Source organism: Ceratotherium simum, chromosome 2 (assembly GCF_057802395.1).
Source record: "Ceratotherium simum simum isolate JZ-2026a chromosome 2, ASM5780239v1, whole genome shotgun sequence".
Taxonomy (NCBI): Eukaryota; Metazoa; Chordata; class Mammalia; order Perissodactyla; family Rhinocerotidae; genus Ceratotherium; species Ceratotherium simum.
The window spans coordinates 12,068,811-12,558,528 of NC_141901.1; the positions used below are offsets into that span (position 1 = coordinate 12,068,811).

Sequence of the window (489,718 nt, forward strand, 5' to 3'; positions counted from 1 at the left end):
ACATCTGTTGCCAATCCTCTTCTTTTTGCTGAGGAAGATTTTTCTATGTAGGATGCCTGCCACAGCATGGCTTGATAAGTGGTGCGTAGGTCCATGCCCGGGATCCAAACCTACAAACCCTGGGCTGCTGAAGCAGAGCGTGCGAACTTAACCACTATGCCGCTGGGCTGGCCCAGAAGTTTTTAATTTTGGTGTAGTCCAATTTGTTTTTACTTTTGTTGCCTGTGCTTTTGCTGTCATATCTAAGAAATCATTGCCAAATCCAATATCATGAAACTTTTTCACTATGATTTCTTCTAAGAGTTTTATAGTTTTAACTCTTATATTTAGGCTTTCTGATCCATCGTATGGTATCTTTGATATGTTGGACACTCTGAATGTATCACCTCCAAAAATTTCAAACAAGAAAACTGATAAACCACTTTGAGGCTTTTATTGGGTTGGAATTAAACTCATGCAATCATTTGGGAAGAACTGACAATTTTGTAGCATTCAAACTTCACATATAGGCAATTATTATGTAAGGTCATTTATTTGTAATGTAGCTGATTAAATATATGAATTTTTTTTACATAGGCTTTTCATATTTCATGCATTATTCCTAGGTATATATAAACTATGTTTTAAAAAAAAATTTGTATTGCATATCCCACTTAATGAATCTGTTTGTTAGTTATAACAGTTCTAATATATTTTCTCATTATTTCTATAGAATTGTTTACATGGGGAAAAAATACAAGCACTCATCTCTATTTCCAAATGATATATTTGTCTACCAGTATAACCCTGGAGCATCAACTTAAAATTATTGGAGAGATCAGTAATGTGGTTATCTCTAAAATAAGGGTAAACATAGATGGTTTTCCTTTATATCTAGAAAATATACTAGAAAAAATTCCCTTCAAGTCACAGGAAAAATGTGTAATACCAAAAATAAAATATTCTTCTTCCATTAATTTTATCTCATTTATCTTTCTTGCATCACAAAGTACAGTCACTAAGAGCACAGACTTTGTACATACATGACATTTACTAACCATGTAACTTTGGGCAGTTAGCAACCACTGTAAGCCTCAGTTTCTGCATCTGAAGAGTGTTATCATAGTCCCTACCTTATGAGGTTGTTGTAATGATTAAATGAAATAATCCATGTGAAATGCATGGTGTAGTGCATAGTACATAATAAACATTAAATATACTGTCATTATTGTTACTGTATAGAGAAGATGTCTAGAACAATGTTATATAGTAAGGTTATAGCAGATATTCCTTTACTTTCTAGGACATTAAAGAGGATGTTGTTAGTGTTTCAAAATTAAGCATCATGCTTACCAGAGGTGGATTTACCTTGAATGAAGCTTCAGAGTCAGAGATTCCCACTTACACATGCCCCTTCTGAGGCTCTGGACAAGGTGTTCACATCGTTACATATTTTTATAAAATTTGCAAAAGTAAGATATTTAAGATATTGCTGGGATATCTACTGGGATTGCGTTGTACCTATAGATCAAATTGGGAAGAATTGGCATCTTAACTATACTGAGTCTTCCAGTTCATGAATGTGGTAAATCTTTCATTTATTTAGGTCTTTGTTTTTTTTTTATTGATGATTGGTAGTTTTCAATATACAGAACCTATTCATATTTTGTTAGATTTATTCCTAAGTATTTCATTTTTTTTGTGATATGGTCACTGGTATTTTTATTAATTTGAAATTCCAATTGTTTGTTGTTGATATATCAGAATATGATTGACTTGCATATATTCACCTTGAATTCTGAAACCTTGCTAAATTTACTTTTTAGTTCTAAGAGATGTTTTGTAGATTCTTTGGGATTTTCTACACAATCATGCCATGTGAATAGAGATAGTTTTATTTCTTTTCTTCAATCTTTATGCCTTTTTATTATTTTCCTGGCCTTATTGCACTGGCCAGGATTCCCAGTGTGATGCTATATGGGAGTGGTGAGGGATGACACCTTGCCTTTTTCCTGATCTTCAGAGAAAGCATTCAGTCTCTCACCACTCAACATGGTACTGAATAAGAGAGGCGAGAAAGTGGCAGATGTTTTGTAGACGACTTTTATTAGGTTAGTGAGGTTCTCCTGTATTCTTAGTTTCGTGATATTTTTTATCATGAATGGATATTGAATTTTGTCCTATGCTTTTTCTGTATCTAATGAAATGATCATATGATTTTTCTTTAGTCTGTTAATGAATACATTGATTGTTATTTGAATAATGGAATAGCCTTGAATTCCTAGGATGAACCTCATTTGGTCAGGAAGTGTTGTCCTTATTATTATTGTTGGATTAAATTTGCTGATTCAAGTTTCTGTAGTAATTGTTCTTTTCTTTACCATCTCAGGTGTGGATTTTAATTTTGCATTGTATTTTCGATTTCCTTGCATTGCTCTTATTTCAGTCATCTTCCTTTTACCTCTTCCTTTATCTTGATTTATTTTTTCTTTATGGCTTCATCTCCTGCTTTATAAAGACTGTATCTTTTAGCTTCTCTTAGAAGATACCAAGTTAATTCCTTTTTAAAAATTAAATGTTTTATTATATCATGAGTAGGTTAGTATGTACAATGACTAGCAGACATTTATCCTATGTGGGCCTGCTAGATTGGCATTAGAGCTTTTCTTGGTTTAGCTGTTGGGTTCTCTGATTTACTAGAACATAACATGCAATTTTTTTTATGGTATAGTGTGATATGAAAAATTGTATCCCCAATAATGTTTTTATCTAGATATGCTTAGGTAACTAAGAATGATTGGATGCAACATACCTCCAGATACTCTGTCTGATTTCTACCACACTGAGCACTAGAGATTGTCATCTTTGAATAGATATAGGAAGAGAGGAAATAATGTAGTAGAAGAATCAAAGAACATGGCTATTTGTGATTCTGGCTTTGGCTGATATAATTGAGGGCAGTCATTTGCTTGGCTGGTTATTATATCCCCTGTATCTGAGAATTGGAGACACATAGTGAGGGAGAGACAAAGCCTTTTCCTCCCTTTTTTGGAGGTTTCTATGACATTATATTTAGATGTGGAAAATGTGATTTATAGTCCAAGAATGTTTCTTAAGCCATTTTAAATGACAATGCAGCTAATGCAAACTCCTCTTGGATGTGTCATATGGTCTTCTCATTTTTAGCTTAGTTGTAGCCAGTATTTGTCATTTTGTGTGTTGTCATAGATTTGTAATGGTGAGTCGAGTTGTATCAGGCAATGCTGGTATGTTGCTATACTAGCGAACAGTCTGAGGTTTGTGGAGTAACTCTTATAAAGTCATATGTCCTGTAAATGTGAATGTTTGTATTTCAATTTAGTTTTGTTTACTCTAGTGTCCAAGGTTCAGGGATCATAATGAAATTTAAGAAAGAGTTCAATACAAGTAAGGAAATGAAAGTTATATAGAGGAAACCCAGAATTTATGAATTTGGAGGTGAAGCAATGTTATATAATAAAATCCAAAGTGTGGCTATGCCATCTGGTAACTGAAGTGAAGTGGTAGTAGATGTCATTGGAATTGAGGAATTCTGTAGTAGGGAGCTAGGTGTTAAGTCGATAAGAATGGGAATGGGATTGGGTAGGGCATCAGGTGAATAGAAAGACTAGTCCATTGATCAAAGTCATCAGGAATGGTGGTATGACCTGTAAGTACTGGTAATAAGAGTGGCAAAAAGCTGTCAGGAGTTGTTGTTGGAACACTTTGGAGCAAGGAACATTCAGAGCTGTATCTCCTCTTGCCCAATTAACGAGACGGACTGGGAAAAAGAATGGCTTCCACTGGTGGAAAAGATTCATGAGGTAGTTGTATTATCACAGCAAAGCCATGTTTCAGTTGAGGTCACTTGTGGAAAATTCTAAGACTTTGTAGGATAGTCTCTCACAATTTGAGTAATCTCCTCGAGACCTCTTTGGTCCCTGTGGGTGTATACCTCGGCTTCAGGTCAAACTATCTCAAAGTCAATGGAATTCTGCACTTGATTTCTGTCCTCTTGTGATTCTGTCTACGTGGATTACATTTCTTTCCATTTCCTCAGTATGAAAAAGCTTACTCAGATCCCATGAATTCCTCTATTTTTGTTCAGCTTGTTCTGCCTGGTTTTCCCTGGCTAGCTTACTTTTTCTGAATCCCTTGAACCTCTCTCATATTTTCTTGGGAGCAACATCCCTTAGGTTTTGATTCTTTTTGGATTGATGTAGCATAGAGCAAATCCATCTGCAAAGCCATTAACAGATGGATATTGCAGACTTTGAATATTTACAATATTCAAAGTGGAGAAAGTACATTTTCTCCAATTGCAGAATGAATGACACCATCCCAATTTACAAAAATTTGGTGGATCCCCCCTCCCTCCCATATTTAATTAAGGCTTAACCATCCCTCTTGTTGTCCTCTCTCCAGGAAAGAAAAAGGGAGAATAAAACTCCATCTGTTCTGCCTTCTAATAAGTTGAGAATTCATGTAGTGATGCACTTTGAAAACATTTTCCCAGCTTTATTTATGAGTATGTCCTTTAAGACCAGGATTAAAGTCTTTTTTCTTCCCTTTCCGTCAATACTGCCTGGTAGTCTGTCATAGAATGATATTACAGAGGTCTGACTGATTTATCCTTCCCAAAGTCCTGCTTACTATTCACTGGCACCCTGTGATCTTTCAGTATTTTATAAACGAAATGATTGATGCATTTGGTCTTTCAGGTATCAAAGTTAAGTTAAGCAGGCTATAATTTTTAGGGTTATTACTTAATTTTCTTCTTTAGAAGTAGGCCCTACATGTGTCCTTTCTCTGTTTTTAGGCTTCATAGCTGTCCACCATGTGTTCAGAAAGATTGTTTCTATGATAATTTCAGGACATGTCTTAAATATTCCTGAATCTGAGCTACCAGGGCATGCTGATCTGAAAATGTCCACTGTATTTGATCTCTGACTCATTTATCTTCTATTCTGGATGAACTTTGTATCCTATTGCAAAGGTGGTAGAAACTTTATTTATTTGACCACAGTTGAACCTTTTTATAGGCTTCATACTCAAATTCATCTTTAGAAAAAAGAAAAGCAATTACTCACCTGGGAGCTCTGTACTTCACAGGTCACAATCTCCCTGTCCTGAGATTAGATGATAGAAATAATTAGAAGTATTTGGAAAACTCAGGAAAGATGTCTAATAGTGAAGTATATATTATTATTTTTCTATGACTCTCTAATCTTCTATTGCCCTCGGGTATTTAGAAATTGGTCAAGGAGGCTTTGTTCAACTTCACTTTTCATATCAAGAGTCCACAGTTATGTCACCCTGTTCTCCCAGTAAGTCTAACTCAGAAGTTTTCCCAGCTGTGGATTTCTTCCCACTTATGACAAGCTGAACTGATTTAACTGGTTTATGGAATGAGCTGCGCTTGGTAGTGTGAAGCAGAAAGCTCCTTTATTCTTTTTCACTTGTTCTTTGGATTAGTTATTTCCAGCCTCTGGGACAGAATCTCAGTCTGGCTCCAAGGTTTTTCTGTCTCACTAAATAATTAAAAGTACAGTACAGACAAATATCAAAATTTCAAAATCTCATTCAGTTTAAAACCTCCTCTTCCCCAGTGTAGGTCTGCCTCAGGCTTAGAGTATTGAAGGGGTGGCAGGTGGGGTGTTTGATCTGACTTTTCCCTTTTCTTGCTTCACTGCATTCTCCACTTAATAGTTGCTGTTTTGGGCCGTTGAGTATTAGAGTAGGAGAGGCAGAAGAGAGGGGCAGGAAAGTCCTCTGGACTGGGAACATTATGACGTGGTGATGATGGCAATGAGCGGGATGGACCCCCAGGCTCACCCTTTTTTCCTGTGGTGCTTCTTTCAGTTTAGTGATCCCCTCCCTGGAGACCTTGATCTGTAGTTCCTGGCATGAGTGATGCTGCTTCCATGTGGCCAATTTCATCCTTCCCCTCCACTTCTGCATCCACGGGACCCCTTCCACCCTCTTGTTATTGAGGCTGCCTCACTCTTGGCAAGAGAATTTGGTGGAACTCATGGCCAGCTAATCAACTTGACTGTCAGCTCCATTCCACAGAGTCTGTATCCGATCCACGGAAAACGGCCCCCTCCGCCCTGCTCTCAGGGGACGTGTAGCTTACTATTGATACAAACTTTTTTTCTATAGGTGGCTCTTACACTTACCTTTTTTGTTCAGTCATTGATCAGGTAACTTGCCCTTATGTCCCTTAAATTCCAGAGAATGCATATTAGCTTTGCAAATGCTTCTTTTGAAACCTCAACTGGCTTAAGGTGAGGAGGGAGCTTCCCTTCCCTCCCACAAGGGAACACTCTTAACGATATTCTTAAAAAAAAAACCCTCATTAGCAACATCTTCACCCCCTCAATGGATTCTTAGCCATCTCTTAGACAATCGAGAGGTGAGTGATTGAAGAGCTGGTTTCACAGTGTCTTCGATGTCCGCTGGAATGTAAGCAGCAATAAAGCAGGCATTTTTGTCTGTTTTGTTTATTGCTGTATCATTAGGTTTTAGAATAGTGCCTGACATTTAGTTGGCATTCAATACATGTATGTTGAACAGATGAATGAAGGAAAAAATAATCAAGCACCTTGTTTTATGATGTGTATAAAACATCTGTTGTATCACATCTGTTGTATAAAAAAAAGTGAAACCAAAAAACAAGAAGTGTCAAATTTAATATCCTATCAACTTATCTTATTTTAAAATTATCTTTACAAAGAGAGTAAATGCAAAGTTTTTGGATTATCAATCAATGGTGATGTCCAAAAATACATGTATTTTTCAGAGAGCAAAGGCTATAAATCCAAAGCTAGAAGTTTAACTAATCTTAGGCAGTTCAGAATAAAAAGGAAATTTGGTTTATTTTAGTAATTTGTTCCATTAATTTGCAGATTATAAATTCCAGCTAAAACCCTGAGAGTCTGTGAAGAGTGTGTGAAAGTGGAACTTACTAGACTCTGGCTCACAGATGGAGAGATGCTTTAGGGTTAGCTTCTGGTAGTGTTCCTCTCTCGAATTTCTCTGATACGTGTCTGTGCCTTTAAGTCAGAAGTTTTAAAACTTCTTCTGACAATGGATCATGTTGCTAGTCAAGACTATGAATCAGGTTGAACTTTTGGGAGTTCAAACATCAGCAAAGATGATCCACCAGTGATGTCCTTGGAAGAATTTCCCGTAGATTAACTGGACAAATGGCACTATTTGAAGTTACAAATGAGGGAGTTCACCAGTCAATTATTTATTTATCCAGGAACCAAAAATGCAGACACAGAACGACAAATGATTTTCTTGTCATGTGCCTACTTGTATCAATTGGTAGAGGTGCCTGGAAAGCTAGGCTGAGGAGGGTTTTGAGACTATCTCCAGTCGCAGTTCTGGACGGCTGATCAGAGGCAGCACACGGCCCCGGGGAGAGAGCCCACTCACATTCCTATTGTGCTGACTATGGTTAGAACGTTTGAAGGGTCAATGATAGATCAAATCGCTAATTATGAGGGAATCATGGTTAAAAGACAGTAGAGTAAAGTTAATTCTATCCCATTCTCATCTCCGAAATAATTAAAAGCAACACAAAGGTTAAAGATAAAGAGTAGAAATATCTTCTTTGATGGAAATAGCAATCACTCACAACCCTAATGATAAAGGATAACTGACTGACTAATTAGTCAAATCAGACCAAAGGGAAAATGTGAAAGGGATTTCTCTCTATGTTTTTGAGCAGTGTTCAAGGTTCCCCAAAATAGATGGCTCAGACTTGAAGAGTTTAAGCAGCAATCTTTTAATTGGAATGGCGAATTGCACATAGGGACAAACTTTAGAAGGAACTCTGAAGTTCATTCTACCCTCACAGAGGGGGAGGGGGGCAGGATTAAGGAACTTGAAAGCAAAGTCACAACTTCATGGAGAAGAGCGTTGCTATGATGTGGTGAAGCAGTGAAGGCAAGTGACAGTCGACTTTGTATCTGCTGATCCCTGAGCTGCATTAATAAGTGATGTTATCACAGAAGAATCATCCCATTTGTGTGGAATGATGCACACTGAGAGCATGGAGATGTACTGAGGAGCACCCAGGATGGTGGGAAAATACCTGAGAAAAACATGTAGTTATTGAACTTGCCTGTTGTACCAACTCACTTGCCTGGCTTTTTCTTCAGCAAATAACAAGCCTAGAAAAAAATGGCTTAGAAATGAACCAGCACAAGACTTAAACTGAAGTACAGTTAAGGATAAAGGAGAAAAAGAACCAAATACACAAAAGGTAGATGATGGTGTGTTAAGCAGTAGATGAACATTTCAAATAAACTCTTGTCAGGGACATCAAAGAAATTTTTTAAATGGTGGTTTTGAAACAAGAGCACAGTAAGAAATATCAGTATTAAGGAAATAATTATTAAGACAACACAAAAGAGATGAAAAGTGATCTGGAAGCATGCAGGAAAGAAATAGAAGGGTGAAAAAGACACATTCCAGAAATAAAAGTGGTATTAAAATCAGAAAAACCAATTAGGTGTATGGAAGACAGGTTTGAGAAAATTTTGCAAAAAAAGAGATAAATAAAAAGTTAATAAAAAAGAATAAAGAGGTAAAAATGTTCAAGAAAATAATACGTATGGGAGATAGGTCCAATCATGAGATAGAAACTGATCAGTAATTGGAATTAGGAAAATGTTAATATAATAAAGTATTAACTATAACAAGAGGTTGGAGTAAAGGGGGATTGGCTAGTGTATTAGGTTGCTAGGGCTGCCACATAACACGTACCACAGACTGGGTGGCTTATACAACAGAAATTTATTTTCTCACAATTCTAGAGGCTATAAGTCAGAGACCAAGGTGTTGGCAGATGTGGTTTCTTCTGAGGCCTCTCTCTTGGCTTGTAGATAACTTTCTTCTCCCTCTGTCTTCACATGGTCTTACCTCTGTGTTTGTGTTCAAATTTCCTTTTCGTATAAGGACACCAGTCATATTTGATTGAGGCCCACCCTAATGACCTCATTTTAACTTAATTACCTTTCTAAAGATCCTGTCTTCAAATATAGTCACTTTCTGAGGTACTGGGAGTTAAGACTTAAAAATATGAACTTTGGGAGGACACAATTCACCTCGAAATAGCTAGTAAGGAGTAAAAAGAACTCTAAACACACAAATAGCAGCTATAGGTAGCAGCTATGACCCCTAGGAGTGAAGCATAGTAGTAAAGGAAGATAAGTTACTCACGTTCTGGAAGATCTCCTTCCTCACCCCCCAGGTCTGAGTCCAGATCTTGTGGAGAGGGTGTGCTATGGCTCACTGGAAGGTAGAGTTCACTGAAGCTGTGAAGCTGTCCGCCAGGAGGAGCTGGGCTGGCAGACAGCATTCGAGGAGAAATTTCCCTTGGGGAGGCACCATGTTCTTCTGGTCCCTGAGAGCTGTTGGAACCCAGTGCTGCAGAAACTATGTGTGTTGCTGGATCAGAGCACTGCAGAAGCTGCACGTGCTGGAGAAGCCTGCCTAGAAGAGCACCCTGGAACCAGGAAGAGAAAGCTCTTTCTCTTTTAGTGTTCTTCTACTAACATTATGCCAGCTGACGAAAGAGAGATATTTACTGGGTCCATCTTCATTATCACATTACAGGCCACGGAAGGGGATTTGGAAGGGAAAGGCAATAAATTAATAATTGGCACAACAGGCAAAGGAGGTCCAACAACGTTGGTGACACTGAAGAAGAAATGGCAACAAATAGGACAGAAAATATAGTAAGAGGGGATGCCCAGACCATGAACACTAGAAGGACAGGGATCCAAGGTCATCAATAAGTTATATAAGTATATTATTTACATATATATTCTGTTGAATTGAAAATTTCACATACAGAAGAATTCTATGAAATTGAACATGTTATTATTTAAGAAAAGTACTAATTGTACTTTATATACAAGAAAGGGGAAAAAGTGTTTGAGGAAGTCAGTACGTAGGTCCTTAGGCTTTATAAGTCTTGTCTTGGGCAAGTCGCTGACATTGGTGTCTGCCAGGTAATGTTTCTTTGTGGTGTGAAGGGACATCAGGGTGTTAGCACCAAGCTAAATCTAGTCATCGAACACCTTTTTTTGCCCTATTTTAAAATTGTTTGAATGAATATCTCTCAGTAAACTGAAATATACAAATCTGATTATTGGAGGGTTATGGACAAAGTTCCCATTACATTTGGGTATTTAAACCCCATTCTCCACTATATTACTTTTGCCTTCAACAATATTTGGTAGATAATAAATATTTGTTGACTAAGATTAATATCAAATCCTGAAAGAGAAAAGGGGATCCATGGACAATTCTAGAGTTTTGCTTGGTTTACTCCATTTAAGTATGATGTTAAGGCTTGTAACCTCAGTAGATTTGTTGGAGGGATTAGATTCTAATGTTAGCTTATAAACTATATGAATGAGTGTGCAACTTCACCATATACAAGAATGGAAAAATCACCATGGACACAGAGGAAATGAAAAGAATTATCATAGACTTCTTGATCAACTCTGAACAAATAAACTTGAAAAGCTGGTTGAAATAGATGGTTATCTAGGGAAATATACATCACCAAAATTGATGAGAGAGAAGATATAAAATGTAAATAGACTGATTTTCTTGGAAGAAATAGAGGAAGTTGTCAAAGCGTTATCCAGTAAGAAGTATCAAGCCCAGAGGTCTTCACATATGGTATCTCTCAACTCTCCCAGAACAAATAATCCCAAGGCTATTCCAATGATTCAAATGCATGGAGAAAGAAAGCTTTCAAATATTCTCTATGGTGGCAGAAAGCAATTATTCCAAAACTTACATTTCAAACCCGTGAGAAAAAAAATGGAATATTTATTAATTTGATAGTGGAACAACTGACTTTCCATTTGGGAAAATATAGCTGAATCTCTACCAACTTCTACATTGTCAGAAATAAGTGGAAAAAAGAAACAAAATATTTGAGGAAGATGTGTACATTTAAAAAGTTAGTAACTTTGGTGTAAGGAAAAATTTTCTAATGAAGATATAAAAACACAAAGGTAGAAAGAAAAATACTGATAAATGACTATATGTTAAAGAAAAAGAAGCTTTCCGTACAGCAGCAGATATTCTAAACAAAGTCAAAAGACAATGGGAAAATTGTAAAATCAAGAAAAGTACTAATTTTCTTGATATGTAAGTATTCTTTTTTGGGGGAGGTACAGTTCTGTGAATTTTTTTTTCAATTGTTTTATTGAGGTCATAATGGTTTAAACATTGTGAAATTTCAGGTGTACATTATTATTTACCAGTTTCTGTATAGACTGCATCATGCTCACCACCAATAGTCTAATTTTTATCCATCAGCATGTATATGTGCCCCTTTACCCCTTTCGCCCACCCCCCAACCCCTTTCCCCTTTGGTAACCACTGATCTGTTCTCTTTATCCATGTGTTTGTTTATCTTCCACATATGAGTGAAATCATGCAGTGTTTGTCTTTCTCTGTCTGGCTTATTTCACTAAACCATAATACCCTCAAGGTCCATCCATGTTATTGCAAATGGGACGGTTTTATCTTTTTTATGGCTGAGTAGTATTCCATTGTATACCATTCCAAAGTACCACATCTTCCTTACTGATTCATCGGTTGATGGGCACTTGGGTTGCTGCCATGTCTTGGCCATTGAGAATAATGCTGCAATGAACATAGGGGTGCATAAGTCTCTGAATTGTTGATTTCAAGTTCTTTGGATGAATACCCAGTAGTGGGATAGCTGGGTCGTATGGTATTTCTATTTTTAATTTTTTGAGAAATCCCCATACTGTTTTCCATAGAGGCTGCACCGGTTTGCATTCCCATCAGCAGTATATAACGGTTCACTTTTCTCCACATCCTCTCCAACATTTGTTATTTTTTGTCTTGGTAATTATAGCCATTCTAACAGGTGTATATATACACAAGTATTCTTGTAAGTTAATAAAAAAAATATAAGCTATAAAAAAGAAAAAAATAATTAGCAAACAACATAAATAGGTATTTTATAGAAAAATAAATGCAAATAGATTATAAACCTATCAAAGTATGCTCAACCTGATTCATAAAGAAATGTATATTGAAACAAACAAAGAAAAGAACACAAAAGAGGTGTCACTTTCTACCTATCAGATTATCGAAAAGGATTAAAAAGCTGGATAATATAATAACCTTAATGAGGATATGGGGAAAGAAGTACTTCCATCCACTGTTAGTGCAAGTACAAATTGGCACAAATTATCCCGTGGAGGACAATTTAGTAATATTTATTAAAATTAGCCAGACACAAAGCTTCTCATCCAGATATTCCACTTTTAGGAATTTATCCAATGGATATACAGTCTGAAAAGATGTATATGCAAGTTGTTGCAGCATCATTTGCAATGAGAAAAAATTGCGGGACAACCTAAATATATAGCAATAGGAACATATTATGCAGCTCTTAGAAAAAATGAGATAGATATATTGTTAAAAAAATACAGAATAAATCATATCCCTCCATTTGTGTAAAACAAAGGAATTAGATAGACTGCTATTAAAGCACATATACATATATAAATGCATGGAAATTCTGGAAAGATATGTAAGAAACTCCTGATAGAGGTAATTTTGAGACAGACAGGTCAAGGGCCTGGAGTAGGAAGGAACTCCCTGTTGTTCTGTTTGAAGGTTTTTCCCCTGCACGTGTGCTATTTTATTAAAAAAAAAAGAAAGAAATAACAAATTGTTCTTGCTCTTAACTGATCATCTTAGGAAGTCTGGTGTCTTGTGGGCAAAAGCCATCTTGCTCACCTTTTCCAGAATGACCACTCCAAATAAAGCATACCATAAGATATCTCAGTGACTCATTTATATCTTTGTGGTTGTATCAAGTCTTTATGGTTCACATTCTACTCGACCCAAGATGCATTTGTGACTGCCAGAAATCAACTTTAGAGCATGAGATCAGACTTTTTACCCCAATCCTATTTCCCTTCAGACTGGTAGAATAAGCTCACTTTTGGTTTGGCTCTCCAGAGGAGAAGATTCTCCAGATAAGACGATTGGAAGGTGGGGTGAGAGTGCTGATGAGGATAGAAGGAGAGAGGTGAAGACAGTCTGTATTTTAAGTGTCTTTATCTGACCATTTGCTCTCAGCCTATCGGTGGTCATTTCCAGGACTGAAATAGCGATGAGCCATTGGACTGCAAACATTGGTCCACGTGTAGGGAGACTTGAAATTAAATTTGCAACAGTGATGATGGAGGGAGAATGTGTGTACTTTTAGGGATATGCGTACACAGCGACATAGCCATCTCTTTCAATGTGAGAAATATGAACTCAGAGGGAGGGAAAAAATTGGCATGTGACTGAATTCAGCTTCTAAAAAATGAATTGTATTTTAAACCAGTTTTTTGTAGGCAAGGCCTTGTGCCATTGAAGTCTTTTTTTACAGAGGCGTATGAAACAAAGAGCCAGTGATTCAGTTAAAATAGTTTGCAATGTAGATCATATATTATTCTTGCTTCTTTCTGCTACCTAATCATCCCCCCAGGCGTCACAGGCGTACCTTAATGAAGGACTTCCTGGGTAAATTTTCTTCTGGTAGAACTCTTTTCTGTTTTTATATCAAAGAATTAGTTTATTTATTATCCTGTTTCCTAACCATCTGTTTATTATTTATTTATCTTTCCCTAGAATCATCCCCTACGAGGAGGAGGTTATTTGGAATGGAGTCACAGCCTGGGATTGGGAGTCTAAAATCCAAGGCCCCCCTCCCTTCACTTTGTGGCTTAGGTAGGGCATGAACCAGGTAGAACGAGTATCTCCTTTTAGGTCCTGCAGAATGTGGCCTAAAGGTGGCCACACCTGGGTGGGTGGGGTTGATCAACAGAGCAAAAGCCAGATTATCCCTATTAAGCCACTTTTACCTCAATAGGGAACTGGCGGTGGGCAGGGAGTGGTGTTGGGGCGGGCGGAGCTACTGCGGATGGAGGAGTTATTTGCAGATGGCAGAGAATTGAGGGGCGTTAGCCTCGTCGCCATCTGCAAAATTAGTGGAGGCTACTGGAATGTCTTTGTTGCCACAAAGAAAAGCCATTATGGCCAAGGAGGCCTCCGTGTCAGGTCCAGTCCCCTGCCAACGATTTTGGACGGGTGTCCTTTCTTAACAAGGACAATAATGGACGTGATTGGGTTGAGGTTCGCGACTATGAGGATTCGGAAGAAGGCACTCCAGGTCTAGTTGATGAACTGCATCTTGGTGTGCAAGTCCCACATGTAGATGACAAAGAAGAACGCAGCGAGGACCATCTCAACCACCGACGGGGTGGAGTACCCTTGGTGCTGTGCCAAGGCACTGAAGCAGGTGAGGCTCACCAGGCATAATATAATCTCGACAAAAAGGAGAGTTCCTTTTTGGGTGCGTAAGACTGTTGTGCAGAGAGGCTCTCAGAATTCACCTTAGCGCTGGCAGGAGGCCTTGGGGGTGCTGGGCATCTGCTGGCTTGCTGAAGATTGGTGGAGCCGCCAGTCCAGCCACAGTGTCCACCATCTGCCCAGAAGATGATGATGTGAATGAGTTTGGTGACAAAGGGGCAAATGCAGGCAGATTACACTGATGCGGTAAAGTCAATCTATTCTTGGAGGCATTATTTTTCTCTCCTCCTTCTAGATAAACATACAGGATCATATGTTCTTCCAAAATAGTCCCATCTCATCTCATTGAAAATTTAGTGAAATAGCTTTCTTAATCCATAATTTTGTGGATCAGATTAATGTGTTGACAGATTCAAGACTGTATAACATCAAAATAACAGGGGAAACAACACATCAATGCAAAACCCACAACTCCTATCTTAAAATGTAACTAAGACATTTTATTGCACTGTCTAGGACTTCCAATACCGTGTTGAGTAGAACTGATGAGAACAGATATTGTTGTCTGATTCATGATCTTATGAGGAAAGCATTCAATACATCCCTTCTGGATTTTAGCTGTTGTCCTTTATCAGATTGAGACAATAGTTTTTTGATTCCTAGTCCCTGTGGTTTTTAGCAGGAATGAGTATTGAATTTTGTCAAATGTTTTTTCTGCATTCTATTGAGATGATTATGTTTTTTTCCTCTTATTCTGTAAATGTGGTGAATTACACTGACTTTCTCATGTTGACCCAACTTTGCATTCCTAAGACAACCCCTACTTGGTTGTGGTATATTATCCTTGCTCTATGCTGTTGGATTCCATTGATTAATAATTTGTGAGGATTTTTGAATCTGTGTTCATGAAAAATATTGGTCTGTAATTTTCTTTTTTGAAAATATGCTTTCAGGTTTTGGTGTCAGAGTTATGCTGACCTCATAAAACAAACTGGTAAGTTTTCTCTCTTCCTTATTTTATGAAAGAGTTTATGTAAGATTGGTATTCTTTCTTTCTTGACTATTTGGTAGAATTCAGCAGTGAAGCCATCTGAATCTGGAGTGTTTTTTTTGTGTGTGTGTGGGACAGTTTTCAATTACATATTTGATTTCTTTCATAGAGTTCTGCCTCCACTTCTTACTCTCTGTAATGCATGGATCTTATTTGTTTACCCAGCATCTATCTTTTATTGGGAACCATTCTTACCTATTTTATGGGCTCCTATAAGAACTGTCAATCATTGTATTTTATACCCCAACCTCTTTAGAGGGGTTGGTATGTTAGCCAAACTGACATACCAAATTGGGACTTTTCTGCTAGAACAAGTGGGAGAAGACCGTCTCTTTCCTTCCCTGCAATGGTGCTAGGATATTGTGAGTTTGGGCTGCCAGTGGCCATTTTCCCCAATCGCAGGGAGGAAGACTATCTGGTTAGAAGAGGAGATCAATTCATGGAGGGAAGCAGCGTCAAAAGGTGGAAGGGGAAGAAGCATGATCACACCATTTAGACCCCTAGGTCAAATCATGCCTAAAAGTAGTTCTATTTCTAGACTTTTCTGATACACAAGCTAATAGATTCTTCTTAAAATTGTTATTTTTATTTAAGTTAATTTGAGTTAGGTGTCTGACATCTGCAATGAAAAGAAACTTGACTAATACACTCTTTCTCAAGAGTCTGCACTCTTGGGACTTCAACCTTAATCTGTGGAATCATGAGCTGTGGTTGGGTGTTAAGGGACTTCTTTCCCTCTTTGCTTATTAGGTAGGAGATGGAGAAAGGAGGTGCAGGTGTACAGATCATCAAGAAACATTCCTTGAAGTAAAGTGTATTGAAAGAGTGACTCTGATCTTATTTCAGAGGTACAATGGGGAAGTATATGACCTTGACATTCTAAATGATCACTTGATATGTATTTTACCTTTAAAACATTATAGCATATAGCAACTAGATTTACTAGAAGCATTTGCTTTTGGCTTCAGGAATGTTATGTATTTCCTAGATGGCATTTTTGGGGTGACCTGGGGTCTCCTGTTACGGATCACATTCTCATGTAAAAGAGCATTTCAAGTTCCAAAATACTGACTTAGCCATGACTTTTTTTTAAGGTTATTGGAAAGTCGGGGAATTGTTTTACTTTTCTCTCTAATAGATTGTTTCCTACAGTATAATGAAATGTGACATAATAAGAGGTGTCAAAGATAGACTTTGTTCTAAAAATAAATGAGCTCTACACTTGTCTATCTTGGTGAATAGAGGAATCAATAGCATCATACTTCATGAGTTTATGAAATATATTACCTACCTAAATCTCTAGCCTTTGAATGATTTAAAAAATAAATAAAGCTACGAAGGCATTCTATTTAATTAACCTTCAAAAGCTTCTGCTTGAAATCCCTTTATAATTTAAGAGTTATGGAAATTCAGTGAATTTTTATTTAGAAATACAGTAAATGTTAAAAAATTCATCAATCAGGGAGATTGTTATACAATTATTCAAATGATCTGAATGAATAATTTTTATTTTACATCATATTATAAATATGTTTGGCATTTCATTTCTAGGAAACAAAATATTATGTGACTCTGCTTTGGACCATTGTGCTTGAAATAACAAAAAGAAATTCATGTGTAATAGACTCAGCATTAAGATGGCACCGTGACATGGATCCTGAAGCAAATTGTAGCATTACTCACCCTTATATATCAATAAAGATTCTACTTCCAGACATAATGACATTTACTGGTTTGGAAACTATTTTCATCTTCATATTAAAGAATATTACTTTTACTAAAAATCTCTGGAGGTCCAATGACATTTGCTGATTGAATTTCAAAGTCAAGTACAATGAGATGTTCCCTCTCAGGCTTTACATATGTGGCTTTTAGACAGACCTGGCTTCAGATCTCAGGTTTGTAACTAGCTAGTTGGGTCAGTTTGGGAAAGTTACTTAACTACTTTGGGTCTTGCATACTGGCATCAAAGGGTAATACGAGCAATAGTGATAATGTATCCTAAGCATTTATCATGGTGTCTGGCACATGATATTTCCTCAATAAAAGGTAAACTTCCAAATGGGATGGTGGAAACCATCAGGTCCACATGAAGATCTGAAACAGAATGGCTTCTGAGGGCCGGCCCCGTGGCTTGGTGGTTGAGTGAGCGCGCTCCACTGCTGGCGACCCGGGTTCGGATCCCGGGCTCCCACCGGCGCGCTGCTTCTCCGGCCATGCTGAGGCTGCGTCCCACATACAGCAACTAGAAGGATGTGCAGCTATGACACACAACTATCTACTGGGGCTTTGGGGGGAAAAAATAAATAAATAAAATCTTTAAAAAAAAAAAAAAAAAAAAAAAGAATGGCTTCTGAGAGAACTTGATAATAGCCCACAATCCCACCACATTTTGCTTTTTCTATAAAGTTAGGAATATTTTAACATGGCTAAAATATTGGAGTGTACCTGTGAAGAGAGCAGCCCTAAGAGACACTGAAGGTGACTCTGGAGAGAAAAGCAAAAGGGATTTTCTGTGTCTGTCTGTGTGTGTGTGGGGGGGGCGGGGAGCGGGGAGAGGCTGGAGGGTGTGAGGCAAGCAGATTATGGAAAGAGAAATCAAATTTCCTTCCTCCTTATAAAATCAAGGAGTATTTTGTATGTGGTTGGGATATTTTTTTGTTTGTTTGTGTTTTTCCTTTAGTCAACACACACTCAAATTGTCTGGGGATTTCCAGAGACTAGAAAGTGAAACATCCAGAAGGTGACCTCAGGGGCAAGAAAGCCATCCCGGTGGCCAGAAAAGGGATGAGTAAAAGTGCAAGGAGGGGTGATTTGCTTACATCGTGCACCAGTCAAGGCATTAATGTAAATTTCATGTTTTTAAAAAATTAAGATTGTTACCATAATTCTGTCTGTAGGGTTTTCAAGGTATGGGCATGGAGAGAGAGGTTGTGGCAGACACTGTTATTTCTCTACCCAATATTTCTTCCTTCCTTCTTCATTGCCTACAGAACTCTTACTTTGTTTGCGGCTGCCCTGTGAACATCACTTACTTTTTAAGCCCCATGCAGCTAGGAGAGGCCATGCGACATAGTTCTGACCAATGAGATGTAAGTGGGCGTCAGCTGGGTGTGCCTTGGAAAGCTTTGCTTTCTTGGTAACAGTGGCTGGTATCAGCCTTCTCCTGTCCTTCCAGCTGTGATCATGGTGTTTGGAGCTGTAGCATCCAGCTTGCAATCATCAGCTGTCAAACATGAGGATCCATGGATCCAAAAAGCCTGGCTCCATGAAAGCCTTGTGGAGCAGCAGAGCCAAGAGTAATCACCTACCTCTGGACTTTTGTTTTGTGAGAAAAGCGAACTCCTTCTGGCTTAAGTTGCTACCACTAGTGTTTTGACTCCAAGTCGAATGATTTCTAACAATACTGTTAACAAATAGCTTTCGTGTAGTGACTATTTCTTTTTTTGTTAAAGAAATTGAGATTTATTGAGATAGAATTCACATACCATACAATTCATCCATTTACATTGTACAATTCAACGTGTTTTAAAATATATTCACAGGGTTGTGCAATCATCACCACAATCCAATTTTAGACTCCTTTTGTTCCCTACCCCCCAAAACCCCATATCCTTCAGCAGTCATTCCCTATCTCCTCCCTCCCCCAAGCACCCGCTAGCCCTGGGCAGCCACTAATCTACTTTTTGTTTCTATAGATTTGCATATTCTGTACATTTCATATGAATGGAATCAGACAATATGTGGCCTTTTGTGTCTGCCTGCTTTCACTTAGCGTAATGTTTTCAAGGTTCATATATGTTGTAGCATGTACTAGTAATCCATTCTGTTTTATGCCTGAATAATATTCTATTGTACAAATTTACCACATTTTATTTCTCCATTCATCGGTTGATAGATATTTGGGTTATTTCCACTTTTTGGCTATTATGAATAATGCTGCTATGAACATTTGTGCACAAGTTTTTTGTGTATGCATATGTTTTTATTTCGCTTGTGTGTATACCTTGAAATAGAGTTGCTAGTACAAATGGCAATATTTTGTGGAACTGCTAAACCGCTTTCCAAAGCAGCTGCACCTTTTAACATTCCCACCAGCAATATGTGAAGGTCCCAATTTCTCCATATCCCCACCAACACTTGTTATTGTCCATTTTTTTGCTGATAGCCACCGTAGTCAGTGTGAAGTGGTAGCTCCTTGTGGTTTTGATTTGCATTTTTCTAATAACTAATGATGTTGAACATATTTTCATGAACTTATTGGCCATTTGTATATCATCTTTGGAGAAATGTCTATTCAGATCCTTTGCCTATTTTGTAGTTGGGTTGTCTTTTTATTATTAAGTTGTAAGAGTAGTAACTATTTCTAAAACGTAATGTACTTTAAACAAAGTAGGATATTTATACAATTGTCATTTTGATGTTTTTGGGTCAGTCACAAGAGGCATAGGCATTACATTTTTATTAATATGAAGAGACAATAATTAACTAGTATGAGCATTTCATTGTAAATATGTTTAGTCCTAAATCTCTTATTAAATCATAGCTAACATTCTCAGTTTAACCAACTTTGGGCCAAGTAGAATAAGATTGGCTAGATTTTTTTCTGGACTTGCATAGGGTCACTTGGCTATCACAGTCAGTGCCCCCAAAGGTTAAATGCCTTTCTTTTCTGCTTTAACATTAATTAATGAAACAATGTTATCAAGGCCTGTAGTCTCTGACTCCCAAGAAAGGCATTTGGGGGTATGACCTTCACCTTTCCTGAGAGTCAGAAATCACTAGAGTAATTTGGTCCATTAATTTAGTCCAAATACTTGAAGCTGCTTGTTAACGATTTCTCATAGCAGTGCTACGGGTTTAAGCCTCCGTTTCCAAGAGGCGATTCAGGACAGAGATGATTTTTCCCCAGAACTAGGGTAATGTCAATGGAGATGAAGAGATTTGAGATATCCCTAGGAGGTAGCTGGGACAAGATTTGGTGACTGATCAGAGAGGGGAAGGGTGAAGGTGAGAGTGGAGGAAAGGATGATGCAGGTTTATGAAATGGGTGACTGAATGGATCATGGTACCTTCATTAGCACAGGGAACAAGAGAATATAGGTTAGGTGTGAAGGAAGTGCCAAGTTCCTGTTTGGACATGATCTGTTTGAAGTGTTTCTGGGAAATTTATATGGTGATATCGACTAGATAGTTGTATACCTATATTTGGACCTTAAGAGACAGCTGTAAGTTACTTTGGCAGTCTGAGCATGGGAGAGGACGATAGCACCAAGAGAGGCATGCAGAGTGAGGAGAAAAGAGTGCCTAGTTCAGAACTCCGAAGATATCGGAAAGGCAAAGAAAGGAAGAGTCTGCAAAGGTGACTGATAAGGAGCAGCCAAAAATGTAGAAAGAAAACTAAATTTCTGGGAAAAAAAGAGTTGTCATCTGCATCAAATGATTCAGAGTGGTCCGATAACATAAGAACTAGAATGTGCCTATTAGATTAAGCCAAAAGAAGGTTTTTGGTGCTTTTAATGAGAGTAGTTTCATATGCTTTGATAGCTAGTTAGTTGCAGACCTGAGATTTGAAGTCAAGTCTGTCTAACTTTAAAAGCCACATATATAGTGCCTGAGAGGGAACATCTCATTGTACTTGACTTTGAAATCAATCAATTCAATTAATTCAAATTTTAGTTTTGTATTTTTCTTTTACAAAAATAAATCAATATTAATGAAATATTTGTAGTTCTTGTATGCAAAACAGGATTTTTAGTTAAGGCTATATAATTGTCCAGGTGATCTACTAAGTAATTGAATAGATTAGAAACGGGGCTTTTCAGGGGACCATCTCATTGACTGTAATATCAAACCTCATAAAGCCAGAGTTTCTTTCATTCACTATCTTGGTTGCTAACATGGGCATTTGGGTATTACTCTTCTCGTTGAGAACTATAATGATAGCTGTGACATTTCTGTTGCCAGAATAGTTCAATTTAATTTGTTTAATAATAGCCACAATTTTGAGTCTTTGTTAGGCTCAAAGCACCGGTTTTTAACTCATCATCCCTTAGAGCTGACTCCTTGACATAATCTCTGTAATTTTGGTTTCTTCTACCAAGTTGATACCAATATATGGTAGGATTCACCAAGGCAGGCATGTCTACATGCCTCATCTGGCCTTGCCTGGCTTAAACGGAGCGCCTGTCTTGTAAAACTGTTATGTCATTACCACATATGTTGATGCCATGAGGAGAGAGAAGGAAGAATGAACAAATAGGAAATGATGACACAAGTAAAAAAACAAAGAAAACAATTAGCTATAATGGTGCTCTAATTTGATCTTCACTGATTACAGCTCCTCACATTGTCTGAAGGAGTTTTTGTACTGATCATGAATATAGTCCATTATTCTTAAGAGATGAATGACTTGGAAGGAGTAATGATGTTTCTTCAAAACACCTCCAGTGCCTACATGATCATTGTGACATTAGTTCAATGAGGCCTCATTGCGATACCTGACATTTGTTCATTTCCTCCAAGAAGGAAGAAGGGTATTTCTAATTCCCCCTTAAATATACTGCGAAAAATCCATCATTATTGTATTTACCATGTTTCTTAGGAATTTGATTTGTCCTCAACAAACACACGATTTTTTTCTGGGTGGTTTTTGATGGCTTCTTATTTTGGCAATTGTAGAATGTCTTCCTCCAGTGATGAAGTGGGTATTGCACCCATCTTGGTAACACCAATCTGTAGTGATCAGACTAGTAGGCCACCTCTTTGAAGTTGTTTGCAGCAATGCAACCCCTTGGACTGGCATCATTTTCCTCGTTCTTGCGCAATGTTTCTTGAGTATTCTGTAACTTCAAGATATCTTTCTTCAAGAATTTTATAGACATGGTTTGTACTCCTTAGGCAGGTAGCACAGTGGTTAATAGTATGGATTCTGGAGCTATAAATCCCTGGTTTTGAACCCTAACTCCACCACATGATGGCTGTATGATTTGGGGCAAGTTGCCTATTCTTTTTGTGTCTCAGTTTCTTCATTTGCAAAATGTTGAAAACAATAATAGCAGCCTACCACCTACCACCTGCTGTGAGGTTAAATGACCAAGGTATTAAAGGAGTCCGAACAATTCCTGGCACATAGTAAGTACTAAATAAATACTAAGTAATAAGTTATAAATATTGTTAAGTAAATAAGTACTAAATGTTATTTGTGTTCAGTGCACTGGTACCAAGCCAAATACCTTCCAGCTCTGTGCTCATGCAGTTGGGACTGAGGCTGTGCAATGAACCTTTCCCTATCTCCTCTTGTTTCCAATTCACATCCCAATTTGCATAGAGGGGTTTAAACCGTGTTTAAAGGCAGTCTTGTGAGTGAGCCATACTCATATCTGACTCTCACCAGCATCAGTGGAATGGATTAATGTCAAAGAACATGTATCTCTCTATCTGGACCACAGAGTAACTCTTGCACTGTCTTCTAATGTTCGCCAGTGAACCTAAAGCCTGGAGACAAAGCTTGGTGCAACTCCTAATAGTTGTCTGCGTAACCCTCCCATACCCATCAGGTTTCTAATCCCAAGGGCTTAAAGAAGGGTGAATATTTTAAAATACAAAGACTTTGAATGCAGCAAATATGAATTCATTTATTATCAACACAAAAAATCTACAATTTGTGGTAAGTTACTGAACAATATTCATAAAATGGACTAAGTCTGTCTCTAGGAACAAGAGTTCCTAATCTCTTTGGAGATACAACAACTTTTATTATGTTTTGTGTCAAGAAATGTTATTGTCCCATATTTATTTCAGAAGTTTAAAGGTAAATCCAAATTAACTTAGTTTTAAGAATTTTATGATGCCCTTTTGGGTATCACAAAATTAACCTTGGGAGTAACTGGCCAATTTGTAGCTCACCATTTATACTTGTCAAAAAATCCAAAATAAATGTACCAACTGTGCTATCATCCATAGATTTCATTCACTTCTAGATCCAGCCAGAGATATTAAACAGCAACTTGAAATAAAAAGTACATACTTCTGTGTTATAAGGCAAAGAAGGAGCATAGAAGTAACACAGAGAAAAAGCATGAGGTTAAACGTTGATACTTTTTATAGTCAGAGGACTCGCTATCATTACAAGTCAATGGAATTCTTGTTCAGAGTGTAGCTGAAAAAACTTATCACTGAATAGGCTGTTAGAGACTGAGTGCATGGAGGCAGAGGGATGAGAAAAGGGAATCTGGTAGTTGGAAAAATGAGTGGGACTAGAATGACTGACCTGGTACTAAGACTCTTCAATCCAAGGGATGAGCAAAAGCATTTCTCTTTCTGCCTTCATAAATCACAACTGACCCGTTCAAGCCGATTCTCCAACTAGGACAGAGCAGAGGTCAGCTTGACACAAACCCATGGACAGGAGGCCCTTGTAGATTTATGTAGGTTTGGGAAGATTCTATTTTTTCTTCTTTCCTTCTCTTTTTCCAAACTCCCACTGGAATGCCATAGGGAGTCCTGGATATGTCCCAGGAGCCAAGCAGGGGACAACCGAGCTAAGATGACAAAATCAAATCCAGGTTTATTAACTAATGATCTGAATTTACATCAGAATTTTGCCACTCTGGCTGTTGCTGTGTGGATTGAACACATGTAATTTATATATTTCTCCTGCCATTTCACAGCACTAACCAAATGATAGGTCCACTTTTCTTGTTAAATTTCTAGCTAAAGTGAAGCCACATTTAGAAGTTGAATGGTTCATCAGTCTCATTCATTAATGTAATAAATGCTTACTGAGTGATAGAGTGCTAGTGTGTGTGTGTGCACACAGTGCTTGTGTGTCTGTGTGTGTGAAAAGAAACCATCAAAGGCTGATCCCTTAAATATCTTCCACTTTATGAAGGGAGCTGAAGCTTGCACACTGGCAATGCTAACACAGGCCTACATGCTATAGAATTTCAGTTGGTCCATGAAGGTGTAGAGTGGAAGGGGAGTGCAGGCATTCTAGATGGAGGAAACTTTATATGCCAAGGCACAGAGGCAATGAAGTTCAGATGTTTGTGGGAAGTATTTCATTCACTCGTTCTCTCCATAAATATTTAGAGTACCGCTATGTGACAAACAGTGTCCTAGACCCTGGAGATCGAGTACGAAACAAGGAAAAATCTTTGCTCTCCTGAGACTTACATTCTGAGAGGCAAGGGAGAGATCAATTAGATAATTTCAGATAATGATAAGTATTATGAAGAAAACAAAGCAGAGTCATATAGAGCATGAATGGGGCGGGAAACATTAGATAGTGTGGTCAGGGAGGAGTTTAGTTTGACCGGAGAGTAGTGTGATGAGATTGTGGAGTAGAAACCTAGAAAGGTCTATACTGGGGAGTTCATGAAACACGTTGAATGTCAGGCCTGGTAAGCTCTTTTTGGGCATTTCAGAAAATGCTAACTAGTTTAATTCTCGTAGAAGTGAGATCTGGTGCTCACCCTCCTGACCAATGGTCTATTCTAGAACCCTGTAGAGGGGCACACTGTATCCACGCTTGACATCTAAGTGGAAATGGTCGTTCTATGTTTGGGCGCTGTTACATCTGGAGTCATTTAACTTTATTCAATTTCTAAATGCCCAAGAGGCTAATCTGGAGAAGCTCATCCAGGAGACCTAAAGAACTTTTCTTGAGGCGGAAGTCAAGATGGCGGCGTAAGCAGACTGAACTCACCTCCTCCAGCGGACACAGCCAATTTACAACTACTCGTGGAAAAATTACCCCTGTTAGAGAACTGAAAACTGGATAAGAGGAACTCTTGCAACAAAGGACAACCCTAATTGAGGGGGAAGAGGCAGAAAGTCCCTTCGGGAGAGAAAAAACACCACCTTCACAAGCTGCCAGCTGCACGGCCGCCCGGGAGCAGCCCACAGGTCCGCAGCCCTCCCTGGAGGAGCGGGGCCCTGAGCCGGGGAGTGCCGCCACTGTGGGCATTTTGTGGACCCAGCAAAACCGAGACAAGTGGCAGAATAACTGACTTTGCCTGCTACTAAAACATTGGGGAGTACCCCCAGAAAATCTGGTTCACAAAGAAATTAAAACCGGCTCTTAAAGGGCCCATGCGCAAACTCACCCGTTTCAGAAAGCAACCGAAAATCACCAGAAAGAAAGGTGCACAGTGCTTTGGTGAAAAGAAACTCACCTGATAGGCCCTGAGTGCATCTCGGTGAGAGGTGAGACCTCTCCAGGGACAGGGACATTGGCAGTGGCCATTGTTGTGGCCTGGTGTGGGCATGCTACCATAGACGCCATTGGAGTTCTCCCTGGGGCCTGCTAGCCCAGGGTCTGCCCCACCCACTAGAGCACCCATTTAATCCAGCTCAGCCAGGGCAGGCAGCCCACCCTAGAGACTGGCCCCACCCAACAACAAGCCCTCAGGCAACTAGTGGGCCTGCATAGATTGGTGACTCGATTCTCTGCAGCCTGGCAACTGAGCCGACTTCAGTGGGGCTGGGCGTGCACAAGGAGTGGGTGGAGAGTGTGGGGCAGTGGTGGAATGTGTGGGGCTCCCGCCGTGGAGAGATTGGGTCCGCTTTGGGAGGTTGGGGTGCGCACACGGGGCAGGACTGTGTTGACTGTGTGTGTGGACCTGTGGGCAGCAGAGCTTGTCAGCTGCATAAGACTTGTGCTTCTCAAAGACCCACATAGGGGGTTTGCCCCACCTTCCAAAGCCTGAAACAATTGGGTGCTCCCATGCCTGAGGCCAGCCCCACCCAGCTGCAATCCTCACAGAGCTGACAAGAGACCTAAGGGCTGGAGGCTTATAGCAATTGTAAGGCCCTGAGCCTAACAACCTGCCACGCTGGGGGCCTACTCACTTAAAAGAAATACTGCAACACAAATGTGGTATTAGAACTTGCGGCCAACTGTGCTGGGGATCCCCACACCTGATAAAGAGACTGAAGGGCCCACAACAACTACAAACAGCGGAGCATTACAACAGCTGACCAGGAGCATAACTTGGCCTACCTGGGCGCATACAGGGAGAGCAAACAGGTCACAACAGAAGGACACACGTAGGCCACATAGGGGTCACCCCTGGAACATTGAGAACTGAGGGAAGCATACTGCAGGACTCCTAAGGCATCACTTGTATAAGGTCACCTATCCAAGAGCAGGAGACCTAGCTGACCTACCTAATATGTAGACACAAGCACAGGGAAGGAGGCAAAATGAGGAGGCAAAGGAATACATTCCAAAAAAGGGAACAGGACAAAACTCCAGAAAAGGAACTAAGTGAAACAGAAATGAGCAACCTACCCGACAGACAGTTCAAACTAAGAGTGTTAAGGATGCTCACTGATCTGGGGAGAAGAATAGATGAACTCAGTGAGAATGTCAACAAAGACATGGAAGATATAAAAAAGAACCAATCAGAAATGAAGAACACGATACTGGAAATGAAAAATTCACTAGAGGGACTCAAAAGAAGAGTAGAGGATACAGAAGAACAGATCTGAAAGCTGGATGAAAGACTAGAAGAAGTTACCCAAGCTGAACAAGTAAAAGAGAAAAGAATTAAAAAGAGTGAGGACAGTCTAAGGGACCTCTGGGACAACATCAAGTGCACTAACATCTGTGTTATAGGTGTCCCAGAAGGAGAAGAGCGAGACAAAGGGGCAGAGAATCTATTTCAAGAAGTAATAGATGAAAACTTCCCTAACCTAAGGAAGGAAACAGACATCCAGGTACAGGAAGCACAGAGAGCCCCAAACAAGATAAACGCAAAGAGGCCCACACCAAGACACATCATAATCAAAATGTCCAGAATTAAAGATAAAGAGAGAATCCTAAAAGCTGCCAGAGAAAGACAAGTTACATATAAAGGAAGCCCCATAAGGCTATCAGCTGACTTCTCAGCAGAAATCTTACAGGCTAGAAGAGAGTGGCACAATATATTTAAAGTGCTAAAAGGAAAAAACTTACAGCCAAGAATACTCTACCCAGCAAGGTTATCATTCAAAATGGAAGGAGAGATCAAAAATTTCCCAGACAAGCAAAAATTAAAGGAGTTTGTCACCAAGAAACCAGTGCTACAAGAAATGTTAAAGGGACTGATTTAAGGGGAAAAGAGAAGACCACAAATAGGAAAAATTATCTATTTCCATGATTAGAACGTAATGGATACAAATGCACAACAAAGAGGTTAGATATGATATCAAAAACATGAGGGAGGAGGGGAGTTAAAAAGTACTGCTTTCAGACAGAGGTCAAACTAAAGTGACCATCAATTCTGTATAGAAGAAGAAAGGAACAGAGAAGAACTAGTAATACACTGAGAAAAAAAAAAAAGTTAAAAAATGGCAGTAAGTACATACTTATCAATAGCTACTTTAAACGTCAATGGACTAAATGCTCCAATTAAAAGGCATAGGGTGGCTGACTGGATAAAAAAACAAGACCCATATATATGCTGCATACAGGAGACACACTTCAGACCTAAAGACACTCACAAACTGAAAGTGAAGGGATGGAAAAAGATACTCCACGCAAATGGCAATGAAAAGAAAGCTGGGGTAGCAGTACTCATATCAGACAAAATAGACTTTCAAACAAAAACTGTAAAAAGAGACAAAGAAGGGCATTACATAATGATCAAGGGAACAATCCAACAAGAGGATATAACACTTGTAAATATCTACGCACCCAATGTAGGTGCACCTAAATATATAAAGCAATTATTAACAGACATGAAAACAGAAATAGACAGTAACACAATAATAGTAGGGGACTTTAACACTCCACTTACACCAACGGATAGATCATCCAAACAGAAGATCAATAAGGAAACATTGGCCTTAAACGACACACTACAACAGATGGACCTAGTAGATATATACAGAGCATTCCATCCAAAAACTGAAGAATACACGTTCTTTTCAAAGGCACATGGAACATTCTCCAGGATTGATCACATATTAGGCCACAAAACAAGTCTCCATAAATTTAAGAAGATTGAAATAATACCAAGCATCTTTTCTGACCACAATGGTATGAAACTAGAAATCAACTATAGGAAGAAAATCAGAAAAGCCACAAATACGTGGAAATTAAACAAAATGCTACTGAACAACCACTGGGTTAACGAAGAAATCAAAAAATACCTGGAGACAAATGAAAATGAAAATACGACATGCCAGAATTTATGGGATACAGCAAAAGCAGTTCTAAGAGGGAAGTTTATAGCAATACAGGCCTATCTCAACAAACAAGAAAAATCTCAAATAAACAATCTGACAATGCACCTGAAGGAACTGGAAAAAGAAGAACAAACAAAGCCCAAAATCAGTAGAAGAAGGGAAATAATAAAAATCAGAGCAGAAATAAATGAAATAGAGACCAAAAAAACAATAGAAAAAATTAATAAAACCAAGAGCTGGTTCTTTGAAAAGATCAACAAAATTGACAAACCTTTAGCTAGACTCACCAAGAACAAAAGACAGAAGGCACAAATAAGTAAAATCAGAAATGAAAGAGGAGAGGTTACAACAGACACCTCAGAAATACAAAGATTATAAGAGAATACTATGAAAAGCTATATGCCAACCAATTCGACAATCTGGAAGAAATGGATAAATTCTTAGAATCATACAACCTTCCAAAACTGGATCAAGAAGAAGTAGAGAATTTGAATAGACCAATCACCAGTAAGGAGATCGAAACAGTAATCACAAACCTCCCCAAAAATAAAAGTCCAGGACCAGACGGCTTCCCTGGTGAATTCTACCAAACATTCAAAGAAGACTTAATATCTATCCTTCTCAAACTCTTCCAAAAAATTGAGGAGGGGGGGAAGCTCCCTAACTCATTCTACGAAGCTGACATTACCCTGATACCAAAACCAGACAAGGACAACACAAAAAAAGAAAATTACAGGCCAATATCACTGATGAACATCGATGCAAAAATCCTCAATAAAATACTAGCAAATCGCATACAACAATACGTTAAAAAGATTATACACCATGATCAAGTGGGATTTATTCCAGGGATGCAGGGATGGTTTAACATTCGCAAATCAATCAACGTAATACACCACATTAATAAAATGAAGAACAAAAATCACATGATCATCTCAATAGATGCAGAGAAAGCATTTGACAAGATACAGCATCCATTTATGATAAAAACTCTGAATAAAATGGGTATAGAAGGAAAGTACCTCAACATAATAAAGACCATATATGACAAACCCACAGCTAATATCATCCTCAATGGTGAAAAACTGAAAGCCATCCCTCTAAGAACAGGAACCAGACAAGGATGCCCACTGTCACCACTCCTATTTAACATAGTACTGGACGTCCTAGCCAGAGCAATCAGGCAAGAAAAAGAAATAAAAGGGATCCAAATTGGAAAGGAAGAACTGAAACTGTCACTATTTGCTGATGACATGATTTTATCTATAGAAAACCCTAAAGAATCATCCAAAAAACTTTTAGAAGTAATAAACGAATATGGTAAAGTTGCAAGATACAAAACCAACGTACAAAAATCAGTTGCATTTCTGTACACTAACAATGAACTAGCAGAAAGAGAAATTAAGATTACAACCCCATTTACAATTGCAACAAAAAGAATAAAATACCTAGGAATAAACTTAACCAAAGAGGTGAAAGATCTGTACACCGAAAACTATAAAACATTGCTGAAAGAAATTGAAGAAGACACAAAGAAATGGAAAGATATTCCATGCTCTTGGATTGGAAGAATTAACATAGTTAAGATGTCCATACTTCCTGAAGCAATCTATAGATTCAATGCAATCTCTATCAAAGTTCCAACAACATTTCTCACAGAAATAGAACAAAGAATCCTAAAATTTATATGGAATAACAAAAGACCTCGAATAGCTAAAGGAATCCTGAGAAAAAAGAACAAAGCTGGAGGTGTCACACTCCCTGATTTCAAAATATACTACAAAGCTATAGTAACCAAAACAGCATGGTACTGGCACAAAAATGGACACACAGATCAATGGAATAGAATCGAAAGCCCAGAAATAAACCCACACATCTATGGACAGCTAATCTTCGACCAAGGAGCCAAGAACATATAATGGAGCAAAGAAAGTCTCTTCAACAAATGGTGTTGGGAAAACCGGATAGCCACATTCAAAAAAATAAAAGTAGAGGAGTGACGTCAGCATCATGGCGGAGTGAGCTTTCCCGTGAACTCTTCCCCCATAAGATACAACAAAAGCAACAGCCACAGACCAACAACGGAGTCCCAGACAGTGAAAACCTAGAGCGGAGGGATCCACACTGCCGCACATCTGAGAGCGGAACGTGCTGGGCCCCCGGAGGAAGTGGGGAGAGGTAAGGAGAACTCCGCTCCCTCCCCAGGCTCCCAGAGAGGGGGGAGGGGCGGCCCTCCGCGGGGAAACCGTGGCTCTTCAGACTCTCTCAGCCAGTGGGAAACTCCCGCACAGAGGACTCAGAGGAGCCACAGGGCTACCATCAACATCTGAGCACCCCAGAGAGCGGATAAAGAGGGGCAAACTAGAAGCCTCCCACGTCAGGGACCCAGAGGGCAAAAGAGAGAGCTCCCCCCTCCCCACAACCCAGAGTCTGCAGCTTGACCAGACCAGACCTAGCGATCCGAGGCAGACCTGATCAAACGACTGGACCCGTGGATCGCAGCGGGGGGAAAACAAAACAAAACAAAACTGCGGATCGCAGCAGAAAAACCGGAGCAGAGCGCAGCGGGCTTAGACTACACAGCCCTTTACCACCAAACAGTGGCGGCAGGTGGAAATTGCAACCAGAGACTTCCAAGATGAGGAAAAACAAAACCAACACAGGAACCACAATGCAAAAATATATGAAATCACCAGACCAGAAACAAAATGACAAGCACCCAGAAATCAACCCTGAAGACACAGAAATCCATAAACTAAATGACATAAATTTCAAAATAGCTATCATAAAAACACTCAACGAAATACGAGACAACACAGACAAACAATTCAATGAGATTAGGAGTTTCTTCAAAAAAGAGATTGAAATCATAAAGAAAAACCAATCAGTGCTGATGGAGATGAAGAACACAATGGAGGAGATAAAGGAGAATCTGGAATCTTTAAAGAACAGAGCTGACAATATGGAGGAAAGAATTAGTACTTTAGAGGATAGGAATACAGATATACTCCAGATGGAAGAAGAGAGAGAACTAAGACTAAAAAGAAATGAAGAAAGACTCCGAGAAATATCTGACTCTATTAGAAAATGTAACATAAGAATTATAGGTATTCCTGAGGGAGAGGAGAGGGAAAGAGGAACAGAGAGCCTATTCAAGGAAATAATAGCTGAAAATTTCCCAAATCTGGGGAAGGAGCAGGAAATACCAGTAAGCGAAGCCAACAGGACACCTATATATATTAACAGACAAAGGCCTTCACCACGACACCTAGTGGTAAGGCTAGCCAGGGTCAACGACAAAGAAACAATATTAAGGGCAGCGAGACAAAAACAAAAAATACCGTACAAAGGAACTCCCATCAGGCTCTCAGCGGATTTCTCAACAGAAACTTTTCAGGCTAGAAGAGACTGGAATGATATATTCAAAATACTGAAAGACAAAAACTTTCAGCCGAGAATACTCTATCCAGCAAAAATATCCTTCAAATATGATGGAGAAATAGTAACTCTCCCAGATAAACAAAAGCTAAGGGAGTTCATGGCCACGAGACCCCCACTACAAGAAATACTCAAGAAGGCCCTCAGGCCTGAAAAAAAGAAGAGAAAGGGAACACAAAGCTTGGAGGAAGGAGAAAAGTAGGTAGACAAAATCAGAGAAATAGTAGATCTTTACCGGAATAGGTTAGCAACCACTTAAATACTAAACTCAAAGATCAAAGGAAGAAATTCACCAAAAATAAATTCAACCTCATCACTGTAAACACACAGCCACAACACAAGATAGAATAAGGTATAACAAGAGCAACTTACAAGGGGAAGAGGAAAGTGACTGAATTGACTTAGTATAAGGAAATAGGAGGCTATCAGATAATGGACTATCTCATACACAAGATTTTTTGCCCAAACCTCAAGGTAACCACTAAACAAATAATCAAAGCAAAACCACATATGATAAACAAAGAGAAAACTAGAAGAATCATAAGACAGAACAACCAAACTGAATTGGCAGTCCAAAACAAATGGGACAAGAAACAAAGGAAATGCAAAAGAACCAGAAAATAAGTGACAAAACTGCAACATTAAGTCCTCATATTTCAATAATTACCCTAAATGTAAATGGATTGAACTCTCCAATCAAAAGATACAGAGTGGCAGGATGGATTAAAAAGCAAGACCCAACAATATGCTGCCTTCAGGAAACACATCTTAGCACTAAAGGCAAGCACAGGCTCAGAGTGAAAGGATGGAAGACAATACTCCAAGCTAATGGCAAACAAAAGAAAGCAGGTGTTGCCATACTCATATCAGACAAAGTAGACTTCAAGATAAAACAGGTTAAGAAAGACAAAGAAGGGAAATATATAATGATAAAAGGGACACTACATCAAGAAGACATATCACTTATAAATATATATGCACCCAACATAGGAGCACCAATGTACATAAAGCAACTATTAACAAACCTAAAAGGAGAAATCAACAACAACACAATAATAGTAGGGGATCTTAACACCCCACTTACAGCAATGGATAGATCATCCAGACAACAAGTCAATAAAGAAATACTAGACTTAAATGAAAAACTGGACGAGATGGACCTAGTAGACATATACAGAGCACTCCATCCAAAAACAGCTGACTACACATTCTTCTCAAGCGCGCATGGAACATTCTCTAGGATAGACCATATGTTGGGAAACAAAGCAAGCCTCAATAAATTTAAGAAGATTGAAATCATAACAAGCATCTTTTCAGACCATAAGGCTATGAAACTGGAAATGAACCAGGAAAAAAAAAACTGGGAAAGTGACAAAAATGTGGAGATTAAACAACATGCTACTGAACAACCAATGGATCATTGATGAAATTAAAGGAGAAATCAAAAACTATCTGGAAACAAACGAAAATGATAACATGCCATATCAAACCATATGGGATGCAGCAAAAGCGGTCCTGAGAGGGAAACTCATAGCGATACAAGCCCACCTTAACAAACAAGAAAAAGCCCTAATAGGCAACCTTAAACTACACCTAACAGAACTAGAAAAAGAAGAACAAACAAAGCCCAAAGCCAGCAGAAGGAGAGAAATAATAAAAATCAGAGCAGAAATAAATGAAATTGAGACCAAAAAACAGTGGAAAGGATTAATGAAACAAAGAGTTGGTTCTTTGAGAAGATAAACAAAATAGACAAACCCTTAGCCAGGCTTACTAAGAAAAAAAGAGAAAAGGCTCAAGTAAATAAAATTAGAAATGAAAGAGGAGAAATTACAACGGATACCATGGAAATACAGAGGATTATAAGAGAATACTATGAGAAATTATATGCCAACAAATTGGACAATCTAGAAGAAATGGATAAATTCTTAGACTTATACAACCTCCCAAAATTGAACCAAGAAGAAATGGAGAATCTGAATAGACCAATAACAGGTAAAGAGATTGAAATAGTAATCAAAAACCTCCCAAAAAATAAAAGTCCAGGACCAGATGGCTTCTCCAGTGAATTTTACCAAACATTCAAAGAAGATTTAATACCCATCCTCCTCAAACTATTCCAAAAAATAGAGGAAGATGGAACACTTCCTAAATCATTCTATGAGGCCAACATCACCCTGATACCAAAACCAGACAAAGACAATACAAAGAAAGAAAATTACAGGCCAATATCGCTGATGAACACTGATGCAAAAATCCTCAACAAAATATTGGCAAACCGAATACAACAATACATTAAAAGATCATACACCATGATCAAGTGGGATTTATACCAGAGACGAGGGATGGTTCAACATCCACAAATCAATCAACGTGATACATCACATCAACAAAACAAAGAATAAAAACCACATGATCATCTCAATAGACGCAGAGAAGGCATTTGACAAGATACAACATCCATTTATGATAAAAACTCTCAATAAAATGGGAATAGAAGGAAAGTACCTCAACATAATAAAGGCCATATATGACAAACCCACAGCTAACATCATACTCAACGGGGAAAGACTGAAAGCCATTCCTCTGAGAACAGGAACGAGGCAGGGCTGCCCACTCTCACCACTCCTATTCAACATAGTACTGGAGGTTTTGGCCAGAGCAATTAGGCAAGAAAAAGGAATAAAAGGAATCCAAATAGGTAACGAAGAAGTGAAACTCTCACTATTTGCAGATGACATGATTGTATATATAGAAAACCCTAAAGAATCTGTTGGAAAACTATTAGAAACAATCAACAACTACAGCAAAGTTGCAGGGTACAAAATCAATCTACAAAAATCAGTTGCATTTCTATATGCTAATAATGAACTAACAGAAAGAGAGCTCAAAAAGATAATACCATTTACAATTGCATCAAAAAGAATAAAGTATCTAGGAATAAATCTTACCAAGGAGGTGAAGGACCTATACAATGAGAACTACGAGACATTATTGAGGGAAATCCATGATGACATAAAGAAATGGAAAGATATCCCATGCACGTGGATTGGAAGAATATACATAGTTAAAATGTCTATATTACCTAAAGCAATCTACAGATTCAATGCAATCCCAATCAGAATCCCAATGACATTCTTCACAGAAATAGAAAAAAGAATACTAAAATTTATATGGGGCAACAAAAGACCCCGAATAGCTAAAGAAATCCTAAAGAAAAAGAACAAAGCAGGAGGCATCACAATTCCTGACTTCAAAACATACTACAAAGCAATAGTAATCAAAACAGCATGGTACTGGTACAAAAACAGACATGCATATCAATGGAACAGAATTGAAAGCCCAGAAATAAAACCACATTTATACGGACAGCTAATTTTCGACAAAGGTGCTAAGAACACGCAATGGAGAAAGGAAAGTCTCTTCAATAAATGGTGTTGGGAAAACTGGACAGCCACATGCAAAAGAATGAAAGTGGACCATGTGCTATCGCCATTCACAAAAATTAACTCAAAATGGATCAAAGACCTGAAGGTGAGACCTGAAACTATAAAACTCATAGAAGAAAATATAGGCAACACACTATTTGACATTGGTTTTAAAGGAATCTTTTCGGATGACATGCCTACCCAGACTAGGGAAACTAAAGAAAAAATAAACAAGTGGGACTTTATCAGATTAAAGAGCTTTTATAAGACAAATGAAACCAGAATCAAGATGAACAAACAACCAACCAGCTGGGAGAGAATATTTGCAAAACATACATCTGACAAGGGGTTGATCTCCATAATATATAAAGAACTCACAAAATTGAACAACAAAAAAACAAACAACCCGATCAAAAAATGGGCAGAGGAAATGAACAGACACTTCTCCAAGGAAGATATACAGATGGCCAATAGGCACATGAAAAGATGCTCAACATCACTAATCATCAGGGAAATGCAAATCAAAACAACACTAAGATACCACCTCACGCCCGTTAGAATGACTATAATCACCAAGACAAAAAACAACAAATGTTGGAGAGGATGTGGAGAAACAGGAACCCTCATACACAGCTGGTGGGAATGCAAATTGGTGCAGCCTCTATGGAAAACGGTATGGAGATTCCTCAAAGAATTAAAAATAGAGATGCCCTATGATCCAGCTATCCCACTACTGGGAATCTATCCAACGCACCTGAAATCAACAATCCAAAGAGGCTTATGCACCCCTATGTTCATTGCAGCGTTATTCACCATAGCCAAGAAGTGGAAGCAACCTAAGTGTCCCTCGACAGACGACTGGATTAAGAAAATGTGGTATATATATACAATGGAATACTACTCAGCCATAAAAAAAGACAAAATCGTCCCATTTGCAACAACATGGATGGGCCTGGAGAGTATTATGTTAAGTGAAATAAGCCAGAAAGAGAAAGACAAACACTGTATGATCTCACTCATATGTGGAATATAAACCAACACATGGACAGAGAAAACTGGACTGTGGTTACCAGGGCAGTGGGGGTGGGGGGTGGGCACAAGGGGTGAAGGGAGTCATATATGTGGTGATGGACAAACAAAAATGTACAACCCAAAATTTCACAATGTTAGAAACCATTAAAACATCAAAAAAAAAAAAAAAAAAAGTAGACCCTTACCTTACACCATACACAAAAATTAACTCAAAATGGATTAAAGACTTGAATGTAAGACCTGAAACTGTGAAACTTCTAGAAGAAAACATAGGCAGTACGCTCTTCGACATTGGTCTTAGCAACATATTTTCAAGCACCATGTCTGACCGGGCAAGAGAAACAATAGAAAAAATAAACAAATCGGACTACATCAAACTAAAAAGCTTCTGTACAGCAAAGGAAACCATCAACAAAATGAAAAGCCAACCTAACAGTTGGGAGAAGATATTTGCAAAGCATACATCTGATAAGGGGTTAATCTCCAAAATATATAAAGAACTCATGCATCTCAACAACAAAAAAACTAACAACCCAATTAAAAAATGGGCAAAAGACCTGAACAGACATTTCTCCAAAGAAGATATACAGATGGCCAACAGACACATGAAAAGATGTTCAAAATCATTAACAATCAGGGGAATGCAAATCAAAACTACAATGAGATATCACCTCACGCCTGTCAGAATGTCTATAATTAACAAGACAGGAAACAACATGTGTTGGAGAGGATGTGGAGAGAGGGGAACTCTCATACACTGCTGGTGGGAGTGCAAACTGGTGCAGCCACTAGGGAAAACAGTATGGAAATTCCTCAAAAAATTAAGGATAGAACTACCATATGATCCAGCTATTCCACTGCTGGGTATTTATCCAAAGAACTTGAAAACACCAATGCATAAAGATACATGCACCCCTGTGTTCATTGCAGCCTTATTCACAATAGCCAAGACTTGGAAGCAACCTAAGTGCCCATCAAGGGATGAATGGATAAAGAAGATGTGGCATATATACACAATGGACTACTACTCAGCCATAAGAAACGATGAAATCCAGCCATTTGTGACAATATGGATGGACATTGAGGGTATTATACAAGGTGAAATAAGTCAGAGGGAGAAGGTCAAATACCGTATGATTTCCTTCATTAAGTAGTAGATAATAACGATAATAAACAAACACATAGAGACAGAGATTGGATTGGTGGTTACCAGAGGGGACGTGGGGAGGGAGGAGGGCGAAAGGGATAATTCGGCACAAGTGTGTGGTGATGGGTTGTAATTGGTATTTGAGTGGTGAACATGATGTAATCTATGCAGAAATAGAAGTATAACGATGTACACCTGAAATTTATACACTGTTATAAACCAATGTTACTGTAATAAACAAAAATTAAAAAAAAAAAAAAAGAACTTTTCTTAGGGGCCGGCCCGGTGGCGCAGTGGTTAAGTGCGCTTTCTGCTGCGGTGGCCCAGGGTTCCCAGGTTCAGATCCCGGGCACACACTGTCACACCGCTTGTCAAGCCATGCTGTGGCAGCATCCCATATAAAGTAGAGGAAGACGGGCATGGATGTTAGCTCAGTGCCAGTCTTCCTCAAGAAAAAACGGGAGGATTGGCATCGGATATTAGCTCAGGGCTAGTCCTCCTCGCAAAAAAAAAAAAAGAATTTTTCTTAGTTGCTCATAAAGTATTTTCAAATCACACTTAACTTCAGTTTATTATTTTTCCTGTGTTTCACTAAAATTACCTCTCATTGAAGTCTATCCACACAGGAATTTACAGGGTTAAACCACTTTTCAGCTGTTTTTGTAAAAATAACTAAATATAGTATATAAAAAAAAAAAGTATCATTACTTCTATACCCAAAAAAAAAATCAAAATGGATTTATCTCAAATATTCAAGTTATATAATTTTTCATGCAATGCAAAAACAGAATATTTCAGCTCACAAGGAGACTTTTTTTTAAAGTTATTCTATTGAAGTTACATTGGTTTATAACATTGCATAAATTTCAGGTGTACATTATTATATTTCAGCTTCTGTATAGACTGCATCATGCTCATCATCAATAGTCTAGTTTTTATCTGTCACCATACACATGTGCCTCTTTATGCCTTTCACCCTCCCACTCCCTTCTCCTCTGGTAACCACCAATCTGTTCTTATCTCTGTGTTTGTTTATCTTCCACATATGAGTGAATTCATGCAGTATTTGTCTTTCTCTGTCCGGTTTATTTCTCTCAGCATAATACCCGCAAGGCCCCTCCACGTTGTCATGAATGGCACGATTTTGTCTTGTTTTTTTATAGCTGAGTAGTATTCCATTGTATATCCAAAGAATGTGAAAACACTAATTCCAAAAGATGTTTGCACCCTATGTTCATTGCAGCATTATTCACAATAGCCAATATTTGGAAGGAACCCAAGTGCCCAACAATGGATGAATGGATAAAGAAGGAGAATTTTTAAAGAAAGTTTTAAGCATGTGAACTGTAGTGGAGACTCTTGTTATCTTAATCAATGATTTTTTTTCTTGACACAAAAACTATTAATTGAACTCTGTTAGCTTTGTCATAGCTCTAAACATCTATATTTTCCTTAGAAGACTTTACAGTTTGTAAAGTTTATGAGACAGCTATCTGGAGTATGTCTTATGAGAAAAAAATAGTTTTCACGAATTAAGCTGAATGACAGCAAAGAAATAGGCAATGCTGCGATCATTTGTCGACAATGTGTTAGGAGGGAAAGGCCTGAGAATGGAGGAGTGGGACTGGGTTGTGGATCATCTTAAGGATTAGAAAAAGGAGAAAAACATGAAAACAAAGGAATGGGGTGGGAGTGAAGTCGTCTTCATTGTTCGATAAGGACACAGCGTCCCGTGACATTAAGCTACAGTAACTCACTGCTGAATTTCGCCAGTTTCACAGAAACATCACTTATAATACTGGACACTCAAGTATAAGAAGGAAAAAAGTTATCATTGCTTTTTATATAAAATTATAGAGGGCACTCTTAAAAAAGCAATAGACAAGGTTAATTTTAAGGTTGCAAGTTAGACTGAGTGTAGCCCCCAAATTATTGTGCTGAGTTATTACTCTTCTTAATTTCATTCAGTTTATGGAATATTTTTTCAAAGTTTCTGTGACTGGTAGGTGGATGGCAGGAGGGTGTAGAACAGCAGAGTTTACAGCAACCAGAGCTTAAGGACTGGTTGCCAGGTGAGCAGCAAAGAGTCAGATAAAAGGGGGAGACAGGAATCGTATACAGTAGTCCACGCTTATCTTTGGGGGATAGTTCCAAGACCTCCAGTGGGTGCCTGAAACCCCAGAGAGTACCGAACCCTATAGTTACTATGTTTTTTCCTATACATACATGCCTATGATGAAGTTTAAATTATAAATTAGGCACAGTAAGAGATTAACAGCGATAACTAACAATAAAATAGAACAATTGTAACAATACACTGTAACAAAAGTTACCGTAGATCTTAAAAACCTCTGCATATGATTTTTTTTCTTCTCTTACTAAGTCAAGAACTTTCACCTTTTCACTTAAAGGAGGCAATTTACTGCTTCTCCTTGGCACATCTGTGTTGCCAGCCTCACTACTCTTGTGCTTTGGGCCCATTATTAAGTAAAATAAAGTTTACTTGGACACAAGCACTGCGATACTGCGACAGCTGATCTGATAACTGAGGTGGCTACTAAGCAACTCATGGGTGGGTAGCGTATACAGTGTGGATACACTGGATAAAGTGATGATTCACATCCCAGGTGGGACAGTGCAAGATTTCATCATGCTGCTCAGAACAGCATGATATTTAAAACTTATGAATTATTCCTGGAATTTTCCATTTAATATTTTTGGACCACAAGTTAACTGAAACCGCAGAAAGCAAAACCACGGATAAGGGGGGAATACTGTACATAATGGCTTGGGCTGCCATAGCAAAATACTGTAGACTGGGTGGCTTAAACAACAGAGATTTATTTTCTCACATTTCTGGAGGCTGGAAGTCCAAGATCAAGGTTCCAGCTGATTTGGTTTCTGGTGAGAGCTCTCTTCCTGGCTGCCTTCTTGCTATGTTCTCACATGGCCTTTCCTTAGTGTGTGTGCAGGGAAGGAGGGAGGGAAGGAGGGAGAGAGAAAGAGAGTGCACTAGTTCTCTGGTGTCTCTTCTTGTAAGGACGCTAATCTTATCGCATCAGGGCCCCAACCTTATGACCTCATTTAACCTTAATTGCTTCTTTAGAGGCCCTATCTCCAAACATAGCCACATTGGGGGTTAGAACTTCAAGATATTAATTTTGGGAGGAGGGCACAATGATTTAGTTCATAAAATATAGAAAAAAAGTTGAGGCTTCTAACTGAAGCAGAATGTAGGGAAGTTTTACTATAACTAAACAATAAATTGGCTGTGAGCTTCCTGGCAAAGAAGGCAAAAAGGGAAACATAATAGGCAGTGTGAATTTAAGTCAGTGGGTAATCTCTTTGACATCTTAAGCCTTATTCTTATTTCGTGTTTCTGTTTGTCAAAGTAGTTTCAGACATCGACTAGTAAGGGTGGAGGGTGGGGTGGGATGTATTTGGGGGGCTAGAAAGTCTGCTGCACTTCATATCACATTTTAGACTTTTTTCCTACATAGAAGGCTGATTTCAAACACCGCTTTTACCCCTTGGAGCTTGGGTGGAAGATGTCAGGAAGTACAAATTCTGGACTGGAGCTGGGTTTATCGACACTAGGATTAAGGATTGGGTTCTTTGAACTGTCAATGCATATGCAGGAATAAAAGAACAAGTAGAAAAGTCACAAATCCTGAAAGCAAATTATTTCAGATCTGAAGGGGTTTGTAAACCCTATTGCTGGTTCAAGTTAATAACATACTTCTTACCAAACATGCCAAAGAAGATGATTTATATTAATTCTTTTGTATTCAAGTGAATTTAAGATGATTTTATCTTGAAAATTGCCAATGTCTATTAATAACTGGAGGCAACTTATTGGTCACAAACCAAGGTTGGCATTTTTATTTTAGATGCTCTGGGCGGGTCAATATAATGTACATAGTGCAAAGGGTCACAAAATCATTTGAATGATGACTGCATAAATAATGTTTAGTTGTTAAGTGGTTTATGCCATTCTTCAATTCTTTTTATTTTTTTAATCATGCCATATTATCTTGAATTAAGTTCAAAGACCTTCAGTCATGTCACCTAGAGATCATGTCACCCACTATTCTGTTTGGCTGCCAGTCTCTCATCTCTCTCTTCAGCAATAGTGAGGTGGATCCCTTTTCCTTGGGGAAGAGAAATCCATGGCTTGTTGTCTTTGCCAATAAAAAATATTGGAGAGTTGAGTGGCAAAGTTGTTGCCTGTGGCATCCCTCACATGAACCACATCCAAAGAACCAGGATGTGTCTCTGTTGGTGATCACACCAATTCCTCCCAGATTAGCACCTCCGGTCACCATATACAGGTTACCAGTGTCAAACTTGATGAAATTGGTAATCTTGTCAGTCTCCAAATCAATCTGAATAGTGTCATTCACTTTGATGAGAGGATCAGGGTACCAGTTGATGTGAGCATCATGGGTCATCAGATGAGGGATTCCTTTTGTGCCCACAAAGATCTTTCTCACTTTGCACAACTTGACGTGGCTTCTTCAGGTGTAATAGGATGAATAGCAAAGCGACCCTTGGTGTCACAGATAAGACAAACATTCTCTCCAGTCTTGTTGATGCCAATGACATCTATTGAACTAGCAGGGTATGTTATATCAGTTCGGACTTTGCCATCAATCTTAATGAACTGCTGCCTGCACATCTTCCATACTTCATCTCTTGTCAGAGCATACTTAAGTCTGTTCCTTAGAAAATGATGAAGGGAAGACGTTCTCTCAGCTGGTGGGGACTGGTAGATGGACGAGGAGCAAACACACTGGCCAGTTTATCAGCAGCCAAAGCTCTGGGCTGCTACATGCTTCGGATACTTCTTGGGCCCATGAGCCATGGCTGTGCCAGCCATGAGAAGAGAATTCTTCAATTCTTTTAGCTTGTCTAAACTTTCTTTGAGTCCAACTTTGTTCTTAAATCTACTTTGTTTTCTCAAAAGAGTAGAAGGGAAGAAATAATTCCTGACCATAGAGATTCTTTCAAAATGGCAAATTCAAGAATATCAGTGTCTAAAAGCATAACCAGAAAAACAAGTATAATGTAAACACAAAAATTTTATGCCTTCATTCACCCTTTTGTTCATTCATAATGTGACCAATTTTTGTTGAGTACCTTCTATCTGCCAGGGTATTTGTTAGGCTCTGGATAAAAGGTGGTCTCTTGGAGGAGCTTCCATGCTATTAAAATGCAGTCCTGTGTGATAGCTGCCATCCTAGAGATACACACAAGTGTTATTGGAACACTTGTGGGGGTCACCTTTCCTAGATGAGAAAATTTGGGTTGGTTTCTGGAGAAAGTGGCACATGAGCTGAAAGATGGATAGGGGCAAGCCATGGAAAGGGTAGGGAGTTCCAGAGGTGACATTATATGCATGGGAGCAGCTGGTTCAAAGACAGAGACGCACAACTGAATGATAACTTAGCGAGTGGCGTGTGGTATGTGGCATAGAAAGTGAGAGTAGTGTGAAGCAAGAGGGAAGGCTAGGATAGAACTTTGCATGCTATGCTAACTTGGCATTTTCTCCTAAAAGCTCTTCTAAAACTTTTGAAGGGTTTTAACCATTGGATTGGGATGATCAGATCTGTTTTTTGAATGATAGTGCCAGTAGGAGTATGGCAAATGGATGGAGGGTGGGGTGCGAGAACTGTGGTCTGGGATCAAGTTAGAAACTATTGCAGTAATCCAGGCAAGAAGTGATGAGGTCCTGAACTAGACTGTTAACTATTTCCCAAAGACAGAAAAACAAATCTCTTACACAATCCTGGGCCAGATGCTTTAAACGGTTATTTAGAGGAAAGCAGATAATATCTGCTTGCAGGCAGGGTTAGTTAATTTCTCTCTTTCTCACTTAAAAAAATATAACCCGTCAATGCAATTTTGAAGCCATGTGATATTTTAGAACTCTCTAAGAAAAAACAACAGATAAGCAGACATTAAATCATCCATGCTTACAAATATCTATGCCCTTCTCAGGCAATCCTATGCAGATCAGAATCAAACCCATCAATTTTAATGGTGACATACGTTCTGTCATCTGCCAACGTATTTTCAAGTCTATGCAGGTATGACCGTATGTCACAATGAACGAATGACCTGGAAAGATCAAAGTTATTTGATCTGGTTCCGTGATTTATAATTTCCAAATCAACATGAAGAGAAAATAACAGGCATCAAACATCCATCTATGGTTGTACCAGGTCATACACTATAATTCTATCCAAGCACAAGTTTCCATGGTGAACAGGGCAAGCCTTGCCAACACGTCACAGGTTTCCAAACAGCAGCTATGTCCCTCTTGGGAGAACTTGGTAACTGGAAAAGAAAATCTTTGCGGATGAAATCTCCAGAAAAATAAAGTCACAGACTGTGCTTCTGCAGCAGGCCTTTTGCCAAGCGTCTCATCAACAAGGATGGCGTTGGCAGTGACCCGTCCTATGGTAGAGGTGGTAAAATGCTCCCGCCAAACCTTGTTTTCATTTGCTCACAGCTTCCTAGGAAAAAAAAAAAAATCTTACTTTGAGTTGAAATTTTCCACGTTTCATCTCAGTCCAAAGGTGACTTAAAAAAAAATTTTTTTTTGGAAAGTTGAATTAAAGTCAAGTGAAATTCGTAAAGTTTAGTCATTTGGGGAGCTATGTGTACACAAAGATCTCACTGGGTAACACCAAAAAATTACATTTTCCTTTCCCTTGTGACTTTTGGAAGACTGACTCCTTTTGGCTGTTTCTTTTGAAAGGATTTAACCCTGTCTGAGTTATAGGGGCAGGAACCCAACTATTTTTTCAATTTACTCAAACAGATTTTTGCCCATGAAGAACTAATAAAATAAGACTACATATTAAATGCACTAGGAGTTTAAAAAAATTTAGAATGTCCCCACATATATTTGATAGAAAAAATATTTACAAATAATGAGTTTAATTTAACTCAATTCAACAAATCTACTACTAAGTACCAGGCACGAGTGAAGACTCGGTGTTTAAGGTACATAAAGCTGAATAAGGAGGACCCTGTCCTCACAGAATGTATTATTTGGTAGTGGAGGTAGGAGTAATATAAACGGCAATAATATAAAGCAGAATACAATACGTGTGAAAGCAGAGGTATAATCAAAGTGATGTGGGACCACAGAAATGGGAAGAATTAATGATGATTGGAGGAGGAATAGTTTATTCTGAGTTTTGAAGGATTGAAGGTGGCAAAGATCAGTGAGTTGGGAGGGACATTTGAGCCTAGAGGCCAGAGTGAGCACAGCCATTGTTAGAAATGGGACTAGTCACGGTGGTTGGAGTGCTGGATATGACAGAGGAAGGAGTAGAAAACAAAGTTAGGAAAAGTGAAAAGTCAGGCTCAGAGTTTCTCCATGGGTGTGCTATTTGTATTTTGGGGTGGATGGTTCTTAGTCATCTCAGGGAATGGGTATCCCTGGTCCCAGCCTTCTAAACTCCAGTGGTGCTCCATGTCATTTTGACCACTGGAAAGAATCTCCCCAACATTTTCAGACACCCCTGGGGAGGTGGTATTGCCTCCGTAGAGAATGACTAATGGAGTCTTAGAAACCAAGTGTGGGGACAGTCTCTAGTTCTGTAGGTAGTGAGAGTCTACTAAACTGTTCTGACCAGAGCGGGGGCATGATCAGACCTGGGATTCAGGACAATGGTTTCTGGAGATTGAATCACAGGAGGGAAAAACTGGGAAGCAGGATATCAATTCAGTCTATTGCAATAGTCTAGGCAAGAGTCAACGTGGACTCGAACAAAACAATTTCATCACTTTCATGCCTGAGAACATTAAAAGACATGATCATTTCCTCAGCTGCTCCTCTTGCCGTATAGTGCTGAAACTCCATAGCGCTGCGCTGCAGAACTCTGTGCTGTAGCTGCTTTCCTGTTTTTCTCTTTCCCCAAATTAATATCATATGGTAAATTCAGTATTACAAAAACAAGATTTTTAGAGGGTGATCATAACATCCTTTCTACAACATGCTTTCTAATTATAGAATAAATACATGTTGGGGGGGGGGAAGCTCTATTTAAAAAACAAGACAAAAAGAATGCTGTTTCTCTGCTTCATTTTAGATAGTGTTTGGATTCTTTCACTTCTTGACTGTTTTTTTCTTTCTTAAAGGAAGGCTCTGTTGACAGTAGATTGAATAGTTTTGAATCCCAGATGTCAGTGCAGTGGAAACTCTAAGTGGATGGGCAGATGGCGTCTGTCAGAAGCACCGCTAGTTGCCAAAACAGAAGACAGTGCCCAAGGCGAGGGAAGCAAGGAGGCAGGGCCACTGCTCTGCCGTGTGCAGGAAATCCTTGAGACTGGAGGGGAAGAGCAGACAGCGTGGCCGCCCTCAGAGTGCGCCGCTCTGCCCGTATCAAAAGGGTGTCCTGACTCAACAAAGCAGCTGTGATGGCATCTTGTAATGTGTCCTTCTCTCCCAACTGCTGAAATATTACTGCCTTCTGGTTTTCTCAAGGAACTTTGGAAGGGACTATACTGACAGAAGATCAACCAAAGATAAGTTATGCTGAAATTTTCCCTAAAAAAACCCTCTTTGGGAAACTTTCAGGTGGTTTTTCTTTTGAAACAAAATGGGATTTCAAGCATGTTAAGCAACTGAAAACATGTACCACATCCACGCAGAGGCCCAAGGACTTGAGATCACACATTTGAATCTGATCCTATTCTTTAGTGAGACTCCCATTCTCCAAACCTCATCCTTTCAGCCAGGTTCCTGTTATGGGTTTCTAAAACTGGCTCGGGCCCCCACTCAGATTTTCTGGGGCTATATTCCCTTCAGATTCCCTTGTGAAAAATTGTTAATTTTGCTCTTCATTGAGGAATACACTGAAAAAATAATGATAACAATGTTTTCGATTTTCCTGGTACTTTCTATGTTATAAAGCATTTTCATATATATTAGTTCATTAAATCCTCTGAAGCTCAGAGGGTTAAGGGACTTACCCAAGGTCACAGAATGGAAAATCCAGAACTCAAGTCCAGGTCTTTTAACTCCAAGACCATGCTGTTCCCTGTACAGTTTGCTATTCAATGACCAGCACTTTGATGCACTGAACTGACGGTGAGGAGGGCCAGAACTTGCGAGCAACAAGATCTCCCAGTTCTGACCTAGGGTCTGCTGCTTTGAATAACGAGGATCAGTTCCACTGGCAGTTTCCAGCACTGTCTTTTAGAGATTGTTATTGACGCTGTCAGCTTTTGTGGATCACGGCCGTCAGTGACAGGAGATGCCAGTGGCCCCAGCTCCTGGTGACCATTCCTCTCTATGTTGTCACATGCAGTGACTCCTAGCAGCATTTTCTGCTGGCTGTGGTAACTCCCAGTTGCTCTTGTCAACAGCTCTTGAAAGGTCCTCTGGGTCATTTCAAAGTCTCTCGCTTCCTGGAATAGCTCCTTGGCAAGTAGACGGCACAGCGTCACAACCTCAGCACCACCTCTAAGGGCAGATCACAGCTCTGGTGTTCCACAGTTCTTACTGGAATTTCTTCCAACTGGCCCCCAAAGTGACTTAGAGAAAGCAAGACTATGTAAGGGTCTGTAACTTCACACTGCTAGCTTCCTGGGTTTTGCTGGACTCTGAGACAGAGTTGGGTTCACTAAATCTCTGTTGGTTCAGAGCGAGTGCTTTGACATTCTTCTCTCAGAAGTCACATGTGTAGCCTGTAAAATTTCTCTCTTCATGCTCAGTCTTTCCTTATTGTGCATTCATGTGAAACCAGCTCCAAAAACTGCCCTAGGTATCTCCAAATTCTCAAGCTCTCGTGATTTTCTAACAGTGGCCCTGGGTTATGTAGAAACTCAAAATTAGTTCCCATAACCACTTAGCAATAATAGTAAGCTAAGATTTATTTAGGGCTTGCCACATATTAAGACCTGTTCTAAGTGCTTTCTATTAACTTTTAAAATCCTCATAACATACCCTTGAGGAAAGTCCTGTTATAAGCTCCTTTTACAAACAAGGAAAAGGAGGCTTATGAAGTTAAAAAATCCGCTCAGGGGGTAATGAATGAGAGATCTGCCTTCTGGTCCTTTCTGAATTCCAGAAGTTTCTAGTGGATAAGAAGTATACATCTCATTCAAAAATTTGAGTACATCCTCTACCCTTCTTGCAGAATGCCACATTTTCTCTGAGGGCAGACTTCTTTAAGTCTCATGTAGTCTGGGCAGAGCTAAGCCTTCTGTGGCAGACACTTCCTTTCTTATCTAACAGCCATTCCTTGTTCTTCCTTGCCAAAGTCCCTGATTTTGTTAAGGCGGCAATGTACTGTTGAGCCCCAGGGGACTGGATCCTTGTCAACTTCATTCAGCCATAGCAATCCCATTCTCCTTTGCATGGTTAGTATAGGGGCAGTTTTGGATGAGTTGGGGGATCTTTGGGGAGCTTCTAGACAACATATTCCTCTCTGAGTGAAGACAGAACCAACTGAGGAGAAATCCCTTTTGCCTTCCTTCTTCTCTTCCTGCTTTGGATAATGTTGAGTGAAGAGGTGATATCTGGGACTCTGGAAGCTTGTGGCCATGAGAGTACCAGCTCGAGGACAGAAATCAGTATTCTGTGGATGGCAAAATGAGATAATAAAAAAAAGTCTGGGTCTTTTTTAATGTTATGGAGCCCCCAAATTAACCCTGGGGCCGCTTCTGAATTTCTCATAAAGTTGACAGTGAATGAGCTTATATTTATGCCAGTACTGCTCAAAACGTGAAAAGTATATACCGGTCCACAAACTGTTTGTTACGGTTTTTGAAGACATAACAACAGAAATTGAGAAAATGGGTTTAAATACTTCTATGGTACTTTGACATTGTTGTTAAACCATTGACAATAGACTTGTTTCATTGAACAAGATATTGACCAGTCCAAGATGGATTGGAAATTAAAAAACAATGCCAACAACAGCAACAACGCCACAGATAATTTAGTTGAATTTTTTCTTACTATCAGCTAAGAGTATTCCTAACTTACAGACCTCTTAAGAAAAGAAGGTTGTGCCCACATGACTGATATGCTCTCAAATTTAAACAGATTTATTATGTCACACAGTAGAGACCTAGACACAACAGGCCTTCTGCCTAAAGCCCGTCTTAATAAGCGACCTAAAATGTGTCTTTCTGTTTGATCTGATTCTTCTGTGGTTGTCACGCTTTGAGGGAAAGCCAAACCCCTTGAGGTATGCAGGGTAGCCCAGACAAGTCACTTGTTAAATGTAGCATAAGTGTGAAGTTGGCCACACTCAGCTCAGTGCTCTCTCGTGTGGTCCTTCAGAAGTCCCTCTCAGCCAGCCAGCTGTTATTCCTCCTCTTCTCTCCCCTCTTCTTGCTTTTGCTTTCAGCCTGACATCAATAATCTTTAATAATCTTTTAGCCAATAAATTCCAATAAGGCCTCTTAAGACTTTGAGGCTTTAGGAAGATCACTAGCTTCTCTGAGTCTCAGTTTCCTCAGTTTGTAAAATGAGGATAATGTGACACCCCATAATGTAAATAATAATGCCTAACATTTATTATGTGCTTATTATGTGCTTGCTACAATTTTAAGCCCTTTATAGGTATTACCACATTTAATTCTCCTAGCTTTCTGATGTATGTGCTACAATTTTATCTCCATTATGTGAACGAGGACTGTGACAAGGTTACACAGCCGGTAAAGAAGCTATGATCTGAACCCAGTACGACCACTAGCGTCCTCCTGCTTGACCACTGGGCTGCAGTTCCTTATTGTAAATGTAAGAAATTATCAATATTATATGATAAAAAAAAACTTTGGATCAAAAAATAGCTTATCTAGTGATTTTGTCTGTATGAACCACCCATTCATATAATTGTGTATTAACATGATTAAATGTGTAGTAATGAGCCATTTCGGAGCACCAAAAAAGAAAAAAAAATGAATCAGCTGGAACATCTGGCTTCTAGTTGGTTTCCTGTTCAGGAGTTTCCTAAAAGTCAACTTAATTATAGTGTTGATATTAGTAGATTAGAACATGTGAATAGCTTGGAATATATTGCCAACTGGACCAACCCCTTTCAGGTTGATCACTCAGCAGCCAGAGGCAGTGGAAAGATCTACTTCATTCTTTGGTAATCAGCCTGTTTGATGGAAGGCAGGGCTAATTCCAAGAAACGTACAAGACCAGGATCAGAGGAGGTGGCCTCGAGAGCTGGCTCTTTTACCACCTGGCTAAGTGACACTGGGCAAGTCACTTAACCCTTCCAAGTGTCAGCTTTCGTTGCAGTGAGGCTCAAATGAAATAACAGAGGTGTAAGTTGCTGGTAGACTGTAAAGCCTGTGGACATAATTTTTATATATTATATTTATATTAGTGCCTAACCCCTGATATTGACACTGTGGTATAGTTGAAAGAAGTAGCATGCTTTAGTGAAAATTCCTCTGTCTCCGAGACAAGGGATCTGGGTTCTGGTCTTACTCCATCTCCAGCCTGCTGCAGCAATGTTTTCTTACAAGAAAAACGAGGGATGTGTGTGGAGGGCAGGTTTCTAAGTGATCTCTAAGCCCCAGTGCCATTTCATCATCAAAAATACTGAGACATTTTCTTCAGGCACTTATTAACAGATTGCCTCTGTCTCATTTCCACATAGCTGAAGCACATCTTCAAAAGACACCAGAAACTGTTCTTTTGACATGTAAAAGCAGACTGCACAGCCATGGATCAAAAGGGCATCACAGGGACAGCCAGATGTGGTCTGCCATGGGTAAGAGCTTGCGTATGTGTTTGGAGAGCACCCCAAGTACCTCACTGGAGTGGGCACTGCATGAGCACAGTGTTGTGAAGGGATTTTTCAAATTCCAGGATGCAGCTAAGATTAGCAATATCAGTCCTGCTCAGAATATCAGAGCTACAAAAGTTAGTGTGGAGGACAAGGAAACTGAGGTTCAGGAGGGACACGTTAATTGCCTGAGGCTGCACAGATCATCAGTAGAAAGCAGGCCGGAGCCCCGCTCAGCTAATTCCCAGGCCAGGGCTCTTTCTCTTGGTCCATGCAACCTTATTTACAAAGATGACGTTATTAAAATTATCCTGAGGAATTGCTCAAAGAAAGCATCACAAAACACCTAAAGAATACAAAACCTCTGAAATACTCAGATGACTTATATATTTTTCACTCATCTCATATAAGACGTGGATATTTTAGCAATGCCTTTTTTTAACCAACACATAACATGCATACATAATTTAGTAGCATTCTCTGCATCACTCCGAGAGTTAGATATAATTGCAAAGATAATATTGCCATATCAAGCTGATGAAACTATATTTGAAAGACTTCTCTTTTTGATATTCTGTTTCAAAGGCATCTGAGGCAGTTCTCTGAAAGAAGTCTTCTATTTTGTATGGAGCATAACGTAAACACCTACCCCAGATCACCCAGCAGGAAATACATGGTGGTAAAAAACAATTGCCAGGGGAATGGCTTAGACAGGGGAAGACCTGAGGGTCATGGTGAACGATTAGCCAAATATAAGTCTACAATAGTTTATTGTAAAAGCAAATATTATACTTGGACGTTTCAAATGGAGAAAGCTGTATTTTAGCCAGAATTATAGTAATTTTCCTATTATCCTCAGTGTTGTCAGACCTTTAATTTAGCCCTGAGTCTTATTTTGTACTTCTTTTCAAGTAAATTGGATAAACGGCAAAGAGACAGTAGAAAAGAAAGAGCTCAGTGATTAAAACATAAAGAAGAAAACCTTTCAATCATGTGATACTTTATTATAGAAGATGTTATTAGGGAGGAGGGAAGGTCAGATGAGATATCAGAAAGAATGTCTACAGTCATGCGCCACATAACGATGTTTCAGTCAACGATGGACCACATATACGATGGTGGTCCCATAAGATTAGTACCATATAGCCCAGGTGTGTAGTAGGCTATACCATCTAGGTTTGTGCAGGGACACTCTGTGATGTTCACACAACGATGAATTTCTCAGACTGTATCCTATCGTTAAGTGACGCATGACTGTAATTACAAGATTCATTGAGAATTAGATGGCAAACTAATAGCTAACATTTATTGTGTACTTATTATGTGTCAGGCACCATGCTAAGTGCTGTTCATGAATAATCCCATTTAATCCTCATAAAAACCTAGATGGTAGGTACTATTATTATTCACATTTAATAGATGAGGAAACTGAGGCTGAGTGATGTTCAGTAACCTCTCCAAGATAACGCAGCTAGAAAGAAGATGGGAAGATACTGTTGGTCACCACCCAACAGCTATTCCCTCCTTTATTCTGCAAAGAGAACCCCAACATTTTTCACCATTGCAAGGGCAGGTTTCTCTTCAGCCCCAGGGGTGATTTTTAGTTGGTTCTAATTCAATCATGGGGTTGTCCTTCCCCTTGCCAAGTAATTGTTTCAGGCATGAGAATGAAACACAATTTTGGCCAATGATACATAAGAGGAAATCCACTGTGGGGCTTCTGGAATGCTTATCCTTCTTCTTAAAAAGACACCAGCCACTTTCCCTGCTTCTGGATGCTCTGGTGTGAGGCTGTGGTACGTAAGGCACTTGAAGACATCAAGCAAATGTGAAGGAAGAAAACCAAAGAACAAAGGTGACATAATGCAGATGGCAAAGTGGAGAGATGGAAAGACTCTGCTAAAGTGACCAATCCTAACACCACCCTATCTCTGCACTTATTTTGAGAGATAATAAATATTCGTATCCCTTAAGCCACTTTTGGTTGGTTTTCAGCTACTTGTTGCTGAATGCATCCTCACTGATAAAGGGAAAACACTAAGATTTAAAGCTGTGTCTATCAGATACCAGAGTCTGTGTTCTTAACCACTACAGAAAATTGAGGGAGACAAATTAGAATATGTCTATAAAAACAAAGAGAAACCTAGGGGCAATTAACAGATTGATTCAAGCAGAATAATAAAATCTAACCATGTTGTTAGGGAGAACAATGGTATTTAAAATAAATTAGGGTGAAAAATGGCTTGGAAGTGGCTTGGGGTTATGGGAAGTGGTAAAAGAGTCTTGTAATTTCATGTTATTTGTATGCATTTTTTCCATTCACTGGCCAATGATTCAACTCTCCAATTGTCCAGGCTTATGCAAATGCAACGTATGAGACATCTTCCAAAGATAAGTGATGCTGGGAGGGGCAGTAAGAAAACTGAGCTATAAAGTGGTCAGGGAATTCTGATTATATATGAATACTGTCAAACTCCTATCTCAGGTTGACCTTGCTGGGGTTAGATTAGGGTGTGGTGTCTCCAGGCCTGGGCTGGGTGGGTGGGACTTACCCTGGGTTAGAGGTACTCAAAGAGTGGTCCATGAAACTCTGCAGGTCCTTGAATTCCTTTTAGGATCTCCATGAGGTCAAAACTATTTTCATAATAATACTAATATTTTTCTTTTTTTTCCCCACTGTCAATATCTTGTGAGCGAATAGTGGAGTTTTTCATTACTATGTGAAATGTGGTATCACAAAAGATTCAAAGTGGAAGCAGATATGAGAATCCAGATGTCTTCTGTTGTTACATATTAAACATTTTGCAAATATATAAAACAGTGCTACTCTTTTTACTATTTTTTTTTGTTTTGGAAAGTATAGTTGTTTTTAATAAACACATATTATTTATGTTAACGTAATGAGTTTACTACTGTGATTTAAAAATAAATGTTTTAAAAATTCTCAGTTTTAATTTCTAATATGGAAAGTATTAGTTAAAACCCATGTAAAATTTCCTTGGGGTCGTCAATAATTTTTAAGAGTGTAAAAGGGCCCTGAGACCAAAAAGTTTGAGGTCTTCTGCTCTAGACTTTTATGCTTAATGCTAATGGAGAAGAGAGAGTTGTAAGAGAGAGATTTTAACATGAAGAAAAATGGAAATTGAAAACCAGGCTCAAACTTCTTGTTCAAATTGAAGGAGCTAGCTAAAGAAGGAAAAGAAGCTAAAAGGCAGGAGCTAAAGAAACCAGAGAAAAGTGGGAGGTTCTAAGTTGGCTAATGGGGGTGGTGGCAGAGAAGTGAAAGGTGGGATGCATGAGATTTTTCAAGGGAACCTTGTGGTCTCCAGTTGTATGACGGGGACCATGGAAGCACTTAAGTGTGCTGAGTCAGCCTGAACAGGAATTATGGATTAAATACTGGAAATAAATCCCTCTGAAAAAAATTCATGATTCCTGGAGTTGTAAGTATTACTTAGGAGATATGACAGATTTAAATTATATAACTTATTTCTATGACAAGTTATAGAGACAAAACAATTAGAAACTTCTGGTCCTAATTTTGGCTATTTGAAAAAATTAAAGGTCTGGTTGTATTTCAATTCACTAGAAGCTTGCCAATGGCATTGGATGCTTTAGGTATAGTTTCTTCTTGTACCAAAGGGACAAATTAGGCCTCTTTACAGAAAACTTTTCAGCTAAAGGATTTCCTTTTACTCTTTACTGAATTGTTTTCAAAGCAAATGTAGCCATTCCCTTACTTTTGAACACTGGGCACACAAAAACCTTCTGAAAATGAATGGTTGGCTGGGAACTCCTAAACTGAGAGAATAGTATAAAAGTGATTTAGGGCTTCACAGTTGGCAGAAGAAAATGCAAACCTCCTTGGAGGGACACTTTTTCAACCTAGGGTACACAAGATTTCCGTAGATAAAGCCACAATGAAGATCAGTTTACACTCCAAAATTATAAAACACTAGGAAACAACTCCTTATGAGTGACAGTGCATCAATTGACAGAGCTATCAGATGGAATCTATCAAATATGTATGTTTAAAGTGACAAAAAAGAGGATTATAAAGTAATATAAGGCAATAAAATAAATAAAAATATAAAGCAAAGAGGATTATGAAAAAGAATAGGCATATTTAAAAATAATTAAATAGAACTTTTAGAAATGGAAATGCATAAACATTGAAATTAGTGGATAGGTTAAAAATGCTAGATATGGCTAAAAAGAGCATTAGTATACTAGAAGATGAATCTGAGGAAATTATCTAGAAAGCACTGAAAAGAAAGAAAATGTTGGAAAATATGAAATATTAGGAGACAGTGAAGATATAAGAAGGTGAACCATGCATCTAGTAGGAGTTTCAGTAAGAAAGAATAAAGAGAATGGTGGAGAGGTAATGTTCAAAGATAGAGTAGCTAAGACTTTTTTTTCAGCATTGATGAAAAAAACATGAGTCCTAAGTCTCAAGAAGCACAACAAAGTTCTTGGCAGAATAAGAAAAATTAATCCACACCTAGACATATCTTTGTGAAACTACAGAACATCAAAGACAAAAAGAATACAATAAAAGCAACTTTAGAAAAAAGACAAATTACTAAGAAAGGAATGATAGTTCAACCGGCTGGAGACTTCTCAACAGTCAATAATAGAAGTCAGAAGACAGTGGAAAAATATCCTCAAATTGTTAAGAGAAAATAAATATTAACCTAATCCTATAGCCAGCTAAACTTTATCTTAAGAATAAAGTCCTCCCTTCCCCCAAAACAACATTTTCAGACAAAATAAGACTGAAAGAACTTGCCACAAAAGAACCTTTCTGAAGGAACTACTGAAGGATGTAATTCAGGTGAAAGAAAATTGAACTAAGAAGGAAAGAGTGGAGTGGTGAGCAAATGAGCTGCTGTGTTTCCTCTTACTGCTGCTGGGTGTCCAGTGCCTTCCACAGGATGAGGGGTAGGCTCTGAGTGTGGAGATGAGGTATGGGGACATGTTGTTGCTGCTGCACATTTATTTCTCTGTATGTATAACAGTTTCCCACAGAAGCAGTATTGCAAATAGTGATGAGGTTCCCCTGCTGGCCTTTCAAAGCCTACTGAACTCAAGTGCTGTTAACACATAAAACTATCTGATGAAAGAAATATTTGAGTCCAGAAGGAATGAAGCAAAGAGATCAAGAGATTCCTAAATTATCAAGTCTAAAGTCCTGGGGTGGTGGCAGTGGCAGTCATGGGGATAGGAGCAGTGAATACTTGAACATCAAGTTCCTAAAGGAAATTCTAGACTCTTCTTCCAAAGAAACATGCATTCTTCCCCTGGACTCTAACTGAAGAAAAAGACCTTGCTTTTTCTTCAGTGGTTACCTATAATAAAAATGGAAGAACAAGAATGTTGGAAAAAATATGACCAAAGAGGATATGATTGGCAACAGACTTTGGATTTCACAGAAAGGGCCCCTTTAGGCAAACACTTCTTTAGCCTAAGGGCCCAGCTGACTTGCCTGAAACACACTTTAGTGTCCAATCTTTTTTCTGGAAATAAACTCACTGGCAGACTGACAATTAGATGATTATGCAGATACACAAACCCCAGAAATCCTCTGGATGGAAGGAAGGCCTGAGCCCAGCCGGGGTGGGCACTGACGGTCAGGAGAAGGGCAAGGAAACAACAGGAATTCTTAGCTGGCGCCAGTGGTCTGCTGCAGACAGTCCCATACACGTTCTCGAGGTTGGCCCACGCTGGGGTAGAGCACAGAGTCAGGGCAGGTGCAGTGTGAAGGGAAATCCCAGGGCAGCCGAAAATGGAGAGATTCTAGGAAAGAGACAAGCAGGGAAAATTAAAGTTACCCTGCACCCACCTCCACACCCAAACAGAGATGAAACACATGGGCTCAGGAGTGTTACAGGGGAAAATGGAAGTCTGAGAGCATCAAGTTAAGTTATTTCGTGGGAAAGAAACAGGAATTACCAAAAGAAACACAGAACCAGTTGCTATTCCGTTAGCATAGTTCTAATAGAAACTTTTAACCAAAGTTCAATTGCTTGAGTGCAATAAAATTAATCTTAAACTTTTGATCAGATTAAAGGTGTGGTTTAGTATGCTGTAGTCAAATGAAATGAGAGGTCAAGAAGTCATTAGAATATACTGCTTTTCCATAAAGGATTTCAATTTAATAAAGCCTAGCTTTTTAAAGAATGAAATATCTAATGTTCTAGAAAGGTGCTAACAAGCTTAATTAGCCTTTAATCAGGGAATAAGGATGTCATAATTAAGGAACCTGGCAGAGTGAGAGCTGAGGAGCTGGCTTGAAGGGTTATGTTAATTGGAAAAGTAATTTATGCTACATGATAACCTTACCTACCCAGCTCCTATGTTTTTCTGTTTCTTTTTTGACTCAGAAAATACGGACAATGGATTATCATCCGTTTTTCCTTTTCCCTCCTTCCTATCATTGTCATCACCACCACATCATGAAGATAGTTCTACTGCTGTCTCCCTCCGAACCCTTTATTCCAGCAGGAGTGTTTGTTTGAAAATCTAAGGAGCTACATCAATTCAGTTTAACAAATATGTATTGAATGTCTGCTCTGTCAAGTGAGGGACCAAAGGCTGCAGCTGTCAAGATGGGAGGATGTAAAGATGAGAGAGGGAGGAGGTGGGCAAAGCAGTCAGTTCACTCCTAAGAGCCAGATGATGAAGGTGGCTGAGGAGACACTGTGTGTAGCCCGGGATTTGTTATTAACAGGGGCCTAGAGCATAGGATGGGGCTTCTCAATACTGGCTGCATATTAGGATCACCTGAGGAAATTAAAAAAACAATATGTTCCCCAGTTCTTACCACCTAAATCCTGGGTTAAAGACCCCTGGAGTGTTTGGGCTGAGTGTTGTGCCCACAGCTCCACAAGGCCTTCTCCCATAACGGAGGGAAGGAGAGGGAGACGGCAGGGAAGCAAGAGGGAGAGAGTGAACGAGAGAGAAAGTTTCTTCTCCTCCTCACCTCTAACTATAAGCATGGAGCTTGGAGCTTCCAGCAGTCAGTTTCCCCAGGAAGGCCAAGAGTCACTGTCTGCAGACGAAGCCAACAGTCAGAGCAAAACAGAGCTGAGCATTAAATGAAAATGGTGACAGAATTCTGATAACATCATCTGATCCCCTGGATTCAGCCATTTCCAAAGCCAGGAATATCTACCCTTGGATTTTCCAGTTATGGCAGACTAATTCCCTTTGATGCTAAACTATTTTGAATCAGTTTTACATTATCTGTTACCGAAAGTCCTGTCTAATAATAAATGTCATGAAGTTTCTGGAGGATAAAATGAAATAATGTGGGTAGAGCACAATTCCTGGGATAATATAAATACTCAATAAATGCTGGCTGTCATTGTCATTGTCATCGTCATCATCATCACCATCACAGCATTGTCCTCTTCGCTACCATCACCCATTTTTCTTTAGGCTCTCTTCTTAAGTGTTCTGTTCTTCTTAAGAGCGGGATGCAGTTTACAATATTTTTTCCCTTCTGTATTGTTTATTAGAAAGGATTCGGAACTTTTTGACCTTTTCTATAGTTTGTTCGTTTATATTTTGCTAGCCACTGCTCACAGTTCCATAAAGGCACCAGGATGCTTCAAGTTTTGGGGCCTTTGTATACACCCAGCCTTCACATTGTCATGCTGTGGTGGGGGGAGAAACACGTATTACTCAGAAGACATCTCTACTTCATATTTTCTCCCTTAGTTGGAAAATAAGCCTCAGTGTCCACTCTGTGGTTTACTTAAGGTCCCCCACGTACCCACTGCATGGTTCCACCTCCACACTTTTGCTCCAATTTGCCTCAAAGTTCTTTCTCACCTTTAGTCCATCTAAGTCCAGCTGCCCTTCAAGACCCACATCAAGTTCTTGGCCCTGAGCTAACATCTGTTCCCAATCTTCCTCTTTTTGTTGAGGAAGATTGTCACTGAGCTAACATCTGTGCCCATCTTCTGCTATTTTACATGTGGGATGCTGCCACAGCATGGCTTGATGAGTGGTGCATATGTCCGTGCCCAGGATCTGAACCCACAAACCCTGGGCTGCCAAAGCAGAGCCTGTGAACTTAACCACTATGCCACCAGGCCAGCCCCTCCATGGAGCTTTTCTTGAACACTCTCTGAACTCACTCCCCTTTCCTGAAACCTTGAATGTCCTATTTCAGCTAGTTACTTTCAATTGTGCAATTGCTTTATCTCCTCAACAAGACCGTATTTTCAGTGGTGGCAAGAGAAGTTAGCGAATTTCTCTGAATCCTCTTGCACATACCAAATTCTCTGTGAGTACTGGTTCAAAGAGGACCCTTCAAATTGCCATTGGTGGTTGTCGTGCCGCATAGGGAACCCAGCTCCAAACAATCACGGCACTCTTTACAAGCCATGGCTCCACCACGGGGGAACCGGTTCTTACTGCCTTTGCAGTTTGAGGTCAAGTCACATTAATTTCTTTTTCTATTGTTTCATCTTCTACTTCTGCCACAAGAGAAGCCTACGTTTGCCTTGGAGTTTGGCATGGAAATTTAAGCTGCATTGAGTTAAACATGAAATCTCATTATTTTTACCATAATCTGGTCGTGTTCTAGGAGCCCATGTCAACTTCCAGAACTTGTTATCTCCTGGCCTTTCTCTTTTTGTTATGCAGACTAACTACCCAGTGAGGTCACCCTTCTTGTGAGTGATGACGCAGTGGTTCCTGCTGCTTTAGATGAATTTAAATCATGATTATTTGGGGGCTTTTCCCCCCAGTATAATGGCACCCACTGCGCTAAAGCCAAAGTTGAAGTAAACAATCACCTGTTTCATTCTTTTCTCCAATTTCGAATTCTTAGGATTTATTTTAGTTTCTTTTGGCAGCTTTTCTGCCAAGATTTGGAACCAAGCACGGAGAGGATGTTGCACCTTAGATTCAAAAGCACACTTTGGCAAAAGTCCAGCAGAAGACATAATGTATTTAAAGGCCCTTTGAAAACTGTAAAGCATGTGAAAATGGGGGCTACTCTTATCCTCAGAAGGTCCATGACTCTGGCAGCTGCGTAAGAGGTGTGTTTTACTTTAGTTCAAAAGCTTATTTTCTTCAGGAATTTGGTAACAGCATCCCAGGATGCCAACAGGAAAATGGTTTTATTGTACGTTCAGGTCTGGCTTCTTTCCTGAATCCATGAAATCAAAGAAATACAAGAGAAAACCCAATACCCACACACACACGCTTATATGTATAATTTAAGGAAAAATACTGAATATCTGAAGAAAAATGGCTAACAAGCAACTTTTCCAGAAAACTGTAACTACATATTACCACATTACACCAAAAACCACAGAATAAGCCATTATTATTCAATAATCTTAGCAACCTACATGACTTACAAAGAAGGGCTATTTATTTTAAGGAGCATTAAAAATGAGCACAAATGGACGTGTTCTCAGTTATATACTTTGAATCGAATCTTAGGCACTAGGACGCGGAATATTTTCTCACGTAGCATTAACACATACTGTGAAATGCATAGTGTATAAGGAACAGACCCACCAGCACTGCAAGAGCAGCTTTGTCCAGCAGACAATGAAGTCCTCTTTGTCCATCATTTCATTCGTGGGCAGCAATTCTAAAATGAGACAAGGAGCTGTATCCCTTCTATTTGCTGCTTAAAAGCAAACAGAAAACAAGCTTAAACATCACTCCTATTATACACTAACACGTATACCTTTGAAGTATACCTTTTGTACAAAAGAAGGACCAAGAAGAAAAACATGTTTATAGACAATGGGGGCCTGGAGGTGACTGGAGTTGGCTTGCACCAGCTCACAGAGCCAACTGTACACATCTCCTCCCAACTCCTTCTTCAGTGACATTGCAATTTTATCTTGAAATTGATCATGGTGGCAAATGCTACAAATCAGTAACTGGCAAATGCTACAAATCAGTGCTCCCTCCCTCTCCCCCTGAACCTGCCTCCCCACCCCAAAAAAGAGCTGGTTTTTCAATATTTTCCAGCACACCACGGAGATCCAAACGTGAGTGTCAACAGATCACAACTTTCTGATGCTACCTCATAATTGCTGGCACAACAGAAAGTTGCAGAAATCTCTGCTAGGTGCTTTGCAAATCTTGCAGATAGTTTAATATTAAAGCAAAGCTCTTTTCAGCCAGAAGTTATATCCAGAGGTGCATAAGCCAATATTGCTTGGACGCATACAAATAATCTCAGTAGGTGTGGTGGTCCAAAAACCTGGAATATGGGTGCATCAGAGTGATCTGCAAGGTTTCCAGGATACTGTGGTCTCAAAGTCGTAGAGTGGCTGAGTGCCCAACATCATAGTGAGTGTGCATTTATGTATGCCATCATTTCACAAACAACATGCTCCTTATTTTCTATATTTCCTTGAGATTTCTTATGATGTGCATAATCCTCAAGAATGACTCCACATTCTTTTTGGTAAGAAGATAAAAGCAGCTTTGTCTGGTAACCAAGTTCCTGTCATCAGTAGCTAGTGGTTTTGGTTATTCAGGAGATTTTAACTTCCCCTCTGTTCATGAATGTGTTTTTCGTTTCAATGATGGGGACTACTTGGGCCCTTGTCATCCCAGGTGGCTGAGAGGTCTCACTGGTTTGGCCATCAACACCATTTTCAAGAGTTTTCTGTTTGTTCTTTTTCATTTTTATGCCCACTTTTTTCAGACCAGATGCCTTCTTTCATGGGGAAGCCCCTCTCGCCATCCCCTCTCATATTGTTCCTGATTGGCTTTAGAAGTTCTCTCTCTTTCTGAAGATTGCTGTCCATGTTTTGGAGAACCCTGATTTCTGGAACACATTCATCCTTTTTATTTCAACTCCTCTAATGTGTAAAGATTTTCACTTGTTTTCGTCCACGATGATCTTTCCATAAAGAAGAGCCCGTGGAAGCATGGTGCCTGCTCACTTTCCTGGCATTAGACTTCAGGACGCACTTCGGTGCTGTTTATCAGTGATTTGCCGCCTCCTCTTCTCCCACCATCCCCAATTCCTCAACTAATATTTATTGCAGGATCCTGAATATGCAGCATGCGTGAGTTCATTCCTTCACTCAACAAATATTTATAGGGGACACGCCAGACACCGAACATTGTATCAGGTCTGGGGATACCCTTCCGCTCTAGTAAGGGTAGACTGAAAATAAGCACTTTTCAGAGAATTAACATATGGTGATGTGTGTGAGGATAGCACAAAACTGGGCTGGCAAGCAGGCATCAGGGGGTCGGCGACCTGGCCAGAGTGGGGCAGCAGCTTGGCAGGGTCAGGAGATAAGGTACAAAATGAGAGTTTGAGAAAAGGTGTTTCAAGTAACAAGGAACTAGATGAAGTCGAAGGCAGGCATCTGGAAGGAACATACTGGTGTAAGAGATTTGTAAGGGTAACACTCACAAAGCATGAAGGAGCTGTGGGGATAAGAATCTAATAGTAAGGACTTTCTGTTTGGATCTGAGATCTGTAGATATCTGGTAAACCATAATGGTGTCTCTTATTTTAATGTATATAGTACTTCACTGAGTAGCAGTTATTATTATTTTCATTTGATCCTAAAGTTGGCATTGTTTTCCTACTTTTAATAGAGGAAGTGAGGCTGAGAGAGGTGACTAGGCCAAAGTCATACCCTAGGAATAATAGTGCAAGGCCCTGAGCCAAGATCTTATAACTTCGATTTCAGTGAATCGTTATGCTACCAAGAGAGATCTTGGAATATGTTTCCATCTGGAAGGATTTGTGGTTGAGCCCAGTTAGGAGACAGCCGACCTCCAGAGATGGAGCCGTTAGACGCAATGCAGACATTCACCACCAGAGGGTGCTCTTACCCAAGAGAAAGTTGGCAGTCCTTCCTACAGTTGAAGAACTCGGGTAACGTGTTTCTTTTCTGAGGTTCTTTCTTTAGAAACTGCAGGAGGAAGAAGCTGATTGTAGTAGCCCAAGAACTGCAAAGTTTGGGGCGATGACCTGTAGCCTTCCACAGCTTGTGTCAGAGAAGCGAGATTAGAGGGAGATGCTTAATTCTTTCTGAAATAATCCCCGATTATGCCTGTGTGGCAGGGAGGAGCAGACAGTGCAGAAATGCGTTTATTCTGGTGATGTTTGAAGATGGAAGGAGTCCTTCCTGCTGTTCTAATGCAGGATTTTTTTCCACGAGCTGTAGGGTTCTCCCCAGGGATGATTCTTAGTAGATTTGTAGGTGCTCATTGTAAACACTCTCAAAGGGTCCTATTTAAGAATTTTGGTTTCACCTTCCTAGGACAACTTTTTGCAAAGTTGTGAAGGCCGTCCTCTCAGCCTTCCCATTCTCTTCCGTGCACAGGTTCATTCACAATCCCTCTCTTTCTCTCCTCCCCTCCTTCCTCTTTCCTTCCTGGCCTCTCACTCATCCAAGTTACTTCAGTGAAGAACAGGAACTCACTCACCTGAAGGTTCAAGTTGCTGACACTGACTTAAAATGTTACCTTCTTGGAGTACATGCATTATAACAGAAATTAAGGTCTTCAACCAAGGAATTTAAGTTTGAAAGATACATGGAGCAGCATCCAGTGGGCCTGGGTGAGGGAGGGTTATTTTTGGTGGTGATGGTAGGCAGTAGTTTCTCCCTGAAGTTTTAAAAAGTTGTTTTCTCATGAGCAGTCCTGTATTTGGCCTGTACTTTATAGCCACCCCTGGGAATCTCCTAGTAGCGTCATTTGTTGTCTGTTCAGAAGGAAAGTGTGAAAATTGTATAATAATCTGGTCTGGATAATTTGAAACATCTCCCTTCTTCTTTCTTTCCTCCTCCCCTTTTCAAGAGCCATCGTCTCTCAGCCTCTAGGCGGGTAGCAGGAGTACCAGGTCCTGGGTAACCGAGATGATTCTCTCTGCCTCCACCAGCTTCTAATCTTCTAGGCACAGCCTGTGGGTTTGGTTGGAACAAAAGAGGATTCCATCCTGTCAAAGCTCACTTTCTTGATCCCTGTCGGGACTCCCTTTGGGAGGGCAGGTGGGGTGGGGGACACTACATTCATTACAAATGTCCTTTTCAATGGTTCTTGTCTTGAAATTCTTCTATAGCTTTACCTTTGAGTGGAATTTGGCCTAAAATAAAGACGTTTCATTTCATACCCCGAGGAGAAAAAGACTTGTCCATCAGAAGCTAGGGCCCTATGGCAATCTCCCAGTGGACAGTGGGTCTAGGTCTTATTCCTTTTGGTGATAGTTGAGAGTGTAGCCTGTTTTCTTCACTGTTTTCTCTCCCTCTTTTTCTTGTGACAGATGCTTTCCTCTTGAGCTTGGGGACCCAGTGTCAATGCCATGGAATCAGCCACTTATTCAACCAGTGGGTTTGGGGCAAGTTCTGGTTTTTGGTCCGGTTCTGAGGATTTGAGTTGGGAGTGGGGGTAGTGCACATGTTGAATAGACTTGATCAGATTCTTTGCCGTTAGTCCTGCCCTGGGTCTTTCCCATAGTGGTTTCAATAGCAAATCTCAGTGTGACATGGGGGCCACTGAGCTAGACACACCTGTCACATATTTCTCTCTATAATTTATTCTGCCACCTTTGCAGTTTCACCTCTTGAATCCTTTAAGGTTTCTCAGTCTTCGGGAATCATCTATTAAAATGCAGCTATTCCAGGGAAAACTCATAGCTTAGCCCTTAACAGGTACTTCCTTAGTTTTCAATTAATAATTTAATAAGAATTAGAACGTGGAAAGTTTTTCCTTGGAGGATCTGCAGATATTGCTCACTTTACAGATGAGGAAACTGAGGCTAGAGAGAGATAAGAGAATCATCTAAGGTTATACATCTGGAAAAAAGCAGAACCAGGCTACAATTCAATTCTTATGGTTTTTAGGCTGGCATCTGTTTTCCCTGTTACCCTGTGAATGAGACCATGCTGGGGGTGAAAGGGGGAGGGAGAAAGGGATGCCAGGAAAGAGGAAATGACCATTTGTAAGAGAGGTGGTTACCCACATTCATTCAGAAAATATGTATTGGACACCACTATTCTAGGCACTGAGGTAGGTATTGCAGACATTACAGACAAAGAAGACATGTCGCTGTTCTCCTGAGCTCCCAGTCCAGTGGCTGGGGTAGGCAAACAAACCGAAAATTATAGTGAGTGTGATGGTAGAAACAAGAGTCACAGGTGTGCTTTGGAAGGATGGTCTATTGTCAGGATTCTTTTGGTTGCAAGTGACAGAAAACTTAGCTCAAATCAGGGTTGAATAAAAGAGAGAATTTATGGATTAGCATAACTAGGAGGTCCAGGAGGTATTTCTGGTTTCAAGCAAAGAGTCTCAAAAACTCTATCAGGACAATCTTTCAGCTCTTCTTTCTTCTGTGTGGACATCATTCTCAGGCAAATTCTCCCCAGATGTTGCCAAGGATGGATCAGGCAGCTGTGCTCTCACAACCTTAATTGAAAGAGGGTGCTCTCCTGTCAAGCTGATCCATTGTGCTGACTTGGATCACATGTCCATCCTAAAGCAACCAGGGGAAATGGAATTCTCTTATTGGCCAGGTCCGGGTCAAATGCTTACTCTGGAGCTGAAGAAATGGGATTAGCTTGACTCAAACAACATGGGTAGATTGTGGAGGAGGATTCCTCATGGACATGCAAAAATAACATAGACTGTAACACCAGCTGGAGAAGAGGTGGAGAGGAGGGATAAGGGGTTGTTTTGTTTCAAAACCCAACTGGGTGAACTATAATAAAATTCTGATGCTAACCACTCGGAGTTAGGGTCAGACTCCACAGTTAAAGGGTTGATCTCTACAAGACCGCCCTCATTTCAGATGCTAGCTATACTTTCGAGGTCCCCAGGTCACCTGCTCTTCTGACTGACCGGCTATAAATTCGGAAGATTCCACAACTCCCTCAGGTTTGATAATTTGCTAGAACAACTCACAGAACTCATGAAAGTGCTATACTTATACTGTTTTATTATAAAGGATACACATCGAGTAAGCTCTGGTGGGGAGCACAGAGCTTCCACACCCTGTCCTGGTGGAGTCAGGGTGCATCACCCTCCCAGCACAGCAATGTGTTCACCAACCAGGAAGCTCCATGAGCCTGGGCATCCAGAGTTTTTATTGGGGTTTCATTACATAGGCATGACTGATTAAATCATTGGCCATGGGATTGAACTCAATCTCCACTCCTACTCCTGTCCCTGGTGGTCTGGCAACTAAAAGTCCTAACCCTCTTCTGCTGAACCACCCCCTTCCTGAAGCTGCCTAGGGGTTTACCATGAGCCATCTCATTAGCATAACAAAGAAACTTGAAGCTCTATGCCAGGGAATTCAATTCAAGACAAATTCTTTACCTAAATAGGTGTAGAAGGACTTGCTAGGGAGGTGATATTGAGTTGAGTCTTCACACTGGCAAAAAACACATCAGTGTGAAATCATCAAGGCATGAAAAAGAAGGGTAGTTTTAAGGAACTATAAGTACAAGTGAGGCAAGAGAGAGGCTATAAAGATGGACAGTGTCTACATCTGGCAGTGCGTTGTAGATCTGCTTTTATCTTGTGCAAACTGTGGGGAGCCACTGAAGGATTTGAATTTTAGTGTTCTGTCTTTAGCATAGGTATGGAGGGTGGAAGGAAGGCAAATAAAATGGAATGAGGTGAGTACAGTAAATCAGGCAAGAATTTTAGTTTCCAGAGGTACCTAGTTCACTATTTTGCCAAGGATAGACCCTTGATCTCTGTACGAGTGTCCTAGGGTTGTTGTAACAAACTGCCACAAACTGGGTGGCTTAATATAATAGAAGTTTATTCTCTCACAGTTTTGGAGGCCAAAATTCCATAATCAAGGTGTCAGAGAGGTTCCATCCAAGGGAGAGTCTGTTCCATGCCTTTCTCTTAGCTTCTGGTGGTTGCCAGTAATTCTTGGTATTCCTTGGCTTGCAGATGCATCACTCTAATCTCTGTGTTTGTCATCACATGTTGTTCTTGTGTGTCTCTGTGTCCAAATTTCCTCCTCTTATAAGGACACCAGTCATCAGATTAGGGCCCACCCTAATTCAGTGTGATCTCATCTTAACTTGATTATATCTGAAAAGACCTTATTTCCAAATAAGGTCACAGTCACAGGTACCAGGGGTTTGGACTTAATTATATATTTTTGGGGGGACACGTGCCCCAAGCCTTCCTGGGCACAGAAAGGAAAGTGATGGATTATCTGTGTAGCCTCAAAGCACCATAGCTGTCTCCTCAACCTCATTCACACAGAGCCCAGAAGCTCTGACAGTGCTTGTGTGGAGTACCTTTTTCTTTATTGGCTGAGCTGAGCCAGGGTGGGTGGATAGTGTTGCCCTTGTTACTATTCTGGAGGAGGGGACTCTGCTCCTTCTTTCTCCCAACTGTGTTCTAAATTGGGAGAGGGGGAGGCTTCGAGTACACCCCTCCCCAGCACCAACCTGTAATTCTCGTAGCACTCCTATTTCTTTAGAGAAAATGAATAATGGATAATCTTAAGCCCAATGACTGCTCTTATCTCACTGGCAGAGGAATGGTGGTATGAAATCACCATAGGATGACTCTTCTGTCTCTTCCCCTTACCCTCTCTCACTCCCTTCTCAACCTATACATTAAATGGAACACCTCAATCCAGTATCTTTTTTACTGCGTTTAAGTTGTAACCCCTTGTAATAAAAATATTTTACTGATCATGTTGTATTCATCCTAAACATGCAGCTGTGCGTTGGGAGTTTTAAGATCGGTTATTCAACATTGGTTGAACCAGATTCTTCCAGTGTGTAAGCTACATGCTGGGAATCACTTAGACACCTTCAGGGAGTCAATTTGTTAAATAGTACTCCATTGTCTCAAAGAGACCAGGTGCACCACAGGGAGAGGCTAAGTGTTTGAGGTCATGCATGTTGACATGTTTCACCAAGGGGACCCAATTCCCTGTCTCTCTGGAGCCAATACTCTAGGATCAGATAGGGCTGGCATCTCTGTACTCCTTTTTAAAGATTTCATATATTTTTTTCTTCTTTTGTTTTATTACTGAGAATTCAGGCAAAGGAGTTAAAATTTTTAATTCATTTTTAGAGTTGGGAGAAATGAGGTCTATGTAGGTGAAGTAAATTTCCAAGACTCACTTCATAGAGTGGCTACCTCTCCTGGTTTGCCTTGGACTTTCCTGGTTATAAAACTAAAAGCCCCACACCTCAGGAACCACTTCAGTCCCCCTAGCCCTTAAACAAGACCACAAATTCCTCAACGGCAGATTGTTTTACACGCCTTCCATATTCACCATCTTGCCCCTTTTTCTCCCCATGCCCCAATATCCAGTATACTTTTAGCAAGTATCTGTGGTCCAAAGGAATGTCACCTAAGAAGCCAGAGCTAAAAGAAGCAAAGGAAGATTACCCAATTTCTAGTGTTTGACTTTGTTCCATTAATTTCCTGAATACTAAAGGGACTGAGAAGATCAGGAGAGGGAGAGTGATGGAAATGGAGGATGCAAACTCAGAATGCTATTTATTGTCTAGGAAGAGTCTTTGGTTGACTTACTGGCTTTTCTTCAAGGATCAAACAGCTCCAAATTTCCAGAGAAAGCCCCTGGAAGGGAACTTTTTCAGGAGAAATCACTGTGTAAATTTCCTCAATGAGATCAAAGCAAGTGTCCATCTGGTGATGTCCTGTTCCATCTCCCTTCACCCCTGGAGATCATCCCTCTGATGCAATTTACGGACTGTGATCAACCAAATACTTGTCACAATTTCATAGCTAAAGTATATTCACATGCTTGTTGTTATGGCAACCATCAATAATATTAATAAAACTTTGTCTGGTTGAACCAGATGAATGGGACATGTAAACACAGACAAGAATAGCCATCAGATGTCAACACAGAACATAAGCACAGCAATCTGTATGCTGGTTATCGTCTTCCACCCCACCCCAGCAGCCACATCTGTCTTGCTTATGCTTAAAACACCCATTGACTTCTGTGTAGGGGTTATATAAGTGGGTCCACAGCCAGAAAGGGTACCCTCTAAAATGAGAAAAAGAGAAATAGTTGACCATGAGTTCAGTATTCCATGAAACTAGGGGTTCCCTGTATGATATTTGCACATTGTTCACCAATTATAGTCATAAAACACATTGTCTACAAATCTTGTTCTTATTAAGTGTTCATTTTGCACATGTTAGTGACTTAAATAGTAGTTGATTTTAGCTGGAGAGTCAGTGGACAACAGCCTTGTGATCAGTGCATTTACTTAGATTCGTGTTTTGTAAAATGGGATAATCAAACCTACCTTATGCGTTGTTGTGATAATCTAACGAGACAATGTAAGCAAAGCTCTGACATAGTGATAGCACATAAGTGCTCCACAATGAAATGTCATGGGAGGCCATCTAATCATGGACTTTGAACTTAGTTCAAATTCCAGTTTCTCATTTTCTAGCTATACATCCTTGGGCAAGTTTTGTAAACCTCTCTCAGCCTTAGATGGGCTTCTTCATCTACTGAATGGAGAGCTTAATAGTACTCACATTATAAGGTTTTTGTGAGAATTAAGTGATGTTATGTACCAAAGGTGGTTACTTCAGTGCTTAAGGCTTGGCTAAGACTCAATAAACAGTAGCTGTTGCTGATCTTACTAGTAATGGTGATATTATCACTGTGAGGTGTCCAGTCATGTGACAGAACAGGGTTGTAGCAAAGACTTGGAGGAAAAAAAATTTGGTAGTGGTGGGAGAGATGGGGTGGAATTATGCAGCTAATGATTATAGTTTTTCTCTGTCCAACTTCGGTAAGTATTGGTGCTATAAAGCCCGGGAATCTTCAGTAGATTCCCAGTTTACCTCAGTGACAGATCGGAAGCTCTGTTCTTTGAACTTCTTTCTTTAATTTTTAAATTTCACTTTCAAAATCCTAGGTATAAATTAGTGCTATAAGTCATCAAGTTATATTCTCTATTACTTCTAGACGTAAAGCCCATTTCTGATCTCTGTATTTCTAGCTTTCCTTCTCCTACCTTTTTGTACTGTCGGCCCTTACCTTTGCTGTTTCCCTTCTTATCTTTTTACTCTCTGTGACCAGCATTTTGGTAATATATACTCTCCAGCAGTCAGAAAAAATTACTACCAGGGAGAGGAATGAGAAGCTCTTTTCCTGACACCATCCAACCATGATGTTCCTGGTCTCAGAGAGATTGTTGGCCCTTAATAATCTTCCTTCCTCCAACATTCTTTCCTTTCCTCAGTCATAACAAGACTCCTGTTTTTAAAAGGATTCATTGGAGCAGTCATGCCCTGTAGAGGAGTGACATTTTAGAGATTTTCTTTTCCTTCCATCAAAGAGGAGCATTTGCTTACTAGTGTGACACCTGCTTGCCTCCTTTTCTTGTTTGCGTCAACAAATGGACTCAATCAATTGATTCTTTTCTCAGCACTCTGCTCAACAACTACCTTAATGGATTTTTTAAAAAAAAACTAGCAAACAAAGTAATTCTAGTAACAGAATTTTCTCGTTGTCTAAGAGTCACTCTCGGCACAGCCCTAGACTTTGTGTTTGAGGTGATAGGGACATGGGGCCCATAGTTAATCATTTATTGTCCTGGGTAGTCTTTGTTTACTCCAAGTGTTTCATCTTCCCAACTAGATGTGGATTTCCTTTTAAGAGAGACTACTTCCTCTTCTCTAAGAACTGACCTCTACTCACAGGACTAGAACCCTGTGGCTATAATTGTACTAAACAGCTTTGTTCCCTCAATGAACGTAGCTGTTTGTACCAGGGGTGGACACCCAAGCCAATCTGGGCCAATCAGAATCTTTCTGTTGGGAATTTGGAAATCAGACACCGAGATACCTATCTGTTGGTGGTGACAGAGTAATAGGTACAGGGCTGCAGGGCTGGGCTGGTGTATTAGTTATTTATTGCTGCATAACAAATCACCTAAAAGTTAACAGCTTTAAACAAGAAAAATTGATTATCTCATAGTTTCTGTGGGTCAGAAATCTAGGAATGGCTTAGATGTGTACCTCTACAATGTGTACCCCCATGCATTTTTGAACTGCAATGTCTATACTGGTCAATCTATGCTTGTCCCACAATTGTGTATTGTGTGTACCGGGGGAAGATAATTTGTCTCTTTAGTCTTACATGTCTACAGATTGAGAGGAACTGTACTCAAGGAGCTGTACTTAAGGGACTATTCCTAAGGTGCCTCATCCAAACCTGGATCTGACTTAAATAATGAGGTTCTAGACTTTGAACTGATACGTAATGTCATATTCCTGGGTAGGGGTCAGTGTATTTTGCATGTAGGAGGGACAGGAAGCATTGGGGGTCAGAGGGAGGCTGTGGTAGGCAGCCCCTAGAAGAACCTGCAATATCTGCCTCCTCATATTTATGTCCTTATGTAATCATCTTCCCTTGAGTGTGGAATGGACCTGGTCACTTCGTTCCGATGGATAGGATATGGCAAAAGTGATGATATATCACTTTCAAGATTAGGTTACAAAGAGACTGTAGCTTCCATTTTGTGCACTCTCTCTCTCTCTCTCTCATGTTCTCTGATGGAAGCCAGCATCCCTAGGGAGAGGCCCATAAAGCAGGGAACTTAAGGAAGCCTCTGACCAGCAACCAGCAAGGAACTGAGACTCTCTGTTCAACAGCCCATGAGGAACTGAATCCTACCAACAACCATGTGAGTAAGAATGGAAGCAGATCCTACCTCAGTCAAGCCTTCAGATGAGGCCACAGCCCTGGCCAATCAAAGAGTATAGCACTTTAATTGCAGCCTTCTGAGAGATAATGAGGTAGGAAAAAAAATGCATGGGGGAATAGAAGCCACAAAGGAGTCACTAGTTTATAGCAATTCTGAAATTTGGATAAGCAAATATTGGAAATTCCTTGACTATGTCTCAAGGCCTGAGAGTAACTCTCCATGGCTCTTGGCCCTGCTCTTTGGGCTCTTGGTGGTGCCCTGGGAGTCATCCTTCTTTTTATATGAAAGGTAACATCTTTCAGCTGAGTAGTTTTCTCAGCCTGCTTCCTACCAGTTAAATTTTGGGAGTAAAACTGCCTCTTCATTTTTACTGCCTCTGTCCCTTTTAGTCCAAGCCAGCAGTGTTTCTGGTGATATAATTCTCTCAAAAACATTGTGGGCTTTCTATGAATGTCATTGGAGTTTATTCCACAAGATAAAGTTCATACTCATAAATCTGTTTGGGAAAAGCCTTTCTTCACATCGAGCCTCTGCTGAAATGGATGAGGGACAATGCATGTAAGCTTTGTAGAAGACCTGTTGTTTGAGAGACTCTGTGAGGCACACCTTAATCTCTTTAAAGGGACTTTTGTGTGACTGAATAATACCATTAGGCACTACCTTTGTTTTTTTATGAGACCTGAACAAAAAGTTTTACAGTCATACACTCAGCTTTATCTTCATGCTCTCCTGGCAGTGCTCTTGATTTGCTCTTTACTTGAAAGCCATTTCTTTCTTTCCTTTTTTTTTTTTTTTTTTGGTGAGGAAGATTGGCCCTGCGCTAACATCTGTGCCCATCCTCCTCTATTTTGTATGTGGGACGCCGCCATAGCATGGCTTGATGAGCAGTGCATAGGTCCACACCTGGGATCTGAACCTGAGAATCCTGGGCCACCGAAGCAGAGCACACGAACTTAACCACTATGCCACCAGGCTGGCCCCTGAAAGCCATTTCATTTTTTTTTTTTAAGATTTTATTTATTTATTTATTTTCCCCCCAAAGCCCCAGTAGATAGTTGTATGTCATAGCTGCACATGCTTCTAGTTGCTGTATGTGGGACACGGCCTCAGCATGGCCGGAGAAGCGGTGCGTCGGTGCGCGCCTGGGATCTGAACCCGGGCTGCCAGCAGCGGAGTGTGCGCACTTAACCGCCAAGCCACGGGGCCGGCCCCTGAAAGCCATTTCTTAATTTTAGAATTGTTTGCCATCGGAAGTGGCTGAGAACTTACAAAACCATCAATTTCTGGTTTCTTTTTGTTTTACAATCGTTCTTTCTATTTATCTTTTTCCTCTTACATTTTACTATAAACAGCAAGAAGAAACCAGGGGGCACCTTCAATATCCTCTTGGAAATCCACTTAACCAGATCATCCTCTTTATTAAGAACATTTTCTGCTTTCCACATAAGTGCAGATAACAGTGTTGCTAATTTTTCTGCCCTTCCATAATAAAAATCCCCTTCTTCCAGTTTATGATAACATGCCCCTAACTTCTTTTTTTGAACCCTCATTGGTAGCATCCCCAAAGTCCAGATTTCTACTAAAAATATGTTCAAGGCAATTTAGGCTTTTGCTTAACATGCTGTTTATTTTTTAATTTATTTTATTTTTTAATCTTTTAATTTTTGATTTCTGGTATGATTTTTTTTATTGTGGTAACATTGGTTTATAACATTATATAAATTTCAGGTGTATATCATTATATTTCAATTTCTGTATAGATTATATTATGTTCACCACCCAAAGACTAATTGCAATCCATCACCACACACATGTGCCTAATCACCCCTTTTGCCCTCCTCCCTCCCCACTTCCCCTCTGGTAACCACCAATCCAATCTCTGTCTCCATGTGATTGTTTGTTGTTTTTATCTTCTACTTATGAGTGAGATCATACAGTATTTGATTTTCTCCCTCTGACTTATTTCACTTAGCATAATACCCTCAAGGTCCATCCATGTTGTCACAAATGGCCATATTTCATCCTTTTTTATGGCTGAGTAATATTCCACTGTGTATATATACCACATCTTCTTTATCCATTCGTCCCTTGATGGGCACCTAGGTTGCTTCCAAGTCTTGGCTATTGTGAATAATGCTGCAATGAACATAGAGGTGCATTTAACATGCTCTTTAAAACATTTTAAGCCTCCATTTACCTCCTTGTTCTATAAAGCCTCTCCCATATTTTTAGGTATTTGTTATGGTACCAAAATCTGTATTATATGTCCACATATAAAAATTTTCCCCCAAATTTAATGGCTTTTAACAATAAAAATTTATTATCTCAATTTTTATGGGTCAGGAGTCTGGGTGGGGTTAGCTAGATGCCTCTACCTCAAGATCTCTCACAAGGTTTCCACCAGGGTTTTGGCTGGGGATGCAATCTCATCTGAAAGCTCACTTGAGGTAGAATCCATTTCCAAGCTCACTGTCACTCATGTGGTTGTTGACAGGATTCAGTTCCCAACGGGCTGGTGGACAGAGGGTCTCAGTTTCTTACTGGCTGTTGTTTGGAGGCCTCCCTCAGTTCCTTTTTAAGTGGGTCTCTTCATAAATCCAATCATACCATAGCAGCTGGTGTCAACCAGAATGAACAAAGAGTGCAAGTGTGAAGGACAGAAGCCACATTCTCTTTAACCTAATCTTGGAAGTGACATACCATTATTTTTGTTGTGTTCTATATTAGAAGTGAGTTACAGGGCCCAGCCCACATTCAGGTATAGAAGATCATTGAGGGTCATTTTGGAAGCTACCTACCACAGGCAACTATCTTGTGCTATAAGCAGGGAGAGAGAAGAACCAAGATGTACAAGAAAGGTAGAGATAAGAAGCATATTCTGCTTTGACTTTAATATCTTCCCAGTTCCTAACTATAGCATTCATAAGGACCAACTGCATTACTTGCTCTTGGCTTCCATGATATGCCCCTATAATCTATGCAATAAATTCTCATTTTTTTTCTTAAGATAGCTTGAGTGACTTCTGTAACTTGCCACTGAGAAAACCTTGACTAAGGCAGGATTGTACTTCATCAGCACAGGTCTAGGCCCATATTAGATTCTCAAACCATAATTGCTGCACTAATTAAACAAAATATTGATATTTTCTAGAATGTTCTATGTGGGACTATGGTGTCTTCTTAAAAATAAATGGTCACCAGCAAGAATACCTCCTATTTCAGTGTTTGGTGTCAACCATAATTTCCAAGGGATAGGATTTCACATAGAATAAGGGGTTAGACCAGGGCCTGCTAGTATGAGTTGTTTACTGTCTCTATTTTTATTCAGCTCAGCGTTACAATATTTGTGTGAGGAGTAGACTCACTGCCATAGGCCCTCACATTCCATGCACAGACAATAGTGCTGAGGGGAGATGCTGAGACCATAATAACTGGGGAAGGCAATTGAAAGTTGCCCACAATGCATTCCTTGTTCCAAATAGTCTGAAGCAGGGGTCTTTATCATTAGCCTCAGCTTGGTCCAATGTGTTTTGCAGTTTCATTCTTTCAGCTTTTCACCACTAACCCCTTGCAAAAGGCTTGGCTCTGTGGTAACGTGGACTGACTGTGAAGTGTTTAAAATCTCATGTTTTGGCAAAATGTGGAAATTCCTTTGAGGACGACTGTGGCTCATCGTCAGAGATAATCCTTTTAGGAATTCCATGTCTGGCAAACGTGGCCATCAATTTGTGGACTCTTGTGGTAAATTGGTATTGTTCAGGGTTTCCAATCCTGAGATTTTTACTGTAGTTATCCTCTTTAATGATATAGTCTCTGTTACTTTTTCTTCCAGATAAACATATTGGTGCCAATGTTCTGCTGTGGTCTGGTTGTGGAGGCTTGGGACATCATTAATTTTTTTTATATACACTATACACCTTTCAAGTGAGATGGACATTTGCTGATGAGTCAGCCTATTTACCAATGAAACTACTGAACTGAAAGTGTACACTGCTGATTGCATTTCATATACTTACGGGGACCATGACAGAGTTTGAAAACTTCAAGAGACCATAAAGATTATCCACTTCACAACCCTCAGTCCAGAGTCAGCCTTAACTGATCCAGGGCTTGAGCCCAGAGTTCTTGACTTTTTCCCTTTCCCATGCTATTTTTAACTTGATCAAGTCTCTTATTGTTAAACAGTTTTATATAGCCAAGAGGAATGGAGCTTAACTTTTCAATGAACATTTTATGTCATTATCTCTTTATTTCTACTATTATTCTACTCCTAGAAAACTCACTAACCAAAGATAGTAACCAAAACCAAAGACAGTAAACTCACATTTACCTAGAAGCCAAATGTAACTTAATGTTCCCAAGTTTTCTAGACTCTTCAATCTTTGGATTTCTTTGACATTGAATGACAGTAACTGGATACCCAAAGTTATGTGGCTGTAAGAAGTCCAATTCTCTCTCTAAGTATTCTGAGAATGCTCGGTTTGCAACAGGAATGATAGACTATCACATAGTTACTCATTTTCTTTATCCCACAATACACACACAACAGTCTCAGAATAATAATCCCAGCCCTTCCAGCAACAATGTGATTTGGAGTCTATTTTTAAGTTCCTTTGGTCTTCCTCTCTATGCGGTTATGTGACCCGCTGGATACACATTTAGGTTCTTTACTTTCATTTTAACTTTTTTTGGAATGATTTTTTAAATTTAATTTTTTATAGTCATGTAAAATGTGTACGTGTCCAAAGTTAAATCTATAAAACAAGATATACTCAGAGAAGTCCTGAGTTTCCCTGTTCACTCACAATATTCTTTACTTACAGGTAATTATTTTTAAAATTATGAACAGACATTTTTCCAAAGAAGATATACAGATGGCCAAGAGGTACATGAAAAATGTTCAACATCACTAATTATTAGGAAAATGCAAATCAAAACCACAACGAGATATCACCTCACACCCATCAGACTGGCTATTATTAAAATGACAAGAAATAACAAGTGTTGGAGAGGATGTGGAGAAAAGGGCACCCTTGTACACTACTGGTGGGAATGTAAATCGGTGCAGCCACTATGGAAAACAGTATGGAGATTCTTCAAAAAATTAAAAATAGAACTGTCTCATGATTCAGCTATTCTACCTCTGGGTATTTATCCAAAGAACATGAAAATACTAATTCAAAAGATATTTGCACCCCTATGTTCACTGCAGCATTATTTACAATAGCCAAGACATGGAAACAACCTAAGTGCTGATCAATGGATGCATGGATGAAGATGATGTGGTATATACACACAACAGAATACTACTCAGCCATAAAAAAAGATGAAATCGTGCCATTTGTGACAACATGGATGGACCTTGAGGGTATTATGCTAAGCAAAATAAGTCAGATAGAGAAAGACAAATACTGCATGATTTCACTCATATGTGGAAGATAAACAAACAAACACATAGATAAGCAGAACAGATTGGTAGTTACCAGAGGGGAAGGTGGGGAGGGGCAGGATGAAAGGGGTAAAGGGAGACATTTGTATGGTGATGGATAGAAACTAGAATTTTGGTGGTGAACATGATGTAGTGTATACAGAAGTTGAAATATAATAATGTAGACCTGAAACTTATATAATGTTATAAACCAATGTTTTGTCATTGTTAGTGCTGTTGAGTTGATTCCAACTCCTAGTGATCCTATGTACAGCAGAGCAGAACCCTGCTCAGTCTTTTATGCCATTCTCTCACCTCCCCAGCGCTGTATCAGACAATGCTCTACCGCTATTCACAGGTTTTCACAGCCAATTTTTTTGGACGTGAGTAGTTAGGTCCTTCTTTCTGGTCTGTCTTAGTCTGGAAGCTCCACTGAAACCTGTCTGCCATGAGTGACCCTGCTGGTATTTGAAATACCAGTGGCATAGCTTTCAGCATCACAGCAACACACAGCTGTGACAGTATGACAACTGACAGATGGGTGGTGTGGTTCCCTGACTGGGAAACAAACCTGGGCCGCATGGGTGAAAGTGCCGAATCTTAACCACTAGACCACCAGGGCTGAAACCAATGTTACCTCAAAATAAATAAATAAATAAATAAATAAATAAATAAATAAATAAATAAAATCATGACATTTCATTTTCTGTTTGTTATATGTCTTTTATTAAAATAATTTTTCACTATGTAGTCTAGTGTTTTAAATCGCTCTTTCCTGTTTCTAGTATATATACAGTATTTAGACAGGTTTGCATTTTATTGTAATTGTCTGTGAATAAATGCATTTGACTTTTTCCTTTCCAATATGGATATGTTTTATTTCTTTTTCTTGTCTAATTGTAGTGGCCAGAATTTCCAGTACAATGTTGAATAGAGATGAGAATGTACATCCTTGTCTTTCTCCTAATCTTAAAGTAAACCCATTTAGTTTTTCACTATTAAATATTATGTTAGTTTTAGGTTTTTCATAGATGCCCTTTATCGGGTTAAGGAAATTCTCTTCTATTCCCAGTTTGTTGAGAGTTTTTCATCAGGAATGGCTTTTGGTTTCTGTTAAATATTTTTCTCCTTCTATTGAGATAATATACGTTTTTTTCTATTTTTGATAAGTTATATTGATTGATTTTCAAATGTCAAATAAACCTGACATTCTGGGTGATGCTGTCATATCCTTTTTATGTATTGTAAAACTCTGTTTGCAAAAATTTTGTTTAGAATTGGTGCATCTATGTTTATGATAAATAGTTGTCTACAATTAAGCTTTCTAGTAATGTCTCTGTCTAGTTTGGAATCAGGTAATCTGGGCCTTATAGAATAAGTTGGAAAGAATTTATTCTCTCCTATTCAATTTTCTGGAAGAGTGTGTAAAAAACTGGTATTATTTGTTTCTTAAATGTTTGGTAGAATTCACCAGTGAAGTGAAGCAGGTGCAGTTTTCTTTGTGGAAATGTTTTAAAATATAAATTCAATTTTTAGAATAGCTATATGGCTATTCAGTTTATCTACCTCTTCCTGAGTGAGCTTTGAGCTTGTGTCTTTCAAGAGTCCATTAGTCCATTTCATCTAATTTGTCAAATTTATTGGCATAAAGTTGTTTGTAATATTTCCTTATTATCCTTTCAGTATCTATAGACATTTTAGTGATGTCATCTCTCATTTCTGATATTGACAATTTTTTCCTTCTCTCTTTTTTTTTTATCAGTCTGGCTAGAAGTTTATCAATTTTATTTTCTCAAAGAAATTGTTTTTAATTTAATTTATTTTATCTATTGTTTTTCTTTTACCTATTTCATTGGTTTTCACTCTAATCTTTATTATTTATTTTCTTTTGCATACAATGGGTTTAATTTACTCTTCTTTTTCGAGTTCCTTAAGGTGGAAGCTGTCATTTATTGAAACCTGTACTACTTTCTAACAGAGGTATTTATTACCATAAATTTCTCTTTAAGCCCTGCTTGACTGAAACTCACAAATTTTGAGATGTTTTCTCATTGTCATACAGATTAAAATATTTCTTAACTTCCCTTTTGATTTCTTTTATCCATAGGTTATTTAGATAGTTTGTATTATACAGTTTCTGTTTTATTTCTAATTTAGTTCCATTGTTGTTTGAGAAGATACTTTGAATTCTTTTAAATTTATTGAGACTAGTTTAATAGCTCAGAATATGATTTTACGTAAAGGTTCCATGTGCATGACAGAATGTGTATTCTGTTGTTGGTTGGAGTATTTTCTAAATGTCAATTAGGTCAGCTTGGTTTAAATGTCATTTAACTTTCCTATATATGTGTTGATTTTCTGTCTACTTGTCCAATTAATTATTAAAAGAGGGGCATTACTTGTTGAAATATACAAGTATATTTATGGATTTGACTCCTTTTCCTTACAGTTCTACTGATTTTGCTACATTGATTTTGAAACTCTGTTATTAGGCATATAAACTTTTAGTATTGTTATGGTCTCTTGATAAACTGATCTCTTTATCATTATGAAATGGCCTTCTTTATTCCTAGCAATATTCATTGCTTGGAAATCATCATTGTCTGATATTGATGTAGCCATTCCAGCTTTCTTTTGATTAGTATTAGCATGGTATATTGTTTTTTCTTCCATCCTTTTACTTTTAACTTGTTGATGTCTTTATATTTAAAATGGATTTCTTGTAGGTAGCAAATATTTCAGTCTCTCGTTTTATCCAATTTGATAATATCTTTACATTGGGGTGTTTATATCATTTACAATTATTGTGATAGTTGAGATGATTGGGTTTAAACTGCCATCTTGCTATTTATTTTCTATTTGTCCAATCTGGTTTTTGTTCCCTTTTTCTGCCATCTTTTGGACTGATTATTTTTTGTAATTCTATTTAATCTCCTTTGTTGGTTTCCTATCCATAATTTTTGTTTTCTTTTCTTTCTTTTTATTTTGGAGATTGATTTAGAGTTTGTAGTACACATCTTTAAATTATAACTGTTTGCCTTCAAGCGATTTTATACACTTTAAGTATACTATAAGAACTTTACAACAGTTCATAAATCTCCATTTCTTTAGAGTCAATCTCTGGAGTTTCATTAGTTTCCTTTGGCGGTGTCATGTTTCCTCGATTTTTCACATTTCTTGTGGCCTTGCATTGCTGTCTATGCATTTGAGAAAGTAGGTACTTTTTCCAGTCTTTACAGACTGGCTTTGGCAGGCAAAGTCCTTCACCAGTCAGCCCCTCCAGAGATTGTAGGTGGGCCATTTGGTGGTGTCTGTGGTCTACTGGAGTCCTTGGGTGGGCAGGGCTGATGCCTGGGTCAGCAGGTGAGCAGGCCTGGTGCCTGGGTTTGCAGAAGCAGGGTGGGAACCTGGGTTCATGGGCATGGGCTGGCACTTGAGTCTGCAGTAAAGGGCCTGGGACCTGGGTCTGCGTGTGTGCACCTGGATTCTGGGTCCATAGGGGCCAACCAGGGGTTGGGGGCCACTGAGGTGGGCCTGGGGTGTCTTGGTCTGTGGGAGCAGGTCTGATACTGGAACAGGCTGGGAGCCTGGTTTCAGTGGAGCTTGCCTGGAGGCTGGGGCTGCAGGGTCTGGCCTGGCACTAGGGCAATCCTGGGGCCATTGGAGTGAGCCTATAACCTGGGGCATGGATGTAGGGGGTCTTGGCCTGGAGGTAGGGTCTGCAGGAGCTGGTCTGGCAGAAGGTAGGCCAGGAGCCTGGGTCTGTAGGAACTGGCCATGAGGCTGGGTCCTTGTGGGCTGGCCTGGTGCTGGGGTGGGTTGGGAACCAGGGTCTGTGAGACCTTGTCTGGAGTCTAGGTCTGCAGGGGCTGGGCCTGGCACTGGGGTGGGCTAGGGGCCTGTATTCATGGGAATCCACTGGAAGCCACCCAGGGCCACAAGAGTGGACCTGGTGCTGGGGCAGGCTGGTTCTGGCATCTATGGTGAAGTCAGGTGCTTGCTTCACTCTCTTTCTCCCACAGGGATGATGTCTTTCTCTGCACCGGGCTGCCCAGGCTTGGGGTGGTGGTGGGGGGGATAATGCAAATCTATCTTTCCTACCCTCCTCAATACATCGTTTCTTATTTCTATGTTTCACCCAGGTGCTGTAATCCCCCACCTGGAATCCTTAGCTCTGGTGAAGGTATTTTCACGTATGAATGGTTGTTCAAATTGGTGTTTCTTTTGGGTGGGAGAGCACTAGAAATTTCTATGCTGCCATTTTATTATGTCATTCCCAAAGTCTCTCATTTTTCTTTTGAAAGACATTTTTACTGAGTACAGAATTCTAGGTTGAAAGGTTTCTTCCCTCAGTTCTTTAAAGATATTGCTCCATTGTCATTTGACTTTCATTCTTTCTAATGAGACTCTGTTCCCTTGTAGATAATGTGCCATTTTTCTTTGACCACTTTTAAGATTTTATCTTTATCATTGGATTTGAGCAATTGATCATGATGTCCCCTGCTATAGTTTTCTTAATGTTTCATGTACATAGGGTTCTGTGAGTTTCAGTTTTTATCAAATGTGAACAACAAAAAAACGTGAACAATTCTTTGGCCACTATTTCTTCAAAAAATTTTTTGTTTCTTCCCTTTATGTCATTTGGGACTTGAATTACATGTATATTAGGCCATTTGAAATTGTCCTAGAGCTCACTGATGATGTATTTATTTATTTATTTTAAAAAATCTCTTCTCTATGCATTTTATTTTGGATAATGTCTATTGTTTTGTTTTCCAGATCACTAATCTTTTCTTCTTCAAAGTCTAATCTACTTTTATATTCATCCAGTATACTTGTCATCTCACATATTTTCATCTCTGGAAGTTATATTTGGGGTTTTAAAATATCTTCAATGTCTCTACTTAACATGTTCCATATTTCTGTTAGCTTCTTGAACATAGGGAATACAGTTATAATTTATGGTGTACTCACAAATGTTTAACAATTGGCTCTTTGGGAAAAGAAAATAATACAGCCTTGATTTGTCACATTTGCAAGTTTCTGTGCTTCAAATGATCCCACTATGGCTTATTTCAAGCTACCAACATGTCATCACTGAATGTAGAGTTGGGAAGAGATTCACAATAGTATAACACTATTTTATAGTGTCTGCACCATACAAATATGATAACCTTAAGTAACCTCAGAAGCATAGATTATACTAAAATGTAAAATAATTAGCAAATGATGAGTTTTAATATTCGCTACCTTTTCTTTAAATATAAAGCATTTAATTGCAAGTCTATATAATTTAATTTTAAATGATGGCTATGTTTAACAATTGGCTTGTAAAATTCCCAATAATTAAGAATAATTGAAAAATTGGCTTTCCTGAGCCAGTATAATATGACTCCAGTACACCACTGGGTAACAATTCTTTCAGTATCTTTATCTATTAATGTTATCTGTGTCATTGCTGGGTCAGTTTGTTTTATTTTTCTCCTCATACTTTCCTCTTTATTTTGATGGCTAGTAATTTTGATTGGGTGGTAGGCATTGTAAATTTTACCATGTTGAGTACTGGATATTTTTGTTCTATTATAAATATTATTGACTCTTGTTCTGTGATACCATTTAATTTCTTGGAAACAGTTTCTTCCTTTATGGTCCCTCATGGATTTAAAGTTTTTCTTTTTGGTGGGACAGAGCAGCATTTAGTATAGGGTTAGTTTTTCCCTGATACTGTGGCAAAACTCTGTTGAGTACTGTACCCAATGCCCTGTGTTACATTCTGCACTCTGGCTGGTGAGAATAGGAACTATTCCCCAAGAGCCCCAAGAACTATTTCCTCTAATCCTTTTAGGTGGCTCTTTTTCTGCTTGGTTAATTTCCATACATGAATGGGTTGAACAATATTCAGATGAAAACTCAAGGGGGACCCTCTGCAGATCCCCAAATCTCCGTCTCTCTCCCTCCCTCTCTCCTCTCTAGTACTCTGCCCTATGAAATCTGGCAGGCTTGGGGCTCTTGGGGAATAGTTCCTATTCTCACCAGCCAGAGTGCAGCCTTTCCAGCTCTATCTACCCAACTCCACGAGAACTTTGGGATCTTCCTGGGTCCTCTCAACCTGCACTGTGGCCCAGAGACTGTCTTCAGGCAGTACACTGGGGCAATAGTAGGTTTCATTTGGTTTGTTCTCTATTTTTCAGCGATCAGTAGCCTTCATTGCCTGATGTCTAATATCTTGATAACTGTTGTTTCATGTATTTGTCCTTTTTTTTTAACTTGTTCATATGAAATGGTAAATTTGGCCTCTGTTACTCTATCTAGGGTGGTATTGAAGTTTCTAAATTCTTTATTTTTTAGTTTAAAAATTTCATTATTTTCACCTTCTATTTATCTTAATGCATTATCTATTTTATTTATCCATTCATTTGTTCCTTCTAATTTAGTTATTACTGAGATTATATAGTCTTTTATTTATAATTATTTTGAGTTCCATATTGTCTTTTCTAAGGATTCTAATTATGATGTATGTTGTTCTTGCAACACTTCCATCATTTCTTTAATTGATTTTTAGCTCATTTTGAAATATTAGGTCAACAGATTTCATCTATTTTGTAGACATGATCTTTGGAGTGCTTTCGTTATCTAAAAGGATGTTATTCTGCTCTTTATTTCCTTTTTAAAAACATTTTGTGGGATTTGATCATGATGCTTGTTTCTTCCTCATTGTAAGTGAAATGAGTTTTTCTGTGTTTTCAGGATGGTGACATGGGCCAAGATCGCTTTTCAAATTTCATGACTCAAGAGCTTTCTCTTCTTTGTTGTTTTCACAAAATGATTGATAAATGGACTCATACTTCCTAAGATCGTCTTCCCCTACACCCTCACCCTTTTGCTCCTGTTTCTTTGTCCTGATCTATTTGAATAGACTCAGGAGTTTCTCCTTACTGTTGGGCTTTATCTCCGATGAGTATTTTAGTTTGTTAATTTCAAGATTCCATGTAGCCTAAACTGATCCATCTCCTTCATACTTTATTATGTGCTCCTTGCACTCACTCTGAACATTGTAACTCTCCCAGTTCAGCTACTGATCTCAAATTGGCCTATTGCCCTTTCCAGTGAGTATCTATTGGGGATTTTGGAGTTCTCATGCTCTCAGGTGCATCAGACACCCTGATATTTTCCTCTGTGTTTAGATGCTGATGCCATGCAGGCTTTGCAGTTGTTGTTGGTTCTTTCTCTCTCTTATTTTTTATTTTGTGTTTTGTGGCAATTCTTGTCATCTAGTTTTGTGATAAATGTATTCATGGGCATGTTTTTAGCTATGTACAGTAGGCAAAATAATATTCCCCCCTTCCAAAATGTCCAATCCTAATCCCCAGACCCTGTGAATTTGTTACCTTACATGGTAAAAGTTGCCTTGCCTGGTTAAGTTAAGGATCCTGAGATAGGAAGGCTACAGCAGATTATCTGGGTGCACTCAGTGTAATCATAAGTGTACTTATAGGTGAAAGAGGGAGGTAGAAGAGCCAGGGAAGGAAACATAATGATGGAAGTAGAGTTAGAGTGATGTGATATAAGAAACACTTGACTGGGCACTACTGGCTTTGAAGACGGAAGGAGGGGATTGAAATTTACCTAATCCATATTATTCTACTAAACTGATGTATTAGCTTCATGTGGCTACTGCAAAAAATTATCACAAACTTGGTGGTTTAAAACAACAGAAATTTATCCTCTTACAAATCTGGAGGCCAGAAGTCTAAAATCCAGTTGTTGGGAGGGTTGTGCCCCTTCTGAAGGCTCTAGGGAAGAATCATTCCTCACCTCTTCCAGCTTCTGATGGCTCCAGCTCTTCCGTGATTTGTGGCTGCATAACTCCAATCTCTGCCTCTGTCTTCACTTGGCCTTCTTCTCTGTGTCTGTATCTTCTTCTCTTCTGTCTCTCATAAGGACACCTGTCACTGGATTTAGGGCCCACCTGGATAATCTAGAATGATCTCAATTTAAGATTCTTAATTATATCTACAAAGAGAAATTTACATTCACAAGTTCCATGGTTCAGGAGATATATATGTATATATTTAGAATTTCATTTATTTATTTATGTATTTCTAAAATAGGCTTTTTTTTGGCAAGGAAGATTCACTCTGAGCTGACATCCATTGCCCATCTTCCTCTTTCTTTGCTTGAGGAAGATTAGCCCTGAGCTAACATCTGTGCCAATACCTCTATTTTGTGTGTGGGTCACTGCCATAGCATGGCTTGACGAGTGGGGTAGGTCTGCACCCAGGATCTGAACCCATGAATCCGGGCCACCAAAGCCGAGCATGCTGGACTTAACCACTACGCCATGGTGCCAGCCCCTATGATTTATATTTTCAGAGCAGTTTGAGGTTCACAGAAAAACTGAGCAGATACAGAGATTTCCCATATACCCTCTGCCCCTACACATGCATAGGCTCTCCCATTATCAACATCCATGACCAAAGTGGCACATTTGTTACAATTGATAAAACTATATTGACACATCGTTATCACCCAAAGTCCATGGTTTACATTAGAGTTCACTTTTTATGTTATACATTGTATGGGTTTGGACTAATTTATAATGATGTAGCCACCATTATATTGATACAGAGTAGTTTCACTGCCCTAAAAATCCTCTGTGCTTCACCTATTCATCCTTCTTTTCCCCCTCACTTCTGGTAACCACTGATGATCTTTACTGGCTTTATAGTTTTGCCTTTTCCAGGATGTCATATAGGTGGAATCATATAGTACATAGCCTTTTCAGATGGCTTCTTTCACTTAGTAATTTGCATTTAAGTTTCCTCCATGTCTTTTCATGGCTTGATAGCTCCTTTCTTTTTAACATTGAATAACATTGCATTGTCTGGATGTACAAAAGTTTGTTTATCCATTCACCTACTAAACAACATCTTGATTTCTTCCAAGTTTCGTCATTATGAATAAAGCTGCTATAAACACGCGTGTACAAGATTTTGTGTGGACATAAGTTTTAATTCCTTTGGGTAAATACCAAGGAGTGTGATTGCTGGGTTGTATGGTTAAGAGTATGTTCAGTTTTATAAGAAACCACTAAACCACCAAACTGTCTTCCAAAGCAGCTGCACCATTTTGCATTCCCATCAGCAATGAATGAGAGTTCCTGTTGCTCCACATCCTCCTCAGCATTTAATGCAACCTGGCTATAATTGCTTATTAGTTTCAGAAGACTTTTTGGTGATTCTTTTGGATTTTTTTCATAGATGATCATGTCTTCTGTGAACAAAGATTGTTTTCTTCCTTCCTTCCTTATCTGTATACCTCTTATTTATTTTTCTTGTCTTATTGCATTAGCTAGGACTTCCACTATGATGTTGTCCAGTAGACAATGAAGTCCTCTTTGTCCATCATTTAATTTGTGGGCAGCTATTATGAAATGAGAAAAGGAGCTGTATCCCTTCTATTTGCTGTTTAAAAGCAAACAGAAAACATCACTTCTGTTATACACTAACAACAGTTGAAAAGCACTGGTGAGAGGGGACATTTTTGCCTTGTTCCTGATTTTAGTGGGAAAGCTTCAAGTGTTTTGTAGATTAAGTACGATGTTAGCTGTAAGCTTTTTGGAGATATTCTTTATCAAGTTCCCTTCTATTCCTAGGTTAGTGACCTATCTTTTTAGGGGCCACCATATAATCAAATACAACTGCCTAAAATAGTTGTCTGGAAGAAGAAAATCCCTTTAGTAATGCTTCTACTCTGTAAGAATGTCAGTTATTTGAAGTCCAGTTCCTTCTGAACAAGTCTAAAATACTTTCTAGGATTATTGCTAAAGATGATGAACTGGGACCCTTATTTATGTAATTGATTTTATAGGTTGCTTGTATAGCACATGTTTTTTGATTAATTAAGAAAGTCATTTATGACACCTTGGGATCAGTGTAAAAAAAATCAGTATAAACTAGCTTGTCCTTAAGACATTTCTCAAGCTGTCCTTAACACTGTTCCCCTTGAGTTGGGGGGAAAAGATTTTAAACCTGGAGGTTTTAGAATAAAATATTATAACTCTCCACTTTGTGTACAGCTAGGTACTCAAGAAAAATAATTTGGGGGTCATTTTAAAAGTTAAAAAATCTGGTATCATGCTGAAACTCTAATTTCTGGCATCTGGGATTGGAATGGGAAAACATTTCACCCGAAACTTTCCTTAGATGACTGCAATTACAGTGCTTCAAGAGGAAGAAGAAAGTAAGAAAAAACAACCAAAATCTTTCTAAGTTTTGGTGTCTTCTTTTAGTTTCATTGCTATCTAATCTTTTGGTTACCAAATTTGAATTCTATAGTATACATAGTTAACTTCTTTAGTAACAGTTTCGTTACTAAAATCACTCAAAGGGAGCTGGACTAACTCCTGAGAAAATGAACTTCTGGAAATTATGCCCATTTTTTGCAGTTACAATAGACCGTTAATGGAGCTTGTTGAAAGTAGACTAGACTCTGTGTAGACCTTCTTTAGATATGAGTAATAGAGAGCCAAGGATATAACACTAGATTTTACCATCTTGTGGTTTTTCTTTTATATTGTTTTCTTTATTGGAAAAACAACTTATAATTTGATTATTGTTTTTCATCCTCATATGTTAAAAAATATCTCAGAGCAAAGACAAAATGAAACATTAAACTGGTTGTTTTTCAGAAGAAAGCCCTTAGTTGCTTTTTAAGTGCCTCTGTTATTCTGGGAGCACTAAATGAATTTAATTTCTGGTAACCACATTTCTTTATTGGTCTGCCCTCTGAAGCTCAGATCCTCTGTGTTGTTTGATCTCCTGGGTGCTTCTCAGAGGACTTGGAAATGGCCTTGGAAACAGCTTCTTGATCCTAGTTCACAGAGTTCCTCCTTTCTGCCTAATGGCTCCTCTGCTTTTCAACTTGGCTTCTACAAAGATCCAGTGTATTTTCTTTTTTTTATAAACAGTTTTATTTATTTATTTATTTATTTATTTATTTATTTATTTATTTATTTATTTATTTATTTTTGTGAGGAAGATCAGCCCTGAGCTAACATCCATGCTAATCCTCCTCTTTTTGCTGAGGAAGACCAGCTCTGAGCTAACATCTATTGCCAATCCTCCTCCTTTTTTTTTCCCCCAAAGCTCCAGTAGATAGTTGTAGGTCACAGTTGCACATCCTTCTAGTTGCTGTATGTGGGACGCGGCCTCAGCATGGCCGGAGAAGCGGTGCATCAGTGCTCGCCCGGGATCTGAACCTGGGCCGCCAGTAGCGGAGCGCGCGCACTTAACCGCTAAGCCACGGGGCCGACCCCAGTGTATTTTCTTATGCACATTTTAAACTCGCCAAAGAAAAGATCATCATATCATAAAGGACTGAAAAAAGGGTAAAATGAGGATTGGAAATATGGAATTTGAGAGTCAGAAAAATCCTAAAAGATTATTTCATTATTTAAAGGTAGATGAGGCAATGCGAACAATTGTTGAAGGTAAAATAGACATACCTAACTCCTATTTTTCTCATTCTTCTCTATTAAAGAAAAAAGAATTAAAAAACCGAAAGGTAGAATAAAGAATTAAAGACTGAGATGAGTGAGTGACAGCAAGAGGGCATCCAACTGCTTTAAGTATATTCAAGTCTTTAGACCAAGAAGAATTAAATCATGAACTTGGAAATGTGTGCATATAACTGCTACTAAGGACATTTGAGAAAAACATGGCAAAGCAGAGCATGGCCAGAAACTTAAGGGAGGCAAACATCTTAACTATAATGAAAAATATAGATTTCAGAAATTACAGATGGGGGACTTTGATGTTAATTCACACAATTGTCCAGACTGGATCTGTCCATGCCCATGTTCAAGGGTTGGCAGGTAAATGGTGCCCTAACTCCACACCAGCTCCCAGAATTCTGTACTTCAGTTCAATATCAGAGTCTCTTGATTTCCATTTGCCTGCCACTGTTCCATAGGACTGAAACATTGTAGAATGAATTATAAAACAAATAGCTTTAGGAACTTAGAAAAGTATGCTATTTTCACTGGGAAGCAGTGGAAGTTCGCTAGTAACAAGTCATGCCAAAGCAACTTCTTTCACTCTCTGAGGGGTTTATTAGTGTTGAAAGTATCATATTTCACCAAGATAATGGGAATTGTGGAATTGTAGAGCTGGTAGGGATCTTAGAGATCAGCTAGTTCAAATTCCTCATTTGTAAGTAAAAAAGGAAGACCAGAAAGATTGACTATGTTGCCTAATATCACACAGTAAGTTTATGGCAGGCAGAGCTTGGAATAAATTCAAGTCTCCTAGTCTGAGTTCTTTCTAGCACATCAGGTTCTTCTCATGATACCTTTGTGGGCAAGAGGAAGTAAGGATGGAATGAAGCACAGCTAGGTGGATTTATAGTTGGTGCAATAGCCACACTACAAAAATGTAAGAGGTTTGTGTCATTTGAAGAGAGCTCTATAATGGTATACTTCAGGTCTCTGGCTCGTCACTGTCATTTTTTAGATTTTAATTATTGAATTGGAGACAAGACACAGAAAACTTCTTACTAGATTTTCAGATGACACAAAGCTAGGAGGAATAACTAATATACTGGATAAAGAATCAAGCTTCAAAATGCTTTTGACAGACTGGAACAATGAGCTGAAAGTAACAAGATGAAATTTCATAGGGGTAGGAGAAAGGTACTACAATTAATTTTTAAAAATCAACTGCTTCTATTCAAAACAGGGGGTAGTTTGCAGAAGTTTTGGTTGAACATAAGTGCAATGTAGGCCAACAGTGTCTTTTGGCTGCCAAAAGAAATTATTGCAATCTCACTCTGTCTTAGAAGCATTCTTCTAAGACATGTTCTGATCAAGGGAGGTAATTGTTCCCTGCACTGACCACATGTGGAAGATAAATCCGACTTTAGACACCATATTTTAACAGAAATGTTGACAACTGTAGTACTTTGGAGGAGAGTGACAGGATTATGAAGGGTCTGTTGTGAAGAAAACTAGGTATGTCTATTCTGAAAAGGAAAAGACATAGATAATTTGTTAAGGAGAGCTATCTGTAAAACTCTTCATTTTTTTCATGTTCAATTTTTTATTCATTTAACAAGGGTTTATTCAGAACTCTCTACTAGGTGCCAGCTATACAGATGTAAATGTGATAAGATCTCTGCTCTTTAGAACCTCATTGCCTAATGCTGTGTCTCTAAAGCAGGATCTTTGACGACCTGGGGATCTGTATCCACCTCAGATCCACTGAATCAGCCCATGGGTGAGGTCTAGAAAACTGAAATTTTAAGACCACACATATTAGCAACATAATTGGATAAATATTGTCTTCAAGATTTGTCCAATGTGCTTAGGCAGCCTATGGGAAAGAGAGTCAAAGTCTGTTTGATGGAGTCTGCCATGTAGTATAGGGAACACAGATATTCCTGGGTGTTCTAGAGGGCAGAATTAGAACCAGTGAGTAGAAGTTAAATGGGACCAGTTTTCAGCTCAGAAAATGGAGAATCTTTTAACAATGTGGAGTTTCAAAAATGGAATAGATTTCCTAGTGAACAGTGCACCTCTCATCCTGGAGATGATCAAAAAGAGGCTTGACAAGCAACTGTTGTGTGGTTTGGGGAAGAATGTTCATGTTTCCCATCCTATGACCCACATTAGCACAAAGAGGGACATTCCTACCAACACTTCTACCCCCTTTCTCTCTTACTTACTCATTCCTCCTTATGGGAAGAGTACTGCTTACTTATTCCTCTTTATGGGAGACACTAGTCTGCTTTGTTAGAGTCTGGGGCATCTTTGAGGCCATATTTTCCTAGGGGCAGGTCATCATATAAAGCTCTTCCTTTATTAGGCTGGTGATTATTGTATGAGTCAGACATGCAGGCTCTTCATCCCGATGGGTATGGGTCCCCGAGGTCTGCTCTGTAGGACCCCATAGCACACCTAAGTGTATAGGTTTTAAGGTACATATTGAAGATGGGAAATAGGGGCCCCAACTTGCATCAGGTATAAGCTGTATTCTCCAGCATAGTTTCCAGGACCCCTGCTTTGAGAATCATTGAATGCTTTCCAGGCCATTAAGAAGCTGATATTTGGATCTCTATTTGGTTAGAAGTTCCATTATTGGATAGAGTTCTGAGGTGGAGAACAGGTGAGTCATAGGCCCACGAATCCATAACACATTGTTTTTCATTGAGTAGTGTGAGGAAACTAGCAGTTGGGCTTTCCTGGCACCTCGACAGCTAGTCTCTAGAGGTGGAAGTTTGGACTAAATGACTCCATTAACCTTTCAGTCTTAATGGAGCCTGGAAGCTCCAAGTTCCCATTTGTTTATAGACTCTGGCTGATATTATGTGAACAACTTGTCCTTAAATCAGCTAATCAATAATACCCATCTGTCAAATGGTTGGACCTCAACATTACTTTATTTCCTATGGCTTTAGGAATCCTCAAAAAGATGGTGAGATCTCACATATAATTTAGGCCATGCCCTTCATTTATGTAAGAAATTGTGGTACATGCTGAGGTATGCTGTCCAGTCCTTCCTTGGGGACTGAAACACTCATTCTCCAAGTTGTTGGGAGTTGGCTACTGATGGCTTGTAGTGGAGTCCCTCACCAGAGACTGTCCTCTGCTGAATGTCACCTCACCCAAGGTGACACTTCCTTCCTGCAGGCAACCCACATGGTTGATACAGGAGTATAAAGGCCTAACCCCTTGCCCCAATTCGGGACAACTCTGGAGGGCCATCCCAGTTTCAGAGGTCCGTGTGGGATCAGCTGAAGATTTTGTTGTGACTTACCACAGACCAATTTCTCTCTCTGTTCAATGTTGCTTTCATCTATTCCCATAGGTATGATCCCAAGAGGACTCCCCAACAAACTTACTGCATGCAACTTGCCGTCTCAGAAGCCTTCTTCCTCCTAGGGAACCCAACTTGCAACATAAATACTTGCTGTCTTACTTTAGGTATCAAGCAAGTGCTAAGTGTATGGAATACAGCAGCGAGAAAAGAGCCTACAATTCTGTAGTTTATCTGTTTCAGCTAGTCTCCTGCCCTGATCTATGTTATGACTTGGTTAAAACATGTGGCTGCCTTCACAGGTCAGTCCTGATGCTGATATTCACAGGGGGCTGCTGCTGCACTCCTCTTAACCCCTGTAGTTTTGGGTGTGTCTCATCACTGCCTATGGCTGTGCCACTAGGCACCTTGATGCTATCGGCACTGCTCTGCCATGCTGGCTATGCCAGACTCTGGATGCCTCGGCACAGTTGATGACCTGTTCTCAACCTCCACTTCCCTTGATATGTCTGTTCTTTCTGCTGCTGTCTTATTGAAGCTTCTCTCCATCTCTGCCCATCTTTGTTCTCTGAGTCTTTTGCTGGTGAGGAAACCTGTTTCCCTTCTTGTGTCTAGCTCCTTTATAGGGGTCCCTGACACAGCTGCTTGGCTCCCCAGTGGTAAAATCTTTCATTTTCATCATCCAGCCCTCTGTGGAAGTCATTTTCTTGTCAGAAATGCAGATGCCTTTGAGTGATGGGATTTTTTCGTATATTTGTTTTCATGTACTTCTCTTCTGCCTTGCATATATAGACATCCCAGGGGGCTGGGTGGGGCTGGATGGAGATTGTTTTAAGGACAGCCTCACATTGGACCCAAAATAACTGCTCCCTTTCCTACACTTAGGCCCTGATACTAAGTCTGTCCCTCCCAAGACTCCTCCCCACTTATGGTAACTCTTCCTTCAGTGGCCTAGTTGTCGCTCTCTGGAGCTTGGCTTCCCTTGGGACCTCCCCAATCTATCAGAAATGTCTGTACTTGTCTAGACCTCAATTATGGACACAGTTCAAGTTCTTTCCCATGGGGGTCCTGGGCCCCATACCAGTAAAAGGATGCAACTAGTTTCTTATCTAAGTGTCCACAAACATTCCATGGCAGTTACCCTTAATAGCCTGGTGCACATAGATGACCTCTGGACAGGAGGGCGCCTAGTTCCACATGCTAGCATATCTGAATCTCAGCCAGAAACATTGCTACGTACAACTTTGGGATTCCATGAAGTGATAATGTGTGATAGGAAGAGAACTGAACCTGGAGTTGGGAGACCTGGAGAGAGTCCTGTTAGTGTCACTAACCCATTGCTTTAGCTGTTTGAGCCTTGGTTTCTTCAATTATAAATGAACGAGTTAGACTAGATCACATCTAATAGCTCTTTCAGTTCTAACACTTTATGATTTTTTCTAGCCATTTGTGTCGTCGTCCTACTCTATTGCCATGACTTTAATTGGGTCTGGCATGAACTCCTCTGAGGGACAACATTTCCAAAACAGTTTGCTGCTGGAATGCAGATGATACTTTTCCAGGGTTGACACATATGCATTTCTTTGTGTGACCTCTGGAACCCAGCACAGAATTTTCCATCCCAGTCTGCCTGGGATTAATCAAAGTGCTTCAGGAGAGACTCATCCAGGATAGCTCCTTTGTAACAGATTCTTGGGTAGAAATCATTAGGCTCACCTTGTGCCCAGATAATATCGAAGGCTGGAAGAAAATCGGTTGTAAATTTTCTTTACGCAGTTACTGCCCTAATGCTAAATCCTTGAATTCAGCATACAACAAAAAGCAAAGATTGATAATAAGTGGATTATACACTCATATAAGAAATTCAATGGTTAGAATGCCCATAAACTGGTTGTACAGGATCAAATGCTGTTAGTACATAATGTGAGTGTTCTAACACGGGTTGTAAAGCCCAAAGACAGAATCACAAGGCTAGAAAGAACTATGTGAAGATATCTGTGTTTCCTTTTCTTAAGAGTAAATGAGCCTTTATTAAGCCATCTTGAATGGAAGGTGATCACTGTTACCTATTTAAAAACCAATAGAGAATCTATAACCCTCAGGAAGAAGTACTTTCTCTTCTTCTTTATAATAATTCACTGTCTGGAAAGGCTTCTTGTCACTACCATCTCCACTTAGGGGAGGTATGAGGCAGAAAACTAATACAGAGACACCTAAAAAGTCAGCCCTCTTATTCAGTCTTTATTATTTCCAGTCTTGCCAATTCTTTCTTTAAAATGCTGCTCTAATCTGTTCCCTGTCTTTGCCACACCCCCTCTGCTTTGGTTTAGGCCTTTGTCATTTCTAAACTGGATCCCTGTAATTGTCTCTTCCTTCAGTAAACTCCAGTTCAATGGTGCAAGTAGAAAAATGGGACCCACTGCAAGATCTGATATTCCCAGGTCCTCCAGCACACTACAAAATTTCTCATTCTCTTGCAAGCATGAGAAGTAAGATTGACTAGCAACAGTCTGCCGGGCATGTATGGGGGAATTGGAGGAGGAGGAAGAAATTCACCCAATGTTAGGCATGACTGTACCAAAGACCAAAGAAAGATACCTTGGTACCATGACTAATATAGTTTCCTTATTCCGGGAACTTCTGTAGACTTGAAAGGAAGGTGTGAAGTTAATTGGGGTCTGAGGCTGTGACCCATCCTCTTTGCTCCTACACCGGCCAGGTGCTGCATTTCCTTTTCCTCTCTCCTTCTCAGCATTTTGCCTTGGCCCTGGGATTGAGCTCACACAATCCTGCCATACTGCTCTACATCAGATGCATTCGCTTAGTTTTTCTACTGCTTCAGTCTCACACTCCTTCCATCCATCCTTTACATTACTACTGAAGTGATTTTTTCTAAAATGCAAATATTATCATGTACTCCCCCATGCAGTATCCTTCAGTGGCTCCCCGCTGCCCTCAGGGTACCATCCAATCTTCTTGTTGGAATAGATAAAGCCTTTTATGATCCAGCTCTTGCTTTTGTCTCCTGCTTTTGCTTCATTGTGCCTTGTAGCTCTTATACATGCTGTCATCTCAGCCTTGTATACCTGTTCATCTCATGTGACTTGGCTCATTCCAGCTCATCCCGAGTCTCATGTACTGGAAAGCCATTTCTAATTTCCCTTCCTACTCTTAATTATCTTGATTTCAGTGAGGTTGCATTCTTCACTCCTGTGAGTTCCCATAGAATCTTGTACTTGTTTCTATCACAATATTTATCACACTGTATTATAATTATTTGTTTCATGTCTATCCTTCCCACTTGGTTGGAAGTTTCTTGAAGCCTAGATCTTTGTTTCATTTTTATATCTCTTGCTCTAGCACTAAAACTGGCCCATAGTAGATGATCTATAAGTGTGAGCTGGATAAATGAGATTGAAGAGCTCCCCAACCAGGGTGACCTACAGAAGATTTTTTTACTGAGTACAAGGTTTAACTAGACAACCTCTAAAGTCCTTCCTAGTTCTTAGATACACAATTTTATGACTTTGAGATAAAATTCTCAGATAGTAGCAGCTTCTACATAATAACACACATTTTTCTTGTTTGGGTATTACATTTGGTGATTTTGATCTTTTTCACGATTCAGTTCAGAGCATGAATCGTATTTTCAAAAGCTTCTTCTAATTCAGTCATTTTACTGACAGAAATAATTTAGTTCCATTATCTCTGTTCAAACAACCGGATCAGATTTATTACTCAGTGATTTTATTCTGCATCTCTAAGATCCTATCAATGGACCTGCAGTGTCGAAGTGTTTGATATAGAACAGGGATTAGGTGTGGGTTGAAGATTAGGAGTCAGGAGCCAGATGAGCAGTCTGACAGTGTCAATGGACATGTACGTCATATGTCACAACCTGGCAATGGGACCTGAGCAGAGGATCAGAAATCAAGGGAGCATAGATCCCCCAGGGTAGGGTGAGGCAAGACTGACAGCCTAAGGGTTAGGCAGGTAGACAGAGAGGAGGAGCTGGGAAAGGGTCCGGGACAAGAAGGCAGGCCAAAGCAGAAGGGAGAGCAGATTCAAAGAAGAGAACCTTGATTTGGAGGTAGAATCTGACTCAGCCAGAAGATTCTTGATGCTCCTTGTTATAGCAGATATTAACGTCAGTGCTAACTCAGTCTAGACCTGTAGCATGGTATCCGTACTGGGCAGGAGGCAATCTGAGGGTAGCAAATAGGAGCAGGCATTGACTGTTGGAGTGCTGTAACAATGCTTATGGTGCTTTTACTTGTTTATAGTCTCTTATAAACATATCTAATGTCTCCTGTTACACAGTGAACTCCTTGAGAGCAGGGACCATGGTTCTCTATCCTCAGACTCTCTACTACACTTAGTGTAGTGCTTTGCATATATCTGGTGCTCGCTAATATGTAATGAATTAAATTACAACACTTAGGGATTATGTAATTAACGCTCCCTGGAGAATATTGAGTGGCTCTAGCGGCTCCCAGAATGTTCATTTAAGCCATTTGTAGATTCAGTTGTTTTTAATGCCAGTCACTGATTTTTTTTTTTTTCTCAGTAATTGAATATTTGAGATCTGAGTGACCCTGGGAAATAAGTAATGCTCTGAGGAGATGCATCAGGATCTCTAATGAATCAAAGAAAAAGTAAGTTCTCTTGGGACAAGATCTCTGTCAGAGTGCCTGCCTGTTGAGTGAGAATATCAGATTGTTTTTTATAAATGGATCAGCAGCTGACACTAGTGGAATAAGTTTAAGATTCAAATACAACTCAACGTCTCATAACTAAAGAACAATGAAGTGTTGAAAACTTTGTAAAAATTCAGAAATTCAATATGGCTAATGAGTTTCTGCTTTCTTGGTAAAGTATCCTCTGCCTTCAGGACTGTACACCTCCTCAGCCAGAAGGATCCTCTATAAGGTATAGCCATGTCAGAAATGCTGAGTTTTCAGAATCTTATGTAATATGCACTTATGATTCCATATCAAATTTAGCCCTGACAAATGAATACTTGAGTCTCACAAGGGAGGGCTCACATCTTCCAAGTTTTTCTGAACCTATTTCTGCACCAGCTGGAGTCAAAACATCCTTCTACTTGCTTGGCCCTCTTAATTGTTTTTAGTTATTTTTTCTCCTTGCTAAGCAATGAAAATGATCCAACTCTACAGTTTTCTAGGATCAATATGGTGTCCCTATATAGAGAGTGAGTTTGAGGTTAAGAATGCAGTTTTAATTCTGGGAGCTTGACACAAAAATGATTTAATTTAATCTATTCGATTCTAGTTCTTCAGTTTCCTCATAGAGGAAATTTAATTTTCACCTGCTGGATGTTGCTGCTTACCTTTTGCCCTGTCTTACATTAGGCAGAATTCCAAGTGGATTTGCAGACCAAAATTTTGGATTGGAATCTCAGTTCCACCATTCATTTGCTATGTGAGTGTGGCTAATCGCCAGAGGCTTAGTTTTCTTACTTGTAAAATAAGAATAAAAACCTCTCTGCCTTGAGTGGATTAGATGAAGGAGGTGTTTTGAGAACACTATTATCACTACCTAACTTTTTGCTTTATTTCTTTTTTTTGTGAGGAAGATCAGCCCTGAGCTAACATCTGATGCTGACCTTGCTCTTGTTTTTTTTTTTTATTTTTTGCCGAGGAAGATTGGCCCTGGGCTAACATCCGTGCCCATCTTCCTTTACTTTATATGGGATGCCGCCACAGCATGGCTTGACAAGTGGTGCATCATTGCACGCCCGGGATCCGAACCTGCCAACCCCGGGCCACCACAGCAGAGCACGCGCACTTGACCGCTTGAGCCACCAGGCTGGCCCCATACTTTATTTCTTCATAAATGAAAACTCTTGGAAACTTAGTTCCTCTACCGTCTTAACTTTTTACCTGCAATCCTTAAGGTAAAATTCAATCAGTGGTAACCAAAGACAAATAGAAAATAAAAATCATCATCACTACCACCACCATCAATATCACAGTATTAGGTATACAGGGATAAAAACAATATCAGGCCAAAAGGAAGACCCTCTACTGCTTGAAAGAACAAATAAACCAGTGGTGCTTTTTGCTATGCAGAACTGATTCAGTAGAAAACCACATACTTTGGTATGGTTTGAGGAATAGTGAAAAGCATTTCTGTCCTAAAATAGAATCCTGCTAATGACCTACAGTAGGAAGTGGAAAAAAGCATGGAAAACTGGCCTAGTTTCGCTTACTCTGTGGGCCTTCCAACTGTCTTAGGGATCTACGGGATCTGGGGACAACGTCAGGGGTGAGACATAGGGTTTCAATGATCAGTAACATTTTGAGGATAGGGTTCCAAATTTCTGCTCTCTGTTTTTTTGGCATCTATGTGGAGGAGGTGAAGGTATGCAGCGGAAGGCTACAAGAAGATAATAGGTCTTTGGAAACCCTGTGATCCAAACATCCTTCTCTACATGTTCTATTGATTAGGGATTGATTGTAGGTGGGTACTATGATATGATAGGTAATAACCTCACCTGGGGTCAAGAGACCTGGATTCTAGCTCTGTCTTTACCATTAACAAACTTTGTTTTGTATTTCATACCCTGGGGCTCAGTTTCTATATCTTCAAAATAAAGGGGTTGAATAAATAGCCTCTCAGTTTCTTCCTCCAGAAAACATTATTGAGCTCCTGCTTATTGTTTAGGAGTATGACACAAAATAAAGAGGACACAGGCCCTATCCTCAAAGAGCTTACAGACTAATAGAGCAGACAGAAGGCGGACAAATATATGTAATAAAGCAATAGTAGTATTAAGTTAGATGTCTGTGTAGGCCCCTTCTCATTCTAATATTTTATTATTTTAAGCATATCTTATAAAATACCACGCACTCCCTGGAAGAGTTAATTATTAGCAATTATTAGCACAATTTGACTTCCTTGTAATTTTGTCAGGGATTCTGTTATCCAATGACCTTCCTGTTCACCACCGGAAACCATCTTCCATAATTCTTCACTGCCTGTTTTAGGCATTCACATAATGCAAGGAACTTTCTAACCTAAAAAGGAATTATTTTAATATACTCGACCCATATTATTTATACCTTTATGTGTCACCTCAGATTCACCAGCGTACAACAATAAAAATAACAATAATGATTATTGCTAATGCCACTATTAATTATTCATGTTAGTGTCATCCACAGAAGTCATTCTAGAATTCCCCAGGTAGATTTAGGCACTTTCTCTTCCGTACTACCATCTCATTATCTATCTTTCGTTTCCTTCTTCCTTTGCTTCCTTCTTTCCTCACAATGTTATTACAATTCTTTGTTATCTTGTCTCCTCCACTAAAACACAAGCTCCTCCAGGGCCCAGGGCTCTTGCCTATGTGAAGACCCTGGCACTTAGCACGGTCTCTGGGCACAGAGTGGATATTCAGTGCATGTTAGCTGAATGAAAGAATGAATTTGATTATCTCAACTATAGCTCTTTAGACAATACAATTTTTTAAAATCAGGATTCTTACTGGATATCCAGCCACGTTTTGCCTTTAGGAACTTAGGCATTATTCCACTGGAGGGCTGGTGGACACTGCACATCTGCTTATGTTTAAGGAAAGGGACTCCAGTTGCATGTCATTTTACAGACTCTCAGATCTGGCTTTTTTCTTTTTTTAAGGGTTTTTCTTTTCCTCTTTTTTGAAAGAACCCATTGTCTCCATGACCTGAACCATCCCCCACCTCCTCTCTCTCCCTCCCCTACACCTCCTTTTGCTTGCGCACATATGGTGCAGCACCATTTGGGGGCAGAATTTGATAAAGAGGAAGGACACTGGATCCATTCAGGTGGCAGAAAGGAGAAAGAAGAGCTCACATGTTTCTTTGGTTTCTGTTATTTTTTGTCTTCTCATTAAGGCCTGCAGAGACAGCCTGTGCAAAAGAAGCTGAAGGCTGAATTTGACACCATGGGACACCCGAGTGGTGGCGGGTGGGGGGAGGGGTTGGACGTGAAAATTTGAGGAAAGAATTTGGATCCAGAACCAGCTTTAGCTCAGTTGCCAACTGATCAAATGTCCCTTTGGTTCCCTGACCTTATCGGTAAAGTTTGTATCTTGGAAAAACTGCATTTGATGTTGGCAGGACGCAAGTTTTGTTTATCCAAGTTCAGCTTTTAGTGTTTTGTGTTCTGTTTCTTCAAGTACTCCATGTGTTCTGAATAATCCCACCTTCTCCCCAGTCCACAGTAGTGCAGAAATGATGTTTGGAGTATGGGAAGATCAAAAAACATTAGCTTCAGAACTTGTCTAATTTTTTTTTCCATCAGCCAGGGACAATGCCAGATTCCCCATCCATTCTGGACACAGACAAACCAGTAACATTCACATTAATCTAGATTATGTTGACTTCGCCCTATATTGACAATGTGTAATATTCGGTGTCTTGTTTAATCACACAATGGAAGGACACTTCTCACTGAGTCATTCACTCACCATATTCCAACTGCAGAACATTTGATCATGCTTTTAATATTTATATGGTGCCATGGATGTACATGGCAGGGAAATCACACTAGGAGAAAAAAAAAAAGGCTGTGTTGTCAGGAGACTATAGTGTGAAGGAACAAACTCTCAAGGAGGAAGAAAATTTGAGATGAACTCAGAAGGGTGAGCAGGCATATTTAAAATTCACCTTAGTGCACGGGGTAATTGAGATTCATTTAATCATGCAAAAACTACTTACTGTCTACCTTTATGGACACTGTGCTAGGTGCTGGGGGATAAACTCTATGCCCTTATGGAGCTTAAGAAAAATATTGAACAAGTGCCTGTGAGTGTGAAGAGGGTCATGAAATACATGATACATAGGGAGCATACGGGAGATACACGAGCACAGAAAGGGAAGAGCTAACCTCAACCATGAGGTCACAATAGTCTCTTTGTGCAAGTGATATTTACACTGAGACCTGAAGGGTGAGTAAGACTTAGCCAAGGTTTGAGGGCAGTCTGTGTGCGTATGTGAACATGTGCATGTGTGTATGTGTGCGTGTGTGGTAGGGTCCTGGAGAGGGCTTTGTAGGCAGCAGGTTTAGAGGGTGCAAATGACTCGAGGCAAGAATGAGAATGGTGCGTTTGAGGAACTAAAAAGTCCAATTTAGCTGGAGCACAGGGAATGAGGATAGATGGGTAGAATGATGGGCAGTATTCCTTTGAAGACGGGGAGGGATTTCCCACTGACTAGGAGATTGTTCCCAGTCACACACGTAGCAAGAAAAGAATCTTATACCTGAGAGCAAGGTCAAGGGAGTAATGAGCAGGGTGGGCAGGAAAAGGACAATTGGTGGAAAGAAAATGGAATCATATGGTTGGAAGATTTCGATGAGTATTTTCTTTGCTTTAAGGTATCAGGACACGATTTTGAGAAGCATTGGAGAAGTACTCTAGGAACTATGTGATTGAGGTAGGTATTTCCCATATTCATGGAAACTAGGCAGTAAGCTCCCTGAGGGAAGAACCAGGTCTCTCTGCTCACTTCTGAAGCCCCCAAGCTTACCAAGTAACTAGCTCATAGTTGGCTTTCAATAAATATTTGTTAAATGTACGAATGAATAAGTAAGAGGATGAATGATTATCTCAAAAATTATCTTGGTTCTGCCTTTGTTTGGCTGGATTTGCTTTGCCATTCCCCCAGGGTTGCTTGGAGACCCTTGGAAGCTCTGTAAGTATCCCTGCTCTACTCAGCTTGGTTCTAGAACTGATCTCATAGGGCAGCTCTGAACTTCCCAGGTCTGTTTCCATCCTGACCTGAGTCCTTGGAACACACTAGGAGTGCAGACGTCCAATCATGGAATAGTAGAAAGCTTTGTGGTTTAGGGACTTAAGGTGATCATGAAAAGGTGGTTTGCCACCATGATTGATCCATTGACACTTCTCTAAATTTTATTTCCAAGGGTGGCCTTTTTAATCCATAGATAATCTTAGATTATAAAGGCTCAGTCTGTTGAGGAGACCACGATGATTTAACTCATTATGGTGGTGGGAACTAATGTTTTTGCAGTAACTTACAGTTTTCAGTATACCAGCTTATAGTTTCAGTACTTTTTTCATCTTGCTATTATTATTATCTCTCTTGTACTGATGGGGAAACTGATGTTCACAGGTAATTTGCCTAAGATCACAAACTAGAAAGTCATGAAGACAGAACAAACCCCTTGTTCTTCAAAGACTTATTTTTGTTTTTGAGGAAGATTGGCCCTGTGCTAACATCTGTTGCTAATCTTCCTCTTTTTTCTTTTTTCTCCCCAAAGCCCCAATACATAGTCGTGTATCTTAATTGTAGAGTTATAGTTCTTCTATACGGGACGCTGCCTCAGCATGGCTTGATGAGTGGTGAGTAGGTCCGTGCCCAGGATCTGAACCAGCGGACCCTGGGCCACTGAAGCAGAACACGTGAACTTAATTAACCGCTACGCCACCGGGCCGGCCCCCAAAGACTTTTTTTTTTCATTAGTGTTTCAACAAACATCTAGTTTTGGACCTCAGGCAATTTATATCTGAATTTTTAGCTTCCTTGTTTGCAGCTATCAAAGATGACAGTCCGTTCTGCTAGAACTAATTCTCATGATTATGGCTTTATGTTTTATATCTGGGGACATACTACTTAGATTTAAAGGGATGAATGAATCTACAATGGCATAATTTCAGGCGTTATAGTAGGCTTATGAAAGAAAAGTACTCGTGTAGGAGAGCCTTTTCATGCTCCTCAAATTTTACTAGTATAGTGGAAAAAACACCAACTAGGAGCCAGAAACCCAGGACGGTCCACTTAACTCTCTGTCTCAGTCTCCTCCTCCATAAAATAGACCTACTGTTGTTGTTCCATCTTATCACAGGGTTGTTGTGAGGATCAAGTGCTAAAATTTTTCTGAAAGTACTTTGTAAACTGTGTATTACAATGTATGATACCATACTTTATAGCTGTCTAAATGTAAAAATGCATTAAAATGTGTCAACTTACCTTAAAGAATATTTGTTGAAAATAAAGAGCTCAATTCAGAAGTGTTAATAACATGATCTCTAATCTCCCTGTTGGCTAGCTGGTCAAGTTACCTAAATTGTTTATCTCTCTGTCCACATACAGGTATAATAATAAATGACCCCCATAACTTTCAGGCACAATGTGTGGACAAATGGGAAAAGAAATTGGAAAAAACTTTGGCGAAGGCTGTGATATAGACTTATGACTAGTCTTTCCAGGTTCTTTTGCGGGTACACAACATCTGTCTCTGCAACATCAGAGTTTTAAGGAAACTTTTCCATCCTTTTTCCATGACAAGGGGCAATGCGTCTAGTTCCTTTTCTTCTAGGGATGAGAAAGGGAAATAGGATAGATAATCTGGAAAATGAGACTCATACGGAGGGATGGAAATTACATGGATATAGGGAGCTGGCATTTAGGGAACAGACAATTTGGTCTTCCTAGAGGCCAGGACAGTAGAATAAAACAAATAAAGCAGAAGAGGAAGAGTAAAAATATACTTAGTTCATAGGAATTACATAGGAGAAGTTGAGACAAGAGAGGAAATGCAGCCAAAAACTGAGGTGAAGGACCTTAACAGGGAGGGTAAGCAGTAAATTGTTTTCGGAAGGCACCGAGGAGCCAGGGAAGGCTAATTCAATTAGCCTAATGTAATAATAGTATACTAAGCATAACAGAATGTCCCTATGGTACAGGGTGGGGAGCAGCGAGTGGAATAGCATATTCTTATATGGTGTCACTGTTTTACAAAGAACTTGTTCAATTTGGTGTCATTGTTGTATAAAGAACTTGTTATTCTTCTTCTTCCCTCTCTTTGAATAAACCTCCTTGAAGAACAAGACTCACAAATATGCCACAGTGATAGAACGTAGAAAAACTGGAAACATGGAACTAGATAAGTCCTGTAGTAGGTGGGCTCTTTATCAGATTAATGTCAAAGGAAAAGATGATAGCCTTACAACTTCACAACTTTGATCAGTCAAAGGGTATTTTCCCAATGCTTTTTCACTCTACATCCATAGGAAAACCAACCAAGCTGTAATAGAGGATGCTTGGGAGGGGCTTGATCCAAAGCCGAGGACTTCCTGCAGCACCGGAACTCTGCGTTTTGAGGAGCTCTTTCTAGACTCCTGCAGAAAACCTTCCTTGTTGGCTGGCTCTCACCTCAGTACTCTGCTTCTCCTTCCTGGGTAGGAGATCCAGGCAGGCAGCACCTTGCTGAGGCCATGAGCAAGCCCTCCCACCCCTACTCCTGCCTCCTGCAGTGGTGAGCCCTTTAGAAGAATGCTGAGGTTTTGGGCCTCCACCCTGAGGTACCTAACAGTAACTTCAAGGAGCTAATGAGTAAAGTACAGTAACGAGAATAAATCTCAATGAGCTTATTAAAAAGCTGAACCACAACTTTGGCAAGGCAGGAACTATTGTCTGGAACTTGTTTGTCTATTTGTAGAGTGTTGCATGCCTTCATACATCTCCCACCCGCCCTTTCAGAACAGAGAGATTAGCAACAAAAGATAGATTTTTCAAAGCTCCACACAGCTGTGATTTACACTTTACTTTGGAGACTGTTAGGATGGCTTCTCATTGGAATCGTAAAGGGTTTCAACCAATCTCTGCTCCAATGGACCTCCTGGGACTTTTGCTGTGGTGTGTGCGGAAAGTGGATGTGCTCTGATCCAACCTCTATCTTTTTTGCCAGGCTTCTTTGTAATTGCTTCAGACTTTATGAAACTTCCCCCCACCAAAGGCAAAATATGGCTTCAAGTGCTGTAACTCTTCTATCATGGGAATCTGTAGGACCAATAAGATGGACTTGCCCCTAAATTTCTTTTTTCCCTCGCTGGGGGAAGATCATGTTTTCAGAGCATCTACTGGGGCTAAGGTACTTTTGAGAACGCTGGGGTATTCATGCCCTTCAGGGTCTTGCCTCCTCAGGAGGGGTAGGACCGAGGTTGTGTAGTCCCTAACTGGTTAGTTCCATTCAAGTTCCGTGTTAATGAGGTCAGTGTTGGAGAGTGAAAATCACAGGCAAAATATACACAGGAGAAAATCACAGGTGAGAATACCATCTTGGAGATGTGTTTGGTAGTATCTACTGAAGCTGAATACTTGCCCACACTATGACCCAGCGGTTGCACTTCTAGGTGTCTACCCAACAGAAACACACCAAAAGACTGGCACAAGAATGTTCATAGCAGCATTATTCATAATAGCCAAATCCTGGAAACTACACAAATGCCCATTGACAGTAGACAGGATAAATAAATTATGGCATTTTTACACAATGGAATAATATATAGCAATTAGAATAAATGATCTACAACTAAATGCAATAACATGGATGAATCTCAACAAATAATGTTGACTAAAAGATGCCAAGCACAGAAGAATACACACTGTATGATTCTAGTTACATAAAGTACAAGAACAAGCTAAACTAATCTAGCTTGGTGTTAGAAGTCCGGAGAGGTTTTACTCGTTAGGGGGTAAGCAGTAACCAGAAGAGAACATAAGAGGGGCTCCTGGGGTGGTGATCAAATATGTTCAGTGTGTGAAAGTTCACTGAGCTGTACACATAGGACACGTGCACTTTTCTGCATATTTTTTATAATCTGATGAAAGGTAAAAGAAATCACGGGGTGGTTAGTTTCATTCTGTTATGTGATCGTTTAGTTAAACTCCAACCTTAAAAGTCACCTAGGAATGTATTACTGTTAGTCAAAAGAAAGAATGGAATTGGGTGGCTAGCTTACTGCAAACCTATCAGCACAATTCAAAATGAACAAACCAACCAAAACCTAAAACTAAAGGTTTTAAAATCCCTATTGATGGGTATCACCACCTCACTCTACCCACCACCCACCTGGTCTCTAGACCTTTTGCCTATGTATAATCAGAGGGCTCCAGGTGTGCTCCAGTGACCCAATGACCCAACAGGCAAGACCATGCGTGAAAGGCAAGTGTTTGCTCCACATGGCATCACAGGTGCATTAGTGAAACCAGATGACAGCATCTGTGCTTTGCAGCAAGAGACTTTTTGGCTGAATTTGGTGATCCCCATATATCGTCTCCTTCATCACCTCTGGTAAAAACAAATTCTCAGGGCCGGCCCCGTGGCTTGGCGGTTGGGTGCACGCGCTCCGCTGCTGGTGGCCCGCGTTCGGATCCCGGGCGCGCACCGACGCACCACTTCTCAGGCCATGCTGAGGCCGTGTCCCACATACAGCAACTAGGAGGATGTGCAGCTATGACATACAACTATCTACTGGGGCTTTGGCGGGAAAATAAATAAATGAATAAAATCTTAAAAAAAAAAAACAAAAACAAATTCTCAGCCTCTCCTGAAACCCAAAATACTTTCCCTGGCACTGCCCCTGCAAATTCACTTGAGTTCGCCTGAAAGGAGAAATAAGATTAAAAGCTTTTGATGTTGCGTTTATCCACACCTAAACCGAACAATAAGGAGTTCTTACATCACGACAAACATCTTATTGGGTCACTCTAGAGTAGACATAAAGTCTATATTATTCCTACCTTTTCCACATGTTGGGACATGACTTAGATTTGTGTGCGCCCAACCTATGAATATCTAAGGACTGCTGTATGGAACAGGCCCCTGTATTATAATGACTTCTTCATTTATTAGGTGGATATTTACTGAGAATCTAAAATGTTAGAGGCACTGAGGGGGCTGGTACCCTTGGGTAACCACTTCCCTTTCTATCAATGGATACCTGTTTAGCCTTGTATCTCCTCCTTCATGTTAGTGAAATTAGAAAAATAAACACATTTTTAACTATAAAATAGCCATCAGAAGCATGGACTGAGAGCCAGAAAAACCAGAGTTTGAATCCTGGCTCAGACACTTAATAGCTATATGATCTTGGGCAAGACTCTTAATTTCTTTAAGCTTTGGTTAAGATTGGAATAATAGTTGTAACTACCTCGTAGGTTTTTTGGTAAGGATTGAATGTGATTAGATGACAATTCCATCTTGTCCTAAATTAGACTCACAGCTGGATTTGACGGAGCCAGAGGCTTGTTTCTTACAGAACTTATAGTGAACATAGAACTAAATTTTGGGATAATTTGTTACACAGCACTCCTTCCAGATTTCAGGCCCCTCCTACTGGTTCTCTGTGGCCTATGTGCTTTGCTTCTAATGACTCACACCCCCATCTCCTCCAGATGACTGTCCTTGGCTTTCTAGAGCTGCTTAGCCTACATACCACTTGGCCAATGTCTGACTTTGTGGAGTATGAGATCCCAGATTTATGGTGTTGAGGAGGGACAAACTCTGAGGTTGTAATTTATGCTTCTGATCTTCCCGTGGGATTAGATTGAGGCTGGAATTTTTCCTGGTCACACCATTCTTGACTTGCTTGTCTACTACTGATCCCTTGTCTTGTAAGTGACTTATCAAACCTCTTTACCAGTTTCTCTTGAGAACACTTCCTTAATAAGTTACTTGCATGTGAATCCTCATTTTGGGGTCTGCTTCTGAGAGCCTGAACCAAGATGGTCCTTATTGCCACGTACAAACTAAAATAAAAGTTTCCCTAGGCAGTGGCTGGCCTTGAGATGAGAACAGATACAGCTGTTAGGTGGGGAGATGTACATAGTTGGGAGTGGCTGCCTGTTTTTCTATAAAGCAATTCCAAAATGAGCTCAAGGTTTTACCAAAAAATATTCTGATAGTGCCACAAATTGTTCCATTCAACAAATGATTATTGAGTTCCTATCCTGTGTCAGACCCTACGCAAACTAAGCTGTGCCTGGGTACCTGACCCAGGGAAACTGTGAAATAATAAATATTTTTTGTTTTAAGAAACTAAATTTTGGGATAATTTGTTACACAGCAATAGATAACCAATACAAACAGCAAGGAGTGTTTTAGTTGGAGTGAAGTGATCCAGGGGAAGAGTAGTAGGAAGTCAGAGAAGGAGCAGCGTTGGGGGGACCCAGCCCTCATCCGTGAAATCTCTGATTCAGTAGGTCTGCTTCAATAGGACTGGAGTCTGGGCATCTCTATGACTTTAAAAGCTCTGCAGGTGATGCTTACGTGAAGTCATGGTAGAACACTACTGAGAAGAGGAAGGCGCTCAGACTGTGATGGCAACACCATGACTGAGGTTCACTGTATCCCAGCCTGGGCACCTGCCTTTAAAGTGAAAGACTGTTGGTGACTGGGGTCCATCTTTATCATATTTACCAGCAAAAAGGACTCAAAGTTTAAACAATTTTAGATGATGAGTTTGTGATAACATCACTGAATGTGGAGAGTCCATGTATTTAGTTTTTTATGTTTCAACAATTCCTTCCAGGTGAACAAACAAAACAAAACAAAAAGAGCAACTTCTTTTATTCCCATTCCTTTCTCCTTTCCTGCTGCCTTCTTCATAGGAATGTCACCTTTGGTTGGAAGCTCCCCTGAAGGTGACTGTGCCAGTTTCCTCCTTGTACTCTGCAAGGTCACATCCTACTCTAAGATCTCTTCGTTATTTTTCCAACTTCCATTGATCTGAATCTATAGCTAGCATCAGTATTTCTTCCAAATGCTCCCCAGATCTAGACTGCAGCATTCTTTGACTCTGTGGTGTGGGGTCTTTGAAGAATCCTCTAAGACCAAATAAAACACGCTGACAGTTTGGAAATCAAGGCATATATGTTTGTGTGAATATCAACAAAGATTTTCCTAAGGGAGAAAAATGGATTACCCTACAGAGTATAATCGCAGTTAATAGATAATAATAATAATGTCATTATGATAGTAATAGTTATACTAATATTAACTGATACTTGTTGAGAACCATTAAGAATTTCTTTTCTTTATGAATTTCCATGGTCTGTCTCAATTCTCTTCCTGGAATAGTCACCTCTTTAAACACTCTCACCATTAATCTTGCTAATTCTTATTCATCCTTATAGTTTCACCAAAAATATCACAACCTCTGGGACACCTTCTCTAACTAACATAGATTAGGTTAAGTATTCCAGTTTGTGCCTCCCAGCACTCTGTACTCCCCCAACATGACACTTACCACACTTTAGTGTTATTGCTTTTCAAATTGTCTCTCTTCCTTGCAAGATTCTGAGCAATTTGAGAGGAGAGACCATGACTACTTTGCTTAGTTTGGTTTCTTAGAGTCAAGCACCTTGCCTGACACATAGTAGATGATTGAAAAATCTGTTGCAGCAATGTTGGAGGGGGTCTTTGAGAGGATGTGACTGCCAGCTGACCCATGAGCTGGACTCAGGCAGTCAGAGGCTCCTCACCCCTTCACCTGTCCTTGGAATGGACAGCCCACCTACTATTCCCACATTAGCAGCCATTTCATGGACACAGCCTTGAGAGAGTAAGGTGTTGTTGAGAACATCTGGACTGAATGTGTGACTGAACCCTGTTAAAGCCTCCATATAAACTTTTAAGATACTGGCAGATGGGGTGGACATCTACTCATCTTGCAGCTGCCCAAGACAAGCCTCATATCTAAGTTTCCTTGCTTATTAATCTGGAATGGTCTGCCTCTTTCTTCAGTTTCTCCTTGCCCTTCACGTCCAGGGAGTCAGTTTTGAATCTCACCTGAGGAACTCCCGAGGTTGGAACCAACAAGCAATGATCTTCTTATAGCCCAGTGCCAGACACTGGGTTGAGCTCTTTACATAATTATCTTTTAAAATATTATAGAAACTCCTCAAAGTACATATTAGTCCTCATTGTGCAGAAAAAGAAATTTTGGCTTACAATGGTGAAATGAACCCAGTTTTCATAAAGAGTGTCAGAATTAGTAGGAGAATCAGGTCTGCTAGACTCTAAAACTCCTAACCACTACCCTAGACTTCCTCTTACAGGAGGTGTCAGGTCATTGGGAAAGTTGGTGGAATCAACTGTTAGATTTTACATCTATGTGACAGAGGAGTGATGACCCTATTTCTGAGGTTGGCGTTTTGACTTGTTAAATCCCCAATTTAACAGATCTGACACATTCACTGTTGTTTCCTCTTCTCTCCACTTGAGATGCAATCTCATGTAACCTAGCCCTGATTGCTACTCCTGGCATCCTTTCATTCATTCATTCATTCACTCACTCACTCAAATCCAATAGATGTCTGTTGAGTGCCCACTACAAAAAGGCACTTGATCAGGTACTGGGGCCCCAAAGATGAAAAGGTACCAGGTCTGCCCTCCAGGAGCTTATATTCTGGTGGGAGGAGTCAGGTAGAAATAAATAAGTGCAATGGATTGTCACCAGTGGATAGTTAACCTTAGTAGTTTTTGTCTGCCCTGCATCTGTTCTGCCTTCTTCTGGTGCTAGCATTTCAGTTTTTCTTTATGGAACTACTCCTTCCCTATTAGGCCATGTGTGTCAGATGGGGCTGATGCAGTGGTGGCCAGGCAAAAGACACAGGCCTGGCCAAGCAGAGCCTTCTAAACTCTGGTCACATCACTTGTTTGAGGAAGGGGCATGTTTCAGGACAGGGCAGGATGAGGCATGAGAACCTCTGAGTTCACCCAGAACTCTGATGAAGCTCCCAGGGAGGAAGCTTCTTCTTTCTGCTTTGGTTGCTAGAAAAGTAAGATGCAGCTGGGGACCTATTCCCAGAGGCATTTTGTCTGAGATGGAAGCCAACTCAGAGGAAAGTAGATTCAAGGGGTGGAGGAAAAGACAAAGACCTGATGATGTTGTTTGAGCACTTGCTACATTATTATTGACTTAAATTACTTTCAGTTGGGTTTTTATGAATTGCAATTTAAAGAAACATGACATAAAGGGCTAGGGTAGAGACATAGGCCCCTAAGAAGAAGAGGAATAAAAGATCATGTGGTCTTTCAAGATAACAGAAACGACCTTGAGTGTATTCTGCAATTCGTATGAATTAACAAATGCCAGTGAACTGCTAAGTCCAATTGGAACAGAAGAGCAAAGAGGAGGATTCACTCTACAATATATGGAGACATATTACTTCATAGTAGTAAAAACAATGTAGTATGTGAAAGAGAATGGGAAAATAAATCCATGTAATAGAACCAAGAATTAAAAGTAGATCCATGTTTGTTCAGAAACCTGGCATATGATAGATGTGGCACTACAAACATATATGTCATTGAATTGTTTAATACATGGTGTTAAGGAAATAAAGTCATTACACAGAGAAAAATTAGGACACATTCCTACATGGTGCTGAAAATTAGTCTTCCAGAAGGATTAAAGATCTAAATGTAAATGGAACTATAAAGCTAATGGAAAAGAATATCTTTGTGAGTTTGGAGTGAGGGGGCTTTTTTTAAATAAGACCACCAAAGCACAATTCATAAGGCAAATAGTTGATATATTTGACTACAATCAAATTAGAGGATTTCTCTTCAGTGAAAGCACCATAGATCAAGTTAATGAACTGGTGATAGACTGGAAGAAGATATTTGCATTAACCAAAACAACGACAAGGGATTGATATCTAGATTAGAAAAGAAATTCTTATAATTCAACAAGACAGATTGGGTAAGTCAATGGAAAATGCTCAAAAATCAGGAATAGACAATTCATACAAAGGGGGATCTCAATGATTAACAAGTATATGAAAATTTGCTCAAACTCAGAAATCAGAGCTATGCAAATTGAAATCACAATGAAATACTATTTTATACTCAGTAGCATAGCAAAAATTAGAAATATTGGTGAGGACCTGTAGACACTTGAACCCTTATGCACTGCTGGTGAAATGTACATTGGTGCAGTCATTCTAGAGAATAATCTGGCAGTACCTAGATAAAGTGACTTATGACCCAGAAGCCTCAGGCCTGAGTAGATACCCCAGAGTAGTTCTCACATATTACCAGAAGGGGGCATATACAAGGATATTAATCAGAGCATTGTGGAGGCAGAGAGCTGGAGATAATGAAATTATCCAGCATAATACCATCTAAGTAAATTTAAAACACATACACACACCACACACTATATATTTTTCAAAGATAACCCCTGCACAGACATATACATACATAACATATATGTACATAAATACAATACATATTTATGTATGTCTATCTACCTATCTATAGCAAACACACTAATGTGGGTGCATTTAAGGTGGAGGAGGGGATATAAGGAGAGAGAAAGTGAGGGAAATGCAAATAGGATCAGGTATAAAAGGAGAATGCTAAAATAAAATGAGAGAGAAGCCCTGCCTGTGCTGATAATGATAGCATGCTGTGAACTAAAGAGTTTAATAATCTCAACTCTCTAAGTGATTCAGGTTAAAAATAAAATTATAATTAAAATTAAAATCTAAAAAATGCCTTAGGTGAGGAGAGGGTCAGGAGTATTCCACCTGAGCTCTATTTCCACCCCACCTGGGAGGAGCATGTGACCTTAACTGTCCTGAAAGTGACACGGAGTAGATACTGTATTCTCCCAACTACGTCTCCATTGTAGTGAAAGTGAAATTAGATCCCATCTATAAATCATTTTCCACGCTTCGAAAAGTAAGGCAATATAAAGTTGGGGTTTTTACTACTAAGATTAGATAGGAAGCAATTTCTATTTTTTTAGAAAGCAAACAACTTCTTGGAAATCAGTATGTTTATTGTCTAAAATCTTTGGCCTGAAATCGATGCTTCTGATTTAGCAGCAACCTGTAGTTTGGGGTTTCTTAAAATGTTCAGTGGTATGAAAGTTTGTGCCATCCTCATTCGCGTATGTAAATTGTACTGTGTTTTCCTCTAGGTTTGAGATAAAAGAGTCACACATCAGGAAGAAAACTATTGGGTTCTAAATTATATCTAACACTCCTGTCTGGTTTTGGTACTGTGAACCTAAATCAAACATATTCTTATAGGACACGTACTTTTTCTTTACATGCGACATATCCCTTTTCAGCCATGAAATAAACTCTAAAACACACAAGCAACATGAAGCTCAAGGATCTAGCCAACTGTATCAAAAGAAGTCCAAGGAGGTTCTGGGAACACAAGGACTTTATCTTTTCTGTCCGTTGCTGTATCCCTATGCCTATCATGATACCTGGAACATGGTAGTGCTCAACAAATATTTATGGAACGAATGCATATACAAATGAACACACACACACACACACACACACACACCCCTATTTGTCTTTGGTCTGCAACCAATTGTCACAATTCACTTTTTCTTTTCTTTCTCCTTTTTTAGAATTGTCCAGTCTACAAACTCTTCACTAAAACCTCTTGATGTACTGACATCCGTGAGAGTTGAGGGGGAGAATAAGAAGGAATTATAAAATGTAAATCTCGTGGCTAAGAAGCTTATGAACCAAGAGGGCAAATACATATGAGAAAGACATGAGAATAAGAACTAGGAAGTGTTTTAGCGCTACATAACACTGTCTGGAAACTTATGAGAAAGAGACAGAGCCAGTAGATGGATAGGAAACGGGGGAACAATCCCCCAGCTGGCCTACACAAAGCATGGGCCTCGCAGCACAGTTTGGGGCTTTGGAGGGTGGAGGGGATTGTTGGGAGAGCTGGCCTGGGGCAGAATCTTCACAAAGATTTTCTTGGGGAATCAGAATTTGAGCAAGTCGCTGGTGGAGGCCTAGCTGTTCTAACCAGCTGTTAATGAGAAACTGGCTCTTGGATGCCAGAAGAGGCTGCTGAGAGAGGCACAAGTACTTAACAGGGTTTCAACTGAGCCCTGCAGACATCCTCTAAGGAGTGGAAAACTCCATTCCAGGCCCGAGGAGGCCAAAAGGGTGCCCGTATATGTGAACAGGAAAATTGTGGCAAAAAAGCCAATAATACAGTGATGGAAATCCTCAGCTTTGCGTCCAGGGAAAGCTTGGTTTAGCAATCACTGTGAGCAAGTGGAACCAGCTCAACCAACGTCAGCAATTTGAAGACATCTGGTCTTTATTTTTGGACTTTTGTACACTGAGGAGGATTATGGTTATATGATGTAGAGGCCATTTAGTTTTGTCAATCTACAGAATTTCTTATAATAGGAATCCCTCACACTTAGAATAGAACCTTGTTCTCCAAAGTCTCCTTGAGATTTTTCAAATATTAACTCTTTATCTCCCAGAGTGACTTTTGGAGGGAAGTTACTTGAAAGAGATGTTTTAATAGGGAAATTGAGTCCTGGAGTCGATATATATTTTACTAAAGGGTAACCCGATAGTGGAGGCCCCAGGAACTTCAGCATCCCATGACCGCCAAAAGTAAGGCTTCTGTTCCTCTTGCTAAGCCCCCTTGGCCTTCATTTCTTCTCTCTCTGCTTTGCCTTCTCTTCTGGCACCTGTTCATCTTTAGTAATCCCCTAGCTGGGCCTGTTCTAGAAAAAATTATTAGTCTGGTAAAATCATCAATGAACCAGTACTTACTTTCCACCCACCGCCCTTCATATCCATTGGCCAAGGACCTGGTGCCTCCCCCAGACCCAGTTATGTCTCTCCTCTTCCTCCACTTCTTCTACCCTCCTGCCCCCATTACTCCTGACCTTCCTGACTTCCTCCATTAATACCTGCATTGAGTTCCATTGCCCAGGGCTCTGATAGGTGATTGGCTATTTTAGACAATTTATTTGTAGTAAAGCTGTTAATGGCCTAAAAACGGCTCAGAGGCTTCCTCCCCCAGATAACATTTACATTTTCATTGGGGATTTCAAGGTCAAAGAAGTCAGCTGAGGATTCCTGCATGCTGGCAGTGCTCACTCTTGATTTTCTCCCATCTGGCTGCCCACTGAGCTGTCACCTGCTCTCAGGTTGTGGCTCCTGCAAGCTGGTTGGGCTTTTCTTTCTCTCATTCCAGTGTTTTCAGTTTATATGGTGTTTTTCAATATTCTAGAAGCAAAGGACACAAGAAAAGGCAGGTAGCCGGAAGAGGGAGAAGGAGCATTGCAAATTGAATAAATGGCCAGACCCCCAGGATGAGGAATTCAGTCTGTGGAAAGGCCCATTGGGTACCAATGATATTGTTGTCCATTAAAAAAAATCCATAGGCTGTCTAAAAATGCATTTTCACCTTAAAATAGCAGGAGCAGCCACTCTGCTGTGCAATTCCTGAGGATTTATGGCTTGTTGGGGTTAATGGTTTGAGGTGTTATTCCTTTTTGTGCTTCATTAATCCCCAGGAAGTGCCTGTGCTGAGGGGGTTATGTAGCTTGGGGAGGCCACAGAGGCACCCATGTGTCCACTCCAGCTCCAAGGTGTTGGCAGAGGCCCATCCCACGGCTCTCAGCTCCCACTCGGGCTCTTTGTCTGCATTACCTTGTCTCTCCGAGCCTGGGTTAGTGACCCCCTAATGGCATTATGGGTTCTAGATAATTTTGGGACAGATGGCAGACATTCTTCTTAGATACTGGCTTTGTTGATATGATTCAATCTTGGCCTCACCACCCTCCTACATCACAGAAAGTTTGAAAAAGACAAAATTGTCCTCTTCTGAGAAAGAGGAGGATGAGTGCGATCCTCCTCATGTAGTGGGTGACAGTGGAGACTGGTTGACGAAGGGGCGGAACTGGAAATCCCTGGAGTCTCTCAGGAGCACAATATGCTTTCTGATAATCAGAACTTATTATACTTTGTGGGGAAAAATCATTACTTTTCAAATAGAGGCCACAGTGTTTATAAGGTATTCTGTACCCTTCTGTCCCGCCTCTCTCCCTTCCACCAACATTAACTGAGCACCTACTTACTAAGGTCCTAGTGTAGATACTGGGGACACAACCATGAGCAGGAGCGACAGAGCTCCTGTCTTCAGGTTTTCTACATTTTAGTGTGTGTTTGGGATGTGTGTGAGACAGGACCCTACAATAAACAAACATTTCATTTTCTTACAACCCTGTGACTCATGCGGGACAGTGTGCCTATACCCATTTCACAGATGCGAGAGCTGAACCTTCAAAGAGGTCAAGTGACCTGTTTCAGGTAAATTGGTTTATGCATTCATTTGCTTATCTATCAAATAGATTTATTGAGGGACTGCCATGTCCCAGATCATCTCCTAGGCTTTTTAGATGTAAAGATAATTAGTGTACAGGCCTTGCCTTCCAGAGCTCCCATTGTAATGGGAAAAGAGCCACAGAAACACATTCTAACCTGATAACTGCTATAATGGAGCCTGTGCTTGCAAAGTGGGTCTTAGATGAAGAAGCCCCAAGTCTGCCTGAGGAAGTCAGGGAAGCAAGAGACAGCTGGACTCAGACGCAAGTCTAAGGCTCCAGCGTGCAGAGTATGCTCTGTAACACTTGGATTGAATTGAGCCAGCTCTTCAAGGTCTGGCTCCACTATCTGGTTTAAAAAGGGTTCCCAGGCCATCAGAAATCCTATATTCCAATTAAGCGAAAAAACCTCTTCTCATTCCAAACTGAAATAGAAATTGGTTGTTCCACTTTTGGTCAGGCTTCCTGCTTTTATGTGATTAATTAAAAGCTGAGTAGCTGCTAAGTTGCAAGACAAATGGCAAATTATTTATATCTTATTTAGTAATGTAAAATGTCCAGAAATTCCTGCGAGAGTCTGCTGCATCCCCCCTCATCCTCACTGTATAGCTTCCCTGCCTCCGTTAGATTGGTCTTAATCACGAAGTACTTCTACCTGACCTCAGCCAAAGCACAGTAAACTCAGGCAACCTGGGTTTGTGTCCTGGGCCCACCATTGGCTAAAATTCTGACCTTGGGTAGGTCACTTAATCTGTTGGTGTCTCAGTTTCCTAAGCTATAAATGGGATCATAACCCCTGTCCTACCTTATACCATGAGTCCTTCGGAGGATCAAAATGGTCTACAACATGTGGCAGAGATTAAGAAGGAGCAAACTCTCAGCACATGTTAGTGGATGTCGTTACTATTACGATAGAAGCCTGCGACTGAGGAAGACGCTAGGCATTTGCTAACTGGGCTTGGTTTCTGATGTGCACCAGGGGGCGTTAGACTTCTCATATTCCTTTAGTGTCAGAGTGGGGGATGTGGCCCTGGCAATGAGGGCAAGCATCCTACTTTAGCATGCTCCCCGTCCAAGGGTCAGGTTCCCACTTAAAGGCTCAGTTTCCCCAGTCTAATAAATTTTAACAAATTGTCTCATTTTTCTTCGATAAGTGTCGACCCCTGGCTGCCTTGTCTCCTTTTAGGCTGCAACCACTTCCATGAGCTGGCAGATCCAGTTCTCCTGGGCTTTGTCCAGGCCTGCGCAGGAAGACCGCAGAGGAGATTAGAATGAGGGCAATTCACATCCTCTGCAGACACCTTCTCATGTTCAGTGTCTGCTTGGCTGGCATTAAAGGCAGAGGGAGGGCTGAGAATGGGTGTGTAGGGGGAGCAGGAAGGAAAGGATGGGTAGGGAGAGTTCTGTTGCCAAGCTTAAAGGGTTATAAGAGGAAAAATGGGTTGAGGGGGAAAACAGAGAGGGAGGATGTAATAGCCAGATCCAAATATCTCATTTGAACAGGCAGAAGAGACAATATTTATTTCTTCTAAAGATAGAGTGATCACGTTGCCCAGATCAAAAATTGTGAGTGTGGACTATGATCAAATAGGTATATTTATGACTAGAACCGGGTCAGTGTAGTTCAAATATAGACTCCCTGGGAAAATTCTGGAAGAGTGCTCTCTTCTATGACCTCAAATCCTCCCATAATTCCAAACCTTGCTGAGTGTAGTTTTGCTATGAGACACAATTGGGAAGTTTGTGTTTGAGATCCTCCTACTTATCCCTCTTTCTTTTCTTTCAACAAATATTTATTGACCATCTATAACGTGTGGGGCTCGGGCCAGCCGCATGGGTGCGGGAGCAGGCGCACAGTGCCTGTATACATTAGGAGGGTGCTGCGCTTAGTTTAATATGTTACAGCTGTTGTCTTGAAATCTGTAATATTTCTTGAACAGGGGTCCTGAATTGTCATTTTGCACTGGGCCCTGTATATTATGTCACTGGTCCTGCGTGGGGTACCATATTAGGTGTTGGGGATACAAAGTTGAAAAGACACAGGCTTTTCCCAAAGTTTCTCCCTGGCTGTCACCAGCTTCCTGCCTAGGCAACATCCTGGTGCTGGACGTAGCTCTCCACTTGGTTATCCGCTAAACGCTGCTTTAGCTGACCGGGAGTTTGAAAAGTTCCTTCTTAACTAATTCACTGTACAACATTACAAATTACATAAATATTTTTCTTATTGTAAAAGTGGTTGAAATTACTGTAGATAATTAGGACTATGCAGAAAAATGTAAGGAAGAAAATATAAAACAGCCCATGATCCCATCACCCATACGCAGTGTTTATCTCTGGGCAGTGGGATATAGATGTTTTTGATTTTAATTATTCCTATTTATATTTTTTAATGAAAGTAGGATCCTACTGTGCTTGCAATTTTATAATTCTGCCTTTTCACTTAAAATTGCACTTTTGCCATTTTCCATGTCATTAAATAATTTCCCAAAACACAGTGTTTCGTGTTGATAGCATCTTATCACATGGATGTGCCATGATATATTTTCTTCTTTTGGGGGACATCTAGGTTGGTTCCAAGTTTTTGCTGAGGTAGATGTCAGCTGGATGAACATCCTTGTATACAAATCTTTGTCTGCCTCTTTGGTTATTTTCTTGGGATAAACTTCAAAAAGCAGAATTCCTGGTTAAAGGATATGGAGAGTCATAACACATATGCAAATCATCTTCCAGAAGATGGTGACAATTTTCTACTCTCATCGGTAAGCGAATGAGAGGACTTCTTTCACAAGTCTCCCAATACTGGCTATTTTTATTTTCTAAAGTGGTTGTCCAAGTCGACAGGTAACAGCATTTCTTTGATTACTTATTAGATTGAATGTATTTTTCATGTATTAATGGGCACGTATATTGCCTTTTATAAAGTGTCTAAATACATCTTTTACTCATTGTCCTATCAGACTGCTCCATTTTTTCTTAGTATCTATACCTTAGTTATCTATTAATTATCTTAGTTTTTTTTAATATATTAGGGAACATGCAGAATTAGGTATGAGTGGCTGATAAATGCATATTTAACATGTTATCTCTGCTGAAGATTACCTTTAATAATTCTTTTTTTGGCTGATGAAGATTCACCCTGAGCTAACATCTATTGCCAATCTTCCTCTATTTTGTATGTGGGTCACTGCCACAACACGGCTGCCGACAAGTGGTGTAGGTCTGCGCCTGGGAACTGAACCCGGCCGCCAAAGCAGGGTGCACTGAACTTATCCACCGGGCCACAGGGCTGGCCCTAATAATTCTTTAAACTTGAAGAATTATTTTCTCTATAAAAACTTTAGTGACTTTCAATATGGGAATGAGTTACTACAGGCAAAATGAAATTCCTGTAATTGTAAGAATTCCCGCAAAGGCTGAAAGAACATAGGCCAAGAGTGATGTGGAGGGGATTCCTGCACTAGGTGAGAGGTTGGACTGGCTGGGTGATGTCCAGTCATATTTGAGTCTCCTTCTCTAAATTTAATGGTAAAATTTCAAGTACCATTGTCTGTCTGGTTAGGGCCCTTCCAATCCTAATCTATGAGCAGTTCCCTCCAGGTACGTTCAGGCCTTCCTGGGTCAAGAAGTCATCCCACTAAATAACAGTAAATTATCTGAGATCAAATGAGGTTAAGGTCCAAACGGTATGATCAAGAGGACCACACTTAAGTATTTAAAGGAGTCAAAAAGAAGGAATCTTATGAAGGCTGTAGAAATCAGGGAAGTCCTCACGGAGGGAGTGAGCCTTGAATGAGCGAGTCTGTGTAGTAGAGAGGGGTGTGAAGGCTTTCCAGGTGCAGAAAACAACAATATGACTTGTCGTGGCCTATGAACCTGGCCTAGGGGTGGCCCTGTTTGTTTGTCACCAGTCAAATCAGGGTGAAAGAGCACTGATCATCTTGGGAAGCCAAAAATTCCTTGCAACACGAAGGAAGAAAGATTGTTTCCAGGGCTAAGGGCAACTCCAGTTGGGGATCCCACAGTGAAATTCTGGTGTTAGGCTCATCTGTTTTGTTTAGAAATCCTAGATTATATTTTGTAGCTCTGAGACCTCGTTGGAGGCCCAGTCATTCTGGAATAAATCCAGGAGAGCTGACTGTTTTTCTCTTCCTCTCCTTTCTCCGTTGTTTTCTCCTGAGCTTTTATTCACATTACCAGTGTTGGCAGTCTGGTTAGTTGCAAACAGAGAGTAGCAGTTGCCTTGCAGGAGGTGAACTTCTCCATCTGAACTTTGAAAAGCTGCTTTCGCAGTTGGAAAACTCCCCCTTTGTCACATAGATGGGTTCTGCTGCAAAGGCGGGAGCCTTGGCACCTGGGCTGAGTGCGGAATCAACGGCAGCCTGTGCATTGTTTACTCAGTTAATGGAGCAAGGAGCCAGTCAGGCTAAGGTGCTGGGTTCCCTTCTCACCTGAGCCAGTTAACTTCCCTCTCTTCCACAAATGGTCCTAAGTTACCCTCCCTAATATGATCTGTCAGTTTACAGAATCACTAGTTTGGGGGGAGAGGTGTAGATGCTTCAGCACAAACCACTTTCTCAATTGTGCCTCACGACTGAGATGCTAGACACACAGTTAGTGCTCCATGAATCCGTTCGATGAAGATTTATGGAGCCACTACAACGTACCAGGAACTGTGCGAGGTGCTGAAAATGCAAATTTAATTAAGGTGCTCTCTGTCCAGTGGATTTGATAAATATGTGAAGGACAGCATTGTACACAGAGACCCAAGAGGGGCTGGCTGGATAAGGATAAGTGGCAGCAAGCAGTGTGAGATCAAGGCTGACCATTATAAAGTGGACAAAATGCAAAGGATGGGGATAATCTGAAAGTTTCTGCACTATCCAAAAACTCCATTTATCTCACGGTTTGTGGATTCAGGTAGCTTCCAAATTAGTTTTGCTGAGTTCAGTTTTGGGATATCTGAGTAAGCACCAGAAAGGAAGGCGATGCTTAAAACAAGCCTCTGAGATTCTTTCATCCCGGATGTCTCTGGGCCATCACAATCCTCCCTGAAAATACCCTTTATGGAGAGCTTCAGGCTGAGATTTTCTACTGTACTCACAGTTAGGGGCTTTGTTGATGTGGGAAGAGTATTTGGGTGCTTAACCAGCCCAGGAAGAGCAAATCTGCTTATTAGTCCCTGTGGCTTCTAGGTCTACCCACAACTAGGGAGGGGTGTCAGTTTTGAAGGGAGCCACTTCAATCAGCTGAGCAAATTCTCATTGCCAACTCGTTGTGGACACCCTTCCAGGTGTATGATCTCATCTCTTCTTTCATCCTCCTGGCTGAGCACTGGGGAGTGTAGTGATGGAGGTTCACTCCCCTAGCCCAGCTCCAGCCCTCTTGCGAGTGAAGTGGGCTTGGAAAGAATTAGGAGTTCTAGAGGCATCTTCTGCGTGGGGTCCTGTCTGTGCTCTTTTGCTCCTTCCCACCCTCCATCTTTCATGTGAAAGGGTAAACTGAGTTAAAATCTATTAGCCCATTGATTACAAGGGTTGAGCTGGCCCCTTAGGTGGCTGCTTCCTTCTCCCCTCCTGCTTCGAGGTACGACCTTTTTTAAGAGGAGAAGTTTCCCTGATGGAGGGACATATGAAGACTGTTGATCTGCTAGTGCTCTCTTTGTCTTTTATGGGTATTTTGGGACGATATATCCTTTAAAAAGCTTTACCTTAATAAATAATAATAACAATACTCTATCTGTGGAACACACACTCTCTGTTAGGTCCTTTGCTCTGCAATTTAAACACATCATCTCATTAAACATTCACACCAGTCCCATAAGGTAGGAACAATTATTGTCCCATATTACGGATGAGTAAAGTGAAGTCTAGAAAAGTTAATAACTTATGGTAGCTGGTAGATGGAACAACCAGGATTCAAGTCCAGGTTTCTAACTTCTAACTCTGTTTCTAAGTACTATACCCTCCCACCGCCAAGTACTTTCCAAGAGTACCTACGCTCAGCAACTTGCTGGGCAGCACAACATGGAAGGAAAGTGTTGGTCTCAAAGGCGAGAGTTTCTTTCTGCTTTAATTCCCTTGATAAGTCCAGGTCTTTTTGACCAGAAAACACTCCCCCTTCCTCAACTCCCTTTGGCTTTTTAAAAGCCTGTTGAAAAAGTACTTTTCTATCAGAAAAAAAGTCATTTGTGACCTCCCTCCGGTATCCATCGAATGCACTAGTCCCTCCTTCTCTGCTCCCTCCCTCTCCTTTTCCCTTTCATGGCTGTGAGTGGAAGCGTCAAGCCCCTGGGCGCGCTATAACGCACACATCCCTGCAGCACCCCTAAGAATACACTTGTGATGATAAATCGATGGTGGTCCAGGACTAATTGCATCGTGGGGAGAAGTGGGTACAGCAGCTTTTCGGCTGGGCTCTTACTGTGGGTGGCACCTTGGGAAGTGCTGTCTTGAAGGATTACGTTAGCAGTTGCGCACTTTCCGCCCAGCCTGGGCGAACAGCTCCCACTAGAAAAGGAAAAGAAAAGCTGACTATGGTATTTCTTGGGAAGTGGCCCGAGTGTGACTGCTTGTGAGGACATCCACTGGGCCAAAGGTCCTGGACTGTTTTACGGCGAGACTCTGCTCTCACCTCCCAGGCACGGGAGGGCACCCAAACACTTCACGCATCCCCCAGATGTCCCCGAGCGCAAGTAATCCCGGGATGCGTCAGAGGCCTCGCCACAGCCGGCCGTGTACATTCCAGCGCCGCAAACGCGCGCGCTCCCGGCTGCTCTCTGCAGTCAGTCCGATCCTCTTTACATACCTCTGCAAGGGAAGCTGACAACTACTCGACAGTTTTTTATGGGCTTGAGGAAGGGACTTTGCCCTCCAAAATACTAACCAGAAAACATGATGGAATTTCTCTAACAGGAAGCACAACTGTCAGTTTAGTTAAATTCCCAAATGCAAATACTAATTGAAATTCACACTAACGTGTCAATGAGAACCAGCCCCTCCCCCCACCCCGCCCCACTCCAGCACCAAGCAGGAAGGTCCTGGATTTCGATAGAGGTGAAGGAGGATGCTGGGTGGGGCTCACTCACACCACAGCATTAAGGGAGAGACCCTGACACTGAGAATTAACAACCTGAGCTGACTCCTCATTTTGCCCCACGTTGGCGTCTGTTTCGGTCTATTTCCTCTGCGCTTACCACAGGCCTCGTTGAATAAGGGGTAAGAATTCTCACTTCTGTCTTCCCTTCAATGGACAGCTGTATAAAACAGTCTCTTTAGTTTCCTAATGAAAATGTCGCAACATCCATCCCCGCTTTTCACCTGCCCTTTCTAGACCCTAAAGCTGGAAAGGCAACCAGAGGGATACATTCTAGACTCAGGGGAGAAGAGTATAATCAGGCCAGGAGATACCAGTCAAGAGAAGTGACGCTAGCTCTAGGCTACATGGACCACTCTGAGAGAGGGAAAATAGAACTGAATTGAGAAAAGAATGCTTTCCTAAAGGAAGACTTCATGTCCCCGAAGGCAACAAAACAGAAAATCCAGAGAAATATTCAACCCCCAATGAGAATGGACCAGAGGCAACAAAAAATGTGAAATAAAAACACAATCATTTTTAAAACAACACATCAATTCCAAGAATACTTTGTGCTTATCAGCTTTGCGCCAGCCTTCCTCAAGTGGCGTCTCCTCTAATCGGGGCTGGATCTAATTTCTCATCTGGAGACCACTGCTTTGGGTCAGTGAATTGTTTTTTTCTTTTTTTCTTTTTTTTTGGTTCGTGTTGAAAGAGAGCAAGAGCTGGCCCCATGGTTTAGCTTCAAGTCCCCAGTGGCTTCTGGGGTCAAACAGCACATCCTTAGAATGTGAGGGAGCTATTGATTCTAGGATCCGGAGGTTTGTCTTCTCCAGCTTTTACAGATAGTTGCTGAAAGCTGTTGAAAGGGCCTCTTTGGGTGGAGTTCATGCCTAAGCCGAGAAGAACACGGCAAGGGAAGTATTTGTTACTTGGCACAATCAGAACCCGTGTGGGGCAGTGAAAAATGGGCAAAGCTTAGGAGAGGAGGATTATGGGTGGTTCTGAGCTTGCTTGGTCTGGGCCTGCAGGATTTGAGGTGTACCCCAAATGGATGAGGAGCTCAAGCAGGGTTCCAGGAGACTTGTTTCCTTCTAATCCAATTGGATTTCCATTCCCATCTTCCATTTGCCCTGCCTTTTAAGACCCAGTTCAAGATATCCTACCTCTGGAAAGCCTTCTCCAGATACCTCAGCTCATTATGAGTATTTTTTTTTTTTAATTTAAAATCTTTTTTAAAAATTATAAAATAAAACACAAATATAGAAAACCAAACCAAACAAATGCAGGGCCTAATGAACTGTTATAAGGCAAGCACCCATTTAACCATCACCCAGATAAAGAAAGAGAACTTTGTCAGCCATGTCAGAAGCCCTCCAAGCGTCCCATGACCCTCACAACTGCCTTCCTGCCCCCAAAAGTCACCACTATACAGTACTGACTTCTATACAAATCACTTCCTTCTATTTTGGGGGGGGCAGGGGGGTTACTACCAAAGTGGCATCGATAAACACTATAGTTCTGTCCCTTTGTAAAAACTTTATGTCTTTTAAATCTTTTTAAATGTACAGTTTCCTCCTCCAAACTTTTCTCTTCCATCGGAAGAACCCAGAGCATTAGGAGTTCCTTGCAGTCCGCTTGTTGCTGATTGCCTACTCCTCACGCAGTTCAGCAGGTTCCTCTGTCCTCTGCATTTCCTGCAAAATGGCAGCTAGATTTGGAGGCTTAAAACTCAGGCTCAATCCCTTTGGCAAGATGATGGGTGATACATCAGGAAGTATATAATGTCTGGTTGTCCCTCTTTGTTACTTTAGCAGATATTGATGCTCAATATCTAGGTCCATCAATTAATTGTGAGGTGCAGAATATTATAATTCTGTTATTTTTTCATGTGTTAGAATATTTCTATAAAAAGACACTTTTCCTCATCTGTTATTTGTTTAATCAGGGGTACAATTCAGATAGGAAAGGTAAAGTAAATGCTTCATTCTTTCCTTTTATTTACCAGTTGTCAAGAAATGTTACTGCAATAAACAAAAAATTAAAAAAAAAAAGATAATGTTTCCTATCATCCTCCAAAGACATCTTTTATTTTAATTATCATGAACTCATGTGTCCATACATATATTCAACATATTGGATGAGTTTCAAGCAGTTGTAATAATTATCTTTATTGCAGCTCCATTCGTCCCGTCTTTGGCCAGTGAGAGCCTTTTCCATTGGCACTTGAATCCTTTGACCTGACCCTAGTAGTCTTTGATGTCTTCCTTGCTATCTGATATGACAAGATAGTCTAGGCTCACCTTGTACATTTCCTGCCCCAGACATGAAATCTGCCATTTCTTCAAGAATCCCTGGTTTCTTTTAGTAGGAAATAGTATTTCAAAACCACATTCTAGGCATAAAGTATGTTCATTACTACTGTGTTGGTCATTGCTTTTAGGGCTTTTCAGGGGACAGAGCTAGGAAATATCCATATATTTTTACAGATAAAATACCTCATGAGTTCATTTTGATACTTCCAATTCAGATTTGGTACTATAGGTTTTTTACAAACACAACAGGCTCAGAACAACAATACTAGCACTACTACCACCAATATGATTACTGAGTTATATTTTTTTCATTTGTTTTCTGCATTTGCCTCTATTTTTTGTGTTTTTTATTTTTTAATTTTTAATAGACTTTATTTTCTAGAGCAGTTTTATGTTCACAGCAAAACTGAGCAGAAGGTACAGAGATTTCCCATTAATCCCCTGCCCCCACTTACACACAGCCTTTCCCACTATCAACATCAGTCATCAGAGTGGTACATTTGTTACAACTGATGAGCCTACAGTGACATATCATTATCACTCCAAGTCCTTAGTTTACAGTAGGGTTCATTCTTGGTGTTATATATTGTATGTGTGTGGGCAAATGCATAATGACATGTGTCCACCATTATAATATCATACAGAATAGTTTTATTGCCCTAAAAATCCTCTGTGTTCTACCTATTCATCCCTCCCCGCTAACTCCTGATCTTTTTACTGCCTTCATAGTTTTGCCTTTTCCAGAATTTATATGGTTGGAATCCTATAGTATGTAGCCTTTTCAGATTGGCTTCTTTCACTTAGTAATGTGCATTTAAGGTTCCTCCATGTTTGTTCATGGCTTGATAGCTCATTTCTTTTTATCACTAATAATGTTCTATTGTCTGGATGTACCACAGTTTATTTATCCATTCACTTACCGAAGGACATCTTAATTAATTCCAAGTTTTGGCAATTATGAATAAAGCTGCTATAAGCATCTGTGTACAGGTTTTTATGTGGACATGAATTTTCAGCTCCTTTTGGTAAATACCAAGGAGCATGACTGCTGGATCAAATGGTAAGAGTATGTTTAGTTTTGTAAGGAACTACCAAACTGTTTTCCATAGTGGCTGTACCATTTTGCATTTCCACCAGCAATGAATGAGAGTTCCTGTGGCTCCACATCTTTGTCAGCATGTGATGTTGTCAGTGTTTTGGATTTTGGCCATTCTAATAGGTATATAGTGGTATCTCATTGATGTTTTAATTTACAATTCCCTAATGACATAGGAGGATGAGCACCTTTTCATATGCTTATTTGCCATTTGTATATCTTCCTTTGGTGGAGTGTCTGTTCAGGTCTTTGGCCCATTTTCTCATCTTATTGTGATGAGAATCATTCAGGTGAATCATTCAGAGTGAGTCTAAGCTGTATCCATTATGGACTTCTGATGTTTAATAAACTGGTAGAACAGATAGCTAGAAGGCTAAGTGCACGTAGTGTTTCCTGGAGGTGAATCCATCAGGGACAAATCTGAAAACAGTAAAATGTATATTACTCCTATTTGCCTCATGTCTTATTTCTATAAGGGTAGTTAGCTATAGATAAAAATTAAAAGAATTATTTCACTAAAAACTGTGTCCAGTAGTAGGGATAGGCCAGGTTATGATGCAGTAACAATCAAGTGTGGAATCTCAGTGACTTGATAACACCATAATTTATTTCTTGCTCATTTTACGTGTTCAGTGCAGGTTGATGAGGGCTTCATAACCTCAGTCACTGGGAACTCAGACCGATGAAGACTCTACCATTTGTGGTTGTATTATCTGGAACACCTTCTTGGTTAGAGAGGGAGACTCCTGGAGGGTTCCATGTTGACTTTTCTATGTTCTGGCCTGGAAGTGCCATCCTTTCTATCCACAGCTGATTGACCGGCACTAATCACATGGCTGCCTAACTGCAAGTGGGCTGGAAAATGTGCGAAATCAGCTAGAATGTTTGGTGAATACCACTGTCTCTGCCGTACTCTATCAGCCATTGTGGGCTCAGTGGTGGTAATGGCAGTGCCCACTTGCAGACCACAGAGTCCAGCAGGAAATGGTGGTAGCCAGTGGAGTTAGAAGGGATGCTCAGCAGGAGACTTCAGGGAATAGAGGGAAATGAGGACATCTAGTCCCTATTCAAGACTCATAAACTTATTACAAGCTCCATAATTGTTATATTGCTTCACATAAAAGCTAAAATTGCCAACCTTTTAAATTTGCATAGTATAAAAATGAGAGGAAGCTGCTACCAGAAAATGTTATAGTTTTCAAACCTGAGCTGTGAAAGAAGAAGCCATAGGACTAGGAACTACTCAGGGACCCATTATGGTTCTGAAAGTACCTGCGCCTTCATGCCCCAGAATTTTTTTATTGCGGTAAAATACACATAACATAAAATTTACCATCGTAACTATTTTTAGGTTTATAACATAAAATTTACCAGCTGAACTATTTTTAGGTTTACAGTTGAGTGGTATTAAATACATTCATAATGTTGTGCAACCGTAACCACCATTTATTTCCATTGCTCTTTCATCTTGTAAAACTGAAACTCTATACCCATTAAGCAGTCCCTGGCAACCGCCGTTCTACTTCCTGGTCTCTATGATTTTAACTACGCTACGTACCTCATATAAATGGTATCATACAGTATTCGTCTTTTTTTGTTACTGACTTATTTCACTTAGCATAATGTCCTCAAGGTTCATCCTTGTTGTAGTATATGTTAGAATTTTCTTTCTTTCTAAGGCTGGACAATATTCCAATGTATGTATATACCACATTTTGATTATCCATTTATCCATCGATAGACACTTCGGTTGCTTTCACATTTTAGCTATTGTGAATAATGCTGCTATGAACATGGGTATATGAATATCTTATTGAGACCCTGCTTTCAATACTTTTGGGTATACATCCAGAAATGGAATTGCTGGCTCATATGGTAATTCTATTTTTGATTTTTTGAGGAACTGCTCTCCTGATTTCCAAAGAAGCTGTAACTATTTTACATTCCTACCAACAACGCACAAGGGTTCCAATTTCTCCACATCCTCACCAACACTTGTTATTTTCTGTTTTTTTTTTCTGATAGTAGCCATCCTAGTGGGTGTGAGGTGGTATCTCATTGTAGTTTTGATTTGTATTTCCCTAAAGATTAGTGATGTTGAGTACTTTTTATGTGCTTATCAGTCATTTGTGTATCTTTGGAGAAATGTCTATGCAAGTCTTTTTCTCCTTTTAAAGTCACGCTATTTGTTTTCATGTTGTTGATTGTAGGAGTTCTCTATATATTCCAGATATTAATCCCTTATCAGATATATATGATTTATAAATGGGTTTCCTTTTTACTCTGTTGGTATTGTCTATTGATACATAAAATTTTCATGAAGTCTAATTTGTCTATTTTTCCTTTGTTGCTTGTGCCTTTCATGTCATATCCAAGAAATCATTGTCAAATCCAATGTTGTAAAGTCTTTGCCCTTTAACTCTTACATTTATGTCTTTGATCCATTTTGAGTTAATTTTTGTATATGGTGTTAGGTAAGGATCCAATGTCATTCTTTTGCATGTGGATATCTAGTTTTCTCAGCACCATTTTTTGAAAAGACTGTCCTTTCCCCATTGAATGTTGTTGGTACCCTTGTCAAAAATCATTTGACCATATATGCAGGGGTTTATTTCTGGGCTTTCTCTGGTATCCATTGGTCTATATGTCTGTTTTTATGCCAGTACCACACTGTTTTGATTACTGTAGCTTTGTAGTAAGTTTGAAATCAGAAAGTGTGAATCCTCCAGTTTTGTTCTTTTTTCAAGATTGTTTTGGCTATTCAGGGGCCCTTGAGATTCTATATGAATTTTAGGATGAGTTTTTCTATTTTTGCAAAATATGTCATTGGGATTTTGACAGAGATTGCATTGAATCTGTAGATTGCTCTGAGTAGTACTGACATTTGAACAATATTAAGTCTTCCAATCCATGAGCATGGGATATGTTTCCATTTATTTATGTCTTCTTTAACTTCTTTTGGCAATGTTTTGTAGTTTTCATTGCACAACTCTTTTACTTCCGTGGTTAGGGCAATTCTTAAGTATTTTATTCTTTTTGATGCTATTGTAAATGGAATTGTTTTTGTAATTTTCAGATTGTTTATTCTTCACGTATAGAAATGCAACTGATTTTTGTGTTGACTTTGTTCCCGCTACTTTACTGAATTTATTAGTTCTAACAGTTTTTTTTTAAATCTTCAGAGTTTTCTACATATAAGATCATATTATCTGCAAACAGAGATAATTTTACTTCTTCCTTTCTGATTTGGATGCCTTTTATTTCTTTTTCTTGCCTAATTGCTCTGGCTAGAACTTCCAGTACCATGTTGAATAGAAGTGGTGAAAGCAAGCATCTTGCCTTGCCCTTGATCTCAGGGGAAATGTTTTCAGTCTATCACCATTAAGTATGATGTTCTCTGTGAATTTTTCATATATGGCTTTTATTACATTGAGGTAGTTTCCTTCTATCTCTATCTTGTTGAGTGTTTTTTTCATGAAAGGGTATTGAATTTTGTCAAATGCTTTTTCTGAGTCAATTGAGTTATCATGTGATTTTTTTTCCTGCATTTTGATATGGTGTATCATATTGAACAACTCTTGTATGTTGAAACATCCTTGCATTCCAGGAATAATGCGTGGTCATGGTGCGTAATCCATTTAATATGCTACTGAATTTGGTTTGCTAGTATGTTGTGGAGGATTTTTGCATCACTGTTGATAAGGAATATTGGTCTGTAGTTTTCTTGTCTTGTTGTGTCTTTGTCTGGCTTTAGTATCAGGGTAATGCTGGTCTCATAAATTGGGTTAGAAAGTGTTCTCTCATCTTCAATTCTTTTTTTTTTTTGTGAGGAAAATCGGCCCTGAGCTAACATCTGCTAATCCTCCTCTTTTTGCTGAGGAAGACCGGCCGTGGGCTAACATCCATGCCCATTTTCCTCCACTCTTTATGGGACGCCGCCACAGCATGGCTTGCCAAGCAGTGCATCGCTGCGCGCCCAGGATCCAAACCGGCGAACCCCGGGCTGCCGCAGCGGAGCGCGCACACTTAACCGCTTGTGCCACCGGGCTGGCCCCTTCAATTCTTTTGAAAAGTTTGAGGATTGGTGTTCATTCTTTAAATGTTTGGTAGAATTCATCAGTGAAAACATCAGGTCTAGGGCTTTTCTTCATTGGGAGATTTTTGATTACTGATTCAAAACCCTTACTAAGTATAGGTCTATTCAGATTTTCTATTTCTTCATGATTATTCTTGATAGGTTTTATGTTTCTGAGAATTTATCCATTTCATCTAGGTTATCCAATTTGTTGGAGTACAATAATTCATAATATTCTCTTACAATCCCTTTTATTTCTGTAGAATCAGTAGTAATGTTCCCACTTTTGTTTCTGATTTTAATAATTTGAGTCTTCTTCCCTTTTTTCTTAGTCCATCAAGGTAAAGTTTTGTCAATTGTGTTGATCTTTTCAAAGAACCAACTTTTGGTTTCATTGCTTTTCTCTATTGTTTTTCTGTTCTCTATTTCATTGATTTCTACTCTAAGCTTTATTATCTTCTTCCTTCTGCTAGCTTTGTTTAGGTTTAGTTTGTTCTTTTTCTAACTCCTTATGTTGTAAAGTTTGGCTTTTGATTTGAGATCTTTCTTGTTTTTTAACGTAAGCATTTATAGCTATAAAATTCCCCCTTACTACTGTTTTCACTGTCACATAAGGTATGTTGTATTTTGTTGTCATTCATCTATAAGTATTTTCTAATTTCCCTTGTGATTTTCTTTTGATTCATCCGTTGTTTAAGAGTGTGCTGTTTAATTTCCACAGATTTATGAATTTTCCAGTTTTACTTCTGTTATTTCTAACTTCATCCTGTTATGGTCAGAGAAGATACTTTGCATGATATCTATCTTTTAAAATCTATTGATACTTAATTTGTGGCCTTACATGGTCTATCCTGGAAAATGTCCCATGTGCACTTGAGGAGAATGTGTATGCTGTTGTTGTTGGGTAGAGTGTTCTGTATATATCTATTAAATCTAGTTGGTTTGTTGTGTTAAGTCCTCTGTTTCCTTATTGGCCTTCTGTTTGGTTTTTCTATCCATTATTGGGAGTGTGATATTGAAATCTCCAACTATTATTGTAGAGCTGTCTATTTCTTCCTTCAGTTCTGTCAGTTTTTGCTTCCTATATTTTTATGGTCTGTCATTTTATGTTTATAATTGTTATATCTTCTTGTTGAAACTTTTATTTTTTATTATTTTTTTTTAAAGATTTTATTTATTTATTTATTTTCCCCCAAAGCCCCAATAGATAGTTGTATGTCATGGCTGCACATCCTTCCAGTTGCTGTATGTGGGACACGGCCTCAGCATGGCCGGAGAAGCGGTGCGTCGTTGTGCGCCTGGGATCCAAACCCGGGCCGCCAGCAGCGGAGCGCGTGCACTTAACCGCTAAGACACGGGGCCGGCCCTGAAACTTTTATTAATATATAATGCCCTTCTTTGTCTCTTATAACTTTTTTTTGACTAAAATCTATTTTGTCTGATATTAATATACCCAGCTTTGTTCTCTTTTGGTTACTGTTTGCATGGAATATCTTTTTCCATCCTTTCACTTTCAATTCTTTGTGTCTCTGGATTTCTTATAGACAGCGTAGAGTTGGATTGTGTTTTTTAATCCATTCTGCCAATCTCTGTCTTTTGCTTGGAGAGTTTAATCTATTTACATTTGAAGTAATTACTGATAAGAAAGGACTTACTTCTGTCATTTTGGTATTTGTTTTATATATGCCTTATAGCTTTTCTGTCCCTCCTTTCCTGCATTACTGTCTTCTTTTGTGTTTAACTGATTTTTTTATAGTGAAACATTTAAATTCCTTTCTCATTTCCCTTTGCGTATATTCTATAGCTATTTTCTTTGTGATTATCATGGGGATTACATACATCTAACATTCTAAAATTATAACACTCTAATTTGAATTTATACTAGCTTAACTTCAATAACATATAAAAACCTCTGCTCCTTTAACATCTCTGTCCCCATCCCTTTCAGTTGTAGATGTCACAAAATTACATCTTTATACCTTGCCCCCAAATATAAACTAATAGTTCTTTTAAATGCATGTGTCTTAAATTGTGTAAATAAAAAAATGTAGAACCTCTAACCAATGTTTAGAATAATAATAGTTTTAGACTAATACTTGTTTTTTAAAAAATGTATTAGTTCCTTAAATCATGTATAAAACAAAAAGTGGAGTTACAAATGACTGTTACAATAATACTAACTTTTATAATTGCCCATGTATTTACTTTATTAAGATCTTTATTTATTCATACAGCCTTGAGTTATTGTCTAGTGTCCTTCCATTTTACCCTGCAGGACTCCCTTGAGCATTTCTTGCAGGGCAGGTCTAGTGGTCACGAACTCCCTCAGCTTTTGTTTATCTAGGAATGCCTTAATTTCTTCTTCACTTTTGAAGGACAGTTTTGTCAGATGTATGATTCTTAGTTGACGGTTTTTTTCTTTTTTGGAGCTTTCTGGCCTCCAAAGTTTCTGAGAGAAATCTGCTGATATTCTTATTGAGTATCCCTTGTATGAGATGTATCACTTCTCTCTTGCTGATTTCAAAATTCTCTGTCTTTGTCTTTTGAAAGTTTTATTATAAAGTGTCTTTATGTGGCTCTCTTTGAGTTCATCCTCCTTGGAGTATCTTGAGCTTCTTGGATGTTTATATCATGTCTTTCACCAAATTTGAGAAGTTTCCAGCCATTATTTCTTCAAATATTCTCCCTGCCCTTTCTCTCTCTCTTCTTCTGGGCCTCCCACAATGCATATGTTGGTCCACTTGATGGTATCCCATAGGTTCCTTAGGCTCTGTTCATTTTTCTTCAGTCTTTTTTCCTTCTGTTCCTCAGACTCAATAATTTCCATTGTCCTATCTTTAAGTTCACTGATTCTTTTTTCTGCATGTTCAAATCTGCTTTTTAATCCCTCCAGTGAATTTTTCACTTTAGTTATTGTACTTATTAGCTCTAGAATTACTTTTTGATTTCTTTTTAGGTTTTCTATGTCTTTATTGATATTTCTATTTTGTTTATACACCATTTCTTGACTTCCTTCACATCTTCCTTTAGTTCTTTGAGCTTCTTTAAGACAGTTGTTTTAAAGTCTTTGTCTAGTGAATTTCAGGGACAGTTTCTGTTGATTTATTTTTTCCTTTGAATGGGCTGTACTTTCCTATTTCTTTGTATGCCTTGTGATTTTTTTTTGTTGAAAACTGGACATTTGAATCTAATAATGTGGAAACTCTGAAGATCAGACTCTTCTCCTTCTCCTTCTTTAGGGTTTGCTGTTTTTGTTATTGTTTTTTAAATTGTTTTACACCATCTCTGTGACAAACATAATGCTGAGGTGTAAACTTAGGGTCTTCTCAGGTCTTTTCTGAGCCTGCACCTTTCCCTGATTATGCATGGTCATGTTCTAATTTTCCCTGTATATGCAGTTCTACTCTTTAAAGTCTGGCTCCCAAAAGGGAAAAAAGAGAAAAGTGAAGAGGGGAGAAAAAAGAGCACCAGCCCTTTAAATCTCGTGGAAGTCACTTCAGCCGGAGGAGAGGGGCTTGCCACAATGGGGGAAAGTGCAACAATAATGGCTGCCAAACTCTTTGTCTGCATCTCTGTGATTAGAAACAGCAATCAGCAATCAGAGCACAGATCTCTGATATTCGGAGGACAGGGTCCTTAGTGCCCACTTTGGCTTCTGCAAGCTGTGTGCAGATTGCTCCAGGAACACATGCACAGCTGCCTGCCATGGGGCTAGCGGTAGGGAATGGATAGCTGCAACTGTGCTAAGAGCTGAAATTGACCAAAATTGACTGCAATTTACTGTCCAAGCTTTCCCCTGGAAGTTGAAAGCCTTCAACAGACTCCAAAGTTCCAAAATAGTTACATTAGACAGATTCTGCCAGTGCAATTATTGTTTAGATCAGGAGACAGATTCCTGGTGCTTTCTACTCCATTGTCTTCTCAGAATCCTCTTGCAAGCCCCGAGATTTTGTACTTGGAAAAATCATATGTTGTATTGATAAGTGGGGAAAACACGCAAGATAGAAAATTATATGTGCAGTATGAACACGTCTATATCAAACAACTACAATATAAACTAAATACAGAAAAAAATAGGAAGAAAATAAATGTGAATGTGGTAGTCATCTTTGGTTGGTGGTCTTAAGAGAAATTTCTTTTTCTTCTACTTTTCTGTATTTTCCATATTTCTAAATTGAAAAGTAAAACAGAATGAATTTACACAGTAAACACGGTACATGAAAGCTATGCCATAAAACTATTCCTGGGGCACGTGACTCATCTAAAACATGTGCAGTAGGCTTCCCATGGTAAGAAAGCCACACTGTTATTAACTCTGGGCTGGCACAGAGTAGGTGCTCAATAAATATTTGTTGAATGAATAAATGATTACATATGTGTGTGTGTGGGTATGATTTGGCTCACAAATAACCAGAAGCCTAGTATAGGTGAGGAGTTTTTAATGGAGTGTTACTGAAAATGAAAAGCCCAGATTCTCCGCTCTTGGCCCACCGTCAGTTGTTACTGGCCTCAGTGCATCCTTACGGGAGGAAGGTGTATCCTGGGGAGAGATCGTTACCTCTTTTAGTAAGCAGCAAGAACCCCGTGTGCTGTCACTTGTCCTCCTGATACCCAGGAATAGCCCTAGCTAGAGAAGTTTCTGTCCTTATGGACCTCCAGGATGGGAACTGGGGAAAAAGTTGCTAGACATATTTACTTTCTAAAAATCTCACCAGACAAGTTAAATGATTGAAAAAGGTCATCTGGCAACATCTTGGCTGGGCCATGAAAATAACCCAATATCTTATATTCCTTTTAATAGAGACTAGCAATTTTAGTGTGTTCTTTCACTTCGTTTTTGGGAGGATGGAAGAGGGAAGAGGTTTAAAGAGGAGGGAAAGAGTCATGGCCATTTGTCTACTTAATTTGGAAAATATGGAAAATTGGGGTGGTAAAATGTTAAAAGAGAAGCAGCTGAATTATCTCCATTGAGACACCTAACTGATACCTATAATGGAAATGGGAAACAGAAACCAAGAATAATTACTGGGCTTGCAGAGATTGCAATTTTTCAATATTAGTAGGGTATTGGATTTTCTGAGTTACTATAGTTATTTGGTGCTGTGACTTTAAAAGACTTTTGTAAATTTTGGAACAAACATATTTTAAAAAGCTTTGGTCTTTTCTCATCCCCTCTAAAATCTTTTCTGATGACCAAGCCAGCATCCTTTTAAGGGAAAATATTGAAAATACATTCTCAAGAAGGCCTCCATCTCAGTCTTGCCAACATCTGAGTCCCCTAGTGATGTAAAATGTTGTTCAAGAAATACTAGCAAGCACTTGTGTTTCATATCTAGACTGTATGTTTCTTGAAAGCAAGGACCTTGCCTGCCTTGTTCCCTGTGTCCCAGCACCTAGAACAGTGCCCAGCACACAGGAAATTCCCAATGTTTATTTGTTGACTGAATATCATTTGTTCTCTGCCATACCTGTGGTTCTGAGAATGCAAGAGCTGAAGCTCAAGACCCCACCATGATAAGGAAAACAGACAGTGACTGTCATTGTCTCCTAAAGCCAGCGACCTTACCTTCAGGTGACATGTTTTATTGTCATGGGACATGACAGAGATGGAGTCTGGGTGGGCCAGGTCAGTAGCAAGAGAGCATGGAGGCCATTGGCTTTGTCTGAGGAGGTCCAAAAAGTGGCATTGGGGGTGGATATCAGGGTGGTAATGGGCAGTCACTTATAGCTGTGGCAGGGAAGTATCAGACATTCTCATTCCAATGGCAACAACAAGTCAGAAACCAGAGCAGTCAGTTAGGTATGGAAGACGAGAACTGAAAATCAGAAATGCGGTGGTTCAGATGAATTTCAATGACTGTTTTTAATGGAATAGCCCTGTGTGTTCTGGATGCCAATGTGGGGACACTTTACTGGCACCATTTGGCTTCTGTGCCCAGGCAAGCTGGAATGGGCATCTGTGTTACTACTCAGGAAGGAGGCCTGTCTCCTGTCCTCTCCATTTTCAGACTTCCTAGGCGTAGAGCACTTAACGCATGGGAAAAGAAACACTCCTCTACTGTGGGGAGAATAGACTCCCACGAGGAAATTCTGTTCCTCATCCACGCCTGAGATGCAGGACTTTCAGAATCACCTGAACACTAGCTTTTGGCAGGAGTTCACCCTATTCTTCACTTCAGTAACAAGGATCTTTAGAGATCTTGTTTAGAAGAAAGACAGAGAAGTGTTCCCCTGCCATGGAGTCTTAATCCTCAGCCCTAATCTTTGCACTAACTTCTTCCAGTAACTCTTGTTGGATAAAATATGGTGCCTGGGACAAAGAACTCCTAGAAATCAAAGCACCCTTAAAGTTTGCCAAAACTAATCTGTGGGATCCAGAGGCTCTAGAGTGGTCAAAACAGATGCCTGGAGCCGTGGGTACCTTCAGACCACCTGGAAGCAGAGCTGTCAGCAGGGTGCTATTCTTAGGCACCCTGAGCCAGTGAGCTAGCGCTCCCATGTGCATGGCTCTAATTGCGGCTCTAGGCAACCTCCCATGTGAGGACTCACTCCTGCCTAGACTCAAGAACTCGTGTCTACCAGTATGATTGCTCGAGATTTGTTCCCATGGGTACACTGCAAAGCCGCCAAGGCCCCGGAACCTTCACTTCAGGGAAACTTTTTATTTCAGTTGGTCTCTTGGCCCAAATGTCAGTTTGGGAACCATGGCTGGGCTGACAGTACCAGCATAATCTGGGAAAATTTTAACATTTACAGATTCCGGGATCCTTCCTTGCAGGTTATAATTCTGTAGGTATAAGGTGGAAGCCCTGGAATTTGTATTTTTAGACAAGATTCTGATGTGAAACTAGGCTGGAACCAATGGTCTATTGCTCCTCCATTGGCACTTGGACGCTTGCCTGGGGAAAGCTGGAGGCAGGTGCTCTCAGCCCTGTTGCCATGTTGGGGAGGCACCGGTGACCTCAAAGCCCTGCAAATGGTTTGACGAGAACTTTTACGTGGGCCACAGTCATCCTTAAGCAATCTCCATGTTTCTTTTCCCCTGGACACTCTCCTCATCCTGTTTAGCCTTTCAAGGGCAGCTCCAAGGAGAAGTCCTCTCAACCCCATCTAACTGCTCTCAAGAAGAGCAATCAGTTCTGCATGAGAAAGACACTTTTTGATTCCTTTATTCCTACCATCAAAATCTACCCCCTTACCACTTCCTCTCAGGATCACGACCCCATTGTACTTCCTTCCCGTGACCTTGGTGCATGCTAGTACTTCCATTTGAGGGGCAAAGAGTTGAGAAATGTGAGTCTAAAATTTTTAAACCATGGTTTTCAAGCATTTTTACTTGTGATCCACAATAAGAGATACATTTTTCATTGTGATTCATTACAAACATACATACCTAAGAAAAGGTAAGAAAAAGTAACATGTAACACTACTAATTCTTACTACTTGTGATACATTCCATTCTCTAATCTATACTATTCTGTTTAATTAAAAAAAAGACTGGCTTAGACCTACAAAATTATTTTTATGACCCATTAAGGGGGCTCAACCCATTTTTGAAAAACACAGCTAGCTATAAGGATTCCCAGACTGACCTGTGTCTTACATATGGGTGTGGAGAAAATGAACCACAGAGAATTCAAGCTATTAACAGATGGTCAGCCTAGTTATTTGCTCCTAAAGACATGGGACAATTATGCTGATTTAATAAGTAGTTGTTATAGCATAGAGGTAATGGGTAATGCAACATCTGGAAACTGCTGCCATGACAGCGTTGGCTAGATCTACAGCTGAATGTTCTGAGTGGGTTCTGCTATTGTAAAGGAAGAAGGACTTGCCAGATTATGGGGCATGAGCCATCAAAGGCACTTAATTTTCAACAAGAAGAGATTGAGAAATCTCTGTTAAGAGTCTACTGATTTCAAAAGCCATTCCAATGGACTGTACTCTGAATGGTTTCAAAGTAACTAGGTGTTAAGGCTAATGGTTAAGATCATAGGCTCAGGGGTCAGATAAACCTTGATTTGTTTTCTGGCTCTGCCACTTATTAGCTGTGTGCCCTTGGGCAAGTTATTTAGCCTCTCTGAGTCGTAGTAAAATGAGGAGAGAAGTAGAATCTACCTACCAATAGGGATATTATGAGAATTAAATGAAAGAACATAAAGTGTTGGGCAGGGTATGTTACGCAGCAACAACCACAGCCTGACGGTATTATTTGCATCACATCAAATGCCAGATGTAGGTTGAGACAGTGGATTGGTTTTGACCTCAGTTCGAATGTGTGGACCTCAGTTTGAGACTATATGGACAGGAACTTATCTAAGCTATCAGTATTGTGCCACAATATTCTTGAGCAACAGGTCACGCAGAACAGAGAATGACCAGCAAGACTGTCCAGGCTTCTCCATGCTCAGTCTTTCAATGCTGGGTTCAGAAATAGGGGGTGGTCTTGCTGAATCCCTGATGAAGCCTCTCCAGCTGGTCGTGGATGAGGCCTGGTCCTCATGAGGACCTATTTATATCACAGGGACCTATTTATATCATAGGGGTTAAACTTTGCTGTCCCTTTGGTGGAGCTGAATTAAGCTGGATTGAGATGAGATCCAAATGATAGCGCCTTGAGGGCAGATCAGCTGCTTCAGTATCTCCTCATTAATCAAACCATGAGGATGTGTTCATCAAGGGAACTTGACAAGAATTCTACTCAACAAACATCTTTGGGGCATCAATAACATTTATATTTATAGTGATCTTTATAGTATTAATATTAGCTAACACATCTATAGCACTTATTATGCATTCTAGAAATCTTTACATATATTATCTCATTTAATTATCACAGCAACCCATAGGATAAGTACTATCATTATTTCTGTTTTGAAGATGAGGAAACTAAGGCATAGAAAGGTGAAGTAATTTTTCCAGTGTCACACAGCAAATAAACTAAACCACAAAGCCAGATGCTGTGAGAGCATTAGAACCATCTCTTTTGGCCCCAGGTGGTTTTAGCTTTTTTGCTTTTTTCTTGTGAAGGTTGTAGTGGGTGGGTGGCGGGGAGTAGCCTCTCTTAGGTACTCAGTAGTCATACAAAAAAAGGAAGTGGTGATTCACCTTGCAATTCAGCCTTTGCAATTGCGAGACAATCGTACAGCAGGCTCTGCGCACACCAGACTAACAAGTAGGTGTCCCTGAGAAACAGCACCCCCTGATTTACATATTGCCAGAGAGGGAGAAGGGTTAGAGAGGAGGTGACGTGGTTCAACGTCAGTGGGCTACGAGGGCCCTCAGGGATTCCTGTGGGTGTTTGCCAAGGAACTGTAGAGTGGACTGACGCAGACAAACGTCACGAATAAGGGAGAGTCCTCTCATGCCCTCTTCACTCCTTGCACCTTTCTTTTCACTGTTGGTCAAGCTGCATGATTGAGGACCTAATAAGGTTCAGCTTCTCCAGAGAGAATCCAAATCCCTCGCTCCCTGCATTGAATCTAGGAGCTTCCCTTTTCCAAGCTCTACCGTCAGGGAGCCTCAGCATACGAGACAAAATACAATGACTTGGTTTGCAAAATTGACTGCCATTGCTTTATTCTCAAAATTTATAGCACAGCAACCTTAAAATACAGAAAGTTTAAAAAATTTGTTTTCTCAAGCGTGGATTTGTACACAGGGACGTGCCCGTGGCTAGGGGCACCTCTTCACCTCCTCCTGGCCACAAGGTAGGTTTTCGGGCTGACTGACTACCTTTGAGGCCTAGTGTTCAACACTGCTGCTCACTGACTCCTGCTGAAGAGAAGCCAGCTGGTGGGAAAGGGGGTGTGAGGAGAGCAGCCTTCTCCCCCACAGTCCTGCTGCCCACACCTACCTCTGTCGACCATGCCTCTAACTGGGCCTCCTCAGTTCCCAGCTTGGCTTGGCAGTACTGCTGTGGGCACCAGTCTCCAAGAAGTCTCTCTGCCTCCCCAGCTCCTGGGGCACCCAAAAGGGCAGTGCTGGATAAGTCTCAGTAACACAGACCAGCCCTGGGGAGAAGGCTGCTCCATGGTTTTTGGGCGGGCAGACCTGGAATGAGTTGGCAGGCCTTCTTCCAGTCCTGAGGGACAGGTACCCACATCAGGAAACCACCATCCTAACTGGCCCCTTTTTTGGCAGTCTGAACTGAGAGGCTAAGAAGGGAAGAGGAGAATGTAGAATTCCACCCCACCTTAAGGGCAGGCATGTGGTTGGTGGGGAGTGGAGGTGGGCAGGCCTGAAGGGCCAGGCAGGGAAGGGGACAGGCGAGGGTCATCGTGTAGCACACGAGCTGTCTGCTGGGCAAGGTCTGTCTTTGTAGACGCTCATCCTGCACCTCTTTCTACACTCATCAGGGCACCCACATGAGACAGAGAATGGATGAAGGAAAATATTTTCTTTCTCCAGCAGTAATTTCCTTCCATGACACCGGTTAGGACCTCCCCCTTTTCCTCTCTCCACCCCTCCCTCTGGCTCTTGCTAGGAAGGAAAATCCTACGTACACACCTGGAATCATAGACCAGACGAAAACACTAAAGCCAGTCACCCGACTGTGCACACATTCTCTGACTTCCCAGAGCAGCCACACTAAATGTCTCTCCTGGACATACCTCTGACTGCGTGTGGGACAGCACCCCTCCTCATCCCCGACTCATACCTACACCCCACAGTGCCGCCTTCTTGTCACCTCGCTCTGCCCTTGGCCCACCTGCCACCACCCATCTTGTTAATGCAGCAGGATTGTGAAAGGGAGGAGGTTTTCTGAAAATAAGTCTGAACCCCAAGTGACGAAGGGGGAAGAGAAGCTTTCTGAATATTGGATTAAGACTGGCTCCAAGAATATTGATATTCCCATAAGAAAGCCGTTAGCTTGCCCACTACTTTAGATCCCCATGAATATTTCATTGGTTGATTTAAGCTCTGAGATTTTAAAACATACAGACACAGACACAGACAAATCACCTTTTCGGCAACAGGACCATCGTGCCATCCCCAAAGGATGACACAGCTCTGGGGTGATGCCATGTGGCAGCTTTGAGACAGAGTCGTCCGTCCGCCTCATAGGGATCTAAATTTATATCTAACCTGGGACATCTAGTGTGGCCAGGGCAAGATTTCCAGAAGACAAACAGTGGTTTAACACACATTTGTGACTCACTGAGGAAGCCGCCCCCCACCCCACCCCCACCCCGCCCAGCTACCCGTTGCTGAGGGGGACCAGTTGTCAAATTAGCTTATTGTCTGCAGCTGCATTAATGAAGGGGTCAAATCAGTTTTAATTATAGCATCTGGGGGTAAAGGAAAAATTGAGGCTAGGATCTATATTGCTCTGACCCTGGACAAGAATGGATGTTCTTAAAAGGATAGATCTCTACGTATTTTCAATTAATTTCAAAATAAAGAGTTTTTACTAGTTCCCCTGGTTGCAATGCCTCTCTGACACTTTGCAATTCTCTCTTCTTCACTATAACAAATTCTCATGTAACGGGGGAAAAGAGAATAGCCATTTAACACAATCTAGAAAAATCTTTCAATCATATTGAAATCTATTAGTCCAAATCCTTTTCTTCACTAAGCTGAATGATGGCAGTCATAATGAAGTCTGCTGAATTCATTAGAGGAGAGTTTGAGAGAGTGGAAAGAGCTGTTATTTAGAGTTTGAAGACCTGGTGTGTAGATTCAGCTTGGCCACAGAGACTTTGGGCATGTCACTTAACTCATCAGTTGTTTTCCATTCTACAATCACTAATTAAATGTTATTATTTTGCTCATGACTCTTTTGGTTATAAGTGAAGAAAATTACAATCCAATTGTCATGAATGGAAAAAAGGAGTTTATTATCTCATGTAACGAAAAAGCCCAGGGATGGCTTCAGGCTAACTAGATCTAAGGACTTACACAAATGTCATCAGAATTTGGTTTTTCTTGGCTATGCTTTCTCTCTGTTGGCTCCATTTTCAGGCATTCTCTATGCTTTGGGTGGCAAGATGACTACCAGCATCTCTGGGCTTATAGCCTATCTTCTCAGCTTCATGTCCAGTGGGAAAAGGATTTTCCTTTTGGAAAGGAAAATTCTAGTCTTGGTATGTTTGGGGAGTGAATCTCATTGGACCAACTTGGGTTATGTGCTCATCCTTGAACTGACCACAGTAACTAAGGGGTGTAACACTCTGGCCAGGCTTAGATCCATGCTTAGCTCTGGGGGCAAGCCTACTCAAACCATATGTAATGAGAGGAAGATGGATGACTTCCCAAGGAAAATGAGGGCACTGCTACCATGAACTGGGGGGAAGATGCTGGGCAGGTAAAACTGATATATGCTCTTTTCAAGGTTACCAAATGTCCTCTACATTGCTGAATCCCATAGTCAATTCTCTGTCCTCCTCTGACATGATAATCAGCACTGTTTGACACACTGGATCACTCCTGCCGCGTTGTAATGTTTTCTTCCCTTGGATTCCAGGCCCCACCCACCTCCACCTGTCTGTGTCCTTCATTGACTGCTCCTTTGCTGGTTGTTTTTTCTCTCTCTGACTGTACCATTCAGGACCCAATCAGAAACCACATCAGTGATTTGAACAGAAAAAAATGTAGTACAAAGAATGGTTTTATACTAGTGTATTGTTTAATATACTAGTAGAAAGTGGCTAAGAGAAGGAGCAAAAGAGGACTCTAAGGGATGAAGAAGTAGCAAATGCAGAAATCCACCCCCAGCTGAGATTCAGAGCTCTTTGAGGGGGTGTGGCTGCTCCAGGAACACAAAGCCTGCCAGGGGTGAAGAAACTTGCCAGAAGCCATGGGCAGAAGCTGGAGGGTGTGGGCTGCAGTTGGTCCATGAGGACAAGTGAGGTCTTCAGAACCCAGTCCCCAACAAATGGCACCAAATCCAAACCTACCTTTCAGCAAATGGCAACTCCACTCATACAGCTGCTCAGGCTAAAACACTGGAGTCAACTTCTCTTTCTTTCACACTCCATATTTAACCTCTCAGCAGATCCTGTTGGTTCTACACACAGAATGTATCCAGAATTAGACCACCTCCCCTGCTACCTCCCTGGTCCACATCACCGTTATCTCTCACCTGGACAATTGCATACCTCCTAACTGGATTCCTTGCTTTGGCCCTTTTGCCACCACAATCTCAGTTCAACAGAACAGCTCGAGTGACCTTGTAAGAATATAAGATAGATTACATCTGTCCTCTGCTCGGAACACTTCAATGGCTTCCATCACACTCAGAGTAAAGGCCCTATAAATTCCTTATAATGGCTTACAAGGCCCTAAATGATGTGTCTCCCCATTACCTCTCTGACCTCATATCTGTCCTTCTGTTTCACTCCATTCCAGCCATGCTGGCCTTCTTGCTATTCCTCAAACTCTCCAAGCATATATTTTTCAGATCTTTGCACTTGTTCTTCCCTGTGTCTAGAAGCCACATAGTTCACTCTCCTAACCTTCTTCAGGTCTTTGCTTATATGTCACCTTCTCAGAGAAGTATTTTCCTATAATCCTATTTAGACTATTTTTAAAGAACTTTTGACCACACTTTCTTTTTCTTCATGGTACATACCACTCCTGACATCTAAATATATAGATTGCTTATTGTCCATCTCTTTCCATTGTAATACATAAATACAAGCTCCATGAGAGCAGAGATTTTTGTCTAGTATGTTCATTGATATAATCTTAATGCCCAGCATATAGTAGGTGCTCAAGAAATACTTTTTTAAAATGAAAGAATGCATGTGTGAGAATCTGAACATCACAGAGATGTAATAACATGTAGTCCTTGCCCTCAAGAAATGTACAATCTAGTAGGAATACTCAGACAGGTGCAGACATATCTAGAGTACAAGGTAGAATATGATACATGCTACAAGAGGAGATCTTATATCAAGTGCTATTGGGATTTGGAACTTAAAAAGATCATATTGAATTTAGGAAATCAGGAAAGACTTCATGAAGAAGGTGGTATTTGAGCAGTATCTTAATTCTCCCAGAAGGAGAGCAAATGGAAAACTTTCAAATGGAGGGAATGTCACAAGCAAAGGCCTAGAGGTGGGAAAGCACAAAGTATGTTTTGAAACCAGTGAACAATCCACTTTGAGTATCTCCGTAGGTAGGGATAGTAGCAGTGGGAGATGAGAGTGGAAAGACACATCGGGACTAGATTGTGGTTGGCTTTGCATGTCAGGATAAGGAAAGTGTACTTAGAGTTTAGGAAGCCTTTGAGAGCCATCAAGCATTTTTGAAGAAAGAGGCCCTGGACAGCTTGATCATGTTTATGGGTAAGGGAAAAAGGCTAATATGGGGGGCAGGAGGGATGGAGGGTAGATTGAAGACAGAAGAAATACTTGATGTGGAACCAAGTCTGGAGAAGGTGAGAGGGGATGAGATCAAAGACCGGGAGGAAATGGCTAAAAGGGCCTACCCAGATCCTAAGGAGGAGAGATCTGACAAATCCCCCCACCTCAGATAATTTGGTATCAACCATTTAAAAACATGCCTCGGAAAATATGGATGTAAGTAATCATTAAAAATCAGCAAAATGAGCAATTCTAAAAACATGGCCCTCAATGTTAACAGTGGCTGTGTTTCTGGTCAAGGCCATCTTGACCAAAGGCCACCCTATAGCTGTTATCTAACATGCATCCCTTCGAAAATGTGGTCCAACTCCAGCAGCTTCAGAAAGCCTGCAGCTTCCAAATCTCCATGGTGCCCCTCACCACCATGGAGTCTTCACTCCTGGAAAAGCTGGTGACCAGCAATCGTTCTCTGCTGGAGTTCACATCGATGTTGGCTACCATGGCCAGGTAGTCAGAATCTAACTGGGAAGCAAGTTGGTGAAATTCCAGAGAAGAAGTTCTAAACCATGAGTAGCAATCTGGTTATGAGAAATGCTAGAGGAACTGAATACCCTGGATCCTTTTATTATTATTTACAATTTTCATTTAAATATTTTCTCCAGTACCAGTAATCCTGGTTTTGGGCAGAAACACACTAAGACATGAAGGAGTGAGAAAATCAAGTGGGTGGCCAGTGCTGGGGTCAGTAGTCACAGAACAAGCATGGCCTGTTCCACACACAACAGGCTGGTTAGTCTGGGGCAGTTCTTCAGGAGGTCACTGTTTCAACTCTAATAAACATTTATTGAGTGTCAGTCTGTGCAAGGGCCTGTGCTGGAACCTGGTGGGCCAAAGATCAATAAAATGTAGTTCCTGCTCCCAAAGGGGTTCGGAGTCAAGTAGGGGTCAGATGTGTGTAAATAACAAAAGAAAGACAATAAAGGGGACAGGAAGGGGGATAGAAAAGGTAGTAGGGTCAAGAATGACAGTCTCCAGGCCCCAGATTCCAAATTGGAAAACTGGTGTTAAGAGGCCTCTTCTAAATTCAACCCAGGCAATGAGGTTGATGTGGGAATCCTAGCTGGGATTTTAGGCAGGTGAACAGGAAAAACGGAGAGGTCTGCTTTAAAATCCTGTATCAAGGGTGAGCAGCAAAAGTATCTTCAGAGATATTAAACCCTCATGTTACTATTCTATTCTTTCCTCTCTATATAATTCTGTTCTTTCTCCAGATGTCCTATGTGGGTAGAAAATAGGTCCTGGTCATCCTCATTTCCCAAAGTAAACTTTTATAGGTCCCTTATCTGCTATTTAAAATAAGAGGATGAATGGTAGAGTTGGTTGGGTCAGAGACTATTACTTCTTAGGGATGCTTTAGCTTTATCCTATAATATATGAATCAAAGTGTGGAGTATAATGAGGGCTGGAGATTTTATATACATATAGATATATACCCATGGATATAGATATAGAGAGAGATATTGATATATACACAGATATATATTGGTTTACATAATATATAAAATTAATTTAGAAGTACATATAGAGGGGAAAAGTGTTTAAAATATGGGAAATAGAGGTTATGGTGTAGAGGGTTTAAAGGAGTGGCTTTGAAATCAGATTTGGTTATGAGTCTTGGCTCTGCCACTAAGTAGCCTTGGACCAGTACCTAATTCTCTGAGGTTCAGTGTCCTCACCTGAATAATTGGGATGATAATACTATATACTTTATATATGGTTGAGATGTAAAGTACCTAGCATGTTGAAGGCCCATAGTAAGCATTTAGTAAATACTATCAATTACTTGTATTCTTTTGTGGATGGAACACGGTTGTTCAAACACAGAGTGAAAGAGGTCCAGTGTAGCTTGTCCCTAGTTGGTAAAAGGAGACCCAAAGTTTCAGCTCTTCCATCCTCATCCTCCTTCCTTGTCCTTCCCTCACCTTCTACCACCCCTGCTCTCCCCATCAAGATCCCGTGTACACTGATATAGGGTGTGGGGAAGCACTAACACCTGGTTCTAGTCTTCACACTGTTGCTAACAAGCTGTAACACTCGTGCAAGTATTTGAACTTTCTGGATCTCAGTATCCTTATCTGCATAATGAGGTTGGGCTACATGCTGTGCCTGGCAGTGTTTCTCCAACTGTGGATTGCTACCCACACTTCACATAGTGACCCAGTACATATCCATGTGGGCACACACACAAACACAAACCTCTACTCTCATGAGTGCAACCGAAACATCTTTTACAAAACAATAGTTATCATTGCTATGTGTGATATACTTTGATATTTTCTATTCCATTCTGTTCTGTTCTATTCTACATCACTAAAAAATTGCATCGTGGCCAAGCTAATTGATTTCAAAACCAGCAATAGGTTGGGATTGGAGTTTGAGCAACACTTGTCTTAGCACCTCCTCATTCTAATATATGAGATTCTAATGCAGATAGATGCTTCCCAAGGGCTGCAGTCTCCAGGTCCTTGAGTTAATATACTTTCTGAATACTTTAAAGAAAGTAGCTTTCACCCAGAAGCAACATGCTTGGAGACATTACCATATCGGTCCTCTTGGTTCTCTGGAGAGGCTGGGGACACGTTACAGGTGGCAGGTATGCCTGAAACCATGGCGGTTGTACATCTTTTGGGGTCCCATGGCAGCTACTACAGATTTGGCGTGAGCTCTCTGACTCTATAATCTTTTGTGTCTACTCTCCCTACAGAAGTCCAGGATCATATCAGGCTTATTTGCATTATAGTCTAGGTATGCCAGGTCTCCTTTCTATGATTTCTTTTTAGTGCCAAGAAATGAAAGGTTTGAAAAATTGGGCAAGCCTCAGGCCCATTGGTGCCCTCACCCTGTAATTTGAACTTTATATTGATCATAGCATCTATGGGGGCACTAAAGAATACTTATTAGTTTACATCCTTGTCTCCTCAGTAAACTACGAATTCCTTAAAAGCTGAGACTGATTTTTATTCAGCTATTTATGTCCAGATATTATCAAAGTGCTTAGCATATAGTAGATACTCAATAAATATTTGACAAAGTGGCTTAATTGAATTTGTAAAACAATTTCAGACAGGAGCGTTTTCTTCTTGACCTTGTTCTATGCCAGCTAGACCAGACTGCAGGAAAGAGGGTCTCCATCATCAGAGCAAGTGCTGCTTGGACTATATTACTTTATGGCGAGCGCTGTGGGAGTTTGGGAAAGATGAGAAGTCTTATTTTAAGACTTCTTGTCTTTTTTTTTTTTGGTTCTCTTTTTTTTTTTTTTTCTTTTTGGTTCTCTTTTTCCATTAATGACAGTTCTTTTCTCTGCTGAGGCCCCAGGACCCCTCTGGTCCGTCTTTTATGTCTCAGAGGATTTGACAAGCTAATCCACCCTATGGTGAATGTATTATCCCTTCCAGGGGCATTTAATAAAAATAAGCAACATCAATTCAAAGGAATTGTAGACTTTTAATGTTGAATCTTCAGTTATCAGGTAGCCTGATAAGGGAGGTATTTTGGGATAGGGATGGGGGGCAATGAGAAGGGTCTTCCTGTTGTGCTGAAACTCCACCACAAAAGTAGCCTGTAAAACCATCCCAAATTATATTAGTGTGATAACAGATGTAGAATTATAAACCAGGAGACCTATTGTCTGTTTGGCATACTTTGGTCCTTTGTTGTATATTGCTATTCATTTTCTTCAAAATATTTCATGTGTGTTCATCTTCTCCCCCCTAGGGATGCAGAAAGACTCCATCAATCCATGTAGATTGCTCTGGGTTCATGTTTGTCTGAGGTGACCAGAGCTCAAAGTAGCCAGTGCAGCATCAGGAATCAGCTGGCTCCATCATGGTGCAGTGCTCCTTAGCAAGGGCTCTGCACTATGATGGAGGCCAGGAAGGTTCAAAGGACCCAGGCCACTTGACTCTCCCTCCTCATAGTCACTCCACAGCTGGTAGGAGCCTCACAGTCTACCTGGACCCCAAGATTCCCAACATCCCCCAAATAGGGATGTTTTGGTTACCATGCATCTTAGTCTAAAATAGAGACTATCCTACTCACTGTAAAATGTCTGGTGACCATATGCTGGTCTGACACTTGATTCACAACATAATCACAAGTGCTGGCTCTGCCTGTGACTCACAAGCGCTGGGCCCCTAACTGCCTTTGCTGCTTGAAGGAGAAAGAATGAGCATGTCTTTCATAACCTTGTCAAAGGCTGTACATCTTGAGAAATCAAGATGACTTTGTTCTTCAATCATACATTTACTATTTGCTGGCTAAATGCCAGACACTATGGAAAAGCTGGAGATTCAAACATGGAGGGATATTTCCTGTCCTCAATGGGCTGATGGTTAGTGGGGAAACAGAACTGTGATGATACAGTGTGATACGTCCAACTCTATCTGTGTGGATTAAATGCCATGGGAGTTCTGAAGTTGAAAAAATTAGTTTTTCTTGGGGAGGAGTTGGGAGCTGCCTTCACAGATATGGTGACCTCTGGGCTGGGCTTGAAGCATGGTTAGGAGAGGGAGGAAAACATCTGCATGAACAAAAACATGGAGTCATGAACATGTCTGACATGTTTGGGAAATGTCGAGGCTGAATGTAGATGCAGCATAGGATGAGCAGGGTAGGGGCAATAACAGAAAATGAAGTAAAAAATGTATGTAGAACCAGATTGTGACAGCTGATGAATGTCAAAGGAAGTTATTTGAATTGATAAGAAGTATACTTAAAAATAAAGGTTGTTGCTTTGTATGTAAATAGTAAAGATCAACATCAAAAAAGCACAGTATTTATTATTATTTTTAGTAACCTAAAAACATTTCTAAAATAAAATATGTTGTAGTGGTTGTTTGTTTTGCTCCCATTAACATCATTCTGCTTTGGGAAATGTAAATATTCTCAAATTTTTACTCACTGCACTTTGACTCTTGATTTTCTGCTTGGTTTCATCTGATCTTATTGGAGGAGGAAAGTAAGATCAGAGAGACAAAATGATTTAGCAAAGGTCACTGAGAAAGTGGCAGAACCAGAAGATGAGCTGAGGACTTCCATCCCCAAGTGCAGCACTTGCAAACAGAGCTGACCCCAGACTCTTCTGTGCTGGGCCAGTGTGTGGTGGGATGCCCACAGGATGTTCCTGAGCACTGAGCATGGGACCCTGAGTCAAAATGCCAGTGGCTCCAATGCATGAGATTGGAAATGGCAAGATGTGAGACTTGAGAAGGAGAAAAGTCTCTAAAACTAGAGTCAGTGTTGCTCACAGGGCATGGGTGATACAGAGTCCAGTGCTGGAGTTCTCACTGGCGCCTTGTACAGCTCATGCTTAGAGGGCTGCAGAGCTGGCTTAGACTTGGTCTTTTTTCCTTCTTTCCTTGCTCTCTCTGAGCTCAGATAGGATATCTGTCTCTTCAGTGGCACCTCAGATTCTCCAGTGAGAGTGAAGAAAATCTTTTCTCTATCTTGCCAGAATATAAAACGACAATAGTTGTTTTGACGATGATGACCATAACGATGATGATATCTTGAAACTGAGGGAAGTTAAATAATTTACCTCAAGTTGTATAGTTAGTGGCAAAGTGAAATCTGGATCTCAGTCTCTATAACTCCAAGGTCTGCCATAACCATTACCCTTCCCTGCAGCCCAAAGGTGCTACCAGATGAGCCCAGTTGATCTGGGGTGCTGGCCCATACCTAAATAGCTTCTTAGAAGAGTAGGGGTGGGGCTGGTACTATGACTGCTTTCATGTTGAAGAGCTAAACAAAATTGAAGGTCAGCTAGCTCAGACATTTCTCACATAATAATAATTAAATTAATCAAAACAATGTCTGAAATGTGGTTTAAGCTTTATCGTTTCCAAAGCATTTCCATATGCATACTCTCATTTAGAACCACTTGGCTTCGTAGATAAAGTGGGTGTTATAGTTACGGGAACTAGTTGAGGGTTAAGTAGGAAGTTGAAAGAATTGAATAGATTTCAAACATTTTTTATTATAACCCATAATAAAAATATATTTTACATTGTGATCTAGATTATAATGTCCTCTGATCTATTCTATTTATTTCATTGCGCTGCATTTTATTTCAAAATGTTAGTCACAATCCAGTAAGTTGATTTCATGACATGCTAACCAATTGAGACTGTCCATTTGAAAAGCACCGGGGAAGAAAATCTATTAAAGCCTCTCCTACTCTGATGTGTTACAATTCTATGACATAATAAGTGTGAAATCATGAATTATTCACCAAATCTCAAAACAAGGTTGAAGCTTGAAGGAGAGCAAGGACAGCGGCCTCTTGACCTACTCCACATCTCCCTTCCCCCTAATCTGATTTTCAAAGGCAACCACTTTCAAACTCTTTTTTCCCTTGATATTCACTTCCTTATTTCTAAGTAATGTCCTTAATCTGTTCGTTTTTAATTGATCAATTTCGGACATTAGCTAATAACTTCTTGTTTGTCCACCAACCTCCTTCATTAAAATGTCAGGCCAACAGATATCAAGGTGGCAGCTCTACTGCTCCTGAAGCTGTTGGAGAATGTGGTTTAGGCATGATGGGTTTGTGAACACTGATCTTCTGAATATAGAAGACCTCATCCTTAGTCGCAGGCAATGCTGCCTCTCTTCTTAGGGGCAAAATCTGGAGCATGAGAGCAGAGCAGAATACATGCTGTCTGCAGGCAGGAAGATCCCAAAGAGAGACTTGGATACATTCTGTTCTTGCTCCCAAATTTACCATTCATATCATCTACTCCTCCTCTGAAGAGGAGGGAGTGAGAAGCAACAGGTGGCCAAGAAAGTTTGCTAGGTCACGTCATCCACAAGAAAACTCACAGCATGGGAGACACACTTACCCATGTATTCATCTAAGTTCTAAATAACAGTTCAAGAGAAAGCCTGCTTCTCTGGACCCAAAGCAGGAAACAGAGCTCTGAATAGCTGGTTAAAGGAACCAGAAACATCTCCACTCTTAGTTAAGGAATTTTTTTGGTCATTGGCCTGGATTAATATTTCTCTTGAATTGTGTTTTACCACTCAGAAACTTACTACCAGATGCTCAGGTCTGGGAGATCCAATTGTTAACATCATTGCATAAAATTAAATTAAATTTTAAAAACCACACAAATATTAAGACAAAGCTATGGATATGTCTGAACATAAATTCGACTGAGACCTAGACTGAATAAGAATGCTAAGCCCCTAAATTTCATTATATAATTCCCCAATCATCTAAGGTGGGGAGTGGAGTCTATTCGGCACCACCAACTGATTTCAGTATTATTGTTAAAGCCCAGACCCGGAATGGAATCCTGAGACTGACAATGAATTAGGGTTATGTGTTAGGGTTTCATCTGGAGCCATAGACAAAATCTTGGACTCAAACTTAAAGGTCTTACAGCAACGGGAGGCCACACACAACTCACAGGCACAATAGCATTAGGGGCTTCCAAGTTAGGCTTGAGAAATTTGGGACTCGCTTAATTACGTGGCCTGTGTAAAAATGATACTGTCAACAGAACAATACTCTGTTGCATTTTCCTGACCCTTTGAGGTTTAAATGTGCAACCTGCATCAGCAAAACTTTTGGCATTTAGTTCTATTAAAATCAAAGAGCCAAACTTCTGCCTCCTGTTACATGAGCACAGTTCTTACTGACGTCAATGAAAGCTGTGCATGCATAACTGAGGGCAGATTTTGGCCTGGGCTATGGACATATGAGAACTGGCACACTATGCTCACATCAAAACTCTGTCCCACCCAGCCTTCTGATAACATGGCCTCCTCGTTTGTAACTCTCTCTCCACACACTGGGAGCTGGGCCTTAACCCAAAACACAAATTAGAAGCATCATCTAATACAGAAATCTAAGCCAGATGCAAAGTTGATGTTGATGTGGCAAAAGCCACCTGAGTGGGTAACTATCTAACTGCATATTTCACAGACAGATATGGGTGACCTCCCTGTGAAGCACGCTCGGTGTAGTTTCTCACTGATGCATTTAATAGAGAGGAGAACGAGGCAGACTACTTCCACCCTACTGTTGAGCTTTTGCACTTGAGAATGCACTGCCTACACCAATCAGACTCTTACTGCTGGTTGAGGAAACGCTGCATATTCCAGTGCCTGGTGCAGCGCTGGGACAGAGGAAGCAGCCTAGCAAATATCTGTGGGAGGAATGGATTTTATAAGGCAAGAGAGAATAATAATATCTCACAGTTACACAGTGCTAACTATGTGTCAGGCACTGTCTTTTACATATCAAATTATTTAATCCTCCCACACTCTATCATGTAGATTTACTATTTTATAAATGAGGAACTATACAGAAGTTAAGAAATTTAACAGCTAGTTAGTGGTGGAGCTGGGATTTCAATGCAGGCAGCCTGGCTCCAGAGGTCAGGCTAGTATTCACTCTGCTAAACCGCCTCTCAGTTAAAAGGCAGGAATTGTTTATTATTAATTAGTTATTAGTCAAACAATTTTTATTGATAGTTGGGCAGTCCTGCTGAGAAAGACAGAAACATTGTACTAGTAAGAGCTGGTCAAGAACTATTTGTGCGATCTTAATTGTCTGAAAAAGTTTTTTTTTCCCCAGCCAGACAGTTTTTCTAAATACTGGAAGCAATAGGGTAACGTCCCAGCCTAACTAAGCAGTTCAATCTCATGGCATCTTTGACGTTTTTCAGAAGAAAGGGAAGTGAATTTTGAAGACAAATTTTACGTGTACCACATTTAAACAAATTTTAAGGTTATACTGACCATTATCTCCTTCAACTGATTTTTCTGGAGTCACTTTTTTTTTTTAGTTAAATGTGTCTAGGCTATGCATTGGCAATGTTAGGATTCTCATAACTGCATTTTAATGTGGATCATCTTGTCTCTAAGAGAGCATATCTGAAGTTATAATTGAGTTTGATAGATATATATGATTTGACATATAAATATTCACTTTACATGGAGGTTTGAGGGACACAGCTGCAAAACCAGAAGATGGAAGCTTCTCCTTTACCCAAAATCCTACAGGCAAAAATGGGAAGAGGATGGCCCTGCCTGAGAACTTATCAGGCTCCCGTAGAGAAAATTTCTGAGCTTCGGTTTGGCTTTTGTATTGCTTAGAGGGTACCCTCATGAGGCCTGTGGTGTAGCTATAAACCTGCTTTCTTACTCTGGGCACCTCACTGTCTTTGGTTTCAAGTGGAAATTCCTTACTTTGTCCTCCTACACCAGGAAACCAAATTTCCTCCTTTGCTTATTGCTCATGATGTCATCTTAGAGCTCTCCCTTTGTAATAGTGGGCAAACGATAGGCCACCAGAGTCTAGGAAGAAGTCAAATTTTGCTGCTTCCCTTGACATGAGGAAATTCACAAAGAGGGGCATGAGAAGAAAGGAAAGTGGGGGACACTATTGTAGCAATATTGAATTTGAAAAGATGGTAAATCATGCAAGTTGTTTGGAGAGTGAGGAATGTGACTTGTCCATGGTCACATGACTCATGAGACCTAGGACAAGAATCCAGAACGCTTAACCCCCAAAACCACACTCCCCTCATTCCGAACATCCTAAAACATGTCATAGGGCCAGGAAGTCTTTTTTCATAACTAGACAGAAAGAGATTTGGATTTATGTCCATTAAAATCCTATCCTATTGCCAGGACATGTGACATATATATATATTTTTTTTTGGTTTTGCCTGCACTTAGAAATATTGTGTTGTGTTGGCTTTCTCCATTGCCTTTTTCAGCAGTGTTTTCAAATCCATAGTAGATTATATAGTCCTCAAATGTCTTCTTTTAGAATCTCTCTCAGAAAAGAACATATTCTGATCTCATTTCAAAAACTTCAGAGTTAATCTGTAGACTTTTATTATGGGCTAGTCAGACCACCTAATGCAGGATTCATTACCACAATATTCCTTAAAAATGATCATCAGCTTCTACATTACCTACATCCAGGGACAGTGCATTTATTAGCTCACAAAGCATCAACTACATCATGATTGAAGAGTTCTAGTTATTAAAATACATCCAAATTATAAAGACTAAAAGCCCGACTTTTAGAAACTTTGAGCCACTAGTTCTAGTTTTACCTTCTAGAGTAGATATTTCAAACTGGGGCCCTATAGGGAATCCCTTTCAAAATAGTATTTTGTTTGGCCCACATGGTGTTTTTAAAAATAATGAGCCAACATTAAAGAAATTGAGAGATTTCATAAAAATAAGGTTTGCTGGCTCTTCTTGAAAAAGAAAGATCTTGGAATATTGCACTCACATTCCTACAGGGCAACAATTATCTGGACCTGAGTGGGGACTACCTCCTTTAGATGGCCATAAGTTGTCCAGTTCTCCAGAGCCATCCACTCCCTATGGATTTCCACATCTTGGGGCTGAGTGCCACTTGCCATGAATTATCATGCATGCACTATTGTTTTTCTAACATCTGGCTAGCTTCTTTCCCTTATGTTACCTTTCTGAATCCTGTAGGCATATTTGTCACCCTTAGAGTTAGGCAGCACAGAGTAAATATGCTCCCTCCTCTACCTGAAAGTGATGTCCTTTTTCCTCTTCATGTCTTTAGTCCTCCTTTGTGTAAGGTACTAAGTTTCGGTTCCTTTAACCATACCTTGTATGGTATAGTTTCTAATGCCATCACTCCTCTGGACACTGCTTTAATTTGTCTAGGCCCCTTTAAAAACATGGTACCCGGAACTGAATACAGTGGTGGAAAGCTGGAACCATGGACTTCTACGATCCTTTCCAATTTGTCTTCAGAATCTGGTAAACATTACAGGTTGAGTGGGAAGGGTGGACATTTTCTGTTTTGTTTGCACAGAATCCTTCTTTTCTTCTGCACATAGCACTCTCCTCTTCTCTGGGACCTACTCCTTGACATGCTCCACTCTGGGAGTTGCTGACTGCTTCTGAGACCTTGGCCACAGAGATTCAGGGTGGGCACCTGTCACAAAGTAGGACAATAAGAGATTTTTCCTGGAATTTCTCTAACCAGAACTTGAAAATATGGTTTCTAAGATTGTAAGGATATAAATCTAAAGCTACAGGTGGCCACCCTCCAAGCCTGTTGGAAATGCTGGTCAGAAAGAAGCCACCACACAGAGAGAAGCACAGAGAAGAATCACAAGAAAAAATACCAGGTAGCATCACTGAAGTCCCTGGTACCAGTCATCCCTAAGGCTGTCCTTTCCACATTTTGGTTTTTTAAGCCAGTGTATTCTTTTTCCTTCTTCCACTCCCTCCATCGCTTCCCCCTTGTTCCCCTCCTTTTTTACTTCTCTCATCTTTTCCTCCTTCAAAAATTTTTTTATATTTATTTATTAAGGAAAAACCCAGGATTTTATTATTCCCATCAATGAAGACAGGTCTTTGCAGAACAGGGGAGTGATTTCTGATGGCGGGGAGGAGGCCCCTACTTGCCAGCAGTGAGTGGGTTCCACACAGGAACATCTTGGAGATGGAGTGGTCCTTGTTGACTGGCTTGGACTTCCTATCCTTGCCACTCTTGGGGCTCTCGGTCCACATCTCCTTCACATTCTCCAGCACCATGTTGCAGTGCCTGTCAAAGGCCTTCGCACAGCCCAGGAGCTTCTTGTTGCAGCAGTTGATGAGAACTTGGCTGTTGTTCTTGACCGACTGTGTGACCACAGACAGTGGACTAGTGTTAAACTTCTCCTCTTCCTGCTTTGCAGCTCCTCTGGGGTCATCTCACCCTTGGCTTGTTGAAAAGGCTCATGGTGATGGTGGCTGTGCTCTTGGTACCAGTCATCACTAAGTCTCCTCCGTGTGGCTTCTGCCACATCTGGCTTTCAGCTTGGGAGGGGAGACAATGGTGGACAGCTCCCTCCATCAGCTCTCTTCCATACTGCTCCCCTCTCCAATTCAGAGAAAGAGGTTCTGAAGCTGAAAAGACCCACTGCAAAGAGGAGAACTAAAGATGGCCCTATCTCACTCCATCCTTCTGGACAATTGGCCAACTCAGGCTTTAACTTATTTTGTGGATAATAACCACAACTCTAGAAAGAGTCTTATGCTAATTTAAATTGCCTTTCTCTAGCTGGCAACCAAGCAAGAAAATCTTACCTTAGAGCATTTGATGACTCACAGGTGGTGTGACTGCATGAAATAACAAATAACAACCTGGCTGAATGAGAAACTGCTTTCTCACTAGGATAGGCCATGAATTTCCTATGATTTCTAGTCCACAGCAATCAGTTGGGAGGTTTTGGAGAAATAATTGTGTACTAAATTGACTTCAGCTATATCTTATTAATATTTGTATTTAAAGAATAGTAAATTAATAGTAAATAGTTAAATTTAAGTGATTAGAATTTCAGAGTATGTGGCTATATGGTCCTAGAATAGATAATAACTTAATCTTTGAATATTCAGGATTCTGCTTCACACTTATTCTAAAGACTACAAAACTGCAAGGCAGTTTATCACACACATTTTGGGTTAGTGCTTTTGAGTTCATCCTTGGGCCAGGAGATGTACATTTAAACAGATCTTAGTGAAGAAAAGGACAGAGTTGTTTTGATCTCTACTTCTGTGGACTATTTATGATCCCTCAAATTTGAGTTTTAGCCCACATCTGGCTTTCAGCTTGGGAGGGGAGACAATGGTGGACAGCTCCCTCCATCAGCTCTCTTCCATACTGCTCCCCTCTCCAATTCAGAGAAAGAGGTTCTGAAGCTGAAAAGACCCACTGCAAAGAGGAGAACTAAAGATGGCCCTATCTCACTCCATCCTTCTGGACAATTGGCCAACTCAGGCTTTAACTTATTTTGTGGATAATAACCTTTTGGGTCTGTGAGTAGGTTACTGTCCCTCTCCTAGCTCGTGGTAACTGAACAAATGCTTGCAACATTTCTCTGGGTCTGAGTCCGTGATGTGTCTCTCTGTGTGTATGTATGGATGTATTTGGAGATCACCATGTTCTTTCAATAATAAATGAGAACACTCTGCTCTAGGGTTGAAATGTTTACACCCCTTTGCAATTTAATTAGAAATAAGAATCCTAAGATAAATGAGTGTGTGTGTTTAGAAGCACATGGATAAATGTACTCAATCAAGGGAAAGGTGACACTTTTGAAAATTTTCACATTTAGAAATATGTATATGTATGTAGAAAGTTGTGAGGTTTTTTTAATTCAGTAAAAACAGGAAAATTTTCCAGATACTTTGTTTTTTCTCCAACTCCCCGAAATTGGGAAAATTTCCTATGTGTTTTTTCATTTCCAGGTATTTATATTTCAAAAATAAAAAACAATGGTTTTAGGGAAAAACCAAATTAAACATAGTATATTTTTACATTCCCAACAAAAGAAAGAAGTGACTTTAGATCTGAAAGGACACGAAAAGAAAAAAATTTTCAATTTCCTGATATATTTTATTTCCAAACCCTTTTTCACCATAAGTTAATTTTTAAAGAAAATTTATACCTCTAAATATGTAGCCATATATACCTAACCAATTGACTTAGTTCACACCTGATTTATGAGCTTTATACTGTCTTACAATAGTAATTGCAATTTATACCTATTTATCTCAAATCTCTTTTGACCAGCAACATGAATTTAAAAAGTTTCTGGCTGAGATTAAGGAAACAATCTGTAACCATGCAATAAATCAAATATAACCAGTTCTTACTGGAATTAACCTTCGATAATGACTCAGTACCAATTTCTTCTAACCTATGTATGCAATAGCATAAATCTAAACCATGGTTACTATTGACATCAGCAATATTAATTGGCTAACGCCTAACATGTCCTAGAGAAATCATCCTGAGGCAGCTCATTTAAAATATTGACTAATATGTGCTTTATTTTCTAATAGTCTGAACAAATTAGTTTTCATTTATAGTGTATTAGTAATTGGAAGGCTGTTAGTATTAATTGACTATTGTCGACCTTACCAATTTCCAGATGTTAATCATAAAATGTTATATTTTATAACATATGTTATAAAACATGTAGTAAAGAAATACACACCCATTCATAAGACTGAATCCCAAAGTTAAAAGCATAGTAGTAGCAGCAAATTCCCAGAGTTGATGGAAAAGTCTTTTCTCAGTTTTATTATCTCTAAAAAGTTAGTTTTAATGTGGCTTCTAATAAATATATTTCTTTTTTTTTAGTTATCCCCCTTACAATCTGTTACTATTATTTTGAATGGTAATTACAAACAATCAAGGAATGACAGATCTTTGTAAGAAAATCTATTACTGCTGCAAAATTCTTCTATGTGAAGCTATCCCTGTCCCCCTCCATCCTCATCTCAATCCCTTGGGCCACTCTTCTCCAAACCCCTAAATCACATCCTCATCTCTTGTCCAAACGGATGAAACACAAAACTATAGGAACTTAAAATGGGAGCAAACAAGTTAAAAATGAACTACTGTACCCCTTGGCATTTGTAAAACCTTTTCATTCTTGCTAATGTAATTTTCCAGTCAGAGATGGGGAAGCCTTTCTTGAGGTTATGTCTGTACAAATGGTTGTAGAAGAGCCCAGAGACTCCATTTCATTCTTTGTAATAGAGAAGACTGATTGCTTCCTTGACTTTGTGGCTCTGATCATTCCTTAAGTGGTTAGTAAAAAACAACAACATGTCCCTGGAGGAGAGCTTTCTAATGGTTTTCCTGTGGTCCATTGCCCCTGGGGTGCCCACCATCGAAGCAGGTCACCATGGTAATGCCACACTCTTCAGCCTCCCTCTGAACCTTTTGTGATAGTGACGCCAACATCTCATTTATAAAATTCATGCACTGTGGTCCAGCTTCACAGTTGCTAATAAAAGCAAACTTTTGTGGAATTAATGAGTGAACAAGTGATGAACATAGACTAGCATAAAGAATAACTTTATGTATTAAGTTCTCTGTTAAGTCTGGATGTAGCTGTTTTAAAAAACAAGCAAGACTAACTTACTGTTGAATGTAGGGATGACCTATTAAGCAATAAAGAAACTGTGTAAATGTTATTAATCTCTTTCCTCCAAACATGTGACTCAAGACACACTAGCCATCTGCACCATCCTTTCAGAAGTCTGACCCTTTGTTTGAGAGCATTAGAACAAAGTGATGATTCTTCAGACAAGGTTCTTGTCCATATTTCTTTAAATATAAATGGTATTAGTGAAAGTCCGTGTCTGACACTTGATGTGGTACAAGCAACTATTACATAGCTATGAGGATAGAGATGGATTTAGTTGTGTTCTCAGCCATTCTTATGTACTCACTGTTTCCCTGAAATGGTTAATATAATCAATATGATCACTTATTGATCAATTTTTTCTTGGAAAAAAAATTTTTGTTGAGTTATGCTACATAAGCTTGTGTGTATTATTCTTAATAGTCTCTTCACCTCTGCCCTGCTTCACTCTCAATGAAATAGATACTACATTTGGTCAAGCTTTCAAGTAAAAAAAGAAATCCTTAGATATATTTCAGGTGGCGTGAGTAAGGTACTAGGACAGCAGTGCAGTCTCACCACATAAAAAGTAGGTAAGTCCTGTAGGAGGCTTGTGCATGGCATGACTGACTAAGTTGTTTTTCTTCCAGACAACTTATTTCACATCCAGTTGAAGCATGACCCATTCTTGGATCTTCCAAAGTTAATTGTGTGGCTTAATTATCAAGAGGATTTTCCACATTCAGTTGCTTTGAGAAAAAGTGGTTCAACATGATCAGGTGTCTGTAGAGTCTGCCTCTCAAGTTTCTCTTTCAGGCTTGTCAATAAAATTGGTTTATGTCCTGAGAACGAGACCCCAGTGCTCTATATAGTTAAACACTGGGGAATAAACATACTGTATTAGTTTACTATTGCTGCTGTAAAAAATTACCACAAACTTAGTGGCTTAAAACAACACAAATTTATTACCTTACAGTTCTGTAGGTGAGAAGTCTAATGCAAGTCTCAGAGTTACACTGGGCTAAAATCAAGGTGTCAGCAGGGTGTGTTCCTTTTGGAGGCTCTAGGGAAGAATCCATTTCCTTGTCTTTTCCAGCTTCTAGAGGCTGCCCACATTCTTTGGCTTGTAGTCCTCTTTCATCTTCAAAGCCAGCAATGGCCGGTCAGGTCTTGCTCATATCGCATCACTCCAACACTAACTCTTCTTCTGCCTCCCACTTCCACTTTGGAGAAATCACCGATTACACTGGGCCTACCTGGATAAGCCAGGATAATCTCCCTATTTTAAGGTTGGCTGATCAGCAAACTTAATTCCATTTGCAGCCTTAACATAATTTGTTTGCATAATTTGTCACGTAACGTAATGTATTCACACCCCCAAGGACTAGGACAGAGACATCTTTGGGTGACCATCCTTCTGTCTCCCACATGAATATACATAGAAAGAAGAATTTCAAAAGATGCTTAGTTAGTATCATAAAAAATTTTTAAACTTAGATACCCTTGGGGGTAACTGTGAAACTTCCTGACTCTCACAATGAGAACAGGAGCTTCTTAGTCAATATGTTCATTACGCCAGTGTGAAGTTGACCTTGTTCTTGAGTAAAAGGACCACTATTTCAATACTGTGAGTGAGGAATTCTTGGGGAAGTAGTGTCTGTTCGTTGTAAGGTTTAGGCACAGGCATTCTGGAAAGTTATCTCCATGTTCCCATGCTTGGAAGGCAGATGCTGCAGGATACCTCTTCAGATTGGGAGCTGGAGTAGCTTATCAATGGCAGGTTTTAAGGGAGAAAAATATGGCAGGAAAGGAGCTGTACAAATAAGCATCATACTCTGTTTGATTTCTCGGGTCAGTGTATCATGAACTAAATATCTCTCATCTGCGTGGGAGGAAAAACCACAGCATCAATGTCAGGACCTAAGGAAGTGACTTGAAAGTTTCATTTCATATTTTTCTTTTTTGATTAGGTTGATCTCTGGAAATTGTGAAGGACTTCCTGAGCGGGTCTGGGAGCTCATCGTCGATTGAGTCTCTGATCTCTGTTAGGGTCTTTCTGCAGTGTGGCACCATATCTTTACCCTTTCTGATACTCTGGAACATTGCTGGGGAAATTGGTTGACTGGTATCAGAATCTTCAGTGTACACTAGGCAGGTAAGTCTTAAGAAGTCATTGGGAAAATAATGAATACCTGTGAAAATATTTAAACAGTACAAAACGGTGTAAGATAAGAATATGTATCTCGGGCCGGCCCCGTGGCTTAGTGGTTAAGTGCACGCGCTTGGCTACTGGCGGCCGGGGTTCGGATCCCGGGCGTGCACCGACGCACCGCTTCTCTGGCCATGCTGAGGCCGTATCCCACATACAGCAACTAGAAGGATGTGCAACTGTGACATACAACTGTCTACTGGGGCTTTGGGGGAAAAATAAATAAATAAATAAAATTATAAAAAAAAAAATATGCTAAAGCCCATACCTTTTAAAAAAAAAAAAAGAATATGTATCTCAGTCTAGACCCCTATGGTCTGTTCCAGGGAAATATTTTCCCGCATATTACTTTAGAAGCATCCGTTTCCAGTACATTCTTTTAGAATATTTCTATGCATATACATGCAGATATATAAATATATTCTTCTCTTTACACCAATGAAAGTACATCATAAACATAGCCTGTATCTTACTTTTGTTCACTTAACAATATATTTTGGAAGTCTCCACATATCAGCAGATATAGTTTCCCTTTGTCCTTTTAATGGCTCATAGTAGTCATTTAAGCACAGACTACGTTCAGCTCCTGAGGCTGTCTAGCTTTTTGCTAGGAGCTAATCCAAGACAGAAAAGAAGATGCTGTGTATAGGAGTACAGTAGCTTGTATTAATATTCACAAAATATTTTTATTTTTTCCCTATGGTGCCCTCCTTGTGGAAGGATTTTATATCCTTGGCTTGTTGAAGTAATGCGTGGCCATGTGACTTGCTTTGGACAATGCAATACTGGAAACGTCTCATCTTCAAGGCAGAAGTTGCAAGGGCCATCTCATAGTTGCCACATATCTTTTCCCTCTGCCATAAAAACTGTTTAAGTCCCAGATGAATACCACTCCTTCCATTGGGTTATGGAATGAAGATGACATGGAACAGTGCTGTAACCTGTAACCCACTCATAATGGATGGGTACCATGAGTGGGAAATAAAACTTTGTTATCTTTTTTTTTTTTTTTGAGGAAGATTGGCCCTGAGCTAACATCTGTTGCCAATCTTCCTCCTTTTTTCCTTTTATTCTCCCCAAAGCCCCAGTAGATAGTTGTATGTCATAGCTGTACATCCTTCTAGTTGCTCTGTGTGAGACACCACCTCAGCATGGTTTGACGAGCAGTGTGTAGGTCCGCACCCAGGATCCGAACCAGTGAACCCTGGGCCACCAAAGCGGAGCACGCAAACTTAACTGCTACACCACTGGGCCAGCCCCAAAACTTTGTTATCTTAAATAACTGCTATCAGGAAATCACTTGGAACTACAGAATGATCTAGTCTATCCTGCCTGATACAGGGAGCAACCTAAGGAACAGTCAAAGAATGTGGAAATTTTTAATAAAAATAGTCCTTCTGATTGTAAAATGGCTTTCTAGTGACCCTGTCTTTTCTAATTCCTTCCTCCTCAATTCATTAAATCAAATGACCAAAAGACCCACCAATAAATAATACAACACAGTGCTCATGGACACCTTTAACATTTTCATTCTGTTTATTCATTTTGTTCTGTTTTTGTTTTATTTCAACCCTTCCCAGGCTATTTTGTCTCCAGATCAAAGTAATCAATATTTTTGTGCATTAAAAACAAACAAAAACATATCAAGGACAAAAGTCTGCCTCTGGCCATGATGGAGTAACTGGGTTCAGACTTCCCTTCCCACCACAAACAACTAAAAAACTGAACAAAATATACGAGGCAATTGTTTTGGATATTGGAAAACAGGCATCACAGGACTGTGATTTCTGAAAGTAGAGAAACCAGTGAGGTGAACCTAAAATTGCTCGACTTTATGCCTGGAGGCACCTTCCTCACCCTGGTTCAAAGAGGGGGAGCCCAAACAGGGCACTGCAGAATTGCTGGGTGGCAGAGATAGATACTGGAGTTCAGGAAGGCTGAGGTGACTGGAAATATCAGGAGAGAGTATTGGAGGGGAGGAAGTTGCACAGGAAAAGAGGCTCAAAACTTTTGTAGGGATTCCCTTGAGTCTGTGGTTACACAATTAACCAGACATGTATAGGGAAAAATGCCCCAAGGCTGAGCAAAGAATGATGAAGGTACTGTAGCTCATACAGGGCTGGAAGATATTCACATTATGAGCAGTGAGAGTGGAGAGTCCTTGTTGAAAACTTGGGGCATTTGGTGGAGACCTCAGAGGGGTCATGCCTTACCAGAGGGACTAAACTAGCCACAGAGTAAAGGCTACCCAAGACCCACCTTACAAAGCTTACAAACAATCTTCAAAAATATAGGGCTGATCTTCAAGTAATGTAACTCTCCGTCAGAACAAAGTACAACACTCTTTAAATGAGGACCACAAATCCAGCATTCCACAATATAAAATTAACAAAGTTCAGCATTCAATAAAAAACTATGAATCATGTGAAGACAGGAAAATATGATTCATATTCACTAGGAAAATAAGTCAAAAGAAACATATCGGAAATGACAGAGATGATGGAATTAACAAACAATTTTCAAACAGCAACTATAAATATGCATAAGTACTTCAAGAAAAATATGAACATAATGAGGATAAAAATGCAATATAGAAAGAAAAACAGAAACTCTAGTTTTAAAAAATAAAGTATGTGAAATGAAAAAGCACTGTGTGGAATTCATAGCAGATTAAACATTGCAGAAGAAAAAAATCAGTGAACTTGAAAATGTAACAGTGAAAACCATATGAAACAAAGCATATAGAGAAAAAAACTGAAAAAAAAAAATGAACAGAGCCTCAGAAACTTTGGGAAAAAATTCAGTCAGCCTAGCATATATGTAACTGGCGTTCCAGAAGAATGGGGGAGGATAGAAAAATATTTGAAGAAATAATGGCTGAAATGTTGTAAATTTGATGAAAACTGGAAGCCCACAGATCTGGCAAGTTTAAGAATTCCAAGCAGGATAAAAACACAAAGAAAACCAAATTAAGACCCCTCATAAACAAATTGGTAAAAACCAGTGATAGAGAGAAAATCTTCAAAAGCAGCCAGAAGGGAAAAATTACGTGTTATGGATTGAGGAGAGAAGACAAGAATCACGATAGTTTTCTCACCTGAAACTATGCAGACCAGAAGACAATGGAACAGCCTCTTTAAAGTGCTAAGACTGAAAACAAAACAGAAAAAAACAGAACAAGAAAAGCAAACAAACAAGAGCACCAAACAAAACAAACGAAAAAAAAACAAAACAAGAAAAGCAAACAAACAAAAGCACCCGTCACAAAGAATTCTAAATCAAGTGAACATTTCTTTCAAAAAAATGGAGGTGCAATAATGACTTTTCATACAAACAGAAGCTGACAGAATTTGTACCCAGGAGATCTAAACTACAAGGAATGCTAAAAGACACTTGAGGCAGAAATTTAGAGCTATGTGAAGAAATAAAAAGCCCTACAAATCGCAAATGTGTGAGTAAATTTAAAGATTTTTTTTTCATTTTAAAAGTTCTTCAAAAGATAATCAACTGTGTGAAGCAAAAATAAGAATATATTTTTTGGTTTATAATATATGCAGAAGTAAAACATATAATTGCACAAAGGATGAGAAGGAGGAAATGGAAGCATACTGATGTAAGGGGTATAACAGTATTTGAAGGTAGAGTGTGATAAGTTAAAAATGTATATTTTAAACCCTAGAGCAATCACACACACACACAAACCAAAACTTAAAAATATAGAGGTAGAGCTGATAAGCCAAGAGTAGAAATAAAATCCAGTCATAAAAGATATTTAATTTAATCCACAAGAAGGCAAAACGAGAGGGGAAAAAAGAAAGAATCTATGGGACAAGTAGAAAACACTATCACAATAGTCAAGCCAAGCCTAACCATATCAATAATCATATTAAATGTAAACTCTAAACTCTTCAATTAAAGGGCTGACATTGTCAGGATGGATAAAAAAGTAAGAACAAATTGTTCTTGTTATTGTTATATGTTGTCTATGAAAAATCTACATTATATATAAAGTCACAAATAGGTTAAATGTAAAAGGATGGAAAAAGATATACCATATGTTTGTACTAATTAAATGAAAGCTAGAATTGCTATATTAATATCAGAAAAAGATTTCAGTACAAGGTATGTCATCAGAGATTATGATACAGAAAAAGCAATTGAAAAAATACAACCCTAATTCATGATCAAAACTCTGAGCAAACTAGGAATAGAAGTAAATTTTCTTAACCTGACTTACAGGGCATCTACAAAAAAACTACAGTGAATCTTATATGTAATGGGGAACAATTGAATACTTTCCACCTAAGATTGTGAACAAGTCAAGGACGTTTGCTCTCACCACTTCTGCCCAACAGGTTACTGATGATCCCAGCTGGTACAATAGGACAGCAAAAAGAGGAGGGAGAAATGTTTTTATTTGTGGACAACATGATGGTCATTAGGGCTGAATTGCGTTCCTCCAAATTTCTCTGTTGAAGCTCTCACCCCCAGCACCTCAGAAAGTGGCTATATTTGGAGGTAGGGCCTTTAAAGGGGTGATTAAATTAAAATGAGGCCATTAAGGTGGTCCCCAATCCAATCTGACTGGTGTCCTTATAAGAAGAGGAAATTTGGACACAGAGAGGGATACCAGGGCCTCGCACACACAGAGGAAAGACCACGTGAGGACACAGCAAAAAGGGGCCATCTACAAACCAAGGAGAGAGTCCTCAGAAGAAAACAAATCTGTTGACAGATTGATCTTGATCTTGGACTTCCAGCCTCTAGAACTGTGAGAAATAAATTTCTCTTGTTTAAGCCACCAGTGTGTGGTAACTTATTACATCAGCCCTAGCAAACTAATACAATGGTATTAGAGAAACCCCTAAGTAATCATAAAAAAAAAAAGGTATTAGAACTAATAAGTAAATTTAGCAAGATCGGAGAATACAAGATCAATATACAAAAAAAAAAAAAAACCAACCCCACAACAAAACAGTTGTGTTTCTACATACTAACTACAAAAACTGGAAAAGTGAAATCAAAATGCAATACCACTATCATAGCAACAAAAAACATGAAATCATAGAATACTTAGGGACAATTTAGCAAAATATTTTCAATACTTGGGCAGTGAAACCTACAACGCATTAATGAGAGAAATTAAACACTCAAATAAATGGAGAGGTAAATCATGCTCATGGAACAAAAGACTCAATATTGTAAGTCAAATGTCTCAAGTTCATCTACAGATTCAATGCAATCCTAATCATATTTCCAGAGGATCTTCTGTATAAATTGACATATTCTAAAATTTATATGGAAAAGTAAAAGGCCTAGAACAGCCAAAACAATTTTGAAAAAGTAAAATAAAGTAGGAAGATTTACATTATGTGATTTCAAGTATTATTACTACAGAGCTACAATACACAAGACAGTGTGGTATTTGTGTAAGGACAGTTTGTGGAACAAAACAGAGTTCAGATAAAGATCCCCACATTCACGGTCAATTGATTTTGACAGAAGAACCAAGGAAATTCAATGAGAGAAAGGATAGTCTTGTGAACAAATGGTGCTGGAACTAATGAATATTCATCTGGAAAAAAATCAGCATTTACCCTTACTTTATATCATAAACATTAATTTAGTTGAAATGGATCATAGAACTTAAAAGCTAAAATTATAAAACTCCTAGAGAAAAACGCAGGAGAAAAATCTTTGTATCCTTGAGATAAAGATGTTTTTTGACATATAAAGCATAAAACATAAAAAAATTACAAATTAGACTTTATCAAAATTAAAAGCTCGGGCTAGCCTGGTGGTGTAGTGATTAAGTTTGCGCACTCCGCTTCAGTGGCCTGGGGTTCATGGGTTCAGATCCCGGGCGTGGACCTACACACTGCTCATTAAACCACGCTGTGGTGACGTCCCACATACAAGATAGAGGAGGACTGGCACGGATGCGAGCTCAGGGCCAGTCTTCCTCAAGCAAAAAGAGGAAGATTGGCACAGATGTTAGCTCAGGGCCAATCTTCCTCACCAAAAATAAATAAATAAAAAAATTAAAATTAAAATCTCTTCCTTAAAAGCTTAAGAAAATTAAAATTCAAGCCACAGATTGGGAGAAAATACTCACAATATCTATGTCAGACAAAGGACCTGTATCCCCATCATATAAAGAACACTTGCAACTTGATAATAAGAATAAAAATAAAAAATAGCAAAATACTTTATATCACTTCAGAAAAGAAGATATATAAATGGCCAATAAGCACATGAAAATATGCTCAATATTACTACTCATCAAGAAAAGTAATTTAAACCACAGGGAGATACCACTGCATCTCTTCTAGGGCTAAAATTTTAAAAAATGACTGCACTAAGTGTTGGCGAGAATGTGGAACAACTGGCACTTTCATACCCTGTTGGTGGGGACGTAAAATGGCACAACCAATTTGGAAACCAGTTTGACAGTTTTTTGTAAAGTTTAACATACACTTATCATATGACTCAATAATCCTATTTCGAGAGAAATAAAAACATGCCCTCATGAAGACAGGTACATGAATGTTCATAGCAACCTAAATCACAGTCCCAAACTGGGAATATCCCAAATATCCATCATTGGGTGACAAATTGTGATATGTCCAGGCAATGGAACATCACTCAGCAATAAAAAGGAATGAACTACTGCTAATATATGCAACAGCATGGATGACTCTCAAAAGCATTATGCTAAGTGAAAGAAGCCAGACACAAATGAGTACATATGCTGTCATTCTATTTATAAGAAGTTCAAGAACAGATACAACTAATCTAAAGGAATAGAAAGTAGGCCATTGGTTGCACGCAGAACAAGGGGTAGAGGAATCGACTACAAAGGAACATGAAGGAGCTTTTTAGTGACATGGAAATAGTTTATATTTTTATTCTAGTACTGATTACATTGAGATATATATGTATATTTGTCAAAACTCATTGAACTATATACTTAAAATGGGCATGTTGGTTTATGGAAATTATTAATAAAGTTGATCAAAATAATTTTTAAAACTTTAATAAAACATAATGGGCCCTTGACATTTCAGCTTCTGTCCAAATGAACAAAAGCAATGTAAGAGGGTCATAAGAACATGGTTCTAGGCAGCAGACTGAGCACCAATCTCACCAGATGTTTTCCAGGAGGCTGATGCAATTTGACAGTTTCAGAATTTAGGGATGACCTAATCCTTCTACAAATTTTGAATGATTGTGACCTACTCATTTTTCTCACTTGTATTCTATAGCTCGTTGGATAAACTCTTGTTACTTACTTATATTTTTCTAAATTTTCAAGTAAAAATTTTTATTTTGTCTTTTTCCCCCTTTTTTTTTTTTTTTTGCTACCAACAACAAAGCATTTTCCTGATTCTTTCTTCAGCTGTTTCCAAGGGAAGATCTACCACTTCTCTCTTATCCCCACTGGTTCTCCCTCTCCACTTCTCACTTAATGAAACATTTATTGAAATGGAAAACATAACTTTAAGTTCTGAGAAGAGAAATCACAGCATGATATCAATAGAAGCTGGACGATCTGAGTTCCCGTCCTAGCTCTTCTGTGAATCAGCCATGTCATCTTGGTCCAGTTGGCCCGTCCCTCATTCCACAAACTCCCTGACTCTGGCCTCAACTTCGTCACTGTAAAATGAGAGAGGTGAACTCTATAATCTCTTCTGCCTCTTACAGTCCTTCCCTGAAAGACTTATAGAAGCCTCACAATTACTCCCTTCTCATTGTTATACTGCATCCTCAGATAGCAGTTCATATGGTCTTGCTGGCAGCTCAGGAGGAGGAAGAGAATGCATTTCAAGCATCTTCCTAGCGCTTAGTTTAAAGGCAGGCCACTTAAACAAGTGCACCTTGGGGGAAGCATGGCCATAAAAACTTTCTCCAAAGAGCACCACACACTCACACTAAGGGCTCTCACACACGTGATCTCAACATGAGTGGGTGGGGAAGGTTTATTACCACAACTTTATGGATGACTGTCTTAGAGAGACCACAGGATACACCTTGATCCCCTAGACTTTAACCCAGGTGAGCCTCTGGAGTCTTTCCCTTCACCATATGGGTTTGGCATAACAAATCAAAACCCTAGTAGAGCAACCTAAGTGCCCATCAACAGATAAATGGATAAAGGAGATGTGGTATAAAAATACAATGGAATACCACTCAGCCATAAAAAAGATGAAATCTTGCCATTTGTGACAACTTGGATGGACCTTGAGGGTATTATGCTAAGTCAAATAAGTCAGACAGAGAAAGCCCAATACTATATGATTCCACTCATAAGTAGAATCTAAAAAAATCAAAACAAACAAAATAAAACAAAAACAAATTCATAGATACAGAAAACAGATTACTGGTTACCAAAGAGGAAGGGCATTGGGGGTGGGTGGTATGGGTGAAGGGGGTCATCTGTATGGTGATGGAGGGTAACTAGACTTACGGTGGTGAGCACTTTGTAGTGTATACAGATGTCGAAATATAAAGCTATACACCTGAAACTTATACATAAAAAAAAACACAAAAGGTCATTCTGGTTGGATGGGTCAGCAATATAGTCCTTACCTGACCTCATCCAGGAGGATGTGATTGCTTAGACTTCTAGAAAATAAAGAGCCCCAAGCTCACAATAGGAGCAGCCATGGTGGAAGCACAATTAAGCTGCAGCCTGTTCATGGACTTCCTGCTGAACCTAAACAGATTTCTCAGACCAGTGACTCACCAACAGGACAGACGACATGTACCTGTTGCATAAACCCAGTGCTTCTGGTTTATTTTTATCTCGCTTCTGTAACCCCTCTTTGTTCCATTATTAATACCCAGTGCACTGGGCGAGACAGGCTTAAAAGATGTGATAAACTCCATTTTGGCTCTTTTTTTACTTGTTATGCATTTTTGTGGCCAAGAGAGTGAGTTCCTCTCCACCCCGTCTTTCTTTCTTCCTTCTGGTAAAATGTTCTTCACTACAACATGGAGTAGCTGTCACTTCTGCACTTGGTTCCACAGTATGCTTGCTGTGCGCATACAACTGGAATTAATATTTCCTGAGCATTGTGCTAGGCACTTTAAAGGCTTTTTCTCATCTAGTCCTTACAACAATCCTCTGAAGGAGGTACTATTTTCCTAGTTTATGGATGAGACTCAAAGTGGTGTAGTAACCTGGCCAGCACTGCTAGTGTGACAGTGAGGTGCTCTGCTTGGTAACTGTCTCTTGTGGCTCCTGCCCTCATCACTAGACAGTATGTTCTCTAGACACCCAGGATTGAGAAGAGCAACTGTGTGGGGAAGGCAGAGTCCTAAAGCCATTTCTCCATTCTCTTCCTTTCGATCTCTCTCAAGCTCAGGTCCATGCCTATTGAGAGTCTAATCACAGATGCTGCCAGGATTCCTGTTTCCATCCTTTGAAGTCAAGTAGAGAAAGCGTAATTCTCTCCTGTGTAGCGGGCAGCGGGCTTTCACACATCTGAGGAGAGTTTATACCCTTATCCTTATCACCTACCACAGCCCTTTCTCTCCTTTAGTTTATCTTATTTAAGGCAAAACAGTTTCCATTTGTACGCCTTGGTGTTAAAGGATGGCAGAGGCAAAGTAAGTGACCGTGTGACTATCCCCAGGAATTGGATTGGCTCTCAAAGGTCCCATGTATGTGAATCCCTTTCATTTGTGTGGATGGTTTTCTCAGCTACTAAATAGTGACACCTGTCACTGCCATTTTCACCTTTATTTTACTTTAAAAAAAATCTATTGCCTCTCCAAGTTCCTGTTCTGTGATTTCTGGCACGAACAAAGCTTGTGAAAACCCCTAAAGATTAATAAATTGAACTCACTTCAGTGCGAGCCATTAATCCACAATCCCTGGGCAACTGTTCCATTCCTACCAAATTCCCATATTCGTAGAGACTCTTCCTCAATTTTCCTTATCAACCAAGAGATATCCATTAGTTAAAGTGCTCTTTTCTCATTAAGATGCCAACACTGCAATGGCATTTCTTCCTTTCTTCTCCTGCCTGCCCTGCTTTGACTGGTGGTGGGATTAATTGGGCCATGATCAATCTCCTAAAAGACAGCAAATTGGGAATGGCAGGTGGAAGGAGGAAAGCATGAATATTAATTAGCTAAGATTCCAAACAGAAGCCTTTTAATTATATTAAAATGCACAGGCCTGCAGGCAGTGAGATAGTTCCTGCTGTAAATCTGTCGACAGGCCATTACCTCAGCGATGTCAATGCCTTTTAATGAATGAATATATACATTTCAAGTGGGGGAGAGAAAAATACTTTCCTGTTTATAAATATTAAAAGGGAAACTATCCATGTAAGGAGATCTCCATGACAGCTCCTCTCAGGCTGGAGGTGGTTGGGGAAGGTGGCGAAGGCAGTCTCCCTGGACAGCTCATCCCAGGTTGTGAAACTGAAGCCTGTGGCTAATATGGGGACCGAAGCAATTAAAAACAGATGACGGCCAGCCAGGGTGAGCCAGAGGCTCAGCTTCTCTGTAGGTCGGTGAGTGAGGCATTTAGGAAGTCACATTAACTTTTCAGGTCAGTTCAGAAACATTCCCCACAGGAAACAAGGAAGTCACTGGCCTTCCTCTGGTATTTGTTAACATGAAGAAAACATTTCAAGATTGAGAGGTGACGGGCAACCGTGGGTGAAGGGACCATAAACTGAGACGTGCTAGAATTCCAGGGCAATAAAGAAATGAAATTTAACAAAGCAGATTTCAGTAGATCTAGAGGCACCTTGAGAAGATCCATGGAAGGGGACAGTGGGGAATATGAGACATGCTGGTAGGGAAGATGGGAAGTGGATGAGAGAGAAAGCCAGTTACAGATTACTTCGTGGACTCAAAGGGCTTGAACAGAACTTAGTGACCAACTAACCCAACCCCCCTCATTTTAGAGAACTGGAAACTCAGGCCCAGAGGGGAGGAATGACTTGCCCAATCTCAGAGTGCTGGTTAGTAGGGGAATCCTGTTTATTTACTTACCTTATTACCTACCTACCTACCTATCTACCTCCTTACCTATTTACCTTTTCATCTTCTACCTCGTTCTATAAAATATATAAGGCCTCTCACGGTTCTCCTGACTCCCAGTCTGGAGGATTTTCTAAGGTTTCTTGCATCCTTCCTAACTTAAAAAAAGAAAGCATTCAAGGAAATCAAGAGTACTACATACTATGCACACCTTACATAATCTGAGAATATTCATCTACAGGGTCAAAAACAGTTGAAGCCAAATCAGAGAATCTATAAGGTCTATGCCAGTCGACTGGAATGTCAGCAGGAAGACAGCAGTGACTTTGTGGAGTTACCCTTGACTTTGGAAAGCTTGACAGGTAAAAAAAGAAATTCACCACAAGACATCTGAACAGACTCAGGCCTTGAAGTTTGCTGTTGGCAACTCTGAAAGGAAGGTAAGCAGAAAATAATTCTTTTGAGTGCAAAAAAATTTACTACCCATTTGAAATCCAATCGAAAGTCCTTATGATTTTGTAAAGCTTTATGTGGGCTTTTCAAGGATAAATTCAGAAACTGCCTGCAAATAGGCACACTCCTGTACATGAGCCCACATGTGGGTGGGTGTGTATGCAAAGGATTGGTGAGGGCAAGTCATAAGTTGGTCCCATCAGCCAGTGCGACAGCATTCTCAGAAAGGACATACGTCTCATAACACCTACCTTTAGCTAAATAGGAACTCAGGTGAGAATGTGGGTGACTTAACAGGGGATACTTCTTATTGGACAAGCAACTCAAACAGTAAGTCAAGGAAGTAATAGGAAAGTACTGCTGCTCTACCACAATGATGTGAAAGTCCACACATTGTTCTACAGAGCAGAGATCAGGCAGGCTTAAAACGTCTCTGAGACGCACTCAATTTAGTCTCATGACTGTGAGACATATTAATATCACTTATTTGGTAACACTGAGGAGAAGGAAGAGGATGCTGCAAGTCACACAGCAGTATGTTAGATGTCCATTTAGTTCAGTTCAACATGGATTCAATACTTCCTATGTGCCAGGGAAGGGATTAGGATTTAACGATGCAAAGCAGATAAGATATAATCCTCTTTATCAACTTACTCTTCTGAAGAGACACATGAACAGCATATTGGAGTAAGGGCAGTAGTGGAGGTGTGCACAGAAACAAGGGAGCACAGAACAGCGGTGGCCGTCCTCGTGGGGTCAGGGGAGGCTCTTGGAGAAGATAAGAGTCTGAGAATGAGTTGGATGGACAAAGAAAAGGGTGGAGGAACGGAGGGAGGCAAGGAGAGGAAAGGGCATGAACTTTAGACCTAATAGCAGGAGCCCAGGCGCACAGTAGGGAACACTGTGTGCTGCTTCTGCTTTATATCATTATTCTCATTAGAGGAAAACCTATTTTGCTGTTCCTGCTTCCAGATGAAGGTTCAGGTTCATCTAAATTAGAAATTTGCCTCTCCATGAGATGACGATAGGAGAAACTAATAAAATAGCACATCAGCAACCCACCATTCACTGTCCTGAGTTGCTCCTGTTTTTCCACCTAGGTGTTTGGAAGATCTGGCTGCTGATAATCTAGAAAGTGGAAAGAACATGAATGCCCATCACCTGTCTGGATAATAAATTGCAATTAATCAATATAAGCCAAGACACGGTGATTTATCACAAACTCCCCACACTTGCTGATATCATCTTTTTTTTTTTTTTTTTTTTAAGATTTTATTTATTTTATTTTTTCCCCCCAAAGCCCCAGTAGATAGTTGTATGTCATAGCTGCACATCCTTCTAGTTGCTGTATGTGGGACTCGGCCTCAGGATGGACGGAGAAGTGGTGCCTCAATGCGCACCCGGGATCCGAACCCGGGCCACCAGCATTGCAGCGCGCGCACTTAACCACCAAGCCACAGGGCCGGCCCTATCTTTTCTTTTTTAATATTCAGCTGAAAGTCAGTAGTTGGTTGGAAGCTACAATGGGAAGAAACTCTTTCATTGCCTCTTTGGTTCTTATCAAAGGCTCGTCTCCTTGACTGCATTTCTTCTGTAAGATGAGGGAGGCCCAGAGCAGTTTGAATACAGAAGCTGGGACTGGAGAAAGACTATACCTTATCTCTGGCTTAATTTGCTTACTCCTTAACTGTCCTTGGGGCAAGGTCATAGCAATTGGTCAGGTCAGAACCTTGGTTTCCTGGAGACGGGACAGGAGGAAAGTCACCCCTTTGCAGCGTTAGTAGCTTTAGCCTTCCTCTAGACCAGGGACAAGGCCGGAAATAGAAATGTTACACTTCTCTTCTTCCTCCTCATCCGATTCTATCTCCTACCTTACCCCCACCCCCCACCTCCACCCCAGGGCTTTTGCTGGTCTTGGATCCAGACGCAAGGCTATCAGAGACTGTACCATGCTGAAGATTTGTTTCAGGGGAAATTTTTCACTCTCTTAGCTTCCCAGAACTACCAGAAAATTCTGGAACTACATCAATCCAGTTGCGTTTAGGAATTTGACTCATTGGGAGTCTTTCTAAAGTAGTTCAGGTTCAGGCAGTTAAGCCACACTTTCAGAGGGCCAAATTGTTGTGCTGAATTAGATCTGGGGAACTTTCAGTGATATACGGCTATCATGGACACTTTGAAGATCTTGTCATCTCTGTGCCAATACTGGATAAGTAGCAGAGACATTTCATAGTCAGCCCCTTATCAAAGATGGCACACGCATATCTTTCTGATTAACGTCAACTCATGCTTTTTGGAGTAAGCCAATGAAATAAAGGCTTCAAAAGGACACACAAACCCTGTGATAAATAGGCTGGTCACAGGAGGAAGTATGGGTGACTAAAAAGCAAGAGAGCTTGGGGAGAAGAAGATTTCTTGGCAGGGAAGGATTGATCTAGTAGACTAGTCCTGCTACCAGACTCTCCTGGACTGGTTTCTAAGGCCTAGGGAGCTGCCAATAGAAATAGATCAAGTGGTTCTCATAACAGACCCCCATTAAGAGGCTGGAAGTAGAGGGATGCTCTGGGATTCAATGTAAGAAAGTACAGCACTGGAGTATGTGTGTGTGTGTGAGTGTCAGGGTAGGATGGTGAGGTGGATTAAAGATGACTACAGTTTTTCTTTCTTTCTTTTCTTTTTTTTCCCACTATTCTTCCCATCAAGAGGGTGGAGTATATTTTTCCTCCTTTTAGATTTTACCATTAGAATGTGGCAGAGGTGATGTTATGTAACTCCTGAGGCCAGGCCTTAAGAGATCTACAGCTTTTCCTTTCACCTTTCTTAGAACTCAGCCACCACACTGTGAGGGAGCCCAAGAAACCACTTGGTGAGACCCATTGCAGGAAAATAAAAGCCTCCAGCCAACAGCCCTAACTGAGCTCCCAGCCCAGGCCAGCACTAACTGCCAGCCATTGAGAATGAGGCAATTTTGCATCTTCCAGTTATCTTAGTGCCCCACCTGACAGCACACAAAGCAGAAGAAATGCTCAGTCAATCCATAGGATCATGAGAAATAATAAGTTGTTGTTGTTTTAAGCCACTAGGTTTTGGAGTGGTTTGTTACACAGTCATAGATAACCAAAACATGAGGAATCTCCACACTTTGGAAAGAATGACTTGGGGTGTAACTTTGGTCAGGGAAGAAGGGGACAGCCACTGGAAGCAACGCCTATGGTAAGAGGTAGATTGGCTGGCAGTGGGAAGGCACCCACGAGGCAAACAGGGAAGAAGAGTGATGGTGGCAGATAGTCCTTATTCTGGCATACATGGGCAACGTACCTGAGGAGCTTCTAGAAAGATTTGGGGAAACTTTGATGGGAATGAAAGTGAGATCTAGAGATCCCACAATAATAAGTAGGCATGAACAGAGAACCCAACCTATGCAGATTTTTGTTATGAGCCTGTAACCTTGATGTTAGCTGGGTCCTCTCTTCTCCTTGAGATCTGGATAAGATCCAATTCCACATCTTGTAAAAGACCAAAAGACTCTCCAGGATTACTTCAAGTTTCTCGGGGAGTTATTTTCTTCTCATTAGCCCTGGTTCCAAACTCTTCCTTCCTCTATTTATGGGTAATCTCCCTGTCTTTTTTTTTTTCTTTTTCTTTTTTTTTTGGTGAGGAAGATTGGCCCCAAGTTAACATCTGTTGCCAATCTTCCTCTTTTTGCTTGAGGAAGATTGTCCCTGAGCTAACATCTATGCCAATCTTCCTCTACTTTGTATGTGGGACTCTGCCACAGCATGTCTGGATGAGCAGTGTGTAGGTCCACCCCTGGGATCCAAATTTGCGAACCCAGGCCACCGAAGTGGAGCGCATAAACTTAACCACCACACTGGCTCCTCACTGTCCCTTTTATGCTGTTTCTATTTCACATAATATCAACCTAAACATGAAACTTAAACCTTCTCTTAATTTCCACAATTTCTACTCATAAAAGCAATTTTTGTGATTAGTAGATTTAAATAAGGAATTTTGGGGTGTAAGAGGATTTTAAATTGTAGCAGTATAAACTTCAAATTGAATCTGAGACTATCCTCATTCTTAAAATGTCTCTGGTTGCTCTGCCTCTGGAGAACTTTCACAAGCAATATCACTCAAGGTACTGCCCTCCTCTCCCTTCTATGTTCCTCTCTCCCTTCTGTTTTCAGTAGCAAAACAAATTCCTCTCACTTTCTCATATAGAACAGCTATCTATTTATTACACTCAATGTCTCCCCCTCCATCCTAAGCCACTTATCAAGGTATTTACTCAGCAAATATGATTGTCCTCTAGGAGCAATTATGATGTCAGTTGTTCTAGTAATAACATTTCACTCCCCCACTTTCTATCCTACTAAAATCACTACAGTTTCCTGCAAAGGTGCCCAGTGCTGGTCTCTCTGTCTCTGAGTGCTGAGTGAGAGGAACATCAAACATAATAAACCGGGGTCAGACCTGACTCATCACCATGCCTCTTCTTTCTTCCTCTTAGAGTGTGGAGATAAGGCTCCATTAGGTGCCCTTGAAGGCGTTGATTTCTTTGAAACTCTTCTACGTTGCCTGGGTGAGGAGGGCAGAGTTTCTGAATCTCCTCTCTGGATTTCCTGGGACAGAGTCTCTGCCATCCCTCATCAGCCTCCTCCCCTCAACTTGGGAACAGGCAGGCAGAGCAGCCTTGCAGGCTTTGGTAGAGTGGGGGCGTGGGTGGGCCGCCTCTTAGGAGCAAATATAGCAACTTCTGGGCTTGACAGGAAGCACCCCCTGCCATTGTGTTGAATCTGTCAGGGAAGGTCTTCCCCTGATACACCGGATATGCACGACTTCCTGGTGCACCTGTGTGTGTGCAGGTGCTTGCTTCTCTGTTGGTAGGCTGGGCTGAATCTCCAGCCTGGTTTTCCATGACACCTTATCCAAACCAAATACAAACAATTTTGTTCTTGGGAGCTGTGGAGTAGGCTAGTGAGGCCAAGCATCTTTCAGGAAGATTCATCTGAGGTGTAACTGCTGCTGCATCTCAACCAATACCAGCCCCTTCCCACTTTGGCCACCCCCACTTTCTCCTTAGAACTTCCAGAGAAGTCTGCTCTCTGGGCTGGACAGAACTACTCCCTTGCATGAGGCCTACATTTCCCCTAATTTTTCTCATTCATTAAACTGAATATGGGGCCCACTGGGAACCCAGAGACCGTCAGATTATCTCTGATCCTTGAAAGTCAGACTGCAACAAGCACGAGCCTCTGTCCACAGCTTTGCCTGACTCATCACCAGCCCAACGTTACTTGTCTTGCTGACCTCCTTTGGGGAGGTCCCAACACTTGGAAAATTTCTGACAAAAATGATCCGTGCCCAGACCTTCTGAGTTTTTTTATTTTCTAAGTGACGTGTCAGAGGTGGTGAGTGGTCCGTTTCCTTTAGAAATTCATTCATTCATTCATTTAAAATTTTTTTGGCATGACTCTGTATGTAGTAGACTCCCAAGGAAGTCAAATAGGAATGAGACATAGAATCTCTTGTTAAAAGAACTTACGATTCAGCAGGAGAAATAAAATAATCATACCTACACAGTTTGGCAGGGTTGATGCCCTCTTGGAAATGGGAGCTCTAACTGAATCAGAGCTATTAGGGTTTTTATGGCACAGTCCCTGAAAAATCACATTCCTTCTTTTGTACATTGGCAAATGGCTCTTTTCTCCTCCATATTCTCTGAAGTCGGGACCTGCAGTGTTGCCCCAGCCCCATTCATACAATTGTCTAGCAGTCCTCACAGCAACACTGATGATTTAAGCCCCTCAATCTGTCAAAGGACTCCCATCAGTGTCTAACTGTCTGCTGACTTTACCCTCTGTTTTCTCATCCATGGCAATTTCCCTGAAGAATTCTCAAGCTGCTCCAAAACTCACCTTTAACATCCATCATGGTACTCTTTGTGTATTTCTTTCCAGGACTGTCACTTGCAGGCACTTTCTCAGGCATGATGGGGTCAAAACTATTGGTCTAAAAACATAAAACAAATGGCAGAGAAAGAGGATATGATGGATAAGTCACAGCCACTGCAGAACACGCTCAGCTCAAGGTAGCATGGTGCACTCTTTCTGGGGCGAGCATTGAGCATTGGCAATATGGCGCAATAACACCCAGGGGCCTAGAGTGCAGGCGTCAGGCTGCCACACTAGCTCTGATGGGCTGGCATTCAGGTCACGGGAAAGAGCTATAAGACTAGTACACTTTAATGGATTTTTTTTTCCCTGAATCAGCATTACAACAAGTCAACGCTACAAGGCAGGGAAGATGACATTAAAATAAATGTACAAGGATAGGCTAGTGACCTGAAATAAATAAAACACGTATTATAGGAAAGTATTATTTTTGACTCTGGTGATAAGGAAAGGCTTCCCAGAGGAGATAGCTTTTGACAAAGCACTATCTTCTTTGCAATGAATAATAGGACTATTCACTGTGGGATAAGCGAGTTATCTTGAGGTGGATGAAGTGTGATTAAGAGAGCAGAAGTATGGTCTCTTCTTATGGAGCTGCATTTGCTTCTAATAAAATGTTACAGGCTTAAAATTTCAGGAGCATTGTTATGGGTACTTTCAGGAAGCAAACTTGGTTGTAGCTTTTCTTTCTTTGTCTCCTTGAAATACAGGAACTATTTCTTATTCATCTTTATATTCTTAGAGCCTAGCACAGTACCTGACAAATGGGTCAATAATAATTTGTCACCTGACTGGCTGAATGAATGAATGAATCAATCATTCAATCTAGTAAAACTCTTCTGGCTTCTGACCAGCCCCATGTCTTCTTTCAAGCATTCATCTGTCAAGTTTAAAGTGTCTGTACTGACATTATGGTGCATTTGTTTGTGTAGTTCAACACTCTGAAAGGTGTAATACATTAGGGTGGTGTTCTGCTTTATTTAACAAATTATAAAGTAGATAAATGGGTATGTCAAAAAGATGTTCAGGATTTCTCTTAATACATTAGGATAGTGATTCTTAACGAGGTCAATGGAACAATGCCAATCTGACTACCTCAGAATTATCTGGGAAACTTAAAACAATTCAGTTTTCTATGCTTTACTTTTGGATTTTTGAAAATTTCCTCAGATGTTCTGATATACAGCCAAGTTTGAGAACCATTGCCTTAATCTTTAAAATAGAATTAAACTTTCAAAAATCCTAGCTATTGGCAATTTTCCAGAAATAGATCATGTAGTCGAGGCCCATTGAGAGTCCACCCAGGTAGCTTTTGGGAGGGACGTTTTTGTCTCTCTGAAAGTTATATTAATGTAGGCGCTTCTCTGGTCTTCCACAAACAATGCATTTATTGTGTGTTCACAATCTCTTTCTCTGAATATAAATTAGTACTCATTTATCTCAGGATTTTGAGACAGTTCTTACTTCAAATTATCTCCCCTGTTATTCTCAAGAGTAGAGATGGGTTACTAGTATCCATATTTTGGAGATGTATTTCCATGCTCACAGAGATTACAAAACCTTCCCAGGGACCTAAAGCTGGTGAGGGGGACTCAAGGTCATGTTTGTCTCACCATACCCTGCTGCCTCCCCTCGGTGACTGTTGACCTAGGGCTTACAATGGCTCTGGAGCTCTGTATGCATTCATCTGGTCCTTGCAACAATTCTGCAAAGAAAACAGTCTCTGGAGTCCTCCATTTTGTGGATGGAGTGTTCCAAGAGCTGATCATCTCCAGGACATTGCTGCCATTCAAATGCTATTGCCCACTCAGGCAAGACTGCTATGTGTTCACTAAACCCCTTTGCCTCTTCCTCATGGACACACAGCTATACTACATTTCCCAGCATCCCTTGCAGTTAGGTGTGACCATGTGACTGAGTTCTGGCCAATAGAATATGGGCAAAACTGATTACTCCACTTCTGAGCTTAGCTCATTTAGAAGCCCCACTGTCATCCTTTGGGCCCCTTCTGTTTTCCCAACTGCAGGCTGTATGCAATAGACAAAAAAGCCCTAGAAGATTCAGAAAAAGCCCTCAATGATCATGTGGATCCTCAGCAGACAGTCTCGTAGGGAGAAATAAACTTTTACTGAGCCAAGACACTGAGGTTTTTGGGTGATCTGTTACGGCCCTGAGCCTCCCCTAATACAGGTGCCCTGCCTTTGATCCACAGCCTCTGCAGCTGTGACAGCCACCTCTGACCCGAGAGCCCCAAACTAGTGGGCAAGGAGAAGAAGTCTTTCAAAGGAGCTGCAAGCAGGGCGAGGTGACATGGGGGAAAGGCACAGGCTTGGGATTGGAAGAAATGGGTTCAAATTCTCACTCCCTGCCTAATTATGTAACCTACACTAATATCCTGCCAGAGATTCTTCCCCTGTGAAATGGGAATAACACCAGATAACATGTAAAAGAATCTGGCAATGGTGCTCAATAGATCTAAAGACTTCAGAAATGTAGCAAGGATTTAGCAGAAATTGAAGGATAATCAAAGAGGAACCGTTTGTAGCTTCCAACAGCAAGTTCAGAGAGCCAAGGGTGCTACTATGGCTACACTGAGCAGCGTCCTGTGTGGCAGCTCTGTAGTGAGCACTTTACCTGCATGTCACATTTGACGCTATGCAACTCTGCGTGGTAGGTGTTATTATCCACACTTTGGAGATGAGGAAATTGAGGCTCACCTAGATCGAGTTTGCAGCTGGATAATTTTTTGAGATATTTCTTCCTGCTTCTTTCTTGTTTCAAGATAATGAAAGAATGTAAGTTCCATGAGGAGAGGGCTACCGTCTGTCTTTTCTCCACTGTATGCCGAGCACCTCGCACAGTGCCCGACACATTGCATATGCTGTATTTGCACAGAACACACTGTATTTGGCTGAACGACTGACTAATCTCTTAGAGGAATAAAAGGGTAATTCTCCTTTGCTTTTGCCCCCACGCCTTCCTCCTATCACCTACAGGTAGAATGGTCAGCCTGTATGTTCAGACTTCTGGATTCCCTTGCCTCTGGAGTTGTGTGATGGCTTTTTGCTTCAGAGCCAAAAAAAGAAATTTCCAGGTATTCAGAAGAAAGTCCTCACCCAGGTTGGTGCTTTGATTTAAAGAAGCAGAACTGGCTTTGGGAGGGAGGGAGCAAGTCCTGTGAGGGCTGGTGGTCCTATCCTACTCCCTGAGGGAGCTCTGGGTAGACCAGGGCCTCTGCGGGGGTGGCATGTGAATGCCATTGGTTTGGACATTGAGTGCCAGGTAGGGTGGCCAATTCATCCTGGTTTGCCCTGGACTTTCTGGTTTTAAAATTGAAAATCTTGCATCCTGGAACCCGCTTCAGTCCCAGGTAAACAAAGTCACTTGGTCACTCTCTACTGCCGTGTCTGAGGATCTACAGTGAAAGATCCTCAGGCCAAGTCTGGCTTGGAGGAAATGGAGCCTTCCACCTTCAAATGAACTACGAGGCCTCAGACGTTAAGAACTCAGGTTGCCTGAGATGGAATAAAGAACAGAGGCCCTTCCTCAAATTTACTGGATGCACAAGTCTTCTGAGATTCATGAACATTCCTATGGAAGGGTAGCTCGTCTCCTGACCTTTCTCCACCCCTCGACATTACAGAGAATACATTTCTTTCTTGCCAGTGAAGATCCAGAGGCAGATTTACTACGACTTGGAAAAAGAGGGCAATGTGATGTTTCTTACACCTAAGGAGGTGAGCAAATTCCTACTAGTTACAAAAGACTTGCCCAAAGGCCCAGAGCTAACTAATGATAGAATTACTACTTGAATAGAGATCTATCTGGCCTCAATACTGGTTTTCTTTCCATTCTACAGTACCTTAGGAGGAACAGTGGCCCCAAACACTGAATGAAAAGGAAACCAACAATTTGTCTATTCAGGTGGACTTCTGCTCTCATTCACAACTCTCTCTTTCTTTGTTTCCTCTGATTGATTGGATTTAGCCTAAAGCACCAGTTTCCTTTCCCTCCAGTCCACATTTCTCAGTCTGACATTCAACACTGCTGGTTTTAGCTCTAACCTACCTCTTCGGGCTTACTGCTCAAGACTTCTTCCATGCCCCTGTGCTTTAGCCACGTGGGGCTCCTCCATGCTTTCCCACCTCTGAGCATCTACTCTGTGCTTCTCCCGGGAAAGCTCTCTTCTCCCACCTCCCTTATCAAGATCCTGCCATCCTTCAAATCCCCTGAAGTCTTCCTTGATCCTTCCTTTCCGACCTCCTGCATTTAGATACACCCTGCATTCAGTTAGTGCCACGATAACTCATTCTGCTTACTGGAGGGTTCCTTAAGGGCAGGACACAGACCATAAGTTTTCTTTCTTTTTTTTTTTTTTTAAATAACCTCCAGGATAACCTAGCACAGCAATCTGCACATAGTAGGCACTATGTAAAGGCTTGTTGACATGCAGTGCAGGGGATTAAAGGAGGAAGGAAACCTTTATATTTTCCCTAGAGTGTGACTTAGAATTGGGATTAAAGCTAATTAGATGGAGTGTGTTTGAGGAAAATCAGGCGGGAAAAAACTGATGATAGAAATAGAGGTGAGAGAGGGAGGCTAGCAACGCATTTCCCTCTAAGAGTATCCCTGAAAGTCTCAGAAAGAGTCAGAGCCTGATCTCTTTGACCTTCATCCAAGTGTCAAACACATGTATCTATGCGCGAAAGCCCACTCTGAGGCTCTTTGTCCAGCCTGCAGTTAACCGCGAGAGGCAGCCAGTCAGAGAATGCTCTGGAGCTGATCTCCTCGCTACTGAATTCTCCGAGGTCTGTGCTTTGAAGTGCTGTGGGGATGTCAGTTACATCAAGTCGTATGGCATTTTCTTCTCTCCTGGGGTGAAGGGAGGGTAATGGTGGGAGGAAGAGGGAAGGAGAGCAGCTATCAGCCCAAGAGAACGGCGGCATGAGCTAGTGCTCCGCCTTCCCTCACCACACACGTCTCCTCCAAATGTGTCCTTGGTGTTGCATTCTCCAACCCAAACAAAAAACCTGGAGAAAAAAGGATTTTGTGGCTAGCTCTGTTTTCAATACCGTGGAACGTTTGCCGGCATGGTGATCCATCACCAGATTTTTTTTTTAACCCTGCAAGGTGGCCACTTGCCTTTTTTATCGGCATGTTTGCATCCATGTTGCTACTTACTTTCTCTTGAGGCCAAGTTTTCTTTTTTTCCCTGATTTATGCCATCTGTGCCATATTTCTTTAGAGTTTTTCTTCTCTAATCCTTTCTTTAATGCCAGGAGAAGTAATACCAATGGGCTGGAGAGATTCCAATGCTTGATGCATGGAACTGCCTAAAAATCTCAACATTACTTCACACACATTCTGGAAATTTCTCTCTTTCATTTTTGCAAGTGGGCATGTAACATGGGCTGCAAAAGAAGGTAAGGCTTTACGATTTGGCCCTACTCAGAGGCCAGTGAGCTACCTGCTCTTAGAACGAAGATCAGGAGGCCCAGTGTCCCTGCTCCTGCCCCCCGTCCTTGGAGACAAGATGCCCCAGTGATTTGGGATGGCCAGGCCTAGGAGTCATACTTTCAAGTGAGAGAAGTAAAACTTCACTGTTTCCTCAGGCGTTGAACTCTGTCTCAAGTCAGGAGCTGTGAACTCTGTGAAGCTTTAAGACCCATCTACATCTTAAGAGAGCTGTAGAAGATTCTCCTTTTCCCCTTAAATTGTCATATGATAGAAAGGGGCTGGGACTGAGATACAGAGACCTTCACCAAATAGCTTTGTGGTCTTGGACAAGTCACTTAAAATATCTGGATCTTAATTTGCAAATTATAAGAGTTGGAAAAAGGCATGATTCTATATTAGGGGTGTACAGTTCATGGAGTTCTCTCAGATATTGGGGTTGAATTGGTATGAAAAAACAGGGTCTAAGAACTGGAATCCAAAATTTTATAGAGCTAAGGAAGTGTGTGCATTTTTTTTCCTTTACTATTTCTCTCTACTTTCATGCATCTCTACTTCTTGCTTCCAACTGGGAGAATCAATTCTACGACCACATGAAAGTCTCATTAGACTCAGTATCTTAGGCCACTTTGGTACTTCATAAAAGAAAACCAAAGTTTCAGCTCTGTCTACATGAGGCCACCAGGCCAAACTGGAACTGAATGTTCTAATTTGTATCGAATTATTTGCCAAGCAAATATGGAGCTCTTTTGATGTAAATAGGAGTGTTCACACCAACACAGTTACTAACAGCAGGCAGGCAGACCAGATCCAACTTGGATCCTGCCTGCTTCCAGTAGCTCTGCATACTGTTGATGTAAGTTTAGTCCAACTGGACCCCATGGGATGTTCAAGGTTCACCATCATTGGTTTTCAATGTATTGTGTCAAAGGCCAAGGCTGCCAGATGCATGACTTTCTGAACAAGGATGGAATCTGAAAAGAGGCTCTGTCTGGGTGTTAGCATGTTTAGAATATTTATAAGCACTGTATAAAGATGGCCGTAAGCCTAAAATTATAGTCAGAGTGTCAACATTTATTGAGAACCTATCCTAGGTGCTGGGGATATAGCTCTGTTGATGTTTCTTGAAGTGGTACTTGCCCTTTTCAAGTTTTCCCACAGAGTCGAGATTTTCAATTAATTTTCTCAAGCACACTGGTCACTGTCCTATCTTCATAAAGGAGAGTAACTGAGCAGCTTTCCTTTGTGGCATTTCCAGGAGCTCCTTACAAGGATGTGCTAAGGTCACTGTTAAACCACCAACTGATATCTGACTTTGATTAGAGGTTCTAGGTGTCAATGTTTTTCTTTAATTTCCAGGACTTTCTTTCCAACTGAAGTGTGGACAGTACACAAGTCAGTCAAAAACAAAACAAAACAAAACAAAAACCCCTACAAATATAAAATCAAGTGAGTAGTCTTGAGTATTTTATGGAACTTACCGAACACAAGCTGGCCCTCTGGCACCTCCAGGTACTGACTGAAGTTGATGTTAATGGTGGCACATCTATTTCTTGGGGACTGGGCTCCCTAGAGACCTCTTGGGTAAGGGCTCCCTGGGCTCAAAACCAGCCCTGACATTTTGGCAGAGGCGCTGAAGAAAAGCTGTCTCTCACTCTGAGGTTTTTCAGTCCATAAACCAGCAGCAATTTGGTTGTGGAAGACCCCGGCAGAAACAACATGAGAAAACTGGAAACACATAAGCACATTTGCCAAGCTTAATAGCCGTGCTCCGGCTCTCCACCTCCGGTACCTTAGGCATAAATGGCTGACCTCTATTTAATTTTCTGAACTGCAAGAATTATGGGCCCAAAGTTCAGTGAATTGGAAGAGGTAAGCTTTTATGCCTCTGAGCCAGCTTCCCCATAAGCATTAAGTCTACAAATAAAAGCAACAGTTCTATTTATATTTCCTGGGGTTTGCGTATTAGAGAAGCCAAGCACGTCCCTGCAGCTCTGTGAAGGTGACTGCATGGTCAAATCTCCGGCCAGGTAATGCGACGGAGCCTTCCAATTTGGGCCAGAGGAAACAACTAGAGCAGATGGACACGAGATATTAAAAATAACACACGCAATTTCATTCGGAAAAGGGCACCTGCTCAAACAGTGACTGATTTACCCGCGGTGGCGTTTGTTTGATTCTCCTCCTGGCCGCTGGTAACAAATGCGTGCTAGGGGAAGTCTTACGTTCATACCCTTCCTGGGTACTCGCCTTAATGAGGCCCAGGGCCTGAAGGGCAACCCACCTTCCTGTGCCCACCTGGCTGTGTGTCAACACAGCATCACCCTCTCACTCTGGACGCAGCAGAATCGTAATTCCGGCCACTGCCACACGCAGGAGACTCACACACCTACGTCATGTTGTCTTTGTGGACTTCCCTGACTCCTTCTACGCTATGCTCCCTAGATCCACCTCTGCCTCTGTTTCTGTCTCCATCTCCGCTGCCCAGCATCAGCATAATCATTCGATTCCACGCACATATCTCGAACACCCCCGGGGGCCCCCCCAACCAGACTAGAAGCTTCCCTGCTCGCCCCGGTGTCCACTGCACTGGTGGGATTAACACAGATTTGTTCACGGCAATCACATAGGTGGTTCGTAATGGGGCAAACTCAGGTCTGTGGGATCTGCACACGATTCCTCACTGCTGCCCCTTTACAGGATCTAGGTACTTCCGCTGGAAGCATCGTAAGCATCTTTGCCCGCAGCCATTTTTGCCGCAAATATTTTCGCCGCATAACTAATTGGTCGTAAGGCAATTTTGCTGTAAAAGATAAATTAACTGGTTGCCAGTTTGTGCTCCCATTTTTATAGCATAGAAATCTTACCTCCTCGTTTCCCATAGAACTTTGGAACGTCTATCGACAGACGTGTGACCCTATGCCAAAAACCAACAACAGTGTAGAAGGCTTTCACAACACAAGACAAAGCTCAGTTACAAAATGGCTCCTAGTATTTGGAAACTGATGCTTCTAATGAAAGAAGAAATTTAGCAAAAAACAAAAAGTGCGACGGATGCCCAAAGAGGAGACAAATCAACAAGCAAAAAATACAAAATACTATGAAGGAAAGGCTTCCAAGACAAGTGCTCAGATACAACTCACAAAATAAAATCAGTTATTTGCGCAGTATTGCCACAAATCTACACACATTTTAAATGTATTCAAATATTTTGTATTTTGCAATAGAGTCTTTTTAATTTGGTTCATTTTTCATGTTTCATTATGTCCCTTCTAATGTCCCTCTTTTTTCATTATTTTTGCCTTTTACGGCAAAATTGCCTTACGGCCAATTAGTTATGCTGCGAAAATGTTTGCGGCAAAAATACCGGACCTCGGTCGGTACATGCGCCCTGTCTGCCGTAGGGGCCACCCTTGACTCTCTTCATACCTCGGAACTTTTCCTATTCCTGTCAAAGCATTGGCTCTCTGCGCCCTTCTTCCTGCGTGTGTGCGGCAAACAAATTCTGAGTATGGTGTAAGTAAGCCTGTATGGGGCGTCCTTGCCAGGGCTGAGTTTTGCGTGCTTGCCCAGGGCTTTCTGAAAAGAACGCCTCGATCCAAAGGTGTAAGTCCAGTGGTAAGGAGTTGAGCCACGTTGGCAGGCTGCTGGGGGGTTCTTTTGGGGGAAGCGGGATGCTGTTTGCAGTATTCCCTGTGCCTCTGTCCATAGGTTCTGCCTTGGCGAAGGGCTGGGTGGCAGTCGCCGTCACCCTTGTTAAGGCTGAGCCCAGGGTACTGGACCACTACGAGGAGGCCCTCAGCTGCTGAGGAGGTAATGAGATAAGGCTTGCTTCTCCAGAACACTCCAACTGGAGCTATTTCTTCTTCAACTTGAGTGCTATTTAGTTAAATTATTTTTGTTTGAGCAACCAGCCAGAGGAGTGAGGAAATTTTGCACGCACGCCCTGCCACTACTGCAGGGATGCTTATAGCTCCGTAAACATTCGTCACATAACATTTTCTTCTCAAGGACTTGTGCCTTTGCGTATGGCAGCACTTCTCAAACTCGAATGTGCCTCTCACCTGAAGATCTGGTGAAAATGCAGGTTCTGAATCAGTGGGACTGCCCGGGATTCAGTAATTCTCACAAGCTCCCAAGTGATGCTGATGGTCCTGGTTCCTGGACCCCACTCTGAGCAGAGAGGGTCTGGACCTGCACTGTCCAACTCAGCTGTCACTGGACAGGTGTGGCTTTTGAGCTCTTGAAATGTGGCTGGTCCGAACAGACTTGCCATAAGTGTAAAATACACACAAGATTTTGAAGACTTAGTATGTAAAAATGAATGTAAAAAGTCTCATTAAAAAAATACTGATTTACATTTTGAAATAATATTTTGGATATATTTGATTATATAAAATATTAAAATTTATTTCACCTTTTTTTTTGTGAGGAAGATCAGCCCTGTTCTAACATCTGCCCATCCTCCTCTTTCTGCTGAGGAAGACTGGCCCTGGGCTAACATTCGTGCCCATCTTCCTCCACTTTATATGGGACGCTGCCACAGCATGGCTTGCCAAACGGTGTGTCGGTGCCTGCCCAGGATCCCAACCGGCGAACCCCGGCCGCTGCAGCGGAGCGCGAGCACTTAACCGCTTGCACCCCCGGGCTGGCCCCTCTTTTTCTTTTTTTAAAAAATGAGGCTACTAGAAAATGTTAAATTACACATAGGGCTTGTGTTAGATTTCTGTTGGACAGCGTTGTCTAGAGAACTGTGCCCACTCGAAGCAGCAGAGGAGAGATGAACTGCTGATTTGAGCTCTGGAACCTCCTTGCGTTTCTGCCCTGTTGCCCCAGTGTATTTGACTGTCATTAGCTCCCTGCCTGTTACGCCTGGCTTATAACATTAGGGTCTAGGTTGATCGCTGGTTTCTGGGTGTTCTCTGGGCCCAGCCTGCTCACTAGCTTCTCTTCTAGTCCTGACTTCCCTCCCAGTCTTCATGGTTCATAACTTCCCACAGCCTCAGCAAGACGGTAGCTCAAACCTGCCTAGATTGGAAGAACCATTCTGGCTGCTGAGAACCGGGGAAGAACATGTTGCATCAGGTTGCTTTTAGATAAGGAAAAACCAGTAAAATAATGATCATATTTGAAGATATTTGATGATTTCAACAGGTAGAATAGATTCACACTTAGAAGGAGGTTATTTTACTCAGGATTGTTAACTGCAGGAAAGCTTATTTCAACTTGAGCTGTGGCGTATCTGAATCTGAGCATGTAGGAAAAGCAACCCACACGCTTTAGCTCATCTCTGGGAGTAGCGAGGTCATTATTGCCTGCTTTCTCATGGGTCACCTGCTTTCTCGTGGGTAACCATCTCAAACTGGTAAACTGAGACTCCTGAAACTTTCCTGCATGAGATTCAGCTGCAAGCACATAGAGATGTGGCTTTTTGAGGATTTGGAAAGAAAGTGAAGAAGAAGAAGGAGGGTTAGCAAAGACTTGGAATGGAAGTTATTTGCTCTGGGAATCCTGCTCAAATGACAATTAAATCTTTTGAAAATTGCTAAATATCTTGCTTATTGGGGCGTAAAAGGTTCCAAAATTGCTCTTTACTGTGTTCTTTATGCTCCTGTTTCCATTCTCAAGATCAGAGAGAAAATTGCGGAAGGTTGTGATGAAAAGTGAAGTAGAGAGGAATGGACCAACTTGCCATTGGGTGGAGAAAAATGGAGAGAATGAAGTGAAAGGAAGGTAAAGGTAAAAGAATAAAATAGAAGAATAATGTTCTTAGAGGAAAGGAGCATTCCCTCTTCCCCTTTCCTCCACACTGCTGGTTGAAGTGTACATGCAATGCCTGGAGCTCAAGGAGCCATATTGGCCTATGAGGCAGAAGCACGAGTTGAGATTGTGGAGCAACAAGAAAGAAGGAATCCAGACTCTTGATGACTGGGGAGCCCATACCTACCCTATTTTGCTGACCTCCAGATTTCATTTTCATAAGAGCTGAATTAAAAGCCTTCCATCTGGCTTAATCTACTACTCTTTAGGGTTTGCTGTCCTTTGCAGTTAAACTACTTCTACTGGTAACAGAGGCATAACACGCAAATACCTTGGGGAAAGGAACACTGTGGCCCAAAGGCACGTGAGAGATCCAGGGGCTAGTGTTGGGGTTTCTTCTGAGAGCAAAGTGTGTTAGGGGAGATGGAGAGAGCAAAAGAGCACCGGGCCTGAGGGAGAGGGCGTAATTAGGGCCAGAGAAAGAGCACTGATAGCAGTCAAGAGGATGGGGTCAGACAGACCTGGCTTTAATCCCTGCTATGTCAGTTACTAGCCCTGGGACCTTGGATATGTTGATGTTACTTCTCTGAGCCTCAGTTTTGTCATATATGCATTGGGGATAAGAATAGTTCTTGCTTTTTGGATTTTTGTGAAGAATAAATGAAATAATGCATGTCAAGTGCTTAGCATAGTCCCCAGCACAGAGTAAGTGCTGCCTCTTGTTATTTGAAAGTGAAGGCAGGAAGCCCCGAGGACACGTTTCATCCAGAGCCTTTGATTTTGAAGGTCTCCTGACAGGTGCTTTCTTAGGACCTCCTACCGTATAGTCCCTGTGGGAACCTCTGAGGCTGGAATCTAAGTTGATGGAGGAAGAGCTCCTCATTAATTAAACTAATTAACAATTTCTCATAGCAGCCTGTGAGGGTACACTGTCATGGGTATCTCCACTCACAGGAAAAATAATAGCATCATTAGCAACAACCTGTCAGGAAAACAAGGCAAAAAGTTCTGAAGCAGCAACCACCTGCTCCTTTTGTCTGATACTTTCTTTTCTTTCTCTGGAAAGTGTATCAGGTTGTGAGAAAGATGTTTTTCCTGTGCCAGCTACATAGGGCATGGGCGAGCCTTTTTGTGCTCCTCTGAAAAGTAATAGTTATAATAATAATGACAGTAACAACATTAATAATAATAGCATATCAGTTATCTATTGCCATGATAATGCCACGTAACAATCAATATCGTAACAAACAAAACCTCAATGACACTCAGTGATACAGGTTTATTTAGCTCATGAGTTTGTCGGGTTTAGTTGATTTGTCTTGGCTGATCTCCACTAGACTAGTCCATGCTTCTGAGGTTAACTGCAGGTTGGGTGGACACTATGCTGATCTGGGTTAGATTTGCTTACCTGTGTCGGGGTTGGCTAGTATTGACTGGTCTAGAATGGCTCAGTGGGGGTGACGGGGATCTCTCATCCATGATTCATAGTTCTTATGCTCCAGCAGGTTAGCCTCACATGTTCTCAAGGCCATGGCAGAGCAGCAAAGGCAAGCACCCTCAGTCGTGCAGACACTTCAACACTCTGCTGGGTCACATGCGCTAACATCCACTGGCCAAGTCCAGAGCCAGTGTGAGAGGGCACTACGGAGGCAAGTACAGGAAGGAGGAAAGAATTGGGAGCGTTAACCAACATACAAGTGGTATTAATACTAACAGATACCGGATATGTACAGTCCACATTGACACTCCTAAGTTCTGTTCATATATTATCTCATTTAATCTGTCTGCGACCCTATGAGACATACAGTTACCTCCCGATTTTGTAGATGAGGCTTAGAAAAGGCATATATGTAGTATTTAGTAAGCTAGGCTTGGACCTCATTTATCTAACTCCAGAGCCCATGCATTCAACTTTCATGCCACACTGCTTCCATTCATGGTCCTGTTGGGGTAGAGCAGATTATTTTCCTAGGAGATTTTTTTCCTAAAGGGACATCTTTATAGATTCTTCTAGACCTGATTAATGATGAAGGGAGAGCATGTTGTAGAAATAATTTTGTACTCTGATTGCTCCTTTGCTCTGAATGCACTGGATGCAGATTCAGTTCTGTTCCCCAATGCTGACTCAGTGGGTGCCCGCTGTCCCCTCCCTCCAAGGCCGTGGACAAGGCTCAGGTGTTAGAAAGTGAAGGGATCCAAATGCTGTACCATCTCGCATGTTTGTGTCCACTGCTTTGTGATTATTCTCTTAGGACTTGAGTTACTCTCATGACGTTTCATTTAGCATGTACTTTAAATGGTTCTGAGTACAGGAGCTGCTCAATTAATTCCATACTCTGACGTTTAAATTCCTCCACATCTGCCTGGTGCATCAGATACTGGCGTACAGAACTGGAACACACCTTGCACCTTGTCCATGCACCAAGTTCTGTGTTCTCTTACTTATTTTCCTTCTTTGTTCAGAGCTTAAGGAGCCAAGTCTTCTGTTTTTTTTGGTAAAAAAAGAGAAAATGGGCATTTAAAGGCAGAGGATGTATGGGCTGTGTGTGTTTGTATGTATGATGCATGCAGTTTCTTTCCCTGACACAGATAAATCGGTGAATGAAATTAATTTGGGAAAGATTTATTTATTTATTTATTTATTTTTTTTATTTTTTGTTTATTGCAGTAACATTGGTTTATGACATTGTAAAAATTTCAGGTGTACATCACTGTACTTCTATTTCTGCATAGATTACATCATGTTCACCACCAAAATACTAATTACAACCCATCACCACACACATGTACCGAATTATAATTTGGGAAAGATTTAAGCCCAGCACTTCCCCGAGTGTGGGAGAAACAGCCCTCCCATTTCTCTGGGGAAGTCCTTCTGGGATGCCTTATTGAGTGCTATCTCTTTGGCTCTGTCCGCTTTATGCATCTGAGAGCCTGGCCTACACAAACGCAGAATGAGCAGCCTTGTCCTAGGACCATGCACCTTCGGTTGGTAATGCTGTCACCTCTGAGACCCTGGCCCTGCTGCCTAGTCCTGTAGTGTGACCTTGATCTTCCTGCCTTTTAACTCTTGGCTTCCCAGATCTCTCCTGATTCTTTCACCTTACCCAGCCCTACATAATTTAACCTCATGTTTCCTGGCTTCCTTCTTCCAATCCTTGAGCCCAGGCCTGCTGTCTCTCTTTCTTTTCTTTGGGACCCTGATGCTTTGAGGAAGGCTCTTGCCTCAACTCTGTTTATCCATCATCCCAACACAGTGACACACAGTGCTATGGGCCTTGTTTAGATCTTGTTGTCTCTCACCCTCCCATCCTGACATTTTATTCTACCTACACACACTCCCGAGTGACAGCGTTACCTCTTCCAAATCTCCCCTTTCTCCTTTCCTACTTGCTCCCCGTAGAGCCAGGACAACCTCTCGGGCCGTCTGTCTTCCATTGTCTTGAGCGTGTATTACGTGTTGGAGTGAACCACCAGGCACTTTACAGTCATCTTTATATTTAATCCTCACAACCTGTGAGGTAAATACCATTATTTTTTCCATTTTATAGAAGTAGAAATCCAGACAGGGAGGTGAGGACATTTGTCCAAGGTCGCACTGATAGTGGATGACGACGCCAGGCTCCAGAACCACATCTGATTGATTCCAGAGCCTCTGCCTTGATCCACTATGTTCTCATCCAGATTTCTTCCTAAAGCCAAACCAAGCTGGGTTTTTCTCTGAACAAGCTCTCATGATTGCTTTTAGAGATGAGGGGAGAAATGAAACAGCTTCTCTCCACTTCTTTTTGGATTGGTCTCACTGTTCTTCAGTCCTTTCCATCCCCCCCCACCGCCCCCCGACCCCCCAACCTATGCCGGCCCAAGTTCCCCAAGCAGAATTCACACTCAGGCAATCTCTTTTCAAAGTCCCTTTACCTATCACTAAACAAGACTTCACAAATCCAAGCCACCTATAAACCCTGGTGCCAGCTCTTCATTCATAGGTCTTTCAAGGCAGCCTCATTAAAGAGACCAGCTGAGATTCTGGTTCTGAAAGTCTTACAGTCTGTTTTTGCTTGGCCTCCCAGGTTTAAAAAGTTTTGGTTAAAGTTATGGCTGTTTACATAACCTTTATGAATTATCCCTCAGACTTTTGAAGAGACTTCAGTCATCTCTGAACCCTTTTCCTTTCACCTACATCCTAATATCTTGGCGGGTCCTGAGGCTCACGTGGTGATGAACGAAATTGAGACTCGAGTTTAATTGGTGCTCAATAAAGGCCTTTGATCTCCCGCTGGAGAAGCCCCTCCCCAGACCCTTTCAGCTCCGATGTGTGGGTGCTGGTCTGTCCGGGCAGACAAGAGCCATCCTGAGACAGAGCTCAGAGGGCTCGAGAGTCATGCCGGCTTCCTTTTCTGGCTACCTGAGTTGGTGTGGAGCGCAGGGCGTGCACTGGGCTGGCCGGACTGCACAGGGCCCAGCCAGGGAGGAGGTTGTCAGGGGCAGGTGGAAGGCAAGTGGAGGGAAGCATAGACTCAGAGCGTGGTGGCCTGACCCAGCAGGGGCCAGAAATGCTGCCACCCAGCGGAGCAGATCCCTAACACACGGCCTCTACTTCTGTTCCGTTCTCCATTTACCATGGCTTCTATTTTGTTGTCCAGGCTGTGTACTAGGCTGTAAGGACACAGGGCTGAATAAGAAGAGGTCCATGAACTTAGGCAGTGCGTAGTCTGGGGTGGAGGGAAGACACATAGGAAGAGAGAGAATGTCCGGGGGGCTGGTTGTGATTCTAGCTGAGTACTGTGTGGGTTTCCCTCACAGGCTGTGGCATCTGTTGGGTGTGTGCTTAGGAGATTTGTGCACGTGCAAGTCCGTGCTGCTGCTCTGATAGAGCGCTCTTCCCTGAGGGCCAGCCCAGACTTCTTTGGACACCTGATGTCCTGCCCTTCAGTCCACTGAGACTCAACTTGGGTCCTGCTCCATTCTGAGGAGAACTCATGCGAGCAAGGAAGTCACAGAACATTTTGGTTGTGGCCATGCTTTTAAAATTTTCCCCTAGCTTTATTGACGTATAATTGACAAATAAAAATTGTATATATTTAGGGTGTACAATGTGATGATTTCATATATATATATATATATACACACACACACATTGTGAAATGATTAACAATCAAGTTAAGTAACACATCCATCACCTCACTTAGTACCATTTTTTTGTGTGCTGAGAACACTCATGATCTACTCTCTTAGTAAATTTCAAGTCTACAATACAGTATTATTAACTGTAGTCACCATGCTGTACATTATTAGATCCCCAGAACTTACTCATCTTATAACTGGAAGTTTATACCCTTTGACCAGCATCTTCCCATTTCCCTTACCCCCTAGCCCCTGGCAATCACCATCCTACTCTCTGTTTCTATGAGTTTGACTTTTTTAGATTGCACGTGTAAGTTGAGATCATACAGTATTTGTCTTTCTCTGACTACTTTCACTTAGCATAATGTCCTCCAGGTTCATCCATGTTGTTGCTAATGGCAGGATTTCCTTCTTTCTCATGGCTGAATAATATTCCATTGTATATGTGTATCATATCTTCTTTATCCATTCGTCCATCGATGACGCTTAAGTTGTTTCCGTATCTTGGCTGTTGTAAATAATGCTTCAATGAACATGGGAATGCGATACCTCTTTGAGATACTGATTTCATTTCCTTTGGATAAATACCCAGAAGTAAGATTGCTGGATCATATGATATAGGTCTATTTTTAATTTTTTGAGGAATCTCTATGCTGTTTTTCATAATGACTATACCAATTTACATTCCCACCAACAATGCACAAGGGGTCCGTTCCTCCACATCCTCACCAATACTTGTTATCTCTTGTGTTTTTGATAATAGCCATTCTAACAGATGTGAGGTGATGTCTCGTTGTGGTTTTGATTTGCATTTTCCTGATGATTTGTGATGTTGAGCACTTTTTCATTTACCGATTGGCCATCTTTGGAAACTTATCTTCTTTGGAAAATTGCCTATTCAAGTCCTTTGCTCATTTTTTGAATTTGGGGTTTTTTTTTTTTTGCTGTTGAGCTGTATGAGTTTTTTTTGTGTATTTTGGATATTAACCCCGTATCACATATATAGTTTGCGAATATCTTCTCCCATTACGTAGGTTGTCTTTTCATTTTGTTGATGGTTTCCTTTCCTGTATGTGGGTATCCTTTTCTTTCAGGTCTGGACTTGGCTGAGTCTGATGCTGGAGGGAGAAATGAGGAACAGGTAACCTTTTGTTAATTAAATAGTATTTTTTTTTTCATTGTATCTTTGAGAGCTGTGGGTGCTGTTTCAACCTCTGTATGTCCTTTCTGGTTTTAGTCTGCTGGGAAGGGCTCTAGGCTCTTCAGCAGGAAGATGAGGAAAGGGAGGGACCATTTGCTTCTCTCTAGGAATTTCTTCTCCCTAGAGATCAAAATATCTGGTGGTTCCTCAGTTTAGCCTGGTTTTTGCAGACCTGTGTATCCCCTGGGAACACACAGATAGTAAGACACAGGCACCACCCTAAGTTAGTTACCTTGCAGGGTCATTGGGAAGAAAGATATAAACATGGGTAAACTCTAGGACTTAGCAATAAATGCTGTCTTGGAGACTTGAATAAAGTGCTGCTGGGGCATCTTGTACATGCCTTTCTCTCTAGAAATGCCCTTCACTTGGAAAACTCCTAGTCTTCATTTAAGACCCTATTCAAAAATCACCCCCTCTGTCAAGTCCCCTTGGTTGCTTTGTGAAGAGTTGGTTGCTTTCTCCTTGGTGTGTAGTAGCATTTCATTCAGATTTCCGAGATAGCACTTATGGCTATGGTCTTACAGTGTATGTGTGTTCAGGTCTTTCTCCCTAACAAGTATGTGAGGCAATCTAGGGCAGTGCTTGTATCTTATTGTTGGTGTGTCCCCAGAATCTAGTGTGATGGGTGGCCCCCGGAAGGTTTTCTGGAAGATTATGTAAGGCCATAATGACTTAACTACCTCTTCACCGGAGACCTGGTTCAGAGGGTAAGATGAGGCCAAAATATTGAGTTAAAATGAGGCTCTTAGCTATATGGCTAGGTAAACTGACCTACTCAATTCAGGCCAAGGAAATTGAGAACTCAGACACTGCACTGCTAGAGTGTATCTGTAGCATTGTGTGGAAAACATTTCTCCAGCGATAACCAGCATCTCCACCATGGCTTCTGAGATCTCACTGCTTTAGCCCAAGAACTGCTCAGAGCTGGTGATGGCCAGGGCTTCTGTAACTAACATTTTCCAGTGGTAATTTGAGGCACATCATGTGATATTGGGGGTCAAGCAGCGGAATCTGTGATTCGAATTTTGAGATCCATAATCCTGGACATTGTTTTTTATTTATTTATTTAAGTAGAGGGCACTTAATGGAATTGAGTAAATTGCTACTTGAGCAAGGAGAAGCTCACTGGCTGATATTTAGAAAGGTGATCATTTGATAGAATGTGTTCTCTGCATTTTTGTGTGTATGTAAGGCACACACGGTTTAAAGCACTATTGAGTGTGTACCTCAGCTTTATCACCAAATACCATAAAAATGCAGTTAGAAGCCTCCACATGACTTCCTCCCTTGTGGGGTCTTGGCAGTGTGTCAAGAGCAAGTACATATATAAAGTACAATCAGATTTGTCTGCATGATATTTTGGCCTTGGTTTAGATGAGTAGTTCTCCATGGGGCAAGTGCTGCCCCCTGGGGACACTTTAGAAAATAGTGAGGGTGGTTTTGGTGTCACAATGATTGGAGGTTACTGCTGGCATTCAGTTAGATGTCTCTGTAGCTCATGGCTAGTCCCACAGGATGAATCCTCCCGCATCCTGCTTGACTCTTGAATGTCTGGCCAAACGTTCATGTGGACGAAAAACCCATTTATAATGATCCAAGTCTAGGAGCTAACTCTATTTTAAATATAAACGCTTAATCAAACACAAGTGTTTTTCTGTGCATCTTAATATACTTTCTCAGGAATGCAACTACTGTGTTATAGAAGGAATATTTGTTTGCAAATTTTACTAAGAGTTGTTCTCCATTTTGGAAAGTCATGCCATTGATGGCAATGCTGCTCACTGCGTTTGAGTTACCCACACACACCTCCATCAGTCCGCGTTAGGAGCTGTTGCCGTCACGCTGGCTCTACGAATCTATACTGATATGCTTTGATAGCCCTGATTTCAAAATGTCGATATAAAGAAAAATACCTGTAATGTTGAATATTTGTTGAATATTTTCTTATTTGTCTTAAATCCAAACTTATTCATGAGCAGTCGGTTCAAGCATTTGATTACTTCATTTGTCTTTTAATGTAGTTGTGTCAGAAACATTTGCATGTTGAAATTCATTTTATTTCCTTGTAAATTCTTTTTTTTTTTTAAGTAGTGTAGATAGAGCATTAGCTTTTTTTCAAATTATGTAAGATAGGTCACACTGTGTTTAAATTTTCAATACAAAATGTTTGCTAATAAAATGGGACTTGGGGGATTGACGGGATTGAGAATGACAGGTTTAGACAAAAAAGCAATAGGAACCAGGAAAGGCTCATCCACTGAGCGCAGTGAGCAGTGACATCAAATGGATCATCAGGAGTGTTGGAGAGCTTAAAATAAGAAACTTGTAGGGTAGAAAATTTGAAAGAGTTGACTTCTTTAGTAGTACTAATGTTTATTAAGTACTTACTCTGTGTCAGATACATTGCTGAGAAATGTTCCTTATTACAACCTCTTACCTATGGCATAGGCGCGCTCTCATCCCCAGCGGTGAATGAGACCCTGAAACCTGCCCCTGAAACCTGCCCCAGACCACACGGGCCATGGGGGCAGAGCCCAGATTAGAGTCCATGTATGTTGCTTACGGCGCCTGCTCTTATAACTATACCACATTAGCTAGAGTTTAGTCTGCAGAAAAGGAACAAACTTTTCTTGGCATGTGCTGGACAGGATCTCTGTTGAATGAGTTGGAGGACATCTGACAAGCTTAGGGGCTCAGACTGCCTTGGTTTGCGTTCCTGCCTCCGGCTATGGCTGTGATCTACAGAAAGGCTGGGCTTAGCTGGGATTTAAGAAGGGTAATTCCCTTTTCAATAGGCCTGCTCCCTTTCCTGAAGACATCTGGGGGCCATATCCATTTTGAAATATTTACACATGGACCACATTTCAGCAATTAAATGACATGAGTACCACTCAGTATTTAGAATCTGGGCTAAAACCTGGAGTTCTATAGCAGAGCTGACCTTAACACAGAAAGTATATATTTTATGATGGTTAATAGACCATCAACTAATTGCTGTTATTAGTATTAAAAGTTTGTATTAGTTATGATAAATAGACAACCGAACATTTATTCATCTTGCATGATTCCTCCCAGATGTGACTGGTTTTCCATTTATAACTGGTTGGTTATATGTCTCTTAGATTTCACTGGGGATGTGATGGATCTGGGGGCCAAGGGTAGTGAGAACAGGAGTCCTTGGGGATCTGTGGAAGGTACCCTGGCATTGCCAGAAGCACAGCCTGCACCTGGCTGCTTCTGTCAGCGGGGGCCACGTTTCTTGGAGGCATCGTACCCTCAACCAGGGGAGACTTTGGGAAAAGACCTAAGAAACATCTTTCCTTAAGAGAAATCACTGGGATGTCCTCATCAGGAAAGGTCTGGTTTTGTTGTGCTGGGAGTCCAGTCGTCATTGGTGTGTGTTTATGTCCTTCACAAAGAGGCAGTGCAGTATGGAGATTGAGAGCGAGGGCTCTGGAGATAGGCAGATCAAGGTGGATAAGCTCAGATAAATTGCTTGAACTTTGTGTGCCTTGGTTTTCCCATCTAAAAATGGGGATCATAGTGGAGCTATCTCCTTGGTTAGTTGTCAGATTAAATGAGATAATTTATGTACATTGCATGGTAGATTAACATTAACTGGGAGATGCTACATTGAGCATGTGGTGTGTACTCAATCAATGTTAGCTGCTGCTATTATTCTTCATTTGAAAATGGGGATAATAGAAGCACTCACTTCATAGAGCTGTTGTGAGGAGTGAATCAACCAATATATATAAAGTGACCAGAACAGTGCCTGCCATATTGTAAGTAACAAATGTTGTTATTATTATTAATACGTTATTAGTACCATCAAGGGGGAATTACCAAATTTTAAGATTCTAGCACAGTATCCAATTTAAAAATGGCTCCCATATAAGTATTTTCATACCAATACCATGTGATCTGGTATGTGATTTGCTAAATAGCTGATAATGGCACATGTGTATAGGACATCTTTCTCATGCTCATAACAGAGCTTGGAAATTCTCCACATGCTACCCTGCTTCTGCATATCAGTGTTACAGTGGAGTTACATTTGAATGTATGGCTTTCTTTGAAGACTAAAGTAAATGTCATGGCTGTCCATTGCTAAGGTACACTTGCATCTCTGGGATATTTCAAGGAAGTGGACACTGGCTATTTTTTAATAACTGAGAAAACAGAATCTTAGAAAAGTGTTGGGTTGAAATATTAGAGAATCTCATCTGGGTTGATGGAGCTGAGACTGGAAGCCAGCTCTGCTCCATTCAGTCTTGATCCCCAGGGTCCGCTCAGGGGCTGGGCAAGAGGGTCAGTGGAGAGTTCAGGCACAGAGTGGCCCCAACCCACGACCAAACAATGCCACACTCTCCTTTGGTCTTTCAGCAGGATGTAGACAGAAGAACACTATATTCTGAATCAAAAGACCCTGGCCCTGCCCCTGGCTCCATTTTTCTCCCCACTCCCTGCCCCAGGTTCACTAGGGTGTAATTTATATGCAGTGACCTTTTCTAGTCCACAGGTCTTCGAGTTTTGACAAATGCATACAGTCATGCATCATCACCACAATCAAGATAGAGAACAGTCTCATCACCCCCAAATCCCTTTGTGCTTTTGTATTCAACTTTTCCCCCTTGACTACCAGCTTCTGGCAACCACTGATCTACACTGTCTCTATAGTTTTGCCTTTTCAGAATGTCGTATAAATGGAATCATACGGGATGTGGCCTTTTGAGTGTGGCTTCTTCCACTCAGCATAATGCATTTGGGTTTTATCCTGGCTGCATTCTTAGTGTCTGCAAGTCCTTGGGTAAGTTGCTTAATTTTCAGCCTCAGTGTCCTCATCTGCAAAATGGGCATAACACTTGCCTTGCATTTGTGTCACTGTGGTTAGGAAGAAAGAATGCATACAAATATGCATTAGGTCAAAGGAAAAGGAAGTATACAAGTCTACTTGTTATTCCTGTTATAAGATTGCCTTTTGAAAAGACTCCAGGTGCAAAGGCGACCCTAACTGAAGCATAAACCCTGCAGAGCCTTGTTCATCTGATGTGCAGGGCAGGATCCAGCATCACTGTTAAACTCTTCCCCAGCCAAGGGGCTCCACAAGCTGGTTTCAAGGCTCAAAATATTACAGGAAATACTTACCTAATAGGGACTGTCACCAGGGCAAATGGATCTCTGGCATGTTGCCTCCAGCCTGCAACTCCTAGGAAGTCAGGAAGCCTAACCTGTGGATGAAATACTTTGATCTATTTGGACGAAAGGCTCTTTGCAAAACACCACCGTTAACAGGGATAATAATTTATAATAGCAATAGCATTGTGGAAAAAAGTAAGATTATCTAACATACGGAGCACCAAACAGTTCGACAAAAAGATGGGGCCTCTCTTGGCTCAAAATGCACAGGGAGGAGGGTGAAATCCAGATTTGCATTTCCTTCTGGGTGCTGTGTGATTCTGAGTTACAGAACACATATGACCGACATATATTCCCTGGGCGTTTGTGCCTGGATGTGGAACAGGAGAGGCCTGTCTTGGATACTGCCCTCCCATCCAGTTGTCATGTGGGTGGCAGACAGCGAGACAGGTGCATACCAGATGAGGAAAAACCTGGACTGGGCTTCAGGAGACCTGGATGGCATATGTGGCCCTGCCACTAATTGTGACTTCACCCTTGTTTCCTCACCCATGAAAAAGGGGGCTGTGGTAGGTCACCCTGAAAGATTCTCAAGTGACCCCCATGAATGATAGAGCCATGGCCTCCCAGTTCTGTGCACCAGAGCAAGGCAGGCAGAAAGCAACAACCCTGAGCCTTTGAGTGAAATGCTTCAGAGGAGCTCACTCTTTCCAGCCTAGCTGAATAAGATTCCAATAAACATATTGCTGAAATGTTTGTTTCCGGGTGTCATTTTAGACTACAAGTAGCTAAAACAGATCCGGCTCCTATATATAGATGCTGCATTTGGTTGTGTTCTCGGAGGCTTTTATTACTACGCTCCCTGGCTGGCTCCCAGCTGAGCTTTTCCCTCCAGGGATCAGATTTTGGAATCAGAAAATCAGAGAGGATCAGTAACCATATTAAGGGGTCTTTCTCCTTCCCTCTCGCCACTAATGCTCTATACTGCAGGTGAACCCCAATGTGAACTAGCTCCTCCCTTTGCTCAGAAACTCTTAATAATAATGATGACAATGCTAAGGGAAACTGACCAGCCCCACTATGGCAGAAAATACAAGCAAAACAGCCCTGACGTCCTGGGCGTAAAGGAAACATAGTATAATTTGGGATGAAATGAAGTGCAGATTGTCACAAACAGCTCAGTCTTTAGTTAAGAGGACCCAGGACCCTGTGAGGATAGAAGCAAAGAAAGGAGCTAATAAGGGTGGGGCTTTTTGGGGAGGGGGGTGTCTGAATTCTAGTCGTGAATTCTCCAGGGGAAGGTAATGCTGGGCACAAAAAGGTGAATGAAGGAAGATGAAGGTGGGTATCCGAGAAAGAGATGTAGCCAGGGAAGGAGGAGGGAATAGGGGTTTACTTAAAGAGACAATGTTGAACCCTGGCAATCTGACTTGAAAATGTGTCCGATCGCTAAGAGTGAGTCCCTCCACTGTGTGTTTTTGTTTTCTGTGCGTAAAACACAACCTCTGCCCCATTTTATAGGGTCTCCCTTCACCTGCTTCTGTGATTTCTTTATGTTTAACCATCATGGATCTAACTGCCTTCCTGGTCTCCATATTTTATGTGCCTCACCACCTCTTTCTCCTTTTTTCTTCCTCTCTGTCTCATGCTTCCCTCCTCTCTCCTCTGCTTTTCTTTTTCAATCCCTTCTGCTCCCAGACTCTTCCCTTTTCCCCTCGGCCCCCTCCCGTCCCCCCTCCATTTCACGCCTTTCCTCCTCCATCCCTCCCTGCCCCCTCCCTCCTCTCTGCTTTTCCTTCTCTTTCCTCCCTCCTCCCTGTTCCCTTCCTTCTCTTTCCCTCTCGCCCCCTTCTCTCACTCTCCCTTCTTCCCCTTCTCCACTTTGCCACCTCCCATCCCCTCTCCCTCTCCCCCTCTCTTTCATCCTTCCCCTTTCCCTCCCTCTGCCTCTCGGTCCTTGTTTATCTGTAAGCTCCAGTTTCTTGCCTTATAGATTTACCTGCAGAACAAGACACCGCTCCTCTTGCAAAACTGTTTAAGAAATCCATATCCTCTCCCTTCATTCCTTGGGCATTTCAGAAATGATATTCCTTCCCCCAACTACCCCCGTCAAAATAAAATAAATTCAGCCAGCTCCTGCTGTGTGTCCTTAAATCCATTCCCTCTAGCTTCGCTGGTTTGAAAGCCTGTACCCTAGAAGGGGCCTCCTGCATTTGCTGGCAACCCTGCTTGAGTCTGATCGCCACAGATAGTGCTTTGGAGTGAAAAAAGGGGGAAAAACCCTCTCGTTGGAGATTTCAAAACAGATTCTACCAGCTTTCAAATCTGTGCACTTGCAGAGTGGCAGGCTTAGGGGAGAGGAGTGGGGAATTGGGGTGCGGGTGTTTGTCATAAACAAAGAAGCCACAGATTTATATATATATATGTATAAATGTGCGTTTCCTTTGGCATGTTTGGTGTCTTTCTCCCTGGCATCGAGGGTGGGTGCCGTGTAAGTCTGACTTCTCTCACACTTTTGCTAGGGTCTGATATGTGGGTGTATGTCTGTGTGTGTGATGGAATTGAGGAGGGGGTTGTTGTGTTTTTGATCTGATTCACTTGACAGATTATTTGAATCCAGCCCACCTTTCCTTTCCGCACATGTCAAACAGATGGGATCATTGTTAAAAGCCTTGAGAGAGCCGTGGCTGAGCGGTGGGTAAGGCAGGGAGGGGGAAGAGAGGAGGGGACTGAGGGGAGAGAGGGGCACCTTCCAGTAGCTTTGTGTTTTCACATGTTGGAACTGACAGGAGCCCTTCTTCTCCGTGGGGGGGTGTTTGGGGGGCATGGGGCTGATGAGGGGTGGGATGGAAAGGAAAGCGAGAGGTGGGGTGTTGGTGGGCAGGGTTATGATGTCACAGCAAAAGTTACAACAGGAGGAAAACAGAGAAATGGTTCAACATTTTTTTTTTTTAAACTTTGGACTGCCAAGAGCTGAAGGAGAGTGGTGAGCAGAGGAATGAAGGGGAGAGAGAGAGAAACTAAACTGGAAGCTTGAGTTTTGTGTAGCTTCTTGAAACCTTATGAATGGATTACTAGCAGCTGAGAGCCAGGAGGGACCTATAGGGGCTGCAAGATCATTCTCACATTAAAAGGGGGAGAGAAGCACGGCGGGATTCTTCTTCCTTGCTGTGTTATCCCTCCTTCCTGAAATGAATGGTATGAAACCTTTTTCTGAGGGTCGTGGGGGTGGCATGAGGGAGGGGGAAGTTGACTTCTCCTTTTCTTACCTGCGTATCTTCCCTTCATTTAAATTAAGGCTCCTCTCCTTCCTTCCCTCCTTTCTTTCCTGGTTTCTCTCTCTGTGTCTCTGTCTCTTTCTGTCTCTCTGTCTCTCTGCTTTTCTGTCTTTCTCTCCATCTCCCTTTACCCCCTTCCAAAGCCCCAGTCTCTATTGAGCTGCTTCAGGGAGGAAAAAAAACACTGAGTCAGAAAAGTGAAGGGAGATAGGGAAATGATAAAAGGAAGAAGGACAGTCCAGGATTGAGGGATTTCTGTTTAGTAAAATCCACGTGCCTGAATGGATACTGTCTTTGGAGACTTGCTTTGAGGCGCCAGTGGATGCTGCATAGGGAAACAGGGCATGCCGGGGATGGGCTGTTTAGGATACAGCATTTTTAAAGCAAATAGGTCAGTTATTAGCTGGAGTAGAGGAGTTTAAAAGATGATGAGGAGACCCAAGGCAAAGAGGCAGTGTGATCTTACTCCAGACAGTGTGGGCTGCATGTTTTAAATGTGGGCAACACAGCAGTGACTTTAGAAGTGTGAGTGATTTTTCTTTTTATTGAATGAAGGACCCAATATATTTCTCTGCCTGTTTTGTGCCCACCTGTGGTCAAACATCCTTACCTGTGTTGAAAATTCAGAACCGTGCTCTCTGTGTGTGTTTGTGTGCACACACATATTCAGGGGGTGGGACTCTCTGAGATAGCCTGTATCTAGGCAAACATTATTACAGAGGTTAAAATCACATTATTTACTTCCCCATCCTATCCATTCATTTCAAATCAGTTGAAAAAATAGTTGCTTGGGTCTAGCTGTTCATTTTTTTGTAATTTCTTATTTTGAGCATCTCATTTGTTTATTTGCTCACTCAGCATATGGTGACTTTTAGTAACTTCAGAGAAACTTTAGAGAGAATAAGAAGATCTACAAATTCATGGCATTTCCATTTAATGCTTCTTACAGCAGGATAATGATTTCTTCTTTTTCTCAATGTCCAATATAAAGGGAATTTCGGGTATTGTTCTTTTAAATCCCAAATGATTGAAATAAGAAAAAATACAGGGAGTTAGTGGCCAAACAAAAGAAAGAGATGCAAGTGGTCCCTAAAAGGCTATTGTGGATTTATTAGGCAGTAAGCAGGTCTGCTCACAACACATGTGAGTGTGTGTGTGTGTGTGTGTGTGTGAGAGAGAGAGAGAGAGAGAGAGAGAATACACACAGGAAAGAGTGCTCCAAAACAGTATTGATTGTTTGCTATTGATTGTGTAGGCTGCGGCTGCTGAAAGAGAAAGCCCGAGATGTTCACTGGGGAAACCAAGAGTAGCGTCTGTCCCCTGTGCCTGAGTGAGGTGGGGAGGTTTTCAGGAGGAAGGAGGGGACAGGGAGGAGGTGGAGTGATGCACCGAACTTATTAGCTTTGACATCATCATTGTCTTTAAATGAAACAAACAAGAAGATAATTACAGGCAGAGAGAGGGAGAGAAGGGGAGCAGGAGGGACCGGAGAGAACAGGTCCCCTGAAGTATATGCTCTTCTTGCTCTTTTCCATCTTCCCAGGGACCCACAAGCCTCTCTGAAGGTGAAGTCAGCGGCTCTCGGACTCATAAGGTTATCAGTACACCAGACTGGCACCCCAAAGGAGAACTTTACAGAGACTTGCAACACAGCAACAAGTTGGAAGGGGATTAAAAAAAACCTTCAGCTCTCCCAGCCCCAAGCCCCGAGCTGAGGGAGACGTTGTGACCTGCACAGGCAGCCTGGACACTGGATGGGGGTCTGCTGAGGAGGACATCTGCAGAGTGAAAGTTAAGTACCAGCTTGGATTTTTGTGCCCCCGGATTCTATTTGCATTTTTAGATAATAAGCATCAAATTGTGTGTCTCTGTATACAAGTCTAGCAATTTGTTTGAAGGTGAAGGTATTTTATGTTAAGGACTATGAGAGAAGGTACCTCCTAGGGAAGGAAGAAGGAGAGAGGAATGAAAACAAGAGGATAAGGTTCTGTTTAGTGACCTCAGGTGGTGAGGGGATGTGTTTGTGAGTGAGTGTATATCCGAGAGGATTTGGCTCATGCCCCTGTGTCCCTCTTCTACTATCAGGGAGGGAAGGGGCTTGTGAAGAAGGGGGAAGAAAAAGACAGAAACCTGAGCGGTCTGGGAGGAAATTCAAGGAACTCAGAGAAATAAACTTCATTCTGCAGGGACTAAACTAGAGCAAGGAGAAGGAGGTGAAGAGGGAAGGTGAGGGAAGCCCCCACCGTGGGTGAGGCACGGGCGCCGCGCGGGCGCAACCCAGCACAGGTAGCCGGAAGAGGCACTCTTTTGGGGCTGCTTGAAAAAGTTTGGTCTGTGAACAAAACGGCCTCCTTGGTGACTGCAAATCCACCACTAGCTGTCTCTTCCTCTTCTCCCCATCATTCTTGTGTGGTACCCAGAAGCTGACTTCTGGTTCTGTATAAAGAGCTGGGGGAGTTATGATGTGCTTAAAGATCCTGAGAATAAGCCTGGTGATTCTGGCCGGGTGGGCACTCAGTACTGCCGGCTCTGAGCTGGGCTGGACACGCAAGAGATCCCTGGTTCAGAGGGGACACCTGAATCAGGTGCTGTCAGAAGGAGAACGCTGTTGGCTGGGGGCCAAGGTTCAAAGACCCAGAGCTGCTCCCCAGCATCACCTCTTTGGGGTTTACCCCAGCAGGCCTGGGAACTACCTGAGACCCTACCCTGTGGGGGATCAGAGAACCCACCATGCAGGTCATAGTAAGCCAGATGCCAAGGGAGTGGCTGTGAGCCGTGTTCCCCCAGACCCGACTGGAAGTGCCGGAGTGAGGAGTGAGGCTGAGCAGCCTGCTGCCCCTTGGGCAGGGGATGGTCCTATTGGGCAATCGGAGCTGCCGGGACATGATGACACTTATCATGGCGATCCGGGATCTGAGGAATCTCTAGGTGAGGCTGGGATTCAGGAATGCTCAGCCACGGCTGCCACCATTACCAGCAGCTTCGCCAGCCCAAAGGAACCCGAACCAGAGACCCAAAGGAAGGGCCGGGCCAAGACCAGGCGTCGTCGGCAGGTGGCGAAGGGGCAGGCAAAGGGCATGCAGGGAGACCCCAATGTCTCTCCCCGGCATTTCCAACCTTGGCCCAAACATCCCCTTATGCACGGGGTCAGAACCAGTCCATTGGAGGACAGCATCCAGGATGGTGGAGGGGACCCCTACTGGGAAGCAGAGACCTTTAACCCCCAGGGAGGATTGCCTGTCTTGTACTTCTCCGGGAGGCGGGAGCGGCTGCTGCTGCGTCCAGAAGTGCTGGCTGAGATTCCCCGGGAGGAGTTCACGGTGGAAGCCTGGGTGAAACCGGAGGGAGGACAGAACAACCCAGCCATCATAGCAGGTAATAGTCCACTCCTGGGCTTTCCGTGGTCCTCCGGGTATGGCTGACTTCATTTTTGGTTGGGTTAGATGTAGGGGGCAAGGAGGGGACGGGGACAGAGCAGGAAAACCACGAAGGACTGGCTGGGGAGAGAGGGGGAAGAGCCTTATTCATCAGCACAGCAGGAGTCCAGACATCATCCAGATAATGACTCTATAACCACAAGAGCGTTTGTCCCTCGTATTGATCTCATGTGATTCTGCACGTTGTGCTGGCACTTAGGAGACCTCCAGCTCCCTCCCTTACCCCACTTTAAAGGGCAAGATCTCTGGTTCTTTGTCAATAGGGAAGAGGTATCACTCTTCATCATTTCTCGGAGTCCAGTATCAGATACCCAGGCAACTCTGAACCTACGTGAGACCCCAGGGACCTGGGCAGCGAGAGGACAAGGCTGCCAGGTACACAGGCGTTGGGTCCTGACTGGGTCCGTTTTCTTTGCGCAGCCCTGGAACTTAGCAGAAAGCTGCTACTGGTCTAGGTCCTGGGGTCTCCTTTGCTTTTTCCTAACAATCATGTGTCCAGCCTAGGGACAGCAGGGGTGACTAGAGAAGGTGGGTCACAAGCCAGGACCCTAGTTTCTAGCCCTGGCTGTTGTAAGAGGGACCTAAAAATGCACGTTGTATAACTCTATGTTTTAATCAGAGGTAATGTCTGGGAACATTACCCACATTTATTTTCCACTGTACCCAGATCTTGGCTTTCATGAAAAGTCACCGAGAAGGACAAAGAAAGAGTGGGGTTAGGAATAGCGGTCTCCCTTGTCTCACTGAGGGTTTCTAGCAAGGGGTGGGGGATTAGACGTGGTATTTCATCATTTAGTGTCTCATCATGCCTTTGGATCCCCCATGACAGAACCTCGCACAAGACCAGGTACATAGTAGAACCATTTTAATCTTACTAATTTGGGTTATCCACCACACCCCCTGATGTTTGTCGGTCCCGTTCTGTTGATGGGGAAACCAAAGTAATGAGAGGCCTGCCAGGGGGCAGACTGGGAATGGAACCCCAGAGTCCCTGACATGCTTGACAACTCCCCCAGTTAAAAACTCAGGTTGCTGGATGCCTGCAAATAAGTTTCAGACTAGAGAAAGAAATCTAGAAGGAGGGAGCCTCTTTCGATGGAGTGTTGCTGGAACATCCCTTCCGGACACGCTGTCGCCCCCTCTTTGGCTGTGATTTCTCCTTTGGAAGCTGGGATTCCCAGACACTGAGCACTCTCGAGTCTTGTGGTCTTGCTTTCCTTTATCTTTGGGTGGGAGAGGGGGTGAGGGAAGGGGAGAGAGAAGAAGGAGCTGGGCTGTAAGATAGGTGGGGGTAGAGAAAGAGTAGAAGGAAATCCTTATTCTGGGGCCAAATGGAAGAAATAATGAGATGATTATCTGATCAGAGTTGGCAGCTTCACAGTTTTTCCCAGATGACATCTTCTTGCTGCCTAATCTCGCTTCCTAGTACCCATCTGCCAGGGAAACTGTGTGCTTGCAGTCTAGACGGAGACCCACGGCTCCGCTTATCCCTCCTCTTGCAGTAGCAATGTGGGGACCTGGGATTAGTTTCCTGGCTGTGAAGAATTAGGGAAGGATTCAGCAGGAATACATGAGGGAGGCTCTTAGAGACTATTGCTGTGGGTTGTACAAACCCAAACCTGGGGTACCCAGCCCCTGTCCTGTCCCTTCCATGACCCTCTGTCTCATGACCTGCACGGAGGAGAGCAGCATCATGATTTGATTCTAGCTTCAGCATTGCTTGTGAACCTGCCCACCCCTTCCCCCAGTACATCTCCCTCCTTGCCCACCTGGCCCCACGAGCCACCAGCCCCCAGCTTGCATCAGCACACACACTCAGATCCCTCTCCAGAGTGCCCATCTGAACTCTCTTAACCTCCCTGAGCATGTAAAATTAGGCGGGAAATCTTTTGCAGACAAGTCTAGCTTCTGAGGTTTCTTCCTCTCAAATCAAAGTGGCCCCGGTGGGGTACTGGTATTTCCCCTGTAGGTCCACACCAGGGTGAAGGCAGGGAATACCCAGGTCTGTCTACTTTCCGTCTTCCACCCTATATCTTTTTTCAGACTTGTGCACATCAGAAAATATTCAGGAGAGGTTTAGGGTAAAAGTCTGCGAAAGATGGAGCTGGGAACAAGGTCTGCATTCTTCAGGATTCTGGCAGCCGGGCTCCCGAGGGCATAGGCGTCCTTGTCTGCTCATTGTGCTTCGCTCCTTGCACTTCACCTGTGGCGCCGTGGCTGAGCCCCATGAGGTGGACAAAGGCAGTCCCCTCAGGAGTGAAGGTCTCCGATTGCCACTGACTCACTTGCTCCTATCAGCAGAGCAGCCGTCTTCCCTCTCACCCTGGCACTGGTCCTTTAGCTGGTCACTGCCTGTTCCTGGGACGGTTGGCCTTCATGCATGGGGAACGACAGTTGAATCGTGTTCCTGGGAGCTAAATACAATTCAGCAGTTGTAGTTCTGAGGATATTCCAATGAGGATGAGCCAAGGTGCTGCAAGACGTGGCTCCCACGCTCTTTTCCAACAGCTCTCAAACCTCAGCTTCTACTACTTAACTTAGACTCGGTTTCCCAGTTCTCAATCCCCCAAACTTGGCGCATTTTCTCCTCAGCAGAGACATCCAGCAGTTCAGCCATACCAGCCATTGTAGAGGAACCCCCCTGAGATGTGGGGCCTTAGGGAATACTTCCCACACGGGCCACTAGGTGGCAGTGTTGCTTCATGCACAGGAGAGGCGGCATCTCTTTGGAAGCCACATTGCGGGGAATGTGTCTGGTTCCTTGGAGGGCTGTCCCTGCCTTGGCCTCTGGGCTGTATTTAATCGTTCCCTCCCAGGCCGTTGTTGGTAGGCATCCCTTAGGGTCAGCTCCATACAAGACTTTTTGCAGGGCCTATGTGAAAGGGCTCAAGTGGTATTTTGGGGTTGTGACTAACTTGCACTTGTAGCAACTAGTAAAGAAAACAAAATCAGCTAGAGTTACCTCCCCCCTCCACCCCAAACTCTTACATTCTTCCAAAATAGGAAGTGGGACTCCAGAATGGATTTCCGGAATACTTTTATTTAGGGCCAGGGACAGCGCAGGCCTCACAGACTTTAGGTGCTGGGATTCTCTCCGGCCCCTAGAGGGGGAGCGATGGTGCCGGGCCGCCTGCAAGTTAGACCTTCAAAAGTTGCCTGTTTCCTGTAGCTCTGAAGCAGGGCAGCTGAGCCCTAGGAAAGGACTGCGTGCAACTGCTCCAGTGTAGGGCCTCTGTAAAAGTAACTACTCAGGAGCCTGGCAATTGAGGGATGTGTGGCCACTGAGGAGTAGCCTGAGGTCAGGAGCCCATTTGGATGGGCCATTAGAACTCAGCAGTGGACATATGCCAAATTCTGTCCCATCCTGGTGTGAAATCCTTAAGCTCCAGCATCCCACCCTGAAACCATCGTGTTCCTTTCCTTCTTAATTTCCTTCCCTCTCCTTCAACCCCAACATACACAGAAAAGAAACTTTTAATAGGTTCCTCCTCACCCGTAATTGATTTCAAATGTTCCCTGAAGTTGTGCAGCTGAGTAACCACCTGCAGCTCCAAGTTGCAGGAGACTGAGTCAGTAAGTCCAGGGCAGAACTGGAGCCTGAGCCCATGTTTCTTCATTCAACAAATATTTATTGAGTGCCTTGCCATACAAAGCACAGCAAGGCCCCGCGGGGAATACAAAGACGTCTAAGGAACTGTCCGTGACCTGAAGACGAGCTTTCCTTCTCTGAGAATCCACGTTTGAGAGCGGATCTCAGTGCAGAAATTGGGAGTCAGACAGTGCTGGAATCATATCCCATCTCTGATACTTGTCGGTGCTGCAATCTTTGGCAATGTATTGAACTTTTCTGAGCTTTGGTTTCTTCAAAGCAAGAAATGAGATAATGTCTTGCTGAGTTGTTACCATGTTTAAATAAGTCAGGTATGAGAGTGCCCAACACAGAGCTTGACCCGTGGTGTTTATTTATGACGTGGCATTGACGGCGGGAGGCCATCATTACTGAGAGCAGTGTGTTAACCTACTCATCTTTGGTTCTAACCCGCTAACCTATACTTTTTCCTTAGCTGGGATATTAACTTTAATTTCCTAGGAATTTAGTTTGCTGATCTGTAAAATAGGAATGGTGGTAGATATGATTTTTCACAAGATGGTCTCAAGATGATTGAGAACACTGCAGAATCAGAGGCCTGAAAGGAGTCTACTTTTTTTTTTTTAATCATTTGTTCTTTTTAACCTGGGCAGTACTATTTTGAATAAATTGCACAGTGGTACCAAAGCTTTTTTAGGGTGACAAACCCTTTTGAGAATCTGATGGAAGCTGTGCTCACTCCCCAGAAAAATGTACATGTTCACATAGTTTACATAACTTTCAGCAGTTCACATAGTCTTACATAACTTTCTGGATTTCCTGATGGCCAGCGTCTGTTGACCTTAGGCTTAAAGCCCCTTATTTAGGGCACATTGATGGCTTTTTTTTGTTTGGTATGACATCTAAGAAATGAAATTTCATAGGGAGCTGCGACATCCGCTTCTCCCGATGAGGGAGCTGCGTACTGACGGTGGAGAGTTGGTCCGTGTGGAGTAGGGAGCCTCACAGAAGACAGGTTCACAGACACAGAAGTATCAACATAGAAGTAAAGAGCATTTAAAAGGCGAGCCATGTGTGCTCTCTCCCCCTTTATCCAGTAGGACTCAGTGGTGGGTGAAGAGCCACGTCCACACCTTTCCCAGAGCTCCTCTGAAGATAAGGATTCATGACCCTCCTCCTCAGCTGCTTCTTCCTGTATCACAGAAGTGGTCAGTCAGAGTGTTTGCCCTCATGGGACCCTGAGGACTTGCCCATTTTCTTCTACATTATAGCTCTGCTCCCTGATCAGGACCCAGACGTGCAGCGAAGTTGTAGCAACCCTGCCCTTGACATGGAAGAACCATGGATGTGTGGGCTGTTGTTGGTGTCTGGGGTGGGTTTACCCACCACAACGAGGATGAGATATGTGAATGTGCTCGTGTGGACAAGGCATATGCCTTGATGGTTGTGAGTTAGCATCTGTGTGTAGAAGAGTTTTTTTTTTTTTTTGTGAGGAAGATCAGCCCTGTGCTAACATCTGCCAATCCTCTTCTTTTTTTGCTGAGGAAGACTAGCCCTGGGCTAACATCCATGCCCATCTTCCTCCACTTTATATGGGACGCCGCCACAGCATGGCTTGCCACGCTGTGCGTCAGTGCGCGCCCGGGATCCGAGCCAGCGAACCCCGGGCTGCCCCAGTGGAGGGCACGCACTTAACCGCTTGCGCCACGGGGCTGGCCCCTAGAAGAGTTTTTATCGTGTGGCCAAATGGCCCTCCAGAGGAGAGGCATTGTCTGGTTTTAGAAGTAAAACAGACTGTCACTCTGCCCCATCCTTTCACAGCTCGCTGCTGAGCCCTTTGTCCATGGAGCACTCCTGATTCCTATGTGAAAGCAATCTCCTCTACTTCCCTGCTTCCACAGCCCTTCATGTGTGTTTCCTGGGCTGCACATTGCTTCCTGCCTTATTAGTTCTGTACATGTCTCATTTCTATCTACTGAAAGTTCCCCAGGAGCCAAATGCATGTCTGATTCATCTTTGTCATCCCAAAATATCTAGCACAGGGTTAAACCCTCAGTTATGTTTATAGAACAGATAAAGTGGAAATTTAGATTGCGTGATGCCCATTAGGGATGACAAAAATGGTGAAAGGAACTTTCTGAAACTGGAGGTTTTTTATGGGGAACCAGGGCAGTGGCTTTCAAATTCTTTTGTTACCTGCAGAGGTGTGTCAGAGGCTTCTGAGTGGAACTGCCAGGTGCAGGGCTGCTCTCCCACCTTCAATAGGAGCAGCTCCGCTCCTGTCTTTTTCATATGAAGAAAGAGTTGAGTTACTTTAAAAAAGCTTAAACTCCACCACTCTAGAGCAGAGGTTGGCATACTATGGCCTGTGGGCCATGTCGGGTCCAAAGCTGAAGACTGATTTGTGAATAAAGTTTTATTGGAACCCAGCCACACCCATGTGCTCTCTCTGGCTGCTTCCATGCTGAATGGCAGCGTTGAGTAATTGCAGCAGAGCCTGTATCGCCTGCAAAGCCTAAGATATTCACTATCCGGCCTTATGTAGAAAAAGTTTGCCAAGTCATGCTCTAGAGCATTGCTTCTCAAACTTAAATATACATAGAGATCACCTGGGATGATGATTCTTTTTTTTTTTATTTTTGTAGACATGAGGCCCTTTTACTCATAAATACGTAAATGTACTTCTGAATACAGGGATATTCATGAGCACAGTAAAATAACAAAATTGGGAAATTAACTTAGATATAGTACTATTATTTAATCTATAGACCTTATTCAGTTTTTACTAATAATGCTTTTATAGTGAAAGAAAATCCCAGATCCTGTGTTGCATTTAGTTGTCACATAAGATTCCTTTAATCTGGAACAATTCCTCAGGCTTTGTCTTTCATGACTTTGACATTTTTGAAAGATAATAGGCCAGTTTTTCCAATACTGTTCATTATGTCCTGGGCCCAATAATGTTCTTTTTTTTTTCTCTCTGTTTCTATTTTTTTTTCTTTTTCTTCTGTTTTTTTATTGCGATAACATTGGTTTATAACAGTGAATAAATTTCAGGTGTACATCATTATACTTCTGTTTCTGCATAGACCACATCATGTTCACCACCCCGATACTAATTACAATCCACAACTACACGCATGTGCCTAATCATGGGATTCTTCTTAAAATGTCGTGGCTCCTGTGAGAATACACCTCGCACTAAATGCAGTGCGAGTATGCCTCGCAGACCTCCCAACTGCAGGGCGTTTCCTTGACCAAGGGCCCCAGGCGCTGTGCTCTGAGTTCATTACTGCCTTTGCACTGATGCCACATGCCTTGGTGTGGCGGGGATAAAGACAAACCAGTCCCTGAGAGAGACAGGACTGCTCTGACAGCCCACTCTGGCTTGAGGGCTCTTGAAGGCCTTGCAGAACATTCCCTAGACTGCACAGCAGTCTGCAGTGCTTCCACCCAACCTCCTTTCCCTCTTTATTTCCTTCGAGGTCAGACTTGCATCATGGGCTGATATTTCTCCCAGACTTGTCAGGCTCCCTCTGTATCTTCTTTCATGGTTGTCTCCCTTAACAAAATCCTTGTACATTTAATCCCATCTTGGCATCTGCCTCTTGCACTAACTCAACTAACACAAATGCAGATTCTGATTCACTATATCTGGTGCAGCCTGAGATTGTGCATTTCTAACAGGCTCCTAGTGATGCTCATGCTTCTAGTGTGTGGACCACGATTTAAATAGCAAGACTCTAGGCTCAGGAGTCTAGAGCAGGGGTTGGCAAACTTTTCCTGTAAAGGGACAATAGTAAATGGTTTAGGCTTTGCAGGCCATATAGTCTCTGTTGCAGCTACTCTGTTGTTAGAGTGTGCAAGCAGCCGTAGCCAATATATAAGTGAATAAGCATGGCTGTGTTCCAATAAAACTTTATTTACAAAAACAAGTGGCAGGCCAGATTTTGCCCTCAGGTCATAGTTTGCTAACCCCTGGTATGGAGGGCTCTTCATGCCTGCCAGGCTTCTTCTGCAGTCCTCTTTTTCTTTGCTTCCTAGTTCCACACTATCCAAGATAATACCAACAGAAAGACTGTGGCAGTATCAGTAGTAGGGAAACACCTTTTTTTCACGTAAAAACAAAACTTCCCAGAGATTTCCTGCAGGAAACAAGTCCTGCTAGTTTCTTGGTATGAACATTCCAGGTGGAATTTATATTTATTGTCTTTTAAATAGCATATTGAGATATAACTTACATACCATAAAATTCACCTGTTTAAACTGTACAATTAATGTTTTTTAAGGATATTTACAGAGTTGTGCAACTGTTACCATAATCTAATGTTAGAACATTTTCATTCTACCCAAAAGAAACACTGTACCCATTAGCAGTCCCTGTCCATTTCCCTGCTCTCCTTCCCATATCCACCATAGCCAGAGATAGCCACTAATCTATTCTCTGTCTCTATAGATTTGCCTATGCTGGACATTCATATAATATGTAGTCCTTTGAATCTGGCTTCTTTCTTGATGAACTTGATGTTCATCATGTTTTAGTGTGAATCAGAGCTTCATTTCTTTTTATTGCTGAGTGATATTCCATAGATATATCACATTTTGTTTATCCATTCTTTAGTTGATGGACATTTTGGTGGCTTCTGCTTTTTAGCTATTATGAATAGTGCTGCTGTGAACATTATACACAGGTGGACTTATATTTTTCTTTCTCTTGGGTAGGTGCCTAGAAGTGGAATTGCTGGGTCATATGGTGACTCTGTGCTTAACATTCTGAGGCACTGCCAGACTGTTTTTCGAAGTGGCTGCACCAATTTGCATGAGGGTTTGGTTTTATATTTCTGACCCTCTAAAATGAAAAGGGCTTCTGTGACCTCACTGACGGCTAGGGCTCGGCCATTGCTTACATCTGATAGTACCTGGGTGGTCTTTGAGAAATGTGCCGTTGTCTTGTACAGTGAGTAGAGATACCTGGACTCCTGTGCTGAGGCCTCTGCAATCACAGGAAGCCCTTAGTGGTTGAGATGGGTGCTATCATCGAGCTCCCTCCTCCATCTTCTCAAGGGCTTCCTAAGATGGCCCTTTCTTCCCTGAACCCGGCTTTGCATGGAGGGAGTCCTCCTTTGGCCCAAACTGCATTACTTTCTATTTCTTTCTACCTGCATGAGCCCTAAATGACGTGCATTTGGGGAACACTCAGGCCCTCAGAAGTCACCACACATCAGATTCTGATGTGGCAGCACCTTCAGGAAGAAAAGGAGAAGAGAAGCAGAGGGGAGGAGGGAAAATAAAGCCCATACAATGCCCTGAACTTTCTCCTGCATTCCAGCTTCAGATGCCCGGGCATTGCCATCTCCCCTGTGGCCCACTCTGGTCAGGGGCTGGGGTCTGACTCACAAGGGTTAGATCTGGGACTTTGGAGTCATCCAGGTATCTGGGGTGCAGGTAGGGGAAGGAGAGTCATCCCAGGTGGTAGCACAGAGGGGTTTCCTCTGAGCACGACCGTGTGGTGGTCCTACTCATCACACTCCAGCTTCAGTGCCCGACGCTTGTTATTGCCCTTCCTGTCCCCATCCCCAACCTTTAATTCCTGCCTGTCTTCTGCGTCCTTTCAGGATCTCAGGGAGACAGTACAGTGGGGACGGGCTTTGACTAACCTAGCTGGCACCATTAGCTGCTCTCTCCTGTCCTCTGTAAGCTGTGTGTTCTCTTCCAGTCCTCAGGCATGAGATGGAAACCCACAAGGACTCTCAGTGTAGTTCTTGGGTGGAGCACAGGTTGTCAGATTGGAAACATTCGGGAGTGACAGGGGCAGGGTTGGAAAGTAGGAATCACCTCTGGCAGCCCAAAGAAATTCAGCCATTTGCCCGTCACCCGCAATGCTTTGTCCTTCCTCAACTCCTGCTCCCTCCTTCACACTCTTCTTTATTCTTCCTCTGGGGCTGCCTGAGTCATTCAGAATGTGTGTGCCAGGAGGCCTGGCTCCTTCTCATTCTCATCCTTGTCTGTGCTTTGAGGAGGCCAAATAAACAGGAGAGGGAGGTTGTACCTTCATTTGGATTCTGAGCCTGTATACCCTGAACATCTGTTAGCTTCAGTTCCTAATGCCATAAACAAGTACGTAAATTCCATGCTTCTGCACTTCTGTACACGGAATTAGGTTACTCTGGGGGCTCATCAAATCCCTTTCTGCTCACATCATACACCCCATGACCCTAGCACCTTCCAGAAAGCCTGCCTTTATGTTAAGTTTGTGTCCAAAAGATAACAGCATCCTCTCCTTCTTGTGTTTATTACCTGCCTTAAAACAATCCCACTCCAAAACATCCAGGAAATAAAGCACAGTGGGCAAACAAAAACATCCCAGTTCTCTTTATGAGTCAGAAGTGAGTGAAGTGAAGAAAAGTGGTTCTGCCCAAATGTACAATATGGTCACTGGGACCCAAAGTCTCAGAACATTTTGAAGTTGAAGCACTGCCATGGCAACCAGTTGGGCTATCAAGACCAGGAATTATGGCTGGTTTCTGGATGAGAAGCCCAGTTACTGATCAGAGGGGAAGTCACAGAGCTTAAAAGTTAATCAATCAGGGGGCTGGCCCGGTGGCACAAGCAGTTAAGTGCACGCGCTCCGCTGTGGCGGCCTGGGGTTCGCCAGTTTGGATCTCGGGCGCACACTGACGCACCGCTTGTCAAGCCATGCTGTGGCGGCATCCCATATAAAGTAGAGGAAGATGGGCACAGATGTTAGCTCCGGGCCAGTCTTCCTCAGCAACAAGAGGAGGATTGGCAGATGTTAGCTCAGGGCTGATCTTCATCACACACACACAAAAAAAGTTAGTTAATGAGTCATCATTCAAGCGGTAACTCAGCATTTGTAACTTTCATACAAATAATTGCTGTACATTCTGGGACGATTAGGAAAGAGGTAAAGTAGTTTGGTTCTATTTCTTTATTCATTCATCCATTCAGTTATTCATTCATTCAGCACTTATTGGGCTTCTATTAGGTGAAGTATCAGGCATTGAACCACATGTTGGGGAATCAAGAATGCGTAAGGCAGGGGCTGTACCTGGAAGGTGCTCACTGTCAAGTAGGAACAGACCTGTAGATTATTACAGCACAGCCACTGGGAGGGTCAGTCCTGCCTAGATGAGCCTGAGGAGTCCTCAAGGCTAGGGAAAGAGAGCTGGCAACCAGAGAGACAGAAGGAGGCCTGGAAGGCAGCAGAATTGGGGAAAAGGGAAAAGGATAGAGTTATCAATGCGTCAGATGGCCCCAGGGCACCCAGCAAGCCAGCAGGCCTGAAGTAGGCTCACTGGATCTGGCAGTTATGAGCTTACTGTTGACTCCTTCAGGGAGAGCTGTTCCACTCCAGAGTTAGGGTTTACGGAGGAGACTCCATATCACAGTAAATGGAGATGTGAATGAGAGGTGAGGGAGTGAAGAAAAAGAGCGGGGTCTGGTGTCCTCTACCCGGAAACTTGGCTATGAGAGGAGGGGATAGACGTCAGAAGTAGACACAGGTTCAGAGAGATTCTGTCTTCAGGTAAGAGAGATCCTCATCTCAAGGCCTTGTGGTAAAGCACTATAATCTAAAGCAGGAGACTGCGTAAACACACGGGAGAATACTGAAAGACAAAGGGACAGAAATGTAAAGTATGCCAATGCAAGCTAAATTGGTCCAAGAAATTATTGAAGAGATTTTTATTTGACAAAGACTTAGATAGTACTTGCTCTGTGCCAGGTGTGACTGTGGTCACTTTGTTGTTTTTTTTTTTTTTTTTTGTGGGGAAGATCAGCCCTGAGCTAACATCCATGCCAGTCCTCCTCTTTTTGCTGAGGAAGACTGGCCCTGGGCTAACATCCGTGCCCACCTTCCTCCGCTTTATATGGGACGCCACCACAGCATGGCCTGACAAGTGGTGAGTTGGTGTGCGCCTGGGATCTGAACCGGGGCCGCCAGCAGCAGAGCGCACGCACTTAACCACTATGCCATGGGGACGGCCCCTATGGTCACTTTAAAATATTAACTCACATGCTCTTCAGAACAATTCGAGGAAGTAGATGGAGAAGCTGGAGCACAGAGAGGAGTAGGACGGTGCCCAAGGTAGCACAGCTAGTTCATGAAGCACCAAGATTTGAACCTGAGCTCTGTCCCTGGAGAACATGCTCTTAGCCACTGTGCGCAGCTGTCTCTGATTTTTATGGCAGGAGCAGTAAGGAGTGAAGGGCCCCAGCCTGTCTCAGCTGAACTATCTTCTATCTCCATCCCACTCCTTCTCCTGCTTCCTTGATCTCAGCGCGGGCCCTGTCTGCATAGGCCTGAACTCAGGGAGTTCTTGTCCTGCGTTGATACACCTCGCCCCACCTACTCAACATCACATATAACACCAGTAACCAATCACCAAATCACGTCTGTTTTACCTCGACAGTATCTTCTGGGCCTGTCCTGTTCATCTCCACAGCCACTACCTTAGTTTTAGTCACATTACTTGTGGACATCTCTCACCTGAGAGGCCAATTCATTCCTCAGCTAGTTGACTGCACCAAAGGGAGCTTACTCAAGTCACTTTCCTGCCTGAAACCCTTGGATGACCCCACTGTGCGCTCAGGATAAGGTTCCACTTTCTTAGTATGCCATATATACTTAGGATCTTACAGGCTCATTGCTGCCCTCCAGGGTAGACACACATGCACACAGCTGTTTGTACACATGTGTGCACATGCGTGCACCTATGTTCATGCACTCACACATGCATAGTCACCTACTCCCTCACACACGATCACTGAAAACCACACTCACACTAGCACACACACACATACACACAAACACAAACACACACTCTTAGTTAACTTAGTTAACTTAGTTAACTTCCAGCAACATCCAACTACTAGCAGTGACGCAGATACACCACTCTTTCCCTGGCCTCTGGCCTCTGACTTCTGCCCTTTGCATTTTTTCTTCTAATAGGAAAATACTCCCCAAACCCACATTTACCTGACTTACTCTTAGTCACTCCTGGGTTTTCCATTAATGTGACATCTCTTCCAGGAAATCTTCCTTGGTGTCCCTGATGTAGGTTTGTTCTCTAATGGGTTCTCCTGGTAAACTCCAACTTTATGCAGAGTAATAATAAACCCTAACCAAAGCAGAGATCTGTTTTAGACATTGTTTGTTTCAAGGCACATTAATAATGTGAAGTAATTTCACAATAGAATATCCTTATAATCCGGCCTGTGGCATGCATCCTGAGGATGGAGGTAATGTTGGGTGTAGTGCCCTCCCTTGTGGCAGTCTTACTGGGCCTTTGGACAGAGTGCAGGGTGTCACTGGCCTGACCTTAGCCAGGACCAGCCGTGGCAGAGGAGGGGGTGTAAGGAGGTGCCCCACCCCCTCTGGCTCTCTGCCCACAGCAAGGTCTGGGACTTAGCAGAGACGCGCCATATGTTGGGCTGCAGAAAGCCAGGCAGGAGAGGGGAAGGCAACTGCTCACCTTGCTCTTCCCGGGGCTTCCATCACCGTCTCTCCTCCTGGCCTCGCCTCCCACTGGGCTGCAGCCTCCCACTAGACTCCAGGCCGACACCGTTTCTGGTTCCCACTTCCAGTTCAAGTTCAAGCTCCTCAGCTCAGCAGTTGGAGACTTCTGATTGCCTACAGGCTTCTGGGGGCTTCGCTGGATCTTGATGATCTGTGTGTCATCCCAGCACCAGCGCGGGGCCTGGAGTGGAGTGGGCACTTTGGGTTGAATGAATGGGTGGAGAATAATCTGGCCCCTTTCTACACGCTGGACTTGATCTCTCCCGACTCCCCTGAGTCAACCACCTTCTGACTCAGAGAAGTCTTTCTCTCCTCTCCACATGACCTGCCTGTGACCAGCTCCTGGCCTCTGCACAAGCTGTCTCCTCACCTTAAATGTCCTACCTCAATCTCGTCATCCATCTAAATTCTTTCCTTAATGTAGTGGTTAGGAATTCAGGCTCTGGAGCCAGATGTTCTAGGCTTAAGCCCTCTACTAGCTGTGTGAACTTGGCAAGTTAAAGTCCCCTCATCTGTGAAACTGGAGTGATGATCGTTTCTGTCTCATAGAATTGTTGTGATGGTTAAATTAATACAGGTCCCATGCTTAGAGCTGGACCTGGTGCATAGAATGTGCTCAGTCAATGCTAGTGGCTGTTTTCATCCTTCCGTGGTCATGTGGTGGCACAAGAAGGACCCAGAACCTTGCCCTCAAGACACTGCCGGCCAAGCAGGCCGGGGCTGGCTCCTGCCCCTCTTCCCCAAGGCCTCCTCTGTCCATTCTAGTTCGTGAAAATTCTCTTCTTCCTGAGCTCTCATGCGCAGATATGCATGCACGTCTATGCGATAGGATTTAGCATTGAATTATTTGTAGTGAAACCTTGATGCACTGGATTCCAACTAACCATAATGTGTAGTTATTCCATGTTTTAGAAGATAGAGGCACATGATTACAGGATGAATTCGAAAGAGGAATCTAGTAGAAACAAAACCTGCCCCTCGAGATGTGGGTTCAGCTCAATCCTTTCTACCTTCTATGTCCACCGTCATAGGATGTGTAACAGCAAGAAGTGGTCAGAAGGGTGAGGACCTTGAAGTCGTTCAGGATGAGCCTGGAGACCCCAGGCACAGACTATCAGAACAGCATGGGCCTAGTGATGACCCAGTTTAGCCTCTCTCTCACAGATGGGACCCTGAGGCCCAGAGAGAGGCATTTTCTAGATAGCACACAGCAGCAAGTTGGGACCACATTCCAAGTTTCTTTGTTCCCAATTTGGTGTTATTTCAGCTTTTCCAGGTTGCCTTTGGTTAATTTAAATCTTTTACTGGAAAGTGTGAGAAAAAATTTTAGAAAGATATCAGAACAGGAAAAAGATATTTATGACCTCAGTCCTCATTTAACTTGAAATGTCAATTAATTAGATCACCTATTTTTCTTGTTCTTTCTCTTTCTTACTCAGGAGCCAGGTGGCCAAAGCTATTTCATGGCAGGGGTTTACTCAGAGGTTAGCTTTAGGTGATCTCTTTGAGCCCTGAGCTCTGAAGACTCACCTGGGTTCAATTTGAGAACATACACCCTATGTCCTCTCGTTTCTTCTCAGATTTTCCAACTGGTGGAAAATGGGACTTTGAGCCTTTAGGTTCTGACTGGCATAATGTTTAGGTTTGTGTGGTCCCTCGGTATAACTTGCTTCCTAGAGAGCATTCAGGGTCTCCCTGGGTTATTTGTGGCCATATGGTAGAGGCAGAAATGTTCAGATATTATTAAGTAAGCATGGGCAGTACATATTCATTGAATGAATATAAAACACACTGGACAAATACTAATGCTGTGAAAGTATTATGATGTCTCCCTTTAAGAAAACCTGATATGCAAACATCTCACCTTAGCTGACTGATAAGTTGGGAGATTATTTTCATTGCAAGAGGGTCTTCTTTAAGCTTCCTTTAAATAAAGACTCCTGCAATGCTGCTGAATCATCAAGTATATATTTAACACTATTTAAACATGCCTTCTTAGGGCAACATTGATTCTGTAAACTGTACCTGGTAAAAGAAATGCCAAAGATAATTTCTGAGAGGGATCTCAAAATTATTTATTTGGCAGAGAAAAAGAACAAACAGGAAATTGGTGTTGGTACTGCTTAGCTGGAGTTATAAAAGAGAGTCTCAGAGGGACCTCGATAGAGATGGGGTAAGGTCACATATGATAAAGGCTGGGGCATCCTGCTGTGGGTGCCTCTGTGTCTCTGTGTCTCTCCCAGGACTAGCCACTGCTGGGTAATAAGATGTCTTATCAAGATTAAGAGATTCAAAATACTCCAGGCTCTCTAAGGTGTGGGGCTCCATACCATTCTTTCAGCTTTTGCACAACCTGCTTTCTGCATTTGGGGGTTTATATCCTTTCTTTTGTGTTGCTGGAATTCCAAGGACATGCTTTCTCATTTTTGTTAAGATGGGAGATCAGATTGACAGAAAGAGAAGCCTGCAGGCAGCTCTTCCCCTCTGCTCAGGAACAACACCCCAACCCACTCCTCTCACATCACAGATGCTCATTATGCAAACCACAGCCATTTATCCATTGGGCATGGATGGGCTGTTTATGGAATTCCATAGTCACAGGACCAGCAGACTGTGTTGAATGCTCAGGAAATTTCATACTGCTTGTTCTCAAAAGTTATTAAAAATGGTTGAAATGACATTCCAAAAAACAAAAAATCCACGTGTTTAAAATTACTTAGGAGACTCTTTATTTTTGGTGGGAAGAACTAGACATAAGGAACATTTCAGTATTTATTAAACTTTGGTTATTTATTCATTTCCTTATGTGGGGAAAAATAATTTAAAAGTTGCTCAAATGTACTGAGATAATGGACAATGTTGGCACAAAGTATGAGTCTAGGGGAAATTGCCCAGGATGAGCGTGGGGATGGGAGGTGGGGTGGAGGGGCTGTGACAAAAGTCTCATGACTGCTCTTGATTCTTCTGGATCCCTGGTAGGTAATGTGGAAGAGGTGAAAAGCCAGCATGTTTCTATAGGGGGCGCTGTAGTAATCAGTAACTGCCCCCACCATGGGGAGTGAGTGGTTTAGAAGGGGAAGGGGTTGCTTTTTATTAGATGAGGGGTTTTTCTTTGTTAGAGGAATGGAATTTTTAGAGGGTCATTGTCAATTGGAGGGATGCTCTTGGCAGCTCTGCTAACTTCCTCTTGTGGATTTAATCCATGAGTCATTACCATTCCTACTATGGATAAGATATTGGCCTTGATGCAATGGGAGTGTGGGGAAGTGTAAGACAGGATTTCCTGCTCTCAAGGAGTTTATAATACAGTTGAAGAGATAAGGCCTATATATGTTAAAATGACAATAATAGTATTAGCAATGAATAATAATATTGAGTGCTTATTATGTGCTAATCACAGTTTTCATTGATTAAGTGTATGAATTAATTTAATCTTCCCCCAAACCCTATAAATTAGGTACTACTGTTATCTCCATGTTATGGATGAGGAAAATGAGATATAGAGACTTGCTCAATGTTGCTCAAGGTTGTAGTGTTACTAAGTGTGGTTGATCTAGTGGATCTCACGCCACAGTCTGCTCTATTAACTAGAACAGTATTAACCATCTTTTTGATTCTCACTTGGCTGCTGGGCTGGCTCCCTTTGGCCATTTATGCGTCTGGATCAAGGCCTTGGAGAGTCTGGGGAAGGTGGGAATGAGGCAGAATTGTCCTGGGAGGTCCCTGTGAGGCCCCTGAAGGCATTGGCCACTCTCTGAAAGGCACACTAGAACTCCAGGTTGGCTATCCAGGTAGTTTTTTCTGACCCCTGTGGATTACTTTTTCAGCAAGAAAATAGCTAATCTGCCAGGCAGTAGGTGATGAATGCCTGAAGCCATGTTGCTTTTTGCTGCAATGATCAAGGAAGGCGCAAGGAGGCTCCTGCTGCCCCAGATTTATTTCAGGTCAATGGCAGTGCTGGGCCTCTTTCTTCACAGTTCTCGGCTTCAGAGTGGCCCGGCTTTGCTTTCTAGATTTTCTAAGCAGTGCAAAATTCCTTTAAATAACCTTCAGGCCATATAGAAATGGAAATGGTCAATTTACTGTTTACTAGCTAACTTATTTTTGTCCTTACATTAATCATTATTACTCCAATTTTCTGACATCATCCTTACAATTTTCTAACAGACAAATCGGAGTAGATCACCGTCTGCCTTGTCCTCTATTTCTTCACTTAAAACCCTGCAGTGGCTCCTGATTTGTCATCCACAATGTAAAGTCAAAACTGGTGAACTCTTACTCAGTGTCCTTTGTGATCTGTTCCAACCAACATGCCTGATTTTAATGTTACCAATGCCCTACGTGCAGTGTGTAACTCTTGGTTTATTCAACAAATATTTATTGAGTGTCTAATATGTGCTAGACTCCATTCTAGGCACTGGAGATATAGTAGCACACAAGGTAAAAATCTCGATAACTAATAACAGCATACATTTTTGAGGGTTTACTATAATCAGGCTTTACTGGTATTAATGTGTTTGATCTTCATGAAGTAGGCACTATTATTAGTTCCATTTTACAGGTGAGCAAACAGACTCAGAGAGGTTGTTGTAGAAAATCTGTTAAATATAAAACTTAAGATACTCTTTTCCTATGAATCTGCACTATGAAAATAAGCATATATTTGTTATTTTATCTAATTTGGATCGAAACATATATATTGTTTCAGAACTTGTTTTCTAATAAGTAAGCTATCAGCGTCTTCCTAGGTCCCTAAATATTTTTCTAAAATGTGAATTTTATTTTTTAATTTATTTTCTTTTTAAAATTTTTATTGATTTATTTTTCTTTCAGTTTTATTGAGATATAATTGACATTCATCACTGTATAAGTTTAAGGTATACAGCATAACGGCTTAACTTACATATATTGTGAAGTGATTACCACAGTAAGTTTAGTTAACTTCCATTATCTCATATAGATTAAAAAAAAAAGGAATTTTTTTTTCCTTGTGATGAGAACTTTTAGGATCTACTCTCTTAGCACCTTTCAAATATACCGTACGACAGTGTAAGCTATAGTCACCATGTTGTACATTACATCCCCAATACTTATTTATCTTACAACTGGAAGTTTGTACCTTTTAATCCCCTTCATCCAATTCCTCCACCCTCCCCCAAATGTGATTTTTAAAGGCAGAGTAGTATTCTCTTGTTTGGATGGACTGTCCTGTTTTTCTATTATAAATAATGCTGGTGTGAACATCCTTGTGGACATACCTCTTAGATTGTTTCGTTATGATGATTCCCAGAAGTGAAATGACAGGGTTGGAGGATGTGAATGTTTTTGGCAAATGGTTGCCACATGGCTCTCCAGGATGGTTTCCCAATTTCTTCTCTCCCCAGCAGTGCGTGAGTGTGTCTGTTCTCCACAATGTAACCAAATCCAGAGACTATTACTGTTTTTCATCTTGGCCGACCTGAGAGACAAGAATTTTTATCTTGTCTTAATTTGCGTTTCCTTGAGGTTGAACATTTAAAATTCTTATTTCTTCTTTTCTGAGTTTCTCCAATCATGTCTTTACACCCCCATGCCTCTATTTTCTATTGCTCTCCAGGTGATATGTGATATTATTGTTCAGGTGGTATGTGAGCAGAGAGAAATGACACACATGGTCCTAGGCAAACATGTCTGTGGTGCATGTTTGCGTCTGTGTGTGAACATGTTGTGTGTGTGTCTGCAGTAGATGGGTGAAAGTGGGAAGAGGAGACTTATGTATTTAAGTCACCAGATAAGCTCTGTCCCTCACCCAGCGCTAACAAAGGCCCATCCTCAAAAACACAGATCTTAATCTGCTCTGATTTTGAGTCCTGCTGCTCACAGTGTGGTCTGAAGGCCAGCAGCATTGGCTTCACATGGAAGCTTGTTAGAAATGCAGAATTTCAGGTGCCATCTGAGTCCTACTGAATCAGAATCTGCATTTATTCAGATCCCTGGATTGTTCATATACACAATAAAATCTGAGCAGCTCTGTGCTAGAATTGGCCTTCGGGAGGTCTGTGTGCACTTTCAGCCTGGCCTCCAGGCAGGTGCTGCTGATTAAAGGTAAAAGATACTTTTGATTCAGCACCCCACATCCCCCCCTCCCCCCACTCAGCAACAATAACAACTCGAAGAGTAGCTAACATTTCTTGACGCTTTGTGTCAGGAACCTTGCTAACTACTTTCTATGGTTGTTGTGTAAGGGCCACCCCTTCTGAGGTTGTAAATGCCTTTGGATTCTCGTCCCCCACCTCACCATTCTCAAGCAACACAAAGCAAGTCCTCTCCTCTCCCTGCAAAACTGCCTCGTTGACACTCACCCTAGGCATGGGTGGCCTCTGGAGAGCCAGGGAAATCCCCCATCCTGGTTTCTGTCATCTTTGCGCATGATGAGAACATGACTAAAATGAAAAGTGGACTGTGAGGAGAAGTTGAAATATTTGCTGGGAAGATGCTAGTGAAACATCCCCAGGAGGTTTGCCCCACTCTGTGCTCTAATTTGTAAAATCTTGGACTCATAGATCAAAAGCTGAGCCTAATCCTGTCTTGAAGGAAAGTTATCTAGAACAGCTGAAAAACGCCTCCCTGGGCTTCTTTTTTCACTTTGCCCCAGTGGTCCTGCTGACACAGCCCTGCTCTCTGCCAGGTTGCATGGTCTTTGATGGATGGCCTGTCTCCTCCTTCTCCTCCTCCTCCGTCCTTTTTGTTCCCCTCCTGCTCTCTCTCGGGGGCAGGGTGTTGGGTAAGTAGTTCTGCAGAAGGCAGCAGATAGACGGGTGGGGAGGCCACAGGCCCAACATTCTGAGAAGGGACCTTGCCTTGGAGCAGGTTGATTTATGGTCGTGACCTGACCCGGCCCTGTTTTTTGCTCATTTTCCTCCTAAAAACGAACTTGAACCACACAGCATGTTTTTTTAGTTACCAGAGCTGATGACACTGTGCATGACTCCTCTGTTTTGTTGAATAGAACCTCACCTTCCTGGAAGCCGCTGGGCCTTCTTGGAGGAGCAGGACTTTCACTCCTGACTTTGATCCTCCCAGAGGTGCAGAGAAGAGCTCTGTCATGGGGCCTTCCTGGAAGTGAGGTTCCACGGCCGTGTCTGTGCCAAGGGCAGCATTTCTGCCTAGACTTTATTCTCTGCCACCTTAGCCCGTTGTTAAATGATCTCCTCTATGAGACTCTGCCATGGATAGGTGTTCCCTCCAGGATGGGGCTCTGCCTGAGAAAATCTCTCAATAAGTCTTACCACATGCACTGTAATCCAACTGTGTAGGATCTGGCAGGAAGCAGCTTATTATGTGATGGCTGGGGAAAAGCACATCAACCATCATGGGAAAGACTAAGCACCTGTAGTTGCACAATGAAGAGGAGGCTTGGTCCACTTGCATTGTTCCTCTAGGTCAGATCCAACTGCAGGGTTATTGGGGCCCCACAGAGACTGGTGGGCACTGTGCCTTCTCAGAGTCAAGACTCTCGTGACTCAGTTTGACTTCAGGAGCAGAATGGGTGCAATGCAGAAACTAAAAGCTGTTCTTTCCTTGACCCTGTGGGAAATTCACGGATGTCTAAGACAGGCTCTTGTCATCAAGGAACTCTCAAATTGCTTGGTTCAATAAAGAAAATAGCAGCAGTACGATGAGGCTCAGCAAGCCACTTTGACTAGGGTGGTGAAGGATGGCTTCAAGGACAAGGTGTAACTTCTGGAGGACATACCCATAGATGGGAAGCGTTTCAGACAGAGGGGCAACATGATATTATTTATGGGGCTGAGACTCTACTTCGAATGTTGGTGTTAGGAAAGTGACGTGTTGACCAGAGAGCAGGATTTTAATTGGGAAGGAATAAATGAAGTCCCAGTGCATCTTTCTCAGCGTTGGGCCTACATAGCCTCTCAGACAGGAACATTTTTTTTGCTTTTCCATTTTTTTCAGCACTCTGAAATAAGTGCACATAATGTTCTTGAAACACAGATACTCCTCTGCTTTGAGGAATAAAAGGGTATGAGATGTTCCTTTGCCCTTTTTGTCATTACCATAAAGTAAGAGTGCTAAGGACAGGTTGATTCCTGACAGTTCTCAGAAGATTCTTTTTTTTTCACTTTATGTTGACTTTTGTCACTCCTGGGGTGGATGATGCTTTCCTCCTCATTATGGTTCCAGGAGCACTATTGAAGCATAACTCCCTCTATCTGGTCTCGTGGTCAGGGGACTCTGATGTGTCAAAACCAACTGACAGAAGATTCAGGAGAGGAGAGGGGAGATGTCTGATGGAGAAGGAGGTGAGCGATCAGAGCAGTTTGACTGGGCTGGTTGAGAGGTGGGAGCAGTTCCTGTCTGGACCATCTCACTTCCTTTTTTATTATATTTTCTTCTAATACAGAGTCCTACTCTGCCAGTTGCATACCTAGTGGGGACACCAAGAGCAAAGAGCAAAGGGAGATGGAAGCCACTGGCTTGGAAGCGAGTTTTCAGTTGGGTGTTCCTTCCCACCTTCTCCAACCTTCAGCCACTGTCCTGGCTTTGGGATAAGAAGCTCCCCATTTGTCTCGGGGTCCTCTAGAATTGATTACTGAGTGTTACGTATCACAGAAAACCTTGCAGGGCCACCCAGAAATTTTACCAAATGTTGAGCAAGGCAGCCTGTCAATTTAGGTCAGCCGGCCAACACGGAGATATTAACTGCTGTGTTAGCCAGGCTGTTCTCTCCAAACTATTTCCAGGTGTGGATGTTAGCCAGAACATTTTTTTGAGAGTCAGATCCCAGTCATCTTCAAGAAGTGGTCTGCAAATTTGTTAATGCCACACTCACCAGCCCTTATTGTTCTTCTTGCTCCAAAACAACAACTAAAAACTTATTTTTTAGTATTTGAAAGACTTTAGTGCGTTGGAAAGAACATGGGTTGAATAGACCCTTTTTGGTTGAATAGACCTGGTTTTGATCCCTGTGTCTGGTCCTTCCTCATGTAAGACTGAGGACCGCTTGATTAACTTCTATGACCCTCAGTTTCTTGGTCCATAAGTGAGGATTATGAAATTCAGCTCATGCATTTGTGGTAGGGTTTAGGGGTGGCACATGTCCAGCGTTTGGAGCATAGTAGACGTTTAATAAAAGGTAGTTTAAGTCTCTTTATTTCTCCTTGGCATAAGCAGCAGATCTCCTGAGTGCAAAGAAAGAACCCAAGAAAAGGAAAGAAGCAGGTTTACTCCTCCACAGGGGCCACATTTAAAAATTTCCCCATTAAACAGTTTTTTATAACTCTCCAGCTATAATGTTTGCCGCTATTAGAATTTTTCATTATTACTCGGAAGATGTATCCCAGTTTGAGAGAAGGCTTTTCTCCTTGAGGGTAATTGACTCTATTAATTCCAAATGCTGGCAATTAAAAATAGTAGAGAACTGGATGCAAATGATTTTTCCTGAAGACCACATGAGTATGTAGCTCTAAGATACTTGTGGTCTCTGAATACAAGTTTTGGAGTTGAGAGAAGGAATTCAATGAACAAGATATGCTCTCTCAGTTTACTTTCCTTTCCCTCAAAACTTAGATTAAATACAAGGTAAGGTGTTTGAACAGTTTTAAATGTAGTAAACATTGGTACATAATGGAAGCCAGTTCCAAGCAAGAGCTGAAAGAATGATTCTTAAAGTTTTGAGAGGACATAGTCCAAAGGTTTGGCCTCAGTACCACCACCGTTTTTTGAGTTACATCATTTGATCTGGTTTTTCTAACCATGGGCAGGCTATCATAGATCAGTTTGGTGTTGAGTGATTTCGTAAATCATATTGATGATCTGGTCCCTCTGTTCCTCTCAAGAATGTGGCTTTGATGAATAAACAACAGTTATAACATGTTTGATTCTATCACATGTACATCCAAAGTTGTAAAACCTCAATGTTGCACAAGCTCAGAGTTTCACCACGTATAGTGTGTTGGCTTAGACCGTGGGGTTTTGTGAGCCTTCACTCTGCTAGACGGAGAAGAAAGGAAAGTCTCCTAAATGTGGGGATTCGGTAGTTTTTCTTTTGAAACAAAGTCCATCTTGCTCCTGCTTGATGCAGTTAAGGAAGCAGAGCTCGGGGTCCTTCTTGAGAGCATGTGGATGAGCTGTGCAGGCTGCTCGGTGATCCCAGTTTGTGGCTGAAGGATGCTGACGAGCAGACCTGGGATGGACAATTTTATTTCACAGGCACAGTTGGTCACTGGGTGCTCAGGCAGATATCTTAAGGCTCAAAACTCAGAGTGGAGCAACATTTACCCCCCACCCCTCCTTTTATAGACTTTATTTTTTTAGAGCAGTTTTAGGTTTACAACAAAATCGAGAGGAAGGTACAGAGATTTCCCACATATCCCCTGCCCCCAAACGTGCATAGCCTCCTCCATTATCAACATCACCCACCAGAATGGTGCATTTTTTTTTAACCAAGGAAGAACCTACGTTGACACATCATAATCACCCAAAGTCTGTACTTTACCTTTGGGTTCACTCTTGGTGTTGTATATTCTATAGATTTGGACAAAAGTATAATGACATATATCCATCACTGTAATATCATACGGATTATTTTCACTGCCCTAAGAATGCTTTGTGCTTTGCTTATTCATCTCTCTCCCCTCACTCCTGGCAACCACTGATCATTTTATTGTCTTTATAGTTTTGCCTTTTCCAGAATGTCATATAGCTGGAATCACACAGTGGGTAGCCTTTTCAGATTGGCTTTTTTCACTTAGTAATATGTATTTATGTTTCCTCTATGTCTTTCCATGGCTTGGTAGCTCTTTTATTTTTAGCACTGGATAATATTCCATTGTCTGGATGTACCACAGTTGATTTATCCATTCACCTCCTGAAGGACATCTTGGTTGCTTTCACGATTTGGCAGTTATGAATAAAGCTACTACAAACATCTGTTGTGCAGGTTTTTGTGTGAACAGACTTTTCAACTCCTCTGGGTAAATACCAAGAAGCGTGATTGCTGGATCATATTGTAAAAGTATGTTTAGTTTTTAAGAAACTGCCAACCGTCTTCCATAGTGGCTATACCATTTTACGTTCCCACCAGCAATGTATGAAAACTCCTGTTGCTCTTCGTCTTTGTCAGTATTTGTTGTTGTCAGTGTTCCATATTTTGGCCATTCTAATGGGTGTGTAGTGGTATCTCTTTATTGTTTTAGTTTGCATTTCCCCAATGACATATGATATGGAGCATCTTTTCACGTGCATATTTGCCATCTGTATATCTTCTTTGGTGAGGAATCTGTTATGGACTTTGGCCCATTTTTAAATTGCGTTGTTTGTTTTCTTATTGTTAAGTTTTAAGAGTTCTTTCTATGGATAACAGTCCTATATCAAATGTGTCTTCTGCAAGTATTTTCTCCCAGTCTGTGGCTTATCTTCTAGTTCTCTTGATATTGTGTTTAGCAGAGCAGTAGTTTTTAATTTTAATGAAGTCCAGCTTATAAGTTACATCTTTCATGGGTGTGTCTCAGTGTTGTATCCAAAAAGGCATCACCGTACCCAAAATCATCTAGACTTTCTCCTATATTATCTTCTAGGAGTTTATAGTTTTGCATTTTACATTTGGGTCTATGATCTGTTTTGAGCTAATTTTGGTGAAGGGTGTAAGGTCTGTGTCTAGATTCATTTTTTTGCATGTGGATGTCCAATTGTTCCAGCACCATTTGTTGAAGAGACTCTTTGCTCCATTGTATTGCTTTTGCTCCTGGTCAAAAATCAGTTGACTATATTTATGGGAGCCTATTTCTGGGCTTTCTATTCTGTTCTGCTGATCTGGTTGTCTACTCTTCACCAATACCACACTGTCTTGATTACTGTAGCTTTATAGTAAGTCTTGAAATCACATTTATCCCTTTTAAATTATAAAAAATTGGATCAGCAGCAAAGCAGCCACATCTACTTTAGTAAGAGGGAGAAGGAGACACTTGGTAGCTTGCATCTGCTTTCCTTTTCAGTCTTTATACTGGTGGAACTGGCCCAGACTGGCTTACCAGAGCTAGTTGTACACATCTCGTCCCAACCCCATGTTCAGTGACGTCATATTGGTAACTTAAAATTGGTTATTGTGGGAATATTTACATCACAGAAATTGTTAAATGCTACAAATCAGGGCTTGTTTCTTTTTGGTTGTTGTTTTTCTTTACAGGACCAGTTGTTAAACATTTACCAGCGTAACACTGATTTTATATCTAATTTGTTCTTCCGTTTGATATCTCACCATCAAACTTCTTTTCATCATCATAGCTAATGTTTATTAATTGCTTTGTATAGTTAGGCACTGTGCTCAGATCTTGCACATGTGTTCTTTTACTTAATTCTCACAACAACCTCTTGAAGTAGGTCTGTGATCTCAGCTTGTGGTTGAAGGATGCTGAAGAGCAGACCAGTGATGGACAGATTTTATTTTACAGGTACCGTTTACAAATGAGTAAACCGAGGCTCAGCAAAGTGATATAATTTTTCTGAGGTCACATAGCATGTAAGTGGTGGACTGGGGACTGAAATTTTTGGCTGCCTGAAGCTTGTAACCACCATGCACTATGGTCTTTCCCAGCATAGAAAGCTTTCCTGGGCTCAGAATCATGACACCTTGGTTCCAGTGCACTCTCTGCGCCCAGCCTGACACCAGACCTCTCAGAGCCTCAGAATATTTATCTATGTATAGTGAGGCTGGCGATAATAATCCTGCCCACCTCACAGGATAGCTTTACTGCTTACATGATAGTTTATATAAGACTGCTTTGGAAAGCTCAAGTACTGTATAAATGGGAGCTATTATTACATGCTAAGAAGTGAAGGAAAAAATATTCACAAAAAGAACAGCACAGCCCAATTTAGAAGATTGACCTGAAGTGGGTATTTTATGTAAACTCAGGTTCTAAGGAATCTTACAGGGACTGTTTCTGGGTGAACTGGCAGGCCCTTTGATCTGGGATTGTCTGAAGTTATCTCATGGAATTCTTTGGCTTTGGGTCTTCTTCACCTTCTCAGACAGCCTGGCTGGTAATCAGGGTAACCCTAGTTTCAGGGGCATATTTGGCTGTGGATGCATTCTAGGAATCAAATTATTAACAAGACGGGTCAGTGCTGGAAAGTTGACATTTAGTAACTTTAGGGAAAATTTCTGCCGTATTACATCCATGTTTTAATAAAGAGCTCCTTTTGCTGTTCCTATAGCTACTTATACTTCCAACAGTCAGCATATTTTATTATAGTTATTTATTAAGTTTTATCTTCTGCACCATACTGAACTCTCCATGATGTCAAATAAACATTTGGTCACTATAGCAATCCTCAGCACCGAGGACTGGAGTTGGCAGCTAGTATTACTTCATAGATATCTACTGAACAAGTACCTAGGTCCTCTTGTGGTGTTCATGTGTTTCTTGTGCTACAGTTGTCCATCTGCAAGCTTTGGAAAGTTCCTTGGGTGTCTTAATTGCAGTTGGGCCTAATATGTGGGGCAAGGCCAACCATGGGATGTTTCATGCTAGTTACTCTGTGTACTCTCTGGATGTGAGAGGCATTTGGCAGCAGTACAGAAACCTCTAGGTATTCCCTAATTTATACAGTCGAAGCCTCTCACTGTGTTATATAAGACCTACCTTGACCTGTTTTGCCCCTGGTACCTTCATCCTGCTGTCCCCACTGTGTGGAACCATCTTCTATAATTCGTTTGCCTTACACACTCTTCAAGAGTAGGTTTGGGTCCCATCCCCTCAGGAAGTCCTCTCTGAACTATGGGTTGAGGTTAGGCTCTGTTTTCATTCACCTATGTATTCCTTGATCTTAGTTCTGATATTATATTGAAATCATCGTCTGTGTTTCTCACTTCCCCATGAGACTGTAACTTCTCAGGGCAAAGACCACCTTTTCTTCCAAAGATGAGAAGAGTGTCTATGTCTGGCATGAAGGAGGTGTTCAGTAAATGCTGATGAACTAAAATGACTAATTCCCAATGGAATTCCTTTTTCCAGGAGGAGCAGGACAGTGAGGTGAAATGTGAGCCCTTTGTGGTTTAGTAGGGTGACAACCCTTCAAGTGACCAAGCATGATCTTCTTCCCACCAGCAAGGGGTGGAGCTTGGAGCTTCTAGGTTATAGCTTCAATGTTGAGGCTAAATCTGTGTTTGAGCACAGGCTGCAATTCCAGCCTAACTGTGTACTGGTTTCTTCAGTCTCAAGGGAGAGGAGAATCATATAATTCTCTATTCACATCCTCCAGATTGGAGAAATGGATTATTACCAGTACAGACTATAGAAGATGCAGGAGGGTAGAAATATTTATTTATTCTGCCCTTGGAAATTTTGAAAATCCTGACAAGGACTCACTCGTGATCTCATGAAAGCATTTGGGGCTGATGGCAGTGATTCTCAGGGAGAGATAAGTCACACCAGGCTTCAGTGCCACAGTTTCCTCCCTTGGAGGAATAGATCTTTCAGTGGGGGCAGGAGATATTTATTTCCATTTCAGTAGTCTTACATATGAGTTTTTATTACAAATCATAAAAAGCACCAATAAATTATCAATCCTAGCTAATCAATTAGCCATGTTCCCTAACGGCATCATGTCTGTGCACCTGTTCATAACAGACCCTTGTTTCTTTTAAGTACCTCTCATTCCATTAGTTTGCTGAATTAATAAGCAAGTATGTACTATGGTTGCATAGAAACCTCAGACAAACCTAAGATGCCTGATTCAATGTGATTCTTAAATGGTTTAAAAGAATTTCAGATGAGCTTTCCACATTCATGTCTGATTTAACTTAGCATTGATAACAATCTTTCTAATTTTCCTTCACTGTTTGGAAAATACTAAGACTTCCAACTTCTGTCTTCTGTATTTCCATCCACTGAGAAGCAGTGAGAAGCTTGATTTCTTTTGTCAATAAGGAGTTATCAGCAGCTCTCAACGTGGTTTCACAAGAATCTGTATTTGTGAAAGTTCCTCATGTGATTCTGATCCACAGCTAGGGGTGATGACATTGGTGTCTTAGTTTGGGCTGCTATAATAAACATACCATAGATTGGATGGCTTAACAAAAGAAATTTATCTCTCACAGTTCTGGAGGCTGGGAAGTCCAAGATCAAGGCACTGGCAGAGCCAGTGTCTGGTGAGGACCCTCTTCCTGGTTTGCATATGGCTGTCTTCTTATATCCTCACATGATGGAGAGCAGAGAGAGAGGGCTAGCTCTCTTCCTCTTCTTAAGAGAACACTAATCCCGTTATGGAGTCTCTACCCTCATGACCTAATTATCTCCCAAAGGCCCCATCTCCAAATATTATAACCTTAGAGATTAGGGTTTCAACATATGAATTTGAGGGGGACACAAACTTTCAGTCCATAGCAGTTGGGTTAGAGAATTCTACTTGCTAAATGTGCTTTTTTTTTTTTTTTTTCTCCTGGAGTGAGTGCAGGGCAGTGCTTCAGCAACTGTTTACTCTCTCTTCCTATAGAAGTATGAACAACAGTAACACAGCAAATAAAATGCAGTTATCTAAGTGCCTAGAGAAACCTAGAGGTTTCTCATATGCTGCTTGGACATCTTACTAGAGAGCAAAGAATTATTACTGTGGTAATCATTCAAAAAGTAATACTTCTGTATACTTGCTACAACTCCCAACTGAAATGGACTATTTTAATGCTCTTGGCCAATAAATCCTTTCGGGTATAGTTACTAAAACTTAGATTAATCAGAACTAGACCAGTATGATAAGAAAATTCCATCTTCTATGAAATGTCTCAAGAAGTTAGAAATATCACGTTAGACTCACTATCAATAATTTTATGGCTTCCTATGAGATAAGGGAGTAGAAACAATTATTTTATTGAATCTAGAATAGATGTTCTAAGGACGATGAGTGAAAGTGTTCAAAATTGCAACTAGGTGGCTGGCAGTTAACAAGCTAATTATCTAGTAATTTGTATGTCAAGCCTAATAATTTATACCCCAACTCAGATACACACATCTGTGTATATGCAACAAATATAAAACAGCATCCTCAATTCTTCCTCTTAACAAACAGCAGATATTTACTAGCCGAGGATTAGTAACTCTATGGTCCTGATATTAAGTATTGTAGCATATTTGTTCATAGGTCAGCAGATGGACATAATTAAGGCTAAATGTACTTATCAAAATAAGTGAATCAAGGAGAAAATATTAAGCAGGGAACTTAATATTCATCTCAGTAGATTTGTCTGCTTTTTTGAAAATCCACCCCATCCAAGAATTTGTAAAGCAGTAGTTCTTATTTTCCTTGACCACCTAGACCTCAGCACAAAAACAAACAAAAAATCCCCCCAAAACAAAACTGGAACATCACCATTGCGTCGTACCTAGTCATCACCAGTACTTCAAAGTCTAACTGTTAGAATTACTGGGTCGGAGAGGAGTTGATTTTGTTAAAAAGCACTTTTTATTTTTTAAATCACAAGTTATTAATTTATGCTACAGGCAGAAGAGATGATATTCTGTCATTTATGAAAATGTAGCTCTTTTTAAAACACCTGCCTGCAATCAGAATGGGAGGTCTCATGGCTTATAAATCTAGAGTCTTCATAGAGAAGTACTGTTTGAGTGGACTATATAGGAGGTCAGGGGAATAAATAAAATTCTATATAAAGGCTGGGGGAGAGCAGCTCCTGGTGTTAGTCTCAGGTGTCTGATCCCAAGTTCGGCAGATTTGTCCATCATTCATCCATTAGTTAAAGCAGCATTTCTTAAGCATTTCTTGTGTGAGTGTACTGCCTCTATGCAACTGACAAGTAAGATCTGCTCCTGAGACTCTAGCTATGTTTTAGAAGAGATGCCTGGGAGGAGATGGTGGTTCATACCAAAGAGGGGAACATTCGAGGCCTCCAAACTGCCTTCAGGATTTCTCTTTCATCTGTGGTCATGTTACATCTGACCTTGTTCCTCCTTCCTGCTGCCAACTTATTAATGATCTGGTTATCTCCAGGGGTTCCTTCTTTTGTGTATTCCATTGGACTCGTAGTCCTATGACTGCAATGAGCAAGGTGATAAGGTAGCCTGTGGTGAGGAGCTCCTTTTATCTGCGAGAGTTCCGCTTCTGTTCTGTGGTGGGCATCACTGGTTATAGAGCAGTCATTCTTCTTACTGACTTGACTGATTCTTCAGGCTAGGACCATGGAGCAGAGGCATTTTGCTTACTCTGGGGAACTACTGTTCTCCATGGTGGGTGTCCTCGCCCTTAGAGAGGCACTGGAGGGAAGAGTGTGCTGAGAGTGACCTCTGGGATATTAGTCTTCTCTGAGGGACTCCCTGATTCACTAACTCCTTGTATTCCCCGTGAGAATCATCATTTCAACTCCAGTAGAGAAAAATGAGCTTTTGAGGGGGTAGGAGATTACTGCCTTTTGTAAAAACTGTGATGGCTTTTATGGCTTCGAGGAAATGGAAAGGGGCTAGGATCAGGGTGGGAAGGCATGGACTCAAAGTCAGCGTGAGGAACATTTGTGACAAAGTGCTAGAGGACGATTGTCACTTGCATTAGACATCCCCTTTCCAGCTTCCATTTTGGTTATTTAAAAATACCAGAATGAGTTAAATTGGATGGAATCTCAAGTCAGATTCCTTTTAGGGATAGACGTTGTCAGAATGGCCTGATATGGGGTACTGGACAGGCATCTCAGGTGAGGAATCTGTATCATTTAATTTTTTCCCATTAAAAACCTACCTACTTGCTATTTACATGGGTTTTCTTCTCCCTTTCTTCATCCCCCTTTGTATCTGGTATTTCTCCCCTCAACCCTTCCTTCTTTCCCAGGTGTGTTTGATAACTGCTCCCACACTGTCAGTGACAAGGGCTGGGCCCTGGGCATCCGCTCAGGGAAGGACATGGGAAGGCGAGATGCTCGCTTCTTCTTCTCCCTTCGCACTGACCGCGTGAAGAAAGCCACCATTGTGATTGGCCACAGTCGCTACCAACCAGGCACGTGGACACACGTGGCAGCCACTTACAACGGACAGCGTATGGCCCTGTATGTGGATGGCACTCAGGTAGCCAGTAGCTCAGACCAGTCTGGTCCCCTGAACAGCCCCTTCATGGCATCTTGCCGCTCTTTGATCCTGGGGGGTGATGGCTCTGAGAACGGGCACTATTTCCGTGGACACCTGGGCACATTGGTCTTCTGGTCAACTGCTCTCCCACAAAGCCACCTCCAGCACAGTCCTCAGCATCCAAGTGGCGTGGAGGAGTTGACTACCCTGATCCTGACAGCCAGTTTTGAGCCCCTGGAAGAACAGTGGGCCCCCTTTAGAGATGCGAAGTACCCAAGGCTTGAGGTTCTCCAGGGCTCTGAGCCAGAGCCTGAGATTCTCTCACCTTTGCAGCCCCCACTCTGTGGGCAAACAGCTTGTGACAATGTGGAACTGATCTCTCAGTACAATGGTCACTGGCCCCTTCGGGGAGAGAAGGTGATACGCTACCAGGTGGTGAACATCTGTGACGATGAGGGCCTGAACCCCACCGTGAGTGAGGAGCAGATCAGTCGGCAGCATGAGGCGCTGAATGAAGCCTTCAACCGCTACAACATCAGCTGGCAGCTGAGCGTCCACCGGGTCCACAACTCCACCCTGCGCCACCGGGTCGTGCTTGTGAACTGTGAGCCCAGCAAGATTGGTAATGACCATTGTGACCCTGAGTGTGAGCACCCACTCACGGGCTATGACGGGGGCGACTGCCGCCTGCAGGGCCGGTGCTACTCCTGGAACCGCAGGGATGGGCTCTGCCATGTGGAGTGCAACAATATGCTGAACGACTTTGATGATGGGGATTGCTGTGACCCTGAGGTGACTGATGTGCACAAGACCTGCTTCGACCCAGACTCACCCAAGAGGTAAGGGACTGGGGCTTGGGGTGTCCTGCTTGTAGGGTGCATTTCTAACATTGTTTTATCCCTTTGGCTTCTAGAGACAAAAGAGGGTTCGCACAGCCCCCAGATCAAACATTCATCCACCCCACCAGCCATTATTGAGCTTTTGTAAAGTACCAGGTGTTGTGTTAAGTACTTAGGGACACAGAGATGAGTAAAACAAGGGACAGCCCTCACAGAGCTTACAGTCTCTGGAGCAAACAACTGTGTATGTGGTGTGAAGTGTACCTGAAGACATACGCACCAGGTGCTTGAGGCATAGGAAGCTGAACAACTTAGTCTATCCGAGGAAGCCAGGGATCTTCACAGAGAATAAACGAGGTGTATACATGGATAGAAACCATTCAGCACCAATTATACATGAGCACTCTTTCTCTAGTCTTAGGTTCCCAGCAAAGTAACACAAATCCTTGAGAAGGCCTCTCGTGTGCCTGATCTCTGGTGCAGTTTGAGCAGTTCAGCAGCTTCACGCATACAAGGCATTCTACATCTAATCACAAGTCTCCTTTAGGCGACTGGAGTCTTCCTCTTTTGCCCCATTAAATTGCATTCTTCACACAGCATCCAGAAAGGTCCTTTGTAAAAGGTAAATCAGATCCTGTCACTCCCCTTCTTAAATTTTTTTCCCACTGTACTTTTCCCACTGTACTTCCCACTGTCCAAACTCTCCACCTGGCTCATAGGCTCTGCTCAGCCTGACCCCTGCCTGCCTCTCCAGCTTCTCCCCACAGACATTCATCCCACCCTCACTGCACAGCCTCACTGACTCGATTCTGTTCCATTGAGCCGATCAAGCTTGTTCCCGCCCCGGGGTTTGCATTAGCTGTCTCTTCTTGCAGTCCTCTTTTCTTTGGTCTTCCCTTGGTGGGTCTTCTCTTATCTTTCCAATATCTACTTAAATGTCACCTCCTGGAGATGCCTTTCCTGATCCCCCAATTTAGCCAGCTATTCAATCACTATGATGTCAACTCATTTTAATTTTCTGATAACACTTGTCACTTCTGATATTTTTCTCGTGCATTCGTTTGTCTTTCCCCTGCCAGGCATATCAGCTCTGTGAGATCAGAGCCCTTGTTAACCACTAGGCTCAATTCCTAGTGCCTAGAATAGCAGCTGACACACATATATATATGTTTATCTCATGTTTATTTTAATGAATGAATGGATCTGGTGTGTCTTCTGGTGTGAGACAGAAGCCAATAAGAGGATTTCCATTTCATGGTCGTTGCAGGGTTGGGGAGTGTTAGAGGGAGGTAAGAAAGAAGAGAGGTAGGCGGCTAAACTTGTTAATTTGTGTATGTGGGCAAGGCTTCCCTTTTACATAAATGGTGCCTTTGTACAAATTATAAAAAGGCTCACGCCTGAGCTAGGGTGTAGTGTTGGTGGGAGGTGGGGGCCTGGATCTCAGCTCCCACCCAGTACCTGGATTGTTACCTTTGTGTTTGTTGGCCTCCGTTTGTATGGTAATTCACAGTGTCCCTATGTGTGGGCAGTCCTCTTGGTGCCCTGTGTGTGGGCAGTCAGCTAATACCAGTTAACAGTGTGGCCTGTAGTTCAGGCATGTGATGTCAAGGATTGAGTGTAAGATATGGCATCAGGGGACACAGTTGAATTCAAGAGTCCTTGCTACTTAGCTATGTAAATTGTGCAAATCACTTTCTGAAACTCAGATTTCTTGTCTATAAAATGGGGGAGATTGCAGTAATACTTTGCATTACCTATATCTTAGGGTTGTTTTGTAAATCAAATAAAATAAGGTACAGGAAAGTGCTTGGTAACTCTCAAATTTTCAATGTACAAAAATAGCTCTAAACTAACTTTAGTTATTATCATTATTAGAGCTGATAGATGGGAAGCCTTTGTTTACATAATAATACACAGGGAACTGATCACATTACCAGAAATATTCACATAAGAAAGATTCTGTTTGAGTTTGGTTTGTAGATTTTGATAACCTTAATCAGAAGCTAAACCTCACTAACAACAGTGGTTGCCAACTCTTAGGATCTCTGGGGAGACGGGGAAATCTGGCTTGTTCTCATTTCTCTACTATCTCATCATAACAACCCACTGCCCTGACTGAGAGAGCTGTCTTTCAAGGTACCTAGGCATCATTCTCCTTAGAGTGGCCCTTTATCTCTCTAAATCCCTATTGCCACTGCCTTATCTGGGTGTTTATAACTTATTCTTCTTACTGCTGCAGAGTTGCCATGGTAACTCATTCCTTTCTATCTGTAGACATAGGTATTTTTCAAACTTTCTTACCCCTACAGGCAAAACTCGCTTTGTGGAATAAAAGGAACTTTTTATGCTTTTTGATAGTTAAAAATATTTAAATCAAAGTAATCTTCACAGTTAAAAATATCAAATTGTAACAAAAGGCATAAGGACGAATGACAGTCCCTTGCCTAACTATTCCCCATCCCTCTCCACTCTTTAGCCTTGCTCCCATATTTAATTTATTTCACCTATCTCTTCTAGCAATTACCTCTGTATCTCCAAATCTTATATTTATATTACTTGAATCATAAATTTTGAACGTTATGCATTGACTTGCTCTTATGATAAAGATGAGACTTCAACTCTTAACATTTTCTCCTTTCTCTCCCCTCCATCTTTCCAGTATAGTTATTTAACTATTTTTAGTTGAATAAGTTACATATATTTACAACATTGTGACTATGAAATATTTTTTTTATTACAAAACAGAGTATTATTCTATTATTATATTTCCTTTCTGGTATAGCTTCTTCCCCCACCCTCCCCTACACCTTGGGTCTCTGTTTCCTCCCTTCTTCCCCCCCTCCCATCCTCCTTTTTTCCTTCATTCATTTTTTTTATATCAGTTGTTTTCAATGCTTTCTCATATCAGCTAATCTATAGAATATGTCTTTTTTTCTCTCTGTTTTACACTCCTCTGGAGCTCTTCCTTCTAGTTCATTCTGTTTTCCTCTCCTCTTCCAGTCTTGGCTGGTTATCTTTAGGTCTGCTGCACAGTTGTCAGCCTGGAACTTCTCATTACTGCTTTTTTGAATTGGAGCCACTGTGTCCTGAATTGCATAAGTATCTCTTAATTTACTACCTTATTTACTGGAAAACATCCTTCAGTAACTTTCTAAGAAAGGGCATTTTAGGTAACTTTGTCTGAAAATGCATTTCCTAAAATGTTTTTATTTTGCCTTTAAACAAAACCGAGAGTTTGTCTTGGTGTAAAATTTTGGGTTGGAAAACATTTTCTCTCAAACTTTTGAAGAAATTCATTAATTACCTCTAGCTTCTGATAGATAGCTTTAGATAGATAATTGTGTGTCTTTTTAGAGGTGGAATTTTTTTTCCTTTTTGAAATTGTTTGGAATCTTATCTTTAGCCTTGTTATTTTAGGGATTTTATGATAATTTTTTTAGGGTTGCCCTCTTATGCTTTTTTTTTTTGAGCATCCAGTGGTCCTTTCAGTTTGGACAGTCATGCCCCTTATCTCTGGCAAATTTGATTAAATTGTTACTTTGATACTTCTTTTTTTTTTTCTTTTTGTTTTGCTGAGGAAGACTAGCCCTGAGCTAACATCTATTGCCAATCCTCCTCCTTTTTTTTTTTTTCCCCCTTTTTCTCCCCAAAGCCCCAGTAGATAGTTGTATGTCATAGTTGCACATCCTTCTAGTTGCTGTATGTGGGACGCGGCCTCAGCATGGCCGGACAAGCGGTGCGTCATTGCACGCCCGGATCCGAACCCGGGGCCGCCAGTAGGGGAGCGCGCGCACTTCACTGCTAAGCCATGGGGCCGGCCCTTGATACTTCTTTATTCAGTTTTTCTGTTCTTTCTGTTTTCCTCCTAAAACTCCTGAGGATGGATCTCCTGAATTTATTTTTTATGTTCTTTTTTTTCCTCTTTTTTGTCTCATATGTTCTATCTCTGTTATTTTGTTCTATTTTTTTTGGAGATTTCCTTGAGTTTATCTTCCAACTTTTCTACTGAATGTTTAATTTTAGCAATCATATTTTTAAGACCTTTTTATTCTTTGACTTTCTATATTAATCTATTTTTATTTTAAGGATGCAACCTTTTTATGAGGCTAAAAATAAGATTCATTCTGAATATTTTTTTCTGTGCACTGTGTCTGATTGATGTGTAGGCAACTTTTCTTTTTCCTTTTTTTCTCCTTAATTCCTGTCTGTCTTTCATGTTGGTGAATTTCCTCAAATGTCTAGTACTTGTTCACAGTAGAAACCATACTTTTGGATCTCTACTTATGTTGATCTAATAAAGGATAGTTATCTATGAATTTCCTTTTTTGGAGGAAGTAATCTGAAGGCAGAATGTAGTGGAAAGGAGAAGTTTTCTCCTTCTCATCTCCCTTGTATTTATTTCATGTGTAGGATTTTTTTTTCCCTCTCCCATCCTCTGCCTTATACTCCTTGTGATGAATTTTTATCATTAAAAATATTGAGGGTTTTTTATAACTTTTATTGCCAAGATCCATATTTAGAAAAACACTATTAAGTTCCTGTGATGTGCAGACACAGTAAGCTAAGGAGAGGGACAAATATAAAGAATATGTAAAGAATAAGTGCTAATAACTTAGTAGAGGGGTTGAGTAATTTTATCTCAGTTCCCTGGGTTTAAGTCCAGGCTGAGGCACTAACAGCAGAACGTGGAGTGTAGATGGCTTTTCTGTGCCGTGGCTTGGATCATTTGAAAGGACGTTGGAGTCATAGAGACGTAGATCTCTGGATTTCTGTGAGGGCCTCCGACTTGGTGGAATTAGTGGTTGTCTCTGAACTAAATTACCCGTATATAGCATCCCTATTATTACAATTAAATCACAGAACTCAAGCTCACAGTTCCATTATAGTGTGACTCTGAAGAGATCCAACTTCAACAAATGCTTTGCCAGACCTTTATTGGGCCAACAGTGCTCCAGGCACAAAGCCATTCTACTCAGGAGCTCACAGTTTACCATTCTACTCAGGAGCTCACAGTTTAGAGGGGGGTGGTTGGGAAGTGGGGGCCGCACCTATAGATAGATTGCTGACATGCAAGGACAACGAGTGGTATGTGAACAATCCTCCTCATTTGTCAAATCCTACTCGACCTTCCTCCTTTTCCCACCCCTGGCAAGAAACCAGAAATCTAACCCAAAGAAGTTCTTCTCCCAAGGGCTCTGCAAGGAGAGAGCCTGAGGAATCCAGCACTGAACATCTGTAACCCAGATGGGCATATCAAAGGGAGAGTATTTATCAGACTTGGGGCTGGTCAGGAGGAGATATGAATTATAGATACATTACCCGGCCAGTTGAACAGAATTACCAAGATAAAGGAACTTGACCTGTGGGTAGGGAAAGCTACATAGGCCAGATGTCTATTTCTCCATAGTAGCTGCACTGAGAGAGGGTCTCCAAGAGCTGAGGGAAGGAAGGGGGTTGAGAGTGCCCCTCAGTAAAATCACAGATGTCATTGACCACTCCCTGTGGTGCATCCTCAGAAGCCAAGCCAAGGGAATCTCTGTGTCCTAAGGCAAACTCGGCTTCCCCAGTCTTTGCAGGCTTTCAGCTTCTTTTTGGTCATGAATTGTCTCTTATTTTTTCCTCTAAAATTATGTCTCAGAGATGAAAGGTTCTTTGCTGCTCAACCTACTTTCTATCCCTTGTTCTTTCTCTCCTTTTCACTTCAGAGTTGAGCTTAGTATCCAGCCAAATCTTGAACAGTGTGCTTGCCACTTTTTTTTTGTTTCTATGTGTCAGATCTCATAATATTGTTATTATGTGGAGAAAAATCCTCAAATAAAAACAAATGGCTGAGCACAGTTTAAGCAAGCCATCAATCACCTAGTGTCACACCATGCTGTGAAGCCGACAAGAGAATGCCAGGAACGTTTGTTTTCTGAAGTCTGTGGTGGGCTAAGGTCTCTGTGTGTTGATGACTCATTGTCTCTTCTCTGCCTCATTCCCTGAGGTTTGCTGCTGGGGATTTTGAGGGCAGAAGGACTGCTGCATATAGCAATGCTGGGACATGACCCACTTCCCTCTAAAAGAGTCCTCAAGAGGGTGGGCGGGGGGGTGCCCTGCAGGGGCACGGCAGAGAGTGGTGTCTACAGTTGCACACTACAGGGTGTGTATCCAGGGCCTGGAAGACAGATGCATGCATGTGACATCGAAGGGAACAGGTGGAGAAATCGGTGCTGCGCAGACCTGGGTGCTTGCGGTTAGCTGTGCTCTGCTCACCTACCCTCTGTGGCTGTTGAGCCAGAGGAATGGTCGGGCTGGGCCCCTGCAGTGGCGGGTCTGTTAAATATCAGCCAAGCTTCATTATAGGTTTCTTTTGAAGTTGAGATTCAAAGTTCCCTGCAGCCAAAAAAAAAACATGCGCAGGAAAAATAAGTGTAAGGGGTAGAATAGGGCAGAGAGAAGAGAAATGGAAGAAACTGAACAGCAAGAAAACTCCTCAATCCCTCCTCTTCAAAATGCACAAGCGGTGCACACTCTAAAGAGATGAGTCTCACCTTCTCATGCTCATTTCACCAGGCAAAGAGAATAGAAGGGGAGAAACAAAAGAACACCTTACAGGTAAGCTCAAAACGTTCCCCTACAAATAGAAGTGTCCTACAGGCCAATTTCTTCATAGTCCCAGTAGCTACCGTATTAGAGAGTACATGAAATCCACAATTCCTCTGTTCACCTGGCTCAGAGAACTTTCCTCCCCAGGTGAGTGGGGAGAGGTTGTTTTCATCCTTTTTGTGGTTCTTTCCTAGCCAAATAGACAGACTTGTGAGAGAGCCATGTGACATGTCTGGGTTAAAAATATTTCGTCTTAGAAAGTTTTTAGGAGAGACCCTCGTCTCCAGTCACGTTCAGTTGTGCAAGATACTTGGACATTTTCCTAGGAGTTGAGGTGGAGCTCCTGGTACCCTGGCTAGATGCCAGTCTCTTTCAGATGATTTCATGTAGGGATCTCTTCCTGGAATTTAAGCCTAGGAATCTGAGAGATAGCTGCACTCTTACACATGTTTTCTTTTTTTCCTCTGGGAACCCTGTTTGTATGTTACTCCAGTGACCAAGTGAAAGTTGAATCTTGTTGCCGGATGGTGCCCTAACCCAGAAAATCAGGTTGGGGAGTGGGTGGAGCATACAGTTAGTCTGGGCATCGGATTTTTCTGAGGATTTGTTTCATCAGAGTCACCCCGTGGAGGAAGCTGCTGACCCATTAGTTTCCTGAATCCCAGGGTGTCTGTTGCTTCTCAGCAGGGCCTCTGTCCACGGCTATGCACCGGGTTCCCCCAGCTTCATACTTGGATGACTGCTACTCATCCTTCAAGTCTCAGTTAGGATGTTACTTCCTCCTTCCTGAGAACATTCCTCTGTCCTCAAATAGGGATTAGTGATCTCATTTGTATCACTTCTCATCCCCCTCCTGCCACCACTCTGCTCTGGCCCTGTTGTCTCTCACCTGTGTTATAACAAGAGACTCCTAACTGTCTCCCCACTTTTGCTCTTGCACCCGTCCCCCAGTCTGTTTTTAACCTACCAGCCAGGGTAATCCTATTAGAGGATAACTCAGATCAAGTCATTCCTCTGTCCAGAATTCTCCAGCAGCCCCAGCTCATTCAGACTCAAAGCCGATAGTATTACTGTGAACTACAGGGCCCGACCTTATCTGGCACCAGGTACTTCTGTGGCCTCATCTCCTACCGTGCTCTCCCTTGTTTACTGCATTCCAGCCACACTGGCCCTCTCACTGTTTCTTGCAGACATACTCTTACTATATTAACTTTTCAGTGGCTTTTCACTTTGCTGAAATATTCTTCCTCCAGATTTCTACGTGGCTGGTTTTCCCACTTCCTTCTGGTCTGTTTTCAAAGTCACCTTCTAGGTGAAGCCTTTCCTGATGACCTCCTCTAAAATTTCACACACTCCTCTGACTCTTAATGGTTTGTTTCCTGTTTTATTTCTCTTTTTAGAATTTGCCACTAAGATGCAATATATAGTTTTAATTTTGCTTAATATCCATCTTCTCTACTAGAATGTAAGTTCCATTAGAGAAGGAGTTTTTGTATGTTTGGGTTACTATTTTACCTTCGCACATAGAATAGCCAAAGGAATAGACTAAGAAGTGTTCAATAAATATTGAATAAAGGAATGTTCTTACCCTAGTATAGTGGTTGGCAAACTATGGCCCCTAGACCAAATTTAGCCTGCCAGCTGTTTTTGTAAATAAAATTTTATTGGAATGCAGCCATATCCATGTGTTTACGTATTGTCTATGGCTGCTTTCATGTGGCAGAATTGTGTAGTTACAACAGAGACCCTGTGGCCCACAAAACCTACAATATTTACTCTTTGGCCCTTTAAAGAAGAAGTTTGCTAACCCCTGACCAAGTACATATTTATCATACTATATCATAATTACCCATTGTTGTATGTCTCTTGCACAAGACTTTAGGTTCTTTGTTCATAGTTCTTATAACACAGGAAGTGCTCAATTGATATTTTTAAAATGAATAACACATACTTAAATGAAAAATCAATGACAAGCGGGAAATGGTAGTGTTGGGTAAGGGTTTGGGTGGGGTAGAGCATGCTAGTCTGTATTGAAAAAGAAGGGTATTTGTAATCTACACTTTGCATGAATTATCTTATTTAATGCCCATAGTAGCTTCAAGAAGCTGATTATCTCCATTTTATATATAAGAAAACTGAGATTTAGATAGTTAAATAACTATCATCATTCAGTAGCGGAACAGAGATTAAACTCTGACTTTAGAGCCTGTGTTAACCTCCATTCTATATTGTGTGTCAGGTATAAGTCTTACCTGCCTAGCAAAGTGCTTAGCTCATAGTGGGTGTATAATAAATATTTGTTTATTTTAATTATATAATGATTGTTTCAGAGAACATGTGCTTGAAGAGAAGAGGGAAGGGAAAGGGAAATCACTGTGGGCTGACATTGGGTCAGAGGTGGACTCCTTAACACATGAATAGTGAAGATCTGGAGAAAGAGTTTAGTAGGCAAGGGCAAAGATAGGCACCAAAGTACAGATAGTCATGTGCAAATATATTCAGGCCACTATAAGAACAACTTGAAAGGAGAGGAGATTTCCTAGAGAAGAGTAAGAAAGAGAAAATTGGAAAAGTTAAGTTGGGAAGGCCTTAGATGTTGGGCTAAGAGATTTGAAGAGTAAGCAATTGGGATATACATGGGATATGTATAGAAATAATCTATCTATTGATAGATCGATTGATTGATAGACATCTGTTTTAATATATGTATCTGTTTAATAGCTACCATCTCTCTTGAATTTTAGATTTTTCCTCTGGGATCAGTTTGCCTATCCCTGAAAGACATTCTTTGGCATTTCCTTTATTAAATTTTGCTAGTCATATGCTTTCTTGATTTTCATTTCTATGAAAATGTCTTTATTTTACCAAACTTCTTAAAGGATAACTTTTCTAGGTATACAATTTTAGATTGGCTGTTTGTTTTCTCTTATTGAGATATTATACCATGATCTCCTGGTTTCCATTAATACTGTTGAAAAGTTAGCTGTCTAATTGTCATTTATTTAGATTTACTCTGCCTTTTCTCTTTGGCTGTTTTCAAGATCTTTTCTTTGTTGTCAGTGTTCTGCAGTTTCACTGTGATATGTTTGATGTAGATTTTTCTTTTATTGTATTTGAGATTTATTGTCATTCCTGAATCTAAGCACTCATGCCATCATCAATTATGGGAAATTATCAGTCATATCTCTTCAAATATATTTCTAATTTTTCTATCATCTCCTTCTGGATTTCCTATTAAATATATATTACTCCTCTTACTCTGTGCTCCATATCTCTTAACATCTCTCAATTTTTCAACCTTTGCCTCTCTGTGTTGCATTTGAGTAACTATTTTTAGATTTATTGCCCAGTTGACTCTTTTCTTCAGGTTTGGCTAACTTGCTCTTAGAACCCACCAATAAATTTTTAATTTTTATTAGTATACTTTTCATCTCCATAAGTTCTATTTAGTTCTTTTTCATATCTGCCTAGTCATTTTCAAAATCAATTTCCCTACTTATTCATGCTTTAGATATTCTCTTTTATTTTTAAAAACATATTAAGATGATGGATATGTGAATTTACACATGTATAAGATTGCATAAAACTAAAGCCCACACAAATTAGTATGAGTAAAAATGGGAAAATCTGAACAAGATTGGTGGATTATACCAATGTCAGTATCCTGGTTGTGATAGTGTATTATAGTTTTGCAAGATGTTATCGTTGGGGCAAACTGGGTAAAGGATATTCAGTATTACTCTATAATATTTCCTACAAGTGCATGTGAATCTGCAATGATCTCAAAATAAAAATTTTAATTAAAAACATATTAAGTATACTTCTTTTATATTTTATGTCAGCCAGTCTGATTCTGTTGTTATTTCTGCTGGTTCTTGCTCATGGAGCCTTGCTTCCTCATACGTGCTTTATGATTTTTGATTGTGAGCCTGTGTTCCTTGAAAATTTACCTGTCAAATTTCTTTCAGGCCTGGATTGAAGATATGCTCTTTTATGTCTGTCAGTTGCCTAGGGCTCTACTAACAAGAAATCACTTTAAATATATATAATTGGCTTGAGGTTTTTTAGACTGTAGGTTATTATGAATTTGGAATGCAAACCTGTGAGGGCTGACTTGTGGTTGCTTCTCAGGGGAGATTTTCACCTTACATATTGAGTCAAGATTGGGGAATGTAGTTTTCAACCTGTCTCCCTTGATGAAGTGGGCTTTAAAGATTTTTTTGGTGCTCTGTTTTATTGATGGTATAGTCGTTGAGAGTCCTGGCTTTCTGTGGGCCTCTCCCATACAACTCCCCACCTTGGCTAAGCCCTAAGTTTTGTTCCTATCCAAGATTCTCACAAGACTGTCAAACTGAAGTTCAAGGGCACTAGGAATGAAGAGAGTCCTCAGGGAAGCCATTGGCTTCAGAGAATGTTTACTTTTCTGGATTCCTATTTTTACTTTGTACATGGGCTCTGAAGGTAACTTTTAATTTCCTTTCAGCTCATTTAAAATTTATTTTTGTATTTTATTAACAAGTTTTAGTTTTCAGTGGAAGGAAAATCAGAGTTTCTACCCTCTTTATACCAGAAATGGAAGTAATTCTCCAGAAAAATAATCTGGAGGCAGCATGCAGAATCAGTATTATGAACCAGGGAGATTGGAAGCAGAAAGGTGACCTTGTAAGCTCTTGTAGCAATCTAGGCAGGAAAGGGTAACAGGTTGAAAATGATTAGGGAAATTACTGTGACATAGTAGAAAGATCTAGGGAACTAGAAATGAGAAGAACTGGATTCTAATCCTAGCTCCAGCCTAGTCACATAATGTAATCGTTTGTTCACTCATATTCATAGTCATCGATAGTCAACAAATGTTAATTGAGCACCTGTTCTAGGCCAGGCACTCTTTTAGGCACCTGCAGATACTGTGATGAAGAAAAAAATCCCTTCCCTTATGGAGGAGACAGGCAATCAATAGATAACAAGTGAATACATGATATGCCAGGTGATGATAAGTGCTGTGGAAAGAAATTGAGCAGAATAAGGGAGACAGGGAGTACTTGCTGCGGGAGCAGGATAAAGGATGTCCAGGGAAGGTCTTCCTGAAAAGATGACATTTGAGCAGATATCTGAAGGAAGTACGAGAGTGAGCCACATGGAATCTGGGGGATTATTCCAGGCAGAGGGAACAGCAAGGAGCTACTATGGCTGGAGTAGAATGAACTAGGCAGAGATCAGTTGGTGGGGACAGAACACACAGCCTATCAGGCCATTGTGTGGATTTCAGCTTTTACTTTTGATGAGTTGGGAAGCTGCAATGGGGCTTGAGCAGTTGAGTGACTTAAGCAGTGGAATGATATTAATAGAGAAGGTACAGAGAAGTACTTCACTGCCCTGTCTACCTCAAAGGGATATTGTGAGGTTCAAATGAGATAATATTTGTTGAAAGTGCTTTGTAAATTGAAAATGCTTCATAAATGAAAGTGTTTGGTGAGACGTTGCATTGAGTTCAGCAGTGAGTTTGAAGAAATGGTGGACATCTTCAAGGAGACGTTGAGCAGATGATTGAAAAAGAGATGTAAAAGAGGTATTCAAGTCAGTGTGGAGTTTACAGGGGCAAGATCGTGCCTTATATAGTAATAAAGTCATTATGAAACAGAAAGCATGAGACATTAGTCACCCTGACCCACAGGGAATCTGTGACTTATCTCCCCCCACCCCGGCCTCTTTCATATGTAAGTGTAAAAACGCAAAACTGAGTACAATGAGCATCTCCTTTACTATACTTTCAAAAAGATTTATTTTCCAGGAAGGCCTGTGTCTACCATCTGTGCTCAGTACCCAGTAGGCACTCAGAATTGCCTACTGAATGAATGCTGCAAAGTTCAGGGGTCAAAGCACTTAGGACTATGACAGAGTTAGGGATTCAAAATTATTTTAAGTAAAAATTTAAAAGATTGAATGCTGGGCTCAGCACACTACCATGAAAATGTACAGGGATGAAATTATATTTTAGGATATAAAAAATGTGTTAACCAAGCTGGTGGATACTTGTGTTTGCATTAATCAATGTGAGAATAATCATGAGCATAAGCTTCATATGAAGCAAAAGTGTGAGGGGCTGGCCGGTAGCCTAGTGATTAAATTTGGCACACTCTGCTTCAGTGGCCCGAGTTCAGTTTCCAGACGTGGACCTACACCACTAGTTGGTGGCCATGCCGTGGCAGTGACCCACATACAAAATAGAGGAATATTGGCACAGATGTTAGCTCAGGGTGAATCTTCCTCTGCAAAAAAAAAAAAAAAGTGTGGCCATTAAAAATATGCCAGCAATTCTGGGCTTTGTTAAAAAAGAAGAGAGTGTTCAGATGGCTGGAAGAGCTCCCTCTAGACATAGTCCTGATCAGACTCTATCTGGAGCCTGTGCTCAGTTCTGGGCAGCAGATTTTATGAGGAACATCAACAACCTGGAGCACATCCAAAGTTTGGGGAGGAGAGTAGTGATGAGCAAGATGGTAAATGGCCCTGTTCCCTTTCAAGTATAGATTTTTAACTTCTCCCTGTTTGATTGAGGAGCCATTAGAGAGGGATTTATAAATATGTCACAATGGCCTCTTTTGTATCTCATTCATTCTATTCATTCATCTACTCATTCATTAATTCAGTCACAAAGAATTCAAGTGGGAGAGACAGACATACATGAATATAATTGCAGTACTGAGTAGAATAAAGCCAAGTGCTATCTCTAATCATCTTTGGCCCCGTAAGTCTGAATTTCTACAGTAACTAACCAACGTGTCTTTCTACTTTTAATTTTCCTCCACTCTACCCCCAAAATTAACTCTGTAACATGTCATCAGAATAATCATTCTAAGAATCATTTATATGTTCCGCTCTTCCCAACCAGAAGGACTCAATTGGGAAGGGAAAGGGATTTGAAGTTGTTCTGAAAGGTGGGTAATAGAGACCAGGAAGGAGAGTATATTAGGCAGGGGTGTAAGGTCGATAGAGAATTGGTACCTGTCGTATAGTATAAGAAGATATAGGATAATAACTGTAGTAATAATTGCCATTTATTCAATGACCTAACCATTAACTGTGAAAATAGCACAGTGTATTCACAGTCAGTATTAGAAGGACAATTATTCAGACTGACTTCATGTGGAGTATAGTACTTTCAGTTAAATACGTTTTGTAATTATAGCTAACTCTTCTGTTCAAGAGTTCAGTTTACTCCTTTTCCATAGATTTTAATATAATGGAAAAAAATTATTATTTCTAATTCTGTCATTCTGGGACCTTCCTGCATGATCATAGACCCTTAGTCAGCAAATAGATAAAAATCACGTTTTTTTCTTTTCTTAGTATGCTAGTCCCTCACAGGTAATTTGGAAAAGGACACACAGTGAAGATGGCCTATGTAGCGGTGGTCTGTTCTATCTTTAGAGTTCGTGGGGAGCTGCCACAGAATCTTTATGCAATTAATTTGAGTGGATCACCTTATTTCAAGAATTTATCATGGCCAATACTAAAACTCAGATAAAGAATCCTTTTCTAAGGCTTATTCCAATGCTTTTCTTAGTTTTACTTTCTTATATAGTTGTACTTTATTTCTATGGCAAGAGAAATCCTTGTAAATTTTGTGTACATATTTCTAAATAATAGGTCTCTAGAGGAAATGTTTATTCATTTGTTTAGGGCTTCATTATACCATGCCTTATTGCAAATAGGACTTAAGGTGTAATTCATATTTTAATATGATATGATAGTTTAAAATAAGAAACTTATGGATAAGAAAGAGGAATAAAAGGAAAATGAGGACAGGTAAGAAAAGATTAAGTCAGTGGTGAATTCATTATGCAAAATGAGTGCATGTGTACGTATTAGAGTGCTAGAGTTAGACCACAGATTTAGCTCTGAACTTCCCGGAATCAAGACAAAGAGGAAGCAAGGTTAAGCTACCTGGCTCACTCTGTTTGTAAGATGAAAACAAACAGTGGCTCAAGAGAACAACTGGCATAGATAATCATACTGGATACAAATTTTTCCTGGGGGACCACCTATAGAAAAAACTGCTTAGCACAATGAACAACATCCTCAACAACACCCTTATGCAAAAATCTAATGTTCTCTTAAAGAATCAGTCCTGGATCTGCTCCTAATCACAAGGAAAAGGTCATTTTATGGCCTCAATTTCCACCTTGTAGAGAATGGTTGGAATAATTTTATCCTGGAACTATTTTAAAGAAGAATCATCATCAAGAGTGTAGCCCTTCTGTGGAGGTGGGGGAGGAAGGGATTCTGAATCCAGGCAACAGTGGCAACATGAACTGAAGAAAGGACCCATCTTCCCCTGAGACTGGAGGGAGGGCGGCGAGGGTGGATGCAGATAGATGAGTTGTTGGCTTCCAGGGCGGGATTGGAGAGAGGTTTTGGCTGGTAGCCTTGATCTTCTTGATGAAGAAGGAGGCAGTTGTCTTTTGAGAGGTAGGAGATTGCTGACAATGTAGGGGCTTGAGGAAGCCGGAGATTGTTCTTAATAGCCTCTTTTCAGTCCATCTTCGTGTGCTGAAATGGGAAGGAAACTTATGACTCTAACCCCATTTCCTTCTTTCATGAGCTGTTGTAAAAGAATGCGATTCTGAAAACAGCTGCTGTGAATCTCTAAGGAGGTGGAACCAAGGTAAATTCTGAAAGACATACCAGCCTACTCAGACTCAGAGTCATGGAATGTCATAACTGATCTTGGAGATCATTTTGTTCAACCATTTTATTTTATTTTGTGGATGAGAAAGCTTGTCTCAAGTCACAAAGCTAGATGTTTGATTGGATAACCCAAGGGGAGGTCATCTGACTCCTGGTTTTTTCCCCAACTACACCTAAGTACTTAAGCTGTTAGGCAGCAGGCGGAGGATGCTACCTCTAAGTCTCTGCCTCAGTTTCTCCATCTCATTCCATAACTCTGCTTCACTCCATAGCCTCAAAACTATCTTTTGGGGCTTGGAAGGAGAAGTTTGAAATCACAGATTGCTTAGTAGACTCTCTTGCCTATGTGGCCATGTGCTTATCTGGTCTACTAGTTTCACGTAATACAATCGTTAATAGAGTAAATGATGCTGGAGAAGGAGAAAAATAAGGAGATTGATCAAAAGAGGAAGTAAAGTTCAGAATGAGAACAAAGCCCAGAGCTGCCCATCATCATGGGTAATGTGACTTCCAGGAAATTAGAATAGGCTGTCTCTGTGGTGTCCATGGCTGGGCGCCCTGGGAGAGTGCTGGCTTGGTGACCAAGCAACTTCTCTCTTTGCAGTTGGCATGGAGAGCAGCATGCCAGTCACAGTTTAAAAAGAACAAAGAGCCATGTGCCCATACTTCATGGTAGTTGCCATAGGGGAGGTTGGGAAATAAGGAAAAATTCCAACAATGAGTGGGCTGAGAAAGCCATATCATTTTTCCAGAGCAGGCGGTATTCTTCTGCTTTGAAGAATGAAGAAATCATTAACCGAACTCAGGATGGGCGGCAGGGAGGGAGGGCAATGGAGATGAAGAGGTTGGATGGTGAAAGGAAAGAGGGGGGTGAGTGGAAGAAGGAAAAAGCTAGAGTATAGAGGCATTCTCTTTCTTTTCTTCGACTGTAACTTGCTTCTTAATTTTCCAGGCTTTAGTGAGAGTCAGGGGTTTTAGAGGAAGGAGAGGCTTCTTCCAAATTGGTTCATCAATAGGATGACCATATAATTTCTCATACAGATTGGAACACCACTGAGAGAGAAAGGAGGTGCGGTTAATAACTATGGCAGGATGAGAGGAACAAACTGGGACTGCCCAGGTAAACCAGGACAAAGGTTGCACATCAGGAAAAGTTTCGTGGAGCAAGTTGCACTTACACTGGATCTTGATATAAGTTTAAATCAGTCACAGATCCTTTCTCAAATACATTGTACATTAGCTCTCTCCTTACATGTGTGCCTTGGGCTGATTTAGAGTTAAATAGATAGAAGTTAAGTTCTTTCAGTAGCCAGTCAATCTTAAAAAGAGGTCTGAAACCAACTTATATCAACGTTTTCTGTATATAGACTACAGTGTTGTTATCTCGTCATAGAAGGTGCATGAGTTTTAATGCAGGTGCCAGCTTTAACTGACTGGTAGGTTCCTGAAGCGTGATATGGAGAAGGATTCTGAGACTGCACTGCAGTTTAATGGGAAAGAGTGTTTATTTGATTAGGGATATCTGCTATGGATACAGGAAGTCGAACTGGTGGTGCTCATCTGCTTTCTCTCATAAAAGGATTTTTACATAAATTCAGCAGGTAATATTTGAAAATAAGTGTACATCATTCAGCTTATCACTTTGAACCATGCAATCCCTCAGCAAGAGTGAAAATAATGAAATTAAGCCGAATAACTATTCTCGGTGCTAAGTCACCTTTTCTATGGGTCTTTCTATAGTCTTTCATTTTCCTTTCTCATATATACCTTTGAAATAGCTTACTCAAGGAATAAGGCCATCTGCTAAGACTTTGAAACACATTAGTGAACACTACTATGCTGTTAAAGGAAATTATGCAAAGGGACCTGTAGTGACTGACTTAAAGTAACACTAGAAACTCATGACAAAACAATGTTATTTTGGTGGCTAATCTTAGGGAGAGTAGTATGGTGTATTGAAGAGACCACTGGATTGGGAGCTAGGAAACTTGGATTTCTTGTCCAGTTTTGCTATTAGTTATATGCTGCTAGACAGGCCACCTACATCTTAAAGCCATTCAAGTTATTTAATCTTCAAAAAGAAGAAATTGGATCACTACTTGGGATTCCACTTCCAAATCGGTATTGTTTGGTCATTTCAAATCAAATTTATTTTATAAGTCGGGGGGTTAGAAAACTTTTTCTATAAAGGGCAGATAGTAAACAGTTTAGGCTTTGCAGACTATACAGTCTGTCTCAACTACTCAGCAGTGTTGTAGTGTGAAAGTAGTCACAGACAATATGTACATGAATGAGAATGGCTGTGTTCCAGTAAAACTTCATTTACAAAAATAGGCGTTTTCCCACAAGCTCTAGTTTGTCATCCCCTGTATAAATCTGTTCTTCCGGATAATAGCTATTGCTGAATAACAAGATACTCCAAAACATGGGAGCTTAAAATGACCTATCTTTGTTGTCTCACCTTTCTGAGGATCAGGAATCTGGGAGTGGCTTAGCTGGGTGGTTCTGGCTCAGGGTCTCTCAGGAGGCTCCAACTGAGGTATCAGGCTGAACTGTAGTCATCTGACACTTGATTGAGTCCGTTTCTAAGCTCACTCATGTGGCTGTTAGCAAGAGATGTCAGTTGCTCATCATGGGCTTCTCCATAAGGCTGCACCACCACATGGCTTTCCTCAGAGCATGTGAGCAGAAGGAAAACCCAAGATGGAAAAAGCTGCAATCTTTTTACAACATATAATCTTGGAAGTATATCCCATTGGTCTGCCTCTATTCTGTACTTTGGAAGTGAGTCATGAAGCCCAATCCATACTCAAGGGGAGGGGATTATACAAGGATGTGACTACCAGGAGACCAAGGATCTCTGGGGACCATCATTGATGATGTCTCCCACATTACATTATAGTGATTCTCATTAGGCAATTTTTAGAACCTTGTGAAAAAATGAATTAATCATAAGAGGTGTTTGCGTTTAGCTCTATCAAGTGTCCTGGTGACCTCAGGTAATGGGTATTAGTATAAGGATATAACTATTGCTCCACTAGTGCTGGGGTGGCTCCAGAAATTTGGTTTCATGCTCAGTTTTGTCCTTCTCTCCATATCTTCACCTTCCTCAAGCAGGGAAGATTTGATTGGGTCACTGGGTCACAATCCAATATGGAACATCTTTATTGGGTAGCTTTCAATTCACAACTAGTCCCTGATCTAGTCAGTTATGACCAATATAATAGAGTTAATTCAGTCTAAGCAGATGGCTTTGCAAAGCATAAATAAATAAGTGGTGTGAAGTTGCTTCTCTCAGAAGAGAGAGATATACCTAGTAGAAATTTTGAGACTTCATGGCCATTCCCAGAAAGGGGCCATGTATATACAACAATATATATCAAAGACCAGTTAACTCAATGAAAATGCTTCCTGACAGACATTGCAAAGGCACACGCTAAGCATATATTCCTGGAAGACTTCTATTGCCCTATTTCTGTTAATATGTCTTTTGGTAAAGAAGTGGCTCTTGGGAACATATTTACCTACTTAATTATTGAGATGTCAGGTTACTGCCTGGCACTGTCAAATGTCTTTAGATAATGGAAGAAAATGGAAAAACACTGCAAGTGAGACTCAATTTATATATACTCTATAAGCAAATATTCACAGAAGAGAATGAGTACAAAAAGTACAATAAACTTTTTTTGAGTACAACACATTTATATTTGCATTTAAAATTCATGTACATCGTCTCAAGATAGTCATTACTTAATCTCTCCTTTTCCATATTTTCCTAATGAAGGCATAATAACATCCTTATACACTCTACACTAAAGACACAGTCTGCCTTCAGGTATAGAGATACCAGCAGAGAGGCAAAAGATTCCACAGAGGGCGATCGAGAGGGAGGAAAGATGGAGAGGCAACAAAGTGGCTGCTAGGTGAGAGAAGACAGGAGCAACAGAAAGCCCCAGGCCAGAAGGAGTTGTTGAAAGACTAAAAGAAGGCATCATTAATATATTCATGAGGGGAAAATGTTGCTTCATGAATATGCTAATAACTCCATCTATTCTTCTGAGGTTTAGGACATCTGGAAAGCCATTGATCTGAAAGCTACTTGGGGTCTTCTGAGATGTTCCTAGATTGAGTAGTTGTTTTGTTTTTTAAACTCAATAAGTATTCATTTTAATGGAAGATGACAAGCCTAAAATTAGAAGGAATGTAATAGGTTCACCTAGAAACCCAAATGAGGCCTTGGGTGCAGTAATGGATAAAGGTGGGGACATCTTACCTAGTGGTCAGAGTTGCTCTTCTCACAGTCATCATCCCTGGCACCTGGTTCCCTAACCTGATGTCTGGAATGATTGACGCTCTTATTAGTTTTTATCCACACTTCCCAATTAGACTTCACGTTTCCAGGTATTTTAGTACATGAGGTCTTACGTTAAAAAACAACATGAAAAATAAAAAAGAGAAAAAAACCAATGGCAGTTGTTTTTGACAAATCCAATTTCTTAGGAGTAAAGATTAAAATTCCATTCAAAACTCCATGAAGGACCAGTGGATGGCAGTGATTTTTCTCTGGCACAGGCAGCTCCCACAAGGCACCTGCTCTGTTCAGTGAGGACTCAATATTGGGATCAGTGGCATAATTGTTGTAGTGACTGCCTCTAGTGGACGTAAAACTGCCTCATGCCAGGAAACATTGCTCTTTCTGCCTTTCTCTCTTATAAAAATAGTAGTTAAGGATGCTTTCTACAAATTATGAAGTGCCTTGGGCCGGAGCTATTATTCATGTCCATCATCACTTGACAACACCTTTGTGGCATCCTCATTAATCAATTATACTTAAAATTTAAAATATTTCACAGTTTTCCTCTAATTTAACATGTAAAGGGGGTGGTGGAGTTAGGATCTAGGAAGGATGCAGGAGAAAGCTCCATGGGGTTCTTAGCCCAGAAAATTAAGCTGAAAACTAAGCTTCGACTTGAATCAGCATGCTTTCTCACAGAGCCCATGAAGGATCAAGTAGCTGTCGATCATCTCCGGTTCATAGGACTTGTAAGATGCTGGGGTGATTCCAGGCACAATCTACACTGTGAATTCCTTGAGGGCAGGGAAGAATACAAATTTATCTTTGTAGTGCCATAATTGAAGGAAATGACTATTAGGCCCTGATTTGGCGTCAGACACTGAGGTAATTATTTTACATTTATTGTATTATCTAATTATCATTCTGAGAGATGAGTATTGTCTTCATTTGATAGACTAGAATCTCTCACATTTTGCCTTGTATAATCTTGCATAGAGAACATGGTAGGTACTCAATAAATTTGTGCTAAATAAATTTATTGAAGGAGAAACATACAAACTGTGATCTAAGTAGGCCAAGGGTGATCTCTAAAGATCTCTTGGGCTCTAGAATGATAACCTTAGGCCAAGGACTGTCCCCACAGGTCACTTATCAACAAGTTTTCCATTTGTTTGATATCAAGATGTCTTGAGGCAAGTGCTATTACTAACAAACTTGATGATGGTGAACCATAGGAATGCAAGGTTCCTTCTGAGGTTGGGGTTTTGACATCGAGCAAGCCAAGATACAGAGAGTTGGTAAAACTCGATGGTGTGCTCTGTCCAGTATAATTGAACTTCCAAAATCATTTGCTCTCCTCACCTCCAGTTATGCCCACCTAAGACTGAGAGAAATAAAAATGAGGTAAAATGATAAAGGAAGTCATTGGCCGAATTAATAGCTTGAGATATTTTGTTCCCTTTATTATTGTTATAACCATTTTACATCTGTCTCAAAAACTTCCATTTTGATTCTCACTCTCTGGCCTGATGTTTTTCCCTTTCTCAGTCTGTTCTGAACAGAGTCCCCTTGGCCAGTTGAGTCAGTGTGTCTCTAATTCAGAGAGGTGAACAGGTCCATGTGTGTCTCTGATGATTCACTATTGGCCATGTAGATCACTGAGCAGTAAAGAGGTTCTGGCAGCCAGAAGGCCATCGAAATGAACAGTGTAAACTCCAGCAGTGCCAGGAAGAGTTAGAGCCAACCTTCATTACGATTGGGTCAAAAAAACAACCAGTCCTCACTTCACCTGGGACAGTCCCTGTTGAAGACTGCCCTCCCTGAACCACTGCATTTTCTACAAGCTACAGGAGAGAGAGCTGTTCTGGCACTCAGAGAAATAGAATTGAGTGTACAGAACTCTGGGGAGACTTCCAAAAGGATCAGGTTTTTGTTTGATTCAATTTAAATGTATTCACCAGTAGTTCGCTGAGCATCTCGTGTGCTCCTTCCTTCACTTTGTGGCCTTAAATAAGTCCGTTAAAATCACTGTGCATCTGGGCAGGTGCTGTCCCTGCTTCTGTCACCTACCCAGGGAAATGGTGTGGATGATGGAAGTAGTACTCAAAGGACTCAGAGTTCCCTGAATGCTAAGCCTTATAAATTATGAGAGTGAATGAGCTCAGACTAATCCCCAAATAACAGAATGCATTACTTTGGTTCAGGTCAGTTACTTCATCGTTATTGTGACAAGAAGAAATTACATGCATGCCAAATAGGGCACATTTTTATTAGTGAGGCATTTAAGACCTTTCTTTATTTTCCTCCTTTCTACCATTCTATTCTCATCTCATCATTCCTTGAATGCACAAAATTCTCATTGTTTTCCAAACATGTCAGGCTTCTTCCCATATTTATGTCCTTGAAGCAGTTGTTCCTCCTTATTGGCATGCTCCTTTGCTCCTTCATCTGGTATGTTTCTTATTAAGATTCAGCTTAGTTGTTCCCTCCATTTCCATCCTTAGCCCCAGTCCTTCCTCTGTAGGCACCTCTATTGTTATATTTGTTACACTGTTGTCATGCTTTTAGGGGGATTGGGAGCAAAGCCTACTGGGACCATTCAGGAGAAAGGCAGAGAGAGTGAGAACTTGGCAGGGCTGGGACTGGAGGACTTAACCAAGTTGCAAATGGACTCCCATGAGGACAGGCAGGAGAGTCCTTGGTGGGCACAAGTGGATGGGTCAGTAATAGGCAGCCCAGTCAGTGAAGGACACTGCAGCTGAGGACACTGAGCCTTTCAGGCTACCGTACAGGGGAGGTAGCTGGGGTACACATGCCAAGAGATCACTTAGATCAAAGTAGGGCCGTGGTCAGTGGGCAGCCTAGCAGGCAGGAGGAGTTTAAGGCCAATGCTAGGAAGGGAAACTGTCCAGTAGACTTGGTTAACATCACAGGGGTAAGAAGCCCTCTGCCCTGATGGACACTGAGTCTGACAACATGATAAATTCCACACTCCACCAAGTTATGGGTCCCAAGGCTGCCGATAGAACTCTTGTCCAGATAGTTGTCTAGGAAACTAGAGAGTGAGCCAACAGGAGAAGAGCCTCAGAACCTCCAGCTAGGAAGAGTGGGAGAGGCAGGGAAGGATTATCGTTTTGACATATTGGAAAGGTGCTAGTCTTCTACCACTAGATCACACACTCTTACAGAATGGAGCTCATGTCTTATTCATCTTTGTATCTCTACTGCCTAATACTGTGCCTGACATGTCAAAGATTTTCAGTAAATGTTGATTGAAACAATGAATTAATGGATAAATGAATAATCCCCAGCCCCTATAAAACACGCACACATATACACAATCAACTGTCAGTTGTATAAGAATACTAAACCAATACATTAGTGATATAATTCATAATTGTTTGAGTATGTGTCCCCTTCCCATGTTCTCATCCCACTATTTTCTCAAACTGAAAACTACAAGAAGTCAAACTTATTTCTAAAATAGAATTGGTGTTAATTTATTCTTTTTTATAAAAATTGTTATACATATAGAAGTGTTTATAAAACACAGATATATGATTTAAAGAATAATTACAAAGTTAGCATCCACCACTCATGTTGGGATATAGGTCACTAGTGCCTTAGAAAAGTCCTGTGTTCACCCTTCTGTCCCTGATTTCACCCTTTCCTTCTCTGCTACTCTAATTTTTGTGATAATAATTTCCTTATAGTTTTATCATATATGCAAGTATTCCTAAAATATATATTTATATTGCCTGGTTTTGAACTTTATTTAAATAGAACCTTCCTGGGGCTGGCCTGGTGGCATAGTGGTTAAGTGTGTGTGCTCTGCTTTGGTGGCCCGGGGTTCACGGGTTCGGATCCTGAGCGCAGACCTCTGCACCACTTATCAAGCCATGCTGTGGTGACGTCTCATATAAAGCAGAGGAAGATGGGCACGGAAGTTAGCCCAGGGCTGGTCTTCCTCAGCAAAAAGGGGAGGATTGGCAACGGATGTTTGCTCAGCCTAATCTTCCTCACACACACAAATAAATAAATAAATAAATAAATAGAATCTTCCTATATGCATTTGTGTGTCACTTGCTTCTTTAAACATTATATTCCTAAGATAATTTATTTTGAGATTTTCTTTTTAACATTTCTGTTGCTGAGGAGACTGGAGAGTATGCCCACCTTCTACCCTTTGGGTGGAAATGTCTGAATGAGCTGTAATGTGCACCCATGTCCTTCTTTCAGAAAAACCAAACTGACAAATATTGAGGGTGATTGTTTATTTTACAAAAGGATTTACCATACTAGCTGTTTAAAATATGATTGGATTAAAAAAATTAAAACTTGGACAGTGTTTTAGAAATTTTTATCAATGGAGTTATACCTGAATTGATTTCACATGGAGTTCAATAGTGGGTGCATTTGAGGGAGGGAGAAAAGAAGAGAGTGTGTAACTAGAATGAGGTTTAGGGAGGACAGCTGGAAGCTTCATGTTCAGACAGTAGAGGGTGATGAGAGATCTCACTACATTTCTTGGGCCAGGTGCTCAGAGAAGGAAATACTGTATTTTTTGGCAATAAGATTGGATGTGTGGGTAGCTTGCAGATCACACCTGTTTTTCCTTTTGTATCTGAGGAGCTTCTTTTATTCCTATTTCTTTAATGATTCAGACCTGTACATCCAGACCCATGCTGTTGGCACCAAGAGAAAGATTGGCACTGTTTTCTGAGGGATTCAACTAGCAGGGGGTGCATTTTCCTGTTAACTACTCAACTAACCTCAGCTGTACAGATTTGCTCTAAGACTATGTCCATATGTGTCCATTGGTTTGGCATCAAACCCAAAATGTTATCAAATAACCAGTTGTTCTCAAAACATTTAGTTGGATGAAGTCAACAACTTGTTATCCGTAAATTGTTTTCAAAAAAGCTGATTGTCTGAAGAAATACAAGTGCTAGATAAGAATCTGAGAGTTGGATGGGAATGCGAAGATCTCTAAGTCTAATCCTTGGAGACTGATAGAAGTTCAGTGAATTGCCCAAAGAACAAGGACTTGACCTGGGCCTCTTGATCCCCCATCTAAAGCTCTTTCCCCTGCCTCTAGGTTTTCATTTAATTTGGTTGGTGTGTGTAAATTAAATTTTATTTTGATACTCTTGGAAGCTGTAGCATGTCATTTAAGAACAATCTATCTTGGGGATATCCTAGAGAAAGTGAGGGGGGATAGAGTCTAGGGCACGATAGGAGGACTGGTTTTAGGTCAGAACCTGCCCAGTTAACTCACCTACAGTAGGAGAAGCAGAGCATAAGGGTGCCCTGGGATAGGTAGGTTAGATGTGATGATGGGAGCTCGTCTGAAGGTCCTTCTCAGTTCTATTTCCTTGTGAAAGAGGTATTAAGGTAATCAGCTGAGAGTGAAAATGTGAAGAGGAAGGTGTTGGAGGTTTGGGGAAAGAAAAAACGACGTGAAATAGTTATTAGGTGAACAGGAGAGTGAATGGACCAGGGAAATGGATTAGGATCTGGACAGCATAAGGGCCCACTTGAGATTAAAGGCCATACATTTAAATTTGGTCCAGACAGCATATTGGTGTGTTTTTTCTCTGGTCACCTTAATCTATACGAATGCAGACAGCATCTGCAGAAAGGTTAATTTAACTAGGTTTGGGGTTTTGCCAAGAGAGTACAATGAAATAAGAGAAAGTGAAGACAAGGGAGTTGAGAATGTGTGCAAAGGAGTGATCGAATGATGACAAATTGTGATGTCTGTGTCTCAGAAATCTTTGTCTCCTGTAGACCTTTTTGCCAAATTCAGAACTGTTTTCAGACTGGGATGCAGTAGGTTCTCAATGCATATTTGTTGAACAAATGACTTTCAATCAATGAAATCATTATTAATCTTATGTTTGTACCACTATGCTAGATGCTGTTAGGAATACTAAAGAGATATGCTATGATTTCCACCCTAAAGGGCTTTATAATCTAATTGATAAATAGAATATGATATAAAAAATATAATAAAATAGGGAACAAAAGCCTTTTGTGAGTGTTTGTATGTTTTATAGTGTCACTGTTTCATTATTATTGGATATTTCCTTTGAATGATTGCTATCTCTTGAAAATATGCAAGTACAGATTGATCTCTGGTTGATAAACCTAAGCAAAGTAAAAGTAGATACGGTGGGTCCGTGTGTGTTTGCTTTTAAATTTTCTTTTGAAAAGGTAATCTTGTATTTGTCTTCTCATTTGGTTTATCATCTGGAAACAGTCTCTCAGTGTAGAATAAGGATTTGCTGTCTCCTATTTTTAAAGAGCTCTCTTACAGATAAAGTTCAATTTTTCTTTATGGTTCTGCTCTTCGCAAGATATATGGCATTTGACAGGTCTTTTATGTTAAGAGCTGACTATGGAATCCTGGGCTGCACTTGCGATTTATGCTACCCGTAAAACTTAAGGCCTTCACCAGCAATGGAAAAGCAATCAAGAATTGGTGTAAACAGGCCAACCTGACCCCCATCTGTTGTGGTTTATAGTATTTTCCCAGAGAGAGACATTTACTCCAGTAAGTCTTTCTGATATTAACAAAAGGTCATACACAGTATCAGAGCCAGCTTCCTTTTAATAGGTGGATATAGGTCAACACACAAGTGGTATGAATTCAAAGTCTCTAGGAGAAACTTAGTCCATCAGAAAGTGGTTCCTCCCACCAGCTGATAATGCCTGAAATTCCATAAATAGAACACTATTTTCATGATTTCAGCCAAATAAGAATTTCTCCCCTGTTAAAAGGAAATGTAACTTTACTTGTCATTTATGACAGAGTAAAATATTAAATAATGGGGTATCCAAGTGAGTGATCACAGGGATGATGGAAAATTTCAGCATGGATGTATGAGTCCTTGGAAGTCCAGACATGCAGGTAGGCAGATGGGCAACTGGTATTAGATGAGACTGTCAGAGCCTTGGATATCAAGATGGAATTTAGAATTTCAGACTCCAAAAGAGGTCTATGTATGAATTAGGCTGGGGTCTAATTCTTTGTGGGCTTAGGGTACCCAGCAGGTATAAGGAAATGAACCTAGGGACAGTGACACAGGTATAAGTTCAATGATCAGGACTGGGACATATGGAAGAGGCTGGGTCTTATGATGAAGGCTTTCATTCATGTATTCATTCTTATTCATATATTCGGTAAGCAACTGTTTATTGAACATCTATGTGGCAGGCCTTGGGGGGGATACTGGGATATTGAGACAAATATATAAATTATCATGCAATGTAATAGGTATTATGACAGAGTATGTCAGTTATATTCTAGAAGCACTTGAGTGGATCATCTCATCCAAAAAAGACTGAAAACAGAGAGAGAGAAAGCTTGCTTCCTGGAAAGTGTAAGATGTAAGATTCTTAAAATATTATTGAAGGTCAAACACATGCTAACCAATGTGCTGAGTACTCAGGGGACACAAAGTTACATGGGAGGTAAGTCTTGCCTTCAAAAGCTTACAGTATAATGTGATCAATACTTAATCAGATAGCACCAATGAGAATTATCTACATCAGCAGAAAGGTTAGAGAAAAGTTCCCTGGGTGGTGAACTTTCAGTGATAAGAAAGAGTTATTTAGGTAAGGGTTATTAATACATGTATTAATATATTCATTTCTACCCTTACCTAACTAAATATATTTTATATATAAAATAAATATTTATTTTTATAAATAAATGTATTCTAGGCAAAATAAGTTTATACAAACGTAAGCAGTTGTGAAATGGCGATCAAGGAGTATAAAGCTGGAGCAAAAAATATATTGAGGACAAAGCTCTTGATGCCAGGGAATTAGGCAAGGAGCAGATACTGAAGAACCTTGTATGCTAAGCTATGGGAAACTATTGAAGATTATTTAAAAAGATGTGACAGGATTTGCATTTTGTAGAAATATGGAGAATGGGTTGGAGGGGGACATAGTAGAAGCTATTTTGGTAATTCTCAAAAGAAATGACAAATGCTTCAACTAAGAGAAGGTAGTGACAGTAAAAGTGGAGAGAAGAAGACAGATATATGAGAGGCATTAAGGCCTATACAGTATGTGGGAACTGACAGAAAATGGGGAGGGCCTGAGGAAAGAGATGACTCATACGTATTTACGACATAGACAACTAAATGGTAAACACCATTCACCATAATAAAAAATTGATGAGAAATAGCTGGTTTTGGAGTGAGGAGTGGAGGTAAGAGATAAATTCAACTTTGGACTGAGTTTCAAATGCTCAGAAAAACACCAAGGTAAAAATGTCCAATAGCAAATTGAATATACTTTTTGAAACTTAGAAAATAGCATGTGGATCATGGATATTATTTTGACAGTCATCAACAAATTGGTGACAGCTGATGCCATAGCTTTGATGGATTCGTCCAGGGAAAGTCCGTAGAATGTGTACCCCAGACAGTTAAGTGATGAGGAGTTGGAAAAGAAACCCTTTGAAGAAACTAGGAAAAAACAGAAGTGGAGGAAATCCCGGAGGGTATATTGTCACAGAAATTCAGGAGGCAAGAATTTCTTAAAGGAGTACAGGCTTGATAAGCAAAATATGGCATATCCATACAATAGAATATTGTTCAGCCGTAAAAAGGAATGAAGTATTGGTACATGCCACAACATGGATGAAACTTGAAAACATTATGCTAAGTGCAAGAAGCCAGTCACAAAAGACCACATGTTATATGATTCCATCTGTATGAAATATCCAGAATGGGCAAATCTATAGAGATAGAAAGCAGATTAGTGGTTGCTTGCTTAGAGCTGGGGAGGATGGGAGATAGGGAGATAATAGCTAAAGGATATAGGATTTCTCTTTGTGGTAATGAAAATATTCTAAAATTGACTTTGGTGACGGTTGCACATATCTGTGAATATACTGAAAACATTGAATTGTCACTTTAAATGGGTGACTTGTATATTATATAAATATTATCTCAGTAAAGCTGTTTAAAAGAAAAAGTATGGGGTAAAATCATCAAGTGCAGTATAGAGGTCTTGTAAAATAAGGACAGAAAAATCTCAAGTGGGTTTGAGAATATGGAGAGATCATTGGCAAATTTAGTGGTATGGAGAGTGAAATACTGGTGGCAGTGGTTGAAGGGTGAATAGGAGGCAGAAACAATGAACTCTTTGAAGGACTTTGGCTAGAAGGGGAAAAGCAAGCTGAATGCTAAGAGTAAAGGCAGTATTTCTCTAGAAATGGAAGAGAGCCAGGAGAACATGAAAGTTTCAAGATACAGGAGTGAGGAAGGGTGACTGACAAAGGAAATTATGAGTAGGTGGAAAGTGACAAGGTCCATTGCACAGGAGGAGAGGAGGGGGAGAACAAGCAAATGAGAAAGGATAGATGATGATGGAGATGTTTGTAGCTGGGAAGGAGCAAATTAAATGAAGTGTTGCCCTGTGGCTTCTATTTTCTCGTTAAGTTGGGAGGCAAATCTTCTAAGGTTGAGTGGGATTTAGTGTGGTAAACAGTTTAGGGAGGGAGTAAGGATTTTCAGTAGTGAAGGAAATGGAGGAAGGAGCTTACTAGAGACAATTGGATTGCTAGGCATCAATGAGCATTCAACTGAGGCTGAGGACCAAGAATTAGTAGTGACACCGATCTGTGTGGTTGTGTGTATTTTATTTTATTTTATTTTTATCAGCTCTTGGGAACCTGGATCTAAGAACAAATGCTGGGATTGATTCAGCTTTGAAATTTTGCAGGGCACTGCATGTAAAGAGAATCAGAGACTCAAATGTCAAGATGAATGAATGACTAACATGATGGGTGGGGTGGGGGTAAGAAGGTGAAGTCAGAGGGTGCTGATGGTGGTCTAGTGCGAGAGAGTTGCTCAAACCTTGTTGTAGCAATGGAGCTATTTTGCTTAGTGAAATCAATTTAATAAACAGTCCCCAAAGGGGACAAACAGAGCTTTTCTATTAGTGGCCTGGAGGCACACCTCTTCAGCAGTCCCTGAGCAACCTCACAGGGTCCTAGGGCTCTTAGAACAAAGTTTGAAAACCGCTGATCTATGGAGGACTTAATGAAGTGGATTAGTAAAAACAAGAGTTTATATTAACAATAACAACAATAGCCAACAACAAGATGAAGATGGAGGAGGGGGAGAAGAAGAAGAGGGAGGAAGAAAAGAAAAAGGAGAAGGAGAAGAAGAGGAAGAGGAAGATAAGAAGAAGAAACACTGAGCACTTACTTTTTACCAGGCACTGGTCTAAGTGGTTTGTATCTAATCTTCACGATAACTAAATGAGTGAAGAAAACCTATTATCTCTATTTCTACAGATGAGGACATTGAAGCATAGAGAGGTAGTCTCCTTGCTGAAGGCAACCTGGCTAGTATGGGGAGCAGCAGCCAGGTACTTCATGAGAGTAACTTTATGCTCATCTCTGAGATGAATGATTTGTTGGTAAATTCTCCTGCGTTGGGCCAAAGATGGGAGCTGTATATGGGGCTCAGTCTGGGAATCAAGTGATGCCAGCTCTGGAGAAGATGAGAGACACAGAGGTTTGAGAACAAGTTGAACCTGGTAGGATCAACAGGACTTAGTGAGTGATACGGGGTGAAGAGAGCACAAGGAGTCAAGAATTATTCCAATAATTCAAGTCCTGCAAAAATGTTGTATCTTCTAAAAATTTGGAAACCTAGTGAGGAATTTGGTTTGAGGGGGTAGAGAAATATAGGTGTTGTGAAGCATCTAATGTACCCCAAGAACTATTACACTTAATATACATTATTATATTTAATATAAGAAAATACTATTATCCATGTTTGACAGATGAAGAAATGGAAAGTTTCAGAGATTGGATAACTTGCCCAAAGTGACACAGTCAGTAGATGATGGTATCAGGACTTGATGATAAAACCCAGGTGGTTTTACTTTTAGAGACATTGATCCTGGGAGTGACAATGAGGCACTATCCGGTAGGTAGCTGAAGCTAGATAATTGTAGTCTGGGAAGAGATAAATTTGGGATATAGAAGTTTCATATCAATCCACTTAGAATTGATAGGTGTAATTAAAACTTCCAAGGGGTAGCACTTACGTAGACAGTAGAGCAAAGGCCTGAGGACTACACTTCAGGGGAATGCTCACATGTCAGAAGATAGGAAGCAAAAGAAGAGCTCTCTGAGCAGACTGACTATGATTCAAGAAGCAAGACAATCAACTCCTATAGCGGAAGCTTTCATTTTTTTTTGCCCTGCCTCCCAGTTTGAAAAGCATTTTGCGTGGCAATCCAGTATGTGTATATGTGTATATTTATGTATATATATAAACTCAAAGTTTCCAAATACCATACTTACTGTTAACTGCCTATGATGCACGCTGATATTTTCCCTTCTCTTCTTCTTTCTTAAAATACACGTTGGTTAGCAACCCACTAAGTTTATTTCATAACTTAATAATAGGTCGCAATCCAGTGTTTGAAAACATGGCCCTATAGCTACCCTCAGACATTCAGGGCCCCTCAATGACATGCTGATGCTGTGAGTTCTCAAGTTTGGCTAGTCATCTCAGAATGATAGCAGATATTAATGAGTCAAAGACAGCCTTCTATAATTTATCATGAGGAATTGTGACGATAGCCCCATCTCTAAGTCCACTCTCTTTCTGTCTCCTTGTCTCAGTATTTGTTTTCTCCTTCCTTAATTTCCTGTTTTCCACTTGACTTTCCTTGGCCCCTTGGTTTGGAAATTAATTATTCCTGGGTTTGTTCTTCTTTTTATTGTTTTTTTTTTTCTAAATGAATTAAAATAATTTTAAGGCTGACCTTGCCATGTCATTTCCAGTCTTCCCTTGTGGCTGTTTTATGCTTAAGTATACTGTACCACAGTGGGAGAATGAACATTTTATTGTGAGGTACATAGTTTTCATTATATAATAATTTAATTATATGACAAATGAAGTTGCAAAACTGATGTTACTCACAGCACCTCGTACAGTGCTGCCAAATGCCCTGAGTTAACCTGACATTACCAGGAATGAATCCTGGAGACCCAGAACCCACAGATCCAGGAATGCCAAATGAAGTTTGTCATCGATTCCAAAACCAGGGAATCAGAGTATATAACATAAAATAGCTTTGCCTCAGTGTTCTTTCTTTCTTCTGTGGCATCCACATGAAATGGTTTCTTATTGATGCACTTTGCTATTGAGAATATGAAAGGGACACTGTCAACAAACACAATTGTAAAGTGACAGTCATAGAAATTAGCAGAGAACTTCTACTGGAGCTACCTCACTTTGCAGAGATAATTATAGAATTTTAAGAAGTATCGTCTTTGCCTTTTTCTTTGTTTCTGTATTTTGATCAGGGAAACCAAGGGTTGAGTGTTTAAGTGGCTTAAACTAAGATCGCCCAGCTACTAGTTGAGAGAGCCAGGACTAGAATTCAGTATGAGAACTTGGGTAAGCTCTAAAGTTAAGTAGCTAGCAAGTCTCTCTGAACAAATGCTTTCTCAGAAAGGTTGGCTATACCTGTTTGTTACTTAGAGTAATCAGTTATAAAGAAGGTCGGAGGGGGAACATTGGGCAAACAAATTTGATTTTGTTAACATGGTTTACCGATGGGAAAGTTGGTAGATTTGGTGGGCTGATTTCAGCTTCTAAGTTGAACTTAAAAATTTGGCATCAGTGACTCAAAATTCTTTCCATCATTAAAATTTTGTAGATTATGGCCTCACAAATTTTGTTGTACATAAGAATCATCAGCTTTCTAAAAATTCTGATGCCTGGACTCTACTGGAATATATTTTTTGTAAATCTCAGAGGGGATGGTGATGCACAAAAAAGTTTGGAAGTTCTCAGCCTGATAAGTGACACATTTTTGGCACATAAAGACCTAGGTTCATTCATTTATAAAATAAGTAGTTGTTGGGGCCAGCCCAGTGGCGTAGTGGTTAAGTTCACGTGCTCCGCTTCGGTCGCCCAGGGTTCGCCAATTCGGATCCCTGGCGCAGATCTATGCACTGCTTATCAAGCCACGCTGTGGCGGCATCCCACATACTTTATAAAGTAGAGGAAGATGGGCACAGATCTTAGCCCAGGGACAATCTTCCTCAGCAAAAGGAGGAGGATTGGCAACAGATGTTAGCTCAGGGCTAATCTTCCTCACACACACACACACAAAAAGTAATTGTTGAGTATATTCTGTAAAAACCTAGGTTCCTCATGGAAGACAGAAAAAACTAAGACATATATTCAATGAACTTATAATGTGGTAATGGGGGTAAATACAAATATAAACATGAAACAAGATAAAATATGGTTACATATTAAAATGAGGTATGGGCTTTCGTTGTAAATATAGTACAGGAGTGAGAAGGTAAGAATTAGATCTTTTTTTTTTTTTTTTTGGTGAGGAAGATTAGTCCTGAGCTAACATCCATTGCCAATCCTCCTCTTTTTGCTAAGGAAGATTAGCCCAGGGCTAACACCCATGCCCGTCTTCCTCTACTTTATATGTGGGATGCCTGCGACGGCATGGCTTGATAAGTGGTGTGTAGGTCCGCACCCAGGATCTGAATGTGTGAACCCTGGGCTGCCGAAACGGAGTGCACGAACTTAACCGCTCCGCCACCAGGCTGGCCACAGGTCTTACTTCTAAAGGAGATAAAAATTCATCTGGCTGTTAATGGATTGATAAGACTTGGTAGGTGGAGGTTTGGGATTTCAGGCAATGGAGATAGCATGAGTGAAAGTTTGGAGAAATTTCTAGGTGTATTCAGGGAATAGAGAGCAATGTCATTCAACTGGATCAGGTACTTGCAGAAGGACAGGGAAAGAGAAGGCAGGAGAGCAAGAGCATAAAAAATCTTCAACACAAAACTAAAGATTTTGTAACTAGTTATTGGGCAATGAAGAGCCGTGATTTGTTTTTGAGCAGAGACTGACGTGACTAGCACTTATTCCTTGAAATATTAATTTGCAGCAAGGTTCAGCGTAGATTGGAGGAGGGACAACCTGGATCTGAACAGAAGGGTTACAAGACTCACTACATTTCCTCAGGCCAAAGCTTCCCCATTGCTTGCTGAAAGTCTCTCCTCTGTAACAATGTATGTAGAAATGTTTTCACATGTCCCTTCCCTGCTTCTTGAATCACTGGATCAATGTGACAGATTCCTCGAGGCCTGAGAGACCTGAGTACTTGTGATTAAGGCGGTACTAAACCAGTGGAAAGTGGCACCATTGTTTTTTTGTATGCCAGATGAACTGTAATAAAAATAGGGGACTCTTGTGGTTTTAAAGGAATTGTATTGGATGGGAAAACCTGAAGACATGTTTCAAATCATAGTGATAGCATTACACTCTTTTGAAGGAATTTGAAAGAATTTGATGACTATCGCTTACTAATTTGCAGGTGATAGGGCATAGGGTCTACTTCCAACTGTCTGATTTTAGTTGCTTTTTTTTTTACAAGAGTGGACAAGAGTGGTCTTGGTATACAACAGTGGCTTCTGATTTAATTGCTGATGGCCTTGCCCTATAATGAACATCTTTATTTTCTCTTCTCTTTGCCTAATCTTTTGCTTCTTATTTTATATTCTGATCCAAACTTCTTTTTTTTCCCCCTCTCATTTTTCTTTTTTTTTCTCTTGACTGCCAATCTCTTCTTTAGGTGACCCTGTCCAAAAGGGTCACCATGACCCTTTTCCTTGGGAAAAGAAGGGGTGGGATTATTTGTTAATTATTGTCTAGGGTGGAGACCTTTTCTTTTTAGTTAAGTTATCTCGGTGTCATCCCAAGTGCCTTGCACAATGCTAGGAAATGGTGAGTTCTCAAAAAATGATTTTTGAAAGAAAACACAGCATGCAACATCAGTCATGTTTAGGTCCTTAATAATGAGGTTTAACCTACTTGGGTTTTTCAGGACAGTTATGATTTCAAATACTCTGTTCTATTGTTTTATGAAATACTCTTATTATAAAACCATATCTTGATTTTTGGTTTGAAAATATGGTCACCATACCCAAGAAAAGTAAACATGAATTGGTACCCCGAACATAATATGTATTGAAAAGAGAACATTCTTTGGGTGTTTTATATACTCCTCTTGAAAGAGGCCAAAATGAAAAAATAAAAGAAAGAAAGGAAAAAAAATTGAGTGGCAGGAAGGAGGAAGTGGTGGGGTAGAGATTTGGCGGGTTTTGTTTAGCTCCGGTAGAAGGCTTTCTGGAACATTTTAGCCAGCATTTTCATTGGCACGCCTCAGCAAAGCCATTAGAGCTATTAAACGAATGTATTGTTTTTAGTTTTCTTTGGCCCAATCTCCCCTATTATTTAGGGAAATGGAATTGCACATTCATAGGGAAGAGAGAAGACTGAATGCCAGCTAACTTGAACCCTCCTTTATGGCGTGCTGTGGATGAACAGGCTGAAGAGCTGGGGATTGCAGAGAATTTTTAGCCCCTACAAATTCTCGTGTTCCAAGTGCAATACTGGATCTGATCAAGGTTCTTGGATATTTTTTTCACTTTCTGGTTAAAAAGTAATCAGAGCTTTGTGAAAGTTCCTCTAATAAATTATATAGCCACCTTTTTGTATCTGGCATTGAAGCCTTTTTAGAATGTCTGCTCAGGAGCAGAGAGCCCTAATCTGGAACAGCCAATCTTGCTGGCCTAAAAATAAACCTAGGTTTTAAGAAATTGTGTGTGTGTGTGCGTGCGTGCGTGTGTGTGCGCGCGCCTGTGTAGGGGAGACAAATGGAGAGTGCTGAATGTTGAAAATACTTTGTTAATAGATCCTGGAGTTGGAAGTGCTGACTTTTTTCTTTTTAAATAGAGGATGAGGCTAAACAGATGACCCATCTGTCCTTCTTTGCAGCTTGTCAAGTGTCTTTGGGAGAAATGCCAGGTGACAAAAACTAGGATGAACTCACTTGGTCCTTTCTCTCTTTTGTCTCTGTTTTCTCTGTTAGTTATTGTTGGTTGTCCCTTCTTTTGGTTCCAAATACTAGAATAGAGTTAGAATAACAGAGACTAAGGAGCCCAAACTCTGCCTGGGGAAGCTCTTACCTAGAGAAGCGTTGCCCACCTTCGGTTCATTTGCAGGGCCTGATGTGTTAGCCTGTGTGTGCTGGCCCTTTAATTGTGAAGCTGCTTTTGTTATATCATCTAAAAAGATTGCATGGTATAGAGTGAATATGATAACTAAGATCTAACTTTCCCTTTTTATTCTTTAAAAACTGAGCTTCTCTTCTAAAATAGTACGTTCTCCTTGTAAATTTTCAAACAGTAAAGAAATAGTTATCAGTTCCGTCTTTGTTTTATTTTCCCTGTCTACTTCTTTCCATCTTTCCACAACTGTTGAAACACGCCTGATTCTGAGTTTAGATCAGTTTGTGAAAGTATGTTCCATTGGTTTTTTAATAGGCATTATTTGAAAACCAATAAAAAATGTGCCGTTTTCAGATATGTTTGAGGAACATGGAGTGAAATGACAGTTGGTTTCTGTGTCCTCGGTAGTTTGCCAAGGGCTTTATGTACATTATCTCATTTAACTTGAGTGGCAATTTTGGGAGGTAAGGTACTATTATTAACCGCGCTTTTTAGATTTTTTTGTGTTCATTTTTCAAATGATCACAATCGTTTTTCAAATCATGGATCTGAGACTAGCAAATATTATATAATGCCCCAAATGATACAACAAGAAAATGGCAAAGCCCAAATTAACCTGGGTCATCTTAATTCAGAGCTACAATCTATTACTGCTTGTGCTGTCTCCTAGGGATTTAAATAGATTTTAGTCTTATTTAGTACAGGAGGTCTCAAAACATTTAATAATCTGCATTTAGAATAAAGAAGCGAGTACACGCTTCTCCTCTCCTTTTTTTTTTTTTTTTTTAACCATGGAATCTCTTTTGTGTAAAGCATTTGAGGAGCCATTGTTTCTCATAAAAGTCAATCTAGTCTGAGTCAGCCTCATCATCACATTGATCTTAAGGGCTTCTTGGTGATGGAGATGTTACTAAGGTTCAGGTAAGTATTTGCATGAGCACTGGGATAAGCCAAGAAACTCTAAGTTAGTGTGTATAATTTTGCAGCAGAGTCAGCTCAAATATCCATATTACTCCCAGAATTGCCATTTGATTCTATAACCAAATTACAACTTGTCTCTATAACCAAACTTAGGTAAAATTGCGAGGCAGAAAGATTTCATGCTCCCAGAATTTCCTTTTCATTCTGTGCCTCGGTGAAAGATAATGCTCCACTTTTCTGGGCAGTGCCCAAGCCATCCTTCCTCTTACAGAAATGCCTCTGAATGAGATGGAAAAGTCTTTTTGCCCAAAATAGTGAATGGCTGAGAAAGACAAGGTTGTTAGTTTTCCATGGTTTATTACAGTTTAAATGACAGTAATTGCAAAGGATACTTGATTGCATACTTGGTTGAACAAAATAAACATATGTGGGTCAGAAAAAAAATAATGGTGAAATATCAACAGTTCAAGATTCAAAGAGATAGTATGTCCTCAATTCTGTAAATTATTTTGTGTGCATATGCGTAGAAAAACAGTAGAAACAATACACCAAAATATCAATAGTAGATATCTCTGAGGAATTAGAATTTGGATACTATATAATTTTCTTTTAATTTTTTTGTGTGTTCTAAATTATCAATAACATGCGTGTAGGACTTCTATAATTCAAAAAGAAGGGGTTACGTAGAAGGAATAACACACACAAAAGGACAGAGGCACTAAACAGTATAGTTGGGTGTGGGTGGGGAACTGTAAGTGGTTTGATGTTAGAAGGTAAAGCATGAGCCAGATGGTGACAGAGGTGGCTATAAGCAAGGTCACAGTTCAGTCAGATTTGTGGCTTAGGTGGATGACTCCAGCAGCTGTGTGGGTAACAGTTTGGGGAAGGTGAAACTGTAGGCAAGAAGACAGAAAACCACTGCTATGGTTTGGGCAAGAGACAATGAAGGCCCATGGCAGTGACATTAGAGTGAAGGGGATGGAGTTGAAAATAATTGATAGGTAAATTAGGTAAGTCTCAGTGATTGAGTGGATATTAGGGGTGAGAATGAATATGGAGGAGAAAGGATTACTCTCAGGTTTCTGCCTAGGGTGAAAAGGAACAGAAAATTCAGCTCTGAGATCTCCCATCAAGACATTCTGGAGCCATCTATGGAAGCATTTGTCTGACTCACCTCTGATCTTTATAGAACCATGGCTATGACACTCCCTTCTTTCTGAGAGTGAAGTGATCTAATCACAGGATAGTTAAGAGATTTGGTTCACCTCTTGCTCTGAAAATGCGTTGTCTTTCTTGCATGTCAGCTGTTCCTATGTGACCTCACTGAATCCAAAAATAATAATAACAAAAAATAGCTACTATTTATTCTGCTCTTCTTATGAGTAGCCACTATGCTAAGTGCTTTATGTAGCATGTCGTTTTGCTTTCACATCAGTCATTAGAGTTAATTATTACTTTATGCTACAGATGACAAAACTGAGGCTCAGAGAGGTTAAATAATGTGTCCAGAGTCACATAGCTGGTAAGTGACAGAACTGGACTATAAGTCCATGTCTGTCTGATTTCAGGCTCATGCTTTAGAAACATACTTTAGTATAGAATAGGAGTTGGTAAATGGCTAGATAGTAAATATTTTAAGCTTCCAGACCACATATAGTCTTTCTTGCATTCTCTTCGTTTTTTTTAAACCTTTAAAAATGTAAAAACTATTCTTAGTGCACAGGCCATACAAAAACTAGCCACAGGCTGGATTTGGCCTGCAGTTCATAGTTGTAGATCCGTGGTCTAGAGTACATGCATCCCAACACTCGCGCGCGCACGCACACACACGTACGCACTTTTAGAGGATATTGGTGGTGAAAGGGTAATATGGAGAATGCTGGGGTGGAAGGAGAAAAAGGGAGAAATGGCTTAGCTCTAGGTTTCCTGGGGAAAGGGAAATCCAGCTGGAATAAAATGTCCGTGGTAAACACAGAGAGACCACAAAAGAGTGAGTCATCACTAGGCCATAGTCTGAATGTAATCACTCAGCCAACAAATGATCCTCAGATGGCTTCAAAGCATTTATGTCAGGGGCGGGAGAGAGAGAAATTGAGAATAGGAAGTGTGCTCTCTAGATAGAACCCTGACCCTGTCCTTCTGGAAAAGGAGGCACAATAGAGTGGCTGAAAGTGTGTGGCTTTATGGGCCCCAACTCTCAGAGGAGAGGAGAGGGTGAGGGACAAGCCAGGAGGCAGGCGTGGAGAAGGCAGAGTGAGGAGGGTGCCTCTGTGTACATATGCAGAATTCTCTTTCCTCAGGCGCTACACACTTGCAACTTTCAAACGGGCAGGGTGGGTCTGGCAACTTTCTGGAATCAAAGTTTACAAATGATAATGTAAAAGGCAAAGAAAAATTCTCCCATCAAAAGCCTCTTCATCAGAAGGCATGTGCACTGAGTATCCATCTGGAGTCTGTGGGCTTATGAGAAATATCAGATGAGAAGGAGGGGGGGAATTAGGAGCCCTCTGTCTCTGGAGGCGTGATGACAAGTGAGCCTTGGCTACAGGTTCATACAGCTTCTGGGGAAGTTGTGAGCACCATAAGAAGGGCCCAGAGGCTTTGGCGGATTTGGATCTTCCTATCCTGCATCTCTTTACAACCAGTAAGACTTGTCCTGGAGTCTATGAGTGATAGGATATTTTTAAATGTCTGTTTTATTACTAGCTGTCCTTCTCACGTAATTGTTTCATCAAAAGGAGTAAAATATGGATACAGAAATGGCTGTTTTCTGCGTTTCAATGTATATATCCCACAGTGGAATTTATTTTAATCCCGTACAGGGACTCAATATTGAGAAACATTTAGTGTATCATTACAGGCAATACTGTACCACAGTTAGAGAAAGGCTCTGCAATCAGAAGTATCTCAGTCCAAGTCTTAGCTTCCCATCAGTCACCAGCATAATGCCATAAGTGCTATGCTGGAGGGACACAGAGTCTGCTAAGGTAGTACCTAGGCTGGGAACCAAATCTGGACTCAGCATTTGGGACAGATGTCAAGGAAGTCTTCCTGGAAGAGGTGACATCTGTACCGATTTTTGATAATGAGTAGTTGTTAGCAGAATAGTACACAGTAAAAGAGCATTCTAGGCAGAAGAAATATTTGTGCAATTTCCTGGAACCAAGAGAGAGCATAACACAGATGCAGAGCTATGAGTACTTTGGGGATTTGGAAAAACAATGTAAGAGAAATAGTGGCCAGAGATAAAGCTAAATGGGTAGCAAGGGGCCAGATCATGAAGGGCTTTGAAAATTTATTAAGGCATTTGGATTTTGTCCCAAATGCACTGACACCATTGGAGTATTTTAAGAAGGGGAATGGCTTGCTCAGATTTTTTTAAGGAAAATGGAAGAAGATGGGGGAAAACTGGAGATATGGCAGCCAGTAAAGATTTTGCTCAATAAGCCATGAGAGAAAGTATGGTGGCTTAAAGCAATGGCAGAGTGGACAGTGGAAGGGAGAGATTTTAGAAATATTTAGACCTTATTGGACTTGGTGATTGATTGGATGTGGAATTGAGAAGGAGAGAGGAGTTTAGGTTAACTCGCTTCTAGGGTTCTGGGTTGGCTACAGAGTAAGGGTGAGGCTTGTCTTCATGATAGGGAAATGCAAGAAGTGGAAATTAAAAGGGAGGATGAATTGAGTTTTAGACCTATTGAGTTTGAGGTCTCTGAAGGACATCTATGGGATAATATTCATTGGATAGTTATTTTTCCCTAGAGCTCAGGAGACACATCTAAGCTAGAGATATACATTTTGGAATCATCAGTGCAGAAAAAGCTGCAGGAGTGAAATGTGTTCACCCTAGGAGAGTGTAGAGAGTGATAAGTAAGAAAGCAGAGGATGAGCCCAGGGAAAGCAGTGCTTAAGAGAGAGGAAGAAGGGCCTATGAGAGGAGGTGAAGGAGTGTCCATAGAGACAGGACATAACTAGGAGAGTATTGACTTACTGAAGCCAAGTGAAGAGGAAGTTTCAAGAAGAATGTGGCCAACCATGTCAAATGCCTCAGAGAGGTCAAGAAAGTAAGGGCAAAAAGATGTCCACTGGATAAAACAACTGGGAGATTATCGGTGACCTTGCAGAGGACGGTTTCCAGAGAATGTTGAGGATGAAAGCAGAACATCTTTAAGTCCAATTTATAATTAACATATTTTATTACTATATAACATTGATAAATTCCACATCTAGGAGAGAATCATCTACTTGGAAATCATTAGTAACAACAGAAGTTCCTCTTTTTCCTCCTTCTTAGTTACTTCTAAGTAGGAGTTATAACTAACTGCATTTGGGAGAAGGTAAGCATGGAAGTATTCCTTCATGAACCCCATCTAACGAATCCCCTATATCTCCCTAGTGAGCGTTTCCTGTTCCCTGTTCTCCCACGGTGAGTATTTCACACCTTCTAGTTCTTCTCAAATTTCTGTACCCATCACCTCACTACCCACTCATAGGGGATCCCCTTGCCTTCTACTCTATTAGGAAAGCAGCATAAATGAGAGGAGCATTCTCTCGATGTAATGCCATCAACTCTCAAGACCATCTGCATTCTTTCCTCCCTTCCCTCCTCCCTTTCTATTGCATGGGCATGTCTTCCTCTTTGTCTTTGAGGAGATACCTAACAAGTGGTGCCTGAGACAGGAATTTTGGTATTTGTGACTTACTGAGGATTTCTTTTAGCAGAAAGGGGTGAGGGAAACAGGATAAGGCAGAACCAGGGGCTAAGCAAGCATGTGGTCTCAGCCAGAGTCTAACTTCAGCCCAGTCTCACAGGGAGCTCTGGAGTGTGAATTGCACCATGGATTTGGCCCCATCTTGGGGCAAAGGGCTGGCTTTTTGCACCTTCCTGTCAGTCAGTCATTGTCTACAAGCTGCCCCTGGGAGGAGACAAGCATAATCGCCTGAGAGGCAGCTCCTATTTGGCTAAGGGGAGTTCTCCAAAGAAAGCAGTCAGCAGTGAGCTGTTAGCAGCTAATATTCACCACACCTAGGGGTGGGGGGTACCTGCTTGGGTGGGGGGCCAACGGTATCCACCACACTCCCGTGTAAGGTGGATTTTTCCTGTTGGGTTCTGCATTGAATTCTCTTCTCTTTTTCTCTCTTTTTTCTTCATTTTCTCTCTGCTTGCTGGTGTCTTCCTATTAAACTAATTTAATAACCTTAAATCTCCTGTTATAGAAACTTTCCATCCTCCTCTACATCCTCACCCTCTTCCTTCACTGCCGAGGTTCTTGTCTATGCTCATCATCTTCTTCTCCTTAAGACCCACTCACTCCACAGCCCACTGCAGTCTGGTTTCTGCCTCCACTGTTTTTCTGAAGTTGCCCTTGTCAAAGTTACCAGCCTTCTCCTTGTTGCTCCTTCTGATGGAGACTTTTCTGTTCTCTTATTTCCATTGCCAAGAATATTTGGGTTTATCTTCTCTCTCGGCTTTGGAGATGCCGACTTTTCTGGATTTCTTCCTATCTCTTCATGACTGCCTCTCAGACCTCTTTGCCAATTTCTTTTCCTCTGCCTATTCTTCAAAGTTACTATTGCTCAGGATTTGATTCTATGCCTTCTCTTCTCACTCTATACATCTTTTCCTGGGCCAGGTTGAGGCTTTTGAGATGCTCAGAAAAGATCACCCCTTCACTGTTTTATGATATGTAATTCAAAAGTAAACAATATTTTTAGACAAAGCAAAATTAATATTGTCTCTTTCTAGACATTCACATTGCACAATTCTGGATATATTTTTGAAGATGAACTAACTCTCTCTCTTTCTCTGTCTCTCTCCCTCACCTGGTTCTCTGAGCACATGTTGTGTTGAGTATACGTATTAGGAATTCAGTAATGCACTACCTCATTCATTCCAGTGTTAGTTATCATCAATGTGTTTATGCTTTCTGAATTTATATACTATGGATCTAAAGAACCATATATACATCCATCCGATAAGCATCTCTAATTTGATTATCACAGATGACTTCAAACTGCCGCTTAGACCTGTTCCTCCTCCTATTTCCTTCTTCAGTGCATTGTGCTACCCAGTTACTCAATATAAAAACCAAGGAATCATTTTGGACTCTTCCTTTTCTTCACCTCACCTCATCCAATTAATAATCAATTTCTATTGATTCTATTCCTAAATATCTGTTGAATCCAGTCACAGCCTTGTAACAGGCTTCTCTGCCTCCAGTTTTGCAGTCCTCAGCTCCATTCTCCACATTTTCTCAAGACTAGTTTTTCTAAAAGGCGAATCTAATCATGTTCCTTCCTTGCTTTAAAGAATTTTAAACTTTTTACCATGGTTTGCAAGATCTTTCAGGATCTGGCTGTTGTTACCCTCTTCAGCATCAGTCTTTCCACATCCCTCTAACTCTCATGAACTACTTCCCCTCTCTTACTCAGGCCACTGGGCTTTTGTACCAATGGCTGCCTCTTCCTTCCATGCTGTCCCCCACTCCAGGATAGCTGCTTTTCATCTGCCAGCTCTTGGTATAGATGTCAGTTCTGAGAAGATTTACCCAGCACCTCAAATCCTGGTCAAATGCTCCTATCCGTAGATTCTCACCACACCTTTTACTTTCTCTACCAGAGTACCTGCTGAGTCACAGTGTGACTACACATTTCCTTGTCATCTCACCATAAGGTCACAAACTCCATGAGAGTAGGAGTGCTACCTGGGCTTCTTCAGCTTTGTATCCTGGTTGTTTAGCACAGGGCCTGAGATTTCGTAGGTGCTCAGTAAATACTTTCTGAATTAATGATTGTGTCATCCTGCCTTCTAAAGCCAAAGTGTAAAGGATTTTCAGTCATCAGTGTTCTTATAGGACTCCTTCTCCACGTAAATAGGAGAGAAAGTTGAGAGTTCAGTTTGGTGCATGTATATCGTCAAAAGAACTGACTTCTGTGGGTGGGTGTGTGTGCTTATATGTGTGTGTGTGACATACTAAAGAAAGAATGCTTTGCTTGAAAATAGGATGAGAAGAAAACCTTTTAAAATGTTCTAAAGCAATGGAAGGAAGAGCTTTAGGAGAAGAGAGAAGAAACACAAAAGAATGACTAAAGTACTGGATGACCTCATGGGTTTTTACATTAGTTGAAACTCATTGTGTCCCCTCCGGTTACCCACAAGGACCACTCCTCTCGGGAAAAGCTTCCTATTTTTAAACCCAGTGTAATGCCTGTGGAATTATGTTGCCCATTCCTGCCAAGGCCCAGAGAGTTTATCATTAAACAGTGTTTTTGCCAAGAACCTGCTCTGTCGTTAGTCACCAGCAAAGAGTTGTCAAAGAGAGAGTATTCTTATCTTTGGGCAGATTTTTGTCTCTTGCTTTCTACCGGAGGCAGCAGGTCCTATCTGCTACTCTTTGAAGTTTGGTTCTTTTGGCTGTAACTGGACCCCTGTGGTTTAAGGGGATTCTGCAGCAGGGACATATTGGCAAACTTGGGAGGAGGAGAGAATGGGGTACTCGCTGCCTCATCTTCCAATTATACCATCTCCACCATTGATCTATTCAACTAATATTAAATGAGCACTTGATAATATGCAAGATGATGTACTGGGTCACTCTCACGCTGAGAAAGGCATGGTACTTGACTTCTTGGAACTTTATCCAGCTAATGAAATAAGGAATGCTCTATTTTATATATACATGTATAGTATGTAAAGACCAATCTAGAAGAATACAAGGAAGAGAAAATTACTTCAAATCCCACTACCTGTTTCATCCCTTTCTAGATATCTACACTGACATATGTATACGGTTTTAAATACATTAGGGACATTTTTCCATTTTAATAAATACAGATCTAGATAATTTTTAGTGACCTCATGGTATGAATATTATATACTCTTAATTTATCTTGCCAGATTCACATTAATGGAAATTTACATTATCTCTACTATATGCTATTATACTATCATGTTGTTATACTATATGTTTTTGCTGTTATACTATTCTTGTTGGTGCATATTTGACACTTGTACAAATACCTTCTCAAGTTAAATATCTAGAGGTAGGATTTCTACTATTGGCAATTTCAAATATTGCCAAAGTAGGCTTACATATTGTAATCTATTGTGTTATAGACTAGCTTGAATGACGTAGAGATTCAGATGTAAGGGCTCATTTCAGGCTAGGGGGATCGGTGTGGGCTTCACGGAAGGAGTGAGATAGAAAATAGGCCTTGAATGTCAGATGCAATTTTGAAAACTGTATATGTAAGGGAAGAACAGCATTAGCAAAGAAGGGAGGCAAAAAAAAAAAAGAAAATCCCAAACTCAAAACAAAAAAAATTGGAGGCATATTTGACATCAATGAGTAATCAATCTAGCTCAGTCAATTGCATAGTGATGCTGGGACAAGCCTGGAGGGTAAACTAGGGGTCAGATTAAAGGACTTTGAGTGGCAATTTAAAGGAAAACAAAGGACTATTGTGTAGGCCACAGGGAATCATGAGTGAACAGGGGAACACCAGTTTTGATGTTGTATAGAGTGGACTGGAGTGCATAGGATATTGGAAGAAGAAAAATAAGACATTTTAGTACATGACAGATGAAGAAAAAGATTTATTTCAGATAGTGACAGTGGGAAGGGAAAAATAAGAATGTATTTTACAGATTTTATAAAAGGAGATTCTGTAGAAGTTGGTGACTAATTGGATATTAGGGTATCTAGCTGTGATTTAAAGCTAAGCAACAAGTAGAGTTATTATAGCATGAATCAAAAAGAAAATTAAGTTAGACTGAAGATCTTGGTTGGGTGGGAAGATTAAATCAATGAGGTAGATGACCTGTAGATTTGAAGTGATGAAGGCTGTATTAGTGGGCTGCCATAACAAAGTATCACAAACTGAGTGGCTTAAACAACGGGAATTTATTGTCTCACTGTTCTGGGGGCTAGAAATCTGAAATCATGGTGTCAGCAGGGTTGGTTCTTTCTGAGGGTTGTGAGGGAGAATCTGTTCCAGGCCTCTCTCCTAGCTTCTGATAGTGTCACACATTCCTTGGCTTATAGCTGGCGTTCTCCTTGTGTCTTCATATCATCTTCCCTCTGTGCATATCTGTCTCTATGTTCAGATTTCTGCTTTTTGTAAGGACACAATCATATTGGATTATGGCCCACCCTAATGACCTCGTCTTAACTTGATCATCTGCAAAGACCCTATTTCCCAATAAGGTCACATTCACGCAAACTAGGGGTTAAGACTTCAACATCTTTTTGAGAGACACGATTCAACCCAGGACAAGGGCTATCCTGGTAAAAATGTTCAAAAAGTGTGAGAAAATCAAAAAAAGGGAGATATAGATACAGAAATCATTTGTATTAAGATAATCATTGAAATAGTGAGAACACATTAGATCTTCAAGATTGCAACAATTCAGAATTGTGAGGGATAGTTTGATTTAGTATTCTGTTTAATATAAGACATCTCTTCAACATCTCTGCAAAGTGACCTTTCAGCTTCTGCTTGAATATTCTTAGTGATAGGGAAGTCATTTCTTAACAACTAAAGTTTAGTAAGTTCTATATGTTGAGGCAAAATATAGCTCCTCTTAATTTTACTCACTGGCCCTAATCCTTTCCTCTGGAGCTATACAGAGCAAGGCTCTTACATGTAATTGAATTGCAAATATTTAAACAGTTTTCAGGCTGCCCTCCCACCCCTGCCATCTAGACTAAATAAACCCCATTTCTTCCACCATTCTTCACATGGCATTGTTGTCAGATCTCCCTCCTTTTTAGTCTCCGTCTTCTGGACATGTCTAAGGTCCCAGTGTCCTTAGAGGATAGACTAACCAAGCACAGGTCTGGTCCTGGCTTGTGCGCTGTCTCTGTGCCCAGGATTGAAGCCTGGTGGGTCTCTACAATTTTTCCCAGGGAGCCCTGAAACGCTCTGGACAACTGAAATTTATAGGCTTTTTTTTTTTTTTTTTTTTTTTTTTTTTACTGTTAATTGGTGCTAAACCCAGAGTCCTTAATACTGTTTTAGCTTCTGGTTTTTTTGATGCTTAAATGCAAATTTTACATTTGAAACTTTTGAATTTTACCTGCTGAGTTTAGCCCCATAATTATAGCTTTTTGAAACCTATTTGAATCTTTATTCTGCCTTCCAACATGTTATTTCTCTTCAATTTATGTCATTTGTAAATTTTATAAACTTACATTATATGAATTCTTGCAAGATATTGATTAAATTATTCAGTGAAATAGGGGTAAATACAGAGACCTGGCCAAGCTATAAAAACCTCTCTTGAGGCAGTCCCAGGATTTGGTGCAAGTTGTTATGAATCTATAACTGTACACATTTTGCCACCCTCGTTATAAAGATGTCATGAGAGATTTATCAAAGATCCTGGTGAGTCAAGATACATTTTCTCCAAGGAATCGTCCCACTCTAGTAAATCCCACGAAACACCCAAAGCTACAACAAAAGAAATGTGATTAGTTTTGTGTTATTTTTTTTCCAGGTGAGCTCATGGTAGTTCCAGTAATCACCTGTTTCTTGTCTAAGTGGTAAAAATTTGTCTAGTTAATAATGTACTGAAAATATTTCTGGGAATTGACATTGAGCTCACTAATCTGTCGTTTCCAAATCTCTCCTTTGTCCTCTAATGGAACTTGAAATATCTTTCAGTGTTCAGCCTTCTTGTACCTCTCCGTTATCCACAAAAATGAATGTTAATTGTTATATAAATACCCAAACAGGTCTTTTTTGGATCTTTAGGGTATAATTCTTATGATTCTGAAGACTAGTTCAGTCAAAAAATTCTTGCACTGTTTTTTCTATCAGCTAGAACTTCTGGTTTGTTCTGGTTATATATATATTTTTGGCTTGACTGTATCTTCCCTGACTTTTTTACCTTGAGAACTAAAATCATATATTGAAAACACAGCTGGAAAATCATCTCTAAATCAGTCAAGATTTAGTTGCAGAAAACAGAGAGTGTTGTAGCTATTTCAGCCAAAAAAACATTAAATACAGGAATTTAGTTGCTTACAACATTTTTGTAAGGGCTGGAATAGTAGGATTTTGGTTGGGCATCCAGGAAGATCTCTCAGAACAACACTGAAGAGCTGACCTGTGAGTGGAGCTGCTGCCCCTGCTGCAGACAGGAGGGGAGGGGATCCTGAGGTCTCCATGAGAGCTGCTGGTTTCAGGAACATGCTGCGTAGCTGCTGTCTGGAGGTCAGGAAACCACTGCTGCCATCACCGAGTCACACGGTGCCTGCTAGATCCGCACCAGCAATGAGTGGTGTTGCCCCACAGCCTGCTCCTCCACACCCTCACTGCTAGTGGCTGGGCACTAGAACACTGTCACCTAGCCGTGCTTGCAGGCAGAGAAGGAAAAAGCAGTCAGCAGTAAGGTCTTTGTCTTGCTGTCACCTTCCAACTAGAGCACAACTAGTGGGTAATCTGTAGGTCATGTCCAGATCCTTAGTGCCAGGGAGGTGGAGGAATGTGGCATTTCACTTTTCTGTCCTGCAGAACAGGAAGACACACTAGCAAGAGGGTAGAATAGATGTACACAAACCAAATCACAATATCCACCACAAAATTCTACGACACCTTATTAATGCCTGGTTCTGTAAGCCGATTTTCCACTCCGTCCTCCGTTCTTGCATTTAATTTTGTGCACACTGCTATTACAGTGCCTGTCACCTTGCATTATAATTATTTGTTTGCATGGTAGTCTTCCTTGCTAGAGTAAACTTCTTGAAAACAAGAATCATGTCTTATGTATTTTTTCATTGCCAAGGCCCAACACAGTGACTCACGGATACTGGGGAAACCAGTTTAAGAATAGAAGAAAGAATGTGTGCTTTGCAGTTAGAGGAACTCGGGTTTAAAACATGCCTCCAAAACTTACAAGCTGTGTGGTTTTGAGCAAGTGACTTTATCTCTGTAAGCTTTAGTTTCTTGTCTGTAAAATGAAATAATTATGCTAACCTCATAGGACTGTTGTGAACTTTACATGAGAAAATATATATGAAGCATCTGCCATATAGATGGGACTTAATTAATTGTGATCATTATTATAATTAGGGACAAATAAATGATTGCCAGGTTAATGAATTATTGAATGGATTGCCACTTAAGGATTATTTGTCTTGGCAGCAAGGCAGATTTTGTAGAGTTCAGCTTTTTTTCCCTTCTGTATCATTATACTCTCTTTCTATTTTCCTTATTATTCTAAAAAGTGCAAATTTTAAAATTTATAATTCTTTGCATTTTTTTCATGCTTATTCTGGTTCTGGGGTTTATCTTTTTTGCATCTGTTTTTGACAATTGTATGCTACTCTTCTTTCCAAAATCTGCATATTATGTTCTTTTAAAAATTTTAGCTCAGCAGATAGTTCTCTTACAGAACCTGTTTTTTTTTTTTTTTGGATGCTTTTTATCTCCTTTGTCCTTCATTGGAACAATCTAGAATGAAATTGATTTGCAAGGTTTACATCCATCCACCTCCAAAGGGTCATTTTCCCCTTGAGAATCCTTGGCCATGGAATCATTCCTCTCTTTTGGAAATCTGTTTTACTAAATCTCGCGAGGCCTTGCTGTTCCTAGCCTAGGCTATTGCGAAAACTACAATGTTATTTCTTTCGCTGAAGGATCTCATCCACTCCATGCTACCAACTAGTTCTTTCTTATCAGTAAGAATTAAAATTAAACTATCATATCTCTTTGTTTCCTGAACTTTTTGAGAGAGATTGTCAGGAAGTCAGGAAGAGTATTTATCAGAAGTGCTGCCATGGCTGTTAGCAGAATTAGCCATCTGGCAGAGATGCTCTCATCTGAAGTTCTGGATCATCACTATGTTATTATTCCCTGTCAGTTTTGGAGCCTGCTTTTGGAAGATATCAAAACTGTCCCTTGCCTGACAAGACCACCTGTAGTTTGTGCCTAGCAAAGTTTCATTGCTATTTTATTTTCACTAAAAGTTTCCCATCATGGGTTTACTTCAAGTTTTAGATTTAAGTTGTGTTTGCTTCCTTTTTCCACTGTGGTATTACCTCCATTTTATTTAACTTTTTTCTTTTAAGCAAAGTATGCCTCTCCTTAGACATAGTCTGTGATTAGCTCCCCGTTAAGTCTTCGAGATGCTTTCCTGTATTATGATTTTTGAACTTTGTTGCTGGCTATGTAGGCATCTGAGGCCATAGGTATTGTTATTAATAATATAAAGTTTATAGACTGCTAATGTGTGATTTTATAAATCTTATCTCATTTTTTCCTTCCAATGATTATATGCAGTTGATACTTTCATTATTTCCATTTTACAGATGAGGAAACTGAGGTGTAGTGATGGTAGGTGCCTTGCCAATGCCACATGGCCAGTGAGTGGGAGAGGTGGGACTTCAGATTAAGTCATTCTGGCTCAAGAGCCTATGCTCCTCAGGACACTGCCGTACTGGCTACATCTGACTTCTGGTTTGATCATTTTCTCTTAAGTTCTACTGGGTACCTCTTCCACCATGCTTTTCTTTTTTCTTATCTAGACCTAATCACTTATCTGAGTATTTTCATGTTTTCCTTCCAAATCAGATTTAGGGTGTGGCTCCCTACTGCCAAGAACTGGAATGGTGGGATATACTTATTTCCTCCCCTTGAGACCATAATTCTGGCATCACAGGACAGGGTCTTTTAAAACAAATCCTTTTTTTTGATGCCAGATGTTCACTCCCTGTAAGCTCTTTTCTTTTCCAAAGATATTATATTTAAGTGAAAGAAGATGTATTCATATTCTTTTGCTGCTGCAACAAGTTGCCACAAGTTTGGTGGCTGACAACAACCCAAATTTATTATCTTCCAGTCTAGGTCAGAAGTTTGACATGGGTCTCACCAGGCTAACATCAAGATGTCATTAGGGCTGCATATCTTTCTGGAGGCTCTAGGGGAGACACCCTTTTTTTGCCTTTTCCAGCTTCTAAAGGCTGCCCACATTCTTTGGCTTGCAGCCGCCTTCCTTCAACTTCAAAGCCAGCAATGTAGCATTTCTCTGACTCTGCTTCCATTGCCACATCTCTTTCTCTGATCACAGCCGGGAAAGGGTCTCTGCTTAGATAATCCAGAATAATCTCCCCACCTCAAGGTCTGTACTCTTAATCACCTCTGCCAAGTCCCTTTTGCCGTGTAAGGTGACATATTCCCAGGTTTCAGGGATTAGGATATGGACATCTTTGGGAGCATTATTCTGCCTACCGCAGAAGATAGTATGACATCACACTTTAAATCCTTTCAATCTCTAGTTACTTCTTGTATTTCAACCTCAAGGTCTTACAACACTTTAATCTTTCTAGAGAATAATTCCATTTTACTTCTAGTATTATTACTCATTCGTATATGAATTAGCAAATGTCAGTTAATATTTTCGGTGTAATAAGTCTTGTCAGGCTCTCCATATTTGAATTTCAAGAAAAATACATTCCTAGTTGATGACGTCCTAATAAAGATGATATCTAGCCCTTTTGTGGTATTCAGAAAAGAAGCAATAATCGTTATGATGTCTTTTCTTCCCAGGGTCATTAACAGGTGGATGATTATATTGAGGGGAGTGGAGTGAAGGGGAGGGAGGAGTGAGGGAGGAATCCTGGGTGTTCTGCTTGTGTCGTGGAGAAGGATAATAGGAGTGACACCAATTCAGAGAGGAACACTGGGGAAGAAGTAGATGTAGGGCAGAAGACTGTGAGTTCAGCATCAGAGATAACCTAAATGTCCCCCAGTACACATAGCCATGTGGGCATGAATGAGGTCATATTACCATAACAATCAAATTAACATTAGTTCAATGTATAACCATACAGCCTTATCCTCATACAATGTCCTCTTTCTCTAGTATTTCTGGGAGTCTCCAGAAGGGTGTGCCTTAAAAATTCGTGCCCACCAGTTTCTGTGGTTCTCCTGCTGTTTGCCCTTGAACACTGGCAATGTTATTTACCTTGTCTGCTGACACTCAACATTTCCAGCTGATGCTCTGCCCTCGCTGTTACTCTTGGGAAAAGCTGACCTCCTGAGAGAGCTGGCTTCTAATGCAACCCAAGGCTGTAAAACTCTCAAGTGCTGGAATGGTACTGACATGCCTTAATTCTTGCCAGAAATGGAGAGAGTTTACCTTATCCTCAATTGGTGCTTCATTTTGTTATTAGACCTTAAAACATAGCTTCTGTATCCTGAGTTGCACCAATTTTCTTATGAAAAGAGTTCTTTTTGTTTTTTCTGAGGAGCACAAAATCCAGTCAGTAAAATTAGGTATGAGACAAAATGCCATTTTGGTGCTTCCCTTGTTCTTGCTTTTTTATCTTTCCATGGACACAAGCATGTACTTCCTCTGTGTTTGATCAAAACTCAACCCTTCTTGCAGATCTGTCTGTGAAAAAGATGTCCACAGATTCATCAGTTGGACCACTATTTCAGATAGATTTAAATTCACTGTGTCTGAATTTCTATTGTGCTCAGGTAGAACCACCCATCACATTGATATGTTGACTTCAAGGTGTCTGTGAGTGATCCAGGTAGAGATGTCCTGCTGCAAGAGGGAAACAAGGATTTAATATAGTCATATATATAATAGATATATTTGAGAGTTATCTGAATACTGGTGCTGCTTCAAAGTTTAAGAGTAGAAGAGTTCCCAATGGTGAACAAGGAGAGTGACAAAAGAATGGGCCACAAACAGGAACCTGGGGAATAACTTTTAATGATTAGAAAGGGAAGGAAGAGCCCACCGTGGAGACTGAGAATCAGTGGTCTCAAAAGCAAGAACAGAACCGAGAAAGAACATTGCAATAAAAGCAAGGAACCTTAAGAAGCAGGAAGTAACTAACAATATAAAAATGCAATGAAGGGTTCCAATAAGAAGGTGACTGAGTTGTTTTTATTTTGTGGGGAGGAACAGCTAGGAGGTCACTGACAACTTTAAGGAAAGCAGTTTTGATAAAGTGGTGTTGATGAAAGCCAGGGAACAGTGAAATTAGGGGGTATACGGAAAAAAGAAATGAATGGGAGATGAGGAAATTATTCTTGCAAGAAGTTTTAATTGGAAAGGAAGAAGGAAAAAGAGAGAGTGTTAGTTATGATTTGCTCAGAAACCTCATCCTGTGGGACCAGAGGAAAGGGAATAAAAATAGGTAAGGAAGTAAATGTTTGAGTGTGTGGGTGTGGGTGTGGGTGTGTGCATGGGAGGGAGGGATAGAGTTCGTGATGAATAGCCTCAATTTTATCATCAAAGAAGGAGACATGATCATTTATGAAGGCTGATGGGAATGAGAGATTGGGGTTGGTGGGAGAGGAGAGGCGAGAGAATGGTGAAGATTTCAAATAATTCCTGGAGAGGAGATGACCCTCCACAAATAAAAGAATGGACAAGTGGAATTAAAGATCAGCATGAGATCAGAAATAAAAAATCAGTCTGAGTAAGGGTGACAATGAGATTGAGGTGTGAAGGTGATTGGAGGTAAGGAAGTGAAAAATAAGACTATGTTTCCAGTGGAGGTTTCCCATAAATGTTGAAATTTCCTCAAGTGATGGTAGGAGCTGGGGAAGAGGAAGGCTGTGAGCCAGGCACTGAAGCGCTTGATGTATGGAGTAACCGGGAGATGGGAAAATGAAAAGAAGTGAAAGTATATGGTGATGTAGTAGAGTGCCATGTGCCTAAGAGCAGGAGGAATTTGACAGAAGGAGAAAAAACTAAGTTTTTGAAGTTGCGCTGGGCAGTTGGTACTCTCGGGACTGATAAGCCCCATAATGTGGACAGTGAAAGGCTTGGGGGAGCAGGTCAAAGGTGATGTTCACCAGGAGGAGGAAGCATAGTTGGCAAAGTGGATAGCAGATGGAGTTGGCAGAGGGAACCCTTCTGTATATTTTGGGAAGAGAACCATGGTGTACAGTAATGACAGGAAAGTTTAGATTTAACCAAATCAAAGGATCCTAACTTTGGTCCAGTTGTTTCTGTGAGGGGAATTGGCTGAAGCTCCTTGGGGCATCTGGTTTTGTCCTCATGGAGGCTGCCTTACCATGCAATCAGGACCTTCCTCTGGAGGGGCTTGCTCTGACTGTAGGAAGCAGGGCTATGGGTCCCAGTCTCAGGGCGTGAATGCATCCTTTATGTCTTGGTTTTCAACATGCCAATTTTTGGTGCTAGTTAAACTTTCTTCAGACAGCTCGGGAGATTTTTCTTCTTTCTGGTTTCATTCTTGTATTATTTCTGTTAGACTATAAAGGAGTTATTCAACAGACTATTAAACTAGAACACACAGAAGCATTTTTTATATCCTTTCACTTTTACTTAGAAACTAAGCAAGAGCTGAGGCTTGCATATACATTTAGATACTGGAGTGTGGCTGGGATCCGTGGTCAGGGAGCATGGTAGAAATCAAAATGAATGCACTAAGTCTGGGGAACAAAGAAATATGGTAGGCTGGACACTGAGCAGTGGTTAATCCCAAACCAGTAGGTCACAGTCATAAAATGGTGAGGCAGGTATGTGTTCTTCCAGGGAGCATGTCAGAAATAACAGACCTGAGCAGTGGGCAGAACAACTTGATATGTCAGTCTCAAGGAGAGCTTGTTTCTGAGACAGTTTTTGTTTATTTATTTATGTATACATGTAGTTATTATTGAGTTAACATTGGTTTATAATATTATATAAATTGCAGGTGTACATCATTATATTTTGACTTCTGTATAGACTGCATTGTGTTCACCACCAAAAGTCTGGTTGCCATCTGTCACCATACAAATATGCCCCTTTACTCCTTTTGTCCTCTCCCCATCTCCCTTCCCCTCAAGTAACCACCAATCTATTCTTTGTATCTATGTATTTCTTTATTGTTTTGTTTTATCTTCCACATATGAGTGAAATCATATGGTATTTGGCTTTCTCCATCTGACTTATTTCGCTTAACAGAATACTGTCAAGGTCCATCCATATTGTCGCAAGTGGCAAGTTTCATCTTTTTTATGGCTTAGTAGTATTCCAACGTGTTTATAAATACACACACACACACACACACACACACACACCACATCTTCTTTGTCCATTCTTCCATCGCTGGGCACTTAGGTTGTTTCCAAGTCTTGGCTATTGCGAATAATGCAGCAGTGAACATAGGGGTGTATGTATCTTTTTAAATTAATGTTTTTGTTTTCTTTGGATGAATACCCAGAGGTAGAAAAGCTGGATCATATGGTAGTTCTATTTTTAACTTTTTGAGGAATCTCCATACTGTTTTCCATAATGGCTGCACCAGTTTACATTCCCACCAGCAGTGTACAAGGATTCCCTTTTTTCCTCATCCTCTCCAACACTTGTTATTTCTTGTTATTTTAATAAAAGCCATTCTGGTGGACATGACATGATATCTCATTGTGGTTTTGATTTGCATTTCCCAAATGATTAGTGACATTGAACGTCTTTTCATATGCCTGGTGGCCATCTGTATATCTTCTTTGGAAAAATGTCTGTTCAGATCCTCTGCCCATTTTTTAATTGGGTTGTTTTTTTGTTGTTGAGTTGTATGAGTTCTTTACGTATTTTGGATATTAATGCCTTATCAGGTATATGATTTGTAAATGTCTTCTCCCAATTGGTAGGTTATCTTTTTGTTTTGTTGATGGTTTCCTTTGCCATGCAGAAGCTTTTTAGTTTGATGTAGTCCCATTTGTTTATTTTTTCTTTTGTTTCTCTTGCCTGAAAAGACGTATTCAAAAAGATACTGCTAAGACCGATGTCAAAGAGCATACTGCCCATGTTTTCCCTAGGAGTTTTATGGTTTCAGGTCTTATATTCCAGGTTTTAATCCATTTTGAATTAATTTTGTGTATGGTGTAAGATAGTGTTCTACTTTCATTCTTTTGCATGTCCAGTTTTCCCAAGACCATTTATTGAAGAGACTTTCCTTTCTCTATTATCCGTTCTTGGCTCCTTTGTCAGAAATTAGCTGTCCATAAATGTGTGGGTTTATTTCTGGGCTTTCAGTTCTGTTCCGTTGATCTGTGTGTCTGTTTTTCTGTCAGTACCATGCTGTTTTGGTTACTATAGCTTTGTAGTTTATTTTGAAGTCAGAGATTGTGATATTTCCAGCTTTCTTCTTTTTTTTCGGGATTGCTTTGGCTATTCAGGGTCTTTTGTTGTTCCATATAAATTTTAGGATTCTTTGTTCTGTTTCCATGAAGAATGTCATTAGGATTCTGATCGAGATTGTGTTGAATCTGTAGATTACTTTAGGTAATATGGACATTTTAACTATGTTCTTCGAATCCATGAGCATGGAATATCTTTCTATTTCTTTATGTCTTCGATTTCTTTCAATAGTGTCTTATAGTTTTCAGTGTACAGGTCTTTCACCGCCTTGATTAAATTTATTCCCAGGTATTTTATTCTTTTTGTTGTGATTATAAATGGGATTGTATTCTTGATTTCTCTTTCTGCTATTTTGTTTAGTGTATAGAAACACAACTGATTTTTGTATGTTGATTTTGAACCCTACAACTTTACTGTATTTATTTATTATTTCCAATAGTTTTTTTGGTGGATTCTTTAGGGTTTTCTATACTTAAAATAATTTCATCTACAAATAGTGACAGTTTTATTTCTTCCTTTCCAACTTGGGTCCCTTTTATTTCTTTTTCTTGCCTAATTTCTCTGGCTAGCACTTCCAGTACTATATTGAATAAGAGTGGTGAAAGTGGGCATTCTTGTCTTGTTCCTATTCTTAGAGGGATAGTTTTCAGTTTTTCACCATTGAGTATGATGTTGTCTGTGGGTTTGTCACATATGACCTTTATTATGTTGAGGTACTTTCCCTCTGTACCCATTTTATTCAGAGTTTTTATCATGAATGGGTGCTGAATTTTGTCACATGCTTTCTCTGCATCTATGGAGATGATCATGTGATCTTTATTCTTCATTTTGTTAATGTGGTGTATCATGTTGATTGATTTGTGGATTTTGAACCATTCTTGCATCCCTGGGATAAATCTCACTTGATCATGGTATACGATCCTTTTGATGTATTGTTGTATTTGATTTGCTAATATTTTGTTGAGGATTTTTCATCTATGTTCATCAGCGATATTGGCCTGTAATTTTCTTTTTTTGTGTTGTCCTTATCTGGTTTTGGTATCTGGGTAATGTTGGCCTCATAAAATGAGTTAGGAAGCATCCCCTCCTCTTCAGTTTTTTGGAAGAGTTTGAAAAGGATAGGTATTAAATCTTCTTTGAATGTTAGGTAGAATTCATCAGGGAAGCCATCTGGTCCTGGACTTTTGTTTTCTGAGAGGATTTGATTACTGTTTCAATCTCCTTACTAGTGATCGGTCTATTCTGATCCTCTATTTCTTCTTGATTCGATTTTGAAAGATTGTATAATCGTAAGAATTTATCCATTTCATCTAGGTTTCCAATTTGTTGGCATATAGCTTTTCATAGTGTTCTCTTATAATTCTTTATATTTCTGTGACATCCATTGTACTTTCTCCTTTTTTTTTTTTCTGATTTTATTTGAGCCTTCTCTCTTTTTTCCAAGTGAGTCTAGCTAAAGGTTTAATTTTGTTTATCTTTTCAAAGAACCAGCTCTTAGTTTTACTGATCTTTTCTATTGTCTTTTTAGTCTTTATTTCATTTATTTCTCCTCTGATTTTTATCATTTCCTTCCTTCTACTGATTTTGGGCTTCATTTGTTCCTCTCTTTTCTAGTTCCTTTAGGCGTAATGTTAGATTGTTTATTTGAGATTTTTCCTGTTTCTTGAGGTAGGCCTGTATTACTATAAACTTCTCTCTTACTATTGCTTATGCTGTATCCCATAGATTTTGGTATGCTGTATTTTCATTTTGATTTGTCTCCAGGTATTTTTTTATTTCTCCTTTAATTTCTTTGTTGACCCAGTAGTTGTTCAATAGCATTTTGTATAGTCTCCACATTTGTGACTTTTCCAGTTTTTACTTGTAGTTGATTTCTAGTTTCATAGCATTGTGGTCGGAAAAGATGCTTGATAGAATTTCAGTCTTCTTAAGTTTATTGAGGCTTGCCTTGTTTCCCAACATATGGTCTATCTTGAAGAATGTTCCATGTGCACTTGAGAAGAATGTGTATTCTGCTGTTTTTGGATGGAATGTTCTGTATGTATCTATTAAGTCATTTAAGGCCAATGTTTCCTTATTGATCTTCTATCTGGATAATCTATCCATTGATGTAAGTGGGATGTTAAAGTCCCCTACTATTATTGTGTTACTGTCAATTTCTCCTTTTATGTCTGTTAATATTTGCTTTATGTATTTAGGTGTCCTGTGTTGGGTATATAGATATTTACAAGTGTTATATCCTCTTATTGGATTGTTCTCTCTATCTTTATTTAATGCCCTTCTTTGTCCCTTGTTACAATTTTTGTTTTAAAGTCTGTTTTGGGGCTGGCCCCGTGGCTTAGCGGTTAAGTGTGCACGCTCCGCTGCTGGCGCCCTGGGCTCGGATCCCGGACGTGCACCAACGCACCGCTTCTCCGGCCATGCTGAGGCCGCGTCCCACATACAGCAACTAGAAGCATGTGCAGCTATGACATACGACTATCTACTGGGGCTTTGGGGGAAAAATAAATAAAATTATAAAGTCTATTTTGTATGATAGAAGTATTTCTACCCTAGCTTTCTTTTTGTTTTCATTTGCATGGAATATCTTTTTCCATCCCCTCACTTTCAATCTGTGAATGTCTTTAGATCTGAAATATGTCTCTCGTATAGGGACTTGGGTCTTGTTTATTCACCCATTCAGCCACCGTATGTCTTTTGATTGGAGCATTTAGTCCATTTACATTTAAAGTAATTATTGATAGATATGTACTTATTGTCATTTTGTTACTTTGTTTCTGGATGTTTTTATAGTTCTTCTCTGTTCCTTTTTTCTTCTCTTGCTCTCTTCCCTTGTGATTTGATGACTTTCTTTAGTTTATGTTTATGTTCCTTTCTCTTTATTTTTTGTGTATTTATTTTAGGTTTTTGTTTTGTAGTTAGCATAAGGTTCATATATAATAACCTGTGTATATAGCAATCTTTTTTTTTTTTTAATTTTTTGTTTATTGCAGTAACATTGGTTTATAACATTGTAAAAATTTCAGGTGTACATCATTGTACTTCTATTTCTGCATGGACTACATCATGTTCACCACCAAAATACTAATTACAACCCATCACCACACACATGTGCCGAATTATCCCTTTCACCCTCCTCCCTCCTCCCTTCCCCTCTGGTAACCACCAATCCACTCTCTGTCCCTATGTGTTTGTTTATTGTTGTTATTATCTACTACTTAATGAAGGAAATCATACAGTATTTGACCTTCTCCCTCTGACTTATTTCACTTTGCATTATACCCTCAATGTCCATCCATGTTGTCACAAATGGCTGGATTTCATCGTTTCTTATGGCTGAGTAGTATTCCGTTGTGTATATATACCACATCTTCTTTATCCATTCGTCCCTTGATGCGCACTTAGGTTGCTTCCAAGTCTTGGCTATTGTGAATAGTGCTGCAGTGAACACAGGGGTGCATGTACCTTTGCAAATTGGTGTTTTAATGTTCTTTGGATAAATACCCAGCAGTGGAATAGCTGGATCATATGGTAGTTCTATCCTTGATTTTTTGAGGAATCTCCATACTGTTTTCCATAGTGGCTGCACCAGTTTGCACTCCCACCAGCAGTGTATGAGAGTTCCCTTTTCTCCACATCCTCTCCAACACATATTGTTTCCTGTCTTGTTAATTATAGCCATTCTGATGGGCGTGAGGTGATATCTCATTGTAGTTTTGATTTGCATTTCCCTGATAGTTAGTGATTTTGAACATCTTTTCATGTGTCTGTTGGCCATCTGTATATCTTCTTTGGAGAAATGTCTGTTCAGGTCTTTTGCCCATTTTTTAATTGGGTTGGTATTTTTTTTGTTGTTGAGATGCATGTGTTCTTTATATATTTTGGAGATTAAGCCCTTATCAGATGTATGGTTTGCAAATATCTTCTCCCAATTGTTAGGTTGTCTTTTCGTTTTGTTGATGGTTTCCTTTGCTGTGCAGAAGCTTTTTAGTTTGATGTAGTCCCATTTGTTTATTTTTCCTATTGTTTCTCTTGCCCAGTCAGATGTGGTGTTTGAAAAGATGTTGCTAAGACCGATGTGGAAGAGCGAACTGCCTATGTTTTCTTCTAGAAGTTTCATAGTTTCAGGTCTTACATTCAAGTCTTTAATCCATTTGGAGTTAATTTTTGTGCATGGTGTAAGGTAGGGGTCTACTTTCATTTTTTTGCATGTGGCTGTCCAGTTTTCCCAACACCATTTGTTGAAGAGACTTTCTTTTCCCCATTGTATGTTCTTGGCTGCTTTGTCAAAGATTAGCTGTCCATAGATGTGTGGGTTTATTTCTGGGCTTTCGATTCTATTCCATTGATCTGTGTGTCTGTTTTTGTGCCAGTACCATGCTGTTTTGGTTACTATAGCTTTGTAGTATATTTTGAAATCAGGGAGTGTGATACCTCCAGCTTTGTTCTTTTTTCTCGGGATTCCTTTAGCTATTCGGGGTCTTTTGTTGTTCCATATAAATTTTAGGATTCTTTGTTCTATTTCTGTGAAAAATGTTGTTGGAACTTTGATAGGGATTGCATTGAATCTATAGATGGCTTTAGGAAGTATGGACATCTTAACTATGTTAATTCTTCCAATCCAAGAGCACGGAATATCTTTCCATTTCTTTGTGTCTTCTTCAATTTCTTTCAGCAATGTTTTATAGTTTTCGGTGTACAGATCTTTCACCTCTTTGGTTAAGTTTATTCCTAGGTATTTTATTCTTTTTTTGGCAATTGTAAATGGGATGGTATTCTTAATTTCTCTTTCTGCTACTTCGTTGTTAGTGTACAGAAATGCAACTGATTTTTGTATGTTGATTTTGTATCCTGCAACTTTACCATATTTGTTTATTACTTCTAAAAGTTTTCTGGTGGATTCTTTAGGGTTTTCTATATATAAAATCATGTCATCTGCAAATAGTGACAGTTTCACTTCTTCCTTTCCAGTTTGGATCCCTTTTATTTCTTTCTCTTGCCTGATTGCTCTGGCTAGGACTTCCAGTACTATGTTAAATAGGAGTGGTGACAGTGGGCATCCTTGTCTGGTTCCTGTTCTTAGAGGGATGGCTTTCAGTTTTTCACCATTGAGGATGATATTAGCTGTGGGTTTCTCATATATGGTCTTTATTATGTTGAGGTACTTTCCTTCTATACCCATTTTATTCAGAGTTTTTATCATAAATGGATGCTGTATCTTGTCAAATGCTTTCTCTGCATCTATTGAGATGATCATGGGATTTTTATTCTTCATTTTATTAATGTGGTGTATTACGTTGATTGATTTGCGAATGTTAAACCATCCCTGCATCCCTGGAATAAATCCCACTTGATCATGGTGTATAATCTTTTTAACGTATTGTTGTATGCGATTTGCTAGTATTTTATTGAGGATTTTTGCATCGATGTTCATCAGTGATATTGGCCTGTAATTTTCTTTTTTTGTGTTGTCCTTGTCTGGTTTTGGTATCAGGGTGATGTCAGCTTCGTAGAATGAGTTAGGGAGCTTCCCCCCCTCCTCAATTTTTTGAAAGAGTTTGAGAAGGATAGGTATTAAGTCTTCTTTGAATGTTTGGTAGAATTCACCAGAGAAGCCGTCTGGTCCTGGACTTTTATTTTTGGGGAGGTTTGTGATTACTGTTTCGATCTCCTTACTGGTGACTGGTCTATTCAAATTCTCTACTTCTTCTTGATCCAGTTTTGGAAGGTTGTATGATTCTAAGAATTTATCCATTTCTTCCAGATTGTCGAATTGGTTGGCATATAGCTTTTCATAGTATTCTCTTATAATCCTTTGTATTTCTGAGGTGTCTGTTGTAACCTCTCCTCTTTCATTTCTGATTTTACTTATTTGTGCCTTCTCTCTTTTTTTCTTGGTGAGTCTAGCTAAAGGTTTGTCTATTTTGTTGATCTTTTCAAAGAACCAGCTCTTGGTTTTATTAATTTTTTCTATTGTTTTTTTGGTCTCTATTTCATTTATTTCTGCTCTGATTTTTATTATTTCCCTTCTTCTACTGATTTGGGGCTTTGTTTGTTCTTCTTTTTCTAGTTCCTTAGGTGCATTGTTATATTGTTTATTTGAGATTTTTCTTGTTTGTTGAGATAGGCCTGTATCGCTATAAACTTCCCTCTTAGAACCGCTTTTGCTGTATCCCATAAATTCTGGCAGGTCGTATTTTCATTTTCATTTGTCTCCAGGTATTTTTTGATTTCTTCTTTGATTTCTTCCTTAACCCAGTCGTTGTTCAGTAGCATTTTGTTTAATCTCCATGTATTTGTGGCTTTTCTGATTTTCTTCCTATAGTTGATTTCTAGTTTCATACCGTTGTGGTCAGAAAAGATGCTTGGTATTATTTCAATCTTCTTAAGTTTATGGAGACTTGTTTTGTGGCCTAATATGTGATCAATCCTGGAGAATGTTCCATGTGCATTTGAAAAGAATGTGTATTCTTCGGTTTTTGGATGGAATGCTCTGTATATATCTACTAGGTCCATCTGTTCTAGTGTGTCGTTTAAGGCCAATGTTTCCTTATTGATCTTCTGTTTGGATGATCTATCCGTTGGTGTAAGTGGAGTGTTAAAGTCCCCTACTATTATTGTGTTACTGTCTATTTCTGTTTTTATGTCTGTCAATAATTGCTTTATATATTTAGGTGCACATACATTGGGTGCATAGATATTTACAAGTGTTATATCCTCTTGTTGGATTGTTCCCTTGATCATTATGTAATGCCCTTCTTTGTCTCTTTTTACAGTTTTTGTTTTAAAGTCTATTTTGTCTGATATGAGTACTGCTACCCCAGCTTTCTTTTCATTGCCATTTGCGTGGAGTATCTTTTTCCATCCCTTCACTTTCAGTTTGTGAGTGTCTTTAGGTCTGAAGTGTGTCTCTTGTATGCAGCATATATATGGGTCTTGTTTTTTTATCCAGTCAGCCACCCTATGCCTTTTAATTGGAGCATTTAGTCCATTGACGTTTAAAGTAACTATTGATAAGTATGTACTTACTGCCATTTTTTAACTTTTTTTTTTTTTCTCAGTGTTTTAGTAGTCCTTCTCTGTTCCTTTCTTCTTCTACACAGAATTGATGGTCTCTTTAGTTTGACCTCTGTCTGAAAGCTGTACTCTTTAACTCCCCTCCTCCCTCCTTTTATGTTTTTGATATCATATCTAACCTCTTTTTTGTGCATTTGTATCCATTTCCCTCTTATCATGGAAATAGATAATTTTTCCTATTTGTGGTCTTCTCTTTTCCCCTTAAATCAGTCCCTTTAACATTTCTTGTAGAACTGGTTTCTTGGTGACAAACTCCTTTGATTTTTGCTTGTCTGGGAAATTTTTGATCTCTCCTTCCATTTTGAATGATAACCTTGCTGGGTAGAGTATTCTTGGCTGTAAGTTTTTTCCTTTTAGCACTTTAAATATATCATGCCATTCTCTTCTAGCCTGTAAGGTTTCTGCTGAGAAGTCAGCTGATAGCCTTATGGGGCTTCCTTTGTATGTAACTTGTCTTTCTCTTGCGGCTTTTAGGATTCTCTCTTTATCTTTAATTCTGGACATTTTGATTATGATGTGTCTTGGTGTGGGCCTCTTTGGGTTTATCTTGTTTGGGGCTCTCTGTGCTTCCTGTACCTGGATGTCTGTTTCCTTCCTTAGGTTAGGGAAGTTTTCATCTATTATTTCTTGAAATAGATTCTCTGCCCCCTTGTCTCGCTCTTCTCCTTCCAGGACACCTATAACACGGATGTTAGTACGCTTGATGTTGTCCCAGAGGTCCCTTAGACTGTCCTCACTCTTTTTAATTCTTTTCTCTTTTACCTGTTCACCTTGGGTAATTTCTTCTACTCTTTCTTCCAGCTCACAGATCCGTTCTTCTGTATCCTCTACTCTGCTTTTGAGTCCCTCTAATGAATTTTTCATTTCCAGTATTGTATTTGTCATTTCTGATTGGTTCTTTTTTATATCTTCCATTTCTTTGTTGACATTCTCACTGAGTTCATCTATTCTTCTCCCCAGATCAGTGAGCATCCTTAACACTCTTAGTTTGAACTCTCTGTCGGGTAGGTTGCTCATTTCTGTTTCACTTAGTTCCTTTTCTGGGGTTTTGTCCTGTTCCCTTACTTGGAATGTATTCTTTTGCCTCCTCATTTTGCCTCTTTCCCTGTGCTTGTGTCTACGTATTAGGTAGGTCAGCTACGTCTCCTGCTCTTGGATAGGTGACCTTATGTAAGTGATGCCTTAGGAAGCTTCCAGTGTGCTTCCCTCAGTTCTCAATGTTCCAGGGGTGGCCCCTGTGTGGGCTATGTGTGTCCTTCTATTGTGGCCTGTTAGCTCTCCCTATAGGCGCCCAGGGAGGCTGTGTTATGCTCCTGGCCAGCTATTGTAATGCTCAGCTGCTTGTAGTTGTTGTGGGCCCTTCAGTCTCTTTATCAGGTGTGGGGAGCCCCAGCACAGTTGGCTGTAAGCTCTAATACCACATTTATTTTGCAGTATTTCTTTTAACTGAGTAGGCCCCCAGCGTGGCAGGTTGTTAGGCTCAGGGCCTTACAATTGCTGTAAGCCTCTAGCCTATTAGGTCTCTTGTCAGCTCTCTGAGGATTGCAGCTGGGTGGGGCTGGCCTCAGGCACAGGAGCACCCAATTGTTTCAGGCTTTGGAAGGTGGGGCAAACCTCCTATGTGGGTCTTTGAGAAGCCCAAGTCTTCTGCAGCTGACAAGCCCTGTTGCCCACAGGTCCACACACACAGTCAACACAGTCCTGCCCCGTGTGCGCGCCCCGACCTCCCCAAGTGGACCCAGTCTCTCCACGGTGGGAGCCCCACACACTCCGCCACCGCCCCACACTCTCCACCCGCTCCTTGTGCACACCCTGCCCCGCTCAAGTCAGCTCAGTTGCCAGGCTGCAGAGAATCCAGTCACCAATCTGTGCAGGCCCACAAGTTGCCTGAGGGCTTGTTGTTGGGTGGGGCCAGTCTCTAGGGTGGGCTGCCTGCCCTGGCTGAGCTGGATTAAATCGGTGCTCTAGTGGGTGGAGCAGACCCTGGGCTAGCAGGCCTCAGGGAGAACTGCAATGGCGTCTGTGTCAGCACGTTCACACCAGGCCACAACAATGGCCGCCGCCAATGTCCCAGTCCCTGGAGAGGTCTCACCCCTCACCGAGATGCACTCAGGGCCTATTAGGTGAGTCTCTTGTCACCAAAGCACTGTGCACCTTTCTTTCTGGTGATTTTAGGATGCTTTCTGGAACGGGTGAGTTTGCGCGCCGGCCCTTTAAGAGCCAGTTTTAGTTTCTTTGTGAACCGGGTTTTCTGGGGGTGCTCCCCAATGCTTTAGTAGCAGGCAAAGTCAGATATTATGCCGCTGGTCTCGATTGTGCTGGGTCCATAAAATGCCCACAGTGGGGGCGCTCCCCAGCTCAGGGCCCCGCGCCTCCAGGGAGGGTGCGTACCTGTGAGCTGCTCCCGGCGGCCGTGAAGCTGGCGGCTTGTGAAGGCGGCGTTTTTCCTCTCCGGAAGGGAGTCTCTGCCTCTTCTACCCCAGTTAGGATTGTCCGTTGTTGCAGGAGTTCCTCTTATCCAGTTTTCAGTTCTGTCTCAGGGGTAATTTTTCCACGAGTAGTTGTAGATTGGCTGTGTCCACGGGAGGAGGTGAGTTCAGAGTCTGCCTACGCCGCCATCTTGACTCCCGAGTGTTATAGCAATCTATATTAGGTTGATGGTCTCTTAAGTTCAACCACATACTAAAAGCCCTACACTTTTACCCCCCCTACGTGGTTTATGTTTTTGACATCATATTTTACCCTTTTGCTTTTGTGTATCCCTTACTCTCTTATTGTAGATGTAGATGATTTCGGTGCTTTTGTTTTTTGACCATACTAGCTTTATAAGTGGTTGATCTACTACGTTTACTATATATATTTGCCTTTGCCAGTGATATTTTTTCTTTGATAATTTTCTTATTCCTCTTTGTGGCCTTTTCTTTTCCACTTAAATAAGTCCCTTTAACATTTCTTGTAAGGCTAGTTTAGTGGTGATGAACTTTTTTAGGTTTTGCTTGTCTGGAAAACTCTTTATCTCTCTTTCATTCTGTGTGATAACCTTGCCAGGTAGAGTATTTTTGCTTGTAGGTTTTTTTCCTTTCAACACTTCAAATATATTGTGCTACTCACTTCTAGCCTGTAAAGTTTCTGCTGAAAAGTCAGCTAATAGCCTTATGGGGTTTCCTTTGTATGTAACTTGTTGCTTTTCTCTTGCAGCTTTTAAGATTCTCTCTTTATCTTTAATTCTTGACATTTTAGTTATAATGTGTCTTAGTATGGGCTCATCTTGTTTCATCTTTGAGTTTATGTTATTTGGTACTCTCTGTGCTTCCTGTACCTGGATGTCTGTTTCCTTCCTCAGGTTAGGGAAATTTTCAGCTATTATTTCTTCAAATAAGTTCTTTGCCCCTTTGTCTCTGTGTTTTCCTTCTGGGACACCTATAATGCTAATGTTAGTACACTTAATGTTGTCCCAGAGGTCCCTTAAGCTGTTCTTGTTCTATGTAATTCTTTTTTCTTTTTTCTGTTCAAGTTGGGTGATTTCCTCTACTCTGTTGTCCAGATCACTGATCCGTTCTTCTGTGTTATCTACTCTGCTGTTGATTCCCTCTAGAGAATTTTTCATTTCAGTTATTTATTCTTCAGCTCTGATTGGTTCTTTTTTTATATTTTCTAATTCTTTGTTGAAGTTCTCACTGTGTTCATCTATTCTTCTCCTGAGTTCAGTAAGCATCTTTATGACCATTAGTTTGTACTCTTTATCAGGTAGATTGTTTATCTCTGTTTTGTTTAGTTCTTTTTCTGAGGATTTGTCCTTTTCTTTTATTTGGAACACATTCCTTTGTCTACTCTTTTTACCTACTCCTCTGTGCTTATCTCTGTGTATTACATAGATCAGCTATGTCTTCCAATCTTGGAAATGTGGTTTTATGTAGGAGATGTCTTATGGGGCCCAGCAACGTGCTCCCCTCTTGTAATCTCTCCCAAATGCTCCAGGGGTGTCCCCTCTGTGGGCTGTGTGTGCCCTTCTATTATGACAGGCTGCTATTGCTGTGAGCATGCAGGTAGGCTGGGCTGGCCCTCAGTGCAGTTGGGTTTGTGGCCCAGTGGCATGGCTGTCGTTAGCTGCTCTTGGGTGGGGCAGGCCTCAGGCACAGATGCTATGTGGCCAGGTGGTGCACAACTTCCTCAGATGTGCTAGTGGGTGGGGCACTAGTGGGCAGGGCAGACCCCCTCCCTCTGCTTGAGCAGCCTGTGCTACCTGGCTGTGCACTATTGCCTTGGGTGCTCTAGTGGCCAGGTCAGATCCCTGTGCTAGCAGACTAGAGGAAGAATTCTAGATGGCATCTGCCAGCATCTGTATCAGCACGGCTGACCTAGGTCACAATAATGGCTGCTGCCAGTATCTCAGTCCCTGGGGGTGGGTGGCCAAGCCACCTCCTGCCTCTCCAAGATGCTCTCCGAGCTTAGTAAGTGAATCTTTTTTACCAGTAGACTATGTACTTTTCTATCTGGTGTTTTTCTGCTAGTTTCTGGTCAAGTGAGTCTGTGCCTGGGCCCTTTAAGAGCAGGTTTTCCTTTCCCTGAAGTTCTGTAGTTTTCCTGGATGTACTCCTCATTGGTTTTCAAAGCCAGATGTTTTGGGGTCTCATCTCTTTTGTACTGAATCTAAGGTTAGGGTGCCAACTGTGTATCTCAAATCCCCCACTCCTCTGGGAAAAGCTCTATGTCTTTGAGATTGCTTCTGACTATGAAGTGACGCAGCTAGGGTGTGGTTTTTTCCTCAGTAGGACTGTATCCCTGCCTCTTCGACCCCTTTCTGTGTTTTTCCTTATTGTAGAGGTTCTTTTCACCTAGTTTCCAGATTTCTGTCAGAGGAATTTTTGCTCAGGTAGTTGTAGATTTTGTATCCATGGGAGGAGATGAGCTCAGGATTCTCCCATGCCACCATCTTCCAAAAAAACTTCTGAGACAATTTTTATAAAAATCAAGATACAACTTCACTTTGGTCGGTCTGAGTCATCAGAGAGAAGTGTATGATGAGTATCTCAGTCTAGAGGATGGAGAGTTTGAGTAACGTGAGATCCTGGCAGAAATTAAGCAGATTAATGCAGTTCATCTTCCTTTTCATACACAGTTCTGGTCGGTTTGCAAACCTTACACTTTTTGCAACATATATGATATTAAGTTCTTTTGAGTGGCAAGTTTACCTCTTAATAAATCATTTCTAAAGCAAGATGTGAAGCTCTGAATATAAGAGTAATATCCATTTTTCCTCACCCTAGGTCTGAGCCAGGCTCTGGTCACATTAGTTGACAAGCTAAGACATTTCTTCATTAGCTCTGACTAATTTCTGAAATGGTTGTACATGTGTTATAATAGACAGGGCATTCTACATGCAAAGCAGACACACTGACATCTACATTTTTGGTTTAGGGAATCATCTGGACAAAAATATTTCTTTCCTACAAAATAAGGCTTTCCTCTATTGATTGAATTAATGACTTTTCCGACTGCCTCTAGCTTTTAAAATGTATTCTCTTTCTTATACTTGCTGACTTCTATCTGTATCTCCGTGGAGTACAGGAGTCAGAGCAGCCGCACCCGGTTTGCCACCAGCATGACATAAACACTGTCATCTGGAAGGGTAATTTATGGCTGAAGAGAGGGTTGGGCGAGGAAGAAAAGGGAGACGAGTAGAACTAGCTAATGAGGTTGGTGGTGGAGGAGGAGGCCTCTTGGAGGGTGCTCAAGGGAAATTAGTGGAACTGCAGGGTTGAGGGAGGGCAGCAGGATGGCGGCCAAGACTGGCAAATGGCAGACAGAGAAGCCAGTAACACACAGATAGCCCAAGTAAACCATGCCGGAAATGGGAGGATTTGGGGAAAGTGAGAGAGGAGAAAAGAGAGAAGACTGTCAAGTTACCAACTTCTAATTATAATAAGAACTCTGGAATAGGAACAGAGAAAGGGTACAGCTTTTCTTTCCTGGTATACTGGGCTGTGTGGGGGCTCAGTCTCTGATTCTCTCTGCCCTTATTTCTTTCTGTCTTTCTTTTCTTTCTTCCTTTTCTCTCTCTTCCCATCTACCCCCTCTCTGCTCCTTTATTCTTGTCTGTTGAAGAGTTACTTGATGTCATCACAGCTCCAAACCATCAATTTGTCAATACAGGAAATTGTAATTATTTTTAATAAAGGAGAAAGGGAAAGGGAATGTGCCTAATGTCCAGGGAGAACCAGGCAACTGTCCAAAAAACATTGTGTCTCCAGGAAAGCAGCAGAAGGAATATCCCTCTGATCACATCTGACATCACTTCATGGAATTTGGATGATTTCTTGAGGCTGAGAACTATTTTTCCAAGATATTATAAATCAATAAGAAAAAGTATTTTTAAATCCCTTTTCTCCCAAGCATCTTTGGTTCTAAAGCAAAATCTTTTTTTTTTTTTTTTTTTTTTACTTGTATTCCCCTTTTTGGTTCTGTTCCAAAGAACACAAAAACAATCTTCTATGGGATCTCTATTTCTTGGGTACTCTGTGCCAGTATATCCTACAATGTGGATTGAATAGATGGCATCCACAGTGTGATTGGGAGGCAGAGCAAGCAAGAGAAGAAAGGTCATGCTGTCCTAACATGAGCTTCTGGGTTGGGAGATTTGTGTCCACAGCTTGTCTACCAGAATAGCAACAATGCAGCATGATCTATGAAAGAAATTTCCAATTTATGTTGAGGAAGCTGTCTGCCCAGTTGAAGCCGTGTTAGGAACAGTCCCCTCTTTGGAGTGGCAGACCATGGCCACTATGAAAAGCATCCAGTGAATCCAAGGGGCCACTGAGCTCTGGTTTAGTTGTTCCTTCTTAAAATAGCTCTTCAGTGAGAACGGTGAGGCTCTGATGCTCAAGGTAAAGTTTTAAGTTTCAGTGATGCCAGAAAGATGAAGGCTTTGACTATATATGAACTTATAAAGAGACCAAATCTTGTTTCTTTTTTTTTTTTTATCAGCCACAGGGCATGTGTTTTTAATAGACCTTTAATTCTGTGCATAAGTGCACACATAATATTGCCTAGTGCTTTGAAGGCCATCAATAAAGCTACTTGGTGGGTATCGTAAGGTAGTTGGAGTAGGGGTAGTGTTTCTATGGATTGATGGACTAGCAAGAAAAATATGTATACAGTTAACATTCTTTGCAGTAGCTTTATGATATCCTCTTCTACCTATAACTCATCCCTTTCCCTCTTTTACTTTGTTTCCTAACCACTATTTCCCTTTTTGTTAAAAAAAAAAAAAAAGGCTTGAAGCAAGCATATATTGAAACAGAGATTCAGTTGGTCTTCTTTTTTTTTTTTTTTGTGAGGAAGATCATCCCTGAGCTAACATCCAGGCCAATCCTCCTCTTTTTGCTGAGGAAGACTGGCCCTGAGCTAACATCCATGCCCATCTTCCTCCACTTTATATGGGAGGCCGCCACAGCATGGCCTGACAAGCAGTGCATCGGTGCGCCCTGGGGATCCGAACCCAGGCCACCAGCAGCGGAGCGCGAGCACTTAACCGCTACACCATGGGGCCACCCCCTCAATTGGTCTTCTTATCATAATAACGATCATGCAGTGTGGTGGAAAGAACCAGGGCCGGAGCGTTGGAAGGCTTTCTTCACCATGGCCTGGGGGTAATTCTCAGGGCAAAGAATTAGGAGTATCATTGACTTTATCTTGAAGAAATAATCTAGGTGTAGAGTGGGGGATTGAGTATGGGATGTCAAATACTGAGTATTCATATAAATATTATAGTGCTAAAAGGGCAGGATATTATTTATCTTGGAATAAGTATCTCAAATGTGTATTTGTGCCTTTTTTGTCATCTTCATGGCAGCCTGGTCTCTGCCTGTCTGCCCCTCTCCAGTGCAGTGCTGGCTGGGAGTGTCAGTCTGATTGGGTCTGGTCTGTTATTCTCTATGTATTGATCCTTTGGTGTGACATTTTCTCCTCTTGCCTGCTCTCCAGGGCATATATGAGTGTGAAGGAGCTGAAGGAGGCACTGCAGCTCAACAGTACTCACTTCCTCAATGTCTACTTTGCCAGCTCAGTGCGGGAAGACCTTGCAGGTGCTGCCACCTGGCCTTGGGACAAGGAAGCCATCAGTCACCTGGGTAAGTGAAGTGAAGACCAAATATGGTAGGAAAATGAGGAGGCCCAAAGGGAGTCTGTGAAAGTGAGTTTGGGGAAGAAAGAAAGAAAGAGAAAAATAAATTTACTCAATAAATTAGCTGCTTTGGGCTGAGAATGGCTTTTGGGAGAATCCGTCAAAATGTTTCAGTGCAGACAAGTAGGAGGTATTAGAACAAACAGTGGCAATACCCAGGATGTTCTAGACCAAGTCTATAATCTAGATGTAAGTAAACTGCTGACGTGGAATAAGATCCATTTTATGTCTTGGAGAGCCTCAAGGAGGAAACTAGCAAGAAGGTGGCTAGACTGTGAAACCTGGTTTGCAGTAATCACTGTGGGCTTCTTGCATGGATTGGGCTCCTGAGGAGATCCTAGGAAATCCAGGCAGGTGGGGCTTGCTTGCTTACCTAGGAAAAGAGTGACATCTAAGTACTGAATGGAGCTACTGCATAATTAAGAAAGATAATTCCTTTATAATGTCTTATCATTATTATAGAGGAAATCTTATTGACCAGTCAATGAGAATTATTAAACCAGTTAATGGAGATAAAGATTAATTATTCAATATAATTTGTCTATACTTTCAAAGAGTCTTGGGTAGGATTCTACCAAAACTTATTTTAAAATTGAATTACCGTAATTGGGAGGAATCTTTCATGTTGGAAAGAGAATGATTATAGAGACCAGAAACCATTTTATAAATGATTTAAAAGAGGTTATGCAAAGTTATTCTTCTTAGTAATTAAATATGAAGCAGACAGGAATAAATTGAAGGAAGATTACACAATGCTATATATGTCAAACCCAAGTATGATGGGGTCATTGTGAAGTTGAGTCCACAACATAATGAATTGATAATCAAAGAAAATATGAGCAAGTGTCCAAAGGACAGCTAGTATTGTGGACTGGGGAAGGAGGAAGATGAGCAGTAGATGAGTAGTATCTATTGGCAATAGATAAAAAAAGTATTGTTGCTGTTCAAAAGGAAACCAGAACGTGAAAATCCCTGGAGTAAATCAGGTCAGCATCCAGAAGGGGTATATATCTCAAGCAAAGGAGGAGACAATAAAAAATTAAACATGTGGTGGTGTTTAATAAAAAATTAAACATCTACAGCATCTGATGCAGTTTTAGGGCTCTGCAGTCCTTTTATCACTAAACTTTGTATTTCTTTTTCTCAGTGCATGAGAAGTCAGGAATTTGTGAGGTTAGTAGTGCTTTCCAGATGAAAGCTAATGTGAGTCATTCTAGCCTTCATGGTAACAGTGGGTGGGTTAGAAGGTCATATTCCAGTAATCCATTTAATAGTGAGTTTGAGTGTCCTGAATTATCCTCATCAAAAGGAATGGTAACAGAGGAACGTATAACATTGTAAGAAAGTATCTCCAAATTGGTGCCCATCTGAATCACCAAGGGTAACCTTTTTGTATGTGTGAGGGAGTCCTGACAGCAAGGTTTACCCGGCAGTGGTGTCCGTGAGTCCTAGGTCTGTCGTTGGGAACTGAGTCTACTTGTTTGACAAACCTTAAAAAATGATCTGCCTGGCCATTATTGAGGCAAGTCTTGACCTCTTGATAAGAAGTGTTGGTTTGGGAGCAGACCACTGAATGTTTTCTAACTTTATTGGAGCTGGGCCATTGACAAGATTCATTTATAAAAAATGGATAAAATACCAAAAAATTTAGCTATTTGAAGACATCAGACAGCAGCCAAAACAACAAGGATTTGAGGGGCCCAATCCCCTCATTGGGGATGGAAGTGAGCTCTATATATAACTCAGTTTATTTTTCCTTTCAGGGAAATTGCCAGATTTTCAGTGAAAGGAATAGAGGCAGAGCAGAGAGCAGCGGCCTAGAGCTAGCTTCATTCTCACTACTGGGGAGAAAAAAATTAGAGGTCAGGCCTTCCAAGACATCTAAAACTTGAGGGACCAAGCTCCCAGAGAAATAGAAATTGCAAAAAATGAGCTTGATATTCTGCTCATAATTTTCTTTTAGGATATTTGCTAATTACTAAACTATGCATTCTCAGTGCTAGTGACCAAGAAAACAAGTATGAATAACTGCTAAGAGATTAAAAAGCTAAATAGTGATTTCAGGAGTCTCAGAAGGGAGAAAAAATTGGAGTCAAGGAGGAGGACCTCTAAGACACCCTATGTGTGAGGGCCCAGAAATAGCCTGGCTTACACAAGCCTAAAATACAGCCTGAAACACTCTTAAATCCCTGTTTGGAGGAAAGGCATCTGCCTATATTTTACTCCTTAACAAAAGAAAATTAAATACGCTCTGGAGGAAGACAGCATCATCAAGAGCCTCTACAAGTTTTCATGTACAATGTCCAGCAATCAATAAAGAATTACCAGGTATGCCAAGAGACGGCCAAATGACTAAACAAAGAAACACTCAATCAATAAACACAGACCTGCAGATTATCCAGATATTGGAGTTACTGGATGTTGGCTTTAAGATAATTATGATTAATATGTTCTAAAATAGGTAAAAAGATGGAGAGTGTCTTCAGAGAACTGGAATCTATAGTAATGAATCAAATGGAAATTTTAGAACAAAAAAAAATAACTGAAATTAAGAAATTAATAGATGAGTTTATGAGCAGGAGAAAGAATTAAAGAACTAGGAAATTGTAGAAAACATACGTATTGAAGCTGAGAGAGAAAAAGTGATAGAAAAATGTAGAAAATAACTTGAGACATTTGAGACCTGATGAAAAATTTCTAATGTAAATTGGAGTTCTAGAGGAGAACAAAGATATTGGGGCAGAAACAATATCAAAGAGATAATGGCTGAGAATTTTGCAAAGTGACAAAAATATCAAACCACAGATTCAAGATGTTTTACAAACCCCAAGAAGGATAAATAGAAAGAAAATCACAGCTAGGTCCATTATAGCAAAAGTGCTGAAAACCAAAAACAAAGAGAAAAACCTCAAAAGTAGCCAGAGAAACAAGATACATAACTTTAAAAGGAGCAACAAGACTGATATACTGATTTTTCAAGAGACACTGTGGAAGTCATAAGACAAGAGATTGATATCATTTTTAAAATGCTAGAAGGAAATAATTGTCAATTTACTGTACTTTATTTAGCAAAAATACCTTTTAAAATGAAGAAAAATTAAAGATATTTTTAGACAAATAAAAACAAATAATTTAATACCAACAATAAAATAAATACTAAAGAAAGCTATGCAGGCAGAAAAAAAATTGAGACCAGGGGCCAGTCCCGTGGCATAGCGGTTAAATGCGCGCGCTCCGCTGCTGGCGGCCCGGGTTCAGATCCCAGGCGCGCACCGATGCACTGCTTGTTAGGCCATGCTCTGGCGGCCTCCCACATAAAGTGGAGAAAGATGGGCATAGATGTTAGCTCAGGGCTGATGTTCCTCACAAAAAAAAAAAAAAATTGAGTCCAGATGGAAGCAGAGACAAGCAAAAGGAAATGAATGACACTAGAAAGAATAAAAATATTAAAAGTAATAACAATAATGTCTTTTTGGTTTAAATATGTAGAATTAAACTATGACAACTATAGCACAAAAGACAGGAAGAAAGCAAATGAAATTAAAGAATTTAAGGCCTCTTCTTTACCTGTATCTAGAAAAAGTATTGATTTTAGTAATTTTAGACAGTAATAAGTAAAAATGCGTGTTGTAATCTTTAGGGCAACAATTAAAAGACAAATTATTTCTGACTGACAATCTAATAGAGCAGGAAATGAAATGATCCAGAGAATCAACAAAGGAAGAGAAAATAGGAATAAATAACAGATGGAACAAATAGAAACAAAAAGTAAGATATTGATTCAGACCTAAGATACTGGTAATTACATTAAACACAAAGGGACTAAACATGTCAATTTAACACCAAAAATTGTCAGACTGAAAATAAAACCCAACCATATGGTGCTTGTAAGAGACACATATTAAATATGAGAACATAAAAAGACTGAAAGTATAAGTATATATACAATGCCATACTAATCCAAAGAAAGTCAGTGTGGCTTTCTTATATCAGATAAAGTAAACTTAAAGGTAGTACATATACCAGAAATAAATAGGAATGTTTTATAATGATAAAAAGTAAAATTTAATTGGAAAATGTAATCATGATAAATTTGTATATACCCAATAGTATGCCCTGAAAAGATGTAAAGCGAAATTTAGAAAAAGAAAAAAAAATAGACAAATCCACAGTTATAGTTGGTGTTTTGTTTTGTTTTTCTTTTTTGGTGAGGAAGACAGGCCCTGAGCTAACATCCCTTGCCAATCTTCCTGTTTTTGCTGAGGAAGATTAGCCCTGAGCTAACATCAGTGCCCGTATTCCTCTATTTTGTGTATGGGATGCCTCCACAGGATGGCTTGATGAGCAGTGCATAGGTCCGCCCCTGGGATTCAAACCAACCCTGGGCAGCCGAAGCGGAGCCTGCGAACTTAACCACTACGCCACTGGGCCAGCCCCTATTTGGTGTTTTAAAAACAATTTTCTCAGAAAATAATAGGATAAGCAAACAAATATTTAGTAGAGATATAGAAGATTTGAAAAACATGATTAATAAACTTGACTTAATGAGTAAAATTAGAACAGTATACTTAAACAGTGAAGAATATACATTCTTCTCACATGTCATGGAAAATATACCAAAAAGTTCTTGAACAAAAAGTAAATTTCAAAGGATTGAAATCACAAAGACTTTGTTCTGTCATCTCATTGGAAATAAGCTAGAAATCAATAACAACAACAAAAACAAAAAACTAGGAAATATCCAAATATTTTGAAACTAAGCAGTATACTTCTAATTACCCCATGGCTCAAGGAGCAAATCTCAATGGAAATAGGAAATATTTTAAATGGGATGATAATGACAATGTGGCATATCAAAACTTGCGGTATATGCAGGAAGCCTTGTACAGGGGAAATCTATAGCTTTGTATATTAGAAAAGAAGAAAGTCTGAGCTAAGTCTGTCTCAAGAATCCAGCCAAGAATAACATATTAGATTCGAAGAATGAAGACAGTAGGAAGTAATAAAAATAAGAGAAGAAATAAATAAAATAAAAAATAAACATTCATTAAAAAAAAATTAACAGTGCCCAAAGTGTTTTTTTGGTGGGGGGTGGGGGTTGTCAAAGGATTGATAAACCCTTAGAGAGACTGATCAATAAAGAAAAAACGTATATTACTACTATAGGGAATAAAAGAGATAATATTATTACATAGACTACAGACATTAATAGGCATTAAGTATTTTCAACAAATGATGTTGAAGCAATTGGATATCCATAGGCAAAAGAAAATGAATCTCAACATGAATCTCACACCTTATACAAAAATTAACTCAAAATAGATGAATTGCAAAAGAAACTTAGAATATTTATATTTTACTCTTAAACGTTTTAGGAACAACCATGTTCCCCTACAACATGGATCTTAATGTGCTTTTCAGAAGTAGAAGACTAGACTGAAGAGCTGGGAGATCTGTCTCAATATGAAATTACTCCTGTTCTTATTTATTTCTTCTTGTTCAGTCATAACTGTGATTAAAAAAGGAACCGTATTGACCTAAATCAGGTGTAGAGCAATAGTGAGAGCTGGCATAACACGATAGAGGAAGACATTTAAGATTTTCTAAATAGAGTCTTTTTAAGACTCAAGATAAGATTATCTGTTTGTGTCAACATGCAAGTCCCCTGCACTTTGAGGGTCAGCTGAGTGACCTAGCAGATAAGTATACTAGCCTGAAAGTTTGAAGATTGAATCGAATTTCTGACTACCATTGGCTTAAGTCACTATGTGGAAAGACCAAGGTAATTTGTGCTCCTGCTTTGCCATAAACACCAATTCTGCCTTTTAGCATTATTTTGTACTTTTAATGCCGTGGTAATGCAAGGCAGAATTTTTTTTTATGAGTCAATGAATGAGATCCCCTTGAACTCTCATGTTCAGTGGTTTGAGTATCTTTAGTCTTTGTTCACAGCACTTAAACTGAAAATATATCTTCAAAGCCAGAAGACTTAAATTAGTGGTGAACTAGCCCTTTTATAAGCTATTACCATACTCATGATCGTTCATTCATTCATTCATTCAAACAAAAACTATTGAATCTGTTTGGTGGCAGTATCAGAGACAGAGTAATAAAAGGAATTCACCCTAAACATTTGCACAGCATAATTAGGAGACAGACATGCAAATATACACTTAAATGCTATGTGACGGTACCACATATGAGGTCAGGCAGGAACATGAAGAGAAAGTGCCTAATTGTTGTGAAAGCATCAGGGAAGAGTTCTTACAGGGGCTGAGGCTTGAGAGGAGAGTTGAATAAGAGAGTGAGAAGCAGGAGTTTGCTTGACAGACAATGAGAGGGCATTCCAGAGTGAAAGAGCTGATAGATGCCAAGGTTCAGACTGTAAAAACCTGAACATACCTAGAGGTGGAGTATACTTGGCTAGAGCAGTGCTCTTCAAACATATTTTTGCTCACTTGTACCCCCTAAAAGACTTTTGGAAAACTGTGTACTCCTTCATACATTCTAAGAGTAGCATCTAAAAATTTAATCATAAGTTTAAATAGTAGCAAATGATATAATTTCTGGCATGTTATTTTAAATTATTGACATTTTAAAATAAATTTTAAATCTACTCTTCTAAATGTATCCTCAGTAACATAACAATTTGATAATAACCATCATTCATTTGAAAAATTCATGGCCATGCACTTTTTTAACATTGGGAAATTATTCATTGCTCCTTTTTCCTCTTTGAATTTGTGTTTCCATTCCATTTCTCCCATAGAACTCTATACCAATGTGACATATACATATATATTTTTTCAAAGTCTTTAGTTGGTTACCTATTTGTCTGCTAAAAACATATTTTGAATAAAACAACTCTTTTGTGATAAGTTTTTTAATTAAACTTTTCATTTTGAGATAATTGTATATTCACATGAGGTTGTAAGAAATAATACAAAAAGATTCCACATGCCTTCTACCCATTTTCCTCCGATGGTAACATCTTACAAAACTGTAGTACAATATCACAAAGAAGATATTAACATTGATACTGATCATAAGCTATAAAGTGTTAAAAATTTCTTCTCAATTGAGTTATCTTTTGAAATGATTACTTGTCCAAAATTGATAAAAATGATATATAAAAATATTGATTAATGACTAGTAAACAAAATGGGAAATGCATATTTTAATGAGATAAGAGTGGCTTTTCTCCTCCAAATTAGTTCTTGTGTCTGTAGATGAATAGTAATTATTGCTCTAATGAGATAGGATTTAACATCATTATTTTGCTTTTTTTCCTGTTACGGCTCTAAGTGCTAAGAAATTTTGTTCACATAAATAAGTAGATGGGGGAACAAAGAATTCTGTTTGATTGACTGTGTGGACGGTGGTGCCAAGGTTGAAAATGTAGGAAAAGGAGGATTAAATGGGGAGCTGGTTTGGTTTGGGATATTTTGAGTTTGGGGTTGCTATAAATCTGACTGTGAAGGGACTTCCCCAGAAGCAGGAGGAGGAGCAGGATTCAGAGACCAGCCACCAAAGGAGAGAGAGGTTTGAGAAAGTCCCCTGTGGCCCACAGATAGAACTGCTGCAGAGAGATGAAGTGTGTACAAGGGCACTGTGGCCAGATTAGAGAGGGTGTCTGTCACGCTCTGGCGCAGACGTTAGACACTTAGAGTGTTCTGGGCCAACTGTGTTGCTGATTGTTCTAGGGATGTCTGTACTGCCAAAGAACATTCAGAGATCCTGATCAGATCACAAGCAGCATGCCCCAGTGTTCACGGGACTTGAGAACCACGTGGGAGGGAACTGGAACTGGAACCTGGCTCATAACGGGGGTTTAAACATATAGCATCTTCAACTAAGTCCAGATAATGTGACCCTTGTAGGAAAAATCAAGTCTTTGAATGATAGAGTAGCTATGGCCTCACGTAGATAGGAACAAGTGGGATCTTGAGCAAGTCACCTCTCTGGGCCTTAGTTTCCTCATCTATAAAATGGGGATAATAAGCATAAGGAAGAGTGCCTGGCACATAGTAGGGCCTCAGTAAATATTAGCTCCATTTATATTAGTAGTAGCAGCAGCAACAGCAGCAGCAGAAGTTCCAAATACTGCATGTCTGTGATTGACCTTCCTGGTTGTGCCCTCAGCCTTCCACTCACCTCCAACCTGGATATTTTTAGTGTCCTGGAAAGATACTGGATCCTTTATAAAGAAAAAAATTTTTAGGGGTCCAATTGCTTGCAATGAGAGAGCAACTTATAAGAAGCAAAGAGACTTTCCTTCTAAGTCAGAGAAGAAAAGAATAAGTGATGGTTGGCAGTTTGGGGAAATGAGTAGCTGCCTGGGCAGGGTCTGTGAATGTCATGGGGCCCAATGGACTGGAGGAGAGCAGCTGTCACAGGGGTGATGTGGATGTGGCAGATATCTGGGAAAGGCAAAGCAACAACAGTGTAGGGGCAGGGGAAAGGGAAAGCAGCAGAAACTAGCTAACCTTCCTCCTAACCAAACAGTTGGACATTGAGATCAGGGTGCTACATCAGTTGTGACACATTGATGCACAATGTGAGAGGCCTTGCTTGGGTGCTGAGAAATAGCCGTGGATTTGATAAGTGGGAAGTCTTTGGGAATCTCAGTCAGGTTGTCTCTGTGGAGTGCAGCTGCAGATACCAGAGTGGGAAAGGTAGAAGTGTCTACAGTAGGTGCAGAGGAGCACTCTGGTACAACTAGTCATTGAATGGTTGGACTAGAGCCAAACAGATTTTTGTCCCTTATCCTCTAGTCTTCTCTTTACCATGCCAAAGCAGAGTGATTATTCCCAGAGATAAGGAATAAACAATATATGTAAACTGGAGTGTACCATGTAAATATGAGGAGTTACAGAATCTTTAATGAGACAGGCTACATGACAGGAACAAGGCAAGGACTGTTCCTGGGAATTACACCCTGGCTGCTATTGTAGATTATTTAATTGTCAGAAGATGACATTCAACAAATGGGAGTATTCTGGCTGCCTTGGGGTTTCAAACATAGCACTCTTGGATATTGAAAATTTTGGGCAAAGTTACCCTAGGATATGAACTTCATGCCCTAAAATCGGAGTTCCTGAAAAGTAGGTTCATACATTTATAAGTAGGTGGAGTAAATAATCACCTTTATTTGTGTTGACTTGAGAGGTCTCCTCTTTTAAAACATGTCCTAATAATCTTTTAATCCTTGGTATGCAGAATTTCTGACATAGAATAGATGCTCAGTAAGTGCTGAATTAATAAATGAATTATAGAAAATATCTTTCCCATTCATACTCCATAGTGCCTAGAATTCTGGCATGGGTTATGTGTGTATGTGTGTTTGAAGCACAGCCCTCATCCAGAAGCAAGGAAGGATTACATAATGTCTCCAATGCATCAGTAAGAACATCTTCAGTTTTTATTAATTGGATTGCTTTTCTCCCCGGGTGTAGGAGTAGGTAGCGAGTTTGACAATTGGGGGTAGGAGTGGATGAAAGGGTATAAAAGGAGACAAAAAAATGACATTAGACTCTGCAAAATCTTCACCTTCTGCACATTCTTGTCTTGGTTTGGTGTTGCCCAGAACAAAGACTTCCTTCTAATGAGACCACAGGCTGTAAAACTAAAAAGCCAGTACAAGATTTGGAGATGAATGGTTCCTGGGCTACTGGTTCTGTTAAGAATTTGCTTCTTTTTCTAGCTCCCATTGACCTTTTTTTTTTTAACCTTCTCCGTTTCTTTCTCTCCCTTTGTCTATCAGTCCACCTCTGCCACTTTCTTCCCTTGCCCTGCCCCACAGTGCTCCATCCTTGGACCCCTGGGCACACTTTAGCTTTGTCCCTTTGTTGTGGAGATTGTGTGTTGGGAAGTTTGTTTTAGCTGGTAACTGGAAGTAATTACGTAGGCACCTGCAGACCAGCCCTCAACCTTCTTGTTTTATGGGTATATAACATTCAGCCCTAAAAGTTTTACAGAACCGTTTTAAAGTCATTTCAGCTTGTGTCCTTTCTCCAACTGCCTGAGGTGTTTTGTTTTGTTTTGTTTTGTTTTTAATAGAAATGCCTTTGGGAATCATCCTCTTTGCCGTGTGCCACTCTGACGGTCTTGTGTTGAAGCTGGGAAAAGCTACTTGGAACTAGGGAACGCACTGTCACTTGGGGAGCTTGGCTGTCTGCTACTGAATTTTCATCTTTTAATCTGCAACTTCTCTCCTTTTTCTGCCCCTGTGCCATTGCTAGACCACACATCACCCTGTCTTATTTTTAGTTGTCCCTTATAATCAAGGCTGAAAGGTCTTCTAAGAAGGCATTTGTGTTCCCCCTGCCAGTCCGTTAAGCAACAGCTGTGCCACACATGGCCACCAGCTGCTGAATCCAGGGAGCCCCGTTCATATTATGGTCTATGTACAAGTTAGTGGTACTGGCATGTATTGATTTTGAGTCCCGGTATACGTATTCAAAAATGCAAGAAATGTAACATTTATTTATTCTTCTATAATTGAACTTAATTTCTATTTTGAGCCCCTACATTGCTGGGTAGTAGAAATTTACTCTTAGTCAATTGAGCTTCTTTTGCCGGGGGCTGTATCTAACTGTAGAGATGGCTTATAAATGCTAAGGCCATAGGGGAAATGATCCATTTTGTCCTTAGTCATCAGGTGATGTGGGTCACCTGAGATGACCCTTGTTCCCATCACAACTTCAGGAAGTCTCTGGGAGGCTCTCTGTCATCCTTCCCTCTTAGCCTCACTGATCAGCCATTCTTCTCTAGAACTAGGCCACTTACCCAGGAATCCATCACTGGAATGAGGCAAGATCCCTCTGCTGTCCAATTACATGCACTTATTTTTAGTCTTTATCCCTTTACTAGGGCTCAAAAGATAGAGTACAGTCCAGTTTATGTGGACCCACCACCATCTATACATTCCCATTATTTCCTTTTTATCTCTTTTCCCTTCCTGCAGCTTAGGAGAATCTTTTCAGGGCTAAAATGTGGTGGTGGCATTGGTGTGAGGCAAGGATCACTATCCTCCATTCAGCCACCGTGCTGGCTAAACCATGGAGTCTTCTCAGGGCCCAGATGGCATAGACTTTGGAAACCTCACAGCCAGAAAAGGATTTCTTTCCTTGCTTTTCCCTCTCCTGTATCTCCTAGTGAGGTAATGAATGAATGCAGGAGAGCCTGGCTTCCTGATTTGGCAGTGGGATAAGGCAGAGGGAGGCAAGGAACCACTGGGGTAAAACGTTAGTAGTTCCAAAATGTTGCCCCTCCTTTCACACTATTGCTTCCAAGTTTCCCCTGAGTAGGTACGCTTGGTCTTGTTGTCAGTCCCTAGGCAGCCTTGCAGGACAGGTGTTGCGGGGGTGAATGGAGGTAGAGAGAGTCTGATAAGTGTCTCAGAGTGAAGATCAAGGGGCCAAGTTATGGTTGAAAACATGTATTGGCATGTCTTTCTACTTTCTGTTTCAACGTAGCAGGTGAGAGCAGAGAGCACAAAGAAAAAGATTCAATTGTAGGGGAGGGAATCCCATCCCCCTCCATTCTACCACTATTTTTATCCCTCATTTCTGTTTTAATTTTATCCTCCAAGATGAAGAGAAACAAAAATGAACAGTGGTTTTAAGTACAGGAAATGGTAATTATATTCTCTATAACTAGAGAAGTGGGAAGGAAAAGATTATTGGCATATAAGAAAAAAGACGTCTTGCGTAAATCTGACCTACCAGCAAGCTCTATGAAGAATTAAACTAACAGTCCCAATCCTGTAAGATTTTCTTTCCTCGTACAATTACTAATTTCAGGCTACTAGGAATGATTTTTGGATGCCAATATGTTGTCTATGAAGAGAATGGGCACCTGCCTATTTGCAACTCTGTCCAAGTCTGGTCTGTCTTCTAGGTGCCCATGGATCTCAGGATCAGAACAACATGGAAACAAAGTGTTACCAGCTTACGGGCAAATCCTAGCTCCTTGTGTGAGGGTGCTTGTCTACCTTGCCTGGCAATGCCTGGTTTCACTCTGGAAGTTCTGCCCTGTTTGTGGTTAGACCCTAGCTTCCATTCTCTTGATGAATGAAGATGGTTAGAAGGGAGCCAACAAGAGGAGAGGGCAAATGAGTGTGTGTGGCCAGGCTGCTTTATATAATTTTAGTGTAATATACATTTTGAGTCACTTTGTTCTAGAAAATAAGCGAAGTGCTTATTTATCTCTATTACTACTTCGATCTTCGTAACAACTCCTTGAGGTAGGAACTCTTGTTGTTACCACTGAACAGATTAGGAAATAGCCTTGAGGGGGCTGGCCCCGTGGCTTAGCGGTTAAGTGAACACTCTCCGCTACTGGCAGCCCGGGTTCGGATCCCGGGCGCACACCAACGCACCGCTTGTCCGGCCATGCTGAGGCGGCGTCCCACATACAGCAACTAGAAGGATGTGCAACTATGACATACAACTATCTACTGGGCCTTGGGGAGAAAAAGGGAAAAAAAGGAGGAGGATTGGCAATAGATGTTAGCTCAGGGCTGGTCTTCCTCAGCAAAAAGAGGAGGATTGGCGTGAATGTTAGCTCAGGGCTGATCTTCCTCACAAAAAAAATAAAGGAAATAGCCTTGAGAGCTTTTAAGCAATGTTCTCAAAGATAAGGATCAATACATTTCCAGTGAGTGTACACAGCCAAAGAAGGCTCCCTGGTTACTCCAAAGGCCATCCTGTGTGGGTGAGGCTTCTGTACAGTGGTAAAGACCCACCTGTAACCACTCAGAGTCTCACCCATGTTGCTGGTAATGAAAATGGAGGAAAGTGTGGGGCATGGGTATCAGCTTCAGAAGATGATGCTCATTTATTTGAATACTAATATAAAGTAGTCCTGGAAAGTAGCCTTTTGTACAATCTTTACATTGTTCTTATTAAGTTGTTCCTGGAAAAGGGTCGCACATTTCCCTGAAAGGGTGGGAATTCACAGCTCCTTAAGCCCTCCCAAGTCAGACCCACATGGTAGACAGGACAGGTAGAAAGGGGTTGGCATTCTGGGGATTCAGTTTTTATTTATTATTTATCATGTCTTGTTCCTTCTTAATGAAAAGAAGTTCTCGCATTCCTGTTTGTAGATTTTGGGCAACAAGTCTTTATGCCTCACTCAGGCTTTGGCATGAATACACGTGTTGTGTGTGATTTTTATCAAAACATGAAAGAACTTTTATAAACTAAACCATGAAATAGTTAATGTCCCTCCTCTCTCACCCACATGGGTGTATGAGTGTGTGTTTTGAGTGATTAAAACTTACTCCCTTAATAATTTAACAGGTTTGTTTCCGTTGGAATAAAGAGTGATTGAGAAGAACAGTGTGGGACCACTGTGCCTGTGAGAGAGGAGGGAGAGCACAGCCTGGTGTTACGGGTGTGAGGATGAATAGGCGGTGAACTGCATCCCTTGAAACTCGGTAGCAGATCTCAGAGTAGCGTGTCTGCGGCTGCTCCTTCCCAGCTTTTTCCCTTCTCTCAGGCTACTGAGAGATGGGAGTCTAGGACCACAGACTTCAAGGCCGAGGTGGTGACAGCCCATGATAACACAGATTTCTTCATGTGGTGTTTTTGATTGTCTCACACAGTCCTGCCTGTTAGCTCTTAGAGGCACGGGATGAGAATAGGAAGGAATCTTAGTGATAAGCCCAGCTAGCCCCCTCATTTTACAGCTGAAGAGACCTAGAGAGAGGTTAAAGAGCAGAGCCAAGGTCGTACAGCTAGTTAGGGTCAGGACCACATTCCAAGTCCTTAAGTCCTAGTCCGGTGTGATTCCATAACCTTGGGCTCTAGTGGGCAGAATTACCATAAGAGGTCCAGGACCTTGAGCTTTTTCCTTCACATGTGTTGGTGTACACAACACTTACTCCTGCATTAGAACATGCAGTATTCTATTTAACACACGTATAGTAACTAAGCTCATTACTATGTGTTCCATACAGATGACTTTGGGGTAGAGTCCCATCTCTCTGGAATCAGAAATATAATTGTCAGTGTTTTAAAAGGCTTATGTTTTTAATTACAATTTAAGTGCTGTCTGGTTAAATCTATAAGCTCCTGTTTGGGGAATGTGTGTTAAAAGTGCTGTGGAGGAGAACCCTGGCCAGTTGTCATTGATGTGGAGGAGATTTGCTGGGAGTGTCGAGGACTTGCGTTGTTTTTTTTTTCAATTCAATGATATTTTTAATAAAAAAAATAAGACAAATTTGCTTTTCTAATTTCCTATAAGAAATACTATCAAAGGTATCACTGTTATTGTCTCTTGCCACTGAGGCATTAAGCAGTCAAACAAGGGGCACACACACTCCTGTTCAGCATCTCAGCATGTGGAAAATCGTCGCGTTTCGTCCCTCTAAAACAGAAGTTTACAGCCAGTATGTCTGTGCAAGGGTTGCAATGAACAAAAAGACATCTGTTGGAGACGAATGCAGTAAGGAAAGGGTTCAAGAGCCACTGTATTGTATTTTGTGTTGTGAGGAATGTTCACATAAATTTCCTTGCCAGGTAGTTCTCAAAAAGTTCTAAAGTCTCTATGGGTGAATATCAATTTTGTGTGACTTAGTTTGGGGAGCCCTATCCTTCTGCATTCCATATGCTGAAAAATCACACTTGCATGAAGACTACATCAGAGAAATAGTCCACTTGGGGATCCTTGGAATAGCATCCACCAATTTCTTTGCCAACCAGTCTTTCCTTATCACTTGAACTTGCCTGTGTCACTTTGATCATTTCATATGTATATACTCTCAATTAGATTACTAGAGGCATTAATTCGTTCTTTTTTTTTCTTAGCTTTTTGAGATTTTATTTTTTTAGCTCATAGTTTGTTTGTTCTTTTTTTTTGCGATAACATTGGTTTATAACATTGTATAAGTGGGTACATCATTATACTTCTATTTCGGCATAGATTACATCGTGTTCACCACCCAAAGACTAATTGCAATCCATCACCACACACATGTGCCTAATCATCCCTTTCGCCCTCTTCCCTCCCCCCTTCCCCTCTGGTAACCACCAATCCAATCTCTGTCTCTCTGTGTCTATTTGTTGTTGTTTTTATCTTCTACTTATGAGTGAGGTCATATGATATTTGACCTTCTCCCTCTGACTTATTTCACTTCCTATAATACTCTCAATGTCCATCCATGTTGTCACAAATGGCTGGATTTCCTCGTTTCTTATGGCTGAGTAGTATTCCATTGTGTATATATACCACATCTTCTTCATCCATTCATCCCTTGATGGGCACTTAGGTTGCTTCCAAGTCTCGCTATTGTGAATAATGCTGCAATGAACACAGGGATGCATGTATCTTTACGTATTGGTGTTTTCATGTTCTTTGGATAAATACTCAGCAGGGGAATAGCTGGATCGTATGGTAGTTCTCTTCTTAATTTTTTGAGGAATCTCCATACTGTTTTCCATAGTGGCTGCACCAGTTTGCACTCCCACCAGCAGTCTATGAGAGTTCCCTTCTCTCCACATCCTCTCCAACACTTGTTTCCTGTGTTAGGACTTGCATTTTTATGCTTCTTCCTCCACTTATAAATAAGCCAGTTTATTGAAAGGTGACTGTGAATCTGTTGCAGAATATTCTTAGATTTGGAAATATCTCATTTGGGGTTGAGGCAGAGACTTCTAGTGGCTGATGAGATGCCCACTATTATAATGACCACCCTCATCTCCTCCTTGAGTGTCCCCAGGGGCAAACTCCCAGTCATCCCTCCTTCCGTGACACATGCTACTTTTGCCATCCCTTCTTCCTGGAATCTTATTTCTGTTCAACTGTAACTCCTTTCTTCTACGACTGGAGGAGATCACAAGAGGACTTGGGCTGGACTGACGATAGAATGAGGGGATGTGGGATGTTTGCTCAGAGGTAAGAGGTATGGGTAGAAAATAACCATTGATTGGGAATGAGAGATTCCAGAGATGTCAAAGGGATTCTACCCCAAACAGGTTCTTTGTTCAAATAAGTTTGGGAATCAAAGGGTTAAACAAAATTGCTGCAGGACTTTTCAGGACCTTTAACATGACAATTCTCATGTGCAGTGTGAATCTTCAGGAGGAAGGTATGGCAGGCTGCATTTTTCTCAAGCATATTTAACCACTGATACACACTCCCCCCACCCAGGGGAGCTTTTCTAAGTATTACCCAGAACCAGAGTTTAAGAACACAATTTGGAAAAAACTACTCAGTGCGGATACTTAAACCTTATAGGTGAATTGTAGCCTTTCAAAGTCCTATTTCTGGCAGATTAGTTTTTTGAATCCAAAGCTTACTTAGAGGTGGGGGGAAGGGAAAGAAAGAAGAGAGAAAGGGCTTAAGTGTATATAGAGGGAAGGAGTGTGGTGGAGGAAGAGGGCTGAAGACAGTGAAGGTACTTAGAAAGGTAATCGAGAGACCAGAAAACTGTTCTCTTAGAAGATCTTTATTGATGGGAAGGTCGATAGTACTGTGGGAGAACTGAGAGCACAATGGTGTATGAACTCTGATGATGATTACTGCTGTAATGGGATATGTAAACGTGAAGGGGTGGGCATCTTGTAAAGTGGAACTACTGCATTTTGCTGAGTTTTTTCAAATACTAGGCACTCTGGATGTTATTGAGATAGATCTATTTTCAAATTACTTTAACTTTATGTTGACATAAGAATGATACACAAATGAAATATGCAGAAAATAATTTTATAAAAGGAAAAAAGGATAATGTTGGAGAATAAGAATTTTTACTGTAAGTGATAGAAATGATAAACAAAGGAGATGAGGTCTAGCTCTGTTTTAGATGTGAAAGTAGACAGTGTATTTCAGGATGGGTCTGGGCATGGCTTGGTTAATGTCAACATGTCTGAGTAGACTGGGAGAAACTAGAACTTAGATTTGGAAGCTGCTTCTTGCAGTAAGGTAGTCACTCCAAAGGCAGATTGAGCTGCCTGTTGTAGAAACCAGTGGGCCTGGCACCAGATACCCTATGATTGTGTCCTGTACATAAAACCATGTGTGTAGTTGTCTATAGGGCATCATGTAGAATTCATGAATGAGATAGAGTCCCTGGAAGAGGATCTGACAAAAGGAAGGCAGGGCTATTCTTCTGGAGGGCCTGCTATACTCAGTAGACTATTGATATAGGGAGGGCTCAGGTAGGATGATATGAAGCAAGTCCTGGGAACTGGAATCAGATCTGGGACAGAAGGGCAAGGTCATCCTGGAAACACAGCTGAGGGGGACTCTGCACCCCAGAGGGTTGGTCCAGAGCTGTTGACATTCCCTATTTTTGGTCCTATTGATGAGGATGGGCCTAATCCTGACAATTTTCAGAGATGAAGAAGGAAACTCAAGTGGTTCCAGCCATGGGGAGAGGAGGGAAGCAGGGATTGGGAAGCTAGACAGATAGAACTGGAGCACTCAGAGGTCTTTTGCAAGGTTAGAATGATACCAGTAGGTCTTTCGTCTGAGCCCAGGTTGAATGCAATGAACTCTTCTCGGAAATGCCTCCTTGATGTTCTCAGGGAAATCAGAATGTCACAGGTATATGCCCACCTGTGGCATATACCTGTGACATTCTAATAGTTGTAGTGGTTTAGTTGGACTTATCGTCTGTCTCAGTCGTTAGCTCCTTGAGAGTAGGGGTCATGAATCAGAAATAGCATACACAACTGTTGTTCACTAAACTTCTACAATATGCCAAATGCTTAGAACAAAAAAATAAAACTAAGAGGTAGGTGTTATCATCTCTACTTTACAGACAACAAAACTGAGGTTCTAGAAGGTCAGATAGCTGTTCAAGTCCTCAGAGCTGGTATGTGGAGGGGCAAGGAGTCAGACCCAGATTTCCCTGGCTCCAAATCCCATGTGCTTTCACCTAGACCAATGGCTCTCAACCTGGGAAGTTTTAAAAGAAACTGAGGCACGTACCCCATCCTCCAATATTTGGATTCATTTAATCTGGGCTAGAATTTGGATATCTGTATTTTGTAACTCCCCTAGGCGATTTCGATGTGCAGCCAGGGCTGAGAATCCTGGCCCTCTATCATACTGTCTTGTCTGTATTGTTATCCTGGCATCTAGTACAGCACTCGCCCATGATGGGGGTTAAAGACGTGTTTATTGATTAGTTTAGAGGGTGTTTGTGGCCAGAGGGAAGAGCAGGGACTGAATGCCACTAGAAGTTATAAAGTGTCCATTTAGAGGCTGAAATCGAACAGTTGATGTTTCAGAAGACATAATTAAGGATCAGAGGGCTGCTACTCATTACATGCTTAGAGACATTTTCCCAACCTTCTATTGCAGGTGGTGTTGTCCTCAACCCGTCCTACTATGGCATGTCTGGCCATACCAACATCATGATCCACGAGGTGGGGCATGTCCTGGGACTCTACCATGTCTTCAAAGGGGTCAGTGAAAGAGAATCCTGCGATGACCCCTGCAGGGAGACAGTGCCATCCATGGATACGGGAGACCTCTGTGCTGACACTGCCCCAACTCCCAAGAGTAAGCTGTGCCAGGACCCAGAGCCTACCAATGATACCTGTGGCTTCACCCACTTCCCAGGGGCTCCATTCAGTAACTACATGAGCTATACAGGTATCACAACACTCTTGACGTGTTTGCTTTCTGTTAAGGTTATATGGGGGCCTTTGAGTGCTGGGCGGGTGGAGGTGTGGGAGGTGGGGAGTGTTATCAAGCAGTCATTCGTGGCAGAGAGTTGAAGTGTATTTACAATGACATATTTTTTTTTCCTGTCTTTGAAGGACTTGAAAAAATATTGAGATATTAAGGGGTCTCGTTGACTGGATTCTCTTCCACTAGAGGTTGAACACACTTCTATTTTGGATAGTTAAAAGGGAGAGAAAGCCCAAACTCTCTTGAGGTCCCTGTGACCTCTAGAACTTGGTTATTCTTGTTCTTGCCCACATTCTTACGCATGTACTCTGAAGAAGAGTCCAGTAGTGATGAGGAAAGAGGTTTCTGGGTCAAGGTGGCTCTTTGTGCTATTTTTGAAGTTGACCAAGATGATGGCTCTGGTTACTTTTAACTCAGGATTCCTTTTTATTTTATGTTATTTTTTTCAAGTATCGGATTCTCTTCTTCCAGCACTAGCCAAAGGCTGATTCTTAGCTTGCCTACCAAAAAAAAAAGGTGCCATCTCATTTAAAAAATGGTACTTTCCTGGCCCTGGGAACAACTATATTGTCTGGTCTTGTTGCCTGGACTGTGCTTCTTCCTTGTCCTCTCGCATCTTCCTCGATTCTGGCAAAAAGTAATACTAGTCTAGTCTCCTGGTAATGGACTCAAATTTATCCCTAAAATGAAGGATTTATTTGATTTTGATGACCTCCTGCAGTGGTGAAGGAAGGAGGTAAATTTTCTGTAAGGTCAAGGGGCTTGTTTGGTGATAAGTTCTAGAACTAGCCAAAAAAAAAAAAAAGGATAAACCGCAAGACCCTGGTCATGCCTTTGAAGAGAAGAAAGAGTGGTGAGCTGTGACATATGTCTGTGACATGTGAATATTTTTCTGTCCAAGTCTCATTTTGATGTATAATTCAGGTACGTTGAATTCATAAGGACCAGCTTCCAGGCCTCCCCCAACATGGACACACTGGCCGTTGCCAGGGCAGAGAAACCAGACAGTGGGGTGCAGAGGGCAGAGCTGTTTAGGCACCACCTTTGATGTGGGCAGAGGAAACATCTAAGAAGCAGGGGCAAGTGTTTGACTGGTATGCTTTCATTGAAAAAGGCCCTGAAACTAAGATAACTCCCTTTCTAACCGTATGAAAAAGGTATCTAATAGGGAGATTTTGCCAGCTCCAAAAGTAAGGTGGGGACCACCATTCCCAGTCCTGCTGGCTCCTTGACATTTTGGCTCTCTCTCCCCTTGAGCATCTCCACTGAATACTCGCTAATCTTGGCCAACGTCACCAGGCATAAAGCAGGTGTCTGCAACTCCACAAATGTTCACAAATAAAAAGGCCATATGCTGAAACACTGCCATCTTGTGGCTTCCTGAGTAAGAAGCCATCAGCTCAGAGCAACCCTGTACCCCAGGACATGAGTCTCACCCTGGCCCAGCCCAACATCAAGGTAACGGCCCTGCTTTGGAGAGAAGCAAGTTCTTTTCTCTGCCTTCTCTTTCCCACTTCCAGCTTAGATAATTTCTGGAACAGAATATGTTTATTCATTCGACAAGTGTTTATGGAGCCTAATGAGTGTAAGATGTTGTGTTAGGTGCTGGTGACTCCGGTGTGAACAAGGCAGAATTTATTCCTGCCCTGGTGGACTTGGCAGGTTAAAACCTCCATCTCTCCTGTTCTCTTTTTTGTCTCCACAGATGATGACTGCACTGACAACTTCACCCCTAACCAAGTGGCCCGAATGCATTGCTATTTGGACCTTGTATATCAGCAGTGGAGTCAAAGCAGAAAGCCCACCCCCATTCCCATCCCACCCATGGTCATCGGGCAGACCCACAAGTCCCTCACTATCCACTGGCTGCCTCCAATTAGTGGAGTTGTGTATGACAGGTGAGAGAGGCATTTGCCGTGGGTGAGCTGGGATATTTTCTCTGTGTCATTTCTTATGCACAAGGGGAAGAACGTGAAGTTAGGGGAACCCCAATTTGGAACTACAAACATGTGCACCACTGCTCAGCGCTGCCTCCTCCATCCCACTCAGTTCTCATCTCCTTAGCAGAGCTCATGGGGCTTTCGTGTGAGCCAGTGGCTCATCATATATGCTCACTCCTTGGCGAGGGGCCTATCGGATGTTTCCTTCAGAATGTCACATCTGGCGGGCTTCCAGGAGCTGCAAATGTGAGAAAGCCTTCTCTGCCACCTGCTGTTACCTGTGCCTACCCCACTTATGGCTGCTGTCTTGTAGGATTGTCATTATCTGTTCATTTTCCCATCTGCCCCACTCAACTGGCAACTCCTTGGGGGCAGGACTGTTTTTTTGTATCTTTGTCTCTTGGCCTGCCACAATAGACGCCTAAGACATGTTTATTGAAGAGCATCATTATACCGAAAATTAGTTTTTAATTTTTTATAACTTTGCATATTGGTGTAAATGAATGCCAGGGACGTTTTTGTAAAAGAGAGAAGGTAGAAAAAGAATGACATCTGACAGTTGGTGGGAGGATGGAGGAATGTGGTGACCTGTGCAAGCTCTCTGCTTTCACAGCCTGCCGCTGCATTCTAAATGACAAGCATAGCTGTTGTCAATTTGGTCCTTCTTGAAGGCTTCCTTGTGTGAAGCCTTGTGCTAGCTATTTTACCTGCAATTGCTTTGTTGGGCCTTGCATTAAGCATAATTCCTGCTATGTAAGTGAGACATCCAAGCTTAGAGAAGCACATGGTGGCTAGCCCCAGACCCCACAAGTAAATAGAGGTGAATTGGGGGCATCCACTGGAATTGCAGAAATGGGGAACAGAGAATAGATTATTTCTTTGAATTTAGAGCTTTCCCATTTAGCGGGTAGCTAGCCCTTCCTCTGTGTGTCACAATTCCCCTCTGGGTGTCAGGCCCCAGCTGAGGAGCTGGATGTCCCTGGAGCATGTTTCCATGTACTCCATCTTTGCTGAAAGCCTGGGAGAGAGACAGGGATGGGAGAAAGTGGGAGAACCATTTTCCAAAGTGCCGTTCCCAGCATTCTGGGATCTTGGTACCTGTTCTTGATACCCTGGTGCATGCTCAATGCATGACATCACTTGGAACCCACTATCCTGTAAAGCAGTTTTGATTGTCATCAGCACCCAGGCTCTCACAGGCTCTGTTTGTGAGTCAGCACATATCTATGCGATGTGTGTAAGAATCCTCTTCCTGCAAGTGTGACCTTGTGCAGCTTCGGTCGGACTGGCTGAACAGTGAGTCCTCTGTGGGCATGTGCAAACAGGAGTTTTACATCAGTTTATGTAACACATGTAAACAATTTAATCTTTCACTTCTCTGTCTGGTACAAACGTTACGATAAAGCAGACATCAGTACTGGCTTACTGTGAGTCTGTTGGCAGAAAAGGCTGCAGTTTGCTTCCTTTTCTCAGCTAGGTGGGTCACAGCGTTGAGGCCTCCCAACACGTGTGTCGGGGAGACTCACGTCACATGCCCAGCGATTTATGTCACTCTTGGAGTTATGTTTACTCCTCCCCAGTAGGTATTTGGAATCCTTATGTCAGAGAGGAGCCCAACCACGCACTCAGCCGCGACCCCGGAAGGGCCAAGTGCATCAAGGAAATGTGGTTTGGAGTTGTGTTCACGCTAGAAGTGAGCGCTGACTGGAGTCAGAGGTTGGAGCTTAACTACACCTTTTCATTGCCAAAGTGCTGGACACTTGATGGTGTTTGGGAACTTGCTCAAAGGGATTAAGGAACTTGTTGTGACCTTCGGCAATTTACTTAATCTCTCTGAGCCTGAGTGTCCTCATTTGTAAACATAGGGTTCTTACAGGGATTAGAAATAATGTATGAAAAGCACCTAGTGGCACAATGCCAGGTGCCAATGTGCTTAATAAATGGGAGCTGGTGGCATAGTTATTACCCTCATTTAACAATACTATTTTTCTAGTATATTACGAAATACTGCTTTTCTCTGCCTCCCTGTTGAGAAACCTTGATTTGATGCCTCCATTTTCAGATGTGTCATTTACAATTGGGCTTCTAAAAGAATTCTGAGTATCAGAGACAGGCCTCATGAAGTGATTTCCCATTGTTATTTAGCTGCTGTTGTCCATATCTCTTCCAGTTACTCCAGATCTAGTGCTTGAAGAGCTCTTCATAGACTGTGTTGATAGTCTCATGGAAGCCCATGAAACCAGCTCTCACAGAGGGACTGCTGAGGCCAGTCCCTGTGCTAACTGATGGGGACAGGAAGAATAGGGCTTGGTCTGGACTTGCTCACAGGCAAAGGAGAAGGAATTCCCAACACCACAGAGCAGTGCCCTAAGACAGGAGCCAGAAGGTGCAGAGGGTGCCCAGAGGAGGGAGTGATGGCTACTCAGAGGAGTCAGGCTAAGTGCCACCACAAAGGTTACATTTGAATGGGCCTTGAAGGTTGGGTAGGAGTTTGCTAAACAAAGAAGCTTGGAAAGGCTATTTGACAGTAGAGAGAACAACATGCTATTTGACAGTAGAGAGAACAACATGTTTCACGGAACTGTGCAAAGGGTATGATGTATTCGTGGAGTGGTGATTAGTTCATTGTGATGGGAACATAAAATTCATGAAGGAACTGAAGTAGGTAAGGCTGGAGCTAGCTTGTGAAGGACCTTGAATCACGGTAGGGAATTCGAATGTATCCCTATAGGCAATGGAGAGCCAAGGAGCATTATGTTTCCTATGACTTTTATTTTATGTATGTGATTAAAAGTAAGGAGTTTAAAATATAAGACCACATATAGCTAATAAGTTTACTCTGAAAATTGTTGTCTGTTTTAATTGGGGGAATGCAAGGGGTCTTTGGATGACTTATTGAGAGTCAGTGTAGAAAGGAGTTTTATGTTGCACGAGTCAGATTGTAATTACTTTGTGTTGAATGTTCCTCGGATAGAGTCTGCCCACTTTCATCTCCACAGGGCTCCTTTGTGACTTAGTTAAATTCTGCTGCTTCATAACTTTGAGATTCTCTTGTCACTATGAATTTTGCAAAGATGAGGTCTACACAAGAAGGAAATGAATTGAGAAATAGTTTGTATTCCCAGCTACCCCCTGGGGCCTCACTCACCATCGCCACTACCGCACCCCCAAAGGACTTCTGAATTTCCTTATCCAGGTCATCTGATCGCTTCTCCCCATCTTCTTCCCTTCCTCTTCCCAGGGCCCCAGGCAGCGTGTGTGGGGCCTGCACTGAAGATGGGACCTTCCGTCAGTACGTGCATACAGCTTCCTCCCGGCGCGTGTGTGACTCCTCAGGTTACTGGACTCCAGAGGAGGCTGTGGGTAAAGAACCATGGCTTTTTCATTTATACCTCAGTGGCCACTGAGAATGGGGGTGGAGGTAAAGGATGGAGGTAAAGGATGGAGCAGTGGCATGGTGAGAAAAAGGTAGCTCTGTGTGTGTGTGTGTGTCTGTGTGTTTTGCTGGATATCTCCAGGGGCCTGGGAAAGACTCTGCCTGGTACCTTTGAGTGTCAGATGTCCCACGTGTGATTAATGTGGTGAAGCAGAGGTCAGCACAGAGGGCGGAAGAATAGAGAAGTCAGCTGAGCTGAGGGGGGCACTTGAGGATGAGATAGCTCAGGTGTGTAGTGTTACACGTGCCTACCAGCCTGGGGAGCAGCCTTGCCACATGGCAGTGTAAGGTGATCTCTTACTCCTCTCTATCAGGAGAGTAATAGAGAACACTTTGCAGGAACACTCTACACTGGCTGAGGCTGTCTGGGTGGGAGTGAGATGGCCTAGGTGTTCCAAACTGATCGTTCTCATCTATGCTATTTTATAAGTCTGTTAATCACTGGTACTGGTTGTGCTTTGGATATGATCTTAGCTAGGCTCTAGGAGGGGGAAAATGTTTTTAGTTGTCCCTTTTCCTGTCCCTCTTCCAAATTCTCAGTTACATATTCACTCACCTATCTATATTAGGACTTCTAAGACAAATTAGAGCATGAATGTTATCCCAATTCAAATCTAGAAAAGACTTTTAGCACCTTCTGATGAATGGCTTGACTTCTACCATCATCACGATCTTCAGTGTTTACCCAATCATTATTTTTTTCTTTTCCTTATATTTATTAAGATCCTAAAAACTACTCAGTAAGGTATGTTGGACCTGGTTTTATTTGAGTTAGTTTGCAGCCTTGACTGACAAGAAAGAAGGGAGAACGTTTGTCTAAGAGTCTACAGTGTCTGCAAGGTGTCCCCTTGGGCAACCAGTTACACAAATGACAGGAACCTCAAGGAGAAATCCAGAGGAAGACAATTTACTTGATAAATCATATAGGGTTTTTTTCAAATGAGAGATTTCAGGGAAGAATGGAAAGTGACTAGAAAATTTACATTGGCACTGTGTTGGAGATTGGCATTTCATAAAAGGCCATTTCTGTGGCTAACAGTTTGTCCTGTGCTAGTCTTTGAATGCCCATTTGACTCCCTGGCCCTGTACTGTTTTCTTTTTAATTCTTGGAAAAATTTAAAGTTATTTGGTAGAGGTGAAAGGAATTAGAAGTTCTGAGTTCTAATTCTTGTACTGTGTCTTGAGACAAATCAGCTCAACTTTTAGAGCCTCTACTTCATGTTTTAAGATGAGAACATCATAAAACAATTCTGACAGAAAGTGCTGCAGTTGGCTTGGCTTCCAAGGGCCTTTACTCTGCTAGTATTTTGGGGTGACTGTTGGAAAATATTGCTAAGAAATACTGGTCTTCCTTTGCTTTGAAAAGGTGGAGAACCAAGTCATATTTAAAATATACACGGTGAAAGTGATTGACTCCCCAGCAGAGCATGCACAAACACATATATTTACAGATATGATCAAAAGGTATTTAATGACACTTAATGAACACTTATTGACCACCAACTACTTTCTGAATGCTATAGGGAATGGAAAATTGAACCAGACCTGTTCCCTGCTTAAGTATCATCTTCTTGGAGAGAACTTCTCTGGCTCCATAATCTAAAATAGCCCCCAGCCCCACCCCATCATTCTCTAGTCTCTTACCCTCCTTCAATTTTTTCAAAGATGCCATTACCACTTGGAATTATACTTCTTTATCTATTTATTTTTGCACCTGCCACCCTATTGGAAGATATATGAAAGCAAGACCTTTATCTCTCTTGTTCGCTATTCTATCTCTAATACCTAGATTAGTGCTAGGTTTAAAAGAGGTACGCAGTCAATTTTTGTTGAGTGAATGAATGAGTGAATGTATCCAAAATATTGGCAAAAAACAGTGAGAACCGTAAAATGTAATACACACACAGCCACACACACGTTTGAACTTGTTTCCTCTGGGCTTTGGAACATTCTCTGTTTTCTAAATTCTGAAGGGCTAAATAATTCTGTTTTTGCAAAAGTAGTTTGCAAATGCTTCTATGGAACGTTGTATAGATACACTAACCTAGTGAGGCAGACGTTAAATAGTACTTATTTTATAAATGAGGAAATCAAGGCTTAGAAAGAGCTGCTACAGTCACATAGCTAATGGCACAGCACTGATTAGAACCTGATTCTGCCGATTCCTAATTTAGCACTTTCCCTTCGATTCCCCTCATGTGATATAAAAGAAAACCGCCTTGTGTAGAGCTGACCTTAATATATTTGTGATATTTGATTTTCCACCATTACATTGTTACCTGGCTACTGAATCCTCATTTTTTTCCACTCAAGAATATGTGTTTCTATTTCCTGCCTGCAGTTTCCTCCACGCAGTGACCTACCTTCTCACACTTACCTGAGCTGAAAGGAAAGTTTCAATGTACGGCTTTAAAGTTTGGCTAACAGTTGATTAGAAGGACTGCCAAGGTGTGATCTTAGGGAATAAAAGTTTTGTGAAGAGCCTAGTTAAACAAAGAGCGTGGTGGCAGACTGAAATGAACATTGGCCTTATTAATAAATAAAACAGGGCTTCAGAAGCATTAATTTATCATAAATTATTAATAAAATAAGTGCAAATAATTCTCCTCTGCTCAAGGATTTGTTAAAGACACGGCTTACCTTCTCTGCATTGGCCTCAGGTTTCCGCCTAGGATCTGGGTTGCTCCATTCCCAGCGCCTTGCTAGATTTCTCTTGTTAAAGGGCACCAGGTAGAGGTGATATGGAACAAGACATAATACTTTTGAATTGTTACACCTTTGTCCTCACCTTTGTACTACTTAAGATCTAACCCACTAAGCTGCCCCGCACCTGTGGGAATTCGCTCTACATTCTCTTCTGCATTCTTCTTTCTGGTAGCTGATACGGACTACTCACTTTCAGACTTTTAATGGCCGTTCCTGATGTGTCTCTCTGTTCATCTTTCCCAGGGCCTCCAGATGTGGATCAGCCCTGTGAGCCGAGCTTACAGGCCTGGAGTCCCGAGCTCCACCTGTACCATATGAACATGACGGTCCCCTGCCCTTCGGAAGGTTGTAGCCTGGAGCTGCTCTTCCGGCACCCAGTCCAAGCCGACACCCTCACCCTGTGGGTCACCTACCTCTCCATGGACTCCTCCCAGGCACTCTTTGATACGGAGATCTTGGTGGAACACCAGGAGTCTGTGCATCTGGGCCCCTTAGACACTTTCTGTGACACCCCCCTCACTATCAAACTGCACGTTGATGGGAAGGTCTTGGGGGTGAAAGTCTACACCTTTGATGAGCGGATGGAGATTGACGCAGCTCTCCTGACTTCTCAGCCCCACAGTCCCTTGTGTTCTGGCTGCAGGCCTGTGAGCTACCAAGTTCTCCGGGAGCCCCCATTTGCCAGTGGCTTGCCCATGGTGGTGACACATCCTCACAGGAAGTTCACGGACGTGTGAGTTGGGCAGTAGCGCTTTCTAGACCGTGGGGTGTCCTGGGGCTTTGGGAGTGAGTTTTGTTTCCTTTTTTCCCCACCTGTTTACATCCTAACATGCTCTTAGTTGGAGAAATGTTTAGAATCTCAGAGGGGATTTTATTTTAGAGTGGCGTGTCTGAGATGAAGAAAAATATTTCCCAGTAAGGGGCGAGAAGGTGTTCTGACTGATGATTATGGAAAAAAGACGTTAGTTTATGAGGTGTTTCAGTTGGACTGAAAGTAATTGCCACAAATACGTTGATCAGAGTCACATACCCCTGTCTGGTGACACAGTTTAATTTCTGATTCCTTGCTGTAACTGTCAGATAATCTGCCACAGCTCCTATAACATTCAAAGGTTACAGTCAACTCTTCCATAGCTCAGCAAAGAAGCCTAGGGTCCTGCAGACACTACACTTGGTTTCATGACTCATTCATGATGTGTGTTTCATGCTTTCCTCTTTTTCTTGTTCCTTCCTCCCTCCCTCTCTCTTTCTTTCTCTTCCAACTCTCCTCTTTCTCTTTCTTCTGTCTACGTTTAGTGAGTTCTGCTGTGTTCTTGGCACTGTGTGCTCAGTGCTGGGGACACAGACTAGGATAAAATCATTGGCTTAAAAGAGTTCAGCGTCTAGGTAGGAGGCTGGTATCTTGAAAGGCAAATTCTCCCACCTCATAATTTTCCTCAGAGACTGCCCTGACGGTAGAACTTGGGGGAAAACAAAAGTTTTATTAGAGGTGCTACATCGGTTAGTTTTTGCTGCGTTAGAAATCATCACAAAATGTAGTGGATTAAAACAACCACTATTTCTCATGATTCTGTGAGTTGGCTGGGTGTTCTCATCTGGACTGGCCCTGGGGCTGGATGTCCCAGGACAACCTCACGCGCACGTTGGAGGCTCAGCTAAGGTGGCTGGCATGGCTGGGAAGACAAAGGCCTCTTTCCACACGATCCCTCATTCTCTAGTAGGCTTCTCCTGGGCTAGTTCTCATGGTGATGGCAGGGTCTCCAGCAGCAGGGAGGGCAAGCCCCCAAACACTCGCGCTTTTCAAACCTCTGCTTATGTTACTCATGATGACGTTCCACTAGCCAAAGCAAGTGACACAGCCGGTTCTAGATCCTAAGGGCGGCAAAATAGACTCCATCTCTTGATGAGAGGAACAGCAAAGTCACACCGCAGGGGGCATGCATCTGGGGTGGGAAGAATTCATGGCCATTCTGCAGTCTACCTCAGCTACAAAAAGTAGAGAAGAATGTTCATCTTAGCTTTACTACATTTTTCTCCCATATTTGCTCTCTGAATTAGAACTAGAAGACAGTGGAATGGTCAAAAAGCTCATGCAAATGGGAGGATAGATCATGGGATGGATTTAAAAAGAAAAAGAATATGATTTTTGAGCTTCTCTAATAAGCAGTTAAAATGACATTTATTATCTAACTTGATATCCACACATGCACTCACACACACACACACATATGTATACACACAACCTTTAAGGTCAATAATATCCCATTTTACAGGTGAGAAGACTAAGGCTTAGCTTAATTTGGTTCAACAGAGCTATTAAGTGGCAGACTGGGGATTAAAATCCAGTTTTCTGACTGAGTCTCATTTTGGTTCCCTTTCCTTAGTAACACACCACCTTTTACAAACTCAGATAGTTGAAGGTTAGGCACTACCTGCTGCTGAGTTTTCCCCCCAAGAATCACAAATCCATCCTAATGCTTGCTTCCAGTGCTTTCCCGGCCATAGAACAGTGTAAGGCTTTTATGATGGCGGGATGAGGAGTCCAGCAGAGACCACCCTGTAAAAGGGAAGCCATCAGAATTGATCAGGATATAAAATTGGTTTTGCTTTTGAAATATCTGGCACTCTCATGAGAGGACTGCTTCCCTAAGGAAAGCTAATTTAGAAATTTAAAAGTCTTTAATATTTAGGTATCTTTCCTATTAAAATAACTAAAAGCCAGTACAAAGGTTTTTACAGGTGTTTTGGAAAGCCCACATTACCTGTTTGTTGGTTGCAGCATCAAGACAGAAAGCGAAGGCTTTGTGGTTGAGCTGAAGAGGCTGTTGAGGAAGAGAGGGTCTTGGCAGGAGCTTTGTGGTAGTCACTCGTGGCAGTCCCAACAACCCTTTGAGATCCTGTCCTCCTAATCACTCCCATCCTACTTGACTTCGGTGGTAGTTTCCCAATTAGGGCAGGCACTGGACAAAATTGAGATGAGGGGGGAGTTTGTCTTTGGAACCAGCATCCCCCTTTGTGAGCTGTTCCCCGCTTCTGAATGTTCTGTCTCTCATGTTCTCCACCTGATCAGTGCACTGGGCTCTAGAGAGAATCTGATAAACTCCCTCCATCTCTGGTGTCAACTGATAAATCTCCATTCCTGGTCTGTATGCATTTTGGTGGGTTTGGAGGTGAGGAGTAATTTAACACATTTCTAATTGTGGAATTTCTTGCCTCCCCAGAATGATGATGGAATGTGTTCTTACCTCCTTCTAGGAGAGAGTTGCTCTTCCCCCTAAGAATACAGTCTCCTTAAGACAAGAATTCTCTTGAGAGACAAGAAAACCATGATCATAGACCCAAGAAAGGCCTTGCTGAGCCCAAATCATGAAGCTTTCCTCTTCAGTTTCGTTGGTTACTTTGAAGATACAGAACACTAGTTTTCCAATAGTTTTTATAATTTTGTTAAATGGTAAAGATGCACTTGAAATGCCATCCTCCTATATTGTGTAGGACTTTTAGTTAATTCAGCAGGCAGTTATTGTACATTCACTATGTGGAACATCCTGGGAATACAGAAATGAATATGGTTTCAAATGTTCTGCTGCTCTGTAAGACTGTGTGCCCTGATCTTTGTTTCAGATAATGTGGCATATGTTTAACATTCATCTGCAAAGGACCCAGGGTGTGTCTCACTTTCTGGATGTAGTGATCACAGCGCATTGGTTTCCACAGGGAGGTCACACCTGGGCAGATGTATCGGTACCAAGTTCAAGCTGAGGCGGGAGCAGAACTGGGAGAAGCTTCGCCTCCTCTGAGCCACGTCCACGGAGCCCCTTACTGTGGAGATGGGAAGGTAGCAAGGTGAGTATTGTGCGCATGGGAATGTGCGAGCAAGGACACCCTGTCCTGCTGTGACCAGGAGAGTCAGCCTTGAGCTTGTTTGACTTGTTTCGGAAATGTAGGCGGCAGGGTACTGTGTGATTCTAGTGTTAAACAAAATTTAGGACCTGGAAGTGATGATCTTGAAGGTCACCATAGTTAAGGAGGGGCCCACCTTTATTTAGAGCTCACCCCAGTGCACTGAGATATTGGGGCTGATTCTTTGGGGTCCCTCTTAAGGTTTCAGAGAACATCTGTTGGGCAGTGAATCAGGGAAGGAATTCACCGGGGGGAAAGGTTACGTGTCAAATGATGCTAAAAGAGTGTGTGAGGATATCTTTTGGATCAGTGGCCTGTCCTATACTACTAACAAGCTGTGTAACCTGAGGGAAGTCAGTGTAGATTCTGAGCTTCAGTTGCTCATTTGGCCCCTGGAAGACCTGGTTGCAGTGTAATTTCCAGCTATTCTGTAAAATAACCAAGGTAAAGATGGAATCAGTCCTTTGGTTTCTTAACATGCCATGTTCCTTTCCCTGTTTCCCTTTCGTGATATCAATCTAGGGGACTAATTCATTCTAATTTGCCTGGAACTTTCCAAAATTTAGCACTGAAAATTCCCATGCCCCAGTTTGTCACCCTATATCAGCCTATCCTGAATGCTCATCTAACCTAATATGTTACTTACATAAAGCTACTTACATAAAGCTGCTGAGAGTAGGAGGCTGGAAGGCCAGGCACTGTGATTTGTCTCAGATTCTGCATTCTAATAAGATGGCCTATTTTTAATTTCCCAGACCAAGTGAAAATATATTACATCTTGAAGACCTAATAGGAAGCAATTCTGTAGCCTTTCTTGGTATCCCATCGCATTGCTTAGTAATCACTAAATATTGTTTATCTTCTCAATCTTCTGAGATCCTTAAGCTTTAGTGTAAGCCTATTCCTTTTCATGGAAGTATAAACACCAAATGTTTGCAGACCTCAGTAATAGATGAGGTGACTGAGGTCACTTTAATACCCAAACTTTGCTAGTTTGCTGCCACCTTCTGCCTCACTCAGTCTCAGCTTCCGCCTCCCTCCACCTTCCACTCCCTCCACCATCTCAATCAGATTTCTCCCTGGGGATGCCTCACATGTGCACGGAACAGGTCTGGCTGTTGTTGGTGTTGTTTTCCCTGTTCTGGCTGCCTCACTGTAAGTCTGCTGCCCACCAGTTAAGGTGTTTGTGGGGCTTGGTTACCGCTGCTGCCCAGGCAGATCCCTCCTCGAAAAAAACACTGCCCTGTGGCGTAGAGTCTTGTACAGCACTTCTCTGGTGGTGGCCTCCCTGAGGTCCCAGGATGCCACATCTGCGGGGGATCTGGAACAGAAAGGAGTGAAGGGCCCTCCTCCTAACCTGGTATTGCAAATTCTCTACTGTGTCTTGAAACAGCTTTGCCTCAAGCAGACCTGCTTGGCTGCTGGGTCTCACGAGGTTCCTTATCAAAATGTTCTTTTAAACGTCTACCTGTAAAGTTTTTTGTATGTGTGAGGAAGATCAGCCCTGAGCTAACATCCATGCCTTCCTCCTCTTTTTGCTGAGGAAGACTGGCCCTGAGCTAACATCCGTGCGATCTGCCTCCACGTTATGTGGGATGCTGCCACAGCGTGGCCTGACAAGTGGTGCGTCGGTGCGCGCCCGGGATCTGAACCCGGGCCGCCAGCAGCGGAGCGTGCGCACTTAACCGCTAGGCCATGGGGCCGGCCCCTCTACCTGTAAACTTCTACCCTTTCTGTAGAGTCACACTTAGTTGTGCCATCCAGTGGGAAGATATCTCTGAATTCAGGCTTTGTCTCACCTCGAGGCAATCCATTACACAAAACGAGAAGGAGCCATATAAATAATTTAACCCACTGTTTAATATTCAAGAAATGTATAGACTCATTCTAGGGGGGAAATTATCACGGATCCCCAAGAAGTTATCCTCAGACCCTGGTTTTAACAGATTTTTACTAAAAGCTAAAAGTTGTCACTTTGGATATCACTTGTCAATAAGACCATCAAAACAGAAACAAGAGAAGGCCCTGGAATTGTGAGCAGTGTTCATTTAGAAGCTGATCATCTCGATCCGTGCTGTCCAGTATGGGAGCCACCAGCCACATGTGGCTGTGCAGCCTTTGAAATGTGGCAAGTGCAACTAGGAAACTGAATTTTATTTAATTGTAAATAATTTAAATTTAATTTAAAAACTGAAACTTGATTCAGTTATCAGAAAACCTTTAAGTGTATTTGGAAGAACTTGGGTGGGTGAATCTGCTTTTTCAACTATTGGTTTTATGAAATCTACACACAGATCAAATATTTGAATTGAGTTGTGTTGTAAGTGAAAAATACACATCGTATTTCAAAGACAGTGTGCAAAAAAAGAATGTAACATACCGCATTAATAATTTTTTATGCAGATTACATATTGAAATGATACTTTAGATATATAGGGTTATTGAAATGTGTTATTAAAACTAATTTCACCTGTTTCTTTTTACTTTTTTAATGTGACTACTAGAAAATTAAAAATCATATATGCGGCTCTCATTATATTTCTGTTGGGCAGCAGTACATAAGATGATACACAATTTGCTTACTTTAATTGTTTAGATTATGTTCAAAATGAAAATGCAAAATTGCCTACCTCCAAAATTATATTCTGGACCCCATTTAGAAAAACGCTGATGTTGGTTAACCCTCTCTTTCCATAGGTAAGCAAACTGAGGTCTACAGGGTTTAGAGAATTCCTGGGTATCGCACATCAGATTAGGTCACCAGCACAGTCTTTTTTTAATGGACCACATTGGCTTTATATAGGAAAAGACTTTGAAATTTCCTTAATTTCTTCAATTATGTTGTTTTTTATATCTCTTTTATCTTTTCTCCATTTACAGCTTACCATTTAAAATATGATTATTGTATAATTGCATTTATAGCATACTTTTAATTCATTTTAAAGCATTCTCATATCTAATTATTTAATCTGTACTCCATCCCTGTGAGAAGGTATACATTAAACAACAGTTAGAGCTATTAGCAATGTCCTGGGTCTGAAAACACTTTAGCATTACAAAACCTTTTATCTGCTGTGTTAAAATATGTGTTCATTTTGGACATGGTGAAAAGTCAAGGAGAATAAAATGGTAATCCTCAATCCATTTTACAATAGCCAAATCTGGGTTCCTTCAAAGAAGCTTCAACCCAAGTTTATCTATTTTGTTCCTATAACATGCTTCATATACACCTCACTCTAAACTAACTCCTCCATCTCAGTCCAAATTTAGTCATCAGCTGTATCAACGTTTGAGGTTGGAAACAAAAACGACATTTTTCTTACTCTGGCATGTTTCTTTCCTGCAATATATGCTAGCTGCCACTAGGTGGTAGTAGGGAGTAAGGACAGGGACCCGAGCCCTAGAGATTCCCTGGACTGAGAGATGGAAGCCATCAGCTGCAGAGTCTTTTGGTACATAAACAGGAAATTTCAATTCTACAAAATTCTAACTTTAACAACAACTCCATCCCAATAAAACAAAACAATGAAAACATAAAGAAATATCAGATAAAATGGATAGAAAACAAAATCACATATAGACAGGCCAGTTTCCTCCTCACCAAATCAGCTAACTATTCTAAGATTAGAAATTCATTATAGGGCTGGTAGGCCTTTTCTAGCTTAAGACCATCTGCCAGAAATATTGTCAGGACCCTCATGCATCTCCTCAATGTTTCTGAGTCGTGAGCTACTTGACTTTTAGAAATTCCCAAACCCACTGGACATGCCAATAACAATCGTTGCTTAAATTGTATTATCTTTAAATGTCTATTTGATTTTTTTTTCTGTAAAAGCATTCTCTTAGCTCCTATTTTTCTCCAGCTTGCACTTTTTAATACAGAATAAGGAATTTAAAGAATTTAAATGATGGTTACTAAACAAGAAAAACCATTTTATGTAGGCATGTATTTATATTATGTATATAAGTATGTACATTTTTACCTTCTAGGAGCCTGGGAGAAGAGTGTGATGATGGAGACCTTTTGAATGGAGATGGCTGCTCAAGAGCATGTGAACTAGAGGAAGGCTTCAACTGTGTAGGTGAGTTTAGGAGCACCTGCCTAGGCTTTTGTCCTATTTTTGGAGCTGTCTCTGTGTCTCTTGAGAGCTCTTGCTGTCCCGTAACATATAGCTTAGTGATGATAATAATAATAACATTTGATGTGTCTATTGTGTGCCAGGCATTGTCTAATTGTTTCACGTATATTATCTCATTTAATCCCTGCAGTAAGTATGAGAAGACTAAACTTGGGCACAGAGAGCTTAGATAACTTGCTGCCTCTTGTACAGCTAGAAGTGGTCAAGTCAAGATTTGAACCAGGAAAGTGTGGCTCTGGAATCTACGTGTAAAACCACTAGGTTATACTGCCTCCTAGATTAATGTTACCAAGAATTGCTCTTGGGTCTTCATGTCTAACATCAAAATGTCAGCTAAGTAGCACAATCATATAGATTCTATATAAAAATTAGGGCAAGAGAACATCCTAAGCCAAAGGGAGTGCAAGATATCTCTTGGTGGTTATGTTTAGTACACAAAATCATGAAGGATGACAGAGGGTCATAACATTTCTTAATCCTGGAGAATCACTAGTGATAAATTATAATGAGGTGGCTTTGACTCTAGACTCTTGCCACTCAGGGAGGGCATACAGAACTTCTCCCCATTCTGATTAAGGCCATCATCAACAGGCTTCTTAGATGCAGATTGTTTTCCCATTCCCATATGCATACATTGCAATGATTCTATGGAATATAATCACTCATCAAAGTTATTTTAGACAGCAGCACATTTAAAAATATTTTAATGTCTCTAAATCTCAAGATAAAGTAGGATATGCTTATAATTATATAGAATTTATTAAAATGTTAACAAATGCCCCTGTTCTCTGAAGTATAATCATAAAATCATAGAATCTTAGTAGTCTTCTATCCATCCATCCATCCATCTAACAAAAAATATTCGGTGCCCCCTATGGACCATGAGTCAAATAGATGTCCTGATCCCTTCATGCATAAAGTCTAGCAGTGACTTAGAGTCCAGCTTCCTTCCCTTATAGAAATCTCTTCTACCAATTCTTGAGAGATGGGCTTTTAGCTTCTGCTTACATACTTCTAGTGGTGAAGAATGCACCTTGAAACAGACTGTTCTGTTTAAAAATGGCTTTGTCTGTTTATCTTCTCCCCTCTTTTGGTTTGGAAACTGAGGTTCAGAGCATTTTAGTGACTCATCCACAGGCATACAACAAGGCCTCTGCAGAGCCAGCACTGGAACTCAGCTTTCCTAATGCTTCGTCAGCTGCTTTTTCCTTGCTGTGAAACTACAGAGGATACATTTTTTTGCTGTTTTATTTGACTACCATTCAGATATTTGAAATACCTCCCCATTATTCTCCTTTCCAATCCAAACATCCCCTCATGTGATTAGGTTTCCAGACCCTTTCCTATTTACCCTAACCTGGCATGCTTCTTGTGGTTGGTGCCCAGAAAGGAATTCAATACTCCAGATGTGGTCTGGCTGTGCAGATTACACTGAACTGATTACCTCCCCTCTTCTGTACACAAGTATTTGTTAATGCCACCTATGTTTGCATCATTTCTTTTTGCTAGCACATAGTGGTACCTACTGAATACACACACACATGCACACACATAGACATATCTTCTCCAAACACTGTCCCTTCTCCCGTGCAGCTCCAGAATCATTTAACTTAAGAGCAGATCTTACTTTGTTTCTATTACATTTGATCCCATTAAATTTGGCTCATATTTCCTTAGCCTCCAATTCCAGTAAGACTATATCTAAATTATTTTAACTTTACAGAGCAAAGTTAAAATGGTCTATTACACAGTTAAACATCTGTTTCAGTGAGTAATAAGTTTATAGTATGCTAAGCATATAGATCTATTCCATTATTTCTCAAAAGATTAGGTTTGAAGGAACTGTTGTGAAGTGTATTTTAAAAGTGGACTGTTATTTTTCTATGGATTTGAAAAAACAGGCAAAAAATTCAAGTCCATGGTAAAAAAAAAAATAGAGAAGAAGCAAGAAGAAACAGTTACTGGGTTATAAATAGAAAAACAAAACATATACATAAATATTTGTTATAAACAATATATAAATTATAAAATATATATTATAAAATGCACACATATATTCATATGTACATAGATGGATATATACATATAAAATACACAAATAAAATATACATATATGTACACATGTATACATATATGTATATAATCGTATGTGTGTTTGAGAGAGAGGAATCATCACGGGAAAGTCATTCCAAATACACATATGTTGGCTTTGGGGGAGTGATTTGGGAAGGCCATGGGTTTGATGGAATGCAGGAGTTTAAAACCCAAAATAGGCTTAGAACCAAGTCCTGGGAACAGTGGCTTATTCCTGGCAAGTAGAGATAGATTTACCACAGAAGGGTCTCAGACTTGAAGAAATTATTAAGGAAAATAATCAGTAACTACATGTTGATGAGCAGCTGAAAAATTCGTGGGACAGTCCTGTGGGATTGCTGTGAAGAATAAACAGTAAAAAGAATGGTGTAATAACAGTAAATTTTAGTAATGATGTTACTGTATGTGTACTTGTGTTGATTTATTTTAAATCTTGATCTTATTTTCATGTCCTGTTATTTTAAGCAGAAATAGGAAATTAGAATCATGCTACTAATATTAATTGTCCCACATTTTGGTAGATGATGCAATAGCACTTAATAAATGGCTTTATAACTGCGTGTCAGCTTTCTATATCTGAAGAAAGCTAGTTTACGTGTCTATAGTTAGTATTATTCACTTGGTAGGAGTTATCCTATGGGCGGGTATGGAACTTGTCCGGAGAATAGAAGCTTGCTATGCAACCCCACCAGTTTTTCTTACATGTTCGTTTCTCACTTGTTTGCTCTTGAAGACAGTCTCTCTCTCTCAGCTCGAGGCAGTGTGGGTGATAGAGCCCACAGAACCTGCCTTCTGGAAGCCTGGCCCAAATCCAAGCTCTATTGCTTATGGGACTCTTGACAGGTCACTTAAAATCACTGAAACTCAGGTTTCCTATTTATGAAACAAACAAAAAATGCATGCCTGATATAGTCGTCGTAAGACTAAAAGAAATAATATGTATGTAACCCTTATGAACGTGGAGCCCATACTGTCCATTTCAGAGCAGTTGCACAGTTAGTTGAAGAAACACAGTTCAGCAGCAAAAAGTAATTGAAAACAAATCCCTCAAATATCTTAATATTTCAACAACTATGAAGGGGATCCAAGTACATAACACATCATACCGTTTATTTAAATTCCCTGTCTTCTTTTACCTACTTCTTTTATATCCCCAGCTTCCCCTAAGTATCTTGCCCAACGATTCCTTAAAATTTCTTTCTACATCCAGCCCCCAGCTGCTTGTTTCTCCCTCTTCCTTCTCCCCTAATACCACCCCTTTCTATACTTTTTATTATATAGATGGATTCTACTACTCTCCCCATGAAAAAGATCCTCCTCCTTTAGGGTGTGCGTGTGTGTGTCTGTTTTGTCTGCATGTTTGGGGTGTGCATTAGCCTGGCTGGCAATTACAGGATTCTCTGTAGTGAGATGGAGAAAAAATGTAATTATTTTTACATGACATATATAAAACACTTTTGAAATGTCATACAATATTTCTTGGCAGGGGAGCCAAGCCTGTGCTACATATATGAGGGAGATGGAATATGTGAGCCTTTTGAGAAGGAAACCAGCATCATAGACTGTGGCCTCTATACTCCCAGAGGATACCTGGATCAGTGGGCTACCCAGGCTTACTCCTCTCATGAAGACAAGAAGTGTCCTGTTTCCTTGGTAACTGGAGAGCCCCATTCCATGGTAAATTAATAGAGTCTAGGCTGAGCAAAATTGTGAAGTGACTACCCCAGGTGCTTAATGATAGCGTACATTTTTTTCTTGACTTTGGCATCAAATTTAGTCCTTACTGACCTCAGAAGAAGATAATGTTAAATGAAAAGCTTCTAGATCAGCAATTAAATCTCATCCCTACCCTCATCCTGCTTACCCTCACTAGTTTTCATCTGGGAACCTTTGGCGATGCAATAGCTGACTCCAAGGTATACAAAAGCATCTCAAAATTAACCTTATCAATACACATATCAGAAGTTACATTTGGGCTTTGTATTTGGGAGAATTTATTTTAAAAGAAGCAGCAGCAGCAGTAAAGAGTCACAATGACTGGATTACACTACTGGATCCACCAGTATTACTATTATTATTACTGAATGAGGTTTGACAAGTCACTTCACCTCTCTGGGTCCCAATTTTCTCATATACAAAATGAGTATAGTAATACCTTTTGTATTTGGCTCAATGGTTTATTAGAAGGATCAAGTGAAATTTAAAATATATGTTAAAGATAAAAGTGTACTTTGATTTAAAGAATTCTTGTTATTGAAGAATTTCTAGAGTTAGTACTAAAAGCAAATCCTTAAATATACAATTTTCCATGAATATCAACCTAAATAAATAGGAGATCCTCTGAGGACTGACTTCTATGAATTATAGTTGAATACTGAAAAGAAGTAAAGGGCTTTGGCTGTGGGGTACTATTCCAGATGCTTTCTTTGCCAAGTAAACTCTTCCATTCATCACAGCAATAAGCAATACTGTCCTTTCAACAGAAGTGAGTCTAGCTCTATAGGTATTTCAGGCCAGGATGAAGTCATTGGATTTTAGATGTGCAGAGCCATCTCCGGGAGATCGAGGAACCAGCCAAGGTTGGTGCTCCGGTTCAAGAAACTCATCGAGGACCCAGGTGTCTTCTAGATTCCAGCTCCTTCCATCCTTGGCCTGCAGCTTTCTCCCTCCTGCTCATAAGATGACTGCTGCTCCTCAATGCATGAAATCAGCATCTCAGACAGGAAGGAGGGAGAAAGGGGACTAGGTACATGCTAGTTGAATCTTTCCCTTTTATTGGGAAAATGACAGCTTTCTGGAAGTTCAACACTATAGACTTCCACCAGCATCTCACTGGTCAGACCCAGATCTCTTCATCACCCTTAGTTGTAAGAGACCCTAAGGAGATGAGCATTTATAATTGGATACGCTGTCACCTTGAACAAAATTGGAGTTTGTTCATAAGAAATTAAGGGGAGGGCCGGCCCCGTGGCTTAGCGGTTAGGTGCTCGCACTCCGCTGCTGGCGACCCGGGTTCGGATCCCGGGCGCGCACCAACACACCGCTTCTCTGGCCATGCTGAGGCCGCGTCCCACATACAGCAACTAGAATGATGTGCAGCTATGACATACAACTATCTACTGGGGCTTTGGGGGAAAAAATAAATAAATAAAATTATAAAAAAAAAAAAAAAAAAAAAAAGAAATTAAGGGGAAATGGATATGGGTAGGCAACTAGCCATGCCTGCCCCACTCCTTCAGCTAATTTTGGCATCTCTCTCAAGAGTTCTGTTGCCCAGTGACAGGAAGCCAGGAAAGTTGGGAGATGCTGAGTTAGTGACAGCTCTCTGAAGTGGCTTTTAGTCTAGCCTGTCTGTCCCTAAGTGAAGTGGGAGACATTTCCTGGAGTTTTTCTTCCCTGGCTCCTTTACCAAGCTGAGTGCTCAGTGGTTCCCTGACTCAGTAGCCTCACTCCTGGGGCCAGTGGATCCTGCCTGGTGAGGATCTAACCATCATCCTGGGCAGACCTCCGTGACTAATCCTAGAAGCAGTTGCCTGAACTGTGCCAGGACTGTTCTTTGGGCAAGATCCCTGGGTTGATTGTGGGCTGAGAATTGTCATGTGTGTTTTTCTACCCTATAAGTTGTATCTTGAGGCTAACAGAGAACATTGAGACATTCTCCTACACTGAGAAAAGTTTTCTGCTAATAATGTGATCATTAGGCGCTCAGAAAGAGAGGAAAACTGTGGTTTTGAGCTGGAGCATTTCATTGTCATTACTTATATCTCACCCTCCACATTTAATTTTTGGTTGAAATTGTATTTCAGATTTGCACGTCATACCATCCAGATTTAGCAGAGCACCGTCCCCTGACTGGCTGGTTTCCCTGTGTCACCCGTGGAAATAGACCTCAGGATGAAGGGAGTGAGTGGCCAGAAGGTAGCCTGGAGAGAGAGGATGAGGTTTGGCTCAAAGTAAGTGGCCCAAATGTTTTTTTTGTGAAGGCTGCCGATAGATGGTGCTTGTGTCTATATACATGTGTATGTACATGTGTGAGTATATGTGTTTGTGCATGTGTGTGTAAATGCATTGGAAAGGCTTATCAGGAAATTTCCTTTTGTTATCTCAGAGTTGTTTTTTTTTTTATTGTGAAATTTTTGTTGTACATTATTGTTTATCAGTCACCATATAAGTGCATCCCTCCACCCCTTGTGCCCACCCCCCACCCCTCTAGCCCCTGGTAACCACCAAACAGTTCTATCTGTCCGTGTGTTGGTTTATCTCCCACATATGAGTGAAATCATGCACTGTTTGTCTTTCCTTTTCTGGCTTACTTCACTTAACATAATACCCTCCAGCTCCATCCATGTTGTTGCAAATGGGACGATTTTGTCTTTTTTTATGGCTGAGTAGTATTCCATGATATATATATACCACATCTTCTTTATCCAATCATCAGTCGAGGGACACTTGGGTTGCTTCCGTGTCTTGGCTATAGTGAATAACGCTGTGATGAACATAGGGGTGCATAAGCCTCTTTGGATTGTTGATTTCAGGTTCATTGGGTAGATACCCAGTAGTGGGATAGCTGAATCACAAGGTATTTCTATTTTTAATTTTTTGAGGAATCTCCATACTTTTTTCCATAGAGGCTGTACCAGTTTGCATTCCCACCAGCAGTGGATTAGGGTTCTGATTTCTCCACAGCCTCTCCAGCATTTGTTGCTTTTTGTCTTGGTGATTACAGCCATTCTGACGGGTGTAAGATAATATCTTAGTGTGGTTTTGGTTTGCATTTCCCTGATGATTAGTGATGTTGAGCATCTTTTCATGTGCCTGTTGGCCGTCTGTATATCTTCTTTGGAGAAGTGTCTGTTCATTTCCTCTGCCCATTTTTTGATTGGGTTGTTTGTTTTTATATTTTATATTTTGAATTTATTTTCCCCTCTTTTTGAAATTTGGACTTCTTTCTTTACAAGTAATCAGTTTATCAAAGTGTAACATATGCACAAGAAAGTGCAAAAGTCGGAAATGCACAGATTGATGAATTTTTACAAAATGAACATCCTCTCTGACCACCACAGAGATCAGGAAACGGAGCATTAACAGCATCTCCACAGGCTCTCTCATTCCTCAGTTATTATACCACAGAGGGGTTTACTGCTTTTACTTCTATCACCGTAGATTAGTTTTGCCTGTTTTTGAACTTTATGTGAAAAACTTGACAGTACGTACTTTTTATGTTTGATTCTTTCTTACTCAGCATTCTGTTTGTGGGATTCATCCACACTGCTTCACTCAGCAGTAGCGTTCATTTTCATTGCTATTTAGCATTCCAGTGCATGAATACAGAACAATTTATTTATCCATATTGAGGAATGTTTGGTTTATTTCCAGTTTTTCTCCATTATGATATTACAGATAGTTCTGCTTTACACATTTCTGTACATTTCTTTTGGCAAATGTGTAACAGTTGGGTATATTCGGAACTGCTAGATCATAGGTAGGCAGATGACCAGCTTTACTAGATAATCCCAAATAATTTTCCACAGTGGTTGTACTAATTTATACTCTCACCAAAGGCTTAAGAGTATTCCAGTTGCTTCACGTTTTCACTGACACTTGGTATTTTAAGTCTTAATTTTAGCCATTCTGTTGGATATGAAAGGTATCCCCCTGTGGTTTCAATTTGCATTTACATGTTGACTAATGAGATTGGGAGACTTTATATGTACATTGCCCATTGGCATATCCTTTTTTTTTTTTTTCCTGTTAGGGTGTGTTAAAGTCTTTTGCCCAGTTTTCTATTGGCTTGTATGTCGTTTTCTTCTTAATTTATATGATTTCTTTACAATTTTCTGAATATAAATCCTTTTTCATATTTTCCAACACTCTGTGGCTTATTTTTTCTTGCATTTAACGATATCTTTAGACAAACAGAAGTTCTAAATTTTACAAAAGTCCAACTTATCCTTCTTTTCCTTTATGGTTAGTGCTTTTAGTGTACTGTATTAAGAAACTTTGCCTACCACAAATATATACTTTCCTATGTTATCTTTTAGAAGTTTCATTGTTTTACCTTTCATATGTAGGTCTAAAATCCACTGGAAGTTTTGTGTATTGTGTGAGGTAAAGATCAAGGTATTTTTCCCCTTTGAATTTGCAATAGATCTAGAACAACTGTTACTCAAACTAAAATTTTATTTTCCCTGGTGTGCTGCACTGTGTCACCTTTGTCATAAATCAACTGGCAATATATATGTGGAGGTCTGTTTATTGATTCTATATTTTATTCTACTGGTTTATATATTCTTGCACCAATATTACACTCTTAACTTACTGTACATTTTCGATGAGTCTTAAAATTCTATAAGGTAAGTTCTAAAATTTTCTTCCTTTTTTTCCAGGTTGTATTGGCTATTCTTGGTCCTTTGAATTTCCATATAAATTTTGGAATCAGCCTCAATTTCCACACATGGAAAAAAAAGTCCGCTGCTATCTTGATTGGGATTTCATTGACTTCATAAGCCAATTTGGGGAGAGTTTTCTCTTTAAAATACTGTGTCTTCTAATCTATTCTTTTAGTTACTTAAGTCTTCTTTAATTTCTCTTAACATTTTATAGTTTTCTGAGAAAAGGGAGTTGAATTTTATCAAATGCTTTTCTGCGTCTCTTGAGATGATCATATTATTTTCTCTTTTGTTCTGTCAGTGTCTTACACTGACAAACTTGATTACTTACATTGATAAACTTGTAAATATGAACCAACCTTATATACTTGGAAAAAAAATAACAACTTGGAAATGATATATAGTTCTTTGTCAGTAGTTTTTGGATTCTATTTGTGAAAATTTTGTGATTTTTTTTTTTCATCTATGTTCATTAGAGCTTGGCTCCTAATTTTCTTTTATTTTATTGTCTTGTCGGGTTTTATGATGAAAGCTAGGATTGATTCCTAAAATAAGTTTCTTTTTCCACCAGTTCTCTTGATTATTTTGTGTAAGGTTGTTGTTAATTTTGGAGGTATTCACCAGTCAAATTTGAACCTGGAGTTTTCTTTGAGGAAAAAATTTAAATTATGTGTTAAAATTTTAAAACAAATATGGAATAATTTGGGTTTTCTATTTCTTCTTAGGTCAATTTTGCTAAGTTGAGTTTTTCAAGTAATTTGTCCATTTTTTCCTAAAACTTTAAATTTATGGACATTAAGTTTTTCATAATGTTCTCTTATTTTTTTGTAACGTTCCCACAATCCCTAGGACGTTTTTTCATTCATGCTTTTGTTAATTTTTGGCTTCTCTCTTATTTTTTTTGCTCAGTCTTGCTAAAGCTTTATCAATTTTATTAATATTTAATTAATCTTTTTATAGAACCAACCAAAGAATAAATACATATACACACACATACATATTTATATATGTATATATACATATATATCTGTATATATAAAAGGAATATATATGTAAAAACATAAAAGGAAGGAAATAATGAAAACAAGAGCCTACGTGTATGCTCTTATTTTTATTATTTCATTCATTATATGTTGCATTTAATTTGCTCTTTTTCTAGTAACTTGAGATGATGCTTAGACAATTTTTAGCTTCTCTTCTCTTTTTATGTATGCATTAAGGCCATAAGTTTCCTTTTTAGCAACATCCTACAAGTTTCACATGTCTTATTTTTGTTATCATTTAGTTCAAACATAATTCTCTAATTTTCATTTGATTTCTTCTTATGGCTCCAGAGTTATATATAAGTGTGCTGTGTAGCTTCCAAGCATTTGTGGGTTTTCTGGTTACCTTTTTGTTTTTGATTTATAGCTAGAGTCTTCTGTGGTCGAAGAGTATATTCTTTGTGGTTTTAATTCTTTGTAATTTGTTGAACCTTGAATTATGGACCAGCATATGGTCAATATTGGTAAATATTACACGTACTTTGAAAGTAATATGTAGTCTGAAATTGTTGGATGAAGCATTCTATATATTTAAGATAGATCAAGTTCATCAATCATGTTGTTGAAATTTCCTGTATTCTTCATGTATTGTATATATACATATTTTTTCCTGATATTTTGTACTGTTTCCATCTCCACATACTGGGAGATATGTGGTAGACTTTCCTACCGTAATCTTGGATTTGTCTGTTTCTCCTTTATCTTTGTCTGTTTTTGATTTATATGTTTTGAGGCTATATTATTAAATATGCAAGCGATTCTCACTTTGTATGGTAGCATGGGACCACAAAATGACCATGTAAGCTGAAACTATGCAAGGCAAACTTAATAATCAATGGGAAAAATTACAATTGTTATTTGACCTGTAAAAGTTTTCATCACAGTATTAAATATTCTCTTATTTTCAGTAATACATGTGAAGGGAAATGGAAAAAAAAGTAAAACTGATATTTATTTAGTTCACTATAATTTAAAACATTAGAAACATAGAAAATTAAAGTATTTCATCTCTTTGTAAAAAAAAAAAAAAAATCTTACCAAGAGTAGTTTGAACAGTGCTCTCCCTTTTTTATCATGTGACATATATTACAAAGCAAGCAGTTTTTCTATGCCTTCATGAATTGTCATATTCCATTCTAAGTTTGGATCAGCTTCCAACATTTTATCCTTTGCACTTTCAATATTATGAAATATCTCTTGAGAATTCTTTTAATGTGAATTTTTTTCTTGGCATCATTTCCTCTGGGACATCTTCACCCTTTTTGTCACAACTGCTGTCCTCATTTATGTTGATAATTCTGCTTGCACTATGTTTCTCTGGCCTGCATGTCTAGAGTCTCTCAAATGTTAACAGCATCAACATTCCTACAGTCAGCTATTTTTCTTCTATAATTTTTTTACCTTCAATTCAAGTTTTATCATTTTTTGTTTCTTTGCTGCACTCTCATCCTTATTGGCTGATTCCCCTTTTGATTATCTATGTCTGTAAAATGTCATGTGAATTTTTCACTGAGAGACAAAGAGGCGGCCCAACTACACACTTTTCTGTCTCTGCATGAACTGAATAACAGATACACAGTGACCGATCAATGACAGGACTTTGAAAGAAGTGATATAATTGGTCACTGATCATGATTCTCGTGGGTTATCTACATGGTGATTTGTGCATTGAAGGCCTATTAGTGAAGTTTGTACTTTCTGCTGTTACAATTAATATATTGTGCTAACCAAAATTTGAATCATATTGTTTGGACTCTGGTGTTATATAACTAAATTGTGATAACTGCTATTTTGTACATAAGGGAACTATGTAAAGTGAGGATGGCCACTTTATAATTTTAGGATTTCTATATCTTCTTGGTGGATTCGTTTTAAATCTACTGATATACTATTTGTCATTCACTTGTTCCATATGTTCTTTTTTTCTATTTTTTGTCCTTTTTTAGATTAAACAAATAGTTTTATTCTGTTTCCAATTCTATTAGTTTGTTAGTTATACTTTTATTTTATTCTGTAAGTGGTTACCCTAGAGATTGCAGCATGCATCCTTAACTGGCTAGAGTCTGCTATGAATTAGTACTCTCACAATTTCATGATCAATGAGTACCTTAGAATACTTTACCTCCATTTATTGCTTCCTGGCTTTTTAAAGTTAATATGATTTTAAATTACCTAATATTTACCATCTCCAGTGCTCTTCAGTCCTTTCTACATTCTGTGCTTCCCTCATTTTTATTTAGCTTAAAGAAGTCTGTTTATTGAGGGAGATGTCAGCATCTTGGCAGAGTGAGTTGTTCTCTTTGTCTCTCCCTTTTAAGTTACAACTAAGTGGACATTCATTAACCAGCAGAGGATTCCCTGCACAGCACAACAGGATGTCTGAGAGATCCACAGAGCTGTGCATTTGAGGGTGGGTGGACTGGATCCCTGGGAGGCAGTGGAACTAGGTGAGTGCACCACCCCCTTCCCCAGTGGCAGTGAGCCAGGTCACAGATCCTCACATAGTGGCCAGTGCCACTGTAAGAGGAGGCAGGGGCAGCCTGGCCTGTATGAATGCTTTTGGAGTTGTAGCCCTGCCCGCCGGAGAACCCACCATGCCACAGCAGCCACGCCGATGGGAACACTCTACACTGATTGGTGGTGGCTCAACTCCAGCGAAGGCACCCGCCTGCCAAGTGCAGTGCAGGCAAGAAGGTACCCCACAAACTCAGAAGGCACCCTGCCTGCAGAGCACAGCAGCCCTGATTGGCGGCTAAGCCCGTACATAGGCTCCCCTCCCGCCTAGTGCAGCAGGTCACCTGGTCCCCTGCTGAGTGCAGCGGCCCTGCCCACGTGAGATTGACCTGTCCGTGGAGCACAGAGGCCCTGCCTATGATGCCCAGCACAGAGGCACTGCCCACTTGAGTGAAACCTGCAGAGTGGCTGTGGCCAGCCCATGCAAATGCAGAACAGCCCTACCCGCACAACTTCCAGCAGATGGGGTGGGATCAGAAAACATGGCTCCTGCTCCCCCTCAGCAGTGGCAGGTGGAATCTGCAACCACATACTACCGCAAATACGCCGGCAAAGGATCAGGTCATCAAACACCATGAAGAACTAAAGTAACACTTCAGAGCAGAAGGAAAATGACAAGTCTCCAGAAACCAATCCTGAAATCACAGAAATTTACAATCTAAATGACAGAGAATTCAAAATAGTTGTCATAAAGAAACTCAATGAGTTACAAGAAAACTCAGAAAGATAGTTCAGTGAGCTAAGGAATAAAATTAATAAGCAGAAGAAATACTTCACCAGAGAGATTGAAACTCTAAGAAAAAAAATACCAAACAAATTCTGGATATGAAGAACACAGTTAATGAGATAAAAAAGTAATCTAGAAACTATAAAAAATAGAGCTGATGTTACGGAGGACAGAATTAGTGAATTAGAGGACAGAAATATAGAAATGCTTCAGGTAGATGAGAGAGAACTAGGATTTAAGAAAAATGAAGAAATTCTTTGAGAAATGTCTGACTTAATTAGGAAAAGCAATATAAGGATTATAGGTATTCCAGAAGAAGAAGAGGTGGGGGGGAAGGTGCTAAGAGCTTGTTCAAAGAAATAATAGCTGAGAACTTCCGAAACCTGGGGAAGGAACTGGACTTACAAGTACATGAAGCCAATAGAACTCCTATTTCATCAATGTAAAAAGACCTTCTCCAAGGCATATACTATTAAAACTGGCAGAAGTCAATGACAAAGAAAAAATATTAAGGGCAGCAAGGCAGAAGAAAATAACATACAAAGGAACCCTATCAGGCTTTCAGCAGATTTCTCAGCAGAAACCTTACAGGCTAGGAGAGAATGGAATGATATATTCAAAATACTGAAAGACAGTAACTTTGAGCTAAGAAAACTCTATCCAGTGGAACTATCCTTCAGATACGATGGAGAAATAAAAGCTTTCCCAGATAAACAAAAGCTAAGGGAGTTCATCATCACTAGACCTCCCTTGCAGGCAATGGTGAAGGAAGCCCTCCTACCTGTAACATAAGGCAAAGGTTTACAAAGCCCTGGGCAAGGAGATAACTAGACAGACAAAATCAGAAAATTGCAGCTCTCTATCAGCACAGGTTAACAAACACTTAATTATAATGTAAAAGATAAAGGGAAGGAAAGCATCAAATAGTTATAAACACTTCAAGTTAGTCACAAACTCACAACACAAAAAAGAATAATTTGTGACAATAACTCAAAAGAGGGAAAGGAAAGGGATGGAACCTGCTTAGGTTAATGGAGGTGAGAGGCTGTCAGAAAATGGACTGTCTCATCTACGAGATCTTTTGCACAAACCTCATGGTAACCACTAAACAAAAAATGAGAGCAGAGCCACAAATCATAAATAAAGAGAAAACTGATAAAAACATCACAGAAAAACCACCAAACTGAAATGGAAGTCAGAAATACAAGGGAAAAGAAACAATGGCAATATAGAACACTCAGAAAACAAGAGATAAAATAGCAGTATCAAGCCCTCATATATCAGTAATCACTCTAAATGTAAATGGATTGAATTCTCCAATCAAAAAACACAGAGTGGCTGGATGGATTAAAAAACAAAACCAAACAGTATGCTGCCTCCAGGAAACACATCTCAGCTCTAAAGACAAACATTGGCTCAGAGTGAAGGGATGGAAGACAATATTCCAAGCAAATGGCAAACAAAAGAAAGCAGGTGTTGCCATACTTATATCAGACAAAGCAGACTTCAAGATAAAAAAGACAATGAGAGACAAAGAAGGGCAGTATATAGTGATAAAAGGGACATTCCACCAAGAGGACATAGCACTTATGAATATATGTGCATGTAACACAGGAGTACCAAAGTATATAAAGCAACTACTAACAGACCTAAAGGGAGAAATTGACAGCAACTCAATAATAGTAGGGGTCCTCAACACACCGCTTACATCAATGGATAGATCATCCAGACAGAAAGTCAACAAGGAAACAGTGGCCTTAAATGAAACACTGACCAGATGGACTTAATAGATATATGTAGAACATTCCATCCCAAAACAGCAGAATACACATTCTTCTCAAATGTACATGGAACTTCTCAAAGATAGACCATATGTTGGGAAACAGGGCAAATATATGGAGATTAAACAACATGCTACTGAACAACCATTCAATGAAGAATGAAGATCAATGAAGAAATCAAAGGAGAAATCAAAAAATACCTGGAGACAAATGAAAATGAAAACATAACATACCAACTCTTAAGGGATGCAGCAAAAGCAGTCCTAAGAGGGAAATTTATAGCAATACAGGCCTACCTTAACAAACAAGAAAAATCTCACATAAATAATCTTAAACTACACCTAACAGAACTAGAAAAAGAAGAACAAAGTCCAAAGTCAGCAGAAGGAGAGAAATAATAAAAATTAGAGCAGAAATAAATGAAATAGAAACTAGGAAAACATTAGAAAGGATCAATGAAACTAAGAGCTGGTTCTTTGAGAAAATAAACAAAATTAACAAACCCTTAGCCAGACTCACTAAGAAAAGAAGAGAGAAGGCACAAATAAAATAAAATTAAAAATGAAAGAGGAGAAATTACAACAGATACCACAAAGGATTATAAGAAAATACTAGGAAAAACTATATGCTAACAAATGGGGTAACCGAGAGGAAATGGATAAATTCTTAGACTCATACAACCTCCCCAAACTGAATCAAGAAGAAATAGAGAAATCTGAGTAGACCAGTCACAGGTAAGGAGATAGAAACAGTAATCAGACACCTCCCCAAAAACAAAAGTCCAGGACCAGATGGTTTCTCTGGAGAATTCTACCAAACATTAACAAGAGTTAATACCTAACCTTTTCAAACTATTCCGAAAAATTGAAGAAGACAGAATGCTTCCTAACTCATCCTATGAGGCCAATATTGGTCTGGTACCAAAACCAGGCAAGGACAACAAAGAAGGAAAATTGCAGGCCAATATCGCTGATGAACATAGATGCAAAAATCCTCAACAAAATATTGGCAAATCAAATACAGCAATACGTTAAAAGGATCATACACCATGACCAAGTGGGATTTATACCAGGAACGCAGGGATGGTTCAACAGCTGCAAATCAATGTGATACACCACATTAACAAAATGAGGAATAAAAATTGTATGATCATCTCAATACATGCAGAGAAAGCATTTGACAAGATCCAACATCCATTTATGATAAAAACTCTGAATAAAATGGGCATAGAAGGAAAGTACCTCAATGTGATAAAGGCCATGTATGACAAACCCACAGCCAACATCATACTTAATCGAGAAGAACTGAAAGCCATCCCTGTGAGAACAGGAACAAGACAAGGGTGCCCACTCTTGCTGCTCTTATTCAACGTAGTGCTAGAGATTTTGGCCAGAGCAGTTAGGCTAAAAGAAGAAATAAAAGGTATCCAAATTGGGAAGGAAGAAGTAAAACTCTCGCTGTTTGTGGAAGACATGATTCTATACGTAGAAAACACTGGAGAATCTGCCAGAAAACTGTTAGAAATAACCAACAACTACAGCAAAGTTGCAGGGTAGAAAGTCAACCTACAAAAGTCAGTTACATTTCTATATACTAATAATGAACTAGCAGAACGAGAACTCAAGAATACAATCCCATTTAGAATCACAACAAAAAAAATAAAATATCTAAAAATAAATTTAACCAAGGAGGTGAAAGAGCTATACACTGAAAACTACAAGACATTATTGAGAGAAATTGAAGAAGACATGGAAGAAATTCCAAGAAATGGAAAGATATTGCATGCTCATGGATTGGAAGAATAAACATAGTTAAAATGTCCATATTAACTAAAGCAATCTACAGATTCAGTGCAATCCTAATGAGAATCCCAATGACATTCTTCATGGAAATAGAACAAAGAATCCTGAAATTTATATGAAACAACAAAAGACCCCAAATAGCCAAAGCAATCCTGAAAAAAAGGAACAAAGCTGGAGACATCACAATCCCTGACTTCGAAATATACTACAAAGCTGTAGTAATCAAAACAGCATGGTACTGGCAGAAAAACAGACACACGGATCAGTGGAACAGAATTGAAAGCCCAGAAATAAAACCACACATCTGTGGACAGCTAATCGACAAAGGAGCCAAGAACATACAATGGAGAAAGGAAAGTGTCTTCAATAAATGGTGCTGGGAAAACTGGACAGCTACATGCAAAAGAGATGAAAGTAGACCATTACCTTTTGTCATACACAAAAATTAACTCAAAATGGATTAAAGATTTGAATGTAAGACCTGAAACCATAAAACTCCTAGAAGAAAAAACACGCAATACAATCTTTGACATTGGTCTTAACAGCATCTTTTCAAATACCATGTCTACTCATGCAAGGGAAACGAAAGAAAACATGGGACTACATCAGACTAAAAAGCTTCTGGAAGTCAAAGGAAACCATAAACAAGACGAAAAGACAACCCACCAACAGGGGGAAAATATTTGCAAATAATATATCCAACAAGGGGTTAGTTTCCAAAATATATAAAGAACTTACCCAATTCACCAAAAAAAAACAACCTGATCAAAAAATGGATAGAGGATATGAATAGACATTTTTCCAAAGAAGATATACAGATGGCCTACAGGCACATGAAAAGATGTTCAGCATCACTAATTATAAAGGAAATGCAAATCAAAACTACAATGAGATATCACCTTACACCTGTCAGAATGGCTATAATTACCAAGACAAAAAAATAATAAATGTTGGAGAGAATGTGGAGAAAAGGGAACCCTCATACACTGCTGGTGGAAATGCAAACTGGTGCAGCTACTATGGAAAACAGTATGGAGATTTCTCAAAAAACTAAAAATGGAAATACCGTACAACCCGGCTATCCCACTACTGGGTATTTATCCAAAGAACATGAAATCAACAATCCAAAGAGATTCATGCACTCCTGTTCACTGCAGCATTGCTTACAATAGCCAAGATGTGGAAGCAACCCAAGTGCCCATCAACAGATGAATGGATAAAGAAGATGTGGTATATATATACAATGGAATGCCACTCAGCCATAAAAAAAGACAAAATTGTCCCATTTGCAACAACATGGATGGACCTTGAGGGTATTATGTTAAGCAAAATAAGACACACAGAGAAAGACAAATACCATATGATTTCACTCATATGTGGAAGATAAACAAACACAGGGATAAAGAGAACAGATTAGTGGTTCCCATAGGGGAAGGAGGTGGTTGGGTGGGCAAAAGGGGTAGAGGGGCACGTATGTATGGTGACGGATAAAAACTAGACTATTGGTGGTGAGCATAATGTAGTTTATACAGAAACTGGTATATAATTATGTATACCCAAAATTACACAATGTTATAAACCATTATGACCTCAATAAAATAATTTTTTTTAAAAAAAAGTGTTTATTATTTCTTTTAATGTGAGTCTGCTGGCAATGAATTCTTTCAGTTTTTGTGTGGCTGAAGACATCTTTCTTTGACATTCATTTTCAAAGGGTATCTTTGCTTGGTATCAAATTCTAGGTGGCCAGTTGTTTTCTTTCATCTGTCTAAATATGTTATTCCATTGTCTTTTCACTTTCATACTTTCTTTGGGGAGTTAGCTGTACATCTGATATATATTACTCTGAAGGCGATGTCTTTTATTCTCTGCTGCTTTTAATATAGTCTCTGTCTTTTGTCTTCAACAGTTTTACTATGATGTTCCTAAGACTGTTTTTCTTTTGTTTATATCTGGCTGAGGGTTTGTCAAGCTTTTTGGATCTGTGGCTTAATGTTTTCACTTGCCCATTTATGCTTTCTTATTTTTTCTTGGACACCAAATATACACACATTAGACGTTTTTGCTGTATGTCTTTTGTCCCTTTTCTCTTTCTTCTATTTTCCATTTCCTTTTTTTTCTATGCTTCAGTCTGATTGTTTTATACTGACGTATTTTCTGTTTCACTAATCCCAACTTCTACCCCATATAATTGACTGTTAAAGTATTTTTAAATTATTAATTTCAGTTACTATATTTTTAATTCTAGATTACCCATTTAATTTTTCCTATAGATTCTCATTTTCTTTGCAATTCTCCATCTTATCATCTATTTTTAAAAAGATATTAGTCACAATCATTTTAAAGTCTGTTTCTGATAATGCCAATATCTTGGTGACCTGAGGTCTGTTTATGTTGACTATTTTTCTCTTAATTTTCATTAATTTAGGCTTACTTATTATCGTACTGAATAAGGGTTTAACTAAATATCAGACACTGAATAAATTGTAGAGGCTCTGGCTAATGATATCTTCCTTTCAAGATGATTTACTTTTTTTTTTAAACACGTGGTACGATTTGGAAAAGAGCACCTTACTCCAGTCAGTAGTTAAGATGACTCAAGCTTGTGCTTCTGTATTAGTGAGCTCTGATATATTTCATTTTTCCCTTTCTCCTAAAGCCTAGCCCTTCAGGGATCTCAACTAAAAGCTTGTATTGGGCCCTCCTCCTTGATGGTCTCTGAAGTATAATTTCTGTTTCCTCGGTGGTATGTGTCTGCTAAAAGCTCTGCTTAGGTTTTTCGTCTCTCACCTGCCATTTTCTGTCTAGATTCTTGTACTCTCATTCTGCATAGCTTAGGAATTGAAAAATACCTCACTGGCAACAGTGGCATGGAATGTTAGGTTCCCTTCAGTGTGGTTTCTTTCTTTTTGAGTCTCTTCAGTCCTGAGTGCCTAGGTTGCTTTCAAATGCTTCCAAACATTTCTTTTTTTTTTTTTTTACTTTATTTATATTTTATGATTGTCCTTGTCAGGAGTCTTTGTTCTACTATAAGCTACTTCATCACAGCTGGAAGTGGAAATATCTAACTGGAATTCCTTTAATGTATGTTGATTAGCTGCCATATATGTTTTACGTTTGTACCCTATTCTTACTATAAGTGATTTAGGAGTAATAGTTCTTGTATAAGGAAAAAATCACTAATATCATTGAAAGTTAGGCTAATATATAAAATCTATTAAGAATATTTAGTTTTCACAAATCTACCTAATACCAAATAAATTAGGAAGTGATTTTTAAAAATAAGCTGGTTAGTTTTTTTCCAAAGTTTTCTGAGGACTGCAGAATTTCGGACTCTTTATTATTCCTTTTAGTTGACTTTAATCTTGAATTGATACACAAATATGATTTGTATGCAGTGGATCAGAGACAAATTTATTGCACAAGTGATAAACAACTGTACTGGAAAACATTAGCCTTGAAAATATCTTTCCAAAAATCCTTCATTTACTAAAATGCTACTTGGCCAACAAAATTTCTATCATTTTAGTCCACATTTGCTGAGGTAACTTGTCTCTCTTAGTTTTTCTTATTTTTTTTTCTGATCTTGGGCCAATAGACCAAAATATAAGAACTTTCTCTTATATAGCATAAAATGTAGGTTCCTTCTATTATTTATAATAATAAGCATGTTTTAAAGCCATTTATAGTTTACAAAGTGCATTCTCATGCACTTTTTTATTTGATCCCCACAATAGCCCTGTGAGTTTGGCAAACTATTTGTTTTCCTATTGTACAGATGGGGAAAGTAAAAATCAAAGACTCAAAGTGGTTTTTCTACATCACTCAAGAGTAAAATGGTAAACTTGGAGATCAAACTCATGCCTCTTGACTCTAATCCCATGTTTATTACTTTACACTGTGTTGCCTCTTTCAGCCAGCATTCATTATGCACCTATCATATGCCAAACCCAGAATTAAGTACTGAGATAAACAGGGGAATAGACATGAGCAAGAAAACAAATTAAAACATATGTGCAATTGGAAGGAAAGCCTTTCTGTCTTCTAAATTCTTCAAAGACAATGTGTCTATGAATCGAGTTCTTGGGTTTATTAAGTGCATGTTGTAAACTCTAGGTGCCATTGGGGGATAGAGAAAGAAATAGAAGGCATGATCCCTCCCAGAAAGTGCCTTGAATCTAAGCAGTATAGACAACAAAGGAAGCAATTTGAGAAGCAGACATTCAATAAGTATTTGTTTGGTTTCACAGGGAGCTCATCAATATATGCAAAATCATATGTTCATGTTTATTTTCATCACTGTTCTAAAATGTCTCCAATTTGGAATGGTCTCACTTAGCCTAGACTGGTTAGCAATCCTAACAGAAACCACCACATACACGTAGTATTTTAAATACCAGGGTCCTCCACATCAGTTATAAATCATGGACCACTGCCTGGAAACCCTTGCTACATAAAGCCTAAAGCCTGTTAACCATAATTTCCTCCCTTTCTTTGTTTGGGTTCAACTAGCCAAATTCTGCATGTGAATCCTCAACAGAAAATGCAATGCATGTTTAATTGATTGGATTTCAAAGATGAGAATCCCTAACACCAGGCACTGGGAAGGGGAGGAGGGAGAGAAACACATTATTGAGATTTTCTTTGTTCCCAGTATGTTGTTATTAATTCTCATACAAATTCTCTATCAGAGATACAATTTTTCTCATTGTTAAAATGATTATCTGAAAACTCAGAGATGCTAAGCATTTTAGATAACATAGCAAGTAGAGATACAGGTAGGATTCAAATTCAAATCCAGCTTATTCCAAGGTCCTTCCTCTGTACCAGGGGTGGGGAAACATTTTCTGTAAAGAGCCAGATAGCGAATAGGCTAGGGTCTGTGGGCCACGTAGTCTCTGTCACAGCTACGCAGCACTGCTGTGGTAGAAGGAAAGCAGCCGTAGCCAGTTTGTAAATGAGTGAGCATGGCTGTGTTCTAATAAAATGATATGTATGAGCACTGGAATTTCAATTGATGTAATTTTCACATTATTCATATTGTTTTTCTTTCGATTTTTTTCAACCATGTAAAAGTGCAGAAACCATTCTTAGCTCACAGACTGTACAAAAGCACGCAGTGGGTTGGATTTGGCCCATGGGTCATAGTGTGCTGACCTCGGCTCTATATCATGCTTCCAGTTAATACTAAAGGTATTTCTGGACATTTGCTTTATTTCCACACCATGACAGCATCCACTTTTAATTATACTCGATAAACATTGCCTAAAATGAACAAAATATTGTACGGTAGAGAGATTCAAAAATGAATGAATCGGCATCATCACCCTTAAGGTACATATACTGCAGTAGACATGTTTACACAAATATTGTGGAAGACAGAATGTCATAGGTCATGTGCTACGGATCCAGCGAAGCACAAAATAGACTCAAAAGGGCTTTCTAACTGATGGGCCATAGGAAGACAGAGATAAGCCTGATCTCAGACTGAATCCCCCCTCTTTATCCTATCTTCCACACCCCTTTACACACACACGCACTCATACATACACACACATTCTAGGCTTTAGTCATTTTAGTCTTAACAGATTGCTTTCAGTGCTGGAATACACCAAGGTTTTCACGTCTCCATAACCTTTCAGGTAGGGAACTTGTGTTTTTCCTTCTCTGTAAATGCTTTCTTCACTTTGTAAATGTTTTCTCTACTCTGTAAGTGTTTCTCCCTAAGAAACACACACTCATCTTCTAAGATTTAGCTCAAGGATTACTTCCTTTATAAGGCCCAACCTTTCCTAAACTTCTCTCCCAAGCCCCACTTAGTATAATTGATCACTTCCTCCTATGTGCCTCCTCAATAGACGCTTCTACCGTAGTGTCTGCACATACACTGTTCTTGCTTGCCTGTCTGTCTCTCCATATTATAAGCTGTAAGGATCTTGTGGGCAGAGACTGTGTGGAGTCGTGGTTGTATGTCAAGCACTGAGCACAGAGCCTGCTTGTTGTAATGTTCAAAATGTTTGTTGATTGCATGAATAAACAATAGGACATTAGATCTTAACCTTGGCAATTGGGAGCATATTGATAATACTGCTTATGACACAGAACAGAGGTGGATAAGTCAGACTGTGGGCTAGGCTAGATTGAAAAGGGGAAGTAAGAGAGGCTGGAAGTAGAGGCAAACCACTTCTTCCTGTGAAACTTTTTAAAAGATGGACTATCCTTTGAGTGGAAACCACATCAAAAGGGATTTTTCAAAGATGGGGAGAATTTCTTTGGTTGTAGCGGGTTAGATTCTCTAAGAAGTAGATTCTGAGAAGGAACTTGGTGTGCAAGAGGTTCACTAAGGTGTGACCTGGGCATCAACATCTGTGGAAAAGAAGGAAAGGAAGCATAAGTGAGTGAAAAAACAGCTGAGCAACCTCAGTGACAGGCTTGGCTGACACCTCCTCTGAAGAAATAATATATATTATTACAAGGGACAACTGGTGAGTGAGACAATACTGCTGTAAAGTCCTTACACCAATCATGAGATAGTAATATTATTTGAATGTAAATTGTGATAAGTTAGCATACATATTATAATCTCTAGAGCAATCACAAAAAATACACATATACACAAATAGCTATAGGTAAAAAAGTCAAAAGAGAGGATTAATGGAATAACAAAATAACTTGATTCACCTAAAAGAAGGCAGGAAAAGAAGAACTAAGAAACAAATAATAAAGAGAATAAAAATTCCAAGGTGGTAGACTTAAATCCAACTCTATTATTAATTACGTTAAATGCAAATTGTCTAAAAACACCATGTAAAAGGCAGAGATTGACAGTTTACTTAAGATGGAAAGAACCAATTATATACTGTTTATAAAAAACACACTTTAAATATAAAGACATGCAGATTGAAAGTAAAAGGGTGGAAACTTATATACCATGTAAACTCTAAGCATAAGAAAATTGATGTGCTCTGTTAATATCTGATAAAATAGACTTCAAAGCAGACTATTACCTGAAATAGAGGGACATTTCATAATGAAAAATGGGTCAATTTATCAAAAATATAGGATAATCTTAATTGTTATAAAATTGAAGCACTTGAGAACAGAGCCTCCAAAGAAATGAATTAAAAATCAACAGAACTAGTAGACAAACAGCCAAATCCGTAATCATAGTTGGGGATTTTCATTATCTCTTTCTAAATAATTAATATAGCAAGTAGACAAAAAAATCAGGACAAGTATATAAGATTAGAAGATCGTTATTAAATATCTTGACCTAATTGACATTTATAGAAACACTATACTCAACTGCAGAATGCATATGGTACATTTACCAAGATAGGCCATATTTTAGACCATAAAGCTAGTCTCAATAAATGTATAATGATTGAAATCCTAAAGAGTACGTTCTCTGACCTCAACAGTACTAAATTAGAAATGAATAACAAGATATCTTGGAAATCTCCAATTTTTTGGTAATTAAGCATTGCATTTATAAATAATCCATAGGTCAAAGAAGATTTTATGGGAGAAATTAAAAAATATTTTGAGCTGAATTATAATGAAATAATATGTCAAAATTGATGGAACGCAATTAAAACAGTATTTACAGGGAAATTTATAGCTATAAATGTCTATGTTTAGGAAAAACAAGTGGTATGAAATCAATAAAGTTTCCATCATAAGTAGTGATTAAAAAAAGATCAAATTAAAACCAAAGTAAAAGTAAAAAGGAAATAACAGAGAAGAGTAGGAATCAGTGCAGTAGAAAAAGCTCCTATATCATCACTATTGTTTTATTTTCTCTGGAAATAACCAATGCAGTTAGACTTTTAATTTTATACTTTATGAGATATAAAGGAAATGAAACATAAAATGTGAACGGAAGAAGTAAAATTTGAATTATTTTCTCATAAATTGGGTTAACATCTGAAAAGAGAATACAACCTGAAAATTATTTCACTTAATATCATAGGTTAGTACAAAATTAGGATAAAAATAAATACACTTTCCAATTTTAAACAACGAGAAAATATGATTAAAGAAAATACTTCATTTGCAATAACAGTAAAAATGGTAAAATATCTAGGAATAAATGTAAAAAAAGAAATTTGAAAAATCTGCATGAAGATACAGTGAAAGCTTGAATAAATGAAGATGCACAAACTGGTCCTGTGTAGAAAAATTCAATGTCATATGAAGGTCGATTCTCTCTAGATCTTAAAGTTCACATAATCCCAATAAAAATTCTAACAAGATTTTTAAAAGAATGACAAAGTTGATTTTAATGTTTTTATGGAAATTCTGTAAAAGATGAATAATGAAGGAGGCCTGGCCCTGTCAAATATCAAAATATATCATAAAATTATAGTGGTTAAAATCTCAAGGTGCTGGTAGACGAATAGACAGATCAATGGAACAAAACAGCACAGAAATATACCCAAAGATATAGACACATGGGCTTAAACTTAACATTTCAAGATAATGAGGATAGTGCGCTCATTTCAACATATCCTTTTCCTGAACCTAATATTATCTAATTACCTAAAATTAATCAATTTGGTAGGAACAAAGTGATATCTCCTTGTTGTTATATTTTGCATTTCCTTCTGATTATTAGTCGGGTAGAGCATCCCTTTACAAAAATAATTATCGGGCATTTAGTGTTCCTCTTCTCTTTAATTGTAATATAGACAAATTTATTAGTTTTTTTCGCAGATAGCAAAGATAGTTTTCATTTTTTTATATTAGTTTTATAGTTTTGCCTTGTGAAGTTTAGTCTTTAATGTATTTGAAATTTGGTTTTGCATATAGAATAAGGTAGGATTCCACTTTTTGTTTTCTATGTGCGGTAAGCCAATTTTTCTCACCCCAACCATTAAAACATTCATCCTTGCCCTGATGATTTGCAGTGTCACGTTGATTATATATATACAGGTTTCTGGAATATACATGAGTCTTTTTTTAACCCTCTGTTGTATTCCATTGATTTATTTTCCTGTTCCTTATACCAGCAATGCACTGTTTTTACTACTGTAACTTTTACTATGTAAACATATCTGGTAAGGCATGTCCCTTCCTTTCACTTTTTTGCACATCTTTTTCAAAATTGAATTAGCTGTTTATTATTCATGAACACTTATTTTCCATGTAAATTTTAGAATAAGCCTTAGATCATTTCTTCTGCCTCTTGAAAAACGTATTCGTATATATGATCTAAACTGAATTAAACACTTGATTTGCAGCAATTGATCTGATCATGTGATTGTTCTCCTTTGATCCATCATTATGTTGAATCACATTGATAGGCATTTTTTTTTTTTGTGAGGAGATCAGCCCTTGGCTAACATCTGCCAATCCTCCTCTTTTTTGCTGAGGAAGACTGGCCCGGGGCTAACATCCATGCCCACCTTCCTCCACTTTACATGGGACGCCGCCACAGCATGGCTTGCCAAGCAGTGCGTCGGGTGTGCGCCCGGGATGTGAACCGGTGAACCCCGGGCCGCCACAGCGGAGTGCATGCACCCAACTGCTTGCGCCACCTGGCCGGCCCTAAGGTATTTTTTTTTTATATCAGGTCATTTTTGCCTTTGTGGAGTGAACCTACTTGTTTATTATATATTATATTTTAAATATACTCTTGGATTTTATTGGTTAATCTTTTATTTTGGACTTTTGCACATGCACATATTTATATGTGGAATTAGTTTATATATATTTTTGAATATTCAAATTACATAAGACTCATAAAATTGAGCAGTCTTCCCTCTTTTTTATTTTCTGAAACACTCATATAAAATAGAAATTATCTGTTCCTTCAGAATTTGACAGAACTGTCCTATAAAACCAATTGGTCCTGGGGCATGTTTGATGAAAGATTTCTGATTGTCATTTAAATTTCTTTGATTTTTATTAATATATTCAATTTTTCTTTCCCAATCTTGGACTACTGGATATTTCCAGAAATTTACTAATTTCTTCCACATATTCAAATTTAGTTCTGATAGTTGTTCATAATGTATTTTTATTATGTCTCATCTGTATTTTAGCTCTAGTTATCACTCTCTTTATGTTGCGTGGTTTTGAACCTTCTTTTTCTCTCCTTTTTCTTGATTACTCATGCCTGGGATGTTTTCAAAGAACAACTCTTAGTTTTGTTCATTTCCCTTTTCGTTCTAGTTGTTTTCTAATTCACTGATTTCTATCCTTATCTTTATTATTTCCTCTCTTCCTGTTTCTCTGGATTTACACTGAAGTTCTTTTTTAGCTTCTCGTGTTCAGTGCTTGGATAATTTATTTTCTCTGTTGTGTAATTTTTCGCTTTAAGTACTACTTTAACTGTAGCCCATAAATGTTGACATATAGGGCTTTCATTGTTAATCAGCCCTGCATATTTTGTAATAACTCATAATTTTTTAAAATCATGGATTTTTAATAGCATTTTGTTTGTTTCTAGCACTGATTTTTCATAGCATAACAACTTTTTTATTGTGTCATTTTTTTCTCCTCCTCTTGGCCTTGTATTTAATTAGGAAGCAATTAAATAGCAAGCCTTTATTAATTCAGAAATTAAGGACCAGTCCATATTAGAAATGTGTGCTCTCCATTAGCTGATCAAAAACTGTTCTACCACTCTTACTATTTTTCTTTCTCTATTTTCGTTTATATACACAAACATCTACAAAATTCATCCCTCCATTCCTCTTTTCTTTTTTTTATTTGTGTTCTCTGCTCTTCTTTCATCTCTTCATTTTTTTTCTTATTGTACATTTTTATATCTTTCTGACTTTGAGTTGCAGAAAAAGAAATATTTCAGATAAACAGTGAATAATTTTTAGTATAAGTAGGTCCTAAGCTATATTCGAGGCATACTTATACTAAGAAAAATTATTTGTTGTTTCTCTGATATTCAAATTTAAGTGGGCATCCTGTTTGTTTTTGCTCAATCTGGCAACCTTTCTAATTCTTTTTTTTTTATTTAATCAGTCAGATGCTAATCCTCTTTTCAGAGAGGACTTCAACCATCCAGAAAACTGTCCAGATTTCATAATTTAGCAAAAAAGAAAAAGCTCATGAGTGGAAGGCACCAAGTCCAATAACTACTTTGGATTCTTTGACTGTTTATAGGCAAGTTGACAAGATTCTTTGTTAGTGCCTCTTTACATTCTAACAATATTGGTCATCTGAATTTTCAGTCTGCTATAGAAAAGGGGCAACAAATTAGTAGGGGGTTTAGAAACTAGGAGAAAGCATGTACTCAGAAGAATGGTATTGTAAGCCCTGTTTCTGCCATTAACCAGTCAAGTGACCACATATAAATCATATATCCTTCTTGGGAGTCAGTTCTCCTAGCTTTTTTTTGGTGAGGAAGATTAGCCCTGAGCTAACATCTGCTGCCGATCCTCCTCCTCTTTTTGCTGAGGAAGACTGGCCCTGGGCTAACATCCGTGCCCATCTTCCTCTACTATATATGGGATGCTGCCGCAACGGGGCTTGATGCGTGGTGCGTATGTCTGCATCTGGGATCTGAACCTGCGAATCCTGGGCCTCCGAAGCGGAGCATGCAAACTTAACCACTATGCCACTGGGCCAGCCCCAGTTTTCTTAGCTTTAAAATGAGGTGTTTGGATTAGATGCTTCCTTCAAGCTCTGCATTTTATTTTAAGCTCGATGGTGAATTTGAAAAAGGATGAGGGGCCGGCCCCATGGCTTAGCGGTTAAGTGCACGCGCTCCGCTGCTGGCAGCCCGGGTTGGGATCCTGGGCGCGCTCCGACGCACCGCTTCTCTGGCCATGCTGAAGCCGCGTCCTACATACAGCAACTAGAAGGATGTGCAACTATGACTTAACAGCTATCTACTGGGGCTTTGGGGGAAAAAATAAAAACATAAAATGAGGTGTTTGGATTAGATGCTTCCTTCAAGCTCTGCATTTTATTTTAAGCTCGATGGTGAATTTGAAAAATGATGAGGGGCCGGCCCCGTGGCTTAGTGGTTAAGTGCGTGCGCTCCGCTACTGGCGGCCCGGGTTCGGATCCCGGGCGCGCACCGACGCACCGCTTCTCCGGCCATGCTGAGGCCGCATCCCACATACAGCAACTAGAAGGATGTGCAACTACAACATACAACTATCTACTGGGGCTTGGGGGAAAAAAAAAGGAGTAGGATTGGCAATAGATGTTAGCTCAGAGCCAGTCTTCCTCAGCAAAAAGAGGAGGATTAGCATGGATGTTAGCTCAGGGCTGATCTTCCTCACAAAAAATATAAATAAATAAAAGGATGAGATAATAGACAAATATGATTAGTAAAAACATTGCAGTCTTAGGCTATCAAATGATAAGGCAAAGACAGTTATATCTATTGATACCTTTAGAGCCTTGCTACTCAAAATGTAGTTGGCATCCAAAAGCATCAGCATACCTGAGAGCCAGGCAGAAATGCAGAATCTCAGCTCTGCTAAATCAGAATCTGCGTTTTAACAAGATCCTCAGGTGATTTGTATGCACATTAAAGTTTGAGGGGCACTGCTCTAAACGATTGTTATCTCAGCAATTGATGCTCAAAATGATGCCTCCAATTCATCAAGTGAAAATTCAGTTGAGTACAGGATTCTCTGTTTAAGAGGGCAGAAACATTTCTAATATATTTTGGAATTATTTCAATACACATGATTGAAATTTCTGAAAAGTTCTTGTGCTTCAAAAGACATTCTTCCATTTCGAAAATTAACCTATGTGGATATCTGCATTCCTGGGAATCCTGCAAAAGCAAAGATGACTATGATTTTCATTTCCATGGAAACTATCCTAGTGCATTTAAGGAGGAATTTCATCTCCCAGTTTATCTGCAGAGGGTAAAGCACTCATTTTCCACTTTCCTATCTGATTGCTACTAATCTAACTGTTTGTTGATTTTACATGGAAGCTTTTGCAGGCTCTAGACATGACAACCTAGCAGACTCTAAGTTTCATGAGTAATTGGGATAGTAATTTTTTTCAACCAGGAGGGAAGTTTGCCTGGCTCTGCAGTGCACTCCTTCGTCTCCTCACTTATGCATTCTTGTTCCCAAGAGAACCTTCTTCATCTATATTACATGACACATTTTCTCACTTTTAGACTTTGTCTTAAGTGGAGTTTCCACAGGACTCAGACTCTGAGATGAAGATTCGCATGTAGAAAGTTTGTTGAGAACTTTCCTTGGGACCAGTACCTGGGGGGGAGAGAAAGAACGAGGATTGGACAGAGGGAGGAATGGAACTGTGAAACAGCTGCAGGAAGGTGTCAGCATCCCACAGGGAGCTGGGATGGCCCTGCGAGGGCCGTCTTGTAATGTCCCACCTTGTAGACCACTCACTCCTATCAAAAGGTCATTGGACATGGGTTTCCTCCCTCTGCCCCCACTCCAGGGAAGTGGCATGACCTTGTGGAGGTTTTCTTCCTCTGAGGGCAATTTCCAGAAAGAAACTTTGCTGTGAGCTGAGTGCTCAGTCAGGAAGGAGAGGATCTGGGCGGCACACCACAGTATGCACTACAGATTTAGTTTTGCTCCCTTCTGAGCCCCTTCTGAGTCCCACAGGCTCTTCTAACACAAAGTCTCTGCACATTTAGCCTTGGTGTCTAAAATCACAGAGGAAATGCTCTTAGAAGGAGTTGAGCCAGTGAGCTGATTCCGATCCAAGCTCTTCCACTGACTTGCCAAATCATACATTTTCAAATGTCTCTCCGTGGATGGTGGGGGTCAAAATGGTGGTTCCCTCTTCATTTCACAAAATGAGAAGTTGACCTTACTCTTCTAAAAAAAGAACCACATAAGCTCATGGTGTTTATAGCCTTACTTTGTATTATGAAGGAAAAATACAGGAAATCAGCTGGGTTTTGACCAAGACCAAGAGAGGCAGGGGCTCTGACACCGGAAGGGTTCAAACCAGATTCAAACCTCCGTCTCCATTTTGACTACATTTCAAGTGTGGAGACCACCAAGATAGCTCAGTGGCAAGAGGCTAGTTGCCTCACACCCTCCCTTTATCTGTTAGATTTGGAGTTCAGGTAAGATCCCCTGAAACTTTGAGAGTTAATCTCCCTCGTCAAATTCCTGAAGTCTACATAGACAGCAATATGATTAGGGCAAGCCATATTAAATTGCCAATATTTGATAATTTTTTACCTACAAAATAGGCTTATATTTCAACTAATAGTGCAGATGTTTTAATCTGATTTCTGTTGATGCTAATTGGACTACGAATGGCTTTTAAAGGGTTCTTTCAGCTCCTTGAAATTGTTTGAAGCTTTTGTGCCTAAGTGTTTATGTGACTTCATTTTTGAGGGGAGAGAGGACATAAGTGTCAACAAATTTTTTAAGGAATCTATAATTTCCCGCTCGCCCCAAATTAAGAACCATTGGACAGTCAAAAGAATACAGAACTTAAAGTTGGAAAACCCAAATTCCTACCTCCCTAGCATTTAACTAAAGGAAGTAACTTAAGCTCTCAGAATCCTACTTTCTACTGCTGTAATATAGTGTATGATGGGGATATTATAGTACAAAAATCTCAAATAGCAATAAAAACCCAATGAGCTTGATGGATGCTCCAGCAAAGCATGTAATCATGCTTGGCAAACTGTAAAGTGCTATGCAAACAGAATGTAGTATCTGCCCACTTTTTCTTCTTCAAGGGACTTTTCTTTCTCTCTGGAATCAGGAAGTGCCAGAGATGAGTGAAAATGGAAAGGCACAGAAAAAATAATGCAGTAACTAGCCAAAAACATTTTAAAACCTCAGAGAAGATTCTTTTCAAGTTTGTGGTATAGTTTCAGGGTCTGCTATCCAGTGACCACCACAGAGGATAACCTGGAAGTCGAAATGCTTGGCTTGAGAGTATATTAAGTGTGTCTGTACCCAGCAGGCAGATTGAAGAGGGATTTCTTAAGCCCGAACAGTTTTGCATCAGGGAAACATTCTTTCAGTCTTACCGCTCACCAGTGACCAGAAGTTACATCTGGGAGTTAGTGTGCAGGCTTTGGATGAAAAAGCAACTGAAGAATATGGGACTGGTTTTCCACTCCATCTGCCAGTCAGTATCTATCAGTCAGTATCTATCTGTCTGTCTCTCTCCCTCTATCTATCTATCTATCTATCTATCTATCTATCTATCTATCTATCTATCCATCTATCCAATGTATATTTTCTCTGTATCAGAGTATTTTGCGATGGATTCACTGATCTGATTTCACTGGCAATCCTTCTATCTTGGATCTCTCTTCCTGAGTCCTGAGAATCACTTGCTTTTCTAAAAAATCTTTCCTGTTTTCTGATATCTAGCTATAGTTTTTCATAAGAGCCATGTTCAAATTAATTTTATATTGCCTATGTAATATATGAATGCAATCTCCTTGTTAAAACAAATAGTAAAACATTACAGATAAAGCTAACAATCCCCTTGACTTCTTAGCATCTTGTATTTTTCTCTTGGGGCGTGCCTGGTGCTCATTTCAGATCTGAGTAGTCCCCCAGCAGATGCATCTGGTGCTCTTTGTCCTGAAGGGGGCAGCTGTTCACATAATACATTTGGTATGGTGATTAGAGGATGGTCACACTAGGAGTGGCAAAGGTGGCATGGGGGTAGAGTAAGTAGAGCTTCGTATTGCCAAACTTACTGCTCTAGCCACTACCTGTCTTTCACATCTAGGAACATAAAATTCATCATTTATTTCATATAAAGTAAAAATAGTCTGGATTATTATATATATGAAAATAGCTGTGATTTGGCTGTGGAAAGAGCACCTTTAAAAATATCATCTTTGTTTGAATAAGGAATACATTTTTAGTATTCTAATTATACTGCCAGTTCTAGAAGTTTCTTTGTCTATATGTACAGCAAAAGTAGGTTTTTAATGAATACACATTGAACTGAATTTTCTGAAAAGTCTATTAAAAGTTATATATCTATAAAATATATTTGTCATAGATTCCAATTATAGAGATACATTCTATACCAAGAGCCTCAAATATTAACAGTTCCTATGGAAGTAAACCTGGAGTACCAATTCACATTTCTACAAGTGCCAATTTAAAATAGCATATATGAAATTTTTTAGTCTATAAATTTCAGAAAAGCATAATTCTTTATGTATCAAAAATATATGGGTGTATGTTTAATTTAAAAATTTTGTTTTTACCCTTGTCTTCCTGAAATGCAAAGAGAATAAAAATATTTCCTTTTGAGAGTAAGAATTATTGAACATTGAGTTCTTACTCGATAAGCACTGTTGTATGTGCTTTCACATGATTTCATTTAATCCTCATAGTAGCCACGTGAAATAGGGCGTATGTCTGTTTCTGAGATGTGGGAAAGAGGAACCCGAGGCTGGGAAAGGAGAGATGGATTGCTCAGATTTACCCAGCTAGTAAAGATGGAGCTGAGAATCAAACCCAGGCTTCTGTTTGGCCAACACTCTCTCCAGAATAGTGAACTTACTCGGTTCCTTGCACCCCAGTTCAGTTCAATTATGCCTGTATGTGCAGATTCACACTAGTCTCTGCTTTGAGGCTCCAATAGTTATATGAGAGAGTTTATACTTTCCTTGTGTCTGATTGCTGTTGTGGGGCATATTTGATATTCAGATGAGAATGAAGTTTGGTTACCTCTCCTGTGTCACTGTGAGAGGAAGTGCCCAAAACTTGGCATCCTGTGCCTTAATCAAACCCTTGTCTCTCTTTGCTTTGTGTATCCCAACATTCCTCTGCCTGTGTATCCTTGTGGATACACAAGTCTCATCTGTGGTTTTCCTACTTAAGTCACGGCCTGGAAATCCTGTCATAGCTGCTTCCCACAAATCAAGGCACAGAGAAATTGACACCAGGAGCAAACTTTAAGGTTCAAAGAGATTGGGTATTCAAAGACCCTTAGAGCAAGGAGGCACATTGCTAGGAAATGTAAAACGAGCTGGAAGTTTTGGGCACAGGCCCTCAGGACAGAGATATCCATGCCTTAAGACCTACCCCTACTAATTAGTTTCAGGTGGGCGGTGTCTATTTTTGGACCCAGCAGAAGGTGGGCAGACTGAGCCCTCCTGTTCCTCATTGAAGCCACCCCACTCTTCAAGTCTGAGGCCTGTTGGGATAAAGCCACCAGGTGCTTGTTTGGACTCTGTCTGTTCCTGGCTCAGGAAACAACCTAGAACTTTCTTCCAGTACTCAGGTCTCTTTTGTGGTGTATGGAAGGGAAGAGGTTGTGGGAGTTCCCAGGGGACTTTGATGTCTTTGCTGCTGGAGTCGAGGGCTTTGCATTAGGCTCTTGCTTACCTTATGGCTTGTTTCATGTCTAGCCCTCATCCAGCCAGGGACAAAGGACCTCGTATCACAGGCCATAACCTATGGGTCTGGATGTTTCTTAAGTTATGAAGGAATATTTATGTCTTCAAAGAGGGGAAATGAAAAGGCGAAAAAAAAAGACACTGTAAAAAGAAGTGTGGCTGTTCTTTCCCTCAAAGGAGGAGAGGAAGAAGGGAGAGTTGTGCTGCACTGACCACAGGAAATCATAAAATCACCCTAATTAAGCCCGCAGTGCAAATGGACACTCTGTAAACACACCGCCAAGACTCAGGAAAAATCGGTCCGTGGACAAGAAAGAATTCTCATGAAATGGAAAACACGTTTTACTTTCCTGCTCCCCGTTTTTAGGGGAGGTCCTTGCTGTTAGTTATTGTCCCTGCTTTTATAGAGGACGGTTTCCTAGGGCTCCATTACCCTCAGAACCTGATAAAAAGCTAGAGAAGCGCACACAGAACTTGGTAAGGTCCAGCACCAGATTCTAATAATGTAACACCCATGTCACAGCAGGGAGGCTGAGATTTATTCTCTACAGAAATTAAGAGTAATGTTGAGCTAGAAGAAATAAAACAAAACCAGAATTACTGTATCAGATAATATCAGTGTGGAAAATAAGCTCTTCTCTAAGATGTTTTCTTTTATATTAAAGGATTTCCAGGGACAAAACTTCCATAGTTTACTTTGAAAGATTGTTTTATTGTGAATCAGCCTAAACATCTAGGAATATTCCTTATAAATAACTGAATTTTCCTGTGCCTCAGTGTTGGCTCATTTTCCAGCCACGGACAGGGTATATATGCTCTGGGCTCCAGGAGAAGTGCATAAGAATAAACAGTTTGGCAGCTTCTTATCTCAGAAGCAACAGACTCTGCAATAGCCTCTCGCCCGTGTCAGAGTGGACATGCTAAGTGGGAGGTTCTGATAAAAATGTTAGGGGGAAGACAGAGAGATGGGGAGGGATAATTAGCTCTGCCAGTTCAGGGCTTAGAACAGCTCAGAACAAAATAGTAGCTTGGTGATCATCTCGAGTCCACTTCTCTCATTTTGGAGATACGGAGATACTGGCTGGCTCTGCAGTGGTTTATTTTCTCCAGCACTGGTCTCTTTGAGTGATCTTTTCGAGAAATTTAAAGAAAGACGGGTTCAAATAAAAAAGTTGAGGTAGGAAGTTCAGAAAACGATGGGAAGCTCAATAGCAGAAACTTATTTTCTTTCAATCTAATTTTGACTTCTGGTGTGACCTTGGATATCTTTCTGTGCCTATTCCTTATTTTTCTCATTTGTAAAAGAGAAGGAAGCTCTTACTTTATGAATGGTGAGCTATCTGAGAAATATAAAAGTAGTGTGACACGTGCCTTGAGAGCCCAGTGGAAATAACAGCTCATACATGTGTGTGCTTATGCCTAGGTGTGTTTCAGTAGACCAGGAGTGGCCACGGCAGTTTTCCTTTTCTTGACATCTGATGGCCTGGTACCTGGGGAACATCAGCGGCCAAAAGTGACCCTCCTCCTGACTGATGTCAGTGGAAACAACCACTCCCTTGGTGAGTCTGACAATTATCCCTTTAGGGCCACTAGAGGACAATCTGAGGAGTCAGCTTAATGTCTGTCTCTGATATTTGGGACCTTCCTACATCACATGGCTGTTGAGAAGATAAAATGAATACTAGATATGGAAATACAGTACTACGTGAATGGCTTAAAATATTATTCGTCTCCTTATTTCTCTTCAGGAACCTATGAACTGTCATGCCAACATAACCCTCTGGTTATTAATGTGACCCATCACCCAAATGTCCTGTTCCACCGTACCACCTCAGTGCTGCTGAATTTCTCATCCTCATTGGTGGGCATCTCAGCGGTGGCTCTAAGGACATCCTCCCACATAAGTCCTTCAGCTCCCAATAACTGCATCCCAGAGCATGAGGGGCCAGATCATCAGGGACAGAGGTACAAAGTCCCCTTTCTTCCTTTTTGTCTTTCTCTTTCTGATGGCTGTGATGTACTGCTATCATTTCCATAGCACTGTATATACAGGGGGTGCTTAATTAATAACTAAGAAAACGAGTCTAAGAACTACTAAAAAGACACAAGAAACAAGCAAAGAACAATTTGTAGAAGGCACACTTGGGTTTTATATTTTGCTCTTCTTTCCTTAGCTGAGCATAATTTTTAATGTAAATATTTAACCTCTTTACAAGGTCTTAAAATGTTTTTACATATAAAACCACTGCTTTCAAATCAACATTGTTATGTAAACTTCCAAAAATTCTCTGCCAAAAACTCAATGTTCCCTAAGCAATGTATATTTTTCCACTTGTTCCCACCTGGACAGTGTATAAAGAAAGTTGGACAATTAGTTTCTAAGGCATGTTATATAATCAATTAGAGTTACATATGGAAATCAGGAATACATTAGCTACATGTGTCTTTCTGGGGACATCTGTGATTGTCATCATCTACGTAGAGGTTTCCTGGACTCTCAGCTGTAGCTAGTAGAGGGACTGTACTTCATAGTGTTGATGTGCCCAAGGTTGGCCCCAATGGGGGAGGAAGCATGCCAAACATAATAGTCTGTGCTGCCGTTGGGCTGGACTCATTCTGTGAATGGTCTAATCCATTGAGAGAGACCATAGGTAACAACAGGGTTTGTTCCCTCAAGGAGTGAGATGTCAGGCGATTGGGATCCTAGTCACAAAAGTTGGGGTTCCAGGCAATGCTCCATCACCAAGGAGGAACTCCGATTCCACCATGCCCAGCCTAGGTGTATCAGAAGCCTGGCCTTGATTAGGGAGTAGGAGTAGACAGTATTAGTATAGGCGTCTAGCAAATTATACGAAAATTTTGTGGCTTATCACAGTTTCTGTGGGTGAAGAATCTGTATGCAACTCAGCTGCGTACAGATGCATGGGTGCCTCTAGCTTATAGTCTCTTATGAGCTTGCCGTCAAACTGTTGGCCGAAGCTGCAGTTACCTCAAAGCTTGAGTGGAGCTGGAGAATTCACTTCCAAGCTCACTTATGTGGCTATTGGCAGGCCTCAGAAGATCTGCGTCCAAGCTCACTCACATAGGTGCTGGCAGTGGGCATGCTCACATAGGCATGGCTCCGTTCCTTGCCACCTGGGCTTCTTCATAAGCTGCCTGAGTGTCCTTATGACATGGCGGCTAACGATCCAAGAGAGAAAGAGAGCCAGAGAGGGTGAGTATATGAGAGATTGCCCAAAAGGGAAGCCACAGCCTTTTAATAACATAATGTTGGAAGTGTTAACCATTACCTCTGGCATATTCCATTCACTGGAAATGAGTCAATAAGTCTAGCCCATACTTAAGGGGATAGGTTTGCATCAGGGCATGAATCATTTGGGACCATCTTAGAGGCCATCTGCCATATGCAGTAATAGTAGTTTATGTTAACTGAGCACTAACTATGTGCCAGGTATTTTCTAACATCTAGGAAGGGAGAAACAGTAAGGGATAGAGTCTGGATAACGGACAATGTAACGTGAGCTAGTTCATCTGCAACTTTTAAGTTTTCTTAGTGAGCAAACATCTTCAAATAGTAACATAAGAATGTAGACTATTAAAATAACATTTTTTACTAAGATTGTTGCCTCTTTCTCATGTGTTTTCAAATTATTTTCTCTACTGGCTCTACCTCTGGCCTCAAGCCATACAGAATTTCTTTCAGGTCCCTGAAACATGTTCTTGATGAGCTTCACATCTTTGCACATAATATTCCTACGTTCTTGAATGCCTTCCAGTCCTTCCTCACTTCAATTCATACTACACCATCAGGATTCACCTTCTTCTGTGAAGTTTTGGTAAACTTCCTCCCTGTTTCCATAAGACATTGTACACAACCCACACTCTACAAAAGCATCTATCACATTGGGTGGTAACTATTTATTTACTTGTTCTTTCCCACTGAACTCTGAGCTCCCCACAGTGGGAATTTTGCTCGGTATCTCTCAGTACCTAGCAGAGGATCTGGCACGTAGTAGGTGTCAGAAACTGTGTGTTGAATGACAGTTATAGACTTTATCTCTAAGTGTTCCATGGAACAGAACTGAACAAGCAAACCAAAAAATAGAAATCACAGCCTCTCTAGCCCTGAGGGACAAGGATTCCCCTTGCCATCACAGCTGTGAAGTTTTGAGAAAGAAGTTGATTAATTGTGATCACTGCTGCTAGTTCTTGCCTTATTTTCATTTGGCACTGTGAGAAAAACAAGTTTTAAATGCATGCATGCAAACCAGTAGAAATAGGATATGATTCTCCAGTTTACACAGAATGTATCTGGAATGCATAAGCATTTCCAAACCACATGTGACTGACAGAAGCCATGCAAATTGGCGTTTCCCTCTCGCACAGTAAATCAGTGCAATGTAGTAAATTTTGATAAACAGGGAACATAATAGATCCCATGTATTTTCTTTGTGAACAGGTTTAAAATTGGAATCCCTATTTACTCTCAAAGGATGGAAATCTTTTTGCATCTGTGTATCAATCACAGTTGTATATGTAGAGTAGACCATAATATGAAACCCTCAAATTCTGGGCATAGTGAGAGGGATTCCTGGCTACCTCCTTCTTACCCCTTACCTGAGTTCCATTAATACTTAAACTGGCAAGGAAGAGCTGACAGATGTCTGGCAGTAGAAGATATGTTATCTATTTTGTATTTAACTATTAATGACCGATGTCCTATCCCTCCTACAGCACTGCATCTTTAAACCAGCCTGACTGGCCCACAGAATCTCAGCTGAAAGCTGATAAACCTAAGTCTAGCTCTCCAGTGATGTTCATGATCCTTACGTTGGACCCTTTGACTTTGATCTCTCTCATCATCTTGTTTCGCATTCTGTTGCGATAGCTACCCAGTTTATGACCAGTTGGGCTTAGTCTTCTGATAATGAACGCTTTAGTCTTGAAAACCAAGTTTAGTTTTCCTAGTTTCAGCCACCAGTGCTCAATAAGAGGTCAGTTCATTCTTACTCTCCAGCTGTTTCCAGCTCTAGCCATTTTTGGGACATGTCCTGCATAACCCACTCAGAGCATTCCATGAGTTAGAGTATCAGGCAGATCCCCAACCATCCCAGGATTGTGTTGATGGCTTTGGGAAGTGAGAGCCATCTTTTTGATTAATGCAGTGGGATTTGGAGTGTGTCCAAGAGAGAGAAATCAGGCACTAATAGGTTAATTTGCGTAATTGAGTGGATTAGCTTGCAGATAATCAGGTCTCTTATTATCTACTTTGGAAATTCATAAGGTCAAGCCTAGAAGAATTTACTGATAGGCAAGAATTGCTGATAGGCATGTGGTTTCTCCTACAACAGAATTTTGTTTTTCCAGTCACATGAACACAATAGAAAAATTTATTGTTACTTCTTTGACCCTACCTGATGGTATATCCATTGGATCCCACAGTGTAGAATCTTCTGAAGATGAAGAACAGCATCTCCTTTTCCAGGGCATGGGCTGATGACGATGGTTGAACCTTCTGACTACTCATCTGTTTTCAGCACTTGCACTTTCCATTCTATTGATTTTTTTATCTACTTGTGCTATAAAAGGTTGAGAATGCAGTGTAGCCTTCCAAACAATTGTGATTCTTTCAGTTTTCCCTTGTATTTCAAACTGTTCTGGCTTTTTATAATTTGATGTTACGTAGTTAGGTGTATAACTGTTTGTGACTGTTTTATCTTTATTAAGATCTCTTTATTAAGGTTCTCTTGCCAAGCTTTTTGCCCCTTTAAATGCTTTTGGCTTTGTATTCTACTTCATCTGGAATTAAAATTTCCATCCCTGCTTTCTTTTTGTTTGTATTTGTGTGATAAATATTTGCCTTTCTTTCATTTTTAACCTTTCTCTGTCTTCACTGCCAATAAGCCCAGGGCACATTACTTCACTACACTGTTTACAAAGACAGTAGGATTTCACTGTGTAAAACTACACCAAGCTTTTATTCTGAAAACTTATCTCTTGGTCCTCAAGCCTTTGGTATTCTTTAGGAATCTGTAGCATGTTTACCTTTGTGGCATTTATCTCCTGGGATTGAATGGCCTTTGCCAATGGTTCTTCCTCCCTCCCCACGCACTCCCACCCCACTCCACCAAGACCCTATATTTTCTGACCTGAAGTCTTGAAGTGAGTGAAGAGAGGGGGCACTGATGAGCACTGATGGGTGGAGAGCAGATCTGTGACCCCTGAAAAGCAGTGCCCAGTTTTCTGGTCTTTACATGGGCCAGAGAGTGAGGACAGAATGACCTGTTTCTTTCCTCTCTTCTTTTAGTATGGCTCTATTCCTCATTTGCTTTTTTTCAGAAAACAAAAAAAAATGCATGCTTTGGCTTCCAATGATGTTTCTCAATTCAACTCGAATACATTTTGAAATCAGGAGGAGATCCTCACAGATTTTGGCTGTCAGTCTTGGTTTTGGTGTTGATAAGAGTTTTCATATTTTTCTGTGTTGTTGATATTGAAGTGGGAAGTGGAGAGAAATTGCCTCATAGTATTCTTGTGAGATTAAGTGAGAATGATACATGCGGAGTTTGTAGCACATTCTAACCCCAAGCAGGAGCACAGCCCGAGGTGGTTTACACAGCATTACCCATCTTTATTTTTACCATCCTCCTTTTACAAGATGTGCCAATTATCAGTCACTTTGTTGCTTCTCAGCTCCAAATCCACTGTCATTACCCTAATTTGTAATTCTAGAACAGATTTTATTAATATTTATCCTTTGCTGGCTGGCACAATGTTAAGTTTTGTCAGTAGAGGGTTCTGGAGAGACTTTGCAGGAGGAAGGGGCTTCTCTTCCTGGTTTTGGTGTGCTTTCTTCTCTTTTGCTGCTGTAACATGCTCAGAAGTGGTCACCCATGGTCAAATACAGCAGCCACTGGGTTCACAAGGTATTGTTTCCAGTTGGCTCTTCATCCTAATCAGCCAGAGGTGATAGCTTGTTCACTGTGATCCACTACATGTCGTGGATTGCTAGCATCCCATTTCCCGTTGACAAGGAGCTCAGCATTGTACTCAAGCCCAAAGGCACAACTGAACTGATCCCCAAATCTGATCTTAGTGAATCTATCTCAGAGTACCATTTCCCGTTCCATTCTGTGTCAGTCGGCGTCCAGTCAGGAGTCAGTAATTAAAATAGGGAAAGTTTAGTATAAATAATTATTAACTAGTAACAGAGGATTAACTACTAAGGGATAAAGAGAACCCTAATGAACAGAAGAATAGTGGATAAAGGAAGCAACCATTACTTTTAGGGATGAAAGAAGAGTATCTAAGGTAGGAACAAATGTGGAAGAGGCTCCCCACCTGAGGCTGTGATTCAGCTGTCCTTGGAGAGGGTGAGGTAGTGGCACACTGGATGGCAGAGAAGTATGAGGTTTCATAGGCTGGGGCTGGCAATCAGGAACTCGCCCACTGGGGTGCTGATCAAAGCTCGTTAGGAAGCTGCCTTCTGGGGCGCTATTGGAACTTAATGGAAAGCTGCCATTGGAGTGCTGCTGAAACTTTCTGGAGATCACCCAGTGGGTACTGATGAAACTTGATGGGAAGCCACCCACTGGGGTGCCACTGAAACTTTCTGGGAATTCATTCACTGGGATACCTTTGAGATTTGTTGAGAAGCCAGCTAGGGTGCTGGTGGAGCTTGTGGGGATGTGCAGGGTGTCACTGAAACTCACTAGGGTTTGAGCACCACTGGACTGAAGCTCAGTTGGACATCAAGTGCTACGGAAGCAAAGAGAGGAAGCATGTAGGAATCAAGAAAAGAATCCTCTTCTTCCTGCAATGTCTCTCCAGTTACGTCTACTGGGAAAATGTGACGTCGTGCTAAGTGCCAAAGGAGCAATATTTACGTGGTCCATCTCTAGTATCACAAAGCAGGGCAATGAAGGGTGGATTTGGAACTGAGAGGCAACAAGTTGATAACTGGCAGATAAGGTCTTATCAAATAACCAAGAAGAAACCCCTTTTCTCTCTGCCTTTTATGTTCCAGGTAAGATTTTAAGTTCCTGGCTTTAATACTAAGACCACTTTTCAATATAACTTATAAATAGATTGACCTAACTGGAAATGCATATTTTCTTTGTTTAATGTTTGAGACTTATTTTAAGTCCAAGGCAAACATAAAGTATAAATACTTCATTAGCTTATTCAGTATAAATACACATCCTGATTGAGATGGAAAACAAGTAATAGATACTCATAAATATAAAATTATAGTGGTTCTGAGGTTTACCTTGAACTACAGTTGATCAAAGCCAAGTATTCCAATATAAAATTAAATAGGATATTTAGCTTTTAAAATGAATATTCATGTGCAAACCTGGGTTCTTTCTTCCCTCTCTTGTTCTCACACTCTTTCTTTCTCACTCGCTATATGTAGTCATGCTTTGATCCTTTTCATCATTGTGGATAATTGAGAGTTGATAGATGTAACAATTTAGGTCTAATGCAGTAGATCTCTGTGTGTGTGTGTGTATGTGTGTGTGTGTACATATTGTATATACATTGCTGTATTTTACTTCAAGTAGAAGAAAGGCTTCTGAAAATTTTAGTGTAAATTGATTTGTAAAACTAATTATTCTATGTAGCATGTGTTGTGTGTGTGTGTCTGTGTGCATGTGTGTCTGTATATAGAGATAGACTATTTATCATTAAAAAAATATTTATTAAGTGCCTCACAATATGCTAGGAATCATTTTTCAGTTGAGGAGACTAAGATTCAGAGTGTACAAATTCACTTTATTTGAGATGATCAAAACTAAGACTAGAATCCAAGAAATTTGTTTTTAGTAAAGAAAGGTTCCATTAAAATGAATGGAAAACTGTTTCAGAAATATGCCCAGGCCTACTACTGCCCAAGAAATCCTGCCACCCTCCCTCAAACTATATTTGGATTGGGGTAACAAGAGTTTAACTGGCCCTGGAATAATTAAAAAGCCCGTATATTTTAGATATGTTTATGTAAATGGCATATTTTTTTTGAGGAAACCATGGAACCAAGAAGTATAGATGCGGGCTCCAAATAATGCAGGTGATCTGGTGATATTTTATGGAGTAAGTGATAAAGAGTGGAGTTGTAAAGATACTTGGGACTTTTGGGCAAGTTCAGGAAATGAATTATCTAGATTAGGGGAATTTTATGGGCAGCATCCAGAGGATTTGGGGTCACTAGAAAAAGAGAAGTTTGGACCCAGCTCCTATGGGTGCTAGCCCGGACAAAAAGAATCTTACTCCTCAGAAGAGAGAAAATCTGAGAAAAATATTCTACTCTCTTGAAGATTAGAAGTGCAGGTAAGCCAGAAAGAGGAACTACAATTTTGAAAGCCTGGTTTATGTGTGTATTAGTTTTCTATTGCTATGTAAAAGTATTACTACATACTTAGCAGCTTAAGCCAACACACAGTTATACTCTTACAGTTTCTGAGGTCAGGATTCTAGGCCAGGCTTAACTGGGTCCTCTGTAAGGCTATAATGAAGTGTCAGCCAGGACTGTGTTCTCACCTGAAGGCTTGAGTGGAGAAGGTCCATTTTCAAGTTCACGTGGTTGTTAGCATTTGGTTCCAAAAGGCTGCCAGACTGAGGGCCTCAGTTTCTTGCAGGATGTTGCACAGAAGCTGCGCTCAGTTCCTTGCCACATAGCCTTCCCCATTGGGCAGCTCACACATGGCAGCTTGTTTCTTCAAAGCCAGCAAGAAAGAGTGTTTCTCAGCAAGAATACCTTTCAATCTTAGGTAACATAGTCAGAAGTGACATTGTCACCTTTACCATATTCAGTTGGTTAGAAGTGACCCACCCGTGCTCAAGTTGAGGGAATTACACAAGGGTGTGGATTCTAGGAGGCAGGGAGCCGTCCACCACAACACATTAGCCCGGCTAGTTGAATGTGTGCATAGATCTTGGAGTTATAAGTATCTAACTGCATGTGTCTCATATCCTGATAGAGCCACACACTATATTTATGTAGTTTCAACTTACTAGACAGGTTAGGCCACAAGCGGCATGTGAGGAATTTGTATGCAGGAAAAAAGAATGAGGAAACAGCAGTACGTCCAAGAGCAAGATCTTCTCATAGACATTCTCCAGTTCTTGGTAGATGGATTGGCTAAACAGCCTTATACCAGATAATGTCTTCTCAATTCTCCGTTATCTAGACATACCATATCCATTTTATGAAGGATCCAGATCCATGTTTTATTCCCAAGTTTATTTTCTCTTATTCCTAAGCCTGAGCCACCTTCTCCATGGCTCAACTGTAATTATTATAGTATTCATTAAACTGAAATTTAATCAGTAGTATCAGTTTGTTTTCTAGAAAATCATAAAAATCTATAAAACTCTAAAGAATTTGTGGTTATTGTTTAAATGATCTGTCTTCTGATTTTTTTCTTAATGTTGGATAATTGAGAGTTAATCATTTTAGCAATTTAGGTCTAGTAAAATATGGTTATATATGTGTAAATGTGTGTGTATGTGTATTTCACCTTCTGCAAGGCAATCTTTGGAAAAGGTTAATGTGCATTGAATTATATAACTAAATTTTAAAATGATTTAACTTTTTAAATGATTATACCATTCAAAAGAGTATTATTTTTTAAAGTAAAAAATAAATATTTTTGTCAAGAGCAGCATCATCCCCAGATTTTCTCTTCTTCTCTCTTTCCTTTTTTCTTTTCTGCATAAATCTGCATTTTCCTATTTACTTAAAGCAAACTAGCATGAACACATAATTCTGAGTCAAGAAAAAATAATGAACACACACATTGTGTTCTTGTGTGATTCTGTGTTCGAGGCAACAACTCGTAAACAGAATTTACCTTTTGCATTAAAAACATTTACTATTAGGCTGTTACTGTGGAAATCAGTTGGAGTTCCACCTCTGACCCTTGTATACTTAACATAAAAGTGCACATATACATAATTAACATACCTGCAATGTTTTGTTAACCATGCTTATATAAAGAAGGAAATCAGGTAATTTAAGAAATGAGTAATCAAAGAATAATGTATATCTGGTTTGATTTGGAATGCCTCAGGGCCCACAGAGACCTGCAGATTTATGTACATGTATACTAGTTAAGTCACCTTTGTTGTCTCTGCATAGCCTCTGTTCTTCAGTTTCTGTTTTCTGAAGCAGGGGCTACAAAAATAAATAATCCAGGGAGAAAAATCAGTGATTAGCTATCACCAAATAACTCATAATTTTCTGTTTGCAATTTATGAACTTTGGTACCATGCAGGGCTAATGCTATCTCAAGCTGACTCACCCCAGCTGCCTCACCTCTTCAGAGCCCCCTTTCAATGGAACCCCTGTGCTGTGGCACAGAAGATGTCGTTAACCTTAGAAAGCTATTCTTGAAAACGTGAATCTGCTGACCGAGGAGATAGAGCCTGCATCACTAAGTCATGTACAGAGGATTTCTGAGTCGCCCTCTGTTGTCCATGGAGAATTCACTATGGACATGGGATTTTTGGTTGGGGGATGGAGGGGTGTGGTAGAAAGGAAAGCAACTTTTCCATAGCACTTCACTTCTATGACTTGAATAATCCCCAGAGAATTTCTGGGAGGAAGTGGCTGTGTTTTCCATTTGGGAGATGTTGGGACTCAGGTGTGAGAATGTTTCTTCTTGGTTACACTGTAAATTACAGGTAGAGCTGGGGCTGGATTATAAGGCTTCCAATCCCCAGTGCAGGAGCTTGCAGCCAGAGCACAGCTCAGTGCCTTGGCACTCCATCCCTGCTGTAATCAGTTTGTAAGCCTGGTCTTGGTAAAAGGATCATTCCATCTCTATTATCCGTCATTCGACTTCATGCTTCATTATTCCCTGGAACCATCACTGCTGCTGCTTTACCAATTCCTATTCTGCTTCAATTATTTGGAGCTCAGATTTGAAATGCCAACCCATTCCCTTCCTCCTCTGCCTGGGTTGGGCCCCTATAGCCTGCCAGGCCTCTCCTTCCCCTGCTCAGTCCTATGTAGAACATTCAGATCACCTCCCTTTTGATAACCTCACAAAGTGAAGGGCTCCTGCCTTTCCTTTGCTAGGGGCTTTGGGTTAAAGCATTCGCTTATTCTTTGGCTTCTCATCTTTTATTTTTAGCAGAGGGTTTCCTTTTACTGCTCCAGGATGATGGGAAGTGTTCTTTCTTGATGCTGGGAAAGGCACTATGGAAATGAAATATGTATTGCATTTCTATTCATTTCATTATCTTCTTCCCCAAAGCCATTTAGCAAATTAACGTTGAATCTGTTTTTGTTTTCTTAAGCAAGGAAAGAATTATAGCTGCTCAATTGTTCCCTAGGTTTCTTGCCCAACTTCCTTTTCCCAGAATGATTTGTCCATAAAATAAGAGAGAAGGAGGAGAATGCACTGGAGAGGATTCTGATTCTCCTGGCCCATGATGGATGGCCTAGTGAATGACAGGTCTGCTTTGGGAGGCATAATGAGCTGTTTGAGTCTTTTCAACTGTTTGCTCTCATGGGGTTATAGGGGAAAAAGGAAAAGGTCATGGACATGGTCTCATTTAGGGGTTTATTAGAGCATGGCTAGTTTATTCTAGAAATAGCCTTTATTAAAATATTATCTTGTCTGAGATGGTTCTTAGTGGGATACATTCTGAAAACTAGTTGGGTGGTAGCTTTTGGTCAAAAGCTAAGAACAGGTGCACACAGCTTAGGAAGACTTGAGGTTGGAGTCTACCTCTAAGGAATAGGTTGGTTTCAAAGCAATGACTTAGAAACAATGAGTCCCCAATGCCTTGTCATGTTGTCTGAACTTTCACCATTAGGAATTATTCTCTTCAAGTCTTGACAATCTCCAGAGGTCTCTTTTAAATAGCAAATAAATAATTAATAGAAGTAGAAATGTTTTAAGTCATTATCAGCTATTTATACCAGAAGTACTTTCTTATGGACCTTGCCAATTCAAAAATACACCAGGGCCCTGCTGACATGCAACCTAATGTAGACATCTGGAAGTTTTGGGGAGCATAAGAAGCAGAAAAAGTGGTGCTGACAAGAGAGATGAGTTTAAAATGTCACCTGCTTCCTAGTTTTGCTCAGAGCTGGCCCTATCCTTATGGTCTGTATTCATGGCAGCTAGTGGAGAGAGCACAGAAAATAAAAACAAACCAATATTTCCAGGGTTCTGTCGTTTTGCCAGCCTGCCAAGTAGACAGACACTGTTGACGGATTTGACCATAAATTCTGGTTGGAATGACTCTCAGGCCGTGTCTGGTTCTGTGTAGCCATAACTATGGAGGCAGAGGAAGTCGGGTGATTGGAGTGGCAGCAAACTCAATGTCTAGACCCCTGCCTCTCGCTTTTGGCTGCTTCATCTAGTCTTACCACATGACTTTATGACAGTCCCTTCCCTTCTTTGGGCCTTCATTTCTCCATAAGCAAATGAGCCCTTGATGTTGCAAGGCTTGGGAGTGCTAGGAAGAGCAAAAGAACAGAAGGGAATAACATTCCAAATCTGATGTCAATCAAGGACTGACAAATTCCAGGATTATGAGATGATGGGAACAATGTGAAGCTTCTGTTGGGCACTCCAGAAACTTTATAGGGAAAGGAAACCAATGGGGAGCGGGAGAGCCCCACAGGGGCCCAGGACGTGTTTTATGTTCTATTTGTGAATTTGGGACTCATTTAAGGTGCTGGCTTGCAAATCCTCAAGACCTCAGTTTACACATAGCTTATGTGTAGCCACAGAGAAGTCATGCTACCCCTTCTTCCTGCCTTGTAGGCTCTGTTCTAGGAATGACACGAATGGAAGCTCATGCCCATTCAACTTCATTCACGGGACTGTGTTGTTCCCTCACTTAACTCCACACGTTTCACAATTTCCGAGTCTTGGCCTATGACTCTAGCAGGGGAAGTGTCACTCCCAAATTAATAGTTTAATCGGTGCCCAGGGATGAATAGTAGGTAGGAGGGAGTCAGCAGGGCAGTCATTTGGGGACTCCAGCGATCAGTCCTCATTAAGAAGTGCCCCATGTGGAGATGGTTATTGTGTTTGCAAACTAGAAAGAAAAAAATTTGTATGTGTGTGTGTGTGCGTGTGTGTGTATATATATGTATGTATTTGTTGTTGTTTCTGCTTCCCTGGTGCAGTGCTAGGAAGCACATTCTCTGCTGATTAGCCAGTAATTGTTTTGACTCTTCTTTTGGTATTCCATATATTTTATAATCTACATTAAAATCATGGGTTCTGAAACTTGGTGAGACAGGGCTTTTGAAAGGGAGTGCTTTTGGCTGTGTGATATAAATCTGTTTCTCTTTAGTAGGACAGGGGGCACTTGGATGGGACTTCTACTGCTACAGCCAGGCGTGGTAAAAACTGTGCCCAGAATTAGAAATGAGCAAAGCAAATTACCCAGTACTGGGGCCACCAGAGTCCAGTCCTGAACTTACAAATAGGTCACATTCTAGGAAGAGATGGGTATCTCCCAATAGGGATGTTTTGAGAGGCGAACCTCAGGCAGGGACTTCAGTAGAGGGGCAGGGGAGACTTCTTCTTTCTCAGAATACAGGAGTGGATGGAGAAATCTGCTTAGTGCAATAATTCGTCTTTTCTCTGTCATGTGAGGGAATAATCAGAATTACTACTGAGATTCCTCTGTTTCTCTCAGATGAAATGCATCGGAGGAGAACTTGAATTAATTTTTCCTTCTCAGTTGGTATGATCCTTCAGTAAAACCCCTCAAAGTACCAGCATTGTTCTGCCCGAGAAGGCCGATGGAAATATACTTGCCATTTAATGTGGTTCCTGTCCTACAAAGCGAGCCGGAGCCAGAAGTGAGGAGGAGGGAGAATGGGGAGCCAGAGGAGAGACCATATCTTTTTGTATTGGTTTGGAGAAACAGCAAAGCTGTCTAAGAATGGATGCTATTATTATTATTATTTGGTTTTGCTGTTGGTGGGGGGAAGATTAATGAGGACTCTTGTCTCTTCCAGTCCACTCCACATTCTGTACATCCTACTTCCATCTGCTGCCAAATCCAGAGCATACATTCCTTCTTAGCCCACACCCTCTTATTTCAATAAGAATCAGTAACACACAGTGGGGGAATGGAGAGAAATCTGATCCTCTTTTACTATTTAACCTTAAAAGAGTTATTTCTACAGAAACCACTGGGATTGCTATTTGGTCAATGGTGGCACTTCTTGGATAAATGAATTTGTTTAACTAAACAACTGAAAAGTTGGGACATTAAGCAAAAGCTTACGCTGGGCAAGAAAGATTGTAAGAAACTTTTTCTTGGGTTCCCCACCACATCCTGCCCATTCATGGGTTTTCTGTACTCCCACCCCCAATACCACCATCACCTCATCTATGAAATTAAATACCATGGTAGAGCTGGAAGGGACCTTTGAGAGAACCTAGTTCAACTCCGTCATTTTACAAATTTGCGGCAGAGGCCCAGAATGGTTAAGAGACTTACCCAAGGTTATAGAGGTAAGCAGGGGCAAGCCAAGACCTGAACACAGGTCACACGGGCCTTGATCTACTACTTTCTCCATCACACCATGCTGTCCCTCAAAAAGTGTGGTACAGATGCCAGACAGTTTCTCCTAACCTAATCTAGATTTCAGGTAACCAAGTTGTAGTCAGCCTTTTCTGGCTGCCTGAGGGAGGATAGGATATTGACTTCAGAAAAGTTCTCAAGCCATGTCATTCTGATTTTGAGTTTGAGCCAAAGCTTACTAAAATGCTTCTTTGGTATTATATTGTAGTCTTAGTGTGGTAGAAAGTTCTAGAATATCCCATCATTTCTTTTGGGCTCAATTTCATTGTCTCTAAAATGAGGAATTTGGGTTGAATTATCTTTAAAGTCTATTTCAGTTTTAACAAGCTGTAGTTCCTCTAAGATCATTGTTAAAAGTTCCCCGTACCCCTCAGCAGTCACATGCAAGAAATGGGGTCTTTAGCACATAATCTTCCAGAAATAGGGGTTTCATTACTGATTCTGATTGACTCTGGAAAATTGTTGTAGCCTCCTGAAATTCCTCTAGGGTGACTCGGATCCTCAGGGGAACCTTGGACCGAATCTGTGGGGAAGCTGTGGGCAGAACAGCCAGGACTTCATCCATTTGTCAGGAACTACCTAGCTTCCCAAATGTGGGCATTGGCTGGAAGCTAGGCCAACTTCCCTCTGGTGGCCTCCAGAAATGGAAAACTAAAAAGAGGTGCCTGGTTTGGCGTGCCCTGTGGGACAGCTCATAACAGGTTTGTTAGTGGGTCTGTCTGTTCCTCTGAAGAGAATGATGTCTGCTTTCTGGTGTCAGTGTTGCCCTGTTCCTTGCCAGCCACTGAAAGGCGGAGGAAGACTTTGGGAACATGCCCCTAAGTTTTATCTTCAAACAAAGGTGTTGACTCCTTTCAATATAGGTTCTTTAAATTTGTTAGTCAGAATTTGAGAGGACTGATCGCTGGAGTCCCCAAATGACTGCCCTGCTGACTCCCTCCTACCTACTATTCATCCCTGGGCACCGATTAAACTATTAATTTGGGAGTGACACTTCCCCTGCTAGAGTCATAGGCCAAGACTCGGAAATTGTGAAACGTGTGGAGTTAAGTGAGGGAACAACACAGTCCCGTGAATGAAGTTGAATGGGCATGAGCTTCCATTCGTGTCATTCCTAGAACAGAGCCTACACATACTGAATTTGCTTCAGTTCTCAGTGGTAGGGAGGAAATGGTTATTTTGTCTAGGCTTTGAGATTGCCACCTTGCCCGGCATTCTGTCGGCAAAGCGTTGGAGGTAGCTTTCCAGGACATCTTTTTTGTTTTTCCAAATCCTATTTAGTCACTGAGGACCAATCATGTCCAATGGTAAAACTCTTCATGAACCTGCCATGAATTTATAATCAGTAACACATGATTTAATTATTTGCTCTATTCAGCTATATTATAAGCTTTTTCAGAACAAGGCAAATGCTTTATGCTTTTGATCTATCTTGTGGCTTCTACGTGATAATTTGTGCTTAATACATTAAAGCATAATGATCAAGAATGGAACCAGTTTCTCTGTCTGGAATCAGCCTTGTTATTTTAGAGTCTTGGCCTATGGGATTTATTGAAATATCTTTCAGGTTACACATAATCAAATCTTTCTGGTGCTGGGTTTCACTCCTGGTGAGCTCAAAAACTTTGAAACTTAAAAAAATCACAGATGCTAGGATCCTACCACAGGCTGATAGAATCAAAATCTCCAGGGGACAAAGCCTGTGTGTCTATATTTTTTAAAAGCTATTTAGGTGAGTTTAATGTACGGGGGCTGTGGTTGAGAAAGCTTGCCTCATGGCATATGAGGGCCACTTTTTTATGGAAATGTGACAACAGAGGTTTCCCAAGTATGTCACTCACAGACCCAACCAACAAAAGAAACACACAAATTGTTAAGGTAGGACAGCACTAGGATTGTGCCTGGGTGCCCACAAGCAGGTTACGTGCAAGAGGATAGCTGAGGTTAACATACATTTTGAACAGTTGAAAGCATTTTTTAAAACCCTCAAACGTAGTGACTTTGGGGAGTGAGGACCAGAAGAGAGACAGACAAAGAGCAAAGCGAGAATTATGGATAGGTGGCCATCTACAAGCGTGATTTCTAAGGGCCTACTGAATTAAAATTCCATCATGAAAAACATATTCCTTTGGCTTAAAACTTTGTCTCTTGTTAAAGTGGAAATACCTGTGAATCACATCTGACTGGGTTCATTATACCCTTACCTGAGAACACACTGTGAGGGGTGTGGGGAAAGATCTGGAAAAGACAGGTGTAAGAGCAAGGAGCTGTTGCCAAAGGGAGGAAGCACACTTAGCAGAGCATCTTGCAGACAGTGGCAGCTGGACAAATATCGCCAATTTGATTTGCTATCATTTAAGAGAAAACTACTTGAAACTCAGATGGACTGTTAAATATTGTGTCCTTTCCCTTGACTACCCTGCTGAGGAGCTTCTTGGCTCACCCTGACCTGTGCTGCCAGCTCCTGAATTGAGAAGAAAGCAGCAGGAGAGCAACCTCATCCCCCGGGGAGATGGCCTTGTGGCCTAGGCGGCCCCGAGAGTGGGGACTCTGAGATCCAGCCTGAGGATTTTCCTCTGACTTGCTGCGTGGAACTCCAGCCAGTCTCCAAGCAGCTTTGGTTTCCTTGTATGTCAAACCAAGATAAATACCTAGCTTCCCACCTCTCTGGGGCATTGTAAGGCTTCCCTGCTGCCACTTTCATTAACATTTGTCCAAAGACCATAAGAAGAAAACTTCTGAGAAGTTTTAAGACTCATTATTTTTACTATTAGCATTATCATTGTGATATCGGAGCTTACGTAGCATGAGGTAGAAAGGAGGACATATCGGGATGGTGACAAAATGGAGAACACAAGTTCACTTAAAAAAGCAGTGTTTGGAAGGGAGTCAAGATGGCGGCGTAGGCAGACTCTGAACTCACCTCCTCCCGTGGACACAGCCAATTTACAACTACTCGTGGAAAAATTACCCCTGAGACAGAACTGAAAACTGGATAAGAGGAACTCCTGCAACAACGGACAATCCTCTCTGAGGTGGAAGAGGCAGAGACTCCCTTCTGGAGAGAAAAAATGCCGCCTTCACAAGCCGCCAGCGTCACGGCCGCCGGGAGCAGCTCACAGGTACGCACCCTCCCTGGAGGCGCAGCTCACAGGTACGCACCCTCCCTGGAGGCGCGGGGCCCTGAGCCGGGGAGCGCCCCCGCTGGGGGCATTTTGTGGACCCAGCACAATCGACACCAGCGGCATAATATCTGACTTTGCCTGCTACTAAAGCATTGGGGAGCACCCCCAGAAAACCCGGTTCACAAAGAAACTAAAACTGGCTCTTAAAGGGCCCGTGCACAAACTCACCCGTTCCAGAAAGCATCCTAAAATCACCAGAAAGAAAGGTACACAGTGCTTCGGTGACAAGAGACTCACCTAATAGGCCCTGAGTGCATCACGGTGAGGGGTGAGACCTCTCCAGGGACTGGGACATTGGCGGCGGCCATTGTTGTGGCCTGGTGTGAGCGTGCTGACACAGACGCCATTGGAGTTCTCCCTGAGACCTGCTAGCCCAGGGTCTGCTCCACCCGCTAGAGCACCAATTTAATCCAGCTCAGCCAGGGCAGGCAGCCCACCCTAGAGACTGGCCCCACCCAACAACAAGCCCTCAGGCAACGTGTGGGCCTGCATAGATTGGTGACTGGATTCTCTGCAGCCTGGCAACTGAGCTGACTTGAGCGGGGCAGGGTGTGCACAAGGAGCGGGTGGAGAGTGTGGGGCAGTGGTGGAGTGTGTGGGGCTCCCGCTGTGGAGAGACTGGGTCCACTTGCAGAGGTTGGGGCACTCACACAGGGCAGGACTGTGTTGACTGTGTGTGTGGACCTGTGGGCAACAGGGCTTGTCAGCTGCAGAAGACTTGTGCTTCTCAAAGACCCACATAGGAGGTTTGCCCCACCTTCCAAAGCCTGAAACAATTGGGTGCTCCTGTGCCTGAGGGCAGCCCCACCCAGCTGCAATCCTCAGAGAGCTGACAAGAGACCTAATAGGCTAGAGGTTTACAGCAATTGTAAGGCCCTGAGCCTAACAACCTGCCACACTGGGGGCCTACTCACTTAAAAGAAATACTGCAACACAAATGTGGTATTAGAACTTACAGCCAACTGTACTGGGGCTCCCCACACCTGATAAAGAGACTGAAGGGCCCACAACAACTACAAGCAGCTGAGCATTACAACAGCTGGCCAGGAGCATAACTCAGCCTCCCTGGGCGCCTATAGGGAGAGCTAATAGGCCACAATAGAAGGACACATGTAGCCCACATAGGGGCCACCCCTGGAACATTGAGAACTGAGGGAAGCACACTGGAAGCATCCTAAGGCATCACTTACATAAGGTCACCTATCCAAGAGCAGGAGACGTAGCTGACCTACCTAATACGTAGACACAAGCACAGGGAAAGAGGCAAAATGAGGAGGCAAAAGAATACATTCCAAGTAAGGGAACAGGACAAAACCCCAGAAAAGGAACTAAGTGAAACAGAAATGAGCAACCTACCTGACAGAGAGTTCAAACTAAGAGTGTTAAGGATGCTCACTGATCTGGGGAGAAGAATAGATGAACTCAGTGAGAATGTCAACAAAGAAATGGAAGATATAAAAAGAACCAATCAGAAATGAAGAATACAATACTGGAAATGAAAAATTCATTAGAGGGACTCAAAAGCAGAGTAGAGGATACAGAAGAACGGATCTGTGAGCTGGAAGAAAGACTAGAAGAAATTACCCAAGGTGAACAGGTAAAAGAGAAAAGAATTAAAAAGAGTGAGGACAGTCTAAGGGACCTCTGGGACAACATCAAGCGCACTAACATCCGTGTTATAGGTGTCCCGGAAGGAGAAGAGCGAGACAAGGGGGCAGAGAATCTATTTCAAGAAATAATAGATGAAAACTTCCCTAACCTAAGGAAGGAAACAGACATCCAGGTACAGGAGGCACAGAGAGCCCCAAACAAGATAAACCCAAAGAGGCCCACACCAAGACACATCATCATCAAAATGTCCAGAATTAAAGATAAAGAGAGAATCCTAAAAGCCGCAAGAGAATGTCAAGTTACATACAAGGGAAACCCCATAAGGCTATCAGCTGACTTCTCAGCAGAAACCTTACAGGCTAGAAGAGAATGGCACGATATATTTAAAGTGCTAAAAGGAAAAAACTTACAGCCAAGAATACTCTACCCAGCAAGGATATCGTTCAAAATGGAAGGAGAGATCAAAATTTTCCCAGATAAGCAAAAATTAAAGGAGTTTGTCACCAAGAAACCAGTGTTACAAGAAATGTTAAAGGGACTGATTTAAGGGGAAAAGAGAAGACCACAAATAGGAAAAATTATCTATTTCCACGATTAGAATGTAATGGATACAAATGCACAAAAAAGAGGTTAGATATGATATCAAAAACATAAAAGGAGGGAGGAGGGTAGTTAAAGAGTACAGCTTTCAGACAGAGGTCAAACTAAAGTGACCATCAATTCTGTATAGAAGAAGTAAGGAACAGAGAAGGACTACTTAAACATTGAGGAAAAAAAAAAAAAAGTTAAAAAATGACAGTAAGTACATACTTATCAATAGCTACTTTAAACGTCAATGGACTAAATGCCCCAATTAAAAGGCATAGGGTGGCTGACTGGATAACAAAACAAGACCCATATATATGCTGCATACAAGAGACACACTTCAGACCTAAAGACACTCACAAACTGAAAATGAAGGGATGGAAAAAGATACTCCACGCAAATGGCAATGAAAAGAAAGCTGGGGTAGCAGTACTCATATCAGACAAAATAGACTTTAAAACAAAAACTGTAAAAAGAGACAAAGAAGGGCATTACATAATGATCAAGGGAACAATCCAACAAGAGGATATAACACTTGTAAATATCTACGCACCCAATGTAGGTGCACCTAAATATATAAAGCAATTATTAACAGACATAAAAAGAGAAATAGACAGTAACACAATAATAGTAGGGGACTTTAACACTCCACTTACACCAACAGATAGATCATCCAAACAGAAGATCAATAAGGAAACATTGGCCTTAAACGACACCTTAGAACAGATGGACCTAGTAGATATATACAGAGCATTCCATCCAAAAACCGAAGAATACATGTTCTTTTCAAATGCACATGGAACATTCTCCAAGATTGATCACATATTAGGCCACAAAACAAGTCTCCATAAATTTAAGAAGATTGAAATAATACCAAGCATCTTTTCTGACCACAACGGTATGAAACTAGAAATCAACTATAGGAAGAAAATCAGAAAAGCCACAAATACATGGAGATTAAACAAAATGCTACTGAACAACGACTGGGTTAACGAAGAAATCAAAGAAGAAATCAAAAATACCAGGAGACAAATGAAAATGAAAATACGACATGCCAGAATTTATGGGATACAGCAAAAGCAGTTCTAAGAGGGAAGTTTATAGCAATACAGGCCTATCTCAACAAACAAGAAAAATCTCAAATAAACAATCTAAAAATGCACCTAAAGGAACTGGAAAAAGAAGAACAAACAAAGCCCAAAATCAGTAGAAGAAGGGAAATAATAAAAATCAGAGCAGAAATTAATGAAATAGAGACCAAAAAACAATAGAAAAAATTAATAAAACCAAGAGCTGGTTCTTTGAAAAGATCAACAAAATAGACAAACCTTTAGCTAGACTCACCAAGAAAAAAGAGAGAAGGCACAAATAAGTAAAATCAGAAATGAAAGAGGAGAGGTTACAACAGACACCTCAGAAATACAACAGATTATAAGAGAATACTATGAAAAACTATATGCCAACCAATTCGACAATCTGGAAGAAATGGATAAATTCTTAGAATCATACAACCTTCCAAAACTGGATCAAGAAGAAGTGGAGAATTTGAATAGACCAATCACCAGTAAGGAGATCGAAACAGTAATCAAAAACCTCCCCAAAAATAAAAGTCCAGGACCAGACGGCTTCCCTGGTGAATTCTACCAAACATTCAAAGAAGACTTAATACCTATCCTTCTCAAACTCTTCCAAAAATTGAGGAGGGGGAAGCTCCTAACTCATTCTCCGAACCTGACATTACCCTGATACCAAAACCAGACAAGGCCAACACAAAAAAAGAAAATTACAGGCCAATATCACTGATGAACATCGATGCGAAAATCCTCAACAAAATACTAGCAAATCGCATACAACAATACGTTAAAAAGATTATACACCATGATCAAGTGGGATTTATTCCAGGGATGCAGGGATGGTTTAACATTCGCAAATCAATCAACGTAATACACCACATTAATAAAATGAAGGACAAAAATCACATGATCATCTCAATAGATGCAGAGAAAGCATTTGACAAGATCCAGCATCCATTTATGATAAAAACTCTGAATAAAATGGGTATAGAAGGAAAGTACCTCAACATAATAAAGACCATATATGAGAAACCCACAGCTAATATTATCCTCAATGGTGAAAAACTGAAAGCTATCCCTCTAAGAACAGGAACTAGACAAGGATGCCCACTGTCACCACTCCTATTTAACATAGTATTGGAAGTCCTAGCCAGAGCAATCAGGCAAGAGAAAGAAATAAAAGGGATCCAAATTGGAAAGGAAGAAGTGAAACTGTCACTATTTGCAGATGACATGATTTTATATATAGAAAACCCTAAAGAATCCACCAGAAAACTTTTAGAAGTAATAAACGAATATGGTAAAGTTGCAGGATACAAAATCAACATACAAAAATCAGTTGCATTTCTGTACACTAACAACGAAGTAGCAGAAAGAGAAATTAAGAATACCATCCCATTTACAATTGCAACAAAAGAATTAAATACCTAGGAATAAACTTCACCAAAGAGGTGAAAGATCTGTACATCGAAAACTATAAAACATTTCTGAAAGAAATTGAAGAAGACACAAAGAAATGGAAAGATATTCCGTGCTCTTGGATTGGAAGAATTAACATAGTTAAGATGTCCATACTTCCTAAAGCCATCTATAGATTCAATGCAATCCCTATCAAAGTTCCAACAACATTTTTCACAGAAATAGAACAAAGAATTCTAAAATTTATATGGAACAACAAAAGACCCTGAATAGCTAAAGGAATCCTGAGAAAAAAGAAGAAAGCTGGAGGTATCACACTCCCTGACTTCAAAATATACTACAAAGCTATAGTAACCAAAACAGCATGGTACTGGCACAAAAACAGACACACAGATCAGTGGAATAGAATCGAAAGCCCAGAAATAAACCCACACGTCTATGGACAGCTAATCTTTGACAAAGGAGCCAAGAACATACAATGGGGAAAAGAAAGTCTCTTCAACAAATGGTGTTGGGAAAACTGGATAGCCATATGCAAAAAAATGAAAGTAGATCCTTACCTTACACGATACACAAAAATTAACTCCAAATGGATTAAAGACTTGAATGTAAGACCTGAAACTGTGAAAGTTCTAGAAGAAAACATAGGCAGTACGCTCTTCGACATCGGTCTTAGCAACATCTTTTCAAACACCACGTCTGACCGGGCAAGAGAAACAATAGAAAAAATAAACAAATGGGACTACATCAAACTAAAAAGCTTCTGCACAGCAAAGGAAACCATCAACAAAACGAAAAGACAACCTAACAATTGGGAGAAGATATTTGCAAACCATACATCTGATAAGGGCTTAATCTCCAAAATATATAAAGAACTCATGCATCTCAACAACAAAAACTACCAAGCCAATTAAAAAATGGGCAAAAGACCTGAACAGACATTTCTCCAAAGAAGATATACAGATGGCCAACAGACACATGAAAAGATGTTCAAAATCACTAATTATCAGGGAAATGCAAATCAAAACTACAATGAGATATCACCTCACGCCCGTCAGAATGGCTATAATTAACAAGACAGGAAACAACATGTGTTGGAGAGGATGTGGAGAGAAGGGAACTCTCATACACTGCTGGTGGGAGTGCAAACTGGTGCAGCCACTATGGAAAACAGTATGGAGATTCCTCAAAAATCAACGATAGAACTACCATATGATCCAGCTATTCCACTGTTGGGTATTTATCCAAAGAACTTGAAAACACCAATTTGCAAAGGTACATGCACCCCTGTGTTCATTGCAGCCTTATTCACGATAGCCAAGACTTGGAAGCAACCTAAGTGCCCATCAAGGGACGAATGGATAAAGAAGCTGTGGTATATATACACAATGGAATACTACTCAGCCATAAGAAACGACGAAATCCAGCCATTTGTGACAACATGGATGGACATTGAGCGTATAATGCAAAGTGAAATAAGTCAGAGGGAGAAGGTCAAATACCGTATGATTTCCTTCATTAAGTAGTAGATAGTGACAACAATGGACGGATACATAGGGACAGAGATTGGATTGGTGGTTGCCAGAGGGGAGGGGGGAGGGAGGAGGATGAAAGGGATAATTCGGTGCATGTGTGTGGTGATGGGTTGTAATTAGTATTTTGGTGGTGAACATGATGTGGTCCATGCAGAAATAGAAGTACAATGATGTACACCTGAAATTTTTACAATGTTATAAACCAATGTTACTGCAATAAACAAAAAAGCAGTGTTTGTAGTGGAAGAGAAACTCAGAAGGGGGTTTAGGGTCGGGGTGGAAGGGTGAGAAGCCTACAATTGGTACCAGATGCCATCAGAAGCTAATGACCTGACAAACAGCATCCTCATAAAACAGATTCTTTAAAAAGGAAGCAAATGGAAATATAAGCTAGTGAAAGAATTTGCAGCAGTTGCCCTAAAACCATTTCTCACTTCATAAACAGGTCTGGGTTTGGTGCTTTTTCTTTTTTTTTGTCTTGGTCTTATTTCGTGCCACTTTTCCCCTCTTCTATGCTCCCTTGTCTCACTCTTCCTCCTTTGCTGCCAGTGCTGGATGGACTTCTCACACCGGTAGTCATAGCAACAGTAGTTAATGGAACCCCATCTTGATGGAAGGAGGCTCATTCAGAGTATTTGTTTTGTGCCTTATCTCAGCGCATATATATATGTCCTCAGTGATGACACAAATTAATTGGTTGGAGTCATTGAAAAACAGCACGTACTATTTCACGTTAATTTCTTGGCAATAAGCTGCCATGAACCAGAACTGTTAAGGATTCTCTGTTTTCTAGTACTCTCTGCTTAACATACTGAAGAAATATTACCTTTTGTGGACATCAAGGGCATGTAGCATCTTTGGAACTTGGAGTTCTTTAGCATCACCAGTGAGGTGTTGTGATCTCATCCCATGAAGGATGGTCAGGTTTCAGATCCCTTATCCAGATAGGTTGAATAAAGATTCAGAGACAAAGGTTTATCTCCTGTATTGCATACTCAATTATGAGCATTGGATTTGGGGAATTTGCACTGACAGTTAACAAACCCCCCCTCCCCAACTCATATATTCCTCCCTCCATCAGGCTCCATGGAGTGAGTCTGAGGGATGCCACACCATCGCAGGGAATAATCAGGGCTTAAAGGAGTAAAAACGTTTTCTTTATACCACTCATCTCCAGTTCCTCTGTCCTATACCTAATAAGCATAGATAGAAGAAATGAGAATGTCACTGACATATGACTTAAATCCCATGGGTACAAGATCAGGGGCAGCAAATTTAGCATATTCAGATCAAATCCATTCTTTTGGGACTAGTGCTTTTTAAATCAGTTCTCAATTATTTCAAGGCAGTATGTGCATATTCAATGACATTTTATTTTCTACTTTCTTATATTGTTGCCCAGCTCTCTGATAAAGTCGTTGATGGCTGACACAATTCAAGGGCAAATTGAGCAAATTAGTGGTACTGAGATTCACAGTAGTTGTTTTGGCTAATTACTTAGCACCACTGACAACAACATCAGAATGTCTTGTTGCTCTCACCCACTAGACATGCGGTCCCTAAGGGCATGATATGTATTACGCCCCCAGGACTCAGACCAATGCCTTGCCAACTGTAAGTGGTCAGTAAATATTTATTAATGAATGAATGAATAGGGCAAGATGGTTGAATCATTGTTTGATAATGATATTTTTGTATTTCACATCCCCATCTGTCACTATAAAATTGAACAAATTTCCCATTTTGATAGCCATTGACTTACTTTGCTGTTTATAATATGAACAAATTTAATTCAGCTATCTTTTATTGTCTACTACAGCAAAGTATATGGTGCGTATAAAAGTGGGTAAGAGTCGGTATTTGTCTTCAAGAAGTTCGTAATCTGGTTGGAAGAGTCAGCATTTAGTAGACACTCAGATGCTAATTTCCCTGTGGATCAAAGGATGAATAAATTAATTAACTAAAGAACAAGCAATTGCTTATATGATGATAATACAAGATAGAGTAAAAGAAAGGAGTTATTTTTAAAATTTCCCTGGGAGGTTCAAAGGAGGAAGGTATCTGGAGGGGCTTCTTGAGAAGGAAGGCCTTTTAGAAATCTCAACAAATTGAGCAAAGGTGCAGAAGTGGGAAAACCAAAAAGTATGAGTGGCTAACAGAAAACAAGCCACTAAGGGTGGCACTTGGACCATTTGCAGTGGAGCAGTAGAGGGGATTAACCTGGGAACAATAACAGCCCTGTGGGATATGTACCATTATTGTCCCCCTCTTATGGGGAAAGGAGCTGAAACACTGGGGAACGAATAACTCAACCAAATCACGCAGATAGTAAATAATGGAGCCAGGATTCATATTCAGACAGCCTAGAAACAATGTCCTAATTTTTAATCTCTATGGTTCTGCCTTGGTAAGAAGGTAACACTTTTTGCTCTGTCGCGTCCTTGCTGCTGTCATGGTCCAGGCTGAGTCTCCCTTAATTCTGGGGAGTTGATCTCTCTCTCCTGTTCCCGGTTGGTTGGCCCTAGAGATCCAGGCAGCAGTCCTCCTCTGCTGAGATGATGTCCTAGAAGCACCCAGCATGATGTCAGGCATGTGACAGGGATTTAGCATGTGTGAGTTTCCTCTTCCTTTCATGGGCTCAATTCCTGATTAGCCAGTGCTGATTCTCAGTGGAGTGTTCTGCGGTGGCTGTTCTAGTTGTAAAAAATATTTCCATACCAATCAGTAAATGTTGACTTTCCTGCCATCTCAGATACCCAGACCCTTCATACAGGGGCCCCCAGGGGCCAACTTGTGATCAAACAACTAAAAGGTTAATGCCGATGCAAACAGGGGCCCCCAGGATTCACTCCTGACCTTTGTCCTGGGTCTGTTCTGATTGTTTGGGGCCCAGCAAACAACTGGTTGTTAAATATTTTGAGGATTACCCTCTGATCTGTTCATTTCTGATGCCATCCAGGCTCTAGGGACACACACTCTACCATTTCTCTTACCATTTTGTCCTCCTTGAAGAGCCATAGGTCCGTTAATCGTTGCTTGTTAGCTGATATTGTTCTTGTTTATTTTATGTTGCATGCTTCCAGGTTGTATAGAAGGAGATGATGAGTTTAATGTAGGTTTTGGAGAAAAGTTGTCCTCTTTGGTTTAGAGGCACTTACCAGAGGGAGCTACAGAGTCTTGGCTACTGCCTGTTGGTTCTGAGTCCGTCTAAGATGCTTCTGTTTCTGTCATCCCCAGCTGTGTCCATCGGCCCTGTGGGGAGCAGGGCAGCTGTGCGCCATTGCTGCTTGATCATGCGGATGTGGTGAACTGTACGTCTAGTGGCCCAGGTCACATGAAGTGTGCTATCACCTGTCAAAGGGGGTTTGCCCTTCAGGCCAGCAGTGGGCAGTACCTCAGACCCATGCAGGTGAGTTGGAAACCTGTGGTCATCAGGACCAAGCTCCTGGGGAGGGAAGGTACTCATGTACCTCTCCCTAGCCAGATAGGGGAAGGGCAGGTGTTTTTAAATCATTTAAAAGGAAAAATGAGGACTCGAACAAGTAAGGAGAAGCCTGACTTGATAGAAATGCAAGGTATATAAGAGCATGTGTAGTTCCCATTAACTAGTGTCAGTTTCTCTCCAGGTGGGCAGTAGATAGTAATGCTTATTCTGTTCTTGTCTCTTGTCTTTGTCTTCCTGTCAGAAATTATGGTCCCCACTTTTGCCTTCCAGATGAGAATGCCACAGTTTAGACTTGTCCACAATTTTCAGACAAGATAGGTTGCAATCAGCATCCCTTCCAGGATTTCAAAGTGATTTGGATGTTGTAGAATATATTAGTTAAGAGAGTGGCTCCAGAGACAGACTCGGAATGAAATTTTGTCTCCACTGTTTATTAGGTGTGTAATTTTACGTAAAAACAAACAAATAAACAAGAAACTAACCTCTTTAGGTTTGTTTCCACATTTGCAAAATAATTAGAAGAGAAGAATTTATGTCATTGAGTTAATATGATGATAGATTGGACATAATTTAAAAGCTTCCAGCAAAACAAGGCACATAGAACTCTGTTAATTTGCCATTATTATGAGCATGATAATGTATTCCCAACTAAGAATTTTGTTTTCCATCTTTCCTTTAGAGAGCTTTCAATACTCTACAGAGGAATTTTAAACTTGAATTCAACCATTAAAAAACATGACCATAATATGAGATAGAGAAAGGATGAGTTAGGCAAAAGACAGTGAAGCTTGAGCTTGGAATGGTGCAGACAGGTGTGATGTGAGGAGAGTACAAGCCTGCTTGACAGTCATATGTCAGTGGTTTAGAAGATTCGAATGTTTTTTCCTTTTGTACCGGTTGACTGGTACAACAGTTGACTGGCTAGCAGGTTGAGGATCCATGGGAGAATTTCTGTTGCTTCGAGATGGTCAGAATTTAAAGACACAGTCTTTGGTTTCAGATGGGTTAGGTTCTGTGTAGAGAGAAACAGTTTCAATAGACCTTGAGGCACCAACTCCTTGGTCTATGATGCTTTGGTCAGAAAGGCAGAGCTCTTATCACCTGTTCTTAACCCAGCTTAACTCATACTAGAAAAGAGATTGAAAGAATGAAAAAGAACAAAAAAAATGTAGGGACCGAATATATTTGTGTGATAGGTAAAGAAGGGGAGAGAAGAAAAGACAGTATTTGCAATAGATTAAAATTAGGAGCTAATTCAAGACAAAATGGACAATACTTAAGGAGGCCAGGAGAAAAACCAGGCAATATATGCAGTATTTAAGAGACCTTCTTTAAGTGATCATTACAGTTTGAGCCAGACTTCCAGGCTGTGATAAATATGTGAGGGGCAGAGTCTGGGTTGGGAGGAGGAAGGTGGGAGCTCATTCTTTGCCAACCATATGGTGGAGTCAGCAAACACAGCTCTCCAGCTGACTGCTCCTGTCACCCGAGGCTGGCCCCACTGAGGAAATTATACAATCCCAGCTCGTGATCACAAGACAGTGGGGATATTTGCTTTTTGTTGACACAAGAACTGAAACTAAACAGAAAAATGTGTCAGGCTTTGAGTTTGGTCCTTCTGGCAGGAACAGGGAAACACTGGGAAGCAGGGAGGAGCAGCTAGCCAGGAGAGGGTGTTGGGGGTGACAGGTGCTTTCACCAGTCATTTTACCTGTGGCTTTGGTGCCACTGTGGTCACCTGGTGGGATGGCTGGTTGAGTCGCAGAAGCTCCCCGCTCTCTCTTTGACCTTTGGTAACCCATCCGCTAGAGTGACGGCTCTGCTTTTTCCCAAACATGCCAGGAGCTTCCAGGTCTCTCAGTCCCTGCTCATCTTATTTCCCTGACTCTGAACATGTTCTTCTCCCTTTTCCCCTGTGCTGCTGGGAAGTCCCACTCATCTTTCAAAGGCCAGTTCCCGTGTCACTTGCTCTGTGAACCTCCCCACAAACACTCTCAAACACTCTTCCTCCTGTCCAAGGATGGGCAGTCCTTCCTCCAGCCCCCATAGTGCTGTCTCACCCACACAAAATAAGCACATATATATGTGATACTGCTGTGTTTTTCACATATTTATATTTTCTTTCCTCTTGGTCCCCATTTCCTCCTTCTTTCATTTTATCATTTGTGTTCCTAGTATTGTAGTCTCTCAAATCATTATAGAAGGGGGTCAGATATAACAAATAAAAATCTCTCTCTTGCAGTTTTCCTCTTTACTCCCTTTTCTCTCTTCCTTTCTATCTTTCTCCTTTACATTCTTCCCCATCTGATGTTTTCTGAGCCACTGTTTCAACCTGTGATTTGCTCCGCTGGTAGATTGTTAGCTCCTTGAGGGTGTCTTGTTTATTCAAATCTAGTATAGAACCTGGCCCTTGTAAGTGCTCAGTAAATGTCTCTTTAAATATTTTGTGATGATGAACTCTAGGGCTACCCTATGAAATGATAGCCCCAGGGAAATGGCTGGAATCGCTCAAATTTAACCACTAGATTTGGAAGGCTCCTTGTACACGTTAATTCTCAGCTGTTCTTAGATACTTTGCACCATTCTCATTGCAGGTAATTATCTTCAGTAGCATCATCAGTTGGCTTATCAGTAAGGGTCCCAGCAAGAAACAGATAACATGCTCAAAAGTGGGCGATTTGAGAGAACTTAATAAAGGAACTCCGTATAAGGTGGGGGCAGGAAATGGGGAAATTACAAGGAGATGGTACAGTATCTGGGGGTGAAGGGGCTCTTTTATCACCCCTGGGCCTGGGAAGTTGACTATAGGGAGCAGTTAGCAGAATCCACAGGAAGAGAGTGTAGGAGCTGTGTGGAGAGGGCTGCCAAAGGTGAAGGCAACCTGCAGCAACCCCCCAGGGAGGGAGCAGGAAGAGTAAGCACCTCGCCCTCCCTTTCCTCCCTCCCTTTCCAATCTCCTGCCAGTGTGTTCTGGGTGCTGAACCCAAGCACAAGACAGAGGCGTGAAATCCACAGGGGCCAGCATCCCTGGGCACAGAGCAGAGTGGAGAAGGGTAGAGAGCGGATCTGGAGGAGCGCTTGGAGGGCAGCCAAGAATTGGCCTGGAGGAGCATCTCCATTTAATGATTCTCTTAGATTAACAGGGGCTGTCATCAGCATCACACCTGGGTATTGTGAGTCTGGATAGTAAGACAATAAGGCAAAAAGAGGGAGAAATGCAAAATAATTTTACCTGTTTTGCATAAGTAATCACCAGGACGCTTCCAAAGCCTGGGAACTATTTTGATAAGTCTTTTTATGAGACCTTGACAGAGGAAAATTCTCTGTTTCTAGAAGGAAATTCTGCTCACGTGTTCCTCTGGGCACTGGGACCAGGTTGTGAGCTGCATGCGCCTTGACTGTGGCATCCCCGACTCATCTTTAGTGAACTACGCAACCTTCTCCTGCTCAGAGGGAACGGACTTTCTGAAACGCTGCTCAATCTCCTGTGTCCCACCAGCCAAGCTTCAAGGTATTGTCTGGCCAACCAGGACCTGCATGCAAGTTCTCTTCACTCCCTCCCTCTTTGGGGGTGCTTTGGGGATCTTCACCCCAATACCCTTCCCATTTGCCCTGCTGTACCACTATGTTCTGGTAAGACAGTAACACCAGCAGAGTCCCACAGGGCAATGCTATTCTTTGTCCCGACAACCTGGAAAGGTGCCCTGGCTCAAGATCTCATTAATGAAAGAAATTTAGACTTTCCTCTGTTTTTATTTGATTGTATGTCCACCAGAGTCAAGCCAACTAACAGTTTCCTGATAATATTAATAATCAAGATACACTTTATCATGCACATTTTTTGATTTAGTGTTTGCAACCATCCTATGAGTTAGGTGCTTTTAGTTCTATTGTACAGATGAGAACACAGTTATATGAGTTGTCCCTGACTGTACTGCTAGGAAGAGATGACGATGGAGTGGAACCTGCTCTGACTCCACACCTTCCTCTGTACCTCTTAGACTTGGTATGCATAGCAGTGACCCCGGAGGCCTGTTACAAATGCAGCTTCCTGAGCCTCACGCTGACAGGTTCTGATGTAGTAGATCTGAGGTGGGCTGGTGATACTGCTGTGGAAAGTCCGTGCATTGCACCTGGAGAAACCATGAATTATACTGAAGCATATGGTGTGGTGTTCAAGAGCAGAACTTTGCATGCAAACTACCTGGGTTCAAACCTGCCTCTGCCCCTTACTAGCTTGGGCAATACCTAAACCCAATTTTCTCGTCTGCAAAATAGGGGATAATAATGGTATCTATTTCATAGGGTTGTTTGAGGTTTGAAGTTTATGCAAGTTAATACATGTAAAATGCTTAGGACAGTGCCTGGCATATAATAAGCACTATAAAAGTGTCATCTATTATTATTATAATGCTTTCCATGATACTGTCACTGCTCTATTTTTATTATTTGTAGTTAGAAAGTGAGGTCATGATTTAGTTGGCAGCCTTTCTTTCATTCAGGTCAAGAAATAGTTATCTGACCTCTATTCTGTGTAAGAGATCACATTGAGTGCTCTGTGGGTAAAAAGGTATAGGATAAACCTTTGACCTGAGACTTTAGAGAAACTGCTCAGGAAAGAATAATGTGACTTTCTAAGAATGCCAATATGTTGACAAGTTTTCGTTCTTTCTGCTATTTTATTTCTGGACTCTCTGTTTTGACCATCCTGTGCTTCTCTTTCCTGGAGTCAGGACTGAGCCCGTGGCTGACCTGTCTTGAAGATGGGCTCTGGTCTCTCCCCGAAGCCTACTGCAAGTTGGAGTGTGATGTTCCCCCTGTTATCCCGAACGCCAACTTGCTCGTGCCTCACTGCCTCCAGGGCAACCATGACGTGGGCTCTGTCTGCAGATATGAATGCAAACCCGGCTACTACATGGTGGAGAGTGTGGAGAGTAAAGTCAGGAAGTAAGTTGGATTGTTCCTGGTCTTTGCAGTTCTCTCTACCCTTGTACTTTGCTCCTGTTGGCTCATTTGTAAATCCCAGACCATTGTTTTAGAAAAAAATATTAAGACCTTCTGGGTTGCCATAGCTTGTTGTGTTTGTTTTCCTATAGAATCTCTCTTCACCTGCACAGGTGTATTTCCCGGTCATGACAGGCAGGTTGACCAGGTGTGCTTTCTGTACAGATATTCCTTCCCAAAGGAGATCCCACAGTCTCACTAAGGTGCTTTTTAAAAGAATCTCAGCCCTAATTATTGTTTTCCTTGAAAGTAAGTGTTAGGAGCTTCCCAAGTGTTATGTATGTCACCTGAATCCCACTGTGTGCTGGAACATCCTCATCAGGACCGTCAGAGGCTTGTGATTGTGGCTCTGGGAGAAACGGCCAGGGCTGGTCCTCAATTTAGACTCTTATTAGCTGTGTGATACTGGAAAGGTTTCTTTCTCTGCCTCCGTCTTTCTCATCTGTAAAACGAGGATAGTAATATCCTACTGGTATCCTAATGATATCTACCTGACAGGGCTGATGTCAGGGCTAAGTATAAATTAATATGTGTAAAACATAAGATTCAGTAATTTATTTTTAAAACAAAACTCAACACATATTAGCTATTAATATTATTATTATAGTCTTCCTGCTTTCTTCTTCCTGGACTTTATGTGTACACACTCCTAGACCCAGAAACCAAGATGCCTTTCTTCTGAAGGCATGGCAGATCAGAAAGAACAAAAGCTTTACAGCATAATTTAAGAGGAAAGGCTTTGAAGAGAGTCATGCTGGGGTTCAAATCCCAATGTCTCCCCTTCTATCAGCTGAGTAACCTCAGGCAATTTACTTCTCTTTGGGTCTCTGTCTCCTGTTTTGTAAATTGAAGATAATGCCCACATCTCAGTGTTGAGTTGAGGATTAAATGAGATAATGACCATCCAGCCCAGTGCCTGCCTTGTGCCAGTTGCTCAATAAATGGTATCAGAAAAAGAAACTTCTTCTGAACAAACAAAACAAAAAGCTTTCAGAAAAAGAAACTCCTTGTACTCAGTAAATAGTAGCTATTCTTTCACTATCATAAATTATGGCAGTACAGGAGAAAATCAAATTCATTTCTTACCCAGGTCTTAATTAAAAGTCTGACCATAGTAGGTGTTTTTTTTAAGATTTTTTTTTTTTTTTTGCTGAGGAAGATTTGCTCTGAGCTAACATCTGTTGCTAATCTTCCTCTTTTTGTATATGGGCCGCCGCCACAGCATGGCCAGTGACAGACAAGTGGTGTAGATCTGCACCCAGGAACCGAACCCAGGCCGCCAAAGTGGAGTGTGCTTAACCACTAGGCCATCAGGACTGGCTCAGGTTTTTTTTTCAACTAACAAAATCCCAGCCATAGCATTACCACTGATGCCAGGAGATGCAAACTTTTCTTGTAAGCTAGAATTCTCTAAGGAGGCAGAGGAAAATCAGGACACTTACTCTCTGGCTTGCATTTGCCTTTCTTCTAGTCAGTACCCAGCCAGCTTACTATGGGGCAGATTGAATCTGGCTGCGCCCAGGGCCTTCCACCCCAGAGAAAGCCCAGGATCCTGTGTGAGAGGTGAGAGGGAAGCCCCTTCTCACCCTCTCAGCCCCAGGCAAGAGCCAGGCTGAGTAGAACATGAATAATACTGGTGAAAAATTCAAAGGAGGAACACTCTGGTTCAGTAGACTCTAACAAGCATAGTCAACAGTTTTTGACAACTGAAAACACGTTTGATTTTCATAGGACCTAGATCAATTTGCATAGGCATTGACAGGCAGGCTGTGCCCCTGTCATCTTCCAGTGAGAATGGTATTATAACTAGCCTGAAGGCTGCTGTCTTCTTGCTTTTTTCTTTTCTCTTCTTGCTTCTCTTTTCACACACCTGCAGCCAACTCAGGTGCCTGCAGAGTAGTGCAGGGAAGAATAATTGAGGGGGAGAGAAAAGGCGCAGGACCAGGAAGAACTAAGGGTGGAGGGAATATTCCAACTCCCTCGGCCCGTGGCTGAGCTTTGAGTTGGGAACAATGAGCCTTCCCCCCAGAATGATGGCCTTTCTGCCTTACCCTGCATCTCTCATGCTGCCAGCTTCCCCACCCTGAGCAGGGGCACACAAGGGCCATTTGTTGGCACAGCTTCTCTGGTTGAGAAACTGGAAGCTTGCATCACAATGTCGGCATCAGTTTTGGCTTAAACATTTACATTCGCAAGCACGGTGCTGAGGAGAGATTAAATTATTTACCACACTGTGTAAACTGATTTAAATCTCAGTTTACACCTGTTTACATAGCAGGCGGCAGATTGGTAATCAGAAGTTTGCAAGTCGGGCATAAATCACTGTCACTTGCTGCTTGTGTTTACTCAGCGAACTATGTCAGCCTTGTTCCTCACTTGTGGAAAGAGCCCAGAGTTGTACAAATGGGGCCCTAAACTCTTTCTAAGACATGCAGGCAGGAGGAGAGGAAATTGAGAAAAGCAGGCAGGGAGATCAATCCAGACAGAGTCGGCACTTGTTGATTTTACGCAGTTCTACGAATAGTAGAAGACACTTGATGGTCAGATTTGCAACTTGTTGTTTGTGTGAACCTAAACAATGTGCTCAATATCCGTGTGTCTCCATTTTTGCATCCATAATGTGAGGGGTAGTCATCTTTCTATTCAACAGTGTTGTTTTGAGGCTGAAAGTAGGTAATGTCCTAAAAGCATTTTATAAACGGTGAAGTTCAATACATGTGCTAGATATCATTTTTTGTTCATTTCTTTTTAAAAGAAGGAAACAACTACCAAGATATCAGCCAAGTACATTCCCTTCCTGCTTCTTCTCAAGTCTATTGAACATTGTTTCAAGAGAACAGCAAGATAAGTACTGGATCTGACTTTTCTCTTCCATCCAGTCTGTTTAAGCTTGGTCCCATTCAACTTGGGGGTGGCAGAGATGGCACGGCTGCAGCTGGCACATTCATCATGTGCCGGCTCTATTCCAGTCCCTGGGTTAGGAATGAAGAAACAGACATGAATACAAGCTAGGCTCTGGCGTCAAGGAGCACAGAGCCTCTATGCCCCCTGTCTCATGTGTGTTATTTCTCCTAGAAGCGTAGCTTAGAAGGGGACATGGTCTATAGGTAGTCACTTTCTTCTGGCCCCTGGATTCCTTGACCCTTCTTGGCATTTGAGAGTGGTGCTGCCCACACTGAATCTAATCCCTGAGGACAGGGAATACAATCGCTTAGGCCTGGGTCAAGGACTCTGACCTTGAAGTCTTGGGTGGAGTCAGCATCACCCAAACTCGTGGATCCCCAGAGGAAAATTGAGAAAGAGGGTATAAGTGGATGTTGGGGGGCAAAAAGATTAATAAAACAAAAAAAAAATGCCCATTATCTAGTGCAGTCATACGATGGTACAGCCATATCATGAAATATCCTGTCACCATTGAAGGTGTTTGGAAGAATATCAAAGACATGGGAAAACATTCATAATTCAATCAATGCTAAATGGATAAAAGCAAGAAAGTAATTGTTATAGATAGCACAATCTCTATTTTCCATATTAAAAGTATATTTTAATCACTTTTTCAATAGGTGGAAATGACTATAATATTAATCAAGATCTCAGGTAGTAGGTTTATAGAAATATAACTTTTCTTTTTTTTGCTCATTTATATTTACTAAATTTTCTACACTTTGCAATGAGATAAATGGATAAACAGTTTAAAAACAAGACAATGAAGTGAGGTTTAAAGAGTAGATTATAGCAATTTGTGTGGGACAGAGAGGAAAAAAAAGGGAAACTAGGCACATCTTTCTAAATAGGCAAACCAAGGAGAGAGCAGCACTTCGAGATGGTAGTAAGAAGGGCACATGGCCCTCCCACCCCAGGCCCAAGTCCTTCTGTGTTGAGGACAAGCACTGTCTCTGTTCCTGAAGGCCATTTCAGACCTCTTCTGCTCCAATCCTGACCCCTCTTCCCTAACTTCCAGCATATCACCTCGCTCCCTAAGGTGGAAAAATCTGCCTGCAGGTGTGCAAGCTAATCTACGCCCCCAGATATGTTCTCCCCCTTCTTCCTGTCTAAAATGAATTTCTCCACCTTTGCTCCGGATTCCATCTCCCTTCCTGGGAATTTCTCTCACTCCATTTACATTCTTCTTTCCTACATCTGAACCCTCTTCCCCTTACCTGGTTAATTCTCTTTAATTGTGCTCAGGCCTCTCCCATGTTAAAACTCAAGCAGAGTTTTGAGTTTTTTCTTGATCCCATGTCCCCCTTCAGCTCCCACTCTGTCTTTCTCCCTCCTCTTTACAATGAAACTTGTTGAAAGAGTTGTCTGTCTTCACTGTCTCCATCTTGCCATTGTCTTCGCTGTCCTTCACACTTTGACACTCAGGTTTTTACGTCCATCTCCCCTCTAAAGCTGAGCCTGCTGTGGGCCTCCCTGCTGCCAGATGCAGTGACTCTTGTTGGACCTCGTGTTACATGAGAATATTTGGCTTATGTTGTGGTCACCCTGAGAGATAGGATGGACCCTCCCACCCAAAATTTTGTTTGGATGTTGAAACTAATAGTGCCACACACAGACCAAGAGAGTATGAAAATGTTTATTACTCACATAATGAGGCTTTCTGGGGGGAGAGGGAGAGGATCCCACTTGATCTTCAAATGGCTTAAGAGGTCAGGAAAAGGAGACTGGCTTGGAGTTTTACATGGTTAGGGAGTGGGGCTTGGGTAAGGGTTTCTGCTTGTGAAAGGACCTGGCATGGTTTGAACTTTTTGCTAGTGCCCAGAGAGAAGGCACCCAGACTTTCTTATAGGCTTGCTCAGATGTGGGAAATGGTAGGGCTTGAAAGCTGTCAGCAGTCAAACATCAAAAAGGGAGTCAGGCTCTTTATTACCCCATAATTGGCTACACCCTCCTTCTTAAAACTCTTCTTTGATTTTGTTCCATCTCACTCCCTGATTTTCCTTCTTCTTCTCTGTCTCTTCTCAATTTGCTTTTCTAGGTTTTCTTACTCTGCCCATTTCTTCAGTGTTGGTGTTTCTCTGAGCTCACTTGTCTCCCTTGCTCTACACACCTGTCAGAGATGAAGCTCATGTACCCTATAGCCTCGACTACCATCCACATGCTAATGATTCCTAAATCCATACCTGCCACTCTAGTCTCTTCTCTTAAGGGCCATAACGCACATTAGGGCAACAGCCTATGGATATAGCCACTTGGATATCCCACCTGCGTCTCAGACTCTTACTATGCAAAACAGAGCCTATTCTGATTTCTTTCAAATCTGCACATCCTTCTGTGTTCCATGTGGTTGGTTTGGTCCAGGAACCTGCACATAACCTGAGACTCTCCTTCACTCTCAATCAAATCAGTCATCAACTCCCTTCAAGTGTCATCATTTTACTGACTCTCAGATATGCCCATTTCTCCCTATCCCTGCTGCCACTTCTCTGTAATAGGCCACTGTCATTTTTCACTTCTGGACTGATCTTTCTGACTCCACTCTTTCCCCCTTCAATACATTCACCACTCTGCAGCAAAAAGGATCTTAAAAAAAAACTCAAATCCAATTATAGTATTCCCCTTCATAAAACTGAATGACCAGCCTTCCTGCCATTTCATTTAGGGGGAAAAAAAGCTTAAACTAAAAATAGTTTCAAGGTCTTGCATGATCTCACTGGGCCTTGCTTACTTCTCCAGCCTTATGGCTTACTATCTTCCTGGGAGACCACTTATCTCCAGCTGTTACACACAACACCTTCTGTAGCGTAGGCTCTAATGCTACTGGACTTTTTTACTTCTTCATATATGCCATGGCTAGCATGCCTCTGGACCTTCAAACATGCTATTTCTTCTTCCCAGAGCTCTCCCCAACGGTGACCTTCAGCTTAGCTAATTCCTGCTCTCCTATTTTTAGCGTAGATGCGATTTTATCAAGGAAGCCTACCAGATCTCTCCAGACTCCCATTGCACACAGAACTTCCTTGGCAACATCGTTTATCTCACTGAGCAGAAATGGTCTGGTTACCTGTCTGTATTCTCCAACAGACCATGAGTATTTGTTTAGCATCATTTGCCCAATGGCTAGTACATTTATTGATAGATACTCAATAAATACTTTCTGAACGGATGAAAAGACTAAATTTAGGGCCAGCCCGGTGGTGTAGTGGTTTAGTTCACGTGCTCTGCTTCGGTAGTCCTGGGTTCACGGGTTTGGATCCCGGGTGTGAACCTATGCACCACTCATTGACCCATACTGTGGCAGTGTCCCAGGTACAAAATGGAGGAAGATTGGCACAGATGTTAGCTCAGCAACAATCTTCTTCAAGCAAAAATAGGAAGATTTGCAACAGATGTTAGCTTAGGGCCAATCTTCCTCACACACACACACACACGCAAAGACTAAATTTATAAGAAAAATCATGATAGGATTTTGATGTTAAAGTTGATGCTAAAAAACAAAAAATGGTGAAGGAAAGAGGGAGTTTTTCTTATGAAATGGTAGAGATCTCTATTTCAAGTGCTTTAGGATGGAAGAAAACTTTAAAAATATATGTGTATGTTTTTCTTCTAGCAATTGTCTCAGCAACATAGAAGGAATGGTCATTCTTCAAAGACAGTTTTAATTTCATTTATTTAACAGACATTTAAGCTTGATTAGCACCAACTCTGTACAGGTTAATAGAAACAGAAAAAGGGTTAGACCTGTCAACAAGCTCACCAGAACAATGGTTCTCATACCTGGTTGAACACTAGCATCACCTGGGGAGATTTCAAAAATCTTAATGTCCAGCTCACAGCCCAAACCAGTCACGTCAGAATCTCTGGAAGTGGAAGCTGGACGTCAGTGTTTGGCAAAGCTCCCAAGTCACTCCAATACGGAGCCCAAACCAGGGAACACAAGTCCAGTGGAACCTATGCTCCTGTACAAACAGTATCAGTCATGGGATTTTGACTTTCCTAAAGATATCCAGAGTCATGTTTTCTTTTTTCAGAATTAGTGTAACAGCACTTTTGCATGCCAGGTTTTTACATGTCTCTTTGAGGCTTGTTTATTTTTGGAGATAATAGGGAAAATACAAACAGACTTGTAACTCCAAAGAAACTATAAAGTTTACGTAGTTTCAGAAGTTCTTTCTTATTCACATTTTATAATTCACACCCTCTCATTTAAGCCCTTTTCTTTTTCTCCCACGCAGTATACTTCCACATACACATCATCATTAATCACTCCTTTCATTGTTTCATTAACCTGACATCCTAGGAAGCTAAAATAAATGTGTTTGACTTATATTTTATCAAAAGACCATATTATATTCTCCCTTATCCTTTTATCTCCTTATCCCATGCTTACCTTTTTCACATTAGGTGTTATCGCTATGTGTGAAGGTCAGGTTAACCTCATTAGAACTCATAATTAATTTAACTTCTAAATTATTCCAACCTTCTAACTTCATTTAGACAGCCTCTCCCTCTATAAGTCATTCGTCAAGATGCCATCTGAAAGGTGCTGTAGTAGTCAGATCTTCTTAAGAGTAGTTGTAAACAGCCATCCTTTCTGAGGGTCGCCCATGGTCTCAGCTTTTCCAAAGAACATAAATCTATTTAAGTTCTATAAACACAAATGTAGGTCAAGACTGTAATAAATACCCCTCACATTGTGACTATTTACTATTTAACAAATGTTTGGTTGGTAAACCCCTTCAGTGGGGTTTGTCTGATCTGAGTTAGGGGGAGGGCTGTGATGGCCCTGGAGCTAGACGTGTGTACTTGACCCATCTCTACACATGTAGAAAGATTGTTTGGTGCAGAGAGTTAAAAAGCATAAGGCGGGGCCAGCCCAGTGGCATAGTTAAGTTTGCACACTCTGCTTCGGTGGCCTGGGGTTCGCAGGTCTGGATCCCAGGTGCAGACCTATGCACCACTTATCAGGCCACACTGTGGCAGGCGTCCCACGTAAAAAGTGGAGGAAAATGGGCACTGATGTTAGCCCAAGGCCAATCTTCCTCAGCAAACAGTGAAGGATTGGCAACAGATATTAGCCCAGGGCCAATCTTGCTCACACACACAAAAAAGCATAAGGCCTGGGCTCTGCTCTATTGAGTTGATGGTGATGATGATTCATCATTATGTGCTATGTGTGCTAAGCATTTTACATACATTACCCCATTTATTTATGACACCAATCAATTTTATTATATAATAAGATAATAGTATAATATATTATGATATAGTAATATATAACTTGATATAATAATAATAATACATTTCAATATATTATTATCCCCTGTTACAGATGAGGAAACAGACTCAGAGTATCCTTAAGTAGCCTTCCCACAATCATTCAGTCAATACACGGCGTTAAAACCATTCTGACTCCAAATCTCGTGCTTTTGGCTAACAAGACTTTCGATCTTGAGCAAATTTCTACATTTCTCTGGGCCTCTTTTTCCACATCTGTAAGATAAGGGACAATCTTTAGTGACTTTCAGCTCTAAAAGTCTATATTTTATTTTCTATCTCAACAGAATCAATGAGAAAAGTTAACACTTTGGTATGATACCATTGAGAGAAGTGATACCTAACAATTTATTATCACCAGGAAATAAAAAGCAGCAGCAATATATTATAAACACAAATGCTACATAGGCACCATCTTAGTGCGCAATACTTCTGGTCAGAATGAACAGCCAAGGTTTCACTCTCTTCCTCTCGATGGGTTTTGGTGAATTACTCTCCATTCACACCCAGGAGGATTGGATCTAGGTCTTCCTTGAAAACAGAATATCGAGTACGTTTTTAAGATTTCTAGAATTGGGTTTAAAGATTAAGCACTTCCCTAAAACTTCTACAGAAGACATTTTAGTCAAATTGCTAAGAAGTCCGAGATTTATCTCTTGGCTTAGTGGTTAATTACACGGGTTCTGGGGTTAGTGAGACCTAAATTTGAATCCCAGCTCTGTTATTTATTAGCTCTTTGACCTTGGGCAAGTTACTGATCTGTATTGAACATCACTGTTCTTAGGTACAAAATGGAGATAATAGGAAATAGGAGGACTTACAGGTTTTTGTAAGGGTTAAATGAGATGATAGATGTAAAGAGCTAAGCACAGCTTTTAGTCGTACTGAGCTTAAGGTTAGTAGTAGCTGATCTTTTATTATTATTATTATTACTGTTGCTTTTAGCAGCAGCAACAACAGTATCATCATCATCATTTCCAGCAGGTTAATGCCCCTTGCAAAATGACTGTTGTTTTTGTTGTATGTAACAGGCAACCTTCTTTAATAAGGAATAAACTCAGCTACATTTCTATCAGTGGCTATTGTCTCCCATCTGTGGTTGGTTCCTATGCTCCAGGAAAACAACAGAGACCAGAAAACTGAAGTTGGCATTCCAAGTGGGAGGTACAGGTCTTCAGTTATCAAGGGTGCTGGGGGAGTGTGTTGCCCCTGTCTATAAAACATACACACACATCAAAACAGAAAGTTTATTAAATTAAAAAAATATATGTACTTCCTTCCCCCAGTCAGAACCCTCTCTGAATGCTTCTTCATCCCACTGTCAACTCAGTGAGTTATCCAAATACTGCAGAGGCTTTAAGTAGACCATGAAAAGGGAAAAGGGAGATGTGGGGAGAAAGAAATGGAAATGAAATAGTCAGCAAGATAGAGCTGGACGTACTTCAAAAGTCAGAGTGGGCAAATAAGGTCTGGCTGGGCTGTGAGGGGAAGGGAAAGGCCTGTCCTGGAGACATTACCTAGATTTTTAGGCTCTTTTGATCTTTTTGAACCGTAGCTGGAATCTCTGAGATTTAACTGCTTTTATCCTACCTAGGAAGGAAAAGAAAGACTTGGCTAATGAAGTAGAAATGTGCAGTTAAGGCAAATGCTAAAACTCCTTGAGTATCCTGGATTTGTAATTTTGAATGATTAGTAAAATGATCTACCTAATTTTCAAGCTCTGTGTCGTAACATTGTGCATATTCATGTATGAGCAGATGCTAAACCTATATGTATATGTATACACACACACGTGTGCTCTCTAGGGTTTGCTGATTAAGGGACACACTGTAATCTCTATGTACACTCATGCATCTGTGAGAAATAGAAATTTGTTTTCTTTCCGTTAAGACATTGTCTGGCTTTATAATTAGTGTTTATAGTAAATACATTTAAAGTTTGTCCTTGGAATCCTCAATTCTCTTGCCATTGTAGGATAATATGAGCTTTAGGCTAATTTATTACAGCTTCTTTTGGCATCAAAGTGACTGAACCTCTGCTCCAAGCCTTGGCCACTCAAATGCACACCTGGGTGCAGGCCAGCTCGTCCCGGCAGGCTTCACAGGGCTCTGACGATTGGCACGCAGGCCTTCGCTTCAAACACAGCGTTTGTTGAACTTGTAAATTTCTCTGTGACCTTCAATCCCAAGCTAGGGAGCATCTTGTAAAACTGTCCTTCCTCCTTCGATATTATATTGACTGCTGATTTCTTTATTAATGAGGAAAAATAGTTTTTAAAATCTAATAGGGGCTGGCCGGCCCCGTGGCTTAGTGGTTAAGTGCGTGCGCTCTGCTGCTGGTGGCCCGGGTTCGGATCCTGGGCGCGCACTGACACACCGCTTCTCTGGCCACGCTGAGGCCGTGTCCCACATACAGCAACTAGAAGAATGTGCAGCTATGACATACAACTATCTACTGGGGATTTGGGGGGAAAAAATAAATAAATAAAATCTTTAAAAAAAAAAAAAAATCTAATAGGGGTAAGCACTGAATTGGTGTATATAAGCCAATAGGACTTTCTTCAACCCATAACTTCTCTCCCTGGTGCTCTTTCTTCGCTTCCTTTCTCCTACCCCATCCTCTGTCTCAGGCTCCAGCGACAGGAGTCTCAAGGTGAGCAGTGTCTCGGGGTGAGCATTTGTTTGTGACCTTGTCTTTGCTCTCTAGTGATGGGGTCAGGTCAGGCCAAACTGACTTATGAACTGTCTCCTGAAGGATTCTGGGTGGGATGAAAATGTGAAGAATTAGGTAGGGTGGGAAGTCTGAGTAGAATGTTAACACCCCACACAGGGAGAGAGAGCCAGAGAGACAGAGACAGAGACAGAGAGAGAAGGAGGGTGGCTGAGTAGATCCTTTGGCCTCAGCGCTAATAATTTCTGCTGCTTGTTGAGCATGTATGTGCTGTTCATTGTACTATGCTTTATATACGCTAACTTATGTAACTACCTAATGACCCTGTAAGAAAACTATTATTATCCTCATTTTTCAGATAGGAAAACAGAGACAAGGAGGGTTAAATAATTTATTAAAAGTTGGAGATTTATTAAGAGCCCCAGCTGCAGTTTGAGCATTAGTCTCTTGATTCCAAATCATCTGCTCTTAACCCTCTGCCACACCATCTTTCTGATGGGAACTAAAAGCCTGCTGCCTTTTCAGTGCAGCCACTAAAAGCCTGCTGAAGGCCACTGGGACCTCTGACTCTTCCTCTTCAGTCAGGGAAAATTGGCAAAGAGAGTGTTAACCAGCCTTTTCATTCTAGCCCACATCAGAGGTATGGGCTATTAGGAGGACTGCAAATGCAGGATTCACCCGTGTAAATTCCAAAGTCGTTAGGGATGTCACAACTTTCCAGAAGTTCTGATAACTCCTTAGTGGGTTCAGGTTTTATCATTGCTGTGGCTTCTGGACAAAGAACCAGAGAAAGAGCTTTGCTTTCTGGAAAAGCAACAACGACATGCAGTGAGGGATTAGTTCCTGCGTGAGGGTGTGGGTATGTGTGTATACTGTGAGCATTTTCTGTCACACCGTCTGTGAGTTAAACTGACCAGGAGCAGAGTTATAACAATACCTGGAAGAATTCTTAAACTGGAAGCTTTGTGAAGGTAGCCAGAGGGTTTCTTACAAATGAGCGAACTTGCCCCCTAAAATTGAATTCATACAATGTGTGGCCCTTTCCTGCCGAATTTTGTCCCACCTGACTTTCCCCAGGCTCTTCTCCTACCTGCCTCAACCCCACAGCAGGGGCCACGTATGTGCATACTTTTCTCCATACTTTTGCATTTTATGCATACTTTTGGCCAAGGCTTCAAACACACACTACCTTGCACACATCTGGGTTCCTGCATGAACTGTTCCTTCTGCCTGGCACGCCCTTTTCCTCCTTCTCTACCTAATGAAGCCATCTCAAAGTGCTCCTCACCTGATAGCCTCCTTCCTTCATGTCCCCAGGCAGTGTGGGTGGCTCCCTGTTTGGGCTCCCATAGGTCAGTAATCTGGCCCTATGGTGGTTTCATATTTGTTTGTACAACTGCAGGGCCTAGTGTAATGCGGGGACACATACCAGGTGCTTTGTGAATGTTTGTTGACTGAACATATGAGGGAACAAATAACTCAGTGATGAAAGATGGTGAAGGCAAGAGGTTCCTATTTCATGTTTCCATGTTTGGGGCCCAGTTCACCCCTGCATTTCAGTGTAATCACCAGTTCCTCAAACACACGCTGAGAGGAATTCATATTAAAATTCTCCAGAATAACGTTAATAGTGAGAGAGGCTGAGAGTTGGATGATTAAGGCAGTGGCAATGAGAGATGGAGACAGGGCTCCCAACTTGAGTTAGGTATTCAGACCTAGGGGCAGGGCATTATTGCATCTGCCAATTTGGAGACCTCAGATTTAGCAACAGAAAGTCCAAAGGTAGGCAGAAGGGATGGGGCTTACAAGTAGGACTGTCCACACACTTTTAGGAGTTAGCAGGTTGGTTATTCTGACAGAGAGGCTCTATTTTAGGTGGGAGAAGAGCTTTGTAAGGGCATATTTTTGATTGAGGGAAGAATGTAAAGGCAAAGCCAACGTGTCTGGTGGAATGGTCCTGCTAATACTATTTCTTGTCCAGTAGAACGGACTGGGGACAAACATCAGGAGGCCTGGTGTTCGAGAGTGCAGAATAACTAGGATCGGCTGCAGACTAGTCATGCCTGAAGTCTGCCTGCTCTCCATTTAGGATATTGGCTTGCGAAACCAGGTCTGCAATTTGTTAAGAGGAAAACTGGCGTGGAGTTTGGAAGTGCTGATCGTTCTATCTGGGGTGGGGTAGAGGACTGTGTCTTTTAAAATGGTCTAGATCAGTACTTTTCAAACTTTATTGTGCATAAGAATCACTTGGGGATCTTGTTAAAATGTCAGTTCTGATTCAGTGTGTCTGGGGTGGAGCCTGAGATTCTGCATTTCTAACCAGCTCCCAGGTGACTCTAGTGCTGCTGACGGGAACCACACTGTAAGCAGGAAGGGACTAAATGATCTGAGTGAAGGGGCTTTCTGATTTCAACTCAGAAACTGGCCATGTGTCAGGCAGAACACTTAACCAATTAATGCCTCAGTTTGCTAGTCGATATGATAGAAATAATGCAGTTGCTCCTCACCCTGACATCTCCTTTATAGGGATGTTCTATGTGGTAGGACTTTGAGATACTCAGTGCAGATGCACTAAGGAAAGGGGGGCCATTTATCTGCAGCTCTATGTCTAGGAATACTGGTGCTTCCATATTACGACTTAGGCATTGGCATCAGATGGATCATGGTACTAATCCTTGCTCTGCTGTCAACTAGTTAGATAATCCCGGGGAAGTTATTTTACTTTTCTAAACCTTACTTACTTCATCTATAAAATAAACATGTATACATTCATTGAATGTTTATTGTCACCTATTATGTACCAGGTATTGTGCTAGGTACTGAATATATATTAGTAAATACAGCCTTGCCCTCACCAAGCTTACGTTCCAGTGGGGAAGACAGGCAATAAATGAGTAAAACCAATAAACAAAATAATTACAGAGTACACGTGCTGTGAAAGATATACAGGTGCTTGGATTAAAAACCAAAAACATTAGAGGTATAAAATAAGGATGATCTGGAGTGGCGAAAATTATTCTCAGATGGGAAGAAGTGCCAGTCAGGAGAAGAGCAAAAAGAAAAACATCACGAGCAGAGAGAATGGCACCAAAGTCCTTTGTTAGGAAAGAGCTTGGTTGTGCTTGGGATTCTAAGTTTAGTGTGGACGAAGTGCTTTAAGAAGGTGAATGGGGCATAGGATGAAGTCAGAGAAAGTGGGGCCAGATCATGCAGGACCTCGTGAGTGAGAAGCGAGAAAGTCTGGATTTTATTTTTCACTGAACAGGAGGTAATTGAAATGTTCTAAGCAGAAAAGTGACATGATCTAATTTATTTATTTGTTTTTATAAAATATCCCTCTGGTGTTTGCCGACTGGGTAGGAAGGGATCCAGAGGAGAAATGAGATGTCCAGTTAGGAGATGAGAAATGGGAATTTGGGCTAGTGCTCATGGCAGTGGAGATGCAAGAGCTATAGGGACAGATTCCAGAGATATTTGAGAGGCAAAACTGATAGGATTTGCTAATGGATTGAATAGGATCAGATGGTGGCTTGGGAAAAGGTAAGATTGAGACAGAGTAGATTCAAGGATGCCTCCTAAATAGTAAGTTTGAGCAACAGAGTGGTAGCATTTACTGAGCTGGGGATGATTGAGGAAGAGCTTGTCGGAGATAAGGGAATCAAGGACTCACATAACAATAGTCCTTATCACAGTGTAGGTTTGAAGATAAAATGATATAGATGTATATTCTTCTGCACAATGCCTATCACTTAAGTGCTCAATATTTTATTGTTTTTCTGTTACTGTCAGTATTCATGAGGGGCTACCCATTGGAGACACCAGATGCCCTTGATCAGTAAAGATGTGATAATTCTCTTGGACTCAATAATTATACTTTTATTTTCTCCAGTGGAAAATAAATATTACTTTTGAAAACTCTGCAGTGGTGATGGAAGGATGGGGTAGACTCATGGTGCGCCTCAAGCAACATCAATCAAACTTTCAGCCAAGTTTTGATTGCAGGATCTTTATTTCTGGCAATGATATAAGAAACAGAAAGAGTGCAGCTGGATTTTCAGCACTAGGTGGATACCACAAGTTCTGGAAATTGGAAAAAGCATCTTCTAATTTGGAAGTTGTGGTGATTTGTCTGGAGTAGTTAGAGGGAACATAAATACAAACCTTCCCCCACCCCCAACTCCTCGTGATACCACTTGCAGAGTGCATTGTCTGGCTGTAGCTGTCCTGTTTGGTCTTTGCTGAGCGTCCAGTCTTTTGGCCAGGGTTGTGAGGTGGGTGATTTTGCCCTCTGATTTCTACATCTATGGCTTATTTTTACTAGCATAGGAAAGTAGCATAGATTTCAGTAGTTTGCCAACCTGGCTACATATTAAAACTTCTGGCAAGTTTAAAAATACAGAGTGCTAGGCCAGTCCCAGGAGATGTAGGCAATCTAGGTTTTTGCATAGCTCCTGCATGATTCTGATGGGGCTAATCTACAAATGTCATTTGGAAACCATTGGTCTAATGGTCGAGGTGTTATATTATGATTTGAAAACTCTGAATTCTATTCTTGCTTTTGCCAGTGACTTGCTTGCTGGGTGGCATTGGGCAAGTCACCTCATGGTTATTAATATGCAGTTTCCTGCCTGTAAAATCAGATAGTTTAACCTCCCTTATTCCACTGGGATGAAGAAAATAGAAGGAGCTGATAGTCAGTGAGTAGAATGTTTAATGTGAAAGGCACTTGGATTGGACTATCCACAAAGTCTCAGATTCTTTGTCTTGGTGAGGGCCTGCCTGTGTGCATTGGTCTAGTATCCAATGCCATCCTTCTTTGAAATGCAAACCCACTCACTTCATGACTTCAAAGTGTCTCTTGGCTCTTGATTCATACACTTTATGTGAAGGAGTTGGACCATTGCGAATAAACCACTTTTTTCATTAATGATTTTAAAAGGGTCAGCGGTTACTCCTCAACATCACCAAACGCGAAGAAATGCAGAGGCAGCTGTGGTAGCACTGCCTAGAGGTCAAAATCCTGCCCTGGCTATAGGCTCTAGTCCCCTTCTAGGGCCCTATGTGGAAACTAAATGTCCTGGAGCTGGGAGGAGCCCAGGACACTCCGAATTCCTGCCACAGCCACAGTCCCTTTTGGAATAAAATGGCCAGAACCAGCCCATGGCACTCAAGTGCCAAGCTCCCTACGAGGGGATCTCAAGATTCCTTCCTTAAGCAGGGATAGACAGGCATGGACATGGAGCCAATGGGACAGCCTTTGCTGTTGGGCCTTGAGGAACTGACCAATCAAATGCTTAGTTTGAAGTCTGAGGGTGGGACCTGAAGCGTGTTATCTGATCCAGTGACATGCAGAAGCTGTGAGAGGCATATGGAGAGATGGTCTTACGAGGCCATCCCCCATATAAGGGAGAAGAAACTGGGAGAAGGAGAACCGTGAGGTTGAGGGGGTATAGGAACCCCTATAGAAAGGAAACTGTATTTCCTAGGGAATCAGGACTCTCTCCCAGCCTCTCCTCACTCTTGCTTTTATAGTGCCTTCTCTGAGGTCCACTGCACCAATGTGAACTCTGCTGCTTCCCTTGCTACCTTCCAACATTCCCCCTCCCTATATAACTGTATTACTATATGTAATATTATATATATTACATTATAATATAACATACATAATTAATATTTGTTATTATAAAAATAATGACATAATATATAATATTATATACATTATGTATTACTATATATATATGTACTATATAACTATATTATTGGGTGGTTTGCAGCACAGGGCCGGTCACGTTGTCTAGGTACCACCCACAACACCAACTCACTCTTTCTCATCCAAGTTTGATCTGTCTACCCTCACCCCTGAGATTATTAAACTGGCAAGGAAATATATGAAATCAGCATTCTTGAATGGCTCTTCACTCTGGGCAAGGAAAGGGAGGACTGTTTCCATGGTTGAAGTGTTCCAACCAATTCAGACAATAATACCACATGAAGTCAAAATATTATCGTCCTGGCCAAGCAAGGGTTTTCCTTTATAACCATGCTGACATGCAAGGTTTTACAGCCTTGCCTCTCCCCTGCTGTCAGTGGTATTGCCTGCTCTCTCCAGCTGGGGGATGTCAGTTCAGCAGCGGTAGGGGAAGGATTTCATCCGTAGGAGGTGGTAGAAAGAAGAGAGTCCCCGGGAGGATATAAACTCTGTAGTGTGCAAGAAGAGTGAAATACCCAGTCTAAGAGAGGGACAAAACGGAGCTTCATCATGGTAAAAAGAACTGCAAACCCTCCACTGAAAATAGATTTGGAAAGACATTTTTAAATGGCATCTTTCTTTAGGGAAAGAAGCCATATACTAAAGAGTACATAGTGTATGATTTCATTTATACGAAGTCAAAGAACGAGCAAAACTAATCTACGCTGAAGAAAGTCAGAATAGTGTGGGTTGCAGGAGTGTGGGTGGGTTAATTGAGAAGGAACACCAGGGGGAGTTCTGGGGGATGGGAAATCTTCTGTATCTTAATCTGAGTGATGATACCCAGGTATATTCACATGTAAAAATTCCTTGAGCTATGAACTAAGATTTGTGTAATTTTCTGTATGTAATTTTTTACTCAATACAAAAATTTTAAATGAATTTTTTTTTTTGCCACACTTATAAATGTGGCATTAGGATAAAGGGCAGCTGGGATATTCAATAGGGTAGACATACTATTACTATTCAAAATGGGCTGTAGCCGTAAAGGAGCAGTTAAACCTGACACGGTGGAAGGACCACGGGCTTTGGCAGCAAGCAGACTTCAGTCCAAGTCCTGTCTGCAGATTTTACTGTGGATCTTTGAGCAAGCTTTAAATCTCTCAGGCTCAGTTTCCTTCTCTAAAATGTGGATAATAGTATTTTTTTTTTTTTTTTTTTTGTGAGGAGATCAGCCCTGTGCTAACATCCGCCAATCCTCCTCGTTTTTTGCCGAGGAAGACTGGCCCTGGGCTAACATCCGTGCCCATCCTCCTCCACTTTATATGGGACGCCGCCACAGCATGGCCTGCCAAAGCAGTGCGTCGGTGCGCACCGGGGATCCGAACCAGCGAACCCCGGGCCGCCGCAGTGGAGCGTGCGCACCCAACCGCTTGCGCCACCGGGCCGGCCCTGGATAATAATATTTACCTTTAACTGTCGTTTGGGGGATTCAGTGAGATAATATATGTAGGTGTCTTGCCAAACACCTGAAATATAGCTCAAAAATAGTATTTATTATTAACAGGTAGTAGGTATATGTCCACATAAACTATGATGTTAAATAATTTCAGTCATAAAATCAGATTTCTATCCTAAAATATTCCTGGGAATAAAGGCATAAATCTAAATAACTATTTGATGGTAAATTAAATACTCTTTCACTTATTTCTAAATAGATATTGTTAAAGTGTTAAACTATTAAAATTTATTAAAATTATTTGAAATCAAATGCATTCTGTGCTGTAGGATCTTGGCAAATTACTTAACATCTCTGAGTATGTTTCTTTACCTATAAAATGGAAATAATAATACTATTTCCTTAGCAGTATTCTGATGATTCAGTTTGTTAAAATATGTAATGTGCTCTGCAATGTGCCTAACACACTGTGAATTTTGGTTAAATGATTCAGTTTGGCAAATATTGAATTAATGCCTAATATAAGCCAGATATTATTTTAGTTTCTGGGAAGTAAAAACAAGAATAAGACACAATCCTTGCCTTCAGGAAGCTTTCAACCTAGTAGGAAAGACAGACGTGCACATTTATAAAACAACGAGATAAATGTTATGCTAGTGTAAGATTAGAATACCAGGGAAGTGCACAGCAGGCATTGTACAATAGCACAATAGTCGATTAAAAGTGTGTGGATGGTGGGCATATTTAAATTAAAAAAGAGCATCGTGAGACTGGAAAGTAGCAATTTAAGGCCACCATGTGGTTGAGTCAATGGCCAAAGGATTATTTCTATTCTAGAATCACAAGCTTATCTGTAACCAGGAATGTTCTGAATCAGAAGTGGATGCATAAAGACAGCAAAATGGAAAGCACCTTCCAATTGGCAGTGGGTCAGAAGGGGAATGGAGTCAGCAGTAGCAAGACCTACTTCTGCTGACTACCATCTACCTCAAACGCAGTCCCCCTGGTTGGAGGCCATGTCTGTGCATGAGAAGGAAGGGCAGTTCTTCCAGGACAGTCATATCTGCTTTGAGAATCTGATGAAAGCTATGAAAACTTTCCAAGGAAAAAATGGACTTGTAAACAAACAAAATCGCCATGGTAATCTCCAGTGAGGCTCTTGCCCTTCTGAGGTGCAGAGTCAGAGCTTCTGTTTTAAAAGAAGATCCGTACTGCTGCATCTTCTCCCCTCTCTGGAGAACCAGTAAATATTGGCTACTTCATCGCTTATATCACCATATTAACACTGATGATCCTCAAATCACTTCTGGGTAGTCCCCTGAGTGTGCGGCAACCTTTCTGTACTCCATCCTACCTGGCATCTCCCAGTGCACATGGGTGTAAGACTGCTCCAAGATGAAAGGCTTAAAGAAAACCCAACTGTAAACAATCTAGACACTGCCCTGATATTTATCAAGCTCTCTTGAGAGTAATACTTCAAATATTACTATACAACAGCTACTACTATCACTGCTAGTAAAGTGTACATTACTGTCTTTACTTCCATGAAGTAGAAATTTGACTGGAAAGGTAGGACATTTGGTTAACAAGAACCAGCTGCCCCTGCCTGTTTGCTAATCCTTGTCAAATGTTACTGAGGACCCAGTCTTCTCCCATGACCTCCTTGAGGGAGTCTGATGGGCTATTTTGTTTTATGTCTTATCAGCAAGTTCCTGAAGATACAGTGCCTGGAGGGTGGAATCTGGGAGCAAGGCAGCTGCGTCCCAGTGGTTTGTGAGCCCCCTTCTCCTGTCTTTGAAGGCATGTATGAATGTACCAATGGCTTTGAGCTCGACAGCCAGTGTGTGCTCAAATGTAACCAGGAGAGTGAAAGGGTAAGGATAACTTGAACTTTGTTTTGGGTCAGGCTGTGCTCTAATCTTGATGACCAGTCCAAGAATGTTGAGTCGAAGTGATCTAAATGTATCCCAACAGGCAGGGCATTCCTAAGTTGGGATTCTAACCAGGGATGGTGTTATTATTTGATAGAGAATTCAGAAGATACCAGGTTTTTGGAATATTCTCTCCTGAGTTCAGAACTTCCTCTTGGATAAGAAGAAAAGCCTGTTGGGTTGGGTACCTGAGTAAATTCCAGAAAATGCTGGGATTCTGATTTGATGATGTGATTTCCTCCTGTGTATGACCACTGACCAAACTTGGCTAGGAATGTTTGTATTATATTTTTCAACAGAACAGAGTTCTGAACCGAAACACAAATTCCTGAGCAAAGGCAAGGCTGAAAGCTCTGTTTGATGATTTGATGATTATTCTCCCTAGGATTTTGGCACAAGAGGTCTCAAATGAACAGTCTTATCATGGTTGTGTGACTAAAATCAATTTTATTTTAGAATCTTTTCAATTACCATGTACATACATGAGACAGGAAGTTAAGCAGACTTCCTAGGCAAAGATCAATGACCTTGACTGCTCTCCTGGCATATGTCTTTCTCTCGGTGTCCAGCATTCCAAGGAAAGGACGGCGGGACAGATGGGAAAAAGATATGCCTCGAAATGAGACCCTCGAGAAATCAAACACATCTGTTTGCACTGATTGTGTAAGGATTCAAGGAGTTGGCCAGATGAAGGAAGAGTTATCTATAATTCTAAAATCTTACTTTCTTGGGTTTTGTGAGTTACTGCTATTCTCTGCATTCTGCGTATAGTATACTTCGTGATTATTAGGGGTGTGAAGCCAAGAGTTACACAAACCAGCACACTTGTGGAAAAAGAGACTAATACATCTTTGGCGAGCTCAGAAACAACTATGATGTGACTATGCAAGCAGAAAGGCAAAAAACATCTTCAGAAAAATTATGACTTGATTTCACTGGATCAAACTCAACTTGAAATAAAATCTGACATTTGGGGCCGGCCCAGTGGCGCAAGCAGTTAAGTGGGCGCGCTCCGCTGCGGCGGCCCGGGGTTCGCCAGTTCAGATGTCGGGCGCACACCAACACACCGCTTGGCAAGCCATGCTGTAGTGGCGTCCCATATAAAGTGGAGGAAGATGGGCACGGATGTTAGCCCAGGGCCAGTCTTCTTCAGCAAAAAAAGAGGAGGATTGGCAGATGTTAGCACAGGGCTGATCTGATGTTAGCACAGATGTTAGCACAGGGCTGATCACAAAAAAAAAAAAAATCTGACATTTGCCACAAGCAGCATTTGTGTGATAGTATAGATGAATCAAAACAAAGCAACACCGTCTGGGAAAAAATTTCTGGAAATATTTCAGAATAGATGGGCTATAGTTGATAGCTTATCATTTCCTTATATCCAAAGGAAAACACATTATTAATAAGTTTTATTAATGACAAAATTGTTCATGGAAAGGATTCCTTCACATCAAAACAGCAAAGAAATATCTTGACTTTTTTTTGGTCAGTAACAACATGGTTTATTATTTCAATAGTGTCTTTTAGTCCAGGTTGTAGAAGTTGGAGAACACTACCATTTAATTAGACCACTTCTTTCTCCACTCAAAATGAGGTTAATAAAACAATAATGAAATATTCTTTATCTTTGATATTCTAGCTTCCCATCCTTTGCACTAAGGAGGGACTGTGGACTCAGGAGTTCAAGTTATGTGAGAACCTGCAAGGGGAATGTCCACCACCTGCCTCAGAGCTGAATTTCGTGGAGTACAAGTGTGAACAGGGGTACGGGATTGGTAAGTTCTGGAAGAGCTGCCGAATTTTGCTCCCAAGTAATCTTTTTATTAGGCCTGGCTGGATCTTGAGCCAGTTCCACTGTTCTCTCTGAGGAGTGCATGGAAATGCAAGTTGACTCTTAGCTGCTACAGTAAAAATGAAATTTATGGCAGATTCGTTCGTTTTACTCTTCCATATGTGTATAACATCGATGCAGCTGCTGAGCCATTTGTATGGTGTCTGGTCGCGTTACCCACTTCACTGCGGGCTGAGAGTGGATTGGTTTATGGTAGGAGTTGTAGTTCCAAGAGGAATGGTGGGAATGTGTAGCCACACGCCACGCATGCACTGGGCTCCTCCTCCATTCTCTCTGTGGTTGTTACTGGAGCAGAGAGTTCCTGAAAGAGATGATTTGAGATTGCACTTGCTTGCATTGCTCTTCAGTCATTCTTTCTCTACAGGGGACCAGGCTCCAGAGCCTGTGGGCAACTTCGTATTCAAATAATTGCAATTAAAGGTCTCTATGGCCAGAGCTGATTTATAGTGGTGTTGACTCAACTTTGCCCTGGGTGAACCTACGAATCATGGAAAAGAGATGCTATTTGTAGGAATCCTGTGAGATTACTCCTAAGTTTTAAACTACACAAGCAAGAAGTAACTTTATAAGTCATTCTAACTTGTGTAATGCCAAGGGTATAATTTGAGTTAATTGGGAACCTCGTTAGTTTCTGAAATGGTTCTTTACCATTTCAGATTGCTCTTTGCATCATGATATCCATGGTCAGGCATGAATGTCAGGATGCTTAGACTATGCCTCTGGAGTGGTGTTTCATGAGCAAATTTTCATCTCCCAGGCATCTAATTTCTTCGTTAAAATATCATACGCTCACATATATAGAGTCATGTAGCACCTTGGGTTATTATAAATAAGTTAGTGAAAATAGAGATAGTGAGAGTTGAAAAGAAACTTGGAGATCATCAAATCTCTAGATGAGGAAGTAGAGAATCGTGAGAGGGTGCCTTCTTTGAATAGAATTTTAGGAGACATTTGGACCCCACATACAAGGGATACAGCAAGATTTTCCTTGAGGAGGCCAACACATGACAAAAATCTCTGCTTTTGATTTCCTGCTGCTTCCTCTTTTAATCACATAGGTTTCTTGGCTGCCAATGTAATGATCTTCAGTGTAGCAACAGACATTACAAATCTGCCTTCATAATTTCTGGGCCATTTTTTCCCCCAGCTAATAAAGTTCTTAGTAGATGCTGTAATTATATGTTTTCAGGAAATTATGTAAGGAGGAATGATATTAAATGTACTAAAAAGGTACCAACCAATCAAGATAGACTTGCTGGCCAGAGTCCTGGAGTGGGTCTTAGAGGTCTGCCAGACCAGGAGTTAATCTTTTAATTGCTGGATCATGCAGAGATTCAGGAATTCCGGAGGAGAGACTCTACTGGACCAGAAAGAGGAAGGGGCACTAGAGGCAAGGCGTATTAACTTGGGGCAGTGGCTCTTTACCTATTAGTGTAGAAGTATCCCTATAGGTATATAGTAGATGAATATCAGCCCTGCCTATAACCATAATAATGCGGTGACCCAGATGTAGAAAGAAATTGCTGTAGGAAAATCAAAGCTATTGATTCCAGGATGAAAAAGACTGAGATCTGGGAAGTTCAAGTCTCCGCTGTAAATTTCTCTTTCTTCAGGTGCAGTGTGTTCCCCATCGTGTATAATCCCCCCTAGCGATCCTGTAATTCTGCCTGAGAACATCACTGCTGACACGCTGGAGCACTGGATGGAACCTGTCAAAGTCCAGGTGAGGAAAGGCACATTTTTATGTGCCAAAGATGTAAAACTGCAGAGCAATTCTCAATGGACAGCATATTCCCTGGAGTATTTCAGAGGCTTTCAAGGCATCCTTAAAGCAAACACCCATATGGATCATTCCTAGAGAGCAGGACTCAAAATCAAGAAGGAAAAAGGAAAGCTTGAGACAAAAGATGGCTCACATCCAAAGGAAAGTTTAAAAGATAAGATAGAGGGAAGACTCAGAGACACAAAGAACGATCATATAGGAAGGAAATTGAAAGGGAAAATTACTACTAATGAAAAATAGGACAGAAAAACTTAAGATAAGCCAAAGAAATGTATAAAGATGAAAGAAGGATGGAAAGGGATGGATGAATTAGAAAAGTTGAAAATAAAATGAAAACAGGGAGAGAATGACTAAGGGAGCTGAGGAAGAAAAGAATTGCCTTTCCTCTGTCTATCTCGCACCCTTTCTGGCCTCTGAAATCCTTCCTCTGGGCTCTCTGGTGTTCCAAGTCAGTCATGAGCAAGATGCACTACATCTACAACCTCTTCTCTGGGCTTTCTGTTGATTTTATGATTTGAGGGTACAACTAAGCTACGTGGTGCTGGTCACAGTTTGCAGTATTGTTGTGGGTACTATTGCTTTAGTGTACTCTTGAGATTTGTGCCGTGTTTCTATGTGAAAACAAAATTAAGTAATTAAATTAGCTGCTTCCAACAATATAGGGGAAGAATTGAGGTAACTCACAAAATGAGCCTCATCTTTACCTTGTAAGAGTAATTTGTTCCTGAAAAAAACCCCTGAAGGTCAGAATTTCAAAAGTTGAAAATATAGTCAACAGCATTTTTATTTGTTCCTGAACCCCCAAATCAATATTCTTTATGCCAAAAGAAAACCAAGGATTAATAAAATAGTTAACACTAATTATCAGAGAGTGGGAAAACAAGCTGTTTCCTGTGCTCTCTCTGCTCTTTCATAGATATTATGAAATTAGGGAGTATGCTTACAAACAAAGCTTATGTGAGATGCTTCGTTTTTAGGAAATTGAAACTTAATTGTAACAGAAAAAGAAGAAAAAGAAGTCAATGGAAGCAATGGAAATGATGATGAGGTTACTGCTCTTGTGTTCTGAGGTCCTCAGAGATGAGATTATGCACCAACCACAGATACTCTCATGACGTCGCCATTTTGTGGCGCTCAGCAGGTCAGGAGAGGTGCAAAATCTAATCTCGTCCTCATGAATAAGAAGAAATGCCTCATAAACCAAAGCAGTTGTATTAAAACCAAAGCAATTGTACTAAATGAAACTCCTCATTGCGTAAAATTCTTATAACTCACCTTGATTTATCTTGAAGGTTGTTCCATGTCGTACTCAATCTTAAACTTTAGTGTCCTTAAGAATCACTTGGGCAGGTTGTATAAAGAACAGACCAAGGTTCCACCCTTCAAAGAGGCTGGCGATGCCTTGGAGTATGCATCTTTAACAAGCATCCAAGGTAATTGCACTGGATGTAATGCTTTCAGAAACATTGCTATTAAAAAAATAAAATACTGGCAACATAAATATTTTCAGTACAAGCACACTTATTTGGAGTCTGGCTCATTTGTTTAATAAATGACGATTGCCTATTTCGTGCAAATTTCTGCTATCTACCATACTTCAGATACCTTTGTATCTGGCGAGACTACAGAGCAAATGAGTTAAATTGCATCATTTTCTCTAGTCTGCTTCCAATGATTTCATTCTTAGTAATGAAAATGATATCTTACATTTGGATAACACTTTATTGTCTTCACAGTTATATATATATACACACACACACACACACACACACACAATATACATATATTGTGTGTATATATATATAAAATTTCATTTGAATCTTATCAAAAGCCAGTAAGCTAGGAAAGGAGGATTTTATTGTCCCTGTTTTATGCGTGAATTAGATATTGTTGGATGCTCTGTCCAGGGTTGCACGGCTGACTGGGAATGGAGAAAGAGGTACAGCCAACTCCTCCGACTCCACATTCAGCAGTTCAGTGTGGTTTCCCCTGAATCACGCTGTTTGCTGTAGTTTCCTCTTCTGTTTTTTTTCCTGGTGTATGTTTGGGTTAGTTTGCCTATCAAATAGAAAAGAAGTCACTCCTTTCAACCGTGAGAACCTCTCATTCCCACACTTCCCTTCCCTCGCCATGAAGTCTACCAAAAATAATCTGGATAGATATTTCCTTATACTACTGCTTTTCCTTATTGTGAAAGAGTTTGTTTTTAAAGAACCATCAAGTATACTTTTTAGATGCCTACAAAGTTTGTTTGCCTTTCTCTGGGGGTTCTACTGGCTTTTATTCCTGCAAATGATACCTGACTCCTGGAATAATAGACTTTTCATTAAAGGAAGAATTTCTGAGGACTTAGGTAGCCTGGAGTTTTAATGAAAAACTACTCAGTAGTGACTGGCGTAAAAGGAAGAGTAAGGTCCTCCTGGGTTCAAATACTATGTGACCTACCCCCTTGGAGCCTCTCCCCTCATCAGCAAAGGTGAAGACAATGTTATCTATCTTGCAGGCTTATTATAAAAAGTCAAAATAACGCTTGTGCAATGTCTTGCACAGTTTCTAGCACATAGGTCTGGTAAAAATGAAATTTCACTTCACTTAGTATGAATCTTACCTTTGGAAATTTCCTTCATCTCTGAAAAAGACATCATCCACTATTTCTATGACAAAGAAAATATTGTTCTATACTTTGCTTGTTTGTATGTGTGTGTAGACAGAAATGTGTAGATCATTTGCCTTTTTTCTGCCGCTTTTGCAAACTGGTCTGGGAAGAGAATTAATGGCCATTCAGTGTTTCCCATTGGAACACCTCTGACTAAAGAAGCAATTTCTAACAGCTTCTGTTGTGAGACCGAGAAGAGAGTAAAGATGGAAATATACTATTATTCTTAAGGGTTTCAAGGGCATGCTGGCTGTGGGAGACAATAGGAAAGGGCTTGAAATTCCCAAATGGACTTCCTGGGCCTTTGTTGTTGTATTGGTATTTTCTTCCGTCACCTACTACACACAGGGATCTAGACCTTTCTATGGTAATGGCATCAGCAGAGAAATACTCCAATGGAAAGGAAGGACACCAGACAAAAGCGCTTCTTAGCAGTTAAATGAGTTTGTGTCAGTCAAGGTGACCAAGCAGTGGGATCTGGCAAGTGAGACAGCAAATGCCCAGTCCGTCATTGCCTATGCCCCTTGGATACCCAGAAACAAGGGCCCTCTGCCTGACTGCTCTCCTGTGTCTGTGGGGCAGAACCTGGTCACCTGAGACTAGGGTGCCTGAGCCCAAGGTGTGGGAGGAGCTGCCCTCAGACTTTTGCTGAGAGTGCTTTGTGCTTTTCTCATCCTTGTTTTTCCTCTTCATTTTTTTCTTTCCTTTTTCTTCTTTTCTGTCATTCTAATCTCAATTCCCCACTAAACTGTAAGATTCTTGAGGATGGAAAGGTCTTCTCTTTTATCCTCAGTATCTCCTCAATGCATGACTCATTTCCTCCGTTGCTCAGAAAGCAGTTGCTGCGTGAAACCAAAGAGGCCATAGAAGAGAACACCTCCTCCCTCCACAAGGCCATTTCTCAGGGCAAACTTGATTTTTCCGGAAAGCCTATGTAAGGTTGAATTTTTATGATTGTCATTAACCTTTGTGTTGAGAGAGTGTTTTATTATGTCTCGTGACTTTCCTATTTAAAATAGGAAAATTAATGTTTTGACTTACTTTGTAAAGCAGTGGTCCCTCAGGAACCTGATTTCATGGAGAGATTATTTTTTACACATAATGTGGCAATTGTTTGCATGTAAATGAGTTTTTCTAAATTGTATTTGAACATGTTTCTCTCTGAAGTACAAAAGCATTCATCATAACATCTCATTTCTCCCATTACTTTGCTTCGTAAATTCATTTTTCACGGACTGAACAATGCTTTGTTTCTCTTTTTTTAGTATATCATAATTATGAATTAGTGAGGTCCAAATTAATGAGATTTTTCTGTGTCTGTACATGTTATGTTTGCGAAGATTCTCAACACTGCATGGAATCCCTCTCTCAACTCCGCAATTCTTCCACAGAATTGCTCAGTCAAAACCTTATAATTTCTGACTTTGTTTTCCCAGATTGGTCCCCAAGGGATTAATAATTCCTTGAATAAAAACAAAATGTTTTAAGAGGAAGAGAAAAGCAGGAGTAAAAAGAGAAGATAGTACCCTTCCGGAGCCATAATTTCCAACTAAATGGTTTCACCCTCTCCTCCATCTTCTCATCTCCTAATTCTTGCCCTTGCCCCGCAAAGTGTCCTCTTGATGGTTGCAGTTACGTATAACAGCTCCAGTGACACTTGCCACACAGCAGTGGGAGAACAGAGCCCTCAGACATGAGTCATGGAGGGGTCTTCTTTTTCATCAATTTTAAGTCTGGAATTGTTCTCTCTCAGTTTGAATATGTCTCTAGGCATCATGTCCCTCATCACTACAGAAGAGTAGACAAAAGAGTCGTGGAGGGCGGGCAAGAGGAACTGAAAAGCAAAGTGCAGGGTAACAAGCTACAGTACAAATATATCTGCAAACAATGCTGCATTTTATTTAGGGTTGCATACATATATAGCAATAGGGAAGTTATTGCAAACCTAGGCAGCAACAGAACTTTGTGGTCTGATGTGATTAGCAGACCATTCTGTCAAGTAACTATTCCTGATAAAAAAACAATTGAGCAATTTTGTATTAGACCTTAATGTTGGCTAACCATTAGCCTTGTGACCTTTAATGAGACATTTAACTAGCAATAGCTACATCCTAATAACCCTTGACTGGTCTTTCTTCCTCCCTCCCTTCTCTCTCTCTCTTTCTTTTTTTCTCCCTTTTACCCTCCCTCTGTTCTTTCTTCTTTTCTTCCTCTTTTTCCCCCTGCTTTTAAAAAATTTTTAAATGGCCCAACCAAGAGGAAAATCTTTAAACTGGCTTTCTCACAAAGCTTTTCCTTTTGGAAAGTTCAAAACAAGTGTCCATGACACTTAGTTGTTCATAATCAATTCATCTGAGAAGTTGCTTGCTAACAGAATAATGGCAATATACTGTTGTAATCATATACAAATGTCTAGAAATAATAATTTAAAAATTCAGAATAGTTATTACCAATAGTGAGGAAGGAAGAAGGAGGATGTTGGAGGGACACATAAAGGGGACATTAATTGAATCTCTAGTGACTTAAACTCTGGAAGCAGATACAGCAAAATGTTAAGATTTGATAAAACTGGGCAGAGGCTATAAAGCTGTTTTTTCAGTTATTCTCTGTAGCTTTTCAAATGTAATATATATGATTGTGATTTGTCAAAAGTATTCCAGAAAATAAGAAAATCATATTGAACTGTTAGAAGATAAACTGAGGTTTATTAAAAATTTTAAGAGTTAGTTTGAGCAAAAGTCAATTGGAATTGGTCAGCGCCAGACCGGAAGTGGTAAGGAGCGCTCTGCTGACAGAAGCTTGGGAGCTACTTCATTACAGAGAAAAGGCGGAAGCAAGGTAAGGAAATGATTGATTGGCTGTATCTTAAAGCCTAGTCAGCTGTTTGTGATTGGTTGTCGTTAGGTTTCAATGTTGCAACCTTGAGGCACTTCCAGGCTTAGATTTTGGTTTGCTTATGTAGGTGTAACGGCATTAGAGCCACCTCAGTCTAACAGCCTCCTTGTTTAATTAATTTAACACATTCCACCAACCTTTCTACACCGCCTCCTCGCTCCTTATCATCCTCTTTCACTTCCCTCTTTCACCTTACACCACAAATGTGCCTATAAAAGTTAGGACCTGAAAAACATTTGAAATTTTTCTCCAATTTTGATCAATAAGTAGTTATTCAATTAATGGCATATGCATATCTTTTCTTATGGGATGAATGACTTTCATAGGCCAGAAGATAAAGGAGAATCCTAGAGATCCAGCATCCTATTTAGTGGTTGACAAATACTTATAAAATGTCGTCTCTCTCTAAGTCACACCGAGGTGAGATATATGCGTGGGAGACAGTTCCTGTTGTCAAGGATTTTGCAATCTAGGAAGACACATAACACCGTTACCGGAAACTTTTGCAAATTTTATAGAGATTAAGAAGGGTTGCCAGTCTGAATTAGTCTTAAGACTAAACTATAGAACATTAAAAAAACCATTGATATAGATATTGTCAATTCCACCATCATGAATTTATTCTACAGGTAGAGTTGCACATGTGTGAAATGATTTATACATAAGCTTTGTTTGTTAGAGCAAAAAACTGGAAAAAACCTAAATATCCATCATTGTGGGTCTGGTTAAGTAAATTAGGGTATGTCCATGCAATGGAATACTATGCAATCAAGAGAATGTGACATCCTAGATACCATAAAATGAACAGAATTCTCCCCAGGAAACATTGTGAACTGAAATAAAGTAAGACAATCAAACAAACACAACAATAAACCAAAGTGCAAAATAAAATAAAGTATTCTGTAATTTGTGTGAGGAAATAGATAATTTTATACATATATGTATGTATTTGCATAGAATATCTGTAATGATACAAAAAAGAACTAAAAAGAGGATGAAGAAAATTGGGTAGTTGGGGAACAAGAATAGGAGAGACATTGTGTATCCTTTTATGCCTTTTATATTTTATACTGTGAACATATATTACATAATAAAATAAAATTACATAAAAATACAAAGATGTAACAAATAAATTGGAAATATAGGAGAAAGGAGCACTAGAAAAAAAGAATTGAAAGTAAAGACAGATTCTTTTCCTTCCTTTTTTTTTTTTCCTTTGCAATGTATTTTGAGAATTTCTAAAGTATTAGAAGACTAGCACTCCTGCATTTATAAAACCGGTGGATGGGGTAGAAGGTTTGGAGGGCATGAGAGAGCTGATCCATTCAGTTCAGAGTGTTCTGGCTGTGGTCATCGTGTGAGGACATCAAGGCTAAGCATCCCTTTATGTGGCGGAACTGACCCTTTAGAAACTACCTCTCCCAGCAGACTGTACTCCTCGAGGGCAGTGACTAGCTTTGTGGATCTTCAGATCCTCTTGCCCACGGGGGATCTGGCTCACAGTGAGTGAGGTATGAATACATTTGGTCTGAATTGAATGACTGACTGATTAGGCTGGGGTATGGGGGTGGGTACAGTGCTATGAGAAGGAACAAAGTTGCCATGTATTTGCTTTTCAAGGGGACAAGTCTGTTGCATTTGTCATTACTTTTATCTGGTGACAGCAACAAGATATAAAATATTGATATTTTAAATAATAAAAGTCATGACCATTGCTAAGTAGAGTTCGGTGGAACCTGCTTTAAAACGTAAACAAGAATCATTTGTAGGTAGCAGAGCCATTGTTTATATGCAAATGATTCTGCTTAAGTGGCTTTAAGTGCAAGAGAATAGCTCACTTTTTCAGTAGGCTGAACACCCTGATTATGCTTACCTTGTATATTTGTATAATCCTGTATATTTTTGATAATCCTTTTTTCTTAGTGCAATGATAACTTAAGCCAAGTCACCTTCTACGTTACTGCAATATAGAATTTTGAATATCAAAATTTGTTAGGATTTATAGTATTTATTTCCCCTTTAGGGAAGCTATGAAGAAGAGTTTTAGTTTATGGTAGCATAACTAAATAAAAATATTGCAGATTCCCATTTTCATAACTGACTATGAGGTATATATTCATAGACCTACATATTAATATATGTAAATGTCTCCAATCTGATTATTGCATAGTTTTAGCATTCTAGAATGTATAATTTCCAATTCCTGGAGGCGCGATCTTGCATAAAGCTCATATCTCACCATGTATTATTTTTCTTCCAACTGCACTAAATTCCTATTGTACTGAATTAAAATGTGGATATGAAAGTCTGCAAATAGGTGGGTTGTCACAGGCTGTGGAGAAAATCTCATTTTCTCTTTGAAACTTCCTATGGGACCTTCTCTTTTCCTGAAGTGTGTCTTTTGAAATTTTAAAATGCAAAAGTTAGAAGGAGAAAGCTCAATGAAAATGAGTTATTAATATTTAACAAAGTGTAGATGACTGTTTGTTTAAATGTGCATCTGGAAATGGCCGTTGGGAATGAGACAGTCACACGTTTTAACACGAACGTGTTTTCGCTCTCACCAGCTTAATGTTAGTGCCGTTTTGAGTCCTGCTGATTTCACATTAACCCTGTTTGTCCAGGGCCTGGAGATCCTCTTTTATTTCCCACAGGGAAGGGGTAAATGGCGCTAACAAGAGCTGTAGAGAGTGCAGTTTAGCCTCTGCTTCTTGCTTGGGCACTCAACGTTTTGCGATCTAGGATTCCTGAGATCCATTTTTGGTTCAAGATTCTTCTTATGAAGTTATATTTCTCAACCTTTAAAAATCCATGGTTCTTCCTGATCAACACAGCCATCTCACAATTTCTCATATCATTATTTAAAATTTCAAAACAAATGGAACCAATATTATGCCTAGAACCAAATTAAACTCATTGTAATATTGAGGATGCTTTTTTTAACCATACCTACAGCACTCTAGAAATTTTGATACCTTGGGGTGGTGAAGGAGGATGAAGAGGATGAAAAATCCCCTCCACTGAGAGTCTACCTTGGCACCATCAGCAGTTCCACAGGAAAGACCAATGACAGCCTTGGCCCTCTTTATGGGGCGCAGTCGGGGTCCCGCTGCTCAGGGAATGGGGTTGGACTGATGCGGTAGGCTCAGGATTTGCCCTTTCTCTCGCTGACCAGGTGTCTTTGTTTTTGTTTTCTGTTCTTTCCATCTTCCCCTTCAGAGCATCGTGTGCACTGGGCGGCGCCAATGGCACCCAGACCCCTTCCTGGTCCACTGCATCCAGTCGTGTGAGGTAAGCTGCCTCCCCTTCCCCAAACCCAGACCAGAGTTCTCTTAACTCATAGGCACTTGAGTCCTTCTAGTTCAAGATCTCAACCCTCTCTCACTCCTACGCCCTTTGTTTAATCTCTTACATTTAGCTCCACAATCCCAAAATTACAAATATTAGACTTTCTGATTTTGTTTTTTTATTTTTTTTTAGGGAAGTCTCCAGGGTTCCATTTTAAATGACTTAATAAAAAATAAGTTAAAAGCAAGTCAGAATTATTTATGGTTTTGGGATTCTCTAACTGGGCCTCGCTTGAGCTTAGTTAGATCAGGGTTTTGCAGATGATGGCCCACAGACAGGTTTGTTTGGCCAGTATGGTGTCTAAAAACAATTTTGTTTTGGTTACCAATGTTTGAAAATTGGAATTTTCACATAAAAGTCACATGTGTATACATAACATTACACATACACACACATGCACACACATTCGAAATAAAAATAAATATAAAACTCGTTGTGCAAAGATTTTTCTCTTGAAAAACAAGAATTTCTGGCAACCATGGCAACAACTAGCTGGATCTGAGTAGCAGGGCAGCTGCTCTCCAGTTCAATATGGTCCTCACCTCTCCTTTTGGCTTCCTACCTAGTGGGCTTCCCGAATTTACATCAACTGCCTGGGTCACGCAGGCATCTATGTTTTCAACCTCTGAGGTAGACTTGTAGTTCATTATTGATTAACCCAAACTAGACCTTTACCACCTCAAGGAACCCTATTCACTTCTTCACACCAGAGATTCACCTACCAGTGGAGGACTTAGGGTGCTATGAATTCGTTAGCTAGAGTAACAGATTATTGCAAGGAAGAGTCAACAATGAAGCAGAGCCTTGGTGATGGAAGATGACCCAGGAATTCTGACATGGGAGAGGGGGATACTTCACACACACACACACACACACACACACACACACACACACAGTATAAGCCCTCTCACCCTGGGTATAGCCAGTGACAAATACAAATTCTCTAGTCTCAGTCACAACAGGTTTTGTCATGCACATCTCTTCCTGGAAGTAATTAAGCCACTTAGCAGCAATACTTGGGTAATTCTGGCTGCTCCTTGTGCGCTAGATAGAGCTAACTGCCATTGACTTCCAACACCCTCCCCCAACACACACCCAACCCACATGCATGTTAGTCCCTCAGTTCTTCTGTATCTCTGTTTCTCTTGATCTAATTCTGGGAAACTGGGATCTACATGAGGCCAAAGAGGGGGAAAGGGTGGGGTTTGAGACAAAAGGGAAAACTGGGTGGGGAAATGATACCAATAAAATAGCGTTGGGAGAGTGCATCAGAAAAAATGCTAGCATGGAATGTGCTTTGTTACATGTGGGCCAAGAAAACAGCTCATCTTCTGCCATCATTAGAAAAACAGATGGCAGTGGGGTGGGGAGGAGGGGAGTGACTCATCCACTGGGCAGGGGGTAAGAAGAGGGAAGAGGAGGCCAGGGAAGGAGGGAGATAAACAGACAGAGGACTGGGGAGCTGGGAAGAGATCAAAGGGATCCTGAGAATTCCCTTCTGCTGCCTCTATGCAAGATCTGCAAGAGGGAGGGCAGATGACGGGGCTTGGAGCTGGCTTCGGTGTTTCCCGGAAGGTTACAACACAGAACTTTCCCCATTTGTCCTCCTCTCCTCGCTGCCCCCCAGCACATCCGCTGGATCCCTCATCCAGAGCTTCCTAGGCTTCTCTCAGTCTCTATATTGATGCGACAACAAACAAAACTCCATTCCCTCTTCTGACTCCCCTGCCCAAGTGCCACCATGCACAGCTGAGCCTTGATCACCTGATGGCTGTTGATACCCCCACTCCAGTGGTTCTCAAAGTGTGGTCTCTGGACCAGCACAAGTGGAACTCCCAGGAACCTGTTAGAAAGGCTCATTCTCAGGCCCCATCACAGACCTACTGAATCAGAGACTCTGGGTGTGGGGCCCTACAATCTGTGCTTTAATAAGGCCTCCAGGGGATTCTGAAGACCACTAAAGTTTGAGAACCAGTGCCCTAGCCACTATGGGAGCAGGCAAGAAGGTTCCCAACCTATGGATCCCTAACATGGAGCTATCTTTGTCCAGGAAAAATTCTAGCTAATATTATTTACATTCTGATTGTTTCTTCAATATTTCCTGAGACTCGCTGGGTAGGACAAGATTTGAAAGGATGAGATTTTGCTCGAGCAGAGGCCAGGAGGAGAAAAAACCACTTAGAAGGGTGGAAGGAAGAAGCAAAGAAAAAGGAGAATCAATACCCACAGGAAAGGAAAGGGAATTGCACAGGAGAGGAGACGGAGAAACAGCTCTGAAGAAACAAGTAGCAAGAAATGCTGAGAGGGAGGGTGAGAATGAGAAAGAAAAGACAAGAGAGGCTGGAACTGGGATGTTCTAGGGCAGCTTGGCAGACACGTAATTCTTTACTGGAAAAAGTCAGCTAAATTTATTAGGGAGAACTGAAGAGTGTCAAAGACAGACGGGGGCATAACAGACACGGAGGTAAGGTAAACCAGAGGGCTAGGTGGGGGAGAGGAAGTTTTCAAAACTACAGCACAGAGATCTGAGCTCAAATTAGACACTTTGCTCCCCGGTATCTAAAAAGGGTTTTCTTTTTTGCTTTCCAATACTGAATATTATTGTAAGATGTTCCCCTTAGACATTCAGCCCTATAGGAGTGGATCACCTCATTCTTTATTTCTCTCAGTCAGCCCAAGGCTGTGCATTCATCCCTTCATAGCGAGCCCATGTCTCACTTCGTGTCACATCTACACCTTTTATTGTGTCATATCCCCTTTGCCACAGAGATCAAGGCTTCAAATCTCTACTCTTCTATGCCTCTCACATTCTTTAAGAGACAGATCTAAGGTTTTCTCTAAAAAATCTTGTGTAGGGCCAGCCCTGTGGCCTGGTGATTAAGTTCGGCATACTCTGCTTCGGTGGCCCAGGTTCAGTTCCCAGGCATGCACCTACTCCACTCATCAGCCATGCTGTGGCAGCGACCCACATACAAAATAGAGGAAGGTTGGCACAGATGTTAGCTCAGGGCAAATCTTCCTCAAAAAAAAAAAAAATCTTGTGTAAATAATGCCATCTTCTCCTTGTCGCTTATGTTCCCATTGTCTCAGCAAGGACATGTGTGTACCGGGTATCTGCAGTCCAAGCTTGTTCCTACATTAAATTCTGTTTTTCTAGTTGTTTCTCACACTTGACCTTCTTGACCTGAACACTTGTATTTTCTATTTCTTTTGTTAAGTTGCAAATGGAAAGGAATGGCAGCTTGGTTGGTGGAAAGGTTTTGGGGTCAAATGTAGATTCAAATCCTGAGTCAGCTAAGTGGTGCGAGCCTTAGTGTCTTAATCTGTATTGGTAAGTAGGGGCAACAAAGCTATTTGAAGGAGTTGTGATGAGGGATTAATGTGATAACGTACATAAAACATTTAAGTGTCATGCCATGCCTGGTCCATAATAGATGCTTACAGAGTGGTGGCATTTGTTGTGAACTATTAGTCACTTTATGAATGCTTACTGAATGAGTAAAGCAGAAAGCAAGGGGCAGAGCTGCTGATGTGGCCTCAACATGATTAGGTGCAAACTCTGAGGATGGGAAAAGGGAAAGAACAAGAGAAGAAAGGGGTAACAGGCCGTTCCCATGGATACTCATTGAGAGCCCTAATTCACAAATCACTTGGAGACAGCGGCTCTATCCAGTCAGTCACCAGGTCAGTCAGTCACCAGATCATTGTATGAGTAGCTCTACTCATTCCTACTGTCATGCGCCTAGTCGGGGCCTCAACGTTTCTCACCTGGGCTATTGCATTGGTTTCCTAATTGTTCTCCCTACTCCCAGACCTGTGCCCATTAAGATTATAAACAAGCATACAAATAGTCTCTTAAAACTGTGTAGAAAACAAATACTTATTCTGCCAAATGCTTGTCCAATAAAGTATACTCTTTCCCAGCATAGAGAGAGAAAAAGAGAGAGAGAAGAAGAGAGAGAGGGTTATCTTCATTTTGTGGGGTAATAATTGAAGTGAGTGTTCCCTCCATTTATGAATGCTATGATACAGTCAGATCATATAAATGTTATCCTCTCTGTCTTTTTTTCTTCTTTCCTTCCTTCCTTTCTCTTTCGTAAAGTCATATTAATTCTTCCAAAGTCCACAGTCCTAGGTTCCACTTAAATTAAGAACATCTATGATGTAATCTGTGCAGAAATAGAAGTATAATGATGTACACCTGAAATTTATACAGTTATAAACCAATGTTAATGCAATAAACAAAAACTTAAAAAAAAAAAGAACATCTTGTTCTCTAGGGAATGCAGCTGGGACTAAAGATCACACTTACAGCTTCATTTTGAATAGATATGATTAATTTGCTTCGTGCAAGATGATTAAAATTGAGTACCCATTGACCTATATTTTGGCTCTGCTTTTTCTGTGAGCATATATTTCTTGCAAGTTCATCCTGTTCTTGCCAGCAGCCTCCATTTTGGATTAGTTTCTGAGATTCTCTCTTCAGCCCTTTGCTGGTTCTTGTAGTTGTGCACTTTCTTTTTCAAAAGAGGAGCTTCAGAGAGGGACAGAGGCAGAATGATATCAGGAGAGTAGGTTTAAATTCTGACTCTACACTTATTAGCTGTGTGTAGTATCTGTCTGGCTTTCTCTCAGAACTCCTGTGAGAATCAAGTGAAATAAGTGATGTTAGGTATTGTATAAATTGCCAAATAATATAACATATTAGTAGAGATACTACCTAAGGAACGACATACATGACTTTGGGGGACAGGGTCTTATTGAAACAATATGTATTTATTATGAATCAAGAAACAGTTCCCTTATACCCAGTTTATATCTTTATGAGTATTTATTATATACTGTGGGTAGCCATGGCTAATGATGTTCTTGAGGCTTCCAATAAAACTGAGAAAGCCTTTCAAGGTTTGGGGGAGTTTCAAGTAAGTCTCCCTGGACGTTAGCTGCCATTTCTCCTATAAATTCTTATACATACTCTTGTAAATGCCTATCATCTCACTTACTGCAATATTTCTGATAAGATTTTCCAAGAGGTCCATCCTTCCAACAGTCTGCAAGTTCCAGAGTGGTAGGATGTGTGTTTTGTTCACTTTTGTGTCTCTTTGAAAAACACAGGCCTAATTCTTCACAGGCCTAATTCTTCAGTGACATCTACTTCTACTCCCTAGAGACAAGGATAGAGAAATGAAGGTAGAACTTGAACTTTGAAAGTCTTAAATTGGAAAAGATTGGATCAGTCTTCTGAGAAGTAGCACAGCAGAAGTAAAGATATGGCAGGAGAAGCAGAGAAGAGAAGCCCTGGCACGTGTGGACTCAGAAGGCCAGGCAGCAGATGCAGTGCGGGTGACGTGGGGGGCAGAAGGGGAGCTGTCTGGAGATGGGGGGCAGGCTTGATCCTCAGTTCCATCCTTATCACATGTCTCCTTGGGCAAGTCAGTTAACGTCTCAGAATTTAAGTTTCCTCAGCTTTAAAATTAGATGGATAAAATTTATCTTTTAAACTTGTTGTCAGATAGCAGGTTGAGAAAACTATGGAGATACACCCATGGGGTTGTGGTTTGGGGCCTTCAGAGAGGCCACGCTTCAGTAAAGTGTGGCTCATGCTAATTTTTCAGGAATAACAGCAAATCTGCCCTTATTTCTGGGGATTTTTGCCTTTTACATAAATTTCAATCTCGGTATAACCATGGGTCCTTCTCTTAAAGAGCCCCTGTTCGGTTTTGTGGCCTAAGTTAGCCTTGACTTCTTCTTCACTGGATGGGATTTGGAAATCTGTTGGCACTGTCCTTCCGTGGCATCAGTCCAAGACCAGTCCTGCTTTTGGTTTTACTGCTTCCATCCCGGCGCTAGCTAGCAAGAGAAGAATCAGACTAAGATAGGGTAGATGTGAGAGTCAGGACGTGATAAAGGATGTGCAAGTAGCCTTTGTATGAATGTTCGATAAACATTAGTTGAGTATGTGATAAACATTAATTGAATTTCATTTATCAATAATACTGAGTGACGACTGTTAAAGCGAAAGTAATGCTTTTTCTTACTACTTATCTTCATAAGATAGTGACAAGCAATGCATATATATGTACATATACATTGAGAGAGTGAGAGACCAAGCTGATCTGATCTGAGGAAGATTTGGTAAAGGATTGCTTAATAAGACTTTTTGGAGCACCTCTCTAATCATTTTGATGTTCCTGAAGGAATGAGAAGCTTACAGAAGATTGGAAGAAAAGTCATGTAGTATGTACCATTTTAATAGAAAAAGGGATTGAATAGTAAAGACTACGTGCCTGCAAGTTTGGTTTTTCTAATAGAAAGAGTTCTAGGACAAATTTCTCTAAGTCCTATATTTATAAAGGAACCTGCTCTCCTTTACCGACATCATGTTCTGTGACAGAATAATTAGTCAAAGAGATAAAGGAGAAATCACTTCTTAAGTTTAGCAGATGTGTCATTCCAGTTCAGATGATATACTCCTGATTGAAGAAGGCAGCTAAGGAGTTGACCACATGGTGGATGATTACTGTAGACTGTGCTGAACTGGGGAGACACATCCAGTGGAATGCTCAAGACTTATTCTGGCTATACCTTGTCTTGGCTCATTTCACACGAGCAATGAACAATGGACTTGGCTGGTAGTTTTTTTTAAAAATGTGCTTGAGAATTACCTAATGTGCTTATTAAGAAATGCATATTCTTAGATTCTGCCTCTCCCTCCCAATTTTTACATATCAAGTCTGGTGTGAAGTCTAAGAATTTGCTTTTTTAACAAATACGCCAGGTGCTTCTAATGCAGGTGGTCCTCAACTGCACTTTGAGAAGCACTGGGCAGGGATAAATTAATATACTCACAGATAATTGTATACAGCAGCACCCAGCTCACATCCTGGGAGAAAAGGATCCATCTTCCACGAGTTCTTGAATAAATGAAGAAATCACCTGAAATAGAATAAAGTTCAGAAAGGTCAAGGGTAGAGGTAAAAATATCTGGCAGACTGAAAACATCAGTAAAACTGAAATCCTTATAAGTGAGAAAAGACTGGATCCTTTTAAAATTATAGTTATTTTTTTTTAAATTATGGTTCATCATGGGTAAACAGCAGCATGACTCCATTCTTAAAACAAGCTACACGCAAATAAGTGTAAGTGGGGCCAACAGAAAACCTGAGTATTTCATTGTCTTGTCATGATTCTCACCATTGATCTGATCCTGTTTTCTTGTTGGGTCTAGCTTCCATAGCCATTAGAAAATACAGAACATGTTGAAGGTAACAAAAATAATGTCAAAAGCTTGATAATAATAACTTTGGGGAAAAATCAAAAGAACTGGAATTTTTAAGCCTAAGAAAAGAAGGATAAAGATTAATGTGGTAAATATTTTCATGTAGTAAACAGTCACCATCCCCTGATAAGAACAGAAGAGAAAATAAAGAGCTTAAAAAACTGAATAAACTATTTAAAGTAAATCTGTGTGCGAGTATCCTCAAAGTGTTAGACTTGATAGAAGGTTATAAAGGGAAGTGTTTAAAAGGCATATTAGTCTTTGGAGCATTTTAAAAGGATATATTAAAAGGATATGTATTGTCCTCTCTGTCACGTGGTTAAACATTTTCTGCTGTCTCCAACCCAGAAGATGGTGGTGTTGTCTCCTTCCATGTAAACCTAGCACGCCATGGATTTAAATGTAAATATATTTGTGTTTTCTTAAAACAACCGGTAGAGATATTTTTATGTATCATTACCATGGAGTAGTACCTTGATGGGAATTTGTATAGGAGGGAATTGGGAGTGGAAAGACCAGGTGAGGAGGCCTGGAGGGCAAACATAGCTTCAGCAGAGTGGCTGCATTTACTTAAATGTAGGTGGGCAGTTGTATTGTTTTTACACATTTAGTAGTTGATACCAACAACGCTTCCATCACTAATTCATTCCATCTGCCACACCATTCTTTGGATTCTTTCTTCTGTGTTGTCTTGGATCTCTGTCTACCTCCCTTTTATTATTTATATTCCAGATGGTCGCCCTGTTAGCCGTGTCTGGGACTTGCGCTTCCTGATCACTCACGGGCACTGCCTGGGTTTACTGCTGTAACTCTCCATGATGCAGGGGCCAATATATAATTCTTGAGGTGGAAATAATGGCAGGAAAATCGAGTTTTTATTGTACTTTTTTTCTTGCTCAGAGTTTGAGCCAAGAAGGAGTAGAGAGGAGCTGAAGTCAGACTAAAAAGTCCCATTCTAGAGGATGTGCTTTATTCTGGGGTGCAGATCTGAATATGATCTGAATATGATCAGAGGTGAAGGGTGGGAGAAGGTCGTACCTGAGGAATAGTGGTAATTAGGGGCCTCTGCATGATATGGGGCCCTTTTGGAGGAAGGGCTTTGCTCCTTGATAGGATTTTGTTCCTCTTCTTTCTTAGGACAAGTTGTGTATATGTATGTGTGTATACACACACCTACGTAAATTTTACAGTTCTTCATATCTGACCATATGAAGCTCCACTGCAGGGTAGCAAAACCTATCAACACAATCATAAATGAGATTAGATCTTTAAAATTAGATTAAATTAGATTTAGATCTTTATTCTAAAAGGTAAAATGAAACATGGGAGTGTCTGGGAGACTCCAGTGCAGAAGTCCCACACTCCCTGTGTCAGCTACACTGGGCTCGGGCCCTCCTGCGGGAAAGCGGGAAGGGGCATTTTCTCCCAAGGTGAGAGATGTCAAGACCTAAGTGAGTCAGGCAGTTTTGTATTTCATCCATCGAGCTTTCTGAGATTCACAACCCCTAAATGAGAGCAGTGAGACCTGGGCCTGCAAAGAACCAGAATGGGCCAAGGCGACTGTGGTCCTGACCAGCCGCACCAGCTGACCTGGGAACTTGTGAGAAATGCAGGCTCTCAGGCCCCGCTCTGGACTGCTGGGTCAGAAACCCAGGCGGTTCTGATGCACTCTCAAGTTTGAGACCTGCTGGTCTAGAGTTTGAGGAAAATAGTCCAGTAGTGACAGTTGTGAGGGACTCAAACGCGCCAATAATCAGATGCCTTCCCTGGCTGCAGATCTGTCTCCTTTCCCTTCCCCAGCTTCATCGTGAAACCTGTTTAGCTATTCTTTTCTCATTTCCATCTGTAAGATTTCTCTCTATTAATGTGTTTTAGTAATGCCTTTTCCATCACTAGACAGTCACAAATTACTTGTAATAAATGCCCAAGACTTGAACTTCGAAGTGTGACCAGATGGAATTGCTACTGATCTTTCAAAAAACGCTCTCACTTGAGTATGTCTTGATAAATTCCTTATTAAAAAGAAAAATGAATCTTTTTTATTATATCTGTATACAGAAAACCATACGTTCTATTCCAACTTTATCATTTGTGCACTGTGTGATGGTGAAGTTGTTTAACTTCTCGTTTCCTTTTTATTTATGTTTTGTCATTTAAATAATAGCCAGCAATTAAACTTCTCTTTGCTACATTTTAGCTGTTTACAGATCAGATGTGGTGATCATTCCTTCCTTGCTTCTCAGAGGACAGATCATATGGGCTTACTTTTCTTTTATATTCTTGCCAAGTTCTTTAGGATCTGTGGGTGAAAAAGGATGTCAAAAAAGGGGTTAGTTAGAGTGGGAATAATAATGGCCCAGCAGCCAGTCATGGGGACAGCAATTTCACTTCTGGTGGGGATAGTGTAGGTCCTTACAAATCTAAATCTAAATATGTGTTAGAAGTGTTAAAATCCAGAGAAAAATTGAAAATTAGCTTAAGTTGGAGCTGTTTTGCAGGCTTGCTGGCTGCCAAATTTCAATCCTCTTGAGATTTGTTTGTGAATTTTGCCACCAGTTTTGTATGGTCTCTGCACCAGGCTGAAAATCTGGGCATGTCTTAGGCTTGTCCCAAGTCCCATTCGGTTCAGGCCTCTACTTTAGATCCTCCAGCTGGAATCTCTGAAAATCAGACTCCAAATGTTAATTAGGACTAGGTTTTCATTTTGAAAGCTAAAACCATTGTTTTTTTTCCCCCCGCTTTTTAAAAAAGTGAAACATTGAAAGCACAACCATGCAAATTTTAAAACCTCATATAGATTAACAACATTCATGACAATTTGTGCTTGTCTAAAACTCCCGTGGAACCCTGCTGTGACGTTCTGGTGGGCTTCCTAACAGGCTGCATTTTGCTTCATTTGTCTTCTCAGCCTCCTGGGTGGGCCACTTTCTCACTCTGTTAATTCTCTTTGGGACACGAGTTGTCCCTTTTCCTCCTTCCACCACACCCTTTTTCTGATTTACTCTTTTTTCTTATTTTTCTGTTCTTTTGATTTTTTATTTCTAGCCCAGGCTTGCAGACAATTTAAATATTACTCGCCTGCAAAATTGACATCACAGAAACGCTACCTTCCAGATGCTTCCCAATGATTATACGAGGTTATAAGAATTAGCAGGGAGCAAACATAAACAGGTTATGTCTATAAATAACTCTACCCCTTTTCCTCTTTTCTTACGGCTTTGCTTCATTAAGATTCTGTGATTCTAAAATGTGTTTTAAATGTGGTCTGTGTGTGACTCAGATACATTAACTGCGACTGTTCCTAAATTCTACAGAGCATTGATTAGTTTGCCATTTACCATCGTGGTCATTGCATAACAGCATTATTAAATAGTCATACAGACAAGCTCTTTCAGAAAATTCATATAATTTGAGTCATTTCTAATTCATCCTACTAAAATAGATACTTCTTTGAGTGAAATTATTTTATTAAATACTTGTTTATTATAATGACTGAGCTCTAGCAAAGTATTCTCTTAAGTCTCTTACCCTTCATTTTGAGAAGTATGTAAAGTATATATGTATACCTGAGTACATATATGTATATGTGGGTGTGTATGTCTGTTCTTCTGGCAAACGCAACAGTGAAATGATGACGAAGAAAAGGGTGACGATCCCAAATTGATGACAGTTATTTGCACTTTGCAACAAACAGCATATGTAAGGGAAAAGATACACATTTCAACCCCTGATTAATAGGTTTAAATCTCAGCTCCACCCTTATTGGCTATATTTTTGGGTAATATTTTTTAAACTTAATTCTATAAAAGTAATTCTATACCTAGTATAAAAAGCCAGTCAGCGCCCCTCGGTTCATCTAGAAGACCAGCAGGGCCTGCCCCTCTGCCGTCCAACCTCAGCCTCTCTTGGGAGGCTGCCCTTTTGTGTCTTTTTTGCTTTTTGTGTTTCACTTCTTTTATTTCTTCTGTAAATTACATCTATAAATATCTATATTGATATCTATACCGATATCTATACACACATGCACATATCTATTTGATATTTAGTGCTTCTACTGCTAATCTTGATTTTTTTCATTTTGGACATTATTTACTGTCTTCCTAATATAGTAGAAGGTGGGGTTTAAGTATGGACACTATCGCTCACACACGCACACAGACACACACCCGTACTGCTGCTTTTAGAGGTGCCTGACACTTCTAATTCCTGAGCGTTTCTGGTGTTCCGTGGCATTTCAGGCATTAAGGTTTCTGTGTTATCAGATCTGCTATGTCAGCTACTACTCACCCATCCATTTCCCATTTTCCTAACTGTAGAATTCTCTGTTGGCTGTCATTGTTTCTCTTGCTCTCTTTTCTCTTGTGATTTCAGACCTTTTTTTATTCCTTTACTGTTATTTTAGTGAGGCTTCTAGAGGGAGTGGATATGAAAACAAATTCAACTCACATGTTTTATCAGCACTAAGCCTGGGATGTAGTAGGTGCTCAATGATCATTATGCTCTTACTACTAACTACTTCCTTCAACAGAGTTTATGCCTAGATGGAAGAAAAAAGAGGCACCTGACAGAGACGATATTCCTTATTTTGGTTTTTTTCCCCTCTGTTGTCTCTTCTAACTTCTTATTTCAACCTAGAGCCAAGCAGAAATCTTTTCAAGGTGGTTAACTCCTGAAAGTGTAAATTTTAGATAAAGAAGCGCTTATTCATGGAATATACATCTATTGTCCATGTATAGACAAGACTCTAGGGATATGAAGGGAAACAAGACAAGGCTCCCATCTCCTGGGAATCCCCACCTGACCTGGGGGAGGAGCATGTTCAAAGTGCTGTGGAGGCAAAGAAAGTGTGTTTGCTTAAGGAGCAGGCAGCAGGTGTGTGTGGATGTACAGTTGGGGGAAGATTTCATAGCAAAGTGGCACTCTTGTGGGGCCTGAAGGATATAACAATTCCACTAGTTGTAGGTAAAGTGGAAAGGCCTGTGGCCAGAGAAGATGGTATGAGCACAAGGCACAGGGGTTTGAAACACATAGGCTGTTTGGAGAACCGCTAGAGGGTGGGACATGTGGAGACTACAGATAAGCCTAGAGAGGCTGGGACTTGATTAGGAGGAGGCTTGAATGCTGTCCTGCTTGGGATATAGATTTTATTCTGGATGCATTGAGAATACTCACATGTTTTTTCACCAGGAAGCTACAAGATCAGATGCGGTACGTTGTTGGAGGTGAAGCTCACGGAGAAGAGACAGGTGATAAGTAGGATGATTGGGAGACTGTGTCTGTATTTCAAGAGAGAGATGGTAAAGCCTAGACTTGGCCCTGGCAAGTAGGGATGGAAAGAAGTACTCATTTGAGAGCTTTTCTTTTGACATGAAATTGAATCTAGAATCCCCTCCAATGGGGGAGATGAAGTTCTGAATCTAACTCCCTGGTGCTTGGTTGGTTAGTGAATGCCATTAACCTCTGTAAAGAAAAAGAAGCAGGCTGGTAGGAGAAGATAGTGGGCTTGGCTTTAGACTGAGTGAGCTTAGTGAAATTGGAAATAAAAGGTCTGGAGTTCAGTAACACAGTCTCAGTTGGTGACTTACATTGAGAAATGGGAAAGTATGGATGGTAATTGAAGGTAGGCTAGTGGATGAGATCATGCAAGGAATGTGAATGGGAAGAGGAGAGGAGAAAAGACCTAGGAGAAGGGAGGTAATATAAGGGAAGAACGGGAAGTAAAGCTAGTCAAGGAGACAGAGAGAGAATGATAACAAAGGTAGAAAGGAATAAAGGAGAGACGTTTAGATCTTAGGAAAACCACGGAAGAGGAGAGGCGTAAGGGGAAAGAGATGGTGAATAGTGTTAAATGCTATAGAGTGGACCAACAAGTTGAGTTGGTAATTGACAAGAGACAATTAGGTTTATGATTTAAGCACTCACTGAAATCCCTGACACAGTGGTAACAGTGGAGTGGGAGAGTGAGGGCAGTAGGTTGAGAAATAGATAAGAATGGATGCCGCAAATAAAAAATATTGTTTCCAAAAGTTGGCCAGTACAAGGAGTGAGATGGGCAGTAACTTAAGTGGAAAACAGTGTCCATGGAAAGACTTTTGATATGGATGAGACTTCACTATATTTATAGTCTGTGAGTAATAATCTGGTTGAGAGTCTGGAGACCCAAGGTAAAGAGGGGATGGAAAGGATTACAAACACTGTTGGCTCTGAGTCAGGCGGGAAGGAAGAAACAATGACTAAAGACAAAGTTTGTGGAATAGTAGATGGAATTCAAGAATTCAAGGATTTCATATGCAACAGTTTCTCATTTCTCTGTGCGGACTGTCCCATCTCAGTTGATGGCAACTTCATCCTTCCAGTTGCTCAGGAGAAAATCCTTGGTGTCATCTTAATTCCTCTCTTTCTGTCATCCTCTACATCCAATTCATCAGGTAATCCTGCTAGTTCTACCTTTAAAACATATCCACAATCCAACCACTTTTCACCCTCTCAACTGCTGCCACCCTTGTTTGAGCGGTCATCATCTGCTCCCTGGATTATTGCAACAGCCTCCTGACTGGTCCGCCTCCTGCCCCTGCCTCACACAGTCTGTTCTCACACAGCAGCCAAAGGGTCCTGGTAAAATGTAAGTTAACTCCAAGCACTCATCTGCCAGAGCCCTCCAAGGATTCCTCATCTCACTCAGAGTAAGAGCCAAAGTCCTTGCAATGGCTTATACAGCCCTCCAGATGTCCCCTCTCTGATCATTTCATTGAAGATTACAACTATTCTTTCTCCTTCATTCTCAGCCCATCCCCCAGCACAGCACAACTGATTCCCTTACGCTGCCCTATTTTTTTTATAGGACTGTTACTTTCTAATTTGCTAAATAATTACTTATTATATTTAGTGTCTAGTTTCCCCACTGGGATACCAGCTCCACAGGGCAGGACTTTTATTTATTTTATTCACTGTTTTATCTCAGGTCCTTAGTACAGTGGTTCAGTGACTGGCACATGGTAAGTGCTCAATAAATATTTTTGAGTGAATGGCTGAGGTGGGAAGTTAAGGGCAGCCACAGGTTGGGGAGAGGATTGGCAGCAGGCTAACGATCTTAAGGAGCAGCTTGATTACTGTGGGGAAAAGGAAAATTTTGCTAACTTGTGAAGAGTAAAAAGATTGCCAAGAGACCCTGAGTTTTATGATTCCTTGGAGAGTCTTTTCTACTGAATTCTTTTTTTGTTGAGTGAAGTTTACAGTTAGCCTGTAACTGGCCCTGTCCTGGAACGTTGGAGATGGGTAAAATTTGGATTCCCAGGGTCCCTTCAGGTCTTTGGTGGCTATTTGTGCGCTGGGGAGAGAAAGCTTGGTTCCACCTATTGCCTCTCTTCTCTTTGGTTGTGTGATCTCAGTCAAAGTCGCTTGACTCCTGTGGGAAAATAATATTCCCCTTGGTTGACTTACAGTGTTCTTTTGGCTCTCAAATGAGATAATGTTTGTGAAAGCGTTTTAGACACTAAAATGCTACACACAGGTGTGGGATCATACCTGTGGCAACACAGCAGGTGACACCTCCTTCATGCTGCCCACTGGAGGTCTTGACTGAGGGAGCCAAAGGTCTGCTCGGAGGTGCACACAGAAAGCTGCAGCAAGAACCTCTGCTTATCTCCTTTCAGCTCAGTCTGATTCCTTTCAGGCCTACAATTTTGAGCTAGTTTTTGCATCTGTTTGGATCCACCTTTCCAAAGTGAGCATCAGAACCTTGTTTAAGGGGCTGACAACAGCTCAGATCTGAGGTTTGCCGGCAGTTTCCCAGCTCCAGCCCAACAGCTTGGGGTAACCTTTCTTCAGAAGCTCCCCTTAAGAGGATGCTCACCGTCCATAGAGGATACAAACTCTCCACCTTATTATTCCTCTATTTCATTGAATAGAGTAACAAGAATAAGAGAAAAAATGAGCCTTTGAATGCTTAACCAAACTAAAAAAAAAGGCAAAACAAAAAAACCCCCAAAACCATGCACCTATTTTGAAAACAGACTCATTACCTCTTCCTCATCTCAATACCCCAAGCCCAGAGCTCCTAAGTAAGCCCTCTTCTTCCGCAGTAGATTCTCCATAGCCTCTTCAGCCTTATACATTGTTTTCCTTCCTATTTAAGATCAGTAATGAGAACTTGGCAGGAGAAAGATTCAAATGGGTCAGGAGGCCCTTGTGGCTTTTCTCGGGCTTGTTTTCCACAGCCCATTCTAGCCTGCAACATACTTCACAAGAATAAGTTGGCTGCAGATCTAACCCACGGTGAGAGGCCGCCACTGAGGGCAGCATTTCAGACCAGTGAGACTGGAGCCACGAGCAGGCTTCCTGAAGCACAGATCCTGGGTGTTTCCTTACACACGCACATGCACACACACGTGCACACACAGCAGCGCACACCAGGGATCCTCATCGAGAACAGATGTTGCTGCCCACTGTGCCAGCCACGTGTCATGCATGGCATTTTCTTCTGTTAAGCTCCTGGCAACTGTGTTTTTCCTTTCTTCTCCCCTCCCTCTGCCTCCCACCCCCTCGTCTCACCCCCTACACCCACTGCATGCAAAAATTCTCCCCTGATTCATACTGGGCCAGCCTCATATTTTTGTTGTTGTTATTATTATTGCAAACATTAGATGTTTCCAAAGCTGAAAAAAAATAAAAAGAAAGGGAAAGAAAAAAGGAAAGAAACCACAACAACCCCCAAAGAAAACATTTTCTAACCCAGGAATGTACAATACTTCATGCATGGGAAGCATCTTCCCACCTTTCCAAGCTTAGCTACAGAATCTAGGGCTCCAAATTCCAACACAGGAAAAAACAAACTCATCCAGCTTTTTTGTATGAGCCTCATACTATTTCTCAATCTAAAAGCTTGCTGCTCCCCCCAATGGCTAAGATTTGCAGAAGTGCCATAGCCTCCTTTCCCAACCTACACATGGTTACCAAACTGTGATCACTTCTTCAGGTCCATTGATTCATTTCTTCACTTAAAATAATATTTTCTGAGTGCCTACTATGTGTCAAGATTACAAATGTGAAAAAGGAGTTCCCAACACAGTGTATGCAATAGAGGTAAAAGATCAAATTGCTATCCAATGAGTAATCATACAAAGACACGAGCAAAGTCACGTGGCAGCACAGAGAATAAAGCAAATAACTTGTCCTGATCGCGTGGAGAAGATCTTATGGAGGGGCAGCCATTTGAAGTGGATTTTGAAGAATAAATAGGAGTGCATGGAAGGGCTCCTTTCCATGTGAAGGAAATGGCATGATGCAAGTTTTTCTGTACTAGTGCTGTATAACCAATAATTTCCAAATCTCAATGTCTTTTAATAACAAAATTTACTTCTCACTCATGCATCTGCAGGTTGGCTAAGTGGTTTGGCTTTAGGTTGTGGGTTGGGTTGAAGTATACTCCACATGTCTCTCACTCAAGGACCTTGGCTTCAGGGTTTCAGGGTCAGCAGCTACTCAGAGTATGTTCTTCTCATGGTGGATAACATGGGTACAAAAGGGCTAGCAAAGGCATGCCCGTACATTCAAAACCTCTGGTCAAATGTAGCCTATGTTACGCACACTCACGTTCCATTGGTCGAGGCAAACCACATGGCTAGATCCAAAATTTGTAGGAGAGGGAATTATACTCTGCTGGTAGTGCAGTCATGGCAAAGGAAGAGAGAGTAAAAGGAACCGTGGGCATATAATAATATCTGCTAGTCAGGCTTTTTAGTCACAAACATTGGTTATATTCATATTCACTCCACCTTACCTCAAGACACTCCAAAAGTCTTATCTAAGCGTAGCATCATGCTTGAAATCTAGAACATCACGATTTACATCAGGTTACAATGTAGCTTCTCTTAATCTGGAGTCTGATGTACCAAAATCACAAGTTCTCTGCCTTCCACACACCTGATGACAAAGTGGAGCAGAGACAAGACAACTACAATAAACATCCCCTTTGAGGAGACTAATGAGAGGCACATAACAGTCACTGGTCCACAACAATTCTGAAATTCCTCTGAGGAAAGTTGCAAGAAACCCTACTCTAAGAATAGGAAGTGCTTCTTATTTAATAGCTTTTGATTAATCCCTGGAGGTGGCTCCCAAGTGCATTGTTCTTCAAGGCTCCTGGCTCTGCTCTCTTGGAAGTCCTTCCTTTTCCATTATCCTCATGGGTCACAAAAAGAGAGCATTGGAGAACATTCCCCTATTGAAAGCTAAGTTGCTTCCTCAGCCTGCTTTCTCCTGATAGAATATAGGGGACCCAGAAACCTTTTTATGTTCTCTACCAGTGAGTCTCTTTTAATCCAAGCTGATGGTACTTGTGGTAATTCAGCTCTCCTAAACTTTATTGGTTTTGTATATATTTAATTTCAGTCAAATCCATATTCCAAGAGCTATCCTCACAAGTCTTTTTAAGACATGCCTCTCTCCATAGATTTAATTATAGGTATCCTGAGTTTATGAGACTTCTCTGGGACAAAGTCCTTAGTCTCTTTTCTATGAGTCATTTTGTTCAGCCTCAAGGATCTCCTAGGTGCCACTTTAATCCAATTAAAAGTCTTAATGAATAGTGTAATGGTCCACCCCTTGATGGGGTCTTTGCCTGAAGTTAAGTCTTAACTTCAGTCTTTGAAAGCCTGTCTAACACGAAACATTACTCAGTTTTATATTTTGCTGGTTGGAGATGAGAAACAGCTTTGTTTTTCAGTACTACAAGTCCTGGAATTTCTAGTACTCCATACTCCCTCTCAATTCTGCTGGCAAAGCAGCAACCTTTCCAAGCTCATCTACAGTACCTTATCAAATAAAGGTAATAACCACTAAGTAACCCTAGTAATATTCTTTAAATCCTCTTTGTCCACAGCCAAGAAGCTGTTAAGTAAATTTTCTGACCTACAAGTTAGAACAGTTAACATTATAACTTCCCTCACAACTACGATAAACATTTAGTCAAATATTTTGCCACTCCATAATGAGGTATTTCATTTTTCCAGCTTCCTACAACAGTTTCTTTGCTTCCTGATGTACCATTCTAGAAGCAATGCCACACATTTTAGATTTTTATGGCAGCACCCCAATTCTGATACCAATCTCTGTATTATTCAAGTATTGCTACAATAATATCATATAACAAACAACCCCAAAATACCACTGGCACATCAGAGAAAATATTATTAGTCTGCTCAGTGAAGTTGATGTTGGAGAACATGAAGAAGTGTGAAATGATTTGAAGTTAAAGAGTTAAGCTAGGGGTAGATCACTCAGGCTCTTGTGTGCCAAGCTAAGGAGTTTGGACTTTATCTGTAGCAAGTGGTGATCTAATGAAGGCTTATAAATAGAATATGAATTAATCCAGATAGGCTGTAGTCACAAATTAACCCTGAAATCTCAGTGACTTAACATGACAAAGGATTTATTTCTCATTCACGTAAAGTCTAGTGTAACTCTCTAGAGCACCCATCCATCTCTTCCATCTTATTCCTTTGTCCTCTCAAAGTTTGGTCTCCATGGTTGCCTCCAAAGAGACTGAAAAGAAGTAGAGAGAGAGAGGCCAGTAACTCTTGAGTCCCTTGGACCAGAAGTAATGCATCCTTTCTGCTTGCCTTCCCATTTACCAGAACGTGTCACATGGCCTCAAGCCCACTACAGGTGAGTCAGAGGGACACACAGATATCAGGTGACCATTAAGTATCTCTGTCACAGAGAAAAGATGATAGGATTATTTTATAGGAAGAAAACCATGGTGGCAAATTTGGACCATGGAAGTTAGAAACTTATCATCTCTTACCTGAACTAACGTTAACAGCCACCCACTGAAATGAGGAATTGGAAAGAGAAGAGAGAAAAGAGGCTGAATACAAAGCAATTTCTGCAGTAGAATGCTGAACATTTGGATGTTGGATGTGATGATGAGAGAGGAGTTGAAGATGAAGTTAACTGGATTGGAAGGCAGGGGTGGATGATGATACTGTAGGCTCGCCTCTCACTCTGATATCTCAATTTGCTCTGAGATAAGCTCAGCCAACAATTTATCAACACATAATGCTTAAACATCTACTGTGGGGAACAAAGAAAAGACCTGGTTCCCGCCTATGTGGTTGGGGTGTATGCTGTTCGTAAGTGTTTTGGTTGGTGTATCTATTTTTAATGTCCAGTTAGACCAGCTTTTAGAGAGCAGGGACATGGTTCATTCTTCTCTGTTTATACTCACCCTCCCCCTAATCTGGTTTAATATTAAACATTCCATAAATAGTTAATAAATATTCACATCTGGCTAAGTGATGCCCATTTTATTCTCTTCTTTGGCTGCTCCTGGCATATATTGTTTGATAAATTCCTTATGCATTGAATATGGAATATTGGGGTTCAGAACGGAAATGCATATTTTATTTTTTAATTAGAGAAAGCAAGTAGTAAATTGAATATGCATTATCCAGATGTGAAAGATCCCGAACAAGTGGAGACGAAATCTACTCCCCAGTGTCCTCTCCCTTGTGTGCTGTTTGGAAACTTAAAATGCTTAAGTTTAATTTTCACATTTATTGCTCATTCCCCAAGTGACCTTGGGGCACTGCCCTTTGTCTCATTTTCCCCATCAATGGAATGTGGATAATCATATTAATCTGCCTCACCAGGTGATGTGAGGACTAATTAAAAATGAGGTTAGATTCAACAGAAGTCTTTCTAATGTGAGAAATATTAAACTTAGTGGTGCGTGTCTGCAGTGCTGTTAGATTTCTGGAAATGATCTCTGGCCTTGGAACCACTTGTGACCCTGATGACACTGTGGCTGAGTCGGGAGTGCCTACAGCCGGCCCAACTTGTTGGCTCTACCCACTTGTCCTGGATTCATGCCCTCTGTGCCCAGCCCAAGGGCCACACCCATCCAGAATGGCCTAATAAGTGAATGCAGAAGCCAGTGATCTTTTTACTTCTTTGGGCTTCCTCTGAGAGCTGCTTCCTGCCTGTCCTCCTCTTACCTTCTTTTCGTGCTCCTACTTTTTAGACAAGGTCTCTGGGAATTCTTTGGGTAGACAAATCAGTAAAAACAGCTAAATTAATAAATTCACTAAATAAGGCATGTGTGTTAGTCCACTTGGGCTACTATAATAAAACACTGGCTTAAACAATAGATATTTATTTCTCACAGTTCTGGAGACAGGGAAGTCCCAGATCAAGGTACTGGCTGATTCAGTTTCCTTGTAAGGGCTCTCTTCCTGGTGTGCAGACGGCTGCCTTCTTGCTGTGTCTTCACGTGGCAGAGAGAGGAAGTTTGGTGTCTCTTCTTATAAGGGCTGTAATCCCATCGTGAGGACCCCACCCTCATGATATCATCTAAACCTAATTACTTCCCAAAGGCCCCACCTCCAAATACCATCATATTGGGAGTTGGGGCTTCAACTTATGCATTTTGGGGGAACACATTTCAATCCCTAACAAACGTGTTTTGCTCGTGTTCACTTCGCCTAGGCAGAAGATGTCCTGATAACGTAGAACTGGGTTTCCCAATTTTGTTTAATAGGGCTACCTCCACTGTATAATTTGGGGGATGCTATGCATGCTCCTATTTCTCCCCCAAATACTTGTCTCCCCCGTGTGGATCACAAAGTCCCAAACTTTCCACAGTTAAAGTCAATTTTTGCCTTAATAGTTTATCTTTTATTTAGTTGGAGATACAAATTCATCATTGACTCCTTAGTGTGTCAGCTGCTTTCCAGAGAATTAGGAGACTATTCAGATACTATGGTAGAGATGGATACATTGGTTATGAGGGTTGTCAGAGGGAGCAAAGTCCAGCACGGAGGTGGGCATGATGGATAAAAAGGAGACCAGGGGACAAAAGACAACTGACACAGTATTGCTGCTATGCCTCAACTATCAACAATAGAATGTTGAGAGATGATTAGTATTTCAGATAACTTTGCATATGTATTTTGCCTGCCTTAAGGCCATGTTATATATAGTCATTCTGTCCGCATAGTTGGGCAAGGTAAGTGGTAAGATCCCTGGGATTACTGGTTATAGTTAAGAGAGAGGAAGAATGACCAGGTTATCCAGTAGCCACCTCTGGGAGGGCTAGTCTCCACCTTCACAGACAGGGAGCCATCGATGCCCAGGGTATCCAGGCTCCTTGCACTCAGGAAACAAACAAACAAAAAAGTAGCTCCTGGTTGCATGGTATACATACTTAATAACATTATTGAGTGTTTATTGTATGCCAGGCACGTACTATGAGGAATTATCACCGTTATTATCATTCCTGGTTTACTGATGAAGAAACTGAGGGGCTGCGATTTCTAAAGCTTCAGAGCTAAAATGTGGGACTAGTGAATGAACCCAGGTGGTCTGATTCTAGAGTCCCTGTTCTGAAACTGGTAGGAAGATTAAAAGCAAACAAACAACACATAAATGAGGAATGCAGGACTTTTAGAAAACTCAGCTAAGAGATGAACATGGGGTGCTGGCCACTGTTAGGACACCTCTGTGGGCTTTGCAAGCTTAAAGCCAGAGGAAGAGGAGGCATGCCACTGAACCCTGCTTAGCAAGGATCAGAGACCAAGGAAATGAGACTAGAGAACATGTTGTGAAACAGATGCAGCCGATCAGTGGATGAGTGAATAAGATACACAGACAAGCGTCCCGTAGATAAAGGGAATGTAAACAAGACACTTGCACAGAGAATAGGTTCCATATGCGTGAAAGCGAGACTGGATGGATTGACCAAATAACGGAGAGCAGAACAGCCGGGCTGACAACCCAGGATGGCGTGACAGGTTGAGGACGAGAACCACAATCATCAGCCACACAAATTGAGCTGTTCATAGACACAGGAACTAAAAATTAGACTAAGGCTAAAAGAAACAAGACTATTGGCAAGAAAATATTCTAGAATAAACATGGCACCTCCCTCCTGCCATTCCTCAGCTCAGCTGGACCTAGATGTTACTGGGGTGATAAAATAATCATGTCTAAGTTGTGGGGGAAGCCTGGCAGAAATCGGGCAGGAGGGAAGATGTGCTGGGACCCTCTCAGCCTATGTTTATATGGAAAAAGAAAATGTGTAGAGCTTCTCACTGTGAGGTAGGAGGGTTTGCTGACTGATCAGGCTCTGTTTCCCGTGACTCAGTCCTTAGATTTAGTAAGGATTCTTTCTAGCTGTTTTTTTCAATGAGCAAAATTTTTGAGAAAAGCTTAGCATGATTTGAGTAGTCAAAATGTCCTAGACAAACCTTCATCTCCATCGGTCTTCTACCCAAGTATGACCATTCGCCAAGTCCTGACAATTTTGCTTCACAATACTCCTCCCATCTGCTTTTTTCTGTTCCATACTAGAACAGCCAACTCTGTTCTTCTCTGTTCATATGTGCTTGAAGTCAGTTTCTACCTGCTCTGGATCCTGCCATTTCTCTTCTGAACATTCCCCACGCTGTCCCCAGATCCAACTTTTGAAACACAACTTTTAACATGTTCTCTTTCTGCTAAAAAAAAAAAAAAAAAAAAAAACTTCTAGTGGTCTCTGTTGTCTTCAGGATAAGGATTAGATTCTTCTGGAAGGAGATTTTGACCTAGTTCCAAACTTCAGCCGTTAATACTCGAGGCAGAAAACCACAGATATATCTTTTCTTTTTCTGTCTGAAATCTTGGCTTATATTTGCCTTCCTGCTAAGATATTCTCCCCATTTCTCTGCCCAAATCCTATCCATCCTGAAAGATTAAGTCTAATCCTATATAGTTCATAAAACCTTTGGGAAATGCCCTAGCTCCTTTCCTATTCTGAACTTCCATAGCTCTTATCAGTGCCATTCATGACTTTGGGAATTAATCCTCCCTCGGCCTGTGACTTCTTCCCTATTGTCTCAGATGCTGTTGAGTTCTGCCTTTTGGTGCTGATGCCATGAAAGCTTCTTTAACACAAAGACTTTGTCATGCATAGAACCTACTGCGGTGCCTTGTACGTAGTACGCACACTATGTGTTGATTAGATATCCCAGGATTCCAGCAACTAGTCTGATGCTTGGCTCATAGTATATGTTTTGAAGTTAAATATCCTAGATGATGCACTTCTCATGGATTTCTATGATATTGACTTTTCCTCAGACAGTGGCTGTTTCGTGCCCATAGTTTTGGGTAGAGATTGGACCAGGTGTGCAGTACTGAGAAGTGGAGTGGGGCATATCATTATTACATGATAATAATGCTGGAGGCAGCAGGAGCATGTCAGGATGGTTATAGCACAGGCCTGGGCGTCTGACAGCGGGTCTGCGTCTTTTCTTCAAACAGGTTCCTTAATGGCTCTGGTCCTTGGTTTTTTCATCGGTAAAATGGGCATGATAATAACACCTACCTCACTGGATTATTGTGAGAGTTTAATAAGATCATGAGTACAAACCTTGTAGCACAGTGCCTTATACACAGCAAATGCCATATACAAAATAAAAATAGTATATTGCTTCTGTATGATGGTTTGTAGTCTGTAAAAATATTTTTACCTTTAGGTTCATTCCTTATGCCTAGGGCTTCCAGAGAAATTATATATGTACATGTGTGTCTGTATGTGTGTATAAAATAAAAACACATATTTTAATGTTATAGATCTATAATATCAATATTATATATTATTAATTATTATACACATATATCTTATATACAAAAAATATATATATCACATATGTACCATATTTATGTGTATGTATATATATACACAGATGTATATATACACACATGTTATATATATATGAAAGAGAAAATGAGAGAGAAAACAAGTACTGTGAGTTATATCCCATGAACACGTCTGAAAACTCAAATGAGGATTTCGATTTATCCCAAAGTGAAACACCTTTGTGAAGAGCTGGGTGTGGTATCAGACATTGTTTACTACTTTGGTTTCCTTAAACAGCTCTTTCCACCCTAGAAGCCTCTGCTTCCTCGAAATTTCTCTCAGTGTGCTGCTTGATTGTTGAGGAACAGAGCTAGAAAGAGAGAGAGGAAGAGATGGAGGGAGGGAGGAGGGAGGGAATGAGAGAGAACGGGAAAGAAAAAAAAGACGCTCAGCAAACAGCAGGAGGGCCAAGAAAAATATTTAATCCAAACAATGAATATTGTTGTTTCCTCCCACAGTCTGCATTCCCAGTCATCTTCCACAGGCAGGCTTGGGGAGCCAAGAAATGCTGAACTGCCTGGCATGCTGTGCATGTGGCAGGGGTGCTGGGGGGCAAGCACGTGTGTTGGGGGCTGCGGTGGAACACTCCCAACACCAGCTCAGGTCTGCCTCGACCTCCCATGAACTGCAGGCTGGCCAGGGAACCAGGAGACAGGGACAGAGGGAAGTAAATACTCAAAGTCAGAGCAGGACCCCAGCAGTCTGCCCTGGGCCTTCTCCCAGGAGTCACATACTTTTCCATCCCTTTCTCCCAGCTGCAGATTATCCTCCTCTGACTTCTACCTGTTTCCCATCCTTTCATCTCCTTCGCCTTCCAGAGCTGGGTGAGCTCTTGAACAGAGTGTATATGGCTTAATGATCCAGTCAGGTCTGGTGTGGGTCCAGGCACAACAGCTGGCAGAGGGCGGAGAGAGGAGGAGCTGGATGAGAGACCACCTACAGAGGTGACCAGGCCAGGCAGAAGGTTCCACCTGCTCAGCAAGGTGCCTGCAGGGGCCTGAAATTCTGCTCTCAATTTCACTCTTCTGAATCTTTACGTTTGGTTCTGTAAAAATCTACTGTTAGTGAACCTCTACCTAGAAGGTCATGCTAAGCTATTTTCAGGTGATGTTTTAGAGAGAGTAACTGATAGTGTTACCAGTTTCACCTCACTCTGGTGGGACTCCGACCCATGCTTGGAGGAGCTCTGAGGAGGGCCTCATACCCACAATTTGTCCCTTCCTCAGAGAGTTCTTTCCTGTTCAATGTTACGGATTTGAAACGAAACCGAAGCTGAGCATTCAATAGCGCAAGCTTTATTCAATGGCCAAAGAATGGAGAAATGGGAACTGAGTTCACAAATCAACTTCTCAGCTCTTGGGGTGATTAAGCAGCTGTTATAAGGGGTCAAGGTAATGAAGGGGAGGAATATTCATAGGTATTCGGGGAACCGGGCAGGCTTTTCAGGGGAACAAGGGTGCCACCTCTTTTCTTTCCTTATGTGGATATATCCTGCCATTGCCACGGCAGTTGTAAACTGTCATGGCACCCACGGGTGTGTTATGTAGCATGGTAATGTATTACAATGAGCGTGTAATGAGCTGCGGGGTCTATGTCGGGTTAAGTTAGACTGCCTTGTTGCCTTCATCCAGTGTTAACTGGTTTCCACTATATGTCTCAGCCATCTCCTGCTTCCTCTCTTTGTGGTTTCCTGTAAGCTAAAGAGAACCTGTTAGGCTTGTTCTGAGCAGGGCTGCAGTTAATGTCTTATGGGGTCGGTGGGCCAGGTAATAGTAGTGAGAACAGATACCTGGGGAGGCTAGGGAACAAGACAGAGAAAAGGTACCTGCTCTTGGAGGAAAGCTAAGAGGAATGGAAAGCAAAAAATATTCTGCCTTCTCAGTTTATAGTTCATCCTGGAGGGGATCCACAAGTTCCACTCACTAAATATTCATTAAGCATCTACTGTGGTGTGTTAGGCATTGTGCTGATGCAAGGGCCTTATTGCCGATGGAAGGACACAGGAGTGGAAAAGGAACAAAATAGAAGTGTCCCTGCCCCCATGGCCCTTGCAGAGTTCAAACGTCTTATGTTCAAAGTTTCTGTCTGTGACCTTGAAACACAGTAGGCTGGCTCCAGTTAGCTAGAGAGGAGGTGGGAAATTCCCTGAACAAACAATTGTTAATCCATTCCTCTTCTATAGAAGAAAGCCAAGTGCCAGGCAACAAGACTATGTCAGGAGAGCTTGCAGGCCACCCTATCCCACTTCCACCATGAAAACAAGAAAAACAAAATCGTGAGAATTAATAGGCCCACCAGCCTCCCAATGGAGATGCGAATGAGGTCTGATGATGTGTCATTATTGCTACTTGCTGGGAGCCCCAGCACAGATTTTGCTACATCACAAATACCAGTACCCTAGGAGCCCAGTAATCAGGCCAGCTGGAGGACTGCTGCCATCGCCACTAGACAGCATCCTGAGAAGCGTTGCTGTATGGTTCAAGAAGGAGGGAGGGCGACGCTGCCATGAAATCAGAGTTTGACAGCAAAGGATTGGGAATCACTAACATAAAATCTAGGCTAGCTGACTGTGTAGGATCAGCTGCTCCAGAGAAGAGGGAAAGCATGGAGGACAGGAGTGAGGCTGATGGAGGACGAGAAAAAAGGGTTTGGGGACTTTTGTTTGTTTAGGATATGGAGTTGGGGTTTGATGCAGTGACCTTGTGAGAGACTGGAGATTTGAGGAAGGAATAAAGGTGATGGCAGGGAGGGGGGCACTGGGTGCTGTCATGGTCTCATGCAGTTTTGGTAAAAGGTGGAGGGAGATGAGGGCTAAAAGCACAGAGTGTCTTCTGTGGGTGAGGCCTCTGGGTGACGCGAGGGCCGGGACACACTGCCATCAGTAGCCATGGCTCACCACAGTGGCATTTCGCATCAGAGGAACAGATCACAAATTTGCAAGAGGGCTATGTCGTTTTGTTTTTAAGCCTCCTAAGACAGTGGGACAAGGACTTGTGAAGGGATGTTTTCTCCTGTCTCTGTCTCTTGAGAAGCAGAGCTCTAACTTAGAGCTGATATTTTTTTGGCACAGCTAAATACAGGCTCTACCTGAACACTCCCCTCTACCCCATCTTCACCATTCGGGGTCTAACTCCCCCCACCCCCTTGGGGTGGGTGAGAAGCACCCAGGCGGTGTTGGGCCAGGAGGAGAGGCCACATGGGCAAGCAGGTTGGTGTTATGTTTGTAAGTGAGGTGGAGAGTCTGTGCCGCTGGGTCTTATTTGCAGCTAAATGGAAGGAGCTGCTAGGAGGTTGTTTTTGGCCAAAAAGTAAGTCACAGAGTCTTCTCACCTTCCTGTTTTCCTGGGGCGCGCGTCAGGGAAGAGGTGTCTGTGATGGTTTGGGGCTTTTCAGAGGCTAAAACACCTAAGTCACCACTATGGTTTTGAGGAGAGCCCTAGTTTCCAGAAGCCAGTCAGGCCTTTCCCACTCTGTTTTTATAAGTTCCAGACCCATTTCCCTTGTCACCTGACTCTCTCTCCTTCATGACTCAGATGGGTGCATTTGTGGTGACAGTGGATGGGGCAGGAGGCTCTGAGGGATGAGAGCATCCATGGCGTTGACTCTAAAGTGTTGGTGGCAGAATCTTGAAGTTTTTCTGACCAGAGTCTCCATGGAGGGACCTCACACTCCAACCCACAGGGGCAAAAGTGGTGGCAGTGTTCCTGCCGACTTCATAAAAGTAGGATTCACTGAGTTCTTCCTGTGAGCCAGGTACCGTGTAAAGTATTTTACATCCATTTGCTAATTTATTCCTTACAACAACCCTATGACGTAGGTGTTATTCTCGTTCGTGAACAACTGCTTTAAGAAGTCCAGTAACTTGCTCAGATTCTAGTAGTTGGTAAGGAGCAGAGCTGGGATCTGGGCATAGATTGATCTAACACCATATCCTGTGCTCTTAATCGCCATACTGTACAGCCTTGATCATTTTCCCGGGAAGGAGCTGTTTAGCTCTGGGTATTTTGAAGAAGATGAAAATATTACAGGGGAAAGAAGTCATTTGACCTTATTTTGTTTGCTTTTCTTTTTCTTTCATTTTTTTTTTTTTTTGAAAGATTGGCCCTGCACTAATATCTGTTGCCAATCTTCCTCTTTTTTCCTTTTTCTCCCCAAGGCCCCAGTACATAGTTGTGTATCATAGTTGTAGAGTTGTAGCTCTTCTATATGGGACGCCGCCTCAGCACAGCTTGATGAGCGGTGAGCAGGTCCGCGCCCAGGATCCGAACCGGCGAACCAGGGGCTGCAGAAGCAGAGCGTTCCAACTTAACCCCTAGGCCACCTGCCTGGCCCCGTGCTTTTCTTTTTCTATCTCCATTTATCCCAACTATTTCTCTCAGAAGAGATCAGTTTTTTTGCACTACTTGATTATTTCCATTCTAAGACTATGCTTTGGTTTTGGTGTCAGATATAGATAAGCTGGTTATAATCAGGCTTCTTTTTCAGACCTTGTAAGGGTACACATTTGCTTTTCCTTTTCTGAGGGTCTGGTAGATTGCACAGGCAGAGGTTTGAAGCCCTACACAGAAGCTATATGATCTCACATAGACCAGTAAAGCACAATAGACACCACACTAGACTCCAAGTCCTAATCTCTCTCTCAGGGCCACCAAATGGGGCTCTTTCCCTCTGCCCATCCAATAGAATGTGTGTCTTCACTGCTTTTCTTTCAATTATATCTTGCCTATCTGTTATTTGCAGTGTAGACCCTTGGCCTTCAAGGAGGTATTCTTTGCAGTTTCAACTGGTGGCTGGTAACACAGCAGGTCCTTAATATCTTAGTGATTAGTAACTTTGCCAAGGCCTGGATTTGAGTCACGTAGACTGCCGGGCTGGTAGGAAGGAGCAAATCTCTTGGTTCCAAGTGAGCTGAGCTACCTGTGCCATATGACTATATCATTCTATTTTAGTCCTTGCAAACATAATCATCTTATTAAAATACTAAAAGACTCACTTGAAAGTTCTCCACCTTGCAAAGGCCCAAGACCTAGGCCTCTATTCCCTATCAGCTGTTAAAACCCAATCACTTGATTAAAGATATTTGCAAACATTCCTAGGATAGCTATGGTTTCACGGCCTTCTTTCTGCTCTAGTTTTCAGTTTCTTTTTGTTTTTGGCTTCTGGCCCTTTCCTTTCTTTTCTTATTATCCCAGCTGTGGAACTGAGAAGATATTGTTAATTTTATCCGACACTTTTAGATTGTTTATAGAAAGAGAACTTTCAGAGGGTATATTCTACTCTCTCCTCACACTCAGAAATAAATGTATATCAATACTCTGCCCCTAGGAGGAGAGGAATCATGAAAAGGAGGGATCTGGTCATAAAGCATGCTAAGGAAATGTAGTTAGCCACCATCATGTTTATTTATTTGTTGAGAACCTACTGGGTGTCAGACACTGAACTAGTAGCTGAGACTACAAAGGTGATTACACTCTGAGCCCTTGATGTTACATTCAGAATGTTAAGTCCTACAATACATATATGGATAAAATATACCACAGTAGCACAGGAGCAGGGAGAACTCTTGGGGACCAGGAAGCCAGATGAGATTTTCCAGAGAAGGTTTATCTAAGAAACTCTTCCTGTACGATCTATCTCAGGGTAGCTGTCTATGTTAATTTCACATTTTCTAGGAAGATTATCGCAAACCCACAGATGTGAGATCTTTGGCACCCTCCCACCCCAAGGGGTGAACACGGGGGGCGTGGAACAACTCCATTCCCTCTTTTCCTCAGATGACTTTAGTGGCAGAAAAATGCCTGGCTTTAGCACTCTGGGGCCCAGAAATAAATGTTTCAGGCGTCTGCTGATGGGATGGGAGCATAGTGCTGCTTCCTCCTGGGGCAATCAACCTCCAGGGACATATGGGCCAACCAAGCCCCAAGACCAGAAGGAGCTATGGTGCCAGGTAGCTTGTTTGGGACAAATTTTGACCCACAGCTGAGAAGAGAAGAAGATGTGGGGGGTGCAAGGGAATTGACATTATATATCAGACCGTTTTTTTTTTGTTTCTCTGTTGGAGTGTTGGGTTCACTTCATTATTAATGCCCCTGCACCTAGGCCCCTTTTATAGAGGTGCCAGAGGAACTTAAGTTACCTTGCATTCCCCATAAATTAAAAGATTAGTGAAATCATTAGAGAATGGTAGCATGGTATAGTAAAAAGAACATCAGATCAAGAATTAAGAAATCTGGGCTCTGTTCCCAGGATTGCTACTAACTAACCTTGTAAAGAAGATATTTCACCTTTTTAAGGTTCTATTTCATCATTTGTAAAAGGAGAGTTTTGTACTAAATAGTCTTCAAAGCTCCTTCCAGACTTAGAATTTCATATATCTATGGTCTTTTAAAAAAAATCAAGTAGCATTATGGTCATCGGGGGTCCCTGAGGGGCTTCAAAGGCCTCCCAAGTTTTGCCTGTGAGATTCTAAGGGAAGCCTTGCAGTGAGGCCCAGGGAGTGTGGACACAGTAGGCAAATCCGTGGGGGGGATGAAAGGAGAATGAGAATCAGGCTGGAGGTCACCATTCATTGGAGAGCTAGAGAAAAAGAGAAAATTGGTGCACATACTTGTACACATTTACACAGAGCTTCCATCTGCTGCAAGGACTGCACTGGGCGTAGTGCCACCGTGGAAAAGTGCTTGGAAAAGCGCTTTTTTTGGGCCTGATGCAGCCTAACCAATATGAAGAAATGGATGTAGGTCTGATTTGTCATTCACGTAACTAGAAGGTTTTGATGGGCAATGCTGTGGGAGAAAGAAAATAGTATTAGGCATTAGGCAAAAATGTGATTAGCATCTCCTGGTCTAAAACACTCTTTGGGATGATAAATCAGGATTGTGCCCCATGCCATACCTATAGGGACATAGTCACTTTTGGCTGAGATCCCAACCTGTAGATTAGCAGAGCAGAAGGTCTAAAGTCCAAAACTAACCTTTCTAAAACATCATTGTGGTCATGAGTTCTGTCGCAAGCTGTAGAAGAAAAATGTGCTTCATTTAATTCAAGTAATAGAGGTATTATCAGCCAGTCAGTCAAAGTTTATGGACTTCTTCCTGAGAGTGCCCTGTGATAGCAGTGTGGGACCACTCACCTCTCTATTTTCACCCTTTTCTTCCTCTACACAGTTTTCTCAGGCTCCTCGTGCCCTCTGAATCATCCAGTCCTAAGCTCTCCTCCTCAGGTGTTAGATATAGCTGAGCCAGCCCCTGATAGCTCATGCATATTTCTGCCCCCTGCCCCCAAATCTGGATTAGGTACTTCTGTCCTGTCCACATCTCTATGCTAGCACTCATCATTATTAGCAATAATTGCTTGTGGTGAGTTCTCTCGAGGGCTGGAGCCATGTTTTATTTCTCTCTGCATCCCTCTAACAATGCTTGGCACATGTGGGTGTGGGATAAAGAGTACTAAGCCATTGAATGAATGACTACATCCATAGACAACAGACAGGGCCACCATCCCCATGCCTGACTCCTCAGAACAACCTTAAACAGAAAATATTGCTAGATAATATAATATAAAGGAGAAATTACATTTACTTTTGAGAAGTTTCCAAAGTCGTATAGGTTGGGTATACAGCCCTTCCTCTTCGTGTGTCATCAGTTACGCACAGCCGTTTATATGTTCACCTCATCTGCCTGGATGAAGTACGGCTAGCTGGCAAGAAAAGCCTTTCTATAACAACTAAAATAGGTATCATCAAACTCATATGTCATAAGAAGAGCACCCCAGCCTGTCTCTCAGATTTAGGTATTCACTTTAGGTATAATTCTGAGAAGGTTGGCGCATGAGTGGGGGGGGGGGGGCTCATGTGTGTGTGTGTATAAAGGTGTGTGTAGGCTCGGGTGTGTGTGTGTGTGTGTGTGTGTGTGTGTGTGTGTGTGTGTGTGTGTGTGTGTGTGTGTGTAGGCTCATGTGGTGAAGGGGTAAATAGCCCAATGCAGAGAGCTTCCCTGTAAGTGAAAATAAAAAATCTTCATGTTGATGACTTTGTAGTCTATAAGTTATTAAAAGACAGGGAAACAGGAATTTTATAAAGGTTTTTCTTTTCTCAAAATGGTTAAAATGAAAATGAAAATAAAAAAGTAGCTCCTAAAAGAATAAGCTTCAGGTGTTTGAAGAATTCACTTATGTGGAACTCTTCATTTTCTATGTAACGGGATAAATGAGGTGTATGTCTGGGTATGAAAAATGCCCCTATACACACATTGTACAGAGAAACCAAGCTTTGTACCCTCCCCAGGAGACTGGGGAAGTCTCCTGTGGTGGGGGGAGTGATGTCTGAAGTATGACACCTTTCCATTATTAAGATTTAGATCTCCTAGTCTACCCCCAGTCTTCAGATGCTTTAAAAACTCTGGATCAATTAGTCATTTTTCCCTTCCTATTTTTTCCATTGTAACTTTGGACTCATGCTGTCAAGCTTCCCAGGCACATGTTGCCATAGGAGACTCTGTTTGTTTAGGGTGGAGTAGTTGTTTTTGGCAGGTTGGGGGAGGAGCAATTAATTCTAATAGGTATATAGTAAATTAAATACTTGAGTCTTTCCAACCTTTTCTCTGTATTTCTGCTCTTTTTTATAAATTCCCTTCTCTTCCCAGATGACCCTTTAAGAGCAGAAAATAAACAGCTTCTAGAAATCATGTCCAGGCTATAGCAATAGAAGTCCAGTGGGACCTAGAGAAGGTCACCTAGACTATTTCTGCTCTTTTCAACATATCTTCCCTAATGTTCTTGAGATGAGAAGCCATCCTTAGGGAAGATTTTGGAAAGAAAGATTCCCCAGGATCCTTTAGTAATCCATTCAGATGTTTAAGTTGTTCTTATGAAAACGAAGATCTTTAGATCTGCTTTTAATCTTCCATACTGAAGACCATACTTTTATATGAAGGAAAAGTATTTTGGGTGCTCTTTGGATTTTTATAGACAATTACATGAAAAAGAAAGAAGGAACAGATTAAATTTTGCCAATGAGTCAGTCAGGGTTGGAGGAAAAGTAACAGATGCAGTGTTAGAAAAGGAAAATATACTCCAAAAACTTGAAAAAGAAAACTCTGAGGGAATCTCAGTAAATGTATCTGGTCCTCCTGGGAGGACTCAAGAGCATCTATAGGTGTTAAGGATGCAGCTAGTTGTGTTTTGACTCCTATTATTTGGCTGCAATTGTGGACGCAAGTTCTGATTACATAGCTGTTCCAAGTTCTCCCAAGCCAGAGTAACTGGCTCTGGTGTTAAAGACAAACGCTCATCTCAGAATCTTTGTCTTTTATCCCAGTGAAGCCCATGTTGAAAACACAATTCATTTTCACTCACTGCTCTCAACTGATATTGCTGTGCAGCTGTACGACAGCTGTTGAGTTCCACCCCACAAGTAGCAGTTTTCAGTGGTTGGCAAACTGGTATACATCTGGAATGATGTCCAAATGACCTCAGGACCCCATAGAATAAATCAAAACATTGAAGTAATAACTTGGATGAGCTCGTTCTGATGTAACTCAATTGCTGAAAATTATTTAATGTCCATTTTTCAGTTTAGTGATCTATCTCATCAAAGCATAGTGAAATAGGGAACAGTTGACATTTAAGGAGGGTGGGGGGAGAGAAAGTGATTTGAACATGTGAACTGGAAGGTGGCCTCAGAACTCAGGAGTCTACTGTCTTGTGGCCCAAAGAGTTTGACCACAAGATGTTTCCTGCAGCTTCGCAGCTGGGCATCCACTCAGGATGGGGAGCAACCAGTGTGATTGAGTAGGTGGGCTAGCTGGTGTGCCCTACAGGATGCTGGGGACACTGTCTCCCTCCAGGCATGGTTCTAGAGAAACAGTGCATTGGGCTGCTGAGCTATGTTTTAGCCACTTGCTGCTGTTCTTATCATGCATTCCCTTTTGGGGTGAAACACTCCATTAACTCTGGTTTGGCCTGGGCCCCTTTCCCGTTTTGCTTCTTGTTAACTTGCAGCAATAACAGGAGTGGATGGAAACAGTTTTGCTTTCTCTGCTCTAATTCTGTGTCTAGCTGCTGTGCGTGAGGTAGCTGTGCATGTGGAACTCTTTCTGACCCAGCACTGGTGCTTCCAACTCTAGGACCACTGCACTCTGGACAGACACCATTTGAGTCTTCATTGCACCCCAAGACTATGACTACTAGGGTCTCTAAGTACAAGGACCAGGAGAAGGGATGGATATTATGGTCCTTCATCTGTGAGAAGCAGCAAAGAGTCAAGATGCATGACTTCTCATCCCAAGCTCTTCTTGACTCTAGCTATGTGACCTGGGGCAATTTTTGTCATCTCTATGCATCTACATTTACTCACTGATAAAATGGGACTTTTAAAGCCAACCTTTCTTGATACACAGGCTTTTCCTGATGATCAACAGAGTTAAAATGTGTGAGACTATTTTGTTAATCTACATAATATAAATAATATTTATAATAATATAAATAATATAACTGTTGTCACAAGAAAGCAAAAAAATTGATCAAGGAGTTGAAATGAACCATTCTGGACCCTAGAGTAGGCCAGCAGCAGGTGCTACAGGTGAAATTTGACAATTCCTTCGGTCCCATGGTCTTACCTTGAGACGTCAACTTCTTGCAAATGTTAGGTCAGTTTGTGTCCTGCCCCTTGGGTGCTCTCTCTTAATATCTTTTGAGTCCCATGGTTTGTGTTGGGCATAGGGATGAGTGGGAGAGTAGGGCAAAGCCCAGCGAAGCCGAGCCTAGACACTGACCTCCCACCTCCTTGCCAGCCTTTCCAGGCGGATGGTTGGTGTGACACTATCAACAACCGGGCCTACTGCCGCTACGATGGGGGAGACTGCTGCTCCTCCACACTCTCCTCCAAGAAGGTAAGCGAGGCGCCTGGGAGTGGGGAGAGGGCAGCAGCTCCAGGAGTGAAGGCAGGTGCTTTGGCTAGCTCTCCTTCATGGTGTATCATTATTGATTTTTATTCAACAGTTAAGAGGAGGGAATTATAATGAACCAACATTGGAGCTTCTACAGCAACAGGATTAAGGATAGTGATTTTAGGATAGGTTGTTAGAAAACACTAATTCTTTAATTGTCAATCCTATAACTCCTTCAGAAAAGCCATGGCTTTTGCTACTCAGAGACTCACATCTGCTCATCATTGTCCAGGAAACATTTCTGTAGGCAGGGAATAATGGCCTCCACCCTTTCGGGAGGCAGGCTTGCCAATGAAGTGATATCTAGTTATTATTCATCTTCATAATTAAATTAATAATCCTATAAAGTGTATTATAAGCATATTGCAAGTATATGTTGAGTGGCCACCACAAGCTACCTGGAGCACTCTCTGGACTGGGCTCTCTTAAACTGGGCAGATATGCTCAAGCTAAGCCTGTAAAATTGAATAGGCTGAAATTTTGCAATAATATGGATAAAAAACCAAGTGCTGCAAAGGTACATGATGCTTTTGGCCAATATATAGAATCAGAAATATGCAAGAGAGAGTATTTCCTTCCTTGTACATGTCTCCACAATAAAGTCACACCTACATGATCACCTCTATGCAGAGCTGAATACTGCAGCTCCTAATGGCTAATATTTACTGAATGCTAGCTATGTGCTGGGCACTATTTTCACCACTTATGTGAATTAATTTATTTAACGCAGAGCGCTCAGGGGCTCATTGTATCACTGTTCAATTTGGCCCTCTTTCGCTCTGAAAACCCATAAATTCCAAACCAAGAGAAACAGATAAAAAGCTTGGATTACAGGTCAGAAATCATGCCAACTAGTTCCTATCCTCACTTGCAGAAAGTAACTGGTCAGGGATCCCATCTCTACGCAGGAAGACAGGACCACCTTGGAAACAAGCAGGCAGTTCTCTCCCCATCTCCATCTCACACTCAGCAAATCTAGGGTTTGTCTTTAATGGATTTCAGTGCCTGCGGCCAGCATACACCAGAACCAGGATTGAAAAGGCACTTCACCCACCCCACCCTCATTGACTCCTAAGTCACATTTTACTTCGTATGTGAAGATATGCTGGGAAGTTTCCCCAAACAGCACCACCCATTCTCCAGCCCTCTTGCCCAATCACCAAGCCCGTCTCTCCAGTGTACTTGGACCACTAAATGATATGCCTATATATTTTTATCTCATTTGATTGTCCACGCCCAAAGGGTAGAATGTTTGCCATTTTTACAGCATTTCTCCCAAATGCCTGGTTCTCTCTGAAGCTAGTTAGGGACATTCAAAAAGTGTGTTTATCTGTTGGTAGCAGTACAAGCAAGAACTTTTGCTGGACCATCTGTAGCATGGAAGAGGGATACTTACATAGCAGGAAGGCAATCCAGCCACAAACAATGGGTAGAGAGATGCATTGTTTCACCAAGCCAAAGTATATATCCTGGGTTCAAGAAGGGAAAAACCTCATGCTTATGAAGGTGGCAGAGATGATCCTATGGCCCAAGAACACCAAAGAGTAAGTAAGAGTCATAAAGCTAGGCTATAGAGTCTTGGTTTTCCAGATAGTAATGTCGTGACCTTGAGTTAAGTCACCCAACTTCTCTTGGCCTTTCCTGAAAAAAGAAAATGCTAACATTCATTTTACTTACTTTACAGGGATTTTTGTGAAGATGATAATAGCAGCAAAAACATTAACAGCAATAGTTTTAGACATTAGCGGTAGTATTAGAAGTAGTAGTAACAGGTGTTATAGGTGCCTGGAAATGTGTTTCATATCTCTCCTCTTATTTAAACCACACTAACACTCTCTGGGGTAGTTACTGTTGTCCTCTAACTTTATATATAAAGAAAGTGAAGCAAGGATCCCTAAGGAGACATGGTGTGTAAGTGAAAGTACTGAGTATTAATTTCACTTCTGTGATATTAACACATAATCCCACACTTCCTCTGGGACCGAGGGAGAAAAGTGAAAGCTGGCTGAAAAGTGTGAAGCTTGGCACGAAAATTAGTTATTTCAACTTCTCTTTGATTTCCCCTAGGTCATTCCATTTGCTGCTGACTGTGACCTGGATGAATGCACCTGCCGAGACCCCAAGGCTGAAGAAAATCAGTAATTGTGGGATCCAGCCCCTCCTTCCACTGCCCTGGAGGCAGTAAGAAAGAGAGGCTTCCCCAAAAGGAAACAAAAGGTGAATGAAGAAGAAAGACCATGAAATGAGGGAAGGAGGAAGAATGCGAAGGATCTATAAGAAATGCAAGAGGATGTTTATAGGTGCCAGTGATTGCATCAAGTAGCCCAAATAGGGAAGAATCATAGGCAAAAGTTTCTTCCAAGAGGCATTTGCTTAAAAGTGGAAGAAGAAATATGATAGATATACAAGGATCCTCCTCCCTCATTTATATTCTATCCAACCCCATCCTCAACTCTTGCCCTACTCCCCTACTCCCCACTCTGCCAACTGTTCAGCCCCACCTAACTTGTAAACCAATACCAAAATAGTAGAAGAGAAGTTGCCAGGGACACTCTGTTAATACCCATTTTGAATGGATTGCCATCTTTCAGGGCTCGTCTACTCTAAACTGGCTCTCGCCCTTTCTTTTGTGTAGTCTTCTGTAGTAATAATGAGGTTAGTTATTAATTCTTTATAAGTATTTAAACATAATTATATAAATATATATATTATATTTTTTGCTGTCTACTAAGCTAAAAATTATCCATTGTTCCACACATGCTGCTGTGAAGTTCACGTCCAAAATGAATGCTGGGGGTTTGAGGATAGAAAGATAAGTTCTTCTGCCATCTTTCTATTGATAGGAATTGGCAGGTTGAGAGGGAATTGGAGAAGGAGAGAGAGATTAGATGGAGTTCTTGAGGCTAACATGTCAGCTAATCATCTTTTTGTGAGCTAGGAGCTGGGCCCACTTTGAGGAGATGGGGGGTTGCAATGACAACACTAAGAGGCATGAGAAGTTGGGTGGGACTACCTATTGGTGATGGGTCCAGGAGAACTAGACTGTGGTTCTTGAGTATCCATCCAAAAAGAATATATTCACTTCTCAGAACTGTTAGTTGGAGGTGGTGAGACATGGAACTTTCTACACTTCCATATGTACCTGCTCCAAGTGTGGCTCTCAGCCTATCCGTCAGTCAACAAGTTAGTATTAGGGCTCATTCTCTGATCACCAGGATTACAGGAACTCACGCATTCCTCATACTTGGCCTGTGGTCTCACTTCTCCTGAGTCCCCAAGCCTGATCATCATTCACAGCCACAGGACCGATTGTTGATTTTCTGGGGAAAAAATATGTTATGGAAATGACATAGGAGAAAGGTGGAAGGAGATAAGAGATGCAAGTACAGGCAGGGATGGAGGAGCCAAGGGCGGCCATAGAGAGGGGAGAGGTCAGGGGTAAATCAGAGCCCAGGGCAGGAGGATGAAATGAGTCAAGGAGAGACTCGGCCTTGTTGCAAGTCTCCAAAGCAGACCAAGGGGGATCCTTTGAACCATGCAGAATCTGAGGCAAATTCTATTCAAGTGCGATGTATCCAATCTGTGACCCAGAGATTTTGATTTGAGCAAGCTCTGGAAACATGTGGAGCAAGGGTGACACTCTGTGGGGAGAGAGAAAAATTTCAGCCATTTAGGGTCCATTTTGTTGTCATTATCTCTTCTCGTTCAATAGATGGACTGTCTGTGAAATGACCACGTTAACCTGCCTCCGTTTATGTCCCAGGCTTTCTCTTTGTGCCTGTGGTCTGTTGCAGTTGTGTTTTGGTAATGATTTCTTTATTAGGTCTTGGGGAAAGAGAGTAATGAGCTAATTTCTTGTTCAACACCCCAGTTTGTCATCTCAGGAAGGGTTGGCGGCTTGCCTCCCTCAAAGCTTCTTCTCTGGTGGAAGTGAAGAACAGACGAAAACGAGAGAGCAGCTTTGGTCTCTCTGGATCGTCTGCTCTCTGGCTCTGACCACAGGTTTTCTGCTGTTCCCATCAACACTGAAGCAATGGCCCTGCAAATAGGAGGAGGAAATATTACCCAGCACTCTCTTGAGCCAGACTTCATGTAGGAAAGAACGATATTCTGGAATGGAATAAAAAGGAGAAGAGGATATACACATATTTATCTGTGGGGATATGAAATGAAGTAGCAGAATCATTGGAGAAAGGAAAGAGCAGAGTTTGCCCATCCAAAAACACTCTTGTCCTCTATATTTCTAGCCATAAGGGAAAGGATAGCCTGGCTACCTACTGTTCGTTATCTGCATTCACATTTATTGCCCCTAAGAAGAGAATAAATATTTATTTCTGGGATTCTGATAGGCTTCAATGTGGAAAGGAGAGTGGAAAAGTTTAGATTCTCCATGAAAGAAAAGAGTTGTATAGTTGTTTTCTTGGGGAAAGTATCCCATTTCCTGGAAGTGTGTCCAGGTCTGTGTAGGGGAATCCTGCCCCGTCTGAGATTGGGGCCGCGGACGAGTTATCCTGGGCATTGCCCAGCTCAAGAAGGCTACAGCCCCCACAAGAATGCGGAGCCTGTGGTTCATGCCAGTGTGGGTCTGTGCTCAGTCTCTCCACAGGGGTAACAGTGAGAACATTGCTCTTTCATACTTCATGTAAAAATATTTCATTCTGGGTTGGCAGCCTCTGCAATTCACCACCGCCCTGGGAAGGCAAGAGGACAGTTCCTGTGGTGTGTGGAAAGCCCCTCAGGCTGTAGGCTGCCCAGCCTTAGTCAGCTCTGGCCATTCAGAGACAGCAGGTTCTTCCAGCCCTTGTCCCTGGGGCCTAGTGTTGTGAGCGCCTCAGGTCACTAATCAAGTTGAAGGATTGACACACCATGGTTACAGATCCCCAGTGGATATCAGCTCACGCTTGCTCCGTGTGGTGGTCTGGGTTCTGCTGCTCTTACCCATCCATGGGGTCACAGAGGCCTCTCCCAGAGGCTCTTCTGTTTCTTTGTTCCCAAATCACCTCTCTGCATCCTCCTTTTCTTAGTAACTAGGGCTCTGGTGCCCTGGTTGCCCATGGCTAGCTGACTCTGATGATTAGTGTGACAGCCTCCAACCAGAGAGATGAGAGGACAGAGTGAGGAGAATGGGCAGCTGGCAAACTTGTATGTCAAAGTAAAGAGCTCCTCTTGGTTCTCTCCTTTCCTTCCCTCCATGACAAGGCATTGGACTTGGCACTTCCTCTACTCTGTGAGATCACTATTGAGTGCGTCAGTTAGCACCCCAAGGGGATGGCTTGATTGGGAACACGGTGAAAGGAGCTGATCTACTGTATTGTAATGTAAAACAGCTACAGCCAGTGATTTTGTAAGATTAAAAGATGTTCATTAAAAAATCAGCACACAAAATACTAAGTGTCTTTGGTGTCTTATTCTTTGTTTAAATCATTTTTTCACTTCCAAATCACTTTCCATTTGCTTGTGCCAGGTCCAGACATCCATCATTGATTCATTGATTGATCGATCATTCCTTTCAGGCACTTAAACACTATTTATTAAGTAAGTGGTATGAGTAAGGGAGATAAACATGAAAGTTCGTGAGGAGAGATGACATATACAAAAACAGAGTACACAGTAGTAATGTCGAGTGCCTCATGAGTTGTGAAATAAAGTGCAAGAATCATTTACAGTTCAGAGGAAGTAAAGAGTTACTCCTGGGTGCCAAAGGTAGGTAGCATTTAAAGGATGGTCCGTGAAGGATGCATATGAGCTTGGTAGGCAGAAATGGGAAAGAGGGAGAGGAGAGTCCAGGCAAAGTGAAGAACAGGGCTGACGATATGGAGGTAGGAATGGGAAAAGGCTGGGCGATTTTGGACATCACTGGGGCATTCAGCTTAGCTAGAAGGTAGAACTCAGCTAACAGGCCCTGCATTTGGCAAACATAGTCTTACTTAACTCTCACAATGCGTTTCCAACTTCCATATTCTCATTTCACAGATGTGGACACGAAGCGTCGGTGTGGTGAAGAAAGTTCTTTAAGGTCGCATGCCTGGAATTAGGTTCAGGCCTGGTTCTGTGAGACACCAAAAAGTAAGAGGGAAAAGAAAAATGATAGTTAATAGGATAGGGAAAAGGAAGAGAACTGTCAGAGGGGATGCCTCTGCATTAAGCCTACACACCCACAAGGATTATCATGACAGAAAAGGGAGGCCAGGAGGAGCAAGCTTTTGAAAAAAGAGCATGTATTTGCTTATTGATAAAGTCGGTTTTAGGGCCAGATAGGGAACTGGTTGGACATTTCATGTAAAGCAGTGTTAAGCCCCTGGAGGGGGCCTCTGCAGCTGGGGGCAGTGTGCCAAGGCCTCTGGCCGTGCCAGGCCCCACCTGGCTGCCTGAAGGGCTGGGTAGTTATCTCAGCACACGGGGAGCCATTTGGGAAGGTCTGTGGGATAGATAAGTTAGAAATGTGAGCTTGGAACGTGAGAGAGAGGCTTGTGACTAGAAATAAACATTTGAGAGTAAAAATAGTATTGTCTGACATTTTCTTCATGGTTTACAAAGTGCTTTCATATGCTTTATTGCTACCCGTGGGTTAAACAGAACCAGTAAACTGGTTTCCATTTTACAGATGAATAAACTGAGTATCAGAAAGGTTATTGAATTAAGTTCAGATAACTAAGTGCAGGTCGGGATGAGAATCCAAGTTTTCTGTCCCCAAATGGGATGTACTTTCCACTACACGATATTCTGCCCACTAGGCCCAGAGTGAACCCCCCAACCAGTTGAAATGGGAAAGTTAAGTGTCTTTTTACCTGTTCATATTTCAAGGTGTTTACTGGTTTCCCTGTGGCTTTTTTAGTAGCTGATGGTAGGAACTAAGAGCAAACCTTCTAGAGCACCCTTCCAGGGCCTTCTGCTCGTGCCAGGCCCTGAGTATAAGCAGATGCCCCTGCACATGCCAGTTAGGCCAGCTGGACTGAGACATCTGGCAAGGCTGCCTTCTCCCTAATAGCTTCCCCAAGGAGAGCCCTGGAGAGAGACTTTGGAGCTCTGGTTTCTATTGACTGACAAACTTAAATGACATGATGAGTCACCCGTCAGCTGAGAGACTCACTAGTCTTAGATTCAGGCCACCAGATGATGAGGGGCTCAGGATGGGGAGGAGGGTAATGAGAAAATTTTCCACTTATAAATAGCTCCAGGGCATCTCTTTTTATGTCACCCCAGGAAGACCACTGATTCTGGACCCCTAACATTTCAGGTTGCCCAATGGTTGGCTCAGAAAAAAGAGGTGGTAATGAGAATCTTATATCTCATAAAATACATCCACGCCCATAAAACTTTCTGCATGTGCCTTGGGTATTTGGGTCTGGAACAAGGTAAGACTACGGTAGAGAATAATGATCATTTTCAAGTCTGCCATGATCTGAGCCTACCTGGGCTTGAATGCACATTTTCTGGTCAGTATCCAGTCTGGTGGTCAAGATACTGTGAGGTGTGTGGATTTGCTACATTCAGCTCCTTGTTGATGATCCCTTTGTTTTTTTCTCTATCCTGCCGCTAGATCTTCAGGTTACCTCGCCAAGTGTTAGCAAGAACTGGTGCGACAATGGCAGAGTACATTCTTAAAGGAATCTACAAGTCAAATCTGGTTAACATTCCAAATCAGTATAAGAAAAATATTTCTAAGCCCTGAAAGATAGTGCAGAGTAACTACAATTTGCTAATGTTCTTCAAGTCAAATTTTCTTCTAAGGATAATTTAATATAGACAAGCTTCCTTTATCCACATAAAAGTCACTTATTTGAATGCAAAAAAATAACTAAAAGGAGAGTGTTGACTTTTTAATGACTACCAATCATGTATCAATTTGCCTCTCCTCTGCATTAGATAACTGCTATCTAAAAAGGCAGCTGCCTTTTTCAAAATGTGTATGCACGTACGAGTCACGTATTTAAATCGCACAAAAGGCTCAAAGTTAGAGAATGTTGCCATACCGCAGCTCAGTATGTGTAGCTCTGAGTGCTTTCTGAATAGTAAGCCAAGTTGTGTTAGAACACAGATGACTTCCAAGGAAAGATTTCGTTGTTAGTGAATCGGTAACCTTTAGAATGACCTGTAAGAGAGTCCTACAGCTTCTTAAAATGTCCAAGTAGTCTCCACCCTGGGAAATACTGCTTATTAACTCAACGCTGCTCATACCTTCTCTACTTTGCTAGGTGACCTGCTGCAGGGAGGCTGGGGGCAGGGATGACCAAGTCTGGACCTGGTCAGTGGATCTTCCTGAGTCTGGAAGGTCAATGTACAGGATGCATTAGTGACTTGTAATCCATGGGCAGCACCATGGTGATCTGCAAGGAGCACAAGCTCTTGAGCCTGACAAATGTGAATTTGAATTCTGACTCCACCACTAGCTAGATCTGTCATCTAGTTACTTAACATCTCTGAGCCTCCGTTTCCTAAATATCTACCTTTGCAGGGCTGTGCCTGGCACAGTGCCTGAGCAATGTCAGACAGGAAGAGGTTAAGGGGTGGTTGATGGAAATGATGGGTAGAGACTACTCTCTCAAGAAGTTTGACAGTGGAGAAGGGTAGGGAGTTGCCCTTATATGGCTTTTAAAGATCCTTCAAATTCTCAAACACTATGATGCTTGGACATTAGATGGTGTCTGAGATGTGTGCCATCATCATCATATTCTCAGGATGGAGCAGATAGGAGAATCCCGTGTGGTTTGGCTGTTAAAAGATACCCTAGCCTACGGATTCAGAGAAATGCAAAATGGATTTGTAGGGTAACGGTGGTAAAAGCATTGAGACACTGAGAAAAATAAAGTGGGCTAAGGGAAATTTTTGGAGGTGGCAAAAATGTTGGTAAGTTCCAGAATTTGGAATATACTGAAAAGTTGCATTAGCTATGTGGAATAATTGTTATTTCTTCAAAAGATAACTGAATTGCTGAGTGTATCCAGTTTGTAGAAGAGTACTGTTAAATGCGATTTTCTACAATGATGGAAATGTTCTGTATCTCATTGTCCAATGTAGTAGCCACTAGTTGCATGCTGCTCTTGAGCATTTGCAGTGTGACTAGTACAAGTGAAGAACTGAATTTTAAGTTTTATTTAATTCCAATAATTTAAATGTAGATAGCCTCAGGTAACTAGTGGCCACCACATTGGACAGCGCAGTTCTAGAATATTACACACATCTATCAATCACATTTGCTTTTAAAATATGCTTTGGACATAACTTTTTAAATCGTGTTGCTTGTGTCTCATGGCTGAAGTAAGGGTACATCATGTTCAGTTGGGTGTTTGGGTTATATTATTCTAGTTTAGAAAAACTTAAATTTAATAAATCATCCACAAATTCATATA

General features: G+C 40.9%; 1 protein-coding gene and 2 pseudogenes across 1 annotated transcript; 1 reads left to right on the plus strand and 2 right to left on the minus strand.

Moving 5' to 3' along the window:
- Nucleotides 1-41,731: 41,731 nt before the first annotated feature.
- LOC101394290 (small ribosomal subunit protein eS4, X isoform-like) lies at nucleotides 41,732-42,515 on the minus strand (annotated as a pseudogene).
- Nucleotides 42,516-60,577: 18,062 nt separating this feature from the next.
- LOC101394629 (mortality factor 4-like protein 1 pseudogene) lies at nucleotides 60,578-61,247 on the minus strand (annotated as a pseudogene).
- Nucleotides 61,248-207,163: 145,916 nt separating this feature from the next.
- PAPPA2 (pappalysin 2) lies at nucleotides 207,164-485,743 on the plus strand. Its single transcript, XM_087438266.1, has 22 exons — nucleotides 207,164-208,079; nucleotides 239,098-240,169; nucleotides 310,922-311,067; nucleotides 329,433-329,726; nucleotides 331,471-331,663; nucleotides 334,947-335,068; nucleotides 338,091-338,580; nucleotides 341,562-341,690; nucleotides 345,738-345,829; nucleotides 349,467-349,657; nucleotides 351,787-351,933; nucleotides 380,968-381,103; nucleotides 381,293-381,509; nucleotides 407,754-407,925; nucleotides 411,295-411,472; nucleotides 412,695-412,908; nucleotides 432,709-432,877; nucleotides 434,574-434,709; nucleotides 436,400-436,509; nucleotides 445,340-445,411; nucleotides 480,213-480,311; nucleotides 482,436-485,743. The coding sequence occupies exons 1-22, from the start codon at nucleotides 207,164-207,166 to the stop codon at nucleotides 482,508-482,510; spliced, it is 5,370 nt and encodes a 1,789-aa protein (XP_087294392.1). The 3' UTR covers nucleotides 482,511-485,743.
- Nucleotides 485,744-489,718: the final 3,975 nt, after the last annotated feature.

Excerpts from the sequence above, each read along its gene's own strand:
- PAPPA2 (XM_087438266.1), top strand. The coding sequence starts at position 207,164 with ATGATGTGCTTAAAGATCCTGAGAATAAGCCTGGTGATTCTGGCCGGG. Across the intron at positions 412,909-432,708 it reads GTGGAGAGTAAAGTCAGGAA|CAAGTTCCTGAAGATACAGT; the intron begins GTAAGTTGGATT and ends ATGTCTTATCAG. Across the intron at positions 480,312-482,435 it reads CCACACTCTCCTCCAAGAAG|GTCATTCCATTTGCTGCTGA; the intron begins GTAAGCGAGGCG and ends GATTTCCCCTAG.